This window comes from Zalophus californianus, chromosome 12 (assembly GCF_009762305.2).
Source record: "Zalophus californianus isolate mZalCal1 chromosome 12, mZalCal1.pri.v2, whole genome shotgun sequence".
In the NCBI taxonomy this organism is placed as follows: Eukaryota; Metazoa; Chordata; class Mammalia; order Carnivora; family Otariidae; genus Zalophus; species Zalophus californianus.
The window spans coordinates 18,688,862-19,146,753 of record NC_045606.1 but is presented as its reverse complement, the minus strand read 5'-3'; the positions used below and the strand labels follow the sequence as shown (position 1 = coordinate 19,146,753).

Here is a 457,892-nt window from a genome sequence, read left to right as displayed (position 1 = left end):
ACCCAAATACCTCATCACCTAAAGAGCTAAAAAGCAGACTGATTTCCAAGCTAACAATACTTGGCTTTTATCTACTAGAGAAAAAAAGTTCAGTCCATCAGAATATTCTGAATTTCTTTGAAAACAATTTATGCTGCTATTCTGATGAAGTTACTAAGAAGAAATTTAAGAAATGGTTCATGACAACAGTACTTCCAAGCTTCTTAGGTAGGAGAGGTCTAATATTACAGCAACACCTCCCAAAAAAGAACTGAAAAAAAATTCTTTGTACTATAGGCTTGTATAGACCTTTTATTTTATTTTATTTTTTAAAGATTTTATTTATTTGACAGAGACAGAGAGGGAGCACAAGCAGGGGGAGTGGGAGAGGGAGAAGCAGGCTTCCCGCTGAGCAAGGAGCCCAGCGAGGGGCTCAATCCCAGGACCAGGACCCAGGAATCATGACCTGAGCCAAAGGCAGACGCTTGACAACTGAGCCACCCAGGCACCCCTGTATAGACCTTTTAGTGAAACACTTCATTTCACATATCTAAGTGTTTATTAAATAGACATCTTGGGGCACTTGGGTGGCTCAGTCAGTTAAGCGTCTGCCTTCAGCTCAGGTCATGATCTCAGGATCCTGGGATTGAGCCCCACATTGGGCTCCCTGCTCAGCCAAGAGCCTACTTCTCCCTCTGCCTCTCCCCCTCGTTTGTGCACTTGCTCTCTCGCTCACGCTCTCCCCCAAATAAATCTTGTAAAAAAAAAAAAAAAAAAAAAGACACCTGCATGAAAAGTACCTGAGGTTTGTCAAAAATGCATTCCTGGGTCACACTAAGTAGTTTAGCATATGGTTCTTCAGGAATTGCTACATCCTAAGAAAATTATGAGTGATGACACCTAACATCCTGTTCTGGGGAAGTTTGGGTGTGGAGCCCAGGAACGTATAGTTTAATAAGCTTCCCAGGTAATTACAGTGATCCAACTGGCTTGGGAACCACCAACTTGCAACATTTTAACATTCCCATAGCAGGGAAACTAATTTTAAAAAGTGAATTTTGGGGAGCCTGCGTGGCTCAGTCGTTCCGTGTCTGCCTTCGGCTCAGGTCACAGTCCCAGGATCCTGGGATCGAGCCCCACATTGGGCTCCCTGCTCAGAAGGAAGTCTGCTTTTCCCTCTCCCACTCCCCCGCTTGTGTTCCCTCTTCTTGCTGTGTCTTTCTCCCTCTCAAATAAAATCTTTAAAAAAAATTAAAAATAAAAATAAAAAGTGGATTTTTTGGGGGGACGCCTGGGTGGCTCAGTTGGTTAAGTGTCTGCCTTCAGCTCAGGTTATGATCCCAGGATCCTGGGATCAAGTCCTGATCGGGCTCCTTGCTCAGCAGGGAACCTGTGTCTCCCTCTGCCTGCTGCTCTCTCTTGGACAAAAAATAAAACCTTAAAAAAAAATTTTTTTTTTAAATAAATAAGATAGGGCGCCTGAGTGGCTCAGTTGGTTAAGCAACTGCCTTCAGCTCAGGTCATGATCCTGGAGTCCCGGGATCAAGTCCCACATCGGGCTCCCTGCTCAGCGGGGAGTCTGCTTCTCCCTCCGACCCTCCCCTCTCTCATGCTCTATCTCATTCTCACTCTCAAATAAATAAATAAAATCTTTAAAAATAAATAAATAAATAAAGATGCCAGAATCTAGCCCTGAACTTTCATCCTGTTAATAGGGGGTTGTTGAACTGTTAAGTTAGCTATGAGAAAGTTATCTTCTGTAATTAAGTTAAAGTACCTTTATAGTTATCTTTTTCTACACACTGGGAAGGTAGGTTAAATGTGAAAAATAAGAATTTATAACCAAACACTAGAGGATGGAGGGGAATTTTCAATTTGTCCAATACAACACTGTTTTGAGAGGCTTTTACTTGCCTGTAGTGGATAGTAGCATCAGGACATTTGACCTAGGACTGTTCATCTTTCAAGGTAGTTGCACCTGTTATTGCACCTAAGAGGAATAGATGTCCAATTATTTTTTTTTTTTAAGAGTAAGAATGGCTTTGCCCTTTAGCACAAATCATTAGCAATTTTAGGTCTAACTTTTAACTACAAAAATTCATCTCTAATCTTTCCTTCTCTTCACAATCGAAGTTTAGGAGCTATTTTGCAGATTTATATTTATACCAAAGAGGAAGAGACCTAATTAAGCCAAACATTTACGTGAGCATTTACTATGTCCTAGGTATTAATGCAAGCACTATGTATTTATCTCAGGGAGACAAAGTGAAACACTGTCTTTCTGGGGCTCGCATTCTAACAGGGTGAGGAGATTCTAAATACTTAAACTACAGTTAAGTGCAGTAATAGAGCTGGATAAAAGGTACATGGAATTATAAAGAACAAGGGACTGTTTGGAAAAACACCAGAGAAAGCTTCATAGAGGAAAAACACTTGAACTGAAGGATGCATTCACAAGAGGGAGAGAGGGAGGAAGTACTTCATGAAGACATGATCACATAAAAAGAAGGTCTGAGAGAACAAAGTAGGTTTGGGGAAATGAGAGCAGTAGAAATATGGGTGTGGAAGCAAAAGAAGGTGCAACTGAATCTTTGGAAAACAAGCAGAGCTAGATCACAGGGCCTTGTTCGCCATCCTAAGGAACAAGGACTCTTCCATACTGGTTTTAGTTTGTATCCCATTTTTTAGTTAATGTACAAGCATTTTCCGATATCATTACAAACTAAAATAACTTCGGGAAAAAAACTTTCTGGTAATACATGCCTATTGCAGAAAATCCATCTGTAAGCCTACAATCCAAAAAGACCCAGTGAAACCATTCTACTACTTTACTTTCTTTCCCATCTTTTTTTTTAATAAAGTATTTATTTTTTAAGATTTATTTATTTGAGAGAGAGAATGATAGAGCATGAGAGGGAGGAGGGTCCGAGGGAGAAGCAGACTCCCTGCTGAGCAGGGAGCCTGATGCGGGACTCGATCCCGGGACTCCAGGATCATGACCTGAGCCGAAGGCAGTTGCTTAACCAACTGAGCCACCCAGGTGTCCCTCTTTTTTTTTTTTAGTTTATTTATTTTTAAGAGGGGGAGGGGCAGAGGCAGAGGCAGATTCTTAAGCAGGCTCCACACCCAGAGCAGAGCCCAACCTGGGGCTTGATCTCACTATCCTGAGATTATGACCCGAGCCAAAATCAGAGTTGGAGCCTTAATCGACTGAGCTACCCACCCAGGTGTCCCTCTTCACCCATTTCTATAACACTTATGCAAAAGTCCCACAAAATTTTAACTCTATTTTTGTTACCATTTCTTTGTAGTAATACTTTGAAATGATTCTTTGAAAATAATTTTAATGGTTGTTATTCATGGATCTACCCTAATTAGACTGTTGGAAATATATATATTATATATAAATACACATTTGTTTACTTCTAAGACTAAAACAGGAGTTGAGATACATGAATGATTCCCAAATAGCAGCCCAAAATGAATTCTGGACAATTTTTCATTATTCCACAGCAAAATGAGAAGAACAATGTGACAAGTTTTTCAAAATGACAATTTAATCTTTAAAATCACATACAAAAGTCAGTGAGTCACCTGGGTGGCTCAGCTGGTTAAGCATCTGACTTCAGCTCAGGTAGTGGTCTTAGGGCCTGATCCCAGGACTCCACATAGAAGGGAGGAGTCTGCTTGTCCCTCTGTGCCCTGCCCCCCAACCCTGTTCATGCTCACTCATACTCGCTCTCAAAATCTTTTAAAAAACAAAACCTGTATGTCCTTGTTTGCTGTTAGTAACTATTTTAGAACCAAATGTTGCATACACTGTCACTATTTGAAGAACTAAAACTGGCAACTATGTTTATTACACATATTATCATTTGATTCATTCAAGAAATCCCAAAGTCTGGAAACCAATGGATTTGAATTAACTCTCAAACCTACCAACTCTTTAGTTTGTCTCTCATATATACCAAATCTGATACACTGTATCAAAAAAAAACCCACACAAGAGTTTCCTAATTGCTTTGTTGATTCATATCCTAGAGGTCTAGATGAACACTCATTTGATTTGTCCTAAACCCTTGAAGTTATCCTGTTCTCAAACAACAGTTCTGTATTGTTTGAACAGGAACGTGAGCCTTTCCTATCTTAACTATTCTATGCCATCAAGGCTCCTGTGAGACACAAGACCTAGACTCTCAGTCAGGTCCCTGATTTAGAAGGAACAAATCTAACCTGCTTGTTGGGAAGCTAGCTAGTCACTGACAGCTACTAATACACAAGGGAGTTACCCACACACCTTGACAAAGACTGTTTATTATGATTAACAATTACCCTGTTCTTTTAAAAAAATTTTTGTCAGAGAGAGAAAGCACAAGCAGGGGCAGCGGCAGGCAGAGCAGAAGAAGCAGACTCCCTATTGAGCAGGGAGACTGATGGGGGACTCGATCCCAGGACCCTGGGATCATGACATGAGCCGAAGGCAGATACTTAACCGACTGAGCCACCCAGGCGTCCCAATAATTATCCTGTTCTTATAAGCACCTTTTCCCCAAGTAGCTCAAAGCCTTCTGGTACACAATGCCTCCTTGATGCACAGTAACAGCAGAATGAGCAAGAAAGTAAGGTCTGCCAGTGAGACTGAGTGAGTATAAAGAGCATGAATAATCAGACTCTAAATACTGAAAATACTTTCAAATTCATAGCTTTTTCAAAATTTTTAAGTTCAAATATAATTAACATACAGGGTTATGTAAATTTCAGGTGTACAAAAAGCCACAGCTTTTAAGTCCACATGGCCTGTGATGTCAAACCTCTTCCTACTCCTCTCTCAAAGAGAGCCAATACCCTACACTTACCTTCATATGAACATTATAATAGAGCCCAAAGTTTAAAAAAAAAAAAGTTCACTGGTTTGGCTGTAATTATTGAGTTCTAAAATACCAGATCTTATGACAGTTACAAAGATATACTTTTCACTGAGAATTCTCTCTCCAGGGTATTAAATGAAAACTTCATGCATAAAGCTTAACTGTCTTCTCCCCATCTCAAGCATTGCCCCATGACTTGATTTTTGTAATCTGGTTCCTTCATTTTACTTTGCTAATTCATATTTAGAATATTTTAATTTTCACACAAATTACAGTTATTTCATAAAAATGCATGGCATGGAAAAACCATTCCAGTTTATTTACCAATGTAAAATTAATTCCAGGGAACATAGGACTTGTTTTAGAAATGGAAAATATAACCTAGGTATTTAATTTTTGGGGAATGCACGATAGCAAGGGTTGGGGGGGCAGTTTATGCATAGAAAGCCAAGCATCTACTTCTCTTCCATAAATAACTGATTTTACCAAGTACCTGTATGGACAACTTAACAATGAGTTTGAAGAGTTTAACCTTAAACTACACACTTTGATCTATGCCTCCAATTAAACTACTCTCAGAGTTAATCCTTGAACATAATTTTCCCATTTGGCTGATAGAAAAAAGGCAGAGATACACAGAAACAATTGTATGTCATAGCTATTAAGGTCTTATGAGCATTTGATTTTTACAACATAAACCTCACTCTAGTACTTTCAGTGTTTTGTTTTTAGTTTCTGAGAAAGCTATTTGGACCTAAAGCTATCAACTAAGACGTAATACATGAATGCAACTTAAGAGGTCAGTTTATTTTGTAGCTTAATACAAGAGAAGTTTGAGTCTTGGTTTCCCTCTCAATTTATGCTAACTTCTGGTCATCTTTACAGAGGCTGAGCACTTTTATAATACCAAACTTTGATGGGTCAGCGATAAATAAAACTAATTCTTGCCTCCAGAGGCAAGGATAACAAATTTATTTTTTTTTAATTTCATTTTTAAGTAAACTCTACACTCAATGTGGGGCCCAAACTTACAGCCTCAAGATCAAGGGGGCGTATGTTCCACTCCACTGACTGAGCAGGGATAACAAATTTAGGACTCTGATACACATGTATTTACAGAAGAGTATACACTGTTACATTAACTACAGAAATGGTATAGTTGTTGATCAAGAGAGAAGTCTGTAGAGTACAGGAGTAGAAAAAAAATGGAAAAGGGCAGTAAAAATAGGAACCAAAAATTAGCTACTTACTTTATGTTAATGATCACCCAGGAGAGATCAAGACACAGGATATAAAAAGTATTGAAAATAAAAATGAATTGAAGCACCTGGGTGGCTCAGTCGGTTAAGTGTATTTCTGCTACGGTCATGATCCTGAGATAGAGCACGGTGTCAGGCACCGTACTCAGCAGGGAGTCTGTTTGTCCCTGTGTCCCTCCCCCCAACTCATACACTCTTCCTCTCAATCTTTTAAAAAATGGACTTAACATAAACATTAAATAAAGAATTCATATAGAAATGAAAGGATCAAATGTGAAACACCTAGGTAAATAAAGTACTGAAATCTAAGTATCTTTATGGATATTAATTTCCTCATTTGTAAAGAGGGCTAAATCAAAAATCCATCTCTTCTATCACTAGAAACTAATTGCTGGGGCACCTGGATGGCTCACTCAGTTAAGTGTCAGACTTTTTTTTTTTTAAGATTTTATTTATTTATTTGACAGAGAGAGACACAGTGAGAGAGGGAACACAAGTAGGGGGAGTGGGAGAAGGAGAAGCAGGCTTCCTGTGGAGCAGGGAGCCCAATGCGGGGCTCGATCCCAAGACCCTGGGATTATGACCTGAGCCGAAGGCAGACGCTTAACGACTGAGCCACCCAGGCGCCGCTAAGCATCAGACTCTTAATTTCGGCTCAAGTCATGATCTCAGGGTCCTGAGACAGAGCCCTGCGTCAGGCTCCGAACTAGGCATGGAGCCTGCTTAAGGTTCTCTCTCTCCCTCTGCCCCTCTGCCCACTCACACCCGCCCAAAACCAAAAAACAACTAACTGCTGTAAAATACACCATAAAAGAAAATATAATGCAAGTTCAGCTGACATACATTAAGTATATTCATTCCTAGTTAGCTCTGACCTTTAATTATACGTCAACATTTAAAAAAATAGGAAGAGAGGGGCGCCTGGGTGGCTTAGTCGTTAAGCATCTGCCTTCGGCTCAGGTCACGGTCCCAGGGTCCTGGGATCGAGCCCCACATCCGGCTCCCTGCTCAGCAGGAAGTCTGCTTCTCCCTCTCCCATTCCCCCTGCTTGCGTTCCCTCTCTCTGTCTCTGTCAAATAAATAAATCTTTAAAAAAATTTTTTTTTTTAAATAATAGGAATAGGTATCTAATATAGCTGCATTCCACCCCCCCAGCGTTTTGCGCACACAATATAAATATACACACAAACCAGACACTTGATATAAAAGCACTGTAAGTCAAACTTTGTTTTCAAAATGTTTAACTGTTGGAGCCCAGAACCTTCAGAAAAAAAGGTACTGGCTGTAAGAATATTTAGCTCACCCAGGGAACCATACTTGGTGACATCTCACATGAAACAAGGGCTTAGGCGTATCTTTAAAAAAAATAAAAATAATCTTAGAAACTTGTTTTAGTTTCACACAGGTGTTATATTTGGGACAGACCTTTTGTGAAGTAGAAAAACTATCCTGTCAAGTACCAGTAAGGCTTGATAAAACGATGCATGGAAGATGGGCATTTCTAAACTTTATTAAAAGTTTACTATAGCTCACGGTTGGGTCAAAATGTATAATATGGAGGTGGTGCCTGGGTGGCTCAGTCTATTGAGTGCCCAAGTCTTCGTTTCAGCTGAGGTCATGAGATTGAGCCCAGTGTCAGGCTCCCCATTCAGTGGGGAGTCTGCTTGTCCCTCTCCCTGACCTCCACTGCTGCTCCAACGTGCGTGTGTGTTCTAAAATAAATAAATTAAAAAAAAAATTGTCTCACCCCCTCTCCCCCACCCCCCTCTTAAAGGAAAAAAAAAGATGTAATATAGAAATTTGCCCAGGCAGGAAATATTAATTCTAAAAAAACCTTGTCATGTACAGAATAAATACATTATGTATTTATATAAAGAAAAATGCCAATGATGACAGTGTTTTTCCTTCTCAATGTCCTAACTTAAGTGGGTACTATTATACAATAAATTGTTTCTGCTTTCTAATGGGTGTACTCCCAGATCTATAAATGGATAAATTCTTCTGAAATATACACTGTAAAATGGTGAGAACGTGAAAGTCACCTGGGAATTACGAGAACTGTTTATGACTATTTTCAAGTCACAATCACAACTTTCTTACAGCAGTTTTATATGGCTAGATAACGTACCGTTTAACAATAACCTCGGTCATACAAGGGTAGCATTTATCTGTTACAACAATGACTGTAAGGATTTCTGCTGATGGCCAAATGTGTATGTTGTCCTAAAGCCATAAAAAATGCACTTGGCATGGGCATAATGAATTTAAGATGTACAAACATGAACAAAAATACTAACCTGAAATTTGAAGCATCCTAATAAATTCTTTTGAGTCTAGAATTTTAATAAGGAAAGCAGGTGTCAACATGTATTTCCTGATGCAGGAGCAAAATTACCAGTTCTAGCTTTTGTTATACAGGTAGACACAGGTTGCCTGTGCTACATGGATTCTCAGCATAAAAGTTAAAAAGCCAGAAATCTCTTAAATCCATGTTTATTATTAGTGGCTATCAATTATCATCTAATGCTGTCAGGCACTAAGCTACATATTTGCCGATAATTGAACAATTTACAGATAAGGAAACAGATGAAGCAAGTCAATCAAGAACATGTAGGCTGTAGAGGCGCCTAGCTTGCTTGGCAGAGCATGCGACTCTTGATCTTGGGGTTGTGAGTTCGAGCCCCATGTTGGGTGTGGAGACTATTTAAATATCTTAAAAAAAAAACCTAAACAACAAAAAACACGTAGATTGTAACAGGTGAGCATAAACAGGGAAAGTCATCAGACTTGCTCATACTTGCTTTCTCATTCCCGCTTTTTACATCCAACTAGGAAGAAAAAAAATACTTTTAAACCAAATACTTTTTCTAACCCTAATCCCACCTAAAGTGAGATAAGGAAGATTAGGAATGAAACTGATAAACCTAGTTATATGACAGACTTTTTACTAATGGTCTAGTTTTCAATTTGGACTTAGCTGGCAAGAGCTGAGTCCCAGGCCCTATTCTGAGACTTTATGCCAGTCATTTCCCTCTTTGAGATGACTTCACATACACATTATGACCAATGCCTGGCTCCCATTGTCTTTCTGATAAACTTTAATGTTTTTAGATAAAGAGGGAACCTATTCCTCCAGTTTAGTCTTATCCCTAGTATTCAGATTTTTCATGAACGAAGGCTATGGTAAGGTAAGCCACTCCTTCCTGAAGAAAACTAATTTTTTAAGTTTAAGTAATCTCCACCCAATGCAGGGCTCAAACTCAACAACCCCAAGATCAAGAGTCACATGCTTTCCAACTGAGCCAGCAGACACCCCAAAAACTTTAGATATGCAAGAAATGGCATTCCCCCCCCCATTCTGTAGCTAAAACCTGAAAAGGCAGCAAAAATAAGTCATTATTCTCAAGTTCACATGATAACAATAGTATGGTAGTATACGCAACCTCTTCTCTGTCCTAAACACAACTTGTCTGACCACATCTGTGCAAGATATTCTGTGGCTACTCTCTTTATTCCCATGCTCTCACTTTATGGCAAGTTAAAAGGCAAATGGGAGTAAAAAAAGATAAGACGATGCTCAACACTGCTCAGCATCAGGGAAATCCAAATCAAAACCTCAATGAGATACCACTTCACACCAGTCAGAATGGCTAAAATTAACAAGCCAGGAAACGACAGATGTTGGCAGGGATGTGGAGAAAGGGGAACCCTCCTACACTGTTGGTGGGAATGCAAGCTGGTGCAGCCACTCTGGAGAACGGTATGGAGGTTCCTCAAAAAGTTGAAACTAGAGCTACCCTACGACCCAGCAATTGCACTACTGGGTATTTACCCCAAAGATACAAAGTAGGGATCCGAAGGGGTACGTGCAGCTCGATGTTTATAGCAGCAATGCCCACAATAGCCAAACTATGGAAAGAGCCAAGATGTCCATTGACAGATGAATGAATAAAGAAGATGTGGTATACATACACAATGGAATATTATGCAGCCATCAAAAGGGATGAGATCTTGCCATTTTCAACGACGTGGATGGAACTGGAGGGTATTATGCTGGGCGAAATAAGTCAATCAGAGAAAGACATGTATCATATGATCTCACTGATATGAGGAATTCTTAATCTCAGGAAACAAACAGGGTTGCTGGAGTGGTGGGGGTGGGAGGGATGGGGTGGCTGGGTGACAGACATTGGATAGGGTATGTGCTATGGTGAGCACTGTGAATTGTGTCAGACTGTTGAATTGCAGATCTGTACCTCTGAAATAATACAATGTTAAAAAAAAAAAAAAGCAGGAAGGGAAAAATGAAGGGGGGGAAATCGGAGGGGAAGACAAACCATGACAGACAATGGACTCTGAGAAACAAACTGAGGGTTCTAGAGGGGCCGGGGGTGGGGGGATGGGTTAGCCTGGTGATGGGTATTAAAGAGGGCACATACTGAATGGAACACTGGGTGTTATACACAAACAATGAATGGTGGAACACTACATCAAAAACTAATGATGTAATGTATGGTGATTAACATAATAAAATTAAAAAAACCACATAATTTTCCTTAAACTATACTTTCAAATGTAAAAAAAAAAGGGTAAGATGATACATCAAATGGATGATTGAAGAATCCTTTAAAAATTAAATGAATCCTTTTGGGGAGTGAGGGGATTCACTAGCAGTTGAAGATTTTGAGTGCTGGGTGGGGGGATGGGTTAGCCTGGTGATGGGTATTAAAGAGGGCACATTCTGCGTGGAGCACTGGGTGTTATGCACAAACAATGAATCATGGAACACTACATCAAAAACTAATGATGTAATGTATGGTGATTAACATAACAATAAAAAATTTTAAAAAAAGCTCTTGAGTGCTTAAATTATGACTTTCCAACAACTTCTTTACTCTCGCTAAACTAGTATAAGTGACCCAGTACAACTTACCTTACTAATTTAAAACAAAAACTTGTTATTCCTAAATCCTTAATTCCATCTGTTATATCCTCACTTACTAAGAAGTGATCTTTCCTTTCTTGGAGGTTAACCGTTAGCAACAAACCAACCTATACAAAAAGAAATGGAAGTGGCATTAAAACTGAGCTGAATTTGGGCGCCTGGGTGGCTCAGTCGTTAAGCGTCTGCCTTTGGCTCACGTCACGGTCCCGGGGTCCTGGGATCAAGTCCCACATCGGGCTCCCTGCTCCACGGGAAGCCTGCTTCTCCCTCTCCCACTCCCCCTGCTTGTGTTCCTGCTCTCGCTGTCTCTATCAAATAAATAAATAAAATTTAAAAAAAAAAAACTGAGCTAAATTTAAAAACACAGAAATAAAGGTTGGGAGAAACTAGCAAGTAAACATTTAAACAGACATAAATGCTTCAGAAGTTCTAATTACCAAGTAGTTTATCTTGCCAAACTAACTGGAAATGTAGGGGCTGGGAATTATGTTTTGTGCGTCTTAAATACGGTAGGAATGCCAATTATTTTATTCAAATTAGAGCTGGAGTTCCAATCTGTCCCAGGAACAAAGCAATCAAAGGGGAAAACCAGATTATAGTTTTAAATTTGTGACACAAATATCAATATACTTTGGGAGGGACACTCTTATTTAAAAATACTTTTGAAGATAAGGAATATTAAAGTGACATAATCTTAGAATAAATTTCTATATAACTTAACTCGATTTAAATTTTAGTTGTATGAAATATCATTTACTCTAGGTCGATGACCAGTTTATTAGGAAGAGTACTGTTTAAGAGACAGTTGTTCAGTGAAGGTATATTCTGTACCTCAAAAAGACAAGGCTGACCATACTGCTGTTTCGTGGTGTACTTACAACTAAGGAACAAAAACCCCCCCCAATCCAATTTTCTTTTATAGTACAAATACAAGATAAACTCTGCATACTTCAGTGCTTATGGCAAACAGAGGCACCGAATGGAAAAGGCCATAACATACTTTTAAGAAAAGAAAACATAGGACAAGCAGAGTTGGGAAACTAGATACATTCAGAAATTTTATTCTGTAAATTACCACTCACTATGAGCAAAGAAAGGACCTCCAATAAATTTCCCAGCTCTTCTTCATTGGCTCCATTTTTACATTTGATATTAAAGTTTACAGTTCACAATGAATATTAAAAAGCCCATTTTCTACATCTACTGTTAAATCATTCCAGAGAACAGTACAGTGGGCTCTGTAAGCTTTTGCTAGCTTCCTATTTGCTTCATTCAGGTGGAAGAATACTATTAGTTTCTCTATTTTCCAAACCAAACTCTGTACTTAAAGATGTTTCGAACTTGAACAGTTAACAGGAAGACTGTAGGCCTGATTTTTTTTTTTTAAGATTTTATTTATTTGAGAGACCCCAGCCAAAGGCAGACGCTTAACAGACTGAGCCACCCAGCCGCTCCCTTCCTTTTCTAAAGACTGATTGAGAGAGAAAGAGAGCGAGCGCGTGAATGCGATCTTCTACAGGGGGAGGGGCAGCTCGATCCCAGGACCCTGAGATCATGACCTGAGCTGAACCCAAGAAGCCATACTACTCAATGACGCTCAACCGACTAAGCCACCCAGGCACCACTAGACCTGATCTTTTTGAATAGCAGAAGGCAGTTAACTTTCAAAAATGTTTTTTGAATACTCAGGAATAAACCTATCTTTTTCTTAAGAAAACCAATCAAGTTGATTCAAGGTATCCACAACCTTGGAAAATTTTTTTGAGGACTCTTTGCAAATATGAATTTCAGGTTTAGTGTTAACATAAATAAAATAGTACCTTGCCCAGGAAGAACGAGATACCATTAAATTCATTTTTCAGGAAGTTAAACTGATCAGGTGGTATGTTTAACCATAACATTTTAAGGTATATTTAATGGTTTAAGTTCAATTCTCAGACATAAATCTTTCCATTGTACACTTAGACGACACTAAAGTCAGGTGGGGCAGAGGAAAATTCCATATAAAAACAAAATCCAGTGAAGTCCCTTATAATTCCGAATATTTTCTTACTTTGAACTTGAGCTCAAAAGATAGACAATCACCATTCAAAAATAGCCCAAAAGCTTTAACAGGGTCACCAATGTTTATAAAGCTCAAAACTGACCCTTGGAATTCTGAGATTCATTTAACATGCAATTTTAATCAGCCCTATGATTGGAATGCCAATCTCATGATACATAAAACACGTGTAGGTACCTCTGGCACATGGACACTTATAAATTACAGAAAGAAAAATGACAAAAACTAAACTCAAGGGCACAAAAAATTGGGTCCTCTAGTATCAAAGCAAGCAGTACTAAGTACTTTGATAAGCCCCAAACACATCAAGGAATTACAAACCCAAATAATCATTGGTGTTTATATACTGAAGTTTGTAGGTTAAAATGTCCTCTAGATTTGAGAAATACGATGTTGAAAAATAAGGCCAGTTTTTCCCTTCCCATTTTTCTGGAGGCCTAAGTATCCCATCAGCAGTCCCTCGTCTCCTCTCTTATAGAAGTCAGAGGGGAGGAAACCTGGCCTGTGAGCCTCCTAATGTACACTTCATTTCCTCATCAAACCCTGGTGGGTCAAGTGTGTTTTTGAAAAAGTGTGAAGGCTATGTTTTACAGTTTGCACTGCAGTTTATTGGCAGAGTGTTATCCACCTAAACACACACACACACAAAACTTGTACACCTGAATGCCAACCAAGCACTGGGCTGGGTCATTATGTAAGGAATGCATCCTACGACTTGGGAGCAAGAATTTGGAAGTTTCAGGAGGCAAAGTCGCAAGTTACCCAGGAGTGGGAAGAAGTACTTCGGGTGGTGTGGACAAAGACACAAACGTATGAAACAGCTCTACCTATGTATTTTATCCATTAGGGGATGTCTGCCACCTGAAGCCGACTGTAAAACTTCCAATTATACAAGAGATGATGATTTGAATAAAAAATATAGGAAGGTTGGGGGTGGTGTGGTTTACTCAAATAATGAAAGAGCATGAGAAGCAAAAATTTTTTGAGGGAATGGGTGAACAAAGTTCTCTGGAATCTAGTACCAAGCTCAGTATTTTTTACGGGAGTTTAGGAAGCCTGTGGGCCCCCTTGTATACCTTAACACTGCATTAACAAATGAGATAAAAACTGAGGCTTTACTGAAGTCATAGGCACAAATGAAATTGCCCAGAGAGAACATATAAAACAAGAAGGTAGTCAAAGAAATAATTCCAAATATTTAAAACGCCACAGGAACGTGGCAAAAGAAAAACTAGAGCCCAAGATTTGGCAATTAGGAATAATGTAGACATGCTGACCAAAAAAACAAAAACAAGGATGTTTCTGTTAGCTTGAAAAATGGCCTCTCTTCTTTATTAAGGCAGAATAAAGCTACGAAGACTATGAAAATTACCTTAAAAACGTGACTTCATATTTGCTCCCTTTTTCCTGAGCCAAAATAAAAGTTGCTATGACAGTTAAGGGAGACACAACTTAAACGTGACAAATCCTCGAGGTTATTCAAGATGCCCATTTTCTAATCACAATGCACGAACACAAAAAAAACTCTGAACTCTAAAATCTTTGTACTACTTAATATTTACACTCTAGTTACAGGCTTTTCAGTTCATATTGTTACTTCGCTGAAAAAGCCACAAAATCTAGCAAGGGTTTAAGTATAAACAAATGAATAAAAAATCTTGTTTTCAAACTAAGTCTACAACTAACACTAAAGGAAATAACATAACCTTGACCAGAGTTAAACCCATCTTTTCGGGTCCAGCAAACGTTTCCTCCTGGCACGAGGTGTGTTCTGTCAAAAAGCAAGCCAGGTTTCCGTGCAAACGTCTTTGTTGTGTGTAACTCCCGGCTCTCACCACCACCCAAGGCGAGGAGCCTTTTGAATTTTCACTAGTTTAGTTAACGGCTACTATGCTTGTTTGTCTAAGTGGGAATAATCAAAAACAAAACTAGTATTTATTACAGAATCTACCAATATAGACTACTTAAAAACTTTCCAACTAAAGACCGTCACTAACAAGGTTTCGAAAATTAAAAGTCAGTCCATACTTCTACAGAAGTGATTTAAAGAGGTAGGCTTCATAATGGTGCAGGAATCTTAATGAATAACATTTACCGAAAGTGATTTCATCTTTTATTTTTAAAAACCATAGTTAAGAGGGCGACAGAAAGACAAAAGTATTGAAAACACCCTTACTTCATATAAATTACAGCACTAGCAGATTTATTCTTATTACTAATCACGCCTAAATTTAAAAAGAAAACCACATCCACTAAGTCTACACATTCCTGTAGAATATACAGATAGGGAAGATATGAGAAGTACAGAAAACCTGAAAAGGGTCCTCAAAATTCAGATGGTAACTTTTAAGTGTTCCTGGGTGTTATTTACACCTTTTACACCTGCTTCCAAATTTAAGAAATATTTTTCTACTGGAATCTGAGAAACTTTACGTTTTCCCAGAAAATAACGGACACTTCTTGACGTTGTGGCCTAGCTAGTCTCTCCTTTTTACTCCGTCCAGTGGCCCTGAGGGACTCACAGTTGATTACGACTCTCACAGTAGGAAACTGCCACCTTACGTAAGCACTTTGCAAGGAGAAAGGTTAGATAAGAAAATAGGGCACCGAACCTTCTCCTCCACCAACAGCCGTCACACCCCACGAGTGTCCCTCCAGGGGCTTTCCCCCGGGAGCCGCAGCTGTTAAGCTATATGGGGGAGGGGAAGCGCTCTCAAACAGTCATCTCTTCCTCTTCAGGCCGCCAACGCCGACCGCACCACAGTCTCCTCCGCCCAAGCCCTTTCCCCTCCCCCGCCCCAGCCTGGGTCTGAGCCAAACCCCACAGGAATGCAGCCCGGTCACATGCGCTGCGGCGGCGGTGGACGTGCCTCTCCCCCCGCGCCCCAAGGAGACCCAGCGCCATCTTGCCCTGACGCAGTTACAAAAGTCATGGGAGGAATCGTGTCTCCTCGTCCGCGCCAGCGCCCCAAAGTTTCGCAGAGGCCGAGCCGGGGCCCTCACCTCGGGCAGGGACAGGAGAAAATACTCAGGGAAGAGCCTTGAGATTCTCTTCGCCACTGCTTGGGTTCCATATCAGCCGCGGCAGCAACGATCACCATCGTCACTTCTCCCTCTCTGCCTTTGCAACAGCCTCCCCCGACGGCTCTGGCCCCTCCCGCTGCTGCAGCATGAGGTCATCGCTGGCCAATCACGACGCGCCCGACAGAACACATCAGGCACTGATTGGCTGCACGGACCGCCTCTGCCTCTCCCCACTCGGCTTACCAAGCGTTCCGGGTCTCTGTACAGCGAGAAGACGGAAACCGCCATTTCGGGGGAAAGAACCCGAAGAGAAGAATCGGGATCACCGTGTTATTTTAGTGGGGAAACCCCTGTTTTATTCTTTGGCCTCCCCCTTTTTTCTTCGAGATAACCGTCTCTCAGTCCCTCCCTCGTTTAATCACCGCCACATTAAGGAATTCCCGCTCCCCACCCCGCACATTGTCCCGCCGGCGGGGAAATCCTTCCCCCGGGCCAAAAGAAGTAGGAGGCAGCGACGGCAACTGCACCGACGGCAACAGCAGCTTTTTACCCCGATACACGGTGGCAGGAAAGCGGCGCTGACGGTGGCTGTACTTTTCCTGCTGCTTCTCCCCCCGACCTCTTCCGTTTCTCGCTCCTCCATCGAGACGGCGCTGGACGCTCCAGCTCCGCTTTTATCCGGGGCCCGGAGTCTGCGCACTGGAGCCTCCTCAGCCCCTAGTGGGCGTCGAGTGACACCCAAACCGAGTTCACCCAGCGCTGAAGGCCAGACTGGGGAGGGGGAGGGGAAGACTGAGACTGAGGTTTGGGGAGTGGGAGAAAGGGCATCGCTTTAGGAGGGTGAGGGGAGGGGGGGTTGTTCCCTGGGCCTACAGTCCTTATCCTTCCACCCAGTAGTGGCGTGCTCAAGCTCGCCGATATCCACACTTGAGGGCTGCTCAGGGAAAAGGGGTAAAGAACCAATCCCACCAAATACCGAAACTTCCCCAAACCTTCTGTGAATTGTTGAATGCATCTGTTGTGAAAAAGACGGAGATTCTGCCCACCTCTCTGTCTCCAGTTGGTTATCTTCAAGCCTCTATGGAAGAGGCAACAGCGGGCGGCAGCCCACAAGCAAAATGGCGGCGGGCAGCTTCGTTCCCCTCCCCCTCTGCCCCTGCGGAGCGGGGCGGGCGGAACCCGTGCACTTGCCGCCGCCGCCGCGGCCGCCGCCGCCGCCGCCGCCGCCGCGGCCGCCGCCGCCGTCGCCGCCATTTTCCCAGAGCGAGAGGCAGTGACACTGAGCGGGCGCAGGGGGCCGAGTCGGAGACCGTGCCTGAGTTCGGGAGCGGCAACAGAGGGGGCATAGACACTCTGAGCAGCCTTGCCGTCGCCTCTGCGTTCCTGTTGACTGTTTGGGTGCCCCCTCCCCTACTCCTTGATTGCTGGTGAAGAGGCTGCGCGCTGCTGTTTGGGGAGGGGGTGTGTGGAGCCGGGTCCTGTGTCCGCAGTGCCTGCTGTCGGGGGGTCGTCTGTTCGCGGAGGTGTGGAGAGGCTCCTTGGGGGTCGAGCAGATAACGGGGTTCGGGTGTCTGGTGTGTGAACATCACAGGTCAGTGCCTGTCGTCTCCTTGGGAGTTCTTGGGGTTTGCGGGGTGGAGGGACGCGTGTTTCAGGGGGGAGGGGGCTTTCTCATTATTATGCTTTTGGGGGGGTTGGGGGAGTCAGCGTTTACTCTCAGGTGTCTGGGCTGGAGCAAGACGCTGCTTGTTTGAATCGAATTTATCCTTTCTCTTCCCTGTCCTAGAAAGGGAGCATTATGGCGGGTTTTAGGGTTGGGGAAAGGGGGAACTGGCAGTTAAACCCCCTTAGGAGTGGGAGTTAGGGAGGGGGCGCACTCCTCATTGGCAGCGGGTTAAGGGCGCTTGGGTGAGGAGGGAGGCTTGTGACTGTTGGTAGGGTTTGTGTCGAAGTGGTCCCAGGAGCTGCCAGCTCTCCCTTTCCTCGACCGCATCTTGTTCAGGTGCTGAAAAACCGTATAGGCCCCATTTTCTTCTTCTTCCATTAATTGCTTGGCATTCTCTGGTATAATTTTCTGGTAAATACTAAGGGGGTTAAAAGGACGCTCTGGGTCTCTATCTCCCTTTGTGGGAGAACAAGACAGCTCCTCATCCTCTCCGGGAGAGGGTAAACCCGCCCCAGAGGTGGTCACCCCAGTACCCAGCCTTCTCAGTCTCCTCCCCCACTCCTCTTGCATTCTCGCCGTCCTTTACTGTACCGGAGGCTTAGAATCCACAACATGGCACATTTCAGAAAAGCTTATTTTGACCAAGGGATTGGCACAAACACTGTGGCAGCAGATACAGAAGAGAAACAAACGGTTCACTGTGCTAAACGAGGGAGGGGGGAGAGAAAAAACAATCCGGAGTGCTCTCTTCCACTGGCCTCAGTTCCGTAGAGATCCGTTCTTGCTAGAGTCTTAAGAATGATACAATTTAAAGTCAGAGAGAAATCGCTAGAGTTCGCTTTGGAGTAAATCCCGGGTTTTTTTGTTTTTTGTTTGTGTGTGTGTGTGTGTGTGTGTGTGTGTGTGTGTGTTTGGTGTCTGTTTCCCCTCCTTTTAGAGATGTGAATAACGTAAGGTGTTGGAGTTCTGGAGACCTTGGAGAGAATTAAGTGAGGGGCATTCAACTCTAGGCTGGAGACATCAATACCTAATTGGAAGATGGCCCCGTTTTTTCCTTTATTTTCCGAGATGGGAAGTAAAAAGTGAAATTTCCCTCTTTTGTCCTTTACAGATTCTAAAAATGGCGGCCCCAGGCTGATGTTGTGGTAATCTAATCAGCTCGGGTCCTCCACACCCCATGCAGTGCGTTTGTCTGCAGCATATTACAGGCTTATTATGTTTACATGAAAAGACTGTGCTGCTTTTCTTCCCCAAATAGTTTACAAAAATGTGTTGATTTTACTGCAATTACAATGCTGTGTTTTAGTTGATTTATTGGTTTTTCCTGAGGCAAATAAAATGACACCACTTCGAAAAAAAACCACTCAGGTAGCCTTAGAAATTTCAGTAGTGAGGGTAGGTGCTCTTAAACATTTAAAAAAATATATTTGGGACAAGGAATAGTTTTTGCTCGGTTTAGTGCAAGTGTTTTTTATTCACTGTGCTAAAGTAAGTTAAAATATTTAGTAAGTGTATAAGTATAACATTTTGTGTGACTAGATGTTTTAATTTAGAGTGAAATGTTTCCCATCCTCTTGACCAATTTTGTGAATTTTGGTTTTGGTACTCTTTCAGATTAATTTTTAGGGAGCTGTACAAACAAGCCTAAACCTGTTACTTCACTGGGTGTGGAGATGCTTGTTCTTCTCACTATTATAGTTTGCATCCATTTTTCTCATGTATTTAAGCATTCCTTAAGAATTTTCTAAGTTTGTGTATTTCATGAAGTGCAGCTGCACACTTTCCTATCTTTTAAAATTGTTTTACAGCATTCTATCATAATTATGTAAGTAGAAAAGTAAGGCTTTAGTTCTTGAAACCACCCCCCATGCCCATTTACCTATTTGGGGATGTGGAACTTAGTCTGTTTTAATGATTTAAATAACAGCTATACCGTAATAGAGGGTCTTGAATCCATTTTATGCTAATTTCAGAATCTAAGATTGAGGCAGAAAATCAAATGGTATCATTTAACAGTATTTTAAAAAGTGGGAATGATTGAAATTCATCTCTGTAGTGGGGGGTTGATCTTTTTGGCCTGAACTCAGCAATGAGATATGAGTGGGCCATTAATGGCAGTTAATGACCATTCTGATATGGACTGACTGAAAGATGAGTGCCTTTCAATCCAGTAGTTCTTAAAAAGGTTGGAGAGTATACACTCTTTCATGATTCTTTTATTTCCACTGTAAATTCTGCTCTAATATTTACAATGGAACGAGAGAATCATGAAGTTCATATATGAATTAACTTTCTGTTCTGCAAAATAATTGTAGAAATAACTGGCTTAGAGAGTTTCATCATGGAAGACTGAGCACATAACCTTAGAATCTTTGAAATATTTTATTGTAAAATGAAATGTTGGTGGGTAGTAGGAGTTTGTGTAGGGATTTCTGGTCAATACTCATTTTCATTATGCTCTGAGTGATCGTGTAGGTCTGGATCCGTAACTGCAGTGTAAAGATTGTGCGTTTGTTTTATAGACTATGTGGTTAAGATCTGTGGTTCAGAAGGTTGGTACTTTAAACTTAATATCTAATGTAGGAAATCAGTATACTCTTAAGGAAATGTGGTTTATGTAGCCATGGGAGGGAACACTGTCTACACCCATTGTTTTTTCTTGATAGTGACCTTGATCAGGTCTAGACACACAAAGCATTTGGACTTACTTGGTTTCAAATAAACAATGCCAAGTTAGAAATTATGAGAAAAGCTGCGTTCACGCTATTAGCTTTCTTCATACTGGGCTGCTTCATTGCTTTGGATTTTGTTTGCTTGTTTTGATAATATGTTTTAAGTATATCATACTTTATTTTAAATGGTCACTTTATAAATAACATGGCTATAAATGTTTGGTTTTTGTTAATGTATACCCAAGTGACTGTGTTTTAAATTAGAGTGTAGAGGCAAATTTATTAAAAGGTTGGGCATGGTTTTTTATTCTCAGTGAGTTTTGATACAGTAGGTCTCTTGGGGGCAAAACTAGTCAAATGGTCTTTGTTCTTAGGGTAGCTGAGTTTTGAGGGATTAGGTTTTAAGTGGATTTGTAGAAAATCATAATGTAATTGGAGAGTAAATTTTATTTTTAGAGACTATATTTTGATCATACTTCCCTTTTGTTGTCAGTGTACATTGTAGGATCCTTTTGATCTCAATTTAAGTTTAGAACCTTTACAGGGTTCCTCCATTTCCCTTCAACTCTTTAGATCTCTGATAACTCTCTCACAATTTTGGCTTGTCTGTCTTACAGCTTCCCAGCCAGAGAATTTTTACCATGTATACCACAGTAAGCTCTAGGACTTCTTGGATCTAAAATGAGGAAGTGAGGTTAAAAACCAATTAATAATTTAGGAGAAATTCTTCCCTTTAACACACACCTTAGTAGTCTTAGTGAAAGTCTAACTTCTTAAATTGGTTTCTTATTTCTAAGAATAATGTACCCATTTTCATGCATCAAAGTCTAACACCTATGGTTTTACTTTTAAAAGTGTGTTATATAAATCCTAACAGCTCTGCTTTTCTGGACTGGGACTTAAATGTGTACTATCATTGAGTGTTTAAAATGGAGAAAACCAAAAAGACTTCGAAGAGCTATCAAAAACTGCTAAAGAAATATTAGTGTGGAATCTTCGTAAAAGATGCTGTTTATTTTTTTAATATTTTCCTAATGTGTAATTAGCTTTCATTTCCAAAGGATTTATTCACAGTAGAGAGTAGGTGCTCAGTTATTTGTTGCATTTAAAGCTCATTTAAGCAAACACATCTCAAATATTCAGGGTGATCAGGGACTGTTCCTGTCATATGTTAGAATAAATGTTTAATACTTGTGTTCAGGGAGACTTTTTAATGTTACCTATAGAATTATTTTTACTTTATGGTAAAATTACTCTTTTGTGTCGACTGGCAAAATAACAAGGATACTATTTTAGATATTGCTGTATAAATGTTAGTTTTTAGGCTGAGTTTAAAATTGGAGTGGCTTACTGTCTCTTTTACTGTGTTGGGAAGAGCCTTATTTTTTAAATATTAAACAGATAATATGTATTATTTAAAAATTTATTTAATATGGAAGAGCAGTATTTATGGTTGAAAATATCTTTTTAGCGCACTAAATTGAAGTAGCAGTATTTAAAACTCTTGCCATTTGCAATTAAACAGTATTGTATAGAGAGGTAGGAATTAACCAAAAGAATTTTTTGTTGTTATTGTGAGCACTCATGCTAAGTGCTACGTTAAAAATCAAATGGTGGTGACTAAGGCTAAGTTAATTAGATGTTATTTGCATCTTTAAGAATACAAGAAATTTTTATTAACCATTAGTAACTAGGATGCTTTTTACTTAAGTCAGAGTCAAGAAAATAGCTGGGTCTTAAATTTCACTTGATAAATATTTTGCCTTAATATGAAATCAGTTCTTTCTTCCTCATAGACAGCTCATACATAAAATTTTATTTTTAGATAGTTTAGGAAAGCCATTTTTATATTGTTAGGTGAATTTCCCAGCTTTATTGGAGAATCTGATTTGATTATTTACAAGAACTATTTAAGCTGTTTGGGATCTTGTACTTTTTAATGCAACAGGTCAATCAGAATTCTTTTTTGATGTGTTGAATTATGATGCCATCAAAACAGATATTATGGCTTTTCATACATCAGTAAGCCTATAATATAGTAATTCAGTGAGTAAGTAATCAACTTGTTCATTATTTTTAGTTAAAATATTTATTTTTGCATTTTAAGGTTGGCTTAAGTGTGAAATCTGGTTTTAAGATAGGACCTGAGAAACAAAATGATTTGTGCAGCTTTCTTTATTCTAGTTGTACAGTTGAAGAGAGAGAATTTTCTAGCAACCCTTCGATGTTTGCTTAGAGTTAATCCAAAGGAATAAACATCTTGGTCCTGAAGTTTATAATTGAGAAAGAACATTGAGTAATCACACCTGTGTTATAGCTAACTTGGTTGCAGCATTTAAGGTCTGAGCCTGTAGCATAAAGTTAATGGAACAGTGGGATTGAGATTGTTTTGGTTTGTGATATTCGTAAGATAATTTTAAAGTTCAAGTTCACAGAATTATGTTATCTAACATTTTATCTGAGACCAGAAAAAATTTTAATGTTTAACTCTATTTTGGCTTTTGACTTTTGTTTTCAAAAGGTATTTATAAAAATTTTTACTCAAAGACTTTAACTGAATTTACTATGATAAATAATTTTAAACTTATTCGAGTTAAGTAAATTTAAAGATTAAATATGGGGGCGCCTGGGTGACTCCGTCGATTAAGCGTCTGCCTTCAGCTCAGGTCATGATCCCACTGGGATCTAGTCTCGCTTCGGGCTCCTTGCTCATCGGGGAGCCTGCTTCTCCCTCTGCCTGCTGCTCCCCCTGCTGTGCTCGCTCGCTCTCTCTGACAAATAAAATATTTTTAAAAAAATAAAGATTAAATATGTTTTCCCATTTTTCTCGCTGGTCTAAGAATAAGGTAAAGCCTAGTGTCAATGGTTTTTAGCAAAAAGTGAGGAATCTGGTGAGAAGAATTAAGTATTAGAATATTGTCGGGAAAACAGTTTTGATTTTTTCAGAAGTTTACATATCAGGGGACTATATATGAGCAAGATACACTCTCCCAATACTTTTTTTCGTATTTCACAGACTAATATAATGAAACATAATAGTTTCTATTTATGATTTTACAGAGAGACCTCTTAAATTCCTCTTGTTTTTTTATATGTTTAAAGAAAGACAAGTTTCAGGAATTTGAAAACCCATTTTCTCTTTAATGATGTGGCAAAAGATGGGAAGATTCTTGATGTGACTGATTTGAAAGGTTGAGACTCTGCTTCATTAGCCATAAATTGTTGGGGTTCTGAGGTTGGTCTGATACATAGTAGCTCTTCTTGAGAAAATGATTGTTCCTTTTGAATTATTTGCTTTTCTGCTGCTTCTCTTTAAATGAAGCTGCATAATTGGCTGAATTGACACAGCCTTATTACATCTTACCATTAAGCCCCCCCCCCCCCGCAAAACCATATTTTCAAGCACAGACAAAAGATTAATTTAAGTAACTACTGTTTTCCTTGCACTGTTTATTTCTACTTCTCAAAAGCTTGCTGTTTCAGGGTTTGTTTGGATACAAGGTACAGACATCAGCTACAACTAGCTTAAGTAAAAGATTTGTTATAAGACTGAAGGGAAATCTTAGAGAACTTTTTTGAAGAAAGTACAGTTGGACCTCACAGGAATTGGCAAGGTGTCAGTGAGCCACTGTTCTCCATCTTGATCCCTTTAATTAGCTGTGACTGGTTAAGGAGATGGTGGTAGAGTGTGTATTTATGGTGTGGGGGAGTTTGCTTGGATGGAGAGCAAGAGAAGGACACTTAATTCATCGTAAAACAATTGCCTTTTTTCAGGGATGTTCAAATGTTACTTGGGAGGGCCTCTGAAACTAAATAGTATCAAACGGATGATTCCATTTTTAATTTTGAAAATACAAATATTATATATAAATATAAATGCATGTGTGTTGAGGAATACTGCCAAAAAACCGAGGTTTTTTGTTTTAATTTTTTTTTATTTTAAAATAATTTCAGGCTTACAGAAGTTATGTGAACAGTGCAAAACTTCCCTTAACCCCTTTACTCAGATCCCCCGATTTTTAACATTTTATCACATTTGCCATATTCTCTGTACAGGTAAAAAAATTCTTAACTATTTGAGAGTAGATTGCATATATGATGCTCTCTTATACTTAAGTATGCATTTCTTAAGATCAACCATGTTTCCTTAAGTAACCAGAATGGTTAAATTTAGAAATTTAACATTGATGTAATACTTTTCATTTAGACTGTTGTCCATATTCCATTTTCATCGGTTGTCCCAATTATGCCCTTTATTAGCACTTTTTTTCTGGTTCAATTGCCAATTCAGGATCACAGATTGAGTTTAGTTCTCAGGTCTCTCTGTCTTTCATGACCTTGGCAGGCTAGTTATTAAACAGTGTCCCTCAGTTGGGTTTATTTAAGGTTTCTTCATGATTAGATTCAGATTTTGCATTTTTTCTGTAGATAAGCAATATGTGGGTTTTTTGTTTTGTTTTGTTTTGTTTTAATCATCTGGATGCACTTAATGTTTGTTTGCCCCTTATCAGTAGTTCGTTTTGATTGCTTGGTTAAGGTGTGGAGTAGTTTCTCCGTCCTATAGTTACTGTTTCTCTTTTTGCCATTAAGTAATTTGTGGGAAGGTATTTTGAGGTTGTGTAAATATTCTGTTTCCTGTCAGACTTTCCTAAATTTAGTGTCTATTGGTGATTCTTGCCTGAATAAGTTTTTACCACGTGGCTGCAGATACACCAAAGTTTTTAGCAGTGATGTATGTCTGGGTAATTAGAATTGTGTGAGTTTTCTCTTCCGGTCTTTCTGTGAGACGGATCGCTTTTGTAATCACAACAGATTAAAAAAAATTGAAGGAAAGTATAGATAATTTGGATGGGGTCAGATAGTGTCGGTTTTCTACACAAATGGGATTTAAAATAGCTTACTGAATGCTGGTGTCATTTGAAATTCAGAATATAGAAAATAAATACATAGGTTGTTAAATTTTTTTAAATTATGGTGTTCCAGTTCCTCATTTAGTTTTTAGAATTACTAAGTGAGCCTTGAGTTACAGTTGTTTAGGTTTATGATTTGCTACTAATGCTAGCTAGTATTTTGATTTCTAAGACAAGGCTGAAAGTATTTTAATTATAGTGTTATTCCCCTTCCCCATTAAAAAAAAAATCCTTGAAGTAATTCTTTTGAAGAAAAATATTTTTTTCTGAAATTATTGAGATACATTTTTTTTAAACATATGCAAGTTTGCTCTTTTAAAAAGGGTTGGTGAGATGGTACATTTAATACAGCAGAGCATCAAACATCTATAACTCTTAGAACAAAGTGACGTATGATTTTTGGAACAAATACAATACTCATTGTGGAAAAGTTCAGAAGGACAAGAAAAGGATAAGAAACGGAAAATACTTATTCAGACTTTAATTACATTATAATGATACTTTTATAAATTTGGCATATTTTTTCTTAGTGATAGCAAAATATTGGTAGTGAAATTGGGTGATAATTTGAATATTTTACTGATTAAGCCCTGGGCAACATGTTGAATGAAAATTACTAATTTCTTTGGAAATTTTCGTAGAAAATTGGGAGAAGAAAATTTTGAGACTTGTGAATACTTGTAGAGTGGAGATTATATTCTCCAAAACTTTAAATTTCCATCTGAGAAAGTTAAGCTCATATTTCAAAAGAGTATTAATAAGATGATACAGTTGAATCAGCATTTTACAAGTGCTTAATTGATTTAAAACTCATTTGAATCAACTGTATCTGTGTCTCAAGAGAATGAAAGTTCAGTTTGTAGCACTACTAAACCATATTCCATTGTCTTAAAGTACAGGGTGAGAGGTGCAAAAACAAATTCCATCATGAACTGAGGATTTTCTTTTAGGCCACAACCCCCATCCTGGTTATGTAAAGTAGCATCCTATTGACTGAAGTTAAGAAACTAAAGTTAGAATTGACTTGTGAGATCTTTTATTTAAATATTTTTCATTGTGGTCCAGGGACCACATGTATTATTTATGTGGTGCTTACTAAAACTTTCTTGAGCCCCATTCCAGACCTACTTAATCACATCTAATGGAGTCTTGAATTTGCATTTTAGTTACTAGTCTCAGCTGGTTTTTACACTGTTCTAGCTCTTCCCTTTTATTTTACAAGTAGAACAGAAAGCAGGGAGGTTAAACAATTCTCTTTAGGTCATATATTTAGATAGTGGTTGATCAAGGATTAAAATTTAGGTCACAATTCTTGATACTTAAACTTTTCCAAGAAACCATGCTGAACTGCCCTCTTGAGAAGGCAGGCCACTATTTTTAGATTCTCTGAATGAAGGAATACTAGTCTTTGTGCAGTGTCATGTGACAGATTCTCTCTTTTGTGTTTCTGTACATCCGAATTCAAGATGATCTGGTGGTTTCCAGAACCCACGTGTTATTTGGATAAGAGTCTTGGATTGGAATTCTAGCAGTACAAATTGTGATCAAGTTGTGGTAAGCCTTGAATGCCATGATGGAAGATTATGGACTTTATGGCAGAGCTGCTGAAAAATTTGCTTTGGGGAGTGACATACTGGGACATGATTATCCCTTCCAATTCTTAAGATTATGAAAGTGATATATGCTTATTAAGAGAGCTCAAACAATACTTCTTTAGAGGCAGTATTACACAGGACTTAAAAGTAGAAACTAGAACTATAATCAAACCAGGTTGTATTGCCTTGTGATCTTGGGCGTGTTACTTATCTTTTAGTGCCTTAGTTTCTTGATCTGCAAAATTGAGATAATAATAGAGCTTATCTTACAGAGTCATTTTGAGAATTCAGTGAGTTAATATGTGTACAATTCTTAGTAAGTTCTCCAGATGTTTGTGTTGTAACTGTTCTGGAAAAAAAAGTGTTTCTGACTCTATCCGTATTGTCTCTCATGTGCTGTGGTGAGCACTGTTTATAGTGTGTGTGTGTATACATTTTTTTAATATAGTATTTTTCCCAAAGCCTTTTATCTAGATATTGTAGAAGATTCCTTAACCTTCACTTAAAAAATATTAATGCCAGGGATGCCCGGGTGGCACAGTGGGTTAGGTGTCCGCTCTTGGTTTCGGCTCAGGTTGTGATCTCAGGGTCCTGGGATCAAGCCCCACGTTGGGCTCCGCTCAGTGTGGAGTCAGCTTGAGATTGTCTCCCTCTCCCTCTGCCCCTCCCACTCATGTTCTCTCTCTTTAAAATAAATAAATAAATCTTAAAAAAATACCAATGCCAGTTGTATGTTGAATGATGTAAACTGCTCTGTGCTGCTTCCTTTAGTTGAGTTGAATGTTTGTAAAGAGTCCTGTTTGTTCCCAAATTCACTAATCCTATTGCACTTGTGTTTATATTATTAGATATAACATAAACCAATGATAAATGAGTGTAAAGAGAGAATTGTTTAAATGAAAACTAAGTTAACTACTTTGGAAAACTTGTTAAAAACACATTAATTGCTAAAGAAAGTTGTTAAATTAGTTATGGGCAAGGTAACTAAAAGAAAAGGGGGGAAATAATACAAATCTAAATCTAGAATGAAGTCTACATTCACATTGCTCACAGGTGTCTAAGTAATTTCTTATCTTGAAGTAATCTAAAACCAAAAACTATAGATAATGTATCACAGATAGGGTTGATACAAGAATGAGAACCCAAAATTCCAAGTAGGGGAGCCATGTTCAAAGAGAACATTTTAGCTTGACACTAAAATATTGGTGAATGATATTTTAAATTAAAAATACAGTGTTTAAGATATATATAATTTTTAAATGAATCTCCATGTTAACTGACTTTGATGAACTCACAAATTTTGAGTTCCTGTTGTTTAAATATATCCAGTTTTTTTTTTTTTTAATATCCTGGAAATCTTAAAATGCTTTTTCATGCCGACATCTTGATTTCAGACTTTGGTCTCTAGAATTGTTTGTGGTCATGTGTTGCAGCATCCTTAGGAAACTAATACACCCCTTAACTTCAGTTACCCTCAGTGAAGCCCATTGCTAGACAACACACATGCACCACACACACATACACACAAATAAAAAGAATTAAAATGCTGTTTCAGAATCTGATTGTGATTTGTCCACTGGGGTTTATAGGATTCTGTCTAGATGAAATGACAAATTTCAGATGTCTGTGGAATTGAATAGATGCGCTGATCTATGAAGATCCGGTAACCTTTATTATCTTGTGAGATTTAAATTCTCCTTTTCAGGGCGCCTGGGTGGCTCAGTTGTTAAGCATCTGCCTTCGGCTCAGGTCGTGATCCCAGAGTCCTGGGATCGAGCCCCGCATCGGGCTCCCTGCTCCGCGGGAAACCTGCTCTTCCCTCTCCCACTTCCCCTGCTTGTGTTCCCTCTCTTGCTGTGTGTCTCTCTCTCTGTCAAATAAATAAAATATTTAAAAAAATTCTCCTTTTCTTTAGGACTCTTCTAACTGTTAATATTGTAAACGAGATTCATTTGGTGGCAAATAGTTGAACGCCCTCTAATTGAAGGCAGTATGGTAGCTACTAATTTTGGCTTGCTGATCTTGCACATATTTCTTAAGGGAAGTAACTGATGATTGTGTTGGCTAATAACCCTCGGATCAGTTTGTGTGGTTGCAAATTTTAGCCGGTAATTGTTTGATATATTGTAACATGGTTGCTGTATGTTAGCAAAACCTATTAATTATACACTAACGTAATAACTTTTTGATTTTTAAATTTTAAGTAAAAACTGGCAGATCTTATGGACTTGGTATTGTGCCAGAAGACAAAAATTCTTCTATTGTGTAATCTTTGAGAATATCTTATCATTTAAATTTAATCCAGAATGAGGGCGCCTGGGTGGCTCAGTTGGTTAAGCCACTGCCTTTGGCTCAGGTCATGATCCTGGAGTCCCGGGATCGAGTCCCACATTGGGCTCCCTGCTCAGCAGGGAGTCTGCTTCTCCCTCTGACCCTCTTCCCTCTTGTGCTCTCTATCTCTCTCATTCTCTCTCTCTCAAATAAATAAATAAAATCTTAAAAAAAACCCAAAAACATAAATTTAATCCAGAATGATAGTGGAGATTTAAAAGTAGTCTCTCTCTGCTGGTATAGCCTAGACTCTCACAGGGAGTTTAAATTTTACGCCTCTTATATCCTGAAGTAAAATGGTTCATTAGGATTTGGAGAAAAGTACTTCTAGTTAAGTCTCCAACTTCGCACAGCACTTTTTTCACGTATAAATGACTTTTATAAGGGTGGCCAGTCAGCTCAATACATGTTGATTATTTTTTTATCTGTGTATATACATAATGTTTTCTATTTGTAAAGACAGGTCTTTAAAATTAAGTTGGAAAGTGAAAGTGGATGTAGCCTGTCTCATAGCAAATATACAGGTCAATAATAGCACTTGTGTCTACCAACTTCATTCTTGACATTTTATTTTTCCTTTTGTACAGTTTCCCTGTGATTATATGCCTTTTCAAGACTGGCTACTCAAAGCTTGAACAAGACATACTATAATAAGTTAATAAAGTTTGCATATTTGAGTGATTTTCTTAATGGAGGCTTAGATCTCCTAATTCCATAATTCATTCTTGAGAGTGAGATGCATAGACATTTTTTCTATAAGCTTCAGCTTTCTAATTCTTAGGCACTGGTCCTTTCATTTCCGGGTTTTTGTTTTTGTTTTTTCTATTTATATTAATGTATGCAGAGGAAGAAGTTGATTGTTGAATACTCTGAAGTCTTGGGATTAAAAGGACGGGGGAAAATGCTGTAGAAATAAATGGTTTAAACTTGGAAAGTATTTTTTCTTATTCATTTTGCTAGTCTCTTGCTGATTTTGTAGTTTGTTAATACTTAGAAATTACTCTTTTTTAGACTTAAGATTTCTATAGTAAATACTTTAAATGTGGAATTTTAAGATCTTTGTAGATATTTACAATAATAGAACCTCTGTTTTTCACTAAGTGGCTTCAGTGGTCAACAGTTTTGTGACTGGGATTGACTAAATTATTATTGGATTGGATAATGGGAACTTCATGCTTTTAATTCTAAGAGGGAAGGCACTAACATTCATACCAACTCTGCAGGGTAGATATTTTATCCATTTTTCATGAGAGGCCTAGAGAGACTCAGGGTCACATAGTTAAAGAGTGACTGATAAAGGGGTGCCTGGGTGGTTCAGTCAGTTAAGCATCCGACTCTTGATTTCAGCTCATGTCATGATCTCAGGGTCATGAGATCGAGCCCCTCATCAGGCTGTGCACTGGTGTGGAGCCTGCTTAAGATTCCTCCCCCTACCCACCACGTGCTCACTCATTCTCTCTCTCAAAAAAAAAAAGTGGCTGATCAAGAATTTGAAATCAGATCATTTGAAAATATCCTAGCTCTCTATTGATCCTTATACACAAATCATTATCAAAGGCAATTACTTAAAACTAAGATACCTTTGATTATATTATATTGCCCTAGCTCGTTAAAAGGGCCTTAAGGACAACTTAAGTTTGTTCACTGCTCATTCCCGAACACTTAGACATGTTAACATAAATATGTTAAATGGATAAATTTGAGTTTATTTTATTACATTTTAAATTAATAGAATAGTTGCCCTATAATCTGGGGAAGTGCTTAAAAACATGCAAGATTTCATCCATTGTTTGGAGACCAGATATTCAGAACTCGATGGTGACAAGCTGGAAGGGTTGTTGATTATTGGAAATTATTCAGATGGTGAAGCTGATGGTGGGAGCCATGGAAACCCAGGAAAAATGAATCTGGAACATTGAAGACACACAAAAGGCTAGGTGAGCAAATAGACTAGAAGAAAGGATTAAAAAGAACTGGAAGAATGGGGTACAAACAAGAAATGGAAAGGATTGAGCCTTGAGAGACTCCACATTTTAAAGTAATAAGAGAAAGAAAATAAGAAAAACAAAGTTCCAGAAGGAAATCAATAATGTTCTTCTGTGGCAGGTATTTTGTTTTGAGATATGTTCCTGTTCATCTAAAAGGGGGAGGAAGGGATTAAAGGTGTTAGGGTGAGGAAAAATATTTAATCAAGAATAATTTAGGTGGTATCTTCACCACCGCGTTTTAGGCTTTGATAGCTAAAATGTAAATATTTCAGTTCTTGGTATAGGGTAAAGTAGATGATCCAGTTTAGAGAGCTAAGCATCTAATAGCTATTTCAAAATAATGGGTCAAAATGTAATCTAGTGGTTTAAAAAAATATAATACATTCTTTGGGAAATTAAGGGAAGAGTTTAGGGTGGAACAGGTTTTATAGCTGGAATAGTTTTTTCAGGTAGCTTGGTTAAATTTTTGTTTGTAGATGAAGAAACAGCCCTCGGGAGGTTGATCTGCTAGAGACCTCAAAGCTAGTTTTGTGGCAGAAAAGTCTAAGGAAATTGAGAATGCTTCCAAGGAAGCATAGTAAGTACTTACATGATCCTTGAAAGTTTAAGATTTTTGTTGGGTGGGATGGGCAAATGTAAAGGAATATTACTTTAGAACATTTGAAGGGAATGAGCAAAGATAATGCCAACAATAGCAAAAAGACTGGTATAATCAGAGAATTTATGTATTGGAATATTAGTGCGGAACAGGGTAACCTGATAATGTCGAGATTAGGAACTTAACTGTAATTATTGTGAGCTATGCTTTTTTGAAGAGGGCAAAATTAGGATACTAGTGGGTTTCAAAGTATATCTGTTCAGTGTCTAAGCAATTGTTATAAAATAAAGGACTGGAGCAAATGCCTTTTTAAAAAATAAGACATCCAGGCCACATCCCAGACCTACTAAATCAGAATCTATGGGAATGAGGCCTAGGAATCCCATCATTTTCAACTTCCAACCCCAGGTATATGAAAAGTAGCAGTTCGTGGATTTATGTTTGAGAACCACTGGTTTAAAGGTTAAGTTAGAATAGGAAAAGAGACCACTTAGAAAATTACTCTGTCAGCCCAGGTGTGAGATAATAAAATGTAGACAGTAGAATCTGGAAGATTTGTTTAAATCCTATTAATTAGATTTGGTACATACTGTTTTTAGATAGGGAAATAAGAGAGCACTCAAGATCTTTAGTCTGAAAGAAATGATTCAAAATAGTGATTGAAGGAATACTTAATTAATCTTGAGACTAGAATGAAGAATGAGAGAATAAAATTATTGCCAACTTTGTTTCCAGTCAAGAATTATGCCCTTACCTGGTGGGATACTTATTTAAAGGCTGAATAAGCAAGAATGAACCAGCCTAACAGTCTGTATAGGTTGACTAAAAGATAAATGCAGGTTTTTTTGTTGTTTTTGTTTGGCTTTTTATTACAGTAGACTCCAACACTACTTTTGGAAGCTTATTTTTTATTTTTTGCTTTGGGCAGGTAGAGTTTACCAGTGAAATAAGTATTTTCTTTTAGCCAGTGATTTTTGAACTATTCTCCAGGAAGCCATTGGCTTTTCATGGAACTTAACTGGTACGTGGGAGGATGTATAGGCAGGAACATTCCCCTGCTACCCTCTTTAACCGCAGACAGCAAATATGAGGTACAAATGCCTACTGTACCTATTCACAGATATTACTGATCACTTGAGGCCTTGTCCCATTGTATCTGGCTGTGGCCTCCTTAACATAGTACTTCAGGTTGACATTAGCAGTCTTTGGGAAAGCATAGGAGATTCAAGCTATTTTTCATCCTGGAATCAAAATATATGCTTAGATTTCACTGTAAAATTTCATTCGTAAGAAAGTTTCTGTCAATACTCAAAGGTTTGAAGGCCATAATTTTAATGTCATTTTATAAAAATTAAATTTAAAATTTTGAACTAATGTAGATTTACATGCATTTGTAAGAAATACTACAGAGAGGGAAGCCTGGGTGGTTCAGTCAGTTGAGTGTCTGCCTTTTGCTCAGGTCATGATCCCAGAGTCCCAGGATCAAGCCCTGCATCAGCTCCCTGCTCAGTGGGGAGTCTCCTTCTCCCTCTGCCCCCCCCACTTGTGCTCATTCACTCTTTCCCTCTCTCTCTTACATAAATAAAATCTTTTTTAAAAAATAGAAACTGTTTTTCCTTTACCCAGTTTCCCTCAATGGTAACATCTTGTAAAACTGTAGTACAGTTTCACAACCAGAATATTGACATTGATACAGTCTATCCACTTTGTTCAGATTTCCCCAATTTTATGCGTGTGTGCATGGGCGTGTGTGTCTGTGTTTAGGTCTCTGCATTTTTATCACATATGTAGGTTCCTGTATCCACTACCACAGTTAAGATATAAGAGCAGTTCCATCTCTACAGGAATCCCTGGTGTTTCCCTCTTAAAACCACACTGATCTGTTCTCTGTTTCTGTAATTTGTCATTCAAGACTTATGTAAATGGAATTATAGTGTATGTGATCTTTTTGGGATTGGCTTTTTTATTTCACTCAACATAATTTCTTTGATATTCATCCAAGTTGTTGCATGTATCAGTAGTTCCTTTATATTGCTAAGTAGTGTTCCATTTAGTGTCATTTTCCCATTTGATAGGTACCACATAGGACATGCAGCCTCAGACATTTCCTTTTAAATCTGGAGAACATGTTTCTCATTTTCTTTTGTTAACTTCCCTGATTCTGTTTTCTCCTAGTATCTCAATCACCAACTCCATGAGGACTACTGGGAGCACAGTTTAAAAATTACTAATGTAGATAGCATTTTTTTTTTAACAGAAGGAAATTGTATCCTTGAAGTATGTGGTATTATGCTTTACAGGTATGATGCTTCACATATGTGATGCTTTACATTGAAGTATGTGGTATTACATAAAAGTAAGCTTTTAAGGAATTTGGGAAGATGTGATTATTCTTAAGTTTGAAGATTTTTTTTTCTTCACTTGTACTGTGAGCAGTAAATTCTAAGATATGTAGTTGTGGGCCATATGGCAAGTAGAAAGTGGCAGTAGATAACTTTTAGCAGGAAATAGCTTTTGTTAGTGATTTTCTCAGGTATGAGTAAAGCCTAAACTCATTCTAAGAGCAGTTTTGTGTGTATAGGAAACAAATTGTATGTTTATACCCAGGGACTCCAGGCTAACCTATCAACTCTTATCTGAATTGCTCTTTTATTTTTTTAAGATTTTATTTATTTATTTGAAAGAGAGCATGAGCAGGGAGAGGGAGAAGCAGACTCCCTGCTGAGCAAGGAGCCTGATGTGGGACTCGATCCAAGGACCCTGGGCTCATGACCTGAGCCAAAGACAGACACTTAACTGACTGACCACCCAGGTGCCCCTGAATTGCTACTTTAAAAGGCCACATTTTACAACTCTAGTTTAGCGATCTCCAGCTCTTTGGGAGATGACAAATACTACTCAAAAATAGTAGCGTGGTGCATTAAAAAACCTGATAGTATTGAAATTATCTTAACTTGTAGGTGCTTTGGGGTGGGGACGGAGGAATGTACCCATACTTCAGCTGGTTGCAGAACTGGTATTTAGAAGTTTTCCAAAAACCCTAGTAGAAAGAATGGTCCCCCAATATATAATGCCAGACAGATAGTTCACTAATTGTATTCATACATGTATTTTTTAAAATTAATGTACTTCATCTTTTAGAGCAAGTTTAGGTTCACTTCAAAACTGAGAGGAAAGTATAGATTTCCCACATGCCTCCCGACCCCAAGTACAACCTTTCTCATCATCAGTGTTCCTCATTATTATGGTATATTTGTTACATTCGATGAACCAGCATTGAAACATCGTTATCAACCAAAGTGTATAGTTTACGTTATGGCTCACTCTTTGTCTTCATGTATTTTTTTTTAAAAGGTTGTTCTTAAGACTTTAATACCTTTTTTTAAAGTTTGTTTATTTTGTTAGTAACCTCTTACACCCAACGTGGGGCTCAAACCCACGAACCTGAGATCAAGGATCACATGCACTTCTTACTGAGCCAGCCAGGCACCCTGGTCAGAAATTCTTAAGAGACTGACACGCTACCTACTGTGCTAATGAGGCATCTAGGTCAGAAATTCTTAATAGTTTACTTGACTTTTACAAATACAATAGTTGAGAATTGTTCTCCAGTACTTATTCTTAAGGACTTTTACTAAATATTTAATTCCCAGAAATTTTATCTGATCCACTGAGTGCCACACACCATCTTTGAAACAATTCAGAAATGTGTTCTATGATTATTCCTATTTACAGATGAGGAGCTAAGGCTTCAAGAGAGTAAATAACTATTATTAGTAAGTGGCAGAATGTGAAGGCTGAAGCATCGCTACTTTGACATTGAGTTTAGGAGTAACGGAATTGTACTCAATATGATACAATGAAACCCTGTGAGACTTTTACAGAACCAGAAAATACACTTTTTGAACATTGAATTTTGTATATAGGTTTCCATTTTTCAAGTAGGTCCACGAACATTAACCCTGACACAAGAATACAGATTTTATTTGCTGCAGAAGTATTATAATGTAGGTTGGTGAAATTGTTTCTAGGAACCAAGTGGGTGTTTTTTTTTTTTTAAAGATTTTATTTATTTGACAGAGACACGGTGAGAGAGGGAACACAAGCAGGGGGACTGGGAGAGGAAGCAGGCTTCCTGCCGAGCAGGGAACCAGATGTGGGGCTCGATCCCAGGACTCTGGGATCATGACCTGAGCTGAAGGCAGACGCTTAACAACTGAGCCACCCAGGTGCCCCCAAAGTGGGTGTTAAAGGGGATTCAGGTTAAAATTTAACCAGTTAGATAGGTGGTCTTTGCTTAACAAATAGTTTTGTATAAGAAATTGAATTATACTTGTACAAATTAGTAATCTCAAATTTGAAGCACATGTTTGTTCGTGCAAATAATAGAGAATTTGAATATCCTTTGATGTCCTTTGCACCATCCCCGAAATATTTTAAATCCGAATTTTAGACTTTGAGCCCATGCATCTCCACTTCTGTAGTGTTTTAATGCATTGTTGTGGAATGCATGTAAGTTCATTAAATAGATCAGGTTTGGAGGAGGAGCAAGGTGGGTTTCATTACTGTTCTTTCATTGTGCTAGAATAAATGCAGTCCAGATGTCCTGGAGTGTGACGCTTATGTATTTATTTAATTTCTCCTCTTTCTGAGAGAAGCATTTGTCAATTTTTTCCTCTTAACTGTAAACACCAGTCATCTAGCAAATTTTAATTTCAGGCAAACTAATGTGTAGGTTCTGGAATCGGACTGCTAGCATTCCAATCTTGATTCTGCTATTTATTGGTATAGAACTTTAGACAAGTTTAATCTCTACCTTGTCTGTAAAATGGGGATAATAAATGTGCCTACATCATAGGCTTGTGAGGATGCTTTACATCCTCACATAGGCATTACCATAGGCTTGTGAGGATGCTTACCATGTAAGCACTCATTATTAGTTATTGCTGTTAGAACTTTTGGTGAGATTTGAGTATCAGGTAAGTGCTTGTAGAGCACTGTCTGATGATAATATTAACCCAGTTGGAGAAATGAATTTTCTGTTGTCAAAGTTATTTTTTGTTGCTTTTTTGGAATCTGATATTTATTGTTTCGATTATCAGGAATAATCTGTTAATATATTTGTGATTATACGGCTTAAACTGTAAGATCATCAACCTAACCTACCTCCATTTATAGTTCAAGCCCAGAGTAGTGAAATGACTTGTCCAAAGTTTCATAGGTTAATAACTTGGTAATAGATCTTGATCAACCAGTATTTTTATTTTATTATTATGTATTAGTTAACTGCTACAGAGAAAAGAAGTCTTAAATTCATTATTCAATTAGTTTAATTTCTAATTTATAAGGAAATCTTATGTATGTGGTCCCTCATAATTTTCTTTATTTCATTTTCAATAGTAATTTAGTCAAAAACTCACCAGCTTATTAGTGATAAAATTCCAAAACAAACACTGATTTTAGTACTTTTTGAGCTCTGCATAAGGTCCTTAGGAAGGACAGAAAGATGATAATACACAACTCTTCAAAGAGATTGTTAGCTTGGGCACTTTTATTTAAAATTTTAGAAAAAAAATTTCTGCATATTTTCATCCTTCTGCTTTTTGGGTACAATATTCATCTTTTCAGTGGTATTTTTTTGTTTTCTGAACATGGTCTTAAAAAGCAGCCTCAGCCTTCCAGTTTGATTGTTTTATAATTGCTTTTCCTAGTTTTTTTATCTTGTTTTTTCCTACTTTAGGGTTTTGGTTTTGGTATTGTTGCCTTTGCTTGGCTAAATCTGTATTTAATATTTTATTTTCCCAGTTTCTCTTCAGTTTGATTTGGTATTTAGCTTTAATTGTTGCCTTTACTGGGTATACTGTGTTGCCTTTACTTCATTTGTATAAAGAAGTAAAGAATAAATTTATTTTTTTAAGAATTAGCTTCTTTCTTTGTGTGAGTCCCTTTGGTTTTAGGTGCCATATTAGACAGAAGTACCTATAATTCTGTGCCATTTAAAAACAGCTCAATACTCCTGTGTTCACTTGGTTTCTAGGTCTATTCTGGATAGCAGGTTTTGTGAAGACATTTATTCTTTCTTGGACCTCAGATTTACCAGACATCTCATGGTATTTCCTTTTATATTATTTCTTTAATGGCTGCCATTTATTCTCAATGTTAATTTTGTGTATATTTTACTTGACAGTTGGAAAACCAGTTTCTTGATTCGCATATAAGATGGGAAAGCTTTGTGGTAATTGTTTGGATTGTGTTGAATTGTTGAATTTCCTCTAGTTGTGCCTGTTTATAAGCTCACACCTTTTCTGCTTACTACATTGACTTTCCCTTTCTTCTTATTTTTAAAGACGATTTGACCCTAATGAATTTATGATTTTATTAAGTATCAACTACATTTTTAAACAGTGTGAGTTTTCTGGCTCTAGAGTTTTTGATATTAATGAATATAGTGAAATATTTGCCATTTTATGGTCTCAATAGATAGGACCTGTTGCCTTCTGATCTTTTGTCAATTAATTACTGAGATCTTCCCTGTTGAATCAAATTCAGTCTGTGGTTCTGTTTCAGATGCGATGATGTGTCTGTCCTGGGGATGAGTGTCTGTTTTTAGAGTGATGCATTTGTGGAGAAGGTGTCATGTAGTTGCTGTTATAGCACTTAATTGTAGAGGTTGACAACTCATTTGGCTAATGAGGCCAGGGCTGCAGTTTCATCTTAGGTGTGCTAATTCATTCACCCATCCCTTAGAGAGTGCCTGTTACGCTCCAGGCACTTGTACAGGGTTTGAGAGCAGGCAGTAATCACACAAACACAAGCTATTGTCTGAAATAGGCTCATGGCAAGCTCTTCACTGCTATTTAAAAATAGTTCAAATGTCGTGTTTATTGAGGATTGTATATTTTATAAAAATGGAGCACACTATTGAATACATACTTAAGTAGATTCTTTTAGGTTGGAAATACTACTCAGTTACCTAAAAGAATACATAACAATTTGATTTCTGCTTTCTAGTTTCTGCCTCTGGTTAAAACAAACAAAAAAAATGGCACTACTAAATATTTTACAACATACACCTAAAATATAAGACTTCTCATGAGTCTAATGTAAAGATAAGCTGAGCTGGAGAAAACTTCTACCAAGTTGATTCTACTACAATAAGGATGAGAATTTTTTTTTTTTTAAGTTTTAATTGTTATCTGTTGTTAGGTCCATGTTTTTAGCATTTTAAAGAAATACACAATAATGTACCATTTGAATAGAACAAACTTCCAGTTTTGTATTGTTTGCCTTTTGTTAATTAGAAATTTTATAGCTTTATGTGGGTTGATAAATATGGCTTTTATGAAGTAACTAATATGGTCAGGGGTGCAGAAAAAAGGTAGGGCAGCTTTTCCTTTTTCTCACTCTGCTTAATTACTTTTAGAGGATGACTTTCATTTGACGGAACAAACTGTAAAAACATGGCAAGTTGAAAACTGTTATTACTTTAGTTTCAAAAACTATTTGGAAGAGTCACTTTAAATGAAGTCTAGAGAGCTTTTCCATGAAAGAAGAGCAACTCTTCTTATGTGACTGCTACATATTGATTGCTACAAACGTGCAGTGCTGTGTACAAAAATGCTTTACGTTCATTATTTCATTTTCTTCACAGAAACCTATGAAGATAAATTCCCATTTTATAAACAAGGAACCTGAGGCTTAGGTTAAATAACTTGACTAGCTCACACATCTCGTGAGCGTTAGAGATGGGTCCAGTGCTTCTGTTTTTAACCTTTAGATGCAAAAGCCTATTACCATATATTTTTATTATAATATCTTATAATCTAGTAGGTCTCCCCCAGTTACACATGGTTTAAAAATAGAGGCTAGTTTTCTTGGAGAATTCAAACCACTGTTACCACTTTATTTCCCTGTTTTGGTATTTGCTCCAATAAGGTGTGAGCTCAGAATCTGCATTATCTGTGAAATAGGAATTAACCTGAATTAGGTATTCTCGAGGTTACTTGTAAAAATTAAAAATACAAGAATTGCTATTTGAAGAAACCTTGCTCTTCAGTAGTTCAGATATAACATGGCAAAAACAATTTTGACTGTTGCTCTTTTCCTGTTTATAGGATTCTCTCTCTGTTTTGTTCCTGAGTTGTACTGTTTTATTACGAAAAGACTTTGAGTAGATATTTCACAAGGAGTACCATGTGCAAGTGTTATACAGTGAATTAGAAGTATTGATGTTGAAACAGAATATATTTTGTTACTTGGTAAATTTGTTTAAAAAATGGTTGAAGTGTATTAGTTTTCTTTACTAATTGCCTGTATCAGGGAATTAGTTCTAGGGAGTTGATACTAACGGAAGAAATCAGAAACTCCCTCAGTAGACCTGTATTTATGTAGTATAAAAAATGACAACCACTTTATTTATTTATTTAATTTTTTTTTGACAATCACTTTAAAGCAGTGGATTTTATTACAAATTAAATAGCTTTCCTTTTATACATATATAAGCAGTAGAGTGGAATTGGTCAAATCCTGGTTTTATTTCTTGAACTGAACAGCCTTGGTTAAGTTATTTAATCTTTCTTGCTTTTGTGATCCTCAGTGGTAAAAGATCCCTATCTCAGAGCTATAAGAATTAAATAGATCCATCTAAAAAGTTAATATGATGCTTAGTCCATAGTAAGTACTCAGTATTTGTTCGTTTAGATCACTTTCTGAAGCAGGAAGACTTGTTTTAGATACTAGTACTGTAAGAAATTCCATTTTGTCTTTCAAAACGAGTTAATATTTGTTGGTTCCTCACTAAGCAGTGCACCTTAGTTAATCTTTCTTTTGGTATTTTAAATTCATTCCCAAAGGGAGATTTTGATTCAGGAACTTCTTTCAATCACAGTCCCATAGCTTAATTCAAAAAGAACCTAAATAGAGAATCCCTCCCGGAGCAAATTCCAATTTATATGGCTGTTTTACTTACTGTTGTTATAGTATGACTGTGTTAGGAATGAAGATGATTTTTAACTTTTTGTCCCTTTTCTTTTAAACAGGGTTTGTGGATGCACTTAGATGTTTGCAATGAGCACTGTGGCTGGCATGCCCCAGTGTTTTGGATACCAATGCATAGGACTCCATAGTAATCGAATTTACCAGAGGCGAACGTCATGAGCATAGTGATCCCTTTGGGGGTTGATACAGCGGAAACATCATACTTGGAAATGGCTGCAGGCTCAGAGTAAGTATTTAAATTAAAAGTATTTTGGATAGGAAAAGCAAAATATTTTATACAGTTATTTTAGCACAACCAAGCAGTGCTTGATTTGCATTTATATTTTTTCTCATTTTAGATTCTTGTTGAAAACAAAATATCAGAAGGTTAAAGGCAAAAATTCCCTTAAGTTACTTTTTGAAACAGCTCTTGAGCCAAAATGCTGTATCTTTTTCTAATTCTTTTTGTCTGTTCCATCTGCTTATTGTCAACCTCAAGAGTCAAGATAATAGGGGTGCCTGGGTGGCTCAGTCAATTTGGCATCGAGCTCCTGATCTCAGCTCAGGTCTTGGTCTCAGGGTTGTGGGTCCAAGATAATATTGATTACTGTTTTTTTTTAATTGTAAGATTTGTCATGTTTATATTGGAAAAGTAATTTGGTTTTAAATTTGAGTATTTAAAAATATTGTAAGATCCGTTTAAACATGGAATATGTTTTTTTAAGTTGAGTTGAAAAAATTCAAGCCATTTTTAAATAAGAGAAAGGGATTATTTCTGCCGGATGATTATTTTGATAACCTTTGCTTTTATGAGAGCCGTTTCTGATGGATTCAATGAAAGGTTCTTACCTTGCCTCTAGACTATTTGGTCTAGACAGTTGTGCATATAGATTTCATTATATTTTGTTTTTGAATGACCAGCCACTTTAACACTAGGTTATTGGCTGTGAGGATTAATTGTTTTTGAAATTGCAAGGGATTCAAGTAGCAGTGTTTGAAGGATAGAAAGATGTATATGTTTGTTCTCTTTTTCAATAAATAGATACATTGTGTCTAATGGGACTCTAATTGACCAGAAAGCTGATCTTGATAGGATTTAAGTTTGAAAAAGGAAATTTATTTATTTTAGGGCCTCTAAAACTGATATATGGAGAGGATAAAAATGCTATTTATTCTCCTCTTGCTGTCATTTCAAGTGGTCTTACGTGTTTCACCACTTCTGTTTGTGCCATTGGGAAAAACCCAGAGATGCTCTCTAATGTTTCAATAATATATTATACAGTCTATTTAACTATATGATTGTTGTAATACAGTTTTTGAAAGCCATTATGTTTTTTGCACTATGTATAAATTATTTTTGTGGTAAAATAATAGATTCCTCACAAGGCACTCTGTGACAGTTGCTTGCCATTATTCTGCCCAAATAGGGATACTGCTGCAAGGAAAGATCCTGGAAGCAGTGCTTGGGAGACAAAGGCTTCTGAGTCTAAAGTACTGGTTTTTCTTAATATGAAGTATCTGGTGGATGCAAATCCGTATCTGATAATAGTTACAGGCATTTATTGGTAAAGATTCTTTGCTTCCTAAATAGAATCACCTTTACAGTTCTTTTTTTTTTAATTTTTTTTATTTTTTTTTTAAAGATTTTTATTTATTTACTTGAGAGAAAGAGAGAGAGAGAGACAGCACGAGAGGGAAGAGGGTCAGAGGGAGAAGCAGCAGGACCCGATCCCGGGACTCCCGGACCATGACCTGAGCTGAAGGCAGTCGCTTAACCCACTGAGCCACCCAGGCGCCCTCTTTTTCTTTTTTAAAGTCTTTTAAGCAATTAATACAAGATGTAATTTCTGAAATTTATATACTGGATAGGAATTTGTCTAGTATACGGTATGAGATACATCTGTGCTTCATTGGCATTTCCAGTATTTGCACTTGAAAGTAATTCACAGGCTGAAGACATTATTATACAGTTAAAAGGGAATGAGTAATTTAGTGAAAGAGGGCAGTGTAGGGGATAGCTTCCTATTTTTTTATTAAATGTATTTATTAGAGTACTTACAGGATAAGTATGATTTATATTAGGGAGTCAAATCTTTTTGGGTACAGATATGACCATTTTTATTATGGGAAAACTATCAATTTGTAAGTAATTACAGAATGACTGTCTTTCTGTTTTAGGAAATTATTTTTTTTTCTATTCCACATACAGGTATATGTCGCTTGGGCATAGCTTCCCCCACTCAGTGGACACAGAAAGTGTAGCTGGTTCCAATATTTATTATGGGACAACCATCAGAATTTTTGTGGTTTAATTTTCAAGCTTTTATTTTTTTATTTTTTTATTTTTTAAAGATTTTATTTATTTATTCATGAGAGAGACAGACAGAGGCAGAGGGAGAAGCAGGCTCCCCGCTGAGCAGGGAGCCTGATGCGGCACTCGATCCCAGGACCCTAGGAACATGACCTGAGCCGAAGGCAGACGCTTAACCATCTGAGCCACCCAGGCGCCCTAATTTTCAAGCTTTTAAATTCCCTTTTTTTACATAAAACCTGGAAGCTTAAAAAGACCCTTAAATAATACTTTCCCTGCTTCCCACAGAAACGAAGCTTTTAGAGTTGTTTTTATAAGAAATTTTGATGTAATTAATACGATACTTTCTTTTTATTTCAAATACATAATCAAAAGTTGTGTAAGATGCAGGATGCTGGGGGAAGGGTACATGGGACTTCCCTCTCTATTTTTTTGTTTACCTTCCTGTGAAGCTACATAATTATTTCAAACTAAAATGTTTTTAAGAGAATTACATTTTATTGTATTCATGTGGCTATATAATAATAATTATACATAAGTTTTTAAAAAAAGATTGTACTGCTAAAATACAATACAGTCTATCACTAATAAACTATTTTAAAATTTAGATACTCAGTGATTGTTTATTGAGTGTTACTACACTAGACCATATTTACACTACCTTCTAAGGCTATAAAAGAGAATTTATTGGATTACTTGTTCATCTAGTCTATCTGTAGCATTTTATAGACAGGAAATTGAAGTTGAATGTCTAGTTTAGGATCTGTGAAGAATGGGGGTTTGCTAAGCTCTAGTCCATTATTTCCATACTTGGTAATATTTGCTGTTGAATTATTGTGTCTCTAAAATAAAACTCATTATTCTCACCAAGTCCAGCTTCTCTTTATTACATATTTGTGCTCTTCTCATCACTAAGTTCCAAAAAACCTTAGGTTTGTTTTGCCTTTCCTTCAAAGTTAGGGATCTTGTATTTTACTTTCTGGTCCCTATTACCTTGCCAAGAGTTGGCTCTCTCACTAAATGTTTGAACTAAAAATAATTTTAAAATATTTTATGAATAACTGACCAGTGAAGATTGATAGACTGTTCTAGCTACTTTAATAAGAAGAATAAAATTTTAAAAACAATTTTGTTTCATTAGCCTAAGTATTTTTTAAAGGAGTTATAAACATTCCATAGTCAAATGTAATTGAAGATGTTTTATTTAAAAATTACTTTTTACTATACATAGCATTGATAAAAACTAGTACCTAGATCTTGATAAATAGAATTGGAGTTGAAGCCAAATGCTACAGGGGAGAGACTCTTAAGATACCTTAAAAATTGCTTGTTAACGACTTAGATTTTAGCAATAAGTTTTTACCTGCATTGTGTTTGTCCTTAGATTTGGAAAATACCCATCACAGCATACAGGTTAACATAATGACTAACTGGTTTTCTCACTAGTGCCTGGCATGATCCTGGGTACAGTAAAAATGGAAAGTAATAGTATCTTTAAGGGGAAAATTGAGCTAAGTGTAAATACAGTTTTTAAAAACTTGATTAGCGAAATGACCATAACTGGAATATCAGGAGATTGCCTTTTTAAAAAATTTTCTTATTGTTATGTTAATCACCATACATGACATCATTAGTTTTTGATGTAGTGTTCCATGGTTCATTGTTTGTGCATAACACCCAGTGTGCCACACAGAACGTGCCCTCTTTAATACCTATCACCAGGCTAACCCATCCCCCGACCCCCCTCCCCTCTAGAACCGTCAGTTTGTTTTTCAGAGTCCATAGTCTCTCATGGTTCGTCTCCCTCTCCGATTTACTCCCCTTCATTCTTCCCCTCCTGCTATCTTCTTCTATTTTTTTTCTTAACATATATTGCACTATTTGTTTCAGAGGTACAGATCTGTGATTCAACAGTCTTGCACAATTCACAGCGCTCACCATAGCACATACCCTCCCCAATGTCTATCACCCAGCCACCCCATCCCTCCCCGCCCCTCCCACCACTCCAGCAACCCTCAGTTTGTTTCCTGAGGTTAAGAATTCCTCATATCAGTGAGGTCATATGATACATGTCTTTCTCTGATTGACTTATTTCACTCAGCATAACACCAGGAGATTGCCTTTCTTATCAGGAAGTTCCATCTGTAAAATTTTTTTATTAACTATGTCTATAAATGTAGGCTAATACTGGAAGTAGATTTCTTGCTTCTAGCATAATATCATAGGATAAGACTAGTAATCCAAGAGAAAGCACATTTTGGATCATCACTTATAAGCATTAACTGTGTGGAAAGTGTTTTACTAGAGGCTTAGTAAAGGTTACAAAGGTAAAGTATAAATTTTACCCCTCCTCTTAAGGAAAGTATAAGCAGTTGGGAAGTCAGAACTCTAGATCAGAGCTGTCCAATAAGAAGTACACAGTCATGTGTACTTTTAAATTTTCTAGTGTCCATATTAAAAAGGTTTTTAAAAAAGGTGAAATTAGTTATGTATTTTATTTAACTATGTCGAGAGTATTATCATTTTAACATATAATCAGTATAAAAAATATGAATGAGATATTTCATGTCTTTTTCTCCACACTAAAAATATTTAAAATCTGGTATGTATTTTATACTTTAAGCACCTCTTAATTCAACCTAGCCACATTTCAAGTGCTCAATATGTCTAGTGGCTACTATATTGGATAAAGAAATTCTAGATAACAAAGTGGTGGAACCTCAGAGAAGAAAACAGTGAAGCCTAGGCTATAGGCTAGTTATAAAAGTTGTAAAAGTGAGATCTAAGAGTCTTTCTTTCTGAATAAGAAAGATAAAGATATAGCTATGAGATAAGTACTGTTATTCTTAATTTATAGGTAAGGAAACTGAAGTCATAGCAGAAAAGTGGCAGAGGCAGAACTTACTAATGTGTTCATTTTAGGCCTTTTTCTGTACTATAGCTCCTTTACTAATACTACAAAGAATGATTTATATAACTGTTTTCACATGTGGTTCATGTATATAGTAGCTTCAGTTCTAGCAGTAGTAAATTCAGTGTAATAAATGAATATAACAAAGGTATTCTCAGGTCTTTGCTCAAGGATAAGGGATGTAAAAGAAAAACCTAGACTCCATTATCATTAGACAGGAAAGTTGAGCCAGAATTCAGCTATTTAGTAGAATTGTATGTTTTTTATCCTAATAGATAGAACTTACCTCCTCTGTTTCTTTTTACCTCTTCTACCCTCTGGTATTCCAACTATCTGAATTCCCAAATTGGTTAAATAAAAAGATGGGAAACCCTTCTGGAGCTGGAAAGTGGGAAGATGTATAAATGAGGAATGTTAAATTTCTTCTTTCCTAGCCTTTTTAAAAAAGAAAAGTCAAACTACTTTTCTCTGTCAGCGACTGGGAATAAGATTGCTAACATTGTATTCTTTTTAATATTACTGTAACTATCTTGGTACCATTAGAAATCATTAAAATGAGCTTTTATATAATTATGTGTACTTTTAGATGAGGTGGACAGATTACTAAATGTGACATGTATAAGTTAGAGATGAATTATTCTGGAGGAGGGCTCCTTGTGCTATACCTGGCAACTAGTAAGTTCTCATTTAACTAACAGTGCTAAAAGGAGATATCTAGGTTTTCAGTTTTGTTCTGCCACTAACATCCTAGTGAGCCTTTAAACATGACAGCTAATTATTATAGACTTTGGTTATTTTAATTTGAAAAAGAGGGCTTGGATTGAGGTATTAATGGGACTCTTTTTGACTTAAAATTTTTGAGATTCAGGACATTTTTACCTGTATTTTGCTATAGCATTGGATATTAAGTTATTTCAGTGTCACTAGAGCCACCTGCTGACAGAGCTCGTTACTTGCTGAAGTATTTGTGTAATTGAGGATGCTAACGTGTTTTGTGTCTAATGAAATGTTTTTAGTAGCATTTTACTTGTTCATTTTCGCTGACACTTAACATTTTCACTTATGATTTCTTTACACATAATCCACTATCAGGAAACTAATACTTTCTGTTGCTCTTAAAGTAAGTGTTGATTTGCTTATCCTAATTTGGAAGTGCTTTCACTTAAATGTGGTTTTATTTTAATATTTAAAAGCCTGTTTTACAGTACTGTGCTAGCATTGTTTAGAACTGTTCTTAGAATGATGTTGAATTCCTCATTTATTTCATACTTAATCATAAACAATTTTTCTAATTTTTTTCACTTGTGATACTGAATACAAAGCTCAGTACATTAATGCAACTGTCTGTAACACAGTGTATTACAATATCTCCTAATCATTCCAGCCAAAAGGCAATTATTAGTCCCATTTTGCAAAAGAAATGCAACTGAAGGAGAGTAACAAACTTCACTAAGGCCACATAATCAGTAAAAAGTAAAGTTAGGTTTGACCCAGGGTTGCTTGGCCACTTGGTCATAAGAGCCAGGTTTTATTAATAGATGAGTTAAATGAAGTAAAATGCCACATGAAATAAACTGAGGACAGTTGTCACGCCAAACCTCTCCATTTTAAAAAGTTTCTTGGTATGTTACTGTAATGTGTGTAATTTTCATGTATCTTTAAAAAATAATAGGTTATAACAAGGATAAAAAGAAATTGATAAGCTTTGATCACAGATCTGAAGGAGAGCATATGAACTCACGGAGATCTTTTATACCTATTACTGTAGCAATTAGGGAGTCAGTCTATCCATATGCCATTACTGATACCCAAGTGTGTGTTAATTGAATATTTTAACATTAAAAGGAAAATTAGAGGTTTTACCTAAAACACCGATATAAACTCATTAAAATCAAACTATATTTTGAAGGTTTATACAGGGAAGAAACTAAATTTTTGTTGAGGAAGAAGGAAATCATAAAACTCCAATTTCTGAAGAATCACAGCTTATTTAAGGCATATTTGGCAAATGATACCAAGTTTGGTAAGGCTTTAAAAACATAAGGAAGGCTGCTAGAGAATTAATGGGAACTTCTTGTTGATAATGTAATTGACAGATTAAGAGATTACTAAGAGTTGTGTTTTAGTAATAAAATATTTGAAAGTCTTATTTCCACATTGTCATTGAAAGTAACTAAATACCACATGACTTTTTTACAGTGGTTAATGTGCCCAGTGTTCTGTACGTAATAAAAAATTAATGTAGGTAAATCACCAAGGTGGGTTGGTTCCATACTTAAGAATTGAAGGAACTCATTTGTAGAAATTATTAGTTGTAATAGCAAGTTGCACATTTTATTGTCCCTTCCTTAAATAAAAAAGTTACTGATTTGGACTGTGGGCACCATTTGCTCATGAAGATTACTTTGAAACTAGACAGGGTATTAAGTGTTTTTCAGTGAAGCAAAGAACAGCAAAGGTAGGGGTGCCTAGGTGGCTGAGTCATTAAGAGTCTGCTTTCGGCTCAGGTCATGATCCTGGGGTCCTGGGATTGAGCCCCACATCGGGCTCCCTGCTTGGCGGGAAGCCTGCTTCTCCCTCTCCCCCTGCTTGTGTTCCCTCTCTCGCTGTCTCTCTGTGTCAAATAAATAAATAAAATCTTAAAAAAAAAAAAAAAACAGCAAAGGTAACTTATTTTTAAGTGGGGTTGGGGAAGGAGTCTTGGAGAGGTAGCACTTTTTACGTGCTCTGATTAGGATCAGGGCTTTTTCTGAACCTACTGAATCTGGGAGGATTATGTACAGATTACTCAACCTCCATTTGAAGCCCTCAGCTTTATTTTGAAATGCCGCTACTCTCTGATCACATTGTTACCTTCCTTGGTGGAGAAACAAACCATTAGTGGCTCTGTACAGTTTTTCAGAACAAAGATCATATTCCTCAGCTAGATACCCAGGGCACTTTTTGAACTTGTACTTGGTTGACTTATCTGCCCTCCTCTCTGGGCTCTTCTCCATACCTTTAACTCTGTCTGCTCTGAATTTTAGCAGTCATTTTCTCTCTTCCCCTGGCCCCCAACCACCCCCCTTGCTCAGCAGGGAGTCTGTTTGTCTCTGCGGGGGGGCCCCCCCCATGATCTGTCTCTCTCTCTCTCTTTCTCCTTTTTTCTCTCAAACACACAAATAATCTTTTAAAAATCCAATGTTTTATTAGTTTCAGGTGTACAATATAATGATTCAGCAATTTTGTACATTACTCAGTGCTCATCACAATAGTGTAGTCTTAATCTCCTTTATCTATTTCACCCATCCACCTCCTCTCTGGCAACCTCCAGTTTATTCTTTGTATTTAAGAATTTGTTTTTGTTTTTCTCTTTTTTCTTTGTTCATCTGTTTCTTAAATTCCACATGAGTGAAATCATACGGTATTTGTCTTTCTCTGTCTTGACTTACTTCACTTAGCATTATACCCTCTATGTTCATCCATGTTGTTACTCCTCATCCATTCATCTGCTGACGGACACTTGGGTTGGCTCCATTGGTTGGCTATTGTCAATAATGCTGCAGTAAATAAACATAGGGGTGCATATATCTTTTTGAATTAGTGCTTTCATTTTCTTTGGGTATCCAGTAGTGGAATTACTAGATCATATGGTAATTCTATTTTCAATTTTTTGAGCATCCACCATGCTGTTTTCCATAGTGGTTGCCCCAGTTTGTGTTCCCACCAACGTACATGAGTGTTCCTTTTTCTCCACATCCCTACCAACACTTGTTATTTCTTGTCTTTTTGATTCGAGCCATTCTGACAGGTATAAGGTGATACCTCATTATGGTTTTGATGTGTGTTTCCCTCATGAGTAGTGATGTTGAGCATCTTTCCATGTGTCTGTTAGCCATCTGTATGTCTTTGGAAAAATGTTATTCAGGTCCTCTGCCTGGATTGGATTATTGGGGGTTTTTTGATGTGGAGGTATATAAGCAGCTCTTTCTAATCTGTGCTTCCTGAACTTCAGTGAACATAAGATTGAAGGTGCTTATTAAATTGTAGATTTCTGAGCCGGATCTTTAAAAAAATTTTATTCATTCGATTAAGTAGAGCTGTAAAAAAATTATAACATGCATTACAGGTGATTGTGATACTGGTGTTCTGTCAGTCATGCTTAGAGAAACATGATTAAATATGTCTTGGTGTTTATATCTCTGCATGTGTGCCTTTTGGGTGGAATACCTTTTCCATCTCTTCCACCTCTCTCTTTGTTGGGCTTGTTAACTTTTCATTCCTTACGATTTGGTAAATACGATTATTATTATGAAGAGCCCCTGTACATACCTCTGATGACACTACTATAATCATTGATATACTTGTCTTCCCCATACATCAGTTTCTTGAGAAGGACCACTACTTTCACTTCTTCATTTCTTAACTTCCAGCTTCTCAGTGTCTTTTTTTTTTAATGCCATAATTGGTTTATTTAGTAAATTGTGGTTTTACAAATTGAATTTTCTGCTAGTATGAAAAGCAGCTTAGTTGTAAATAAGGATGCTATTTTTTTTTAAGATTTTCTTTTTAAGCAATCTCTATATCTCTATACCCAATGCAGGGCTCAAACTCACCACCCTGATTACAAATATGTGCTAAAATGTTTATTGAGTGAATTAAAACTATATAAGTTCCTTGAAGACAGGGACAGTGTCTTATCTTTCATAGTCACTGGCAAGCACCAGGCCCTCAATATTTGTTTAATCCTTGCTAGTCAAACTGAGGTCTATGGATGTAGTCCCCAGGGGCTCTGTGAACCCTATGAAGTTTTTTTTTTTTGCCATTTTCCTTTTGAGCTAGGAAAAAAGTTTAAGTCTGTTTAAAGTGATTTTGGATGACCACCACTTTATGCTGAATACTGCTATGAGATTTCAACGCAAATGCTTATTTGTGTTTGATGATGTTGGCACAAAGATCACCTAAAGACCTAGTTTAGGGATGCCTTGGTGGCTCAGTCGTTAAGCGTCTGCCTTCGATTCAAGTCATGATCCCAGGGTCCTGGGATCCAGCTCCCTACTCCGCGGGAAGCCTGCTTCTCCCTCTCCCACTCCCCCTGCTTGTGTTCCCTCTCTCGCTGTGTCTCTCTCTGTCAAATAAATAAATAAATAAATAAAATCTTTAAAAAAAAAAAGACCTAGTTTAACATAATGTTTCTCTAAATCCAAATCTACAAAGAAAAATCCTCCCTCCCTCTATTGCAGGGTTTTGTGTGTTACCTAATTTTGACCAACAGCTAACTAAGCAAACACTATTCTGAAGTCTGACCTCTTCATACTCCTTGAAGACTCCCTATGCAATTTTTCCTCTTTTTGCATATGTATGGGATATTGTCTTTCTCCATCTTACTGGTTTAAAAAATTTTTTTTCAATACAGGATATATACTTGGTATAAATTTCAAATGTTTAAAGACCTTTCAGAAGTATTCTTACTTTTAATGAAACCTCATAACGTTTATTCCTTATCCTTCCTGTTACTCAAGTAGATACGTCCTTCTCTTGAATTCCCTTGATCCTGGAGCCCTGAACTTTGAACTTTTGCCAACTTCTCCGAGGAGGTCTTCTGAGGTTCAACTAAACATTCAGATTTACAAGACTATCATAGGCCATACTTCGCGCTAGGTCTCCCTGGTCTACAGGACAGGAGCCACAGTTTATCAGAGGTTAGCATCAGTCGTTAGTGTCTGTACGAGACCATGTAGGAGTACAGTCAGCCATCCAGAAACTATTTTCTTTGGCTTCTCAGGTGACTGGTCAGGTAGAAGGAGACAAGGTCCATTTTGGGAGGATGAGAGTCATGACTTACTCTTACGCCCTTCAGAGCCAAGATTTCTTGTAACAAGCATAGGCAGAGTTTCCAGGTTCCCTGCAAGGGACATGCCAGTTAGAAGAGTCACTGTATCTTTGGGAAGTTTAAATCTGTGGCATTCTCATCAAATATTTATAGTTTTCTCAGTCTGGACACAACTTATTTACCAATCAAGAGTCATTTTAATTTGCCAAGCAATATAGTAAATTAACAGGTTTTAGGGTAACAGGTAGAAAGTTGACTAAAGACCAAAATCTCACACAGTGGAGGAAAGAGTTTTGTTAAGCCTTTGCCCATACTTTTCTTATGGCATTATCCTATTTTTGCCTCGTGTAGTGGTTTTTGTGTACCTCTTTTTGCTAACCCTGCCATTCCTCCCAAGATCAGAAACTCTTAGAGTGATAGGAGTATGTTTTATATTTCTTTATCCTGTCTTTACCTTAACCACATAGTGAATACTATCATAGAACTATTCATTGAATTACAGTTTTATGCTCCTTTGACTGTAAGGTAAATCCACCAAAAAACTTAGAAAAAATTTTATGACTGGGATTTATCATAGATGGAAACAAAGTATAGGAATAAACTTTCTGGGTGAAGTGATATAAACAATGGTGTCCTCCAGCATGATTAGGGTTGCTCTTATTTTAATGTCTATATGACTTCTTTAGGATAGGGACTGCATAATGATGTGTCCAGATTCATTCTTTTATATACTGAAGCATATGTTAGTGGTGATAACATACAAATTTGAGAATACTGTAAGCAGAAATGGCAAATGTTTCTCTATGGACAAGGACAGAAATACTAAGATAAGGTGATTTTTTGACTTTGGTATAAGAATCCAGAAAATAATGAGCATCATGAGATCATCATCACTTTCTACAGAGTATATTATATTCATGGCTGGAGTACCCTGCCTTTCTGTCTGCCACATCTTATTGAAGAAATGAGTGGATCTGAAGAAAGATAAATGATCCCCAGGGCTTAAGGGGCTGTGTTATAAAGATGGTTAATAAGGAGTGCCTTGCTGGCTTTGTTGGTAGAGCATGTGATTCTTGATATCAGGGTCATGAGTTCAAGCCCCACTTTAAGTGTAGAGATTACTTTAAAAAGAATTTTTTTTTTAAAGATGGTTAGTAAGATTGAGACCTGTATGTGGAGAGAGAGAGAGAGAGAGCGCGCACAAGCAGGGGTAGAAGCAGAGGGAGAGGGAGAAGTAGCCTTCCCACTGAGCTGGTGCTTGATGTGGGACTCAATCCCAGGACCTGGAGATCATGACCTGAGCCGAAGGCAGACGCTTAACCAACCGAGCCACTCAGGCACCCGAAAAAGATAATTTTAAACATTTAAAAAAATCTCTGCTACCAATGATAGAGATTTCCTTGCTTGCTTAGCTTTTGTGTCAAAATTATAAATGATTGGAGCAGTGACTGGAACTAAAATTAGAACATTAATCCCATTCTGTTTTTCTACCATTTTCTATTTCTTATTTTTTTGGTAGTAAATAACTGTTATTACAGTAATAGATCCTTGCCTCTTGGAGCTTATCATGTTATTAAAAAAGACAAGGAAGTTAAGTATAGAAAAATGATGTATGTATATCGCTGTGTGTCCCTGTTAGATTAATGATGCATATATATAAAGTGTAGCAGTAAAATGTATTTTATGTCACTGAGTAATACTCTGAATCGCTGATCTAGAATCTTAAAACCTTATTATATGAACATTACAGATTCATGATTACAGATTACATTTCTTGATGTAAAGTTTAGTCTTTTATTATGGGAAGAATCATGTATTTATGGATTCAACTTTAAGAAAATATATTTTTAAAATCTGCTTTACAAAGGGATTACCAAGGAACTATTTTATTTCAAGGCAGTTATTTCAATATAATTTTGAGAGTTATGGGAGTATACTTTTAAAAAAGATTAAACTTTAAAAGGACTTAGCACATACTTAGTGCTCAATATTTATTAAATGATTTAAATATCAACAGTGTTTTGATACCTTGCAAATTTAGTGATTTATTTAAAACAGGTGTAGCTAGATCTTGTACTTAGAATCACAGTTGGAAGTTTGAATTACTATGGAGTTAAGGTTTTAAAATAATTGAAAAGCAATTTCAGACTGAATAGTTACACCTGAGACATTTCTGAAGAAACAAGTAGTGTTGCATATCTGCATAATGTATTATAGTTGAGAAAATGCATCTTCATATCCTTTCTATTATTTGAGTTTCATCCATATTGCTGGGAAGAAGGTGAAGGGGGTATATTAATCCCCACATTACAAATAAAAAGTTCAACTTAGAAAGGTGACTACTCAGCTGTACCCATTGAATGGTCAACCTTAGACATATGTCCCAATTCCATGCTTTTTAAAAACGTTTTAATTAATTGATTAATCTCTGCACCCCACATGGGGCTCCAACTTACAATCCTGAGATGAAGAGTTGAATGCTCTTCTGACTAAGCCAGCTGGGCACCCCCATGTTCTTTTTGAGAGAGAAGACTCTAACTTGTTAATTTTGATGGCGTTTGAAAGAAAGAAATAAATCCATGTGATAAGATGGTTGATAGCATACAAAAATATTACATGAGAGGTAATAAATTAATGCAGTAAATAAGTGCTATAGGAATCCATAGGATTTATAAAAATTTTGATGAGTTGAAGCAGTTAGGAAAGTACTCCTTGAGCATGTGAAGTAAGCTTTGAGAACTGTGTTGAAATCAAGGTTGAGATTCCACAGATAGAGGCTTAGAAATAGAAATGCCCAGGATATCTTCCTGAATTTGGGAGGAAAGGGAATATATATACCTTTCTTAGAGGTATACCTGTATACCATTCTTAAAGGTACCTATTGAATAAAGGATATTAAATGTAAGAAAAAAGGCTGGGGAACTTAAACTTTTTAGTAAGGAAGTACAAAAATATATACAACAGTAGGGAGAACCATGTAATAATCCCAAGTGGGTATTACTCAGCTTCAGTGGTATTCAAAGTTTTACCAATCTTGTTTCATCTATCTTACAGTTTTATTGAAATATTTTAAGGCAAATCCCCACATCATTTTACCTGTTTTGTTCAGTATACATCACTTACAGATAAGGATTTTTTAAAACCACAATACTATTATTTCATATGACAAAATTAACACTTTCTTAATATAAAATACCGAATTCATCTTCAGATTTCCCTTTTCTCAAAACTGTCTTTTTGTAATCAGTGTATTCAAATTGGCATCCAGACAAAATCCACACACTGTATTTGTTTGAAATATCTTTGAATCTCTTTTCATCTGCAGCAACCTTTTAAATTTGTTTTCCCTCATACCATATACTGGTAAAAACTGTCTTTTGTTCTATAGGAAGTTTTAACGTTCTGTATTTGGCCTGTCGCTTCCTTTTGTCATCATGTATTAATCTACTTACCCCCATGTTTCTATAAACTGGTATGTAGACCTAGAGATGTGATTAGCTTCAGATTTGTTTTTTCCCCTCTCTCATTTTCCTTCCCTTTTCTTTTCAGCATGATACTTTAAATGTGGGACCTTGTACTTTCTGTTGCTTAGTATTAGAGGGGCACATAAAACTTGGTTGTCTAACTTTCAATGATGATAAAAAGATCAAGAGGTTCAGGTGTTGTCAGCCTTATCTATCCATCAACTTTCATCCTTTCAAGGTTTTAGCATCCATTGGCTATCTGTTGCCTAAATCCATCATCTCTAGAGGGTTGAAAATTTGTGATTTTTCTACTTTGATCGTTCCTTCTGCATTTATTAGCTATTAGGGAACTTCCAAAAGAAGCAGTCAGTATCTGAGCGTTGGCTTAGTCAACGAGAGCATATTTCTTTTTTAAGAGAGCATATTTTTTAATTTGATTTTAGAGCCAAGTTGCATATTAGAAACTCTCTTTATGCATTTCATGTCTTCAATTTGTGGGAAACAGAACTCAGAGTTTTGAAAAAGAGAGTTCATCTACAAATTCTGTTTTGACTATTTGGCCATACCTTATTGCATGTATCTACCTATATTTATTTTTAAAGATTCATTTATTTATTTTAGAGCATGTGAGAACAGGGATGGGGCAGAGGGAGAGGGAAAGAAGCAGACTCCCTGCTGAGCTCAGAGCCAGATGCAGGGCTCCATCTCATGACCTTGAGATCATGACCTGAGACAAAACCAAGAGTTGGATGCTCAACCAACTGAGGCACCCGGACACCCCACTTATTGCTCATATATTATGAATATTTTAATTACGTGTTATTTTTTTAACACTTTGAATTCTCAGATTAGAGAGTGATTATCTTTTGGGAAGTTTCCCATGGATAGAGAGTATCTTTTTGATAGTGATCATTGTTTCAGTGATTTAAGAACACATACAAAGCCGGGGCGCCTGGGTGGCTCAGTTGGTTAAGCATCTGACTCTTGATTTCAGTTCAGGTCATGATCTCAGGGTTGTGGGATCAAGCCCCACATCAGGCTCCACACTCAGCATGGAGTCTGCTTGGGATTCTTTCTCTCAGCCTCTGCCCCTCCCTGTGCTTGCTCTCTCAAAATAAAATCTTAAAAAAAAAAAAAAAAACTACATACATAGCCATATATGAATGAGTACAAATAAGTATTCTGCTATTTGAAAAGTGACATGAAAATTATGTAGGTAAAATCTTATCCGGAGGATGAACAAAGTACCATGATTTATGTTTTAATACAAAATTTTTTATAGGAGTATTATGCTAATGTAGTTTCTTTATTGATAAATGTTATATCTGCATATTGGTGTTTGTGTGTATGCTAAACAGTACTGTAGCAACTGTTTACATAAAAATTTGTTATTGCATATTATCCCTTTAACCTGGACATTAGAAATTTTTTAAAGCTTTATGAAAGATTTTGAGGGACACTCCTGTGACCTCAGTATAGTGATTTTTGTTACTGTGAGTTCCTGCCAAGGTGTTACCCATATGTAAATATGGTAGGTTTGCTTGGGTTTAATCAATCATTTTTTTGATTGGATATTTAAATGATTTCTCCTCTTAGATATTGTTTTATGAATAGTATTACGATAAACATCTCAAATCTGCAGGTCTTTATCTAGTGGGAATTAATTTTCTTAGGATAAATTCCCAAAAATGGAGTTACTAGATCAAAGGATGTTTGACTTTTGGTATTTGTCACAAAGTTGTTTTCATGTTTACCATGTTATGGAAATGCAGAGCTTTGAGGATATTTAGCACCATAGGACTTTTAAAGAATATTTTTAAAGGGCGCCTGGGTGGCTCAGTCGTTAAGCGTCTGCCTTCGGCTCAGGTCATGATCTCAGGGTCCTGGGATCGAGTCCCACATCGGGCTCCTTGCTCTGCAGGAAGCCTGCTTCTCCCTCTCCCACTCCCCCTGCTTGTGTTCCTGCTCTCGCTGTCTCTCTGTCTGTCAAATAAATAAATAAAATCTTTAAAAAAAAAATAAAAACTTTTTTAAAAAAAGAATATTTTTAAAGATATATGTTGTTGTATTACTTTTTTTTTTAAATTCTATCTTATAGGGGTTCCTGGGTGGCTCAGTCGTTTAAGCATCTGCCTTCAGCTTAGGTCATGATCCCAGGGTCCTGGGATCGAGCCCCTCTGCGGGAGGCCTGCTCCTCCCTCTCCCACTCCCCCTGCTTGTGTTCCCTCTCTGGCTGTGTCTCTGTCAAATAAAGAAAATCTTTTAAAAAAATAAATTCTATCTTATAGTTCAGGAAAAATCCTTAAAATGTATCAGCCAAATTTTTTAAAACAGGAACTGTTAACCTTCTTTTTAAAATTACTTTTAGTATAAGCAGCAGCATTAGAAATGAGGATCTTGGTAAAGAATTTCTGCTTTCTTTCACTGCCAAATTGTCAGTGGTGCAACTTTAATTTGAATCATAAGGTTATGCATTTGTGACTTATTTACATGCTTGAACTTAACTGCTTTTGTGCTGAAAGTTTTTTATGTGTAACCATTAACTACTCCAAAATACCAAAGTTTTTGCCACACTCTTTAGTAGCATATTCAGAGTTTGATCTAAATCTTTAAGTGTGAGTCTGTTTTGACCAAAATACCTCCATGTTGCCTTAATAATGGTATTATAGATCAGGAATTGCCAAAATTCCACTTCTTCCTTCAACGTAATTATTTAAAAAGATTTTATTTATTTAATTTATTTGAGAAAGAGGGCATGCTTGAGCACAAGTGTTGGGAGGGGCAGAGGGAGAGGAAGAGAGAGAATCCTCAAGCAGCCTTCCAGCTGAGCATAGAACCCAGCACAGGGCTCAATCCCAGGACCCTGAGATCATGACTCGAGCTGAAATCAAGAGTCAGATGCTTAGCTGACTGAGCCACCCACGAGCCCTGACTTCTTCCTTCTATGTAATTTTTGAAGAATTTTAAAGCAATCGGTATTGTAAATCATTCAAAGGCAGTCTGCTAATATCTGTCCCATTTTATATGCCTTTACCCTTTTGTTGAGCATTTCTGCCTCCAGGGATCCATGCCGTGGAAATATTCCCATGTATTTTAAGAAAATATATTGAACGGTGTACAAATGCAGTGATACCTTTAACAGTGAAAAATAGAAACAAATATTCACCAAGGGGAAATTGTTTTCTTTTTTTATTAAGAATTTATTTTAATTTAGAGAGCGTGCATAAGTGGGGGGAGGGGCAGAGGCAGAGGGAGAAAGAGACTCTCAAGCGGACTCTGTGCTGAGCATGGAGCCCGTTCTGGGGCTGGATTGCACAATCCTGAGATCATGACCTGAGCGGAAATCAAGTCCGACACTTAACTGACTGAGCCCCCCTGGCGCCCTCCCCCCAGGGAAATTGTTAATTAAACTATGTACATTTATATAATGAAGTCAGCAATTACTACCAGAAATAAGGTAGATAAGTATTGACATTGAAAGATGGAAAAAGCAAATTATGAAACAGCAAATATAGTATATTCTTATTTTTTATAATTTTTAAAAGATTTTTTACTTATTTATTTGACAGAACAAGCAGGGGGAGTGGCAAGCAGAGGGAGAGGGAGAAGCAGGCTTCCCGCCGAGCAGGGAGCCTGATGCGGGGCTCGATCCCAGGACCCTGGGGTCATGACCTGAGCCGAAGGCAGATGCTTAACCGACTGAGCCACCCAGGCACCCCAGTATATTCTCATTTTTTAAAATAAACAGCTCTAAGATATATTTACGGATAGAAAAAATTTGGAGGGAGTTACATGGCATCTTAACATCGGTATGTTTGAGTTTTGGATGAAGACATGGCCTTTCACTTTTTTATGCAATGAGAATGTGTTGATTTTAAATTAAAAAAACATTTCTTTCTTAAAAGAAGGAGTAATAAGCAAATAATGTTTAAAATAACCACATAAACATTAGGTGAGTATTGATTTTCAGAGTATTCAGAACATTTTGGAGGCTGTTCTGTAATTTCCTCCAGAGCCACGTGACAGCCTCAGTTTGTGCCCTTTCTCTCCTGCTTTTGGGACACTGGGTCTCAGGGCAGCAGCCACTCCGGCCGGACTGCGACTTTGTACAGGGGAGTGAGGGTGAGCAGTGTATCAAGAAGCAGTGGACTGTAGAAATATGACAGCTGGAGTGTGACTACATTAAGAAGTCTTAAACCATGAACAGTGCGAACAGTATTGAGTTCTAAGGGCAAGTTTTGAATGAGAGGTAGGATCAGGAGGATCATGAAAGAATCTCAGTTGGTGGCTGTAGTAAGAATAAAGACACAGATACAAGTCATGTTTTGGGTATGCAAGGCAGAAATTAATTTCATTGTGAATTGGTTTCAGAGGTGGGTTCACTACCACCATTGATCAATAGGAATTACCAGGATAGTGTTCAGGAGGACTGATAGGAGTAAGGAAACTTGGAAAGTTATAGATGTATAATGCTAGGCCAGGGACTTTGTATGTCAGTCACAGTGGGGGGGTTGTTAGTCCCAGTTGTGTCAGTTGATGGTCAGGTCATCATCACTTAACCATTGCAGATGAGAACTGCTGATCTTACTCTACCACTGGCTGCTGCTTATATTTTTTCATAAGCAAACCTTGGTCCATTGTGAGGTTTCCTATTTCTTAACTTTAATGTTTTCCAAGGCTTTGTTACATCTTGGCACTAACACATACATACAGTTTTGAACATGGAAATGTATACTTCACATTGACATTGGGGTCCATGTGGATTCAGTGTGTTCTTCGTCCTGTTTAAATTATTTCTGCCACTTTTCTCCTCCCCTGTGCGTAGTGTCTCCAGTGCCACTGAGTATATTAAATAATGTTTAATTTCTAGTAATTTTTCCTAACGAGAGGGAAACTGTATTTGGACTTGGAGGTGAGACATTTATTTTACTTAAAAGTTTTGTTGTTAGGACACAGAATCTAGATAGGATATATATGATATATCTTGTCCACAAGGTGTCTACCTACTATAAAAAGACATTTGTATAGATGATGAAATAAATGCTTATAATTTTAAATGGATGAACAGAACAAAAATGAGTGGAATTCTCTTTAATGCAACTTTTTCCCCTCCAGACCAGAATCTGTAGAAGCTAGCCCTGTGGTAGTTGAGAAATCCAACAGTTATCCCCACCAGTTATATACCAGCAGCTCGCATCATTCACACAGTTACATCGGTTTGCCCTATGCGGTAAGTGTCCAGCATTTCTCTGGAAGGGTATTTTTTATATCTAGAAGTTGAAAGTAGGTGTTTGTGGTATTGTGCCTAAAACAGAATATTTAAAAAAAACAATACTTGGTTTATATTATCTAAATAATTAGGTATGTAATTTAATTTTTTATTGCTCGAACTATATTTACTCGAGGGATTAAAATTTTAGAAGAGGCATTCTCTAGAAGTTTTATTATTATGCATTTTATGCTTTAGTAGTTTGGTGTTATAATTCTTTACCTTCTCTGTAAAAAATCATAGGCTTGTATTTACTATCTACTGTTGATTCTAAATTATATAGTAATTTATACAGTAAATTATATAATTGCCAGTTATTGAGCACTTATGTGCCAGACTTTAAACATTTTTACATATATTATCTCATTTAATCTTCAAAACCAACCTCATGAGATGGGCATAATTTTCTTCTCCATTTCATAGCTGAAAAAGTGAAGGTTTATCTAAATTAACTCATTCACTGTTACATAGGTAATAAGGGGCACAAGTTAGATTGAAAAAGTTACAGAACCGGATGCATTTGTGATACTATCCAGGTACAATTATGAGGGATTTTTACCACTGGGACCAGAGTAAAAACCAAATTTTTAAGAATCTTCTGTTATATACTTTACAGTGATAATGTTTTTATTAGTTGTTTTTGTTATTCTTTAGTCACCATGTTCCTGAGGTTTTTTTTTTTTAAGCCCTATCTTCACATCTTGTACCTGCTTCTATCTTGAAGGCGGAGCTCTTTGACCATAGGACTTTGAGGATGTCTTTGGATTAGGGAGGTGAGGGCATGGAGTTTGAGGGAAGTCACTGTGCGGGTGACTGAGGTTGTAGATAGACATTCTCACTTACTAGTATGGTTTAATACCTAGCTTTACCAAGTAATTATTTTAAAGGTATTAGGGAAGAAATGGGCCAATTTCATATTTCTTGAATATTCAGATTAAGGATTGACTTTTATTTAAGTTCATATTGTTGTTGAAGTTATGTTGTGCTGTATTTGTGTTCAATTATCCAGGACCATAATTATGGTGCTCGTCCTCCTCCAACACCTCCGGCTTCCCCTCCTCCATCAGTTCTTATTAGCAAAAATGAAGTAGGCATATTTACCACTCCTAATTTTGATGAAACTTCCAGTGCTACTACAATCAGCACATCTGAGGATGGAAGTTATGGTACTGATGTAACCAGGTGCATATGTGGTTTTACACATGATGATGGATACATGATCTGTTGTGACAAATGCAGGTAAAATATTTTACATCGTTAGTTTCCTTTTCTTGAATGCTGCTAACCTTTGTTAATCTTAGAAAAGATAAAGTCACTTTTATAGGAATTGATGAATGCATTTCTTTGGATGCATTGCTACTATCAATGCAGTGTGTTTTGCTAGAAAAATCCCCCATGGGAAAGAAGCTCTGTTAGAGTTTATTAGAAATCCTCATTGTTAACTGAGTAATAGGCAGTCAGTTCTGAACTTTATTCATATAGGATCCCATCTCTCTTTTTGCTCATTCAGTAATAATACAACTACATATAGCGGTAGACAAGATAGAAAAATGAGCCCTCTGAATTTCCTTTGGAATTATTTGTGCTGTACAGTCAACTGATTTTCCAGTTTGGGGGAATTATACATTTTGATTGATGTTTGTTTGACCTGACTCTCTCACCTCCTTTTGACTTGAACCTTGCAGCACTCTGGAGTCTCCTTGAACCAGAACCACAGTCTCCCCTCCCCCAACCCTGGTTCAACCACCAAGAAAGGCCTCCTCCCCTAGAGAAGGTGTGATTGGGACAGAAAGTGGGGTTTTGTTTTCGTTTTTTGGTTTTTGGTTTTTTTTTGGTGGGGGAGGGAGTTGGGGAGGATGGAGAGGGAACTGTAGGATTTCAGCCTGAAAGTTAATGAGTCCATCCCCTGCACAAGAGTGGATAACAGAGAGGATTTAAGCAGTGTACTGTAGGGGGGTAAGAAATTTTGGTGGCTTTACACAATTTCCTAGGTCAGATCTTTGTGGCATAGCTTCATTATTTGATTTGAAATAGAATAAGATATACCCATATTTGAGTGTGAATGTAAAAATACATCTTAGAGCCAAATATAAATTACTTTGCATTATTTGTAGTATTGTTCCCATCTATTACATGATTAGGAGTTCGATGTTACTGATATAAAACATGCATGTAGGGTTATATTTCAAAAAGTTGATTTACCTTTTTTTTTTTTTTTTAAAGATTTTATTTATTTTTTCGACAGAGAGAGACACAGCAAGAGAGGGAATACAAGCAGGGGGAGTGGGAGAGGGAGAAGCAGACTCCCCATGGAGCAGGGAGCCTGATGTGGGGCTGGATCCCAGGACCTTGGGATCATGACCTGAGCCGAAGGCAGACACTTAATGACTGAGCCACCCAGGCGCCCCAAGTTGATTTACCTTTGCCAGAAAGGGGGGAAATTAGTCTTAATTGGAAAGTGAAATTTGATATTTTTATGTAAAGATGTGATATTTTGAGTTAATTTTAATAAAAATATATTGTATCTTTTAAAATTTAAAAATACTCATTACCTGTGACACATATCATTACTATGAACAGTCACCTCAGTACATTTATTCAGGAGGTAAATTTAAAAACTAAAAAAAAAAAAAACAACTAATAACTTGTTTTCTTCATTTTTTAAAAATAACTAATTAGAAAATCTCAATTCGTATTTTAACTGATCATATAATAGCTGATCTTGTCTAATGTGATAAATTACATACCATTTGGCAGTGTTTTCATTTTAATGCAGTGTTTTCTTTCGATTTCATTACAATGATCTAGATATAATATAAAATTATCTCAATTAGAAAATAGTGAAATAGTCCTTAGGATTTATACCTAACTACAAATTCTTGAAGGACCAGTTCAGTTTTTGGACTGTTCAAGGTATTTGCTTCTCAGCAACTGCTCTCTGTTATGAATCTGTTTTCTGTTGTTCTATTTTTCTACTGCTTAATCTGTAGTATACTTGCAAGGCTTTATCTTTATTCCTCTCTCCTTGGGTTGTATGTCCTCTGTGTATGTCCATGTGCCTACCACCTATACTCCTGTCTTTCAAGTTTGACATCTAGAGCTCAGATCATTTATTCACTTTCTAGTTTTGTTTCTTCTGTTGTCTGCATGACATTATTACTTACCCCCCAACTTTAATTTAGTTTGTTATTCTAACCCACCTTGTCAGGTGCGATGCTTTTCTTTCTTTTTCCTCCACATCTTATATTCTGTTACCTTCCACTTCCTTACCAGTTCTTTCCCAACAGTCTCAGTTTAGAAGTGAAGAGCATATGATAGTTAACTCAGTAGGGATATATTTGAAATGGCTAATTATTATGTAAAGAGTAGTTAAGACTATTTTTAGGAACAGCATATATATATATCTCATATATTTTAGGAACAGGCATGTATATATATCAACTTTGGACCAATTAAAGTCTTGGCAACAAAGTTTAATAATAGTAAAAATTGAGAGGTTGCCTCAAGCTAATCCATGTATTCCATAAAATAATTTGAAGACAGAATAGGTTTAATCCCTTTCCTCATGGAATGTATCTTGGATTCTTTAACGTTGTCTTCTCTGCCGCATTCTAGTTCTTTCTTTAAGGTTAGGAATGTCAGAAAATCCTTAGTTGGTTTTTCTACTTTGAGTTTCTTAACTTCTTTGAGTTAACTGTATACCGTCAAAGCACCTCTAGTTTTACCTGGTGCCCATTAGAGGAAATTTACACACATCCTGATATTCCAAGTCCTATATAATCTGACTGCACTTTACTAATCCAGTTCTACCCCCTGTATTTCTCAGAATGAAAATCCCCCTCATATAGATTAACTGACTTCTGGCTATTGCTCCTCGTATCTATCTCCTTGAGAAAACGGTGCTATAATGATATCTTTTTTTTCTAATCTCCCAAATGAGGTTTTATTCAAGTCCATTATTCTCCAGGGTGCTTTTCCCATTAACTTCAAATAGTATGGACATCTTCACATTGTGGCTTTTGATAATATTTGTAATGTATACCTTTCACATTTAAAAGTTATATTTGCTTTAGAAATATATATATATATATATATAATATCCTATATTTGTCCTCTTTGCATCTCAAAGTTTTATCTCCGCAAGGACATATTTCTGTGAATTCCTCACAGCACCTTTTACAGTGCTAAACTCAAAGTGGGCGCTTACTAAGTGATAGTTAAATAGAATATCAAATCTTAAGGTTGATTCTATTAATATTTTATATGTTCTGCTTTTTTCTTTAAGCGTTTGGCAACATATTGACTGCATGGGGATTGACAGGCAGCATATTCCTGATACATATTTATGTGAACGTTGTCAGCCAAGGTAAGTTGTGCATACTTGTAAGATTGCCAGTAAATTTACTGAAGTAATCTTCAGTTAATAGAAGTTTATGTATGAATTCTGGATTAAACAATTCATGGATTACTGTGTTTCATCAATTCTAAGATACACTTTTTATTTTTATTTATTTATTTTTTTTGTATTCTGACATCTCTAAAATCAGGAAGAATCATTCCATTGATAATATGTCATGGCTTACTTTGTAGATTTTTTTTTTACTTTATTAATAATGCATAAAATAATAGTGCATCTTCTAAGTGATGGCATCTTTTTTCACTGGAGTGCACTATGTTAAAGAGTTATTAGATCCATGTATTCCATAAAAAATAATCATTCCACCACCCTGCTTCAACAACTTTCAACAGTCTTTTTCATTTATACTGTCATATATTTCTTCTCCCTTTCACATATTTTAATGGGAGTCTCATATATTATTTCATTCACATGTATCCGTATGTATTTCAGTATATATATATTTATAGGTATTTCAATATATATCTGTAAAAGAATTTTTAAAAAACCAACTCCAAAGCCGTTACTATACATGCAATAAAATGTATTATCATCCAGCCACTGTTAAAATACTGACTGGTTGATATACATCTGTCTCTTAAGACTCTGGTAATATAAACCACCTTCCATTACCCCACCATCTCCCGTCTCCTTTGCAATGTGTTTAAGGAACTGAATTGTTTATCCTGATTTGTTTGCTGATTGCGTTATCATGATATAACCAGTGTCTGTATCATTTGTATTTCTGTAAATAAATGTGTGATTAGATTATAGGTTAAATTTTTTTTGGTGGGGGGTAGTGTTTCATAGACTGTGTTCTATCAGGTAACACATAATATCTGGTTGTCTGACTTGATCTTAGCCAAAAGGCCGAGAAGCGATGGGTTGTCTCTATGATAGGACACATTGATAGTCCTTATTTAGAGCCATTAATTTATTAGGGGTTGCAAGTTAGTGCCATGTTAATCTTACTGCTTATAACTTACTAGCTGGAATATTTCTATAGAAACAAACTTCTCCATATTAACTGTTCAGTTCTCTTAAGGAATACAGTTGACCCTTAACAGCATAGTTATGATCTATGCTAGTCCACTTTAAATGTGGATTTTTTTTTTAATGTGAATTTTTTTTCAATACAGTACTGTAAATGTATTTTTATGACTTCCTTAGTTACATTTTCTTTTCTCTGGTGCACTTTACTGCAAGAATAGAGTATATAATGCGTATATCAAATACGTGTTAATCAACTGTTTATGTTATCAGTAGGCTGACAGTAGTAGGCTTTTAGTAGTTTAAGTTTTTGGAAAGTCAGAAGTTATATGTGGATTTTTGATTGCACAGGGGTTGGTTCCCCTAATTCTTCATGTTGTTCAAGAGTCAACTGTATTTTGGTAAGGAAAGGCAGGATAAATGCTTGTTGATTCTCACACTTTATTTACTAGTGTTCAGAATACTAAAAAGTAACTTAAGTATCATTATGAACTCAGGGATTTTTTTTAAATTTTTTATTGTTATGTTAATCACCATATATTACATCATTAGTTTTTGATGTAGGAACTCAGAGATTTAAACATCTTGGATGTCAGTCCCATTGCAGTTATTGTCTTTATTGATACTCAGATTTTGTCCAGTTTTGGTTGTTGGGAACCTCATCACGTTGGCTCTTGAGCCCTTATGACAGTATCCTAGTGGTACTTGATAGGTTTTTGTGCTTTCTGGTATAACAAGATGTCTCGAGCTTATTTTATACTCCTGAGAATTGGTTTTCAGTTCTAGAATCTGAGAGCTAGTCATGCTCTTTCCTACTGGATTGGTCACTGTTCCTAGTTCTTTGTCTTTTTTGACAAAGCTAGGAAATACGTTTTGTGTGTTTATTTTTAAGATAAAGTACATGAGTTTATACAGATAAGTGCAGTTTAAATTTAGGAATACAAAGTTTTCATTTAACCATTTCTGTATTCCATTTATATCTTCTAGTTCCCAGCAACATGGACAATAATGTAATTAGAATTTCACCAACTACTCAGTTGCTTCATTTCACAGAAAAATACAAGTCTCAGAGTAACAATACCAACACTAGCACCAATCATATGATTATGTAAAACAGTTTATTTTATGTATGTACGTATGTATGTATGTATGTATTTAAAAAGTAAACTCTACACCCAACTTGGGGCTCAAATTCAACCCTGAGATCAAGTCTCATGTTCTACCATCTGAGCCAGCCAGGTGCCCCTATGTAAAAGAGTTTAGAACTTTTTTCCTTAAGATATGTTCCACAAGGAATGTATAGTTAATTGTGTTTAAAGTCCCTTAAAAGGATTTCATTGTGTGATTATAACACCAGCTGGATACATACTATGTTGATGAGGTTATTTTATTTTTTATTTTTTAAAATAAAACTTTTTGAGTTAATTGTAGATTCACATACAGTTATGAAATAATACAGAGATTCTCTATATCCTTTACCCCGTTCTGCCCTGTGGTAACATGTTGCAAAACTATTAATACAATATTACAGACAGGATACTGACATTGATACAGTCAAGAAACAAAACATTTCCATGGGAGGATCCCTAATGTTGCTTTTTACATCCACACCACCTCCCACCTCTCCCACCCTCACATCCCTGACCTTTGGCAAGTCCATTACTGTAATCTGTAATCCATGGCTATAATTTTGTCATTTCAAGAATGTTATATAAATGGAATTATACAGTATGTGACCTTTAGGACTGGCTTTTTTTTACTCAGCATAATTCTCTGGAGAGCCAGCCATTTGTTGCGTATACCAGTATTTTATTTTTATTGCTGAGTAGTGTTCTGTGATATATGTGTACAGTTTGTTTAACCATTCACCCATTGAAGGACATTTGGGTCCTTTCCACTTTTGGGCTATTACAGATAAAGTTGCTGTAAACATTTGTGTACAGGTTTTGGTGTGAATGTAGGTTTGTTTTCTCCGGGATAAACGCCTAAGAGTGCAAATTGTTCAGTCACAAGGTAGTGGCATGTTTAATTTTATAAGAAACTGTCCACATATTTTGCAGATCAGTTGTACCATTTTACATTCCTATCAGAAATGCATGAGTAATCTAGTTTTTTATTTTTAGGATTGCTTCTTATACTTTATTTTTATAATTATATACTTAATGTGATTATGTCCTTCCACTCCTGAAGTAAGATAAAAAATGGATTATTCTTTCCATTGTTTGTTTCCTTATTAGAAACAGATACATACATACATATTTGTATTCCTTTTCTTATTTAGGTAAGTGATAGTATATTACAGTTTTTCCCACATTTCCTTTTTTCTCTTAAAAATAATGTGCTGAAGGGGCGCCTGGATGGCTTAGTCCTTAAGCGTCTGCCTTTGGCTCGGGTCATGATCCCAGGGTCCTGGGATGGAGCCCCACGTCCAGCTCCCTGCTCTGCGGGGAGCCTGCTTCTCCCTCCCCACTCCCCCTGCTTGTGTTCCTGTTCTCGCTGTCTCTCTCTGTCAAATAAATAAATCTTAAAAAATAATAATAATAAAAATAATGTGCTGAAGATCACTTTATAGTAGTATATAGAGGTTGATTTATTTCTTTCCATCCCTTCAAGATGCTTCATCTTTTTCATGAAATAGCATTCTTTTTTAACAGACTTTTTGCTTTAAATATTTAATTTGAAAAAAAAGTACTAGTTTCTTAAGTAAAAAGTTATTTTCTTGAAAGAGTGCAATAGAGTCACTTAACAGTCATCTACTGCTAATTATGCTAGATAAGATCTAACTAAGGCAAGGGACAATACATATATTTTATACTGTTCATTTTTCAGTAAAAACATCAGAAAAATTGTGAAGTTTATCACATTTAAAACTGATCTGCTTATATCTAAATTCATGAAAGCTTGATAAATAATCATTAATATTTTAATACAGGAGTTTGGATAAAGAGAGGGCAGTGCTACTACAACGCCGGAAAAGGGAAAATATGTCAGGTAGGTGAAAAGGATCTATACTAAATTAAGATGAGTGTGATTGAGAGAATGAGTGGCCTGCATATTTTAGTCAGATGTAAACACCTTGCCAGTGAATGTTGATTGTATATATGACTTAGAATCAGGTGGAGATTTTAAATAGTCTTTTTTTTTAATAGATTATAGAATAAGAATGTACTTATTTTAGAAAATGTGGGAAGTAGAGGAAAATAAAAAATCATTCATATTTTTCTACAAAGGTAACAAATTGGTTTAAGGAAATATTAAAATATGTTGGCTTTTCAGGGAGATGGTGATCCATTAGTTTATCATATGGAATAGTATTTTTTTCATTTTTAGGAATAGATTTTAGAAGTATAACTACAATACAACTTTCATTTTGGCTTAAAACGGTATTAATACAAATGTTTTTGAATAATCATAGTTTATTCAACTATTTCTGTTTGATGGACATTTAGTTTGTTTCCAGTATTTTTTGTTTGTTTTGTTTTTGTTACTACAAATAGTACCTTCAATGAAACCGTCTTGGTTAAGTTTTTGGGATTTTCGTTCACTTTATCTTTGGATACATACCTAGAAATAGGATTACTGGGTGAAAGGGTAAATACAGAATTTTGCTAGATATGGCTAAATTCCCTTTCATAGGGAATTTTGAATTTCCTTGCAGTTTATGCAAGTGCTGGTTTCCAACAGTCACAGCATCTCAGTGTATTGTCAGACTTTTGCATCTTGTTTAATGTATAAGAAATGATACTTGTAGTTTGCATTTAAATGTATCTTACTTTGAGTGAGGTGAGGAAGTAAAAAAAAATGTTTATTCTTTAGACAGATGGAGATAGAAGTTTGCCATATAGAATGCTGTTTTGTTTTTTATTTTGTTCAAAATAGTATTACAAGTACAATAACTTTTATTTTGCCTTGGAAGATGGTGATACCAGTGCAACTGAGAGTGGTGATGAGGTTCCTGTGGAATTATATACTGCATTTCAGCACACCCCGACATCGATTACTCTAACTGCTTCACGAGTTTCCAAGGTTAATGATAAAAGAAGGAAAAAAAGTGGGGAGAAAGAACAAAATATTGCAAAGTGTAAAAAAGTAAGTTTTTCCTTTCTTAAGATGAGTATATGGGAGATGGTGGGAGCTGAGTTTTACAGGAAAGGCAGATGAGTATTGGATGGTAGCCAGAAAAGTTGGCAGAACCTAAGCTTTTTAAAACTCATTTTAAAATTTTAATATGTTTTAAAGATTGGAGTGTAGTAGAGAAGAATGTTTGCATAATGATTTGCAATCATCACTAATGAAACGAGTCATAGAAATGCAAAAGCTAAAATAAAAAAAAAAAATTGCTGTTTTACAAAACAGAAATAACAGTCCTAAATTTTTAATAGCTTATGAACAGGTAAAGGAGCACAGAATGATTGTGAATGATTGTTTATAGTTGTTCTCTGAATCATATTTAATCATTTTAATAAGCCTCCATATTTGTTGAATATCTTATCATGTAGAGTTCTTTCACTTAAATTCTATGTGATAAATTATCCCAAGGATGTAATGGCACAAAACCATTTCTGGGCCACTTTTTCATTAAATTTCTTATAATTGCTATTGAAGATTTTTGTCTGCTAAGGTAAAAAATACTTTTCACAATGACTATATTGCTATTATAGAGTGAAATTATCCCTAGATATATAATCAGGGTTTTTTCAAAGAAAGCATTTTTTCCTCGAGTAATTCTTCATGATATTATCTGGTTGTTTAATAGGCAGCATGTGCTTTGAATTTTCTAATTTCACATCCCTGTTTAAAATATACTTTGACTATAGCAGTCTTCACATATTATGTCCCTCTCCAGTTCTGCTATTCTTCTACCTGTATTTTATCCATTCTGAATAATTTGTTACTAAATTTTACCTGCACTTCCTTGGTGTTACCTTTTTCTTTTTTTAAGTAAGCTCCACACCCAGTGTGGGGCATGAACTTAAACGACCCTGTGATCAGGAGTCACAGGCTGTACTGACTGAGCCAGCCAGGTGTCCCACTGGGTGTTATCTTTGCTTATGCTGTTCCCTTCACCATTTAGAATATTCTCTTCTCCGGATGCCTGGGTGGATCAGTCAGCTAAGCATCTGCCTTAGGCTCAGTTCATGATCCCAGGGTCCTAGGATCTAGCTGCATCAGGCTCCGTGCTCAGTGGGGAGTTTGCTTCTCCTTCTGCCTGCCGCTCCTCCTGCTTGTGTTCCCTTGCTCTCTGTCAAATAAATAAAATCTTTAAAAAAAAAAATGCCTCTTACAATTTAGGAATTCATGATTGGTATTGACTCACCTTTTTCATCTCATGCTTTCAAATTATGCTTTTCTACTTACTGTAAAAAAGTTACTTGAGGGGCGCCTGGGTGGCTCAGTCGTTAAGCATCTGCCTTCGGCTCAGGTCATGATCCCAGGGTCCTGGGATTGAGCCCCTCATTGGGCTCCCTGCTTGGCGGGAAGCCTGCTTCTCCCTCTCCCACTCCGCCTGCTTGTGTTCCTTCTCTCTCTGTCAAATAAATAAATAAAATCTTAAAAAAAAAAGTTACTTGAGGGGTACCTGGGTGGCTCAGTCGGTTAAGTATTCGCCTTCAGCTCAGGTGGATCAAGTCCTGCATTGGGCTCCCTGCTCAGCTGCTTAACAGGGAGTCTGCTTCTCCCTCTCCCTCTCCCACTCCCCCTGCTTGTGCTTTCTCTCTGTCAAATAAATAAATAAAATCTTTAAAATAAAAAAAGTTACTTGAAGGGTACCTGGGTGGCTAGTCAGTTAAGCGTTCAACTCTTGATTTTGGCTCAGGTCATGATCTCAGTATTGTGAGACTGAGCGCCCAGTCGGGCTCCATGCTCAGTGGGGAGTCTGCTTCTCCTCGCCCTCTCCTTTTTATTTTTTTTTCTCTCTCTCAAATAAATAAATCTTTTCAAAAAAATGTTACTTAGAAATTTTATCCTTGTATATTTGTTTTAGGTCATTTGGTTTAACAAATGTATTTTTTGAGTAAAGCATAGATTCTGCCTTTTTTTCTGGCTGGAATGGCTTTTGGCTTTTTAAAATGAATCAGTCCCGAGTCTTGATTGTGTCAAAGTTATTTCAGAATATTGCTGTATATTTAAAGGGAGATTTTTCTCTTGTGTTGTTAGTAAATATAGACAAGGATTAGAAAAAAAATATCCAGGAACTGTGCATAAAAGATCTAGTTTGCTGTACCCACTGTTAAGGTTTTACTATTATTTGAGGTTAATATGTAATAAAAAAATATGTAACAGAGGATGTATACGGTTTTGCCTTTTATTCAGCCTGTTGCTGTTATGGCTAATTGTTAAAAAATTGAATGGAGTTTACAGTAGATGTTTTGGATAGATAACAGTTTTTAAATACTAATAAAACCCTAGCAAGGTATTGGTGTTTCAGTAATTCAGGACTTTTTTTTTTTTAAGATTTTATTTATTTATTCATGAGAGACAGAGAGAGAGAGAGAGAGAGAGAGGGAGAGAAGCAGGCTCCCCGCTGAGCAGGGAGCCCGATGCGGGACTCGATCCCAGGACCCTGGGACATGACCTGAGCCGAAGGCAGACGCTTAACCATCTGAGCCACCCAGGTGCCCTAGTAATTCAGGCCTTTGAGATGAAGTATTAATTCTATTTTTTTTAAGAGAGGAGGGACAGAAGGAAAGGCAGAGGGAGAGAGGGAGAGAAACTTTAACAGGCTCCATGCTCAGCATGGAGCCTGAGGCGGGGCTTGATCTCATGACCCTGAGATCATGACCTGAGCAGAAACCAGGAATCGGACACTTGGGGCGCCTGGGTGGTTCAGTCATTAAGCATCTGCCTTTGGCTCGGGTCATAATCCCGGGGTCCTGGGATCGAGCCCCGCATCAGGCTCCCTGCTCGGTTGGAAGCCTGCTTCTCCCTCTCCCACTCCCCTGCTTGTGTTCCCTCTCTTGCTGTATCTGTCAAATAAATAAATAAAATCTTAAAAAAAAAAAAAGAATTGGACATTTAACTGACTGAGCTACCCTAGTGCCCCATGAACTATTAATACCGTTAATGATGCAGAATAACATAGAAAAAGACGTGTATTGTGACTATTCTTCAAATTCTTTTTTTTTTTTTTAATTTCAGCAGCATAGCCATTATCCAGCCTCAAAAATTTTTAAGTCATCTTTGGTTTTGGACATTCAGATTTATTTTCAAAAGCACTATTGATTTTTTTCCTTTGGAATGTCTTGTATTTTTATTTTTCTTCCTTTTGTTTCTACAAACCCTCATCACCTCATAGTATTGCAGTAATAACTTACCATCTTTAATTTCTCCAACTTCATCCTCTTTCTGCTTCACAGCATCCTACATTTGGTTATGTTTCCTGGGAATATTGTTCTTATATCCCTGCTCAGAAGTATTTTATTGATTCGTCCACCATAAAGAAAAGCATACCTGTATTTTAAGTCAGAGTTATAAAATCTGACTTTAAATAAGGCTTCCATGATCTAATTTAAAATTTTTAGCCAATTTTATATCCTACTCTTCAGTAGGATACACACATACAATTGTGTGTCTTAGTTTTTCCTTGAATGTGACGTATTTTTTCCTATTTGCCTTCTTTCATATTTTTTTATAATTTTTGTAAATATTTTATTTATTTGAGAGAGAGGGAAAGCACAAGGGGGGTGCAGAGGGAAAGGGAGAAGCAGACTCCCTGCTGAGCAGGGAGCCCCCTGGGGTGGGGGAAGGCTTGACCCCAGGACCCTGAGATCATGACCTGAGTGGAAGTAGACTCTTAACTGCCTGAGCCACCCAGGCGCCCCTTACATTTCTTTAGTACTAGGATTTTGTTCCTTTCAGTTGTTCATCTGAGTACTTCCATTCTCCAAAGTCTACCTAGCTCTTTTCACATGTTTTCCATGAAGTCTCATTGCCTTGTTTTTGTTGTTAATAAATCTGCTTTCTTCTGACATGTAGTCTACACATAAACTTAAGTATATTTGGATCTATATTGCTTACTCTCGGTTTATGTTTGTTAGTCTCCCTAGAGACTTTTGAGGTGGAGTGATGATGAAGATAGGAATTAAATGTTAAGTACTACTTCAGGACCCAGCAGATTAGTGAGCTGTTACTAAATATTTTTTTGAATAAATACAACTGTTTATTACTTAAGCCTCACTACATGTTCAAATATCACTTACTAGTTGACTTAGAGAAAGTAGTAACACTATTTTATCACTCCCAAAACTTACCTAATGACTTCAAAAAATTACTGTAATATTACAGAAAATTTGAGATTTTTTTAAAGCAATATCATATACATATATTCTCATGTATATTCTCTTAATTCTCTTAAAACAGTCTGCATTCTTTAATTTAAATATAGTTGATATACATTTTTACTTTAGTTTCAGGTATACAAAGCGTGCATTCTATTTTTTTTAAGATTTTATTTGAGAGTGAGAGAGAGAGAGCGCGCGCACACAAATGGAGGGGAGGGGCAGAGGGAGAGGGAGAAGCAGACTCCCCACTGAACAGGGAGCCTGATGGGGAACTTGACCTTTGCCAAATACAGACGCTTAACCGACTGAGCCACCCAGGTGCCCCATCTGCATTCTATTGTTAATAATAGAATAATATTCTAGTAGATGACTTTAGTGAACTGATTGATTCTTAAATATTATATCCAGTTTTTAAAAAAAAAAACTAACTTAGAATTTCATGTTATTTCAGGCCTTTCGGGAAGGATCTAGGAAGTCATCAAGAGTAAAGGTAAATACATTAAATTTAAGTCCTTAGTACCAGCTGTCAGTTTTTCAGGAGCTTACTAAGTGATTGCCTCTACATAATCTTTATGTTCTCTTCATTGTGTATCATGTCATTGCTTATTATCTTTAAGATATGGCACCATAGAGAAGTGGCACCATAGAGAATCCTCATTTGATTAATATGCCACTCTTGGAGTTTATTCACACTGTTAAAGTATTAAGCAAAAGGAGATGGTATATAAATAATTGCTAATATCAGATTTTGGTTAATCTGAATTTCAGTTATCATTGCATTCCATGCCTCCCAATACCATTTTGTATACTGGACATATGAATGCAAAATCACATTGAGAATTTGAAAATTTGCTTTTTTTTTTTTTTTTTTTTTTTGCATAGTTGGGATTCTAGTGATTTAGTCAAGTAAGTTGTTATAAAATCACCATTGAAGTACAAAGTAGTCCCCTGTACCTTGAATTAATTAGAATGTATCCTCAATTTTGTAGATGTCCAGATTGCTGAGAGAGGCAAGGCTTGTCAGCTCTGCCTCCCCTTAAAATATAGGTGTTGGATCACAGAGGTCAGCTATATATAGTGTGACTATAGCTTTCTAGGTTATGTGGTTAAAGGATAATGGGTTTCTCAAGTTGTCAGATAGAAAAATAGGATGTGGGGAGCATGTTACAGTATATTTGTTGTGCCCATAGTGTAAAGCATAATAGTTATTCATTATTCCACATTCTCTGGAAAACAGATCATTAAACAGCTGTCTGGTGATGATGATTGCATGCTTTTGTAGTTCTTTCTCAAGAAAGTTAATACATGGTGTCACTCAACAGACTGCAAGCCCCAAGTTTCATAGAATGTTCTTAAAGTTAGGGATTTGATACTTACTATATATTAAACTTGGGTTTATGGGATATTCTCTGACATAGCATACAGTCTGAAAAAGTTTTCGGATTCAGCTAGTGGAAACTTAATAGTTTCCTTTTCTTTCTAATTTATGCAGTCATTCCAATAGCAGGTTTATTGAAGATGGTGCATCTTTTACTTAAGTGAAATATTTCCATTTGTTATGTAAAGAAATGACTAAGGAAGTAAACTTTTAATAATGCTTTGTGCATCTTTAAAGATATTTTTTTACTTAACTCAGAGATACCTCATTGAGATCATAACAGTTCCAGTTAATAATTCTATAGTATTTATAGGTTCAAGAGATACAGAAGAATTTACTGTATCTAATATATACCAGGTCAGTAGAAGGCTTGGGTGGGGGAGAGAGTAAAAAAGAAAGAAAAAATTTTAAAATTTAGATTTCTTCGGTAAAGCTGATGAAAGCTTTGACATGTAGTATTTCATATTTGTGTCAAAATCCTGTTACAAGGTGGTCATTATAATGTGGGATTTATAATTACATAAAATATCAGTGGGTAAAAATAAACCTACTCCTGTCAAATAGTTGAACAACTTACTATAGTTTGTTTCATTGTAGGAAAGAATGATACTTTTTGTAATAAAAATTACTTATATGGAAGGTGAACAAATGATAAATTTTGGTGTTATTGTATGTGTGTACATGTCTAACAGGATATATAAGGGTTTTTATGAATTCTACATGTGATTTTAAAATTTTAGTTACGTAGGTTGTACATATTTTAGAAATCTTTTCTCATCAAGGTGTTCAGTGTTGTAGAAAGAAACTGATGAATAGCATTTACAAAAAATTGAAATGTCATGTGTTAAAACCAATTATAAATTAGAAATCTGAATGATGCTAATGAAACATAAATGTTTTTGTTATGTGCATTGATTGATTTTCATTCTAAGATTGCAAATAAGAATTGTTGTGGGAGGGGCACCTGGGTGGCTTAGTCATTAAGTGTCTGCCTTTGGCTCAGGTCATGAACCCAATGAAGCCCCACGTTGGGCTCCCTGCTCGGTGGGGAGCCTGCTTCTCCCTCTCCCTTTGACACTCCCCTTGCTTGTGTTTGCTCTGTCTCTGTCAAATAAATAAAATCTTAAAAAAAAAAAAAAAAGGATTGTTGTGGGAGTCCACATTTTAGTATGTTTTTAAAATGTGTGGTAATTGTGCCTATCTGTAAATTGCATTCCAGCAAGAGAAGTGTCCCCTTTTGTTTTGTTTTGTTTTGTTTTAGATTATTTTTAAGTAGTCTCTACACCAGCGTGGGGCTCAAACTCACCACCCCAAGATCAAGAGTTGCAAGCTCCTCTGACTGAGCCAGCCAGGCAACCCCCCCCTTTTTGCTCTGTAACAGATTAAGAGAGGCGGTAACTTTTTGTACTTGGCATTTAGCATTCTTATCTTACGGATTTTTAGTAGGAGGTATAGATGAAGAGCAAGTATTTAAAGGTCCTTGCTGTCACTGTGACCCTTGAATTTAGACTGTGGACCATTTTGGGTCATTTTACATTCTGTGAGACATTTTGTTCTCATGTCAAATTTATCATGTGGATAGTTGATTATAGATCTTGAAATTACACTAAATTAAGATATAAAAGTGTATTTTTAAATAAAACGTTAAAATTATAGTCTATCAGAACTGTGAGTACAAGGTAGATATTGACAGACTCTAATAAAAAATTTCATACATTATCTTTTTTTTTTTTTTTTTTTAGAAAGTGCCCAAGAGAGCAGTGGGGGAGAGGCACGGGCGGTGGCGGGGGTGGGGGGGAGAGAATCTTAAGCAGGCTCCACGCCCAGCTCAGGGCCCATCCGGGTCTTCATCTCACGGCCCTGAGATCATGACTTGAGCCAAAATCAGGAGTTGGACACTTAACCGACTCACCAGCTAGGCGCCCCTACGTTCTTTTTTTTTTTTTTTTTTTTTAACCATTAGCTGACAATGACTCCAAAGTTTTGGGTATTTGCAGTTTTATTAATGCTCCATTTGGCTACAGTGCTGGTGTCTTTGAAGCCTGAATTTATGCTAGTCCAACAGCCCGTGGCCTCCTTTACTCTTCTAAGTCCTTATTTGTCTGGCATGCGGTATAAAGACATAGTAGGCTGCTCACTTGTGGTCTGTTTTTGCCCAGGACCGACTCAGAAAGCCTACCATTATTTCTACTCTATATTATGTTCTTTTACATAGATTATCATTTATCTGTGTGTGTGTGTGTGTGTATAAATACATACAAATACTTAGAAGCCCAGATATTAATGCTTAGTTTGCTATGATTTTAGGGTTCAGCTCCAGAGATTGATCCTTCATCTGATGGTTCAAATTTTGGATGGGAGACAAAAATCAAGGCATGGATGGACCGGTACGAGGAGGCCGACAGTAACCAGTACAGCGAGGGCGTGCAGCGGGAGGCGCAGAGGATAGCTCTGAGGCTGGGCGGCGGGAGTGACAGAAAAGAAAGAAATAAACCAGATGTGAACACCAACAGTCTGCTCTTCAAACCTCCTGTTGAGGTAAATACATCATTTGCCAAAAAAAATTATGAAAGAAAAACCATTTTCTAATGCATATCTTGAGTAGTTATATTGAAAGCAATCAGGTTTAATTAATCTCAGCATTTCTCTGGTTTTAGAGCCATATACAAAAAAATAAGAAAATTCTGAAATCCGCAAAAGATTTGCCTCCTGATGCACTTATCATTGAGTACAGAGGGAAGTTTATGCTAAGAGAACAGTTTGAAGCAAATGGATATTTCTTTAAGAGGTATATTCGTTTATTTACCAGTTATCTGTAGTTAAGAATTGTTTTTGGCTATTTTACTGAGATGCTGTCTGTGTTCATATGTATTTTGCTTTCCTGAGTGATCATTTTGATATATTTAAAAGTGTAGTGTGATTGAACAGTGACTAATGATAGCTTTTGAACTATAATAAGATATAGCAAAAAGCAGATATATTCCTCAGTCCCTGACCCATCTCTGTCTTGCTGACACTCCTACAACAGTGTACCTCAAAGATAAACTGCAACAATATAGGTGGATGTTAATTAAAAACTCTTAATGATTACCTAAGATTATAAGGAATCCTTCTGCATCCAGTACCTTTCCTAACTCTTTGTAACATAATTGGTAGACCCTGAAAAGACCATTGGTGATCACAGGCAAAACCCCTTCCTCTTTATTAAAGGATGTTAGATTTGCTCTTACATTATTGCCACCACTTTAACAGCCACTTTCTTGGTACTGGAATGGCTCTGGAGCCTCTTCTGTGGTTTGTGATTTTGGTGGGGATTTGATGTTGTGACCCATTGCTTCCCTGAGGTCTGGAAATAGGTTGGTATCTCTAGAGAGATAACATTCTCAGTCTATATGATTATTAAAAGTATTGTTTATAACTTGAGTTTTTAAGATTTGAAAGATATTCAAGAATACGTCTCTTTTACATACAAATTTTATTTGAAACAGTGCTATAAATCAAACTTAAGTGCACTAGGAAATAAGGATTTAAAGGCATCCAGTTATGAATCTTTCTGTAAAGGCAGTAGTCACTCCCTTTTTATTTTTCCTTGTAAATTTGAATTTCCACCTTCACTTAATTACCTTTGATTTCAATAAGATTATTGGAGCAGGTAAAAATCTAATTAGCATGAACTAGCCCTTAATGAATAGGTTCTGGTATCAGATTGCCTGTATTCAAATCTTGGCTTCACTATTTACTTTGAATCTTTTAGAAGTTTGTTAATATGTTAATGTTTATAATGCATTTCTTTCTTTGTAGACCATATCCTTTTGTTTTATTTTATTCTAAATTTCACGGGCTAGAAATGTGTGTTGATGCAAGGACTTTTGGGAATGAGGCTCGGTTCATCAGGCGTTCTTGTACACCCAATGCAGAGGTAAGCTTACAGAAATCTTTTTGGGAGGCAGGGGTTTGGAGGATGTATGGAATCAAGTATCAAACAAATCTGGTCGCCTTTTTAACCATTGATGCATTTTATTATTGTCCAGTGTGATTCCATTGTGAAAAATTAGGTGATATTGGGCTGTGAGGTCTTAATGACTTTGCACATTGAAGAAATTGTGATGTTCTTTGTAAAAGAAAATACTGGACTTCTGTTTATTTCTGAAGCTCTATTTATGGGTCAAATACATGATCTGATTGGATCAAGATAGATGACAAAACTGAAAGCTAAAGTAGATTTTATATGTGTGCTACTATAAAATTTTTTATAAAACTTTTTTAATTTGTAGCCTAAAGTATTTCTGGTTTTGGTTTGGTGTGTGTGTTGTTGTTGTTTTGTTTTTTTTTTTACACACCAAAATAAACATTTTAAATTTATAACTGCTACAGTTGAGTATAGGTTTTGAAACCAGAACTTTGTAGATTCATGTCTTCTCTTTGACGAACCAGCTTTGTAACCTTGCCTGTGCTTGTTTTACCTGTAAAAACTTGTTAAGAGGACTACAGGAGTTAATATATGTGAAGTACCTAGAACAGTATAAGTATGGTGTTAACTGTACCATTACTCATGACTTCATGTCATCAAATCGAAGGTACCATCCCTTATAACATCCCAATTTCAGGGATACTAAGGGGGGAAAAATATGCATTGTTCAGTCAATGAAGTGTAGTGTTTGCTTTTTAATGCTACATGGTGGACTGTAGAGTTTGCATCACTGTACTTGCAACTACCACCAATTTATAGTTACAAGTCTTGTAATTGCATATTTTTCCCATTGTACTCATGAATCACTTTGAAAAGTTTTCAAAATTGCAGGATGAGGTGCTTCTAAAGATAGAGAACAATTTATAAAGATGTAAAATTGTTCTTTTAACTAACAGGTGAGGCATGAAATTGAAGATGGAACCATACATCTTTACATTTATTCTGTACAGAGTATTCCAAAGGGAACTGAAATAACTATTGCCTTTGATTTTGACTATGGGAATTGGTAAGTCCAAGTTTCTAAATATGTTATCTGTTTTGAAATGGTTCCTTAAGGTCCTCTTAAAAATCGAGGTATTGTCATTACTTTCATAGCTTTTTATTTGTATTTATTATGAGGCAATGAAATGTACTTGAAAAGAAGCATTTTGGTGTCAACTTCCACTAAGCGTTATTACTTAGTTCTTTTCCAAACTTTATTATTGTAATGTAAATGATCATAGTAATTATAATTAAAAAGGTAGTCCTAATTCAGCCATACAACACTGACCTTGTTTACCTGAGAATTTGTTCTTTCTGGTATTTTAGGGGGTACGGTTTTAGTCTTACAGTTAATTTGGCTGATCAGTGTGAATGGATAATTTCACTTTTGCCCTCAAACAAAAGAAATTGTGTAAATTTTCTTTGCAGTATAAATTGAAAGGGTTTGTTGGAGTCCTGTAAGGAAATTCTGAGAACTGTTGTTCTGAAACACTAGGGAAATAAAGTTAATTCTGAGCATAAAAACTTCCATTTAAATTCTCTGTAAATTATATTCTGTAGTGTTTTGCTTTCACCTTTTCTCATTCATTACTTTTGAGATTTGGTTCTGTTGTTCTGTGTAGCTCTAGTTCATTTATTTTCACTCCCGATGGCATTGATCCATCCCTCTTACTGGATCTTTAGATTTACCAAAACTGTTCCTATGACTTTTTGAACATGTCTTTGTGGGCACATGTGCTCTCTGTGGGAAGGAATCTAGGGGTGTGCTTGCTCAGCTCTAGGATGCGCACGGCCTCAAGTGTCTACCAGACATGAGGTGATGACTAGTTTCTGTTCTCACACCCTTCTTCCTTGCTCCACTTCCTTACAACTTTTAAAAACTGATGCTAATCCATGTGAAATGGTATCTTTTTATGTTTTTAATTATCATTTTCCTTGATTATTTTGTGAGCCCAAGGATCTTTTTGCATTATTAATTTGTCATTTGGATTTCCTCTCTTATGAATTGTTTATTCATCATCAGTTTTCCTGCTGGACAGTCTTTTTCTGATTTGGGGGGGGAAGGAGGGGGATGGTTCTTTTTGTATCCTGTAGTCTATTTGGTTATAAGCATTTCAATTCATTTCCTCCTGTTCTGTATTTTATTTTCAAAATTTTGTATGGTAACCTATTTAAATGAGTAAGTTTTACATGCCCAGTTTGTTTTCTGTCAGTGAAATTCCACTTCCTGCACTGTGCATCTCTACTTGATTGTTGGGAGTCAAATTTAGTGTAGCTTAAGCATTACCTTGTTAGCCCCTTTTCTCCCACATGGTGGAAAATTTAGCATAATGGCTCTTTGCTCATTGCTTTGAAAGACTGTTTCCCATAAGTGGTTAAGAATATAAGCTTTTTATAATGTCACTGGTTTCAAATCCTAGCTTGCTTGCTTATTATTAGCTATGTAACTTTGGACCAATTCTTCATCTCATTATATCATAATAGGAGAATAATGATACTCACCTAACAGGAATGTTTTGAAGATTCAGTGAGTTTAAGATAGGTAGAGTATTTAAAACAGTTCCTGGCACAAAATAAGTGCTTTTAATAAACATTAGCTGTTCGCCATCATTATTTGCCGTTGTTATACTACAATCAAAGAAAACGTCTAGAAAGAGTTTCAACCTAGTTTCTAGTAATACCTAATTTGGGGAGGGGGGGCATTAGATCATCAGTTTTTGAGTTCTATCCCTGATTCACAGATTCTAGCCAGTTTGACTTGTACTAATCTTGAAAATGAGTAAGGAGCAGTATTGGAAACTTTGGAAAGTAAATTATTTTTATGGCGAACAAACATTAAACTACTTAAAACATGTAAAATGGGAGGCTTCTACTGTTTAACTCAGGTTTGGGCATTTTGCCTGCGTCCTGGAGAGAAACTAAATGATCGTGGTAGGGATATGGAGGGCAGAGTTAAGAAATACTGAAGAGATGAAAAGTGTGAGCTTTGGACTCACACAGACCTGTACCTGAAGGCTGTCCCAACCGTTTAGTAACTGTGTCACTTTGGACAAAATACTGAACCTCTCTGCACTTTTAATCTTCTCTGTATGGTGGAAGTAATAATTACAGTGAAAATGAGAGTGCAATTATTTTTCAAGTGTCCATTTGAAAGAGGGAACACTTAAGAGGGGCAATGGGAAACATAACTTCACCTTTTTTCAAGGTGGCTTTTTAAAGACAGCTGGTCATTGAAGTCATTTCTTAAAGTATAAGACATAGTTAAGGCTTGGGACCCCTGAAGTAAATACCATTTTTGCCTTAATGTGAGCCAAAGAATCATTTTACTTAAAAGGACTCAATTTTAATTTATTGAGTTTTTTTTTTCTTCTAGACCATAACTGGGTCAGAAATCAACTTCTTTTTTTTTTTTTTTTAAAGATTTTTATTTATTTATTTGACAGAGAGAGACACAGTGAGAGAGGGAACACAAGCAGGGGGAGTGGGAGAGGGAGAAGCAGGCTTCCTGCGGAGCAGGGAGCCCAATACGGGGCTCGATCCCAGGACCCTGGGATCATGACCTGAGCTGAAGGCAGACGCATAACAACTGAGCCACCCAGGCGCCCCCAGAAATCAACTTGTAATGATTATGTTTTTTAAATGAGGGGGAAAAAGCTTCTTTTGTGATAGTTACCACGGGAATGCAAATGAGTGAAAAGTAAGGATTGCTTATAAGTAGTAGTAGTAGCATACAATTTTAGAGTTGCAGCCTAAAACGGATTAGAAAATTTTGCAGTTTGTGTCTTAAATAAATATTTAACTGGTTATCTTTCCAGTAAGTACAAGGTGGACTGCGCATGCCTCAAAGAAAATCCAGAGTGCCCTGTTCTAAAACGTAGTTCTGAATCCACGGAAAACATCAATAGTGGTTACGAGACCAGAAGGAAAAAAGGAAAAAAAGAAAAGGATATTTCAAAAGAAAAAGATACGCAGAATCAGAATATTACTTTGGATTGTGAAGGAACAGCCAACAAAATGAAGAGCCCAGAAACTAAACAGAGAAAGCTTTCTCCATTGAGACTGTCGGTATCAAATAATCAGGTACTGAGCTGTGCTCTTCTGATTCTCAACAGAAGTCAGCAAAAGAAAATAATCTGTCATATTTTAACCTCTTTTTTATGTAAAATGGTTTAAATTTTTTAAGTTAAATCTGTTATTTAATGAAGTACTTAGAAATATGAAACACAAGTAGAATTTGTGCGGTGTTTGTTAAGCTTGTTAAACAACTCAGCCAGCAAGTCCTTGCAGAATTGAATACAAACAAGATTTTTCTATAACTGGGTAATTTAAAAACTTCTCCCAGATGGTATTGTCCTCAGGTTAATAATAAGTGTTTTGGGTTTTTTTTTTTTTTAAGATTTTATTTATTTGATAGACACAGCGAGAGAGGGCACACAAGCAGGGGGAGTGGGAGAAGCAGGCTTCCCGCGGAGCAGGGAGCCCGATGCGGGGCTCCATCCCAGGACCCTGGGATCATGACCTGAGCCGAAGGCAGACGCTTAACGACTGAGCCACCCAGGCGCCCCAGTAATAAGTGTTCTTATTTAAAGTCTTAATTTCCTTTTTTTAAACATTTGGGGCATAATTAAATCAATTCTATAAGGATGAGAGAAGATTTTTCAGAGAAAATTCTCTTAACACATAAGATAATTTTGGGGGAAGAGTTTGGCCCATATGTCTGCCCTGCCAGCGATGCCCTCTACATAAATGGAAGTTAGGAGGGACCATTTAAAATGAAAAGTAAGTAAGGTTTCACTCATCTCCAGTACCCCATCTTCCGTAATTCGGTAATCAATTTAATGATAATTTCCCATAGGCTTTAAATTGAACAAACATTTATTGAGCACTTGGTATCTCTAGGCACCAGGTTTTATGAAGTAATTTTATATGCTTATGTTTTGGGAAGAATATAAACAGAAGGCTATGCTACCATATTTGACCTTGTGAGCTCTACTAATAACATTATTGACTAGAACTTTAAAAAGCAAAATTACTTAATTTTGAAATTTTTCTTGATTTAAAACCAGTTTTAAAGTTCTGAAATGGATTTAAGTAGGCTTGTACTTTTGCTGTGTTGAATGCGTTAGTAGTGGTTGAAAGGCATTTATAATAGTTCAGTGTCCCTAGTTTGTAGATGAAATAGTAGTTTCTTTTATAAAGCAGTCATTTCCATCTTTCAGGAACCAGATTTTATTGATGACATAGAAGAAAAAACTCCCATTAGCAATGAAGTAGAAATGGAATCGGAGGAGCAGATTGCAGAGAGGAAAAGGAAGATGGTAAGTTGGGAAGCCAGTAGCTGCTTTATGCTGTCTCTTGGGCTGGTGACAGCTGCTTGTCCCATAGTAATTGTTGCTGCCTTTAGGAGAGTTTTGACCCTGTTCTTTGTTTCAAGTTAGCAAACATGATGTGCCACTGAGCATCTCTCTTTGGCTTTGTTATTACCATTCAAGTAACTTGCACGAATCTTCCCTGTTTTTATGTGTGTTCATTAGAAATTTTAGAATGTATGACATTTAACATTTTTGAAGCTGAGAACTATTAATAAATTTTAATGCCAGAATTACTGTTCAGAATGTCTTTCATTAGTGAAATGTATCTTTTCTCTTCGTAATTTAATGTAAAGCAAAAATGGAATTTTAAAGCTTATAACAGCGCCAAATAAATGACTTATGTAAAAAAAACCCCCACTCTTGGTAGCTACTATGTCTGTATTCATACTGATATCATAAAATAAGGTTTTCATTAAAATGCATTTAATATTTATGTTCCTTGTTCTACTTTTTATACAGACATTTGCAAGTAAATAATACAAGGTATTTTCTTAGAAATCCATGTTAATTTAGCAATGGCTATAATATTTAGACCAGTTAAGTAAGGATTATGGTATAGTTTGCCCAAAGATTTGAAAATTATTTTATACACCAATTAATAATCTTAGTATGGGTTTCCCCCACTCCCTTTTATTTTGTATGCTTCCTTGTTTCCTATCTGTGATTTTCATGCTATATTCCATGGAATCTCAGGTGTCCTATACTTAGGGAAGGGAGGGATAGGATCTTTGGAATTTGGTCATTGTAGGCCTACTTAATGTAAGTCTGTTATATTGCCTGGATGGTCATTCCTGTAACATTATTTCATTGTTGATGTTCAGAATTGTGAGAGCCATGTGGAACTGTTTCACAGCTTCTGGATTTCAGAGACACTGCTCTGAGGGGACGGGGTGATGTTTAAAAAACTCTATAGGAGAAAGTACTGAAGGAAGTTGGTTAGAGGAGTTTTTTTCCTAAACCTAAAGAGAATTCTTGAACCCTTTTCAGAATCTGGATACATCTAAATTATCTGTGTCTACCCAAATTACCTGTGGCCCTCTCTTGACTAGATTTTCAGTATTGGCCCATTCATTCCACAATAGCCACAGCAGTGCAAAACCAATTAAGAGTATCACTGGGTTTTGGATGAGGCATGTGTCTGGTAGGAGGAACCCCTTTCACAAGAGATTTGAAGGGCTGTAATAACTGCTTTGAAAAAAATCATGAGATTAAAAAAAAAAAGTTTAATGCCCTTCAATAATTTTACTCAGATTGCATTTTTAAAAAAGTTTATGACTGTAGGGCTACTTTAAAAACATCTCTTTTAATGCTGAGAAAATCGGGAACTTAGAACATCCTCATTTTCAGATCCCAGAAGAAAATAGAAATACCCTTTTGCTGATAGAACTTTGGACAGATAAAAAAGGCTTACTTGGTCCATTTTTGGTCCTGATTTTACCTGTTAGTATGCTGTATTAATTAAATATTAATATATTTATTAATATATTTTATTTATATATTACATATAGTTAATAAATTAATATAATCAAATTCTGTGTCCATTTGAGCATATTCATTTTATTATCTGCTAAGGTTGCTGTGCAGCTGGGTATTTTTCATTCACGTAAATTGTGGAAAACTTGAAAAGTGTCAGTGTTTAGAATTTGTCTGGTATTTTGAAGGGATATGAAATAAATACTTAAAAATATTTGCTCCTTGACCTGTAGCTCTCAAAATCATTGCAGTGTTACTATTTCTAATTGGTACATTTGCTTTGATATCTCAGTTACAGAATTTTTGGATATACTCAAATAAGCAGAATGCGAAAGCATGCATCCTAGGATTCTCAAGCCAACTGGCGTGGTCTCCCCCACCCCTGCCAACATATTAGTATTTGTGAGGAACAAAAATATTTGGTTTTGAAAAGTTTGAATATTAATCAGCCTTTGGTGTCTGCCTCTTGTATTGGTTAGGTTAACACTAGTAGTTGGAAAGACTAAGGACAACTCCTGAGAAACATGTTAAACTGATTGAAATTTCCTTCTTTGACAGACTTTAAATCATTGTGGATATAATAGATACTAGTTCTCTTGTATATTTATGAGATTGGGATATAAAAGGAGTTAGTCATCCTCTCCTCCCAGATAAATACCATGTAATGTCCAAATTAAAATATATTTCAGCCCATCCTTTTGTAGTATAGCTTTAACTGTTGATAGTGTTTACCTACATAAATAGCTTTCATACACAACCTAATATTTAGCATTTTGCTCAGTTTCCCAAAAATTGCACCAGTGGATGTATTATTTTGGTTGCTTGCTTGTTCTTTTTGGTGAAGTTGGAAGATAAGACAATGTCTCTGCTTTCAGGGGCATTTACAGAAACAGTTACAGTGCAGCAAGAAATGTGGTAATAGCCCATAGGGAAAACAGCCTGGAGGGGGTTATAAAAGTGATAAATCCTACTTGGCTGGGATTATTTAGGCTGTTTTTGAGGGGAATAGGGGAGGTAAGGTTGGTTGCTAGCAGATCACATGAAATGCTGAATGATAAAGATTTCATGGAAGAATGTTTATTCAAATTATTATATAACCAAATAGAAAGCTGTTCTTTTATTAACATTTTCCTTTTCCATTTTTTTCCCCTTAAGAAGTTGTTACCTACTTACAAAAGCAAATTTGTGCCTGAATAGTATAGAACTGAATAGATGGTTATTGACATTTTAAGAAATACTTCTTTGGCAGTGGGTTGGAATTGACTTTGGAGAATCTTACAATCAATCCAGTTAAGCTACAGCACTTGAAATACAGTAGGCTGTTGATACTCACCTGATTCCAAAACCAGGGCACTACTGAGTTGGATGCCCCCAGGTACACAGTAGTAGGTAAGGTGAAGTGGGGTGAGGTGGCCATAACCTTGTCAGAGGTAGAGTGTGTGTGGCAAGGGGCTATATTGGGAAGCTCACTGTGTTTTGTTAAACAAGTGATCAATTAAAACATAAAGCTTTTGAAAGATTTAAATTAAAAAGGAGGCTTGCGGGGTCCCCCCATTTATAATGGCATGAAAAGAACTTCCTAAAGTATCTTCTGATCTCTGTTTTCAAAATAATTTTTTGTGGCATTATGGAAAGACTGTACCTTGGGGATATATATATAGTCTTGGTAATATTTGATGGTATGTTGTAGTCAGAATGCTTAAACTGGAATCCAGGGAAGGTCGTTCAGGAGGCCTTCACACTTCTGAGGATAGAGATTTAAGAAACGGGTGCGTGGGTGGCTTAGTTGATTAAGCATCTGCCTTCGGCTCAGATCATGATCTCAGGGTCCTGGGATTGAGTCCTGAGTAGGGCTCCCTGCTCCGCGGGGAGTCGGCTTCTCCCTCTACCTCTGCCACATCCCCCATTTGTGCTCGCTCTGTTTCTCTCTCAAATAAATGAAAAATAAAATCTTTAAAAAAAATTTTAAGAAACAAGAAGGGTATGAAAAGATGGTCACCCAGGTTGTGAGATGCTTGTCAAGCAGCTAGGAAAATCCGGAATTAAGTGTATATATCACTGGGATATGAACTACATAAGGGTGAGAATCTGGGGCTCCTTAGGGAAAAAAATATGCCTGGTTTTTATGAAGTACATGGTCAGTAAATGAGCCTACTAAATATTTCTGGCAGCCATGTAAGTAGAGATACAGGTAAGCCTGTAAGTGTGAATTAACTGAAGCTTCCTTATAGGCCAGGTAGTGTCCTGGAGGCCTTGCCAGGATGCAGGAGTCTCCATAATTTTCTTATCCCTCATCCTTCACACCAGAAATTACTCCACAGAACTCTAAGACATTTTGTGGAAAAAAGAGCTCTGTGGCCAGTTGAGTGAACAGTGCTTCAGGTCCCCAACTTTAAGTTTCCCAGTATACACACGGGTGTGTTTAAAAACTTACTCTTGTTTATGAAACCATTTCATAAACTTAGACACCCTTGCAACTTGTTTGTGGTGACACCTTTGACATTCTACAGATTTTTATTTGATGGAACAAGCATCCTGTGGGAAAAGCCTAGAAAGAATCCTGCTGTTCCTAATGTCTCTAGGAAGTAACTTGACTTAGAAGATCGCTTTAGAAGATGCAGAAGAAATTTTAATAGTAAGATATCATTAGGATAAATTTCTTGTCAGGAAAGTCATCTGAGGATATGTGAAATATATCACCCATCTGATCAATTTTATAACATGACTAAGTTTATGTCGGTTACTAATTTTAATTTTCTTAAAGAGGTTCCCATTTTCTCTCATTCCAGAGTTTTAGGAATTGTGTTTCCAAAGATGAATGATTAATGACATTATGGTATTGAATAGCAAAAGGGAACCCATTTATTTTTATTGGTATTCTGTTCAAACAAGGATATTCAGATTTAGCTGCCTTATAAGAAATTCGATTTCCAAATTCTTGTTAAAATACTTCATTCCATGCTTTCACATAACAGTGACATGTGCTTTATATAATATATAAACAATTCTTACTCATTTAACAAAACTGTGAGTGTCTGCTATATGCTGAGGTACTGGGCGGCCAGGTTCTGGAGAAGCTTTCATGGAGGATGGCATGCATGGAGTAAGAAATATCAAAGAGGAAGTAGTGTGTGAGGATAAACTGAATCATCATGTGGTAGAGAAGAAATGGGGATACCCCACAAGACATACTTACTATTTTGGAATTATTCTATTGGTAATTAGTAATCTTAACCATTTTTTAAAAGACTGACTCTTGTTCAAGAGGATAAGCAAAGTTATTTGAGTGAGGAATCTCTTACTTTCTCTATTTCAAGGCTGTGGGTAGGGTAATTTGGCAGGCTGACCCTGCTGGTTCCCTTTCCTTTAAAAGGCAAGTTTTTTCTTTCAAGAACCACTTTCTGCCCATTAGCAAGGTAGAAAGAAATAAACCGTGAGTCCCTAGAGGTCTTCATTTTGTTTCCTTCCCAATTCTTTCACTCTCCTACGAGGCACATTTTCCTCTAAAGCTGCTGTGGGGCACCCACAGTGCATCAGCTTGTTTTTGCTCAGTGAAAAAGTACCATTATCTCTAATTATAGGATAAATTACAACAATTTACTCTGGAGTTTATTTTTTCAGTTGCAGTATTGTATAAAACTGTAATAGGTGTTCTTTATTATGCACCCTTGAACTATATGGACCCCACCATTTATTGAAAGGAGGCTTAGACAAGATCTTCATTGTCTCTTCCAAGTATATCAAGTTATAGGATTTCAAGTCAGATTGGTGCTCCAGTGTGTTTATATACAGAAGAACAAAATTGAAACAAAAATACTAAAAATGCCTACTCAAGTGATAAAGTCCCAGACTTTCTTCTGCTTACAGGAATTAAAGTACTCTATTATATTTGCTCTATAAGACCATAAACTAAAGATACATGTCATAAAAGGAATCTGTTGGATAGATCTTATCAGGGATCCTTCATAGTTCAGTTTAGCACCCAATACTCCAGCATTAACAATATGTCAAGTGCTAATGTAGTATTCCTGAAAGGCAGACCTGTCTAATTCTAATTCTGTATCAGCTCTATGATTGCTCAGCTCAGATAATAGTGATTCTGAGGTTGGGTCATGGGCTTGGAATAATGAGTCATGGTTACAGAATACACAGGTCTTAGCACTAAGCTGTATCTGAACTGTATCAAGCACAAAGGTCAGGGTCTGCTGGGTTATTTAGGACTCCTAGTGTCTCTAATCCCCTGCACAACCTGTAATTACCCCAAGCTATCTATAAAACTGGTTATTTTTCAGTTACGTCTATAAAATTGGCAAGTTTTCACTCATTAAATAGATACTGTGTATCGAATGTATTCCATGCAGTGTGAAACAAACACTGAACATAAGGAAACTTAAGGAATTTAAAATAAAAGTAGACCAGTGTGCTCATGATTATTTTTTCATGTAGAAAAATCAAAGGCATGCTTACATTTCCAACATTTGTGTTTTTCTAAGATGAGACTGTATTAAAAGTATTAGGATATCTCTTTAGTGCTTTCAGTTGACAGTTGTAGTCAATGCGTAAAGAGTTACGCTTAGTTTTGCTTTATGTTGTATCAGTGGTGGTTAACTGGAAAGAGTAAATTAGGAACCAGGAAACTTGGATAATAACTATGGCTCTGCCTTTGAATGAGTCCATAATACACATGGGCTTTGGTTTCTTCAGCAGCACAGGACTAGGTTTTTTTTAAGATCTTGACTAGCTCAAAAAGATTGAGTCATCTCTAAAAAGTATTTTCCTTTGACTGTCAATGAATTGTATTGTTTACATGGAGTTCAGTATTTTTATTTTTTTTATTTCTTGAGAGAGAAAGCATGCACATGTGTGCAAGCTGTGGGAGGGAGGAGAGGGAGAGAAAGAACCTTAGGCAGGCTCCATGCTCAGCAAAGAGCCCAAAGCAGGGCTGGATCTCATTACCCCATGACTGTGACACGGGCCAAAGTCGAGAGTCAGATGCTTAAGCAGGGCACCCTGGGAGTTCAGTTTTTAGGTCTTTATGTCAAATAATTTTATCTTTCATCCTCACTCTAACCATCTTAAAACAAGTAAATACTGAACTATGTCAGATTTTTGTCATAAATTCCTATCTATCTTAAATACTGGTAATTTTTTATACATAAAATGATTGTTGCTAAGTTTGTTTCTTTTGGAAAAATGTACTTTGTCAGATCTATTTTAAAATTTTTGAAAAGAGAAAATAACCACAATAGTTAACCCCTTCTCCCTCCTCACCCCCTCCCCTGTTGAACAGGTGAAGCAGGTTGGAAAATCTTTTTTTTAGGATTTTATTTATTTGAGAGAGAGGGACAGTGAGAGAGAGAGAGAGAGAGCAAGAGGAGGGGGAGGGGCAGAGAGAGAGAGAGAAGCAGGCGTCCCGCCAAGCAGGGAGCCCGACTTGGGGCTCGATCCCAGGACCCTGGGATCATGACCTGAGCCAAAGGCAGATGCTTAACAACTGAGCCACCCAGGCGCCCTGGAAAATCATTTTTTAATTACTCCAGATTTCTAAATTTAGGATTTCTAAACTTAGAATTTTAGAAAAGCCCTCATACAGAGATAGGATTTTTATAAAGAGCCATGAGACGACAGGGGTTTAAGACTTCCAGTTCCAGTTTTGACCACTTTTGCCTGTGCTGTTAATTTTAGTTCCCACTGCCCATCCCAAAGCAAGGGAAGTAAGGTGTGTGTGTGTGTGTCCGTCCACAAATAAGCAGCCTCACCTCTGTGGACCTCAGTTTGCTTACCTGCAATATAAAGTGAGGATAATAGGTCTTGTTAGAGTGAGACTAACTAGAAGCTTAGCAGTATCGTCACAGGAGTTTGTCCCCTTACTGAGTGTAAAAAATGAAGAAAAAGGGGCGCCTGGGCGGCTCAGTTAAGCAGCTGGCACTTGATTTGGGCTCGGGTCACAATCTCAGGGGCGTGGGATGGAGCCCCACTTGGGGCTCTGCACTCAACCAGGTAGTCTACTTGTGGACTCTTTCTCCTCTCCCTCACCCCCTCCCCCTGCTGGTGCACATGCTCTGTCTCTAAAATAAATAAATCCTTTTTTAAAAAATGAAGGAAAAAATATAGTAAGCAGTAGTTTCCAGAGTGTGAGTGTCTTAATGCTTAAACCTCTGCTGATAGTTACCGGGACTAAAGCCCCGAGCTTGCGTTCCTAACCCTTCTCTCTCACATCACTGACAAGAGGAGGAAAGCCAGATGGCTCTGAGACTCAGGACCTGGTTCTCTTCATCTGGAGAACTGGGCAGTCCATGGAAGCGCTTCCTGTTTCTGGTTGAAAGCTGAAGCCCTTGCCAGGCCCATCAGGCCAAGGCTCTGGGTTTTGCTTTGAATATTCTCTAAGGAGAACTGAAGGACAAAGGAACTCTTGCCTTAAACTGTCAGTGGAAGACAGGAAGGTCAGAGGGTAGAAGAATGCCTTCTAAGAACTCTGACGGAGGGCAAGAAAGCTAGAGTACAGATAATCATTGACACTTCGGGAACGCCTCCCATTTTCCAAGTGCTGTTGTTGGCAAGCCGTACAGATACTTTATATTTGAACTCAGTAACGATTCGGTGATGTGTAATTATTATTATCCACATTTTGTAAGAGGCTCAAAAAAGTTAATAACTAGGGTCGTTAAGTTGCCTAGGGTCACAAAGATAGTAAATGACTAGTAGAGTCATAATTTGAACCCAGGACTTCACCCTATAATATCCTGCCACATGTCAATAATGTATTCACTCCCTAAGTTTCTGTGAATGGGATGTTTTCAACATTCATTAATGTGGGAATTTTGAATATTATTTTAAAAAGGGTTAACTTCCCTATTATTGAGAAAGATTTTCAGTTTGGAAAGCAAGATAGTTTTTTATGCCTTTTGTGGGGGGGGGTTGCTTTATCCTTATCGTTGACAATCATCCAACAAGTATTCCTTTCATGAAATGTATTTGTAATGACAGGGCTTCCTGAGATGTTTCAGACTCTGAAGTATCTCGAATGAGTATGTTAACCGCCCCCTCCCCCCAAGCTATCATCAATAGAAATGTTTTGCTAACGACATCATAGAATTTATTTTTTACATTTGTCATGAACAGTGGGACTTCTGAATTTTACTTCAGCACAATGACATTTATCATGCCACTTGAAATTTAAATTTTGTAGACAAGAGAAGAAAGGAAAATGGAAGCAATTCTGCAAGCTTTTGCCAGACTTGAAAAAAGAGAGAAAAGAAGAGAACAAGCTTTGGAAAGGATCAGCACAGCCAAAACTGAAGTTAAAACGGAATGTAAAGATGCACAGATTGCCAGCGATGCTGAAGTTATGCAGGTATCATTACTCGGGTCTAGTTTTGTTTTCATACTTGAGCACTTTCTGATGAAATTGTCACACCTGATTTAGTTGCATCTGTAAAGAACTTTTAACGTCTAATGCTGTTCAGTAGCATTTTTCAAATCCTGAGAATTTAGACCTGAGACATAAGATTCTACTTGCTTTGTTTTAGACTAAAAAAAAAATTGTTAATTTATCAGAATTCATAAGCTTAAGGAAATTAGCTTCTGAAGTAGATGAATGCTTTGAGATTTCAGCTTCTCACTTCTGTAAACATAGTATCGAAAGTTTCACTGTGTTGTATTTTGAATTAGGAACAAGCAAAAGAAGAAACTGCTAGCAAGCCACCCCCTGCCAAGGTGAATAGAACTAAACAGAGGAAAAGTTTTTCTCGCAGTCGGACGCACATTGGACAACAGCGCCGGAGACACAGGACTGTGAGCATGTGCTCAGATATCCAGCCATCTTCTCCTGATCTAGAAGTCACCTCACAACAGAACGACATTGAGAACACTGTACTTACAATCGAACCTGAAGCTGAAACTGCACTAGCAGAACTAATTCCCGAAACTGAAGCTCCAGCACTTACTAAATGTCCTGCCAAGTACCCGAAAACTAAGAAGGTAGGGCTCTTCAGGAGCAGGGGAACTTTTAACGAGAATGTCTTATGATGTTAAATATATTTGTGTTTTTAAGATTCAGTTTGGGGGGCGCCTGGGTGGCTCAATTGTTAAGTGTCTGCCTTCGGCCCAGATCGTGATCTCAGGGTTCTGGGATCAAGCCCCGTAGCGGGCTTCCTGCTCTGCTTCTCCCTCTCCCACTCCCCCTGTTTGTGTTCCCTCTCTCGCTGTCTCGCTGTCAAATGCATAAATAAAAAAATCTTTAAAAAAAAAAAAAGATTCAGTTTGGAACATCTCGTAAGGAACAGAACAAGAGGCATAGTTTTTACACTTAACATGTTGAGTTTTTAAACTAAGACTGAGAATCACAAAACAGTAAAAGCAGTTAATAAAAATGTTTGCAGTTAACGAAAGTTATTCAGTATATCAAGACTTCCTTTTAGAATTGCAGATCACAATGTAATGATTTTAATTTATCAAAATTCCTTTTTATGCTGTGTACTAAATTTACACTTCACAGAAACAATTGGTTTTACATATGTTATCCTTTATACTTTGTATTTCCTACAATTTTCACAGTATAGGTAGATTATAAGAAATGTGAAGAAATCGCTGATTGCCATAAAGAGGGGTAGTTTTAGAGGAATTTATCCATCTTTGAAAAACTGTCACTTAATAAAGCAGTTATGGGAAACTATTCACTGAGATAAACCACCCTGAGCTTTACAGCTCAGAAATAACAGAACATCCTTAGGAAGCACCCCCAGCTCCCAGTAGAATCTAGTAGATTGGAGCAGAGATATCAAAGTGGTAATCCTTGGGCTCTTTTGGGGGGGGGGATTAGATCATAACTGGATTCTTCTTGTACACTTATATAACAGAACGTTTTGAAACTTAATTTATCTTGTTCTTACCAGATTCATTACAAGTTTGAGGTACTGTGAAACCGGGAGAAGTATATTCAGTAAACATCTAGGATGAACCCAGGAGTATACTTTAATGGCGAATCAGAGGGTTAGTTAGAGACAAGATCTAAACACAGTTCTAATTGGAAGGCTGTACTCTTCCTTACTGCCCCATGGATCTTGAACAAGCAAGCCAACACTTGCCTTAACCATGAGCACTTAAATGTATGTTAATTATACTGGAATTAAAAAAAAAATCAAACAATGAGCAGTTATTTTTGCCCACTTTGGAGGGACAAAAAATAATTGCAACTTTTCTTTGTAATTTAGATCAGTGAAAAGAAAAACTCATGTTGAAAAGAGAAGCTACTTTTTTAACTACAAATATGACATAATTCCTGCCTTTTAATTTTTTAAATGGCTAAATTATTGTGGTGCTATCAATTTATTTAAATTCCTGGTCTGAGATGTAGACTTTTACTCCCATTTGATTCTCTAAAAAAGCCTCCTTTGCCACAGGTTTTGTTGATGGTATTCCCTTCTTTTAAACATACTATTTGAGCACCAAATTATCATGATTTCCCCTAATGTGAAGGCTTCATTCAGTGTAATAAGACATAGTACTTACTCTGGGCCAGATACTATGCTACTTGAAGAGCTTTATATATGTTATTTAGCTCTTTTAATCCTCACAATAGGGCGCCTGGGTGGCTCAGTTGGTTAAGCGACTGCCTTCAGCTCAGGTCATGATCCCGGAGTCCCGGGATCGGGTCCTGCATCGGGCTCCCTGCTCAGCAGAGAGTCTGCTTCTCCCTCTGACCTTCTCCCCTCTCATGCTGTTTCTCTCTCTCTCTCTCTCAAATAAATAAATAAAATCTTTAAAAAAAAAATCCTCACAATAACCACAGTAACCAAAACCCAGAGCTAGTTTCTGTATGACCCTTCTTTTACAGATAAGGAATGAGATGTAGAAAAGTTTTATAACTTCCTTGAAGTCACGTTGTAAGTGGCAAAGCCCGGATTCCTACCCAGGCAGTCTGGCTGCAGACTCCACAAGCTTTCTCTAGTTTGTCCAAGATATGCAGTTGTACATACATTGAAAAAAAGGGGGGAGGAAGGGGGAAAATGCTAGAATGTTTTAATGATTGTCACTGGAAGACCGTGTCGGTAGATTATTGTTTTAATGTGTGTGTATCTATGTGTGAGAATGCATATACCACTTTTAGTACTATTTTTTTAATAAATTATACTTAGAGTAAAAATAACAAGAATATCATATGATTACCAGATAGAAAAGATATGCCCACAGAGCAAACAAAATGTGCTTGTGCTGACAGATGTAATCCTTATTTCCATGCCCATTACAACTGCTTTATTAAATAAGTATAGCTAGCCTACAAAAAAAAAGTAGTCATTATATTTTAGAATAGGTATATTCATATAACCAATAAAGACTGAACTAGATACATGGGATAAAAATAAATTAACAGAATTAACTGAAAAAGGACTATGTAAATTTTCAAATAGTGATTGTCAATGCTGACACCTTTTTTTTTTTTTTTTAAATGTATATGCAGTTGTCTCATCATCTAGAGATTCTGATAGGCATCCGGGGTAGAAAAACTGCATAAAATCAGGTTTTTCTTACACACTGATAACAGAAGCAGTAACAAACCTAAATTCAGTATTTGTGTTTATAAGATAGTACTGATGTCTCTTAAGACCTTGCTGTTTTACAAAAGGTACCATGTGTTTTCTTCCTGGCTGAGTACTGTTGTATAAAAAATTTAGGAGTAAGAGAAGTTAAGAAGTGTAATAATGTACTGATGTACTGGATTTTTGGACATCTATGAATGATTTCAATTAATGTATCATTTTGGAAAATACCAATTTCAAATTTGGTATCAAAATGTTCAATAGGGGAATCTGTGAGTTACATATAGAATGATCCAAATTCTTCTTTTCTCTAGCACTTGGTCAATGAATGGTTAAGTGAGAAGAATGAGAAGACAGGAAAACCTTCAGACAGCCTTTCAGAAAGGCCTCTGCGCATAACTACAGATCCTGAAGTGTTAGCTACTCAGCTCAATTCCTTACCAGGCCTGGCCTACAGTCCCCATGTATACTCTACTCCTAAGCACTATATTCGGTTTACTTCACCATTCCTTTCAGAAAAAAGGAGAAGAAAAGAACCTACTGAAAACATTTCTGGCTCATGCAAGAAGGTAAAGTTTTCTTTGGATATAGAAATCTAGGATGAGCCACGGGCCAGTCTCCTTCCTTAACTACCATTCCTGGTAGTGAAGTGCTTTTAGAATCAGTCTACATATATAGGCTATATAAACAGCTACAAACTGATTTCTATTCATTTGTTATGTATTTCAGCGATGGTTGAAACAAGCCTTAGAAGAGGAAAACTCATCAATTTTACATAGATTTAATTCACCCTGTCAAGAAAGATCCAGGAGTCCTACAGTCAATGGTGAAAGTAAAAGTCCACTGCTACTAAATGAATGCTGCTCCCTCCCAGGTGGAATTTCTTTTCGGTGTTGTTTTAGTGTGACGAGTGTGGCAGGACGCATACAGCTTATATAACAGACACATTCACTTGATAAAAGAAGCATTTTGTTATATTTTTTCTGTCCTCTAACCTTTTGGGTAAAGATAAACATGAAAACCTTAAATTTACAGTACCATGTATATTGGGGCTTATGGGTGAATTTTAGGGCTGCTTCTCAGATCGAAAAGAACTCTTGGAAATAAATTAACATCTGTCGTTCTAAGCCTTCTCAGAGACTCCTAGGCCTGTGAGCCATTTGGCAAGATAATTTGTGCTGTAATAGTAAAATTAACTCACGTGGGGGTGGGGAGAGACTGTTTCATGTTAGTAGAATCTTTAAAAACCCTGAAATTTGGTTTGGGGCTGAAATTCATCATAATTACTATTGTTGATGTTTTGATCTTTCCCAGAATGTATTATAGATTGTAGCAAATACCAGTAACATAACGTCTATGAATTATTACACCAACAGATCTAACTACACCACTAAAAAAACGAAGACTTTATCAGTTGCTAGATTCTGCTTACTCTGAAACCTCCACACCTACTCCTTCACCGTATGCTACACCGACTCACACAGATATTACTCTCACGGACCCATCATTTGCTACTCCTCCACGGGTAAAATCAGATGATGAAGCTTGCAGAAATGGTTATAAGCCCATATATTCACCAGTTACCCCAGTAACTCCTGGCACACCAGGAAATACCATGCACTTTGAGGTGAGAAATGGGGGAAAAGAAAACCTGTGGGGATGGTATTTAACAGCTCCCCACCCCCAACAACTATTGTGCTTTGAGTAGGGAAAAAAAGTTTTTAAGAAACCAGAAGAGCAAATTTGGAACATGCATTGATGTGAATTTAAACTTTTACATTTCTTATTAAAATGAGCATAACTTTCTAATGGCTATATGTGTATCAAACTGACCTTAAAGCAGAGGTCTTATGTGGGGAATGGAAACAGAAAAAAGTTTAAAACCAAAGTCTGTGTAACAGTTAGTTTTCATTTCTATAAATATCATGGATTTAGTTACATATTTTAATTTTCAATTCTACTTACTTCTTTTATATAGAATATTTCTTCCCCAGAAAGTTCTCCAGAAATTAAGAGACGCACTTATAATCAAGAGGTAAGGTGTTATCCAAAAAGATTATTTAAATTGGTGACCTTTTCCTTTTTTAATTTTGCGTAAATTTTTGGGAGATTTTAAAATAATTAGTCTCAAGATACGGTTATTTGTGTAATTCTTTTGTTTTAATTCTGTAAACAGGGATATGACCGATCTTCAACCATGTTAACATTGGGGCCTTTTAGAAATTCTAATTTAACTGACCTGGGTCTGCAAGAAATAAAGACTATTGGTTATACCAGCCCTCGGAGTAGGACTGAAGTCAACAGACAGTGCCCTGGAGAAAAGGAATCTGTGTCAGACCTTCAGCTGGGACTCGATGCAATCGAGCAAACTGCCTTACATAAAACCATGGAACCACCTACACATGACAGGACTGATTCTAACAGCCAACTGGAATCTACTCACTCTGGACGGGGCACAATGTATTCTTCCTGGGTAAAGAGTCCTGACAGAGCAGGAGTTAACTTCTCAGTAAACTCTAACTTGAGGGACCTGACGCCCTCCCATCAGTTGGAGGTTGGAGGAGGCTTCCGAATAAGTGAGTCAAAGTGCCTGGTGCAGGATGATACTAGAGGCATATTTATGGAAACACCTGTGTTTTGTACTTCAGAAGATGGGCTTGTTTCTGGTTTCGGACGGACTGTTAATGACAATTTGATCGACGGAAGTTGCACACCCCAGAATCCACCACAAAAGAAAAAGGTTACAAATTTAACGATTTTAGTCCTTTTAATAGTGTCTTTTTCATACTACTTCTGAGGGTTACTAGCAGTTATGTGTTATGTAAGGCATTCATACTCAAAGTTTTGATGTGTACACTTTTAAACCTTTGTAAATGCTCAGAAAATACTTGCAGAGAAGTAAAACATTCTAGTGATACGGAAAATGCTTATAAGCACGGTTTCAGAGATCGAAACCTCAAGATGATTTATTTCACTGAAAGAGTAACTTCAAAATAACTACTTCCTAGCCAAATAAACAGAGTTGAGTAATACTTGTGTTATTATCCTTATTTTACATAAAACAGGCAGCCTCGTATTGGAGAAATGCTTCTTTCTTCATAATATCTGTAGTAGTTCAGCCATGGATATGAGTATTTTGCAAAGTGTTCTATAAATAATAATTTAAGCTCCCTGACTTACCACCATTATTTGGTTGGCAGCAGACATACTGAGACAATTAGAATGCCTTATTTCAGAGAAATGGGATAAACTACACTTACTTTACTTGTTAATAGGCTTATTGCTTTGCAAGTCAAAGAATTTTAGTGATGTGTGCTTTTAATTTTTGTAACAGAGTCCAGTTGGCAACTTTGTGGGAAGCAATGTAGTATAGTGGAAAGAGCACGGGCTTTCAAGTAAGACCTAGGTTCGAATCCCGGCTCCAACACTCACCAGCTGTGTGACCTTGAGTGAGTGAGTTACTCAATTTCCTCATCTGTAAAATGGGGATGATAATATACCTATTTCATAGGGTTGTTGTGAGGATTAAATGAGATAATGTATGTAAATCATCTAAATACAATGCCTGGCATATAATAGGCATTGATAATTGTTAATTATTATTATTTGTTGAAAATCAAATTATTTTACATAATTTTCCTAATGTAAATATACTAATTCTCTTGAGAAAAAAAAGAATAGCTTGACTCTGACATATAAAACAAGAATAAAAGATTTGCTTTTCCTTCTCTTTCTTGCTGAAGGTCTCTCTATTAGAGTACCGTAAAAGACAGCGGGAAGCCAGGAAGAGCGGCTCGAAGGCTGAGCACTTTCCACTGGTTAGCGTGTCACCTCACGCAAGCGGCAGCTCGATCAACAGTGGTGATGGCTGCGGCAACAGGAGTGAAAGCGGGGAGCAGCTAGAAGGCACCGCTAGCCTGCCGTTACCGACACCAGCTACGGTTTATAGTGCTGCTTCAGAAGAAACCAGCAATAACTGTCCTGTTAAGGAAGCTTCTGCCAGTGAGAAGAACGACCCAGAAGTTCAATGGTAAGCCTGTCTAAAAGAGCCCATTGCTAACTGTAGAACTGAGAAGTGTCATCCCTTGTAATTCAAGTAGTCTCTGTTCTTTATTGTCCAGGCAGGATCTTTTCTATAGCTGATTATGAACACAGCTAGATCTGCAAAGATCTGAAGTGTGCTGTTCTAAACAGCACAAGCTTTGGGGTGAACTCTCTTCCTGTCTGCTCTTGTTCCCCCAGTTCTAAGGAGAGGGACATTTGCGGTCCGAATTTTGGGAGAGCCTCTTTGCTGATAGGGTCTATCTTAAGGGTCCACTGTTTCCTCTTGTACAATTTTCGCCTTTTTCACAGTATTCCTCTCCAAAGAACTTTTATCATAGTCGGCATCCTGCGATTTCCATATATCCCTAACCAGTTAGAAAAGAACAACCAAGTTTTAGTGTTTCTTCAGTAGGAACAGCAGAAGCTGGATATGGGATGGGTCTTGGCAAAGGGCAGAAGGGCTCATTCGCTTCCCTCCTGGGTCCCCTTCCCACTAGGCCCTACAGTCCAGATACAAGGTGATCTGTAAAGGGTATATCTGGTACCTGCTGTGACATTCTGAATGCGGATGCACTTCAGCCCCCCCCTCCCCCCCTGCCCCCAACCAAGAAATTAAGACAGGATTGGAGTCTGGCTATTTTCAAAGCTTTACACCTGAGTATTTTCCCAGCAGAGCAAAAAGCCTTGGTCTGAGAGGACAAGTTGACCATCAAGAACAAAGACTAATCTAGCTGGCAGTAGCTTCCTTGAATTGATGGTATGATTTTATGTTCAAGGACCGCTTCAACCTCAGTGGAGCAAGTGAGAGAAAGGAGTTACCAGCGTGCGCTACTTCTCAGCGATCACCGAAAAGATAAAGACAGTGGTAAGTGAGCTTGTTCTTCTGCCAAAAAGTGGAGCCAGCTAATCCCTGTGCACCCTCGTTCTTGGCAGTTCTAATGTTCTCTTTGGGTCTGCTTCATCTCTAGGGGGAGAGTCACCCTGTGTCCCATGTTCACCGAGTCATGTTCCGTCTTCACCTTCATCTCATTCAAATCACATTCCCCAGTTGCAACCCAAGGGCCCAGTCCCTCCTTTCAGTGAACTTACAGAAGGTCAGTAAGCAGATGACCTATCATGGTTATTGTTTTAAAAGCCTTTTTGAATGAGGAAGGAGAATGCCTTTTTGCAGAGTTGGGCTGCATAGAGTTTACACTGCTCTGTAGTGTCAGCGCAAGGCAGTGCTGGTCATGCAATGTCACGTTTACTCTGGCTTTCTTCTCCTTTACAGATCCTGACCCTGAAAATCCAGAGCCCATGACTACAAGTGAATGTCCATCCCCAGACACCTCTCAAAACACTTGTAAAAGCCCTTCAAAAATGAGCAAGGTAATAAAATTGACCTTCAAACATGGCCATTCAGGAAAGTGGGTTCTCACATGCATGCGGAGATTCTCCTGCTGTACGAAGCGTCAGTTTGCGATTTTTGGACACTTTGAGAGCAGATGGTCTAACCTGCTCACTGTGCTTCAGTCCTTTACATTTTCTTCTAGAGGTCCAGCCCTGTCACCCCAGGAAATTCAGTTTTTTCATACAATTTTGGACCACACTCAGTCAATTCTCTAAAAACAAAAGGTCAGATGACAATGCATTGAGAAGAAATGCTATCACCGTCCTTGATTCGGGAAGATGTGCTGGTCTCGTGTGGCGGCAGGATCTGTGGAAACTAAAGATGAGGGATCGGAGACTGGTTTTCTTTCTCCCTCGTATGTAATTTAAGTGGTCTTGTACTTTGGTTTTCGTATATGAACACTGTAAAAGATGTTTCAGATCACAACAGTTTGGGTGACATTTATTTACCCAAACCGGTTGATTGGGTGGGTGCAGCAAGTCCTGTTACGGAATTGAAACTTGCTAAGTGCTGGAGGTTACTAGAATTCTGTTAGAATAAGGCTCAAAAGCAGGTTGGATCACTGAGGGGGAAAAGGCAAGTTGAAGGTAAAGACCATTCTTTCCTTGTCTTCCATAAAAATTAATCCAGGAAATTCAGTTGAAGCTCAGTACCAGAACTTGTTAAACTACTGAAAAAGCTGCCTTTTCAGGATCCCACGCCTCTGTGATGGACTTTCCTAATCCACCTTATCCTGTACCCCTTTCTAAAGTGAACCCTAAAGTAACATTCAGTACCGCTGGTAACAAACCTCAGTATATGTAAGACGTTCCTTAACGGGATTCGTTTTCTTTCCACAGCCTGGTTCCCCGGGACCCGTACTTCCTGTTCAGCCGCATGGGAAAATACCCACTAAGTCCGATTCCCACTGGGAGGCAACAGCTACCGCGTCGGAAGCGGAGAACGGGGTGCACCTGAAAGCAGAGCTCCCCCAGAAGCAGCTGTTAAATAACACCCAAGCACTTCCAAAGAACCCTCCTCCTCAGCCGCTGGCTCGAAGCTCAGCCGAGCAACTTTCCCAGAAGCTGCCATCCGCCGCACCGGTCAAGTTGCACTGTCCTCCGTCCCCTCACGTAGAAAATCCTCCTAAGTCCTCGACACCCCACCCGCCTGTGCAGCACGGTTATCTCTCACCAAAGCCCCCTACCCAGCAGCTAGGCTCGCCCTACAGGCCTCATCACGCACAGTCACCTCAAGTGGGAACACCTCAGCGTGAGCCTCAGAGAAGTTTCTACCCAGCCGCACAGAATCTTCCAGCCAGTACTCAGCAGGCGCCGTCTGGAGCACTCTTCACACAGACCCCCTCAGGACAATCTGCCGCGACATACAGTCAGTTTACCCCCCCCAGTCTGAGCAGCACGGCACCGCCCCCCCCCGCCCCCCCCCGCCGCCGTCTTCCTCCTCGTACTACCAACCCCAGCAGCCCTCCGCAAACTTTCAGGGTTACAACCAGCTTAAAGGTGGTCTTTCCCAACAGGCCGTGTTTGCATCGGGACCAAATCAAGCACTTGCGGGCGCCAGCAGCCAGCAGCCCGCTCCAGGCCACCACGTCACTCCGGGCCATTTCTTGCCTTCTCCGAACCCTCCGCTTCACCATCAAACTGCCCCGGCTGTGGTGCCCCCCCCGCCCCCCCCGCCCCCCGCCCCCGGGCCACACCTCGTACCGCAGCCCAGCTCCCATCAGCAGCACTCTGTCACTCACGTCGTAGGGCCTGTTCACGCGGTCACCCCCGGCTCTCACATTCACTCTCAAACCGCTGGACATCATTTGCCACCACCCCCGCCACCTCCTGGTCCTGCCCCTCACCACCACCCGCCACCCCATCCTTCTGCAGGACTCCAAGGTCTACCAGCACAACACCAGCATGTGGTCAATTCAGCACCCCCCCCGCCGCCGCCGCCGCCACCTTCCAGTGTGCTGGCTTCTGGGCACCATCCCCCCTCTGCTCAAGCCTTACACCATCCACCTCATCAAGGACCTCCACTTTTTCCTGCAAGTGCTCATCCAGCCGTACCACCGTACCCCTCCGCAGCCACACATCACACCACTCTGGGACCGGGACCCCAACACCAGCCTTCTGGAACAGGGCCACACTGCCCATTACCAGTCGCAGGTCCTCATCTCCAGCCCCAAGGACCAAACAGTATTCCGACACCGACTGCTTCAGGGTTCTGTCCTCACCCTGGCTCTGTGGCCCTGCCACATGGGGTTCAAGGACCTCAGCAGGCATCCCCAGTGCCTGGACAGATTCCGATCCACAGAGCACAGGTGCCACCGACATTTCAGAACAATTACCATGGTTCAGGGTGGCATTAAAATGGACTCCAAAAACATTTTTTAAAATGTTCTGTAAGATAAAAACTGTATATTTCATATGTACCTATTAAGGTACTTTTTAAAGCTTGTACATGAAACTTTGTATAAAAAAAAAAAACCAGTGCTCTTTCATTGTATTTTTCCCATTTTTGCTTTTTTAAAATTCCTTAAAAAATGTGCTGTTAAGCCAGTATTAGGTATCTTTATTTTGTAAAGTGAACATTCCAGCTGTTTTTCTGGCAGTAGATTTGATGCTACATGATCTTTAAATTTTATTGTTGCAGTTAAAATTCATTTAGTGAATGTTTTCTATATTATTTTATACATATGCATTTAAGTACACAGCTAAGTAATGGCACTATGAGGATTTTCATTTTTCTCCTGTCAGCAGTTCTGTGAGTGCATCTTAGGTATATTAAAAAAAAAAAAAAAAATGCAATACAGATTTTTATAGTTTGGTGTGGACATGGCTCATTTTGTTTTATCGGTTATTTGCAAGCAAAATGTAATTTAATGTATAGATTTTTAATGTCTCCTGACAAACTGTAAATACTGCATTTCTTTTGCGTATATAATTGCTTACAGCTTTTCTCATTTGATATATAGCACTGTACATATGACAAGTCTGCAAAACTGTGTGATCTTTGTGAAAGTAGTACAGTATATGGCCTTTAATTTCTTTTTTATTTTAAATATACTGTCACATTGAAGCACTGGTTGGGCATTTTAATTCATGTTAATAAATCACAATTATGTCAGTTTTACCAAATTGTCCTGTACAACTTCTGAGATTGGAGTCTGTTTAAACAAGTTTTTTTTTTTTTACAAAAGTTCCATTTTTTTCAGCTCTAGTTTGTCAGTAGCCTTCCCTTTTCTTCAGCTACACCTACCTCAGCTGGACTGTAGCGGACATCAGGAGGCAGTGAGGGGTTGGGTTGTTCCTGCAGCGCTCCTTCCTGTCAGTGCTGCAGGGAACTCTGCTGGGTGGAGGTTCTACCTCCAACTGACATCATACAAAATGTGAACCCGTATCATTCAAGTATTACACGTGATCGAGTTCTAGACCGGAACTGACAACTGTTCGAAAACACGGTGTAGCTTTGCCTGACAACACACATATCTCATTTGTACATTGCTGAACATGCATGACTGCAACGTCCTACTGATGAATCAAAATTATTTGAAAACCTTAAATTAACACTTACTCTCTAGCTATAGTATTAAAAAAAAAAAGTAATAGGTCTTAAAAATTTGGTTCGGGCATATAAACGAAAACAGCATTACTACTAAAGCTCTCAAGTGAAATGAAAATAGCCTCTTGGACACTGCTGAAATACCCAATTCTACTTTTTGTTTTGGAAAAATAAATCTTTCTTTGTCTTCTACCTCTTAGGAGGATTAATTAAGTAGAACCATAAGTAATGAACACATTTTTCCAATTTTTACCTAATTGACATAATCTGGCACAGCACATACATTCAATGCTTTGGAGAAAAACATCAAGCTAAAACTGGCTGGATTAATATTTGGCAGTAATGAAACTCATGTTTTACAGTAATTTTTAATGTCCATTTCCTTATGAAAACCAGCTAATGATGGTACATGAAGAGAACTGCACTAGGGCTTGGCTCAATCCTAGTCAGCTTCCAGTTTTAAAAGAACTCGGGTCAACTCTGCCCTTCCTGACTTAGCATACAAAGTTCTACCTACGGTACTCACTAGAGAAACACTTGTCCAAGAAAACATGGCTCTACGTCACCCGGCCCAACGGTTTCACAGAACAAAGGTGGTTAACTGTTAGCACAGTGAGTAGCATTATTCGCCTCTTTAAAAGGACTGGCCTTCTAAGGATTTAAAATTCCTGTTATAAATCTGCCTACTACACAAATAATTGATAGAGAAGCGTTTCTATGGACTGCAAAATCTAATGTAGTTCCTTGACTCCTTGATGAAGGGCACATACACTCTCAAATACTGTCTCATGAAAAGTTACAAAAACAACAATGGAAGAGAAACTGGAATTTAAGGAATAATCTCAACTGAAGTTCTCTACCCAAGGAGAAATAGTAGTTTATCGTGTTTAACTAGTCAGGTATGGTCCAGGTACAAGCAGCAGCAAGTTAATAATAAATCAATTTTCACCTGTAAAGTTTATGATTTCCTGAAGCCTTTAAATTTGCTTTTTTTGGCCTCTGAGCAGTTCTAATTTCCAGACAGCCAGCTTCTCATCTGCTACCATCACGATCCACTGCTTGTCCTTCTCCGTGAAGACCTGACAAGGACTAACGAGAGGAAAAGCCAGGACCTTCACCAAAACCACCGAGCCGGCGGCAGGGAGCTGCATAACCAGTGCTGCCCATTCAGCGGAGTATTCTCTATCATCAAGCCACCAAGATTCTGCTAAAAACCATACTATACCTAATACAAATGGGAGATTCCTTCTAGAACAACTTTTTTACATCGTAAACCAGTTAGGCTCTTTTATAAGGGACTGATCTTTACAAATTCCTAACAATCGAGTTTATTTCCTAACATGAGCCGAAACTGCCTAATAGGATCAATTTCACTCAAGTGTGCTATAAACCCTGACACCAATTCTTCAGAGTTAGGGAAGACAGACAGACCTTTCGGTTCTTGTGAGCATGGCTCCTACAGAAACAGTCTGCAGCAACCATCTGTCGTAGAACCTACAGGACAACCTACAGCCTCGTCAGAAGACCCCAGCATGCACAATGCCTAAGGAACCTCACAGCGATGTGTGAGAGCATGCTAACTCCCGAAATGATGTGTCTTGTTCCCTTCAAGGTGAATACTGTTAAAAAGAATAAATTTGCAATGCTCAAACACAATGTAAGTAGTATGTTTTTGATGGAACATGAATAAAAAAAGAATCAATCACTGACATTCTAGGTAGTACATCTGTCCTACAGCAATTCTTCTAAATCCATATTCTACTCTTACAAAACAATGAATGATTTCCTTACAATAAGCAATAATGCATGTTCTACAGCTGCCTTTCCTGCAACGGGAATGTTGATACTTCCTTTAGTTTGGGTTACGCTACACTAAAAGAACAAATGTTTGTTGATTCTACCGCTTCAAATATAGGCCAATGACCAAGGCAATGTCTGGGGGAAAAAAAAAAAAAAAAAAAAACACTTTAATTTTTAAGACAACTGCAAGCACCTCAAACAATGGATTATTATTACAACACTTGTTATCTTTTCACAATCTAGTTATTGCAAAGGCATATGGATAAATGTTAATGGACAAAGTCAAGAAAAACGAGGCACCTTAATGAATGTAAAATTTTTAAAAAACCTGACATTCAATCCACTGACTTCTAAAAGAGGCTAAATACACCTCCGTATATTACATTCTAAAATTGTATTGCCTACTATGGTTTGTGTCCTGGATTCTACAACATTAAGGAAAGGCATAAACAAAATCGTGTGCAACCTGCAAAGGGAAATCGTTTTCTCAACTTCAATGCATGGGAAGACAATGAACAAGCTAGTGACGTTGTAGCCGCACGTCCCCCTGCCTAGGGGACGAGCGTGATCCCTGTGACCTCGCAGCTGCCAGCTCGGGTCGTGCCTGCTGCACTGCTAACTGCATTACCATACCTGGATTTTGGACAAACACAAGCAAACTTTTCCAAAAAATATATATATACAGAAATATTTTGTTTTTTCTCATTCCACACACTGCACATGGTTTTGTTGTCCGATTTAATCTATGTAGAGTTTAACTTACAGTGTTTGGAGGAGGCAACACCACATGGTTCTGGGCTATCACATTTTTAAAGGGAAATTGCTCTTTTTCCTTTAAAGTACTTTTAAAAATATGCAAAAATATGAATGGGAGTGCTAAAAGTATAATACGTATCTTAGAATGAAAGCATGTCTTTTCTTGCTTTAAAGTGCCATATAGGGAATGACATAACTCAGAGCCACTTTAAAATCCAACGTAAAAGGACTGTTACGGAATGAAAAGTCTGCACGGCTCCTGGGAGCAGTTCAAGTCCACTACATGCAATTCAGGCTACAAAGCACTCAAGACTTGGTAGCTTTTCTGAAATTTGAGTCCCCATCCCATATTTAATGGAGATTAACATTTACAGGTGCATTTACATACACTATAATACAGGAATGATGTCCCTTTGCCCGAAGATAAAATTGTACATTTCCTTGCTATTTCTTGGTTCCAACTTGATAATTTCTTAAGATTGTAAATTATATAGTACTCAGCTAAAATATTTCTTCATAAATAGTTACAAAACCTGCCAAAACACAAGGGGGAAAGTATTTCTCGTTCAAAAAAATTGACATTTGAATGTCACACAACACAAGAAACAATGCTTAGAGACATGTTATTGTTTCCAGAAGAAAGTGGGTCAGTAAACTACTAAGCTGAAGACAAAAAGACTACCCTTCCCCAGGATCACAGTGCACAAAAAGCAAAATGTCAAACAACAGTACCTCAAAGCAAAATAAAGGTCTGAGGATGAAGCCAGCTCACTTGTAATCCTGTTAAAGAATGAGAGTCACCGTTTAGGTCCAATGTACTGGAAAACATTTGCTAGCTCAGAATGCTCTATTTGTAGAATCTGCTAAGAATTCAACCAAGGATGCCGAAGGCATTCGCCAGCTGAGGCTCGTTTTTCTGGAACCATTTCTAACATGGGGATCAGGAAATCTGTAAACTGTGCAGCATCTTCATGAGGCCACCCGTACTTTTCCACAAGGACGTCAAAGAGGCTCCAGGGCTTCAGCTTGGTGATATGCCGCAGCTCTCCTACAGGAAAGAAACAGGCAGGGTCAAGAAAGCTCCAGATGTGCATTTCCCATAGGTGGTCCGGCCAGGCGTGTGAGGAAGCAGACACCTACCTGCCCGACACTAAGCAACACCAAACAAGCCACCTTCCCCCCTCCCCACCCAGGTGATCATCCTTCAAGGTCTATGTGGCTGTGCAGTAGTATTTCAAGTAAGCTTAGCAGATGCAAATAAGGGGTTCAACAAAAACGGAATAGTTCATTCGAATCAGCTCCAGGCTTCTTTAAATGAGTAGAGGTGCTGAGTCCACCCAGAGTGTTTTCTTTTTTTTTTTTTCTTTTTAAGTTTATGTATACATCTTTTTAGTCAACTCTACACCCAATGTGGGGCTCAAACTCACAACCCCGAGATTGAGAGTTGCGTGTTCCTCTGACTGAGCCAGCCAGGCGCTCCCACCCGGAATGTTTCCATTTGCAAAGAATGACAAAGGCACTCTCCCTCCATTGTGAGATCTTTTGCAATTTGTAAATATGCTGAGAGAAAGCTTTAAGATACACACTACAGAAACCCACTGGCCCATTATTTCGCATGTTACCATGCAAAGAAAAGGGAGTGGTTCCCTCTAGAGCATCGCTGTTAGAACCTTCTCTGATGGCACAGACGTACTCTGTCTCACTATCCAACATGGCCGCTGCACCTATATGTGACTACTGAGCCCCTGAGATGTGGTTATCAGTGCGACTGAGGAACTGGTTTTCCTTTGTTTAAATTTAACCAGCCACTATTAGCTAGTGGCTACTGCACCAGGCAGCCCAGCTCTAGAGGCCAACCTGAATCAAATACCACTCATTTCTACACATTTGCTGTAACGTCTAAGAGATCAGGACATCAAATCTTGAAGTTGAAGTCTGAAAATGTGCTGGCTGCAACATAAAAAGCGTAGGTTACGAGTAGCCCCGACTGACAAGCAATGGTGACTGACAATCCAGTAGATGGTGCGAGAACTTTAACAGCCTTTTCCAGAATAGGAAGAAAAGTTGTCTCAAGTCAAACTACTAAAAGGTGAGGATACCTTTCATTAGGAGTAACTCCCTTTCTCTTCCAGTGAGAAATTTTCACAGGACACCCCACCCCTGTCCCTGGAGAGGCCTCGATGGATGCCCACCGAGTCTTCCCGAGCAGCTCCCACAGCTGAGGGAAGTGCTCCTGGAGCCCAGTCCCTGCACGTGCTCGGGGCCCAGAGCCCCATCCTGCGACCGCAATGCGGCTGACCGGGGCAGGCACCAGGCCCGCAGGCCTCCTGCCAGGGCCTGGTCTCCTGTCCCCTCTCCCGGCTGAACCCGAGCCACCTGAGCCACGGGGACGCTTCTCACGGTCTCACGGTCTGCATTCCCGGGACACCTGGTCTGTCTCACCCATTTGTGCATCTCAGTTTAGACCAACCCCCCTTTCTTTACTCACAAAGACAATAAAAGAACGTTACAGAAAATCACAAAAACACAAGGAGAAATGACCTGTAATTCGACCCACAAGAATTTTTTCTCTTTGCCCACATGCTCTTTCAATTACACTCTTATGAACTGGTCTGTCTACGGAGCTATAATCGTGATGTGCACAGGATCCGGAACAATGTTTCCCATTAGAGGGATGGCACGTAAGATACTCTGAGGACCAAGGACAGAGTCCAGCACGGCGTGCAGAACTGTCGGTTGGGTCTATGTTACAAGGGAGGTGGGCCTGCCGTCAGAGAGGAGAGTGTTCCCTCCCATGGACGGAAGACCGTGTCCATGACCACGGGGTCTGAGAGCCGCCACTCCAAGTTCCTCCCCTTGCATCTGGAATCGCAGCTCTAGGGTAATAACCCCTAGCAGCCACCACCCACACCCCAAAATCACACACACTGCAAAATTACAAATGCTCAGTAATAGGAGAATGGGGGTTAAAAACCAACAAACCAAGATCCATCTGCTCGATGAATATTATTTGACTTAAAACATGGAGGGGAATTACATGGCACAATGTTTGGTACTAAAAAAACAGAATACAAGAATATGATCATAAGAGTAATTTTCAAAGTGCCCCTAAGATGCAAAGCAGGTGCCCCCAAACACCAGCTTTGCTACAGATTTTACAGTGACTGTGGCTCTCAGCAGAGCAAGGTTAAAGGAAACTAAGAAAGTTCACACATAACAAGCTAAAAGCAAGTTCTCTGGAAAGGGGAGAGACTTCACTGACCTTCATCTCTTCTGACCAGGAACAAACACGCCCCAGGTTTGCGAATGGATGCACCTGCTGAGAAGCAGTCTGCCCAGAAGAAGGAAGGAATCTCTTTCTGAGCGTGCCAGTTTAAAACTAAAATCCATCAACAGGCATCAAATTAAGTACAATCTTCTATGCAGAGACAAGCTTTACTGAGACAGATGCCTTAAAATCTGCATAATAGTAGTGATAAAATACAATACACTGCTGGGGCGCCTGGGTGGCTCAGTCGTTGAGCGTCTGCCTTCAGCTCGGGTCATGGTCCCAGGGTCCTGGAATCGAGCCCCGCATCGGGCTCCCTGCTCCGCAGGAAGCCTGCTTCCCCCTCTCCCAATCCCCCTGCTTGTGTTCCCTCTCTCATTGTGTCTCTGTCAAATAAATAAAACCTTTAAAAAAAAAAAAACAATACACTGCTGAAAGGCCATGAAAATCTACTGGCTATGAACCGATACAGGTATTTCCAAAGAACAGAATATCTGACTTCCTTTGACCAGGTAATCCCACATAGAAAACTATGTGCAAAGATGCTATCAGGAAAATAGGAAACATGCAATATGCAAAACAGTCCTAAGCACCAATTGGTTACTGAATACATAACAATACTGCAATCACAGAATAATGAACTACCTCCAAAAAGAATATGTGGACCATGTAAGTAGCTGGAAAAACTAATGCCAAGAAAAAAACAGGATATAAACTTGCCTAGGCCCTATGATTACATGTACAAGTTATGTTCATTTCAATATGAAACAGTCTTCTAAATAGTTGATAAAGTATGATTTCACTCATCCATGGAATTTAAGAAACGAAACAGATCAACACAGCGGGAAGAAAAAAAGAGAAAAGGGGGAAACAAGCCATAAGAGGCTTTTTTTTAAAGATTTTATTTATTTGACAGAGAGAGAAAGAGCACAAGCATGGGGAGTGGCAGAGTAAGAGGGAGAAGCAGGCTCCCCGCTGAGCAGGGAGCCCGATGCGGGGCTCGATCTCAGGACCCTGGGATCATGACCTGAGCGGAAGGCAGACACTTAACCAACTGAGCCACCCAGGCGCCCGGCCATAAGAAGAGTCTAACTGAAAGAGAACAAACTGAGGGTTGATGGAGGGAGGTGGGTATGTGTGTGCGGGGGGGGGGGGGGGGGGGGGGGGCGGCTAGGTGGGGGATGCGCATAAAGACAGCACTCGTGGCGATGAGCACTGGGTGTTGTAGGTAAGTGATGGCTCACTGAACTCTACTCCTGAAACCAGTATCACACTGTACGTTACCTAGAATTTAAATAAAAATTTGAAATAGAAATAAAAAGAAAAAAGAAAGAAAACAATAGTTGATAAATGTTACATAGTAAACCCTAAGCCCCCAAACCTGTGCAGCTACTGCAGGACAGCCTCATCTGGTAAGGAACTCAGGTCCACTCACCGGCTCCAGCCCCACAAACCATACACTAGGAATACAGCCAATCCACCACCACCACTTATAATACAAAATCAAGTAATAAAACACTTAAGGGAGGGAAAAAAAAGAGACCAAAATGAGAAAAACAAAATTGAGACCATTTTTTCCTATTTGTTCCTATTGTACAAGTAGCTCCTGACAAGTCAACAAATTTTTACCTTGATGATTTTTTCTTGCCTAGGAAAATATACCAAGATATGTTTCACTTAAAGTTTGCAAATAACTAGACACTTAATAGTGACAGTCTTTATTTTTTAAACTGAACTTCTTTTTCTTCTTAAAGAATGCCGAGTATCACTGAGTCCTTCCTCCGGAGCCCAGCAAGGCCAGATGGACAGCCCTGCCCTCGGCAGCAGCCCCCAGCCCCACAACCCTCCCAAGTCAAGGCTTTGGGACTGCAATATTTGCCAATCCCAGATTATCAGAGTGCTTTTTAATTTTTATTTTATTTTTTACTTAGAGCATGTGCACACGTGCACACAAGGGGGTGGGGAGGAGCAGAGGGAGAGACAGAATCCAAGCAGACTCCACACCCAGTGCAGAGCCCAAAGTGGGGCTCGATCTCATGACCCTGAGATCATGACTGAGCTGGTAGCTCAGTCAGTTAAGCTTCTGACCCTTGATCTCAGCTCAAGTCTTGATCTCAGCATCGTGTTCAAGATCCATGTTAGGCTCCTCAGTAGGCATGGAGCCTACTTTTAAAAAAAATTCTCAGTAGAAAACAGAAGGGTAATCTCCATGACCTTGACGTAGGCAATGGTTTCCTGATGAGACATCAAAAGTACAAGTCACACTGGGTGATGGACACTGGGGAGGGTATGTGCTGTAATGAGCACTGGGTATTATATGATCATCATTATATGATGAATCACAGACCTGGACCCCTGAAACAAGTAATACGTTATATGGTAATTAAAAATAATTTAATTATATAAATATATATTTATATATAAATTATTTAAATATATAAATATATATTATTTAAATATTTAATTATATAAATATATATTTATATATAATATATTTATATATAAATTATATAAATATATATTTTATATATATAAATATTTAAATATTTAAATAATTTAATTAAAAAATAATTTTTAAAAAGTATAAGTAACAAAAGAAAACGTAAAAGGTTGGACTTCATCAAAATTAAAGTTCTATACTTCAACTATCACACATGTGCATTCAAGAGAAATAAAAACATGTCCACACAAACATCTGTACAATGTTCACAGGAGCATTATTCCTAAGAGCCAAAAAGTGGAAACACAACCCGCAAGCCATCAACTGACGAGTGTGGCCAGCAAGCACAGTCTCGGCACACACACAAAGCTGCAGGTCCGAAGCATCGGAGGGACTGGGAGAAACCATCACCACGTCCACAGACTGCAGGACTCCATTCACAGGAAGTGTCCAGAACAGGGAAATCGCAGGGGGCAGAGAGCCAACCAGAGGCAGCCGGGGGTGAGGGTGCGGAGAACGCAGAGCGAATACTAACAGGGGCAGGCTTTCCTGTTGAGAATGAAGACACTCTGAAATCAGATGGTGCTGCCGGCTTCCTAACTCGGGAATACACTAAAAACTACCGAACTGTACACCTTAAAAGGATGAGTTGTATGGTATGTAGATTACATCTCAATAAAGCTATTATTTAAAAAAAGGTATAAAGCTTACAACAAAATAATAACACTGTCGATGCATGCAGTAAAAACAAACACTCCACTAATCAGCAGCTCATAAGAAACGGTAAGACTAAATGGGAAGAGCTATAATAGGACTTAATTGAACCTGTTATAGCAATAATTTCACTACTTTTTTGGCATCATATGCTCAAATTCAAAATGAAACGATTAAAACACTGATTCGGACCTATGATCAGCTGCGGCCAGGGCTCTGTTCTCTTCCACAATGCCTGTCGTGTTCGGTGTCATGACAGTCGGCTTCCTCGGTGCCGCATCATCACTACAGCACCCTCCAGTCTTGCACCCCAACCCCAGCCAGCAAGCCTTGACTGTGCAGCCTTCAAACAGGGCCTTATGTGAGGGTGCGGGGGTGCCACGGGGCCGTCCCCAGCCAAGAGGAACACAGCGCCACCTGCTTCTGGCTCACAAAGGTTTCCACCCGGGACGAAGGCTGAACAGGGTTCAGGTTTCCAAACGTATTAAGTACCTATGGTGCCCACTCTGCAGCCGGCTGTGGGTTCCCGCGGCAAACAAGACACAGCGAGCCCCTGATCGCGCCGAGAATCTCACAACTCAGAACTGATGTTTAAAGTCAGAGTGTCGTGAAAGTCGTCCACATTTTAAAAGTTTCAGACTCACTAGTGTGAGGAACCTTTTCTAGTGACTTGCACCATGTCCAGCTCCCACGGAGATCAGCCCCGGGCTGGCGGTCCCCGGCACCCCGCAGCGACCGACAAGCGCCAGCTCGCCACACCCAGCCCGGCAACAGGGCCGCGGCGGCCCCATGCTTCCCAGAAATCAGGCAGTCTGGTGATCTGGGGTGATTCCGGGGAGAAGCTAAAATCCTTCTAACAATTTTCATCTCAAACACGCAAAATGAAGAAGACGGAACACAGCGTCTCTTTTAAAGAGTTCCCTTCAGTTCTCAGCCCGTCCAGGCCAGGCACAGGGGACGCGAGGGTCAGAGCTGCGCACACTCTGCACATGCAGTCTCTGTGTGTGCTCTGAAATTTCCAATTGCAATTTAAGGTCTTTGGTCCAACACACACGGTCACTCCCACACATTCCAACACACTCGATGGCCTTACCTAGAATCAAACCATTTTTTTTTTTTTTAAGTAAACTCCTCTGATACTTCCATTCTCAGCCCAGTAAGCTTTACTGAACCGAGGGGGCCGACGGGTCAACACGACGTCTGCTGAGCAGCACAGGGAGGCGGGCTCCTGACCGCGCTGTCTGTGCCGCCATCACTTGAGGGCTGGGGCACTTCTGGAGGAAGGCTCACTTCCTGGGGACGTGTCCTAGCCTATTCTGGCTGCCATCGCAAAATACAACCGAGTGGCTTATAAATCACAACATGAATTTCTTCCCCACGGTCCTGGAGGCTGGTAGTCTGAGGTCAGGCGGCCAGCAGGGCTGGCTTCTGCTGAGGGCTCTCTTCTGGGCCACGGACTCCTCGTGGCCTCCTCACAGTGCACATGTGGCAAGCGAGCTGTCTGGGGTCTTTTCCACAAGGGGCTCCACCCTCACGACCTTCTGTACTTTCCAAAGGCCCCACCTCCTAATACCATCACCTTTGGGGCGGGGGTAGGATTCCCACATATGAATTTTTGGGGAGGCGACATACACCTTCAGACTGTAAGAGGACAAAACAGGGACAGAATTCACAGAGATGCTTACTTCTACTGGGGCACATCTTAACACACTGATCAAGATGACTTTTATGAGTCATCTTTGGTGGTTAAGGTCCACATCTGAAGGAGTAACCTGCTGGTTACTAAACCCTAACAGGGTGAGAACAGGAATTATATCCTCTGCCAAAAAATCCAGCTCCATTTAAAAACTCCTGGCCAAGAAATAATTCAAACTAGTAACAACCATTTTACCCAGAATTATAACAAAGAAGATGTCACTGAGCTGCACTTGATCTTCAGTTCTAACACACAGAGCCTACTCTCCCCTTCCCTGGCCTCCTGGTGGGGATTAAGTCCGCTTCCCACCCAGGAGGGCAGAGAGCACAAAAATGTGCTGTTCACTCCCTCTCAGCCACTGGCTGTTTTCCAAAGTGACATAAGCAATTTAGTAAGTTTTCGATTTTGCTTTTTATCAGTTCTGGTACAAAGATATTTTTTAAAAAAAATTTTCAATGGATACATTTAAGATCTCATTACTTCCAAAATGTATATTCACACACATTACTTAGGGAGGCGTGCCAAAACCCATCTTTAACGTAACATCCTTCCCCTCGTCCTCAGGGACATGGTGAAATCTGTTTTCCTGACAGGCCCTCATTCATCATAATACTATTTCTGTGACTTCTGTAACAACCCTAAATCCCTTCTCATCTCCAGTTATTATAAATAAATAATGATCAGGACCTACGTCCCAAATCCCAGTCATTTCCGAGGATTTCCTGCCTCGTCACAAACTCTCCCTCATATCCAAACAAAGGAAAAAAAGTAACACCATGTCGAAATGTTTTCGATCTACCTTTACCAAGGATGCCAAATGCATTTCTACTGCACAGCTCACCTTCAAACAAGCTCCTCAAAAAAAACCCCACGCACACGAGTCCTAAAGTGCATGTGCATGACCTGACAACCCAGCAGCACTTCGTACTCCCATCGGGGAGGAGGCAGTGGTCGTGCACAGACCACCATGGGCCCAAGGAGTGGTGGTGCCGACAGAAAGGCCGGCGGGAACACCACCTTCCAGCACCGAGGGTTACAGGACAGGGACCTGTAACCCTGAAACCCGCCGGCAACCCAGCATCAGGCCGCAATGCATCACTCATCAGCCTGTCCTCGAAAGACAGCATCTGCCAGGTGGCGTGGGGCGAGGCGAGGGCTCCGGGCCCCGTGCTGGGTCTGGGCGGGTCCTCGGCAGGCATTGTCCCTGGTGGTCTGCGGCTCAGGCAAAGCCCAGTGGGCACAAGGGGCTCAGAGCGGCTGCCTCCAGGAACAAACCTGAGCACGTGACTTCCGGTAACTCCCGCAGCTTCATTTTCTCACCGTTTGGGCCCCCTCCCCTTCCTCCCCAGTGTGTGCAGTATGCGGTTCCCAAGCCATGGACGATGGACTGAGGGAACTGCAGAGCCCAGGCATTCTAAGCAGCTCCTTGCTGCTGAACAACTAAAGGAAATGGCCCTGTGTGCCTTTATCGGCTGTCGGTCCCACCATGCCTGATGCCCGCATGGGAAATGAGGCTCCCCCACAGCCTGATGCTGGAACCTGCTCATGCGCCTACGGCAGACTCTCTGCTTGGCTAAAGGAGCAGGTGCTGTGGTCCAGGGCCCTGCAGTGCCTGTCCCCTCCCCCGGAGCATCGGTAGGTCAGTAATATCCCCTCTTTCATGACAGACTGGGCTGGTAGCTCTTGGCCCCTCCCCCTCAAACCTCCTGGGCCCACGTGTGAGGGGAACCCCGGGGCTTGCTCATGTGACCCAGATGTGAAGACCACATAGATTCTAGGAACCAAAATTAATACAGGCTATCTGAAGAACAGTTTCCCCTGACAATCTTTTCTCCTGTGATAAGCCTTTAAAAGGTAGTAAGAAAATAATTGCACCTAGTTACATATTTTAGAGGCTGCCCACTGGGTGATCCCAGAACAGCTGGGAGTCATGGTCACTGTGCTCAAAGTGGGACAGGAAACCACCAGCGAAGGCACGGTTAGTTCTCAAGTCTCTGTGCATTTAACAAGCATATAGAGAGGATGAAACGGGGACTGGTTAGGTCAACATCACCAAAGGGTATAAAAAAGGATTATTCCCCTAAAAGAATACCTTATCTATCTCACAGGAAAACAGAAAGTCAAAACCAGTTCTCCAAATCTGGAGAGGAACAGAGTACCAAGGACTGTGAAAAACTTCTAGGAACTCCATGTCCTGTTCACACCAACTTTAAAAGTTTTTTATTAAAAGGTGCTGCAGCCCTCACCCCCCGCCAAAAAAATCCAAGCTGGAAAAACATGAATTAAGAGGAGCAACGTGCTCCCACAAAAGAACACGGCACTGGGGAGTGGTCCTGTAAAAATAAATTCCTGGGGCTTTTGGGTATTTTAAAAAACTGATCACTAATTAGAGACTATACAAGGCAAAGAAACGGCTGTTCAGGGTTCCATCAAGGGAAGATCAACAGAACTGTGATATTAAAGTAAATCAGCTATAACGCAGTGTGAATAATGCAACAGAACAAAACTGGATTTCTCAGAGTGCGGGGTGCAAGGTGTCACAGGCCCATACCCACTCCCCAGCAGCTCAAACAGACCCAAGACAACACACGGAGGGACATTCGGTCCGGTCCCCAGGCTGCATCAACTCCATGGCAGAAATGCTGGGGGCTCCAAGAACATAGAAAACGGAAAGTCTAGCTGGTTCCTAAAAATCACTTAAACTCCTTTTTACAAATCCCCGAATCTACAGACAGGGCTTAGATTAGGAGAGGGAGGTGCGGAGGAGACCAAGGGTTTCAGGAAGGGTGTGCTCTTACAAAATCCGTACTCCACAGATAGGAGATGGTGCAACCTTATGTCTTGAGAGCTTTCTTCAGCAGAATTCCCCAGGTGTAAAGGTCCAGATCTTTCTCCACTGCCCAAATGGGAATGCACAATTTCTCCTTTTGGGAGAGGATTATGCTGAAAATTAGCGTTGCATAAATACCGTTACCTTTTCTGGTGAAAAACTCCTTGGAATATTTCCCCAACATAGCGTATTTTCGAGGGACTTTCCCCAGCAGTTCAATGATCAATGCTATGTGATCTGCATTGGGAAACATTGCCAGCAAAACAGAAACACACGACAGTTTAATCAGTACACTGCATGCAGACACTGCTACCGCCCGCGCAGACAGAAACAGAGCGCGACCTGGATAGTGGCCGGATGCACGGGGCGACCACAGCCCGGGGTGAGTTGTGGCCTTCCCTCTCAACTTTTTTAAATCAGCATAGGAATTTTGCTAGGTTGCTTTTTGAATTTAGGAGACAGGTCTGTCACCATTAATGCTACAATCAGCAGCTGCTATCCCGTTTCTGTCTGCATCATGGCGCTTTTCAAAAAGAAGAGGTACTACCTCTGCGATTGAAGAATTCCCGAGAATATTTTCCAGATAGAGCAAAGTGCCTTGGGATACTGCCTAGCAGCTCTATGATGTGGGCTATGTGGTCTATGGAGGAGAGAAAAAAAGGATACGGGAATGGGAGGGGCATAGGGAAGGATGGGATAAAAGAAGAGGGGAAAAAATTGAAATTAGTAAAAAATCAGAAATCGATTCAAATCAACAATGTCTGCGCACATCCATGCAGAGGCTCGTGGGGCTGGCGGGCCTCAGGCACCATCTGGAGCATTAACGGTGACTGGTGCCAGCCTACCCCAGGCCACCCCAGCACTGCAAGCAAGAAAGCATGGAGATGGTCAGGTTTCCAGATGGAATTCAAGCCGGAATTCCCAGGTTTTCAACTCAGCTCCCCAACAGGAAAGAGCAACGGGCAGTAGATCAGTGGACGAAAGGGCCTCAGAGAGGCTCCGCGGTCCACACAGCCTGTCCTCTCCTGGCCGCTGGGCACCAAGCCCGAGGCAAGCAGGAGGGAGGGGCGAACTCGGGCCAAGAGCTCTCCACAGAGCTGCCCATCCGCTGTGCCTGAGGGGGCTTCAAGCTCAAGGAAAAGCGTTTGAAAACCAAAACACAGCTCTATTTCAGTACAGAAACATTACTCTCCAGAAGCTCAGGCCTCTCAGGAGACCCAGCCTCAGATATGCGGCAGGCAGCGATACTCACCTTCATCTCTGGAATAGTCTTCCCCAGAATGCGGTTCAAACAAATAATCTCCCGTTGCCAGCTCAAATGCCTAGGATACAACAGATGACATGCTAAGCACTCTGTGAAGCAGCCCCAAGGCATCAACTTTCTCTCCTGTACAAGAGACCTACATTTTATGAGGATCTGATCAAACAAAAGAGCCTTCTAAAAAAGCTCAATACCAACTTTTTTCTTCCTTCCAAAAAGTTCAAAGAAATTTCAGAAATATTCTACATCTCCTCTACTGGAGGATGTAAAGCCTAAGCGCCCCCCCCGGCCCCCCAATCTGGCAGGAGGCATGTCGACCAGCAGCCATGTGCACGCCTGGCTGGGGACCGCACCCCCACTCTGAACGGCGGGACCCAGACTCGATCCAGGCCCAGGGCAGATTCATGCCTGCCCTCAACCCACAGGCTCGTGTGGCCCCCGGATATCAGGTGAAGCCAAGAGCCTCGTGTCTTAGTAACCATGAGCTATTTTCAGCGTCTCATCATTTCTTTCATTTCTGATTCAACCAAAGGAAAACCTAGAGCCACAAAAAAGGTTCTGTGGCTCCTGCCCTGTGCCCTGGGCCAGAAGGAAGCCAGTGAGGGGGACAGGGAGAGCTGGCCTGCCTCCCGGGCTGTCACTACCTGCCCCTCAGCATACCAGCTTGGGGGGAGGCCCTAGTGTTTCTGTTTCTGCTGGGCAGTCTTCTCGCCTGGCCCTCAAGAAAACCCTCAGCCCTCAGGACCACGAATTTAATCTGCTAACGATATATAAAGATGGCAACTGCCGTTGCTGTGCAGATCCAATACCATGTTTTGAAAATCTTTTTTTAAAAAGGAAAAGGCTAAATCCTATTTTTGGCTTTTGTACACTTCTACTCTGTATTAGATCTTGCTGTTCTGAAAAGCGCTCAGGGGCCCGGACCCTGAGCACTGACGCTCCGGCCCTGCCCTCCTGCATCCCCCCATTTCCTCCCCAGGCCCTGACCAGAGTGTTGGGGAGGGGCTCGCCACCATGGCCTTCCACAAACCAAGGGTGTGCGCACATGGGCCGTCACAACCACATCGTCTTTTTTTTTTTTTTTTTTTAAGAAAGGAGGGAAGTGGGGTGACAAGATGGTTGTCAGCTACCCCAATGAAAGCACCAGTTCACGAACTCAGGATCCCGCAGGACCTGGACATGCCCAGTGTCACAGAGAGTCAGCTGGTCACGCGAGCGCCGCAGGGCCAGGAAAGGTCCTCACCTGGGGCCTCTCTCCTCCACCCAATGAACAAGAAATACCGATCTCAGATCAGGGTACAAAACCTCACACGTGGCCACAGATCCAAAGGGAACAGTCAGATTTCATGGTGAATGGCCAGGGGAGTCTTCCCCGCCTGGGACGAGTCATGAGGAAAAGGGGAGACCCTCCTGGAGGAGCCGCTGCGGGAGCCCCGAGGCTGGTGCCACGGCTGCTCCTTAACCCTGCCCTGGAGCCCTCACTCACTCTTCTAGTTAGTTTGCAAAAACATTTCAATCGGGTTGAGTCCAATCCTTACAGCCTAACACTAAGGTATGTTAACTGAGTGTTCTTCGAAAAATGACCATGCTGATTAGCATGCATGTTATTTCCAGTGAAACGCTCAAAGAAGCCCACAAAGAAATGACTTAAAAGAAAAACGGAAGAGGAGAAGAAGTAAGGTGGAGCCTGTGCTGTCATGTTATCTGGTCCTAGCTCTCTGAAGAGGGACGAGCTTTTCCTAACAAAAAGGACCTGCTCAACGAAGCAGAGGCAGGGGTACACTGGAAATGTCAGCCTCTGGACTTTCTGGCCTGCCTTCGTGCCACTCACGACATCACTCCCAGCACAACCCTTACTATTACTAGGTTAATATCGGGCTTGTTCATGCTTGGGAACCGTGGGTTCCTCCTCTGTGCCTGACCAGATCCCCTACAAGGACGTGCCCCGGACCAAACTCTGTTCTCTGGTTCTGGGAAGACCAGACGCCTCTTTCTTGAAATGCCGCCCCCACACCATTCTGAATAAATAAGGGTGCCTATTCTTTCTGTGGTGTGACCAGTGCCAAGGAAGTAGCGTGAAGTCCGTCAGACTAGCTCTTCTTCCTCCTAGGGCACTCACTGGGGCTCACTGTGGAGCCTGGAGAAGGTACCTATCCTGGGGCTCTGACACTCAAGTGCAGAGCAGTCCATCCCTCAGCCCACAGAGAATTTTTAGATCACACCCACTTACATCTGGAGGGCCCCCAAAACTCAAGAAAAGGAAAAGAGGTTCAACAAGTGACATATTTCAGTTACTCTGCCTTGTTTTGTTGCCCACCTTCCTGACAACAGCGAGGGCCCCCATCAATGAGCATAAGCACTGGCTGCCTCCAAGTGGCTCTCAACTCCCCCCCGCCCCCCCCCCCCCCCGGGCATCCGTTAAGACTTAATGCCATTCATGTCATCAAGGGACTCCACGTCACACCACCACCACCAATCTGGAGCTTTAATACAGCTTAGAATCATGAATTTAATATACTGTTGTACTTCTAAACTTCAGCACAAAGATGGGGTGGGGAAACACTGCCTTGTGTTTACCACATTCTCTAGAAAGAACAAAATGGACCTCTCAGCCTCGCCCTTCTGGATGGAAGGGGGGGTGGGGAATAAGGCTTGCCCCCTTCCAGGGGAAAAAAAAAATTTCACCCTGATGACAACCAACTGATTTAAAAATTAAAAAAAAAAAGAAAAACCCAAATAACCCTCAAAGCCCTGAGGGAGTTTACATCTAATCTGGGGGAAGAGGCGGGAGGAGAAAGGAGACAGTCTGCTACTTCTGTATCACTGTTCACAGTGGAAGTGGCCAGGATGCGGACACTATGTGAGGGGACATGGAAGGCAAGACAGACAACCTGGTACAAAAGTGTACCGCCAGCTCCACCGTTATTCTCCTACCTCTGTGACCTTGTCCTATTTTTCTGGTTATATCACCAAAATTCAACACCCCAAATTAGAAGCACAGGATTTCAGAGTTGAAAGAGCCCTCAGAGTCTAATTCAGGGCAGCCTGGCGTGGCCCCTTCTGTGCCGCTGAGGGCACGTAAGGCTTGACCTCACCACATCCTGAAATGGAACACTCCTCTCCCTCCCTCTGACCCAGCCTCAGGCTCCTGCGGCTTCCGGGGGCCCCCCCCGCCCCCCCCCCCCCCCCCCCCCCCCCCCCCCCCCCCCCCCCCCCCCCCCCCCCCCCCGCCGCCCTCCTGAGTCCTCCGGAGCCCCCGCACTCCCTGGCCCTCCCCGCACAGCAGTCTCCAAATTCAAAGCAGTCACCACACGCCCACCAATTCTTTTCACCATTCTTTTCCATACCTAGCCCAACAAGCCCTAACTTTCTGATACTCACTGAAAAACTTGGTTTTAAAAATTATCTGGTATGATTTGTCAGAGCAAAGTGGCAGCAGAAAGGCACACTGTTTCCAGTCTATTTGGCCACATCTGTTGCCTGAGATCTTGATAACTTTACACAAACATCTACTTTTTTTCATATCATCTCAAACCACGCTTTTTACTGTAGCATTGGAGGGCATGCAGGCCGGCAAACTCCAAAGAATTGTTAATCTCCGAATAACAGATAATGACGTTTATTCATCATTGCTCTTTTTAGTAAGAAGACAAATGCCAAGTTTCACACACAAAGACTCTTGTTTTAAATATATCAGAGAATTTGGGGGAAAAAATAAAGTAAGAAAAACACGAAATAGCACCCCAAGCAAACACCCACCCACCCACCCCCACCCCCCAGCTAGGAAACGGGGCCAAGAAAGAGAAACTGAAATTGGCTTATGGATGAGGCCCACTCATGCTCAGCAGTTAAGTGAGAAAAAAATGCCCTGGTGAGGGCCTGGGGCACGGTGTAAACACAAGCAACCTTGCGATGCAGCCAGAAGAGATGATGACACCCGGGTGAAAGAAGAGGTGTGTCCAGAGGCCCTGACGAGAGACGCCTGCGTGTTCTCTCCGGGAACAGACTCAGTCAGAGGGGATACGTGCAGCTGCTGTGTCCTGAAAGTCAGCGGACAGCCTACAGCAATAAGCCAGAATATTCCCTAGAGTCTGCCTTATAAAAGGAGAGACATTAAACGTTGGCACAGAGGGAAGTGCTTTCCTCTGCGGTAAGGTTTGTCAGGGGTCACCAAGGAGGGTTCCCGCCTTTCGACCTCAATCTTCCCCTCAGACACCACGGCCTCGCCGTCCTCCACGGCACGAGTGAAGGGCAAACCTGCACACGGCCTGCAAGCTTTTGGAAACCAGGAGGAATTACTTGAAGTGACTTTGTCACCACAGCAGAGGGTGGGATTCTCGGGGCGGCAGCCCGAGCAGGGCCTTGACCAGAGATTGTCTGTCACAGGACTAAACCAGACACGCCCAACCCCCACCCCCACCAGACATGCCTGAGAAGAATTCTTCCATTTCTCAAGACACTCAAGACAGCAACTTTGCCCTCACCCGTCCCACAGTGGACAAACCTCACAGTCTGGGAAGCACAGAGCACACGCAGCAGCGGCGCTGGCCCCTCGTGAGCACTAAGGGGATGAGCCCTACACAGAACAAAATGGCCACGGCCGTTCTTACCATGCACGCTGTGCTCCAAATGTCAGCAGGCGTGCTGTAACCTGCTCCTATCAAAACCTCTATGGATCTATACTGACGAGTCTGGATGTCTTCTGTGAAGTGTTTATGCTGGAAAGGAACACATTGTATTACTATGGAGGAAAACAGACATTAAAAAGGAAAAAAAGTATCTTCTAATACACGATCATGAGCAAAATGTGCTAGAAAGAAAACTCTACTTACCACCCAACAAGCGTTTCCCAGGTCGGCAATTTTAACTCTAATTTTATCTGCGTTCCGTGGATCCAGGGGATTCACCAACAAGTCGGCCGCCCGAGTTTTTGCTGGCATGAGCAAACAGCAGGACAGTTAGTGCTTGGGGCAAGTGGCATGCGTGTGTGCACACGATGTTTGCCGGGCACAGTCTCCTTTTTTAGAAAAGTGATGGGATGATCATTTAGGCCTGGAACCCTGTAAGTTGAACTCAACAGAATTTTAAATTCTTGGTCTCTATCCCTGGAAGATATTTCATAAAAGAGAATGCACTGGGCTGCCCAGACACCTCCCTGACCCAGCCTTGTCCCTTCTTATATCCCTGATGCCTTCACCTCTAGGTCGACCCTACTACTCGGCTCCTTTGTGCGTCTTTCTAGCCGCTCCTCACTGCATCACAGCCCACAACGGACCACATCGAACCCACTGGTATGCTATCACGTGAAACACAAAGGTAGTGAGGACACGGTCCTGGGGGGCCAATCCCTTTGTAAGTGACACACAGTTCACCTGGTAACCACGTCACCTACCTCTCCTTCTGCTTGGGCTGAGCACACAGACCTCAAAGATTAGATGATACTTGATTAAGCAATACAGATTAAAGGCCATGGCTAATCAACTTGGGTTTAGCCCAAATTTAAACCCAGGGTGACCCTGAGAGAAGCTCAACAGCAGACACAGGATTACTAGGCTTCTCAGGGCTCCTGGGGCCAGAAGAGCTTTTCAGACAAGTCCAGACCATGCCTGAATCAAGCATAGTTCACCAGGGCGCAACTGACAAAGGAAAATAACCTGAAGGGTCCCAGACAGAAAATCCTGGAGTGAGTAAGCATCTTCATCAAACCTCAAACTGACCAAAAGCTTGGATTTCTGGAAAGGAGGAGATGTAACCACAGCACTTATTTATTGTTTAAGTCATTCTGAAATGGTATTTACAGACTAAACAGAAAAGTCCACTCAATGCAGAACATTAAATACCCTTTTGCTCACCCAAAGCTGGGCACTGCTAAAGCATACCCAACCTCCTTTTGGGTAGACCCCTGCCGTGGAGCCCCAGTGCTCAAGGGCGCTCTGGTTCCTTGGCATTCCCCATACGGGCAGCAAGGCGCCCGGGAGCTGGGATGCCCGCAGAGCTCCCCAACATCTTAACCCTCAAGACCCACTCCTCAGGCTTGTGGGTCAGCACGGGCAGGCCAGGCTCCTGTGTTTCCTTGTTGCCATCTGCCCTGCGACCACTCTCTCCTTTATAAGGTTGCTGGTGCACTGTGGGCTTCACCAAAGGCGGTCTGAGCTGGCGGGACAAACACAGGAAGTCACAAATGAAGAGAAGGAAAGCAGCAAAGACCCCAAGAGGACGCAAAATGTGTACAGTGACTGGGGGACAGGCAGAGGGCAGAGCTCCAAGAGGGACGTCAACACGCTGACCCAATGGATAGAGCGGCAGCACTAGAAATGGCCAGAGGAATCCAGCAGGTCACTGAATCGAAGAGAGTCAGCAGGCAAGAAAATGGAAGCTGGGGTTTGAGGAACAGGGTTCTGTAGCTCAGGGGTTAGAGCACTGATCTCGTGAAGTCTGGAGAACGGGATTCAAATCAAAGTTTCAACACTAACAAGTTGTAAGACTCCGGCAAGTGACCTAAATTCTGTGAGGCTCAGTGCTCCAGAAAGAAGAGGAAGGGGCCATGCCACCCCCACCCAAACCAACCAACTAACCAGCCAATCAGCACAGGAGAGTCAGAACCCCGCCCCGACCGTGCGGTGAGGCTTCCAATGGCCAGAACCAAAGCCCCACTGGCAGAGAGCAGAGGGGAAGCCAAACAATTCTGATCAAAGGTCTAAGGAAGAAGGCGGTGAAGCTCCAGTTCTGACTAGCCCAGAGTAAGCTGGTGCCTGAGGGTACTCGCGGGGAAGGGCGGGTCTGTGATCACCACCCATTCCCAGGTGTTTATAAAGACATTTCCCAGGAGAGGAAATGCACTGTAAAAAACACAGCATCGCACATGTTCAATACAGTTTCTTTGTATTTAATCCCCCTCATTTATGATCACTAGTCAAAGTCTCTTTGGTGACAGGCAGTTATCCTCCTGGTTCAGGTTGGTCAACAGGGACCCTGCTCACAATGCCTTCCAAATAACAGAGAATTCATTTCAGAACTTTAACTGGTGACGAACACAAAGGAGGATTTAAAGGAGAACCTACTTGTAGTTGTGACTTCCTTTTCTCAGTGTGATGATTACCTGGGCTGGTGTACCTGACTGCATCCCTCAACAAAGCCCATTTAAACACAGGGACCCTCGTGTGTGCTGTGTACTTGTACCAACTTTGCTTGGCCCAGAAATCGGATCAGCTCCTCTGACCACGTCATCAATGTGGTGACCTCCAACAGCCCTTCCTTGTTCTCTGCCTTTGCGAAGGAGGGAATGAAAAGTGGGAAGAGAGAGGTGGGGAGATGTCACTTCAGGAAGGGCTGGGGCTCTTATATCATCTCTGATGACCTGGTATCCGAGTGACACTGTTCATTCCATGTGAAGCTATCTTAGAAACGAGTAAGATGGCAGTGTGGTGCCTCCGAGTGACAAGACGGCCATCCTGGCTTATCTGCAAGGCACTGTGCTGGGCTCACGTGGACTCTTTATACACTTTCAAATGTCCTTACAATAAAGGCGTGGATACCTTCTCTATAGGCAGAAGTGCGGCACCAGGCCCAGGAAGGAGCAGCACTGGAAGATTTAATGCCCATGCCTGGCCCATTCATTCACCAAGCACTGAGTCCCTTCTGTGTACTATCTTGGCACTCGGAACACCATGAGCAAAACGTGTAAGGCTCCTCCACCACACCCCAAATTAGGAAACTCATATATCAGTAGGCAATAAAGTAAATAAAATGACTGATGCACACGCCAGAAAGAAGAAAAACAAAGAAAGGAGATGGACGATGAGGGTGTGCAGGGGAGGTCTTTCCAAAGAAGGTGATGTGTGAGTAGAGGCCTGAACAAAGGGAGACACGAAGGGCAAGAGGCTCTTGGCAGGGGGGACAGCAGGTGCAGAAACAAGCTTGCACTTTTGAGATCTGTGAGGAAGAAGCCACTGTGGGAGGGGCAGAGTGAGCCAGGGGTGGGGGAGAGGACAGTGCCAGGGAGCGAGCTGCCAGGGAAACCTGCAGAGAGCTCCTGGGCTTTACAGAGCGACACCTCGGGGCGCTATTCTGAGTGGAAAGACACTGCAGGTCCTCGGGGAAGGAGGGGGCAGCAAGATGACAAGATGTGCTTTGAAAAGCTCTCTCTGGACTGCCCTAAAGAGGACAGATCGGGAAGCAAGAGTCGCAGCGAGGGCAGCGACCTGGGTCCCTGCCAGCTGAGGGTGAGCACCTTGCAGGGAAAGCCAGCAGGACCAGATGGGATGGGCCAAGATGCACGCTATGGCTCTAGCAGCTAATAATCCAAAAGGAATCCTGCCTCCTCAGCCTTCAGCAGCTACCCAGTCACTCCAGGGAAAAGTCCACATCCTTCCGCCTGGCATGTAAGTTCTTCCTCCACCCTTCCTCCTTGCCTTTTTCTTTTACTACTCCCTAACGTGTGTATGCTCTGCTGTCACGACAAGGATCCGCCCACTCTGAACACAGCCTGTTTCTCTGGCCTCATGGCCACACAGTGGTAGGGGGCCGCCAGCCGCCCCTGGGCCCCGGGTTCCACACAGGCAACAGAACACCTCCCATGCAGAAGGCCGCCCGCAGTCGTCGAGCCAAAACCAAGCGCCTCCAGACAAAGGACTGGAGAAGGAGATCCTGTCTCTGGGGTGGACCTAGAATTTAACAAGAGTGAAAAGGTTTGCTTGGTAAGAGATCTGGATCAACACGAAAAACAGACCTCCTACTTCGCCCTGACGTGACACTGCTGCAGCAGAAGGGCTGCTGGGGATGGAGCGTGCGCTAGACCGAATCAGATTCTGATGGTGACTGGGCAAAGGCGGGACCAAGGGAAGAAGAGAAGAACACAGCCAGGTGTCCATAAAGGCTTATCATGGCACTGACTTAGATGCTGAAGATACAAAGATAAAAACGCACAGGGCTCTCAAAGATTTTACATCCTAGTGAGGAGAAAGAGAAAGGAAATAATGAGCGTTTGGTTAAGAAGAGCACAAGCAGTAGGTAAAGAGGGGAACCCAGGCAGTCTTGTGCTGGAGCGGCTGGCCGGCAAAAGAGGAAGCTGGCTGAGAGCACGGACCGTGGATGTGGAGGAGGAAACACTCCAAGCAGGAGGGAAGGTGTCAGCAAAGGCACAGAAGCCTGCACGGATGCGCCATCAGCACACAGACGCTCTTTATTAGACCTTGACAATAAGCTGGGGAGCAGCTGTTAGACTTGTGATTGTGGTACTTTCTCACTGTTTACTCCATTAATAAAATATGTCTGCACATTCACCTCCCTATATGCATATTTATAAATTTTACATGCTACTGTTCCTATATATTCTGTACATTATAAAAGGTAAAAAAAAAAAAAAAATAGTCACAAGAACAACTTGGGAGACACACTGACTCCAGCCTGGGGCAGGGAGAGTACGAACTGGGAACGTGGCTCTAGAAAGTGAGGAAGCATGCAAAGAGCAAGAGGGTGTGTCAACAGGAAAGAAGAGACAACTGCAAGAGGCTCACGTGGCCCAAATTTAGGACAATTCTGGCATCAGAAAACTAGAAGCTGTAGATGATTATAAGACATAATCCAAAGTGTTGATGAGAACAAAGAATCCATGAGCACATGATAGGAAGGGATGTGTGAGAGACTGCAGGGCAGGAGGCTCGCCCGGAAAGAGCATGAAAGCCTCACCTTCTGCATCTCCACCATCTGGCCGCTCCTGAGTTACATCCTTTCATAATAAACCAGTGACCTAGCAAGTAAATGGTTTTCCTGAGTTCTGTGAGTTGCTGTAACAAATTAACTGAACCTGAACAGGGGGGACAGGGGAACCTCCGACTCATAGCTGATGGGTCAGAAGCAGCAGTGACAATATGGGCTTGTCACTGGTATATGAAGGTGGGTAGGGGTGTCTTGTGGGACTGAGCCCCCTTTTTTTTTTCTTAAGATTTTATTTGTCAGAGAGAGAGAGAGAGTGCGAATACGCACAAGCAGGGGGAGTGGCAGGCAGAGGGAGAGGGAGAAGCCCCCAATTCAGGGCTCCATCCCAGGACCCTGGGATCACAACCAGCTGAAGGCAGACGCTTAACCAACTGAGCTGTCCAGACATCTCTGGGACTGAGCCCTTAACCTGTGGGATCTGATGCTGTCTCCAGATAGTGTCAGAATTAAGCTAAATTGCAGGACACCCAGCTGGTCTCAGAAAAGCTTCTGGTGTAGGGAAAATACCCTACACACACATTTAGTGACCAAAGGTGTCAGAAGTAGTGTGTGAGAGCGAAGGAGACACACAGAGGTGGGTCTTGCCCTAGATGAACCTACCTTCCATGTGAGAGCATTTTATAAGCACCTTCAAAGAGTCCTCGGTCGGGGTAAAAGTAAAAAGGAACAGGATATGTCTACCCTAGTAAAAAAAAAAACAAAAACAAAAACCCCCACATCCTTAGGATGATTAGCTAGAGCCAACGAGTAACAAAGACGGCGCTGCAGGTCTCCCACCTGCTGGACTAGGACTGCGGGATCCCTCGTGCTCTTTGCAGGGTGGGTCATCCACTGACTCATCGTGTGGTAAACACTCTTGTCAGCAGAGGGAGCAGAGGAGGTTTCTGAGCTATTCCTCTGTGGGCTAGAAGGGAAACCATCTGGGTGATGCCCCGTGTTTGCTTACTGGAGTCCCTTAGCATAGCACAGGCAGAGACAGGTCACGTGGCATTCACTCTCAAAATAAGGGTTGGATAGAGGTTCAGATAATGAATCACATTAAAATCCATGCCACTTCCTTTAAAGTGGCTTTAACATTTCAACAGCAGAGTTCTACAATCAGGAACAACCACTGAAATAAGGGAATTCCTCAATACAGACAAAGAGCAAGTGTATTTTTTTCCCTGAACACAAATGAAACTAAACAAAACCCAAAAACTAAATATAACCTATCAGATGGAAGTACAAATTATAAACTACATATTCTATAAAAGCTACAGTACGTGTAAGCTGCTGGACCGGGAAGTTTTTTTGCAACATAGATGTCACTAACTACAGAAGGAGTAAGAGAAGCTCAGAAATGGGACTGATACTACCAGAGAAAGCCTCAGTGGCACCGAATACATTTTAAATTACACTACTTATTCGGGAGTACAACTGTAATACAACGAAAATGGTTAACGCACGATGTGACGACCTCCAGCCGATTCCCTTCACTGCGTGTGTCAAGGATAGGATACCCGGGCCACTGAAACAGACACCTGGTGGGGAGGGACACTTACTTTTTGGCAAATCTCCAGTGCTGGAGGCTGAAACCGTCCGGCTTCTGTCGTGGGATGGACTGCTTTCCTCAGGCTCGGTAAGCGGGGATCCCTCGGAAAGCGCAGAGCCACAAGCCACAGGTTCTAAGGGCCCAGAGAACAATGATGTGGAAAACTCTGGAAACTGTGACTCGGGAATTTTATGCCGTCCATTTGGCAATTCACCATTGAATTGTTCATAGGAGCTGCTATATGTGTAATCACTTTCTGCATTTGGCTCATCGAGGTTATATTCCTCAGGATTTGGACAATCTTCTTCTTCATCATCGTCATCATCCAGCTGCTGTTCCAGTAAGAACGGACCATTCTCAATATGGCCATTGGTTTTGGGGGATTCTATCCACGCAGGGTCTGTGTTGGTCAGTTCCTGTTCAACATCATCTTCATCTTTCTCAGTGTTTTCTTTCTCGGTGTCTTCTTTCTCTTCCTGGTCCTCAGCCTCACCTTAAAAAGTTGATGGGTTAAGAATCAGAATGTGTCACTCTCCTTAACACAGTGGCACTAGGTACATATTTCCTCCAACAAGAGACAATTCTGAATGTGCTTAATTTAGGTTTTTTTTTCGTGCCTCAAGTAAGCTCTATACCTAACATGAGGCTCGAACTCATGAGCCCGAGATTGAGTCACATGCTCCACTGACTGAGCCAGCCAAGCGCGCTGAATGTGCTTGATTTACGTACTACGTAAATAAGATCTTGGGTTTTCTATATCTTATTTTTCATTTAGTAAATAATTGGCTCTCATTAGGAAAATGCTAAATTTGGAGGAAAATGACAATTTATAAATAGAGTTGCCTTTCCACTTCCACCCTCTCTTCTACAATCTTCAGAAAATGTCCGTGGGTACATTACTGTTAGGTTAAAGGTTAATTACAAAATAAAGAACAATCATTAGCAGGCTCAAGACATGGTGTTAGACGTTTTCCATTTTGAAATACTAACATATTTCTGGCATTCATTTTACAAATGAAGTGGCAGACGGTTTCCCACATTCCCCAACCAGGAGCTGGAAAGAATCCTCCTCACAACCGAAGCAGCAGCACCAAGTGAGCCTGTGTGGTGACCCGGCGGGCGCCCAGTAAAGAAGCTGCAGGACCCCGCGCAGACTGACCGTTGTCATTGGCAGGCTCGCCCTCGGCCACATCCTCGAAGCTGGCAGTTTTGAGTTTCCCCTCTGGGCCGTATCCATCGTCCTGTTCATTGGAAGGTACCGCTGTTGTGATGTTTTCTTCTATTATTTTCCTTTCGGCTTCTCGCTCCAATTCTTCTATTTCCTGCAGACGCTTTTCCAGTAACTCGGCCTGCCTTTTCTGCTTCTTTTTCAGTTTTTTCTTCTTGTTCTTAGATATTTTTCCTATCTACAACATGGCAAGAGAATACCACAGGTCAGTCTGCCTCTTGTTAAAGCACTCCATAAGAATACAAGTGCTAGCAGCATGCAAACATGGACAAATCCCGGCTCCTCAGGGCTTCCTCATGAGCACCAAATGCCCAGACACGAGACCCACAGTAAAACCAGAAGAAGCCTAACATCAAGTAAGGGGGCTACTAGCAGGCCCTGCCCTCAGAGGGACACACAGCTCCCATCCTAGAAGTCTGTTTCAATTCAACTTTAAGAAGGGAAAATGCTGAGATACTCTGGCCTTTAAACAAGAAGCACCTCTCACAAGTTTTATTTGTTGCTGCCTAGACCACAAACTAATAACATCTCCCCTCTGCTCCACTCTGTCTTACCCAGCTATGCGCCGTAAAAGAAATGCCTGGTGACACAGGGGCACTGCCCTCGCTGTTGGTCAACAGCACTGTTGGTGTCTGGGTCTCACATACTGAGCTGTTATCAACAGCCAGAACTGGAGAAACTGTCAGCAATGAGCATATGAAGTCAAGGAATAAAAGAAAAAGCCACTGTTTCAGCCTGCCTCCGATCAGGCCGCGTGACTGGGTAAGGGCCAGCAATGACCGCCTCCAGTCTTTCCACAGAATCATCATCGAAACAAGCTGCTCCAAGCACAGCAGGCCTGGAGGTGCTGACTCGATGCCTCAGCGAGCCAGGTGGCATAATTATGACAAGCCCTCTGGAACTGGGACTTTCATTCCAAAGCGAGGGCTGCTGGTAGCACACTCAATCTCTCGACATTTCCTTTCAAATGCTTCTGGCACATAAAGCTCTTTCAAAACCTGTAAGTGACTCATCAACTCAAGATATATATATATAGAGAGAGAGAGAGAGAGATTCTATCCTCTACTGGAACTAAGCAGGTTTGGGGACACTGGGGTAAGATTTAATTCCAAGCAGCAAACAGACAATACTCTTTCACATTTGACTACTGGCTGGAAAACAAATTTGAGTACAAGCTTCAGAAGAGCAGGTATCTTGGAGGCAAATCAGAACTAATGTTAAGTGTTTTATAATAATCATACTTCAAACTCTATCTGGATCACATCACATTTCACCAGACTCAGCCAACAGCACCCCAAAAAGTGCACAGGGAAAATGAAGATCAAACGTGGAAAGGCTCGAACTATTTTGCCTCTAAAAAAATCACAACTCATCGAAACAATCAGTCTTGTATATTCAAGGATACAGAGCATTTATAAGTATGCCCGTCTTTTATATTACTATGTAGTAAAGATCTACAATTGAGAACATAACAAAAAAAGGTATAATCCATTGCCCCCAAACAACGTTAAATGAAAAACTGTTGCAACAAGAAGCAAAAACTAATGTTATAACTTGAAAAGCTCCATAAGGAACAGATGCTTTTAACATGAAGGTGAATATTAAGTGTACATGTAAGTACTTACGGGTTTTTGCTGGGGAGCCGTGCTCACTAAAACAAAATGAAACAAAATGAATGTTTAGAGGAAAACAGATCTGTATCTTTACGCAGGTAATCTGAATTGTAAAATGAAGGTAATTATTGCCTTTTAATGGCTATCCAACTTCAAATGGTTAAACATCAGAGCTTCTTAATCACAGAGATCTAAAGAAAGGTGACCCAACTCAAACAAATGACTGGCTCTGCAAAGGCCAAGTGGTAGTTGCTCATATGGGGCCATTTCTCTTATTTATCTAAAATTAAATACCCAAAGCATTGACTGATAACTTAAGAAAACCAAGAAGAGTTCACAAATGTTACACAGTCATCTAACCAAATTTGTTTTATAGACAATAAAATGAACAGTCTAGATTAGGAGATGTACACTGTGTTTGAAAACTATTTGGCAAGTCTATACAGCGGAAGTAAATAAAATATTGTAGAAATCACATGACCAGTCTTTGCCGGCATCAACAGCTTGATGGACTACAGGTCTCTGATCTAAGAAACACCCTACTGGTGGGAAACAAGACTAGGAGGTGGTGCCTCTCCTGAGAGCCCCGTCAGGCACAGGGCTGCAGCCCCTCAGAGGCACACTCGCCCGACGTGACACACTGGGGTGCGGGTCACAGGAAGAGAGGGCAAGAGTGGTCCTGTCACTGCAACCGTTACACTCCGTCAAAACCAGACGGAAAACTCTCGATACCAATACTCAAGACATCTGGCCTTCTGCCACCTTTGGGTCTTTTGTAACTGATTCCAAACCCACCAGTTAGACTCAGATTGAGGAAGACTAACTGGAGACTAGGAAGCATTCTAACAAACGTGAAACTAGAGAAAACTTCTGAGGACTATAGGTCGGCTACATATGTGCAAGCTATTACTACACACTCCTCCGCAGACAAGTGTGCAGCACAAGACAATGTTCCAATGCAGATGAAGCAGCTCGTAAGATTTCAAACAAACTTTTAAGGAAGGACAAAGTTAAGGAACTCAAATATTGAAGCATAATTTAATTGGGGCATCTTCCTTTTCAAGGAACAGGTCTCCTTATTTCTAGCAATCAGACTCTTCCGAAAGTTCCTAACAGGTATACGTCTGACTCAATGAGCCAGATGCCTTCCGTGGGCAGCTCTGCTGGCTCTCCCTGCCCCGAAACAAACTGAAACAAAGCCGGCTCGGGTCCCTCACCTGCAGATCCCGAAGGAGGAGGAGCACCTGCTTTCTGCCACTCGGTGGCCTCGGCTGCCATTCTTCTCACATACGCATCATCCACACACATCAAGATGTTCTCCGGCTTTATGTCAGTATGAATGATCTTGCACTTACCATGCAGATAATCTAACCCCTGAAGGACCTGGTCATAGTAAAATCAAGAGAAGACAGGAATTATTAATACCTTCGTTGTTCAACATTTGTAAAATAGGTAACATAACCACAAGGCACCAAATACAGTAGACACTTCATGTTCATGGAAGCAAACACATCTGTACCTATACTCTGTTTATAACAACTTTATTGAGATGTAATTTACACAAAATTCACCCTTTCCGGTGTACAATCCCATGGTTTTTAGATTTGCACCATCACCACTATGTAAACTAGAACATTTTCATCACCCAAAAAAGAAACACCCTACCACTGACAGTCACTCTCCGTTTTCTGTCAGCTCCCCAGCCCTAGGCAACCACCAATCTACTTTCTATCTCCACACATTTGCTGGTTCTGGACATTTTATATAAACCAAATCATACAAAGTGGTCTTTTATAACTGGCATAATGTTTTAAAGGTCCATCCATGTGTAGCATGTACTTCTGTTCCTGTAAACTGTCAAACACTATTCCACTGGATATGCTATATTTTGTTCAGCCCTTTACCTGATGGATATTTGGATTGTTTCCCCTTTTTGGTTCCCACAAATAATATTGCTATGGACACTCACATATGAGTTTTTATGTAGACATACGTTTTTATTTTTCTTGGGTGTATACTTGGGCGTACAACTGTTAGGTCGTGGGGTAACTCTTGTTTTATACAGCAGCCGCCCTTGTCACATTCCCATGAGAACGTATGAGGGTTCCACCCTCGTCATGGCCTACACTTTGTTATCTTTTTTATTTGAGTCACCCTAGTGGGTGTGATGTGTGATCTGCGTCTCTGTGATGTCTAATGATGTGTATACATTTTTAATACTGCACGAAAGGAGGATTAAACAGCTGTGGAATCCAGACCACATGACAGCACTGAACTCAAAGAAACTGCTGAACCAAAATATCCACAAAAACAAAACCCACAAAACTTAGAGTGCAGTGACCTAAATACAAGGCCACAGTATTTCTGGAATTATTTCCGTTAGAGAGGAATCTTTCAATTCTTCCCATAAACAAAAATGTATTTTTAAAATATTCCCATCATGCTCCTATACATTAGAAATTCTACATGCTCAGTAAATATTAGCACTTAATAAATATCATCATACACTTTAAATCATTTAGGGGTCTTGTCCACAACAGACAAGAAAGTGGGCAAGCAGTAGACACATAATACGTATCCATTATATGTATTTCCAATTCTAGAAAGTTCTCAGCAACAGCCCAATGCTTCTGTCTACTGTAAATAGCTAAACAACCTTAACAGACAACAGCATTGGGAAATGAGCAGAGAGAGGTTCCACAAGGAAAATGAGAAAAGGAAAACTCATCTCTTAAACAGGATGAAAATCTCTATACCCATCTAAAATAACTTTCCCTAGAAAGTATTTTTACATGACTTCAGCTGACCAAGTATCAGTCAAGCTCCTGGAACAGGTCATGCACCTAATTCCAGGTGTCTGACCTACAGCAATAAATGAAGCTCCTTGTCTCCTGGGGCTTATAGCCCCTATGTCCTCAAAGAGCTTACCGTCTTATGCCAGGAGGAGGAAAGGGATTGGCCGAAAAGAAACCAAGACGAACCATGGGTAACAAACAAGTTCTTAGTAAGCACCAAACAGTGAAACAGATAAAACCAGAAAAACAGAAGGAAAGGCACTTGTTTTCTTTGCCTTAAAATTAACATTTAATGTTTGCAATAGTACTGCAATTAGAACTATTAAATTATGTTTAAAACATCAAAGGACCAGGAAGAAACGTCGTTAGACGTTTCCATAAAGAATTAGGTTATAATCCTGATGGGAACACAATCCAAGGGGCCTATATGTTATTCACTGACATTCATGCATCTTCTTTGTTCAAACTGAAATAATATGGAGAATTTTTGTATCTGAATAACAAGAGAGAGTCTGAGAATACAAGAAATTAATAGACAGGAACAGTAATGATTTCTAACCTATGGAGGGAAAGGAACAAGATTTTTGAGAAACTTTAAAGTTTAAAATTATTCCAACTGAAACTGCATTTCAATTCTCAAATATTACCTCAAAGTAAAAATGTCAGTATCTCTTCACCACCATTTCATGCCTGAGTCATTCCTATCTTTCCACCTTAGCTCTTTTGTGGTGGTCAGGTTGTTTTACTGTGTGGGAGGCTACACAAGGAAGAGTTAATGTGATCCAGTATCCAAATGTGTTCATGAGTTCCCAATGAGAAGGAGGCACTTGAGATGAACACAGTGTTCTCAGCAAGAAGTTAAGTTCCAGATTTTTTAAATATTTGCAATTGCACGCAACTGGGTTACCTTTCCTTAAGAAGGACAGCTTATAATGTCTGATGATGAACACAGTGGAAGAACTGACTGCTGAGACAAATTAAGTAAATTAATTAAGATAATGCAAATCTTAAAGGAAAGTTGAGACACAGCACAGTGTGGTGTTAAAACACGGCCTTGGGACTCACGCCACTCCTAGCCTGCTGCCAGATCATTCACTCACTAGGCAAAGTACTTATGCTGTCTGAGCCTCCACTATCATATTTTAAAAAAAGGGGAATATATCTACTAAGTAGAAATATGGTAAGAATTAGAAATAATCTATGGAAAATCTACAAAAAACAACATCTAGTTCACAGGAAGCTCAAAATAAATGGGAGAACTGAACTAAGTCAGAACACTTGTATTGACATTGACTAAGTAACTAACTTTGCTAAGTCACTTATTAAATTTCTCTGGGTCTCATTTCTCCCACCTATGAGTGGGCTATCCCTGATAAATTCTGTGGCACATCCCAGCAATGAAATTCTGATGCCATAACTTCTTTTAATTCTAAACTACAATTTTTTTTAAAGTCTTTAGCTGTAGACTAAAAAGAATGGTTATTTTTGAAAAATGGCATTTCTGTTCTCAGCCAGTGAAGTTTAAAGCAATAAAGCACCCCAGAATCCAGAATAAACAGTAATGATGGGCAATCTCATAACCATTTATGCAGAATAACTATGATGATGCACAAAAAAGAGAAAAGCAGTGAATCAAGCTTCATGCCCAAGGATAGCTCTCCTCTTGCAAAATCTGAAGAACAGAGTTAAAAGGAGCCTTTACTAATTTTCTGTGTTTCCTGCACTCGCCAGGCCCAGTATATTTGTCTTTCTTGACTAAAAAAAAACATACTTAGCCTCAGCAGCAGGAGGCAGCAGAGGCTGCAGGGAGATCCTCTGCCTGCTTGACTCCACAGCGGCCATGAGGGCTGAGATCAGTGTACGCACAGATGGGCCGGAGGCAGGCCTGCACCTCATTCAGCGGAGCTGGATCACACCCTCAGAAGCCCAGGGCTGGGAGCCAGGAGCCCCCATTTCTGGTTCAGATACTAACTAGCTATGGCTCAGAGCAAGTCCCCTTCCCTGACCTCAAATTCACCTGTAAAATAAGAGGCTTGGTCAAGACAGTCTCTCAAGTTTCTTTCTGTACACCTATGAACATGGCAGAGAGCATCTATTCCTGGTGCTAACAACATAAGCCTACCCCTCTCTGCCACAGCTTGCTACAATCGTTCCCGTGATCTCGCAGACAGAAGGGGAGGAGCGAGTTGAGAGAACTCTGGGAACTTCTCTCAAAGATGTCTTCCGGGCCCTGCTCACCACCCAGAGAATGAAGCTTTCTCCAAAATCCTAAACTGTGAAGAGAAACAAAATGAGAGCAGATTTCTAAATTATTTTCTGACTCTGGTCACCACCTGGGGACTTTCTTCCTCCCACAGCTGAACAGAGGACACACGGCAAGGCGACCTGGCTGGCCTCTTACTCTGTTAAGGTCTTACTAACGTGGCATCCAGGGGAGCCCAACAGGCAGCAGGAGAGGCTGACGCATGCAAGAGCCCTTCGCCAAGATACTAACACCTTGTGCTGGGGAGGAAAGCACCAGAGGGGCTCTCTTCAAGCCCAGACACTTTCCTACTAGGAAAGCTAAGGCTCCCACTGGATTTCTCTCCTCTGCTAAACAGACATGAGGTCAACTCTACAACCTGCTTCTGATGATTCTGACAATTAAACTGAACAGAGAAGTGTGGGAATCCCAGGTCAACGGAAGGGGGCAAGAACTGGATGCGCACACACACAAAAGTTTCAGTGGACACTGTCCTCGTCTGCCTTGACATGAAACAGCCTTCTGCTCCGTGTTCTGACTCGGACTACTGAGAATTCATGAGAAAACCCTGCAGCCGTGTTCTTCTGAACACAGTCAGGAGGAAAGAGAAGGCCTCCGTGCCCAGCACGTAGAGGGCGCCGCAGAGCGCTGAGCTGGGAAAAGGGGCTTACCACATTTCTGAGTCGAGGACCCAACCTTCTGAAGAGAAGAATTCCAAGTTAGGACAGAACCATATGTGCGACCACAATGAATATAAAAAATGTTTACCAACTTAATCTTCTATCACTGATTCCTGGCTCAGTGATCATGAATTCGCTGACAACTAGGAACAGTGACATAAATGAAATGGTAAATAGATACTCAGTGTAGACAAAAACATTCAGTGCTAACAGGCGACTCAGCCTGCCCAAGCAGGGCCAGGCTCTTCGTCTGCCCCACAGAAGCGGGCTGTGGAAAAGCACTGCATTTTACAAGCCCCCTCAGCACACATTACCAATTACAAATCACTTAGTAAATAGCATTTAATGGCTATCCTTTCAAACAATCTAGTTACCAGCTCTACTATAAGGCAAAGAAAACCATTTACCACCAACAGACCCACAAATGCACACTTTTCACAAACACATGCTATAACCTAAATGCTCCCAGATCTTTCCATGTAGACATTGCACAGGACCTTGCAGTTTAGAGCATGGGTTCTGGAATTATACCACCTGAATTCAAACCATCAGGTTAAAAAGTGGGTGTCAAACAGCATTGTAAATGCTAGTGACAATCAGAGTTATAGAAAAGAGTAATAAGAATTTAAAAATCCAGAGCTACAAGCTGCAACTGCTAGTTTTTCCAGTACTGTAGCAAAGTCACCAAACTCACGGCCCTGCCCTTACCAAGAAGGCCATTTCCTTACAGCTTCCTGTAAAGGGCAATGAATTGAACCATAAAGTTTTAAAAAGTAAAATACCCTTTCAATATATAAGCAAGTCAAAGCCACGTTTAAAGAAGAGCAGGAGCGTCTGAAGAAGCCCTACCTTTCATGCACCACAAATAAACACGGCCAACACTATCATCCTGTTTCTTCTTCTGGATTTAGAAGTAAGAGCAAGACATGAAACAGACCTCACTAAAGCTGATTTAAAAAGAAGAAATGAAAGCTGGGGGGTGAACAGACCAACGTAAGACTCCACACCTGAGCCAGAGAAGCGGTCTGGGAAAGTCAGAGGCTGCACACGGCATCCCAGACACCACCAGCATGGCTCTTCTTCGACCCAGCACAAGGTCACCAGGACTATAGGAGGACAGCTAAGAACTGACCAAGGGACTGAGAACAGTGTATGGGAAACCCTGAAAAGACAGATAATTCAATTATGTCATTACTTTTAAAATACAAACGAGCAGTAATGTCGGTCCACGAGCCCATCAAATCAGAGAAAGTGAGCCATTTTATAGAATAAAAAGAGGAACGTATACTTCTTTCATTTTAGAAAAGACAACCCATCAGAAACATTCTTTGACCACCCCCAGCAAGAAGGAAGCTCCAAAGACACACAGGATTCACACACAACTCGTAACTCCAAGAGCTCACAACGCAGGTGGGGGGACACCCCGGCTACTTCACGCTGGTCACCACACTGGATGCTCTGTCATCAGTCCCTCCATGTTAATCTCCACAAATGACCTACTACCATCCCAATTTTACAAATGAGAAAACAGGCTCACAGAGGTGACATCATTGGATCAGGGTCACAAAACAGTAAGTGCCAAAGGTATAATATGAAGTGAAGCCTGTTGGCAAGGCACCTACCCCCTATTCCAGTGGTTTTCCACTGGAGGGAATTCTGCCTCCTCAGGGACATCTGACAAAGTTTAGAGACCTTTAAAATAGTCACAACTGGGGTGGTGGTGGCTGATACAAGCATCTAGTTGGTGGAGTTGGTTCAAATGCTGTTGAACACCCTACAATACACAAGATAGGTCCCCACAACAAAGAATTTTCCAGACCAAAATGTCAATAGTGCCAGGACTGTGAAACTGGGGCGTATATAGGAAGAAGCTACGATCATCAGGAAAGGCCCAAATGGAGGCTGCAGGCAGACCGAGGAGGGAAGAGAGAGCATTCTTAACTGGGGTAGTGTGGGAAGGCTTCGTCAGGGAAACAGGATTCTGGTTGAGTCTTTCAAAGCATGGGTAGAAAAGAAAGGGTGGTATTATCGTCAGTCTAAGACAAAAGAAATGATCAAAGATGTGCAGCTAAAAAATGGTCAGGTGAGTACTTTCTCTAAAATACCTACAAAATGAAACTAGTAAAAATTTATGAATAAAAAATCAGGTAAATCTGCATGTATTTATAAATGCTTGGGCATCTTTGACCACTCATAAGAGACTGGTAACTTGGTTGACTCTGGGAGAGAAACTGGGTACCTGAAGGACCTAACATTTCAGAACACTTAACGTGCATTACCTATTTAAAAGATTAATGGCGAAACACTGACCCGCCAGGAAATAAAAGCTGAATCGGGGTTTGCAAGGGGAAATACGGGCTGATACCAGATGGGTGAAAACCTTAAACACGTTCATAGGAAGAACAGTGATTTAACTTTTATTGGACATTAGGCCAAGTATGATTCTAAAGGTATCATATGCTACTTGGCAAAATGCTAAAGGTAAGCACTCCAGAACCAGATGCTCTGGGTATGAATGCCCCTTCCACAGCTTACTACTACTTTAAGTCACTTCTTGGCTGGAGGCAAGTTACTTAAACTCTCCACACTTCCATTCCTCTTCCATAAAATGGAAGGGTAAAAATACCTATTTCATAGAGTTACTGTGAAGATTCAATGGATTAAAATTTGCAAAGTACTGACAGCGATGCCTGGCACATACTAAGTAGCACTGAATAAAAATCTATAATCATCAATAGTACCATCCCTTTATGTGTAACAATAATCAGCAAGGAAAGTATCTTTATTATTCCCATTTTACTCATGATGAAATTGTAGCTTAAGGAGGTTAAGGAACTTACCCTAAGTTCCTCGCTAGAGAAGGGTACATCTGACACCAAAACCCAAGCTTGTTCTCACCCCACATGTAGCTTCCTGAAAGCAAATATTAACCTTCAGACAACAGGCACTGGAAAGCCACTAAAGGTTTCTAAATGAAGCAAAGTTTTGTTTCGGAAGGTAACTGCCAATGGAAAGGAGAAAAAATTGGCACAGGGAAACAGAGTAGGATGAGCAGGACTCTGGAAGAAAAGGCAGAAGCCCATGAAAAGGTACTGGCTGGAGGCGATAAAGGGTCTGAACTAAGGGCGGTGGTGCTGGAAATGGAAAGATCAGGAATAGAAGGCAGGGCACAGGAGGGACGGTGGCTAGGTGATTAGTGAGGCACACCAAGAGACCAACGACAGGGGATTGGAACCGGGTCGGCCACACCTGACTTCGAAGGAAAGGGAGGCCACACAGTGACAGACTCTGAGAGAGCTGGTCGACCTTGTCTGTTCTGGGAAGCACTGAAACTGTGAGGTCTATTAATAAAGGATCTTCCCTCTATTACTTAGGAGTCAAAAACAGTGAATCCACAGGCTGAATCCAAGGGAATGAAGGGAATTTCAGGTGATACAGATTACTAACTGGGATAGACAACAATTTCCTACTTTGAAAGTTACAAGTTTAGGGAAAGAAATCCAAAATCCATATTTTTCTTAAATAAAATTAAAGGTGGGTCACACTAAAAGCAAAAATTCTAAATATTGCCTGCAATAACTAAGTACAGAAAATGAAAATTTCACCTTGAAATTTTTCTAGACCAATAAAGCACTGTAAGAGTTCTCAGTCCCCAAAGCACAGTGTGTGTGAATTATGCACTCATTAAAATCATTTGTTCATTCAGCAAGGACCCATGAAAATTCCATTAAACTCCAAGAATTTCATTTTTAGATTTACAGACACTTTCATTTGCTGAGAAAGCCTACATTTTGTTTCTGTGTTCTGGAACACAAAATAAATATCAATGGTTCATCTGCGAAGTCACCTCCTTTCACGGCCCAGCCTGAGCTGTGCGGTGGTCAGTCACCTATGGCAACCACAGACATCTTTCAAAGTACAGGATTCCAGGGGATGACAGACCTACGTGAAATACACACGAGCTGGAGTTTTTCAAATTATTTGCTTTTTGTTAGAATATGTAAATCTTTTCAGGATTTATCAGAGATAATTAAGACATTTTTTCAGGGTTTTTTAACAAGATGATTTTTAGAGTTCAGAGTTGCCACTAATAGCTATAAACACCAAAGTGTCATTCAGGGGTCAAAAAACTCCAAATAAGGTTAATCACAACCGTCCCCTCTTCCCCCTGCCCACATTAAAGGGAAATTGTTTTTTGGTTTGAGATATTAACCATGTGAAAATAATAAATTAAAATGCTACTATCTAAAATCTAAAAGGGAACAGGTATTATTATTAATCCAAAGCTGACCACAAGTCCGCAAAGGGCATATACGTATACCCAGCATAATACTGTGTACGGGAACAATATTTCACTGGATAAGCCAAGGCAAAGTGCCCTTCTCTCTTCAGCCTCTCTTTTCGTGTAACGTCTATAATGTTAGAAGATAAGCTGCCAATTTGCAATGCAAAGAAACAAAAATAAATGATGAACACTCAGGCTGACTAAATAATGCTACCTATGTACAACTCCATAAGCAAAATCTAAGATGCTTTCACAAACCCATGTAAGCTCCAAACTTTTTATAAAATGGGTTTAAAAACCTACTCATATGCATGTATGCAAATACTATCTACAGTTGTTAGGAAGGTTCTCTTGTAGGGACCCATCTCTTGAATTCACAATTCTTTAATTGTGAATCATTCCCTGATTCTTTTCCTATGTGAGAATTGTAAGACCAGGGCCTTTACTTCAGGTCTGGAAACCTCCCGAGTAGGTTTAGCTTAAGCTCTGGGCCTAGGGGGCAAGGGATGGACGCCCAATCACCTAATCCTCTTCTCAAGCAAACCAAACAACCCCCCTGATATATTATGTACTCTGCAGAATTATCCATAGCAATTGTCCATGATATCAGAACATGGTAATTCAGAATAAGTTGTATCTGCAACTTTCCTAATGTAGGCTATAAGGGCAATGAGGAATACAGACTGATGTATTCCATGCAGAAAACTGAATCTGGTAAATTTTCTAATTAGGAGATCTTCCATATGTGTATACTTTCATTCTATCAACACTTGCTGGAACATCATCCCTGAACCAGACCCTAGCTAAAGGTTTTGTCAAGGCAACTGAACAGGGTACAAATCTAACACAGTACTCCCTATATAACTTCAACATTCCTCATACTATCTTTCATTTAGCCTTCATCCAAAGATACACAGAAACAGTAAACAAACATTACCTATTTCTTCTGAATTATTTTCTAAGGAACTAAGTGGGACATTTCATAGTAATGATATTAGATAAAACAATTTCTCAGTATGCCATTTTACTTACCTTAAAAAAAAGTCAACACACCAAAAGAAATGCATACTTGAAATTTACATACTGCCCTTTTTGCAAGACAGAATGGCATGTGATTAAATAAAGTTGATGTAACAAGTTCAAAATATTATGCACTGTGATATACATGTATATATTTGTGAAACAGGGATTATATTTATATGTGTGTGTGCATGCGTGTATACGTGTGTGTGTGTGTGTGTGTGTGTGTGTGTGTGTATTTAAGGACAGGAATTTTCGTTAAAAGCTAGCCAATTAGGTACTGGTGGGCGGGGGCTGTCCTCACATCCTCACCTGTCGAATGATACTCTTCACACAACGTACTGGGAGGCCTTGGTAATTGGACTTGATGATCCACTTGAGGAGATGGTGGCCGAGTACTTCGAAGACCATGCAGACATCTGGGACATGGTTAAGGATCATTTGCAGATACATTTCCTGGAGTGATGCAATTACTCAAAGCAGCATCTTTGTGGCACTTGGCAATTTTTTCTTTATAAAATGCAACATCACGGGGTGCCTGGGTGGCACAGTCAGTTAAGTGTCTGACTCTTGGTTTCGGTTCAGGTCATGATCTCAGGGTTTGTGAGATCGAGCCCCACATGGGGCTCCATGCTCAGCATGGAAACTGCTTGGGATTCTTCCTCTCCCTCTCCCTCCCCTTCTGCCCCTCCCCCTGCTTGTGTATACCTGCATGCGTGAAACTCTCTCTCTCTGAAAACAAAAAAAACCCACAAAAACAAAAATACTTTAAAATGTTTAAAATGCAATGTCACTACTACCAATAATACCAGAAGTGGTCATGTGCCATTTCTCACCAAAATAAATAGATCTAACATTTACTAAGTACTTATATCCTATGTGTTAGTCAATGTATGCTCGTCAAACAATGTGCCTACCCCCGCACAGAGGCGAGACCTGGAGGAGCTCTCCGGCGTCACACAGTCCCAAGGTGGCTGGGCCATGACGCAACCCTGCACCTCCCTGCACTCTTGCTCATTTCAACACCCCCTCCCTGATAATCAGCCATAATGAAAGTGAGCAAGGCTGAAACCTCATAAAAACTGATGGCAGGGGGTAGGGGGGGAACGGGACACCCAAAAAACCCTGTCTTAAGTGTCCTCCCTGCCTGCCTAAATTCAAATCCATGAAACACTTTATAAAATAAAAATTTACAAAACACAGTGAAGATATTTAATCTTTTCCTTCAATAGTATCTTTCATTGCAGAACCAGATCAACTTTAATACTCTAAGCAGTTTTCAATAACATATGATCATAATATAAGACATGGCACTTAAGACCCACTTATAATAATGAAATCTTAGGAATCTGGGTGGGTTTTTTTTTGTTTTTTTTTTAAATAGAAATTCTACTATGACCCACCGAAGTCCATCATACAAATATATTCATGTTATTCATACAGGAAGATTTAAAATGGCTCTGAAACCTCTTGAGAATACATCGTTCATCCCTGGAAGCCTACAGATAGGCCATTAAAGCAGGTTAGTTGATTTAATATTTCCTACAATACCTGGATCTGCCAGTCACATTATCACAATAACTGTTGCTTTAAATATTTTTAATGAAAAATTTTTAAATATTTTCTACAATGTTGGAGAGCATTATAGACTTATGCATAGATAATCTAAAGCCAAAAGTTTCTATTTCCCAAATCCTTATTAAAAAAAGGCAAACTAAGGATTAAAGTTAGTAAAAGACATAGAGTCAGAGGCCAAGATTTCTAAATTATGACCTAAGTCTTCTTCAAAGCACTGACCACCTGGACTATAATGGTTTCCTAGCATTTTATTTAATGGTAAAAACAGCCACTGGCATGTGTATATCCAAAACACTCCATTTACCTGTAAGTCAGGTAGTTTCTCAAAAGAAACCCTGCCAGCTACCCCAACAAACTGCCTTACAGAACTGATCCAAGAAGAGGGGCCGCCCTGCCCGCCCATAAACAAACAGACTCTCCTGGAGACCCGGGCAGAGGACCAGCTCTGACTGTCTATGGAGGTTGGGGAGGAGGGGACCGGCACCTGAGTTACTCGGTTGGTTGAGCATGTGACTCTTGATTTTGGCTCAGGTCATGATCTCAGGGTCATGAGACTGAGCCCTGCATCGGGCCCCGCACTCACTGGGGAGTCTGCTTGAGATTCTCTCTGTCCCCCTCACTCTCAATCTCGCTGAAAAAAAAAAAAAAATAAGGGCGCCTGGGTGGCTCAGTTGGTTAGGCGACTGCCTTCGGCTCAGGTCATGATCCTGGAGTCCCGGGATCGAGTCCCACATCGGGCTCCCTGCTCGGCGGGGAGTCTGCTTCTCCCTCTGGCCCTCCCCCCTCTCATGCTCTCTCTCTCTCTCAAATAAATAAATAAAATCTTTAAAAAAATAAAAAATAAAAAATAAATAAATAAATCTTTTTAAAAAGGTGGGGGGGATGCACTCAGCAACTAGCAAAAACAATCTTGAGGCAAAGGGCAAGATGACACCAGCAGGCACTGGTACTTACTAGTAGCCTCTAGTCCAATCTCTAGAGGAAATATAGAACCTCCTTCAGACATAAAGGGTATGAAGGAAGTGCCTCCCCAGGGATTAAGGCTCAGGAGACGCAGAAACAGGGTGCCATTCTAGGATGTGAGCTGGGAGAAGGCTTTGTCCTCAGGCTTCTGGAGCTTGAGCAGGTCAAATACCAAAATGAAGGATTTGTTCCAAACATGGTAAGAAGGCGAAGGCCCTGGCTCTTGACACGCTAATCTTTTGCTCCTTGTGATGTGCAAAGAGGACTGTGGCTCATCTTTCTCTGCTCTCTCGTTACACATATGTAAGGCACTCCCCAGCTTGATGGTGAAGGTAGAGGGGCTGTCTGTAAAGAGCCCGGTGCCTGCACAAGAAGGATGCTTAAGATTCTGTACGACCTCAGAGAGATGACACAAGACACTGAAATGGACTGGCGGGAATTGGGGAATTTTTTGGCATACCATTTTATAACACTCTGTAATGATACTAGAGGCTTTATGTGGACACTGATACAGCACAGCTAACAGAAGTTTAAATAAGCTTGAAATATTTCCATGTTTTTTTAAAGATTTTATTTATTTATTTGACAGAGAGAGACACAGTAAAGAAAAGGAACACAAGCAGGGGGAGTGGGAGAAGGAGAAGCAGGCTTCCCGCGGAGCAGGGAGCCCGATGTGGGGCTCGATCCCAGGACCCTGGGATCGTGACCTGAGCCGAAGGCAGACGCTTAACGACTGAGCCACCCAGGTGCCCCTATTTCCATATTTTAGAACCAAAAAGTCATTAGGAAGCAAAAGAACTGTCAATAAGGATACGTATTCCATTCATGCCTGAAATCTTGAAGTCATCGATTAACTGTACTACCATGTCTTTATTTGGGTCAGTGGGATCACTTTCTCGAACCTATGGAAAGAAAAATTAATTCAAGAACAGAACCATTTCGGACTGAAAGTCATTTCCATTATAACCAGCCAAAAACATTTTAGTAAAAGTGATGTTTTTAAAAATAAAAGATTCAGTATTTGAACTTAAAAATTCCTCTGTAAAATTTTAAGTCATTAATTTTTCTTGCATTATTCACATTTTCATAGTACTTACACATTTGAGCAATTTTATTTCATCCAAGGCTGTCTCTGTATAATGCTGGGCACTTTTTACAACTTTCATTGCAACAAATCTTTTTCCCCTTAAAAAAAAAAAAAAAGCGTATTTTTAATATTATCAGCAAAAGTGATCATTATAATGAAATCTATTCAATAAATAGGGCCTGGTTAGTACTTGGATGGGAGACCGCCTGGGAATAACCTTTCCTTTAAAATAGTACTTTTCCAACTGTGTGGGCACAATTAAGCAAGAGGCTAATGGATCAAAACAATCTTTTTGCTTTGTGTTTGTTTTTACCTAATAAAAATAAGGTGGACTGGAAAAATGTCAGAGTTCATCACAAAGACTAAGGGTAATTCTTATTTTGTAACACTTCTGTTTTAGTACATACACATACACACCATATGTGTATGCGTCCTGGGTAGCAGCGCAGTTTCATACTATGGGGTCGTGACTTTTCTTTAAAAAGTCAGAAACCACTGATTTTAAAGGCCTAAACATGATCATTTTACATATGAACATTTTTCTGACATGGATGAATTACCACAAGAACATATGTCTGATGTAATGCTATTTCAATGAATAAGCTTCAGATATAAAAGCAGAAGAAAGTTAATGTAACAGACAAGTGAACTTCAAACTGGGGGGGTGGGGAGGGATGTCTAGCCGACAAGGCAGGCCTGTGCTAAGTACGATACATGCACAACCTCAGCCACACCTGATTATAAAGGTTGAACTGGACCAGAAATCAAATGCACAAATGACAAAAGAGCACTTACTGCATATCCCAGCACAGCCAGACAGTTGAGAAGTGTCCCCATCCTAGCTTCCTAATAACATGGTAGCGGCCATTGAAGAGGTCTCCAATTTTCACTGGATGGTAGCCACCTTTTATTAAAAAAATTTTTTTTTTTAATTTCAGAAAAATAGTAATAAAATCTCTTCCTTTGTGTCAGTTTTTTTTTTAAAGATTTTATTTATTTTTAAGTAATCTCTACACCCAACATCGGGCTTGAACTCAAGACCACAAGATCAAGAGTTACATGCTCTGCTGCTGACTGAGCCCACCAGGCGCTCCCTCTAGTCAGGTCTTGATACCATTTAAGAAAGCTCTAAATAATAAAATCAGATCAAAGTATGTTTAATAATATAAGATTTTTTCTCAAAAATATCTTTCAAGAGAAAAATGTCCTCTGACTTGCTATTAGGCTTTCTATTCATTCTGATTTAACCCAGAAAGACATCAAACCATCCAGTACTCCATAACGATAATTTCAGGCTTATATTTAAGTCTAGGTGTACATAATATGCACATACCGGCTCTTGACCTTTCCACATGTCGGCGTCTTCTCTTTTAAGCAATAAATTCAATGCAAATCTTTTGGGTCAGTAGAACATAACTCAGCAAAATAAAGATGTGTACTCTACCTCATTCTGCATACACCAATAGTTCATGCATAACCAACAAGGAATCATATAATGTACAACAGTTTACCCTCCAACGGAGCTTGCTCCTCTCCCCACACTTCCTCTAGCCTCAAGCCCCTGCTGAGAAACAAGCTGGAGAGAGAGGACACCCTGTTGAGGCAGGTACTTCGAAAGGTACGGGTGCTTTCGTAGATGTCTGGCATAAGAAGACCTTACTCTACATTTGGATATAAAATAAGCAGGCTACAGGGTAGTGTGTAGAATATGATACCATTTTTGTAAAACACACAAGGAAAAATCTAGGGGATAAGATGTTAGCAACAAACATCTCTGCATATAAAATTACTTTTATTCTTTTTTATTTATCTTAGTTTTCTACTAAAAAAACGCTTTCCTACGTTTTATTCTTTTAACATCTGCTTTTTTATTGCAACGTTGTTATCTCTCATTTTTTAAATCTACAGAATTCTTAAAAATCACTCAAAAAAGACTTGGATAGTTCGTTCCCACCTAGTGCTCAGAGGCTCAAGGCAGGTGCAGAAGTATCCAAGCCACATCTTTTAGTACATCTCAGTATCTTTCAGAGGGCTAGGAATAAACTTCAAGAAATACTATCAATGTTTATGAATATTTAAACCGTTACTCAACTGAATTAGTGAAGCAGGAATTTGACCAGATACTGAGTTTCTAAGATTCTTACTCTCCTACCACTACACATCAGTATTTCTCAGATTTTAATAACAAAGTCTTTAACAATATTCTGGGTAAAAAACACAAACTAAAGAATAATAAATCAAGAATACAGCAAATTATTAAATGGATGAATAGGTGGTGACTAAACTCACTGTTTTGCTCATTTCACAATATACACATATGTCAAGTCATATTAAGCTTATACAGTACTATATTATTAAATACATCTCAATAAAACTGGAAGAGAAAAAGGCTTATTGCTTACTTAGAAAGTTAAACTAAAATTGAAGGGGGCTCTGAGTTTACAATACAATTTTTGAACCACTAAAATTAACACTGGAAAGGAGGAGGAAAAAACTTGTAATTTTCCAAGTACAAATCAGGGGCACTGTGCTTGGCACTTTCTTTTCTTTCCTTTTTTAAAAGATTTATTTATTTATTTATTTGAGAGAGAGAGCAGGAGCAGGAGGGGCAGAAGGAGAGGGAGAATCTCAAGTAGAGCCTCACTGAGCCTGACTCAGGGCTTGATCTCATGACCCTGAGATCATGACCTGAGCTGAAACCAAGAGTCAGATGCTTAACTGACTGCGCCACCCAGGCGCCCCAGCACTTTATTTTCAAAACCATGTTCCATGAAAAGAACGTAAACTACAATATGGTGCAGGTGTTCCACGGTGGGGGTGGGGAGAAGAAGGGAGGAGAAGTCCTTTTGGGAAATTCGAAGTTCAACAAAGCAAAGCAGATTTCTTGACCAAGGGGTTCTAAGAGCCCAATGTCTTAACACACAGTGGGACCTCAAAGAGAAGAGAGCATGCGGCAAATACCAGACATATTTCCTCATGAAATGATTCCTTAAAAAAAAAAAAAAGGCACATTTCACAACACAAAGTATTTAGGAAATGCTGGTGTCTATGTCATTTTTTACAACCACGCCATAAAGCAGATGGTGTGATTTCTACACTGCTGAAGTGGACACAAGTCTCAGAGACAGTAAGTTAATAGGTTCAGGGCTGGAAACTGGGGCTGACTTCAAAGTCCATGCCCTGTCCACCAGGAAGAAATGTATTTCATTTTTAACAACTGAAGAGCTTAGTAACTGGGGAACACTTGATAGCTTAATACTACTTAACTGCATATTATTCCCAACATTAAAGTCTCTAAATTTAAAAATGACTTAATTACGCATAAAGAGAAGAAATTTGTATCATTATGGTATGTTTCAGACTTGGATTCTCCAACAACCAGAGTGTGTACATGAGCAAAAACAGAAGAACACTATATTTCCAATATAATCACTGCATAAGCACAACCACTCCTTTTTCAATAGGACTTTGAAAGTTGAACAAAAGAAATTACTAGTTTAGTCCAGTTATCTCAGGAGCCCACAGATGATCTAAGAATAATGTACCTAGCAGAGGATTAAAAATAATAATAATGATATACCTAAAGGCAGGCCAACTAAAACCAGAGGGGGTAGAGAAGCAATTTTTTGATACAAATATAAAAACAATTAAAAGTACTAAACGCTTATCCTTTTATTTTGAAAATACGACATAATTTCAAACCTATATTCCATATATTCTCCTACCCTAACCCCCAGATCTCCATAGAAAACAAGTCTCTTCTGACCATTTTTCAACCTCTTCCCATAAAAGGGTAAATAATATCCATGCTGCCAGAAGGTAGAACATGACTCCCCATAGCAGACCACACCAACCTGCCCAACACCCACAGAATTAGAGAAAGTGGACACTCCAGTAACTCTCCCAATTAATTCTACAATTCCCTGAGATCAGCTAACAGTGTGCACCATAATGACTCCTAGCAGTGGACACTCCATGGCTTACAACACTGTCTAGCACACTGATAACAGTCACAGACTAGATAAGGACATCTCCTTTTGCTGCTTTACCAACAGGCAGTACAGGAATTTATCAACAGTGCTACCCAAAGACCCTGCTCATGGCATGAGGCAGAGTACCAGAAAGATTCAAGCACCTGAGAACTACCATGACTTGGGGTTTAGCTGACACATTTGTACTTCACTATTTCTATTATTTAATATAAAAAACCATGCACTTATCACTTAGAAGTTGACCTCTGATTATTAAAAAAAAATATTAGATTGGATTACAAATACTAGAGAATAAAAATTGTTAAGTAATTAAGTTCACTCGCTGATTTCTTCTCCAACTCCTATCCCTCCAGCACACTGAAGAAAACTGTAACTAAAGCTCTACTCCAACTATTACGGCTCCAAAGAAGACAATTCTAAAACTATCCTTCTTAGCTGTTCTAGACTTGTTGGCCAAAGATAAAGATGACTCTCTTTTCCTTGCTGAGCCAAAAATAGGGTCAATTTGAGTGAATCAAAAATTCAAAAGTCTATCATACAAAATCATTTGGAAGGATTTTCAGCAAAGTCTTTATTTTCTAATAAAGGTACTATTAAGTATTCATTTCTTTTGTACCAACACTAGTTTCTCAGTCCTCTGATGGGGAGGTTTGTCTCCACAACCACTGAAGGCTATCAAAAGTCTAAAGAAAAACTTGAGAATCACCTCCAACACACAAAGTCTTAAAAAAGGAAGGTGTGGTAAAAAGCAGTTTGTTCACAGAACAATAATGCAGACACGTCTGGGGTCACTGGGATCATCTGTGCTCCTTTCCTCAAAAGTTAACAGAACAAGCAGATAGAAAAGCAGTAAGGAGATGGAAGATTTGAATACACTATCAACCAACTTGATATAACTGACATTTATAGGACACTCTAATCAACAGCAAATATTTTTTTCAAGTACACAGAACATGTACCAACATAAAACATATACTAGGCATAAAACAAGTTTCAACGGATATTAAAAAATTCAAGTCATATAAAGCATGTTCTCAGACCACAATAGAATTAACTTAAAAATGAGTAACAGAAAATACCACAAAATTGGAAAACTAACACACTTCAAAATAACCTATGGGATAAAGAAGTAATCAAAAGGAAATTATAAAGAATTTTACACTAAATGAAATGAAACCTAACCTCAGAATCTCTGAAATGTTGCTAAAACATTAAAACTTAAGAGGAAAATTTAGAGCGCTAAATGCCCACATCAGAAAAAAGATCTCAAATCAATAAGCTCAGTTTCCAGCTTAAAAAAACAGAAAAAGAACAAAGGTAACTTCAAGTAAGCAGAAGAAAGAAGAGAATATTACAGCACTGAGCTGTAATCAGTGAAATAAGAAACATAAAAAAAGAGAGAAATCAGTGAAAACAAAAGCTGGTTCTTCGAGAAAATGAAAATAATAAACTGGCTAAGTTGACCAAGGAAAAAAGAAAGAAAACACAAATTACCAAAACAAGTGAGGTGACATCACTACATATTTTATAACTATTAAAAGGACAGCAGAGAATATTACAAATAGGTTTATACCTATAAATATGAAAATATAGACTAAATGGACAAATACCATGAAAAACACAACATACCCAAGCTCCAATCAAGAATTACATACCTAAATAACTCTGTATCAGTTTCTAAAAAAATCAATTTGTACTTAAAAACCTTCCCATAAAATATGAATTGGTGAAGAATCTCAAACATTTACAGGAAAAATACTAACAATTCTACATACTTCCTGAAAAGTGAAAAGGAGGAAATACTCCCAATCTCACTCTATGAAGCCAGCATTACTTTGATTCAGACCAATTTTCGCCATGATGTAGATAAAAAATTCTAAACAAAATTTCATCAAATCTAATTAAACAACATATAAAAAGGATAATACTCCATGACCAAGTGGGTTTTATTCCAGGAATGAAAACTTAGAAACCATATGATTAGCTGAATAAACGGGGGGGGGGGGGGGGGTTCTTAATATCCAACATGTATTCCTGGTCAAAATTCTGGACGAAGCAGGAACAGAAGAGCATCCGTGAAAAACCTACAGACAGCAACAGACTTAAAGTTGCCAGGGAACTGAAAGAAGAGGGGGCTCATTACTAAATTAAAAGGATTGCAAAAATCATGAGGTAATGTAATGGGTAAATCCGATTAGGACCCAGATTTAAAAAGAAAAAAAAAATAGGTGTAAAAAACATTTCTTGAGATAATTAAGTAAAACTTAAATAAGATATGGATTTTATTTATTTTAAAATATTTTATTTATTTATCTGACAGAGAGAGACACAGCGAGGGAGGGACCACAAGCAGGGGGAGTAGGAGAGGGAGAAGCAGGCTCCCCGCTGAGCAGGGAGCCCGATGCACGGCTCAATCCCAGGACCCTGGGACCATGACCTGAATTGAAGGCAGAAGCCCCATGACTGAGCCACTGAGGCACCCCAAGATGATATTACGGAGGGGTGCCTGGGTGGCTCAGTTGGTAAAGCGACTGCCTTCGGCTCAGGTCATGATCCTGGAGTCCCTGGATCGAGTCCTGCATCGGGCTCCCTGCTGAGCGGGGAGTCTGCTTCTCCCTCTGACCCTCCCCCCTCTCATGTACTCTCTCTAATTCTCTCTAATAAATAAATATTTTTTTAAAAAAGATGACATTACGGAATTATGCATTTTCTTAGTTATAACAATGACATTATGGCTATATAATGAGAATGCTTATTCTTAGATAAGTCCGCTGAAGATTTTTTGGAGTAAAATGTCATGATTTTTCTAACTTCCTTTCCAGTGATTCAGCAAAAGAAAAAATGTATATATGTATACAATAAAGCAAATAAGAGAAAATGTCAGCAACTCTTCAACAATGCTAAAATGTTAACACTCTCCTCCATAGCGGAAATGCAGGAACTCCCTATACTATTCCTTCAACTATTCCTTCTGTATGTTTGACAACTTCCATAAAAAAAGCATATCATTTTTATTTTTATTTATTTATTTATTTTTAAAGATTTTCTTTATTTGACAGAGACAGACACAGCGAGAGAGGGAACACAAGCAGGGGGAATGGGAGAGGGAGAAGAAGGCTTCCCACGGAGCAGAGAGCCCAAATGCGGGGCTCAATCCCAGGACCCTGGGATCATGACCTGAGCCGAAGGCAGATGCTCAATGACTGAGCCACCCAGGCGCCCCAAGCATGTCATTTTTATCCAGTCTCTTACTCATTCCAAATGTGTGCTGGGAAGAGGGGCGATCTAGAGGCAAGCCCAGAGTAGGTAAAAACCAGTTTCAACCACTGGGGGACAGAGGGGCTCTACAACGTGACCAGAGAGCACACACAGGTGGGACCCTACTTTTCCTAAAATGACCTCTAAGAAATAAAAGGGAAAGCAAGATAAAAAAGCTTACTAAAGGCCCACTCTAGATTCCTTGCGTTTATGATGGTACTTATTATCATACCTACTGAACAAGTGTGTGTGTGTGTGTGCGCGCGTTATCAGGCGGTAGCCAGTGAGGCTCTACCATCAGTCTGATGCCACCTGGGAAGGAACCAGGAGAGTCAGAATTAGAATCCAGATGTGCCAGACTCAAAACACTGTGCTCTTTCTGCAATACCATGTTTTACTATTCACCCATCAGCTAAAATATGTACCCCTTTTCTTTCTGTCTGGGATTCTAATATGAATTAAGTGCATGGCATTGTGAATAAACAGTGAGGAAAAACTATGAAATGAAATAAAAACTGCCATTTTAAATGGGATCTATTTTCTCAGTATAAGGTATCAATAACATGTCTGAGTTGGAAATGGTTTGTCAATGACTCATAAGTATCTATGGTAATTGGCCTTTATAAACAAGATTTTACAAGTATTTAGTAACCATAATTTTGGTTACGAACTAATTATGAAAATAAAGTATTGCTTTAAAATTTTATCCCACATAAGCTTCCTAAAATTTCACAGCCATCTCTCAGTTGTGAAAATTATGTTTACAGGCATCAAATAAAAATGTTGAAATCTAAGAAAATACTATTTTCAGGGCGCCTGAGTGGCTCAGTCGGTTAAGTGACTGCCTTTAGCTCAGGTCATGATCCCAGAATCCTGGGATTGAGCCCCACGTCGGGCTCCTTGCTCAGTGGGGAGTCTGCTTCTCCCTCTTCCTCTGCTGCTCCCCCTGCTTATGCTCTCTCTGTCGAATAAAACAACCTTTAAAAAAAAAAATACTGTTTTCTTCATTAGTAATTTAAAGTATAATTTAAATCACATTCACCCCACCCAAAACCACAAGATACCTAGGAATAAACCTAACCAAAGAAGCAAAGGATCTGTACTCAGAAAACTATAGAATACTCATGAAAGAAATTGAGGAAGGCACATAGAAATGGAAAAACGTTCCCTGCTCATGGATTAGAAGAACAAATACTGTCAAAATGTCTCTGGTACCTAGAGCAATCTATACATTCAAAGCAATCCCTATCAAAATACCATCAACTTTTTTTCACAGAGCTGGAATAAACAATCCTAAAATTTGTATGGAAACAGAAAAGATCCCAAATAGCCAGAGGAGTGTTGAAAAATAAAGCCAATGCTGGCGGCATCACAGTTCCGGACTTCAAACTATATTACAAAGCTGTGATCATCAAGACAGCATGGTACTGGCACAAAAAAAGACACCTAGATCAGTGGAACAGAATAGAGAACCCAGAAATGGACCCTTATTATCTCTATGGTCAACTAATATTCAACAAAACAGGAAAGAATGTCCAATGGAAAAAAGACAGTCTCTTCAACAAATGGTGTTGGGAAAACTGGACAGCCACATGTAGAAGAATGAAACTGGACCATTTCCTTACACCACACACAAAAATAGACTCAAAAGGGATGAAAGACCTAAATATAAGACAGGAATCCATCAAAATCCTTGAGGAGAACACAGGCAGCAACTTCTTCGACCTCAGACACAGCAACTTCTTCCTAGAAACATCACCAAAGGCAAGGGAAACAAAGGCAAAAATGAACTATTGGGACTTCAGCAAGATAAAAAGCTTCTGCACAGCAAAGGAAACAGTCAACAAAACTAAAAGACAACCGACAGAATGTGAGAAGATATTGCAAATGACATATCAGATAAACGGCTAGTATCCAAAATCTAAAAGAACTTATCAAACTCAACACCCAAGGAACAAATAATCCAATCAAGAAATAGGCAGAAGACATGAATGGACCTTTCTACAAAGACTTCCAAATGACCAACAGACACATGAAAAAGTGCTCAACATCACTCGGCATCAGGGAAATCCAAATCAAAACCTCAATGAGATACTCATTGAGATACCTCACACCAGTCAGAATGGCTAAAATTAACAAGTCAGGAAAGGACAGATGCTGGTGAGCATGCGGAGAAAGGGGAACCCTCCTACACTGTTGGTGGGAATGCAAGCTGGTGCAACCACTCTGGAAAACAGTATGGAGGTTCCTCAAAAAGTTGAAAATAGAGTTACCCTACGACCCAGCCATTGCACTACTGGATATTTAACCCAAAGATACAAATGTAGACATCCGAAGGGGCACTTGCACCCCAATGTTTATAGCAGCAATGTCTACAATAACCAAACTATGGAAAGAGCCCAGATGTCTATCAACAAATGAATGGATAAAGAAGATGTGGTATGTATATACAATGGAATATTATGCAGCCATCAAAAAATGAAATCGTGCATTTGCAATGACGTGGATGGAACTAGAGGGTGTTATGCTAAGCGAAATAAGTCAATCAGAGAAAGACAAGTATCATATGATCTCACTGATATGTGGAATTTGAGAAACAAGACAGAGGATCATAGGGGAAGAGAGGAAAAAATGAAACAGGATGAAACCAGAGAGGGAGACAAACCCTAAGAGACTCTTAATCTTAGGTTTGCAGGAGAGAAGGGGGTGGGAGGATGAGGTAACTGGGTGATGGACACTGGGGAGGGTATATGTGTTGTAATGAGCACTGGATATTACATAAGACTGATGAGTCACAGAGCTGTACCCCTGAAACAAATAATACATTATGTTAATTGAAATTAATAAAAATAAATAATAAATTACATGTACCCCAGAAGAAACATTAATAACACTACACATTAAAAGGCAGCACAAATAAGGGTATTAAAAGACACCCCCAGTAGCCATCAAAACAAAACAAAACAAGGCAATAAGGAAGCCTCTGATACAACTATTAAACTCCCTTGATACGGAGGGAGATTCAAAAGCAGTTAAGCAGAGAAATCACTGTTATTTAAAAACTCTTGAATATAGCGGCGCTTGGGTGGCTCAGTCAGTTAAGCGTCCCACTCTTGGTTTTGGCTCAGGTCATGATCCCAGGGTCCTGGGATCAAGTCCCACATCCCGCTCCTTGCTCAGTGGGGAGCCTGCCTCTCCATTTCCTCCCCGCTCATGGTGTCGCTATCTGTCGCTCTCTCAAATAAATAAAATTAAAAAATAAAAATAAAAAAACCCTCTTGAATATAAATTAATCCGTTATTATACCAAAAATTCTCTGTAACACTAATGAATGGGAGAGAGCTCTACAGGGAAACCCAGAGCAAAGGAAAATGCTCAAAAAGAGGATTCCTATTTATCTATGACCTAAAGCAGTAACAACAAAATTTACTTGAGGGTGAAATATAATAAAATGCAGAAACAATTTCTGCAGAAGAGCCACAGTGATTTAAGTAGAATCCATACATTGAGAGACTTTGAATATACAAAATGTTAATATAGTCCAACAAATACTTTTAAGTTCTTGCCTGCCAATTACTTATTCAGATTTGTGTTTTAAAAAGGATGCCGATTAAATCACACTGGCATTCACTAGTTATGTGACACTGAGCAAATTACTCTATTTCTCTGGGTACCTGCACCTACAGTCACCTGCCCAGGACCGTACCCAGGCACATATTCAGTGCCACGAAAGTGTTCCCTGTTATTCTGCCATTATCCAAATCCACTGTGACTAATGACAGATTAATGAGTCAGCAGACTAGGGTTCAGGGTATTGTCTATAGCTATTTAAGATGGTAAAACTGGCCCAAAGTGTAATCTAACTCACTAACATAGCCCAATTAGTAAAAGGTTTGTGACACTCCATATATGATGATGATTTAGAGCTGTCAAATGTCAAAAATAAAGAAACTCATCTTTTTTTTAAAGGTTTTTATTTTAATTCCAGTATGGTTAACATACAGCATTATATTAGTTTCAGGTGTACAGTATAATGATTTGACAATTTTATACATTACGCAGTGCTCATCATGGTAAGTGTACTCTTTAATCCCCATCACCTTTTTAAGCCCCTCCCAACCTCCATTCTGGTAACCATCAGTTTGTTCTCTAGAGTTAAGAGTCTGGGGGCACCTGGGCGGCTCGGCTGGCTGGGCATCCAGTGTTCAGTTTCAGCGTGAGTCATGATCTTAGGGTGGTGGGATCAAGCCTCATGTTGGACTCTGCTCAGCGCAGAGTCCGCTTGAGATCCTCTCTCCCTCTCCCTCTGCCTCTCTCCCCACTCACACTCTCCCTCTAATAAATAAATCAAATCTTAAAAAAAAAAAAGTCTGCTTCTTGGTTTGTCTCTTTTTCCTTTGCCCATTTGTGTCTTAAATTAAGTGAAATCATATGATATTTGTCTTTCTCTGGCTGACTTATTTTGCTTTGCATTATATTCTCTAGCTCTGTCCACATTGTTGCAAATGACAATATTTCATTCTTTTTTATGGCTTATATTCCATTGTGTTATGTGTGTGTATACACACCATATTTTCCTTATGAATTCATTGACTGATGGACATTTGGCCTGCTTCCATAGTTGGTGTATGGTAAATAAAACTGCAGTAAACACAGGGGTGCATGTATCCATTTGAAATTAGTGTTTTAGTATTCTTGGGGTAAATACCCAGTAGAACAATTACTGGATCGTAGGGTAGTACTATTTTTCACTTTTTGAGGAAACTATATGCTGTTTTCCACAGTGCTGCACCAGCTTGCATTCTCACCAACAGTGCAAGAGGGTTCCTTTATTCTCTACATCTTCAACACGTTTCTTGTATTGTTGATTTTAGCCCTTCTCACTAATGTGATACTAGTGTGAGGTGATATATTTCACTGTAGTTTTGATTTGCATTGCCCTGATGATGAGTGATGTTGAGCAACTTTTCATGTGTCTGTTGGTCATCTGGATGTCTTTTCTGAAGTATCTGTTCATGTCTTCTGCCATTTTTTGTTTTTTGCATGTTGAATTGTATCAGTTCTTTACATATTTTGGATACTAACCCTTAATCAGATATGTCATTTGTCTTCTCCCATTCAGTAGGCTGCCTTTTAGTTTTGATTGTTTCCTTCACTGTGCAGAAGCTCTTTATTTTTATGTAGTCCCAGTAGTTTACTTTTGCTTTTATTTCCCTTGCCTCAGGAGGCATATCTAGAAAAATGTTGCTATAGCTGATGCCACAGAAATTACTGCCTGTGATCTCTTGTATGATTTTTATGGTTTCAGCTTTTACATTTAGGCCTCTATTCCATTTTGAATTTATTTTTGTGCATGGTATAAGAAAGTCGTCCAGTTTTCCCAATACCATTTATTGGAGACTTTTTCCCATTGCATATTCTTTCCTGCTTTGTTGAAAATTGACCATATCAATGTGAGTTTATTCCTGGGTTTTCTATCTTATTCCCTTGATCTATGTATCTATTTTTGTTCTAGTACTCCACTGTTTTGATTACTACAGCTTTGTATTGTAACTTGAAGTCTAGAATTCTGATGCCTCCAGTTTTGTTTCTCTTTTTTTCAAGACTGCTTTGGCTATTCAGGGTCTTTTGTGGTTCCATACGAATTTTAGGATTGTTTGTTCTAGTTCTGTGAAAAATGCTGTTGGCATTTTGATAGGGATTGTACTAAATCTGTAGATTGCTTTGGGTAGTATAGACACTTTAACAATAATTTTCTTCCCATCCATGAGCATGCAATGTCATTCCATTTCTTTGTGTCGTGCTCAATTTCTTTCATCAATGTTTTATACTTTTCAGCATCCAGGCCTTTCAACTTGTTTGGTTAAGTTTACTCCTAGGTATTTTATAATTTTTGGTGCAATTGTAAATGGGATTGTTTTAACTTCTCTTTCGCTGCTTCATTATGGGTGTATAGAAATGCAACAGATTTCTGTATGTTGATTTTGTATCCTGCAACTTTACTGAATTTGTTTTATCAGTTCTAGCAGTTTTCTGGTGGAATCTTTTGGGTTTTCTATCATACCACGTCATCTGCAAACAGTGAAAGTTTCACTTCATCCTTACTGATCTGGATGCCTTTTATTTCTTTTTGTGGTCTGACTGCTGTGGCTAGGACTTCCAGTACGAATTAAAGTGGTGAGAGTAGGGTTGCCGGGGTGGCTCAGTTGGTTGAGCATATGACTCTTGGCTTTGGCTCAGGTCATGATCTTGGGGTCATGAGATCAAGCCCCACAAAGGGTTCCATGCTCAGCACGGAGTCTGCTTGAGATTCTTTCCCTCACCCTCTACCTGCGCCCGTCCCCTCCACCAATGGCTCACGTGCTTGTGCTCTCTAATAAATAAATAAAATCTTTTTTTTAATTTATTTATTTGACAGAAAGCGAGCACAGGCAGGAGGAGCAAGAGAGGGAGAAGCAGGTTCCCCACTGAGGAGGGAGCCCGATGTGGGGCTCGATCCCAGGACCCTGGGATCATGACCTGAGCTGAAGGTAGACACTTAACCAACTGAGCCACCTAGGAGCCCCTAAATAAATAAAACCTTTAAAAAAAAAAAAAAGTCATGAGAGTGGACTTCCTTGTCTTGTTCCTGACCTTAGGGGAAAAGCTCTCAGTTTATCCCCACTGAGTGTGATATTTGCTATGTGTTTTTCACATATGGCCTTTATTATGTTGAGGTATGTTCCTTGTAAACCTAGTTTGTTGAGGTTTTTTTCATGAATGAATTTGGTACTTTATCAAATGCTTTTTCTGCATTTATTGAAAGATCATATGCTTTTTATCCTTTTATTGATGTAATGTATTACACTGCTTAAAGAAACTCTTTTTATTTATCAATGGTGTATCCAAACATTAAAATATATTTATAAAGGAATCCAGATTTTCAAAATTCAAGTTTAATGTCATTTCCCAAGAGATGAAAGTGTGGCTTATCATCGTCTTATAAAAACTGTGGCTTCTATCTTGGATGCTCTCTGCCCACCTCTCTGCTAAGCTATCTGCCTTGCTGTGAGCAGCCGTGCAGAGAGGCACATGTGGCAAGTAACTGAACCCTCTAATCAACAGCAGTGAGGAACTGAGACCTGCCCACAATCAGTGAAATGATCAGGCAAGCAGGTCCCTTTGGGCGAGTCAAGCCTGAAGATTACTGCAGCCCCAGCTAGACTATAACCTCATGAGAGAACCTGCTCCCAAACCAACCAGATTTCTGCACATCTTCTGAATATAGACATTGATGGCCTTTGTTCCAGACTATCTTTCAAAGGATTCCAAGGCGAATAGCTTTGGAAAATAGCCATGCTATCTGCTACTGGGGAAGAGGGCACATTGGTTTGCTGTCCAGTATGACAAGTATCTCCCCTTAGGAACAAAGGCTGGGCAGGTTTGGTTGCATACCCATAAAAGATTAGAGTTTCCTAAGCTTGAAGTTCCTCAGCTTTGATACAAAGGCACAGTGTGCTGAGCACCCGCCTGGGCCTGCCTCCACATGGCCCTTGTGGGACTGGGGGGGGGGGGGTGGTAAGGGGGACCAGCATGGACATGAGCACATGCTGCCTGTCGTTCTGTGAGTGATAAAGCCCTTTGTTTCTGACTCAGGAGTCTCATGCCTTCTGCAAGCTTCTATGAAACTGGCTGGCTAACTTATCAGCTTGCAGGAAGAATAAAACCTCACAAATGTCTTGGTTCATGATAGATTTATCTTTAGCACCATGAAAAAGCACTCTTGTTTAGAGTGACTAGTTTGTTTTCATCTTATGAAAACTGTCAGTCTCACAACCACTGCATTTCCTTCCTTTGATGACTAAGAAACCCACAGGAAAATTTGCAACACTCTTAAATTATACAGATATCTATTTATAAATCTTCATGTATTAACCTTAATGTGACTAATTTTTTTCTATAATTTCCTCAGCTATTTGTCTATTATATCCTATGTATTTTATGTGTAAAATGTCTCAAGTATGTAAAGTGTTAAGATACAGTTAACAGCTACTTATCTTTCAGGACAAGCTCAAACAAGGTGCTCTCCTTGGAAGCATTTCCTGATTTTTCTGGGAATATTTTAATTATTCGTTTTCTCATTTGTCTTTCCCCAGGAGATTTTATTTTAAAGATTTTATTTTTTTCAGTAATCTCTACACCCAACATAGGGCTCAAGTCAAAACCCCGAGATTAAGAGTTGCACACTCCACCGAATAAATCAGCCAGACACCCCTTTCCCAGGAGATTTTAAACACTACAAAGAGAAAGTATCCCCAGCACACAGTCCCTGGATCACAGCAGGCAAAGCAATAAACACACGAGAGAGAAAGCAGAGAACCCAAGAAGCACAGATGGGAGCGAGGCTGGTTCCCGGTTCCTTGGTACGGCGTGAGGGAGAAACCTGAAAAGGCTTTACCAGTTTAAGATGTGGCCTAACATTAAATTCTGAGTTAATATTACACTCTAACAGAAAAACAGAGGAAGGCCCAGAAGGAAAAAGAGATAGCAAGAGGAAAATTACAACAGCAGGAAGGCATGTTCGGGGTGCCTGGGTGGCTCAGTTGTTAAGTGTCTGCTCTCAACTCAGGTCATGGTCCCAGGGTCCTGGGATCGAGCCCCACATCGGGCTCCCTGCTCCGCGGGAAGCCTGCTTCTCCCTCTCCCACTCCCCCTGCTTGTGTTCCCGCTCTCGCTGTGTCTCTATCAAGTAAATAAATAAAAATCTTTAAAAAAAAAAACCAACAATAAAACAAATACTGTCTGCTGCTAAGAGGAAAACAAGAAAAGCACTTTGGGATCAGATTGTGAAGAGCCTTGAAAGTTGTTCAAGCTTAGACTTCCATTATTAATTATGAACAAAATTTAGTAATACAGTATATCCTGAGAATATTTCTCTGTATTTCTCTTATGACCAGATGGGGAAAAGTAAACTAATAATTTAAATGTATTCCAAGTAATAGCACACAAAAACACCACTAAGAGAACTGTGTAGTGGAAAAATTATACTTTTTATACTGCAAAATTAAAACATACAGTATTTAAGACAAATTGATAAGAAGGAAATTGACCTGTGATAATATTTATAAGATCCTGAACATGGCCATCACAGGATCTAAAAACATTTAAGAGTTAAAGTCCATTAATAGCTCCAAGTATTTACAAAGTTGGAATGTGATTCTAGACAAAAGTCAAATACAGTAAGGATTTCATCTGCTTTTATGATCAATAACTAGGTTTCTTGTCATTTTAGTGTTACAATTTTATAGATACAGCCAAATTTTTCTTAAAATATAGTGATGTTGACATTTTCACTTTGTTAGAAAAGCTCCTCAAGGGGCATCTGCCTTGCTCGGTCCGTAGAACATGCAACTATTGGTCTTGAGGTTGTGAGTTCGAGCCCCATGCTGGGTGTAGAGATTACTTAAAAATAAAATCTTTTTTTTTTAATTTTTTATTGTTATGTTAATCATCATACATTATATCATTAGTTTTTGATGTAGTGTTCCATGATTCACTGTTTGTGCATAATATCCAGTGTTCCACATAGAACGTGCCCTCTTTAATACCCATCACCAGGCTAACCCATCCCCCCACCCCCTCCCCTCTAGAACCCTCAGTTTGTTTTTCAGAGTCCATCACCTCTCATGGTTCGTCTCCCCCTCCGATTTCCCCCCCTTCATTCTTCCCCTCCTGCTATCTTCTTTTTTTTAACATATATTGCATTATTTGTTTCAGAGGTACTTAAAAATAAAATCTTAAAAAAAAAAAAAGGAATGACAGAGACCACAGTGGACATGCAAATCCCACGGTGGGGCAGGGCAGACTCTAAAAGTCTAATCTCTACAGTCTGTAGTGTAGAACACTCCTGAATCATTTCTGAATCCAGCAAGAATGGTTTAGAACACAGTATACTATAAATACACCTTAGTAGGTAGTCCTTAAAATGCAGAGGAGTTAACATCAGATTATAAATGGTTAATGGATATTTTCAAGAGACCAAGTACAGAGATTCACTTGACTCTGTAATTTGGGTCACAAGCTTTTTTTCTCATACACACACATACTAGTGTGCAATTTCACTAAAAATATATTGTACATACCAATAACCCTACAAATCTCAGAATTCACAGCTAAAGAGAGTTCACAGACACATTTTGTATCCATTACCAATACTTTCTATTGTTTCTTAAATACACAGTGCTGGGCACAGCCATTTATCTCTTCATGTATCTTTGATAAGAGAATCTAAACCATTGCTCTATTAAATATGTTGTTATAAAATTTACCCTTAAATTGAAAAATACAGTCAACAGAAAGTAAACCCCGATTCTTTAAAGTTCTTTTGAGCGTCTAGTTAATACACCTACTTAACAGTATGCTGTAAGATAAATACTCCAGAGGACTGACAGAGGTGTAATTTTTCAGGTATAATTTTGTTATTTAATGAAATCAGTCTTTATGTCTATCCCTCTGCATTAATTTTGGTTGTTTACAGTTCTTTATTTATTTTTTTTTTTAAGATTTTTTTTTTTTTTATTTGACAGAGAGAGAGAGAGAGAGACAGAGAGAGAGGGAACACAAGCAGGGGGAGTGGGAGAGGGAGAAGCAGGCTTCCGGCCGAGCAGGGAGCCCGATGCGGGGCTCGATCCCAGGACCCTGGGACCATGACCTGAGCCGAAGGCAGTCGCTTAACCAACTGAGCCACCCAGGCGCCCCTACAGTTCTTTAAAAAAAAAAAACAGATTTCTCAGAGAAAAATACTCCCTCAAGACTTGCATGCACCTAACAATTTACATGGGACCTTTATAACTGAAGGTCAATGTGACTGGATACAAAACACTTGGCTCAGAATTTCTTTCCTTCGGTATGTCAAATGCATTACACTATTGTCTTTTGGCTTACAACACTGATGTACAGAATTTTGATAACAATCTGATTTTCCTCTGATAAGTTAACATGTGGTCTTTCCGCCTAATAATTTGATCACTACATCAAACAGATTAAGGCTGCAGTGATTATTGGGATTTTATTATTTTTCCAGCTTTTATATCTTATTTCTTGTTCTTAGCCTTCTCCTTACTTGATTTGTGGACAAAGGAAGAGTAAATAGATATTATTTGAAATTCTGAAAGGGCGTTCTCTCCCCTTTTAGTAAACATGGGCTTTAGTATAAGAATTTGGACATTATTCATATGTACTCAAAGATTCTGGGCTCATTTCTTGGTTCTTAATTATGTTCTGGATAAGTTCAAATACAATATATTAAAATATGAACTGGGAAAATAATTGATCTTGGAATGAGAAAGTCTTAATTGGGTAAAAGAATTCAGAAATCAGAAGACAGGCAAAAAATACTGAGATTTCTTTCAGTAACTAAGGAATTTTTTCAAGTAAAAGTACCCTGAAAGCAGTTCCCTGGCTATTTGAAAGCAAAGCCCATAATTATATGCACTCAGATATCAATATATAACTGAGAGACTACATTCCTTCAAGAAGTCAAGGCTCATTGTTATTTTTGGCTCCTACTGACCACAAGAGAGCAAAGTGCACAGCAAGGTCAGACTCAACCACACAACCGTAGGCATCTTCCCAAGCAGATGTTACATCTTATAAAAAATGAAGAATAATACATTGTGAATAATCCAAATTCTCAATTATTCTCAAGAAATTTTAAAAATGGGAAACAGAACATAGGTCTTAGATTCAAAAGACTACAAATGTAGTAAGTGAAAGTCTTCAACATATATATATGGAAAATAGAACTTACTTTAGAGCCCAATCTAAAGCCTCATCTAGTTCTATAGTCCAAAAGCAAAGAATGCTTTCTAGTTTAATCATCATGAGAAAGCCTGACTCATGTACCAACTTGTCCACACTCCTATATGAGGCACCCAACACGGCAATTTAGATACAGTTAGTGGGTTTCAGGCTTAGGACTTATAATCTACGCCAGACAAAAAGAGTATTAAGTGAATTTATGCTTTAGGGAAAGTAGTTAAATGATTATCACCAAAAAATAAATCTAGCTAAACATACACGGGAGGCCATGACGTCTTTTAAGTCCTTGTGAGATTCTTCTGACAAATCGTATTCTCCAAAAAGGGACACAACAGTATCTTCCAAACCACCTGCTCTTCTAGAATCCCAGAGTTCTATCATCAAGAAATGGACTCTCCTTCTCTTCCTTGTGGATCTCTTCTCTTCCCTCCCTTCCTGGCTTCTGAAATGCTGCTGGCCCAAAGAATGTAGCACAAGTGATGGCCTGATTTCTGAGGCTAGGTTGTAAAAGGCAACACAGCTCTCGCTCTGAAGATGGATGTCTGCTTTTGGAACTCTGAGTCACCAGGTAAGTCTGAATACTCTAAGGATGCCATGCTGTGAGGAAGCCAAGCCACATGGAGGCGTTCCAGTTGGCAGTTATAGCCTTCCAATCCTCGGTCCCAAGGACCAGACATGTGAGTGAGTAAGCTTCCAGATGATTCCAGTCCCCAGCCCATTGAGTCACTTGAAGTCTTTGAGAGGTCTCAGCTGAAGACACAGACATCATGCGGCAGAGGCAAACCATCCTATTTTTGCCCTTTCTAAATTCCTGATCCATAAAATCATAAGCAAAATTAAAGTGGGCATAAGGCTGCTAAGTTCTGGGATAATTCATTATTCAACAATAATAACCAGAAAGTCACTATTCTGCTTGCCACAACAGCTATGTAAAACCTCCCTATTCTGCAAGAAAGAAGTGACTCAATCTCTACAAGACTACTATCTCCAAAATCTACTCACTTAATTCTTTCCTTGCCAGCCCTTCAAGTTCTCTTCAGATTCTTCTCTTCTGCATAGAAATATGCTCAAGGGATCCTGTACTAAAAACAACTTTCCCTTATTAATTGGGTAAGCAATTAACCTCACCCCCAACAAGCTAAAATGTTTTCTTCATTTAACTGCTAAATTTTACCCAAGAATCTGCTATGATCTCTCCAGGACACCCAGTCATGTCCATGACCTCAACCGATGGGGTCTCTAGGGACACTCCCTGCAGACAGTTCACTGGCCCTGTCTTAACCTTCATCCTCCTCAAACTGTGGCCTTAGCTGAATACTGCTATTATTATATCCTTCCTTCTTGAAATCTCCTTCTTCTATGCCTCAGACCTAACAGTCTTGGAGAGAACTTTACCATCTCAGTGTATTACTAACAGAGGAAAAATTACTATTCTCTCAGCGGGAAGCCTGCTTCTCCCTCTGCCTACCGCTCCCCCTGCTTGTGCTCTGTGTGTGTGTCAAATAAATAAATAAAATCTTTAAAAAAAATATGAAGGACACAATTAACTTCAGAAATGTTAAATACAATCGGCCAGTCTTACAAAAAATCAAATGAGTAAAATAAAAATAGAGATTGTTGGTAACACCATGTACTTAATGGTGCTATGTGGAACCATCCTCATGTACCTTTGGTAAATGTATAAATCAGTATAACCTTTCTGGAGGGCAACTGGTGACTTCTTTTCCCTCCCTAAGATTTTATTTTTAAGTAATCTCTAACCCAAAGTGGGGCTTGAACTCACAACCCTGAGAGCAAAAGTTGCAAGCTCCACCAACTGAGCCTGCCAGGCACCCCAATGGTGACATGTTTTAAAGTGAAAATGTGCTACCCTACAAACTAGCTAATCCCATGTACACATTCATGCTCAAAACAAACCCATAAGATGAATATACAAGCAGTTCCCAGTGGCATTATTTACAAAAGTTTGAAAAGCGTAAACATTTAAGTATCAAAGTTAAAGTAAATAAACAGAGGGGCGCCTGGGTGGGTCAGTCGTTAAGCGTCTGCCTTCGGCTCGGGTCATGGTCCCAGGGTCCCAGGGTCCTGGGATCGAGCCCCGCGTCGGGCTCCCTGCTCCGCGGGAAGCCTGCTTCTCCCTCCCCCACTCCCCCTGCTGTGTTCCCTCTCTCGCTGTGTCTCTGTCAAATAAATAAAATCTTTGAAAAAAAAAAATAAAGTAAATAAACAATATAATATTATGCAGAAAACAGTGATGCAGACCTGTGTTTAGATTCATGGAACTGTATCCATAAATATTACTGAAAGAAAAACACAATAAGGACCATGCACGGATCAATTTCATTTAAGGAAGTGACACACATAAGGACACACACATATATCCACATGAATTTCTGGGAGGACACCTATGAAACTTTTTTTTTTTTTTTTAAGAGAAAGCGGGGGGCGGAGGGAGCTGGGGCGGAGGGAGCTGGGGCGGATCGAGTCCACACCCCGCACAAAGCCTGACACAGGGCTTGATCCCACCACCGAGCCCATGACCCAGGCTGAAACCAAGAGTAACCACCCAGGTGGCTTCTAAACCCTTTAAATCCAAACCTTGGGGAAATGGACTGTGGGACACCGTGTTGGAAGTAAAAGTGAGAACTTTAAGTTTTTGCTTACTTTCTACTTTGAACTTTTAACATTACCATATATAAAACTTTTATAATATTTTTTGAACTAGCAAATAAGAAGTAAGCATATTCCACAATGCAAGTTTAAATAAAGAACTATATAGGAATATGTATATATGGTCACTTACAACCGTAGGTATGATAAACCCCAGGTCTTCTTAACATCAAAAGCCAACAAGGAAATGGGGGCATCACAACAGTGCTAAAATCATTAATAATAAATTAGGAGAGGGCAGCAGTATGGTTTCCCATGTACTGAGAGTGGAGGAAAATTCTCACAGACCCTCATAATGAGAACATGTGTTATTACGAGTGATGGCCTCAGGAACGAGGGCATGTTCATCTGAGTACATGCACACATACACATAAACAGCAACTCCAAAGAAGATATGTAAATGGCCAACAAGCGTATTAAAGGATGGTCAATATCAACAGTCATTTAGAAAATAAAAATCAGGGGCCCCTGGCTGGCTCAGAAGAACTCTTCTGAGTTCTTGATCTAGGGTTGTGAGTTCGAGCCCCATGTTGGGAGCAGAGATTACTTAAAAATAAAATCTTTAAAAAAAAATCACTATCAAAATTACAATGAGATTCCACTTCAGTACCACTAGCGTGGCTTAAAAAAGAGTAAGTACTGGCAAGGATGTAGAAAACCTGTAGCCCTCATACACTGGCCGGTGGGAACATACAGTGATGTGCAGCTTCTTCAGAAAGACAGTCTGGCAATTCCTCAAGATATTTAAACATGGAATTACAATATGACCCAACAACAATTCCACTCCTAGGCATACCCAAGAAAATGAAAACATGCCCACTTAAAAACTCATATACAAATACACACTACAGGGGCACCTGGGTGGCTCAGTGGTTAAGCGACTGCCTTCGGCTCAGGTCATGATCCTGGAGTCCCGGGATCGAGTCCCACATCGGGCTCCCTGCTCAGCGGGAGTCTGCTTCTCCCCTCTGACCCTCCCCCCTCTCATGCTCTCTCTCTCTCTCTCATTCTCTCTCTCAAATAAATCTTTAAAAAAACAAAACAAATACACACTACACACACACACGCACATATATATACACAAACTACACGCATACACAGAGTAGCATATTCTTAATAGCCTAAAAATAGAAACCAAATGTAAATCAACTGATAAATGGACAAACAAAATGTAATATACCTCAACCACGGAATATTATAGTATAAAAAGGTATAAAGTAATAATATATGCTATAACATGGATCGAAGTTAAAAAGATGCTAGTATGCCAGCTATGAAAGACTACATACTATAGGACTCTATCTACATGAAACGTCCAGGAATAAGCAAATCCATAGAGAAAAGAAAGTAGATCAGTGGTTGCCAAGGACTGGGAAAGAATGGGGATGAGGAGCGCTAATGAGCATGTTTCTTTTTGGGGATGATGAAACTGTTATGGAATTAGTGCTAATACTTGCCCAATATGTAAATATACTGAAAACCAATGAATTGGAGCCTTTCAAGTGGTAAGTTTTATGTAAAGTATTCCCCCCTCTTTCTAGTAGTTTCAAGTAGCATGGTCAGCTGCAGTCTGGAAGCAGATGATCCGCTCCTAGCACTGACCAGAAGAGCAACAGTAGCCTAACATGAGGTCACAATGCCTAGGTCATTCCCCTCACTTCATCTCATCTACAGGCTTTTTTAAGATTTTATTAATTAATTAATTAATTAATTTATGTATTTGACACAGAGAGAGCACAAGCACGGGGAGAAGCAGAGGGAGAGAGAAGCAGACTCCCCACTGAGCGGGGAGCTCGATCCCAGGACCCTGGGATCATGACCTGAGCCGAAGGCAGACACTTAACCGACTGAGCCACCCAGGGCCCCATGGCAGCTTTTTCATCTCGCATAGCCACAAAAAGAAGAAGATGAGTACAGAACAATAAGACATTTGAGAGAGAGGGAGCGAGAGAGAGAGACCACACAACTTTTTATTACAATATAATTGTTCTATTTTATTATTGTTGTTAATCTCTTTACTGTACCTGATTTATTTATAAGTTAAACTTCATCACAAGCATGTATGTAAAGGAAAAAACATGTATAAATAGGGTTAGCTACTACCTGCAGCTTCAGGCATTCATGGGGGTCCAGGAACATAACCCTAGTCGATCGGGGTGGGGGAGCTATTGTAATCAATACAGAAAATTGTATAAGAAAAAAAAAAACAAGTTTTCAAGTACTGCTAGTCAATACAAAATAGAAAAAAACCAAAACAAAACAAAAAACACAAACCTTCAACAAAATCTAAAACTCCTTTATTTTATTTCAATCTTTTCAATTCTAGGTTGAAACAGGATCCAGTACAGATAAATAAGAAAATCACTCTACCCAATCCATTCTACCAATCCAGAATATCAGTAACACTAAGAAGCAGAGGGGTCTGGATAAGGAACTCTTAAGAATACAGTTCTTTTTTATACTAGCCTCAAGAGAAATAAAAACCCAGGCAACTCTATTGTAAACTTCAAAGTTGCTAAGAGACTAGATTGTAATCATTCCCACTACAAAAAGGAAATGATAATTATGTGAAATGATAGAAGTGTTATCCAACCTAAGGTATTAATCATAGTACAATATATCAATGTATCAAGTCAACACCTTCACTTACACAATGTACATCTTACACTTACATAATGCTGTATGTCAATTATATCTTAGTAAAAATAATTTGAGAAAAGAGAGAAAATAAATTATTCTAAAACTTGTCTCATTACTAGGTTCTGTTTGTAAATGTTCTTAAAATCCTAACTTAGGTCCAAATAAGAATCAAACATGCTTGGGGCCCACCGAGAGAACTGGTAGACAGCCCCAAAGAGTCAGAATGTATCAGTTTGGGGCCAAAGAAGGAAGGTAAAGGAAGTTATGGTCCTGCGTGAGTTGGGAAGCAGATTGGGAGAGGACGGGACAGAGAAGCAGGCCAGCAGGGAGGGGCCTGTGGGGAAGCCCCAGGAAGTGTCTGCACAAAGGGCCTGGGGATGGGGGGAGCACGGTGGTGCAGGCAGCGAGTGCTGTGCAGACCCCAGCTGAGCCACCCCATCCGGGCTCCGGCACCGAGCACAGCAGGGACAGCCCTGGCAGCAAGGCCAAAAGCAATCCCACGGCGGGTGCCAGCGGCACCTGGGGCAGTGAGGGGCAGCGAGGAGCGGGGAGGAAGCCCATGGCAGATAGCACACGGTGGCTTGGGCCTGGCCCCCACGCCGCCCACCTCTAGGGACGTGCAGACCCAAAAAATGGCCAATGATGCAGGGGGCTGATAGGTAGGGACAAGAACCACGGACATTTAGAAGGCAGCTAAGACCCCTCTACAGCAAAAAATGGAAATTCCAGTTATACAACTGAATATGTACAGGAATTTTTCACAGAGACGAACAGAGCTGCTGTCTGCTTAGTTCCTCGATCTGCTCCATGTCAAGCTGAACCCCAGTCTCTGGCTGCTCTCCTAACTCCCTGACTGCTCTGTTTCTTGCAAATTGTTCTTTCTCCTCCTGTATTCCTTTGGATCTCCCAAAGGCCTGTCAGTAACAGCCTTTCTGCACCTTTTTTATTAATTTAACACGTCTTACATGATTTGTTTTCCTATCAAATTTGTACTACTTGTGTAAGGTTTGGGAACAGTCTACGAGAACACCTCCACTTCTGACAGAACTGCAGAGCTGAGGAGTCCTAAAGACCTCACCGCTGACACCAACTGCCAAATTTTCAGGTTCAGAAGACAAAGCTCAGCTGCAATAGTTAATCTGTAAGAAGAACAGACAGAACTCCCGGAAAGCTGTTATACTCATGATTACATTGTATTATAAACATAAGGGCCACAGATTACAGTCAATCAAAGGAAGAGATGTATGGGGCAGGATCTGAGGGTCCCAAATGCAGAGCACCCAGATGTCCTCCTCCGGTGGAGTTAAATCAAGACTCGGACGCTTAACCAACTGAGCCACCCAGGCGTCCCTGGGCAGTGTTACATTCTCCACTACACCGTTTGCTAGCTGCTCTTCCGAGCCCCCAGATTCGTATTTCTAGCTGTCTTTTTGATATCTGAGTCAGTTTCTTTAAACCAAATGAATAAAGTTCAAACTCAAAATTTACCCAGACCAACTGTGATTTCACTGTTCCTGTTAATAGTGCCAAATCCACTTCTTTCCAATAAGGAATTGAGGGCAGTTCATAAAACCACAATAAAAGATACAAAATTAGAAGGAAATTGGGGCAAAGAAAAAATAGCCCAGAAAAAAAGAGAAGAGAATAATGCTGCAGTGAAGTTAGGACACAGAATGCAATGCTGGAAATTCTTGCTCACTTGTTAACAGGAGGGCTGCGCATTTGGCTCTGAGTTCTCTAATAGCCAAATAACATCTTAACAAAGAAGAAATGGCAAGCAGATTCAAAATTCACAGAGTCCTTTAAGAAAAAAATGATGCCCAGAATGCACTGTTCTTCCAGTCGCCCCACAGTTCAAGACTTGGAAGGGTTTTCATCACGGTCCTCTATATTCAGTCTTTTGTCAAAGATAAGAGTGCTTCCTCTGTAATGCTGCTTGTTTTTTGACCTATTAGCATATCTTCTCTCTCTAATCAGTCAAGATTTACAAATTAATCTTTCTTAAATACTGTGCAAAATCTATAATGGTTCCTCAGTGATACGGTTTTTTTTAAACATTTTTTTTTATTTACAAAGAAATGCTTAGTACAGAAAACCAAGAAAAATTAAGACAAAGAGGTAAAACACACACACACATGAGAAATCCTATAATCCACCTATAACTAGATATGGCAACCATTTCTTAAATTGAGGTAAAATTGGGACGCCTGGGTGGCTCAGTTGGTTAAGCGTCTGCCTTCGACTCAGGTAATGATCCCGGGGTCCTGGGATAGAGTCCACATCGGGCTCCCTGGTCAGCAGGGAGCCTGCTTCTCCCCCTGCTTGTGGGCTCTCTCTCTCTCTGATGAATACATTTTTAACAATAAATTGAAGTAAAATTTACATACAATGGAAGTCAAACATCTTATGTACACAATTCCCTGGTATTTGACAGATGTATACACCCTAATCAATATGAAGAATATTTCTCCAAACTTCCTATGTTCACTCTCCCGGTCACGTTCTTTGTCAGCTAGCTATGTAACCAATATTTTTCCCTAGTCTGAGGCTGGTCTTTGCATTTTTAAAAGTGCCTTTAAATCTGTAAATATTTTTTATTTTGATGAAATCAAATTTATTTTTATTTTGTATTTAATACTTCTTGCATACTCTCTTAAGAATCTTCCCTTACTGCAAGTTTGTGAAGATATCCTCCTACTTTTTTTCTTTTTTATAAGCTTTATACTTTTAGCTTTACATTTAAATCTATGATCCATCAAACCTGTAAAGAGAGTTAAAAAATATCTATCTACACATTTACCATAAGATCAGAAACAATCCGCGATGTTCCACTCTTACCACTTCTATTCAACCTTAGGCCGGGAGCAAGGAAGCAAGAAAGAGAAATAAAATGCATAAATAATGTTGAGGAAAACAAGTATCTGCATGATACTTGTGATATGATAAATGACCTATGTGCAAAAATCCCCAAGAAAGCTACATGCACACATGAACTATTCTGTGTTCCTTCACGTTTTTTTTTCCCCCAATACATATCTTACTAACTGGTGTTTTAATTTACTTCACGTACAAATTGCTTAGCCTCATTTTGTCTTCTACATGACGCTCCCAAACTCCTCTTCAACCTAATCTACACATCAGCTTTTTGCTCACCGTGGGCTAGGAAAAACAAGGGCCCTCCGCACTTCCCAGAAACACTGGTCCCAGCTTCCAGGGCTGAGTCAGAGAAGTGTCCTGTGCCATCAATAAAGTCAATAATTCTCCAGCAGCAAGGCCCCCCCTTTACATTTTCTAGGAAGTCTTTTTTAGCTCTAACCAAATCCGTCAACCTCTAAAAGCTCTCACCCTATCTTCCCCTTTTTTCCCCTCTTATAATTATTACCCACACAATAAAGGTGAAAAAGGCTCTTTAAGTAGTTTTCTCGATGTGGTCTCTTCAGGCACTACATTATTCTACGAGGTACCAGGGATGGACTGCAAAGGCAAGACCAGAGAAGGCTCTGGCACTGATTGGCTTGTATTTACTCCAGTGGCAAAGTCACGAGCCCACGAACTCCTGGAGAGTGGGGGCTCGTTTCCAATTCACCTTCACAGTCCCTGAAGTAAAACACAACACTTCACACAGAGTAAGCCTCAAAGAACTGAACAGTCATGCTAACACTTAGTGATCGATACCCTCGTCAGTGGCAACCGGCAGCACCAGCAGGCCTATCAGGTGTCAGAATCTCCTCAGTCCCCACAAAAGAAATGCAATGAGGCCTTCTGTAATTAATTCAGGAGCACCTATTATTTGGTCACATAGATAAGCAGAGTTTCTTTTTAAGGCTTCAGGTAAGCCAAGTAATTCTGAAAACATATGCAGGATTAAGTATGTGCACAGCATTAGTGGCTTATAAGGAAAATGACTGAATGAATAAAGGTGATCTTTTTTATACAAAAAAAAGGGAAAAAAAGCAAACTAAAGACTACACTTCTATAAAACACAAGCTGCATGACACTGGTTTCTAAGGCAACCCTATGTAAGGTGGACTGCTTGCTTATTTTAAGAAAAGCTGAAGCTATAATAGTCCCAAGGCATAGACTGTAGAGAGAGACAAGGCCAATGAGATGTATAAACACCAACATTAAATTTTGAGACTTATTAAAATTCAGCCCAATCTAAACTTTTCATAGATGGAAAGGCAATTTGTGTGTAAGAAAGTCATCAGACATTTTTCTACTATGCGAATATTTCTATTGTTTAGCCTATGTTTTGAAGGAAGATATCCGAAGTTTCAAAAGAAAACAAACTGGTTGCCACTCAAACGTGGATAGTAATAAAACCTCTGGAGCATTATGGATAATTTTAAAAAGATCTAGGAAAAAATGAAAGATCTGTATTCTGACTTGTGTTCCCCTTCACGGCATGTCAACCTCCTCACTTCCTGACATGCCTTCTGAGACACACGGGAAACATCAGTGCCGTTTGTCCCTTAGTTGTAACTTAACACTAGAGACAATTCCTTCATCCGACCAAAAATACTGATTGCACTGTGGAGAGTCCCAATGCAGTGGGGTTGACAAAATACACAGCCCCTGACCACAGGGAATCTTCCAGACTGAGGAGAAGGAGATCGCAAATGAACACAAAATAAATGCATAACTACACACCCTGGCGACTGCTGGAGGTGGAGGTTGGGGTACATGCTCTTGTGAGGGGCAGAGGGCGGGGCCTGATGAAGAGGTGACTAAGGGTTCAAAGAAGGCCTATCTGAGGAAACAACACACGCTTACCAAGTCAGACCACAAAAGTGCTGAAATCGATGTCTCCAGAAATAATACAGACAATGAAACTGTACAAGGTGCCAACTTATTGAAGAATGATTTAAGGGAGCCAAAAACCAGGACCTCCAAGCAGGCAGTGCGGCAGGATGACTCTAACAAACAACGTTCCTACCGTCACCACTGACCAGTCCTTGTAGCAAATATGTGCTGAGGGTTGGAAAAACGTTTAGACACGAGGTCATTCAAAGCAGTTAATTCCCCTTACACAGCGCCCCTCAGTCACCTAGTACTGAGGCGAATGGAAGCCACTTCTTAGTGCTGGCCTCCGAGCTTTAGAGGCATGCACGTACCTGAGCCGAGCCTGACGAGGCTCTAAAACACGTTGCCAGTCTGGGTCGTCCTCGCGGGGATCCCAGTTCAGGCGTTACAGTCCAGCCCAGGAACGTCCAGCAGGCAGGCACCCCGGTCATTCTGAGGCAGGTGGTACCGAGTCACACTCTTTTGACCCACCCTGCACTGCAATCTCCCCACAGGATGAGGGTCCCTCTATGGCGAAGAGGCTTTATGCTCAAACTCACAAAACACGCGCATATTGCACAAGGGGTCCCGGAAGTGTCTGTTTATTGGCTTACCCTCTATGCCTGACCCTTGTTATCTCCCTAGGCCCCTTGGAAGTAGGAATCTGAACAAACTGCCCAGCCTGCTGCTTACAGTTCTCGCCTGAGACAACTGACCAGAGGTGACACCGAAATGAGGACAGAGAGAGACAGGCCATGTGACACAGCAGTCTCTCCAGAGGCCAGGGCAACAAGCCTGGCACAGTGAGGCAGCCAAGACCCCACGGGGGCTGCACAATGGGGCCAGCAGGAAAGCACACATGGGAACAAACCCCGGGAGGAGAATGAAGGAACAAGGACAGGAGAGAAGAAAATAAAATGCACATTTTTTAAGCACCTTGTACATACCAAGAAGTATGGCACATACATCATGTATCTGGCACATTTTTGTCCTTACAAAATCTTAGGTGGTATGATGTGGTTGTATATTATGTAACACAGGGAGATGATATTCTATCACAGACGAAGAAGCTGACACCTGGCGGGAAAGGAGCTTGTCTGAGGACACAGAACTGGGAAGCCGGATTTTGAACCCAACACTCGCAGACACCAAAGGCCATAGTCCTCCTGGGTTTGGTGGGAGAACAAGAAGTTAAGATGAGTGGGAACAAGCTGGCTATGAAGAAAGAAAATGCACAGCCAAGCAGAAAGGAGCAATGAAGAATGCTTTCGCAATATTAGAACTTTAAATAGTGGCCTTTGTGCTCAAGTGGCTGAGGTTTCCTATGTTTCCAACAGGGAAACACTTGTAAAGAGAGAAGGTTGGTTGGTCATGAATGATCCAGGAGGGCAGACACCCAGATGCTTACCACAGTTCCTGGGGGTGTTGAGATTCCAGGTGACTGTGCAACTCCGCACCCAATGTTACCTGTTTCCTAAGGTGAACAAATATTTCTTCTTCTGAAGAAATAAAACAGGTAGTATGTTTGTTGTTGATGTTTTATTTTACTTTGTGAATACTAAGAAGCGGATGGTAGGGCAGAGGTTCTCTAGGAATGAAGTCAAAGAAAACAGAAGGGACAGAAGACACACAAGACAGCTCCCCAGACTAAGTAAAACCCACCCTAACTGCAAAAGCCATCCCTCCCCTTCCCCCTGCTGGAACAATTCAGTCCACAGTCATTAGACAGGGTGGGGCAGCAAAGGATATCTGAGCACAGGCTAGGTAAGGGCAAAGGGGAGAGATGCCCTTCACCGCAGAGACAGCAACTGGTGATTCATCACGTACAAGGAAATTAATCAAATAATTAAATGTAATGAGGATAATGAGAGCCTAGCCTCTTACTGTCAAAGAATGAAAGAAACCCAGAAATAGAGAAAGGGAGAAAACTGGGCTGAATCCCCTAGTAGTAGAGTGGAATTAGAGATATCTGATTAAATTCACATATTTTAATATATAAATAAGCAAAAATAGAAATAAGCATAAATATAGAATATATATAAACATAACAGGTGTGTGTATCCCTACCCTATGCTAAGAGATCTACAAGCACTAACACCCAACAATGGCAATCACATCCAATGACCAGATCTTGTTTTCTAAATCTTGCCCTCCACTAAAAGGAACCAGGGATCCTTGTAGGAAGAGTGGACTCCAGGGCTCGGGTAGGGAAAACACAAGCCTGGAACAGTTTACCGTACTTGAAAGTAAGAAAGTGTTCAAAGAATGACAAGGACATCTTGAAAGGACAGAGAATCAACCTGAAGGAACTCCTAATGGCCAAATGTGGGATAAGCCACGCATCCAAACAAGTAAGGAGAGGAACTGATTAGAATTCACGGAATAGGGAAACCCATGAATGAGGCCATGTGAGGTAGCAGAAAGACAGACAAGATAGGGAGATGGACAGAAGGGGTGGGGGGGGGAGACAGGAAGAGAAAGAAAGGAGAGAGAGAGAAGGAAATACATGCGTTGACAAGGGGATACTTAGAGTCTCAAAGAAGTAACTCTCAACAAAATATTATTTATTACCAGGGGGAAAAGAGTAGCTTCACAGTACAGATTATCTGGCAGACACCATCCTAAAACAAAGTGACTGACATCAAGCGCCAACAGTATAAACCCAAACTGTGCACTACCTGATAAAATAATGTGCTAAGACAACACTTTCCACAGAGCAACACATGATTTTTTGTTTAAAGATTTTATTCATTTCCTTGACAGAGAGAGCTAGACTAACACAAGCAGTGGGAGCAGCAGAGGGAGAGGGAGAAGCAGGCTCTCCAGTGAGCAGGGAGCCCACCGCCCGATCCCAGGACCCGGGATCATGACCCAAGCCGAAGGCAGATGCCTAACCGACTGAGCCACCCAGGTGCCCCACAACACTTTTTTGATATTCCAAATTAAGAAGCATGGGAAGGCACCTGGCTGGCTTAGTCAGTAGAACATGCAGAACATGCCTCTCTTATTCTCAGGGTTATGAGTTGGAGCCCCACCTTGGGTATAGTGATTACTTTAAAAAAACAAAACAAAATCTACAAAATAAAGTTTACCAAATTAAGAAACATTATACAAAATAATTGGCCTACAATCTTCAAAAATGTCAGTCATGAAAGCCAAGAAAAGACTAAGGAACTGTTCCAGATTAAAGAAACAAGTATTAACAAAGAAAAAAAAAACAAGCCCAACAAGTCATTTGCCCCCCAACATGGCAAACCAAGACTTAATTATAGTTTCAACCTACCCCAGGAATGTGACCTTTTAAAAGTCAACCAGAATTTAACTGATAAGCACAAGTGAGGTAATCTGCATGATAAAAATCCTGCTCTCGCCCGCTGCCCCGGGTCCTCCGAGCTTCTCCCCGGGGCGGCGACGCGGGAGGGAGGCTGAGATAGCAGATGAGATCGCCAAAGCACAGGCCGCGCGGCCTGGTGGCGACACGATCTTTGGGAAGATCATTCGCAAGGAAATCCCAGCCAAAATCATTTTTTGAGGATGACCAGTGTCTTGCTTTCCATGACATTTCCCCTCAAGCACCAACTCATTTTCTGGTGGTACCCAAGAAACCTGTATCTCAGATTTCTGTCGCAGAAGATGATGATGAGCGTCTTCTTGGACATTTAATGATTGTTGGCAAGAAATGTGCTGCTGATCTGGGCCTGAAGAAGGGTTATCAAATGGTGGTGAATGAAGGTTCAGATGGGGGACAGTCTGTCTATCATGTTCATCTCCATGTTCCTGGAGGTCAGCAGATGAATTGGCCTCCTGGTTAAGCATGTTTTAGGGATAATTTTCCCTTCTCTGGCCAATGGTCAGTATTTCCCAGTTCCAGTATGTTAAACAGTATACTTACTTTTGTCTGTGTATGGAGAGATTGAGGAAATAATTTTTAAAACCCATACATAATAAAAGACAATGTTGCATGGTTTACAGTCAAAAAAAAAAAAAAAAATCCTGCTCTCTCCCCCCTCAAAGGAAGACGTCCTGGCATGAAATAATCCTTTCTTTTGCTAGTAACTCCAAACCCTACCCTCTTTCCCAGAGAAAGCTCTCATTTTTCACAACTCCAAAGAGCATCTCCACTTGCTGGATACAGATGTTGTCTGATTCATGAAATGCTTAATAAAGCCAATTAGATCTTCAAATCTACTCAGTTGAGTTTTGTTTTTTAACACAAGGAAACAAAACATATTCTGAGAAAGATTGGTTTCATATAAAGGACAATATTGGCAACTGGCAAAACCTGAATGGAGTCCGAGGCATGAATGGTAGAACTATTAAAATGTTAACTTCTTGATCTTGATGGCTGCATTGTACTTACAAAGAAGAATGTACCTGACTGTGGGCAAAATACACTAAATAACTCAGGGATGAATAAGCAACATGTTGAAAACTTAAACTCTGTTCATGGCTGGAGGGTGAGGGTGGGGCACAGTTCTTGTCCCAGACATTCCCAGTCAGTTCCACAGACTCCTTGAATGCATTTGCGTCGGTTACCTTAGAGAAACGGTTCTGATCTATATACAAAATTCACTGAGTAAGGCATCTGTTATGTGTAATGCTGACTAGAAGCACAGGTTACTTACCAAAGTCGGGAATGAAAGAGAGAGAGAAACTTCTATCTCTCACATGCTTTAGTGAGGCTGACTTTAATACTCTTAAGATGTTTAGAGTTCAGTAAATGTTACCTAAAATCAGCCCTGACTGTGAAATCTTCCATTCACAGCCTTGTATTTCAGTCTGAGGTGTCCACTGTGCAGATCTACAGAGATGGTAAAGGGATAAATAAGAGTACTGGTTACGTCTCCTGACCCACATACTGCAGGGCCAGATATGAGGCAAAGGGTGCTCCTTCTAGCATGGTGGGGCCCACGTGCTAAAAAGAAATGTTCCTACACAACCAACCTAATGCTTTGGCCCAAGCAGTAAAATCGAAAGACAACTGCCCACATCTCCTTTTCAAACAACTTCATTTCTGAACCAAGAAATGCAGAGTAAGAGGGAAGATATAAAACCTCTTCTTTCCACCTTTCCACAGACTGTTATATTCCATATTAGATGGCAAAGTCACTCCTCATAAAAATGCTAAAGATCTACTTCCTTTTTCTAAAGAAAACACAGATTCCATGTGTAGAAACCCATATCAGGTTAGAGTGGAAGATTAGTTCTTGAACTTTTACAGCAGAACATAATTTTCTCTTCCTCTTAATAGGTAACTAAAAAGTACAATGTTCCATAACCAATACAAAAATAGCCTGCAATCACTAATAAGTTCATACAAGGCACTCCAGAGCCAGAGATTCATTAATGCTCTATGGCCTGAACAGGCATCCATCTTCTGCTATCTATTATTATTCTGTACAGAATCTGATTTATATTTAACTTAATCTGTAGCAAATCAGTATTTCAACAAATGTTCAGAAGCTCAGACTACCAGACTGTGATAATTTTCTATTAGAGAGAGTGAAACTCCAGATGAGTAAGTTAAGTAAAAAGAGGAGTCAAACGGACACAGCAACTTCCCTTTCTCCTGCATTCTCAGAGACCAGTCTACACAACGTATACGTATACAATTGTTCTCAATATTCATCATACAACATGCTTGCCTTTTAGGAGTTTAACTCTATGTTCTTGATCTTTAGGAAGCATCAATACAGGAACACTTCACTTGAGTAGTTTTTTAAGATTTTATTTACTTGTCAGAGAAAGAGAGAGAGAGAGCACGAGCAGAGAGAGAGAGCACGAGCAGGGAGAGCGGCAGAGGGAGAAGCAGGTTCCCCGTGGAGCAAGGAGCCCGATGTGGGGCTCGATCCCAGGACCCTGGGATCACGACCCGAGCCGAAGGCAGACACCTAACAACTGAGCCACCCAGGCGTCCTTCACTTAAGTAATTTCTGTGTCTTACGCGAAATCGCAGCTAAAAACATAATCCACTATGTCACACAACCCACAGAATGTCTTTTTCGTTGAGCACAATGCCAGGAAAAAGCCTGTTTCTGTAAACAAATGAGCAGGCTTTCTTTCCACGGACAATGAATACTATGTAATTCAATGCTATACAGAGAAAGGGCTGGTTCCTTGTTAATCTTAGCAGCCTGAAAACTTAAAGTCAAATGGCTCGCGCAACAGTTAAACTGGCTCCCCTCAGGAGCCTGGTAACTTCAAGTCTCTATGCTCTTCTTAGATGGCTTATTATGTTTTTCTCTTTAATTGTTGTTTAATACTATCTTTAATTCTATTGGTAGATTTAAATCCTCTAGGAAGTACTCAGAGTATGTATGTACGTATTTATATTTTCCATCTCTTATTGTTTTCCTTCTGATATCTCTTACATTTTTGGGTATCATTCTACATTTAATGACCTAGAAATTAAAAATGGTATTGACACTAAGAGATTAATTTAATAAAGAACAAACCATTTGCCTCATTCACTCCCCCTGACAAACCCCTGACAAACCCCTGACGGCCCAGCAGCAGCAAGCATATCACCTTTGCAGTAGTCAGCAGGGTCCTCCTGCTCCTCATCATCAGATCCTAGGATCTCCTCCTCGGGCTCTGGGGGTGCGGGGTCTGGCAGAGGCGGTGGCGGAGGCGGAGGCGGTGGTGGAGGAACTAAGGGAGCTTTCTGCTGAGGCTCCGGCCTGAAAGAGTGGAAGGAAAATTCCTATTTACTTCGAAGTCAATCTTGCATTATGGACACACATAAGAGTTTCTTAATGCAAGAAAAAAATAAAACGTGTCACACACTAAAAAGAAATGTTGATTAATGTCACTTTGTCATTTTAGCTGAATTCAAGTCATGTTTCAACATACAGGTCAGGAGGAAAAATTATACTTTGCAGACACATTTTCACTCAGAGATTCAGTATTTCTTAAGTCCTGACAATATTATGAAATATAAGTGAAATAGAAAGAGTATTCACCCTGCCCCCATGATACACAGCCTTATTAGTTAGAACACATCCCACAGAGATTATAAAAAGGCAGATGAAAGCAGCCCTGAATTTTAAAAAGGACTTATTTTCCATTATTTTAAAATTAAATCCCATAGAAATAGTTAAGAATGTGGTTAGGTTTCCTGGATGATGACTTCTAAAAGCTAACATATGCTGTACCTGATGTACAGTTATTTTCATTAAGGAATTCAGTTATCTATCAACCTCAAGAACACTGCCCCCCTGGAAATTAAAGAGAACACCCACTGTCAAACACAGATACAGTCCATACATTAATGCCAGGTTTGCAAAATGGTCATTTCTAATTGTCACATAAAGGCTCAATGATGATTAAGTATACTCTTTTACAAAAGATGAGAAACCTGTAATGCAAAAAAAAATTTTTTAAGCTTGAGAGATTACAGATATAACCCTTTTTTCAAGTACCCAGAAACTCAAGAGCATACTGAATACATTTGCTTAAATAAAGCATTCATAATGCAATTCTATAAAATCAAGCTTTCACTTACTATAAAATTTAACTGCTATTTCTAACCACGTCCTTCTGGGGAAACTCGAACCTAAGGTCACAACGTAGGCACTAGAAGCACATCTCTCCCTTAAACTACGACAAGCTGCCCTAGCAATGGGACCAACCACTGCTCTCCCTGAGGGGGCCAGAGCTGTGTGGGTAGGAAATGGGGAGGTAAAAGGTGAGCAGGGGGTCTCTAGTCTGGGGAGCAAGGGGGATCCCACAAGCACTAATGTGGTAGACAAGTGCTCCTATCTTTGGCCTGCCCAGCATTCATGCTCCCCTCCTCCCAGCACCCTTTGCGATGCCACTGCTCTCTGCACAACAGAAGGCTGGTTCTAGCTCCGCTCTTCCCGGTGGTACAGCCGAGGGCACAGCCAGCCAGAGCTCACTCGAGAGCCCTGGTGCCTTCAGGTCAGCGGTCACAGGGGACACGTTCATCTGCTAGTACGAGGCAGTGCCAGCAGAGCTGCCCTGTCCGCTGCCCCTTTCCAAACTGGACCTCTAAGATCCCCCAAATAGCCCTTACTATATTGCCTTTAGCCTAAGTTAGCTACAGGATTCATTTATGCGATTCGCCCCCAAACTCAAACTGCCACAAGCAATGAAGGAGGGCAGGGGTGAAAGGCCAGCAGTTGTGAGGAACGGTGGGGCTGGGGGGGGTCCTTAAAGGCAAACACCAGCAAGTAGGACTACCTTTGGCAGAACTAACGAATGCTTATGCGCTAAAAATGACTTGTACTGATTTCTACTTGCTAGAATTTATGAAGACTCAAAGTTACAGCCCTCTGGGTGACAAACACTAGGAGCGTACTGGTGGTCACATTCTGAGTTAACCATTGCTCATGATGGAGCACTGTAAGAGTCACAACCAAACACCCACATCACTGCTCCAAATACGTCCAAAATACATCCAACAGACCTTATGCAAGTGTGGTCATTTTTCTTGCAGTCTTGCAAATGCTCCTTCTCTTTCTAACATACGTGCTCTTCCTGCAAGTTGAATGGTCCAGACAAAAGACAGGTCCGAGGAAGGGGAGGCAGCAGAGGACTGTACCATCTCACGGCTTCTCCAGAAGAAAGGGAAGGTTAGCAAGATGAATGGGCTACACGACCCATTCACTCTTCCGGGCTGTGAGCAGAACCCACCCAGCTGACAAATCTGCTCCATCAGAAACGCTTTGAAAGTTAGCTATTTCTTCCTTAGAAATTTTATATGAATAAGCGAGGAGATTCTCCAAATTTAAAAGAAAACGTGTTCTATTCCCTATAGAAACTATGGAACAAGCAATGAGCAGAACATAACTGGAGGATCTTGTTCTACCAGTGGCAGGCTCCACAGAGCTCTGCACTTCTGACAGCTGGCCAGGTAATTTGCTGTAGCAGGGGATGTTTTGTCCTCTGTAGGATATTACCAGCAGCCCTGGCCTCAAGCCACTAATGTCAGTGACATCCCATCCCCCACCCCCAGCTGTGACCATCAAAACTCCCCTGGGGACAAAGTCATGCCCATTTGAGATCCACTGCTCTCACAGTATTTTCTGTATTTAGCTTCATCTTTATGGAGCAGATTGTATTTGTGAGAAGAGAAGAAATTCTAATTCTCATGGGCCCATTTTTACTCATTTGAGAGGCTCAAATACCTTCATCACAATGTGTTTCTTTTAATCACTCTTTACCCATTTGGTGAGATGCCCACACTGCTTAACAAAATTCTCAGACCCTCTGGTCTCAATGAACAGGCACCTCCCATCCCCCAGTGAGGACCACATTGAACAGGCAGGCAGAAAGCTCCCCAGAGCCAAGTCAGTTCTCTCAGGTTAAAGGGATGAGTCGGCTACCTTGAAGTATGAAGGAAGTTGAGTAATGTTGACGTAATATTTCAACTGGCTATCATATCAAAGCATCTAGGACTATGTTGTCTAATCAGTAGCCGCAGGCCACATGCGGGTACTCGAAATGTGACTCACCCAAACCAAGATTAGTGTAAAAATACATACTGGATTTCCAATATTTCATACAAAAAACGTAAAATATTTTATTAATAATTTTATATTTATCACATGTTAAAACAATAATGTTTGGGATATAATGAACTATATTATTAAAATTAAACTCACCTGATTCTTTTTACTTTTTTTAATATGGCTACTAGAACACTTTGAATTACAAATTAGGATCACATGGTATTTCTCCAGGACAGCACTACTCTAGACCCTTCAGAGCACCAACACCAGAGGACAGATTCCTGGTCACCCAATGACTGTGGATTTTTCTTTTCTTTCCTTTTTTAAGATTTTATTATTTATTTGAGAGAGAGAGAATGAGTACGAGGAGGAGCAGAGGGAGAAGCAGACTCCCCGCAGAGCAGGGAGCCCCGACATGGGGCTCGATCGCAGGACGCTGGGATCATGACCTGAGCGGAAGGCAGACGCTTAACCGACTGAGCCACCCAGGCGCCCTGTGATTTTTTTTGCCTCACATCAATCATCACCAATAATTAAATCACTCAACTCATCATAGTAAGGCTCAGAGCAATGTGAAAGGCCCAATCATGGTTCTGTTTCATCCCACCCATCCTTGTTACTGCTCCCACACAGGAGAAACACAAGTAAATTTGCCTTAGGGCAGCTGTATGGACCAAGCCACACCATCTTTAAGGCTGCCTTCTTCACAGTGGTTTTTCGTGGCTTCTACAGTATTACAAAGCCTGGTTAAATCTCAACTATTTAACAGATCCAGACGCAGCAGTTGGTATCACCAAATACATACTCATGAAATATATCAACAGATTTTTAAAAAAAAAATCTTTTCATCAGTCCTGATGAAAACCATCAAGAAATTATTTCATATAAGAATTACTAGAAGCAAGGGCACCTGGGTGGCTCAGTCGTTATGCGCCTGCGCTGACAAAAAAAACTTGACAATAAAAAGACAAACCAACTTAAAAATAGGAAGAAGATTAGAACATTTTCCAAAGATGACCTGTAAATGACCAATAAGCAAATGAAAAGATGCTCAACATCACTAGTTGTTTGGGAAATGAAAATCAAAACCACAATGAGATACACTTCATACCCAATAGGATGGGTATAATTTAAAAATAAACACAAGCAAAACAGACAATAACAAGTATTGTGGAGCCTGAAGAAATTAGAACCCTGAATTTGCAGCACGAGTGTTACATGGCCCAGCTGCTTTGTAGTCTGGCAGTTCCTAAAAAGGTTGAATTTAGAGTTATCATAAAACCCAACAATTCCACTTCCAGGTATATACCCAAAAGAAATGAAAACACATGTCCCCACACAGTCTTGTGCAAAAATATTCATAGCAGCATTATTCATAATAGACAAAAAATGTGCATTGACTGATAAATGAATAAATAAAATAAAATGTAATATTATTAAGCAATAAAAAGAAATGAAGTACTGACATATGCTACCACATGGGTGACCCAAAAACATTACGCTAAATGAAAAATACCAGCCATCAAAGATCATGGTATAGGATTCCATTTGACATAAACATGTCCAGACCAGGCAAATGTATAGAGAACAGAGTAAATTAGTGGTTGCTGAAGGCTGGCGGTAGGGGAAAGAGAAAAGAAAGGGGAATGGGGATTAACTGTTAACAGGTATGGAGCAGCTTCAAAAAGCTGTTGTTTTGTTTTGTTTTAAAGCAAAAGCACACACACACACAACTCTATCTTTTAATGTCTACTTCAGAACATACACGCCTACAAGAAAAATTAGAAACACCTACATTTAGATTTAGAAAATGGTCTCCTTAACAACTGCCCAGCCACACTGACAATGAAAAGTAGTAATGTAGTTCTGTAAACTAATTTAAAGAACATGTTCTCATATAACATCAACAAGGCACCACCCCAGCGACTAGAATAAAAAATTTAGAAACAAAATTCCAACTCATCATTTATATTTTTCACTAAGAATTATATTCATTTTTCCCTACAAAGGACACCTAAATATTCTCACCACTCCAAATAGGATGATCAAAAAATGCCGTTTAAAAAACAAACTATTTTCCTTAAATATTATAATACTAAGATGATTTTACCATGCTTATCTACTGCATATTGTATTTTTCATGTACATTTGCTCTGCCCACAAGGGAGGAAAAGTGAACCCTAGCAAAATGCCTGCGTCCTAGGCCCCACATTGTCATGGCAACCGTACGGGAGTCCCGACTTCCTTCTAGCTGCTATTTCTTTTGAGCAGAGAAAAGGACAAGTAAACTTCACATTTGGCAGAAAAAGAAGTCCTTTCCTTTATTATCAACCTAAATGGCAACTGACACTAATTTTAAGAAATTAATTCATTCACTTTAACCAAAATATTAAAAGAAAGTTCAAAATGAACTTCTCCTAGAACATTCATATAAAGCCAAATTTTGTTTTCTTTCCCATGTCCACCACCCAATCTAAAACTCACTCCTTCCCTCCCTCCAACTCTCTCCTTCTTGATGGTGAACAGCCAGAGAAATATGCAATCTGCCATTTCTGCTTAAGGACAGAACTAATCAATACACACTTTCTCTCAAAAGTTTATCCAAAAAGCCTTGCCGTAACACTGGGTGAAGCTACATGGCTAAAGAGAAAAAAACCGTAACGATTTCAGGTGTAGGTCTTCCCTAATGAAAAAACTTCCAAACTTTGTGTAAATCAAACCTGAACGTTAAGTGTCTGCTGTGGTAGGCCAACTTCCCAAACTAAGCCCCAGTGACCCTCACCCTTGCAGAAATCCCTACTGCTCTGAAGGTGGGGAGATCCTGTGAATAAGACACCACTCTTATCAAGATATTATGTTACATGGCAACTGAGCAGCTATGCTGGGTGGGCTTGACCTAATTACATGAGCCTTTTAAAAGGAGAGGGTTTTCTGTAGCTGGTCACAGAAGTCAAAGAGTCGTGCTCCAGCTGGCGGAGAAGAAAGCAAACATCCATGCTGTGAACTACGCATCGGGGCCACAGAGCAAGGAATTTCCAGCGACCTCTGGGAGTGAGCACAGTGCCCGGCCAACAGCTAGAAGGACTAACAAGGACTTCAATGCAAGGAAATGAGTTCTGCCAATGACCAATGATCTTGGAAGAGTGCTCTGAGCCCCAACAGAGAACCGCAGTCTTGGCCAACAGCTTGATTTCAGTCCAGTGAGAATCCAGCCATGCTGTGCAGTCCTAATTTCTGACCTACAGAACTATGAGCTACTAAATGGGTATTGTTTAAGGCTGCTAAGTGTGTGGTAATTTGTTACACAGCAATAGAAAATGAATACAGCTGCCAAGCAAGTTCTTAGTAAGTAATAGAGCAGTTCATGTTAATTTCTCAGATTTTGGCCTCAACAGCGAGGTCTGGGTTTTTTTAAATAATTAAAATGGCCAGAGGAATTAAGAAGCTGGGTATTCAAGAATGGAAGCCAAATTCTTTTTTGGGCATAGGCAGGTAAAAATCAAACAAATAAAAACAAAAAAAGCAAAAAACGTATGCTCCAAATTCTAACAGAAACAATCATAAAGACATTTAGACTTATTTTCTAAGACTACATTGTTTTCTAGAATATGGAACACAGCCACCTAAAAGTCGATGAAGAAGTAAACAGACCTGCCTCCCAACTTATTAACATCTTAGACAAGAAAGGAGTTAACTGTTCGATCACCTAACAACATATATCAGGGCTACATACTTCTTAAGTTACTGGTACTGTGAATATTTTATAAAACATTAGTGGGACCTGGGAGAAATATTACTACTGAAATGGAAGAAGACTGACAGAAAAGTTTAAGCCAGAGTTCAGAGACATGTAAAAAGACATCCACTGATCCCACAAATAGAAGAGGGTCTACATCCCAGCAAAGGTTTCCCAGGAGCCCAGCACTGAGGGATGCACAGTTTAACAAGGAGAGGTGAAATGCATGTCAACATGAATACGTGAACACAAGCAATGCTCTCCAGGTATTCTCATGGAGGGGGAAATGGCAGAAACATCTACATGCTGGGAGTGATCTTAAGAGACTGAGCAGAACAAAGCATGGAGGGTGGGGGTAGCAGACAGGAGGAGGCCCAAGGCCCAGGACACAAGGTGACCAGAAGCACAAAGGCCTAAAAGAGCCTTTGCAGTGGCGTGGCTGGAGACAGTGCAAGAGGTTCTGCCGTAATCAGCTCACAGAGGAATGACCCACAGCACCGTTCTAAGGAGTCTGGGCTCTACCCTCACAGCAGGTAGGAGCCACTGAAATATAAGAGATTTGCTTTCTGACAAGAACATACGGAATTGGTATGTGTGGAATGGGTATAAAGGATAAAAGCCAGAAGCAAGGAAACTAGTGAGGAGCGCAAAGAAGAGAGGATAAAAACATGAACTCAGAACTTGGTAATTCAATTGCTGGAGGTGGGTCTTTGCCTCCTAGATTTCGGGTAGTAAGACAGCATTACCATTAGGTATAGGGAACAGAACCAGGAGGAGGAGGAAGAGCTTCCAGAGAAAACTTCCTTTTCTTTTAGTTCATCTCAGTTTGAGAGGCATATGGGACACCCAGCCGTGTAGGAATACAGTGGATTGCTTGGTATATAAAATCTACAGCTAAAATATAAAAGTTTGGGCTATAAATAAAGGTAGAGGTCATAAGCAAGCAGCTGGTAGCTACAGCCTTTTCCAAAGCAAGTGAGAATGCCAAGGAGAAATGATGAATGAAAGGGCCCAGGGCAGAGCCTAGTTCAGAGTACAAGGTTATGAAGGCACCAGCTTAAAATCCACAGCAATGACCCATACTAATCAGCAATATAGATTCATATATTTTACATACAGATTTTAAAGAATATGCATGTATAAAAACCTCATGTAAGCCTACCTTTTACATTAGGATGACCTATACACTAAAAAAGAAAAAGAAAAAAGAACTAGCAAACCTAGGACCCATATGTGCTTCTATCTAAAAGCTCTGTTTGTAGGCAATAAAGTCAGATGGTTACAGGATAAATTGCTACAAATAAAGAACTGTTTACTGAGACCTATATGTTGATGAAACTTACCATAACCACTCATGATTGCCTCATTGCTACTCAGGAAATAATGCAACATGTACCACTTTGGACAAGGCTTCTGCAAACTTCTACCTACAAGTTTTAAATCTAAAAGCAACTATAATTATACAATTCAATAGCCACTAGCCAAATTAATTAAAACTGAATAAAATTTAAAAATTCAGTTCTTAATCACTCTAACCTCATTTCAAGCACTCAACAGCCACATACAACAGGTGGCTATGGTATTAGGCAGTGCAAATCCAGAACACTTCCATCACCACAGAAAGTTCTATTGGACAACACTGCTATGGGCAATATTCTAACAGCATGAACTACTTCCAGCATATCATTATTTTTAATAAATAAATAATATCAACTAAAGAGTTTGGAATATTTTTCTATAAAGCCCACTACTAGAAGTTTCAAAAATAAGCTGTAAAATTATAAACACGGAGTGTATATTCATTTTAAATTTGACAGATGATTCCAGTGTCTGAATACCCTTTGGCTCAGCACACCTCAACTGGAATTCATCTTACTGATACAGTCCCAATGTCTGCAAGCAGCAATATATTACCCAAATGTGCATCAAGAGAGGACTTATTAATAACACCTGATAGAGGGCGCCTGGGTGGCTCAGATGGTTAAGCGTCTGCCTTAGGCTCAGGTCATGATCCCGGGGTCCTGGGATCGAGCCCCACATCGGGCTCCCTGCTCAGCAGGGAGCCTGCTTCTCCCTCTGCCTCTCTGTCTTTCATGAATAAATAAATAAAATCTTAAAAAAAAAAAAAAAAACCTGATAGATTATGGCACACATACAACACAACTCTGCCAGAAAGAATGAGATAAATAAGATTAAGAAAAGTCCATCCAGGATAGCATCTAACAGAATGAAGTACTTAGGCATAAATTCAACAAAATAATGTCAAAACTTCTACAGTAAAAACTAAAAAACATTATTGAAAGAATTTAAAGAAGACCTAAACAAACAGAAAGACATCCCATATTCATGGACTGTAGATTTAATACTCTTAAGATGACAATATGCCCCAAAATGATCTACACATTCAATTCAATCCCCAGCAAAATAACAGCCAGCTTATTTGCAGAAATTGACAAGCCATTCCTAAAATTCATATGGAAATGCAAGGGCCAAGAATAGCCAAAACAATCTTGAAAAAGAACAAAAACTGGAAGACTCACTTCTTGATTTCAAAACTCATTACAAAGGTACAGTAATCAAGACAGCGTGGTATGGACATAAGGATGGACATATAGATCAACGGGAACTGAGGGTCCAGAAATAAACCCTCATACTCCACAGTCAATGGATCTTTCAACAAGGGTAGTCTTTTGAACAAGGGTAGTCCCAACAAAGTGATGGGACAACTGAATATCCATGTGGAAAATAAAGGAAGACTCCTAACTCATGTCATACAAAAAAAATAACTCATAATAGGTCAAAGACCTAGATGTTAAGATCTAAAACTATATAAATCTCCTAGAAAACAGGTTCATCATCCACCATTAGAAAAATGAATATCAAAACCACAGCGAGATACCACTTCACAAGTACGAGGATAATAATCACAAACCAGTAATAATCAACAGGACAGGTAATAGCATGTGATGGCAAGGATGTGCTCACATTAGAAACCTCATATACTGCTTAGGAGAAAGGAAATGGTGCAGCCATTTTGAAAACATTTGAAAAACTGGAGGCAATTTCTCAAAATGTTGAAGAGAGTTACCATATGACCCAGCAATTCCACTACTAGGTATATAACAACAAAGAGAAACTAAAAATATAACTTGTAAATAAATGTTCAGTGCATCATTACTCATAATAGCCAAAAGGAACAACAACCCAAATGTCCGTTAACAGCAATAAAACAATCAAAAGGAATGAAGTACTTACAGGGGCTACAACGTGGATTATCTTTTAAAACATTATGGTAAATCAAAGAAGCCAGTCACCAGAGATCATGGTGACTGATTCCATTTCTACATAATTCCCAGAATAGACAGACGATCAACAGCTGCTTATGGGGATGGGAGGAAATGGGGATGACTAGTCAAGTGTAAGAGTTTCTTTCGAAGGTGATGAAAATGTTCTAAAATTAAGTGGTTGGTGATGGTTGCAAAACTCTAAGTGTACTGGAAAACCTTTGAATTGTACATCTTAAATGGGTAAATTTTATAGTAGGTGAGTTCTCTCTCAATAAAGGCGTTACACAAAAATAATGAGGCAGTTCTCTGTATACTAATAGGGAGGGCATGCCACTGATAAACACAAAGGTGCAGAGCATTTGTGTAAGGCAAGCCCATGTGTTTTACAGAGTCAAGAAGCACGTGCCTCGTGTTAGTATCTCTGGATGGAGCAACAAGAGACTAACAGTGATGGCTCTCTGCAGGGAAATGAACTCAATGACTGCTGATCAGGGAAAGGAATTAACTTTTCCAAAATTCCTTATCCTCCTTTCATACTTGATTCAATTTGGTACCATGGCATGCCTACTGAAATAAATTATTAACTTATAAAGACAGGAAAGGAAAGTAAGGAAAGAGAAACTAGATGCTGGGAAAGCAGTTCACGCCTATGACACCCTATTCCCTCCAGTTCACCTAGGGAGAATTTACTAAAGAATTCTAATTTAGAACCAGAGAGTTAGGATAAAGGTCAAAGTCCAAATGCCATGCAGCTTTCCCGTAGAAAGGCTGTGGTCAGGTTTGAATACTAGTTCTATCACTTAAAAATCTAGAAGAACTCAAGCCAGTGACAAGTTCTCTGGGCCTCGAAGGAAAGTCAGAGTGTGGTGATAACTGAAAGAGGTGATACATCAATCAGCTGGGAGGGTGCCTGTGCATGTGGTGGTAGGCAGTCTATAAAAGTGCATCCTCCCTTCCCTACCCACTGACTGTGTGGTGACAGTGAACCTGTCTCCTCCAGGCTCCAGCTGTGACTAAGACGTAGACGCTGACGCACCTCCTGTAGCACGGGTAGCGGGCCTCCGGCCCTCTCTGTTCATCTGTGACTGTACTAACGCAAAGGCCAGCATCAGTCCCACCTCTCATCCCCTCTGCTTCTGAACCCTTGTACTTCATAGTCAAGATCAGTTCAGAGATTTAGGAAAGTTTCACCAGGAGCTCTGCTGTTAATGATCACATATTTCTACAAGACAATAAGACAGAGAAAGGGGCTGTAGTGCTGTTATAACCATCTTTGAAGAGAATGATGTCCAACACGAATTTTTTAAAATTTTAACGAGTAGGGGAGCCTGGGTGGCTCAGTCGTTGAGCGTCTGCCTTCGGCTCAGGTCATGATCCCGGGGTCCTGGGATTGAGCCCCACATCGGGCTCCCTGCTCAGCGGGAAGCCTGCTTCTCCCTCTCCCACTCCCCCTGCTTGTGTTCCTGCTCTCGCTGTGTCTCTCTGTCAAATAAATAAATAAGATCTTTAAAAAAATAAATAAATAAATAATATTTTAACGAGTAAGCAAATTGCTTAATAAATCTTCTCCATTAACACATGACTTACTTTAACTAGGTCTTTTTTGACAAGTAAAGGTAAGCCCAGTCCTCGAAGACCTTGTGAGCTAGGTAGGGTTCCACACAATGGGCTTTACATATCAAAACTGCTCCCATATTAAAAATGATTATCCCCCAGAGGGGAAAAAATTCACAATTGCTGGCACAGAATTTTGATCACTGAAGATTTATGGTCCTCTCAATACATTCTGCCTCTCTGAAACTTCAGTTTCATTCATCCATTTTCTAATTTTAAATAACAGCTTTATTTCTGAAGGCAATTGTTTCAATTAGCTCTAATACCAACCTTACTGTAGGAATTGTGTATACAGTTCTTCAAAGATGTTAAAGCACATAAACATTATTTTTGTAGCAGTGGCCATTCTCAGGACTGGTGGATATACCTGAAGAAGCCATCAGAAAACAATTTCCAAGGAAACAAGAGATTCTGCAAGCACCAAATCAATCCCAGGGGGAGAGGCTCCAGAATAAAGTGAGAGTAGATGAGGATTCCAAGTAAGTGACTGGATATCCAAGGACAGGCTCTTGGATGATGTAAGACCAGAAGTGGAATCAAGCACCTAGGACCAGCCAGTGAGATGGACTTGGGATCCCATACTTCTTACTTGTTCAGATTAGTGTGGAAGGGCAAGTCCTCCCTAGAATTCGTGATCTCATGCTTCCCGCACCCAGAGTTAGCATCCGAATTTTCCATCATACCTGCCCCATCCTGGAAACCTCCCAAGCCAAGAAATTTGGAGTGCTTCTGGGTCACTGTCATCCCAGGACTCCTAGGAAGAAGTAAAAACAAATCTCTTGGGAAACAATGTATCCTCAATCAGGGCTCCTTGGGATTCTCAGTGATTAGACTGTGGAAATGTAATTTAACAATCTTTTTTCCAAATCATCACTTAAGGAAACAAAATCCTACGAGCAAGCCAAAAGAAATAATCAACAAAAAGAGATTTCAAATACTAGTGTTGTGGAATATAGAATATAAAGTAAGTTGTCCATAATGTCGATAGAATAAAGGAAATAAAGCATGAGCAGAAAAAAATAAGACTTAAAATTCACTGAAACTGATTAGACTAAAGTAGACTAGGAGACGGATCTGAAGAAATCACCTTGCACAGATCACAGGAAGATAAAGAGACTGAAAATATGAAAGAAAGGTTAAGACCTTCAGCAAAGGGTGAGAAGGTCTAACTTATATAATATTTGGGTTCCCAAAAAAAGGGAGAAAATGGAGGAGAGTCACTATTAGAAGAAATAATAGCTGACAATTCTCCAGAATTGATAAAAAAATGTAACTTCTCAGATTCAGAAAGCACAAAGTACACCAGATAAGAGAAACCACAGGTAGAGTAAAACTGAAGAACCCCAAAGCAAAGAGAAAAAAGTAGGGGAAAACAGCCAGATTTCCTACACAGAATGACATCACACTGTCACCAGACATCTCAAAAGAAAGAATGCCAATTTGTCAAACAACAGTAGTGTGAGATCACTGAAGTGTTAGGAGCCAGCAACTGCATTTTCAGTTGTATAACTAGCTAAAGAAAAAATACATAAGCACACCCACTGGGATGAGTCCTCTCTGGTACTGATACCCACTTACCGCATTCAGACTCCTCTAATCAGAGTGTGACGCATGGAGACAAGGCCCAGGAAGTGCATGTTTGGAAGAACACACTCCCCACCCCCCAACCCTTTCCCCAGACTCTGATGCACATGGTTCAAGGTCCGCATTTAAGAAACACCACTGTATGCCATGTCATCACCATAAAAATTAATACAAGTCTTTTGTTCTAATTTTCTGCATTACTTTAATGACCCTTTAAACAAGAAAAATCATGTTCATGTGCACTTTGGATATAGGTGTCAAGTAAATCCTTAGACAAATAATGTGCCAGTTTCATGTTCTCCAAAAGATGATGCAGAAAAGATAAACTGTGGCTAAAACAACGGAATAACTACTCAGCAATAAGAAGACAATCAACAATAAGTACAAAAACACGAACTAAAAGCATGTGCTAAGCGAAAAAAGTGCTAAGTGAGAAAGTCAAACACGAATGACTACATAGCACATGACCCATTTTTAAAAAGGCCAAACTACGGTGGTGGAAAGCAGATCAACGACTGCCAGGGGCTGGGGGTGGTGCTTGCTGCAGAAGGGCACAAGGAGACTATTGGTGGCGATGAGCACTACCTCATGATTGTGATTCTGAGGACACCATGTATGTGTACAATGCTCACAACTCACTGAACTGTACACCTCAAACTGGGAAATGTTTCCTGTATGTAAATTATACATTAATAAAGCCACCTGAAAAAAAAAAAAAGACCATCATTGCTGCCATTGAGTTCTCCCCTGTGAAATGCTCTTAACACAAGCTCCTGTCATACTCCAGCTGGTTACGGTCCAGGGCTCTTCACTACCAAGTATAAAACAGTGCAAACGCCTAGGTCGCTGACGTTAGTACACACAGCACTCAGTCCTGACCTTCGCCGCCTAGTGTGAGACGCCGCGCTACCTCGCGAGGGCAGTACTTAACAGGGGAGAAAACCAAAGCTTCAGAGCTGAACACAGGACGAGTCTTACCTAAGGTGGAACAGAAATTCAAAACATACAGTGGTGCTAAGACTAGCACCCATGGGGGAAAATACTACAAATGACTCTCTCTCACATTCACAGACAACACAGTCCCATTTCAGTGCGAGTTTATCGAATAGCTGAAGACTATCCTGAAAAACATCAAACTCCCAGCTCTGACAGGGCAGGGACTAAAGTACTCTACCAGTCTGAGCATCTCACCAACTCAGATCAAACAGAACACAGAGGGATATTCTCTCCCCTTCCCTGTGTCCTAAATTTTGTGATTCTACCCCGCAGTTCCAAGTTCTGCTTGATTTCCCGAGTACTGAGAAGGTACCCCATTATGTATTCAAGAAATATTTACTGAACTCTACTTTATTGCTAAAATGAGTAAAACATGTATCTCCATTCATGGAACTAGGAATTTAACAGATTATATCAGACAGGTATAAAAATAATATAAAACAAGGCAGACACTGGTTTGAAAAGATTATTTTCTTAATTAACACACAACATATTCAAGCAATACAGTTTCCAATACTGTTAATAAGGTCCAGGGGATACAATGACAAGAACAAAATACACAGAAAAGCAACAATGTTCTCTCTGGCCAGTTAAGTCCCAAGGAAGTGACAACTGAGGCTCACCTATGAGGAAGAACAAAAAAGTGATAGCGAGGGAAAGGATTTTCCTTCCTTTCCTTCCTTCCTTTCTTTCTTTCAAGATTTTATTTATTTATTCATGAGAGACAGAGAAGCAGAGGCAGAGGGAGAAGCAGGCTCCCTGCAGAGCCAAGGGCAGATAATTAACCCACTGAGGCACCCAGGAGCCCGGAAAGGATTTTCAGGGTAGGGAACTGCATGAGCAAGCCCAGGTATGGCAGCAGGAAAGGGCTTGTGCAGTTTTGCTGACACATAAGGGACCCACAGGAGAATACTGGCAGAAATTCTATGAAAAAAGGTTAGGACCAGATTTTGACACCCTTGAATGAAGAATGTGGAATTTATTTCTGGTAAGATATAAATCCCATGCAATATTTAATCTACTTTCATTTTAGAAGCTATAACACAATAGTTCTTAAAGAGGACTATAGACCAAAATCACAGAAAGTTTTTCCAAAAAACCAAAGCCTAGAACCAGGAGACTGTGACTCAGTAGGTCTGGAATGTGTCCTGGACACGAGTCACTAGGAGACTGGTACACACTCACGGTCAGGAATCACTGCTGTAAGGAGTCACCGCCGCCTCTACCAGATGTCTACCAGTAATGCACTCAAGTGTGCTTATGATTCAAACACAGCTGACCCCTGAACACTGTGAGTGATAGGGACAGCACCAGCCTCCACACAGTCAAAAATCTGCATGTAATTTCTGACTCCCCAAACACTTAACTGCTGCTGACCAGATGCCTTCCTTATAAACAGTCGATTAACACATATTTTGTATGTTATATATATTATATATTGTATTCTTACAAGAAAGAAGGCTGGGACAAAAATATTAATAAAATCGTAAGGAACATACACTTACAGGACTGTACTGTACTTATAAAGAAAAAATCCGTGCAAGTGGACCTGTGCAGTTCAAACCCACGTCATTCGAGGGTCAACTGCACAGGCAAACAAATATGAATAGACATAAGCAAAGAATGGCTGATACAAATAAAAATTTCTAATCCTCCAAAAGACTTCAGGAAATGGACCTCCCCTTTAATAATGCATATTTCTTAAAATTTACTACCCTCATCACCCACTTCAAATAAAAGCAATTCCATTAAAATATAAATAATTATATCCTTATGTATGAGTTCCATCTCAGAAAACCATAGCTAAAGAATGTCTAATTTATTTTTTTTAAGATTTTATTTATTTATTTGAGAGAAAGCGAGTTAAGCGAGAGAGAGAGAGAGAGCGCGCAAGCAGGGGGAGTGGCAGGCAGAGGGAGAAGCAGACTACCTGCTGAGCTGGGAGCCAGATGCGGAACTCGATCCCAGGACCCTGAGATCATGACCTGAGCTGAAGGCAGACGCTTAACCGACTGAGCCACCCAGGCGCCCCAAGAATGTCTAATTTAAACATGACTAACAGCATTTTCTTCTGTCTTTCCAATAATAATTTAAAAAAAAAGAAAACCCTTAAGAACAAAGATAATTGAAAAGTAAAAATTGAGGAAAAGAAAGTCAATATTTTTTGAAAACAAAGTGAATGGAGGAGATAACCATCAGGAAGAACACAGCAGCTACAACCAAAAGTCACTGCATAAATAGACACTGGCCAGAAACTGGTCCACCCTGGAACCACAAGAGCCTCAGCACTGCGGTCAGGGTTTGGCAGGAGGTGGGGGCGGGGGAAGGGCGGCTGGACTAAGCCCTGGCCCCCTCTCCACACACCCTCTGACCCTCAGAGGAGCCAGATTACAACTGTTCCTGAGGCGAAGACCAGACATTTTGGAGACGCAAGGCACAGAGGACACAGTGAGGTACTGGGATAAGAAGCAGTTTTGATGATGAACAGTGAGAATCTCAGACTCCTTACTCCACCCTGCTCCCAAAACACAAGCCCAGCTCCACCCTCTTCCCCTGGGCAGGAGTCTAGAGAATTCTTTATTGGAGAAACTGAAGAGCCCCACCCAGGCCAGAGCCATATACAATTACAACACAATTTTTTTCCATCCTTCTCTTCATGCTTTTTCTAGGATATGTAAGAGGATTTACATATCACCTACTGGATTCTCCCTTGATGAAGGTCAATTAGCTCCTCTACCAGGTTCCCTTCAGGCTTTCCAGTGCTGGGTGGTCCAACACTCTTTACTAGGTATGACCTTATGGTAGATGACCAAGGACAAGAGCTACGCCTTACTGCCTACTTACCTCGCACAGATGCCTACTAAGATAGACATGAAATAATATATGCTGAATGAAAAATCCAAATTGAAAAGGTGTATACCTGCACTTTCTAAATCATTATGCCTATAATACTCTGATTTCCTTACCTTATACTGATTCTGAACTTCAATGGAATCACAGAAATTTTCTGAATTAAAGAATGTATTTCCTAGTTCCTTCTTTCCCCCAAATATGCAGTAAATAATGAGGTTCCATTTGAAAATATAAGAAATTCTGTTGAATAGATACTATTTCAATACATTAGGAACTCATGAGTAAAGACTCTTAGTAATGACTCAGTCACAAACTGGGAGCAAGAACAGCAAAAATTTCCAACTACTGTACACTTGACCTAGAGGCAGACAAGCTAGTCTATTCATTACTACTTGTTAGGGAGAATTTTAAGACCTCAAATAATATGTGATTTAAATCCTGAAAAATGAAGTAAGATTTAATTTAAATGACTTATGTTTTCAAATCAGCAGACAAAAAACGAAATACTGCCACCCCTCAAAAGATGTTAATTATTCTTGTTTCTCCTAACCCTCGGGTCCATCTATAGTTTAGATGGTCTGACTTGTGATATCTAGCTCAATAGTTTGTCAGGATATGAAACACATCACTAAAAGAATCCAAAAGCAGCATACCATTCTAGTAGAATTTTAATTCTACTTTCACCTTAACCACTTGTATCTGTCAAGACACCCAGATTCCCGGCATTAATTTTGTCATCCCAGACTGTGGCTCATTTGTTTCAATTGGTATCGTGAAATGTTTAAGATGTTTAAAAGGAGCACGCTAGGGGAGGAACAACCACCACAAGTGCCAAAATAACAATCTTTTGATAATGGGGAGAAATAAGGAGTAGAAACTGATAAAATTATAAATCATTAGTTTAAAATATTTGCAGTATTTAGTCGGTAGAGTCAGAAAATGAATTTCACGTGAGTGAATTAGTCCAAGAGGTTTATTAATCCCGCTCACCATTTTTTTGACCAAGTAAGAAAATCTATAAACCATACTATACTGTTGCCTTTATATTCTTGCCTTTACAAACTAAGTAATATTTTACTCCTTTCAAAAAATCTGAGAAGTACAAAGTAGTAGTTAAGTGCACAGTATGGAAAGTTCACAGACCTCACTTAAATATTTAAGATGGGCCCTGTGGCCTTGAACAAGTCACTGTACTTCCCCTGCTGCGTACTGTGCTCACCCACCTCATTCGCTGGCTAGCTGCAGCAGCCCTCATGCCCTACTTTGGATCCAGACAAGCATCTCCAAGGGCCTGCTGAACCGGTGTGCAGAAACCTGTACGTTTCCTCTAGGATCTCAAACCAACATCACACCAGAGCCTACTTTCACCCCAACCACACCTGTCTGCCAAGATTGACGCCCCAGACCATTCTTCGAGGACTCTCTTGACTCCCAGTGCCACTTCTCCTATGGTCTATCTCTTAGTCACCCCCTGCCTTAACACTATCCTCCTGCACCCATCTCTGAGGGCCCGGCCCCTCCCCACGCAGCCCATCGCTCCCTTCACCAGAGCGACCTTGCCAAATTCAAGATACAACCTGTGGTAATTTCTGCTCAAAAAGTAGTATTTATTTTTCTTCAGATAACAAAAAAAACTTTTGTTCATTATTAAAAATATATAAATCAGGGGCCCCTGGGTGGCTCAGTCGCTAAGCGTCTGCCTTCGGCTCAGGTCATGGTCCCAGCGTCCTGGGATCGAGCCCCACATCGGGCTCCCTGCTCCGCGGGAAGCTTGCTTCTCCCTCTCCCACTCCCCCTGCTTGTGTTCCCTCTCTCACTGTGTCTCTCTCTGTCAAATAAATAAACAAAATCTTTAAAATATATATATATATATATCTCACAGATCTATAAAGAAACTATTTACAGTCCTAGTGTACAGAGATAAGCCATAATACCTCCATGCATGTCCTCCCAACTTTTACCATGTATACCTTACATAATTCGAGGCCATTCTTTTCATGACCATTTTCTTCTGTTATTAAAAACTCTCTAAATGCCATTTTAACAGGCATAGATTACATCATGACACACATCTACCAAAATTACTTAACCATTCCTTTGTTTCAAGCCTTGGGAGACTGCATATAATAATGTTTAGAAATATCTTTGGTCAAACATCTTTGTCTATATTTTACAAATTATTTTCCTGGGACACAGTCTCAGGAGTCAACTATCAGATCAAAGATTACAGACATTTACAGACCAAACACACTGCCAAGCTGCTGTACAGAGACCTGCACCCACTCTGCTCTCCTCACCAGGGAGCTTCTGTACTGCAGCACGGGCTCCACACAACCCCAGCAGCAGTAGACGGCTTCCTTACAGAAAGCAGCAGGCCCGTGCTACATAAAACAGTAAGGCACAGGGCGCCTGGGTGGCTCAGGTGGTTGAGTGGCTGCCTTCAGCTCAGGTCATGATCCCAGGGTCATGGGATCGAGCCCCACATCCGGCTCCTGGCTCAGCGGGGAGCCTGCTTCTCCCTCTCCCCCTGCCCATGCTCTCTATCTCTGTGTCTCTAATGAATAAAATCTTAAAAAAAAAAAAAACAATAAAGGCACTATAATCAACAAAGTATAAAACTCAATTCTTGAAGGAAAATTTGATCTAACAATTACTGAAGACAATATTCAAGCAATTTTATAAGCATTTTAAGCAGAAAACCATTTTTATTAACAGCAAAATCACTGATTACATACTTCAGTATGTATTCTGAGTATTGCTAACTCTTTAAACACTGTTCCCCCACATTCCTTGTAAGTTTTTCATCATTACTTACATTTTTGAGAAAGAGCATTCTGATACAAATACAGAAGCTGAAACCATAATAATGTGAATCTTAAAACATACTTCTAAAGACTTTCACTTATATGCAACAATAACCACACTAATACTGTATAGGTCTGTGTTTGTTTTATCGCGAACAAGACAGATACGGACCCTGACTTCCTGGAGTATTTTGCTGGGTCTACACTGGAATCAGAAAAAGCCAGCTAGGGCACCTGAGTGGCTCAGTTGGTTAAGCGACTGCCTTCAGCTCAGGTCATGATCCTGGAGTCCTGGGATCGAGTCCCGCATCAGGCTCCCTGCTCAGCGGGGAGTCTGCTTCTCCCTCTGACCCTCTTCCCTCTCGTGCTCTCTATCTCTCATTCTCTCTCTCTCAAATAAATAAATAAAATCTTTAAAAAAAAAAAAGCCAGCTAAACTCTAGTTACTGCTATGAGCCAGGCATTATCTAAATGCTTTCGCATTTATTCAAATACATCTTTTTAAAGACTAATTTCTTAAAAAGCACAAACAGCACAGAAGAAACTCTGACCACTGATGCAACTACTCTTTGTGCAAAATGACCTGGGCGTAAGGCGCAGTGGTTGAGTCTGGCACTGACCTGCACAAAGACACCCCAGAGGAGCTGTTGTCTCAGCCCAGGGCCCGACAGTCCAGAGAGGACATGAGACCATGACATCTCACAACCTTAACTCCACTTGCCCAGAATGGGCTCAAGGGCAATAATTTCAAAAAGATCTGTGTTTCTCTTCAGCTTAAAAAACAAAAAAACCTGCAACAACTATTCTTTGCTGTTGCCTTCCAGATCCTTTCCCAAACATCACCAAAAATGAAAAAGCATCTTCAGAAGAGGTTCCTGATGTGCTGACCCATCACGGGCTCTCCACATTTCAGTAATCCAGGCACAATATGGAACTGAAGGCCCCTCCTTTGCAATTCGTCCTGCCACACCTCTGCACCAGAATGCCAAATGTCTAAATATCTCCCACCTCCATGCAACCTTCTGCTTAATAAAATCCATTCTTCCTCACTCTATCTTGACAAATTACACTCTTCCTTCAACCATCAAGTTCAATTTGATCAACTCCCTGTGAAATGTCTGTGTCCTCCACAGATGTGAGGACAGTGCTTCCTGCATCCCACTGGCGTGTTAATTAACCGCAGACACATTCAGGCCCCCCACCTGCAGGATTAGCACCACCTCCAACCACCTGGCTCCTGGTTCCATGTCTTGCACACTGCAAAATTTCAAAGCTCCCTGTTCTTACTCTCCCCTGTGTTTCAGATAGTTGAGATGAAGAACAAAAGAACCCTGGATAACGCAGTTCTTGCTCCACAGGTATTCTGAAGATAGCAAATGTGCAAACATTTAATATTTTCTTTATTTTAAAAACATGAAATTATTTTGTTATTTTTTAAAACTGTCTACTAAATCCTTTTCTACCCTTAATGTTTAAAAATAAATACCCAAACATAATAAAATTATTACCTTATAATTCCGGATAATATATAATTTAAACAAACAAAAAGGTTTTTCTGGAAATCACATCAATGCTTTATTAAACCACCTGACCAATGAAGGGTTCACCACCAAAGGGCTCATGCTATCATAAATTATTTTAAGGGAGCATTCAAAGCCACTTAATGTAATCCTACTCACTGAGAACCATTATCTGTTTTCTTTAAGTAAAAATACTCAGGAGCAACATTTTATCTTCATAAAGTAATAACTGAACTTCAAAAGGCACTAAAAACTGTGAAAGATTCAAATCCTCTCTATGCTGGCCATGGTACACTTTTTCATTCAACAAATATTCACGAAAGACCCAGCATGTGCTGTGCACTGTGGGGGGCACTGTACTAATTTACAAACAAAGGGAGAGACCATAGGAGGACAAGCACAGAACCACTCCTGTTTGCGTCTTTGAAGATTCTGCAGTAACAGCTCCAACACAGAAAGGCAGATATAGAGAAGCAAAGTTGGTTTCCATTCCCCTACCAGGTGCATCTCCAGCACGTTCCCACAAAAAATCCGTTTATATGTATGGTGTTGGTTCGAATAGTCAACTTCGGATTTTATCAAAGTTCCTTCATGTTGCAGAGGAAAACAATAAAGTAATAAAAGAATAAATGCAAAGCTGGCTTCTGGAAACCAACTGCAACGAAAACAGAAGTTAACATTATAGACCAAAGACAGTGAACAATTAAAAATTCTAATGTCCGGGGGTGCCGTGGTTCAGTGGGATAAAGATCCAACTGCTGATCTCAGGGTCATGAGTTCGATCGCAGCATTGGGCTCCATACTGGGCACGGAGCCTACTTTAAAGAAAAAAAAAATTCTTTTAATGTTTGAGAAAGTAACGCCTAAAACAAAAAAAACCCCAACAGATTAACCCAATACCTAGCGGTACATCTAAAAGTTCTGTATATACATGTAAATTGTATCATGATGCAAAACCAATTTCCTATTGTCATCATCTCCAGTATCTCTATCATTATCCAAACAGGTACTTTGTTATACAACCTGAGTACCTTTCTTTGTTCCATCTTTAATTCAAAAATCACCTTTTTAATCAAAACCAATAAAAAGAAATACCACTCTGTAAACATAAAAACAATGATTATAAAATTCTAGTTTTAGTTCTTTCAAAATGGAATCAAGCAGAAATGACGAGCATAATCATCTTCCTATAGAAAACCTGACCTACTTAGGTCTCTGCATTCACCACCTATAAGCTGATCCAGCTCTTCTGTTTCCCCTTCCGGGGCTCAGCAGAAAGGCTTCTCTTTCTCCCTCTGCCTGCCGTCCCCGGCTGTTGTGCGCGCTCTCTCTCTGTCAAATAAATAAATTTTAAAATCCTTAAAAATAAATAAAATAAACCTTTCTGCCATTGAGATAAAGCAAAAATATATTTTTACAGATTTTATTTATTTGAGAGTGAGAGTGTGCACAAGTGGGGGGAGGGGTGGCAGCAGAGGGAGAAGGAGACACACACACACCCCACCCCCCGCGTGAGAGCCCGACACAGGGTTTGATCCCAGGAACCGTGGGATCATGACCTGAGCCGAAGGCAGACGCTTAACCAACTGAGCCACCCAGGCGCCCCAAAGCAAAAATATTCTTAACGTGATGAATACAACTCTGATGACCTGGGTCCTGCTTACTAACCTAGCTTCACCTCAACACCTTTGGTCCTTTTTTCCTCCCTCCCTCCATACAAAAAAGGTATGCCCACATGCAATGTTAACAAACTGTAACACTTAGTCACATTTGCTTCAGATCTTTTTAGGTTAAGGACTAACTTATTACAGACAGACTTGAAGACCCTCAGTTCCTAACCCCAGCCCACCCTTCTACGGGTAAGCTATCCCGACATTAAGATTCATCATTCCGGGGCGCCGGAATCGAGCCCCACCTCGGACTCCCTGCTCAGTGGCGAGTCTGCTTCTCCCTCTCCCTCTGTGATCTCTGTCATTCTCACTCTCTCTCAAATAAATAAATATCTTTTTAAAAAAGATTAAAAAAAAAACAACAGCATAAAAAAATGGAATAATGTAGAAAAGTGTGACTGATTTAGTATGAGTATTGTTTCTTTAAACAAATTTCAGTTCTACATGGAAAGATCTGTGTATGCAGTGGATCACAAAAGAATAAAATATGGAACCCACTGCTTGAAGGTGTATACCTAGAAGTAAAAACTCTAATCAACAAGCCATGCACATCTTCAGCTCTGGTACGCTGGTAACGTAGGTAATTATCCACCTGGAAATGTTCTTTAAGGCATGAGGTAGAGCTTTAGTTTATCCCATATGGATAACCAATTGTCCCAGCAGCATTTACAGACTAATAACGTCCACATAATATTAAATCACCCTTCCCTCTCTCATTTTATATTCCAGGGCTTTTTTCTTTTTTTTTTAGGAGAGGAAGAGTACGCAAATGAGTGGGGCAAGGGGCAGAGGAAGAGGGAGAGAGAGAATCTCAAGCAGACTGCGCCCTGAGTGCAGAGCCTGAGGAGGGGCTCAAGCCTAGGACCCCAAGATCATGACCTGGGCCAAAATCAAGAGTCGGACACTCAATCAACTGAGCCACCCAGGTGTCCCCATATTTGATTGCTTTTATGTCCTCTGTAATATTCTGTCATTTTCTCCAAAAAGATCATAAATAGCTTTTGTTGGAGTTATTTCTAGGAATTCAGAGTCTCTATCCTTTCCTCAAAGAAGACTTTAACCCACTCTACCCCATGAACACACCCTTCACTTGTCATACAGTTACGGTTGGTTCAAGTTTCAGCTTGCCACCTTCTTCCATTTTGGAACATGCAGAATTCTAAATCGAACTGCAAACTGCCAGTTAAAAATACATCTTGCCATTATCCCTGTTGTATATTTCATGAATTTGGTATGTTTATCTACCGTCGAAAGTGAACTAAACATCCTCCCTGACCTGAAAAACTTTAAAATGTTTACTTGCTAAATCAAAGTTAAACTTTTCATGAGGAAAAAAGCTAATCTCAAGACACACATGAGCTTAAATATAAAAAGGGTGTTAAAATATCAAATCAAGTGATTCCCTTTCCTTTCTGAAGCTTTCATAATCATGTTAATGAAGCTAAATTTACCTAGAACACCGCCACCATCCAGAAACTGTCAATAAACTTTGGCTTGCTTTTCTGTCTGTAAAGAAAGTGGGTAACTGAAGACCCCATTTGCACTAGAGAATCACTGCTGCTACTGTCCCCGGAGCCAGCTACAGAAAGAGACCAAGCAGCAGTTAGGGTCATCTGCCCCAGTAACTTTCTATTTAAGATTCATACTTAAAGCCACGAGTTGTTCCTGTCTCTTCCACGTCCTGGACAAAGTGTGGCAGGAAGGCTTCCCATCATCTGACATTCTCTTATAGGTAACAGCCATAGTGCTCCCCAAAGCCACTCTTAAGCATGACACACAACCTATATTTTCACTCACAACATCCAAAACCTTCTAAATTTGGTGAAAATCTGCCCAGCCATTTTTTACATTGTAATTACAGATACAAAGAATTTTATTTATAAAGATTAATAGGCTCCATGTAGAAAACAAGCACTCTTCAGACCTCTAGAGAACAGAGAGAATACATTCAGTAAAAATATCTGCCAAAAAACCATATTGCACTTATTTCTTATAAGAATTTTCTTATAGCTGAACTCACACTTCTAAAAAACATAATAGATTAGTGAGGTTCTACACCTGTAGCGTCTAGAACTTGTCCAACGTAGCCATTAGCCACATGTGGCTATTTAAATTTTAGTTTTAATAATTTAAAAAAATAACCTAAAGACTCAGCCGTCTTACCAGCTACATTTCAAGGGCTCAACAGCTACACATAGGGGGTTTGTTTACCACACTGGACAGAGTGTTTCCATCACAAAGCATTCTACTGAACAATGCTGCTGAATTTTTTTTTTTTTAAGATTTTATTTATTTGACAGACAGAGACACAGCAAGAGAGGGAACACAAGCAGGGGGAGTGGGAGAGGGAGAAGCAGGCTTCCTGCCGAGCAGGGAGCACGATGCTGGGCTCGATCCCAGGACCCTGGGATTCATGACCTGAGCCGAAGGCAGACGCTTAACGACTGAGCCACGTGGCGCCACGCTGCTGCAGAATTTAAAAGCTGTGAACAGTGCTAATAAAATTAACTGTGTTTTTTAAAGATTTTATTTATTTATTTTAGACAGAGAGAGTGAGCAAGTGGGGGGGGGGGGACAGAGGGAGGAAGATAAGCAGACTCCGCACTGAGTGAAGAGCCTGACACAGGGCTTAATCCCATAGCCCTGGGATCACGACCTGAGCCAAAATCAAGAGTCAAACACCCAACCGAATGAGCCCCTGTGGCGCCCCAAAGTTAACTTTAAAATATAGTTTTATTACCAAATACAAACTTCTGTTGCATCTCAGATTCTAAAGACCTCCAAAATATGGTAATAAGTATGCCGAAATACTAAATCTATTTCATTTTTAATGTTTTGTTTTTTAAAGATTTTATTTATTGATTTGACAGAGAGAGGCAGCGAGAGAGGGAACACAAGCAGGGGGAGTGGGAGAGGGAGAGGCAGGCTTCCCGCGAAGCAGGGAGCATGACGTGGGGCTCAATCCCAGGACCCTGGGATCATGACCTGAGCCGAAGGCAGACGCCTAACGACTGAGTCACCCAGGCGTCCCCATTTTTAATGTTTTTAAAGTTTGGTTTTTTTTTTTTAAGTAATCTCTACACCCAAACATGGGGCTCGAACTTACCACCCATAGATAAGAGTCACATGCTCTTCTGACTAAGCCAGCTTGGCACCCCTAAATCTATTTTAAATAAAGTAAATATAAAATCTTATTTGCCTGTGAAGCATCTAGGGATTATATTTATTTCCCAATATACAAAAACAAGAGAAAAAAATTTTTACTTTAAAAAATACTGTGTATGTGTTCAAGGAAGAAACAAAATTCATGCTTTAAAAAGATTTCCATGTCACCACCAGCAAAGACCCCCCCCCTCAAAAAGAAAGCTGTTTTTCCCCCCTCCCAAGTTTGGGTCAAATCCAAAGAATACCCTGACCGCAATATAAGGATAAGAGAGCAGAGACTGCTTTCTCCTGCATCAGGAGCAAATCATTTCTCATTTCTCACTTCCTCTACCCTTCCGCCTTAAATTGCTGCAGACGCCTTAGCGGCGAGTGGTGACGGCTGTGACTTAACTGCTGCTTGGTCCTTTCTCCCCCAGAATCAAAGGCACCGTAACTCCCAAGCTCAATAACTGAAAGCAAATAAAGAACTCTTACAACTCAGTAATAAAAAAGATAAATGACTCAATCTAAAATTGAGGAAAAGTTCTTAACAGACATTTCTCAAAGACAATAAGCACATTATGGTAAGTAATGATGCTCAACATCATTAGCCATTGGGGACATAAAAATAAAAACCACAGTGAGATACCACTTCACACCCAATAGGATGGCTATAGTAACAATTAAATAAAAGCCAGTAACAAGTGTTGGCAAGGATGTGGAAAAATTGGAAATCTCTCACACTACAGGTGGAATGTAAGTAAGTACAGCAGCTTGGTAAACAGCCTGGCAGCTCTACAAAAGCAGAAACATAAGCATTACCATATGACCTAGCAATTTCACTTCTAAGTATACCCAGTAGAAAAACAAAAAAATACATCCACTCAAAAATTTGCACAAGAACATTCATAGTAGCATTAATCAAAAGAGCCAAAAAGTAGAAACCCAAATGTCCATCAACTGATGACTGGAGAACAAAATGCAGTGTATGTATGCAATGGAGTATTATTGAGCAGTAAGAAGGGATGAAGAACGAATATATGCTATAATATGGATGCACCTTGAAACGTTATGGTAAGTCGAAGAAGCCAATAACCAAAGACATGGTTCTATTTGTATAAAATGTCCAAAATATGCAAGTTTGTAAAGAAAAAAGCAGATTAGGGGCGCCTGGGTGGCTCAGTCGTTAAGCGTCTGCCTTCGGCTCAGGTCATGATCCCAGGGTCCTGGGATCAAGCCCACATCGGGCTCCCTGCTCCGCGGGAAACCTGCTTCTCCCTCTCCCACTCCCCTGCTTGTGTTCCTTCTCTCGCTATGTCTCTATCTGTCAAATAAATAAATAAAATCTTAAAAAAGAAAAACCAGATTAGTGGTTGCCTAGGGCTAGGGGCCAATGGGAAATGGGAATGACTGCTACAGGAGACAGGATTTCTGTTTGGGGTGATGAGAATGTTCTAAAATATACTGTAGTGATGGTTACACAATAGTGTGAATATACCAAAACCACTGACTTGTACTTTTTAAATTAGTGAACTATATACGCTATGTGAATTACAGCTCAATGTTATGTATATACGTTTTTTAAGTAAAATGAAATGCATAGCTTATCATTTTCCTATTAAGCTTACATTGTTCACTTGAGGCTTTATAAGGGGAGATATGGGGCTACCAGCAAAATGAAGTAAGCCAGAGAGCTTGACAAAAATCAGGAAGGATCTGAGCCCAGGATTTAACTGGACATTATTCCAAGGCTTTAGCAGGGGATAAGAGGCTTATGCCCTCCCAAAATCCACGTCCCTGAGTTTGAAGACAATCCCCCAGAAATTCTCCCCAAAGAGCCCCTAAAGCAAAGCATCTCTGTTATTTTCTAACCTCACCCAGGGAAATTTCAAGGTACAAAAGACATCAAGTCTGCAGAAAATAGTTAAAGCATGGATACACAATCAACAATCAGAACGTAGGTCTGAACACTTTCACTGCTGAATGGACATTAGGGATGCACAGTCCTTTATCTTTTCTGTGTTTCCTCCCTTGGGTTCCAAATTCATACTCTGGCTTCAAAGATTATAAAAAAGTTTTCAGAAACACTTCATTATGAATTTGGAAGAATTCAGGTGCACCCTCAAATTCTGCAACACCCCCCAAGATCCTAAGGTCCCTTCCAATATTTAAAAATTTTATCTCTTTCAACAATCCAACTATTCTTATTCTTGCAACCTCAAAAGCCACATTGTGCCTCAAATCCAGAATTTTTTCACAACTCAGAACCCATTACACATCACAGATATTGTCACCTCCAATTCCAGTTTCCCCTCACTGCACATTTATAAATACATTATTATAAATTATAAATACATTTATGTATTTATCTACTAGTCAATTCATAGACATCTGCAAGAAAACAAAACAAAACATGTTCACCTACTTCTCCACTTCCTATTCTGGGCAGATACCAGAAAGAACATGAACTCCTGTGTCCATGCCACTAGTATAAAAAATGTAACAGAAGTATTATATGTAATAACTACTGAGATTAAATGAGTGCTAGGTTACATCCTAAGGTCTTAACATATGTTTATTCATTCAATCCTCTGTACAACACTACCATGGATAGCAATATTATCCTCCCTTTTGCAGAACAGAAAAACAGACCAATCTGATCTAAGCTGGTAACTGGGGGACCCAGAATCCTATCAAGGAAAAATAACGAAGTTAAAGTCCAGCAAGAGCGTTTAATGAGTCTTAAAACTGTAATTCTCCCCACCTCACCCTCCTATAGCCACCTTTCCTTTGAATTACTATACCCTTACCTCATCTGCTGCCAAACAAACACCATATGCCATAGACCACAGGAAATCCCTTTAAGGAAAATTCGCTGCTAGAATCTTTATTGCCATTAATTGAACCAGTAATTCTCAATAGTACTTTTTAATTACAGAATATATTATTAAGGAAAAACATTTTAGATTTAATGTATTTACCTTGTCACAGTTCTTCTGTCAATCAGGTAAAATATTAAAAGCATTAAAAATATAGTAATGGAATTCCCTCTTCCAGATTGTAGGGGAGAGGGGGTAAAAACTGAGTAGCTACAGCATACTTCATTATACTTAATTATCCAGAAAATGCAATGTCCTATACTAATACAAAACAGTTTCTTAGAGGCCCACGAAGTCTTTTTTCTTTTCTCTTTCATTTAAAAAGATCTTATTTGAAAAAGCACAGCAAACATCTCACAACCTACTCTGATCCTCAGAGAAATGAGGAAGGGGTAAATAACTGATATAGGCAAATTTCCACACTCACAAGCTATTTTCAGTATTTTTAATCTACTATTTTAAAAAGGGAAGGTTTTAATAACAAAAATATGAATGATGGCCAAAACCAACATCCTAAGTTGGGACGGGGAGAAGTGACACCGGGAATGGATAGAGCTTACTGCATGTGGAAAATTAACTTGCTAGGAGAACAGTACAGTGCCTGGATTTAGAGCTTTTGATGAACACTTAGAAAATTTACCTTTGAGGCCTGCGAGGCACGTCAACCCTCCTGAAAATATCTCTCTCCCAAAAATGTTTAAAACAAAAACTTCTGACACTCCAGTATCTGGATACTAAAGGGAATACGAAAGATGTAATACAAGTTCTTCAGATATGTGGTAACAGCCCACAGAAATGATACTGGAAGAGGATATCAAACCTCTTTTTGTTTACTTTGGAGTGAATTAATATACACAGTCATTTATCTCTTTTATACAGAAACATTTAAGTCTCTGCTGATTAAGTGCCACTACTGCTCAGAGAAGCAGCAGCTTCTTCGCTGCCTTTTCACTGTGGAGTCGACGCTGGAACAACCCTGGCCCACCAACAGTTGTTTAAAAAGCCGGTACCCAAGAGAGCAAGAAACTGCAGGGCACCCCGAAATGTGAAGGGACAGAGCTGCTGTAAAGGGCCTTCCCTTCTGTGCTAACATACAGAAAATGCAGACACCTACATACCTCCCCTTTATCACATCAAACATCCAGCTTTAAGCTTTGCTAGGACAGAGATAATCCTCTCCTCCCCTCTCATCCCACACTCCGCCCCACAGATGGAGAGGGAGTGCAGGACTAAAACGCTGGAGTCCAGGGTCCATGATCCTAGGACTGGACCAGGTCCTGGTTCAATTAATGTACGGCACCGAGGCCATGAGGTGAGAGGTCAAGCAACCACACAGAAGAGCATCTGCGTATACTATCGAGTAAGAGCGGACACACAAGCCGCAAGGCAGAGTCCCTGTCACAGGAATGCAGCCCAGAAGCCATGGCGAAAACCTCAAAACGGCTTTTAATTTAAGAGCTAAATGGTTGTGACGAACGTCAAAAGGACTTAGCGATGCAGGAAGGTCTCAAGGCGGGTGGAACTGAACTCGCCCCGACACACGGGGAGAGTCCAGGCAGGAGTGGGGAGGACATTTTCTAATGGAAGACTGAGCCCGCTCTTCCAGCCTTAGAACCCGAGAGCACAAATGAACATGGTCTGACAGCAGGACAACACAGTGCTCAGTCTGAGCAAGAGTACCTGAGGCTCAAAGTAACCAAAACCACAGAATCCTTTAACGCAAGGAAAGGTACTCCCTTAACCAATGATAAAGATACTTAGGATGTGTCAGACTCTGACAGACATGGAGCAGTACCTACAGCCAAGGTGGGCAGGGCACTCCAGCTGAGCAGCGGCCCCAGCACCCACGGGACACAACAAACTCAACCGTAACTACGCTGGAGACACCAGCTGGAGACCAGCACGGCCAGGCTCTAAAATCGGTAGAAAGGCGAGAAAGCAGTAAATGGAGAACAGGAAAATGACAAAACCATTTGTGCCTTAGAAGGATTAATGTGACACACGTAAGTAAGATGCCTGCAAGAACACAGGAGGCTGAAATGATCTACCCAGAGCATGGATTTACTTTCCTGTAAAAGGCATATATACCAATGAGATGCCCTTGATTTATCTTTCACATTTGTTTCAAGTTGTCTTTTTTTTTTTTTTTTAAGATTTTATTTATTTATTTGAGAGAGGGAGTGAGAACACAAGCATTAGGAGAGGAGCAGAGGGAGAAGACACCCGCTGAGCGGGGAGCCTGACACAGGGCTCGACCCCAGAACCCCGGGATCATGACCTGAGCCTAAGGCAGATGCCCAACGACTGAGCCAACCCAGGCGCCCCGTTCAAGTTTTCAAAAACAACCACACACACAGATAAAGGTACACTGACAATGGCACTCGTATGCTGCTAATGAACATAAAATTGCTAAAATCACTAGGCAATGTGTATCAGAAACCTTTAAAATGGTCTATCTTGTGACTTTTCCTTAGGACTTTGTCCACGGAAAACATTTCAAACATTTTGCTGTTAAAATGTTTATAGTAGGGGCGGCTGGGTGGCTCAGTCGTTGGGCGTCTGCCTTCGGCTCAGGTCATGATCCCAGATTCCTGGGATCAAGCCCCGCATCAGGCTCCCTGCTCGGCAGGAAGCCTGCTTCTCCCTCTGCCCCTCCCCCTGCTCGTGTTCTCTCTCTTGCTCTCTCAAATAAATAAAATCTTTTTAAAAATTAGACACACCTTAAGAAGACTTCTATTTCAGTTATAATCAGATAAATGAGATATTTTAGTAAACTCAGTTATGTAAAAAGAAAAAACAGACAAGAAAAAGACCACAGATGTATGTCAGTAGTTGCCACTGGAATGTCAGATTGTGGGTAATTATTTTAAGAGACAGAATTGAACAAAGACTGTTTGCAACAATGTAACTATGTTAGTCAGTAGCTAACATTTCACCTATGGTTAAAATTGCTTTTTGATCTATCCAGAGATAATGGGGTATAAATTAGATAAAACTCTTCTATCTCTCTTAAGAGATCTTGAGTCCCTATGATACACTGAAGACAAAACTGAATAATAAGCATTTACTGATGCTTAACTGTGACATTTCATTCAATCCTCAATATAACACAACAAACTAATTATTATTTTCAATTTCTGGAGACTGAGAAAGAGGAAGTAATTTTCACCAGGTGAGAAATCTAAATAGTAGCTAACAATCCTTCAAACCAAGACTGTCTATAAAACCCATGCTCATTACACCTGGTTACGAATTACCCCAAAGAGAAAGCTTTAAAATAACGTACACATTAATGGAAGGAATAAAGCAGCAAACAGAAAGCAGAAAAGAGAGGTGCACCGATGTTCAGCCTGTACCAGCTGCTAGGAGGCAGAAAGAGAGTACTCTTAACCTCGAGGGTGGGGCGGGGGAGGGAGATGGGAACGGGGTTTCAAAGAATACAAGAAGCCCACAAAGAGAAAGGCATGCTAGACCAGTCCTGGCAGAGAAGACAATGGAGTTTTTTTTTGAAACTGCAAAAATTATTTGACAACTACTCCCCCCCAAATTTTTGGTAAACTTCTAGGTACAGAGGTGAAACAGTCAAATGTTTTACTTATAATATTTAATTTTTAATTTAAGCATATATAGTGAAATGCACGTTATAAAATATTTAGATTGTTTTTCTTACATTCATGAAGCAAGTTTATTCAAATGCTTCATATGCATCTTTGTCATTACTGTATCCATCTGCAAAGCCAATTCTTTAGTCTAAAGTGGGTTTCCACATTAAAGCATCTTTTATTTCTAAGCCTTTTGCGATAGTTTTTGTTCGTTTTTATTTAAATAAATATGATACTGCCTGTGGAACTGTTGTCCCAAGTCAGAAATAAGCATTCATTTGGTTTTCCATTTGATTTACAAACACACCACACACACACACACACACACACACACACACACACACACACAATCTCCACATCACAATCACTTATTGGTTTTGCTTTTTGAGTGATCTTTAAAAGGTGTTAGACAATCAACACTTGCAACTGTGAGGAATATTACAAAATCAGTGTTAAAATGCCTTTGCCTTTTTTACTACTTCCACTAGTGAATTCTAAAAATATCTGAAATTAAGCACTGATTAATATCATTTTGATTTAGAGTATGTCATCACAAAAAATTCTTTGCTATCCAAAATAATGTCCTTGAGACAGCCCCCCCACCCCCAACATGAGAGATGCTTGCATTGCTCTTCCTCTGGGGGATAACTTCTTAGGACGGGGAGTACTCACCTTACAACGAAGCACTACTTCTACATTAACTTAAATACACGTAACAGGAAGGGCAGGGAGAGAAACTTAAAATAGGTTTGACCTAGATCGAAATTCTCAAACTTTGGCATACATCAGAATCTCCTGACGCGCTTGTTAGAGCTCCTGGATCTACCCCAAGCTTCTGTTCCGCAGGAATGGGATAGGGTCTGAGACGTTCCATTTCTAAAAAGTTCCCAGGTGATGCCAGTGCTATTAGGCACCACACTCAGGTCCAGATTTACACTGGCCCTTGTTCATGACATTAAGGGTTTTGACTGGGTCCTTAGGTTATGGGGAATCATTGACGAATTCAAGCAGGGGAAATGACATCACAAGACTTGTGATTTTTAACATATCACTCTGACAGCAATATGGAGAATGGAGCTATCAAACATAACACATTTCACTTATTTTAACATACATGTTTTTCACATTTATAATTTCTCATAGCAGGATGCATTTTGCAATCAATGGTATAACAACATAGTTTAATACATAGTGATTTTCTTTCTTAGTGGCATGTCAAATAATGATGTGTATTATAATTTACGGATAGCTGATTCACTGAAAAATCATCTCTCTTCTCATACAGCAGTGCTGTAAGAGGGAAAAAGCTGGTTTTATTCCCATTTTACAGATGAGGAAACAGATTTTAGGGCAATGTAAGAGACCCATCTCAGATCACACAGCTAGTAAACGATGGGTCCAACCCCAAACCTTTGACACATAACCAAACATCTTTCCCCTAAAATGATACTGCTGACCACAGAGACAGAGAGGAGACAAGGACAAACCGAGGCAGCAGCACACACCCCAACGGGGGTGCCGAGGAGCTCCTATGGACACCAGGTGTGAGATACCAAATTTAAGCAGTTAAGATGAATCACTTCAAGATTTTTATTAAGGAGCTATAAATAAATGAAAAGAGTCAAACGAACCACCTCCACAAATGTAGAGATAGAATCCGAACAGCAGTTTGGGAACGCTGTTTCACACAGTGCTGCAAGATGCGGAATATGACATAATGTCTCTGAGGAAACAGACAATGGTTTGAGGATTCTCTTTAAATTATAGCAGGTGATACAGTGCAGTCAGGTTTGTGCCAAGACAGGCCCTGGGCCTGGAGAACTGCCAGAACACCATGCATCATCAGCTTTCCTGAGACTACCAGAAACTCGAGATATTCACAGCAACACACAGAAACAATTCTGAAAAACAAAACAAGCAAAATAACAACCCACAGTCTTTATGCTTTTGATCAAATTTGGTTTGAAAAGTGACTTTCTGGCGGTTGTCTGGGTGGCTCAGTCAGTTAAGCGTCCGACTCTGGATCTCAGCCCAGGTCTTGGTCTCAGGGCCGTTGAGTTCAAGCCCCATGCTAGGCATGGAGCCTACTTAAAAAAAAAGAAAAGGAAAGGTGATTTTCTGAAATACCACTCTGTAGGCTGCCAAAATGATTAATCCTAAAACGTAAAGAAAAAAAATAGAAAATCTAACAAATATTTTTGTCATAACATCCTGCGTACCACTCCCTAGTGCAAGTCTACTAATAAAAGATCCACTAAATTATGCAACCTACTCACCGCATTCTCAAAAGACACTTACACCTTTACTTGGATCAATTAAATGTTGTAACTCCTAGGAGAAGAACGTGCAAATATCATGTTCATCAAACAAATCTTCCTTACTAAAACAACTAAAAGTTCAAAGGGGCAAACCGTTTAAGCTGGTAATTCTTCTGGGGCCCAAACACTTTTCGTCCCTGAAAGGAACTCTAAACATTACTTAAATCTCACATTCCACTTCTGATTAGAAAAATGTAAATCAGACTTAATTTTGAGGCCACAAACTTTTTCCTGTAATTACCATGTATGTTTAAAAACTTGAATACCTTGACTCTGCTAAGTGAAGAGTTCTCACACAGATGGGTCCTGCCACCAGACATGAGACACTTGGGTACTCTATTAAAACCACAAGCCAAACTTTAAGAACCTAAGAAAGCATATCCCAGAGCAATTAACACAAGAGATTTCTATTTTCTTGCTTGGTTTTAGGTTCATTATATACACGTAAATGTTTATAAACAAGCCAATAACAACAGCAGTACATTCTGACAACTAAAGAACTAAAAAAGCTACATTATTAAGTTTGAAACAACTCATGAGCAAAATAACCTAGGGCTAGAGGCAAAGCATGTATCTAAATCAACCCCTCTATCAAAATAACTATTTCCTACTCCTCCAACCAGGCAAATGACAAGAGGTTCTAAGTAAGCGCTGAATCATGCAGAGTAAACAACAGCAAAGCAACACTACTTGGGACTCTCAACTAGTGGTAATTAATGATCATTTTCAAATCAAAGCAGATTCCTTTTAAAGATGAGGCACGCCTCCTTCAAATTCCTAAGAGAGGAGATATCAAGATAACTAGACTATTATTATTGTTGTTGTTGTTATTATTCTCATCTCTTGGGTGTGGCTAGATGATAAAAAAACTTCACACGGGAGTCCCCATACAGCTCTGCCTCCCAGTCCTGGAGTAGATGTGATCTGTTCCTGCTCCTTTAAGGCCAGAGCACAGGCCCTTGGCCCAGGAAGCACCACCAGGGCGGGAGGGGTCCAGCTACCCAGGTGGGCGTGTCCAGGAGCCAAGAGGCCCCCAGGCCCACCCAGCGTCTCTCCACTACTCCTCCAGCTTTTCTGTTGTTCCACCACCTACATCTGTGACCCTGTGACAACATGGCTTTGAACTGTAAAAAAAATCTCCCCATACATGGACCAGAGATTGTTTTCAATAAATATAGTGAAAGATTTTTGGAGATTTTTGACAATTTGAATAACATGCAGACAAACTGCATGGCCGAGAAATATCCAAAAAATTTCAGAAAAAATTAGGTATGTCACAAATGCATAAAATATATGTAGTTACTCGTCTATTTTATCATTTACTACCATAAAATATACACAAATTATTAAAAGTTAAAATTTAGGGGGCACCTGGGAGGCTCAGTCGGTTAAGTGTCTGCCTTTGACTCGGCTCAGGTCCTGGAGTTGAGGCCCAGGGTGGGCTCCCTGCTCAGCGGGAAGCCTGCTTCTCCCTCGCCCTCTGCCCCTCCCCCCCTTCTTGTGCGCTTGTGCGCTCCCTCTCACTCTCATATAAATAAAATTCTTTTTAAAAAATTAAAAATTTATCAAAACTTACACACACTTACAGACTGTACATGGCGCCATTTGCAGTCAAGAGAAATGTAAACAAAGATGCAGTATTAAATCCTAACTGCGTTAAAATTAACTGTAATACACCCTGCACTACTGTAATAACTTCAGAGCCATCTCTCCTGCTAGTGCGGGGAGCTCTCGTGTGGTGAGCAGCACCTTAAAGTGCTGGGTGACCCTCATCACAGCACAAGCAGGCTGGCTCTCCAGGAAACGCTGTATCTTGGTAAAAGTGATCTCTTCCAATTCTTCATATATTTTTTGTTGTGTTTAGTGCCAGACCATAAACCCTGAACAACACCGTGGGACCCATAAGAAGTGCCACTGATGAGGCAGGAAGCATGACCTTACAAGAAAAAGTTCAACTGCCTGGTATGTGCGTGGATTGAGGTCTGCAGCTATGGTGTCCACCATTTCAAGATAAATGAATCCAGCGTAGGGACTGCTGTAGAAGAAAGAAAAGTTGAGGAAGCTGTCACTGCTGCTATGCCAGGAGGCACGAAAACCTTGGACTTTCTGCAAAATACATTTTTATCCCGTACTGAAAAATGCAGCTTTTATGGGGGTACAGGATGGCTAAATGAAAGACATACCTCTAAGACTAACAGGATTCAAGAAAAAGCCAAGTCATTACATGACAACTTCAAATAAAAGGCAAGTAAACGATCTAAAGCTGGAAAATTTAATGCCAGCAAAGGATGGTTTGATAATTTTAGAAAGAGATCTGGCTTTAAAAAAAGGTTAAGAAGAGAAGCAGCTTCTGCCAACCAAGAGACAGCAAATGACTTCTCAGGCGCCATTAAGAAAATCACTGAGGAGAAAGGATATCTGCCTGAACAGGTTTTTAATGCAGACCAAAGGGCCCTATTCTGGATAAAAGTGCCACAAAGGACATTTATAAGTAAGGAAGAGAAGCAAGCACCAGGGTTTAAGGAAGGAAGGAAGGGTCTACCTCTACTGTTTTGTACAAGCACAGTGCTGTTTATGATCACGACCGCCCTTATCTGTAACACTACTAACCCCAGAGCCCAGAGGGCAAAGATAAACATCAGCTGCCAGTCTTCTCGTTGTACAGCAAGAAGGCCTGGACAGTGAGAACCCCTTTTTCTGCATGGGTTTCCCTCGAGCTTTGTCTCTAAAGTCAGGAAGTGCCTTGCCAATAAGGGGCTGCTGTTTAAAGGTTTTTTTTGATTGGACAATGCCCCCTGGCACCCAGAACCCCCCATGAGATCAGCACCAAAGGTATCAAAACGGACTACTTGCCCTCAAACACAATGACTCTAACTCAGCCTCTAGATCGGGGTCATTAATGCTCATTACACATGGTGATGTATAATGGAACGGATTGTGAACACTATGGAAGAGAACCTTGACAGAACATCATTAAAGGTCTGGAAGGATTACACCACTGAAGATGCCATTGTTGTTATAGAAAAAGCCATTAAAGCCATCAAGTCTGAAACAAGACATTTCTGCTGGAGAAAACTGTGTTCAGATGCTGTGCATGACTTCACAGATTTATGACAGAGCCAATCAAGGAAATCATGAAAGAAACTGTTGATATGGCAAAAACCAGTGGGTGGGTAAGGGTTTCAAGATACGGATCTCAGAGAAACTCAAGAGTTAAACTGACACCAGAACCACAGGAATTAAGAGAGGACTTGATGGAGACGAGCGCTCTTGGATACTGCTAGATGGTGAGGAAGAAGTCCCAGGAGAAGCAGCCCCAGAAAACAAACGGACACTGGACAATCCGGCAGAAGGGCTCAGATTACTCAAGACTGCTTTTGATTTCTTTTACGACCTGGGCCCTTGTGTGATATAGGCCCCGAAACTAAAGTAAATAGTGCAAGAAGGATTGGTACCAGACAGAAGCATGTTCAGAGAAATGCAATATAGCAAAAGAAGTCCAACGTTAGGATGTATTCCCAGAAGGTTACACCCAGTGTGCCTGTCTCTCCAGGCTCGCCTCCCATCTCCTCCACCTCTGCCACTCCTGAGACAGCAAAACCAACCCCACCCCTTCTTTTACTTCCTCCTCAGCCTGAGCAGCCCGAAGAAGACAGGAGGAAGACTTTATGATGACCTACTTCCACTTAGTGAACAGTAAACCACCACCAAGCCGTAAAGGTAATAAGCTCATCTGTGGGGTATGTGAGTGTCTGTGTGTGAAAATCTAAGAACGGTAGGGACAACCACCATCTGAGACATGTCTGTGTCGTCACCATCATCACTGCCTACGTATTCACCATAAAGAACGTTGTGTGTCCAAGACCTGCATGGAAGTGGATAGCCTATGCTTATGTAGGCATAAGGTGAGTGGTAGTTAATATAAAATATTGTGCTGATTTTCTATTTTATAAGTCTGCTTTTTAAAGAATTACATTACTGTACAGTATGGCCTCTCTCCTTATCTAGAGGAACTGCTCATCATCCTATCATCACAGGTACGGGATTTTTTTAATGTAACCAATGTTTCTAATACTGTATTATGAATGACTCTAATACTGTATGGCACAAAAATTTTATAACAATGCATTCACTAACGTATAAGCTAGGCTACCATGAAGCAATTGTATTGCTTACAGTAGGCTATATAAAACAAGCATATTGCTGCTTCTTCATTATCAATGCACGAAGCGTTATACCTGTAATAAATATAAACTACTTTTTCACATTGTTTTCATTTTTTGTAAAGATTTATTTATTTATTTGAGAGAGCGTGCGCAAGCACACACAGGTGAGTGGGGAGGGGCAAAGGGGTGAGGGAGAGAGAATCCTCAAGAAGGCTTCCTGCTGAGCACAAAGCCTGACACAGGGTTTGTTCCCAGGACCCCAAGATCATGACCTGAGCCATAATCAAGAGTCAGATGCTTAACCAACTAAGCCATGCAGGCGCTCCTATGTTTTCATTTCTTTCTTTTTTTTTTTAAGATTTTATTTATTTATTTGAGAGAGAGAGAATGAGAGACAGAGAGCACGAGAGGGAAGAGGGTCAGAGGGAGAAGCAGACTCCCTGCTGAGCAGGGAGCCCGATGTGGGACTCGATCCCGGGACTCCAGGATCATGACCTGAGCCGAAGGCAGTCGCTTAACCGACTGAGCCACCCAGGCGCCCTGTTTTCATTTCTGATGTCTAGTGTTAGTAATATGTGTAACAGCTATAGTGTTTTGTATCATGTAAGACCATATTAATGCAGGTACTGACAGACAATTCATATTATCAACAGACGACATAAACTTATGCTATTGACAAATACAGTACGGTACTATAAATATATTTTCTCTGCCTTATGATTTTTATAACATTCTTCCTCTAGCTTACTTTATTGTAAGAATACAGTATTATTTTTTTTTAAAGATTTATTTATTTGACAGAGAGAGAGATAGCAAGAGCAGGAGCACAAGCAGGGGGAGTGGGAGAGGGAGAAGCCAGCTTCCCACGGAGCAGGGAGCCCGATGCGGGGCTCGATCCCAGGACCCCCGGGATCATGACCTGAGCCGAAGGCAGACGCTTAATGACTGAGCCACCCAGGCGCCCCAAGAATACAGTATTATAATACATGTTGTTTCAGGATTTCTCTTCCTTTAGTGCCCCCAGTTCTTGGTCACACAGCTTCGAAGAATGAAGAGGTAGACCAGACGAAGTGGTGGGCAGCAACGCAAAGTTTACTGAGCGATTGTACAAAGCTCCCTAAGAGGGAGGGGACCTGAGAAGTTTGCCACTGGAGTTCCTAAGTCTAGGGGTTTTAAGGTTTTATTTATTTATTTGACAGAGAGAGACACAGCGAGAGAGGGCACACAAGCAGGGGGAGTGGGAGAGGGAGAAGCAGGCTTCCCGCCGAGCAGGGAGCCCGATGTGGGGCTCGATCCCAGGACCCCAGGATCATGACCTAAGCCGAAGGCAGACGCTTAATGACTGAGCCACCCAGGCACCCTAAGTCTAGGGGTTTTTATGAGATTGTTGGCAGGCTGTTTTAATTTGGCTAACCCTCCATGCACCTGCCACCCAATCAGGTTTTTGTCCACGTACTCAACTCCCTGTCAGGTAGCTGTTCACATGGGAAACGGTGGAGGGCTCCTTCCAGAGTGGTATAGAATAACAGGATGGGTTTTTTTTCCCTTTTAAGGGTAGTTTCCTCTTAGGACAGGGACCCCTTCCCCACATGCCTTTCTTCTGACTATCCTCCATTACATGTAACATACAAGATGTGTGCTATATCAGTATCAGTAAGGGTTCGTCAACTGTAGGCGGTTAGTGGTTATGTTTTTGGTAGTCAAAAATTATATGCAGATTTTTTACCGTTGGGGGGTCAGCACCCCTAACTCCCACATTGTTCAAGAGTCAACTACTTCAATCATTCCAATAAACTGTATTTCTTAGTTAAAACAGACAAAGTCAGGAGGCACCTGGGTGGCTCTGCCAGTTAAGCATCTGCCTTTGGCTCAGGTCATGATCTCAGGGTCCTGGGATTGAGCCCCACATCGGGCTCCCTACTCAGCGGGGAGCCTGCTTCCGCCTCTCCCTCTGCCACTTTCTCACTTTCTCTCTCAAATAAAAAATCTTAAAAAAAAATAGACAAGGTCATTTTATATTGCTTAGAATGCAAAAGCCTGATTGATAGGCTTCACCATTACATAGTCTCCATTTTATTTTTGTTAAACAATCTTTGAAAACTTCTTTAGTTCTTTTGTTTTGGTTTTAATAACACAATCATTTTTAGTAAGAAGCTGGAAAGTAGAGCACATACACTGAAGAATGTAACATCGTTTATAATCCCACCATCTAGAGAGACAAAACCCTAATCATTCTGGAACATCTTTCCAAGCCTTCTGCCCAAATGGACATTTTGACCCCAGAGAAGAAAGTGTGGACACAGTAACCACACTGGAGATCTATGAAGACATTAAGCCAGGGTGACCACATAATTCATCATTCCAATACACTTTTCAGAGTGAAGGGGCTTCTTTCTTTCCTTTCCCTAATAATAAGCCAAGAAAACATACTTAAATTGGGGCTATCCTTGGCAAACCCAGGTGTATGGTTGTCTTACATATCTGAATAGTGCAGCCTACTGATTAGAAACCTCTACTTTAGAAACAGTACCACTTGGGCGCCTGGGTGGCTCAGTTGGTTAAGCAACTGCCTTCGGCTCAGGTCATGATCCTGGAGTCCCGGGATCGAGTCCCACATCGGGTTCCCTGCTCAGCAGGGAGTCTGCTTCTCCCTCTGACCCTCTTCCCTCTCGTGCTCTCTATTTCTCATTCTCTCTCTCTCAAATAAATAAAATCTTAAAAAAAAAAAAAAGAAACAGTACCACTCATCGGAAGAGGCTATGAATTATAAATTATTCTTCCCTAGCACGATTTATTTTTATGAACTGGCAAAAAGGGGAACAAGAAGATAAACCTTTCTATGTCCTCACAAATCCAAAATTTTAAAGAAAAACATCTTAGAAAACTACAATTAGCATCAGAAAATGCAAAACACAGCTATCACTCCTTCCCTCTTAAATCAGAAAAAATGCTGATCCAATTTGTCTTTGCACAGGAAGTCATTCAATAAAAAACAGAGAACAAAGGACTTTTTCCTGAATTATCAAGGCACCGCTGAAGCAGTACGTCCAGTTCTTCACAGCCAAAATAGTGTATCTTTTAGGGTTTTCTTCCCCCTTTAATTTTAAGTAGGTCAGAGCCCTTAAGAAGGCTGGAGGGGAAAAACAGCCTGAACATCAAAATACATTGTTTCTAACAGACTCCTAGAAGCTGACAAGAAGTGATGGGATGAGAGAGAAAAAATTAAAACATCATTAACAGACTCTAATTCAACAGAAGCAGACAGAAGAGCAGGGCTTTACATAAGACCGTCCAAGTATGGGAAAATCAGAGTACAGATTCAAAAACAGTGATACATGGTTGATGAGAATAAGAAAGCCAGAGTCCTTGAGCTCTTTTTTTTTCCCCTCCACCCCCCCCCCTTTTTTTTTAAGATTTTATTTACTTGACAGCACAAGCAGGCAGGGCAGCAGGCAGAGGGAGAGGGAGAAGCAGGCTCCCCGCGGAGCAGGGAGCCCGATGCGGGGCTCGATCCCAGGACCCCGGGATCATGACCTGAGCCGAAGGCAGACGCTTAACGACTGAGCCACCCAGGCGCCCCTCCCCTCCCCTTTTTCAATAAGATCTTGCTTTGTAGCAGCTTTTGCTTCTGGCTTTCTGCCTCAGTCAGCAACTGCTCCTTACCTACCGGCTAATATTTCCTTTCCTTTCATCAGGTTCCTCTCTGAAGATGAGTCCTGCTCACATTCCCCACCTCCACTGATCATATTTTACCTACAGGAGAGTTAAGTTCAGTCTCCGAATCAAATACTTTGGGCTCAGCCTAAAAGGTCTAAAGTAAATTTCTTATAAACTTACTTTTATCCTTTTAGATAATAAGTGAAATAATAATTTTATCTGGAAGCAATACAGAATGAACACACTTTAAAACATTTCTTGAAACTGAGTCCCAAGAATACACAAAAGTATAAAAATACATGTGAGGCACTACCCTGGTTTGTACAGTTCTCTACGTAAAAATCCTAGACAGAAATTACAAACAGGCAGGGATAAAGGGAGAGAGGGAGGGAGGAAAGAAGGAAAAAATTTTAAGTTTAAACATATATGGTAGTTTCAGAAAAGTACAGGATGAACTAACAGCTGACCTTTGAACCTCACTTGCCTCTAAAAATGGAAAGATTACTGGGAAATGGGAAAGAATACTGCTTTGAAACAACATTTTTAAAAGTGTATTTTTCTCATATGTTGTGTTTGAAACATGCTCTTGATTCACTGGAGGCCTTTACTTACCACAAATGAAAATATTTACCTGGTATTTACCTAAATGCTTATTTATCAGTATTTTTAACCAGACCTGTATTTCTTGAACACTGGCCTGTTTAAGATGTTTAAAGTACCTTTGGCAGTACAACTCCAGTTCTCAACCTGCAATGCTTTATTTTTATTATCATTTTGTTTGTTTGACTTTTAAAATATGATTAAGAACCAGTTTACCAAGTTGGAGGAAAGAATTTAAAGGCAAAAAGATACAAGAACTGGAAGTGAAAGCATTGAAATGGTGTCAGAATTATAAAATGACTTTTTGAAAAGAGATTGTATGATAAGGAAGGGATGTAAACTTCATTTTGTAATTTTGCTAATAAAGAACTCTAATTCTGACACCAAAATTAGATGGTAACAAACTGAGGTACAGAACAGGACTGCGGGCTAAATTTAGACATGCCCTCTCTGCGGCGTCTATCAGCTCCTAGACCATTTATTGAATGGTTAAATTCATGATTTCAAAAAATAAATAAATAAATAAATTCATGATTTCCTGACTGGTATACATTATTATATTTGCTTTATACACATACAGGAACTGGGGCCCAGAGGTTACCTACCTGCCCAAGGTAAACAAAGCAATTCAGTGACTGGCCTGATTCCAAAGCATGTGATCATAAAACAAGACCTCCTACTACCTCTTGAGCATCCACTTTATAAACATTACCTTCTTGGACATTATCATCTTTATTTCAAAGATCAAGAGCACTGGGGCGCCTGAGTGGCTCAGTCTGTGAACCGTCTGACTCTTGGTTTCAGCTCAGGTCATGATCTCAGGGTCGTGGGATTAAACCCGGCATCAGGCTCCTCACTCAGCACAGAGTCTGCTTGTCTCCCTCCCTCCCCCTCTGCTCCTCCCCTCTCCCTCTCCCTCTCTGTCTCATAAATAATAAACAAACAAATAAGAAGAAAACCTAAAACTTAAGTAGCATGCCAAAATTTCGTTTCTGGTCCATGGCTCCAGAGCCCATACACTCTTTCCAATATATCATGCTGCTCTCAGTACTAACATTCTATAAATCTATCACCGCAAGATGATCCCACCCCCTTTGCGAACTGTGATTCCTGCAGGATGGAGATCAAGTCAGATTTGATCTTTTGTTGCCAAAGCCTCTCTTCCTCCCTTCCCATGCCCCATTGCCTCTTCCAGCAAAATGATCCGACAATTCTCAAGGATTTACGTTATTATCAGTCACTCCCTCTACCGCCCTTCTCAAACAGATAACTGGAAAAGCTTAAAGACATTAGAAGGAATTCTTCCCCAAGAAGAGGTTATCGGGGGCAGGGCCACTGTCAACAGTCTGCCATAGTCTGAATAACCTTACTCCAAGTCCAAGGACCAAATCATATATTGACGTATTTTTAAAATAAAAATTCAGTATTTCCCGCTGTCATTTCTATTTTGTGCCATTACCACCTGATTTACAACAGGCAACATTTCTAAGTCTGCCACTTCATCTATAAAATGAGCAACATCATCTCAAAGACTCTTCCGATTTTAGAGCTCTAAGTTATCTCAAAAAATCCCTCTTCCTTTGCCTGTTTATGAGAAACAGGCTGAAAATTTATGGAGGCTGGAGGGCAGGGTTGTAGATAAAACCCCACAGTAAGTAAAGCACAGTCACTATTATTAGGATCCACCGTATATACAAGGATCCACTCACAGGAAAACACATAAAGTCCAATCTGAAACAAGCAACATAAACAATCCAGACTTGTACTTTGCCAACCCAAAATGAATCATCTATTTTTAGTTCACATCCACTCAAGACAGGGCCTAGACTGGCCTGCAGCAGCCAAATGAGGAGCCAACTGGGCTCACCAATGAATCTTAGGGCAAGCTGGATCTCTAATCCTTAAGAGTAACTTTTGGCTTGACTACAGCTATAACCTGAATATAAGAACAGAAAGCTCTGAAGGCTTTAAAGCTTGCCAAGGAAGTAGCATTTCAAATATTTAAGTCTACTTCCCCATTTTATTTATTCTGGTAGAAGGTGTGGCCAAAGTTCAAAAAGCCTGGACATCTTTACATTCTAATCTCAATTTTCCAGTGTGAGTCATTTTACAGTTGAGGAACCTGAGAGGGAGCAAAGGTGACCAAGATTAAAATTAAAATCCTAAAGTCACTTGCAAAACAACCTTAAGTAGTAAATGGTGAATTTAGGGTTGTAAACAAAGCTGAGAATTTTAATAAACTCTGAATTGAGGAAAGGTACAAAATTTTAAATTTCAATTATTAAGATAATTATCTACAGAAGACATTGATAGTTGCAGTTCAGCCAATAACCTGAAGTTTACATGGCCTCAACAAAATTTCCTCAACCAATCCAGGAGTTGTGCCCTAGTGTTTTTCGCTGCTGGCATCAGTCAGACGCCAGGGAAAGAGCACGAGACTAATAGCGTAAGTTCAAGTACCAGTTCTGCCATTGGGATGCCTCCAAGGCTTGTGGCTCACAGGTAATTCAAACATCAGGTAGGTACTTCAGAAGAAAAGACTACTACCAGAAAGAAGCCGCTGGAGATCCCACCAAAGACAATTTGAGGGTTCCCAAACACAGGAAGGTTGGGTAAACAGCTACAGAAACAAATATTTAACAAAGCTTTTTAGAAGAGAGTAAAATAAGGGACTACAGCCCAATACTGTCTAATACAAAAGACAAAAATAATCTTTTCTCAGAGAAAACTTCCTTACTCATTGGGAAGGAAATTTAAAAACTTCTATTCAAATAAACGTTTGCGTCTACTATAAGGGCCAGAAGATGTGTTAGGTGCCAGGAACTCAAAGATGGATAAAACTCTCTCTCTCTGTCTATTGGGCTGACGGGCAGCTTCTCAGACAGATATATCAGTGGCTTTCTGGGAGACACAGAGAGAAGGACACGCTGCGGAGGTGCTGGAAGGGCAGCTCCAAGTGGGGATGGCATCAGAGCGGCGAGGTCCATGCAGTGGGAAGAGCACCCATGAACACAGCAAGGATGGCAAGACCGAGGTGGCAGAGCAGCGGGAAGCACAGGGAGGGAGCAGCACACAGTAAAAAGGCTTTCTCAAGCTAGACGAGTAAGTCTCTTTTAGGAATGCAATCCTGGAGGTGGCACAATGGGCTTGGACAGGCTAGTGGCAGTCAGGAAGGAGATGAGCAGCACTGGAGGTCGGGGCGCAGAGCAGCTGAATAAAAGCAGGGCATGAAGGTCACAGGGGAGCACACGATTTGGAAAGAACCTCTGCAAGGAAACTGACAGCACCCAGTTACCAACCAGATGTGGACTGTGAGGAAAACTGAGGAGATAAGGCAATGCTGCGGATTTTGAATCTATAGAAAGTTATAAATACTCCCTTTTTTTAAAAGATTTTATTTTATTTATTTGAGAGAGCGAGAATGAGAGAGAGAGAGAGTACATGAGAGGGGGAAGGGTCAGAGGGAGAAGCAGACTCCCGGCTGAGCAAGGAGCCGGATGCCGGACTTGATCCCAGGACCTCGGGATCATGACTGAGCTGAAGGCAGTTGCCACCCAGGGCTCCCCAATACTCACTTTTTTTAAATTAAAATGAGCAGTGTAACAAAATTTAGAGACAGAAGGGCCATTCCTGGTCACAGTGGGCCCCCTAATTTGAGCTTGACACTTAAGAAGTAACATGAACAAGAAATCTGACAGGACAGTGGCTCCAGCTGCTGCTACAAAGAAAAGCTGAAAAGTTACATACACAGTTGAACTTTGAACAAGGCAGGGTTGGGGCGCCAACTCCTGTACAGTAACTTCGGACTCCCGCAAAATTAACTACTAATAGCCAGGAACCCTTACCGATAACCTAACAATTAACACATATTTTGTATATTATATACTGTATTCTTACAGTAAGGTTAGGCAGAGAAAAGAAAATGTTAAGAAAAATCATAAGGAAGAAGAAATACACTTACTGTATTGTAAAAAAAATATATATATAATTATATACATATATATTATATTATCTATATCTGTATCAGTGGACCCACATAGTTCAAACTTCTTCAAGGGTCAACCGTCCACATCAGCAAAAAATCCTCACTATTTGCTGGGGCTAAGATTAGGGAACTTCTTTCTAACCTTGTATAGACCTTACAAAATTTCCTTGTTGCCTTCTTTTTTTCAAAGATATTTATCATGTTCATTTAAACCCACAGAGGCAGGGAAAAATTTAGCATTAACATTTAAGCACACAGGGTAATTTTTGTCCTTCATTCCAGAGCCCCTAAGGGCAACCATATACCAAAAGGATGACTTATTCCTCTCCTCCCTTACAACTACATTCTACAAGACAGAGAAGGGAGGCACAGATCAGCCATATAACCCATCAGCACAGTCAAGAAGGATTAAACAAGAGAGACTTTGGTTTATGGTATGGTTTCAAAAGACACTGAGGTAAGTGATGTAAAGTAGGCAGGTAGATATATATGTCTGTAGCTCAGAATGGAGAGCTAAGATATAAATTTGGGAGTCACCAGCACACAGATGGCACGGAACACCATGGAAACACATGAGATCATCTTCAGAGAGAATGCAGACGAACAGAGCAAAAGACCTAGGGCAGAGACCCTGAGGAAGGACCAACATTTGGATAAGGAGAAACCAAAGAATTTGAGGACGACTTTTAGTTCATCTTCTATCCCAACTTCTTTACTAACCAAAAGTAGAAACCCTTTTTTTTTCAAATATTTTGTTTATTTATTTGACAGAGAAAGACACAGTGAGAGCAGGAACACAAGCAGGGGGAGTGGGAGAGGGAGAAGCAGGCTTCCCGCAGAGCAGGGAGCCCGACGCGGGGCTCGATCCCAGGACCCTGGGACCATGACCTGAGCCGAAGGCAGACGTTTAACAACTGAGCCACCCAGGGCCCCCCAAAATAGAAACCTTTTTGTATTAAGTGTATCTATGTATTTCAGCGCCAGATATTTTGAATGCTGAAGACAACTACAAACTTTACCAATTTCAATAAGTGGCTAGTTAGTGACAGTAATCTTTCATTTGCCTTGAACTGTCAGAAGTTAAATCTGCTGATGAGTGACATTTCCAGATAAAGGAAGCTTTTCCCTTTACATATATAGCTCATAGCTCAAATGCCTTCAAGAATCAGGTAGGTGAGGGGCACCTGGCTGGCTCAGGTGGTAGAGCAACCGACTTGATCTTGGGGTTCTAAGTTTGAGCCCCATGTTGGGGGCAGAGATTACTTACAAATAAAATCTTTAGGGGCGCCTGGGTGGCTAAGTCAGTTAGGCGTCTGCCTACAGCTCAGGTCATGATCCCAGGGTCCTGGGATCGAGCCCCGCGTTGGGCTCCCTGCTCTGCGGGGAGTCTGCTTCTCCCTCTCCCTCTGCCTGCCGCCCCCCCCCACCCCGCTTGTGCTCTCTCTCTCTCTCTCTCTAATAGATAAGTAAAATCAGAAAGAAAGAGAGAGAGAGGGAGAAAGAGGGGGGGGGAGAAAAGAGAGAGAGAAGGAAGGAAGGAAGGAAAGAAAAGAAAGGAAAGGAAAGGAAAGAAAGGGTCAATCAGGTAGGTAAACGTGAAGCACTAAGATACACGATGGTCAGTGTTGGGTCCTTGTCCTGCGGGCATGGGTTGCAGCCTCCCCTTTGGGCATCCAAATTCAGTGTATTGTAGAGAAAAATGAAGGGTCCTGGTACTCACAGTACCATGTGAACTGGAAATCAAAACCATGTCTCCAGGGGCTCAGAGCTACAGCACAAGGCTGCACATAACAAAAGTCTTTCTTCCTGCCATTACCCATTTTTGTCTACAGATGAAGTACAAATCCATTCAGTGTTGTAAAAAGGAGGCACTTTTTAAATTAACGGAAAGCGTGCCTGGAAAAGGTTCCAAACTCGGTGACTGCCGGGAGGAGTGAAAGATGAGCAGGAGGAAAGTACGAGGAGCTTTCCAAACTGTATCACTGACCACCAAAGCGCAGTAATACCTACACGGCTACTAAAGAATCATCAAAGTCCCCTATATACAAATTAAAAAAAAAAAAAAAAGGAACTACACCTTTTTTTTCCCCAAGATTTTATTTGTTTATTTGAGAGACAGAGAATGAGAAAGAGAGAGCACGAGAGGGAAGAGGGTCAGAGGGAGAAGCAGACTCCCCGTCGAGCAGGGAGCCCGATGCAGGACTCGATCCCGGGACTCCAGGATCATGACCTGAGCCGAAGGCAGTCGCTTAACCGAGCCACCCAGGCGCCCAGGAACTACACCTTTTACAGGGTTCTCATTTTATCGTTCGAAGTTCTTAACCATTAACTGAACAAAACACAGTATGACACTGTAACGGCACCTAACAAAATGTATTAAACAGTAGCTGAAATGAGGTTTGATTCTTGGTATGAGAACGAACGGACTCTACTGATGACCCTTCTTACCCTCTCCTCAAAAGGCTCCACTACTTAAACGAAGCAGCTTCTGTGACTCCAGAAGGTCAGAGTCACGGGTCCTCTGGCCTAAGAAAATGCATAATGCTCTTCAGACAGAACAGATTTGGGGTTAAAAAGCCCTGTCAGGCCAGGATGGGCAATAAAAGGGAAGAAGACAGCAGAAGTGTGACTTCTGTCCACAGGAGCCCGTTACCTTCGCTTTGTTCTGTGGCTACTACCACTGGCAGCCAGGGCTCTCTGCCTCACTGCTGCTTATACACAGACGTTGCTGGAGGAAGACAGGAGGGGTGCACTGCACGTTCTTACTAAATGCAGGCAACCTGACTCAGGACACCTTGTACGTGGAAACCCTCGACATCCTTGTCGTTCAGGGCACCCTGAGGTGCAGAGGGTGGGGCTGTGACTCATGCTGTGTTACAACCCCGACCACCACCCAGAGCGTGACATCGTCAGATCATAAACACACTGGTTTTCTTACCTATAAAGTGAGAAAAGAGCCATCTACACTACACATCTAGAAAACTGTTTAAAGAATTAAATTAATAGTGAACAGGAGAATGCACTATAAAACAAAAGCACTGGAGTTATTTCTTCTATTCTCTGGCTAAAGCAGAGCTAAAAAAAAAAAAAGTCCTAGTATAATTTAAAATCACCATTCCTGGTTTTCTTAAAGAGAAAAGGAAACCGTCAAACCAATTTCTTTGTACAATGCTCCAAGACTCTAAATTTCTTAACTTTAAGTACTGAAAGTGATTGGCTGCAAGAATCTAGGGGTGCCTGGGTGGCTCAGGGGGTTAAGCATCTGACTCTGGGTTTCAGCTCAGTCATGATCTCGAGGTTGTGAGATCAAGCCCCATTTCAGGCTCCGCACTCACCGTGGAGTCTGCTTCAGGTTCTTTCTCCCTCTCCCCGCTCTACAAAAAAATTTTTTTAATTAAAAAATAAATCTTAAAAAAAAAAAATCCAATGTGGAAGCTTAGATGAATCACTTCATCATTTGGGACATCAGTCTTCCTCATGCAGAAAAGAAGCATGGAGGATACACCGGATCTCCAAGCTCCTTCCTTACTGTGATGTTTTTTTCATTCTATTCATCTATGTACACCTGGTCAAAAGAACTAGTGAAATGCTGTTGATTAGTTAATAAAAATGAATCACTATAACTGACTTGCATCACTCATGAATGAACTTTTACATTCCACCATCTCAACTGTATTAAAGTTAGAGGGGAAATGACAATTTTAGGGGCACCTGGCTGGCTCAGGCAGTAGAACATGCGACTCTTGATCCCAGGGTCTTGAGTTCAAGCCCCACGTTGGGTGTGGAACCTACTTTAAAAAAAAAAAAGGAAGAAGAAGAAAATGACAACTTTGGTAATGTGGTGATTCCTCCTAACATTCCTTTCAATAAGTGTACAAGGTGGAATGACAGGCGATATGATGTGTAAATCTTTGATTTCTTCACATGAGCTCTTGTCCACATGCCTCTCTCAAAGCATGACCATGTTGCTGAGCTACATGTTATTCTAGTGTTCAAAAATACATCATTTTGTACCACATGCCCTCACATGCAACAAACGATACAAAGAACGCTGATGTGTTGCATCAGTGGATGAAAGGCTGGCTGTGCCGGACTCACGGGGGACATGATGTCAGTCACCACACAGTAATTTCACATTCAGAGACATACAGGATTTACCTCACGCACATGGAAGGTGTGATACCGCTGAACTCTTGGTGGAAATTCTGAAGTTCAGAACCACAAAAAACATCAAATCCTATGAGGTAACTAGACAGAGCCTCATCTTTAGAAAAAGTTAACTTCAGTACATCTACTTTACAACATTAAACTTAAAGAAATTTCTTGGAAAATGCTTAATTTGCATTTATCAAAGGATCACTACAAACAGATCCATCATATCTAGTCCTAAGAATCAGAAAGTCTTTAAGATCCTCCATAAAATGTTTGATTGTGGGGGCACCTGGGTGGCTCAGTCATTAAGCGTCTGCCTTTGGCTCAGGTCGTGATCCCAGGGTCCTGGGATTGAGCCCTGCATCGGGCTCCCTGCTCGGCGGGAAGCCTGCTTCTCCCTCTTCCACCCCCTGCTTGTGTTCCCTCTCTTACTTTCTCTCTCTCTGTCAAATAAATAAATAAAATCTTAAAAAACAAAACAAAACAAAACACCTGAGACCTGACTTTATCCTGACAGGAGCACGTGTGTGTGCTACACATGGGTGGAACATTTCCCTTGCTAAACCCTGTCAATGGCTCTTGGTAAACTTCAGCATTAAAATCCACAAGCCTGGGGTGCCTGGGTGGCTCAGTCGGTTGAGCATCCGACTCGGGCTTGACTCAGGTCATGATCTCAGGGTCGTGAGATGGAGCCCCATGTCAGGCTCCAAGCTGGACATGGAGCCTGCTTGAGATTCTCTCTCTCCCTCTCCCTCTTGCCCTCCCCCTGCTCATGTGCTCTCTGTAAATAAATAAAATCTTTTAAAAATTAAAATTAAAGGGCGCCTGGGTGGCTCAGTTGGTTGGGCGACTGCCTTCGGCTCAGGTCATGATCCTGGAGTCCTGGGATCAAGTCCCGCCATCAGGCTCCCTGCTCAGCAGGGAGTCTGCTTCTTCCTCTGACCCTCCCCCCTCTCATGTGCTCTCTCTCTCTCAAATAAATAGTTAAAATCTTTGAATTAGTAAATATTCTGAAAAAAATTAAAATTAAAATTAAAAATAAAATAAAATCCAAAATCCTTACCACTGCACAGAAGAGTCCTTGCTGCCAGGGCACAAGATCTCTCTCACGTATGTCTCATGCTCTCCTCCACCTCTTTCCCAGCCTTACAGAATTTATCTAAAGTTCTCAAATGGTACCACAATGTTTCATTTCACTCTGACTTCTCATATGCTATCTCCCCACCCCAGCATGCTGTCTCTAACCTGAGGATTGCGACTTCACAGTTCAGCCCTCCCACTCTAAAAAATACACACACACACCCCCTCCCCCCCAAAACTCAAAATTCTAGCAGGAAAAATGCAGTTTGCCAAAAAAAGATCTTGACTAAAAAGGTGATTAATTTTTACAATAAAGTCAGTGAATACTTACTGAACATCCACAAGGCCCTAGTCCACAACCCCCACAAGGAGGGTTGGAGAATCTTAATTTCTACTTATCTTTAAAAAAAATTTTTTTTAAAGGAAAGCCTATCATTGGTGTTAAGTGTTTTGTTATCTGTATGGGGTGAGAAGCTTCTATCACATAACTTCTTTAAAATTCCTTACAAAATTAAGATTCATCAACAAAGGCACTAAGTATTCCTTAAGCATTTCATAAATGCAACTGAATACAAGATCTACTGTGTCTTATGGTTTGTTAAGGTTGATATTACATGGACTTTGCTCTCACGTACGCACACCCAGAGAACACTGAAGGTGTCCCAGTAACAGCGGCTTCACTAGACAGAAGAGCTAAGAAGCAGGTCTGGTATAGGTCAACAGTGGCTAGCACAGAGTTCGCCATCACCTATACAACGCTCCAAAAGAAACAGCCGTGAGACTCCCAAATAAGAGTAGACACACTGCCAGTGAGAGTATAAAGCAATGTGACACTCCTGCCCAAGACCCTTACAAGCTGGCTTTGCAAATGACTCCATCTCTAAGACCACCCAGACTCAATGAATACAATTATGGTATACCCATCTGTATCACAGACTCAATCCCCTGCAGCCTTTAAAAATGATACCAGAAAAAAATGATGCTACAGAAGAGTATTTAATAACCTAAGAAAGATTGCAGGTGGTAAAAAGCCAATTCCAAAGTAATTTGTCAGTATGATACAGGGTTTTCTTTTTGATGATGGTGATCCTGTTAAAGTGTGTCTGCTTGATTTTTATAGATCTACTTACACTAAAACAAAATATTAACCTTAAAAAATTAATAATGGTGACTGGCCTTTAATGATAAAAGCATGGTGCTTTTTGTGTCCTTCTTTTTATCTTAATTTTCTAAAATGAATAAACTTATCTTCTGAGATATGTGAAAAAGATAGTAAGGGGCGCCTGGGCAGCTCAGTCGGTTAAGCGTCTGCCTTCGGCTCGGGTCATGACCCTGGGATGGAGCCCCAAGTCTGGCTCCCTGCTCAGTGGGAAGTCTGCTTCTCCTTCCCCCTGCTCCTGTACACGTGCCCCCCCAAATAAAATCTAAATTAAAACAATTTTTATATTAAATAATACTAATCATAATTAAGTTAAAGAAAAGGTTTCGTTCTCTGCTTTTCTGGGAAGCAGTATATTTTCTCCTTATAGATAGTAAGAGCAGCATTATTTTTCTTTAGTCCGGCTGTCAGGAGACTTAACACCAAATTTGCCAGTCACCATTAGCAGGTGCACAGCAAATGCCACGTATGGGGGGGGCGGTGCTTGTGACTATCCGCCATCACAACCTTCTACCCTGACCTGCACTTTCTCCTGCCCTTTCTCTATTGCATTGTTGATATTCTTCCAACTAGCCTCAAAATCTTTTTTTGTGGGGGGAGTGTGGGTGAAGGGGGAGAAGAAAGAAAAGAAAAGAAAGATGGAAAAAGAAGGGAAAGGAGAAAAAGGGTGAGGTGACAGTTGCACAAACAGGATACTGCTCTACCTCTGTAATTTTCAGGTTAACTTACTGAAGTTTCAGTTCTACCATAGTGGGCACTCTTCCAGGGGCCCTTCCTAATTCAAACAGTTGAGATCTTCTTGAATTTTGGTAACTTAGTATGCAGTTATTAGAGCAGTTATCACCTGTGTTTTTGTGTATTTGTATCATCAGAAAAACCCAAACACATACTTCTTAGTATAACAATAGTTGGACTTGTACACCTCCAATATACAGATAATGCTTAGTACTCACAAGATTTGAAAATCCTTTACCATAAATCCATACAGGTCTGTCCCTCACAGACTGTAAATGTGCTACAGCACATAAGAAAAATATTTACCATGAGGTGAATTTAGATGGCAGATATTCTTTTCTTTTAAGGCTGGTGCGAGTTTTTTGTTTTGTTTTTTTCATTTGCACCATCATTTAAAATGAGAGATCTGGAGCACCTGGCTGGCTCCGTCAGTGGAGCAAGCAACTCTTGATCTCAGGTTTGTAGGTTTGAGCCTAATGGGTGTAGAGATTACTTAAAAATAAGATCTTTAAAAAAAATAAACAAAAATAAAAAATAAAAGAGATCTGACATAAGAAAACAAATTCGCAACTTCTCCTAAAAATCACAAAAGCCAGCAAAACTTGGCTTGTATTTCAACATGTCAGTAGCCAGCAAGAGCAGATCAGCAGCCATCTCTTTTTTATTTATTTTGGAGGGACATGGGTTCTTTATAAACACTGATGTCGAAAACACATGTCATTATAAAAACTGCATTACATACCTACAAGCAAAAGGACAGAAGTATAACCACCACTGCAGAATTATAGTGTGTCTTTGAATACCATATATTTGTGTGTACAGGCTCATTTATACATACGTGCTCGTACACACACGTACACACACACACACACACACACCCTTATAAACTCTGGGTTTACAGAAGCTAGAACATCTTTAAATACTTTTTTGCCACCTGTTTTTTCACCTTTCCTACTCTTTTGTTTTACAATGTCTTTTAATAACATTTTTGCATTTAAGTCTTCTATAACACGGTTTGATCTCTGCATCATATTCCTTACACTGTATAAACTATAACGAATTTAAAACTCTCACACTGCAAATCATTTCATGTATTTCCAATAGGTGCAGAGTAATTTACAAAGACTATTTTGTGTTTTATTTTTGCCTTTGTAAAAGAACAGGAAAGGATGTTGAGTTCTCTGTGCTCCTTCTCCCCATTTCTCACTCTCCTTCCTCTTTTTCTTTTTTTTTTTAATTGAAGTATAACAGTAGCTACCTCTTTAGATGGGACTGTGGTCTCTAGCGTTCTAGAGTCTGCACCTGGCCCTCATCACTCACTCACAGTTGCCTTTGGTAGGCAAATGTTTGTAACCACTTCACCACACCTCTAGTCTTAATGTACGTTCACCCAAAGTACAATTATTGGTTATTTGTAATCTTTCAAAAAAAAAAAAAAATGCCAAGAGCCTCCCACTGGAGTGGTCCAGGATACGGTGTTCAGCACCACATGCCCAAAAAACTGACCAAAGTTAGGTCAGGGGTAAGCCACCCACCAAGGCGACTTCTATAAAGATCCCACGCTTCTGTGCCGCCTTTGCGGCTCCCTGATTTCCAAATCACTGACTGGCTAGTGTACAGCAGCTGCAGACAAATGCTGCATGGAAGGACGGATGATGGATGGATGACAAATGTAACCTACACTAAAATTAGTCTCTTAATTTCTCCCAGCCAGTGGCTGGAAGAATTCTGCTCCAAAGGGAATCTGCGGTATGACTGCTAGAGACAGAGTTATTTCTACTGCTGTCATGGTTATTCTTATACTAGCCGTTCCCACTTGTGCAAAACTTCCCTGACCCACCATCTGGGGGTTGGGGTGGAGGGCAGTTCCCAAAGCCAAGAGGAGGGGCTGCTGTGGGCACACAAAATGATTGTAAGTGATACTTGGGACTTGGTATTGAATTACAATGAATCACATACTGAGTGAGTTACTCTTTTCCCAACTTCTTTCAGGCTGAGTATATCAAAGAGTCCGTCTCACTTTGGTGCTAACACGTAATTAAGCTCCTTTCTGACACTTGCCAATTTAATTTCCCTTGTGAACAGAGGGAGCATATGGCCAGGCCTAAAGTCTTATTCAGACAAGAGAATCAAGACAGGATTTAATAGTAATTGTTTTTTAAAGTTCTGGTAGCAATACAAAGTTTTCTTTTTAAAGAAAATTAACTTTAGGGCGCCTGGGTGGCTCAGTTGGTTAAGCGACTGCCTTCGGCTCAGGTCATGATCCTGGAGTCCCGGGATCGAGTCCCGCATCGGGCTCCCTGCTCAGCGGGGAGTCTGCTTCTCCCTCTGACCCTCCCCCGTCTCATGCTCTCTCTCTCTCTCTCAAATAAATAAATAAAATCTTTAAAAAAAAAAGAAAATTAACTTTAAAAAAGCATTATAAAATTTTGTTACATATATTTTATCACAACTAAAAACAAGCCAAAAACATGTTATTAAGTAAATAACAGCAAAGGATGGGTTACAACCAAGACAAACAGCACCAAGGTGATACACAAAATGCTGACATTTGGTAAATAAATGGCTATTGTTTGATGTTACCAGTTTGGCAAAGAGATGGAAGGTGTTCCGGTTTACTTTAATTTCCATTTTACATTATAACAAATGTAAAAAATATATGTAATAACAAACTGCATTTTTATGGTGATAGAAAAACCTCAGATTTATAACCCTGATACTCTGCGTTAAATCAGCTTCTATGAGAATATGTAACTATCTATGACTATATATGGCTATACCTTATTACTCTAAGCCAGTACTGTATAAATGATTCCCTATAGCAAAAAAGTCTTCCCAAAAAGTTCGTAAACTGTAAGCTGCAAATGATGATATAAAATAAAAATATTCTGCAATGAAAACACTTGTGTATTTAAGTTCTTCAGTTGGGGCTAACACTAAGTAAACCAGTAAGTAGACCAAATGTCACTGATACTCCCCTCTGGCAAACAGCAGCTGTGACAAATGCTACAAAGGAGAGGTACATGGTTCTGTAAAAGGGCTTATGATCGGTGATTTCCCTAGGCAGGGCTTCTTTAAGATGGGAGGGATAGGAGCAGCAGGAGAGCAAAGCAAGAGGGACATGACCAAAGTCAGAGGAGTCTGAGGCTCGGCTGGAGAAATGTGGGCGCTCACTGGCCCGGACACGGAGTTCTCCTTTCTGCCAAGAACAGTGCGAAGGGAGCTGAAGGGTATTTAAAGTGGGGCGACCTGCCTGAGCAGATCAGTGTTCTGAAAGGTTGTGCTGGCTATAATGTGGCAGCTCTCCAAAGAGGCATCAGGAAACAGAATCAAAATTTAAATTGATAACAAACACAATAATCTAGAAACTACTGCATCTAGACCACATATATAATGACCAACAGGAAGGAAGCTCAGATAATTGTCCAGGTTTTTTTAAAGAGAAATTAAAAGACAACAGTACACTTTTATTTAGGTGTATGATACAGAAATTTTAGAGACCATGATATAAAATGTAACACTATACAAATTTAATATTATAAAAATGTAATATAAATCGAAACATCAAAAATGTCCTAACTTCTTGGTCAGACCCAAGGTGGCCTACCTACCTCAAGGGTTTTAAGAGGACTGGAGGTCGATGGAGGCCCAGATTACTTCCCCAGTTCTCACCCAGGGCTCTTCTGTTTTATATGATAGGCTTCTTCTAATAAGGTTTAAATGAAGAAGTAATTTTGCTATTGAAACCAAGTCTGAAAACTAATGGTAACACCTGTGGCCTCCAGGGCCCAGTTAAAAGATCAGAATCAGCCAGTGGGAAAGCAGTACCTCAGGATGACTACACCTTAGGATTCCCATTTAGTCTAAACTTCTGATTTCCTTCCTGAAAGCTGGTACTTAGAAAGTCCCTTATCTACCTCTAATTCTCCTCAAAGACGCTCCAACTACTGGTCACGCTGGCACACCTATCAGAATTCTGACAGAGAAAGAAAAGGGGAAAGGAACAGAAATGGGAAGGCAGAGAAAAAGGATGTATACAGTCCCAACCTCGCCAGGACCTGGAGCAGAGCGAGTGCGAGTGCAGACTGGCACACTCACTCTGGAAAACTGGCAATAGCCGCTAACGCTGAGCAATGGCGCTCCTGGGGGCACACACAACAGAAACGCATGCACACGTCTATTCCCCAAAAGATATGTATACAAATGCTCAGAGCAGCAATATTTGTAGCAAGCTGCAAACATCCCACATGCTCATCAACAGCAGAATGGATAAATAAAGCAGGGCACATTCATATGGTGAATTCTGCACAGCAACGAGATAGAGCCAACTCCCGCTACACACAAAATACAAGTGCATCTCACAGGTACAGTGGGGAGGAGACGGAGCAAAAGCGTGTGCAGACGGTTTCTATTTGTAGATGACGTTCAAAAACAGATACAAATGAACAGTCCTATGTGGAAATAACTTCATCTTTACCTTAATACTAAGATCCAAATGAATCCCAGTCTTAACATATTAAGAGCCAAAAACTTTTATTAAGTAAATCTAGCAGAAAATCTTAGTGACCCTGGGCTTGTCAAAAATTTCTTAGATACAACACGTAAAACATAAACTACAAAAGAAAGAAAACCCAACAATTGGATTTCATAACGATCTACGATCTGTGCACTTTCCCATATATATCTCTTCAATAAACGTATTACTGTAAATTCAATGAAAACAGAAGAAAGTGCAAGCACTGAGTGGAGCCAAGACCACACAATCAGCCACTGTCATCTCTTCTCACCACTCAGGAAAGTGTGTCTCAAGTACACTTGCCCTGGAATCTCAGACTGTGGCCGAGGTGAGGGTGAGAAAGGCAGAAGCACACCACTAACCACCTGCCCCGCCTTGTGAGCTGGAATGGGGTGATTCAGTGAAGACGGAATTCTGTTTTAAGATCTTTTTTTTTTTTTTAAAGTAATCTCTACACCCAACGTGGGGCTCAAACTTACAACCCCCGAGATCAAGAGTAGCATCTCTACCAACTGAGCCAGCCAGGCGCCCCAGAAGAGGGAATTTTTTTATAAAATCTAGCTATCCTTCCATTACTGCTCTTAGTTCACCAGAGACATGGAGGAAAATACATTCAACATAAGAGCAAATAAAAAACACCATGGTCCTGAATCCTTTTCCACCAAATATCCTTTACTTCTCTCTCCCATCCTGATTTTTTAATTTTTTTCCCCTTCCATTCCCCTTTTCTTCCAGGCTTCTCTTTTTGCTTTCTGCAAACACACATCATTATCATATGCCCTTTTTCTTTCACTTAAGAGGCTCCAAAATAAAGAAAGGAATTAAAATACACACAAAAATAGCACAGGTTCTGTATGTGTTTCACACGCCCTTCTTATGCTGGGGTAGGGAAAACAATCTCTACCACTTGTCACCTATCCTGTTGATACAGTACTGGCAGAACGTAGGCCACAGTGCCAATATTTTTATGATACTTTCTCCCTCTTCCTTTCTCTCTTCTTCTGAAAAAGGTAGTTAGCAATTTATAAATTCAATTAAGTGCTAGCTATGTGGATGCTAATAACCTAAGCTAGCACTTATTTACTACAGTATAAAGACCCCTTTTAACCCCCCAAAATGTCAAACACATTACACACACATACACATACACACACACACACACACACACACACACACACACACACACACACACACACACGAAATGATCCTTTTGGTATCTGGTCCCTGAGAAAATGCAAACCTAGTAGGCACTGCTATCTGGGTAACTTCACTGACTGTGACCTTTATTAATCACAACAACAACATTTACATTTCACAAGAGCAGATGTGCGCAAAGCTTTGTGTGAATTCAGGTCCCCAGCTCCTTAGGACCTTCAGCTCACAAACTCCTCAGCCCTCCCAGGAGTCCGCATGTAAAGAATGGGAATCCTCACTCTGAGCACCCTGGACTCAACTCTTCTTTACTGATTAAGAATTGTCCAATTTTGTTCATGAGTTCACTGAAGAAGTTAGCGTAGAGTTTGACAAAAATTTTAATAAAGCAAAGTTCCTTCTGCTCACTGAGGATCTTTAGGGGATGGTGTGTCAGAGTCCTCCCCACAGGAAATCCTTGCCTCCCCCCCTTCTCTCCTCCCATGCCACCCTCCCTCCTCCCCTCCCCTCCTCACTTAGAACTCGTATTTGGAACTGTTTAATAAATGATTACTACCTTTTTCCCCACCCACTGCACCCCATAAGTTTCCAAATCCCAGACGTGTCATGGCTAAGAAAAGTCAAGAAGAAACAAAACCTTGAAAACCTAGTTTTTATATCAAATAAATGTTCACAACTTTCTTTTTTTCATTAAATGGGGGTAGGTAAGAAAGTAAACCTGCGACTGGTCCTCTCACTACCATATTTAAGATGAATACATTCATTCATTCAACAGGCAGCAATTAAAGAGCAGATACTCATAGTAAGATTTGCTCCTAAAATCTGCAGAAGGGGGCCCCCTTGCAACTGATAATGTGTTCCTCTCAACTGGCAATAACATACAAATCAGGTATCATGTGGTTTGTTGTTGTTGTTTTTAATTCATTCAATATGTTCTCTGTCTTTAATTTAAAAATTAACATTTTCCCCTTTCTCCAGAGTATAAAACCAAAAAACAGAACTATAACCTTCTGTCACCCCGCTGCATTTCATCCTATTAGTCAGCCTTTCTGAACGGGACTCCATACCTCCCCTACAAAATAACATTCAACAGGAGGCGCCTGGGTGGTTCAGTCGTTAAGCGTCTGCCTTCAACTCAGGTCATGATCCCGGGGTCCTGGGATCGAGCCCCACATCGGACTCCCTGCTCCACGGGAAGCCTGCTTCTCCCTCTCCCACTCCCCCTGCTTGTGTTCCCTCTCTCGCTGTGTGCCTGTCAAATAAATAAAATCTTAAAAACAAAACAAAATAAAATAACATTCAATGGGCCTCCACTATTCTGTTAAAGGTAAAAATATAACCTTAAATTTCAAGGTGTTACTGGGATCTGTTAAGAAAACATATTTTCTAATTTAGGCTCCAAAACAACCTTCAAAATTCCATATATTGCTTCAAATCAGATTTATTTCTTAATGAAGGATCCTAAGTCTACAAAAGTGAATTAGGATTATTTTTTGTTTTGTTTCTCCCATTTCCCAAAACTGAGTAAGAATTAATTCAGCCAACACTAGCTGTCACACAGGACTAGCAATTCCCATGAAGCCTTCGGTTAAAAATATGAGACGGAAGAATTATTAGGAATATCACATCACTGTTTATATTTATTATATTTTGTACTTAGCAATGCTGCTTCTCCACTGGATGGCCTGAAATATCAAAAGATCGTTCTATGCTGCAGACAGTGAACAAAATCAATTGCGGAAAATGGTAAGTTTTGGTTTCTTGCAAACAAGTAGCTTCTCCCTTCTTTTAAAGAAAACAGGATTTCTCAAAACAAAACCAGAGAGGGGGACAAACCATAAGAGACTCTTAATCTCAGGAAACAAACTGAGGGTTGCTGGAGTGGTGGGGGGTGGGAGGGATGGGGTGGCTGGGTGATGGGACATTGGGGAGGGTAGGTGTTATGGTGAGCGCTGTGAATTGTGTAACACTGCTGAATCACAGACCTGTACCCCTGAAACATATAATATATTATATGTTAATTAAAAAAAATTTTTTTAAAAGATGGGATTTCTTTATCATTTTTACAAAAAAAAAAAGAAATATTGATCATATGTAAATTCCAAATGGCTTTAAGACTTAAGGCCATGACTCAAACACTCAAAAAGTTAAATTAAAAAAAAAACAAAACCTAAGACTTTAAAAATATAAGTAACTGGTGAACGAGGAATTGAAGGATGTGATGTAATGTTACATGATCCTATAAGCTATTACATTCATGGGCAGGACATAGCATTACTAGGCCATGAATATTTTTTTTTAACTTCATATTCTTGTTTCTCAAGTTTTTTCAAACACATTAAAAAGACAAAAGATTTGACTACTCATTATTGTATGCCTTTAAAAAAAGAGAAGAAAAAAGGAGTAATTTCTATTTTTAATATATACACATTAATGAATCAACTTCTGTGTTTGCAAAGTGTTGGCTGACCCATAAACTACATTTATCACCCATGAAGTCAGCATATCACAAAAGCCATATATATGTCTAAGCACCCCCAAAAGAATAACAAACAAAGCAAGCAAGCTCTGTTAAAACTGTATAAAGCTGTCACAGCATAGTGGCTGATTTCTAAACTTTAAAACCATGACCACATGCAACCTCCCTTTCCATCAAATTTAACTACAAGAGCTTAGGTAAAAAGATTTAAAAAATAAACAACAATAATAAATAAATGTTATCACCAAAATATTTTAGAATCTTTCCTTAGAAGAAAATATTTTAACCACAGAAACCTCACTCATTCCTAACTTGTTTCTCGCTAATATTCATCCATTCTGTCCAACCTTCAATTTATCAATAGAGAATTCATTCTACTCAAAAGAGCTGACATAATTATTGCCGCCATCCCACTGAGAATGCTCTTCCTGGTAACCAAACTCCAACATTACAGTTGGCCCCCGGACCACTCACTAATTTACACCACCACCCTCTCCCCTTCCCATCACCACCATTTTACTGGCAGAACACTCACAAGGGTCTAGACTGTTTTTCATCTCAGCAAACAAGAGTGTTCAAAATCGGACGGCTAGCCACAAACTGGGAGTTAGAAACTACACAGAAATAAACACAAATGTGAATAAATTCTTCTATTTTCAGTTTCTAAAGAAAGTAGTTAACGTCTTATTTGTAATGCTCTAAATTACAGCCAGGAGCCTTTCACCTAATTACACTAATAAATCGATTTAATGTCATCATTTTGCCATCAGATCACGTCCTCCATACACTAGTGTACTTGAATTAAATAAATCCTTTTTACTAGGGTAAGTTCTTCACCTCATTTTTTTCCCAGTGCTTTTCCTCTATCATTCCTCAACTACTAAATCATGTCTCCATAATATTTTCCTAAATATTAAATCTGTGAACAAAAAAGATAACCTGAAAACTAGCCACAGGCGAGACAAATCAACACACCTTCAAAACAAAATATCAACATAAAGTATAAACTATAAGGTAACCAAGAGAAAGGTAAGCATCAACTGTATGCCCAAGAACCTCAATTTAAAAACATTATGTAGTATATACAATTTTGGCAAACAGAAGTGAACACAATATTTACATATCAAAATGGGCAACTATACAGCCTCATTTCTGGCTTGGGATAAAAATATCTTAATTCCATTTATTAAGTAAAATAGCCCTTTAAGGAAATACCTCCTTACAGGTATAATCATTTGATTGACAGATAAAATAATTGCTTTAAAAACACTTCTGAGTCATTTTGTGCTTACCTGCAGGCACGAACCATTACTGCATGCAGCGACTGTTCCATTCCCTAGCACAGACTTGAAGGAGCATCATATCTCTCTTTCAGAATGTGACTAATCTGTGGGTTTGCAATTCCTGAGCTATTTACAAATGGCACTCCCTTTCCACGTAAGAAAATATTTATGACAACCAAAAGCCAAGTATTTTTAACCTAGATCTTACAAATAATGTTGGTGATTTTGTAGCAACAGCCTCAAAACACAGGAAGAAAATCTAATACTAATATTTCCTTGAAGAAAGCACAATTTTTGTTTTGCAGCTCAGTAAATTATTTTTTAGAGCCTTCAACAGCTGTCACACATGAACTAGCGCTCTGCTGGGCTACGGTGTGCGTGCTGCAGCTGATTCGGCTTCACTATTTTTTAAAAAATCAATTACCCTTTGTAAAAGCAGAACAGCCTGCCCAAAAACACATCTTCAATACAGCACAATGACCAGCATGCAGTACAATGCATTATACAGCAAACTTGACAAGAAAAAAAATACGTCGGTTTGTTTCTTAGCAATGCTACACCATTAATTGTTCATGCAAGAGATGTAGCTGTACCTTTCTGAAGAGGACGACTTCTCAGAGTTAACTGACATCAGCAGCTCAATCTTCTGCTTGATTTCTGGAAAAATCAGAAAATATTCACAACCAAGATTGCCTGCCCTTGCTTTCAAGCTTTATATCAACAGATTTTTCCTCTCTGATCCCTTTTGTTCAAAAAGAGGCCACAAGATTCGCAGTACTTCTGTTAGGACTGGGATTCGATGGTGCTATAAAGGGAAAAAGCTCCAGAGGCACCAGGCCTTGCTAAACTATGCACATGACTGTTTATGAAAGCAGGAAGTACCATTTCTTTGAAGCAGAGGGGTGTTTTCTTTTTTAAGGTAGAACTAGCAGGGCTCTACCAGAAGATTTCAAATGCAGCAAATTAAAATACAAACAAGAAATGCTCACCACTGCATTCGATACCCTAGATCATCTGAGAAGCCTGGGTAATAAAGGTATGAGCTGAAAGGAACAGATGTGCAACCCTTGGCTACTTGCATTTCACCAGCCCTAAAAAATATGGCTCAGTGAATCATTTTTGTCACTTAAGAATGAAATATTAAACCAGAACCCCAATTTATAGATTGAAATTTTTTAACCTTTGTTATGATTTCTCAGTTGTCTCTAATTGAAGAAGCTGTTTAATACCTAGTCCCTAACTCCTTTAGAAAAAGACTTGGATTTTACACCTTAATTCTCCCCTCCTCCTTCACAGTACAGCACAAGTGAACAGCAACACCCAGTTACCGAGCAGATAATATACTTGTCCTTTTAGGAAAGGACTGACAATGCCATCTGCAACAGAAATGGAAGCGCCAACTCAATTTAATTAAAAGAGAATTGCTGATACGTATTTGGGGGGAAAAAAGATAACAGACTAAAAGGGAAGGAGAGGTAAAAATAAAAGGGGGGGGAACTAACACATTTCCTTTAAAAATACCAACGACTAACCTAAAAGCACATAATTTTATGTGAGTAAAACTGACATGGTCCCATTACCCAGACTATTTCACATGCAAAGCTGTTTTCCTATTCGTAAATGTTCTTCCTATGCATAATAAAAAGTTCACATACCAAAAATAAAACACCTGGCCACTGAAATACCACTACAGGCAATCTCAGGATTTCAAAGACCTCAATAGTTTCGGGGTTGTTTTTTTAGGGGTAAAACAAATCTTAATTTTTAAGAATCTTGATTACAGAAATCAAACGAATATGAAAAGATAAAAAAGGAAAAGGGAATAAAAATTAGTGGCCTAAAAATACGGTGGACCTGTTCAGAAATAGCCTTTCAATGTTGTTAAAATAAGGGATTTTCCAAATTGTTTAAGCTCCCGACTTCATCCAATGGGCACTATATGAAACTGGCACAAACATCTGATGAGAGAACAGAATCTGCCACAGGCTATAGCCAAACTACCTAACCACCGGGGAGAGCACACCGCACAGTGGTTAAATGGAGATGATGATAATGAAACTTACCTTGAGGACTCCTGCGTGGATTAACAGAATCTGGCACCAGGTGCCATAGTGAATGCTCAGTAATGCCCCTCCTGCAGGTTTCAAAAGAGTGCAGTGTTTAGAAGCTCAGGCTTGGCCGCCTGCAGCCATGGATTTGAAGGCAGGCTCCTCCAACATTTTTAATAGCCACATGACCTTTGGGAAATTAGACTTTTCTAAAAGCCTCCATCTCCTCTCCTATAAAATGGGGATAATAATGGCTCGTAAAGGACCGTTGTGATGATTTAACGAAATACAGTATTCCGTGACAGTCATGCAGATGTAGGGTCGTGCCAGACACTAGTCAGCCCTCTGTATCTACTGCCAGGGAGTGCCTAGCAAAGGACAGTAATCCTCAACAAATATTTGCCGAATGAATTAATGAGGTACAGTAGGTCTGCCCTGTCTTAAACAGCTTTTCCAGTTTTGATCCACCTTCTCCCTCTTACTATCAAGCTCAACATATACCTTTTTATCACTATAGTTTGATTATATATGGAAGTTTAACTTTAATCTGTATCTCGGCCTCCCCATATAAAGAGTTATTCTCAAGTTTATCAACTAGCCAAGTCAGAAATGAGGTTACACTTCATTGTGGTAATTGTTCATTTCAAAAAGACAAAAAATTCGCACTTCGGTGTATAGATTATCTGTGCACGTAAGCTGAAAGACCCCAAGTTTAAGGGCGCCTGGGTGGCTCAGTTAAGCATCTGACTCTTGGTTTCAACTTGGGTTGGGTCATAGTCTCAGGGTTGTGCGATCAAACCCAGTGTCAGGCTCTGTGCTCAGCGCTTGTCCCTCTCCCTCACCCTCACATTATCTCTCATTCACTTTCTCTCAAATAAATAAATAAAATCTTTTAAAAAAAAGACCCCCAGTTTAAACTGCACAGCTCTTAGGAAGTATATAAACATTAGAAACAAAAAGTTAAAGCTTTGAGAGCTCCAAACCAAAATGGTGTCCAATAATACATGGACAGGTTTCTACCATCATTTTCACATTTTCTTCAAACCCTCAGATTTGTTTCTAGCTCCCAAAGGACTAAAACGTATAGGAATGCTCATAAATACGACATTAATATTGTATACTCTGAGGCCCGTGTACCCCATCTATTCTACTACCCACTCCTCCTTACCAGTACCAGCCATGGTCTGATTACTCCCCACATTCATTAAGAACTCTAGAAGCCATTCCACCACAATCCCTGCCATGTGATATTCATGTTGACAGACAGGAATTCCAAAAACCCTTGGCTAAGGACCTCAGCCTCCTGAACCTCTGATCACTTGAGTCCTCTACCATGACCACACTTAGGATGCTCTCTTACACACTACAAATCAGCTGGTTGTCCTTCTGTTTCATTCACAGTATGTAGGACCCTATACTTTTTTATTTTATTTTATTTTATTTTATTTTTTGCAATTAAGTCCACCAATCTTTTCCTTAATGAATGATGGTCTTCCTGTTACATTTAGATTTCCCCACAGCAAATTTTTTAAATCACCCCATTTTCTTCTAAACACTTTATAATTTTATTTAGCCTGTAAATCGTGGACCCTTTTAGAAGGTATTTCAGTCTATGAATTGATGTAGAGATCCAGTCTGCTTTTATAGTTACATTTTAAAACCTTATACCCCCACCCCCACAATTCTAAATTACTCTCTTCACCACCACTCCTCAGTTCTTCCAAAGCAGCAATCTTACAACCCCGTAAATACATATTTATTCAACCATCCACAGTCTCCATTTATTCATTCAGGCCAATGAGTACTAAGGCCACACTTCTTTATTTCACAAAGAAAACGAACAAGTGGTTCCTATGTAGTTGGAATAAGCGTATTCAAAATTATGGTTGATATTTTTTGTCATAATTTTGTTTTAATTTCTAAATAACATTACGGGACAACAGAAGTTTCTTGTTTTTCTAATCCTTTTGTGTTCTTATGATTCTCCTCCTAACTCTAGGTGCTTTGCTGTATCATCTTTTTTCACACAGACCTTACATGTTAGTCATACTTCTCTTGTATGACCCTCTTTTCACTCACTGACTCTTCCATCTATTCCCTTGACATCCACAACCAAAGGACACTGATGATGACTAAACATGAATTTCGAGCCCAATATTCTCTCCTGCAACCCAGAACTATACATCCTTCCACCCCCAGCAGACATCTTCGCCTACGTACGTGGTCCCGACATGCCTTGAACGCAGCATCTAAGGCTGATAACCTCATCAATTTCTCAGTCCAGGGTCTCCTTGAACAGCAGCAGCGTTGCCCTTCTGAGCCAGGAATTTCTGAAGGATCCCAGACCAGCACCCCTGTCTCATCTGGAGTATCATTACCACCACTCACCCTTTTCAATCTATTTTATGTTCTAGGACAACTGAGCACTACTCTGCGCTTCCCCAAACACACCATGCTTTCTCACACAGCCAAGTCTTTTCTTACGCAGTTTCCTTCCCTGGGATTCCAGTGCCCAGTTTGCTTCCCTTGCACACCCAACTCCCTTTTCTAATCTCAGCCCAAGCACTACCTCCCCTCTGACAGCGTCCCACAAAGAATACACCTCACCTCCTCTGCCCCTCTGCAGATCACATACACTTGCACTAGAGAATTACTAAGATACATACACTACTTGTCTGACAGCCCTGAGACCACAGCTTCCTTAGGGAAGGGGAACTGACATTTCACTTCAATCCACACTTACTTATTGAGTCTTTGATGGTTTTCTTAGCCTATTCTAGTCAAAGTTACAATCTACCTAAATTAGTTTCCTTATCCTTTTTTTTTTTTAAGATTTTTATTTATTTATTTATTTGGGAGAGAGAGAGAGAGCACATGAGGGGGGGAGGGTCCGAGGGAGAAGCAGACTCCCTGCCGAGCAGGGAGCCCAATGCGGGGCTCAATCCCGGGACTCCAGGATCATGACCTGAGCCGAAGGCAGTCGCCTAACCAACTGAGCCACCCAGGCGCCCTAGTTTCCTTATTCTTAAATATACATTTCCAGATACAGTACCTCTGACTAGAGGTTCAAACAACTGCAGAGTTAGAAGAATCCTCAGAGATCATCACCTAGCTGAACCATCTGAATTTATGAAGAAGAAACTGGAGAGTTAAAAAGATAAACAACTGGTAGCAAGAACACTCTTCACCTTCTCCAAAAGACTACCATCTCTGAGAGCTACAGCTAAATTTCCAAGGACTAGCAACCCAAGCAGAACATTCAGCTTTCTTTAAAATCAGCTTCGGGATGCGTGGGTGGCTCAGGCCGTTGAGCATCTGTCTACCTTCGGCTCAGGTCATGATCCCGGGGTCCTGGGATCGAACCCCGCATTGGGCTCCCTGCTCAGCGGGGAGCCTGCTTCTCCCTCTCCTCCCCACTTGTGCTTTCTCTTGCTCTCTCTCTAAAATCTTTAAAAAAAATAAAGTAAAATCAGCTCTAAATTCTACTTTCTCATATCTCCAATCAATTAAAATCATCACTATTAGTCGGCCTTCTTGATTACAATTGGTCAGTCTATGACATCATACTCTTGTTATGCATCTCTTTACACACCAAAAAGGAAAAACCAATTCACCAGGATCTCCCACTCATTCTCCTCTATCCAACCCATAGACCTTCTTCACAAAAACCTTTTATTCTCATACCAACACTTTAAAAGATACTCAAATTCCTTGTAAAGATGAATATTTTTAATTCTTCGGTTAATGGCCTACTATCTCTAATATTTCATTTTCCACTTAATAACATGAGTCTGGAGACTCAAGGAACACGCAGGGCCCTGAGTCCAGAGCTGAGGCCATCCCTAAGAACCCAGACCAGGAAGAGCAGTTACTGATAAGTACTATTAAAACAAAGTTCAATAAAGGATGCGCTTCACAGATCAGATAAGCTTGGGAGGGAAAGTGGGCAGCCCTGAACCCACCTGGATCCTAAGAGCAGCGGCAGCATGAGACTAACACAGGGATGCCGTGGAGACGACATGCTCCCACGTCCTTTACAGCACTACACACCAAACATGAGCTCACATGGGCAGCTGTCTTTTAGGACATGGAAATTAAATAAGACATAACTGGGCAGACAGTTCTACCTCAATTCTTACACCTACATCCTTTTTCCATGGGTGTTATTCCAACAGATTTACTAAACTTCCTTCCTCTTGCCAAATTCTTTACATAATCATTCACAAAGCTGATTTTATTTTGGGTATACATAAATAAGGAGGATTTTTTTTTTAAATTAATGCTTTATATATATTTGGAGCCATTTCAGGCTGCAAGAAACAGGTATGTGCTCAGTTTACCTCAGGTGATAGGATAATACTGCCAGAAAACATCTAGAAGTTAAGAATAGAAAAATGCCTCCATAGGCCTCACAGTGAGAATCTTGTTCAAAAGGAAGGGCAGCTCTTGATACTCAGAGCTCCTGTTACCAAGTGCTCAGAAGGATTGCTCTCCACCTTAATGCTTCACCATTCTGGTGATTCAACACCTCTGTGACCCTAATTCCACTTCTCCTGTCACTACCAATTAACCGCTTCTCCTCTCTCTTTCACATGTTCACAGATTCTACTACCGAAGGATGCATGCTACAGGCCTTCTCTCTTGGTGTCTCCAACCTAAGCCTGCAAATATCTTTAAGGGGCTCCCATTTAAATGCAAAACACTGGGCCTGCAGAAGGTTTTCTGGCTCAAGTATCAATCCCTGATATTGCCATCTGGGACCAAGTACTGAGTTCCTGTCTCAAAATTCAAAGACAGACACAGCCGAGACCCTTCATAAAGGGGTAGGAGTAAAGCAAGCGCTCCGACACCTCTAGGGACGTTGGTGATTAACTGGCCAACACCATGAAGATGGTCCAACCTAAAAAAGGAGTCCTTGTTATCCCAGCCTTCGTTATTCAAGTCGTCTGCTACAAGAACACACAGAAAAGCAAAAGTTGTGCTAGCAAAAACAATCATTAATGAACTGACCATTCAAACTGTCCCTGGTTATCCCGAGCCTCTATGTCCACCCATCAACCCCTTTCTTTCTCTCTGTCTCACTGATGCTCATACAGTCCCAACAACAATTCAAACAGAATGCAAATCCAGAACAAAGTGAAAACTGAAAAAAAGGCAACACAAGATGCAACATTTGACAAAGTTAGTGTAAGATACTAATGAAATATTAGAACCCCAAATGAGGACAGCACCTGAGAAATGAGGCCACAGGAGGAGTTAGGAAGGTTAGTAACTGATGAGAAAAATCAACGAGAACAATAATATGCTAAGTGTCTCAAGAATAATTATTTGATTATCGGTGACTAATGGGGAAAATAATAAAACTCTTTAATAGTTTACAAAAATGTCCTTCATTACAACTGCATTACAAATTAAGATATCCAATCACGTTATTATGTAAAATTTAGTATGAATACATGTCAAAAACAATTAACACTTGACACATTCTTTGTTCACTCTAATACTCAGTACTTATTTTTCCATTACAATTCAAATTTTCATAAATAAGCTTACTTTCTGGACCTGATTTATTTTTCAAGATAAAAGTCCCAATTTCACCCCCTTCCTTAAAAGTAGTCTTTTTCCACTATCAAATTTTCTCGTGCTATAATCCCCAAACAGGATTACTTGTGTTCCTGAACATGGTACAGTGCCAACGGAGTACAATGTGTTCCCTCCAAGCCCTACAATGAGGCGGGGTGGGAGGGGGAGGGACTGAAGGAGGCGGTAGTCTCCAGCTGGTCAGGTTTTCAGTCTGAACTTCCACGGTGGCTGCTGCTGCCACTTATGAGAAACTTCACTTACTAGAGGAAATATTTTTCCTTCTGTCACACTTTTTAAATTATTCCTGAGTGCAATTTATAACCTAAAAGGAACATTAGTTTAAAAAGAAAGGTTTAGGGGCGCCTGGGTGGCTCAGTCGTTAAGCAACTGCCTTCGGCTCAGGTCATGATCCCAGGGTCCTGGGATGGAGCCCCGCATCGGACTCTGCTTCTCGGGAAGCCTGCTTCTCCCTCTGCCCCTCCCCCTTGCCGTGTTCCCTCTCTCTGTCGCGCTCTGTCAAATAAATAAATAAAAATAAAAATAATTAAAAAGTAAAGGTTTGTTACTGGTTTTCAAGTTGCAGCAAGAAAAGTGGGTCAAGCCCCTCAAACAGGGACTCCCATCCTCACTTAATCCCAGGAGCCTGCAAAGCAAGAGGGAGGGAGAAGAGGAGCCAGGGGCTCCGGCTGCATCTGCACCAGCCCAAGACCCCAGATCACCCATCCTGACACTGTAGGGGTACGTTCAGACTTCACAGTGCATCAGACAGTATTTGTTACCATTGTTTTTGTTCTTCTGATACTGAGGAATTTCAGGACAACTAAATACAAAAATGCACTAAAATGTGAAAATATAAATGTTTAAATAAATGCTTAGTTTTTTTAGCGTCACCATCAATGCCCTCCCTCTATCAGCAATGAAATGTAATGGAACTAATCCCTAAAAACTGTCTACACATTTCTCACCACAGCAGAGTATCATTAATAGTTAATCCTGGCTGCTAAACAGAACAAAGGCACTCTTACCCTGACTCTGTTCGAGAGGCAGAAGAAGTAACACAAGTTCTTAGATAACTGAGCTGTTAAACTCAGGGTGAGAGATCCAATGCTCTGTTTGCCATGTCAAGTTTAAAGCTTTCTCTGTTTTACACTCATAAAATAAATACCATTTATACATTTTTCTGATATACAAATTTTAGAAATTACAGTACTCAGAAAAAGGAAGTATTTTATAATCCTTTTTCTTTTTTTTTTTAAAGATTTTATTTATTTATTTGACAGAGAGAGACACAGCGAGAGAGGGAACACAAGCAGGGGGAGTGGGAGAGGGAGAAGCAGGCTTCCCGCGGAGCAGGGAGCCCGATGTGGGGCTCGATCCCAGGACCCTGGGATCATGGCCTGAGCCGAAGGCAGACGCTTAACGACTGAGCCACCCAGGCGCCCCAGTATTTTATAATCCTAAGATTGCTTTTCATGCTACATATTAATATACAATTGAAACTATTTGGTTCTTTAATATTGTGGCTTACAATGTTATAAATTAAGACATTTTAATTTCATTTACAATTTTGGCATATAAAGGACTTTGAGTTCACCAAGGCAATGAATTCTTGCTTTCTGACTCCTTTAATAAACCAAGGTCCATTCAACCATCTTGAAAAGTAACTTCACTATCTTAAGAGGTGGTAAAATTATTGTACAAGGGTTATTTACATGTATAAAAAAAGAAGCCCTATCAAAATATGAAGTATAAGGAGGAATTAGAGTCCCTAACTCCCAATCCACATTAACTTTCAAACTTAACTGAAATTGATGATGCAGTACAATCTTCCCACCCTTCTACATTCCCTCAGTACCAACAGGCACAGCACTAAATGCTACCTGAACAGGGGGAGGAAGAAGGTGTCTCAAAAATATGACAAAATCCCACTCCTCGGAGAGTTCACAGCCTAATATTTAACGTTTAGCTTGAACCATCAGGCCTACTTGAGCCCTTTATGTGAATTAACTCACAACAACTGGTGAAGTAGGTAGGTACTCAACATAAATTCCATTTTGCATGCACAGAAACTAATGCTTTGAAAGTTTTAAGAATTTCTAAAACTTCTAGAGCTAAACAATTCCATTTATAATAAAATCAAAAAGAATACTTAGGAATACATTAAACCAAGGAAATGAGAGACTTGCACACTGAAAATGCAAAACATTGTTGAAAGAAATTAAAGACTTAAATGAAAAGACACCTTGTGTTCATGGGTTGGAAGACTTACCATTGTTAAAATGGTCATCCTCCCCGAAATTGATCTACAGATTCACACAATTCCTATCAGAATTCTAACAGCCTTTTTCCCCCCCAGAAATGGGCAAGCTGACCCTTCAATTCATATGGACATTCAAGGGACCGTGAATAGCCAAAACAATCTTGGAAAAAGAACAAAACTGGAGGACTCACACATCTCGACTTCAAAACTTACTACAAAGCTACAGTAATCAAAACAGTGTGAAACTGGCATAAAGAGAAGACATACAGATCAATGGAATAGAATGAGAGTCCAGAAATAAACCCTCACATTACAGCAAAGTGATTTTCAACAAGAGTGCCAAGGCCATTCGATGGGAAAAGCACAGTCTCTTCAAAAGATGGTGCTGGGGCGCCTGGGTGGCTCAGTCAGTTAAGCGTCTGACTCTTGGTTTTGGCTCAGATCATGATCTCAAGGTAATGAGACAGAGCTCTGCGTTGGGCTCTGCACTCAGTGCGGAGTCTGCTTGGGATTCTCTCTCTGCCTCTCCCTCTGTCCGTCCCACTCATTCTCTCGCTCTCTCTCTCTAAAATAAATAAATTTAGAAAAAAAGAAAAGATGGTTCTAGACAACCAGATATAAACATACAAAAGAATAATGTTGGATTCCTATCTCACAGCACACACAAAAGTTAGGCCCAGGGCGCCTGGGTGGCTCAGTCGGTTGAGCGACTGCCTTTGGCTCAGGTCATGATCCTGGAGTCCTGGGATCGAGTCCCGCATCGGGCTCCCTGCTCAGCAGGGAGTCTGCCTCTCCCTCTGACCTTCTTCCCTCTCATGCTCTCTCTCTACCATTCTCTCTCTCTCTCAATAAATAAATAAAAATCTTAAAAAAAAAAAGGCCCAAATGGATCAAAGACCTAAATATAGAGGCTAAAACTATAAAACTCTTAAAAGGAAATATAGATGTAAATCTTCATGATTTTGGATTAGGCTAGCTTCTTAAACATGACACAAAAAGTACAAAAAAAACAAAAGAATAAACTGAACATCCTAAGAATTACAAACTTTTGTGCAACAAAAAATACTATCAAGGAAAAAAAAAGGTAATCCACAGAATGGGAGTAAATATTTTGCACATCATATATCTGATAAAGAACCAGAATCCCGAATATATAAAGAATTCTTACACTCAACAATTTAAAAAAAACAACCCAATTTAAAAATGGGCAAAAGATCTAATAGACATTTGTCCAAGGAAAAAACGCAAATGGCCAATAAGCATAGGAGAAATGCTTTTGTCATCAGGGAAATGCAAATTTGTCATTTGTCATCAGGGAAATGCAAATTAGAACAACAATGAAATATCATTTTATACCCACTAAGATGGCTATAATCAAAAAGACAGCAACAAGTGTTGACAAGGATGTGGAGAATTTGGAAACTTCATGTACTGTTGGTGGGAATGTTAACCAGCACAGCTACTTTGGAAAATAATCTGGCAGTTCTTCAAAAAGTTCAACCACAGGTTACCACATGACCTAACAATTCCACTCCTCAGTATATACCCAGGAGAAGTGCAAACATATGTTCATACTGTTCACAAAAAAACATGTACACAAGTGTTATTCATAACATCCAAAAACTGTTAAGAACCCATATATCCATCAGCTGGTGAACGGATAAACGAAATGCGGTATATCCATACGTAAGAGAAATGTAGTTAATGATACATGCTACCACATGGATAAATCTTGAAACATTATGGAGAGTGAAACAAGCCAGACACAAAACACATATTGCATGATTCCATTTACATGAAATGTCCAGAACAGGGAAATCTAGAGAGACAGTAAGTAGCCGTAAGGGCTGGCGGGGGGAGGGAAAATGGGGAGTATCTGTTAATGCACGAAGAGTTTCTTTTTAGAACGATGAAAATGGTCTGGAATTAGGTAATGGCAATGTCTTTACAAGATTATAAACACTCTAAAAGCCACTGATTTGTAAACTTTAAAATGGTGAAAAAGGTGACCTATGAATTTTATGTCAATTAAAAAAAAAAAGGATTTCAGAGCTACTATGTTGCTGAGCCAGCATGAGAACCTGGACAACGGAGCTCAAGCCTAGCTCCATCGCTGTGCTTTGCAGCCTGCAAGGAGGAAATGAGCAGACTGTCTGGGCAGAGGGAAGGGCCAAAGGTGGCATCTGACCTTTATTACTAGCATTAGGAGGACTCTGCCAGGGGCAGAAAAGCCCACTCCCAACAGGAAAATGGCACAAACAAAGCTTAGAGATCCCTGTCGTGTGGGTCATCCGAGTTGCTTTGGTGACCGGCGAGAGTGAAGGAGGTACTGGTAGGAGGTACTGGTAGGAAATAAAGCAGGAGACCCTGGCGGAGTATCTTACATGCCATACAAAGAAGTCCTGCTTTTCCACAGGGTAGAATATAACCAACTATACAGCCACAGCTAAAATAAGAGATCCAATAGGTGAATCAGAATGAAAAGCCAATTTTTAACATCTTATGTCATGCTGGGGAAACAATATTCAACTGCATGGAGCTATTTATGAGACTTGTCGATTCTCCACAATTCAACAACGTGTGTCTGTCCGCCCACATAGTGCCCCTCAGGAACTTAGCCTATTATCACCTCTCTCATTTGTAAATCCTAAAATTCTCATCTCAAGCATCAGTTGTCCCTTATGTCGGTCGATAAAAATCTTTAATGGCAGCAAGGGATAGTAAAACCTACTTCCAAGGCTTTGTTGCTTTACAAAATGTTATGAAGTACCATAAATACTTTAACAAATCAAACACAGGCTGTTTTATTTTTGTCTGTGGGGTTTCCTACCAATTACATAGACAGAAAAACTCAACTAGTTCTCCATTTTAATATGCAAAAATCCACAAAGAGGGCCTTAGATATATCAAGGACACAGAAAACCTTAGCTTTGTTACATCAAAGTGACCTTGAATCGATATTCCAGAGTACAAGTTCTTCTTCCTTAACATCTCTGGGCATGTATCGAGTTGCTGGTTTCTAGTCACTTAGAAAAAAAATATTCTGAGCATGAAACAATACCTAAAGATTAAGACATTAGGATTCATAACTGTATCTGTGATAACTAGCAACAACAATAACAACAGAAACAGCCAACATTTCATACCAATCACAATGTGTCAGGAACTCTTCCATTTCTGTAAGAACTCTCTTAATAGTCTTATATCCCTGTAAGATAAATATTATCATTATCCCCATTTTACAGACAGGGAAACGAGGTGCAGAATGGCTCAGTAACTTGCCACCGCTCACAAAGCTAGTAGAGGGGGAATCTGAACCGCAGCGGCCTCTGCACAGTGTCTGGGCCCTCAACCATTATGCTCTACGTGTGGCCCACTTGGAATGTTCTCAAAATTGTCCATAGTAAAAAGCTCGACACTCATTTACGTTGATGTTTATGAGAGCTGTAACACAACCCTACAAATGCAGCCCTATTCAGACTTCATGCTTCCATTTACATTGGTGTTTATGAGAGCTGTAGCACTGCCCTACAAACGTTGGTGTTTATGAGAGCTGTAACACAGCCCTACAAATGCAGCCCTACTCAGACCTCACGCTTACAATCTTGCTGTCCCCTCCTTAAAAAATCTCTTCCTCTCTGTCAATCTTAAAATAATCATTTATGTGTTAAGCACTTGTGGGGGTAAGAGTTGAAAGAAAAACAAATTTTTTGGCTATATTTTGACTGCACTGTATGGGGTAAACTAGGTCCTGAGCCAGTACTGGGTAATTTGGGCACTCTAAGAAAGTCTTGGTATGTACTTCGTGTATTTAATTTTCCTCTTCACCCTAAGGGCCATTCGCACTTATTTGCCAACCTACTAAATCACTCTCTCAGGGTGATGATGCTGAAAAGGTCCTAGAGGTTATTCTGATGCGCAGCCAGTGCTGAGAATCACTGGTTTTACACTTGGCCCTCTGTCTTCCTTATCTAACTAAAATGACAGTATTACAAAAAAACAATTCATTTCACAAGCACAAACGGCCAATCATACCGAACAATATTCTACTTATTGACTTCAGTATAGGGAATGCTAGATAGTTAACAATCCAGCAATTCCACTTCTTCCAAATCTAAGCCAGAGAAACATTCACATGTGGCCTGGGAGAATCACAAAGATGCTCGTCATAATTCTGTATGCAACAGCAACTAATGGATAACAACCCAATTGTTAAATGAACTATAGTACATTCATCATACATTGCATTTGAAAAGAATGAGGTAGATCTACATGTACTGAATGATCTACAAAACTTAAAACTGCAGCGTACAGAATACACACAGTATAATACTACCTTTATTATAGATGTGTATTTTCACAGGTGTACATAGGTGTGCGTGTGTGTGTGTGTGTGTGTATGTAAATGGGAAGAGTATATTCCAAAATGATTAGAAAAAGGTCTTCTTTACTTTTGCAGATGAAATGAGGAATGAGGAAATGGTGGTCAGAGAATTTTGCCTTTACCTACACTTAAATTTTTTATAGGAGTTATTTGTGTAATTAAAAATAATTTTCTTAAATAATGTTAAGTGCTGCCAAATGATATTCCATTTAAAATAAACCCCTTTTGTGGTTACCCAGCTTTCAAATGGACATTCTGCAAAAAGAATGCCATCACACCATTATAAATAGCCTCCAAAATGCCAATTTTCACTTTCAAATAAAATTCACAGTTTAATCAAGATCAAAGCAATTTCTGTTGGAATCCTGAGAGTGTTATACTGAAGGGGGAAAAAAAAAAACAGTGAAATTCTTCTGACACTGTTCTATCATAAGAAAGGGAATCTTGTGAAGGTTGTACAAATTGCATTTAAAACTAGCTTTAAAAACTAAATTCAGTCTGTCCCTTCTAATTCTATCAAGAGCAGGCTCTTAAAACAAAATAAAATTGCTGAGACAAATTGGTGAATTCAAAAAGAAAGTATCTAAAAATATAAGTATAATTCAGCAGTCCAAAAATGATCAAGTTTCAACCAGAGGATGCAGTGAGCCTATAAAAGACATGCTACCGCTACAGAAGAAATGCAGAACCCCACAGAGGAGGGTTAAGATAGCTCCGTTTTGTAAGCACAGCCATGGAATATGTGCGTTCTTTTTTAGACAGTGCAGAGGAGAAAGCCATGTGCTTGAGAAACTAGAGTCAAGTGCCAGCGCAATTCCGTACCAAGAAACACTTCCCACGAAAGAACCACCGCAATGAAGAGGTAAGTATAAAATGGCTCAAGAACAGAGGGTTAAGAAATTCTAGTCTTGCTTTTTTAAAAAATATAACTTCCTTTCAGTCATATCATTATCTACTTTAATAACAAAATGGTTCCTCAATTTATACTGAAATATACTAGCCAATGTATTTTAACTCATCTGAAGTAACCTTCTTTTTCCTTTTTCTAAAGCCTAATTCTCTGAAAGCTGGACCAACAAGAAAAAAGGGTAAAGAAAGGGGGAAAATATTTGGACTGACAGTATTCTACTTCTTGAGTTGCCAGAGTCGGGTACTCAGGTGCCTATTTTATTATTCTTCAAACTTATGGGATGCCTGGGTGGCTCAGTTGGCTAAGCGTCCGATTCTTGATTTTAGCTCAGGGTTGTAAGATCGAGTCCCACATTGCGCTCCATGCTGAGTGTGGAGTCTGCTTAAGATTCGCTCACGCCCTCTCCCTCGGCCTCTGCCCCTCCCCCTCTCCCCTTCTTGGAGGAGGGGGCAAAAAACAAGAAAAACATTTGTATTTCATGTATTATATACATGAAAGATTGTATAATTTCTAAATGTCTTTAACTTTTCACCAGTTCTTAACCAGTTTCCTCTGCTTTCCTTCCTCTGAACACAGGTGAACCTCAGCCACCCAGCCTTCAAGGAATGAGTGATTCTGGATAGCCATGTGTTAATGATGGTTGAAAGATTATGTGTCTTACCCTTATTTAAGCCATTCTGGATTGATACATTCACTTCTGATTTAAAAATAAAGTTTCTTGGCTACCTCAGAGCCTTTTGTTATAAGTACTACTTGAATATTCTCAGGGCCTCTGAACAGTCTCTTCAGCACCAAGGCTCCAGGTTAGGACAGTGCTTTTAGCTTCTTACTGCTTTTCTTTGTTGTCCCTTACAGTGGCTACATGTGTGCCCTTCCAGTCGGCTCATTCTAACCTGGTGAGTAAACTATAGTTTCCCACACTGTACATTAAGTTTTCTTTAAACTATCTGTAACACTTGAATGTTTATGGGTCCTACACATTCAAGGCTCATATAAAAACAGTTCTAGGCCCACTCTCTTTTGAGGCTGCCATTGCCACGGTATATCCACTTCTCTTTGAGCATCCGTTTCATTCTTTCCCAAGTGATTAGCTCTATATCTGCAGCTTGCACATGGAATATGAAAGTATGCCAGGCTCTTCTACATTATGGTGGCAACAATAACCCTTGTTCTGCATTATGATGTCAATGATAACTCTTGAATTTGCAAGGATTACGTATCTTTATCTTCATAAAAACACTATGAGGCAGATACAACCATCACCTCTATTTTGTAGATGAGTAAGGGAGGGGCAAAGGTAAGGTAACATGTCTAAAGTCACCCAGCCATTTAGTGGCAGATGCAGAACTTGGCCCCAAGTGGGGCGCCTGGGTGGCTCAGTTAAGTGTCTGCCTTCGGCTCAGGATGTAATTGGGATCGAGTCCCACATCGGGCTCCCTGCACTGTGGGGAGTCTGCTTCTCCCTCTCCCTCTTCTCCCCCTGCTTGCGCACTCTCTCTCTCTCTCTCTCTCTCTCTCTCTCTGTTAAATAAATAAATAAAATCTTAAAACAAAACAAAACAAAACAAAAAAAAGAATTTGGCCCCAGGTAACTAAAACTCTGAAGCCAGTGCTACTACTATCCACAGTGATAAGAGTGGCCCTACCAAACTGCCCTAATCTCTCCATTTCAGAAATCCAAATTCCTGCGTCAGGGAATGCATTATTCCGATTCATCTTTTCAAGCCAGGCTACGCTATCCACAAGATGTTGGACTCCCTGGGGCCTGCCTGTGCTGGAGCCAGGGTGCACGCCTGATCCAGTCCCTCCAGGGGAGGTAGCACACAGCAGAGCCACATGCAGAGAGGCTACCACAGGGCACCTCCAGGCTACAACCCTGTGTTCTCCTTGTTCCCGACAGCGACCGTGAGGAGCGCTTGACATCTGTCAGGCACAATCCCCAAAGTTCAAGGAATGGGAATGGAAAAGAAAAAATCCAGAGTCTGGGCAGGAGTTTTTCATCAAGCCCTAAGGCACCCACAGCAAATTTCTGTTCCAGCTCTACTTCATATGCAAATTTTTCTACTCAAAATGTTAATTACCTATGGTTTGCCAGCACTGTATTTAGGACAGTGTGAATCATAAAAATCCTGTCAAGAGTTCTTTTCTTTACATCTACTCATCAAGGTTCTGGCGAAAAAAAACTCAGAGTTAAGTATTTCTTCCTCTAAAGGTTCTTAACCCTTGTGAAGTTTGAAACAAAGGAATAGTCATGCCTGAGTCTTTTTTGTGTTTTTTTTAAATTCTTTTTCTGTAGCTGAGGACTACAATCCTCTCTAAAATTGTCTTTCAGCAAATATTATTTTTCTTTTAAAAAAGGTTTGTGCTGCTTAATAATTGTAAGTAATCATCCTTTATTCTAGACCTACACTGTCCAATACAGAAATCACTAGCCACATTTGGCCACTTGGGCACTTGAAAGGTGGCTACTCCCAACAGAAAATGAAAAATATTCCATTAATTTTTTTACATAGATTATATCTTGATATATGATTTTGGAGATACTGGGTTAAATGTATTATTTAATTATATTATTGGATTTGCGGAATAATCAGTTGTAAAAAAAAAAAAAAAAAGACGGAAATTCTGACACATGCTACAACGTGGATGAATCGTAAAAACATGCTAAGTGAAATAAGCCAAACAGAAAAGGACAAACAAGGAGGGTGGGGGGATGGGTTAGCCTGGTGATGGGTATTAAAGAGGGCACATTCTGCGTGGAGCACTGGGTGTTATGCACAAACAATGAATCATGGAACACTACATCAAAAACTAATGATGTAATGTATGGTGATTAACATACAATAAAATTTTTTTTTAAAAAGGACAAACATAATTCCACTTACGTGAAGTACCTAGAATAAGTAAGTTAATAGAGAAAATAAAACAGAGGTTGCCAGGGGCTGAGGAGGGGAAATGAGGAGTCATGGTTCAGGTTCCACAATGAAGAAGCCTTACTCAGGTAATGAGAGAGGCTGCAAAAGTTACCTCAGATTCTCAGTATAGAGGATATCATCACTGCCAGCAAATCAGTTGGTAGTTTGAGAACCTCTAATGAATACTACCCAATTGAACCCCACAAGAAGAAAGGTCTAATAAACTGGTTTGCTGTCATCAAGCTTAAAAGACAAATCTTATTTTGTCCTACTAAAGAATGGGTCTGAGGAGGACAAGAATACTCTGTGAAACCTCAGCGCCATTCCACAAACCATTCCACAAGTGCTTTTTAACAAGTACCTTCAAAATACTCTGACAAACACAATCAGCTCTGTGCTAAGAGAGAGTACTTCTCTGTATAAAAGACACAATTTTACAAAAGTAACATAGTACACAAAGAAGCAAACAAGTTCTTTTGATTTATAGTATTCAGTCCTCTAAATTTACCAAGTTTTCAAATCTCAATTTATAACCACTTACCCTTGCTCGGGATTTAAGAGATACATTTAGTTCCGTCTCATACTTCTTGAGGCAATGAGTCTTTAGAAGACAGATTCCAAATGTAACAAACGTACTTACTAAAAATCAAATATGCAATGAAGTATGTAAGACAGAGGAACTTCAGGAAAACAAGAGGAAAAGAAAATATGAGGTAAGTCCACTGGCTTTGCAAAAAGTAAAGAAATCCAATCCCAGGAAGCCAAAGGGTGAAAGAGCATCCTAGCCATTCTTGGGTATAAACATAAGGCTTATGACCAACAGAAGAATAATACTAACAACAATAGCAGCTAACAGCTACATGTTACCTGTTGTGGGGGCTTCCTATTTATTAGCTTAGTTAATCCACACAAACCCTCCATGGAGTTGGTACTGTAATTATCACCCTCCCCTCCCTTACTAATGAGGAAACAGAGGCACAGAGAACTTAAATAATTGTGCCCAAGGTCACACAGCTAATAAACGGCAGAGCTGGGAGACAGAGCCAGGTAACCTGGCTCCAGAAGCCGCTACTACAAAGTGCCTCTCACAATCTTTATGGCAGGTTCACAGTAACATTTATGGGGTGGGGCTCAAGTGCCATGAACTAACAAAAAATGTAGAGACTAAGAATACTTATTGAGCCCCCTCACACTCACCGGACAGTACTCTAGGAAATCTTCAGTAACAATAATTCACAGGTGTGACAGAACAGTCAAAATGAAATAAACCTATTTTAGAAATAAAACATAAAAACCAACGGACTGTTGGAAATAGCAAACCAACTGCCAATCACAGATCTTCAATTTTACAGGGAGTTCAATGCTATACTGACAGAATGGAATGACACATGCCGTGCTCCACACACCACACGGGAGTCACAACTGCTGTAATGCAAGGCAGGATGCAACGCATCTATTGTGTCTTGTCACATTTTCCTTCACCATCAACTATATTTGATGTTGTCTTGTTCAACATTTGCAAATTTTTCAAACCACACTCATCTGTAACATGTGGCAACATCCTACAGCCTACCTCCTCAGTTGCGCACTTCGACAAAAGATGAGGCATACCGAGGCCCTTACCACAGTCACCTGAAAGGCCTTCAGAGGTGATCACATTCTGGCAAATTGCCCCCAAACCTGCAAAGTTTTATCAAGCTTTAAGAGAGTTAACAAAACTTTTGATAATCACCTATATCAAGTCTGGTTTTCATTTTTAATTAAGTATAATTCACAAACCGTAAAATTCACCCTCTCGTGTTTAGTTCTCTGTGTTCTGTGCAAAACAAACACAGCTGTGTAACCAACCCCACCAACAAGATAAAGAAGAGTTCCAGGCCCAGAACAATTCCTCCATGTGCCCCTACAGCCAACCCCTCCCTACCCATAACCCCTAGCAACCACAGATCTGCTTTCTGCCCTGTTTTGCCTTTTCCTATACAAATCCAATTGTACAGTCTGCAGGCTTTTGAGTCTGGCTTCTTTCACTAAGCGTAAAACCTTTTTTTTTCTTTTAAGATTTATTTGTTTATTTATTTACTTGAGACAGAGAAAGACAGAGTGCGAGCAGGGGCAGAGGGAGAGAGAGAGAAATCCTCAAGGAGACTCCCCACAGAGCATGGAGCCAGATCAGGGCTCAATTGCAAGACCCTGAGATCATGACCTGAGAACCGGCTGCTTAACCAACTGAGCCACCCAGGAGCCCCTAAGCATTAACACATTTTAGATTCATCCGTTTGTTGCAATGGTATCAGTAGTCCATTTCTTTTTATTGCTGAGCAACAGTCCATTGTACTGATACACCACCATTTGTTTTTCCATTCACCAGTTGAGAGAAATCTGAATGGTTACCATTTTTGGCAATTGTTAAAAAAAAAAGCCACTACAAAATTAGTGCACAGATTTTTTGTTTTGTTTTGTTTTGTAATTTATTTATTTTTACTAACATATAATGTATTATTTGTTTCAGGATACAGGTCTGTGATTCATCAGTCTTACACAATTCACAGCGCTCACCATAGTACATAACCTCCCCAATGTCCATCTCACAGGTTTTTATATGAACATAAGTTTTTATTTCACTTCGGTAAAACCCAGGAGTAGGTCGTATGGTATGATGTGTGAAGGGTCCATTGGGTCCACGTCCTCACCAGCACTACGTACAGTCGGTTTCTTTCTATTCTAACCATTTTAAAAGGTGTCTAGAGATATCTCAGTTTAATTTACATTTCCTTAATGACTATTAAATGGCCATCTTTTTATGTGCTTATTTGCCATCTACACATCTTCTTTAGTGAAATGTCAGATGTTTTGCCCATTTTTTGTGTCTTTTCCTGAGTTTGCAAAGTTCTTTATATATTCTAGGAAAAAGTCCTGTATCAGATATATTATTGTAAATATTTTCTACCAGTTTGTGGCTTCTCTTTTTATCTTAACAATGTCTTTTTTTCAAGATTTATTTATTGAGAGAGCACCAACGGGGGGGAGGGGCAGAGGGAGAGAGAATCCACGTAGACTCCCCACTAAGCACAGAGCCTGACTTGGGGCCCGATGCCAGGACCCCGAGATCACGACCCAAACCAACACCAAGAGTCGGACGCTTAAAGGACTGAGCCACACAGTGCCCCAAGATTGTCTTTCAAAGAGGAGACGACTTTAAGTCCAATTTATCTTTTTTTTTTAATGGATCATGCTTTGGGTTTACTTGAGAAGTCTTTGCCTAACTTAAGTCACAAAGATTTTTTCCAAATGTTTTCTTCTAGTTTTTTGTAGTTTTACATTTAAGCCTATAATCCATTTTGAGTTAAATTTTGTATGTTGAGCAAGGTATCAATTACTTTTTTTATTTTTACTGCCTAATCCAAAATTCTGGCCCTTTGAGGATGCAGAGAAAGGGGAACCCTCATATACTGCTGGTGGGAATGCAAACTGCTGCAGCCACTCCAGAAAACTGTATGGAGGTTCCTCAAAAAGTTAAAAATAGAATTACCATACAACCCAGCAATTGCACTACTAGGTATTTACCCAAAGGATACAAGAATACAGATTCAAAGGGGTACATGCATGCCATTTATAGGAGCACTATCAACAATAGCCAAACTATGGAAGGAGCCCAAATGTCCATCAACTGATGAATGGATAAAGAAGATGTGGTGCGTGCATGTGTGTGTATGTATGTATGTGTGTGTGTGTGTGTGTGTATATATAACAAAACATTACTCAGCCATCAAAAAGAATGAAATCTTGACATTTGCAACAATGTAGATGGAGCTAGAGTATATTATGCTAAGCAAAATAAGTCAGTCAGAGACAGATACCATAAAATTTGGAATTTAAGAAACAAAACAGATGAACATATGGGCAGGGGGGTAAAGAGAGAGGGAAACAAACCATAAGAAACTCAACGATAGGGGCGCCTGGGTGGTTAACTGGTTAAGCGTCCGACTCTTAATTTCGGCTCTGATCAAGATCTCACAGTCTTGAGATCAAGCCCAAGTTAGGATCTGTGCTGGGCATGGAGTCTGCTTAAGATTCTCTCTCTCCTTCTGCCCACCCCGCCCCCCAACTCATGCGCATGCATGCGCGCTCTCTCGCTCTCAAATAAATAAATAATTTTTTTTAAAAGATTTTATTTATTTATTTGAGAGAGAGAGAATGAGAGAGATGGAGAGCACGAGAGGGAAGAGGGTCAGAGGGAGAGGCAGACTCCCCGCCGAGCAGGGAGCCCGATGCGGGACTCGATCCCGGGACTCCAGGATCATGACCTGAGCCGAAGGCAGTCGCTCAACCGACTGAGCCACCCAGGCGCCCTAAATAAATAATTTTAAAAAGAGACTCTTAACAATAGAGAACAAACAGGACTGATAGAGGGAGGTGGGGGGGATGGGCTAAATGGGTGAGGGGGATTAAGGAGTGCACTTGTGATGAGCACCAGGTGACGTACGGAGTTGTTGAATCACAACAGTGTATACCTGGAACTAATATAACACTGTGTGTTAACTATACTGGAATTAAAATAAAATGGGAAAAAAAGTACTGGTCCTTATCAGAGTATTTATTTGAAAATGTTTTCTGGGCACCTATATTTGGCCTAGGGATGCAAGAGTAAATAAGAGGGCACAGACTAATACAGACAACAACAACATAATCAACTCACTAAAATACAAGGTGAGCAGTGTAAAAACAGACTAAGTCCAAGTACAAAGCAAAAGAAGGTACTCAGCAGCTTGCAGAGGCCTAGTTTCAGGCTGAGCAACAGTTCAGGCAGAAAACAACATTCTAGGAAGAGGAAACACCATGAGCAATATACAAAGACTGAAAGAAAAAGGCTTGTTTAGGAAATAGCTGGGGGGAGTGGAATTCTTCTCAACCACTCTGCATTCACGGCAGGCACTTCTGCATGCTAGTATTTCTGGCAGGCCATTTGAGGGGACTAAAAAGCTAAAAACCCCATTACACAAGGAAGCACCAAAATTCAACCACTACTACAGTATAATAGTATTTCTGGGTCTATAAAAGCAAACAAAATTATCAAATAAAGAGGTTTTCAGGATGGTGTGGCTCAGAATAAGGTGCCCAGCCCCAGCCTAGAACAGGTCCAAGTGACTGCACCCGGGGCCAGCAGGGGAGAGAGGAGGTGCGGACCAGCCCTCAGCACAGCTTGTCCCCCAGGATGCCTGCCCTTACCCTCCCAGCACATGGCTCTCAGGGCCACCAAGAGAACCAGCAACAGCCCCCATTCAGCTAACCCAGATGCTGCTCAGTTCTGTCAGCCCAAGTTACCCATGGCACCAGCACCACTAATGTGCCCTAATTTCCCAGCCTTGCCTCCCCTCCCCCCACTGCCCACTGGAGCTTAAGAACCATCAGCCAGTCCCCACAACCTCTGCCCTGGCTCTAAGAGGACCACTTGCCCGAACGCAACCCGACAGGCTGCCCTGAAGACATATGACTTCTCCTGCAGGCCCCAGGGGCCAGAGGCCCTTGTTCCTCCAGTGACCCCCTCCTGCAAGGCCTGAATGGAGGTTGGGGCCGCTGTTCTCACGTCCCCATTCTTACTACTGCTGAGTGGGTTCAGACGGGAGAAGCCAATACTTCAAGTTCCCACAATTCTTTCAACTAAGGGCTTTACCCCATCTCAGCAAGGGGAACAGCCTCTTTTCCATCCACATAATTTTTTAAATGAATTATTTTCCATATAGCACATAGATAGGACGAAGAATAGAACATCTGTTTGGAGAATTCCACATTTTATTAACCTTTCTGTAAAAGATATTGGTGAACTAACTTTTCAGAAATTAAGAATAAAAAAGAACAATGAACCTTGTAAAGATAAAGTCAATTGCTATCTGGATAAAACTGTATCTATGCTCAGAACAGTAAAGGCTTACATGTGTTATCTGCAGAACAAATAATACTTTAACTGAAACACTAACACTTTCTTCCATCCTATCCCTAACTTTAAGGAAACTCACCATCCCACATGGCCCACACTCCAAAACCCACTTGCACAGTTTCTACCCGAGAGGTTGGGGGGAGGTCTTACAACTGGTATCCTAAAGGATCAGCTGAAGGAGTCGAAGTAGACCGCAGGGGTCACCCTATAAAGTCTATCACTTCTTATGTTTGCAAAAGGCTCATCTTCCCTTATCCCTCACTATGGCCTTGATGGCCAGGGTCTCCCTCTCTCAACTCCTAAATCAAACACAAAGCCCTTGATAGAGCAAGCATTCAACAAAAGTTGCTAATACAGATTACCAAATCAACAGGTAAATCTCAGTTGTTATTACTCCCAACATCCGTAGCATCTCAAGGAGAGCACACCCTCCCAGAACCAGCACTGGACTTGGGAGTCCTAAGACCTGGGTTCAGTCGCAGTCTGTATTCGTTCTGTAAACTTTGGGAGAGATGCCGAAACTTGTCAGGCCTCAACTTTCTGATCTTTAAAATTTGAGATTTGGTGCTATGATATTCTGTAATATGTTTCAATTAAATCATTACTAGTGCTTCTTTTTGTATTATCTTCTCATTTTTACTCAAATTTTTAAAAATCAGAAACTAGGGGTGCCTGGGTGGCTCAGTCGGTTGAGCATCAGACTCTTGGTTTCGGCTCAGGTCATGATCTCGGGGCCGTGAGATCGAGCCTTGAGTAGGGCTGCATGCTCAGTGGGGAGTTCTCTCCCTCTCCTTCTGCCCCTCCCCTGGCTCACATGTGCTCTCTCTCAAATAAATATTATAAAAATAAAATAATAAAAAATCAGAACCTAACAGAACACTACAGCCTAACATGTCTATCTCTAGTTAAGGGAAATCAATATATTTTGATTACCTTAAAATGGAACTTTTTTTTAAGATTTTATTTTTAAGTAATCTTTACACCCAAAGTTGGGCTCAAACTCACAACCCCAAGATCAAGATTCGCATGCTCTATGAACTCAGCCAGCCAGTCATCCCGAAAAGGAACTTTTTAAACTTTTAAAGAGGAACTTAAAAAAATTAGAATTATTGGCTTTTTCTTCTACCATGGGCAAAGGAGAGCTATAATGGTACCTCTACCCACCACTGTAAGTGTAACCCATTCTAACACAATGCCTTACAGGAAAGCAGGTCACCAAAACGGCTCAGCTTAATATAATCATAAAATTTAGAATGACAGGATGGATGGACCATCTGTAATCCTTCATAAAAATATTTCTTCCCTCTGAGCTTTTTAGAGTTTGTGTGTGGCAGAGTTTGCTGATAAGAACAGTTCCCCAACTCTTGCCCATCCACAGGCAATGATGGGCCAACAAGGAAGCTCTTGGTGAAGACCAGCTGCCTTTCCCACAAGACCTAACAATTTCTATAGCTCTCCTCAGAGTACAATTTATGTTTGCTCTAGAATTATAAGAGGAATACCTACACATAACAAAGGGGCATGTGGGGAATATGAAAGTATACTGGGAGAATGCCCTAGATGTGTGAAGAGCTGGAGGTGATCACATTTGAGCTCAATATCTATGTGGCCTGGATGGTCACTACAAGAAGAACAAGGAGGCCAAGTGTACCATTGCTGGAGTCAAAATGAGCTGTTAACGGGCTTGCAGTGAATGACTGACTAATTCTGGTGCACAGTCTCATCCAATCTTCTCACCTGTGATAACAGTATTCTGACTTTTATGTAGGGACCCACTCCTCCCCAACTCTCACATATTCAACTCAGCTGCCATCAACACAGTGTCTAAGTGAACACCCTTATCACATTTCCCAGCGAATGAATTCAGTGCCAGGTGACCCAAACTACTCCAGTCAGAAACAATCATAGAATACAACACATTTCCACAGGTCTAAAATATTTCCAAAGTAAAAATGATCACTTCTTCAAGTTATAAGCACATGAGGGTACCACCATAAATGAAGTATAATATTTAACAAACAGAGAAACTTTGTGCTTCAACCTAATTTAAATGTACAAATTTATTTTAAGATTTTGTTTATTTTTAGAGAGAGAGAGAGAGAGAACGAACATGAGCAGGAGGAGGGGCACAGGGAGAGGGAGAGAATCCTCAAGCAGACTCCCCGCTGAGTACAGAACCCAACTCCAGGCTCCATCTCATGATCCTGAGATCATGACCTGAGCCAAAATCAAGAGTCGGACAGGACACCCAACTGAGCCACCCAGGCGCCCCTCATGTAGCAAACTTTTAAGTGTGACTTTTGTAAAAATTATGAAAAAGACACACTAATGTTTCAATGCAACACTAAAATACACATATTTTCTGGCATGATTTATGGAAACAAAGGGACAGACACAGGAGGAACGTACTGTAATTTTTTCATATGCAACAACTATTTTCAAGGCACAATGGGTTGAGGTAAATGCATGTAAAGGCTCCACGTTGATATATAATGAAAAATGACCTTATTGAGGAAAAAAAAATGAACATTTAATTTTGTGGGGCATTAAATCCTCAAGTGAAATATCTGGAAATAAAGGGAGAAAGCTCTTAATTTTCACATTACTTTAAAAAAAACTAAAATAAGTAAATAAATAAATAGGACTTGATTCCATCATGACAGAATTAAGTACTGAAAAAGTCCTCAAAATGAGAGTCAGAAAATTGGGATTTAAATTTTTCCTCTTTAGTTAAATTAAGTAAGTCTCATCTTCCATAAGTCTTTTTCCTCATCTATAAAATGCTATCAAAGTAATAATTTAATTCATCCAACTGAATGATTACACAGAAAAATCAGAACACAAGAAAATTTTGTTGGTTGGGGGAAAGGGCCACCCCAGGGGAGGCCAATAAAATATACAGGAAGTAGGGTGAATAATGTTCCAGATATTTTCACTAAGTGATAAAAAGCAGTTAGAACCTGTTCTTTGTTTTGAATCTTTCATGGACAGCTAAAGAAAATAACATTTTGAGAAAATTAGAAGAACTAATGATAAAAGGTTTCACAGTAACCTGAAAACACAGAATTTGCAATGGAAAACTTTGTTGCAGTCCAAACTTCAAAAAAAGTCCGTATCAAAATCACAGGCGAGGACAATGCTAACTTGTTTATTTGCTGTCAATGGCACTGCTACTGCAGGAACATCCCACAAAGACCAAAAGTCAATTGGACCCATTGTTCAAGTCTACTGAAGTAATAAGGAGTTAACTGTGGTTCAGAAACTGCTTTCATCATCCTGAAAACGTTCTGGCTCATAGTCTGAGTCAAAAACAATAAGCCAAAAACTCTTAACAACCCAGGACTGCCTATCCAGGTTATTCACCAGACTTGGCACTCGGTGATTTTTGGCCGATGCCAAAAATTGATTCTAACATCAAAGGATAAAGACTTATGACCAGTGAACATAGTCAAGCCCTGAAGGTGTAACGAGACCTTGAGGTACAATGGCAGCATTGTCGGAGTAAGTACACAGCATCTGGAAGCCAGGTTCATTTCAACTTGGGACTGGTAAGTGTATTTGTAAGTCTTACTCAGACCATAAAAACTGCAGAGAAGTACAACCTTAAATGCTTTTTGGAACAGGGCAGAGAACGCATGCATGCATTACAGTCAATAGAAACGTCTTGCCCAAAGACTGGACACTGAGTTTTGCTTTAACCCTTCATTTCCCATCAGGTAATATCCTACACTTTAAGTAGATGGAAAAAACAAAAATAAAAACAAAAACCCTGAAAGAAAAAACAAAATATCTGATCTTTTCATTTAGTATTTAGTATTGTGACTATAGGACTCAGGAGACTAATGATTTATAGAGCAATCCACAGTGATCAGGACTGTCCTGGCCCCGGGCTGCTATTAGTAACTGCTACACAATGCCTACAGACCCCTTCAGACTATAGGGCCATCTCCTTGCAAAAGAAAAACTAAAAGCCTCCCTAGACTAGAGATAAATCAAAAAGTATATGGCTTAAAATCAAACCACCACAAAGCTACAGAAGATCCTGATCTAACTGAAAAATACCAACTATCACTCTAGAAGCATCCAGGCCGTAGCAATAAACAAGCATTCCTCAAAATGCTTTATGTCAAGTACCTATTTTAATGGGTTTCTATGTTCTCTGGATCCTAAAGCCTCAGAAGGAGAGAATACAGGATGTTTACTTAACAAAAATCCTGCCTTATCGAAACAGTATACAAAAAACCATGAAAAGGAACTGTTAGTTCTAAAGAATTAACTTTAAAAAACAAAAAGCTTCCTCCAGATAAACTCCGCTCTCTTCCTCATTCCTGTTAGTCTAATTGTCTTCTATATAATTTGGGGGAGAATCAGAGCGGAATTATCCAAAAGGAGATGATGACGCACAATGCAGAGGAGAAGAAAACTCCATCACCCTCTTAGGGTCAACCACTGGGCCCACAAATCAAACCGATAAAATGCAAATTAACAGGAGGAGAGAAACCTGTTTGTTTACACATACCAAGCGCATACACACAGGAAAACTCAGGTGATGAGCAACTCAAAGGGATGGGTGGAATGCAGGACTTCACAAAAGGCGCTGGAAGGAAAAAGGCTAAGAAAGAAAAAGGCTGGGGGCAGTTGCGAGAAGGGGACTAGGGCCGTACAGGAAAAGAGCGCTGTCTGTGGCAGTGCGAAGATTCTCCTCACTCCCAGCATGAGAAAGGGAAAGACTTCGACAAATGGAAATTTATGTCCTGCTTTTACACAGAAAATAAGAGGTCAGAGAGCTAACTGCCTTCTTTTTTGCCATAATGATGTGTTTTGAGGTGGCAAACTTCATTCTCCCTTCAGCATGCTCACGGAACACCACCAAAAAATTAGAAGAATGTTTTCTTCTTTAAGGCTGATATTGCATGTATTTTTCCAACTATGGGTGGCAATGGAAATATTTCTTTAGCTTGCTGTTGAGAATACTGTTATTTTTCATTTCGGAGAGAGGAAAAGAGGTCCAGTGCTTCAGGCTTTTAAAGGACTTAACCAGGCCCTGGAGGGCCACCGATCTCTGTACTCTCACCTCGTGCCTTTCAATATATTTACCAAAAATACCATAAATAGTTTTGGAACATTAATGAAAGTCATAATAATTATGAGATATTACTGCAAAGGACATATCACTAGAACCAAACCATTTAAGTAGAATATTTAAATTTAAGAGAACACACCACAGTCAATTTCTGGTCAACTCTTTTAAACCAGGCAAACACTCTTTTAAAATCCCAGAGAAAGGAGTTTTCTACCATTGAAGTAACAGGATGTTACTCTGCCTGAACAAAGAAAAAAAAAGTCCTGTAGGAAGACGTGCTGGCTAACTGCCCTCCTCTCTCGCAGGCACGACACCGCCTGTGGCTGGAAGAGCATTTAACCAAAACATTCATTTACAAATGTCTTTACTAGCCATCCATTTTGATGTTTCATACGCTTCTAACTCAAGTAGAGGTAACTTTTAAGAAGAAAATGAAAAATAAATGTCATAAATTTCTCAGAATCAGAAAACACTACCAAAGGAGCACTAACGTTACAGAAAATAATCCCAGGAAAGGGAGGGAAAGGACTCTAATGCCGAGAAAAGCAATGCTGGAACATGAACTTCCAACTTGGTCATGGAAGTACAAACTCACAGTCAGGGCCAGGCGTCAAACCGCCATGCCACCCAATTCTGAAAAGGCAACACAGTCCTTTCGCTCTTACCTCACAGCTCTGCCGAGCGGAGAATGACACCAAGCAGCACGTAGGTGCAAATGGCCCAGGGCTGGCAACACCAAGGCCTCAGCTCCGAAGAAGGTTTCAGTAAAAGGGTCAGATTTTACGTCAAACCATGACTTCCCCAGCAGGGATGGGGGAAGGCAGTGTCAATTAAAGTAATTTTTAGTGTTATTTTAGGAGAGTCTTACTACTAAAACATTTAGAAGTACAAGTGCAGTTCCATCTGCCATGGTGGATACAAAGAGGCCTTTCTTCAAGGTAAGAAAGGCTTATTGTTAAAACAAGAATTCCACGATCTTTTAAAAAGGATAAACAAATGATAAACCAAAAGAGGGCGTACAGAGTCAAATAATTTCCAACATGTACCAAAGTTAAGTGCTTCACTCCAGAACTCAGTCTGTTAAAGCTGGTGACCTAGAACTCCGAACACCAACCAAGACAGGCAGGCAGGAGAAGCGTCCTACCCCCTGGCTCCGCCACCCATCTGGCCACTGACATACGCTGATTTCTCACTCTCCTGATACTTCCAAGTCTTATCTAAATCTCACTTTTACATGGAAAAAAACTCCATGAAAAAAAGTACCAAAGGTATAACTCTACAAATGCACAGTGCCTTGAGGAAATCTTTAATAAACATAAGTATGACAGAATACAGAATACAGAGGAATTTAGAGTCCCAGTGGTTTCTGAATTTCCTGCATTGGACTATAAATATACATTTTATAATCAGGATATATATTTTTTATAATCAAGTAGTAATTTAATAATTAGGTGGATATACCATGGCAACTAAGAGTATGGGCTCTGGCTGACTGCCCAGACATGCATGACCACTCCTAAAATTCCAATTACCTAGTATCCTAACCATCATCCAGAAAAACAGAATTTAGGGGCGCCTGGGTGGCCCAGTCGGTTAAGCAGTTGACTTCTGATTTCAGCTCAGGTCATGATCTCACGGTCATGAGACAGAGCTCAGTGCTCAGTGGGCGGTCTGCTTGAGATTCTCTCCCTCCCTCTCCTGCCCCCCACCCCGAACACATGTGCGCACACTCTCCCTCTCTAAAAACAAATAAATGAAACTTTAAAAAAAACCTAGAAAAACAGAATTTATTAAGAATATCTGTCTCATGGGGCACCTGGGTGGCTCAGTCGTTAAGCGTCTGCCTTCAGCTCAGGTCATGATCCCAGGGTCCTGGGATCGAGCCCCGCGTCGGACTCCCTGCTCCGCGGGAAGCCTGCTTCTCCCTCTCCCACTCCCCCTGCTTGTGTTCCCTCTCTTCCTGTGTCTCTCTCTCTGTCAAATAAATAAATAAAATCTTTCAAAAAAAAAAAAAAGACTACCTGTCTCATGAGACTGTAGTGAGGACGGCCCAAGAGAATATACACAAAAGCGGTTGGCAAAGAGGGAGGCTTACAGTCTCACTACTACAGTTGCAGGCTCGTCACTGAATGAATCTCAAAGTTAGAAGTTTGAGGGGAGAAGCCTGTTGCTCCACCTGGAGGTCATCACAGTTTATGATTCTGTTTTCACAGAAAATTAATTCTGCACCAAAGAGAAAGAAAAAAAAAAACCAACACTGGAAACAAAACCTGTCCTCCTTTTGCCAACCACCACCCTTGAAAGAGAGGGAGTCGGCACCCAAGCATTCACAGGACTATGATCTCGTAGAGCTCTAGAAAACCCATCCTGCTGCATGCTGTTTTCAGTGTAAAAATGTTCATACAGCTTAAATGAGAACTACTGTACACTAGAACTTCTACTTAGGACAACCCGCAGAGCAGGAAGTTACCTTAAGGAATGGTGGACATGTACCAACTTTCTTACTTGTACAGACTTTAATCTTCATTCTGATCACTACTTAAAAAACTATAATGCTAAATTCTTACTATGATTTGGAGCCAAAGAGTATTGTTTTTGAAACGTCCTACCACAATGTTACACATAATGTAACAGAAATTTCACTCAAAGGAATTCTTTTTTTTTTTTTTTAAGATTTTATTTATTTATTTGACAGAGAGAGACATAGCAAGAGAGGGAACACAAGCAGGGGGAGTGGGAGAGGGAGAATCAAAGGAATTCTTATTTCTGGATCTCTCCATTAATAAAAATAGTAATCACAGTAGTAGAAGCAAGTGTGCTAAGTACTTATTAGATACCTGACACTACCGTGAATTTTATATAATTTAATCTATTTACTCTTTGCAACAACTCTTTAAGATAAGTAAACACTTTGAGGGCCCCACGTACGGCTGAGGAAACTGGGGCACACAAGGGGGAAGTGATGAATCTCTCGAATGAGACCCAGACACCAACCTCCTGCTTCTACCCACAAGGCTGGTATGTCTGGTGGCTGGGAGGACTGCTTCTATTGGCAGAACCACTTCCACAGCACCTAAAGCACCTGACAGCCCTATGCCCAACGTGTGCGAGGACAGAAAGGAGTAATCGTCAGTTTCTGCTTACTCAACTAAAAGATTCTTTTCCCACAGAGAGCCAGGAGACTCTTACCCTCTCTTTTCTCAATCAGCATAACAGCCTGAATAAGAGGATACTGTCAGCTATAGTATTCCCAGGATTCATTCATTCTTATCTGAGAAGGAGTTTCGTAATTAACCTAAGTGCTTAGATGACATAACTTCACCAAAAATAATCAGAATTTCTCCCTCCCTAATCATTCATTCTCATCGGAGCCGTCACCATTTCTGCCCCTGGTATCTCACACTTCTCTAATCCTTGGCCCACAACATTGCAGAGTCAAGTTTCAAAAACAAAACCCGATCCCCTTACTGCCCTGCTTAAAGCCCTTCAGGGCTGCCCCATTTCCTACCGCTGCAGTTCTTTGCTTGGACTTGAGATTAGCCCCCTATGAACTTATGCACCACGGCCCAAAAAAAAAAAAAAAGTGCACATGAATATTTCATACAGTCACACCAAGAACACAATTTACTTAATACCTTAAAATTCCAAACATAAGTAACACAACTCCATCTTTAACTTCATAAAGGAATTAAAGATTTCTCTAAGCAAGTCCATAAATATTTGCTGAAGGTAAGAGATGTTAATATTTTAACCAAAATCCATTCATCAACATACAGATTACAAGTCAAAAACTTTAAAAGGGAATTTAGGAACTTCAGAATGATAAACTTTCCCATAACTAAACATGTCATTTTATTTGAACTTGTGTCATTAGGACAGTCATTCTGCTAATGTCCTTGGAAATTCAACTCCCCAGCACTTTATGAATGTCTCAGCTGTGTATGTATATATGAAAGTTTAAAGCTCTATCCTTCATTAGCCTCACAGAAAGAGAGAACTGTAGAAGCATGCCAGAAACCCAAACCTCTGTCTGCTGCCCACCTTCTGCCAAAAGACCAACTGGAGACAGAGATCTGGCTGTAGGGCATGCCGTCCATCCTTCCTCTGGACCAAGGGACCTAATCCCAAGTGTCTCAAGGGGACAACCATAACATGAATAAAGCAAGTCTCCTGTGAGATGAAAGGGGTGGGACTATGGCAAATCATCTAAAAGGGGCGACAACCACAACCAGGTCTAGTGAACAGTGTGGTAAAGGAATGCTGATGCAAGGTGGCCAGTCTCATATTTTCAGAAGATGGAAACAGGGATTTTTTTTTTTTTAAAGAGTAGTAAAGTCATGAACCTTGGAAAGTGATACTTTTTTTTTTTTTATTTGACAGAGAAACAGCGAGAGCAGAAACACAAGCAGGGGGGAGTGGGAGAGGGAGAAGCAGACTCCCCACCAACCAGGGAGCCCAACACAGGGCTCGATCCCAGGACCTGAGCCGAAGGCAGACACTTAACCGACTGAACCACCCAGGCGCCCGGGAAATAGGGTGTTTTTTTTTTTATGTGAAATATCCCAAGTTTCCAAGCACTGTAAGGTACACAAACACATCCACAAGTATGATCCAGCCCACATCCACCAGTTGGCACCTCATGATAATACAGACCTTATTTATTAATTTAATAGCCAGGTATTTGGGCCAACTCTGCACCACACACTCTGCTAGGCGTGGGGACAAACAATGAAGAAATCTCTATCCTCACCCAGTGGAGTGGAGGACAAAGCACACAGATACAATGCATAAACACTGTGATCGGCGCAATGACAGCCAGGTAGAAGCCATGGAGTGAGAAAAGGAACCCAAGTCAGCACAGAAAGAGTGGGGTGGGGTATCTGGGATGAGTCCTAGTAGAACTGAGGCAAACAGAAGGGGAAGAGCAGAGAGGCCAGGCTGCAGCTGAAAGAACAGTAATGCACCATGCAAGACCAGGGAACCAGGGGCCAGAAGGCACCCTGCAGGGTTAAAGGCCGGACAGGAGTGGTGGACACCGAGCAGCTGGACCAAGTGAACTTCAGGGAAGGAGGATAGACTGAACACAAATGCCCGCAGCAGATAAAGCCACGAGAATGGATCATGTATCAGTGTGGCGAAAGCAGCAACTCTGACAAATGCATTCAGAGTTTTAATAATACTATAGTAAAATCTTCTTTTTACTAAATATGTTAAATGTAAAAAAAAATGAAAAGTCATATACAAAGAAGAAAATGTTGTATCACCCATAATCCTACACTAACTACTACACAGTTCCTCCCCGTCTAGAAATGTCCAATGATATTCTTCTCCCCAATCTTTATTTTTTTCTCCTTTGATCCTAATTTTTATCTTTTACTTAGACTTCCCCATTTGAGCACATCCACCATAGGCCTCCTCAAACCTTCTGTGATATGAAATGGAGCATAAAAGAGTTAAGTCTCAATTTAAAAAATCAAACCGGGGCGCCTGGGTGGCTCAGTCGTTAAGCATCTGCCTTTGGCTCAGGTCATGATCTCAGGGTCCTGGGATCAAGCCCCATGTGGGGCTCTCTGCTCAGCAGGGAGTCGGCCTCTCCCTCTCTCTCTGATCCTCCTCCACTTGTGCACTCTCTGTGTCTCAAATAAAATCTTTTTTTTTTAATTTTATTTTTTTTAAGATTTTTTTTTTATTTATTTATTCATGAGAGACAGGGAGAGAGAGAGAGAGAGAGAAGTAGAGGGAGAAGCAGGCTCCCAAGGAGCAGGGAGTCCGATGCGGGACTCGATCCCAGGATCCCGGGATCATGTCCTGAGCCGAAGGCAGACGCTTAACCATCTGAGCCACCCAGGCGCCCTCAAATAAAATCTTTAAAAAAAAAAATTTTAAGAACCAAACCACCTTTCCATAATACACATTATTTATGCCAACCACTTCAGCCTTTACACATAACACAGGTCAGAGAGAGAGAGAGAGAGAGAGAGATACTCTTTACTCTTTTTCATCAGAGAACCCATACTCTAGGTAGGAGGGGCTTGGCTCCATAAATGTATGACCCTGCTTAACTGCTTTAACTAAAAGCTGCAATTAAAGTGAAGAGCTGGGGAGCCCAGGTGGCTCAGTCGGTTAAGCACCTGCCTTTGGGTCAGGTCACGATCCCAGGGTTCTGGGATCGAGCCCCACATCGGGCTCCCTGCTCAGCAGGAAGCCTGCTTCTCCCTCTCCCAATCCCCCTGCTGAGCAGAGAGCCTGACATGGGGCTCACTGTCTCTCTGTCAAGAAATAAATAAAATCTTTAAAAAAAAAAAACAAAAACGATGAGCAAAGGACTTGAACAGACATTTTCCCAAAGATGATATAAAAATGACCACCAAGCACATGAAAAGATGTTTAACATCATTAGTCACTGGAGAATGCAAATAAAAACCACAAGATATTCCTCAAATCCTAATACATGAATGTTCACAGCAGCATTATTCGCAATAGTCAAAAAGGAGAAACAAGCCAAATGTGCGTCAATGGATGAATAAATTGTGGTATGTATATGCAACGGATTATTATTCAGCCATAAAAAGGAATGACATCTGACACATGCTTCAACATGGAACCTGGAGGACATTGTGCTAAGGGAAATAACCCAGTCACAAAAAGACAAATACTATATGATTCTACCTATATCAGGTATCTGGAGCAGTCAAATTCATAAAGATAGGAAGTAGAATGGTGGTTTCTAGAGTCTGCAGAGAGAGGGGAATGAGTGCATTTTATAGTATGTGAATCATATCTCAATGAAAAATTATTGAGTAAGCAACTGCTCTTTTGGAACTACAGTACCATATAAAATAACGAAACCAAAATTCTATTGGGTCAAATGCTATTTCCCCATTATTTCCACCCTTGTCAGTTACCTGCAGGTACCAGCTTACTTCTCTCTGCCCTTTACCAGAGGAAAAACAGCAACAGGCAGGCCGATGTCTGAGTAGCTGGGCTACACGTGCACCCTGGCGCTGCCTCGTCTGCTGAGAAGGGCACACACGTCCGCTCACGCATGGCTCTCGGGCCCCGGGACCCCGCCCGCCCTGGGCACACAGGTGCCCTGCAGTGTCTCCAGCGGCCACAGACTTACCTCACTGCTCATACCCGTCTCCTCTCTGTCCTTCGGCTCCACTGTCAATTCTCCTCTTACACTCTGCTGGTTAACTACTACATTGTAGCCACATCGAACTTGAAATGGGGCCCTAACTAAAATATGTCCCAAGTACAACCTCCGCCTTTTTTGATTTCCATTGTTGCTTGTGCTAGGGAGTTGGTTACTGACAAGTTTTATGAGCTCTGGTGTTAGAAGAAGGGGCTAAAAAACCAAGGGGGAAAAGTGCTCTGAAGGCAAAGAAGGGAGGGAGAGGATGAAGAAGCTGTTTCAAAGTACAAGAACAGAATCAAAAGCCCAATGATTAGGGCATACTCTGACTAAGGAAGATAATAAAGGACCGGGCTACCAAGTGTGAGAGTCAAGCAGCTCAACTAGGAGCAACAAGAAACACACGGTGGCGCCTGGGTGGCTCAGTCATTAAGCGTCTGCCTTCGGCTCAGGTCATGATCCCAAGGTCCTGGGATCGAGTCCCACATCGGGCTCCCTGCTCTGTGGAGAGCCTGCTTCTCCTTTCCTTCTGCCACTCCCCCTGCTTGTGTTCTCTCTCTCTCCCTCTCTCTCTCTCTGTGTCAAATAAATAAATAAAAAGATTTTAAAAACACACACACACAAAGCAAGGTGGGGATGAAAAAAGGCCCAGGAAAAGGCACACCCCAAGGAAGCAATCCTCGGGATCAGAACAAATTCCTCCCTGCGCCCACCTCCCCCATCTAGTTAAGTAACGGTACCACCCAAGACCAGAAGGAGTCATGGACAAAATTCTCAAGTGGTAGAGAAGCACACCATGTATTTCAGAAAGCTTCAAATCACTGAAGATGTCATGTTCTGATGTTCAAAGTAGGACTATTTGTGTTACTTCGGAGAAATGAAAGCCTGGCTGCAATAGCCTTTATATCATCACGGTTAATAGTGCCTTATGGTTTTCCAAGTACATCTAACTCCAGCCCCACAATTATCCCAGGCAAAAGAAAATATCCACCTTCAATTTGCAAATGGAAGGTCTTCTGATTTTACTAATCTCTCCACAACACAATACTGTGTGACTCCGCTGACTCATGTCAGGAGAAATATACATAGTAGTCCACATACAATGAACAAATCGAGAAAAACTGGAGTCGAAAGCAGGAGAAGCAAATAAGAAATGAACATGGAGGGCGCCTGGGTGGCTCAGTTGGTTAAGCGACTGCTTCGGCTCAGGTCATGATCCTGGAGTCCCGGGATCGAGTCCCATATCGGGCTCCCTGCTCAGCGGGGAGTCTGCTTCTCCCTCTGACCCTCTTCCCTCTTGTGCTGTCTCTCATTCTCTCTCTCTCAAATAAATAAATAAAATCTTAAAAAAAAAAAAGTCTTTAAAAAAAAAAAGAAAAAAAGAAATGAACATGGAGAATATGAACAAAGAGGTTATTCTCTAGAAAATGTGTAACATCTGCCATATGCATAGCATATAAAAGCAAGTTAAACAGAACACTTATACAGCAAACCATAGGGGAGCCATCCCGCAATGGAAGCACAATGAAGGGAAACAACGAAGGGAAGCAGGTAAGGCCAGAAGGAAAGGAGGATTCTTGGGTTTTGTGTGTTTTTTTTTTAACTAATTAATTTATTTTTTAACTAATCTCTACACCCAACATGGGGCTCGAACTCACAACCCCGAAGATCAAGAGTCGGATGCTCTACCAGCTGAGCCAGCCAGGAGTCCATGTTCCTTTTAAATGGGGCAAAACAAACAGGAAAAAAAGTACCAATGAAAAGGGAAAGTCTGTGAACTTCAACTGTAATCTTCAACATCCCCTTTGGCAAGGTTAAAGTTATTTCCTTAAGATCATTTACTGAGCCCTCGTCCATTCATACAGGTACTTTCCAATACACAGATGATGATCTTGTGGCATCTCTCTGACCTCGGAGAGTTGAATCCTTATTAGAAGTAGCACGGACCCGGGTTCCACACCACGAATTCCGGGGTGATTTTTTAAAAGTTCACTGAGTAATGCCTCCACCAAAATGATAACATGCCAAATGTGTAAAAGATGTATTTTTCTTTCCCAAAGAAGGTGTTCCCGAGCTCCTTGTACTGCCACTGGTAAATTCCTTCAGAAAGAAAGCCAGAGGAGTTGCTTGTTCAAAGACCACAAACCCCTGAGACTGAAAATCTGTAGCCTTCTACTTCACAGCCAAGAGATTTCTTCCCCGCAGGGTGCACTGTAGCATAGGTTGTTGTTTTAGAATTATCAGAATTATTTTCATCACAAGTAACTACAGGAATGAGAGGTAGAGTCTCCCAAGCCTTAAGAATCTTAATTCCATCATAAAGCATTAAAGAGACATTTTTGACCTCCGGTTTTAACTACTTTTTCAGGAGATGGTTCTTTACTCACAAATGTAGGTAACTCAGCACCACTCAGTATCTCCCTGGTTTATCTCTGATCCACAAAAGGCAAGATTTTTATCTTACAGACTCCAGGTGCATAACAGTTTTTAACTGTTCTGTTCACTGATCCTAAACTAGTACATTCACTCACTATCCTATCACCCTGTTTAATTTTCTCCAGAAAACCGATCTGAAATTATTCATGGCCACTACCATATCCCTATCACACTGAAGAAATGGTTCATCAAATATTTGTTGTGCTGACCAGTAACTAATTAACAATACTCCCCAGAAATCTTCAGTCAGCCTCCCCTTCCCTCTAGCCACCTCAGAATACGGGGCTCAATTCCACACAGAGCATGTGGTCTTTGAAAGCAAGAACTGAGGTCAGAACATGTGGACTCAGCCCTGTCACTTCCTGGCAGTTGAAGGAGCTCTTGCTGGCCACAGACGGAACAATTTATGCATCAGTAAGTATAATAACACACAAACACGGTTACATCCATAAGTAATTTTTTGGGTCATTTTGGAAGAAGCCAGTAAATCAACTATTTTGAATGTGCTAAATAAAAGGGAAGACTCAAGTTTGCATACGGACTTTCCTATACAAAATGCACCTGAAGTATCCAAACAGTTGATATGGGGAAGCTTCTCTACAAAATATTCTATGAAATGAATAAAGAAAAGATGGAATGGGGCACCTGGCTGGCTCAGTGGGTAGAGCGTGCAACCCTTCATCTCGAGGTTTTGAGTTCAAGCCCCACACTGGGTGTAGAGCTTACTTAAAAACAAAATCTTAGGGGCACCTGGGTGGCTCAGTTGTTAAGCATCTGCCTTTGGCTCAGGTCATGATCCCAGGGTCCTGGGATCGAGCCCCACATCGGGTTCCCTGCTCAGCGGGGAGCCTGCTTCTCCCTCTTCCACTCCCCCTGCTTGTGTTCCCTCTCTCGGCTTTGTCTCTCTCTGTCAAATAAATAAAATCTTAAAATAAAATCTTTAAAAAAAAAGAAAGAAAAAAGACAATGATAACATCAACATTTTAGAATACCTAATGAATTAATGGATGTAGGCAGTGGCCATCACAAATGGCTGATGATACCACAAAAGGGATAATTAAAAGATAAAAAGTTAAAACTTCTTTCTGCCAAAAAGTAGTGATTTTTTTAAACCTGAGTAAAAAATGGCAAAAGATATGACAGGGATTTTGGGGATAGAAGGGGCACAGAGTGGAGAGATACAGGAAGGTGTTTCCTGAACTCTTATTTTTTAAAAAAGAGAAAAACACCCAAACAGAAAAGCTGGCAAAGTAAAGAAACTAAAAATTTACAAATGAAAAACTAGAAACATCTAGTAAATATAAAGGGGGAAAGTTTAACCTCATTTATAATCAACTGCAAATTAAAATAATAACCTATTTGTTTTAACTGCACTGTTGAGAATTCACAAGAGTTCAATCACATGACTTGAGAAAGTATAAAATGGCAAAACCTTCCAAAGAGATCAGTTAGGAAATATGCTTCAAAATATATTTTTTAAGGCACCTGTTGATGCAGTAATTTGAAATCTAGACGTTCATGATCCAGAAATATTATGTTCATTAAGTGTTCATTACAGCATTAAGGATAACAGAAAAAAAAAAACCCTGCAAACATCATAAATGTCCAACAATGGGAAACATTAAATAAACTGTTCGATTTAGTAAAATTTCATTAAATAATCATTCTCATGAAGAACATATAGGGGGAAAAACATGCTTTAGAATATATTCTTAACCTTAAGAAAACACTCATAATAAAATGGTCTGGTAGATATATCAATTTCCTAATACACATTTATCAAGGAGGCTAGAAAGATCAACACCAAAGTATTACCAATCCCTAATTAGTGAAGTTAAGTATTCTTTCTCTCTTATACTCTTCTCTGAACTCAAAAACGCTGGCAACGAACACATACTATTTTTCTATCTGGAAAAATGACACACCACACACACCATTAGCTACACTGGCTAAAGGGTTTCAGTAACATTAACTCTACAAAACACCCTGGGCGACTCAGGGAAGCTCTACGGACCTGTTTCTTCAGAGATAAAATTCACAATCCCAACTAGATGAGTGGTTTTCGAACTGTGAGAATATGCATGTAAAGTGCTTTCGTACCTGGCCCAGAACAAACATTCAATACATGTTAATGTTGTTTATTACTATTAACCAATGGCTCACAGCAGTGGCAAACAGAACCTGCCAAGCAAGCATGGGGATTCCAGACCCACAACTCTCATTTCAACCACTTGTCATTAATGCTTTAAATACTGGACTCCTGGATATGGTTTCAATTAAAGAAAAGGTTCCACCATTTTTAAAGTTCTAAAACCACTTAAGTAGATAATCCCTAAAGACCCTTGGAGTATTATGTCATTCTAAATATGACACATTTCTTATCCCTTTGGCATGTCTGGAAATACTCTCGGTGAACACACAAATAATAAAAATCCAGGTTAAATATATTTAGCATGATTCTAATATACTGCATAATAACTTTTTGTGAACTCTGAGATTCTATGATGGTTTTCCTCCTAATGCATATTCATATTACACATATTAGTTACTAAAAATTTTCTGAAATTACTTCTCACTTGGTATCCTGAAACTCCCTGCATTTTTACACAATGCAAAACAGCGCACTAAATGAAAAAGGTGTCTTTCAGGCATTCTTAAAAGTGCACTTCTTAACTTGAAAAAAAGGGTCCTTTAAACAGTGGAAACCACCTCTCAAATCACTGTTTGGAAAGGACTAGAAAGTAGCATTAACTCTGTAGTCTATCCACTACTCAGTGAAGACACTCTCAAGGACCAGATAAAGCACAGTATTCACTTGTACTGCGTTCCCTCCATGTTAAGTAAGCGTTTCACAGAAAAATAGCACAAATTAGTACAAGGAATTCTAAAAGCCAGAGAAAGCCCACCAGATAAACTACATCCCTGACTCCTAGCTTGACAATATTTTATTCCTTGACCTTATTCCAAGTTTACAAATGAGATCAAAGATCAAGTAGTTTCCATAAGCATCTTTCTAAATCAAGATTCCTACTATTCTTAATGAAAAAGGTTAATGACAAGAAAAGGAAAAAATGGCTGCAAGGTCACAAGCGGTACAAGACAGGCCGACCGGCAACATGGTCAACCGACCTTTGAATTAGACTCTCCTCAATTCAGGATCTGCTCTATCTACCTAGAGGCAAATGTGGCTTCCAGAACACACGTCCTCTTTGATTTCACCCAATTTTAGTTCCAGCCCACTGGCCTCTACTGACTACTTCCGTGACCTACGGGCAAGGTATGTAACCCCTCAGGATCGGTTTACCTCGTCTGAGAATAAGGAACAACACTATCTCGTCTACAGTGCAGGCCAGAGGCTTACATGAGCATGGCTATCAGGAAAGTGAAAATCAAACTCTGGTTGGACACTTTTTCCTACAGGTAGGAAGAGATGCCACGGCGATTCATACCGGGGTGCCCATCCCGCCAACGCTCAAAGCGGGGTCACAAATCCCAAGAAATCCAGGAGACCAAGCCATTTTCATCATGATAAGGAGGTATCATTTGCCCCCTTCACTGTGCTGACATTTGCACTGACAATGTCAATCAGTGGGGGGTAAAAGGACGAGCACTTCATTCCCACAAGCCCCAAACTGCACCCACCAGCAGTCACTGTGCTCTTCACTCAACTTGCACTTAAAATAATGCCAGTTTCACTTAAGAGTGTATTTGACCAAGGAGTGAAACATAAAAAAAAAAAGAGGGAAACATATTAATTTTATTATATCTCAACCCTGATCACATATTCAGTCTGATGAAACAGGAAGCACTTCTGCTGCATATGCTCTCTCAAGGAAAAACACCTGTGCTGTAACAAAGGGTCTGGCAGCAAAAAGAACTAGTCTCTTTTTCCAGGGAACACCCTTCTTACTCAACAGAGGAGCCATGGTTATTCAAACTTGGGTACCTGGCAGACATAGTCTCAAATATTAATGAAATGAAGCTCCTGCATTAATACAAACAGCTGATGCAAGGACACAGGATGAGTTTAAGGATTTCTTTTCATTAAGCCAAAATAACATTTTGTGACAGACTAAAGGCAGAAGCATATATAAGAATCTAGCTTCTATTAAGCCAGACAATAATGAGACTGACAAAAATGTAAAACAATGGGGGCGCCTGGGTGGCTCAGTCGTTAAGCGTCTGCCTTCAGCTCAGGTCATGATCCCAGGGTCCTGGGATCGAGCCCCACATCGGGCTCCCTGCTCGGCGGGAAGCCTGCTTCTCCCTCTCCCACTCCCCCTGTTTGTGTTCCCTCTTTCGCTGTGTCTCTCTCTCTGTCAAATAAATAAAATCTTTAAAAAATAAAAAAAGTAAAACAATGTCATTCTTCTAATTTTTTGTTTCAAAAAGTATTTTTCATTTAATTTTTCATTTTTTCATTTAAAAATATGCTATTTTATTAATATGCAATGGTTTACTATTGTTCTTTAAATTAACATTTTATAGGGGCGCCTGGATGGCTCAGTCGTTAAGCGTCTGCCTTCGGCTCAGGTCATGATTTCTCAATTTAAAAAATTTTTTTTAACATTTTTTTTTTAAGATTTTATTTATTTATTTGACAGAGAGAGTGAGAGCGCACAAGCAGGGGGAGCAGCACGTAGAGGGAGAGGGAGAAGCAGGGAGCCAGATGCTGGGATTGATCCCAGGACCCTGAGATCATGACCTGAGCCAAAGGCAGACACTTAACCAACTGAGCCACCCAGGGACCCTCAATTTTAATCTCTAAGTACCAATAAATATAAACCACATTTTAAAAAGCTCTTTAGTCTCCTCAATAATATTTAAGAGTCTAAAAGAGTCCTGAGAGCAAAACATTTAAGAATCACTTCTAAACAATTATCAAGTTTCTTAATTCAAGCTATTTGAATAATCAAAAATGTCACTCAGCACCTGAGCCTTTATGTCCTGTCACATCCTTAACAGCAAAGAAGTTTACTAACCTTACTTTCAGTTTACCCTTCAGTTATCAATATGCTACCTTAATGAAACTTTTAACTTTTTTTTGAGACATGCTTCCCCCACCACCTTTGAGAATGTGAGTAAAGCTCTAATTCTCTAGAACACAGAACTCAAGCACTAAAGAATGCATGCAATTTCTGGGTTCAAGGACAGTGTCCTTCAGTCCCAGCCATGAGACACCAGTACAAAACCCTGGCACTGGAGAGCAGGGAGGAATATGGATTTCACATGCCCATACTACTGCACTCCAAAGACAGTCATAAACCCACTGATCACGAGCCAACTTACAAAACAGTAATTTACATACATGAGTGAAATTCGGATTTTAAAACAAAACCTAGACAATATTTTCAAGTAAACCAAGGAGTCCTATCTTAACTAAAATAAACACAAATCCAAAGGAGTAAAAATGAAATCTACCATATTTTTTTAAAAATTGCTTAATTTACTCAATATTTCAAAAGTGACTGGAAGTCACAGTTAAGAAAAAGCTATGTTCATATCTTCCTTTACCATTTAGAAATCTCTAATTTCTGGAAAATGTAACTAAATACTATTTTTAAATTTTTTTTTTAGATTTATTTATTTATTTATTTGTCAGAGAGACAGAGAGCACAAGCAGGTGAGGCAGGCCGAGGGAGCTGAGGGAGAGAGCAGGACCCTGGGATCACAACCCAAGCCAAAGGCTGCTGACCAACGGACTGAGCCACCAAGGTGTCCCTATTTAAAAATCTATACATGCTAATGGAGGATTCAAAATGGTTCACACTGCAAATGTCCTTTCCAAAACAGCAAAAAGCTATAACCAAAAGAGAATTATCTATTCAACATTAGTCTCTCAGAATACAGGGGCTTAAGTACAACAGCCTCCAGGTGTTTACTGTTCCATAAACTTTTTTTAAAGACCTACTTACAGGATTAAGGCTTAAAATTATCCTCCTGTCTCTTCCACTTTCTGGAAAACTTATTCAAGAAACACATTAATGATTAACTTTCCCAAGCTTTAGTTTTTATTGTCACATCCACTCTTACATTTAATCCAGGAAGAGGAAAAAATTACATAATCTGCTTTTTTAAATGTTTTTCCAAAAAAATCAAGTGGTCTTTTGCTAGTAATCCAGTTCATCAAATTTAAATAATTACATTTTCTTTTTAGTCGCAGTGTTGTCCACAGGCTGTATATTTAAGGCAAATTAATATTCAAAAGAGCAAAGCAACATCTATGCTTTAAAACACACACAATATATTCTCCCCACACACACACATAGCCACACCCACTCCCTCAACAGACAGAAGAATGATCTGTAAGCTAACCTTCCTCTTCTGCTCAGCACTTCTCATCTTCAGTCCCTTAATTCCTCTAACACAAAGACGTTGCCAATTTAATCATGTGGAAGAGGGGAAAAAGAGGAGCTACATATGCAAACTGTTTATGTTAAACTTAAGCAAGTTTATCAATACTTATCAATATTTCTTTAGAGACTCTCATTTAAAAATACATTAATAATTACCTTGAAAATAAATTACAGAATAAACTGTGAGTTTTCAGAAAAGGCAATCAGTAACCCATTTCACAGTACTGAACTACAACAGGCAAACTAAAGAGGACTCAAAGGCTCAGTCTGTTAAGTGTCTGCCTTTGGCTCAGGTCATGATCCCAGGGTCCTGGGATGGAGCCCCATGTCGGGTTCCCTGCTGGGTAGGGAGCCTGCTTTGCCCTCACCTCTACAGCTACCGCTGCTTGTGCTTGCTCTCTCTTTCTCTCAAATAAATAAAATCTTTAAAAAAAAGAAAAAAAAAGAGGACTCAAAGGCCAAAATAAAATCAGCACTAATTTAACCACTTGATTGTCTGGGTGGCTCAGTCGGTTGGTTATCTGACTCTTGATTTCGGCTCAGGTCATGATCTCAGGGTTGTGGAACTGAACCCTGCATCCAGCTCCGCACTCAGCAGAGTCTGCTTGTCCCTCTCTCCCCAACCCAATAAATAAATAAATAAAATCTTTTTTTTTTAGTTGTATTTATAAAGCTAATTTTGCACTCAAGTTTCAAATCCTAACCACCAAAGCCAGACTGTGGCCCCCAAAGATCCTCTCATACAATGCTCCTCCTCAGAAGTGATTTCTACATAAACCCACATAAAGAGAAGTAAAAGTTGGGGCGCCTGTGTGGCTCAGTCGTTAAGCGTCTGCCTTCAGCTCGGGTCATGATCCCAGGGTCCTGGGATCGAGTCCCGCATCAGGCTCCCAGCTCGGCGGGAAGCCTGCCTCTCCCTCTCCCACTCCCCTTGCTTGTGTTCCCTCTCTCACTGTGTCTCTCTCTGTCAAATAAATAAAATCTTAAAAAAAAAAGAGAGAGAGAGAGAAGTAAAAGTTTGCACACTGAGACCATTACATGGACAAAGAATGGTCTCTTCAATAAATGGTGCTGGGGCAACTGGATATACACAATCCAAAGAACTTAAGCTGGACCCCTACTTCATACTACATACAAAAATTAACTCAAAATGGATCAACAACCTCAATATAAATAGGGCTAAAACCATAAAACTCTTAGAAGATAACATAGGGATAAAAATTCAGGACCTTCCATCTGGCAACGGGTTCCTAGATTATACAAACAGAAGAATGTGCAACAAAAGAAAAAAACAGATCCACTGGACTTATCAAAATTAAAAACTTTTTGGGACGCCTGGGTGGCTCAGTCGGTTAAGCGTCTGCCTTTGGCTCAGGTCATGATCCCAGTGTCCTGGGATCGAGTCCCTCATCAGGCTCCCTGTTCAGTGGGGAGTCTGCTTCTTCCTCTCCCTCTGCCTGCCACTCCCCTGCTCGTGCTCTCTGACAAATAAATAAAAAAAACCTTTTCTGCATCAAAATGCATTATCAAGAAAGCAAAGACAACCTACAGAAGAGATATTAACGAATCATACATCTGATAAGGATCTAGTATCTAAAATATACAACAAACATAACTCAATAACAAAAACTGTCAATACACATTTCTCCAAAGATATATAACTCACCAACAAACCATGAAAAGATAATCGATGTCATTAATCATTAGGAGAATGCAAAAACCACAATGAGATACCACTTCACAAAGAAAAGAATAGCTATAATTTAAAAAGGAAGGAAGGAAGAAAGGAAGAGGGGAGGCGAGACAAGTGTTAGCAAAGATGTGGAGAAACACTTTGCGTTGCTGGAGGGAATATCAAAGAGTGGCAGCTCTGGAGAAACCAGTGTGCTGATTCCTCAAAAAGATAAACACAGAATTACAATACAACCTAGCAGTTCCATGCTAGGTATACAACAAAAGAAGTGAAAACTGGTACTCAAACAAATACATATGCACACATTCATAGCAGCACTATTCATAACAGGCAAAAGGTGGAAACAACCCAAATATCCGTGAGTGATGACTGGATAAACAAACTGTGGCATATACATGTAACGGAATATTACTCGGCCATAAAAAGGAATGGAATACTGATTCAGGCTACAACTGGGTGAACCTCAGAAACATTGTATGAAAACAGCCAGACACAACAAGTCACATACTGCATGATTCCACTATATAAAGTATTCAGAGCAGATAAATCCAAAGGGACAAAGTACAGACTGGTGGTAGCTAGGGGTTGGAGGAGGGAGCAATGGGGTGCAACTGTTTAATGGGCACTGGTTTCAGTGGGGGGATGAAACATTTTGGAACTGGTGGCTACACAACACTATGAATATACTAAATGCCACTGTTCACTTTAGACTAGTCAATTTTATGCTATGTGAATTTGACCTCAATTTTTTTTTTTTTTTAAGTTTGCAAGGATGTCTAATTTGCTAGTCTATACATCTCCACCTTGGTCAGGAATGCTCTCCCCAACTCAGTGTGCCCCTCTCAATACCTTAGGTCTCCCTGGCTCATAGCCTAGATGCAATTGGAGAGAAAACATTGGGTCAAAAATGACCTATGAGGGACGCCTGGATGGCTCAGTCGGTTAAGCGGCTGCCTTCGGCCCGGGTCATGATCCCAGGGTCCTGGGATCGAGTCCCACATCGGGCTCCTTGCTCAGGAGGGACCCTGCTTCTCCCTCTCTCTCCCTCTGCTTGTGTTCTCTCTGTCAAATAAATAAAATCTTTAAAAAAAAAATGACCTATGAAAACAAACTCTAAGAATGTATATTTATATAAAGACTGAAATTTTATGGGGCGCCTGGGTGGCTCAGTACATTGAGCGTCTGCCTCAGCTCAGGTTGTGATCCTGGGACTGAGCCCCGCATCAGGCTCCCTGCTCAGAGGGGAGTCTGCTTCTCCCTCTCCCTCTCCCTCTGCTGCTCCCCTTGCTTGTGCTCTCTCTCTCTCGTCAAATAAATAAATAAAATCTTAAAAAAAAAAAAAAAAACACTGAAATTTTATGCTGGGGGAAAAAACACTAGAGAAACATATACACTAAAACTTAACAAATTCCAAAACAAATGGAAGGTGAGGACCTCTGTGACTATAAGCATTGACAAACATTCAAGTCTGCATGACCACCACCAATGTTTGAAAATGTCAGGCAGCAGAGGACTTCCTCTTAAGTTTCAAACTGCAAACCACAAGGCAGAACTGCACAGAAATTTCTCTGAAACACCTACCCGTATTTCACATTTGAGACATTGCAGGCAGTCTACTACTTTCTCAAGAGCTGATTCTTAAAGCAAAAAGAATTATAATACTGGCCCTGTTCAGAAATGTTAAGAAGAATAAAGTCTTTCTTCTCAATTACTTACTATGTAACTTACTCAGCACTAAAGCCTATGAGATGCTACATACTGACAAAGAACACGGGAACAGTGTTTGACACCTTTAAGAGTGAATATTTTAAGGATTAAGTGAGAATAGTACATTAATTTCCAAGAAGTGGAACTGTATCTGTATATGTATTATACTAATATATCTATGCCTTTAACACTATAGTGATGATTTGGAGACACATCACTCATACTTTTCCCTTAGTGGACCAAGCATCCTGGCTGAAAACTTCACTTAAGGAAGCTTTTTTCAAGGTAAGAAATGCCACCTGGAGTATGCATGGTAGAAACAAATTTAAAATTTGAAGGAATCAAACTGCCTTTCCTTAAAAGTACTTTGACCAAATGACTCATAACCGAAAAGCTAACAAATGTGAAGCCTGGGTACGTAAGCCTAGCAGACCCTTTGACTGGGGAGGAACACTAATGACACTACAGGGTATATCCATCAGGCATCTTGCCTGGGGTTTTCCCACTATTATCATTTAATGCCCAATAACCCTGTTATTCCTATTTAAAAATCCACCACGCACACTGAAGTAGGTACATTAGGAAGTTAACTGAACATCAGTAGAGGTGGTTTCATGCAAGCGAGACTTTTATGATTCCCAACTGTAACCTCCCCCCCGAAAAAAAGGTGCTCTCAACATTCCTACACATACTAATTTGATAAGTGATCCAAATCATCTAAATCAATGATAAAAATATTTAGCAGAATAGAATCAAAGACAAAGTATTTCATCTCACTAATGAGCCCTTAAGTTCAGAAGTTGGTGGTTAAATCATGGATACTTCTGGAGAGCAGGTGTTACACTATCTAGGTATGCAATTATATAAACCACATTTCTCCAACTCTTCAACAAAGTATCACCAGAGATCATGCCATGCCTTGCTGAAATCAAATCCTGGTATGGCTACAGTGGCATTCTACACAATGCTGTCCACATGAGGAACTCAAGAGCCAGAAATGTCAAGACAATTTCAGTCCACACACCATCTCCATGGATTAGCTAAGACTAGAAACCAGGTCTTTTGACAAACTCAATTTAAAAAAAAAAGGAATTCATGGCATTATTTAACAGCATCATCTTTCCCAAATTCCTCAATCCTCAAAAAACCAAGAAGCTAACCTTGACTCTTGTCTTATCTCACATCCATCAAATCCAATCATCTTTCTTCAAAATAAGTCCCCAATCTGACCTTTCCCACCTCCCCCACTAAGAACTACCTGTCCAAGGGGTACCTGGGTGACTCACTTGGTTAAGCATCTGCCTTCGGCTCAGGTCATGATCTCTGGGTCCTGGGATCAAGTACTGCGTTGGTCTTCCTGCTCAGCGGAGAGTCTGCTTCTGTCTCTCTCTCTCTCTCTCTCCCCCCTCTCTGGCCCCTCCCCACTGCTCATTCTCTCTCTCAAATAAATAAATAAAATCTTAAAAAAACTGACTACCTACCCAAGCCACCAGCACTACCACCCAGATTAACTGCTGCACCAGCTTCCTCCCTGGAATTCTGCCACTCTACTACAATCCTTTACCATACAATGGCCTGAGTGACGTTGTTTTTTTTTTTTTTTTAAGATTTTATTTATTTATTTATTTATTTGCGAGAGTAAGAGCGAGAGAGAGTGAGAGAGAAAAAAGCAAGAGTGCACAAGCGGGGGGGAGGGGCAGAGGGAGAAGCAGGCTCCCACTGAGCAGGGAGCCCGATGCGGGACTCGATCCCAAGACCCTGGGATCATGACCTGAACTGAAGGCAGATGTTCAACCAACTGAGCCACCCAGGCGCCCGTCTTTTTCAGTCTTGAAACAACAAAACTGCAGAAAAGTACAGTACAAAGAAGTTTCTTCCCCAAACCACCTGAGAGTTAGCTGCCAACCTGATGCTCCATCATCCTCAAATGCTAAAAACAAGGATGGTCTAGATAACTACAACAAAATCATCAAGACCAGAAAATGAAGTCTGATAGATGACTATGATTTAATCCTTACAGCTCACCCCAGGCCACCCCTTGTAAGTGGTGGCGACAGCATGGGCTCTGACTCCCTGTGCACTCTGCTCTCCCCTCGGGACACTCTCCTCACCCTGAACAAGCTCTAGTGTCCCACGACCCACTCAGAAAGAGCCTGTCTTCACCCTGCTTGGGCTCTGACTCCTGCGATGTCTCCCGTGCCCTGTCAACACTGACATTCTGTCACAAACCACCCTCTGCATCCCACTCTGGCACAGACGTGCTGCTCTGGGCCACAGCAGCTCCCCATACCCCTCCTCAAATTTTGTGTGCCTACCTTGCTCTGCCCCACCTAACGGCTGTAGGACAGAACTGTTCAGGAAGAAGGGGGAAGGGAGAATAATCAGTTTTATATGTACACAGATTTCACTCTTCGGCTCAAAATCCCCAAACAGCTTTTTAATCTTTCTCAGAATAAAATCCAAACTCTTTTCCATGGTCCAGTGGGTCCTAAACACCTGTCTACATCACTTGATCCAACCTATGCTTGCTGGCCTTTATTCAACTTACTAAAAAAACTCCTTACCTCAGGGCCTTTACAGTATGTTCTCCAGCTCTTTGAAAGCTTCCCCAGCTCCCCAAACCTCAGTAAGTTCAAACTTTATGTCCTTAGAGGCTTTCCCCAGTCTGTTCCCTATCCACCAACCCCACACCCCCACCTACCCCTTGTTGTATCCCCATAACTAGAACAGTCCTTAACACACAGTAGATGATGAACATCTGCATGATAGCTGAATTCAAGAACTCAGCTTATGACGCAAACTAAGCAATCATAAGGTCATCCTGTATGTGTGGGATATATGTAAAGATGCAAGAAATGGTAATTTAAAAATATTAATGTTGACACATTACATGGTGCTCTAAAGTATATTATTACTTACAATAATTCCAAGCAGTATCTGCGTTGAGTTTACTTTCTCTTCTTCACAGACAAACCTCAGAAAAGTGCAATGATTTGCACAGCCAATAACTGACAAGATCATGACTAGAACTTGGGCCTTCTAAGTACTATTAATTACACCACGCAAGCCCCTCTCTATGTGCAGCACCACTACTCATTCACTCTCATAATTCCCAACATCCTTTCCTTTAAATTTCCAGAATTACTGGAATGTTTCAAAAGAACAGCTAGAGGTGCAGAAATACTGTAATTTTCAACCCTACCTACAAATTGATGTCTTACTGAAAGCATAATGCACACGCTGACTGCAGGCCTATTTATTACATGATAGCTCTGTTTTTATCAAGAGTTCAGGCAAAAGACCCTTGATAATGGGCATTTTAGCACCATATTCCAGGAGTCAGCAAACTATAGCCCACCACCTGCTTCTGTAACAACATGTAAGCTAAAATTGGCTTTTACATTTTTAAATGGTTGGGAGGAAAAGAATCAAAAGAATAGTATTTCATGACACCTGAAAATTATAAGTAATTCTGAGTTTCACTGCCCATAAATAAAGTCTGATTGAAACACCCTCACATTCACTGGTTTATTTATTTCCCAGGCCACTTCTGCACTGGAATGGCAGGGTTAGGTAGTTGCAACAGATAATCATGTGACCTGAAAAGCCAAAAACATTTACTATCTGATCCTTTACAGGAAAAGTTTGTCAGCCACTCCCACAGTCTCTTGGTTTTGCACCTCTCCCCAACATACTGACCTCCTCCCTGCCAAGTTCGGGTAAGGTTTCCCTGTAGTCCCTGATTCTTCTCCCATCTCTTTGCATCTATGTGAGATGTGTAACTGTCTCCTTACAAGATACAGGGGGAAGCCCACATCTACTTGTTCAGGATTCTATCTCAGTGCCTAGCAATGCCATTCATACTAGGTGCCCAGGACCTGCTGAATGAGAAAGGACAGAAGGTACTAAATTCAGATGAAATGATCTAAAGAACCTTCCAACTTACAAGAGTTTCTGCCAGAAGATACCAGAAATACAGATTATCAGACTTCCAAAGGAGTCCTACGAATGACTCTATCCCTTGGTTTATTCCAGTCATAAACCCCCAACATCACACAAAATGAATCAGGGTAGGACAGGAAACTGGGGAGGGGAAGTAAGGGGAGAGGAGAGGGTTAAACCAGCCTGCAGCCCAGTAGTAAAAGGTATTAACAACAACAAAAATGATCAACAACAACAAAAAGCAAAACAAAAAACAGGAACAGTTCAGGTTTCTAGGCTCAGATATGAGCCTTCACAAAACTCAGCTTCCAGGACAGGCTGCTCCTCAGGTTCAACCACCCCCTCCAAAGATCTCATTCTCCCACATGTCACACTGCCTCTTAGTCACCTAATTTATTCACTCACCTTACGATAAAATCTTTTTAAACACAAATAGGTCCAAAAAGCTAAAGAAAATAACAAAATTTCATACATTAGGTGGACTAGATGAAGCAGTCTTGATTGTGAGACAGAAAAATAATAGGTTTAGGTTTAAGGAGATAAAGCCCTCAAGGGCTGAGGCAGAGTTAGATAAGGTTCTGGCCCAGGGAGCCTAGGGAAAACTGGGACAAGAAACAGACCCAAAAGGCAAAACTGATGGAAATGGTACAGAAAGGGAAATAGGAGGTGTCTAATAAATTTTCCTTAGGTCAAACACGCATCCTGCAAAAAAAGGGAAAAGAGGGCTCATCTCTGCAATGTGGTTTAAAAACTGTTGGAGCAGAGAAATGTCTTCTCTTCAAAAAGAATGACAACTAATCAATGTAAAAAGATACTAAGAGAATTAGACAATTATCATCTGCAACCCACGGTTGCAAAACACTGATTCAGGCAAGAAACACAAGGGATGTTAAAACCATTGCATAATTATAAGAACAGATATTCACACAGTCTCACAGTATCTTATTAATTTCAAAAACGGGGGCGCCCGGGTGGCTCAGGTGGTTAAGTGTCTGATTCTTGATCTCAGCTCAGGTCTTGATCTCAGGGTTGTGAGTTCAAGCCCTGCCTCGGGCTCCACGCTCAGTAGGGAGTATGCCTGAAGATTCTTTCCCCCCTCCCTCTACCTTTCCTTCTCCCTCCCCTTCTGTACTCCCAGCTCCCACACACTCTCTCTCTCTCTCTAAAATAACTAAAACCGGGACACCTGGGTGGCTCAGTTGGTTAAGTGACTGCCTTTGTTTGGCTCAGGTCATGATCCTGGAGTCCCAGGATCGAGTCCCGCCATCAGGTTCCCTGCTCGGCAGGGAGTCAGCTTCTCCCTCTGACCCTCCCCCCTCTCGTGCTCGTTCTCTGTATCTCATTCTCTCAAATAAATAAAATCTTTAAAAATAATTAGTAATAATAAAATAAAATAATTAAACCTTGGGGCACCTGGGTGGTCCAGTTGGTTAAGTGTCTGCCTTCCGCTCATGTCATGATCCCAGCGTCCTGGAATCGAGACCCGCATGGGGCTCCCTGCTCAGTGGGGAGTCGATTTCTCCCTCTCCCTCTGCCTGCCACTCCCCCTGCTTGTGCTCCCTCCCTCTCTCAAATAAATAAAAATCGTTTTTAAAAAATAAATAAATAAAATAACCAAAATCTTAAAAAGAAAATTAAGCTGGGAGAACTGTTCCAGATCAATGCCACTTAACTCACAGATCAGTAAAAGACCTCAAAATGTTTGTTACTGATCGACAAGTATACAAATTTAGAGTTCAGAAATTTTTATAGCTACTTGATAGCAGAATCTAATTTTTTAAATGAGCCTTATGTCTTCATTTCTTCCATTTTATTTTTATAGTAATTTATTATTATTATAGTCTCCTTCACCATGTAGAGTCTCAGAAGTACTATTCCAGATTAAGAAGAACTAAGAGACATGACAACTAAATGCAATGTGATCCTGGATTTAAATTTTACATTCAGGGCACCTGGGTGGCTCAGTTGGTTAAGCGACTGCCTTCAGCTCAGGTCATGATCCTGGAGTCCCAGGATCGAGTCCCGCATGGGGCTCCCTGCTGAGCAGGGAGTCTGCTTCTCCCTCTGACCCTCTTCCCTCTCGTGCTCTCTGTCTCTCATTCTCTCTCTCTCAAATAAATAAAATAAAATCTTTTAAAAATAAATAATAAATTTTACATTCATACATACATATATAGACATATATATGAAACAGAGTATATATATTTACTACATACAAATACATATATGTGGACTATACATTAGATGATACTATCATAGTAATGTTAAATTTCCTGAGAGTGATAATAACATTGTAGTAGTGTTATAGAAAAACATCCCTTTTCTTAGGAGACATGCTTAATTATTCAAGGGTGAAGATAATATGTCAGCAACTCTTGGGGTGCCCGGGTGGCTCTGCCAGTTAAGTTTCTAACTCTGTCTCAGCTTAGGTCATGATCTCAGGGTCGTGAGATCAAGCCCCTAGTCAGCTTCCGTCATCAGTGGGGAGTCTGCTGGAGATTCTCTCTCCCTCTACACCTCCCCTGGCTCACACGCACACGTGCTCTCTCTCTCAAATAAATAAATCTTAAAAAAAATATACGTCAGCAACTCTCAATGGCTATTCCTAAATGGCTTAGCAAAGGATAAAGCTGTAGGATGGGTGAGGTGGAGGAGGGTGAATGGTTGGATAAAATATAAACTATTTAATTTGAAAATATGAAACCTATCCAAGTGTAAATACAATAACATAAAGAGATTAAGTGAAATACCAAGTAGAAACCACAAAGAATATTTTCTAGAACTTGACCCTTTGATTGTAAAATTCATATGGGTTTGACAATTAAATAATTTAAATGACAATTCGTATATATTCATGGGTACCAGGTTTCCAAAATATAACAGTTTAGATTTTTCTAGTTTAAAAAGAGAAGACAGGGGCGCCTACGTGGCTCAGTAGGTTAAGTGTCTGTCTTTGGCTCGTATCATGATCCCAGGGTCCTGGGATCGAGCCCTGTATCAGGCTCCCTGCTCGGTGGGGAGTCTGCATCTCCCTCTGCCTGCCACTCCCCCTGCTTGTGCTCTGTCAAATAAATAAAATCTTTTATAAATAAATAAATAGGTAGATAGATAAATAAATAATAAAATAAAACAGAGAAGACACCGCGGCGTCTGGGTGGCTCAGTCGGTTAAGCATCTGCCTTCGGCTCAGGTCATGATCCCAGGGTCCTGGGATTGAGCCCCGCGTCGGGCTCCCTTGCTCAGCGGGGAGCCTGCTTCTCCTTCTCCTCCCTGCTCGTGCTCTCTCTCACTATCTCTGTCTCTCTCAAATAAATAAATAAAATCTTTTAAAAAATAAATAAATAAAATAAAAAGAGAAGACTTTAATCAACGGACCAAAACAGTATTTTTACAGATTTAAATTTTTAACCACAAACAACAGTAAGAAATTACTCAATACATAATAAGTGTAGTTTAAAACAAAAGGAATCACTTTGGATTATACTTCATACTACTATATTCCACAATAAATTCCAGATGTGTCAGAGTTAAACATAAAGAATAACCCATAAAAACAAATACTGATCCTAAAAACATATCCTAGCTTTGGAGAAGAGGAAAATTCATTACCACAGAACACAGAGACAAGAGAGATGAACAGAAAACAAGTTAAATGAGATCTGACATGTAAACCTTCAAATTTACAGTTCATTCATCCAACAATTCATTCATTGGACTTACTAAATTCATGCAATACTTCAAGCACGGGTGTAGGCCCTGCATTTTCAAAGTCTGAATAAAGTGCCTGTGGCGCCTGGCCTCATCGAGCTCAAGTCTGGGAAGGAACTGAGCAAAGAGTACAAAAAGCAATGTAAAGTTCTGGTAAGCACCGAAGAGGAAAAGACAGACTCCGAGAAAAGACCTACTGAGGAGGCACTGTATATGGGATGAGCATAAAATAATTCTCTGAGGGTCAACGTCAAACTGATGCCAGAATAAAGAATAAGAAACCAGCAAAACGAAGAAGAGGGAAAACAGCAACTCAACAAGGCCAGAGGCAGGACAGAGCCCAGGGAATCATGAACAGTACCAGTGGACAAGGGCAAATGATAAAGATGGTATTCTGAAGTACCAAGAAAAACACAAGTTCCTACACAATACATCACTTCGAAGGGAGTGTACGTTCCTGGTAGTCACCTGCATTTATCCACCTAACAAAACGGAATGAAATACAAAGCCAAAAACTGGAAAGGTAAGGAAAGAGACAGAACTGCATGCTAGTGTGTTCTTTCCAAAGACACTCTAAAAATAAATGACAGAAACTATAACATTTCTCATATCTTTGGACTTTACATAGACTTCTATTTCCCAGAAAATTACTCTTCCTCTCCCCAAAATCAAGTGGGCAAATATATCCAACAGAAGTGGTACTTATAAAAAAACCACCAAAAGCCTAAAAATGTGGAACTATGTAAATTGTAATGTGTTAGTTTACATTAGAAATGTATATGAGTATAGATTAGAAAGGACTCAAAATACATCAAGTAGTAAATAATGGGGGGCACCCGGGTGGCTCAGTTGGTTAAGCGTCTGACTTTAGATTTCAGCTCAGGTCATGATCTCTGGGTCATCAGATCGAGCCCCAAGTCAGGCTCCCAGCCTGCTTAAGATTCTCTCTCCCTCTCCCTCTAGTCCTCTGCGATCCCCCCCCCCAGAAAAAGGTTGTAAAAAATGACATTTAGTTTGTATATATGGACAAAATATAAAATGTTTATACACCTTTAAAGTGTTTAATTTTGAAGTGACAGAAAACATTCTGTAACCACTGGTTGCTCTGCTCAGGATTATTTATGTTCACTTGTGTCTTTTTTTTTTTTTAAGATTTTATTTATTTATTTATTTGACAGAGAGAGACACAGCGAGTGAGGGAACACAAGCAGGGGGAGCGGGAGAGGGAGAAGAAGGCCTCCCACCGAGCAGGGAACCCGATGCGGGGCTCGATCCCAGGACCCCGAGACCAGGACCCGAGCGAAGGCAGTCACTTAACCGACTGAGCCACCCAGGCGCCCCTACTTGTGTCTTTTTAATTCAAAACATAAACAAAAGAACTGAAAGTATTATAACACTCTTCCTCCCATTCTTCAGAACTGCTAATGTTATAAAAAATGGCTAAAAAAAAAAAAAAAAAAAAAAAGCTAAGCTAACCCTTTCAAACAAACCCTGAGTACGAACCCCGCTCCTACTTCTAGGAGCCAAGATGTTCTGCTGTTACCCTGACAATCCAGCTCTGGATCGTTTTATAAGAGTCAGAGAATCCCAGGGACATATCCACCAACACGGATGGTACTGGAAAACTTTTACAAATGGTAGTATACTTTTCTCTCACTTGTCTAACTTTCTGATGCAATGCTGTCTAGTTGATATAAGTAACAACAGATCGAATGCATTTATAACATCACAACCTATGAATATACTCCCCATTAATAAACACTGATTTTTCCCAATTTAGTCTATCATACACTGTTACAAAGTTTCTGCAGTTTTTGTGGGGTTTTAATATAAGCTTATTTTTAGTAAGTTAAAAAACACTACTTACCAGATTATTATTAAGCTTCTAAAAAAAAGCAAGGCAAAAAATAACTCCCCAAATCATGCTTATTGGTATCCACCGGGTAATAAATAAAATACCTGCATTACAGTTTCTAAGTACAACTGTAAATTAATCAACCAACTATCAAAAACCAATCACAGCTTTAAAAGAGAACTACGTATATTATACAAAAATAAAATCTATACCAATTTTTCCAATTAAAAAGCACGTACTGGGGCACCTGGGTGGCTCAGTCAGCTGAGCATCTGACTCTTGGTTTTGGCTTAGGTCATGATCTCAGGGTGGTAGGATCAAGCCTCCAGCGTAGAGCCTGCCTAGGATTCTCTTCCTCTCCCTCTGCCCCTCACTCTTGCACCCCTGCTCAAGTGCTCTCTTGCTCACTCTCTCTTTAAAAAAAAAGTATTAAGGATATAAACACAAAACATTTATTTGTACGAAAATATCAAATGTACCTTATCTATATATAAGGTATATATATTTACTTATACTCTTTTTCCTGAAATTTTCTTAAAAATAGATTCAGATATTAATCTGTTGCCACCTACTGGTTAAATTCATACTTGAATAATATCACTGCACATTAAATATTCACTATAGTCAATATAAAATACAGAGTCAAAAATGTGTTAGTAATAATCTTTACAAAATTTTACTCAACTACTCTGATAAACTCAGCTTTGGAGAAGTTCTGAAGAAGTTTTTTTGTTTTTCTGCGGGGGAGAAGTTTTTAAAGTTACATCATGAGTTAATGATACCCTGACTTTTAACAATACTCTAACAAAATTTTCATTAGTGTGTTGGGAATGTTTTAAAACTAAAATACCATTGTAATTTATGAAAAATATAAAATCTTTATTTAATTAGAATACTTCCAGAATGTTATTCTTTTTTTATTTACAACTCAAATGATTTTATGTGTCAGTTTTCCAGAATATTGGAGTTATACAACTTAGGACACTGTCATCTTTTTTACAGTTGATTTGTCAGAATGAGGACACCCCCCAAAGGCGGCCCACCTATTAGTTTATTTTGCATTTTAAATATCTTTTACTCTACAGCAGTCCCTCCCCCTCCTTCCTTTTTTTTTCAATACAACCAGTGGATAAAAAGTCAGCCGTCCCACTCCACTGCTTTTTAAAAATCACTCTTTTAGTTGCCCATATTTAAAAAGCTAACAAATGTAATACATGGACTTATTTTTGGATCTCTATTATAAAAAAATCAACTATAAAAATTGTGGAAATGTGAATAAAAGACTGGGTTTTAGATGACCACAGAGAATTCTGTGACTTTGTTAGATATGATAATGAACTGTGATTATGTAAGAAAATGTCCAAATCTTTTAGTGACTGCTATGGACTGAATTATATCCCCCCCAAATTCAGATATTGAAGCCCTAACCCCCAGAGTGATGGTATTTGGAGATGGAGCCTTTGGCAAGTGGTTAGGTTTACTGAGATAAGGTCATAAATCAGACTAGTGCCCCCCCCTTTTTTTAAAGATTTTATTTATTTATTTGACAGAGAGAGACACAGCGAGAGAGGGAACACAAGCAGGGAGCGTGGGAGAGGGAGAAGCAGGCTTCCCGCGGAGCAGGGAGCCCGATGCGGGGCTCGATCCCAGGACCCTGAGATCATGGCCTGAGCCGAAGGCAGATGCCCAACGGCTGAGCCAACCAGGCGCACTGGCATTTGCATTTAATATGCTATTACAACAACTTCTAACTTTGAAATTGACCGTAATTCAAAAAAAGCTTTAAAAAAAGAATGGAAGAGGGGCGCCTGGGTGGCTCAGTTGTTAAGCGTCTGCCTTCGGCTCAGGTCATGATCCCAGGGTCCTGGGATGGAGCCCAGCACCCAGCTCCCTGCTCAGGGGGGAGCCTGCTTCTCCCTCTGCCTCTGCTGCTCCCCCCGTGCTTGTGCGCTCTCACACGCTGCGTCTCACTTTCTCTTTCAAATAAATAAAATCTTAAAAAAAAAAAGTCCTGTTCTCAAGCAAAGACTAATACATATAATTTCATCTTTTATTATAACTCTGGGTCATCAGTGTATACAGTATTTAACACCTGTGTCCCCAAAAACACGTCCTCAGGAATTTTGAATAGACATATACAAGGCAAGGCCATTTTCTGTTTTAGTGAAAAGACTCCAGACTAGTTTTGGTGTTCTTCAATGTTTATTTCAGTCAACACATTCATCCCATGTTTAGTGGTCACCTACTGTGACCCCTGCAGTACGCACTGGCGTTAGGCAATAGGACGAGATTAAGAGACAATTCTCATCGTCAAGAAACTCACACAACTGCAGTGTGTTGAATACTGTAACAGAATGCTGAAGGAAGAAACACACATCAACCTGTGATTCCAGAATTTAGGAAATACCAACTGAGCCCTGAGTGCTGAGTCATATTGGACAACAGCAGTTCTCAAAGCAGGTCCGTGGGCACCTGTGGCCCCCACAAATAACAGTGAAATACAGTTTGCTTTTTTTCATTGATTGTGCAAGAATAGCAGCACATAAAAGTGTTGGTGCCTTAGTATGAATCATGACAATGATCCTTACTGGTAGTTGTATTATTCACCACTACAAAAATAAAAGGCCCTGTTTAAGAATGTCCTTAAAGAAGTAAAAAATGGGGCACCTGACTCGCTCGTTCAGTGGAGCGTGAGACTGTGGATCTTGGGGTTCTGAGTTTGATGTCCAAATTGGGTGCAGAGATTACCTAAAAAAGAATAACTTTAAAAAAAAAGGAAAAATTATTTTTATTGATCTTACCCTTAAACATATATCTTAAAATTCTGTGTGACAAAGTCGGAAATGTGCATCAAGATCTCCTGGTACACATCAAAATATGACGGCTATCTCAAGAAAAAGCACTTGGTAATCGTTTGAGTTGTGAGTGGAACAAGCCACTTTTTTCACAGAACATCATCTTTACTTGAAAAAACAACAGATATACAAACTATACTTATTCAGACTTGGCTGCATGGATGACATTTCTAAAAACAAATAAAACAAAACAAAAAACCAAATGAAGCAAGCCTAGAAATTTAAGAAAAACAAATGAAAGAGTATTTGTTGCCAATGACAAAATTCAAGCTCTCAAGAGAATATTCTGTAAAACTTGTATCTGCCACCATAAGCATGACAGGTCTCAACACTTAAACACTCTTCTGATGAGATATTCATGAGCATTACTTTTGGATACTGCATAATGACGTGTCAACATTTGGAATATCTGCATAACTCATTTTCCAAATGACCAACACATGATGTTACAAGATTACAAAGAGAAAGAGTCATTTAAAGTACAAGGAAATCAACACATTTTACTGTAACAGCATAGGAAATGTTCATCACTCTGGGTTTAGATTCCACAACACTCACTACCTTGCTTCTAACACTTGCCAGGTTTCAGTGTAGTAAGAAAGAATATGTATGATTATCTGAAAAGGCTAGTAAAATATTCTTTTCTAACTACATACCTGTTCAAGACCACATTTTCTTCATATACTTACTTCAAATATATCAAAACAGATTGAAGGAAGAAGTAAACATGAGAATCGGTCTTTTATTAAGCCGGACATTAAAGGGGCTTACAAAAACAAAACAACGCCATTTTCTTTTAAAGATTTTATTTATTTATTTGACAGAGAGAGACACAGCGAGAGAGGGAACACAAGCAGGGGGAGTGGGAGAGGGAGAAGCAGGCTTCCCGCTGAGCAGGGAGCCCGATGGATGCCGGGCTGGATACCAGGACCCTGGGATCATGACTGGAGCCAAAGGCAGACGCTTAATGAGTGAGCCACCCAGGCACCCCAACAACGCCACTTCTCAACAAATATTTTGAGAAAGTTATTCTTCATTTTAAAAGATAGTATTTATGTGACCACTTAAAAAAAACTTACTATAAATAATTTTTAACTTAAGTTTAATTTCTAATACAATGAATATTGACAGATATAATCCACAAAAACAAAAGCTCTTTGGGAGTCCCCCTCTTTTAAGTGTATAAAGAGGTCCTGAGACCAAAATGTTTGGGAACTGCTGTTACACAAGTTGAAGAGAAAGAAGTAAGAACATTTCAAATAGCACATACAGAGAACAGTTTTACTGTCATTCACTGTGCATGTACCCCCACTGTGCACTTTCGCTCCATGGGCCCCCAGCGATTGTGGTCCATTATAGGACACTCTTCCACAGTCTAATATGGGGTTACCAATCTGCTAGAAACTACGAAGAAAATGACCATGAAGGTGCTGATTAAAAACCCAGTGGCTTTCCTATGACTAAAAGATAAACATTTTTTTGGTCACCGATTTTTTTTTTTTTTTTAACAGAGATAAGAGAGAGAACACAAGTAGGCAGAGCGGCAGACAGAGGGAGAGGGAGAAGCAGGCCCTCCTCCGAGCGGGGAGCCCGACACGGGGCTTGATCCCAGGACCCTGGGAACATGACCCGAGCCAAAGGCAGACGCTTAACCCACTGAGCCACTCAGGCGCCCCTTGGTCACCGATTCTTAACAGTTCAGGATTCTTTACTGAGATCACCTCTTGATGATTTTTTTTTTTTAAAGATTTCACTTATCAAGACACAGAGATAGAGGAAGAGAGCATGAGCAGGGAGAGAGGCAGAGGGAGAGGGAGAGGCAGGCTCCCCGCTGAGCCAGAAGCCCGACGTGAGGCTCGATCCCAGGACCCTGGGATCATGACCCAAGCCGAAGGCAGACGCTTAACCATCTGAGCCACCCAGGCGCCCCTTGGTGATCTTTGTTGTGATCAACCAACCTCCCATGCCCGATTTTCAAAAGGTACAACAGATGATATTTTCAGACATCATGTCATAATCTCAAGACTAATTTCCCAATCACAGAACAAATCAAATGAACTAATTTTTTAAAAGAACACTAAACCTTGGTGCTAGTTAAGAATTTCTGGGGGATGTAATAAAATAGTAGATAAACATTCATACTGTGAATAAAAACAGCATGTAAAACAGTTACATCTAAAAGAACAAACTTAAAACTGTACTATATAACCTTTTTTGTTGTTGTTGTTGTTATTTTTAAGTAATCTCTACACCCAATGTGGGGCCTGAACTCACAACCCCAAGATCAAGAATCACATGCTCTTCTGACAGAGCCAGCGAGGTGCCCTGTACTATATAATCTTACGAAGCTAAGCACTAATTCTTACATACTAGTCTCCCAAGAGGATGGAGCCCCTTCCTTACAGTAAGCTTTAAGTCTATCTTTCCAGCAAGATTCTTTCCAAGCACACATTAATTCTAATCTAAAGAAAATGCTTCAATGTCCTAAGGAATTTTCAAGTGCCCCTGAAAGGGACGCCCTGGATGCTGGCAGTGCCCACTTTCCTATTTTAATTAACAGGTGGCATCCCAGATTGAACCCACCAACTTCTACCTACCTTCACCCACTTTCCAAGATGGCAATTCCTCAACTATCTCGCAGCCTAAAACTCATCAGGTAATAACAACAAGACTAGACAGGTCTTAATGAATCGCCTAAATATCCAGAAAGGCTCCTTGCAGCCAGACAAGAGAGAGAAAAATTGACCCCATGACCTAGACAACAAATGTGAGGGTTCACCATGCCCTCTACAGGGGGAATCACCATGCCTTCTAGGACATCTGCATGTGTCTTAGGAAATGCACATCCCGATAACTGAACATGCTAAAACTATCCCAGGCTAAGAGGGAATAATAGCTGTTTTGTTTTTTTAATGGAAATGTAAAACATGTCCTCCTCTCTGGCATATTAGTGTTAAAATTACTTCACTCCATCAGTCACAGAAACATATGGCACCAAATACAAAAATAAGAAAATTTCCTCAAAAAGGATGACCATTCTCAAATGAGATTTTTTTTACAGACCAGATTTATATTCACAAAACAGCCCTCCACTGGAAAGAAAATCATATGATCAGAAGAAATATGATAAAACCAGACAAAATAATATGTAAGAAAAGTACATACTTACATATGGGTTTTCAAAGCATTTCTGGGCCCTTGGCACATTTTACCTCAGCTGTGTGGGAAAGGCTAAGCATCATTTGGTCACGGCCGACTCCACTCAGAAGCAGAGGGGGGAGGTTTGAGAAAGGTACGGGGCACTCACAGAGTCAAAGGGAAACGGTGCAGAGACAGAAGGGTCAGCATGGAGGCAGCCCTGGATGATCTCAACCACCTCGTTTGGGTCCTGTGCCTAGAAGGCAGGTCTAGGCAGGATCTCTAGTCACTGGGTGCAGGGTTCAAATTCTAGGGAGAAAACTCCAGGTTCAGATTATGTCAGGTGCCTAAAGGGGGACAGAGGATGCCCTCCATCATCCTACCTGCACTTCCACCAGCACTCTGATACAACCCTGTATGATTCAGCAAAATGAAATAAAGGTCTTCTTTTCAAAAGATGATGAAATGACAAACAGCAAAGAAACAACACATGCCCACCAGGGAAGATGAAGTTACTGTTTTTGAAAAACACTTCAGTTTTGTGACATTCTAGAAATCCACAATCTTTGACATAAATATAAAACCCACACCAAGGGGCACCTGGATGGCTCAGCCAGTCGAGCATCCAACTCTTGATTTTGGCTCAGGTCATGATCTCGGGGTCATGGGATGGAGCCCCGCATCCAGCTCTCTGCTGAGCGGAGCGTCTGCTGGGGGTTCTCTCTCTCCCTCTTCCTCTGCCCCTCCCCCACTCATGCTCTCTAAAATAAATAAATAAATCTTTAAAACACACACACACACACACACACACACACACACACACACACAAACACCAAGAAGATGTGACACAGGAGAAAGTAGACAGCAATCCAATTTCTTAATAATCCTCTATTTCTTCATTTCTTTCTGGTGGCCACATAGATATGTAATTAGATATACCTTCTCAACTAGTATAAAGCATTCACACTTAATTGTTTCACACTTTCCCTGGACTCTAAGGCATAATTAAATGATTTCCTTCCAAAGACTACAGTTTCTGAGCTTATACTTAAAATAACTTAACATTTCAAAACCATCTGAAGAATGTATGATATAGTATCGACCAATTATTGTCTTCCACAGACAAGTTCTCTGAGTTCTTTCCATACATATCAAATTAACCCTCACAGCAATCTCACCAAGTAAGAACAACGATTCTCAATCAGGGGTTATTTTGATATTCCCCCCTCCCCCAATGCCGAGACATCTGGCAATGTCTGGAGACATTTTTCATTTTCAGGCTGATTAGCTGCAACTGGCATCTATAGCTCCAAGGTCAAAAAATGCTGTCTATAATCATTCTCCATTTTACTGATGAAAACAAGTTCAGAAAAATAGAGTAATTTTTGAACAATCCATGTCATCCAAGAAGTAGCAAAGCTGCAATTTAAACCTGGTCTAATTCCAGAATCCACAATCATAACCATGATTTATGTAAGCTAAAATTATAATAAAGAACTAAAATTTAAAAATATATAATATCAAAAATATTAAATACTTAGGAATAAATACGTCCAAAGATGTGTAAGAACTGTACACTGAAAACCACAAAACTGTCACTGAAAAGAAACTAAAGACAACCTAAATGAAAGCATATCATGTTCATGGACCAAAGACTCAACACTGTTAAGATGTCACTTCTCCCCCTGCCAAATTTATCTACAGATTCAATACAATCCCAATCTAAATAAGCAGTTTTTGGTAGAAACTGACAAGCTGATCCTAAAATTCATAGAGAAATACAAAGGATTTAGAACAACAAAAATAAACCTTTGAAAAATAACAAAAATGGAGGATTTGAACCACCTGACTCTGAGTTATTATTAAAGCTACAATAATTAAGACAGTAAAGCATCAAGACAGATGAAGAGGTCTATAATCAGTAGAACAGATTTGAGTCCAGAAACAGAATACACAAATATGGTCAATTAATTTTTGACCAAAAAAAAAAAAAAAATGCAATTCAGTGGAGAAAGAATAGTCTTGTCTTTTCTTTTGAACTCACAACCCTGAGACCAAGACCTGAGCTAAAATCAAGAGTCAGAAGCTCAACTGACTGAGCCACCGAGGTGCCTCAAGAATAGTCTTTTCTACAAAAAGTCCTGGAGAGGCATCTGGCTGGCTCAGTGAGTAAAGCATGTGACTCTTGATCTCAAGGTTGTGGGTTTGAGCCCCACGCTATGTGCAGAGATTACTAAAGAATAAAATCTTTAAATTAAAAAAAAATAGATGAAAAAGTACTGGAAAAATAAACCCATTGTAAAATAAACTTTGATATCAATGTAGTTAATTTGTGTTTGATATACAAAAATCAGCTCAAAATGGAAAAAGTAAAGGCTAAAACAATCAAAATATCTAGAAGAAAACATAAGAAGACTATCTTTGTGAGACTAGTTTGGGCAAAGATTGCTTAGAACAAATAAAATTGTGCACAAAAGAAAATTGGTTAACTGTACTTCATCAAATTTAAGAACTTCTGTTCTTTAAAAAATTGTCAAGAAAATGAAAAGACAAACCATGGCATGTGAAAAAATATTTGCACATCACACATCTGACAAATCACACACACTTGTACCCAAAATATACAAAAAAACTCTCAAAGCAAACCATCCATTTTTTTTAATTGTTGAAAGATTTAAACAGACACTTCATCAAAGAAAATCTAGTGATGGCAAAATAGCATGTGAAAAGATAGATGCTTACCATCATTAGTCATTAGAAAACGCAAATTAAAACCATGAGACACTACCACACATCTGTTTGAATGCCAAAATATTAAAAAAGATTGGCCATGCCAAGTGTTGACAGGGATGTAGAGAAATTAGCACTGGTGGGAATAAAAAATGGTAGAGCCACTTTGGGAAACATTTGGCACTTTTTTAAAAAAGATACCCTTATTACATGACCCAATCGTCCCACATCTACTTATCAAAGAGAAATGAAAGCATATGCCCATATAAAGACCTATTCACAAATGTTTACCAGAGCTTCTCCATAAAAGCCAAAAACTGGAAATAAATGTCCATCAATAAGTAACAAACATAAACAAATTGTGGTATATCCATATAATAGGATCCTACTCGGTAATAAAAAGAAATGAGGGACACCTGGGTGGCTCAGTCGTTAAGCGTCTGCCTTTGGCTTGGGTCATGATCCCAGGGTCCTGAGATCAAGCCCCACATTGGGCTCCCTGCTCCGCGGGGAGTCCGCTTCTCCCTCTCCCTCCCCTGCTTATGCGCTCTCTCTCTCAAATAAATAAATCTAAAAAAAAAAAAACTATCAAATGCATACAGATTATTGTACATCAACTACACCTCAATAAAGCTGGTAAAAATCCAAAACAAAAAAATGTATGCAAATGGTCTAGAAGGATATATACAAAAATGAAAATGGTACAAGGAATGTTGAGTTCACTTTCAACATCAATTTTTAAATATGCCAATTAAAAGAAATGTGTATCACTTATTTCATATCTCATGTAATTCCAAAAGGGTTTGTGGTCATGTATAATAAAACTAGACTTGTTAATAAAACCATTAAACAAGAAAGTAAAACTGTCATCAATTAGAATTTGAGAGAAAGATTTCAATTGATAATCACAAAAAAGGAAAAGACAGCCACCTGTAAAATTTACTCCTTTCCAGAACTCAACCTTATTTTATTAATCAAAATATCAGGTAAAATAACTTCACATTTTCTTAAATTTAACACAACTTGGGCACCTGGATGGCTCAGTCGGTTAAGCATCTGCCTTCGGCTCAGGTCATGATCCCAGGATCCTGGGATCAAGTCCTGCATCGGGCTCCCTGCTCAGCAGGAAGCCTGCTTCTCCCTCTCCTCCCCACTTGTGCTCTCTCTATCTCTGTCTCTCTCTCTCAAATAAATAAAATCTAAAAAAAAATTTTTTTAATATAAAATAAAATAAAATTTAACACAACTTACTTTATATTCCTTCCTCTTTGTCCCACATGTCAGGAGTTCTCTTTTCCATTTCCAAATTCTCTTTCAAATTCTTTCTCACCAATTCAAGCCATTTCTGGAATGAGGCTGAACACCGATGACCTTCTGCAGCAGCCTCCCTGCCTTTCCTCACTGCCTATTTCTCCTCATTCCAAAGCAAGCTGAACAATTCTTCCAGAGATGGCTTTCCCAGGGTCACTGTCCTGATGAAGAATCTTAAAACAGCTGTCTTACTAACAAAAGCTGACATCCAAACAAGACACCAAGACCTTCCATAACCTGCTGTTTCCCCAGCCACCCTCATACCCCACCTATCTGGATTCACAACAATTTGGACAATCAAAATATCTGGGGGTGGGGCCAAACAAGTTCTATGCAGGCAAGATGAATCTTACACACACTAAGATCTGAAAACCTACTGGTATAAGCAAGGGTCTTTCATGGTAGAAACTTGGCCGGGCTCCCTGGTCTCATCTCCTAACACTTTCCCAAAAAGGCAATGAATTCTAAACATACCAACCATCTCGCTCTCTCGACTCCATGCCTCTTCACACAAGCTGCTCTTCTCTCACTGCAACATCACACTCCCCCCAGTCTGGCCATTCTCCTTCCACAGCCCCCAAGCATCCCAACTACAGATTTGGCCTGAATGTGGAAAAGCAGGTAAGCTTCAAATAAACAAGGAAGAAGGAAGGAGGGATAATGAAATGGAGTATGTAAAAGTAGAGAGGAAAAGATAGAGCCAAAAAGAGGTGAGAGAATAAACTGCTGTCCTGGGTCCCAAACATAAATGACGTAGAAAATGTGTACCCAGTCGGCTTTTGCTAAGGGGCCTGGAGAGAGGGTATGTTCACAAGGTAATGAACAAGACTGAAGGGAAACAGTAGGAGAGATGGAAAAGGTCGGTGAGTAGAAACCTGTGAGAAGGTGCCAGATGTATCTCAAAGGACCGACTGCAAAATGGCAGGCAAGTGCAAAATTCATGATTAAAAGGAACAATAGTTTAGCAATACCTGACTCTTAAAAATGGAAGAAGGTGAATGTCAGAAAACCTGTAGAACGTTGTGTGACCAACTACCAAGCTCTCTCCCAGAACATAAGCCTTTGAGGAAAGAACCCTTTTTCATCTTTCATTTCACACACACATTCATAGTTGACTCACTTTGAGTACACTTCCATTTAGCACCTGGTATTTCAATACCCTATTTAATTAGATTATCAAGCACTGGCTATTTACTCTCTCATTTTTCACAAAACTATACTTCTTAGTTTACAATGTCATACCCTTCTATTTTTCAGTAACATTCTCAGCAGAGGTTGCAAACTTTTTCTGCAAAGACCCAGGTAGCAAATATTTTAAGCTTTGTAAGCACTATGATCTCTGTTGTAGCACAAAAGCACATAGACACAGTGCGTGAAGAAATGAATGTGTTTCAATAAAACTTTATAGACACTGAAATCTGAATCTCGTAAGATTTTACATGTCACAAAATATCCTTTTGAATTTTCTCATTCATTTAAAAACTTAAAAGCCACCCTACCTCACAGAACACACAAACACAAGTATTTGTTTACTGTTTTTGGCCAGCAAGCCATAGTTCGTGGACTCTGTTCTCCGTCCTAACCTAAAGAAGGTGCATCTGTACAGCCCTTCCATCATTCCAAATGTCTGCAGCACCACTATTAACTTCATCTGCAAGTCTTTCTGCTAGCAACCCTATTGCTGGGTAACCAACAGAAAGGCATTCTTTTGATGTAAACTCATTCAACTTCACCCAATTCATATTAAAAAAACAACAACAACAACAAAACATGCTTATCTAGTTTCTGATTTAAAATACTGAAAGAGGGAGAAAGGGATTTTAAGTAATTGTGTAAAGGGAACAACAAACAATGACAATTCTTATACTGATGTCAAGTGTTCAGAGTCCATTAGAATGAATCTCAATTCACAGTCCAGTTTCTCTCCTACAGATTCAAAAGTTAAAAACAGTGGTTTCAAAAAAATAAATAAATAAAAATAAAAAAATAAGAACAGTAGCTTCTCAGTTTGATAATAAAATTATCTAAACTCATTCGCACATTTTAAAGAAATGCACAAGACCAGACTAAAGAACTGAATAATATGACCAAATATACTGCAAGAAATGAAAAAACACTGTATTAAAAATAAGGAGGGGCGCCTGGGTGGCTCAGATGGTTAGGCATCTGCCTTCGGCTCGGGTCATGATCCCAGAGTCCTGGAATCGAGTCCCGCATCGGGCTCCCTGCTCGGCGGGGAGGCTGCTTCTCCCTCTGCTTCTCTCTCTCTCTCTGTCTCTCATGAATAAATAATAAATAAAATCTTTAAAAAAAATAAATAAATAAAAATAAAAATAAGGAAAACACATTATATAACAATAAGTAGTTACAACAAAAAATGAGGTAAAATACAACCGAAACACCGTGCCTTTTGAAGGATAAAAACTTCTCAATTCCTTTATTCATGCATAAATATTTATGTTATGCATGAAGAAATCAATATTTTTGGAATATAAAGCTGGGCAAGAAACAAGTTTCCAAAATGGATTTGGCCAATGGGCATATGTTCTATATCTACTCTCCAATATCATAGCCACTAGCCAGACGCGTCTATGTAAATTTAAATTAACTTAGATTAAATAAAATTAGAACGTCAGTCCCTCAGTCACAATAGCCAACTTCAAGTGATCAAGAGCAGGCTCAATGGGCGCCAGGGTGGCTCAGTCGGTTAAGCGTCTGCCTTCGGCTCAGGTCATGATCCCAGGGTCCTGGGATTGAGTTCCACATCAGACTCCCTGCTCAGTGGGGAGCCTGCTTCTCCCTCTCCAGCTATCCCAACCCTGCTTGTGCTCTCTTTCTCTTTCTCAAATAAATAAATAAATAAAATCTTAAAAAAAAAAAAAAGAGCAGGCTCAAGGTCGCCATGTTGGACAACACAGATACAGAACATTTCCATCATCACACAAAGGTCTGTTAGACAGCACTGCTTTAAAATACGTTCTGTGCTTTCCTGTATCTACTGACTGAACATAAAAACAGAATATTAACTTCTTTCTTTCTTCAAAAGAAAAGTGTAAAATGTTAACCACTTGTTTCCTGGAAAGTACCATGTAACAGTTTTTCTTCAGGAGTATTTACTGTATTAAAAGCTGGGGAGAAAAAAAGTCTTCCTAGGTTGACTCACATGGCAAAATAATCATTTTGTATGCTTTCACCATGGCTTTAAAATTTTTATATTTAGGAATTGAGTATTTCATCATCCTCCTTTTTCAATCTCCTTATTAACTTCAAACCACTATCAACTGTAATACTTCATTGTCCTGGAAAGTGAGTAATTCTGATGATCACACAATTCTCTTTCCAGTGGAAAACAGCTCCTCCTTGTCACCTCTGCCCAGGGCCGGGCACTTGGAGCACTAAAATAATTGCTGCATGAAAGGTCAATGAACTTGAAGTCTCTCTAGTATCGTCAAAACAATACAAAAGCCAGATTCATTGCACAACTATAGGTATTAATGGAACTTCAGGTCTTTGCTGCTCCTTATTTTATCTCGCTGGGTCTCTGTCAAATAAATAAATAAAATCTTAAAAAAAAAAAAAAGAAGCTTCTATGTGAGTCATTTGCAATAGTTCATCAAACATTTTTTTTTAACATTTATTTATTTATACAAGAGAGAGTGCGAGTGGGCGCCTGAGGGGGTGGGAAGGTGGGGGGCAGAGGGAGAGAAAGAATCTTAAGCAGACTCCCTGCTAAGTGAGGAGCCCAATGCAGAGCTAGATCTCACCACCTGAAATCACAACCTGAGCCTAAAACCAGGAGTCAGACGCTTAACTGCACCACCCCGGTGCCCCATGAACCATTATTAAGTCATTTGCACAATTAATTCTAAACTACCAATAACACAGATATCTCAAGGTTCTCAGTTATTCATAAAAAATATGATTACATCACAATTGGAAATTTTCCTTAAAAACAAACTTAGAAAAATGCAAAACATTTGCAAATTGATCCACAAATGACACATTAATATGAATGAGACTATAACTGCTCAGCAAACTTAATAAGTCACTGTTTGGTACAGAAAAGTTTGAAATATTTTCTAACCAAACTAGTTCTGTACAATCAGGTGTTAACATTTTTAGAAAGGAAATGTTTTATTTAAAGAAACATACTTGACCCTGGATCAAGGACGCCTCATAAATATCCATGTGAAAGTCCTAGGGCCAAATACTGGCTGAAGCCCAAGAAAGAGACAACGGAATGGACACAAGAAGAAAGACCCTTTAAGTGACTATTTAATAAGTAATGCCTGGCCTAATATGTACAAGCATTATACTAAATATATCCCATGAATTCTTATTTAATCTTCACAGTTACCCTGTGAGATGGACACCTGAATTAATCCTGTTTTACAAGTAAGGAAACTGAGGCACGAGAGGGGTCAGACAACATGCTCAAGATTACACAGTGCGGGACCAGACTGAGCAGTCACACGGGTCACCAAAGCCCAGAGCACCCGAAGATGTCCGGAGCCCATCACAGGTGTTCTCTCTTTGCTACCACCTTTATACCTCCCTGTGAAGTAGCCTGCCGTTCCATGACCCCTATTTTCAAAGAGGAAATGGGAGGTTCAGGGAGGATAAACCACATCCTCAAGAGTCTCAGGAAGCAGGCAGCAGAGCTGGGTCTGAAACCCCAGTCTTCTCACTCCTCCCCCAGTGCCTTTCCTCCTCACTGTGCCTGACCTGTGTGCTGGCTTAAAAATATGTTCACAAATTATTTAATCTGCCTCTCTTCAAAGAGCAGAGCCTCCACTCTCCCCTCAGTAGCTCACTTCCAACCAATAAAATGTGGCGGAGGGGGCAGGTGTGAGACTTGCCAGAGGAGGTCACGAGAAGCACAGCAGTTTCCTCCCTGCTCCCTCGGATCATCACTCTGGAAGAAGCCAGCTGACATGTAGTGAGGACACTCAAGGAGAGGTCCACATGGCAAGGAACTGAGATGTCCTGCCAACAGCCATGTCAGTAAGCCAGCTTGGAAGGAGCTCCCCCAGCCCCAGCCAAGTCTTCAAATGGCTGCAACCCTGAGCCAGAACCGCCCAGCTCCACTGCTTCCGAATTCCTAACCTCAGAAACTATGCAATGATAAATGTCTGTGGTATTAAGCCATGTGGGTTTTTTCCCCCAGCTTTACTGACGTACAATTGACAAAATTTTAAGATATTTAAAGCATACATCCTGATAATTAAGCCATTATGTTTTAAGGTAGTTTGTTGCAAAGTAATAACTAATAGAACTAGGAAGGAAAACACATCATCTCACACATGACCAACATCCTACAATCAAGAGTGTAGGCTCTTGGGCGCCTGGGTGGCTCAGATGGTTAAGCGTCTGCCTTCGGCTCAGGTCGTGATCCCAGGGTCCTGGGATCGAGTCCCGCATCGGGCTCCTTGCTCAGCGGGGAGTCTGCTTCTCCCTCTCCCTCTGCCTCTCCCCCTGCTTGTTCTCTGTCTCTCTCGCAAATGAATAAATAAAATCTTAAAAAAAAAAAAGAGTGTAGGCTCTTTATGCACAAACAATGAAACATGGAACACTACATCAAAAACTAGTGATGTAATGTATGGTGATTAACATAATAATAAAAAAATTTAAAGGAAAAAAAAAAGAGTGTAGGCTCTGCAGGTCACCTCTTAATAGAAGCTATATGACCTGGACTAAGGGCCAGTCCTCAGAATCAGTTTTGTCATGTGTAGTATGACAAGTAATTAGCTCACTTTAAGTAACTCCCCCATTTTACAATAATCTTTCCATTTACTGTACCTCTTAGTCACTATGAGGACTAAAGGCAAGAACGTGTCCGGCACTCAGCAAGGTGCACACAACGAAGGTTTAGTAAACGTTCACTGTTACTAATTTCTTTAATCTGCTCTTCAGGAGCAGCCACCCCAGGCTGATAACCATGCTTCAAAAATTCCCAATTCTCCACAGGGAACACCTCCATTAGCCGCCCAAATTATCCGTTCGTCTTCTTTACTAGCCCTCATTCACTCCTCTGCTGCGCTGGACACACGCTCCAACACTCCCCGCCCCTCTGCTTCCAGCAAATAGACTACCGCTAACACGGTTCTCTTCAGGCCTCTGTCAGCGCTGCTACTCTTCCTCCCGCCCCTTCAAGATGTGGTCGTCCTCAACGTGCTCTTAATTCTCACACAGCCTCAGTTAGGACCTTTTTCCGGATGACGATCACACTCCTAAATGTATTATTATGGCCTCTCTCATCTCAGTAGACAGATGAGATCCCAATTTCTCCAGCTCAACAGCCACATACGGATGTCTCAGAAGTACCTCAAACTCAACAGAATCTCAATTTTCTGCCTCCCCCCTTACTCCTTACGTTTTTTCCCCCTCATCCTCATGCCCAACCCTGCTTCTCCTCTCGTGTTCACTGACAGACCAAAATCTTCAAAGTCAGACGATGACGTATTCAAAGTCATTAGAAATGCTCCCCCTTCTGCTCTCCACAATCCTGTGAGGCACTGTGCTGGGTGCCAGGGGTACATGGCAAGCAGGACAAAGCTGCCCCCAGGAACTCAACAGTCTAGCTGCTTCCAATCCACTGCCAAGTCCTAATGATTGCACCTGTGCAGACACACATTCCACCCCTCCTTTCCGTTCCTCCCACAATCACCCAGGCTTGTGCACCGGGATCACTGCAAGAACATGCGAAAATGTCTCCAAATCTTCAGTCTCTGCCACAGACCTCAACCCATCTCGCACGTAACTGCCCATTATCTTAAGCAGGTGATCACGCCACTCCTCCTCAAAAATCTGCAATGGTTCCCATTGCTTACAGAGAAAGTCCGAATTCCCTAACGCTACCTTAGTGACTTTTCCACTCGCACCACCTTCTGCCTCCTGCTGTGCACTCCAGGTATGCATTGAGACATTCAGGACCTCTCACTCAGGCCTGTTGTCCTATTCCCTCAGAACATCACAACCTCAATGAAACCCCCCGGGTAGTCAGCAGAACTAACTGAGCCTTCCCTTCCTTTCACACAGCACCGTGCCTGTACTTCTCTTTGCTAACCCACCCTGTGCACTTTTCATCACTGCTACTTGTTTACTTGTTTATTTGCCTGTCTCTTTGAGTAGGTCATAAATCCCCGGCTGCCGCTAATTAACTTGGCAATCTCCAGTAAGTCATGGCATTATCTGAGGTTCAATTTCCTCATCAGTAAAATGAAGGGGTTAGATTAAGTAATTGCTAAGGAACTCCCAACTCCAAAGTTCCATAAGGATGAGTCTTATTTATCTTTGGAAAAGGAAGCACAGAGGAGCCTGGGTGGATCAATCAGTTAAGCATACGACTCTCGGTTTCAGCTCAGGTCATGATCTCGAGGTCTTGAGACTGAGCCCAGCATCGGGTTCCAAGCTCAGCATGCAACTTGCTTGAGATCCTCTCCCTCTCCCCTCCATGTAAGTGTCCATTCTCTCTCTAAAATAAATAAATAAGGGGCGCCTGGGTGGCTCAGTTGTTAAGCGTCTGCCTTTGGCTCAGGTCATGATCCCAGGGTCCTGGGATCGAGTCCCACGTCAGGCTCCCTGCTCAGCCGGGAGTCTGCTTCTCCCTCTCCCTTTCCCTCTGCCCCTCCCCCCTGCTAGTGCCCCCTCTCTCTGTCAAATAAATAAAATCTTTTAAATAAATAAATAAATGAAATGAAATGAAATCTTAAGAAAAAACAAAAACAAAAAAGAAAAGGCAGCACAGCACAGCTGTAAGATTAAACCTCGTGGTCAGACAGGTGGTCTGAACCCCAGCACCCCACCCTCCAGCACACTCAACAATGGGCCTAATGCTTAGCCTTTGTGCCTGAGCTCATCTGTTAAATGAGAATAATAATAGTACAATCTGCAACAAAACTAAGAGGCAACCCGGAATGGGAGAAGATATTTGCAAATAATATTACAGATAAAGGGCTAGTATCCAAGATCTATAAAAAACTTCTCAAACTCAATACCCAAAAAACAAGTAATCCAGTCAAGAAATGGGCAGAAGACATGAACAGATACTTCTTCAAAGACATACAAATGGCTAATAGACACATGAAAAAATTTTCAACATCACCAGCCATCAGGGAAATACAAATCAAAACCACAATGAGATACTACCTTATGCCAGTTCTAATGGCCAAAATTAACAAGAGAGGGAGCAACATATGTTGGCAAGGACATGGAGAGTTCCCCTAAACCCTCATACACTGTTGGTGGGAATGCAAGTTGGTACAGCCACTCTGGAAAACAGTATGGAGGTTCCTCAAGATGTTAAAAATAGAGCTACCCTATGGCCCAGCAACTGCACTACTAGGGATTTACCCCAAAGATACAGATGTAGTGAAAAGAAGGGGCATGTGCACCCCGATGTTAATAGCAGCAATGTTCTAAATAGCCAAACTGTGGAAGGAGCTGAGATGTCCTTCAACAGACGAATGGATAAAGAAGATGTGGTCCATATATACAATGGAACACTACTCAGTCATCAGAAAGGATGAATACCTACCATTTACATCCACATGGATGGAACTGGAGGGGATTATGCTAAGTGAAAATAGTCAAGCAGAGAAAGACAATTATCATATGGTTTCACTCAGATGTGGAACATATGGAATAGTGGGGAGGACCACAGGGGAAGGGAGGGAAAACTGAACGGGAAGAAATCAGAGAGGGAGACAAACCATGAGAGAATCTGGACTCCGGGAACCAAACTGAGGGTTACAGAAGGGAGGGAAGGGGAGGATGGGGTAACTGGGTGATGGGCATTAAGGAGGGCACATGTTGTGGTGAGCACTGGGTGTTACACGCCACTAATGAATCATTGAACACTACATCAAAAACTAATGATGTATTATATGTTGGCTAACTGAGCATAATAATAATAATAAGAGTATGATCTGCTAAAATTTTCAGGATTTTTTTTTGGAACATCAGTTGTGTTTTTTTAATAATAGCTTTAGACAGATACAAGTCCTTGATCATACAATCCACCCATTTAAAGTATACAATTTCATGACTTTTAGTATATTCAGAGTTCTGCAAGCATCACCACAATCATTTTAGTATATATTCATCACCCCAAAAAGAAACTCACAGCTATCAACAACAGCTCCCTATTTCCCCTCCCCCCAGACTTAGGCAACCAGTTCTCTATTTTCCATCTCTATGGATTTGCCTCTAGAAATGCCATGTCAATATAAATATCTGGTCATTCATGACTGGCTTCTTCCATTTGGTATACTGTTTTCAAAGTACATCTATGATGTAGTACGTAACACTAACTCACTGTTTTTATTGCCAAATGATATTCCACCATGTGGATTTACTACATTTTGTTTATTTGTTCATCAGTTAATGGATATTTGGGATATTTCCACCCACCATTATGAGTAATGCTGCTCTTTCGGTTTTAAGTAATAGAAACCCCAACTCAACCTGGCTTACATAACTGGAAGTCCAGCAGGTAGCCCTTGCTTCAGACAGAGTTCCACATCATTTTCAGGACTGAGTCTCTCTCCACCTTTTGGCTAGGCTCTGTTCTCTGTTCATTTGCAAGATCTGCCTGGTGACAAAATGGCTTCAATAACTCCATTTAACAACCTCTCACAGTCAAACCAAAGAAAGCAAAAGCCCTATGATGAGCTCTAGGTGGGATCTAACTGTGGCTGAAACAGGCCGTGCTCCATCCCCGGAGTGCAGGAGAAACAGGAAGAGACCTGAATTACCTGAACCAAAAATAGATAAGGGATAATCCCCATACAAAAACTGAGGCCTCCTTCCAGTAGGATAAATGGATTCTGGACAGCTGAAAATTTAAAGAGCCCAATTTCAAGCTGTTAGAATTAAACATAAGTACCTGTTAAGCATTTAGTAGAATGCCCAAGACACAAATGCTTAATAAACGTTAGTTGCTCTATTAGCTATTTATGGATATGAGATAAACCACAAGAAAAATGATAGAATCCGACACTAAAGGAAAAAAAGCCAATCTCATATAGCTCAATGTCATATATACTCAGCTCAAAATTAAGGCATGTCCAATCATATTTGCTTTTTCATAGTGACGTACAAGACTGCATCTTTATCAAAAAGAAGGAATGAGGCTTATTTTCAAACTCTTTAAAAACTTCAGGTTACAGAGTCAAGAATCTCTCCCCTTTAAGAGGGATTTCTCTGGTCTTACAGAAAATATGACAGGCAAAGCTTGGGAAAGTGAAGTCCCTGAGATGGGTAGTGCTGCAAAGCATTTCCCACCCTAAGCACAACCCTACGGCTCAGGCCTAATACCCACCTTCACCTTTTTTATTAGCCAAAGTTCTCAAATCTATTAAGAAATCTTTTCATGGGAAAATATCACTTTTGGTGGGGGGGGGAGTGTTTTGTTTTAAACATCACTTTGATTTCTTAATATTAGCTAACAGGAAACTAGAATTCCCTTTATAAAAAGTGGTTTTTCAATCTTACCCAAAGTACATTTACTTCATAAAACGAGGGATACCAAATGTTTATTTCCCTCTTAGACTCTGCCTAAAAAGGACTAAAAAGGAGCACCTGGCTGGCTCAGTAGGTAAAGTACTCAACTCTTGATCTCAGGATCTCAGGGTCCCAGGGTCCCAAGAGACCCACATAAGAGGTGTTTACTTTAAAAAAAAAAAAAAAGGAAGAAATAACAAGTGTTGAGGCACTTGGCTGGGTCAACTGGAAGAGCATGTGACTCTCAGGGGCGCCTGGGTGGCTCAGTCGGTTGGCTCATGTGTCATGATCCGGGGATCCTGGGATTGAGCCCCATATCCGAGCTCCTTGCTCAGTGGGGAGTCTGCTTCTCCCTCTGCCCCTCCCCCCCCACTTGTGTGCACTCTCTCTCTCTCTCTCTCTCTCTCCCAAATAAATAAAATCTTAAAGAAAAAAAAAAGGAAGACATGTGACTTGATCTCAGGGTCGTGAGTTCAAGCCCCGCGTTGGGTGTAGAGATTACTAAAAAAAAAAAAAAAAAGTAAGTAAAAACTTTAAAAGAAAAAAATAACAAGTATTGGTGGGGATGTGGAGAAAAAGGAACCTGCTTGCATTGTTGGTGGGAATGTCAACTGGTGCAGACACTATGGAAACAGTATGGAGGTTCCTCAAAAAATTAAAAATAGAAATACCATTATGATTCAGTAATTCCACTAGTAGATAAAGAAAACAAGAAAACAAAAACACTAATTTGAAGAGATAATATATGTACCCCTATGTTCACTGCAGCATTACTTATAATAGCCAAGATACAGAAGCAACCCAAGTGTCTACCAATGGATGAAGAGATAAAAAAGATACGGTGTAAGTGCATGCGTGCAAACATAATGGATTATTACTCAGCCATAAAAAAGAATGAGATCTTGCCATTTGCAATAATACGGATGGACCTAGGGGGTATGATGCAAAGTGAAGTAAGACAGAGAAAGACATATACCACATGACTTCACTTATATGTGGAATCTAAAAAACAAAACAAATGAACAAACTAAGAAACAAAAAACAGAAACAGACCCATAAATACAGAGAACAAACTAACAACGGATGGTTGCCAGAGGGGAGTAAGAATGGAGGAACAGGAAAAATGGGTACAGTGGGGAGGGAGGTACAGGCTTCTGTCATGGAATAAGTCAATCTCGGGGATGAAAGATACAGCAGAGGGAATATAAGCAATGCCACTGTGACAGAGTTGTTGAATCACTATGCTGTACGTCTGAAACTAATATAACATCGTGTGTCAACTATAGTTCAATTTTGAAAAATTTAAGCTGGCCAAAAATAAAGGCATATGCACGTTTAGATAAGAAATTTTCACAATTCCACAGTCTGCCTTTTCCTGTTATAAAAATCTCTAAAATACAAATGAAATATCATAAAACTAACTGCTGCCACTTACTGAGCGTTTACTAGGTGCAGAGTGTGTGTGTGTATGTGTATGTGTGTATGTGGGTGTGTGTGTGTGTGTGTATCTCACTTAATCCTACCATTTATTCTGAGAGCTAAGTACTCTTAGCTCTACTTTATGATGAAGAAATTGAGCTTTAGAAAAATTAAATTATCTAACACCACTCAGAAAAGTGACCCTGTCAAAACGCAAACCCTGATCAGCTACCTCTGACAGCAATACCAGCCTTAGCAAAGAATATGCAAAGGTAAACCGGACTTTGGGGAAATGGGAACCCATCACCTCTTCTTGGTTAAGCTGGGGAAGTGAGATAGCCTTTTCCTACACAAAATAATAGGCAAAGCTCAGGATCCTCTAAAAAGTAAACTTATCTTCGAGTGTCCCTTAACTTGATGACAAAGATGCTGCAGGAAGTAGTGTGAGTGGAGCTAAGGGAAAGAGAACAGACCTGCTTTTACTGTTAGACCTACAGGATACTGGTTGCTTTATAAGGATATTGAAAGTCTCCACCTTGTAGCTACTAAAAAGCAAAACAAAATACAAGTTTTCAAAGCTAAGACAGAAAATAAAGTTATACCTTTTTTAAAATCTATCTTATTATACACTAAACTTTTCTACCTGACGTAACTTCCATTCCAGTCTTACCATATCTGCATGTGACAAAACAGTCCAGACCTGTGTGGCATGCCAATAGTCATCTCCATTCAGGGACGGAGAATACAAAAATTTTTTTTCAGACAGTAAAGGGAAGAATTAAAAAATAAGGTTCTTGTGGTGCCTGGCTGGCTCAGTCGGTATAGTGTGCAACTCCTGTTCTTAGGGTTGTGGGCTCAAGCCCCACATTGGGGGGTTAAAAACTTTACCTTCTGTATCAGACCCAGAATTGCTTGTCTTTCTGCAGATCAATTGGTGGTTGTGAAGACCGCTGAACCACTCTAACCAGCTCAGGCACCAAACAGAGTTAAGTAACTTAAATCAAGTAACTTCGCTCCTTCATGAGGGAGAAAGGAAGAAGAATGAAGGCCCGGGGCACCCCCAAGGGTGGCTCAGTCGTTAAGCGTCTGCCTTCGGCTCAGGTCATGATCCCAGGTCCTGGGATCGAGCCCCACATCGGGCTCCCTGCTCCGCAGGAAGCCTGCTTCTCCCTCTCCCACTCCCACTGCTTGTATTCCCTCTCTCGCTGTCTCTCTCTCTGTCAAATACATAAATAAAATCTTAAAAAAAAAAAAAAAAAGGGAATGAAGGCCTGAGAAATGTGAAGCTGCATCCACCAAGCTGCTGTGGGGAGCCCCACAGGGGATGAGGGGAAGGCTGGGCAGCGAGGATGCCTCACCTGCCAACTCTCCCAGAACTTTTTCCACTTTACATAGAAGAGTTCTCTGTAAAATTGTATTTATCATTCTGCTACTGCAACGTAAGGATGACCAACACCTGTCTGGGCGCCGCGCACCGCATTCTCAGACCCACAGCCCTCCTCCAGCATTTCATTGGTCAAAGAGTCAATTCCACAAGAATGCCGAAAGTAACATTCGGTTACAACCTATTTGGGGATAAAACACATTGTACCTCCTCCTCAAAAAAGTATCTTTCAGTGAGATACTCTAGAAATAAAAATAAGCAGGAGGATAAGACTCCCCATGTGAGCTGGCACCTGCGCTCCGGGGGCACTGAAGCCAGCGCCCAGGCACGGAGTCCTTCCAAGTGCACAGTCCACCTTCCCTCTTCTCCATCTCAAACTTCTGCTTCGGGTTATGAGGTACCCCTGGGTTGAAGTCTCTCTTTACTCCTTCCAGCACCCTACCTAGTTAACCTGCACAGTCACACAGCCCTTCCAGAGGCACATCTACGCGTCCAGTCCTACGGGGTATGCCAGCACCCACACTCTATGCTCCACTAAAGTAACAGTCATGGGTTACAACGTATCAAAGCCTAAAACATTCAACAGCCTCATCAGGGTGTTCTATCTCGTGCCTATCTTTTTATTTTTTTTTAAAGATTTTTTTTTAAGATTTTATTTATTTATTTATTTGAGAGAGAGAATGACAGAGAGAGAGAGCATGAGAGGGGGGAGGGTCAGAGGGAGAAGCAGACTCCCCGCTGAGCAGGGAGCCCGATGCGGGACTCGATCCTGGGACTCCAGGATCATGACCTGAGCCGAAGGCAGTCGCTTAACCAACTGAGCCACCCAGGCGCCCTGAGCCGGTCCCACATTTTAAGACCCTGACTTTAGAATTACAATGTCTAAAAAGATTTATATTAATTATCTGTCCAAGAGATAGCTGAAATAAATGTACCCTGGAATTGATAAATCAATCATTAATTTGATTATTAGCAAAGCAATGTGACCACAAAGATATTCAATGCAGAACTGAATTCAAATATCGGGGGCAAAACATTACATAATACGTTTTGCAGGATTTATCTAGTAAGGCTCAGAACTCAGCATAAAGTATTATATATGCCCAAATATATAAAATATGGTCTTTTTCCAAAAATTATCCCTCAAAAAAGAGATAGTTTCCTTATACTCCAGTCCTTACAAAGCGTTTCTTATGATAGACTGCTCTTTCAATTATCCTATCTTTAACATAATAAAGGAAAAAATCTTCAAGAGGAAAGGAACAATCAGGATTATGGGAATGCTAGGCTTGACGGCTCGATGGCAGGGAACAGAAGATCACTCCCAGAGGAGCTGGTCAGACAGGATAGGGGAGGAGTGTAAGCCACTCTTCTCTGACTGAGAACCATCTGGGGGAACTGGCTGAAATCACTGTAATCAATACTAATTTGGAAGGCTTAGAGACATCAACCCCATAAAATCAATTTCAAAGGAGGCAAGTAAATTCAACACGTTTTTGGAACTATTCCTTAAGCTATGACCTCATTAACGCTGTACTCAAGCCTGTTTTTAAAAATTGTTTTTAAAAGCAAGTAAATCATTAAATTGTAATAACAAACGTAAGTCCATAAAACAAATGAGGAAAAACAAAACAAAACAAATGTCTCATTGTTTCGCAAACAGGTAGCTGTAGCCTGGATCAAATATCCAGTGTCAGTATCCTGTATGGATTCAAGAATGATGCACCTCAGGTTAGACTGAAATAAATATCACAGGCTCTCCTGGGACTATCTTCACAGCTTTTCCATAAACTTAAACTTGTTCTAAAAAATGAAGTTTTTAAGGAGAGAGGACTTGTGGTTACCAGAGGCAGGGGATGGGAGAAGTAGAGGAAGGTAGCCAAATGCACAAACTCCCAGTCACAGCATGATGACTACAGTTAACACCGCCGTACAGTACACAGGAAAGTTGTTAAGAAAGTAGATCTGAGGAGTTCTCACCACAAGGAGAAATCTGTTTTTCTTTTCTTTTTATTGTATCTGTATGAGAAGATGGATATTAGCTGAACCTATTGTGGCAATCATTTTACAGTAAACGTAAATCGGACCATCATGCTGTATGCCTTAAACTTACACAGTGATGTATTCAATTACTTCTCAATAAAACTAGGGGAAAAATTAAGTTTTAAAAAGTATATACCATGTGCTTCTGGAAAACCATTAACTGATTCAAAAATCATTTTTTAACATGTTTCAAAAAACATTTTAACATGTTTCCAAAAAATAGTTAAAAAAAAACTTTTTTTTTGTAAATAGATAAAACAAGGAAGATAGTGATGAATCTCCATAACCAATTACTCAGATATAGCAATTTCAAGATACTTATAACTTTAACAGCTTTATTGTGGTATAACTGATGAAGTTGTACATACTGAAGTCGTGTATCATGATGATCCGACTTACGTATTTTTGTGAAATAATTACCACAATTAGGTTACCTTATAGTTACCATTTTTGTATGTGCAGTGAATCAAAACACGTGTTTTTTTTTTTTTTAAAGATTCTATTTATTTGACAGAGAGAGACACAGCGAGAGAGGGAACACAAGCGGGGGGGAGTGGGAGAGGGAGAAGCAGGCTTCCCACAGGGCAGGGAGCTTGATGCGGGGCTCCATCCCAGGACCCTGGGATCAGGGCCTGAGCCGAAGGCAGACGCTTAACGACTAAGCCACCAAGACGCCCCTCAAAATGCATTTCTAACTGCAAAAAGCAGTTTTAACTGCTTCACGAAACTTAAGAGGAAAAGAGATATTCCTAAAGTAATGTATAAATTCACTTGTGAATTTATGTGTAATTAACTTTAGAAATTAAATATCATAAGTAAACATTTGACTATTCCATCTATATCTCAGATTTACACATTCAAGTTGTAGAGAATCTTAATCTTCTCACTGGGGAATTAGGAGACTTATAATCAAGGGTGTCTTATATTCAGATACGTAAGGTATCTTACAAAACAAACTCAACCTGAAATGTTCCCATGGAAACATACTAGACAAAATAAGGCACCCCCACCAAAACAAAGAAAAGAAAAAATTCTCTTGTTAATACCTGTCCACGCAAGTTACTCTAACGCCTCTAGAAGTCTAGACTGTGCTACTTTTAACCTTGGCTGATAATGCTCCTGGAATCAAGGCAGGCTACAAGCTCAAAAACCTGGCAAATGCAGATAAAGACTTTTTTCTGTTTTTGTTTTTTGAGTTTGTTTTTTGGTTTTTGGTTTTTTTTTTGGAAATAGAACACAAGATTTGGTGTCAAAAATCTGGGGGTCCTATGAAATCTTTAACACAAAGAGAGCAAGACAAAAATCTCTTTAATCCTTAGCCATCAACACAAATAACACTATCTGACTTTATCAGATGATGAGACAAGACCATGACAGGTAAATTCTTCATAAATTGTCAAGACAGATAGACAGAAGAACACTAATTCTTGAAATATGAAAGCCATCAATGATGAACTAAATGAATAAATCTAATGAACTTTTCTCAAATCTCATTCTCCTTGGACTTCTCTGGCCCATTTATTTGTCCTCTTTACTCTGATCTTCAGCTTCTTTCCTTCATTTTGCCCAACAAGCATTCCCGCAGTCTGAGGCCCCAGCCTTCCTCCATCAGGAAGCTGACCTTGCTGTCCTAACCAACCCCAATGCGTATTCTAAGTTCCAGCCTCCCAGCTGGGCACCAACTCCCTACAATGCACCTCCTTTTGGCCATGTGCTACTTCAGATTCCATGTGCCTAAAATAAAATCTTTTTCCCATCTCCAAACAAGTCCTCCCAACTGTCTTATTCTTCCTTAAGTGTAACATTTTCAAACTAATGCTGTCATTTTTTTATTGCTTTTCTTCATGTTCTGGCTAGCTCTAGTCCTGTTGACTCTTCTTCACAAGAGCCTTCCAAAATTCGGCTTAAAAAGTTCACTGCCTTGATTCAATTTTTCCAGTCTAAGACTCTACATAATCTAAAAAATGTGAAATGCAGACAAAGGTATTCACTGAAATACTATGCCTAAAAACAGGAAACATTTGTCTAGGATAGAAAAATGTTTAAGCAAATTAAATAGTTTATAATGTTACACAGTCAATAATTGGTTGTAAAAAGTTTTTAAAGACATTAAAGATGTTCATGACAAAATGTTAAGGAAAGAATACAAAATCATATATGCAATGACTAAGTAAATTTAAAAAAAAAAAACACCACAAGAATAGAAAAAAAGCCTAGAAGGAAATATATAAAAATATTAACAAAATCCTATCAGTGCATATCTTGCTGGATGGTGACAATGAGTCATTTTTGTTTTCTTCTTTATGTATTTCTATAGCTTCCAGATATGGTACATAATATTTTTAAAGTCACTTTTTTAGGGGTGTTGGTAGAGAATGTGACTTTTGATCTCGGGTTGTGAGTTTAAGTGCCAAGCTGAGCACAAAGCTTACTTAAAAAAAAAAATCAAAAATAGGGGTGTCTGGATGGCTCTGTCAGTTACCCGTCTGCCTTCGGATCACATCACCATCCCAGGGTCCTAGGATCAAGTCCTGCATCAGGCTCCCTGCTCAGCGGGGAGCCTGCTTCTCCCTCTCCCACTCCCCTTGCTTGTGCTCTCTCTCTCTCTAATAAAATCTTTAAAAAAATAAATAAATAAAGTCACTTTTTAAAATGTGTTTCTAATTCAAGACTTGTCAGGTCTCCCTAAATTAATCTACAAATTCAATTACCTCAAACCAAACAGCAAAAGCAAACTGGGGGAGGGACTTAGAATTATGATCTCAATGAATACATATGCAAGAATTGCCCCAAAAATTCTGAAAACAAGAGTAACAAGGTGTTTATGGGAGATGGAGGAGAGCTTCCAGCCTACCAAAAAACTGTAAAATGTATTCCAAACAACAGCAATTAAAACAATATGGAGGGCGCCTGGGTGGCTCAGTTGGTTAAGCCACTGCCTTCGGCTCAGGTCATGATCCCGGAGTCCCGGGATCGAGTCCCGCATCGGGCTCCCCCTTCTCTGTGGGGAGCCTGCTTCTCCCTCTGCCTCTGCCTGCCACTCCTCCTGCTTGTGCTCACTCTGTCTCTCTCCCTCTCTATGTCAAATAAATAAATAAAATAAAATAAAATAAAAACCAATATGGAACTACAGCAGACAGAGAAGTGAAAGTACTCAGTACGTGGAAATGCAACCCAGTCGGGACTGCTGGATACGTCACTGAGGAAAAAAGAGGGGAGCGTTAACACCAGAAGCCTACTAACAGCCAACCCTTCCCTGCACTTACCACAGGTCCACAACCCTAGGCGCCAGATGTTACTCCACTCCAGTTTTTAATTTTCCAAAGATAATACAGTACCTATACAGTGTATTATGTAACATTCCAGCAAGGTCTGGGAACATGTTTTTCATGCAACCTATAGCCTTCCTCATCTCAGGGAAAGTCACCGTCCTCATGTCCAAAGCAAACCTGTCTCTGATCCTACCCCTTCCTGTCAATTCAGGGTTTCTGCTCCAAAATCCCCCCTGCCAGTATTTTCAACCTCTCCCTTTCTACTGACTCCTTACCATCTGCTTACATGGGGGGTGGGGGGGCGGGGGGGGATGTCCCACTTCTCAAGAACCACTCCCTCTACCTTTTCTCCTTTACACAAAGAAAGGTTACTCAAGGAGTAATTTTTTTCTTTAAGATTTATCTATTTATTTGAAGTGGGGGGGAGCAGAAAGAGAGGGAGAGTCTTAAGCCTCAGGCGGGGCTCAATCTCATGACCCTGAGATCACGACCTGAGCCAAAACCAAGAGTCCCGCATTGAACTGACTGTACCACCCACATGTTCCAAGGACTAATCTTTTAAAAAGAAAAAAAAAGACTCCAACGTCCTGTCATCCCATTCACTCAAGCAAATCCACTGGTCTAAAAGCACTAGTCTCTAATGACTCCCTAACTGCCAAAATCAAAGGCCAAGACTGGGGCTCACCTCTTGAGCTTTTTCGCAGACCGTGACTCTGGTCTCCATCAATCACCTTTCTCCTGGTTCTCCTCTCTGGCTCCTCCTTTACCACAACCCCACCTGTGGCTTTCTTCTGTTCACACTCAGCACCTTCAACCAGGAGCCACCCACAGCTATGCCAACAGCTATTCCTAACTCCCAATTCACATCTCCTAACCACAGCTCTTCCCAGTGCTCTAGGTGCAAACACTGACTAGTATCTTTAACTGGACTCACCCAGACACCTCTAACAGCCTAACCAGAGCCATCATCAGCTTTTCCCAAACTGGCTCTGCATACCCTATCTTGAGGAATGACAACACCATCCACAAATTTTGCTAATTCAGAAACTTGGGATTCATCCTAGACCCTTCCCACCTACCTCCCACATTAAATTGGACACTAACTTCAATGAATTCTACTGCTTCCTTAATACCCATCCGTCTCCTGAAGCCTCCTCCAAGAGCCTCCTAATAGATCTCCTGGCCTCTAAGGCATTCTCCACACAGTAGCTAGAGTAATCTTTCTAAAAATCTCAACCTGTGCCTCCTAACAGCTCCCCAGTCCCTTGTCAAGTTCCTCAGACAGATGAGCTCCACTCATTGGTCACCACACCCTGCACCCCAGCCTTTCCTACCTGCTTGACATTCCAGAAATACAAGCACGCCATTTACACCTCCACATGTTTATACCAGCTGCAATACTGCTTCTGCCTGGAAGGCCCTCACCCTGCCCCCTCTTACTTACTTGGCAAACTGCTATTGGCTCTTCAAGAATCAGTTTACCAGGGGCACCTGGGTGGCTCAGTGCTTAGGCGTCTGCCTTCAGCTCAGGTCATGATCCCAGCGTCCTAGGATCGAGCGCCGCTTCGGGGTCCCTGCTCAGCCGGAAGCCTGCTTCTCCCTCTCCCACTCCCCCTGCTTGTGTTCCCTCTCTCACTCTCTCTCTGTCAATTAAATAAATAAATAAAATCTTTTAAAAAAAGAATCAGTTTAACATAACTCTGAATCTACTAAAAACTACTTAATTGTACACTTTAAGCAGATGACTTTTATGGTATTTTATATTTTTTATTTTATAAAAATATTTTATATATTTTATATGGTAAATTATATCTCAATTAAAGTATCATAATTTTCTACAAGAAAAAAAGACTTACAACCCAGTATTTTTTTAAAAGGGCAAAAGACAAAACAAGCACTTCACAAAATAGGAAATTCAAATGACCAATAAACATTATGAAGAGATGTTCAACGCCATCATCACTCAGAAAAATGCAAAACAGAACCAAAATGAGGTATCGATATATACCCAGAATAGACACAATTAAAAAGAATGACTCTATCAAGTGTGGCAAAGGTGTAAAGCAACCGAAACTATCATACACTGCTGGTGTGAGAGTAAAGTAGTTCAATCAAAACTATTTCATAATAAAGCTGGGGGAAAAATATCTTTGCCCTTACTACTAACACTAAGTATACACCTATTCTGTAACCTAGCAATTCCACTGCAAGGGCTTATCTCCAAGAGAAATGAATGCAAATGTCCACAAAAGAACATGCACAGGAATGTTTATAGCTGGGGCGCCTGGGTGGCTCAGTCGTTAAGCGTCTGCCTTCGGCTCAGGTCACGAACCCAGGGTCCTGGTATCGAGCCCCGCATCGGGATCCCTGCTCAACGGGAGGCCTGCTTCTCCCTCTCCCACTCCCTCTGCTTGCGTTCCCTCTCTCGCTGTGTCTCTCTCTGTCAAATAAATAAAATCTTTAAAAAAAAAAAAAAAAGAATGTTTATAGCTGCCTGGCTCAGGCGGCTGACCGTCCAACTCTTGGTTTTGGCTCAGGTCATGATCTCAGGGTCATGGGATGGAACCTCCACCACCACCCCCCTCATGAGGGTCCACACTCAGCAGGGAGTCTGCTTGAAGATTTTCTCTCTCCCTCTGCCTCTGCCCCTCCCCCAGCTCACTCTCTCTCCCCCAAATAAATAAATCTTTAAAAAAATACTACCATCAGTTATAAACTGTATGGTAGTGAGCACTTCTTTAAAAAAGAATGTTTAGGGGCACCTGGGTGGCTCAGTCATTAAGCATCTGCCTTCGGCTCAGGTCATGATCTCTAGGTCCTGGGATCGAGCCCCGCATTGGGCTCCCTGCTCCGCGGGGATCCTGCCTCTCCCTCTCCCACTCCCCCTGCTTGTGTTCCCTCTCTCTCTCTAATAAATAAATAAAACCTTTAAAAATAAAAAATAGAAATAAAAAAGAATGTTTATTCATAATGCAAAATTATTCAGAATACTTTTTATTCACAATGACCAAAAACTGAAAAAAAAATCCTCATCAACAGAATAGACAATTAAATTGTGGTATATTCACTCAATGGAATAGTACAGAGCAGTTAACAGTGAACTACTGGTACCTGCAACAACATGGACAAATCTCTCGGATCTGTGAGACACAAAAAGTACATTCAATATGAAGAACACAAACACCAGAGTATACTCTATATGAAGTTCAAGAACAGGCAGGTAATCAGTAATGACAGATATGAGCAAAATGGCTACCTCTGGGTGGCAGGGCATAGACTGGGGAGAGGCTTGAGGAACCAACCTTATGAGGGAGGTACTGGAAGGGTCTGTATCTTGATCGGGGTGGTGGTTATAAGGGTATGAATACATGTAAAAATCATCAAACTATACACTTAGAATTACTGCACGTTACTATACACATACATACCCTATAATTCAATTTTTAAAAAAACTAACACAAAAATACACAAGTAGACTATAATTAACACTACTGTATTATATACCTGAAGTTAAGAGAGTAGAGCTTAACTTACCACCACACACACACACAAATGGTCATTATGCAAGAGGACGGAGATGTTAACTAACCTTACTGTGCCAGTCATTTCACAACTTCACAGGCATTAAATCAGCATGTTGTACACCTTAAATTTACACATTATATGGCAATCCTATCTCAATAAAGCTGGAGAAAAAATATGCACAAGTAAAAGGATAATACACCAAAATAATTGGTGGACCTACAACTGATGTTTATTTCTTTAAATTGTTCTGTACTGTCTGAATTTTCCACCAAGACCATATTACTTACTTCTAGTCATAAAAAAAAAAAGCTATTTCAGTAGAATAAGAGTAGTGCTAAAATTAAACAAGGTCTTTCCTTCAAGCCTTCCCTTACCAATCAAAGCACCACTGCCCCTAAATCACAGTGCTTATCACAGGGTCCCACAATGGTCTACTGACCATGAGACACAGACAGCTCTCCTACTTGCCAGTCAGAACTGGGCTTTATCTTAATATTCCTAGCATACAACACACTGCCTAGCACCGGGAATCTGCTTCATACGTGTTTACTGAACTGTACTGTAGTAAGCAAAAATATTTGCTGAGTAAACAATGTGTTAACAAGAAGTCAAAAATAAGTGATTACCTTCCATGGGAGGTATTCCAAGGTCATGGGTTTGTGAGCTGGAGTTTATACTACAGGAAAGGGTTGAGGCTTACCCAATAAAGAGATCAACTTGCATGACAGCATTCCTAAATTGTCTCACCTGTGATTTACCGACCCAACGCCACCAATCCTGTGCCTATCATTTTCTATACCAGTCAGAACCCAGACTACAGAACACAGACAAGCAATAAACTACAGGATCCACCCATCAACAGAAAAGTCAAAAGCCCAAAGGATCCAGCACAGAATCCCATCACCAAAAGCATACACACAGATCACAGACACCGTACAGACGGAGAGACAGACAGAGAGCGGGAAAAAAACACATCAAGAGACCAAGTTGCTAACTTGCTAGAAAGTCAAAGTACAAACCTAAGTCCTCCAGCAATCATTCTCTTGGGTATTTATCCTACAGAATAGAAACACGTTCACATAAAAATCTGCAAACAAATGGTCAGCAGCTTTATCTGTAAGAATACTAGGGGTGCCTGGGCGGCTCAGTGATTAAGCGTCTGCCTTCAGCTCAGGTCATGATCCCAGGGTCCTGGAATCGAGCCCCGCATCGGGCTCCCTGCTCTGCGGGAAGCCTGCTTCTCCCTTTCCCACTCCCCCTGCTTGTGTTCCCTCTCTTGCTGTGTCTCTGTCAAATAGATAAATAAAATCTAAAAAAAAAAAAAACTGGAAACTATCCAAATGTCCTTCAACAGGTCAATGGATAAACCGTGGTACATTCACACCATGAAACACTATTAAGCAGTAAAAAGGAATGATCTACTGATACACCCAACAACATGGATGAGTCTCAAGGGCACTGTGCTGAGTGAAAAAAGAGAATCTCAAACAGTTACATACTGTATAACTCCGCTTATGTAACAGTCTCAAAGTGGCGAAATCAGTGATGGAGAACAGATCAGTGCCTGCCAAGAGTTAGGGCTGAGGGCAGGGTCTGACTCTTAAAGGGTAACAAGAGAAGTTTCTCTGTGGTGATGAAGCAGTTCTGCATCCTAATCCTGGTGATGACTAATCTACAGAGTGATCTACACCAGTTAATAGCATCATGGTGGCAATGTCAACTCCCTGGTTTTGAAAATGTTCTAGGGTTATGTGAGATATCACCACTGGGGGGAAGCTGGATAAAGGGTACACGGGGAACTCTGTACCATTTTTGCAACTTCTTATGAGTCATATGATTTCAAAATGAAAAGTTTTAATTAAAAAAAAAAGAGGAGTTGGGGGCACTTGGGGCACACAGTTAGATGGGGGTCCAACTCTTGGTTTTGGCACAGGTTGTGATCTCAGAATCAGATCAAGCCCCACAAGGGGGCTTCATGCTCAGCACAGAAGTCTGCTCAAGATTATCTCCCTTTCCCTCTGCCCCTATCCCTGCTCACAAGCTCTCTCTCTCTAAATTAAATATTTTTAAAAATAATTTGACTATAATAATTTATAGTCAAAAAGTGCAAAGAACCTGAATGTCCATCAATGGATGAATGGATAAATAAAACATGGCATATCAATACAATGCAACATTTCTGGCACTACAAAAATATGAAGTACTAATACATGCCTCAACATGGATGAACGTTGAAAGCACTATGCTAAGTGAAAGAAATCAGACCCGAGACTAATATATTGTATGACACGACTTATATGAAATACCCAGAACAGGTAAGTTCGTAGAGACAGAAAATAAATTAGGAGCAGGGGAGAATGAGGCATGAGTGCTAAAAAGTATGGGGTTTATTTGCGGGGGGGGGGGGGGGGGAGGATGCAAATGTTCTGGAATTAATCACTGTGATGGTTCCACAGTGTTGTAAATATACCAAAAAGCAGCAAATTATACACTTTAAAAGATATTATGTCCTAATGGAAAAGTTACATGCATTAAAAAAAAATAAAGATCCTTAAAAAATACTATTCATACATTCATTCACTCATGCCCCAAAGCAACACTATCCCAAGCCATATGATTTAGCTAATTTTTGAAATTCATGATCAAATTGACACTGTAGTCCTTCCCTGCTGCCTGTTACACACAAAGCAGGTCAATTAATAATTAGCAAACTAAACTCACTGGAACAGTCTGATGAGATTAAAATTTTGACTCAGCTAAATAGAGAAATCTTAATGCTATTCCTGACAACTACAAATTCCAGCGTACTAAAAAAGTAGCCTACAGGAACTGCCTCAATTCATAAAAGCTCAGTGAATGAAAATGAATGAAGAGCCAGCTTGCGTATACAAGTAGATAATGACAAAAGTAGATCCTATTACATCAAGCCAGGCCCATGTTGTCACATAATTAGGTTTGCCAGTCATTATATTTATACGGTTTAAAATTAGATCTATTACTCCTTTTCTTCCTCTGGAGAATTAATCAAAAAGGAAAAACACTGGGCATCAGGAGACCTGAATTCTGGTGCAAACACAGCTAACTGTGTGACCATCACCTCTGTCAGGGCTGCCTGTAAAACAAGGACTTCTCCTCAGACCAGCCGTCTCCAGAAGGCCCTTCCACCACTTCTCTCTAGCACCGCTGCTTGCACCCTGAACCAAGCAAGTCACCATGGTTTCCCTCACAGACAGAAGGCCAGCTCCCAGCCTCTACCTCTCGCCTACCCTTGACAATCCATTATTCTCCACCAACAGCCAGTGCTCTTTTTAAAACAGGCACTGATCCTGTCACTCCCATCGGTAAGCCTCCCGACGGCCTACAGGGCAGGGCCCTACCCACTCTCATCCTCCCCTGTCATCGTCATCTCCCGAAGCACTCCCGTCATCCTAACCTTTGGGGTCCTCCAACATTCTTAGCCCATTCCTCCCCGAGTCCTCTGCCACACTCCCATCTCCTCCTCCCCTCATTCTAGTTTCTGTTCAAATGTCACCTCCTCAGAGAGCTGAGAGTGGACTCTAGTCCCAGGCTGCCTATAGTCAACTTTGCAGCCAGACATGTTGCTTGCCCTTCTGTAAAATGGTGATTAACAACAGTGCCTACCTCAGTGTTGTCACAAGGGGTAAGAGGCAGTAAAGCTAAATGTCATCTATCACTATTACTTAAGGCACCCCATCTTAATGTCCCTACCTCACAGCACTATCTGAAACGGCCATCCTGATTTGTCTTCTTCTTTGAGGTTCTCCCCCAATACCCACAGAATGTAACGTTCACGAGGAGCTTTGTCTTGTTTAAAGCTCTATCACCATCTCCAAGGAAAGGCATGCAAATACTTGTTGAATACATGAATAAATAAATCATATGGAGCATTCCTTTAAAATAATGTCTTGGGACTCCTGGGTGGCTCTGTCGGTTAAGCGTCTGCCTTCGACTCAGGTCATGATCCCAGGGTGCTGGGATGGAGTCCCGCATAGAGCTCCCTGCTCCGCGGGGAGCCTGCTTCTCCCTCTGCCTCTGCCTCTCTCTCTCTCATGAATAAATAAATAGAATCTTTAAAAAAAACTTAAAAAATAAAAATAAAATAATGTCTTAATTCAAAGAATTAAGCAAAAAATGGCATTGCATTTATCAGTTATGTAATTGGACTGGTCTCCTCTTGTTAATTACCTTGCAGACCAACCAATTTACTTAGCCATTGCCTGGGGGCTTTTCTTTCCAATCTTATCACATAAATACAATAGACAATGGAAGAATCTGGCAAGTTAATCTGTGAGAGTAAAAACTGGTATTATGGATATACACTAATTCTTTATAAACATACCACATAAATCCAAACTGCAGTACACCAAAAAAGGCTCTTGGCCATTAGGAAAGTCATACCCTGAAATATGAAAATATGAAACACATGTTGACTTAGTTAACTCAAAGTGCTTTTCTACATGTATGTCTACACATTACACACATACATATTATACATAAGTGTACACATACACACACAGAGCCATTCCCAAAACTGGGACATGCTTTTTTCAATTCATTTTTACATTTCTAAACATAATGCACTATGTGAAAATAAATGCTTTAAATTTAAAGTTGTTTTTAAAACCCAATACTCAGGATCCTAAACGTTATAGTTCTCCTTACTGATGGGCTTAATCTCCCAACGTTCAAAGGAAATCCCAAATTTAAGGCCCTGACTTGAAAGCCAGCATTAATTTTCTAAAGCATCTCAAAGTACCATGTCCATTCCGTTTTAATGTCTTAAGAATCCCAAATCAGATTTTTACGTACCAGTTCCTCAAGTCCTTAGTAAGTATTTTCCGTCATAATAATTTTTTAAGAAAGGCGTTATTTTATCGAGAACCCCATTTTGAGAGACCCTGAAAATACTTCCAAGTTACAGTCCATCTTGAGTGAACAAAAATCCTGTCGTGATACATCACCACGTTAGTAATGCCTCAGGTAGTTTTCATAGAGAGCATGAAATTCACCAGGCAGGCAGAGACCCAGGCGGACAGGAAGGGGAAAAGCCTAGGAACGGGGCAGGGTAGTCCCCCAAAAGAAACAAAACAAGAAATGCTTCGTGATTTTCAAGATCACGCACTGCCATTCCCTGTAAGACCAAAAACACCACCGAGTATCTCTTGCTCAAAAGGAAGAGTGAAGCCACAAATCTAGGAGTAAAGACGTTGAACGCTAGTTAGCTTTTTTAAAATTAAGAGAGAAGGAGCGACACGGCGGCGCTCTGCGGTCTCTCAGCAGCTCTCCAGGAAAGGCTTCTCGGGCGCCGGCCGCTCCCACTCCGGTCCGCGGCCAGGCTGGAGGTGGCCGGCGGCTGGCACGTTTTAAATATCACCACCCTATTCATCAACTCCCCGTCACAATGAGAGCTGCCGAGCCGCGCCGGGGACCGCCCGCGCACACGCCCACCGGTCCCGCGCAGCCCGCGACCCGGGCGCAGCCGCCGCGCAGCAAAGTGACGCTCGGCCCGAGCAGAAAGTTTCGAATAAAAACCCGAGCCCCGAAACGCACAGGTCTCGGCGCTGAACTCGCGCCAGGAACACGCCCGAGGCAAACCACTTGACAACCGGCTCGGGTTTTCAGCAGAAAACGCCGAGAGGCGGGGGCCGGGGAGGAAGAGAAGGCCACACACACACACACACACACACACACACACACACACACACACACACACACACTCACTTTCTGGCACACTCGGCTCCTCTTCCTCTGGGGCCCCCGTGCCCAGGTGCGAGCCACGCAGCAGCCTCACGGCCGCACGCGACGCGGCCGGGCCGGGGCGGCGGACGCCAGCGCCCCTCCCGGGAAGGGCCCGCGACCCCCGGGCCAGCGCTGCGCGCAGGGAGGGTGCGCACGCCCGGCGCCTCCGCGCCCGGCCGCCGCCCCCCTCCCCCCGCCCACGGCCGCGGCCGCCCCGGGCCCGGCGGGTCAGGGGATGCTCTGCGGGCCAGCCGCGGGCTCGCACGCGCCCCTCCCCCGCCCGCCCCTCCCCCAGGGCCGCCCGCCGGGGCGCGCAGGAGGCAAGCGCCGGTGTCCCGGGGGATCAGCCCGCCGGCCCTGGGGATCCGGGCAACTTTCCCCTGCGTGGTCGCGGGCTGCCCTCGACCGGGCGGGGGCACGGACCCCGAGGCTAGCGCGGCGTGGACTCACTTTTTCGGGTGTTTCTCTCTTTTCGGCCTCCGCTTTCGGGCCTGAATGGCCAGCACTAGGGAAAGAGAAGATACACATTAACGGTCGGGCCGGCCGGCCTGCGGGGCCGCGTGGCGGGGAGGAAGAGACGCCGCGGGCCACTCACCTTTCCGGGAGCTCATCCCGACGCGGCAGAAGGGGGGCGGGGGGCTTCGCGGCGGCGGCAGCGGCGACGCGGGAGCCGAGGCGAGCCGAGCCGGGCTGCAACCTCCACTCGCTCCGCCAGCCGGGAGGAGGCGGGAACCGCGCCTGCGCCGCCGCTGCAGCCGCCGCTCCCGCGGGGGGCCCAGCGAGACCCGCCCCCGGCCGGCCCCGCCCCCGCCCCGCCCCCACCCGCCTGGTGGGGTCCGGACCCCCGCGCCGAGCCTTTCCGCGCGCCCCGCACCCACGCACCTGCCCCACCTGTGCAGAAGTGACTCCCCGCGACCACCGCCACTCCCGCCCACGGCGTCCCTCGCCCCCGCCTGAGGCCGGGGCCTCCGCCTCTTGCGCCCCCGCGGCCGGCCTCCCGCCTCTCTCGGGCACCCGGCCCGCGCGACCCTCCCGAGCCACAGCCTCTCCCCTACGCACCCCGACCGATCGCGCCACCCGTCTCTCCGTGCGCCCTTCCTTGGCCGGCGCCTCCGCGGGTCTCACACCACCTCTCTTCGCGCGGCCTCTTCCCCCCCTTTGCTCCTCTACATCCTTGCATCCCCATGAGCGCCGCTTCCTCCTCTCCGGCGGGTGTGGGAAGGGCACAGGACCAAGAGCGGGGAAACCTGGGTCCTTCGCTAGCTGTGTGACCTTGGAGAAGTCCTCTCATCTCTACCCTTTACCTACCCCGCAGGATTGTTTGAGTTCAGTGCAAATGGCATGGAAAGTACGATGAGGTTTTGGCTGAATTAAAGCCCAGCTCTACTAGTAAACGCCAAGTGCTTAACAGTTAACACAACAATCCCACCAAGTAGTTATTGTCTACGTCTTACAATGAGGAAACTGAGTCCTAAAGAAGTTGAACAGTTTGCCCAGCGATAATCCAAATGTAGGCCTAGCTGTCTCCAAACCCTTTCCACCTACCATGCTACCTAATAAAGATGGGAATCAAGCTGATAGTGGGACAAAATGATAACGGCAGTATTCCTTCGGGTGTTTAAATAATTATAATGTTTTGGAAAGATAGCCACCCCGACAATTTACTCTCTTTGGTTGTACAATTGTTAACTCATCAAAGTAACTAGTCTTATTCTGAAGATGCTAAACCCAAAGGCTGCTTAGACTTGATGAACCTTTTACTTTCTCAACCTTTTTTTTTTTTTTAAGTTTTTATTTTAATCACCTCCTTGGAGTGCATTCCTTAATCCCCATCACCTACTTCAGCCACCCCCACCCACTTCCCCTCTGGGAACCATCAGGTTGTTCTCTATACTTAAGTACTTTCTCAACTTTTTACTTTCAAAAATAACCCTACAGAAAAGTTGTGGGAAAAAATATAAGTAACACCCATATTAACCCATATTCACCAATTGTTAACATTTCATCACATTTGCTTTCCTTGTGTGTATGTGTGCATATGGAACTTTCTTTGTTTTTGCTGAATCACTGAAGTTTTTGCCTTGTTACCCTTTACCCTTAACATTTTGATAAGTAGGGTACCTGGGTGGCTCAGTTGGTTAAGCGACTGCCTTCAGCTCAGGTCATGATCCTGGAGTCCCAGGATCGAGTCCCGCATTGGGCTCCCTGCTCGGCAGGGAGTCTGCTACTCCCTCTGGCCCTCTGCTCTCTCTATCTCTCATTTTCTCTCTCAAATAAATAAATAAAATCTTTTAAAAAAACATTTCGATAAGTATCTAAGAACAAAGACATTCTACATAATCAGAATTCCATTATCATTCCAAGAAAATTTAATATTAATATATTATCTGTAATATATAGAGGCCATATTCAAATTTTCAAAATATCCCTTTTAGCTGACTTTTCTCCAATCCAGGATATAATCAAGAATCATGCATTACATTTAATTGCCATGTCTTTTTTACACTTCTTTAGTCTCGAATAATCCCTGATTGTTGTTTTTCTTTTATAACACTGACTTCTTTTGAAGAACCAAATTCTACTGTTCTGCAGGATGTTCCTCAGGTTGTATTTGTCTGTTCCCTGTTAGATTCAAGTTAAATAATTTTGTCAGGTACAATGTATGAATGACATTGTGTCCATCTCAGTATGTTGCAACAGAAGGGAAATGATGTCAGTTTGTTCCATTATTCATGTTACATTTAATCATTTTTCTATGGTAAAGCTAGCTTTTTTTTTTTCTTTTCTATTTAAAAAAGTAGTCTATGGGGGCGCCTGGGTGGCTCAGTTGGTTAAGCGACTGCCTTCAGCTCAGGTCATGATCCTGGAGTCCTGGGATCGAGTCCCGCATCAGGCTCCCTGCTCAGCAGGGAGTCTGCTTCTCCCTCTGACCCTCTTCCCTCTCGTGCTCTCTGTCTCTCATTCTCTCTCTCTCAAATAAATAAATAAAAATCTTTAATAAAAAAAAAGTAGTCTATGTAAAAAATGGATAAAGGACTTGAATGTACGTTTCTCCAGAGATACACAAATGGCCAACAAGTACATGAAAAGATGCTCAACACCATTAGAGAAATGCAAAGCAAAACCACAATGAGGGGCACCTGGGTGGCTCAGTCAGTTAAGCGTCTGTCTTTGCTCATGTCATGATCTCAGGGTCCTGGGTTGAGCCCCGCATCAGGCTCTCTGCTCAGCAGGCAGACTGCTTCTCTCTCACACTCTCCCTCTGGGCTCTCTTGCTCTCTCAAATAAAATCTTAAGCGCGCACACACACACTCACACTGAGATACCCCTTCACACCTATTAGGATGACTATATTCCTTTTTTTAAAATGGAAAATAAGGGGCTCCTGGGTGGCTCAGTTGGTTAAGCTTCAGACTCTTGGTTTCAACTTAGGTCATGAACTCATGAGTCCTGAGGTAAAGCCCCACATCAAGCCCCACATTGAGCCCCATGGGCTCTGCGCTGAGTGGGGAGCCTCCTTGAGATTCTCTGCCCCTCCCCCGACTCTCTCTCTCAAATAAATAAATCTTTAAAAATAAATACATAAATGGAAAATAAGTGTTGGCAAGGATATAGAGATATTGGGATCCTTGTACATTGCTGTGGGAATGTAAAATGGTGCAATAACTGTGGAAAACAGTCCCACACTTCCTCAAAAAGCTAAACATAGAATTATCAGCAATTCCACCCCTAGGTATATATCCAAAATAATTGCAAACAGGTACTCAACTCCTTTTGTTTTTTTTTTAAAGATTTTATTTATTTATTTGAGAGAGAGAGAATGAGAGAGAGAGAGCACATCAGAGGGGATAGGGTCAGAGGGAGAAGCAGACTCCCCGCCAAGCAGGGAGCCTGATGCGGGACTCGATCCTGGGACTCCAGGATCATGACCTGAGCTGAAGGCAGTCGCTTAACCAACTGAGCCACCCAGGCGCCCGGTACTCAACTCCTTGTACACAAATGTGTATAGCAGTACTAATCACAGTAGCCAAAAGGTTAGAAACAACCCAAATATCCATCAACACATGAATGGATAAACAAATTATGATATACACATACAATGAAATATTTTTCAGCCCATGAAAAGAATGAAAAAGAATGATACATACTACAATATGGATGAACCTCAAGACATTATGCCACGTGAAAGAAGCCAGATACAAAAGGTCTATTTTGTATTGTATGATTCCATTTACATGAAACATCTAGAATAAGCAAATCCAGAAAGCAGAATGGTGGTGGCCAGTGGCTGGGGGTGAGGGGAAATGATGAGCAACAGCTTAATGGGTACAAAATTTTATTTTGTAGTGATGAAAATGTTTTGGAGCCAGAAAGAGGTGGTACTGGCACAAAGTTGTGAATGTATAAATGCCACTGAATTGTGCACTCTAAAATTGTTCACTTCATGTTATGTGAATTTCACCTCAATTTTAAAAAAACAAAAAATCCTGTGGGGTAATACTTTGAAACTCTGTGAATATCCTTCCCCAAGAATCTTTCACTCTGTGGGTTAGCATCTATTGATGATGCTTGTCTGAATCAATTATTACTATAGTGGTTGTAGAATAATGACACTATAATTCTATCATTCCATCTGTTCCATCTGTATTAATTAGGTGACATTCTTATATAAGGAAGATGTTTCGTTTCTCACACTCCTTGGTTGTTTTCAGCTTGTTTTTTGCCTTTGTTTTTGGTATCAGTATTGACAGCAATTACTGTCACTTTGATTTTTGATCTTGAATTGTTCCATATTTGACCACGAAAGACCCTTCCAATTGGTAGTGTCCTTTGGACATGCCTCAGTAGTTTTTGAGCATCTTTTTACTTCCTGGCACAAGATGTTACAGGAAACTTTGTACTTTCCCTGACCTGGTCTCAAAACCAGCAATGTGTCCAGTCTTAGCTCCTTCTGGAAGGTGATTAGAAGCTTTGAAGCCAAAGAAATGTGAGTTTGAAACCAATTTCTTTTATTATTTTTAACAGCTTTATTGAGATTTAATTCACATCCCGTACAATTCACCCACTTAAAGTGCAAAATTCAATGGTTTTTAGTACGTTCACATGGTTGTGCAACCACCACCACAATCTAATTTTAAAATGTTTTTGTCACCCCTAAAAGAAACTCCATACTCATTAGTAGTCACTCCCCATTTCCCCCAACCTTCCCTGCCCAAGCCCTGGGCAGCCACTAATCTCCTTTCTGACTCTATAGACTTGTCCGTTCTGGACAGATCATATAAATGAAATCATACAATATGTGGCCTTTTGTGACTGGCTTCTTTCACTTAATATTGTAACCAATTTCTGCTACTAATTTCTACATAACTGTGGACAAGTTACTTAATTACAACATCTGGAAAATGATAATAATATCAATACCAATCCTCCTAGATCAATATGACAATCAAATAAAATAAGTAACTATTCAATACATAGTAATTATCAACAACATTAGATGGGAGACACAGACCCAATCTGTCTGCTAGATCTTTTGCATTCATTTGTTCAACAAATAATTATCAAATACCTATTAATGTAGCATTATTCTATGTATTGAGTCTACAGCACTGAACAAAGCACACAAAAATCTCCCTCCCTTGTGGAGCTTACATTCTACTGCCAGAAGCAGAAAATAAACAAAATAAATAGATGAATTATTACTATAATTACTAGATGGCAGTAGCATCTATAAAAAGAAAAAACAATGAAAAACAAAAAAAAAATACCAAACTTTTGGGGAGGTGATTTTTTTTCAAGAGTTTTTTGGGGTTTTCTTTTTAAGATTTTATTATTTATTTACTTATTTATTCAACAGAGAGAATGAGAGAGACCACAAGCATGGGGAGCAGGAGAGGGAGAAGCAGAGTCCCTGCTGAGCAAGGAGCCCAATGTGGGGACTCGATCCCAGGACCCCGGGATCATGACCTGAGCCGAAGGCAGACGCTTAACTGACTGAGCCACCCAGGCACCCCTGGGGAGGTGTTAAAGAAAGGTCTCACTGAGGGGCACCTGGGTGGCTCAGTCAGTTAAGCGTCTGCCTTTGGCTCAAGTCATGATCTCGGGGTCCTGGAATCAAGCCCGGAGTTGGGCTCCCCGCTGAGCAGGGAGTCTGCTTGTCCCACCCCCTCTCCCTCTGTCCCTCCCCCTGCTTGTGCTTGCCCGTTCTCAAATAAATAAATAAAATCTTTAAAAAAAAAAAGGTCTCACTGAGACGATAACAATTAAAGACCTTAAGGTGATCTTGTCAATCTTTTCACTTCCATAAATTAGGAGAGAACTACATTTGCCACCTAGAATATTTGTGAATTGCTTTGAATTTATTTAAAATATACCAACTTAATTATCAATAAATAAATTTGCACATACTATATTAGGTGCTTACAGAAAGAATGATAAATTATAAAGCTAGTCTCTGCAAATTTAAAAATTAGGGGCGCCCGGGTGGCTCAGTTGTTAAGCGTCTGCCTTCAGCTCGGGTCATGATCCCAGAGTCCTGGGATCGACCCCCACATCGGGCTCCTTGCTCAGCAGGGAGTCTGTTTCTCCCTCTCCCTCTGCTGCTCCCCCTGCTTGTGCTCTCTCTCTGTCAAATAAATAAATAAAATCTTAAAAAATTTTAAAATTAAAAATTTCAGGGCATGTGGCTGGTTCAGTGGGTAGAGCACACGACTCAATCTCAGGGTCAGTTGTGAGTTCAAGCCCCATACTGGGTGTGGAGCCTACTGAAAAAAATATTTTTTTAAAATAAAAATGAAAAATTTCTTTGAGATGCATAATCTCAAATGACATTTTAAAGGAAATTTAAAAAAGAAACGAGAGTATAAGTATTTTTTTAAGTTTTTTTTTAAAGCTCTATGCCCAACATGGGGCTCAAACTCATGACCCTGAGTATAAATTTAATTATTTTATTCTACCATTATTTATTGCTAATAAATCTAACTCTGAGAATATTATCATTAAGAGCAGAAGTATTAGAACTGCATATATTTTGTTCTCTGTAGCAGTCCAAAAGAAGTGAAAGGGGCAGTATAGATGCATTTTTCCCCAACCTAGCACAACAGAATTCAAGGTGAACATATATTAATTTTTACTAAATACAAGTAAAAATTACAGAATGCTGTAAACCCAATTACACACTAATATTCCTAAGTAGAGCTATTAAATCATGCTGTATCTCAGAAGGTATATTTTAGTATGTCATAGAATTGGAAACAGACTTGAGAGGTCATACAACCCACCTTTGGGCCTTTAGTGGATGAGAACCCAGCCTCTTTCTAAAGGTTCTCCAATGCTTTGACATTTCTAGGAAAGTTTCTTTAGATCTAATTTATACCTTCTATTATGAAGCTTAAGCTTGTCTCTTATTATTACAGCATATTTCTCAGTGGCATTAGTACCATTAAAGCAGCAATTTCACCCAGAAGTTAGTGCACAGTGTAGTAGACCCAGACTGGCAGAATTTAAATCCTAGTCTTACCATTTACTAGGTACACCTCGGGCTGGGTAACTTGGGCATGTTACTCAGTTTCTCTGTGCCTCAGTTTCCCCTGCTCTGCAAAATGAGGATAGTAATATTAACTACCTTATAATCTTGTGGTGATTCAATGAGTTGTTTCATCTAAGATGCTTAGAGAAGGATCTGATTGTTCAATAAATATTAGCTGTTCTTATGTATATGCACATCAAGACATGTCTTACTAATCTATAGCTACAAAACAAATTTCTCCCAAATTTAGCAACTTAAAACAATAAACATTTATTATCTCACGATTTTTGTGGTCCAGGACTTCGGGAGCTGTTTGGCTGGAGAGTGAAGTTGTCACCTGGGGCTGCAGTCATCTGGAGGCTTGAGGAAGGCTGAAAGATCTGTTACCAAGATGGCTCACTCACATGGCTGTTAGCAGGAGCCCTCAGATTCTCACTGGCTCTTGCAAGGAGGTCTCACTTCCTCAACCTGGATCTTTCCATAGGGCTGCTTGGGTGTCTGGCCTCCCCCAGAGAGCAAGGAAGAAACTTCACTGCCTTTTGTGACCTACCCTCAGAAGTCACAATCCATCATTTTCACCACATTCTATTCATGAGACGCAAGTCTAGCCCATGCTCAAAGGAGGGGCATGAAACCACTTCTTGAAGGAAGAGTGAGAGAGAATATGTGGACATATTTTTTAAACCACCACAAGGGGTCATTCCTTCTTTCTTTTAGTGCCTCTGATTTGCAAGCAAGAATCCTTACAGACCCCTCATTTGGCTATTGTCTAAACAGTAGAAATGAAAGAGAATTTTCAGTCCAATGTTCAGACTAAATAAAAAAAAGGGAATGTAGTCTAGCTTATCTAGGGAAAATCAACAATAGGAATAGATGTGTTATAAATAAAATGCCTACTGTATATAAGACTCTTACATAAACTAGGGCTTATGGAGCCAGGTTAAAAATGGCTCCTAAAGATCTGCCCAGGGCTCTAGTAGTAGGGATTTAGAATATTGACTAACATGCCAGCATATATCTAAACAAATTAAATGGTCTGGCCATAGTAAACTATGCTGAACTCTCGCATCATGGGCCCCATTTCTTTCAGGCATTTGGACATGGATAGAGCCATGATAGAATACTTGTTTCTCAAATATATGAACTCTGAGTATAAGAATTTTGTTTTCCATTTTATGGTAACTGATTTAAAAATCCAACATAAAATCCAATGTAAAAATAAACTGAATATGATTTTTCTCAGAGTTAAACATGAATTCTGTTCCAGCATAATTCACAATCAGTTGTTCAAAAATGTGTATTTATAACTTTCAGGTAGATAGAGACATTGTGTATGGAGATAAAATATACTTTATCATTAAGAAACAGCTTTCTAGGGGCACCTGGGTGCCTCAATTAAGTGTCAGACTCTTGGTTTCAGCTTAGATCATGATCTCAGGGTTGTAAGATCAAGCCCTGCATTGGGCTCTGTGCTCAGCATGGAGTCTGCTTAATATTCTTTCTCCCTCTCCCTCTGCCCCTCACACTTGTGTGCTCTCTCTCTCTAAAATAAATATATAAAGCTTAAAAAAATGGCTTTATAGTCGGGGTACCTGGCTGGCTCAGTCAGTGGAGCATGTGACTCTTGATCTCGAGGTTGTGAGTTCAAGCCCCATATTGGGTATAGAGACTACCTAAAAATAGAATCTTTTTGGGCGCCTGGGTGGCTCAGTTGGTTAAGCGACTGCCTTCGGCTCAGGTCATGATCCTGGAGTCCCGGGATCGAGTCCCGCATCGGGCTCCCTGCTCGGCGGGGAGTCTGCTTCTCCCTCGGACCCTCCCCCCTCTCATGTGCTCTCTCTCTCTCTCTCTCTCTCTCATTCTCTCTGTCTCAAATAAATAAATAAAATCTTTAAAAAAAATAGAATCTTTTTTTCATTTTCTAAGGCAGAGGAGGGACAAAGGGAGAGGGAGAGAGAATCCTAAGCAGGCTCCATGCCCAGCACAGAGCCCAAGTTGGGACTCAATCTCACAACCCCAAGATCATGACCTCAGCTGAAATCAAGAGTCAGATGCTTAACTGACTGAGCCACCCAGGTGCCCCTAAAAATAAAATCTTTTTTAAAAGATTTATTTATTTATTTATTATTTATTTGTCAGGGGGCGGAGAGAACACAAGCGGGGGCATAGCAGAGGGAGACAGGCTCCCCACTGAGCAGGGAGCCCGGCGAGGGGCTCGATCCCAGGGCCCTGGGACCATGACCTGAGCTGAATGAGCCAGCCAGGTGCCCCACATTGGGTTCTCTGCTCAGTGGAGAGCCTGCTTCTGCTTCTCCCTCTCCCTCTGTGCTCTCTCAAATAAATAAATAAAATCATTTAAAAACAATGTCAGTACCTCCTGAAAGCCCCCTCGTCCCTCCTGCCACTAGTCCCACCCAGGTAACCTCTATTCTAACTACTAACACTGCCGATTAATGCTGCCTAGTTTTTAGGTTTATGGAAATGAAATCATACACTAGGCCTTTGCATCCGCTTTCTTTTGCTGGACCTGATGTTTGTGAGACTGAGCCATGTGTTACATGCAGTAATACTTTCATTGTTGTAGAGTGTTCCATTTTGTGAATATACCACTTGTTTTTTAAATCCACTGGTGCCATTTACTTTTTTTTTTAAGATTTTATTTTAAAGTAATCTCTGCTCCCAATGTGGGGTTTGCACTCACAACTCTGAGAACGGTCACATGGTCTACCGACTGAGTTGGCCAGGTGCCCCCACCGGGGCCACTTACTAAACTACCGTGTCTTGGTGGGCGCCCGGGTGGCTCAGTCAGTTAAGCGTCCACTCTTTTTTTTTTTAGATTTTTTTAAATTTATTTATTTATTCATGAGAGGCAGAGAGAGAGAGAAAGAGAGAGAGAGAGGCAGAGGGAGAAGCAGCCTCCTAAGGAGCAGGGAGCCCGATGCGGTCGATCCCAGGACGCTGGGATCATGACCTGAGCCGAAGGCAGACGCTTAACCATCTGAGCCACCCAGGCGCCCCGAAGCGTCCTACTCTTGATAACGGCTCAGGTCCTGATCTCAGGGTGGTGAGATTGAGCCCCACCTCAAGTTCCACACTGTGCGTGGAGTCTGCTTAAGATTCTCTCTCCCTCTCCCTTTGCCCCTCCCCACCAGACTCGCTCTCTCAAAAAAAGCAAAACAAGGGGCACCTGGGTGGCTCCGTCAGTTAAGCGTCTGCCTTCGGCTCAGGTCATGATCCCGGGGTCCTGGGATCGAGCCCCGCACCGGGTTCCCCGCTCCGCAGGGAGTTGGCTTCTCTCTCTCTCTCTGCCTCTCCCCCTCACGTGCTCGCGCGCGCGCGCTCTCTCTCAAATAGAATCTTTTTTTTTTTTTAACATTTTATTTATTTAATTGACAGAGAAAGAGAGAGACAGAGAGAGAGGGAACACAAGCAGGGGGAGTGGGAGAGGGAGAAGCAGGCCTCCCGCGGAGCAGGGAGCCCGATGCGGGGCTCGATCCCAGGACCCTGGGATCATGACCTGAGCCGAAGGCAGTTGCTTAACCAACTGAGCCACCCAGGCGCCCCTCAAATAGAATCTTAAAAAAGAAAAGCAAAACAAAAAAACAAGTCCTGTGTCTTAACCCCAAACTTGCCCTTCTACTCTCAGCTTTGTAATGAGGCATCTGTGACTCAGCCACAGACTACAATTAGTTCTGCCAGCTGGGGGCGCTAGAAGGAGCCTGGAGGATGGAAAAAGGAGAAAGCGCTTACCCCTTCCTGTCGGCGGGCGGGTCCTGTCACCTGTCACAACAGCAGTGGGTTTCAGTCTCAAGTTTTATAGTGCCCCTCAAACCAGCCTCATGGTGTCCCCTTAGAACGACAGTCAACGCCAGGCAGTACCCCCTCCTCAGACCTCTGGGTCCCAGCTCCCTCCTCTGAGCTTCTGAGGTGGAATTCCCCAGCTCTGCACTTGGTTCCCCAGCCCTAGAGATGGGTGCTGCTTCCCGCATTATTATCGTGTCACCACAGTGCCCCCTTTATCCTTTTTTAGTTCTCCAGTACCTGCTCAACTGAACGATGCCTCGTATTCACTTTTTGGTTAAAGTAGCAGATCTAAAAAAAAAAAAAAAAGTAGCTAATCTAATTGCAACAAAAAGTAATTTCTGCTTTCGCTCTAGGCTCTGCGGGACTCATGATTCTACCAGTAGCGGGTGGTTCCGATGTCTCCAGTACGGACTACTATGAGTAGCAGTGCTATGAACGTTCTCGTCCCTGTCTTTTGGTGAATATGTGTATATACCTAGAAAATGGAATTGCTAAGTCATAGGGTAGGTACGTGTGTGTTTACTTTTAGCAGATACCACCAACGTATTTTCCCAAATGGTTGCCGCAGTCTTCCCCGGCTCTCACACCTGATTCTCAGGACTTTTAAAAGTCAGTAAGTGCCACAGTATTGTAAGTTACTCTCTACGTCAGGATTTTTACACTGCAATGCTAAAGAAAACTAGACTCTTGCTTAAAGAGGGACTGTACATCCTTAACTCCTCTGGGAGTGCCTGGCACGGAGTTGGTGGTGTTGAATCAATAATGAGAATAAAAGGAAGTTTAAGTCTCTCCCTTTGTACAGTTGAACTAATGTGAAACAGTAATGTAAATTGAGGTCAGTCCTACCCTAGGGCATACTCAGTAACCTGAGAACTCATTCCCCTGGGCAGCTGTAAACAGGCCTCGCTTTCCACAGGCAAGACCCATTTTACTGCTCACAGTCCGCTTAAATGAATTGATAGAGGAGCAGACCCAATGCAACAGTGGCAGGGGGACTGCTTATGGGCTGGGGCAGCCTTGTGTCTGGCACGTCAGTCTCACTGCTTAAACCCTCTCTCAAGAATCTTTTCTTGGGGGGCACCTGGGCGGCTCAGTCAGTTAAGTGTGTGCCTTCGGCTCATGATCCTGGGGTCCCGGATGGAGCCCCGCATTGGGCTCCCTGCTTCTCCCTCTCCCCCTGCTTGTTCTCTCCCTTCCTCCCTCTCTCTCTTTCTCTCTCTCTGTCAAATAAATAAATAAAATTTTTTCAAAAAAAAATTTTTTTTTAAAAAGAAAAACTTTTTTTTTTAAAGTAAGCTCTATACCCAACATGGTGCTTGACCTCACAACCCTGACATCGAGAGTCACAAGCTTCACCACTGAACCAGCCAGGCGCCCCCTTTCTCAAAAATCTTTAATGGAGATTCCAAACTGAATTGAATCCCCTGGAGATTTATTCTTAGAGCGACTCAGACTTCAGGGTGTTCCCCTCAAACTTCCTCAATGTCTTAAGAATCACCTATACAAGTCCCGAGGCAAACAACCCACATCTGCAGACCCCACCTGAAACCTTTACAAGCCAAACTCTGAAGAACCAACGGGTTTCTAGCACCTGCTGGGAACGCAGGGCTCCTGACTTCAGCTGCTCATGGAGAAACAGTCGCAGCTTGCTAGAAAATGTTGGTACAGGAAGCTGGCCACTATCTAGCACTTCAACCTGCTCAACAAACATCAGGGCAAGGGAAAGGAGGAGGAGTGAAGGCAACATACACATTTGTTTATAAAATAACTTTTTTTTAAGATTTTTTTTTTTTTTTTGACAGTGAGAGAGGGAACACAAGCAGGGGGAGCGGGAGAGGGAGAAGCAGGCTTCCCGCTGAGCAAGGAGTCCAATGCGGGGCTGGAGCCCAATGCGGGGCTCGATCCCAGGACCCTGGGATCATGACCTGAGCCGAAGGCAGATGCTTAATGACTGAGCCACCCAGCGCCCCAAAATAACTTTTTTAGAAGTAATCTCTACACCCAACGTGGGGCTGGAACTCACAACCCTGAGATCAAGAGTCACATGTTCCACTGACTGAGCCAGCCAGACACCCCTATCAAATCATCTTTATGTGTTCTAGAACAACACAATTTCCAATGGCATAGATCTATTTTTATATAATATAGGATTGTTAGAGTGATATTCCTCTGACTTTACAAGTAATATAACCTTATTGAGGTTCTATTAATAAAATAGTCAAAACAATCCATAAAGTGGGGATTTTTCATTTGACAAACTGGTGAGGAAGCAGATATACCTAACTACGAATTAAAGACAGTGGTATAGGGGCACCTGGGCAGCTCAGTCAGTTCAGTGTCTGCCTTCGGCTCAGGTCATGATCCCGGGTCCTGGGATCAAGCCCCCATTGGGCTCCCTGCTCAGTGGGGAGTCTGCTTCTCCCTCTCCTTTTGCCCCTCCCCCTGCTTGTGCTCACACTCTTTCTCTCTCAAATGAATAAATAAAATCTTTAAAAAAAATAAAAGCTTAAAAAAAAGACAATGGCATTTTGGGGGGCACCTGGGTGGCTCAGTCGGTTAAGCACCCAACTCAGGTTGTGATCTCAGGGTCGTGAGATTGAGCCCCACATCGGACTCCATGCTGGGCATGGAAACTGCTTAAGATTCTTTCTCTCTCCCTCTCTCTCTGCCCTTCCCCACCACCACCCCCTGGGCATGCTCTCTCTCTCTCTCTCTCTCTCTCTCAAAAATACATACATACATACATACAATGGTATTTTTGAATCTCTGGGTATGTAAGGAATGTTTTTGTGATTCATGATAGCCAGTGACGTACAGCAAATGGATGTCTCTTCTCATATACTATTTGTCACCAGAGAGGAAGCCAACATGTTCTGTTGTCATCGTGCAAGGTGATGTAAGTACCTCCTATTTCTGACTCCTCAGACATTTCTTCAGGTCTCACTTTTTCCTTCTCCTTTCCCCTTCTTGTCTAATGCTAGATTCACAGACAACTAACACCTAAAGAATCTGGTCATCTCAAGTTGAGAATGGACTCAGTCGTCTATTACTGCATTAAAAAAAAAAAACCCAAACCCTAAAATTAGTAGCCTACAATAATGATTTCTTATTTCTCGAAATGTTGTGGTTCACTAGTCAGTTCTTTGGGTCTCATCTGGGCTCACTCATGCTGCTGTATCCATCCAGTGGGTGAGCTAGAGCTGGAGGGCCCAAGATGACCCCATTCCTATATCTGAGGCCTTGAACAGACAGGAAGACTGGGACTTCTCTTTCTCCGTGGGGTCCTTTATCATTTACTGGTCTATCTCAGCTTCCTTGGATGGCAAGTCTCAAGAGAGTGAAGGCAAAAGCTGCGTAGGTTTCAGAAAACTCACACAATGTCATTTCCACAATATTCTATTGCTTTAAGCAAATCCTAAGGCCAGATTTATTGCAAGAGGCAATGATACCAAGGTCGTAAATTTAGGGAGGTGTGATTCACCAGGGGCACTTTATAGCAATCTAACATAGGGGTGTGTGTGTGTGTGTGTGTGTGTGTGTGTGTGTGTGTGTGTGTGTGTAAATACCTTTGGACTTCATTTGAGGCATGCTTGCCAATGCACTTAAACCCCTGCAAGGTCAATCCGTCAACAGTTTTGTTTTGTGGAACAAACACAAGGAACAAAGTAATAGGCTTGGAATATACATTACATTTATCTTGCAATTTCTGGCAAAAAGAATGCTTTCAGATCCATTAAAAAATTTCTTCCAAATCCATCCTGTGAACTAGGTAAAGTGCATATCCCCATGATATAATAGGATATACATTTGGTATTTGATCCCAGTTCCTGGCTCAGAGCTTCCAAAACATTTGAGATTTCCTGAGTATGAGAAGTGTCTTTTGTTTTTCATGATGAACCCATTTACATCACACGTGGCCAACTTAGGGTAAAGTTCCTAGAAAGCTTCAAGATAAGGCTGGTCACCAGAAAGACCAAGTGATAAGAGGGTTGAAAGTTTCAGCCCGGGGGTGTGCCTGGGTGGCTCAGTTGTTAAGTGTCTGCCTTCAGGTCAGGTCATGGTTCCAGGGTCCTGGGATGAAGCTCCACATCGGGCTCCCTGCTCAGCGGGAAGCCTGCTTCTCCCTCTCCCACTCACCCTGCTTGTGTTCCCTCTCTTGCTGTGTCTCTCTTGTCAAATAAATAAATAAAATCTTTAAAAAAGAAAAAAAGAAAGTTTCAGCCCTACCCCTGACCTCCTTGGAGGGAAGGATTGCTGAAGATTGAGCTCTTGAAGATAGAAAGTCTTGAATACAATTTGAACTTCCAAGCTGGTGAAGCATCAAGGTGCTGGGAGGGTGGTGTGACCAGAGAGAGTATGGAAGCTCTGTGCACCCCACTACCCGAACCTTGCCCTATGCCTCACTTCTGTTTGGCTGCTCCTGAGTTGTATCCTTAATAATAAATCAGTAAAATGCCCTCCTGAGTTCTCCGAGCCATTCTAGCAAATTATTGAACCTGAGAAGGGGGTTGTAGCAACCCCTGCTTTATGGTCAGTCACTCAGAAGCATGGGTGATGTCTCTAAGACTTGCAACTGGTCCTAAAGCCGGAAGGGGGGCAGTTTTGTTGGGTCTGCGCTAATCCCAGGTAGTTAGCGTCTGAACTGAAGTGAATTGATGAACACCCAGTGGGTGTCCTGAGAATCAGAGAGTTGGTTGTTGGCCTTGGAAAACACTCCAGAGGTCCCATTTTTGCAGTAGGTAGGAGAGCTAGGACATAATCTTTTGACCCAGCATATACTTTTTTCCACTTTGGTTCCTCCTCTTTAAAAATAAAACATTATTTTGGGGCTCCTGGGTGGTGCAGTAGGTTGAGTGTCCAACTCTTGGTTTCAGCTCAGGTTGTGATTTCACGGTCGTGAGACTGAGCCCTGCATCAGACTCCGTGCTCATGGCAGAGTCTGCCTGAGACTCTCTCTCCCTCTCCCTCTGCTCCTCTCCCCCTCAAATAAATAAATATATCTTTAAAAAAATTATTGGGGCACCTGGGTGGCTCAGTCGGTTAAGCAACTGCCTTCGGCTGAGGTCATGATCCCAGGGTCCTGGGATCGAGCACCACATCAGGCTCCCTGTTCAGTGGGCAGTCTGCTTCTCTCTCTCCTGCTCCCCCTGCTTGTGCTCGCTCACTCTCTGTCAAATAAATAAATAAAATCTTAAAAAAACTAACATTATTTCATAAGTCATAAGACATTACCCAATGCCCTCTCCCTATATGTAAAAGAACTAGAGACCATTAAACCTAAGACCGAAAGAGAAAAAACGAAGAACAAAAGTTCTCATGATAGCCACAACAATAGGCAGACTCTCCTGTTGCAGCAAAAAATTCTGGAAGGAATCAAAACTCTTATAACCCAATCCAAAGTTTCAAGGAGAAAATTGAGTTGACAGTCATATATTTATATACATGCACATATAGCACCACTAGAAACGAGGCATCTAAACTGTCTGAAAACAAACTGAATATCATGACAGCAAACGTATCTGCTAATAGTTCCTGGCAAGCGTTAAAATCAATTTAGAGCAGATAGTGGTGCTGGATGTGTCCAGAAGGTGAGTTATGCTGAGAAATATAAAACAACAACAAAATGCTTCCTATAACATTTTCAGTGGGACAAGGTCTGAAAAATCAATCAGTATCTTCTAAAAAGTACAAATAGGCAGTTCTGTAATGACAAGCTACAATTAGAATATCGTGTTAAGTTCTAAATGCAATTTGGGAGCCCCTGTCACTTGCAGCACCTTGGACAGAGGATTAGCTGGTTTCCATTAGCTTCAGCAGCCTTCTGGGGCTCTTGTTTAGTATTATAGCTCAGATCCTACATGGGCCATGAACATGCTCCTTCACTTCTTCATTTTGGAGAAAAACCGTTTATTCTCCTACATCATTTTGCTCAACTCCATAAAATTATGATTTTTTAAAAAAATGTAAATGTGGGGCGCCTGGGTGGCTCAGTTGTTAAGCATCTGCCTTCGGCTCAGGTCATGATCCCAGGGTCCTGGGATGGAGCCCCGCATCGGGCTCCCGGCTCTGCGGGAAGCCTGCTTCTCCCTCTCCCACTCCCCCTGCCTGTGTTCCCTCTCTCGCTGTGTCTCTGTCAAAAAATAAATAAAATCTTTTAAAAAATGTAAATGTGTAATCCAGGGAAAAAAGGTACAAATATTTTCATATTTAATGCACTAGTTAACCAGTCTGCTAACACAGTCTTTCTCGCTACAGATATCCTGTGCTACTCTAACACGATAGCCGGACTTCCCTCATCCCCTGCTTCAGACTGGTCACTGCTAATCAGTCTTCTACAAACTCACCTCCCATAGCCATAATGGAAGAAAAAGCTTGCTTGTTCTTATTTCCCTTGAGCCATCCTTACACTTTCCCACTTCTTTAGTCACATTCCAGATCCAAACCACCTTCCTTTGGTAGCAGTCATCATTGGATGCCTACCCATGAACCACTTCCCTTTTCCTCCATGCCGGCAGAGCTCTATTTTTTTGTTTCTGTGTCCACTATCCCTCCATTATTGGACTATATTTTGGTTGATCTAAGCCAGTGGTTCTCACACTTTTATATTTTGGTTGATCTAAGCCAGTGGTCTCAGGATCTCTTGACACTCTTTTTTTTTTTAAGATTTTATTTATTTATTTGAGAGAGAGACAAAGAGAGAGCATGCACGGGTTGGGGAGGGAGGGGCAGAGGGAGGGGGAGAAGCAGACTCCCCACTGAGCAGGGATCCTGGTGCGGGGCTTGATCCCAGGACCCTGAGATCATGACCTGAGCTGAAGGCAGACCCTTAACTGACTGAGCCACCCAGGCACCCCACTTGATACTGTTAAAAATGGTTGAGAACCTCAAAGAACTTTTGTGTTATATGTCGCTGCTTACCATATTAGAAATTAAAACCAGAAAATTATTTATTGATTGATTTATATTAATATAATAATATGCCCAGTATGTGAATTTAATAAATATGCCCAGTATGTGAATTTAAATAACAACTTAATGAAACAATAACTATATTTTCCAAAATGAACTACTTAGTTAAAAGAGTGGCACTGTTTCACATTTTTGCAAATCTCTCTAATGTCTGACTTAAAAGAAGACAGAATCTCATATTTGCATCTGAATTTAATTCATTCCCATCCCATCTCATGTAGCCTCTAAAGGACTCCACGGCCCACTCCTGAGAGAATGAAAAGGAAAAGGAAAATATAAACAATGAAAACAGTTTAAAACTACCAAAAAGGATCTCCCAGGCTTCCCAGACCACCTGTTAGGTTTAAACAAATCATGCAGGTCCCTTAGGGGTGAGCACGTGACCCAGTTCACCTGAATGAGGCATCTGATTCAGTTCTCAATGACACACGAAGGGACCTCTTCTAGAGAGCTTATGGGAAAGGCTTCTTTCCTCTTTAAAGGGAAAGAGGTATTTATCAGAAGAGATTGGTTTAAGAATAGAAACCACTAGGGGCGCCTGGATGGCTCAGTTGGTTAAGTGTCTGCCTTCAGCTCAGATCATGATCCCAGGGTCCTGGGATAGAGTCCGACTTCCTGCTTGCTGGGGAGTCTGCTTAAGATTCTTTCTCTCCCTCTCCCCCTCCCTCCACCCCCCCAATGCTCCCTCTCTTAAAATATAATAAAATAAAATGGGGTTTATAATAGCATCTATGTCAATGGGTTATTGAGAGGAATAAATGAGGCAAAATCTGTCAAGTGCTTAGAACAGAGCTGGGCACATACTAAGAGCAAATAAGCATTTGTAATCAACATTGGCATCATCAGTATCATTTCCTTGGCTCCAGTAAGCATTTAAGTTTACCATCCCTGGCTCAGATTCTCAAACTTCAATGCATATTAGAAGCACATACTGTTTAGCTTTAAATGCAATTTATCAGATCCCAACCCAGTCTTGTTCAGTAGCTTCAATTTGGGGACCAAGGGATGTGCATTTTTACAAGCAGCCAGATGGTCAAACATTTTTTTGATATTGTACCCCATCAGTAAACATTTCAATAAAGCACCCTCAACATAACATTTACTTATTTTTATGCAATTAATTACATCAATCACAAAACCAATATATTACTTGCATTATAAATTGTACAAAAACATTTTGGAAGGACAAAATAATGGTAAGATAATTTTAAAAATAACTCTATTAGTCACAAAATCAAGACTTTTTATTCTTACTAAAAATATTGTCAGTACTAACTTTGTAGTGAGAGCAAAATGACTAATTTTAAAGGACCATAGTCCTTTAAAATTTTTTTAAATCTTGTTTTGACCCTGTGTGAGACAGCAATTCATAAAAACACTTCTAAGTTCAGGTTATTGTGGCACTTGATTTTAATGGCTATCAAAACCAAAAATATATTTCATAAAGATTTGATATATAATAAACACTTAGTGCAAAGTTTATCAATAATGATAAGGGATAGAAATCCTTATTTAAAATAGTCCTCATAATTTTCTATATCTGGCCCAATTTTTGTCAGATCTGATTAGATCATCATTTTTATCTTGTAAAGTAGCTTTCTATGTGTCTGTCATTGTAGGTCATTTCCTTGTTGTTAGCTTGTGTCCACAATGTTAGTGTTATCTTCAATCTGTGATTTCTCAATTTTTTGGTCTTGGAACCTCTTTCTACATTAAAAATTATAGACCTCAAAGAGATGTTTTTTGGTGTGGTTATATATCTATTGATATTTATCACACTGGAAACTAAAACAGAGAAAAATTTAAAAAGAATTCCTAAGCACACATTCCATTTGTAGCAGAATGATGACGTCATTCATGTCATGGAGCCTCTACAAACCTCACTGCATACTCAGGAGAGTTTGAGAGTGGAAACAGGGCCATAACATCTCAGTGCTATGTATCTGGGGCTCACAGATCTCCTGTGGGTCCCCAGACCACACTTTGAGAATCCCTGCTCTGCGGAGGGATTGTGTAGGGATCTTTTCTAGCACCTACACTTTTTTTTAAAGTAGGCTCCATGCCCAATGTGGGGCTTGAACTCACGACCCAGAGATCAAGTATTGCATGCTCCACCAACTGAGTCAGCCAGGCGCCTCTCTTGGGGGAATCTTTTTAAAGCCATAGATTAATTTTGTTAGGGTTGGTTTCGTTAAACTAGATAATACAACCTATAAATCTAGTAATTAGGCTTGTGTAATCTGCAATTGGCTCATTATTCTAAAGTGTGATGATGCCTCCCTGTCAGGAACTCCAAGTCTTTCCTTTTTTTTAAGATTTTATTTACTTATTTGACAGAGAGAGACACAGCGAGAGAGGGAACACAAGCAGGGGGAGTGGAAGAGGGAGAAGCAGGTTTCCCGCGGAGCAGGGAACCCGATGCGGGGCTCGATCCCAGGATCCTGGGACCATGACCTGAGCCGAAGGCAGACGCTTAACGACTGAGCCACCCAGGCACCCCACTCCAAGTCTTTCCTAAGAATAACATATTTGACACCGAATGACTGATGTATGAATGACAGGTGCCAGAGTAAAAAATCTACATACTAACTACTAATTGAGCTTAATTTGACATTTACACAAAAGTAAACATAAATACATGATATACTACTTATTCCAACATCCCAAGTACCCTACACTCCACTTTAGACCACTAGGTGCAGTTAGTGCACAGGGTACTGCCTAAGAGAACAGCCCAGGAGGGGCCGCTAGGGTAAGTTGAATTGGGTCCCCTGAAAAGATATTCTGAAGTCTGAACATACCCACTCTTCACCACCATACCTGTGAATGTGACCTTACTTGGAAACAGTTCTTTGGAGATGTCATCAAGTTAAGATGGGGTCATACTGGACTAGCATGGCTCTGAATCCAATGACCGGTGTCCTTATAAGAAGAGAGAAATCTTTGGATACAGAGATACAGAAGACACAGAGACAGAGGGGAGGAGGCCACGTGACCTCGGAGGCAGGGGTCGAGGTAGTGCATCTACAAGGCAAGGAATGCCAAGGGTGGGCCAGCCACCAGAAGCTAGGAAGAAACAAGGAAGGATTCTTCCCTAGCACCTATACAGGGAGCATGGCCCTACCAACGCCTGGATTTCCGACTTCTAGCCTCCAGCCCTGTGAGGGAATACATTTCTGTTCATTTGTTGTTTTAAAGTAAGCTACGCCCAATGTGGGGCTTGACGCCACAACCCTGAGGTCAAGAGTGGCATGCTCTTCCGACTGAGCCAGCCGGGCGCCCCACTATTTCTGTTGGTTTAAGCCAGTTTGTTTGAGCTACAGCCGCAGCAGGGAACTAATAAAGGGCCCCATGTCTGGAGAGGTCTTTTGGGTCTTTGAGAAAAAGATCGGAGGGCAGGGCCGGGAAAGACAAATTCAGGCGCTGTGGCTCAGTTTTGTCTTTCAACAATCTACTAGCACAACTCTTAATTCTGGGTCACATTCTTTTTTTTCTTTTTTTAAGATTTTATTTATTTAATTGACAGAGAGAGAGACAGCGAGAGAGGGAACACAAGCAGGGGGAGGGTCAGAGGGAGAAGCAGACTCCCTGCTGAGCAGGGAGCCCGATGCGGGGCTCGATCCCAGGACTCCGGGATCATGACCTGAGCCTAAGGCAGTCGCTTAACCAACTGAGCCACCCAGGCGCCTCTATCTGTCCACTCTTTGACAATCAAAGCAAAAATCTGTTTTTTAAATCTATTCTTTATTGTGTATTTCAGTATGTTGGTTTGACTCTGCAACTCTGAGGCTTTAGTAAATATTTGTTTTCTAACCAGTGTAGGAGATGGGGAAGGTCTTCTAAAGGATACATATCATACAAAGATATTTCTGCATCTTAGGGAGAGTCCATAAAAGAGAATATCCTCTTTTATGCTGGATGTGTTGACTTAATTTTTTGTTTGTGTGTTGACTTAATGTATCTTATCCATAAATTTGAATAGAAGCACTCTGCAACTGATAAGAAATTTTAATTACTTTTTTTTTTTTTTGCTTAGGGTATTTCAAAACCACCAAAGTGTTCAGATGACTTCATTGTTTAGAATACATCACATCTAAGTGTCATTTGTTTGAATGAAAAAAAGCATTTAAACATATTTCGTCAATATGATAGCCCAAAACAGAGACCCTATTTTTATATGGGAGATTTGAAGATATTAAATTATTTGTTCAAAGCAGGTTTTTAACACTGTATGTTAACTATACTGGAATTAAAATTAAAACAAACAAACAGGTTTTTAAGAAAAAGTGCCCAATCTCTGATGATCCGTGTGCGTGTGAAGTTAAGCTTAAGCATTTTATCAAAAAAAGTAAGTGAATTCAGATGAGTTCCTGTAAATGGTTGTAAGCTGACAGCCAGGAGATGGAGAGTCCCATGCTCCCTTGACTGAGCCAGCCACGTGCCCCTGGGATCTCTTATTAATTAATTTCCCTGAGTTCTTCATAAATTGATATGGAATTTTGATGGTTATACTATCTCTACTAGTAACATGCTCCATAAACGTGCCTGTGTTATAAAGTAGTACTTCTGTTTTTTTATCCCTAAACGAACCCTTTCAATTTACAAGATTTTTCTCATTCTAATACTGTCATTGAAATAATTATGAGGGGTGCTGTGTGGCTCAGTTTGTACAGCATCTAACTCTTGATCTCATGGTTGTGAGTTCAAGCCCCACACTGGGCGTGGAGCCTACTTAAAAAAACAGAAAAAGAAAGAATTATGAAATGATGTACTTAAGCAAAAAGAAAAGCAGATGCAAAGAAGAAATAATAGCAAGCTCAGATTGAAAAAATATGAATTGTCTTCTATTGAAATAATTATATATAGAGAGAAAATAAAAATGATCTCTTGAATTTTGACATACCCTATAGTGGTCTTTGATTTGAAATAGAAGTTTTTATAATTCTTAGAGGCATATATATTTTATAATATATAATACATATGTATATGTAGGCATATATAATAAATAATGCATATATACATATATAATTCTTAGAGGCATAAAACATTTTAACCAGGAATGAGGTTTAGCTTATTATTCATTCATGAAAGAACCCTACAAATTGAGAATATTTCAATAAATGATGTTAAAAGATAAACTGAGGTACATGAAGATTTTGAAGAGTTTATATGAGCCAGTATCAATTTGATTGGGCAGTGCCAAATGAAGAATGGTTAAGAGCACTGCACTGAGGGCGCCTGGGTGGCTCAGTTGGTTAAGCGACTGCCTTCGGCTCAGGTCATGATCCTGGAGTCCCGGGATTGAGTCCCACATTGGGCTCCCTGCTCAGCAGGGAATCTGCTTCTCCCTATGACCCTCTTCCCTCTCATGCTCTCTGTCTCTCATTCTCTCTCTCTCAAATAAATAAATAAAATCTTTAAAAAAAAAAAGAGCACTGCATTGAAAGGAGAAAAGCTTTTTTTTTTTAATTAAAGATTTTATTTATTTATTTGAGAGAGAGTACGAGCAAGTGAGCAAGAGAGAAAGAGAACACAAGCAGGGGGAGTGGGAGAGGGAGAAGCAGACTCCCCACTGAGCAGAGAGCTCGATGTGGGGCTTGATCCCTGGACTCCAGGATCATGACCTGAGCCAAAGGCAGATGCCCAACCAACGGTGTCACCCAGGCGCCCCATGAAAGGGAAAGGCTTTTATAGAGCATGCTAAAGCAAAGCAAGGAAATTATTTGATTGGCTATAGCTTAGAGTAGCCTTATTTGGGAAAAACTACTTGGATTTGTGATTAGTTGTTCTTAGGTGTTGATTTCTTAACCCTGAGGCTTTTACAGGGCTTGACTCTGGCTTAAGCTTCCATTTGCTTATGTAGGTTATCAAGATGTTAGAACCACCTCAGTCTAATGGGCTCCGTGTTTAACTACTTTAATGATGGTAATATTACATAAAATATCTGAAAATCATCTGCTCTTCTTTAACTGAAGAAGCATTTAGCTAACAGTTTGGGGTAAATGTTGTGAACATCTAAAAATTACAATGACTATAAAAATTGTGGCTACAAAAATACTATGTCACCAAAGGTAGGTCACTCCATGGTGGTTTCAATTTGCCTTTCCCTGATGATTATTAGTGAGGTTGAGCATCTTTATAGCAGCATTATTTACAGCAGCCAAGATATGGAAGCAACCTAAGTGTCCATTGATAGATGAACAGATAAGGAAGACCTGGTATTCATATGATTTCACTCATGAACTTAAGAAACAAAACAAACAAGCAAAAAAAAAAAAAAAAAAAAAACCAGAGAGAGATGAACCAAGGATCAGACTCTTAACTATGGCGAACAAACTAATGGTTACCAAAGGGGAGATGGATGGAAGGAATGGGTGAAATAGGTGATGGGAAATAAAGAGGACACTTATTAAGATGAGAGAAAAAAAACAGGGAGTCTTGTGTTGATGGAAACGTCCTGCATTTGACTGTATCGATGTCAAGATCCTGATCATGATATTATAAGTATAACAGGTAAAGGGAGTATGGATCTCTCTGTATTATTTCACAGCAACATGTAAATTTATAATTAGCTCAAAATAAAAAGTTTAATTTAAAATTAGGGGTGCCTGGGTAGCTCAGTCAGTTAAGCGTCTGCCTTCAGCTCAGGTCATGATCCCAGGGTCCTGGGATCGAGCCCCACATCAGGCTCCCTGCTCAGCGGGAAGCCTGCTTCTCCCTCTGCCTGCTGCTCCCCCTGCTTGTGTTCCCGCTCTCATTGTCTCTCTCTGTCAAATAAATAATAAATAAAATCTTAAAAAAAAGAGAGAGAGAGATAGGTGGGTCACCCCTTGATTTTTGGCAAGCTGTGATGTAATAGGACCATATTCTACAAAGAGTTCTGATTTAAGAAGCTGAGTGAAGACCAATATTATTCAGATGAGGGAATACATGAGGAATTACTTAAAGAACATGGCATAAGAGTGTTTTCGTAATATGGTGATTAGGGAGGAAGGAATGCAAATTGGTTCATTATACTTTTAGTTCTAATTGTTTATTTAAAGATTTTATTTATTTATTTGAGAGAGAGCAGGAGCAGGGAGGAGAGGGAGAAGCAGACTCCCCGCTGAGCAGGGAGCCTGATATGGGTCTCGATCCCAGTACTGGGATCATGACCTAAGCCCAAGACAGATGCTTAAGCAACTGAGCCACCCATGTCAGGCTTCCCACTCAGCAGGGAGTCTGCTAGAGATTCTTTCTCTCCCTCTGCGTGCTCTCTCACTCTCTCAAATAAATAAATAAATCTTTTTTAAAAATTAAATTTTAAAATTTGAGATTGTTGTAGATTTACATTCAGTTGTAAGAAATAATACAGAGAGATGGTATGTACCCTTTACTCAGTTTCTGCAATGGTAACATCTTGCAGGACTATAGTACAGTATCACAGCAAGGATATTGCCTGATAGAGTCAAGACACAGAGCATTTCCATCACCTCAAAGGCGCGGCATGCAGCCATGTTGTAGCCACACCCATTTTTCTCAAGACCGTCGCCTCCTTCTTAATCCCTGGCAACTATTAATCTGCTCTTCGTTTCTGTTTTGCCATTTCAAAATTATAGAAAAGATGGGGTGCCTGGGTGGCTCAGACAGTTAAGTGTCTCCCTTCGGCTCAGGTCGTGATCCCAGGGTCCTGGGATCCAGCCCCGCATCAGGCTCCCTGCTCAGCGGGGAGCCTGCTTCTCCCTCTCCCTCTTCCTGCTGCTCCCCCTGCTTGTACACTCTCTCTGTCAAAAATAGATAAAATCTTAAAAAAAAAAGATTATAGAAAAGAATCATATACTATATAACCTTTTGGGATTTTTTTTTTCATACAGCATAATTCTCTGGCATTTCATCCAGGTGAGATGTGAACAATCTTCTTATTTTTTTTGGTGAACAATCTTACTTAATTTAAATTTCCTTATCGAAAGGCCTATCAATACTCAGTTCCTCAAATACCCTTTTAACTAGCCTTATCATTCTGTTTGCTCCCTCCCTGATGAGTGGACAAAAACCTTTTCCCTGTGTTCAGACACATTACTTTTTTTTAAAGATTTTATTTATTTATTTGAGAGACAGAGAGAAAGAGAGTGAGCACAAGCAGGGAGAGCAGCAGAGGGAGAGGGAGAAGCAGACTCTCTGCTGAGCAGGGAGCCTGATGTGGGACTCAATCCCAGGACCCTGAGATCATGACCTGAGCCAAAGGCAGACGCTTAACCGACTGAGCCACCCAGGTGCCCCTTTTCCCTATGTTGGTTCTCTATTTGTAGGAGTCATATATATGTCATAAATAAATATATACATTGTTTAAGTATAGTTGATGCACAATGTTACATTAGTTTCAGGTGTACTGCATAGTGATTGGACAAGTCTACACATTATGCTGTGCTGTAGCTACCAGCTGTCAACAGCTGGTTGGTGTTCCCCATGCGGTACCTTTCATCCCCATAACTCATTCATTCCATAACTGGAAGCCTGTACCTCTCACTCCCCTTCGCCCATTTTGCCCATCCCCTCCCTGCCCCTCCCCTCTGGCAACCACCAGTTTGTTCTCTGTATTTATTTCTGCAAGAGTCAGATTTTTGACTTTTTGAAAATAATACTTTGATGTAATTACATATCCAGTGCCTGCTCCCTAGAGAGAGTTTCCAGTTGGCTCAATGTTTTTTACTTAGAAAACTTGTATCTAGTAGAAAAGATTAGATCACCTTTTCTCTCCTACAGCCAGAATAAAAATGTAATTTGCTTTGAGTTTCAAAGTTATGATAAGAAATATGTTCTCTCTCCAGTGACAGGTTATTTCTGTGAGATTTGGGGGTGAGTTAAGAAGAAAGAAATTTTTAAATAGCATTTTTATCCTATGCCACTGGCTCACTTTTTACTTTTTAAGCAATGATTCCAACAGCATATCAGTGTACAGATTTACAATTAATTGGTCAAAAAACACCCATGTGTATTTCAGACTTCAATTTTTTGCTTCTAGTGAGAAGCAATAGTTTATGATAGAGATCATCACTTAATAGAAAAGGTATGTTTTCTCAGATGAGAAGATTAGAAGCCACTTAGTCCACTCCACTGTTTTGGAGCAGGACTAAAATAATCGTTTTTTAAAAAACCAAACGAGCAACAACAGAAGTTTATTATGGGAAACCTCAAAATACACATGAATAGAAAGAATGGGATAACAAGCCTCTATGTAACTGTCATTTAAATTCAATATATATATATATACGTATATATATATGTATTTTTTTTTTTGACAGAGAGAGAGCGAGAGAGCGCATGCTCAAGTTGGTGGTGAGGGACAGAGAGAGGGAGAGAGAGAATCCTAAGCAGGGTGAATAAAATCAGTATTAGTAATATTTGGCTAACTTTGTTTCATACATACCCATCATTTCCTCCAACTCAGTAAATCCCAGACATCATATAATTTCATCCATAAATACTTCAGTATGTATCTATAAAAGATAAGACACTTTTTAACATAACAGTCCCATTATCACACTAAAAAAATCGTAACAGTTCCTTAACATAATCTAATACCCAGTCAGTATTCAAATGTTCTCCAATGTCTCAAGCATCTTTTTTTTTAAGGGGCAGAGGGAGAGAGAGAATAGCAAGCAGGCTCCGCACCCAGCATGGAGCCTTACGCCAGGCTCAATCTCACTAGCCTGAGATCATGACCTGAGCCAAAATCAAGAGTTGGACACTTAACTGACTGAGCCACCCAGGCACCCCTCTCAAGCATCTTTTTACAAGTGATTTGAAACAGGATCTAAACATGATCTGTTGTGTATATTTGATTTTTTCTTTTTTTAAAATACCATTTATTTTTGAACAGCTTTATTAAGGTAAAGTTGACATACAAGTACATGTTCAAGTGTACAATTAGATAATTTTTGACATATTATTCACCTGAGAAATTATCACCACAATCAAGATCGCCATCACCCTGAGTTTCCTCATGCCCCCTTGGTAATCCTGCCCTTCCAATGTCCCCACAGACGCCCATCCCCAAGCAACCACTGATCTACTTCCCATAGATTCGTCTGCATTTTCTAAAACTTCTTAAAAATGGAATCATGCAGGGGTGCCTGGGTGGCTCAGTCGAGCATCTGACTTGATTTTAGCTCAGGTAGTGATCTCATGATCTTGAGCTTGAGGCCCGCGTCAGGCTTTGCACTCAGCGCAGAATCTGCTTGAGACTCTCTCTCCCTCTGCCTCCCCACCCTGCTCTCTTGCTCTCTCTCAAATAAATAGACAAATCTTTTTAAAAAATAGAATCATATGTGTTCTTTTTAGGTGTGGTTTCATTCCCTCAGCATAATTATTTTGAGACTCATAATGTTGTCGTATGTATCAATAGTTCATTCCTTTTTGTTGCCTAGTAGCATTGCATTGCATGGACATGTCACAATTTGTATATCCATTCACTTGTAGATGGATACTTGGGTTGTTTCCATTTTTTAGCTTTTACAAATAAGGCTGCTATGGACATTTGTGTAAAAGACTTTGTATGTACATGTGCTTTCATTTCTCTTTGGTAAATACATAGGATTTGGATCAGTGGGTCATAGGGTAGGTTCTGTTTAACTTTCAAGTAACTACAAAATTGTTTTCCAGAGTGGCTGTATCTGTTTACAGTCTCTCCAGCAGGAGTATGAGAACTCTGATGCTCTGCATTCTCAGTAACATTTGGTATAGTCGGTCTTTTAACTTTAAATATTCAAATTTTAAACATTCTAACAGGTGACGTCCCTGTTTTCCAACCACATTTCTATTTAAGGCCAGATCGTCTTTGTCATCTTTAAACAAACAACACATTGCAACAGACTGAATGCAAAAGCAAATATGAGAATCTATCTTCTATTAGATCAGACATCAGAGACTTGCCAAAATGTAAAAGTGTCATCCTTCTCACTTTTTTTTTTTGTCTTGGAAAATAGAGTTGTTTCTATAAAAATATAATATAAATGGGCTTACTATTCTTTTCTAAATTAAGATAAAATTCCTCTCCCCGGGGTGGATGCTTTCTCCATGTGGCAGGGCTGTAACTGTTCATAGCTCTCTGGAACGCCAGGGGACCAGGAGCAGCTTAGAGTTTTAACTTTCATTTTACAAAGAACAACATGTTTGGGGTGCCGGCTGGCTCCGTTGGTTAAGCGTCTGCCTTTGGCTCAAGTCATGGTCTCAGGGTCCTGGATCGAGCCCTGTGTCAAGCTCCCTGCACAGTGGGGGTCTGCCTCTCCCTCTCCCCCCTGCTCCTGCTCTAACAAATAAACAAAATCTTGAAAAACAAACAAAAAAACAAAGAACACATGTTTAAATATTTCAACAGGCAAGTTATAACTAGCACCTTCTTTTTTTTATGATTTTATTTATTTGACAGAGACAGCAAGAGAGGGAACACAAGCAGGGGGAGTGGGAGAGGGAGAAGCAGGCTTCCCGCGGAGCAAGGAGCCCGATGCGGGGCTTGATCCCAGGACCCTGGAATCATGACCTGAGCTGAATGCAGATGCTTAACTGACTGAGCCACCCAGGCACCCCGTACCTTACTTCTTATTCTTCTAGAACACTGAAAATCTTGCCCAGCCCTTCAGGAGGGGGATCCTGAAAGTGGTAAAGAAGTGGGAGAACCCAGTCCTGGAACAGAGTCTCACGCAGACTCCCTGTGATCAGCAGCGCTGAGGTCAGACTCGGAGGCAGCCATCCTCCCGGTGAAGAGGTGAGAAACTCTGCCTCTGAGGCCGAAGCTGACCACGAGGAACGAGTCCACCCCAGACCTAGGCTCAGACCACCTCCTGAAGCCCTTGCTCAGTGTCCATATCCCTGCCTTGAGGGCAGTGAGCGTCTCAAAGACCACGCGAAAGAAGGTAAAAAAATGGAAACTTGTCTAGGAGAATCCAGGCATGAAGTAGGAAAACCTGAAATCAGTGAAAACACAGAAGGAGCAAACAAAATAGAGAAACACAATGTTCCACTGAACAGCCTTAAGATGATGTTTGAGGAGAGTGAACCAACTCCAATCAAGCAGATTCTTCCACCTGCCCTTCCACCGCAGGGCAGGTGGAAGGAGGCTCTCTGGAAACAGCTCTTCTCCAGATGATGTGGAGATAGGCCCAGGTCAGTTGTCTCTTCCACATTCAACGCAGAGAAAAGCAAGAGCGGGTGAAATCTGGACTTACAACACCTGTCAGAAACCTCCATCAAGGATTGAATGGCCAAGCACCAGGCAGCTGTGTCCAAGCAGAGCAGTTCTGCCAACTCTACAAATGACTTGAGAGCCAACGGTGGTGAAATCAAAACTCATAAATTGGAACAAAAGGAGAACGTGCCCCCAGATCCTGAGGTCTGGCATCTCCCATCAGGTTGGAGAAAAGGTGTCTGCCACTGAGAACAGCCTGGCAGTCCGTTCTGCCCCTGCTGAGGATGACTCTGTAATTCCCAGGTCAAAAGTGAGGTCCAGCGGCCCGTCCATCCCAAGCCACTGAATCCAGATGCCAGAGCCTCCAGCCTCTCTGAGAGCTCTCCTCCCAAAGCAGTGAAGAAGTTTCAGGCACCTGCAAGAGAGACTTGTGTGCAAGGTCAGAAGACAGTCTACCCGATGGAGCGTGTCTTGGCCAACCAGCAGGTGGTCCATGTCAGCTGCTTCCGTTGCCCCCACTGCAACAGCAGACTTAGTCCGGGAGCATATGCATCTTTACATGGGAGAATCTACCGCAAGCCTCACTTCAACCAACTCTTCAAAGCTAAAGGCAACTATGATGGCGGCTTTGGGCATAGACCACACAAGGATCTGTGGGCAAGCAAAACTGAAAAGGAAGGGACTTCAGAGAGGCCAGCCCAGCTTCCAAATGCAGGGGGAGATTCCTCAGAGCCCAGGGCTAGAATATTGCTAAGGTGGGTGTGCTGACAGCAAGTATGGAAGCCAAGGCCTCCTCTCAGCCAGGGAAAGACTAGCCAGCTGAAACCAAGAAGCTGAGGATCGCCTGGTCGCCGCATGCCCCCCCACCCCAAGAACTTGGTAGTTCAGGAGGGACCTTGGGGGAAGGGATCAAAGTCTCCTAGCCTAAGTGACCTGAGGATGGAATCGGCAAGCCTGAAGCTCCCGAGGACGTAGATCTGGATGTGAAAAAGCTAAGACGATCCTCTTCACTGAAAGAAAGAGGCCGCCCATTATCTGTAGCAGCTTCATTTCAAACCACTTCAGTCAAGAGCCCCCAAAATCTTGTCCCCCCTCCCCCATAAGGAAAGGCTGGAGCATGTCAGAGCAGAGTGAGGAGTTTACAGGAGGAATGCCAGCAGAAAGGAACCAAGTGCAAAACGCCAATACCTCTGAAAAGAATGGTAGTGTGGGAAAAACAACTTGGCAAAAGCAGGAATCCAGAGGAGGGGAGACAGGGAGAAGGGAGATCGTGGTTTTGAGAAGGGGAGTGAGAATCTTCTAGAAAATGGTGCGAACTTAGATGGAGATGACAGAAACCTCAAACAGCGCTCTCCACTAGAACCCAAGTCTGCAAATTGGTCCAGCTTTGCAAAAAATTCACTGCCCAGAGTCAGAAATCCCAGGATGTGGGATTCTGGGAGGCAGTAGTCGTCCAAGAGCTGTCTGTGGAGGAACAGATAAAGAGAGCTTGATACTACGAGGAAGATGAGGAATGACAAACTGCAAAGGGTGTGCGGCACTAAACTGGCGTTCGTGTTAGTGAGCCCCTGACCTCACAGGGATGCGCATCCACAGGCATCAGCATAAACTGTAACGTACGTGGGAGTAATTTTGGAAGAGTTCTTGCTTCAAAACAACCCCATGCTGCAGCTTATGTGAACCAGTTTGAAGTGCTAGAGAGAATATTACTTCAGTCCTCCCCTTTAGCCGCGATGGGATTCACAAGGTGCTTCGAGGTCTTCTGCTGAGGGGGCACTATGCCGGCTCATATAGTCCAGACTCCGCTGTATTCCCAAAAGGCGATACAAAAAGAGAGGATTGGTAGCACATTGTTACACTAAAAACTCAATTATGGAATTAGGGAACATGCAGAAGGGGTTTGTTTAGGGACCTAAACATTATGACTGAATGCACTTTAGTTTGTATATTTTTAAATGAATACCAGTGTATTTCATATTCATCTGTTAAGAGATCAAATATTTAATCTTTAAAACATTTTTTAGGTTAATTTTCTTACGCTGGTATATGTGGGAAATTTATTGCTCTGCATCCCATTGTCTAAACCACCTCCTGAACTGGATTATTGAGATACAACACAACCATTCTTTGGGGGCACTTTCTGAGCACATTTGGTGCTTGGAGAGATCCACTCTGGTGTTTGCCAATGAGTTTGACTACACCCCAGGGGATTGCTTTCTTCTTTGGTGGTATCTGTGCAGCTCATAATTTACTGAAAGCTGCAATATTTTTCAAGATCTTTGTTACTGTTGTTTGCCATGCTGCATGTTAAAGCGAAGTGAGGAGTTTAAAGGAGGAATAACAGAAGAAACTGCCTTAAACCACTTGAGCCCAGACCCCTAAACCCTATATTCCACTTCTGATCTCCCCTTTCTGGGACACTAGGTTTTTTGTTTTATTTATTATCTTATTTTTTTGGCAGACAGTATTCCCAGGGTGCAATTAAACCAATTATAGGCCTTTTTGGGGGGAGATGGTTTTCTAGTAGTTAAGGTTTTGGAACATTATAAACGAGTACATTTGTTGTACATAATTGGGATATTCCAAATTTTGTGTGGGGGAGAGAGGAGGTATTTTAAGCTATAAACTTCTTTGTACTGCATTCTTGAGATTTAGCTCTAATATTTTTTAGAGATGTAAAATATTCTGCTTTCTTACAGTCTTGCTTAGTCTGAAACAGTTTTATTCAATAAAGCTTTTAATTTACATTTGAAAAAATAAAACTCTAAAATTCATGTAAAACAAAATTCACCATTTTAATAATTTCAAATGCACAATTCAGTGGTTTTTATTATATTCACAACACTGTGCAGCTATGGTAACTATTTAATCTAGGAACATTTCTATGCCCAAAGAGAAACCCCATAACTTCCAATTCCCCCTTCCCTATCCCCTGGGAACCACTGATGTACTTTCTGTCCCTGTGGATTTGCCCATTTTGAGCATATTTAAATGGAATCATACAATATGTGGACTTTTGTGTCTGTCTTTTTTTTTTTTTACTTACCATTATGTTTTTGAGGTTCCCCCATGTTGCAGCATGTACTTTATGCCTCTTAATGGCTGAATAGTATTCCATGTATGAATATACAATATTTTGTTTATCCATTCGTCAATTGATAATTTTTGGTTATTATAAGTAGTGCTTCCATTAACATTCATGTACAAGTTTTTTGTTTTTAAGATTTTATTTATTTATTTGAGAGAGAGCATGAGCAGGGACCGGAGCGGCAGAGAGAGAGGGAGAAGCAGATTCCCTGCAGAGCAGGGAGCCGGACTCGGGACTCGATCCCAGGACCCTGGGATCACAACCCAAGCCAAAGCCAGCCACTTAACCAACTGAGGCACCCAGGTGCCCCTCATGTACAAGTTTTTGTGCAGACGTGTTTTCATTTCTCTTGGGTGTATAGCTAGGAGTGGAATTGCTGGGTCCTATGGTAACTCTGATGTTTAACTGTTTGAGGAACTGCCAAATTATTTTCCACAGCAGCTGCACCATTTTACATCCCACCTCCCAGCAATGTATGAGGGTTCCAGTTTTTTCACCTCTGTGCCAACACTTGTAATTATTTTTTAATTCATTTTTAAAAATTATAGACATCTTAGTGGGTGGAAAGTGGTATCACGTTGTAGTTTTATTTTGCATTTCCTGATGGCTGATGATGTTGAGCATTGTTTCACGTGCGTATCGGTTATTTATACTTCTTCTTTGGACAAATGTCTGTTTAAATCTTTTGCCATCTTTTCAAGATTTTATTTTTAAGGGGCGCCTGGGTGGGGCGCCTGGGTGGCTCAGTTGGTTAAGCGACTGCCTTCGGCTCAGGTCATGATCCTGGAGTCCCTGGATCGAGTCCCACATCGGACTCCCTGCTCAGCGGGGAGTCTGCTTCTCCCTCTGACCCTCTTCCCTCTCGGGCTCTCTATCTCTCATTCTCTCTCTCAAATAAATAAATAAAATCTTTAAAAAAATAAAAATCTTTAAAAAAAAAAAAAGGGGGAGCCTGGGTGGCTCAGTTCGATTAACTGTCTACCTTTGGCTCAGGTCATGATCTCAGGATCCTGGAATTAAGCCCCACATCAGGCTCCATGCTCAGCAGGGAGTCTGCTTGAGGATTCTCTCCCCCTCTCCTTCTGCCTTCCTCCTTCCCCGCCACGCAGGCACATGCTCTCTCTAAAATAAATAAATCTTTAAAAAAAGTTTTAAAACTTTGGAGTCCATTTCATTAACTTTTTCTTTTGTTCTTGTGCTTTCAGCAACGTATCTAAGAAACTGTTGCCTAATCCAAGGTAATGAAGATCTACACTTATGCTTTCTTCCAAGAATATTATAGCTTTAACTTACATTTATATCTTTAATACTTTTTGAGTTAATTTCTGTACATGGTGTCATGTAGGGATCCAAATTCATGCTTCTGCATGTGAATATTATATAAAAAAATTATTCTAGGGCTGCCTAGGTGGCTCAGTCAGTTAAGCATCTGACTCTTGATCTCAGTTCAGGTCTTGATCTCAGGGTCATGAGTTCAAGCCCCGCACTGGGCTCCATGCTGGACATGGAGGCTACTTTAAAAAAAAATATTCTAACACTTGTTAAAGATGATAAGAAAAACTCTTTTCAAGAGACAACTGCGGTGGGATTTTGCAATAGGAGAGATTGGGTTCAACTCCAAATAGGATAAGGAAAAGTGGGGATTGATAGCCAAGGAGCAGGGTTGGGGGGGATGTCAGTGAGTGGAAAATGACTAAAGGAAACATCAGGGGAAGGGGTGACTCTGCCTAAAGTGACTTGACAGGATTCTTGCTGAAGTCAGGCCAGCATGATCAGATACCACCCGGGGTTGGGTGGGGGAGGGAAGGGGAATTTGAATATATATTGAGTGTGGGGGTTCTTTCTGATCTGAATGAAAAGATTCTTGCTAACCTGGGCGATGCAGGCCCAAGGATGAACACAGAAAGTGAAAGCCTAGAGGGATCAGAGGAGCCTGGCCAGAGTTAGGTCAAGGCGGGGGGAGTCTTTGCCAATATTCAGTTGTCTCAACACCATCTGTTGGAAGATTCTTCTTTCCTTATTAAATGAGCTTGGAACATTCCAAAAAGCAATTGACCATAGATGTTTGGTATGGATTTATTTCTGGACTCTCAATTCTGTTTCACTGATCTATACATCCGTCTTTATGCTGATAACACACCATTCATGTGCCATTTTACATTAGCTCTGTAGTAGGTTTTGAAATCTGAAGCGGGAGTCCTCCAACTTTTCTTTTTCAAGACTGGCCATTTGGGGTCTCTTGCACTTCTTTATGAACTTTAGGAACACTTTGTCCATTTTGCAAAACAATCAGTTAGAATTTTGGTAGGAATTACACTGAATCTGTAGATTTACTTGGGGATTATTGCCAAAAGCTATTATTACAAATATTTTAATTATTTAAAAATTTTTTATCTATAAAGGAAACTCATTGATCATATAATTCCTCCTCAAGTAAAGTTTCATAAAGGATCAATATAACGCCCCAACTATATTACAGAGCAAAAATAAAGGAACTAGGTATTTCACTATGTACATGTCCAGATATCACCACATAGGAAGGCTGAAAAATCAGATATTTGAAACCTAACACAGAATCACAGTGAATGTGACAGCTATAAATGCTGAATAATATGGGAGCTGTATAGTAAGTCCAATATCCTGCATAGCGTTGATGTAGGCAATATGTTTTTCAGAAATGGTGACATCTCTTGCAAATGTTTAGAACAGAACAGTCAAATCTTCCGCTCATATTCATAACTGTATTATTAGAAAATTCAGGTATATTAACATGTAAAAAATTAACATGTTTATTTGTAAATTAAAGTTTTTTTTTCTAGGTTCAGATAATTGGAAACCGGTTTTGTACTCACATTGGATAGGACATTCGAAAGTTGTATGGGGTTGGGGTGGCTCAGTCTGTAGAACATGTGACATTTGATCTCAGGGTCGTGAGCTCAAGCCCCATGTTGGGCGTAGAGATTATTTAAAAAAAAAGTTGTGTGGGTGAGGGATAAGACTTCAATAGGCAGGAATGTCCCTTTATTGCAGAAGTCTTCTTGGATCTTTGGTTTCCATGCATTAAAATGCCAGTAACCCGCCCAATCATTGTGACAGTCGGCAATGCCCTCTCACATTTTCTAAACACTGAGCAGCCAGAACTGCCCCTTTCAGGTACAGGGGAAAGAGCACTGTACTAGGAGTCAGAGATGATGTGGTGCTCATTCTGGCCCAAGTCAGTTTGCTGCTCTGGGTCCCATTTTCCTCATCTGAAAAATGGTCTGCATGGTCTTGGAGACCTTCTTACTGCTAGTTAAAAAAAAGCATAGTTGCTAACAGGTGGGTAGCCATGTCCCCCTCTGCTGGCCAATTAGCATGTCATAAATGTCAACAAAAGATTTTAATCTTTCCAGTGTAGAAGTTCTCACCTTTTTAAAAGTATTTTCAATTTTATTTATTTTTTAAAGATTTTATTTATTTATTTGACAGAGAGAGACACAGCGAGAGAGGGAACACAAGCAGGGGGAGTGGGAGAGGGAGAAGCAGGCTTCCCGTGGAGCAGGGAGCCTGATGTGGGGCTCGATCCCAGGACCCTGGGATCATGACCTGAGCCGAAGGCAGACGCTTAACGACTGAGCCACCCAGGCGCCCCTCAATTTTATTTATGTAAGTCATCTCTACACCCAACGTGGGGCTTGAACTCATGACCTGGAGATCAAGAGCCACATGCTCTACCAACTGAGCCAGCCAGGAGCCCGTCATTTTCTGGAATTTATAAACCACATACAAAATGTTGAGGAATTAAAAAAAGTACCCTGTATTTCAAATCTTGGTTACCATGTTCATTTTTCCAGGCCCTTTATCAATATGTCACAAAAAGTATCCATTTTCTCAGCATCTAAATTACATTTAGAAAAGCAGGTCAGATTTCAAGTGAAACTGACATATTGTGTTGGTCAAGGACTTTTGGCTGGAATGATTTGGCTCATTCTCTCAGATGTCTCCAGCAGATCATTATCTCCAAAGAGAGAATTTTCTGTTGGAGTTAGCAGAATTCTGAGAAATATTCAACAGAGCATTAATTTTTGAATGGCTAAGCCATGAAAAATCTGTCACATAGATCTTAAATAATTTTTAAATACTAACATTGCCCAAGCTTCAAACTTCCTGTAATGATTTTCCCTTCTTCTCGAATTCATCTCCTTGTTACTATTATTATTGTTTGTATTTTTATGTTACTTGAAATGCTTTGGGGAACAAAACAGGTGCTATATTATTTTAAAGATGTTTAAAAAATATAGTTATGCAAAAAAATAAAAATATAGCTATGCAAAGTAAAAAGAAAAGGCAGAAAGAACTAAAGTAGAACAGAAGGTAGGAAATGAAAAATGAAAGTCGAGGTCACATAGACAGACAACCACTGTTCATAGTTTCTGGCTTTCATTCTTTAGTTCATTATCCTTATAACATGAAATAAAATCCTTTCCTGTTTGCATCCTGACTCTAGGCTGTATTTTCTCTTTCCTGGTAAATAAGTGATTTATCACATTGACTCTTCTCACTTACTCCCAACAGTTCCAGTTTTGGCTTTTAATTCTACTTCTCCTACTGGCGGCTATCTTTCTGTTTTCAGATATTATATGAAGTCATCTACTTCTTAAATTATAAAGGTCACATTATATCTACTAATTTCCCTCTATGAAAATGAGCAAATTAAAAGTTCTTTTAATCTCCTCCCAATTTTTGCTAGTTATAGTATTACCTTGTCAAGACGAATATTTATACAGTTTATCCACTTAAATATAAAGCTGAATTTCCTCTTGGCTACAGCAAGCCATGTGTTTTTGCCTTGGAGGCTTTGTATTCGCTCTTCATGGCTCACTCCCTCACTTGATTCAGATCTCGGCCACCTCCCCAGACTTATTCTCTCCCCACGTGGAAGAGAGTAAGTCCATGTGGGGAGCTTTGTTGTCTTCGCTGAATGTTCCTAGCCAAGAACTGTTCTTGGCCAATAGGTGCTCAATAAACATTTTATTCATTCATTCATTCATGCATTCATTGAAGATTTTATTTATTTGAGAGAGAATGAGCAGGGGGGAGAGGCAGAGGAAAGAGAGAGAGAGAGAAGATTCCCCACTGAGCAGGGAACCCGACGCAGGGCTGGATCCCAGGTCCCAGGGATCATGATGCAAGCTGAAGGCAGACACTTAACCCACTGAGCCACCTAGGTGCCCCTCAATAAACATTTATTGAATGAATAGATCCTGAAAGACCAAAGGAGTGTCATAAAAGCTGTGAATGTATAAATATTATTGCAGAACCAACTAGTGTATTAGAACCAATAACAAAAGGAAAATGTAACCCTAGGTCATTAACGTTTTGGCAAAGAAGAATCTTCCACATATTTCCTCTTTTATTTCTAATATGAACTGTGTTGTACTTTAGTTTCTAACTGCTACTCCCACATCATCTTCCTTTGTTGATTATTGATTATTATTATTATTCTCTACACCCAACCTGGGGCTTGAACTCACCACCCCAAGATCAAGAGTCGCATGCCCTACTGACTGAGCCAGCCAGGCGCTCCTTCTGGATTTTTAAAATTTTGTTGGAGAATCTCTTTAAAAAATTTCCCATGCAGGGAATCTCTTTAATGTCCGAAGGTATCTTCATTTCGCCTTCATATTTGGTTGATGCTGCAGCTAAGTATAGAATTTTAGGTTCTAACACTTCTCTCTTGCATCTCTGAAGCCATTGCTTCCATATTCTCCAGCATTTGGGGAAGAGAAATCTGAAGTCGGTCTGATTTGGATATTCTGCAAGTGCCCTGGTTTTTCACCCCGTCTTTGGAAGATTTTTGGTTCTGAAATCTCATCAGAATGTGTGGACCTTCACATCGGGCTCCCTGCTCGGCAGAGAGTCTGCTTCTCCCTCTGACCCTCTTCCCTCTCGTGCTCTCATTCTCTAATAAATAAATAAAATCTTTAAAAAAAAAAAAAGAATGTGTGGGCCTTTGCAATTAGTCCTCCTTGACACTTGCTGAGTGGCATTTTCTTCAGTGAGAGGTTTTCTAGGATTTATTTCTCCATGCGCGTCTTTGTTCTCCTTCTTTACAGCGACGTCACCTCCATCTGCTGTCTTTCTGATTTCTGTTCTGAGAGGCTTCCTCTACTTTGTCCTCCCAACTACGCGGCCTTGCGCCAGCCCACTCTATCATTCTTCCAATCCGTTACGGTACTTTGGCAATCACTCTGCCGGTTGTCCAGTCAAGCCCCTTTCCTTGAAGACCGTTTGTTGGATTGATGCACCACCGTCTGAGGGTACTAATTAGGACAATTTGAAATCTCTTCCATTTCTAGAGTTATTTATGTCTCCTGTGGGGGCCGCGATGCGGTTTGCTCATGTTGGCCCTTAGCTTCCATGTTGCTGCCATGTTTCTTCCTGTCTCGCAAGCTTGGACATTAACTCAGATGTGGGTGCCAAGGCCTGGGTGCACAGGCTCTTACGGACGATGTTCTCTGGCCCCAGCTGGCCTCTCCCTACGGGGAGAGTGAGCTGCTTCTGAGCAAGTGGCAGAGCCCGCCTTCCAGCATGCCTCACTAAAAGATGTGTGGGTGAGGAGCCAGCAGGCAGGCCAGGGAACCCCACAACCACCAAATTGAAAAGGGTTGTACTTTAGATGGAACAGGTAAGTGTGTGTTCCTCTTAGGCAGCCCTGCCTCTCCGTCCTCCCCACACACACCTGCGGCGGCATTCTGAAGTCCGCTCAGGTGCTGCTCTCCTTCGCCCTCCTTCGGCCACCTGCTCACTTTCTTTACACAACTATTCACGGGCTTCATCCCAAGGGCAAAGCACTTGGAACAGAGCCTAGGCCTTTACAAAGTGCCCAAGAAATATTTGTTGAACAAACAAATGATGGGAAAGAGAGAGGAGGTAACCAACTGTCCTCACAATTCCAAGCATTCTTCTTTGATGAATGACTCTAAATATGGCTTCCCAGCCCAGCCCTGCTCTTTGTATTTGTTGACCTCAAGCTAGCCAACTGCCAGGATTCCTTAATTACCTACAGGGTGTCGGGCTAAGTGCAATTTTCTTTTCTTTTTCTCTCCCAATGTGATCCCACCTGCTCATTCTCCTAAAATTTCATACTTAAATGAAAGTAAGATGCGTGTGTTCAGTCTGCCATATTAAACCAGAAATATATCTGAAAGTATAGCTACCAAAAAAATTGTATTTTGGAACAGCTGTTGGACCCTCCCAAGATGTAAAGTGGAGAAAATAAATAGAGGTTTTTCTATTTATTATATGTTGATATTTTATTTGGAAATTAGGAAAATAACAATATAAGTTAATTAAGTACCTGCACAAAAATTAGGGGGAAATGAGTTTTTGCCTATGTTTTTAATAGAATTACAAATTTTAACATAGCACCTACTTAATACATTTTTAAAAGTTTCATTATTTAAGTAATCCCTCTCTACACCCCAAATGGGGCTCGAACTTACAACGCTGAGATCAAGAGTTGCATGCTCCTCCAACTGAGCTAACCAGATGCCCCTTAATAAATTTTTATTGGATAAAATGAGTGATTATGAATAATAGATGAAATTTCGGGAAAAATACAGTTTTGTCATTTGAATATAAACCTCATTTGAAATAAATTTAGCTTTTAAAAAGTATAGAGTATTACATGGAAAAAAAGTTGCAGCATGGTATTCACACCCTGATTAAAAATGCGTGTCTATATACGTGTGTGTGTATCTTTGTGTACACACACATACAGATATGTATATATACACACATATGAACACAGAGAAGAAATTAGAAATAAAAGCAAACTGTTAACAACAGTCATGTTAGGATGTTTAGAATTAATACAACGGTGATTGAGAAGCACCAGAATCGTGACATTTATTCCAAGCGAGGGGGACTATTTATTTTTTAATTAATTAATTAATTAGAGAGAAGAGAGCAGGAGCAGAGGGGAGGGGCAGAGGGAGGGAGAATTTTTTTTTTTTTTTTAGCTTTTTATTTTTATTTATTTGAGAGAGAGGAGAGGGATAAGCAGACTCCATGCTGAGCACAGAGCCCAACTTGGGTCTGGATCCCATGACCTGAGCCGAAATCAAAAGTTGAAAGCTCAAAGGACTGAGCCACCCTGGTGCCCTGAGAGAATCTTAAGCAGGTTCCATGCCCAGCACCGAGCCCATGCAGGCCTTGATCTCATGACCCTGAGATCATGACCTAAGCCAAAATCTAGAGTCTGATGCTCAACCAACTGAGTCACTCAGGTGCCCCAAGAGAGACTATTTATATATAATTATGTACACGTTTAATTTGAAAAAATACATACTGGGAGACTTCCGGTTTCAGTTCTGATATATAAAGAATTTGGAAGTTGTCACTCATGTCCTTATAAGAAAAAACCTGAACAAACTGAAAATCAATGACTTGAATGAGTTTTCTTGGAGCCATCAGAAAGAATTCAGGCTGCAAGGCAAACTGTCACCTCAGAATCTGGAGACAGGAAAACACAGAGAATCACAGATGAGATCAGCTTACCTGGGCCAAAAGCTCCTGGAGCCATAACGGTAACTGATGAATTGCTAGGGGCTGGGTGTGGACTACCATTAGGGCAGGAAACTCCTACCGGCTGTGGTCTTAGAGAGGCCTCCACATTCTAGTAGATTTTACTTCTAGAAACCCCACTAGGTTCTCATTATGAAGAACCAAGGAGAAACGTATTTCTGGCAGGGGGAGGGGAAAAGTGACCATTTTGATATATGCACAGACATGTGCATATCCATGACAAAAGCCTCTTCAGCAGGGTAAGTAGACTTTAACAGAGCTTTATCTGACTCTGGGGGAGGGAAATTACCCAAATCTAGCCCCCTCTAGCCTTCCTGTCACACCTAAGGGGGAAAATGCTGAGAGACACTTGTGAAAGTCACACCCCCACAGACCCCCTAAAAGACTGAGGTTTTGTATACGATTTAGTATAGGATTATATCCTTTACCATGTCTACAGGGCTACAGAATAATGACAGTGGACTCTAGCTGAAAGAGCTGCAAAGGTGCAGATTCTGTTTAAGAAGGAATTTTCAGGGAATCACAAAGACAAGAGGGGAGGCAAAAACAAGGACATGAGAGGCAATGGAAGCCTCAGACACCTACAGCTAGAGCAAATATGAAAAACAGTCCAGCTCCTAGCCAGATAAACACTAAACCACACACTGAACACCTACTTCTCTCCTATTACCCGATACATGAAGTCTGGCTTTCAACAAAAATTTACAAGGCAGGGACGCCTGGGTGGCTCAGTCGTTAAGCGTCTGCCTTCGGCTCAGGCCATGATCCCAGGGTCCTGGGATCGAGCCCCGCGTCGGGCTCCCTGCTCAGCGGGAAGCCTGCTTCTCCCTCTCCCACTCCCACTGCTTGTGTTCCCTCTCCTGCTGTCTCTCTCTCCATCAAATAAATAAATAAAATCTTTTAAAAAAATTTACAAGGCATACTAAGCTTCAAGGCAAGAAAAACCACAATCTAAAGAGGCAACCCAAGCCTCAAAACCAGACTCAGATATGGTATGGATTTTTGAGTTTAAAAGAACGATGATTACTGTTAAAGGTTCCAATGGAAACAGCAGATAACACTGATGAACAGATGTTTATATAAGCAGAGAGATGGAAACAGTAATAAATAAAAAAGAAATGTTAAAAAAAAAAAACCCACTGTAACAAATGAAGAATGCCTGTGATGAGTTCATCAACAGACTGGCCACAGTCAAGGAAAGAATCAGTGAGCCGAAATATGTGTTAATAGAAACTTCCCAAACTGAAATGCAGAGAAAAAATAATGAAAGGTCAAAACAAAACAATCCCACCACGCCCAGGATAGAATATCCAAGAACTGTGGGACAATTTCAAAAGGTACAACATATATGTAATTAGAATACCAGAAGAAAGCAAGAACAGAGCAAAAGAAATAATATGAAGTACTAACAGCCAAGAATTTTCCAAAATTAATGACAGACACCAAACGACAGATCCAGGAGATTCAGACAACACAACACCCAAGTAGGATAAATAGCATAAAAACCACAACTAAGCATATCATATTCAAACTGCAGAAAACTAAAGACAAAGAGAAAATCATCAAAGAAGCCAGAGGGGAAAATGCCTTACCTATAGAGGAATAAGGATAGAAACTATTTGGCCTTCTCATCAGAATCCATGAAAGCAAGAAGAGAGTGGAGTGAAATATTTAAAGTGTTGAAAGAAAAAACCACCAACTTAGAATTCTATACCTAGTGAAATCATCCTGTAAAAGTGAAGCAGAAATAAAGACTTTCTCAGACAAATAAAAACTGAGAGAATTCCTCGCCAGAAGACTTGTCTTCCCAAAAATGTTAAAAGAAGTTACACAGGGGGGTGCCTGGGTGGCTCAGTCGGGTAAGCATCTGCCTTGGGCTCAGGTCATGATCCCAGAGTCCCAGGATTGAGCCCCGCATCCGGCTCCCTGCTCAGGGGGGAGTCTGCTTTTCCTCTGCCCCTCACCCTCTGTGCATCTCCCTCTCTCTAATAGATAAAATCTTTAAAAAAAGAAGTTACACAGGAAGAGGAAAAATGATACAGGTGAAGAACTTGGATGTACACAAAGAAAGAGCACTGCAAATGGAATAAATTAATGTAAAATATAACCTTTTACATTTCTTATTCTTTTTTATAAGCTATTTCTTTTTTTAAAATTTTTTTATTATTTTTTAAAGATTTTATTTATTTATTTGACAGAGAGAGACAGCGAGAGAGGGAACACAAGCAGGGGGAGTGGCAGGCTTCCCACTGAGCAGGGAACCCAATGCGGGGCTTGATCCCAGGACCCTGGGATCACAACCTGAGCTGAACGCAGATGCTTAATGACTGAGCCACCCAGATGCCCCTTAACATTATTTTAAATTATTTTTATTTTTTTAGAGAGAGTGTGTGTGCACAAGTGGGAGTAGGGGCAGAGAGAGAGGGAGAGAGAGAATCCTAAGCAGACTCCTCGCTGAGCCTGACACAGGGCTCAATCTCATGACCCTGAGATCGTGACTTGAGCTGAAATCGAGAGTCGGACACTTAACTGACTGAGCCACCCAGGCATCTCTTCATTCTTTTTTTTTTTTTTTATGATTTTTTATTTTTAAGTAATCTCTTTACACCCAACGTGGGGCTCAAACTCACAACTCTGACATCAAGAGTTGCATGTTCTACCAATTGAGCCAGCCAGGTGCCCCTACATTTCTTATTCTTTTGTTTTGTTTTGTTTTCTTTCAAGGATTTTATTTATTTATTTGACAGAGACAGAGAGAGCGAGAGAGTGAACACAAGCAGTGGGAGTGGGAGAGGGAGAAGCAGGCTTCCCGCGGAGCAGGGAGCCTGATGTGGGGCTCGATCCCAGGACCCTAACGACTGAGCCACCCAGGTGCCCCAACATTTCCTATTCTTAATCAAGCAAATAGATAACTCTTTGTTCAAAATAATAATAGTAAGAGTGAATTGGGTGATTATGGCATCTGGAAAAGTGAAATGGATAAAAGCAATGTTATAGGGACAGCACAAAGGAACTGGGAGTACTCTATTATATGGTACCTGTACTATCCACAAAATACCTGTATTACCCATGAGTCAGTATAGTGTTGAGTGGATTGTATTAGTTATAAATGTATATTGTAAATTTTAGGACAGTCACTAAAATTTTTTGAAAAGTAAAAAATGATACACTGAGAGGTGAGAAAATGCAATCATATACAATGCTCAATTAAAACCACAGGAGGCACGAGGTGCCTGGGTGGCGCAGTCAGTTAAGCATCTGACTCTTGGTTTTAGCTCAGGTTGTGTTCTCAGAGTCATGAGATCAAGCCCCATGTCGGGATCTGTGCTCAGTGTGGAGACTGCTTAGGACTCTCTCTACCTCTGCCCCTCCCACCCACTTTCTCTTTCTCTCTCTAAAAAAAAAAAAATAATAAATCTTCAAAAATAAAATAAAATAAAATAAAATAAAATAAAATAAAATAAAATAAAATTGGGGCACCTGGGTGGCTCAGTTGGTTAAGCATCTGCCTTCGGCTCAGGTCATGATCTCAGGGTCCTGGGATCGAGCTCCATGTTGGGCTCCCTGCTCTGCAGGGGGCCTGCTTCTCCCTCTCCTCCTGCCTGCCGCTCCCCGCTGCTTGTACTCTCTGTGTCAAATAAATAAATAAAATTAAAAATAAATAAATAAATAAAACCAGAGGTTTTATTTATTTAATGCTGTATTTAAAGGCAGAAAAAGAAGGTAGAGAAAAAAGGTACGAAGAACTAGTGCAATGAACAGAAAACAAATAGATATTAACCCTACTATAACAATAATCAAATTAAGTGTGAATGATATCAATTAATTTTATTTATTTAGTGCTGTATTTTAAGGCAGAAAAAGAAGGTAGGGAAAAAAGGTACGAAGAACTAGTGCAATGAACAGAAAACAAATAGATATTAACCCTACTGTAACAATAATCAAATTAAGTGTGAATAATATCAATTAAAAAACATATTATCAGAGTGGATCAATAAGACAAGACCCAACTGCATGTTGTCTAAAAGAAGTCCACTATAAATATAAAGATGTAAGTTAAAAGTAAAGTGATAGAGAAAGGTATACCCTGCAAACACAAAAAGAAATCTAGAGTAGCTGTATTAATTTCAGATTTCAGAAGAAGGAAAATGATCAGAGATAAAGAGGAGCATTATGTAAAGATAAAGAGGTCAATTCTTCAAGAAGACTTAACAGTCTTAAACATCTATGCACCTAACAACAGTGTGTCAAAATATGTGAGGCAAAAACTGACAGAAATGCAAGGAGAAACAGATAAACCCACTACTGCTGCAAGAAACTCCAACACTCTTCTTTCAGTAATGAATAGATCCAGAAGGCAGAAAATCAGTAAGGATCTAGGTGACCTGAACATCAATCAACTTGGTCTGCTCGACATTTATAGAGTATTTCATCCAGGGGTGCCTGGGTGGCTCAGTTGGTTAGGCACCTGCCTTTGGCTCAGGTGATCCCAGGGTCCTGGGACCGAGTCCCGCACCAGGCTCCTTGCTCAGCGGGGAGTCTGCATCTCCCTCTCCCTCTGCCTGCCACTCCCCCTGCTTGTGCTCTCTCCCTCTCTCTTTCTCTGACAAATAAATAAAATATTTAAGAAAAAGAATATTTCATCCAACAACAGAATACACATTCTTCTCAAGCTCACATGGAACACTTACCAAGATAAACCATATTCTGCCATAAAACATACATGAAGGAATTTTTAAAAAGAAATATATACAAAGTATTATTCTCAGATCACATGAATTTATTTATTTAATTTTTAATATTTTATGTATTTGAGAAAGAGAACATGACAGAGTGAGCGAGCATGAGCAGGGGGCGGGGGGGAGGGAAGGGCAGAGGGAGAGGGAGAAGCAGACTCCCCGCTGAGCAAGAAGCCTGATGCCAGGCTCAATCCCAGGACCCTGGGATCATGACTTGAGCCAAAGGCAGACGTTTAACCGACTGAGCCACCCAGGTGTCCCAGATCACATGAATTTAAACTAAAAACCAATTACAGAAAGCTTGAAAACCCCAAATATCTGGAGATTACACAAGACTCTTTAAATAACATACTACTCAAAAAAGAGGCTGCAAGAAAAACTTAAACATATTTTGAACTAAATGAAAATAAAAATACAACTTATCAAAATTTGGGAATGAAGTAAAATCAGTGCTTATCAGGACATTTATAACATTAAATTCATATTCTAGAAACGAATAAAGACCTAAAGTCAATGATCTAAGTTTCCCTCTTAGGCAACTAGAGAAAGAACAGCAATTTATGCCTAGAGCAAGCAAAGAAAAATAATTAGAGCAGGAATCAGTGAAATTGAAAACAAGAAAACGGTTGAGAAAAAGCAATGAAATCAAAAGCTGGTTCTTTGAAAAGATAAAACACATTGTAAATTCTTAAATATTAGCTTTGGTGATTTTGACTACAAAGACATATCAAAACTCCTTTAGAAAGTAATATGAAGGGGGCGCCTGGGTGGCTCAGTTGTTAAGCGTCTGCCTTCGGCTCAGGTCATGATCCCAGGGTCCTGGGATCGAGCCCTGCATCGGGCTGGCTCCATGCTCCGCAGGAAGCCTGCTTCTCCCTCTCTCACTCCCACTGCTTGTGTTCCCTCTTTTACTGTGTCTCTCTCTGTCAAATAAATAAAATCTTTAAAAAAAAAAAAAAGAAAAGAAAGTAATACGAAGGGCGCCAGGATGGCTCAGTTGATTAAGCGTCTGCCTTTGTCCTCAGGTTGTTGGGTTCCCTGCTCAGCAGGGAGTCAGCTTCTCCCTCTCTCTCTGCTCATGCTCTCTCTCGCTCTTTCAAAATAAATAAATAAAAAAATAAATTAACAAATAAAATCTTAAAAGTAACATGAGCTGTAAGAGGAAATCATCTAGTTTTTTGCTTTAACATTTAGTTTTGCCATTCATATTTTATTGGACCATAAATGGATATTCTCTGGTTTTATTATTATTTTATTTTTTTAAGTAAGTTCTATATCCAATGTGGGGCTTGAACTCACGACTCCAACACGATCTATTGATTGAGACAGACAGGTGCCCCTCTCTGGTTTTAGAAGTATAGCTGGGTCAGTGTAGTTATGTCTTTCTGTTTAACTTTGTAACTTTGAGTATCGTTGACAATGTTACATTAGTTTCAGGTACACAACACAGTGATTTCAACTTCTCTGCATGTTATGCTGTACTCACAGCAAGTGTTAGCTACCCTCTGTCACCATACGGCACTATTACAATATCAGTTATGTCTTTGTAATTATCTGTCTTTGCTGAGCCTAAAATTAGGACATTACACATTTAAGAACAAATATATCCTTAATGTCTTAAGTGTTACAAACTCTTCAAAGTTCTATGAAAAACATCTCCACTGTCTCGTTTACTCACTTGACAAAGCTTCCATTTTCTGATTTACTTTCCACAGTTGTATTATGTTGCTGGGTTTCCCTTTTTCACCATACTCTTGGACTGTTTTTTCCCTTACATCAGTTGGTACACGCTCAGGAAGGAAGTACCGGACAAACCGACTTCAGGAGTTCCTTCGAGGCAAGGTCTACTTAAAGATAGCAATGCCGTGCTTTCTACACACTAGGAACGCAGTCAACACTTACGGAGTGAATGAGGCATGTTCTTCCTACAAAAAAGCTAGGGACGCCAGTAATAAATACAGCCAATACGTGCTGTATTTAAAGGAAACTTTATCTTGTGGGGGATGGGCAAAATAAGGGAAAAAGATTAAAAGCACAAACTTCCAGTTATTAAATAAAATAAGTGAGCCCTGGGGGTAAAATGTACAGGATAGGGAACAGAATTAATAATCTGTAACCACTTTGTATGGTGACAGATGGTAGCTAGGTGTATCAAGGTGATCACTTTGTCATGTATATACATGTTGAATCAGTATATTTTACACTTGAAACTAATACTGTATGTCAACTACACTTCAATTAAAAAAATAGACTATATCTAATTCTGGATTTTCACTCTTTGGAGATCCTCACATTCTGACTTCCTCCTAATTAATGCACAGAGGCCCTGCCCTCAGAGGCCCGGATGGCCCAGCAACAAAGCTGTTAATAAAAACAAAAGCAAGTAAGACAAAAATCTAAGCCCTGCCTCAATTGCCTTACCACCCCCACACAAGCCGAATTCCCAGTTTATGCTAACCAGTCACATAATCCTCATTCTCATGCCCTGAAACCTCAATTTACATTCCACAGATTTGGAATTTAAAATGTAGATAGAGGTTGCGCTAAGGATTAGCTTCTCCATTATTTAAAGAGAAAATTCCAGAGTGTCATTGGAAGTGCTAAAGGAAAACTTCAAGCATTCTGAAATATTTCAAAATCTATCAATGATATTTATGTGCTCCCATAGCAAAAATATTTACTCCAAACACCATAAAACTTAATCGATTAAGCAATTCAAAATCATGTTTAATTAACTTTACTCCCAACCTACATATTCCCAATTTTACATATTAAACTGTAACCCTCAAGACAAATTTACCATCATACCAGTGACATGCAATAAAGAAGGGATCTTTCTAGAACTTCACTATCCAATATGGTAGTCATTGGTCACATGGGGCTATTGAGCACTGGAACTGTGGCTAGTCCAGGTTGAGATCTGTTTTAAGTGTAAAATACACACTGGATGTTAAAGATTTAGTACAAAAAGGAGAGTGTATTTAGCTTTTATATACATTTTTTTATTTTTTATTTTTATTTTTATTTTTTTAAAGACTTTATTTATTTGAGAGAATGAGAGAGAGCACATGAGAGGGGGGAGGGTCAGAGGGAGAAGCAGACTCCTTGCCGAGCAGGGAGCCCGATGCGGGCCTCAATCATGGGACTCCAGGATCATGACCTGAGCCGAAGGCAGTCGCCCAACCAACTGAGCCACCCAGGCGCCCTACATACATTTTTTTTTAACATATAACGTATTATTTGTTTCAGAGGTACAGGTCTGCAACTCAACAGTCTGACACAATTCACAGCGCTCACCATAGCACATACTCTCCCCAATGTCTGTCACCCAGCCACCCCATCCCTCCCACCCCCCACCACTCCAGCAGCCCTCAGTTTGTTTCCTGAGATTAAGAATTCCTCATAGCTTTTATATTTTTTTTAAGATTTATTCTTATTTTTAAGTAATCTCTATACCCAAATGTGGGGCCAGAACTCACAACCCCGAGAGTCACATGCTTTACTGACTGAGCCAGCCAGGTGCCCGTTTTTAGCTTTTAATATTAATTACATGTTGAAGTGATGTTTGGGATATATTGGTTTAAGTAAAATACATCAAGTTAATCTCACCTCTTTTTACTTTAAATATTATTTTTATTATTTTTTATTTTTTTAAAGTAATCTCCATGCCCAACATGGGCATGAACCCATGACCCCGAGGATCAAGAGTCACATGCTTTACCAACTAAGCCAGCCAGGTGCGCCTCTTTTCACTTTAATTGAAGTACAGATGACACAGTGTTACATTAGTTTCAGGAGTACAACACAGTATTTTGACAAGTCTATACAGTATGCTGTGCTCATAAGTGTAGCTACCATCCATTACCATACAATGCTATTACAATATTATTGACTATACTCCCTAAGCCGTGCCTTTTATTCCCATGACTATTCCTTGCATAAAACTGGAAACCTATATCTCCCACACCCCTTCACCCATTGTCTATCCACTACATCTCTCTCCTCTGGCAACTATCAGCTTATTCTCTGAATTTATGGGTCTGTTTTTGCCCTTTTTTGTTTTTAGATTCCACACATAAATGACTCATACAGTATTTCTTTCTGAGTTATTTCACTTAGCATTATACCCTCTAAATCCATCCATGTTGTTGTAAATGACAAGATCTCATTTTTTTTAAGACTATTCATTTATTTGAGAGAGAGAGAGAGAGAGAGAGACAGAGACGCACAAGCAGGGGGAGTGAGAGAGGGAGAAGCAGGCTTCCCACAGAGCAGGGAGTCTGATGTGGGGCTCGATCCCAGGACCCTGGGATCACGACCTGAGCCAAAGGCAGACGCCCAACGACTGAGCCACCCAAGTACCTCGATCTCATCCTTTTTTATAGCTGAGCAATATTCCATTGTGTCTTTATCCCTTCATCTATCAATGGGTCTTTTTACTATCTTAATACGGCTACCAGAAAATTTTAAATTACATATGAGTGGACATTATATTTTTCTTAGCATTGTTCTAAAGCAACATTTGGAGCTCTTGATGTGATAGGAAGTATACATTAGAAGATAAGGGGTCTTGAATAACGTCTCCCATTACAGTTCCCTGTTGCTATCTCTTTTACATACTGATCACTTTCCCGGAGTCTTCAGCACAGGTGGAAAAGCTGCCACACAAAGTGATCACTGTACTCCTGTGGGACATCAAACCACATGGACTCTAACCATCCTTGCTTCTTACAGTTGATTTCATTAGAAGCTACAGTGCATGCCAGCCAAGAAGGAACTTTTTTTTTTTTTTAAGATCTTATTTATTCATGAGACAGAGAGAGAGAGAGGCAGAGGGAGAAGCAGGCTCCCTGCTAAGCAGGAAGCCCAATGCGGGGCTCCACCCCAGGACCCCAAGATCACGACCTGAGCCAAAGGCAGACACTTAACCGACTGAGCCACCCAGGTACCCCAAGAAGGAACATATTTAACTGCAGCACTAAGACTTTTGGGGGGATGATTGTCCCAAGACAGGGTTGACTAAATCTTTGCACAAGGTATCTAGACCAAAGCAAGGTCAGAAGAGAAGGAAAACAAGATCACAGGTGGTCCTGGAGAAGACCAGAAAATGGAAACAAGTTTAAGGAATACTCTTAAGGTGATCTATATCAAGGGGGAACTCTTAAATCATCAATATGAGCCCTGGATCTAATACAAAGTCATCCCACTTGCACATGCTGAACATGTACAATGCGCCCTTAATCAGTAGGACCACTGGGTGTCACCTGATCAACACAGACTCCAGTGTAGCTCGGTGACTGATGTGTGACTGATGTGTGATATCTAGAGTAGTGCCATCCAGTACAGCAGCCACTGCCCATACACAGCAATGGAGCAGTGGAACTGTGCCTAGTATTACTGAAAGCTCAATTGTAAATTTTATGTAACTTAAAGATATTTGGGGGGGGGGGGCGCCTGGGTGGCTCATTTGGTTAAGCATCTGCCTCCGGCTCAGATCATGATCCCAGGGTCCTGGGATCGAGCCCCGTGTCAGGCTCCCCACTCAGCGGGAAGCCTGCTTCTCTCTCTCCCTCTGCTTGTGCTCTTGCTGTCTCTGTCAAATAAATAACATCTTAAAAAAAATTTTTTTTTTAAGTTAACTTAAATTTAAATTAACCCTCTGTGGCTGGTGGGGGTTGCACTGGCCACTCCAGGTCTAGAGCCTTGCTTCCCCAAGTGTGATACGCAGACTAGCAGTGCAGGACCCTCTGGGAGTTTGTTAGAAATGCAAAGTATTTCCGACTCTACCCAGAGCTCCTGAAGTACATCCCACAGTGTACAATATTGCCAGGTGGTTCCTATGCATATCCAAGTTTGGAAAGCCCTTTAGAGTACAGGGTCTTATTTGAAACTGTATAAATTGTATACAAAGTTAGCGTATCTATGTACATGTAGCTGTGTGTGTGTGTGTACACACTCGCCCTCTTTCCTTCCTCTGGAGGCAACATCCATACTTTTTCCTCTGATTTTTCAAGTTCATGATCCAAAACTGAGAAGTTTTAGCCTATAGGACTAGGCCCTATAAATTCAGAAAGCAGATTTCACTGAACAAAGAGAACAGTGAAGTGATCCTTGGCTCTGCAGGCACACTCTTCCATTTATGGAGGGCAGAACTGGGCCATTCACAGCTCTTAAGTTCTTCCGCTGTGCTTGCACTTCTTCATGTGTGGGAACGACACGGCATGCTGTTTCTGCTTCAGAATACCACACGTATATGTATCAGTTCAGACGAGAAGTTCATACCCATAAGAGCATTCCGGCACCAACTGCAGCTTGTGCTCATTTGTACTGTGTGGCACAGCCAGTCAGGTTTTAAGTACCCCTGTATTATTGCAGGTGCTACCAAGTTTTTGGTTGGATTCATCCAGGAAAGTTTTTTTTTTTAAATAAAGTTACGCTTTAATTTTAAGATTTTATTTATTTATTTGACAGAGAGAGAGACAGCGAGAGAGGGAACACAAGCAGGGGGAGTGGGAGAGGGAGAAGCAGGCTTCCCGCGGAGCAGGGAGCCCGATGCGGGGCTCGATACCAGGACCCGGGATCACGACCTAAGTTGAAGGCAGATGCTTAAGGACTGAGCCACCCAGGCGCCCTGGGAAATGTTTTTTTTTATTAGTGTAATTAATGGCTGTCTAGTTACTATCTGCAACATGAAACCATGAATAAAAACAGTTGGTAATAGGAGTATGAATATTTAGCTTCTTAGTTAATAGTGCTGGGTTTACAACATAATAAAAAATAATGGTCTTTTATTATTTCTTTTAGGCAAAAACTGAACATAAGGCATATTTATGTTGAGGATGAGGCTGCCTTCAGGCTTATAAATTTGCCTCAGAGAAGTGTCTTCCCTTTGTTAAGATCAACAAAATGTCCTGACGTTGATGCTAAGGCAATGATTTATTCCAAGCTGACAAGTCCCTGGCGTTAGATGGGAGGTCTCCAAGTCTCAAAATGGCGCTAAGACTCTGCCTTGAATCATTATTTCCCCAGTGGTGTTTAAGAAGAAACATGCACAAACTGGCAGTTGGCTAATGCAGTGGGAAAATGGACTCATCCCATAGGGAAGTATTTCCCAGATGAAGACAACATTTCTAAGTTTAGCCTCATTTTTTTTCCCAATAATGTAAATTTATAAATGCAGAGCTACTGAATGCACTTGCATTAGGCAGTTAGGTCCTCTTCATGAGCACTTTTTCACTCTTCAGTCTGATGAAGGAAAGTAACTCGCTAGCAGTGGAAAGTGGAAACAGTCCAATATACATTTAACAAATTTGGCTTTGGTGGGCCAGAAGATTCTTTAGAAACTAGCCAGCTGAAAGAGTTCTTTCCCATGAGATTTCTAATCCTTTTTCACCTCTGCAGTGTGATGGATGCCATTAAAATACAAGGGATGAAAAACAGTTCTCAGTCTTCCACTGCCAGACACGGGACAATTGTCACCCACACCGCCATGGTGGGATGTTCCTGGTAGGGAAGCTTTTCTCCATTCTTCTCTCCAGAAAGCACGCTGGGAAGCAAGTGAGGGGTGCTACTGGAAGAATAAGCCTGAATTCAGTCCAACATGGTCCAACAGCCATAGAGCCTGACACTCAACTGTATTATTCTCATAACATCTCACACCCGAGCAGGACACATCTTTGTGTCGACACCATCTCTGAGGATCCCTCATTCACTTCATTCCTTGCCCTCAGTCTGGGCCAAGGTTCTCATTTGCGCTCGGTTTTAGATAATTTATTTGATTAACATAACTAGTAGAAAGGAGTTTTAAAAAATATTTATTATATTTTGTTTTAGAAATGGTAGAAAATAAAAATTGGCGCACTTACATCACACACACACGCGGAAAGGCCTATTTAACCTTCCACGTCAGAGACAAGTTTTACACAAGGGCCCGAAACGGAAACACCTACACCGAAGGTGACGAAGGCTGATGCTGCTGATTGGAGGAGCCCTTGGAAAGGTTTAAAGTTTTTTTTCTCTGCTGTCATTCATCTTGGGACAAATAACCAGTCCAGTGGAAGGAGTTCTGAACATAAAAGGCACCTAGAGTAAAAATCAGACCTTGACTAATAAAAATAGCTGCACGCGTTTACATCGAGAAAAAAAGGTCCTATCAATGCAACTGTCCTGCAAGGCAATGAGAATATAAATGCAAAGCTACTGCAACTAAAAGATCTATCAACACTTACCTAAACCTGGTATAGGAGTTAGATGATTGACACAATCACTTTTGTGTTTATAAACCTTAGATGTTTTATCATCATTTAAATAAGCATGAGTCCTGTACTTGTATTAATAGCTAGGGGTGGGGTATTCTATTTATTCATAGTCAAGATTTGTTTTGTTGCATTTTCTCTTAAAATGCGTCGTTGCATACTCCATTCATGGACACATTAAAAATTCATGTTGTCCTTTAAGAATGTAGCAAAACCTAAAACTGCAACGTTAAACCAAAGTCCTTTTAAATTATGATAAAGCCAGGAAAGCTGACATTTTACTATGACTTAAGCACCTGAAATATACTCTGATCAATTTATATCCTCTGAGCTAGAATTAGGATCCTCAGGATTTGTATATGTATACAAATATTGCAAATTAAGCTAATAAAAACCTGAAAAAATACAAATAATCTTGAACTACAAGGATCTAAAGTACATCTATGGGTCTCAACAGGAAGCTGGCGGACACTGGATGCATCTTATCATCTGGGGAAAAGGGCTCAGCGGAGCCAGGTGGTATTCAGCTGGGTCTGGTTCTTGATGCTGGTATCCACTTTTAGTACTTCGCGAATGGCCATGGTAGCGTAGGTAGAAGGAGGGAGAGAAAAATCCATCTTCAGAGCTCTGTATTTGCCTTCTGCCAGGCAAGAGAGAAGAGAACGGTCAGAAAAGGCAGGCAGCAGCAGACAGAAAGGAAATAACCACGCTCCTTTCCTTGGGCGCCACTTCCCATGGGGCCGCAGAGAGCGAACTGTGGAAGTGAGACCTAGGAGCATACGATCCAGCTGAATCCCTAGGGTAATTCTACCCGGAACCTTCATAAGAAAGGCAGACAACACAAAAGCAACAGGGTGAAAACAGACAATGGAATGGCACCAAGAATTTGACAATGACAATGCAAATTTCATGTGTTAGACTCTGTTCATGGCACCTGTGTTAACTCGGGGGGTGGGGGTGTGGAGGAAATATCTGATCATCTAACACCACAATCTTCTGTAATGTTCCTTCATTTTCAGCGAAATCTACCATTTTAATTATCAAGCTATAACCATGAAACTAAGATGACAAAACACAAAATAGAAATCACCGAGCTGGTGGAAGGTGGTGGTGATTACAAGAGTTTTTTTTTTTCTTTCTTTTAAAGGACTTTATTCATTTATTTGAGAGAGAGAGAGAGAGAGAGAGAGAGAGAGAGAGAGAGACAGAGCATGAGCAGGGGGGAGGAGGCAGAGGGAGAAGCAGACTCCCCGATGAGCAGGGAGCCTGATGCGGGGCTTGATCCCAGGACCCTGGGATCATGACCCGACCCGAAGGCAGATGCTTAACTGACTGAGCCACCCAGGCGCCCATAATTTACGTTTTTGATTGAGAAAACATTTCACAGTTGACATAGAACTGAGCGCTGAGTAAACTTACCAGAAGCAAACACTGGTGGTGGTTTCCCTTCCAGGTTGTCCACATCTGTGTTGAAGAGTGGAATTTTAGGATCATCATATGCAACGACTTCCCTTCAAAACACATAAAGAGAGAAAAGTGTGAACGTGAACTGCCATAAACGGTACTAAGCTGCTCGTTGCCATTTGCTTAGAAAGGAAAACACACAGGCCTGTTGGATATAATTCTGGGTGGGACCATTTGATAACAGGATAGGGCCAGATCATATATGTGAGTATTGCTTTTATATTAGTATACAGCAAAGTGACAAAGGACGCCAGCCTATATTAAAAAAATGTAAAATGTTTCCTTAGGATAGAAATTCTCTTTATATGTACTTGATAAGTACTAAACTTCACTTTGCACAGATGCAAATGAATTAATAATGGCATTTATGTTTTCTCCAGAGTGGTTTTCACTACTAACAACACTGCATTACTCATGAGGCACTGCTCTCTGGAGTGGGGAGGACCAAGTCCAATCCTGCCAACCTCATCACACCACCCAGAGAAGAGGAGGGAAGGTACAAGGGATAAAGAGATGGAGAGAGGGAAGAGAGAGAACTTCCTGGCAATGGACAGCTAACTGAAGATTTTGTTTTAAAAATTATCAAATAAAGCTTTAGTTTACATTAGGTACTGAAATATTTTAAATGAGTTAATACATGTTTATTTTTCTCTTTAGAAACATGACATTAAACAGATCCGTATTTGGAACTCACAGCTAATTCTGAATAAAGGTAGCTTGCTCAGGGATAGCTCTGTAAGCAAATCTCAATTTTTAAAAGATCTCTTTCTGGGGCACCTGGGTGGCTCAGATGGTTAAGCGTCTGCCTTCGGCTCAGGTCATGATCCCAGGGTCCTGGGATCGAGCCCCACACCAGGCTCCTGGCTCAGCGGGGAGCCTGCTTCTCCCTCTCCCTCTGCCTCTCTCCCTGCTCATGCTCTCTCTCTCTTTCTCTCTCTGTATCTCTGTGTCTCAAATGAATAAATAAAATCTTTAAAAAAAATTAAAAAAAATAAAAGATCTCTTTTTATTTATTTTAGAGAGAGAGAGTGGGGGAGGAGGGGCCCTCAAGCAGACTCTGGAGCCAGATGCGGGGCTCAATCTCACCACCCTGAGATCATGACCTGAGCCAAAACCAAGCTGCACACTTAACTAACTGAGCCACCCAGGTGCCCCAATAAATCTCAATTTTTTATTAATAGGGAAAAAATCTATTCTCTGCACATTTCTTCAATAATTTAGCAAGGTCAATAAAATGTAAACCTAACCACTTTCACTCATTTGTTTCCTGATGATTTGAAAAATCCAAGTAGCAGCAATAATAATAATAGTGACAACAGCAAGGAGCACTTTTTTTTTTTTTAAGATTTTTATTTATTTGAGAGAGAGAGAATGAGAGATAGAGAGCATGAGAGGGAAGAGGGTCAGAGGGAGAAGCAGACTCCCTGCTGAGCAGGGAGCCCGATGTGGGACTCGATCCTGGGACTGCAGGATCATGACCTGAGCCAAAGGCAGTTGCTTAACCAACTGAGCCACCCAGGCGCCCCAGCAAGGAGCACTTCTACACCAGGTTGTAAATACTGGAAAATATACAGGTGATACAAAAGCTTTCAATCTCACATAATAATTCAGTTCTATTTTATTCCAGATTATCACTCACCAACTGACATTCTGAGGACGAATAATGATCTTTCGGTAAGCTCCTGATAAGGAATAATCTCGAATTTTGTGTCTCATGTTGTCAATATCCAGATTGTCTGCTGTGAGCATTTCCCTGTAGGCTTCACTGACTATAAAATACAAAAAGTTAGTCAGAATGCAGCATGCCAGCAAGCTGAAGCTAGACTACAAAGAGAGTAACATGTAAATTCAGTTAGATCATCTAACAAAACCAGTCCCTCTAATTTATAATCCATCCTGTTCTCTGTAATCAAAATTTAGGGACTTACTCCCAGGACTAGGTGTCTCCAGCTTAGGTTGGACCAACTTGTAAGTTATCTCTTGCAAGCAGCCAGAGTATCTGGAGCGTAAGGTTCTTAAGCTAACTACAAAAAGCATTTATTTTTTTTTTAAGATTTTATTTATTTATTTGACAGGGAGACACAGCGAGAGAGGGAACACAAGCAGGGGGAGTGGGAAAGGGAGAAGCAGGCTTCCCACTGAGCAGGGAGCCTGATGCGGGGCTCGATCCCAGGACCCCGGGATCATGACCTGAGCCGAAGACAGACGCTTAATGACTGAGCCACCCAGGCGCCCCTACAAAAAGCATTTCATCAGAAGTTATTCACTTACAATATACACATTCTCAGAGTTGGAAGAGACCATGTACAGAGGCCTCAAACTCTTTCTGGAGGGAGATATAAATAATATATACACATAAAAAGAGAAGACCCGGGAAAACCATCTGGGCTCAGCCTCGCACCTGATGTGGACTCTGTTTTGTAACACCCGAGAGAGACAGTCATCTAGCCTTTGCTTGCTGGGGCCAGTTACAGGTAACCACTTCTTCGTGAGAAACACAAATGTTAGAAGTTCCTTATTCCAAGCTGAAATCTGTCTTTCTAGAACTTCTGTTGACTGGTTTGGAACACGGCCGATTCACTGCGCTCTTCCACATGTACTCACGAATACTGGCCCTTTAAGCCGTCTCTTCTCTAGGCCACCCACCGTCCCTCTGCCATTTCTGTATTCCCCATAAAACACTTCATCAGTCTCAGGGTAGCAGCCTGATGTTCTGTAAGAACTCCAGATACTTTATGTAGACTGTCAAACTAGGCCTTTACAAAATAACAATTTACATTTAACCCTATTCAATGCCTTCTGTGGTTCTTTTAAAAAAACCTATTTTTCATATAATTAGTATTAACCATTCTGGGTAACATAATTTGCAAACATGATAAACAGATTTCTTTATTCAAGTTATTCATAAAAAATACTGGGTAGACCAGGGTGAAGGAAAGATTCCCTCACAGCACACCTATAAGACAACAGGGGTCCCAAATTGAGCACTGTGGGACACCGAGTGTGCGTATGTCACCAACCCACAGGCCCAAACCACCACCCATCCAGTCCGTGAGCCTCTGTCTTAGTCACAAGGTTTTCATGAATGGCTTGGTCTACGGCTGTGCTGAATTTATAGATTAACTGGTATTAGCCCACATTTCTGATCCTGAGAGGTACAAGAAAGAATAGAATGTTTACTTTCTCTTTCTTGGAAGCTCTGAGCATCTTAAGTGCTTTCCTTCTCACTAGTTCCTGGAATCAGTGTCTCCTCGGGGCCTAACGGCATCATCAGAGTAGGAAGAACTTCCCTGCCCCTCCCTCATCTCCCTTGTCATTTTCTCCTCGTCTCTACTCCTGTCCCTCAGTGGAGTCAACCTCACATAAATATTAGAAGCACAGCATTTTGATTGTGTTAATCAACATGGAAGTGGCAGATGACTAACTTTTTTAAGTATCTGCATTATCAAAGAAGGGTGTTAATACCTAATCATTCTATAATTCAAGGAATATAACATTGACAAGGAAAATTCATTCTCGTCCCTTGAGAGAAAAGATGGTTTTTGTTTAAGTAGGTTCCACGCCCAGTGTGGAGCCCAACATTGGGCCTGAACTCACGACCCTGAGATCAAGACCTGAGCTGCGATCAAGAGTCAGATGCTTAACCGAGTGAGCCACCCAAGCGCTCCAAGAGAAAAGATTTTTTTACAAGAAGAAATAATCTCCCACAGACCAGTTCTGGCTAGGAGTAAACTTCCAGGGTCAGATCCACCAAGCTGGTCCCATGCTCAGAGCTGCTTTCTTTTTTCCAATTTCTGAATCCTTGAACAATGAAAGTTCCAATCCACAACCTCCCCAACCCTAATCCATGAAGGTAACGGAAGTAATTCATAACAGCCTGTGGGGAACGGGAAATAAGGGTAGAGAATTCTAACTTTTCACTCTATAAACTTCTGTGCTCGTTGACTTTTAAAACATAGTAAGCAGGTATTACTTACATGGTGTCAAACAAAAAAAGGCTAAAAGAAGCAATGTTAAAGTAGAACTATCCATTCACTTTCTCAATGACTTTTTCCAAAGCCTTCCTATCCTTAATAAGAATTAGTGGACTTCAGAAATTTAAATAACGCCAGTAGTAAGAGCAACCCTGGTAACAACACCAATACTACTACAACTACCACTAGTACTGCCACAATTTTGTTTCTTAATTTACTCCTCCGGGGGCGCCTGGCCGGCTTAGTTAGTGGGTCATGTGACTCCTGATCTTGGGGTTATAAGTTTGAGCCCCATGCTGGGTGTAGAGATTACTTAAAAATAAAAAAAATAAAAAAAAAATTTTTAATTATCCCTCTGAATACATCCCTTCCTGGGGGGCTTTATACATAAACATGATTTATAAATGCTTGAAATTGAAACATTTTCAAGCCTGATGGAAATCAAAGTTCTAAAATTATATTTCAAGTACTGATTTTTTCCCCCCTCTCTCTACCCTTGGCGGCCAGTGGCTTAAATACGTCAGACTTTTTTTTTTTTTTTTTAAGATTTTATTTATTTATTTGACAGAGATAGAGCACAAGCAGGGGGAGCGGAAGGCAGAGGGAGAAGCAGGCTCCCTGTGGAGCAGGGGGAGCCCGATGTGGGGCTCGATCCCAGGACTTTGGAATCGTGACCTGAGCCGAAGGCAGCTGCTTAACCAACTGAGCCACCCAGGTGCCCTGTCAGACTTTAACTATTTTCCCCAGACAGGGAACTTACTTTTATGCTTTGGGTAGATAACATCAAAACCCGGCAAGGGCATTACCACATCATGGATGGAGTAATTATTAACATCTTCTTCATCAATGTAGGTGGCTGTAGCTGCAAAGTCACAAATAGAGAAATTAAGAAAAATTATGAAAATAGGTATATCTGCATGAGCCTGATCTTCTAAAATTATACCCATCTAAGAAGTCAGAAGTACAAGCTGACATGGCTGAGTGGCCTACAAAGCTTAAAGAAATGAAGTTAGAGATCTTTTTGTCCTTTCTTTATTTCCCAAGAAATAAAAATCATGGACTGAGATAAGTGGAAAGTAAAAAAAAAAAATTTATTTCTCAGCTACACCCTCAATTTTCTAGAATGTTTACTTTTTTTTTTAAGATTTTATTTATTTATTTGAAAGAGAGAACGAGAGAGTGCATGAGAGGGAGGAGGGTCAGAGGGAGAAGCAGACTCCCTGCTGAGCAGGGAGCCCGATGTGGGACTCGATCCCGGCACCCTGGGATCATAACCTGAGCTGAAGGCAGTCGCTTAACCGACTGAGCCACACAGGTGCCCCTAGAATGTTTGCTTTAAATAATCAGCGCCTTTTTCCTTTTTAAACAACACAAAAAAATACTATCTAGAACGCTATCATCAATGGATGCATTCTGCTAAGAGAATAATTTTTTTTTTTTTAAGATTTTATTTATTTGACAGAGAGAGAGATAGCGAGAGCAGGAACATAAGCAGGGGGAGCGGGAGAGGGAGAAGCAGGCTTCCCGAGGAGCAGAGAGCCCGATGTGGGGCTCGATCCCAGGACTCTGGGATCATGACCTGAGCCGAAGGCAGACGCTTAACGACTGAGCCACCCAGGCGCCCAGCTAAGAGAATAATTTAAAAAATCCATCTGCATTTAGAGAATGAAATGGGACATCAAAATACACTGGATGTAATCAACACTGGATGAGGTTAAAAACTATTAATTCAGCTTAATAAAAATTTCTCAACAGAAACCTTAGTGGATTTACTGGGCATATGTGTAGATGAGCAGGCTATGTCTTCAGATAGTAGAAGGACAGTCGGGTATGCCAGAAGAACATGGACTGTGGAAACAGGCAGACTTTGACTCTGAATCCCTGCCTTTTCTTTTTTTTAACCAGCTTTGGAACCCTGTGAACCTCGTCTGAAGAACAGAGAGAATACCTCACAGAATACTATGAGCTTTAAACCGGAAGATGTAGGCAAAGGGCTTAGCACAAGGCCTGGCCCGTAGTGAGGGCTCAGCATCGGATGGGATCATCTGTGTTTTATGAATGCTGCAGGCACAGGGTATGCACTAAATGTGCTATATCATGGCCTGTATGTAAAGTGAGCTCCAGTTGAGTGTTGACTTAAAGAAACTCTTTAAAACTGGCAGACAACAGCTGAGAGGCCAAGGTATGTCTAGAAGTAGAGAGGAGTTTGCAAGACCCAGATTATAGTTTGGAAAAAGATTTAAGGCAACACTGAGTCCAAATCTTATTCTAGTTGAGAAAATGGAGGCCCAGAGACCTCCAGAGAGAGTTAGGTGCTTACGCAAATTGGATATATATTTTTTCTTTTTTAAAAGGCTTTATTCATTTGACAGAGAGAGACAGACAGAAAGTGCAAGCAGGGGGAGCTGCAGGCAGAGGGAGAGGGAGAAGCAAGACTCCCGCTGAGCAGGGAGCCTGATGCGGGGCTCCATCCCAGGACCCCTGGATCATGACCTGAGCCGAAGGCAGATGCTTAATTAATTGGTGCCCCAAACTGGATATATATTTTCATTAAAGACACAGAATCAAACTGTTCAATCTGAGTTTACAATGTCTTTCCACTTCAACCTTACTAGACATCTCTCTAAGTAGTGGCCAGGCTGGATTTTAAGCACCAATGTCAAACAACTCTAGTTGGGTGGAATAATGAGGATATCTGCCTTTTTACCTCCTTTGAGAACAAGGTCACCTGGAACGGGCTTCAGTCCGTACTCTTCTATTCTCTTGCTTACCATGTTATTCCATACATAGCTTTGGTAGCTATGAATATACATTAAGCGATTATTTCTTGGTATCTGGAAGGAAGGAAAAAAATACATATTCTGAATATTAAAAGTACTGTACTTTCCAAGATATCTCACTTGTTTAGTGGTGACCCCTAGGATAAGCAGCTCATACCTTGTCATTTTTCTAATGGCTGATAGAAACAGTGACTGACGTGCAGCACCCAGTGTGAGAGACAGAACTTCTCTGACTCTGGCTATGGGTATACAGTCAGCTCCGAATGCAGTGGTTGCCATGCATTCATGCAAACAAAGCAACTCTGGGAGAACCTCTACCCTGAATCAAAGACACAGGGCTCAAACTGTAGAAATTTACACATCACTTACAGTGCAAACAGTGCTTTCTTCCTGATAATTCCATGGAAGGAGAAAACCTAGATGACTGAATGGACAACTAATTTCACATAGCAAAAATTCTGTTTTGTTTGCCTGGGGAAGCGTAAATAAGACTGAAGTTGAAGAGTTATAACCAGTCTATTCTGGATTATAGATATTTGAATACTAGCACAGGCCACACGTGCCAAGATAGGACCCACTGTGAACCACCACGAAGAAACCAAACAAACGCAATCATTTAAACCACTTCTCGTGCAACCCCTTACTTAGGTAGTTTACAGTGCTGATGCTGGAGAATGATCAAGAAATGACCTCTAAGAAGGATTGTGAATTTCTAAGTACTAAGACGCTTAATTTAAATTTCTTTGCAGACAATATTTCCACTTTGTTTTTCTCATGCCCTCAATGTTAATAACTATTGCCAACATTTCCCCCACCCACCCACCACCCCCATCGCCATTCAGGGTACAAACAAGGATCACTCAGGTAACGCGGCACTCAGAGATCACCAAAAGATCCTTATTTCCCTTCTGCTCTTTCAAAATTTAGTAAAATATTTAAAGATAAAATTTAAAAAGCATTAAGCCACCTCAAGTCATTCGCCTGACTTTACAAATAGCACTCACTATGCCAAATGCAGAGACTATATTCTTCATTCCATATTTTGAAAGTCCTCGAAGCAGCTGCCCTTCCACACACCTTTTGACGGGAAGTTTTCTGAGGGCAGCAGCTGGGTCTTTGGTCTTCGCCCACTCTTCCCTGCACTTAACCAAGTAGCCCTTTTCAGCTGGGGGAAAAAAAAGCTGTGATTGAAACAATTTATCGAATAGACAGATTTCCATAACTTAATGTGCTTCCTAGAGAACACAAAATTAGAAAATGCTCTTTGTAATACAGGTACTCTGAACAGCTTCTGTTCACCTGCGAATACCCATCAGAATGTGAAATGGCGGGACAGGCAGAGTGTACTGAACGAGCCGGCTTTGTTCACCTACTGCCACCCCAGGATTTTTTTTTTTTTTTAGATTTTATTTATTTATTTGACAGACACAGCGAGACAGGAAACAGGCAGGGGGAGTGGGAGAGGGAGAGGCAGGCTTCCCCGAGCAGGGAGCCCGATGCGTGGCTTGATCCCAGGACTCTGGGATCATGACCTGAGCCGAAGGCAGATGCTTAACAACTGAGCCACCCAGGTGCCGCCACCCCAGGATTTAAAGACCATTACTATTCCATGATCATGGCTGATTCAACACAAAACAAAACCCACGTAGTCCTTTCTTCCTTCTCTTTTTCTACTGTGTTGGCAAATTTAATAGGCCACTCTCCTTAAAATTAGACAACTTTATCTCTCTTAATTTGCAAATGAATAACTACCCAAAGGGCATAATTATTTTGATAATTTGTACAGTTTTTTTTTTTTTTTTTTTTTGAGAAGCTCCATGCCCAGCACGGAGCCCAATGTGGGGCTCAAACTCACAACCCTGCGATCAAGACCTGGGCTGAAATCAAGAGTCGGATGCTCAACTGACTGAGCTACCCAGTGCCCTTGTACAGTAGTATTTAAATCTTTTTTTATACAGTACGAATATAGAGGTACTTTCTGGGGAGTTTTTTTTACAAACTCTTCAAACTAAAAACCCTCAACATTTTTTGGCCCAGTCTTTACATTCTATTACACTATGCTTTAACAAACTAACCCACAAGTGAAATGTGTCTGGATTCCTGCATGTTCAGAGATTTAGTAATGCATGCGGAAAAGGAAATAAATGTATTAATTTATGAATGAATAAATCAGATGAAAGGATATAAATTATAAATCTCAAATATATAATTTGTGAAAAAATGAACTATCCTTTTTATTTTACTGTAAAAAAAATCTTTAAAATTCTGAAATAACTACCCCCAAAAGGCACACATACTTTTTATTCAAAGCAATTCCATGAATACCTAACAAGATATTCTATTTTTTTTAATTAACATGAATATTATTCTCACCTCCAGAACGGGGTTTCAATATTAAATCCATGACTTCAGTCCAGGAATTCTGTAGGATAGCTCTAAAATTAAACATCATTTATTTTACTTAATTTGGCAGTACGATGAATTTTATATGTCAAAATCGGTGCAGTAACAAATCATGTTCACTTTATATATTTTATTAAATGTAAAAGTAAGTTGAAAAACTAATATAATGATAAAGGTTTCAAATGTAAATGCCAAAGGAACTTAAAAGAGAGAGAGAACAAAATGAAGAGCATGTTCACTCATTAACATTTAGTATCACATCAGTTTTTAAAATGCTAGTATAAATCCTACCAACTCATTAAGCTGTTAAACGTGGTATTATCTGTTTAAATCAGTCTTTCTGCACTAAAACTTATTTGAAACTTCTCAAGAAATGTCTCCCCCTTGTTAAATACCTTTTTGCTTAGACAAACAGAATAGGGGCACCTGGGTGGCTCAGTCAAAGCATCTGCCTTCGGCCCAGGTCATGATCCCAGGGTCCTGGGATCAAGTCCCACATCGGGCTCCTTGCTCAGCAGGGAGCCTGCTTCTCCCTCTCTCTCCCTCTGCTTGTGTTCTGTCAAATAAATAAAATCTTAAAAAAAAAAAGACAAACAGAATAAATAACACTTTATCCTTCCCTATTATTCTTGCCAAAATGGAAATATCTTTATTTTTGCTGATTATAATATATGCTTTTTTTTTTTAAAGATTTTTATTTATTTATTTGAGAGAAAGAGACACAGTGAGAGAGGGAACAAGCAGGGGGAGCGGGAGAGGGAGAAGCAGGCTTCCCGCGGAGCAGGGAGCCCGACGCGGGGCTCGATCCCAGGACCCCTGGGATCATGACCTGAGCCGAAGGCAGACACTTAATGACCGAGCCACCCAGGTGCCCCGAGATTTTTTTTTTAAGATTTTATTTGAGAGAGAGCGCAACAGAAAGTGAGAGGGAACGAGTGGGGGGAGGAGGGCCAGAGGGACAAGCAGACCCCCCGTTGAGCAGGGAACCCAAAGCAGGACTTGATCCCAGGACTCAGGGATCATGACCTGAGCCAAAGGCAGACGCTTAACTGACTAAGCCACCCAGGGGCCCCCTTAAAGATTTTAAGTAATCTCTACACCCAATGTGGGGGCTAGAACTCACAACCCCAAGATTAAGAGTCACGAGCTCCCCTAAGCCAACCAGGCGCCCCCATGACGTTTTTGATACATCTACAAGCATATCCAATTTTTCCTTTAACTTTTATTAATTATATTTTGCCATATGAAAATTCTATTCTGTGCCTATCTGAATTTTTTTTTTCCAATTAAGATTTCTGGTGTTGGGGAGTCATGCTTAGAAAGGCCTTCTCTCGGGCCACCGGGGTGGCTCAGTTGGTTAAGTGTCCAAATCTCGGTTTTGGCTCAGGTCATATCTCAGGATTGTGGGACAGAGCTCCACAGGGAGCCCCAAATTGGGCTCCATGCTCAGCGGGGAGTCTGCTTGAGATTCTCTCACATCCTCCCCCACCCCCCGCCCACTCACTCTGTCCCTCTCTCTAAAATAAATAAATAAATCTTTAAAAAAAGGCCTTCCCCACAAGAATATCGAAATCCCTTCTACTAATTTTTCTCTTTTAGTTAACTGGGATTTTTATTTTTCATATTTAAGTTAACCTATATGGGATATTTTTACACATTAAACTGTATAAAATGCTGCTTGGTATCCAATGATATGATCATATGGATTTTTTATGTGCTAGTGCGATTAATTACATAACAGATTTCTTACTGCTGGCCATCCTTGCAGTCCTGGAAGAAGCCACACTCTACCAGTCCAATATTCTCCTGGGTGACACATTATGGAGCGGGCTAGGCTATCCGAAACACCTCCAGAGAGCGGAGAACTAGTTCAGGACTGGGCACTGGTCTATCAGGTATCATAGAAGACCTCTGTGTTTCAAAAACCTCTGTTACCTGGCTGGCCACTTGATTTTGTGACTAGGTTTCTGTAGAACACCTGTGCTCATCTGCTGACACACTGCATATGACTTTCACACTGTTGTAATGGCAGTGCTGAGCACATGCTATGAACACCCCATGGCCCACAAAGCACAAGATATTTACTGTCTGGCCCTTCACAGGAAAAGTCTGCCAACACGTGGTATAGTTTCTTTTTTTTTTTTTTTTTTTTTTTTTAAAGATTTTATTTATTTATTTGACAGAGAGATAGAGTACAGGTAGGCAGAGAGGCAGGCAGAGGGAGAGGGAGAAGCAGGCTCTCCGCTGAGCAGGGAGCCCGATGTGGGGCTCGATCCCAGGACCCTGGGATCATGACCTGAGCTGAAGGCAGACGCTTAACCGACTGAGCCACCCAGGCGCCCCCACGTGGTATAGTTTCTGAAGATGCTACCACATACAGGAAAGTTCAGTACATACTGCCATATTAAATATGTGCAGATTTCAATTACAAGAGGCCATTCTACCTGGACCTCTACACATTGAGATATTTTCTATTTTTCTTACATCATCTTTCTTTCTTCCAGCTTTTTTTTAAATTGTATAAAATACGCATAACATGAAACTCTTAATTTGGGCCATTTTTAAAGTGTACAATTGTGCAGCACGAAGTACATTTATACTGTGTGTAACCATCAGGACAACCTGCCCCCAGAACTTTTCATCTTCCTCAACTGAAACTCTGTACACATCAAATAACTCTCATCTCCTGGCAACCACCACTCTACTTTATGTATGAATCTAACTACCCTAGGTACCTCGTGTAAGAGGATTTACACAGTATTTGTCCTTCTGTGCCTGGCTTATTTCATTTAGCATAAAAGTCTTCAAGGTCTATGCATGTTGTAGCATGTGTCAGAATCTCCTTCCTGTCAAAGCTGAAGGATTCTCCATTGTATCTGTGTAACATGTTTTGGATCCATTCATCTGTTAATGGACACTTGGTTGCTTCCACCTTTTGGCTGCTATGAATAACACTCTTAAGAACAGGGGTGTGTAAATATTTGAGTGTTCGCTTTCACTTTTTGGGTAGATACTCAAAACCGGAATTTATGGATCACATGGTGATTCTATATTTAATGTTTTGAAGAATTATCATATCATTTTCCACAGAGGCTGGTCCATTTTATATTCTCACCAGCAATGCAAAAGGGTTCCCATTTCTCCATATCTTCACCAACACTTGTTTTTCTTTTCTTAATAATGGTCTTTCTAATGGGTATAAAAAATTATCTCATTGTGGTTTTGATTTGTACTCCTTAATGATTAGTAATATTGAGCATCTTTTCAATTAGTTTATTAGTCATTTGTATTTCTTTTTTGATGAAAGGTCTCTTCAAGTTCTTTGCCCATTTTTAATTAAGTTGTTTTGTTATTGCTGAGTTTTAAGGAACTCTTTGTTTTGGGTATTAACCCCTCAGCAGATATGTAATTTGCAAATATTTTCTCCCATTCTGTGGACTGCTTTTTCGTTCTATTGATAGTATCCTTTGTAGACAAATATTTTTAATTTTATGAAACCAACCTATTGTATCCTAAAAATTGTCAATCAAATGTCATGAGGTTTTCCCCTAATTATATAGTTGTAGTAGGTTCAGGTCTTGGATCTATTTTGAGTTAATTCTTGTAAATGGTGTGAGACAACCTGTGATGGTGTGTGGGGTCCAACTGCATTTTTTTATGTGTATATCCAATTTCCCCAACATAATTGGTTAAAAAGACTGTCCTCGGGGCGCCTGGGTGGCTCAGTCGTTAAGCATCTGCCTTCGGCTCAGGTCATGCATGATCCTGGGGTCCTGGGATCGAGCCCCGCATCGGGCTCCCTGCTCCAGGGGAAGCCTGCTTCTCCCTCTCCCGCTCCCCCTGCTTGTGTTCCCTCTCTCACTGTGTCTCTTTCTGTCAAATAAATAAATAAGTAAATCTAAAAAAAAAAAGACTGCTCCCCTCTTTGAATGGTCTTGTCACCCTTGTCGAAAATCATTTGACTATGTATGCAAGGATTTATTCCACTAAAAAAACAAAACAAAACAGCTTTACTGGGGTATAATTCATATATCCATATAATTCATCCACAAGTGCATAATTCAATGGCTTTTGGTATACTCACAGAATTGTGTAACATTACGCAATCATTTTGGAACATTTTTAGCACCCAAAAAGAAATCCTACACCCAGCAGCAGTCACTCTCCATTGCCCCTCCCCCAAATGTAGGCAACCACTAATCAACTTTCTGTCTCTATGTGTTTGCCTATTCTGGATATTTCATATAAATGAATCCTGTAATATCTTGCCCTTTGTGACTAGCTTCTTTCACTTAGCATGTTTTCAAGGTCCATCCATGTTGTAGCAGGTGTCAGTACTCCATTCTCTTTTATTGTTGAATAACATTCCATCGTACGGATACATCACATTTTGTTTATCCATTTATTAGTTGATGGGACATCTGGGTTGTTTCCATTTTTTTTGCCTGCTATAAATATTGGTGTAAATTCTTGTTTTCAAAAAATTGGTGTAAAACACGTTTTCAATTCCTGAGTATATACCTAGGAGTGCAACAGCTGAGTCATATAGTAACTCTACACTGAAGCTTTTGGGGACTAGCCAGGCTGTTATCCAAAATGGCTATACCGTTTTACATTTCTACCAGCAGCACATGAGGGTTCCAATTTCTCCACATCCTCATCAACACCTTGTTATTGTCTTTTTGTTTTAACTATCATAGTGGATCTGAAGTGATAGCTCATTGTGGTTCTGAATTGCTTTTCCCTAACGATTAGTGATTCCCTGCTGACGTGGAGCATCTTTTTGTGGGCACACTGGCCATTAATCTATGTTTTTTGGAGAAATGTCTACTCAGATCACTTGCCTATTTTTAGATTGTTATTTGTCTTTGGTCTTTGAGTTATGAGAGTTCTTTAAAAAAAACTTTAGATATAAGTCATTTTTCCATCTTTAATCTATAAACTGAGGGTTGTTTTGTTTTTTCCTTAGGAGATCCTATGATGGTAACAGTGGGCTGCTCTGAAGCTAGGAAATATTCTTATGTTATGGAAACTGTTGGTTTGAAATCTTGAATGGACTGTATACTGACTGTATACTTAGGGCCTACAATGCAATTTTTGTTCCCTTCTGTTTGTTTTTGATAAATCTGATCTCATTTTCATTAGCCATTTTATATTATCTTTGGAGTACAAAATTTGCAGGGTCCCATGGCTGTTCTTCTGCCAAATTAACTACAAATTCAAAAGTTGATACAGGGGCACCTGAGTGGCTCAGTTGGTTGAGGGTCTGACTCTTGGTTTCGGGTCATGTCATGATCTCAGGGTCATGAGACTGAGCCCCGTGTAGGACTCTGCGCTCAGGGCACGGTCTGCTTGAGATTCTCTCCTCCACCCACCACCCCCCTACTCTGCTCGCGCTTGCACGCTCTCTTTCTCTCTAAACTAAATAAAATATTTTTTAAAAAGTTGATACAGCCTGCGGCGCCTGGCTGGCTCGTCAGTGGAGCGTGCAACTCTTGATCTCAGGGTCATGAGTTCAAGCGCCAAGCTGGGCATGGAGCCTACTTAAAAAATAAATGCTATTTAAAACAAAACAAAACAAAATTTAAAAAGCCAAAAGTTGATACAGTCTTCCCTTAAACATTGAAAACATTATCATTTATTATCTAATAATAAAGATTACTACTTTATAGTTTTCTTCTCAGCAAAAATTCTTTCTCTGGTTAGTATGCTCTATCTATCTATTTATAAGATCTTATTTATTTATTTGACAGAGACACAGCGAGAGAAGGAACACAAGCAGGGGGACTGGGGGAGGGAGAAGCAGGCTTCCCACTGAGCACAGAGCCTAATGCAGGGCTCGATCCCAGGACCCTGGGATCCTGACTAAGCCAAAGGCAGATGCTTAATGACTGAGCTACCCAGGCGCCCCTGGTTAGTATGCTTTAGTATTAAAATATTACTATCTGCTTATTGAGCACCTATATATGCTAGATGTAACAACAGGTGCTGCATAAATATCATGGCACTTCATTTTCACCACCCTGTGAAGTTAGCATTATGATCTCCATTTGACAGGTGAGTAATCTGAGGCTCAGAACTGCCTGAGTTTTTAACCTTCTCAATACTGCCTCAAAGAAATAGAGGAAATACTCTATGACAGATTTTTATCATTTTGTGCTTTTCTAAAACTTTATTTTATTATTTTTTAAATATTTTATTTATTTATTTGAGAGACAGAAAGAAAGCGTCTGAGAGCAGGGGGGAGGGGCACAGAGAAAATCTCAAGCAGAGTCTGCACTCAGTGCGGAGCCCTACGCAGGGCTCGATCCCACAACCCTGAAATCATGATAAGAGTCAGACGCCTAACCAACTGAGCCACCCAGGCACCCCAATCATTTTGTGCTTTTAAAAAATGCATGAACAAATGCAAGTTCATGTAGTCAGCTGCTCCAACCATGCACAGGAAGTCAAGAAAAGTCCTCTGTTCCTAGGATTACAGGGGACCAACTAGTGGTTGGCTCCAGCAGACCCCCAAGCCTAAATTTCACCTTTGCTAGAACATGGGTTTGAAACACAAGGAAGAACACGAACTACGTAATCTCTCAGATCACTTCCAACTCATGACTTCTGTAATTCGAACTCCCATGAGAATGATTATGTAACAATCTACTGGACAGCAAGACAGCATATGATGGCTTAGGTTTCCAAATCCAAGTAAGTATGTATGTATGTATGTACTTAAAGTTTATTTATTTGGGTGCCTGGGTGGCTCAGTCGGTTAAGCGTCTGCCTTCAGCTCAGGTCATGATCCCAAAGTCCTGGGATTGATTGAGTCCTGCGTCGGGCTCCCTGCTCAGCGGGGAGTCTGCTTCTCCCTCTGCCCCTCCCTCTGCTCATGTTCTCTCTAATAAATAAAATAAAATCTTAAAAAAAATAAATTTATTTATTTAAGTAATCTCTATACCCAATGTGGGGCTTGAACTCATGACCCCGAGATCAAGAGTTGCACGCTCTTCCAAATGAGCAAGCCAGGCGTCCCTTTTAAGGTTTTTTTTTTTTTTAAGTTTATTTAAGTAATCTCTACACCCAATGTGGGGCTCCACTGACCTCAAGATCAAGAGTCCAAGTATTTATTGATGGGATTCCCACCCTAGCTTACCCTAGAGGGATTCCTTATTCCCTGAAAGTGAATCAGAGTTCTTAAAATAAATTTTACCTTGTTATTTCCATCCTACACCACTTTAAGGGCGGGGAAAGTGCAGATGGAAGTTTAATAAACTGGAAAGCGCTTGTTAACAGAAATCACAAACTGCGTCCTGTCAGGCTATGCAACAGCTTACTGTACTGAGCCAAGAGTTACCTGTAAAGAAGGAACTAAAAACAGAATCCCCGGATGGGTTATCAGGGATGAGAGAAAAACTTACCTTTCAGGTTATATCCTTTTGGAACACTGAATTAATTTATTATTATTATTTTTAAAGATTTTATTTATTTGACAGAGAGACACAGTGATAGAGGGAACACAAGCAGGGGGAGTGGGAGAGGGAGAAGCGGGCTTCCTGCTGAGCAGAGAGCCTTACGTGGGGCTCGATCCCTGGACCCTGGGATCATGACCTGAGCCGAAGGCAGACGCTTAACGACTGAGCCACCCAGGTGCCCCAATTTATTATTATTTTTGTATTAATTTGTATTATCTTAATACACAACAAAAACTAGAAGGATGCTATGGATCAGTTGATGCGACACACTGGTTCATTTGGACCAAACATGAATAATTAAAAGCAACAACAACAAAAAGTCTGTCTTCTTTTTTTAAGTGAACTCTTTCAGACAAAAGTTAAAAAATACGCACCTTCCAACCTGATATGTGGGGACAGCTGTAGTTCCAAATCTTTGCATTCCATAGTAGTTAATAAATCCAATCTCCTTGAGAGAGTTCATAGCTTTCTGAACTTGGTCATCAGTTCCTGTTATATTTCTGTAGGAGCCCAAGTTACCCAGAGAAGAAACTGAGTCAAACACATTCAGGGATGCATATCATTAATGATATGGCTTGGCTTCCATGTCTTTCCCTTAGCCCCTGCAGCTTTCTCTCTACCTGCTGGGGACTCTGTGTTTTGTTTTTTTTTAAATTGTGGCAAAATATACATAACATTAAATGGACCATTTTGGCCGTTTTTAAGTATACAACATAGTGGCTTTAAGTACACCGACAACGTTGTGCAACATTACCCACTATCTACTTCCTGAACTTTCCACTCTTCCCAAATGGAAACCCTGTACCCATTCAACAATAGCTCCCATGTCCCCCTCTTAGGCTCCCCTGCCCCCGGTAACCTTGTTTCTACTTTCTGTGTCTGTGAATTTGCCCATCCTAGCTACTGCCTATAAGTGGAGGCATAGGCTCTTCGTCTCTTAACACTGTGTTTGAAGCACGGGACTCCTTTCCAGCAGAGGTGCTGAGTTTTGAGAGGTGAGAGGGTGTCGGTGCCAATTCTCCAGCACTATTTGCTCTCCCAGCCCTACCAGACTCCGCTTGGCCTTCCCTCGCTGCCACACCTGCTCGAACCAGCTCACCTGGATTAGAAACTGATCCGAACAGACCCTCTCTGGTCTGCACTCCTCCCTGCAGGTCTTTACCTGAGGACAACAGTGAAGTGATTCCCTTGAAGCTCTCCCAGTTTCAGAGGGTTTTTCTGATAGCTGAAATTCCCCAGTTTAAAGTTCATCAAGCACTTGTTCAAGTGGGCAAGTCTTTGAGCGGTTATTCTAAAAAACAGAAAATAAAAAAGGAGCACAAAGAGGATCACGAAATACTGCCTGACTGAAATAGTCTCGGGCACCCTACTACAAGAAACGACAGCTCAAAACAAGACCGCACACCAAGCTATGAGGAGCGAAAACACAAGCACCACGGCAGGTGGGCTGAGCACACTTTTCATTTCCCTCTGGATTGTTCCTCCAGCAAAATGATACTGGTTCGACCTTACTGGATAGATTAACCTGGGCCACATTTATATTCACAAAGCCTCATGTGATTTGTAATGATTAATGGAACAATCATATCTACTTTTTCTGAGAGGGAAGGGGGATAATAACAGAGCAATCCCATACAACCGTAAAGACTGTTATTAAACGTTTTAAAGAAGAGTTAGTCCTATTTTCATCTATCAGAAAAATACTGTAATCTAACTAAGGAAACTTGAAAACAGAGAGAGAAAAGAAAAACAATGCAGTTTCATCACCTGGAAAAAAAATCTGCTAATATCTAACTTTGCATTTCCTCCCATTCTTTTTTTAAACGCGTTTTATAGATAGAGATGGCATTCTACCACAAATGTGTAACTTACTATCATTTAAAAGGTATAAGAATGGGGCACCTGGGTGGCTCAGTCGGTTAAGCGTCTGTCTTCAGCTAAGGTCATGATCCCAGGGTCCTGGGATCGAGCCCCAGGATCGTCATCATAAAAGGAGTTTCTCCCTCTCCCTCTGCCCTTTCCCCTGTTCTTTCTCTCTCTCTCAAAAAAAAAAAAACACCCCACCCTTTAAAAGGTGTAAGAAAATTTTCATGAAAAATTCCTTAACTTCTTTAATAGTAATTTATGTAGAAAAACAAACTCAGAACTGAAAAACCTATGTCCTATCTCTATCCCTTGACACCTCTCCCCACCTGCAACCCATGTTAACAGTTTCTTGTGCATCCTTCCAGAAACAATTTTTGTATATAGAAGCATATATGTACCTACAGTCTCCTCCCTTTAAGGAATTTTTTGGTAAGTTCTTTATATGTTGTTTATATGGAAAAATACACAACTCCTAAGTGTTCTGCTTGACGAATTTTCACCAAGTGAACACAACCATGTAACTAGCACCCAGATCCTCCCCCTCTTTTGTTACATTATAAATTGTTCAGCATCTTGCCTTTTTTTTTAATAAGATTTTTAGAGAGCGAGCGAGCAAGCGAGCGAGAGAGAGTGAGCAGGGTAAGGGGCCAAGGGAGAGGGGAAGCAGACTCCCTGCTCAGTGTGGAGCCCGATGTGTGGGCTCGATCTCCAGACCAGGAGATCATGACCTGAGCCTAAATCAAGTGTCAGATGCTTAATCGAGCCACCCAGAAGCACCAGCATTTTGTTTTCCACGTAAAAATGCATATCCGAGATTTGCGTTATCCACACAGACTTCTGAGGCTGCCGCATTCTTTGTCCAGCCGCATGGGATGGCTGCTGTCGTGCGTATATAATCCTTTATCTGACCCTCTTTGATGGACATTTAAATTGCTAATCTTTTGCTGTCACAAACAAGTCTAAAGCAAACACCCTTGCACATACTTCTTTGTGCATCTATACAGGTGCATGCTTGGAATAAATCCCTAGCCGTGGGAGGTGTGGATTTTAAATTTTACTGCCTACTGCCCTCCAAAAGTGTTACCAATTTATGCTCACACCATCAACCCGTAAGTGCCTATTGCCTCATCCCTGTGTCTCCTGCCATAGCCTATTATAAACCTTTCTTAGGTCTGCCAGACCATTAAAAATGCTATTTCCTTGGTTTTTATTTGCACACTTCCTATTGTGAGGTTAAACATTTCTACAGATGTTGGCTGTGAACTGCCTGTTTCTCCTGTTACCTATTTTTTACCTATTTTGGATTGTTATTATTTTTCTTAATGTTTTCACAGAATAAGGAAATCTGTCCTTTCCCACAGTTTGCAAATATTATCTCCCATTTTGTGAGTTTAGATTATTTATTTATTTTTTAAAGATTTTGACAGAGAAAAACACAGCTAGAGAGGGAACACAAGCAGGGGGAGCGGGAGAGGGAGAAACAGGCTTCCCCTGGAGCAGGGAGCCTGATGCGGGGCTCGATCCCAGGACCCTGGGATCATGACCTGAGCCATAGGCAGACGCTTAATGACTGAGCCACCCAGGCGCCCCATTTATTTATTTTTTTTTAAAAGACTTTATTTATTTGAGAGAGAGAGAGAGAGAGCATGAGCTGGGGGGAGAGCTGAGCAGGGAGCCTGATGCGGGGCTCAATTCCAGGACCCTGGGATCATGACCTGAGCCAAAGGCAGACACTTAACTGAGCCACCCAGGTGCCCTGAGTTTGGTTTATTTATAGTAGTTTATACCTTAGAAAATTTCCCTCCACCTGTTATATTAAAAAAAATTCAGAACTGGAGAAAAATGGCAACACTGTACCTTATACTTTCCAGGAGATTTACCAATTGTTAACTCCCACCCCCCCCCGACTCTATATATCTCTTTCTAATCTATGAACACCCACACATTACACACACATGCACACATGCATACACACAGACACAAATGTGAAATCTAAATACTTCACTGAACAATTCTGAGTGAGCTGCAGACATCACACCTTACCCCTGGTGGCCCCCGTGTCTCCTAGACCCCTACCCAAGCGGGTCACCCTCAGGAAGCCTCACATGAATTCGACACTACTGACAGGCGGTCCACATCCACACTCACCCCATCACCCAATAACAACATTTTAAGCTCCCTGAATTCAGGCTCTAACTGAGGACCACATACTGCCGTTGTGACATCCAGTTAGCGTCCACTAAGCTGCTTGGCTCGGCCCAGCCTCTGCTTTCTATTGGTATCTGACTTTTAGCAGAATCCAGGCCAGCCGTTTCCCACCGTGCCTTTACATTCGGATCTGATGATTGTTTCCTCGGGATTAGACTTAGATAAACACATTTCTTAAGTGATGCAATGGCCTTTTCAGCGTATCCCAGCAAAAGGCAGTAATGTTCAGTTTGTCCGTCACTGATGGTGATAAATTTAATCACTGCGTTGGGATGGGAGGAGTTAGGCTTTTCTACTGTAAAGGGACCTTTCCTCTTGGGTGGATTACCCTATTCCCATGGTCCTTCATCTGCCTGTTCAGGTACCTAGGAGTCTTACTACTTCAAGCAAAAACTAGCGTTAATGTGAGTGTCTCTATCTACCATTCCTTCTGCCTTAGGTGGCATTCTTTTGTAAGTAAGGAATATAGAGTAAAATTTTAGTTATGTTCATGAATCTTTTTTTTTTTTTTTTAATAGTTCTGGGATTTAGGGTTGCCTGAGTGGCTCAGTCGGTTAAGCATTTGCTTTCAGTTCGGGTCCTGGGATCAAGCCCCATGTCGTCGGGCTCCCTGCTCTGGGGGAAGCCTGCTTCTCCGTCTCCCGCTCCCCTGCTTGTGTTCCCTCTCTCGCTGTGTCTCTCCCTGTTAAAAAAAAAAAAAAAAAAAAAAAAAAAGAATAGTTCTGAGGTTTAAGGCATACTCAGAAAGGGTATCCCTAGCCAGAAATGATTTTTTTTTTAAGTTTCCCAAATGTAAATAGAGTACTTTTACAGTTTTATTGTTTTGTTTTGTTTTCAGGTAAAAAGGGCACTTTTCTGTTGTTTCCTTTTGGCTTACAGTAGTGATTACTTTTTTTTTATCACACCTCATTTAGAGCAGTGCTAGCCTCTGTGCGTTCACCAACACACCAATCTTCACTACTGGGGTTTTCTAAGTTTACGTCGGTTGTGGAGAAAAATAAAAGACCTCCGGGCACTGCTGTTCCAGGGGCTCTGAGTGGGAGCTTCTGTCTCTCCTTTCCCAGTCCACCTCTGATGCCAGACGTGGGGCACTTACAAAGGAGGGGGACACGGAACAGGTCATGCTGACTCGGGAAGGTCTTCCTGCTCTCGCCCCTGGCTTTAAATCATGGAGTCTCCTCATCCTAAGCAACAAGGAGGTGAAGGAAAGAAGCGGGAGAGTGTTTTTCACACACAAACTGGCAACCGTGTCAACAGCTAGCTACTCAGTGGCGTGGGCTCCACATTTTAGATTAACGGGGTCACACGTGCCTTTCTGCTTTACGGCCTTTTAAAAAAGCAGACCGTGGACTATAAAAACTACACCAAGGACCTGGCTACAAAAAAATAAATATTTACCTATCGGTATCGTGTGCAGTGGCACTGCGGCTGGTGCTGGTCTTTGACCAGCTTTGCAAGCCTCTCCCGGTGATCTTCTTTGCTTCAAACGAAAGTTTTCTTTGTGCAGGGGGGGAAAATCTGGCAAAGCACTGCCACTTTACCCACTCAGGGGAGACATACAAAAACGTCAGCACGGATTCTTTCATACAGTGTTTTTTTTTTTTAAGATTTTACTTATTTAATTGACAGAGAGAGAGAGAGACAGCGAGAGAGGGAATACAAGCAGTGGGAGTGGGAGAGGGAGAAGCAGGCTTCCCACGGAGCAGGGAGCCCGATGCGGGGCTCGATCCCAGGACTCTGGGATCATGACCTGAGCCGAAGGCAGACGCTTAACGACTGAGCCACCCAGGCGCCCCATACAGTGTTTTTTTTTAACGTTTAAATTTTTGATTCACCTGGAATTTATTTAGAATGGGGAACTGACGTAAGGAGCCAATTTTTTTTTCTTTCAGATGGTTTTTCAGTTATCTCAACAACATTCATTGGCTCAACCATCTTTTTTCTCTGATTTTATTTTTTTTAAAGATTTTATGTATTTGACAGAGAGAGACAGAGCGAGAGAGGGAACACAAGCAGGGGCAGAGGGAGTTGGAAAAGCAGGCTCCCCATTGAGCAGGGAGCCCGATGCGGGGCTTGACCCCAGGACCCTGGGACCATGACCTGAGCCAAAGGCAGACACTTAACAACTGAGCCACCCAGGTGCCCCTTTTTTTCTGATTTTACGTACTACTTTGAATACATTCTAAATCTGTGGATGGATCCAGGTCTCTAATTACTCTGTTCTACCGATTTATGTGCCAAGATCAAATTGCTTAAACTGTGATATTTCTATAATATGCTTTAATATATACTGAGGTTAGTCCCCCTTTGTTAGTGACTTTTTCCAGAATTTTTTTTTTAAGATTTTATCTATTTGACAGAGAGACGGAGACAGAGAATAAGCAAGGGGAGCAGCAGACAGAGGAAGAGGGAGAAGCAGACTCCTCACTGAGCAGGGAGCCCGACGTGGGGCTCGATCCCAGGACCCTGGGATCATGACCTGAGCCGAAGGCAGAAGCTTAACTAACTGAGCCACCCAGGAACACCTATCTTGTATAACTTTCAGTCAACTCTTTTGAGTAGAAATAATCATCAATGATAAAAACTACAATTTGGCCATCTCCTTTCTAATTTTTACACTTATTTCTTAAAAAAAATTTTTTTTAAATTTTTTTTTTTTTAAAGTAATCTCTACACCTAATGTGGGGCTCGAACTCACAAGTCCGAGATCAAGAGTCACGTATTCTACTGATTGAGCCAGCCAGGTGCCTCTTCTTAATTTTGTTTGTTTGCATTACAGTCTGTCCAGAACAACAAAAAAAATATTGGTAACAGTATGGTCATCTTTATTTATTTTGTTCCTGACTCTAAATGAAATGTTTCTGGTATTTTCCCAATAAATAGAACATTGGCTTTTCATTTGAGATTTTCATATTTTGTCATGCTCCAATATTTTTATATTGTTATGACAACTTGCATCTCTACTTTAGTAGAAAGGGTTTTTTTTGTTTTTGTTTTTTAATTAGAAATAATCTAATATGGTGCACCTGGGTGGCTCAGTCAGTTGAACGTCTGCCTTCAGCTCAGGTCATGATCTTGGGGTCCTGGAATTGGGCCCCTCGTCGGGTTCTCTGCTCAGCAGGGAGTCTGCTTCTCCCTCTCCCTCTCACCGTCCCCCTGCTTGTGCTCTCTGTCAAATAAGTAAAATCTTATTAAAAAAAAAAGAATCTAACATGGTTGAAAGCAATGCACCAATTGAAACTTATTTAACCATCTTATTTAAGATTCTCCAATTTGGGCCATTTGGGTCATTCATAATTTTTCAAAATCACAAATAATGCTGCGTGGTACATCATTGTGCATAAGGTGGTTTTAACTTTCTCTAAATTCAGATTTCTTCTGAAAAGACGTCTACTCTGAGAACTACTACAACACAGGGTGTTTGTGCTTCACCTTGTGGAACAATACACTTTACGCTCTAGACTGTTTTTCAGCACTAGTCCTTGAGCTCATTCCTGCTGTCAGGAGCCGTGCTCCAGCTTTGGCCTGGAAATGCAGGCGCTGGGGGTGGGTGTGTGCCTGGATGTGGAGCAAGGGCCCCAGGGCCGGCACGAAAGGCCAAGCTCTGCCCAAAGTGCCTGGTCTATCCACCCAAAGTAGCTCATCATGGAAGCCGCCCCACACAGGTGTGGGCAGTCTCTGAAAAACTGACGGGCAAAGTTTATCTTACTCCTTAGTTAAAAACATGCTGTCTACTGAGTTAAATAAATTGTTTAAAATTCATCTATATAATACCAGCTTGCCAATTCATCTCATGGAACTCTCTTTTTCGCTGAAAATTTCCCTGTACTTTATGAAGACATTCAATCATCTCTTCGCTGCATATCAATCAGTTTGTTTCCTAGCTCAATATGTGCAAAAGCAGCCTGACCAAATTTCTTGAGAAAAAAAAAAAAATCTGCCATTGCCCCATTAATTAATACAAAATGTAGGAAGCTAGCCAGAGAAGTTGGGAAATGGGCAGAGCTCCTACTCCATTACCCTCCCTCACCATGTCCAATCCGAGGACCAAACAGCATAAAGCAGGTCTAGTTCAGCCTTGGGCCAGCTGTCAGAGGCAGCAGGTCCGGGAGAAAAGGGCACCAGGTCCTTATCTGCATATGTATGCAGACAGTGATGGAACCACAGGGCAGAAATTAATCCAGGAATTATATCCCAAAGAATCCAGGAAGCAGAGGATCAGGAGGAACAGAATATTTAAGTCAAAAGGAAAAAAGTAATCAGGCAACTTGGCAGCTCTGAAGAGAGTCTGGAGAATATTCTCTGATAGCCATGGAAGTACCTGACAGCTTTGTTGTTTTCTTTTTTTTTTTGAGATAAAATTAATATAACCTAAAATTTATCACTTTAACCATTATAAAGTATACAATTCAGTGGTTTTTAGTATCTTCACAATGTTGTACAACTGTTACCACTATCTAATCCCAGAACACTTCCATCACCCCAAAAGAAACCCTACACGTATTAACCCCATTCCCTCCCCCTGCAGCCCCTGGCAACCACTTATCTATTCTATCTCTAAACATTTCCCTATTATGGACATTTCATATAAATGTAATCGTACGGCCTTTTGTGTCTGACTTCTTTTACTTAGCCTCAAGTTTTTAAGATTTATCCATGTTGGGCGCCTGGGTGGTTCAGTCGGTTAAGCATCTACCTTCAGCTCAGGTCATGATCCCAGGGTCCTGGGATTGAGCCCCGCTTTGGGCTTCCTGCTCAGCGGGGAGTCAGTCTCTCCCTCTGCCCCTTCCCCCTACTCATGCTTGCTCTCTCTCTCGAATAAATAAATCTTAAAAAAAAAAGATTCATCCATATTGTAATATGTATCAGTACTTCATTCCTTTGTATGGCTGAAGCATATTCTGTCGCCTCTTCTTGAATACCTAACAGACATGTATTTCTGAATCCCACTGGCACAGCAGAAAGCAAGAGGTATACTCATTCGTATAGGATGGGTGCTCCCTGAGCAGAGGTGGAATGGTGTTGACAGTATCTTCATGATACTGTTCACAGTTTTAATTCTGATGATCTTAGATAGAGCTCTACAGTTGTAAATTCACAGCGAATTCTGTGACTAACTTGGGACTACTAAAAATCTCACTTTTAAACATCAGGAGCCAACCTAAGCAACACGTTGCACAAAAAGCCTTTATCAACAAAGCCAGTGAAACACTGGCCCAGGCTCAGAAAGGAGACTGGCAGGAAGAGGCAGGAAAAGAAACAAATCATTCTGAATGAGGCTGTTCCTGCTGGAGATCCTGTTAAAATTACGAGGTGGCTGGAGAGTTACACAAAGCCGAAAGAAATGCTGCTTATCCCGAATGAGCGATTCAGCAATAATTAAAACTCCGGTGTGGCAGAGTGGGTTTATCCTGTGTACCCGTTCTCACGGGAAAGGCCAACCTGCCCGGCCCAGTGTATCCATTAAGTAAACGAAGGGTGTCGCCTGCATCCGCGAGATAAGTGCTATGTGCTTTCCAAAGGCCAACACTTAGGGGTCTAATATAGTTTCTTACGAAGTCAACAGGAAGATGAGAAAAGCAGCAAAGGGCTATGAAGACAGAGCAGCACTGTGATCAAGTATGACACCTGGTGGCTGACCAAGAAGAGAGAGAAATACCTTCACTCCAAATATTCAAAGACTTCACATCATATAATGCAATATAAAATAATGAGATGCCATTTTTTGACCCTCAAATTAGCAAAGGATTTAAAAAAAAAAAACCTGTAACACCTGTTAAGTAGGGAGGATTCTGGGGAAGTAGAATAAAGGTGACAAATGGCACCATCTTTCCACAGGACAACTAGGCTTTGCTATCAAAAGCCTAAAACCTAGAATTTCACATTCCCTTTAAGTCAGAATTCCACTGCTAAGTTTATCTTTTTTTTTTTTTTTTTTTTTTTAAGATTTTACTTATTTGACAGAGAGAAAGTGCACAAACAGGGCGAGGGGCAGGCAGAGGGAGAGGGAGAAGCAGGGTCCCTACTGAGCAGGGAGCCCGATGCAGGGCTCGATCCCAGAACCCTGGGATCATGACCTGAGCCGAAGGCAGATGCTTAACGACTGAGCCACCCAGGCGCCCCTCTCTGCTAAGTTTATCTTAATGAAGTTTTCACAGACGTATGCCAAGATTTAGCTACCAATATGTCTGTCATGGAATTGTTTATAATAGCAAGAAATGGGAAACAATGTCAACATCCAAAAATACAGTAACAGTCCAGAAATTACGATTCACCATATTTTAAATATCTTTTGCATTTTATATAAATATTTTGGCTCACAAGGAAAAAAGAATCCCCCACAAAAAATATACCAAGCTGTGAACAAGGCAATCTCTGAGGGAGTACAATTATGGCAGAACTTTCATTTTCCACCTCGTCCCTTCTGTGAAGAAAATAAAACTGACTTATTTAATTTTAAAAAGATGTTTTTACATAATCTCCACACCCAGCCCGGGGCTCAAACTCACAATCCGGAGATCAAGAGTCACACGCTCTACTGACTTAGCCAGCCAGGTGCTCCCGAACTTACTATTTTTTTTTAACTTATTTTTAAATTTGGGTGAAAAAGATTGCAGAACCAGCCAGAAAGCACAGGAGTTGACTACAACGATATTTTAGAGGTGAAAGGAAGGATGGAAACAGAGGATGGAAACACCTGAACCCTTGAGCCACTGCTGTTCCTCCTAACCCTTCAGAGTTTCTGGCTAGCCCACTGGCCTCACTACCCGCAGAGGTGATTTCAAATCTTCACACTCTTTTCAAGTTCCCTTCCCCACTCCTGCCCCACCCCACTGCTCTCAGCAGATGACTCATTTTGTGCAACACGGGAAGAAAAAGAACAGGCCACCGTGTAGGAACATCTTCAGGGGTCTCCTGCCGCTCTCTTTCAAACACATTCACACACACTGTTAATGGAGTCACGGAGAGATGTCCTTACTCTGCTTTCATGACACAACATACCTCCCGAAGGTCAAAGAGGAAAAGGGCTGGAAAATCCATTAGGATGCAACCAGATGCTTAATCCCGACACCATTTCAAGTGAATCAGAATAGTCGTGGGAAAGAAGCAAACTATAGGGGATTGTGGGGTAAAGAGAGGCCACCTCAGATTCTTTATGAAAAGATAAGCATATGTATTTAAATATATGTATTTAAGTGGGGACAGCAAGCACAGATGACTTCATTTGCCATTACAGTATAATTAACATGCGGTAAACTGTACATATTCAAAATGTACAAGATTTGAGGTGCCCGGGTGGCTCAGATGGTAAAATGTCTGCCTTCGGCTCAGGTCATGATCCCAGGGTCCTGGGATCGAGCCCCACGTCGGGCTCCCTGCTCAGCGGGAAGCCTGCTTCTCCCTCTCCCTCTGCCTGCTGCTCCCCCTGTTTGTGTGCTCTCTCTCTCTCTCTCTCTGACAAATAATAAATAAAATCTTAAAAAAACATACAAGATTTACCATGAGAGTAAGCCCATGAAACCATCACTATATTCAAGATAACGAACATACGCATAACCCTGAGAAGTTTCCTCCAGCCCCTTTATTTCTCCCTCCCACCACTCCTTACCTGGGGGGTGGGGGAGTGGGGGGGTGGGGGTGGGGGGGGTGGGGGTGTGTGTACACACAGAAGACGAAAGCCTGAATTTGTCTGACTTCACGAGGCTATAAATTCATCTTTTCCCCTTCCTTTCACTAAACCTTGTAGGTTCAGAGCCCCCAGGACACAGCAGCAGCCCCAATCTCCACGGTCACCCACCTACTCCAGTCACAACCCCTACTCCTGCCTCTCTGCACAACCCCGTCTGTTTTAGATCATGGTCAAGTCCAAGATCCTCACCATGACCTACAGGGCCCGAGGATCCTGATTTCTTGCTAGCTCCCACAAGACTAAAGTACCTGCCAGGTACCAAATATGCTGTGCTCCCCAACTCCTTTCCAGCATCTTTTCACGAGGTATTTTCTTGGTTCAAACAAGCAACCCTAGACCCTCCATAGCCCTAGGAAACTCCTACTTGTGCTTCCAGAATCTAGACCAGTGGTTCTCAACCATAGGAGATTTTGCCCTTCAAAGGACATTTGGCAAAGTGTGGAGACATTTTTGGTTGTCACAACTGGAAGGTGGAAGGCTAAGGGGGGGATGTTACTGACATCTAGTGGGTAGAGCCCAGGGCTGCTGCTAAATGCCCTACAATGGCACAGGATGGCCCCCACAACAAGGAATTATCCATTCCAAATTGCTGTTGGTGAAGGCAGAGAGGCCTTGATTAGATTAAAACTCCAGCATCCTATTTTCTGTGAAACCCTTCCCTGGCCTGCCCTAATTCCCCCAGCATACCTATATTTTAGCATTTATGTCACTGTGTGATAAGCTCTCATTTACTTGTCTGTCTGCTCCATTAAATTATAATTGCTTCAAATGCACAGACCATCTTTTCATCTGTATAACCCCAGTGTGTAACAAAAGAGCTCATTCACTGTTTTGTAATTAAATTTTAAATAACTTATATTTAATAATGAATGAACAAAAAAGGACAGAGAGAAGGAAGCACTTATTCTCCTGGCTCTACCACAAAAGTCCTTTAAAAATCACACAAACAATACCTGTTTGCTCCAAAAAACATTAGGAAATACAGATATGCAAGAAGAAAAAAAATTGTTTTTTGAATAGGCAGAGGTACCATTTAAAGAGAGAAGAGACAGGGCCGTATGGGTGGCTCAGTTAAGCATCCGACTCTTGATTTCAGTTCAGGTCATGATCTCAGGGTCATGAAGTCACTTGCGCTCAGTGTGGAGTCTGCTTGTGCCTCTCCCTCTGCTCCCCCCTCCCTACACTCTCTAATAAATAAAAATCTCAAAGGAAAAAAAAAAAGAGGGAAGAGATAAACCCCACAGCAAATCTAAGAACCGTGGAAGGTGGTGCTAGGGTTTTTGTGAACAAATTCCGACATGTACTCGGTACTTACTTGAGAACAGCAATCTCTTGAACAGTTATGGCCCTTTTATCTTTGGTTCCCATGTAGGAGAATATGTTTGGTTTGACTCTGGTAAGACAAAAACAAAACCATATGAAGTTGCACACCATTAGGAAATTGTATTTCTCATGCTTTAAGGTTCAAAGTAAATAAAATCATAACAGAATGGGAGCAGAGTAAGGAAAACTTGATTTAAAAATGTACCCAGGAAAACATAATATGCCAAGCTAAGGAAGTAAACGATCCCTGGACAGCAACCTTCTTAGCAGGGCTTGACTTAGAATGTTTGTGGCTATGAGTGAAAAACCTGCCATTGGAAGACTTGGCTAGCCAGTAACCAAAAAGGAAACAACGTACTTCCTATCGATCATAGGCCATTCGCTAGATGACATGAAAGTGAAGGTAAAGAGAAATTCATTCTGTATATATAATGGACCACTCTCAAAATTTTATTATCTTCAGTTTTTAAAAAGTTAAAAATGTCAAGTTTCCATAAATACAGGCTATTTCTTTGCATAAAAAAAGCCAAATACTAAAATAGGGATCTGAATAGTTTTGATACAAAGATCTAAGTAAGCTAGTTAACGAAGAATTATTTTATAGAAACTGCTCCACATGAAAAGGAAAATGACAGGACAAATTTCTTGAACTCTGAGCGCTCCCCAACTGCAGAGCTCAGAGGAAGTCCCTCCTCAGTGGTCTATCCTCCCAGGATCAGGTACAGACAGGCCCCGCCGACTCTCTCCCAGAGAGCTAGCAACTAGAGTCAAATAAAATGACCCTTACAGAATACTGCACACTACTGGCTGAAATATGGCCCTACTAACCCTGACCCTCCGTACCTCAGAATGTAGCTGCACTTGGAGAGGGCCTTTAAAGACGTGGTTCAGTTAGAATGAGGCTGCTGGGTGGACCCTTATCTGATCTGTTCCAATAAGAGAAAATGTAGACACACAGACTCCGCGGACAAACACGGAGGGAAGACCACGGGAGGACACAGAGAGAAGGTGGCCATCTATAAGCCACAGAGAAGCCTCAGAAGAAAACCCAAACCTGCCAACACCTTGATACTGGGACTCCTAGTCTCCAGAGCTGTGAGAAAATCGGTGTCTGTTATTGAAGCCTCCCAGTCTGTGATATTTTGTTAGGGCAGCCCCAGCAAACTGACACACTGTCCACCATGTTTAAACTGGGTTAAATATGTATCAGAAAGTAAACTTCCAGGGCACACAGATTGGCTGCGGTGCCTGTACCCATGACTGAAAAACAATTCTGCAGCACCTGGCCCATCCTCAGAGACTCAAACTGCATTATCTGCATTCCCAGGAGGAAATCCTACTGGTCTCAAGTTTTCAATCGAGTCAATCTCCAAGAATTAAGAGTTTACAATCTAGTTAAACAAATCCCTGCAAACACATCCAAGTGTAGGCTTTCTAGGAAGCAAGTTAATTTTTATTTTCAGCTGGATGGACCAACATGTGAACTATTCATTTATAGAATTTCCATCTTGAATCACTAGCAATATGCACGGAGGTAAAAAAAAAAAAATTAATTCACCTATTGTCTAAGGAAACTGGGGGGCACATTTACTATCCGTTTGCCTATTTTCCCGCTATTTTTTTTTTAAAGATTTTATTTATTTATTTGACAGAGAGAGAGCGAGAGCAGGAATACAAGCATGGGAAGTGGGAGAGGGAGAAACAGGTTTCCCGCTGAGCAGGGAGCCCGATGCAGGGCTCGATCCCAGGACCCTGGGACCATGACCTGAGCCGAAGGCAGACGCTTAACGACTGAGCCACCCAGGCGCCCCCTGCTCCTTTTTCATTAGCACAGAAAGAGAAAAATAAATTCCCGTGTTATTTTGTGTCAGCACAAGAACAAGATACTAACCGTAAATATTTGGACAGCACATTAATAGCATCCATGGTGTCTTTGTTTTCCTTGTACAGTACAAAGTGGCAGTAACTTCCCCTAGATTTTGGCCAAGAATGTTTTCTTGGATCTTAAAAACAAAAAAATTAAATGTTATATAGACCATAACAAAAGTGATCTAAGCTTTAGCTTATGAAACCTACAAGGTCATTTTTTGCTAGAGAACATCTGAGTGAGAAATCCAATCTAGTCTGACAAGAAATACATGTTAAGTGGTTACAGCTGTGTGGACTACAGGTATTACACTTCCTGCGACTGGAGACTCAACATTATCTGTCCACATTCACAATCAAAAGCTGAAAGGCAGGCTGTGTGACAAACGAGTAAGACTAACAGGCAATCCTCACACAGAGGGGTCCACCACTCCCCAGTGCGTTTACTTCACAAGCGCGTGTCTTGTAGGTGGGTAACTGGCTTTCTAGAACACATGTGGTCCAGAGGAAAGGAGCACTCCAAAAGGAATCTGTAAGCCTTGCCTCATATCCCAAGCTGGTCACACATACAGGTTGGATGCCTCCGCAAGGATGGGGATAAAGCTTGTGAGGAGTTGCCTCAGTGACAGGTTCAAGTTTTCCAAAGGTCGCTTCCTTCACAAAAGTTGAGTTAATCCTGGGTGGTTTACAAATGTTTACCTGACAGAGTGCAGCTCGCATTCAAAATAGAATGGTCATTATTCTTGGGGAAAAGGAGACTCTAAAAATTAAGCCAGGTTAAATGTCAAATTTCAATGTGAACTTCTGAACTACAGTTACTTTGGTTCTTCAACTTTCTGAATCTGACCAACATGTCCGGGCTTTGGAGATCCTTTAAAAAAGTGTCCTTTTAAATGAACATTTTAATTGTACTATAATCCAGAGATATATTAAAAAAAAAATTAGGACTTAAACTTTAATTCTGAAAAATCAACATATTTTGGGAAAAATATGTAAGCCAGAACCCCACTTCCAGATGCTGCACAAGATACTCCTGAGTCTTGAGCAACACAAAGCTGCAACTGTTATCTGAACACATCTAATTCACTTATTTCTGTAACTCCATGAAATAAAAACTGTGAAAAAATACTTCATAGAATCCCTAGAATCTTCTTCTTTTAAAAACGTTCCTTTGTCTTTGTCCCTAAAATAATCCTTAGCAGGAACTCATGAATCCGTCCTCTTCACAGACATAAGAAACTTCTGGTACTGAAGTAGCTGGTACACTTGGCTTTGTCAAGGCAAAAAGCACTCTTGATAGGTCAGTTATTTATGCTACAATGTAAAGAACAAACAAATCAATAAATCACCTTGGAAAACTGCCATAGCATCTATGCTCAGCTAACTGCTTTTCCTTTCTGAAGGAATAAATATGAATGTGAGTCTCTTCTGTCTTGGAAAACAAAAATATTACAAGTACTTCTTTGGCTCTTCATGTGAATTCCTCACAACTCATGCTCAGAAAATCGTGAATAAGAGTATTATTTTTGGCTTTCCTTCCAGCTCACCACAGTTAAGTAAAATTTTCTTCTACTTAGCACTTGGGAGAAAAATCATTGGCATTTCATTTTCTCTCCATGAAATACCAACTGCTCTTACCTGCTGCAGTTCTGACCTCTGTCCGAATGCACAGCATAGAGAGCACAAGAGAGCAATGTTTAATTTATAATAATATTAAAGTGCTTTAGAGGTGAACATGCAAATGATCGCATGGAAAGTTTCTACCAAGGACTGCTACAGCACCTGGCAGTTATGTGGTGGGTGAACAGCCATTCAGACATTAACAACGGAACGTCGCAGAGGCACACAATGAAGGAGGAGGTAACTCACCTACAGGTACCAGCCCTCCCTGTTTCAGTCTCCTCACGAGGACATGTCAGTTCATCCCCAAAGCTGCACTGTCCGTACCCACAGGACGCAGCACGAGGTTTACGACTGAATACAGTATGTTGTCTACCTGACACTAAAATTACCCTGCATGTTAGCTGGAATTTAAATAAAAGCCTAAAAAAACAAAAAAGAGACCTAATACAAAATGCTTCCCCATCTAGAGATTTGTTTTCACAGAGTGCTACTTTTGATTATCTTTTAGTGGTGATGCTGCATGTAATTATTGTTTTGCTTTGTGTCTTTTGGAGTTTTATGAGTTTCCTGCATTGAGTTATAAAGATTTTATTTGATAAAAATTTGAAAAATCATTACAGAAAATGGTACTTGAACTGATAAATTAAAAGGGATTTGAGACGATTTAAGAGACTTATCTATTTATACAAATGTAGGGATCGAAGGGGTATGTGCACCCCGATGTTTATAGCAGCAATGTCCACAATAGCCAAACTGTGGAAACAGCCAAGATGTCCATCAATGTCCATCGATCCATTGATGAATGGATAAAGAAGATGTGGTATTATATATGCAATGGAATATTATGCAGCCATCAAAAGGAATGAAATCTTGCCATTTGCAACGACATGGATGGAACTGGAGAGTCTTATGGTGAGCGAAATAAGTCAATCAGAGAAAGACATGTATCATATGCTCTCACTGATATGAGGAATTCTTAATCTCAGGAAACAAACTGAGGGTTGCTGGAGTGGTGGGGGGTGGGAGGGATGGGGTGGCTGGGTGATAGACATTCGGGAGTGTATGTGCTATGGTGAGCGCTGTGAATTGTGTAAGACTGATGAATCACAGACCTGTACCTCTGAAACAAATAATACATTATATGTTTAAAAAAAAAAAAGATGACAACAGCAGGAGGGGAAGAATGAAGGGGAGTAAACCAGAGGGGGAGATGAACCATGAGAGACGATGGACTCTGAGAAACAAACTGAGGGTTCCAGAGGGGAGGGGGGTGGGGGGATGGGTTAGCCTGGTGATGGGTATTAAAGGGGGCACGTTCTGCGTGGAGCCCTGGGTGTTATACGCAAACAATGAGTCATGGAACACTACATCAAAAACTAATGATGTAATGTATGGTGATTAACACAAAAAAAAGAGACTTATCTATTTAATGCAATGTTCAGACCTTATTTGTATAATTGTTTGACAAGTCATCTATTGTAAAAGACATTTTTGAGACAACAACGGACAAAGTGAACATGCACTGGGTATTAGATATTAAGAAATTATTGTTCGTTATGTAGGATGTGATAATGGTTTGGGGTTTTAGTCCTTAGCTGCTAAATACATACTGAAGTATTTGAGTGAAATGAAGTGCTGCGTAGAATTCTCTTTAAAATACTCCAAAAGAAAAATAAGTGGGAGGAAAAGATCAAACAAAAACAACAGAATGTTAATAATCTTGAAGGTGGTTGATGGGTACACAGTGGTTCGATATAGTACACTCTGTGTGCCTGTTTGAAAATGTCCATAAAAAAAGTTAAAAAAAAACCTGTGACCAGAATTGATGAAGTAGAACTCTATCTGTCCTTCATGGCCCCCTCAGGAACATTCCTAATCAACTATAATGGCGAGAAATAAATGAAGCCACAAGGCTAAAAAACTAAATGCTATTATACCTTAAGAGAAACCATGACAACCGAGTATGAGTTTTGGCTCACAAGCATGCATCTTTTATTAGCAAATCCAAGCACTGAGCATGCATACAATTATCTCCTCTGTTGATAACAGATACAAGGATTCTTTTTCTAAAGTGCACTCAGTATACAAAATAGTAAGCATATGCATTAGTTAACTGGGAATATTTTGAATAATGGAAAAAAATCAATGAGACTCAACTTATTCTGGGCAATTTGACTTTCTAAAACTCCAAATCCTTAGAATGCTAAGTAGCATGTATGTAGCTTTATAATTTAAGAGAATTTAAAATGACTTTTTTGAGACACACTGATTTAAAATGCGAATGCAAAGAATTCTCAGGCTGAGATCACAGGAAGCAACCTTCTGATGGTCTGATATGGCAGTGCCAGTCCAGTCGAAATAGAAACCAGAGAGAAAAAGAAACCAAATTCAGGACGGTTCAGGTATTGAGCACAGAGATCCTCATGAATAAGGAAGGAAAAATGTAACTAGAGAAAGATGACAGGATGGGGTAGCATGCAGAACATTCTTTCCTTCCTATTCAAGGCCATTTCCAGGACTGCATCCCTGCACACCGACCTTCCAGCTTCCTCAGGATCCTGCGCCAACCACTGTCATTCTCCTCCCAGAATTTCTGCCGGCCCTCTCCACTGACTCTTTCCCTTTAGGATATCAATATGCCCGGGGCTCTTCCATTTTAAAAGTCAAACTTATGCCTCCCTCTCAACCATGGTGCTTTCCTTTCTCCTTCTCTTTACAGCTTATTTTTTTTAAGTTTATTTATTTAAGTAATCTCTACACCCAACATGGGGCTCAAATTCACGACCCTGAGAATCAAGAGCCACATGCTCCTCTGACTGAGCCAGCCAGGTGCACCGTTACAGCTTACTTCGAACAGCATTCTGTAATTAGTGCCTTCTATCTCAGCCTGTGGTGTAAACTGGTTTCCAACCCTATTCTACTAGAGCTTCTATGGCAAACACACCAATGATATCCATGTGGCTAAAAACTGATGGATATATTTCAGAGTTCTTATCTCACTAGACCCATCTGTATATTTTCCACTGCTAATCACTTTATCGGCATTCCCTCTTCCTGTGGATTCCACACCACCAGTCTCTCCTGGAGAGTTTCCTTTTTATCTTCTGGCCCTTCCTCTGGCGTCTCTGTGGATTGCTTGATCTGGGTATCCCTGCTGGGGCTCATTCGTTTCAGAAAGTATGGAAGAAACCTCTATATATCACATGGCAGATTTTTTCTTTTTTTTTTTTACTTCAGTCTTTTTAAAAAGACGTTCTTAGGGGCATCTGGAATATATACTATCTATCTGAAAATATAAATTAGTTTACCCGATTACATGGCTTATAGTAATTACATGATATTTTCAGAAAAATACCGTCAGCATGGTTTGGTAGGTGAATCAAGGGGCCGTCTATCAGACAGGATTAACAAACAACATCGGCATCAAAACAGCTGGTAATTTGTGGTGTTTGGGCACCATGATTTAGAATCCACCATGCCTATGTTTTAGGATGCATGGCTCTAGCTGAGAAAAGTGTAGGTGAGAACACTGCAATCGCTAGATAATGCATGTAACAATCTATACCAGGGTATGGTAGGAAAGATCTAAAAACACTATAAACTTAGTTTTGTAATAAAGCTTTAGAAGCTAATTTATTCATATGCTAGTCAAGGTAGTCCAAAAGAATAAGCTATAATTGGTATTGGATTCTATTTGCAGGGGCATGAAGTGTAGTCTCTGGATCCTAGCTCTCCCAACTTTTCCAATGGTGTTTAGCTAAGGCACTCTCAGTGCTGGGGATCTGCAAGTGATGAACACAGGCCCTCCAGGGTCTGTCTGGGTCTATGAGGAGGTGGGAGAGAACACGTCAGACCTCTAGTCCACTTTGACCAAATGCCAAAACACCTCAAGCCCAAGAGGTTTAGAACTCTATGCTAGTGATGATCCAATGTGACCTGCCTTCATGCTTCCTGCTAAAGTGAGAATTCCTATTTTACTGAAGATGTGCAAAGGAAATAGGGAGGGTAGTTCATGTCCTACAGAGCTCAGCATCTCACCCGAGAAACCTTAAGGAAATTTATGCCCTAACACCCCTCCCTGCAGATCACAAAAGCAGGCATCCTCTAAGGAAGAAAGATCATTTCCAAGAAGCAGTCAGTCAAAACAATACAGGTTTTGCCACTCTGCTTCCTCATCACCACACTCAGCAGCATTAAGACCTTGCCTTGGAAGGAGGGAGCTGACCAACGTGGATTGCCTCTCTACAAGAAACAGCTCATTAGCAGCCATCCTCAGCATTGGCTCCTTGAGAGAATTGAGACTGAATGCACCACAGCAGCCTCTCTACATCTAGGATAGTTATCAGCCATCTGCCAATCTTGGGAGAAGGCAAAAAAAAAAAAAAAAAAAAGTCACTCAAATCACTTTCCACTGGGATTAACGCTCATGAACAGCCCTGGCTGGAGTACTATTTTATACTGTGACTCAGACATTAAAGAAATGTACAGCAACCAAGCCATTAGTGTGTGGTTTGAAGTGTGATTAACAACCCATGCCCTCAGCCGTTCCAGAACACATCATCTCTTTTTCTTTGTGGTATCCACTGAGAAGTGGCCTCCAATGTCCACCTTCTTCTCCCCACCTGCTCAAGATTTCGGATTTCTGTGTCACTAACCAGACTTACTGAACGGACGTTATTTTTTTCAGGCACCGCTAAACCTTATTTCTGCTCCCATTTTTCTTATACTGCCCTCATTTCACTAGAATCAGTTACAATTAAGGTTTCATCCATTCACAGCGTTAACCTACAAGAATACTGACTCAAGCACTAATAGCACGAATAGTCTTTTGTTACAGTCTTGGAGTTTTGCTCTGACAAATGTATCTAGAAATAACTCTTCCCTAATAGAAGCCATCAAGGGTAGGAGACGAGGGTGAGGAAATATCTTTTTCCCACTGTCATTTTCATTACAGTTTTGTCTGCTGATTTGGCAGGTAAAAGAAGAAAAATTACCTAATTTTTCTTAAGGCCATATGCAAGTAGAAATTTTCATGGCTGTAGAAAACACATTAGAGCATAAATATCAAAGAGATTCACTGATGACACACTCGTTTCAGATGAATGATTTACAACGAAAGAGGATGGGCGAAGGGGCGCTTTCCTGCATATTCCATGTTTTTTTTTTTTACATGTGGTAGAAAAACTCACAGTTGGAAAGCAGCAGCTCATCCAATATAGGGACTTTGCAGCAAATATGCCACTGGGATTTTGGGTTCATCTGAAAGCTTTCTTTCCTCCATTAAGACACAGAATGAGCAACAGCCTTCCATTTTCTTCTTGAATTACCACTGAGCCCATTCTGCTCTTCAGGGAACATTATCAAATTCCTAGGACTGTCTCTTAGGCACCACTGTAACTAGGGCAAATCTTGACTCCCACAGGAGCCCTAGTGTTCCTACCAGACACAGTCTGCAGGACTGATGTGAATGTGAAAGCTATTATCCACCTTCTCTGAAGGAGTGAACTATCAATACCCTCTCCTGCCTAACAGCCCTGAAACATGAACAGGCACGGAGCAGGAGTGGGATGCCATCCGTGGCCACGGGACAGAAGAAATGCCAGGTCACTTGCACACTTACTTGCCAGAGCCTTTTTCCCAGCTGCATGGTAGGCTACAATATATTTCTTCCCCTCTCTGTCCTCCGTTTTTGTCTCTAATCCTGGAAACAGAGATTTAATCGCTTGATGGATGATGGTTCTTTTCTCTTTGGTGTCCTCAATAACCTATTAAAAACAGAAATAATGCAACTACTGATTTAACAAACACCAAATAGGGAGATAATACTAATGAGTCAGTAAAAACACGAGTCATGTTATCAACTGTGCAAAGTAACAGAAGTCCATGGGTAGGATTTCAGGATCTTTCAGAGCTTCGTGATACTGCACATCTTAAGAGCCCGGTTACTGAGCATGACCGTCTGCCAGGCACTGTACCAAGAACGTCATAGTCATCGGCTTATTTAATCCCCATCATCTCCTTACCATGCCACCCCTACACCTACCCAGAGAGAAGGAAAACAAGGCTGAGAGAAGTGAAGGAATGTGTCCCGGGTCACACAGCTGGAGGACGGTGGCGCCAGATGTGAAATCCAGGCTGTGTGACTCCAGAGGCTCCCATCACTGACACTCCCGCTCAGGGACTCAGGGCTCACAGATGGCAATGTCGGCAAGCTAGGCCTTTTGGGAGGTCAGAAACTCAACTCCCTTGAACAGTCCAATCTACAACTGCCCCACAAGGAATCCTATTTTATACTGAATTTTTTTTATTTTAATTTTTTTTTAAAAATTTCATTTATTTGACAGAGAGAGAGACACAGCGAGAGAGGGAAAATAAGCAGGGGGAGCGGGAGAGGGAGAAGCAGGCTTCCCACTGAGCAGGGAGCCCGATGTGGGGCTCGATCCCAGGACCTGGGATCATGACCTGAGCCGAAGGCAGACACTCAACGACTGAGCCACCCAGGCACCCCTGTACTGAATTATTTTATAATGACATTCTAAGCACATTCGTCCACAATAAAAAATAAAATCAACATCAAGAAAACGGATACTTATTAGCTATAGAACTATTGTTCAGGGTGCCTGAGTGGCTCAGTCTGTTAAGTGTCTGACTCTTGATTTCAGCTCAGATCATGATCTCAGGGTCATGGGACCGAGCCCCATGTCAGGCTCCAGCTCTGCACTGGGTATGGAGTCTGCGTAAGATTCTCTCCCTCTGCCCCTCCCCTCCACCCCATGCTGCACACATGTTCTCTCTCTCTCAAAACAACAAAACTGTTGTTCAATTTCTGAATGTGCCTCAAACTAAGAAATACATTTCACATCTGGATTCAAAAGCCAGAAATATGCATGTATATACGCCTTACTAAAGACCTAAAAAAATTTTACGAAAACAGTATTTATCCTTAATGTGTACAATGCACTGTTATTTTGTTTTATCGTATTGCATTTACACAAATGTTGGTTAAGATCTACTAAACTGATTCCATGATCCACTGAGGATTGCAACCTGCAAGCTGAAAAACACCAGGATACACTATTTTAGTATATGTGCTGCCGAAGCGAGCACCAGGATACACTAAACTACTTGTTAAACTTCATATTTTAGTAAAATTAAAAATATAAACGAAAACAAACTATGTTATAATTACAGACATGTGACTTTTTTTTTTTAAAGATTTTATTTATTTGAGAGAGAGAATGAGAGAGAGAGAGCACATGAGAGGGGGGAGGGTCAGAGGGAGAAGCAGACTCCCTGCCGAGCAAGGGAGCCCGATGCAGGACTCGATCCAGGGACTCCAGGATCATGACCTGAGCTGAAGGCAGTCGCTTAACCAACTGAGCCACCCAGGCGCCCGACATGTGACATTTTCCTATCAAAAATTAGTCTAGATCTGGTTATTTACTGAGAACACTGAGTTGGAATCAAACTTTGTGCATATGACTGAACACACAGTTAGACTTCAAAAATTCGGCAAGTCTGTCCTCATTTTACAAACAAGGAAACTTGCCCAGGGTTTATTTTTAAAGGTAAAAACTTTCAGTAGATGGCATTTTTAGTATATGTGCTGCCGAAGCAAGCACTCAGTAGATGGCATAACTATAGTTTTTCAGATGACAGCAAATTTTGCCATCTACTCAGGAAAATGCACGTTATGGGGGCTGAGATCCGCCATTGTGCTGCATAACCAAGAGAAACCTGGACCATCCTTCTAGGCTGCTCTCAAAAACAATTCTTAGTTTTCTCTTTGGCATTGGTGAAGATTTTGTCCATAGGTAAATTCCGTAATTGATGAACCCTAAAATTATGTTACACACTTGTGGGACGTTTAGGTGGAGGGGAAGAGGAGATACGGGTTGGGGGCAAATAATGAAGTCTGAAAAGTTATGGTAAGCTCTTATTAACTGGGAGCAATGGAAGGGGGAATTTTTTTATTTTTATTTTTTTTTAAAGATTTATTTATTTGACAGAGAGAGACACAGTGAGAGAGGGAACACAAGCAGGGGGAGTGGGAGAGGGAGAAGCAGGCTTCCTGCCGAGCAGGGAGCCCGATGCGGGGCTCGATCCCAGGACCCTGGGATCATGACCTGAGCCACTGAGGCGCCCCGGAAGGGGGAATTTTAGACAACCCCAAATCAAGTAGGTCATTAAACTATGGTACAAAAAATTTAACATAAACTTAAAATTCTAAAAATCTTGTTATCAACCTAGACCTGCTCTGTCCCATGCGGCAGCCCCGAGCCACACAGATGGCAACTGAGCATGTGGCTAGTCTGAACTGAGCTATGTTACCAGCATAAAAGAACACCTGATCCTGACGACTAAGTAGGGAAAAAAAAAAGAATGTAAAACATCTCATTTGTAAAATAAAAAAAATATTGATTACCTATTAAAATATTTTATATTATTTTTTTAAGATTTATTTATTCTAGAGAGAGAGAATGTGAGAGCGAGCGACAGCAAGGGTGGGTTGGGAAGGGCAGAAGGAGAGGGAGAATGTTAAGCAGTCTCCCAGCTGAGTGCAGAGCCCAACGCGGGGCTGGATCTCATGACCCTGAGACCATGACCCGAGCCGAAATCATGAGTCAGATGCTTCACTGACTAAGCCATCTAGGTGCCCCAAAATGAGATTTTTAAATGTATTAGGGTAAATAAAATATATTGTTAAAATTAATTTCACCTCTTTTTAAGCTTTTAGGAGATTTAAAATTTAAAACATGGCTCACATTATAAGTGCACTGGACAGTACTAATTGGAAAATAAAATTTTCATAACAAAAGGTTTTGAAAAGGCATCCACGATTCCATTGAGAAGCTGAGCTCTCCTTTTCCTCAACAGCAGGAGCAGACTCAAGTTGAGCAAAGAAATTTCCCTTCTCTTTCCCCAATTCCTCCCCCTCCAAAGACCCACTTGAGACCCAGAGGCTGCAGGAGGCAGAGTGAGAGCCACGACCACCCAATCCGGCCACACACCTGATTGTCCGGCGGTCCTAATCCTCTGGCTAAGACACCATGTGACAGAAAGGTTACTCTGTGGTTCCAAACAACACATTTCTTTGATTTGTGGTCATGTATAAAATTTTCTTAAAACAAAAACATAACTTTTTTTTGCTACAGTTTATCTGGATACTGGTTATCTGCCACTGATAAAAACATTTTTTTTTTAAAAAAAGGTTTTATTTATTAATTCGACAGAAAGATAGAGCCAAAGAGCACAAGGAGGGGAACAGCAGAGGGAGAGGCAGGCTCCCCATGGAGCAGGGAACCCAACCTGGGGCTCAATCCCAGGACCCTGGGATCATGACCTGAGCCGAAGGCAGACACCTAACTGACTGAGCCACCCCAGGTGTCCCGATAAAAACATTTTTAGTGTAATGGTCTTTTAGATCAAACAGAGCAAGGTCATCCTTTTGTTAACTACTGTAATTTTTCTAACAGACACTTAAGATATGTTCACCCAAAAAAGAAGCAATCAAAACCCTAAAAAAAACTTTTCCATACATTTTTGTGCTATTTACCTCGATGGCAACACTGGTTTCTTTATTCTTAAAAAGCTGGAGCTCTTCTAAACGCTGCTTTTCTTCAGCTGTCAAAACCGTAAATACATCTTCTGAAGGATCCTTGAAAATAATGATGAAACTCCCAGTGAGTCACACACAGAATTTGAAGCTGTTAAGAGATCTATATTTCTAGGATCTCTAGGAAATGCTATTTTATACAGAAAGTGACTTTTGCTGGACAGCTGCTCTTACCTCCTCATCCACCGGCACGGACAAGTCATCCAAATGGCTGATCTGTCCATCTTTTCCTATTTCGTGAACAACGAAGTCGGAGTATCTGATGAAAAGGGAACACAAACTTTCAAAGCATTAACATTTTACTTCCTATTAAATTGAGGAGAAAGTTTATCAACATCAAGCTTTGCTGCTGTACAAAACAAGGATTTAAAAAAAAAAAAATCTTCAGTACAAAGTTCATATGGAGTTATTTCTTCTGGTTTCTTAATAAATTCCAAGCCACAGCTTGGCTTTGCATTAGAATGTAAAGAAAAGACCCTCTGAACTTCTAGAATATTCTTTCAGAGAAACGCATAAATCAAAGCTTAGTAATGCTATAGAGACAGTCCATCCTAAAGTGAATCCTAAATATGGCATGGTTAATTAAATCAGAACCCAATAAATCTACCATGAACCAACCTGAAGCTTCCCTTTATGCTAAATACACACATTATTTAAAATCCTCTCAAAAACCCCAAGGTGGTATTGGGACCCATTTTTTGGACAAGCTACCAAGGCTCTAAGATAAGTAACCGCAGTGACTGGACTAGATTCACACCCAGATCCATCTGGGTCCAAAGATTACCTGCTTTCTACCGCAGATGTGGCACACTCAGGTGAGAGAGCTGAGTTTAAGATTTAAAGACCAATTCAAGAGAAAACTCAAAAACCATTTAAAATAAGGTATTTTAAAGAAGTGAACAGCACTCATTCACATATGAGCAAGGCAGGCCACACACATTATTTTTAGTTACTCATTTTATCTTTAAATGGCCTATTTAGGCGGCTCTGCTGCATCTTATTCCTTCGTGACCATCAGTAAACAATCCATGGGGGTAGAAAGCTAAACAGAAGAACCTACTGCTGATTTCTTTCTCAAGAACAAATAGAATGAAAATAACTTGACATGTAAATGAAACATACCTTTCTTTCAAGATGCCTGAGAATCCCTGATGACAACTTACAAACTTGGTGATGCCAACGTCAAGTTCAGTGAGGCCGTGCTTCATCATGTCTGCAAAACTCTCAGCTTCCTCCTCCTCCTCACCCTCCTCCGAAAGGCCATCTTCTTCCTCCTCTTCCTCTTCTTCCAACTGCACATCAGAATTCTTTCCACCTTCTCTGGCACTTACGGCCGCAGGTGGCCCAGGCACGTGCACACTGCCAGGCAGAGAGACATGCTCCAGCCCATCCTGACCTGTGGTCAGACAGCTGTCCAAGACCTTCTGTCTTTTTGCCTCCTCAGCTGGGGCCACACTGTCATTATCTTCGACAGCATGAGACCCACGTTTCAGCGACACACCAGTCACTTCTGTCAGCTCCATTTTTAAGGCTCCAAGAAAACATTTAAGAGAACCTTTTAGGAAGGAAGAGAGGGCAGGAAGTAACTAACCATCACTTCAGTTAAGAGGTGGGTTTGAGCAAACAGAGGCACAGTTAACTTTGTTCCTAGGGTCCTAAAACTCATTTATTAAAATAATTCTTCCTAATGCTGGCACAGAAAAATGGCACAACACTTCTGCATAGAATTCGAGAGTGTGCATCAAAAACCTTAAAAAAAATGTATGTCCTTTGACCCAGAAATACTACTTTCAGGGAGTATCCTAAAATAATTAAAATAATTAAAGCGCTTTTGTTAAGTGCTTCAAGTTCTAGCTGTTAAGGATACTCATCTCAGTGCTTTTATATTACCAAAAAACTAAGAACAATGATGCCGGGGTATGTAAACTAAATAATACATAGAAACCGTGTGGATAGAAACTGGGCAAGGCGGTTACTTCTAGGACAGGGTATGGGTGGCTGGGTACAACAGGCAGACCTGCTGTTTTTACTGAATACTATAGTCAGGTCACTTGAACTTTGTTTCACGAAGATTATTATCCTTTCAAAAAACTGATTAAATAAAAATAGTGCATAAATTCACTTACATGAACGCATACTCATACCATACTAAAAAAAAAAGCAAGGGGGATGCAGCGTTGTTTATTGGGTATAGAGTTTCAGTTTTGCAAGATTAGAAAGAGTTCTGCACACCTGTTGCACAAGAGTGCAAATGTACGCAACACTACTGAACTATATGCTTAAAAATGGATAAAATGGGGGCGCCTGGGTTAAACATCTGCCTTTGGCTCAGGTCATGATCCCAACACCCTGGGATCAAGCCCTGCATTGGGCTCCCTGCTCAGGGAAGAGTCTGCTTCTCCCTCTACCCCTCCCCCCCCATGCTCTCTCAATAAAATAAAAGTCTTACCAAAAAAAATGAATAACGTTACATGTTCTGTGTATTTTGCCACAGTTTAAACAACACAGATTATCATTTAACCAGCCCACACACAATGTAATGAGGGAAAGTCTAAGAATCCATACATACTTCCCAGTACTGAGTAGCTTGCCCGAGGGGTAACGTGGCAATCAAAATAAATACATTTATCTAATTTGATCTTACTTGGTGCTCTTGGTGAAATAAGGATAAAAGTTTTCCTATGCTAATTATATAGGGAGATGATATAATTAACATGCTATGAACTTAGTAAACAAACTCATAAAGAACATAAATGAGCAGAAAATTAATATTCTAAGGTTCTCCAAGGCCTAGTTAACAAGAAACCTAACTATGGAAGCATCTACAGCAGAATAATAATAACAATGAACTAAAGTTTAAGAATCCACATTTGTGGGGTGCCTGGCTGACTCGGAGTGTGAGACTCTTGATCTTGGGAGTCATGAGTTCGAACCCCACGCTGGGTGTAGAGATTATGTAAATAAATAAAAAATTTGATATTGCCTCATTGTCAAAAATCTAGAATAGAAAGAAAAGTAAAGAAAAAGACAAATACATGCACAAAATGAAAGAAAAGATGATGGTGACTACAAAAAAAAATGGGAGAAGAGGTACAGAAAGATGCCGATAAAATAAATTTCCTTTCAAAGACAAAAATTTAAATAAAGAAAATGGAAGAAACTAAGAAACTGGAACAGAAGTTGATCATAGCTAGTTATACAAAATTACCTCTAATTCCAATAAGAAAGCATTTACTCATTTGTTCTAAGCAACGTATAATAAAAAAGGAGTATTGGCTCATGAAATGCTGATGCTCTTTCATGCACACGTTCTGTCACCAAAGCTGCCCTCCCAGGGCCTACAGGCCAGTGAGGGAGACACAAAGGGCACAGGGGGTCACTTGGGGACTACGGGAACACACAGAAGATTTCAGAGGGCGCTGGTGGTGAGGGTGTCAGAGAAGACCCCTTTCCTAATGGAAGACCAGAAATGAACACCTGAGCCAAGTTTTGAGGACCGGGTAAGGTCACAGAAAGTGGGGAGGAGGCTGTTTGCAGGGGTAGGGGTAGGGGTGGTAGCAGGGGCAGAGACACGGAGGCATGGGAGAGCAAGGAGCACTGGAAGAGGCCCAAGGAGCTCATCACACAGCATGGAGGGTGAAACACACAATGAGAGTCTGAAGCCAAAGCTAGGGAGTGAGCAGATGCCACCGCAGGCAGAATGCAGGGAATTCCATCTTGCAAACCAAACCACCACTGGACTTGTGAGTTCGGAAGATTTCATGGCACCTCTTTAAAGGGAAACTGGGGTTAGCTGGAAGACTAGGTAAGAGGCTACAGCCAAGGGACGCCTGACTGGCTCAGTCAGAAAGGCGTGTGACTCTTGAGCTCCAGTTTGCGCGTTTGAGCCCCATGTTGGGTGTAGACATTACTAAAAAAATAAACTTAAAAAAAAAAAAAAGGTAGAGCCAAAATTGAGCCAAGAAATGAGCACAACATGATCTAAAGCTGAGGCAAGGGCGACAGAAAGGAAGTTTGGATTCAGGGACATTTAGGAGGTGGTGAGAACAGGACTGGATGACAAATGTGGGCAGCAAGAGGAAACACTCGAGGATGACTCAGGTTTGCTGCCTTGGGGACCTGAGGGGACAGGGGAGCTCCTCCTGGCACGGAAACCCCGGGCAGAGAAGCAGGTGGTGGGAGAAGACAAGCCCACTTATGGTACTGTGGTGTCGAAGGTACCTCGGACATCCGGAAGCTAGGCACTACACTGTGTGACCCATATTCCTACCCCCAACCTGCAACGGCTTCCCAGTGATGACACTTATATCCTAGCTGGCATGCCAGGCTCCACCAGGAGATCCCCATACCTTCCCAGGCCTGAGCTCTCAGGAGGGAGGAAGCACAGCCAGTAACAGCCACTTCAGCAGCCTGGCTCAGGGACTTTAAGTCAGCAGGATGTCCCCCTCCTTCCCAGAATGCAGAGGATTCATCAAGCTCCTTCTCCACAACTGACGGTCATAAGCCTTGGTGGGAACACCACCAATTTCCTCTGCAGAAATGTCTGCGCCATCCTGCATTGGCACCGCCCACCATCTAGAGATCCACTCGGTACCATGATCTCCCACAGGCCTCTGACAACTCAGTCCCTGCCCCAATGGGTGCCTGTTTTCTGCCTGACTGCTCATGAGCTCTCTCTGGATACTTTGTAGACTTCTTCGAACAGGTGCTGAAACTGTTCCCCACCTACAGGGCTCAAAGACACACCAAACAGCAAATTTTTAAGGAAACAGTGGACCCGGACAACCAACCACCATGAATGGTCACTAACATCACAACAGACAGACAACCAGACACACTGCATGCCCCTGAAAGCACATGCTATTATCTGTGCAGTATTTTTTTTTTTTAATTCTTATTTATTCGACAGAGAGAGAGACAGCTAGAGAGGGAACACAAGTGGGGGAGTGAGAGAGGGAGAAGCAGGTTTCCCACTGAACAGGGAGCCCGACCGTGGGGCTCGATCCCAGGACCCTGGGCCAAAGGCAGATGCTTAATGACTGAACCACCCAGATGCCCCTGTGAAGTATTCTTACTGATTGTAACTCGATGTCTAGTTGGTAGGTTAGATGGCATACAGGGACAGAGGTTTTAAACACCACCACAGGGAAGGAACCAGCAAAATTCTGAACGTGGGAAAACTCTACAAGGACAAAGACAGTTCCTTCACTAATAAACAAGAAGGGGAAAAAGAGGGAGGGGAGCTTACAAAGCCAAACCTATAAAGAAATGCAACGAGTGGATCTTTCTTTAAACAAGTCAACTATTTAAAAAACTGGGACAATCGGGGATGCAGAAATACTGGGGATATTAGATGACATTAAGGTAGTATTGTCAATTTTTTTTTTTTTAAGAGTGAGAGCATGAGCGTGCGAGAGTGTGCAGAGGGAGAGGGAGAATCTCAAGCAGGCGCCTCGCCCAAGTGGAGCCCGACATAGGGCTCTAACCCACGACCCTGAAATCATGACTGAGCCGAAATCAAGAGTCGGACAAGAGTTGGACACTTCGACTGAGCCACCCAGGCACCCCAGTATTGTCAACGTTTGAAGGTGTGATTATGTTACTGTGGTTACAGTTAAAAATAGACTCCTTATGTTTTAGAGATACAAACTGAAATATTTAGGGTTGAAAAATTATGAAGTCTGGAATTTGCTTCAGAATAATTTACCAGTGGTGAATGGAAGTGGAGCAGGTATAGATTTGAAACCAAGTAGGTAATTACTGAAACTGAGTGATGGGAACATCACACCTACTTTGAGCTTTTATTTTTATTATAAAAAATTTCAAACTTGGGGCGCCGGCTCCCTGACGTCATGAGAGGTCCGAGGAGCGCGTCTCAGAGGGACCTGGACCCCGGGCGCCCTGGTAAATGGACTCTTAACGAAAATTCAGAAATACATTTTTTAAATAGAAGACAATAAAAATTACCAATAATCCTACCACCTGAGATGGCCGTATTTTGAATCCTGCTTGTCTGAAATGCAGTTAACACATCAGCTGGACCTATTTCCCGAATGCAGGGTGACCCTTCTGTTATTTAAAGATGTAAAAAATGCTGGAGACTTGAGAAAAAAGGCCATGGAAGGTGCTATTGAGGGTTCATTAATAAACCCTAAGGTGATTGTTGATCCATTTCAGATACTTGTGGCAGCAAACAAAGCAGTTCATCTCTACAAACTGGGAAAAATGAAGACAAGAACTCTATCAACTGAAATTATTTTCAACCTTTCCCCAAATAACAGTATTTCAGAAGCTTTGAAAAAATTTGGTATCTCAGCAAATGACACTTCAATTCTTATTGTTTACATTGAAGAGGGAGAAAAACAAATAAATCAAGAAGACCTAATATCTCAGGTTGAAGGTCATCAAGTTTCTCTAAAAAACCTTCCTGACATAACAAATATTACAGAAGTCAAAAAGATATATAAACTATCTTCACAAGAAGAAAGTATTGGAACATTATTGGATGGTATCATTTGTAGAATGTCAACAAAAGATGTTTTGTGAAATGACAGAAGTCTTAAAAATTTTCAGCATTTATAAAAAAACATGGATTTTTCTTTGTTGATTATAATATGTTCAATCATAGAAAACACAGAATGGTACAACAAAGAAAAAAAGCCACTACTAGTCTCTTAATATTTTAAAAGATAGCCACTGTTGCTATTATGTGTTCTTGTCTTCTAATCGTCTGTTTCTCTTCAAATATATTTCATCTTTATGTAATTGGGAAAAAAAAAATTTCAAACCTATAAAGTATAAAGAGATACGCAAACTATTCTGTTCCAATCAAATCACTGATTTTTTCCATTCCTCTGCCATCACCTCTTCTTCAAACATGTCCCAAAAAACCGACGCTCCCATGCTCGCTTCTTCAAGTGCCCCAAGCCTCAGTAGCTGTGAGCCACCACTCAACACTCCGGCTCACTGGTGCTGCTTAGGGTCCTTGCTAGCCCCCAACCAAGTACCAACCCTGCTGTCTATGTCTGTGCTCCTGGTTGCTGCTGGAGAAAATCACACCTGGTCAGGAGATTCCTCTCTTACAACAGCCATCCCAGGTCAGGGCAGGCTTCTCCCAGTCCTGCTGGCCATCCGCAAAGAAAAGGGGGATCCTCTGACGGACACACCTCTTTCCGGCATCTTCACAAGACCACTTACTATAACCATTTCCCTAAATATGGCAACCCTCTTAAAAGAATCCACAGTCACTTTAACACTCACTTGCTCCTCAGCACCGCACTTGACCCCCTCAACAAACACTCACCCCATGCACCCTGCACCCGGCATTCTTCCAGGCACTGCGGAAAGACATTGTGGCAAATCAAACTCATGCCCCGCTGGCGCTGGCGTGGAGCTAACATGCGGGGGAAGATCTGGCTTCTGCCTCAAATTGTTTCTTTAAAGTTCAGCGATGGCTTCCTTGTGCCAAAACCACAGCCACTCCATCCTGGCTTTAACCGACATCTTTACCCAACGGGACATGGCTCATCGTTTCACTTCCTTGAAACTCTGCTTCTCCTCCTTGCCTTTCTCCTGCCTCCCAAGCTGCTCTTTTCCCTTCCTTCTCTGCTGCCACTTAAATGTGGGCATCTCTAGCTTCCTACCCCACCCAGTCTTGTTCCCTGCTCACGCTCCAATTTTCCCAGCCAAGACCCATCTCCAACTTCCTGCAACAGTGATGGCAGCTAAGCAACGGCAGAGGCGGAACGGGAGCTCATTCAAGCCTCTCCTTGACCCTATGGCTCAGAGAGGGTCATGAGCATCCCCAGAGATTCCGGATCTGGCTCCAGCTTACACGGCTCCGAAGAGCTGAACCAAATGCTCAGATTCAACATGCCCTAAACTGATCTTATCATTTCCCACCATCAACACACACTTTTGTGCGTGTTTATATTACGCTTCTTACCTCAGGGGATGTTACCACCGAAGTCAGAATATGGTCATCACCTCAACTCCTTCCTCTCCCCTCTGCCCACATCAGTGATTTCATGAATGCAATTCTAGAAGGTTTAGAACAGCATTGTCATGCCTACCATCCCTGGAATGAGAATATAGGCAGATCATGCCTCTACAGTATCACCCACTGGTTTCAAACCAATCTAGGTTCTGCTGTTTACTACGTGGGTTACTCGCCCTCTCTAGGCTGAGGTTTCTTTCTCTGTAAAGCTGAAAAATGATAACTTGCTCAGAGGTCTGTAATAGCTGTTCCTATTCAACTGTTGGTCATTAATATTTATCATGGAGGGTTTACACAGCAGAACTGTATTGCTGAGTCTGGGGAAAAAACAAAGCTTCTTATGCTTCTTTTGTTCTCTGGGCTAATGATTAAACATGGTTTCCTCCTTCAAATACCATTTAATTTTAAGAGACCCTCCCAGTACTGCCAACACACCAAATAAACAGGCCTTTAATATTTTTTGGCAGTCTTTTTCTTGATACTTGTGGACACTTGCCTAACCTCTTTTTCTTACTATATTTAACTGTGAAGATGAGCTCATTAACTAATCTCACTTTTGTGTTTCAAATTAAATTATAGTTTTCATTTGGTTTAGCCAATGGCCCTATCACAGACATTAATTATTAAAGTATACATAGCACCAATGACTATAAATCTGGTAGTATATATTTTGCCAAGTTCTTTCAGTGGGCCTTGCAGACGAAAACACATTTAATAGAACAGCTGTGCAAACTTCTGGGCTAGGAGAGAGAGAACTCAAATTAGTATCGTTTTCATGAACAAGAACTATATACAAGGGAAGACTAAAATGCAATATAATTTTTAAAATGGGGGGAGGGAGGGAGCAGATCTTGTGAACATGGAAGAGGCTGGGAAGAATTCAATCAGAAAGATAAAACCACCCTGACTGCCCAAGTATGATTTTCCTAAAGAAATCAGTTTTGCATTCAGGAAAATCCAAATATACATATTCAAGCACTGTACCTCACAGCTGTAAAAAAATGAATGGCTTTTTAAAAAGGGGAGGAAGGGTGGAGGGTACAGCCTCATTAGTTTTTTAAATGGTATTTAAAAAAAAATGTTTTTAAAGAACTGTTAGGATGCACAAATACATGATCCAGAATAGTAATCACAGTCAAGTAATCTAGACCAGAAGCTTGCTTCTGGAACCGAGAAAGAATCTACTGATACTTTCCGATGAACTTCAAAGTCCTACACAATTTTTTGAAGGGAGTACTAAAAAATGGGGTTTTGTGCCTTTATACTCCAAACGACCCAAATGAGATAAGGAATATTACAATTTTAACAATATTTTAAAGTCTTTTTCATTAAGATTAGATTCACCAATAAGCTTCCCTTTACACCTACAACAAAAATGTTTAGCATTCTCAAAACTGTAATACAACACTGATAGTCCCTTAACGTATTTCTTGCAAAATGAACATCTTAAAAAGGCCATATTATTACGGGCGACTGGGTGGCTCAGATGGTTAAGTGTCTGCCTTCGGCTCAGGTCAAGATCCCAGGGTCCTGGGATCGAGTCCCACATCAGGCTCCCTGCTCCTTGGGAGCCTGCTTCTCTCTCTGCTTCTCTCTCTCTCTCTCCCTCTCATGAATAAATAAATAAAATCTTTAAAAAAAAAAAAAAGGCCATTATTAGTCTTAATCCTATCTATGTTCAGAATACAACATCCACTTTTTAAATGCATCCATCCTCTCTGCAAATTGTCAATAATCCCTTTAGCTCACAATAAACAGAGCAGAGCACACACTACACTCTAATATGCAAAATCATTAAGTCCATTAGATTCATTAATTCCACAAATATCTGTGCACCCATTATGAGTCTGGCACTATTCTAGGCACTGGGGAAAAAGGGACAATTTCTTGCCCTCATTAAGTTTACATATATTTAAGGATATATCAGTGAATAAAATAATAATCGCAGAAACATACATGCAGAAGAGCTACAAATAAAGCAGAGTAAGGGGAAGGAGAGGAAGAGGGGTGCTCTTTAGTGAAGCATCTCTAAGGAGGTGTCCTGTGAACCACGACTTGAAGGAAGAACTAGACATGAAAAGATATGTGTGGGGAGAGTCCAGGCAGTGGGGCCACCACAGGTAAAGGACCTGAGTCAGGAGCAAACTTAGTCAACAGATCAGCTGGACTGTAATTTCTGTCTCCTACTTGGGGGCAAAAGTCTATGTTTTATTAATGCCTGCATCACCCCAGCTTCTACGAAAAGTTATGTGCAAAAGGAGTTGTTAGGGGCACCTGGGTGGCTCAGTCAGTTAAGTGTCTGCCTTCTGCTCAGGTCATGATCCCAGGGTCCTGGGATGGAGGGAGCCCTGCATTGGGCTCCCTGCTCAGCGGGGAGTTGCTTCTCCTTCTCCCTCAGCCTGCTGCTCCCTCTGCTTGTGCTCTCTATCAAATTAATAAAATATTTAAAAAACAAACACACAAAAAACAAAAGTTGTTAAATTAATATATACAGACTCTTGGCTACTTGCCTAATGACTGAACAAAATCACTGCCTATCCGTCCCCTTTCGGTATGAGTGTACTGGTTCTTTCTGACAGATCCCTCAATTGTCAAGGCATCCCCAAACCAATGGGGCATGCCCGTTGTCACAGATCAGATTGGAGACTTGAAACAAAAGCCCTTCGTAATCCTGTATTTTCGGAATGAAAAAAAAAAAGTGGTCTGACAGCGCGATCAAATATTTGACAAACGAAATTCTCCAAACCCTACTTCCTGGCAGGCGCTAATAACCCAGGCAATAGGATGTCCTTCTAGCCCTCTCAGTGCAGGGCTGGCGGTAAGGACTCAGTGCGGATGAGTTTTGATTCAAAAGGACAGCAGCACCTCCAACATCCACTCATTAAACACGGACCCGGCAGAGGGCTAGAGAGAAACACTCCTCGGCCCCAACCTGTTCGCTCCTACTCTGGGAAACGTGTACAAAACAAGCAATCAGCTGAGTGCCTCCCTGGCGTGCAGTAGGCTCGCAGTAAGTAGTGATGGATGAAAACGAGGAAGAAACCACGTGGGCTTTACCGGGCAGAAGACCCGCCCGGCGAAACACCGGAGCTCTAAGGTCCGGGAAAGATGCCGGTTTTCTCCCCAGCGAGAAGAATTTAGGGAGCGTCGTGACGAAGAAAGGGAGGAGAGGGGCCTGGACTGGCAGGCGGCCAGCGGCGCCGGGAGCGGGGAGGCGGGAGGGCGCGGCGCCCCCTGGCTACAGGCCCCGGGATTGGGGGGGCGGGGCTGGCACCGCGGGAGCAAAGCCGCGGGGCTCCAGCCGCGCTCCCGCGGGCACGGTCTGTAATGGAGGCGCCGCGGGCGCGCCACGGGCTCAGGCCGCGGCCCGGACGCCTTCCCCGTCCGCACTGCCCCTCGAGGTGGGGCCCTGGGGCCGGGCCGCCGGCTGGCCGCTGAGCCGGGGGGTTGCGGCGAGGCCGCGCACTTACCCGGGGCCTGGGAGCGCGGGCGCGGCACGGGCCGGGCGGCGAGGGGGCGGGCAAGCTGCTCCGGGCGCAGGAGGGCGGCGGCGGCGAAGGCCACTCGGAAGAGCCAGCTACGAGGGCGACCAGGCATAGGCAGCGCGGACAGTGCCTTCAGTCCCCAGGGCCCGGAGCGCGCGGGTGGACTCGCCGGCGGCCGAGCTCTCACACGTGCCGCGCGGCGACGCGCCGCCGCTGATGCGCTCCACCCCCGGGGCGGAGCCCAGCCTCCGCCGACAGCTCCGCCCCCGCGCCAGCCCCGAGCGGCGAGGTCCCGCCCCCTCTCCACCGCCCAGTGTCCCAGCGGCCTCGCGAGGAGGAATCTCGCTGTAGCCTGTGGCATGGTGCGCTGCGGGTTGGGGAGACCTCTGCGGCCTATTCGCCTGGGCCTTGACCCGGGCAAACAGTGATTTCATCGTGCACCAGAGTCCTTTAGACAGTTTTTAGGACTGCTAAAGTGGCGATGGCCTTACGAATGTTTGATGTATTTTAATAAAGGTTTCTTCCACATAGTAAGGCCCTTTTGTGTTGCTCTCCACACGCAGCTAACTTAAAAGAATAACTTTAGGGACTGTATTGTTCTATATATAATTCCTTCAAAGTGCAGAGAATCCAAGAGAACAATTTCCCCACTTCTTCGATTTACCCCTCCTGTTTGACGGCTTCTCAGTATCTGCTTCAGGAAAACTGATCAGTAGCAAGTTTGTGCTTCTGTGTGAATCAAAATCAAACCCATTACTCCTTCCACGGTCTTCAAGTAGCACACGTTTTGCAACCAAATCCAGGCCTCTAATAGCTTTTGCACATTTAATATTTTGCAAATTTCAATCCTTAGTGAAAAAGCTGTGTTATTTCAAAGTCCTATTTCTGTTAGATTTGTGGGGTTTTTTTTTTAATTGTAAAATACAACATAAAATCTACCATTTTAACCGTGGTAAAAGTTTACAGTTCAGTGCTCAGTTTAAGTGGACAGTTCAGCGGCATTAAGTACATTCACGCTGTTGTGTAACCATCACCTCCATCCATCTCCAGATCTCCTTTCATCTTGCAAAGCTGAAACTCTCTACCCAGTAAATAACAAACTTCCCAGTCTCCCGTCCTCCTACCCCCTGGCCAGCACCATTCTACTTTTTGTCTGGGTGAATTTTACAATGTAGGTAACTCATGTAAGTGTAATCATACCGTATACGTTCCTTTGTGATTGCCTTATTTCCTTACTGTTCATCCATGTTGTAACCTGTGTCAGAATTTCCTTCCTTTTTAAGGCTGAATAATATCCCATTACATATTTATATAACCACATTTTGTCACATCTCATCACTTGCATTGCTTCCACCTTCTGGTTATTGTGAATAATGCTGCTATGAACATGGGTGTTCCAATAGCTATTGGAGACCTTGCTTTCAATTTTTTTTTTTTTGTGGTACATACCCAGAAGTGGAACTGATGTATCATATGGTAATTATATTCTTAATTTTTTTGAGCAACGCCACATCATTTTTTATAGCATCTGTAGACTTGTTTTTAAAATCTGGGCTTAGGGGCGTGTGGGTGGCTCAGTCCTTAAGCGTCTGCCTTTGGCTCCCTCTCCCACTCCCCCTGCTTATGTTCCCTCTCTCGCTGTCTCTGTCAAATAAATAAAAAAATGTTTAAAAATAAATAAATAAAAATAAAGTCTGGGTTTATATTACCCATACTCAGCATGGATAATTCACTCAGACTGCTAGAATTCTATATGGCCTTTCTCTGAGATCAGTCACCTCAATTAAGTACAGTCCCATGGACAGTTTTGTCTCTAATGCAAGTATAATCATATGTCCTTGGGCTATGGCTAATTCATAGGCTAATGTCCCAATGACAGCAACTGCAAATATTTTTACCACAGCCACAGTAAAGATTCAATCCTGAACTTGAAATTTTTGTATACTTTAAAAAGTATCTTCTCTGAGATTGTGGCCCAACTCCTCATAAATGCATATGGAAGGAAAGAGCATTCCTTTGGCTGTTACCTAGGTCCGAGGTCAAA

General features: G+C 40.7%; 4 protein-coding genes and 2 pseudogenes across 22 annotated transcripts; 4 read left to right on the top strand and 2 right to left on the bottom strand.

The window, feature by feature from the left end:
* Positions 1-17,350: 17,350 nt before the first annotated feature.
* On the top strand, positions 17,351-104,912 carry KMT2E (lysine methyltransferase 2E (inactive)). The gene is given in 28 exon segments (XM_027574819.2): positions 17,351-17,728; positions 37,935-38,007; positions 40,936-41,120; positions 60,487-60,601; positions 61,650-61,879; positions 64,926-65,006; positions 68,959-69,017; positions 69,943-70,115; positions 74,757-74,795; positions 77,991-78,221; positions 78,341-78,471; positions 79,485-79,602; positions 80,550-80,659; positions 83,451-83,715; positions 84,855-84,953; positions 93,670-93,834; positions 94,152-94,460; positions 97,333-97,587; positions 97,748-97,892; positions 98,395-98,645; positions 98,997-99,053; positions 99,195-99,758; positions 100,762-101,048; positions 101,839-101,927; positions 102,031-102,156; positions 102,333-102,430; positions 103,292-103,867; positions 103,870-104,912. Coding segments are annotated over 26 exon segments (5,583 nt in total). The 5' UTR covers positions 17,351-17,728; positions 37,935-38,007; positions 40,936-41,049; the 3' UTR covers positions 104,809-104,912.
* Positions 104,913-105,206: 294 nt separating this feature from the next.
* On the bottom strand, positions 105,207-353,030 carry SRPK2 (SRSF protein kinase 2). Of its 17 annotated transcripts, none has more exons than XM_027574823.2 (19): positions 346,040-346,181; positions 345,431-345,485; positions 251,154-251,224; positions 249,684-249,747; positions 185,175-185,326; positions 150,301-150,409; positions 149,516-149,603; positions 149,233-149,320; positions 146,190-146,296; positions 136,073-136,238; positions 134,868-134,893; positions 133,174-133,420; positions 132,025-132,507; positions 125,599-125,699; positions 125,377-125,484; positions 120,758-120,827; positions 120,053-120,145; positions 119,650-119,742; positions 105,207-109,605 (listed from the first exon to the last, which is right to left on the bottom strand). In XM_027574823.2, the coding sequence occupies exons 1-19, from the start codon at positions 346,164-346,166 to the stop codon at positions 109,421-109,423; spliced, it is 2,433 nt and encodes an 810-aa protein (XP_027430624.1). In that variant the 5' UTR covers positions 346,167-346,181; the 3' UTR covers positions 105,207-109,420. The 17 variants fall into 17 exon arrangements, with proteins under 17 accessions (XP_027430624.1, XP_027430625.1, XP_027430628.1 ...); XM_027574830.2 differs by lacking the exons at positions 251,154-251,224; positions 346,040-346,181 and adding exons at positions 352,500-352,574; positions 352,791-353,030 and having other exon boundaries at positions 109,421-109,605; XM_027574828.2 differs by lacking the exon at positions 346,040-346,181 and adding an exon at positions 345,576-345,707 and having other exon boundaries at positions 109,421-109,605.
* Positions 181,260-182,637, top strand: LOC113911904 (annotated as a pseudogene).
* Positions 353,031-374,876: 21,846 nt separating the features above from the next.
* LOC113911783 lies at positions 374,877-376,961 on the top strand (annotated as a pseudogene).
* Positions 376,962-399,640: 22,679 nt separating this feature from the next.
* PUS7 (pseudouridine synthase 7) lies at positions 399,641-456,054 on the bottom strand. 3 transcript variants are annotated; one of them, XM_027574019.2, is made up of 17 exons: positions 455,834-456,054; positions 445,490-445,922; positions 444,542-444,626; positions 444,308-444,409; positions 440,372-440,516; positions 434,767-434,784; positions 433,154-433,265; positions 431,255-431,332; positions 419,338-419,466; positions 418,550-418,675; positions 410,686-410,747; positions 409,317-409,477; positions 408,240-408,366; positions 406,293-406,394; positions 403,198-403,327; positions 401,514-401,605; positions 399,641-400,734 (listed from the first exon to the last, which is right to left on the bottom strand). In XM_027574019.2, exons 1-17 carry the CDS (start codon positions 455,958-455,960, stop codon positions 400,598-400,600), a joined length of 2,166 nt encoding a protein of 721 aa, XP_027429820.1. In that variant the 5' UTR covers positions 455,961-456,054; the 3' UTR covers positions 399,641-400,597. The 3 variants fall into 3 exon arrangements, with proteins under 3 accessions (XP_027429820.1, XP_027429822.1, XP_027429821.1); XM_027574020.2 differs by lacking the exon at positions 434,767-434,784 and having other exon boundaries at positions 400,598-400,734; positions 455,834-455,960; XM_027574021.2 differs by lacking the exons at positions 418,550-418,675; positions 419,338-419,466.
* LOC113911431 (EKC/KEOPS complex subunit TPRKB) lies at positions 450,243-451,023 on the top strand. The gene has a single exon (XM_027574022.2). The coding sequence runs from the start codon at positions 450,386-450,388 to the stop codon at positions 450,911-450,913; it is 528 nt and encodes a 175-aa protein (XP_027429823.1). The 5' UTR covers positions 450,243-450,385; the 3' UTR covers positions 450,914-451,023.
* Positions 456,055-457,892: the final 1,838 nt, after the last annotated feature.

Bases quoted from the DNA above. Each gene is read 5' to 3' on its own strand.
- PUS7 (XM_027574019.2), bottom strand. From the start codon at position 455,960: ATGCCTGGTCGCCCTCGTAGCTGGCTCTTCCGAGTGGCCTTCGCCGCC. The intron at 431,333-433,153 runs GTTAGTATCTTG...TTGTCTTACCAG, and splicing joins GTGCTGTCCAAATATTTACG to AGTCAAACCAAACATATTCT. The intron at 419,467-431,254 runs GTAAGTACCGAG...TCTGTTTTTTAG, and splicing joins CAAGAGATTGCTGTTCTCAA to AATAACCGCTCAAAGACTTG.
- SRPK2 (XM_027574823.2), bottom strand. From the start codon at position 346,166: ATGGGGATGCAAGGATGTAGAGGAGCAAAGGGGGGGAAGAGGCCGCGC. The intron at 150,410-185,174 runs GTGATATGCTTG...TTTTAATAAAAG, and splicing joins CCCTGCTGACTACTGCAAAG to GTGGCTACCATCCAGTGAAA. The intron at 120,828-125,376 runs GTAAGAACGGCC...GTTGTATCCTAG, and splicing joins TTTGGAGCACAGCGTGCATG to GCATTTGAGCTGGCAACGGG.
- LOC113911431 (XM_027574022.2), top strand. From the start codon at position 450,386: ATGCAGTTAACACATCAGCTGGACCTATTTCCCGAATGCAGGGTGACC.